The 576,716-nt window shown below is 30.5% G+C and overlaps 8 protein-coding genes across 14 annotated transcripts; 4 read left to right on the top strand and 4 right to left on the bottom strand.

Moving 5' to 3' along the window:
• Window positions 1-53,556: 53,556 nt before the first annotated feature.
• On the top strand, window positions 53,557-86,957 carry LOC142330701 (putative inorganic phosphate cotransporter). The gene is made up of 9 exons (XM_075376148.1): window positions 53,557-53,619; window positions 59,613-59,824; window positions 62,907-63,137; window positions 66,926-67,013; window positions 68,867-69,084; window positions 76,165-76,317; window positions 80,158-80,290; window positions 86,599-86,837; window positions 86,922-86,957. Exons 2-9 carry the CDS (start codon window positions 59,642-59,644, stop codon window positions 86,955-86,957), a joined length of 1,281 nt encoding a protein of 426 aa, XP_075232263.1. The 5' UTR covers window positions 53,557-53,619; window positions 59,613-59,641.
• A 17,147-nt stretch (window positions 86,958-104,104) lies between these two features.
• Window positions 104,105-361,568, top strand: Atg12 (Autophagy-related 12). 6 transcript variants are annotated; one of them, XM_075374497.1, is made up of 7 exons: window positions 104,172-104,247; window positions 109,136-109,256; window positions 134,611-134,727; window positions 143,917-144,000; window positions 352,060-352,207; window positions 354,403-354,539; window positions 359,412-361,568. In XM_075374497.1, the coding sequence occupies exons 4-7, from the start codon at window positions 143,974-143,976 to the stop codon at window positions 359,532-359,534; spliced, it is 435 nt and encodes a 144-aa protein (XP_075230612.1). In that variant the 5' UTR covers window positions 104,172-104,247; window positions 109,136-109,256; window positions 134,611-134,727; window positions 143,917-143,973; the 3' UTR covers window positions 359,535-361,568. The 6 variants fall into 6 exon arrangements, with proteins under 6 accessions (XP_075230610.1, XP_075230612.1, XP_075230613.1 ...); XM_075374498.1 differs by lacking the exon at window positions 109,136-109,256 and adding an exon at window positions 107,515-107,596 and having other exon boundaries at window positions 104,188-104,247; XM_075374495.1 differs by lacking the exon at window positions 109,136-109,256 and having other exon boundaries at window positions 104,105-104,247.
• LOC142329747 (putative inorganic phosphate cotransporter) lies at window positions 113,226-247,148 on the bottom strand. Its single transcript, XM_075374494.1, has 10 exons — window positions 246,554-247,148; window positions 158,690-158,877; window positions 139,417-139,650; window positions 139,157-139,244; window positions 137,242-137,465; window positions 128,282-128,434; window positions 125,255-125,387; window positions 123,285-123,523; window positions 118,550-118,712; window positions 113,226-115,399 (listed from the first exon to the last, which is right to left on the bottom strand). The coding sequence occupies exons 1-10, from the start codon at window positions 246,612-246,614 to the stop codon at window positions 115,365-115,367; spliced, it is 1,518 nt and encodes a 505-aa protein (XP_075230609.1). The 5' UTR covers window positions 246,615-247,148; the 3' UTR covers window positions 113,226-115,364.
• A 9,350-nt stretch (window positions 361,569-370,918) lies between the features above and the next one.
• On the bottom strand, window positions 370,919-402,734 carry LOC142330700 (cilia- and flagella-associated protein 52). The gene is made up of 12 exons (XM_075376147.1): window positions 402,665-402,734; window positions 399,890-400,089; window positions 398,264-398,441; window positions 396,882-397,069; window positions 396,329-396,524; window positions 391,287-391,441; window positions 388,968-389,143; window positions 387,084-387,232; window positions 382,971-383,116; window positions 380,427-380,578; window positions 375,713-375,950; window positions 370,919-371,299 (listed from the first exon to the last, which is right to left on the bottom strand). Exons 1-12 carry the CDS (start codon window positions 402,732-402,734, stop codon window positions 370,919-370,921), a joined length of 2,229 nt encoding a protein of 742 aa, XP_075232262.1.
• Window positions 402,735-403,156: 422 nt separating this feature from the next.
• On the top strand, window positions 403,157-504,508 carry LOC142329885 (UNC93-like protein MFSD11). The gene is made up of 7 exons (XM_075374782.1): window positions 403,157-403,367; window positions 475,739-475,908; window positions 480,647-480,823; window positions 482,333-482,598; window positions 492,522-492,647; window positions 494,560-494,864; window positions 503,177-504,508. Exons 1-7 carry the CDS (start codon window positions 403,272-403,274, stop codon window positions 503,321-503,323), a joined length of 1,287 nt encoding a protein of 428 aa, XP_075230897.1. The 5' UTR covers window positions 403,157-403,271; the 3' UTR covers window positions 503,324-504,508.
• An 11,163-nt stretch (window positions 504,509-515,671) lies between these two features.
• On the bottom strand, window positions 515,672-534,991 carry LOC142330699 (uncharacterized). Its single transcript, XM_075376145.1, has 7 exons — window positions 534,893-534,991; window positions 526,820-526,826; window positions 522,518-522,676; window positions 520,040-520,177; window positions 519,122-519,234; window positions 517,663-517,833; window positions 515,672-515,919 (listed from the first exon to the last, which is right to left on the bottom strand). Exons 1-7 carry the CDS (start codon window positions 534,989-534,991, stop codon window positions 515,725-515,727), a joined length of 882 nt encoding a protein of 293 aa, XP_075232260.1. The 3' UTR covers window positions 515,672-515,724.
• LOC142329693 (dnaJ homolog subfamily C member 2) lies at window positions 527,654-539,984 on the top strand. Its single transcript, XM_075374394.1, has 2 exons — window positions 527,654-527,772; window positions 536,697-539,984. The coding sequence occupies exon 2, from the start codon at window positions 536,737-536,739 to the stop codon at window positions 538,657-538,659; it is 1,923 nt and encodes a 640-aa protein (XP_075230509.1). The 5' UTR covers window positions 527,654-527,772; window positions 536,697-536,736; the 3' UTR covers window positions 538,660-539,984.
• Window positions 539,985-550,811: 10,827 nt separating this feature from the next.
• Window positions 550,812-574,040, bottom strand: LOC142330288 (protein takeout-like). Of its 2 annotated transcripts, XM_075375481.1 has the most exons (6): window positions 573,816-574,038; window positions 562,458-562,550; window positions 560,191-560,341; window positions 558,084-558,217; window positions 552,326-552,475; window positions 550,812-551,037 (listed from the first exon to the last, which is right to left on the bottom strand). In XM_075375481.1, the coding sequence occupies exons 1-6, from the start codon at window positions 573,916-573,918 to the stop codon at window positions 550,886-550,888; spliced, it is 783 nt and encodes a 260-aa protein (XP_075231596.1). In that variant the 5' UTR covers window positions 573,919-574,038; the 3' UTR covers window positions 550,812-550,885. The 2 variants fall into 2 exon arrangements, with proteins under 2 accessions (XP_075231596.1, XP_075231597.1); XM_075375482.1 differs by lacking the exon at window positions 562,458-562,550 and having other exon boundaries at window positions 573,816-574,040.
• Between the last annotated feature and the right edge of the window lie 2,676 nt (window positions 574,041-576,716).

Genomic DNA, 576,716 nt, shown 5'->3' with positions numbered 1-576,716 from the left:
CTCCTACGTCATACGAACGGGTGTACAAGAGAAGATCGAACAAGGAATACTGAAATATAAGCGAATTTGAGAATCTTTGCGATTCAGGAAAAGATTACGGAATATCGTGAGAAATAGTTGCAGCATCTTGGTAGAATGGAGGGGACTAGGTTGCCGAAGCAACCGTTAATCTATCTACCCAGGTGGAGTGAAACCTCTGCGATGTCCAAGGAAAATATGGTGCCATTTTTGAAGTTCAGAACAGGCAGGAATGGCTATACCATAAAGGGAAAAAGAGGAAAAATTGAGATGTACTAGTTGCTAGGCAGGAGGTCGCAACTATTATTATATAACAAGAAATTGCTGTACTCAGCGGTCCTGAAACCGATTTAGACCTAAGGTATCCAACTGTGGGGTATGACAAGCGAGAGTAACATTAAATATTACAGCGATTCCAGAACAAACTATTGAGAAATGTGACAGAAACGCTATGGTTTGGGAACAACACTGAAGAACACAATTATCTGAGATTGCCAACCAATCGAGAGAAGATACGGTGATTCAGTACAAGATACAAAATGAGACTGAACAAACAGCTGAACTGGCTCGCTGTTAACCTCTTGGATAACTTTGAAGACGTTAGCAGCGTAAATTGATTGCATATATAGATCTGTAAGTTATCCGAGATTTAAGTTATCCAAAATTTTCCATTTCCTACTTTTTTTTCGTTTTGCCTATATCCCACAATTTTTCGTTTTGCCACTTACTTTTGTTGTTTCTTTGATATGTTTCACCGTTTCTTTGTTTGATTACTTATTTTTTGTATGACTGGTAAGACTATTTTTTGGTGTTGTATTTGCTTTTTATGTTCTGAACTTGATCAATATTCTTTGACTCACCTTTGCATGTACTTATTTATATTTATGTATACGGTATAAGATACCTGTACATATACATTTCTTTAAGGGATTTCAATGGAAACCCCTTTTTGCATGTCATATTTTTTGTGTTCAAATTTACTTATGGTTTCAGTAAATTGAAACCGATTTTAAATTAAACAATGCGGCAAAAAAATTATATTTTAAAAGATTGTATTTATTGTACAATTCCTTACGTAATAAAAAAACATTTTTTAAGGGAAAAATCTATTTAACATGTTTTGAATGAGAGCGATCGAAACTACATCCGGACAGGAACAAATAATGAAATAAATAGCTTCAGGGGCGCCGATCACGCATCCTTCTGTCTGTATTATTGGTTAAAAACGTATTCAATTCATTCATCACTCTTTCTTTTGAATGAAAGTATAAATACTCTATTAAATTAAAGAAAATATACACTCGTGTTTAACTTATATTTAAAAACAAATCCTTTGATTTTTTCTTTTAGAAAGAAAAGTAAAAAATCAAATGTCTTGAAAGTGAAAATTTCCGAACAGGACTTCATAAATATTAAATAATTTTTTTTTTATAGAGAGAATGGTTTTTTAATTTATTGGTATGTACTCAGGATTACTCGTAGAGCGAGCATAGATGAAGAATTTGATATCTTAAAAATAGCCTTTTCCGTAAATGCAAAAAAATGGTTTAAGATTCGTTGAATAAAACAGAGAAAGGTTAGAAAAATTCGAAGTTTATTTAGAAACGGTACATTACTATATTTGTCAGAAAAGTACTTATTTAATGTAAAGTTTTGGTTTTTTACGTTAGTTTGTGATTAGTTTTAGCTTTGTTTATTTTTTACATTATTTTAATGCAAACATTTTTTTTTTATTTAATTTAAATTTCTTATTTCATGTAAATTTCTTATTTAATGTAATTTTTATTTTGGTGACTTGAACAATTTTTAAAAACAAAATTTACCATTAGAAATTACTGTTAAAAATTTTAAAAAAAACGGAGGTTACACAATTGTAAAATAAAAAAAGAAATAAAAATTACGTACCAGTACGTCTGAAAAGTTCCCGAACCAAATAAAATAAAAACACAGATTTAAAGATAAATGAATTTACTCACATCAACTCTCTACATAAACTTCCCTAGATATATACTCGTTGCAACCCCGGTAAAATCCATCAAACGCTCTGGAAAAATCATTTTGTGGGATCGCCTTCAACTGCTCGGCACAAGTTCATTGGATGGCCGGAATGTCGTCGAAAAAGCGGACTTTTATCTTCAACTTGAATTTCGGGAACAAAAAATAGTCTGTTGTAGCCTAGTCGGGTGGGAAAAGACGGTAATTTGATTTGCGGCGTAATAACATGTTAAAACTGTTGCCATATATCCCGAGGCATTGTCGTGCAGGAGAGTCAAACCCGTCTCCTAGTACTCGGGCCGAATTCGACGAATGCAACGCATCAGGCGTTTCATTACTTCCAAATAGAATTTAGAGTTAACGGTTTGACCAATTGGGACAGTTTGACCTGTTGCGCGGGCACGTTCGTAATGTTTTCTTGGTGAACAGCTGTTGACGGCCTCCCACTTCATTCGTCGTTATCCAACGACTCTCTTCCGTCTTTAAACTGCTTCCACCACGTGTATGTAGTAGTACGAGATGCGGATTCATTACCGAATGCTTGCTGCATCGTAGAATAAATTTCAACGAAAGATTTTTGAAGTCGAACACAAAATTTTATCGCGCTTCTCTGTTCCATGTCGCGAGCTCGCACAAGTTCACATGAACACAACGTACGCGGCCGAATATAATTCGAGACTGGAGTGACGAAACGTGATGACATTTTAAACACACATTTTTCAGACATCGTACTACATAGTTCCTTGGTTTTCCGAGATGGCGCTACTTGTATAGAATACAGAAATTTAGTTCGGCAACTTTTTAGACACTGTGTATATATTTTTTTTATTAATGACAGAGATACAATAAATTATTTGAAAAATTATCATTTCAAAGTTGGCAATAAAATAACAACAGCTGATCAAGAATGCACAATACTTAAATACAGTGTTTAAATTATTTTTTAGGGTACATTAATTACATCGAGTACAGTGAACTGTGATGTCTTAAGCGAAGGTTTGCTGTGAATTTTAGTCTGAACGTGATCGGTTAGCCATTGAAATAATACCGTATTTATTTACAATAGAGGAATACAATAGAGGCTGATATGGTATTTATTTCGGGTGAAAGTAATAGTAATGCTGCAACTACTGCAGTAGAATATGAAATACATTTTTTGAATCGCAGGATTCCAGATCCTAAAACATTTAACACGACTCTTTGCAATCTTCGGGAAATAGACTTATTTTTACAAATTTTTCACATCACCATAAAAGAATTTCGTTTTTGTTTACATTAAATAATCATTTTTCTGACAAATGTAGTAATATACTGTTTCTAAATAAAATTCGAATCTTTCTTACTTTTCTTTGTTTTATTTAACTTATCTTATGTAATGCTGTTGAGAAGTAAGTTACAACAAGTTTTGATTAAAAGTGTTATGTATTTATTAGCTTTTAACAAAGTTATTTTACGTTAAACATAAAAAACAGGATTTTTACCCAAATTTATTGGTTTTCATCCGAGTTTTCTCAAAATAGGTCCTATTAATAGGACCTATTTTATTTGATCTTTCAAGTTAAAAACCATAAGAAATCACTAATTCTACTTCTTAGTTATTAGTGAAATAACATTTTATGTATTTTTTATTTTAATTCAAACATTTTTACAGAGGTTAATAATTATTAATTCAAAATATTTAAATTAAAAAAAAAAGTAAAATAAATATATGTATATGAAGTCGGATTAGAACTGATGTTTGTATGGTTAGGGATCTGACACGTTCTCACGTACATTACATTACTTGAGCGAACTGAACCAAAATTAATATATAACTAATATAAAATGCTGATACGGATAACACAAAAAAATGTGTTGCAATGTGGTGGTCCACCACAATGCAATTGTGTAACTGTCCACTTTATTAAAGAATTGAAGGACCGTATGTCAATTTCAAATGAAATATGTTTAAACGAAGTGCAGCAAAAATATGTATATGTAATTTAATAGGCGTACAAGGAAGTCGTGTGATTTTCACATCAGATTTTTTAATAGATGTTTTCAATACTTTTCCCGTAAGGTCAACATTTTTGGAAGAATTTTAAATTTCATTACCTTTAACTAAGAATCCTCTGACCGAATGAGTTTTATTTTATCTAAAATCCACTCGTATATTAATAAAAAAAGTCTGCTTCTAAGAGTTGTGATAACGTTAATTATTTTTTTTAAATTTAGCTATTTTTTAGTGGCAAATACGGGAATATTTTCTAATTTACTAACTTATTGTTTTTGGTAGGGGGAAGTTTACACCGTAATTTAATTTAATTAAAAACTGTTGAAATGGTTACAAGTTCGTGTAGTTATAACCGGCTAGAAAACAGCACTACTGGATATAATTATAATTATTAGGAAGCAACATATCTATTGTTTTTGATTGTATTTGTTGTAATGGAACTCCCGTTGACGCCGCTACTGTATATAGTTCTTTCTTCCTGCTTTATGAACATTGGATTTCAGATTTTTATTTGATTATGGGCTCTATTACAATCAAACTATTGTACTTTGTGCAGGAAATAAATGTTCCAAAGAAGAAAGACGTATTCCGTTACGGTTAGATATGGTAAGTGTGTAGTTTGTTGAAGATGCACTTTTAAGTGTTTCTTTCCCCTCGAAAAATGATTTAAAGGTGTATTACTATTTAAAATACTTATAGTGTGTATACGAGCGAAGTGTGGATGGAAAAGAGAAGAATAATTTGATTGTAAACGAGCTGTTTGCAGAGCAGGTTTTTCGCATTATGCTTCCAACGCATTCTCTGTTTTTTCGACCATGTATTCCGTAGGCTGGGCGAAAATCTGGAGAACTTAATCACACAGGGAAAAATCGAGGGCAGCAGGTCACGCGGAAGACCGCGGAAAAGATGGTTGGACCAGTTTGAAGAGGCGACTGGAGAAACGTCAGGAATATTGATTCGAATGACCGAGAGTTGTCAGGAAATTATCAGCGGAATATGAATCGGATCACCAGCTGTCAGGCATGAGAGAAAGATCAATGATGATGTTGATGATGGAATATATTCTAGCTAAAATGCAAGAACGAAATATAAAAAAAAATCAAATATCCAACCGAAAATAATATAAACCAATTTTATTTAGTTTAAATCAATTTGTATAAAAAAAAAAATAATTAAAAAAAACTTCAGCTTTACTTGAAAACATTACTATAATTTTTATCTTTTCATTATCCCGGTGGAAACTGGTAGCGTATGAAAAGATGCTATGCGTGACCGAGATTCAGACCCGGGACCTACGCACAAAATGCCGAGACGCTCTACTCAGTCACGGAGGTCGGCTGAAAATGTATTGTTTTTTTTAATATAAAAACATTAATTATTCTTTTTAAGAATAAAGTTATATTTTCACTGATGAATTTATTAAAATTCTGGTTTACAAAACCAATTTAAAAAAAAAATATCTTACCAATTTTTTATTTTAATTTTTTATTTAAATTGTCATACTTTCCTTCTTGCAGTATAACACTGATGCCAAGAAAGTAGAAATATTTATAATCATTCCGGTTGGTTGAGAAATTTCTGGTTATGAAGAAAGGATTAAATAAAGGATATCTTGGGGAAATTATCTATTTTATATATATATAAAAGAGGCAACGAAGTCAACGAACTACCTTTACAGTTATAAACATGACCTAACTAAACAACGAAATGAAAATGGGGAAAAAATTAAATAAGCGTGAAAACGTTATATTTCAGTTCAATTAGATTTTTAATAAAGAATACTTTCAAAACTTACTTCGAATTTTGTTAGATTACGTTGTTTTTTTCCATTTGATGAACCGCGACTATGTCATTTTATTCATTTTTTTAATGTACCTTTACGAATCGCGCCGCTAGATAGCAGTACATAATAGTACTAGGTAGCGTACAAAAACTTGATAATGTACTTAAAATAATCAAATTTAAAATAAAATATACTACAGCTTGTTTCAATAGTAAATGCTCTTATGTAAATTAAAAAGTACTGAAGATGAAACAGTTTTTTGAATTCCCACACTTCTTAAAATAAATAAATAAAACTATTAGTTTACAAGAGATTATACTAGTTTTATTGAAAAAGGAATAAATAAAACAGAAATAAATTCGATTGGTAAAGTCGAATTTAACGATAAAAATCGAGGGCTACACTTACAAAGTAATAAGTGCAATATTGCATCACGGTTCTTCGATTCGTAAAGGTCCGTTATACCAGTTTTATTAAAAAACGAAAAAATATGGTATGAAGTGGTTTTGTAGATATTACTATCAACAAAAAGAATTGGCCATGAAATTCAATTTGTTTGTTCTAGAAAGGCAATAAAGTTTAATAATAAATCCATAAGATAACAATCAGTAATTCATAAAAAAATAAAAGAATAATCTAACAAAACGCAGTGATATCCAAAAAAATTACAATGAAATTGTAAACCGTACGGTAGAGTCTCTCGCAGATATCACTTCTTCCGCTCAAAAAACAAAAATTTCTGTAATATAAATAAAACTGTTTTTAACAAATCGATACTGATATCAAAAAAGGTAAGATACTAAATTTCTATTATCAAAATCTGTTATTAATTTAGAATTTTCTTTAAAAAAAATACATCTTAAATATGTCTAATAGACAGTAGATATACAATAATAGATAATAATCAATTTTTAAACGTTCCATAACAACAAAAAAAATTAAAATTTGTTACAAAACTGCCCGATTTCGTTTATAAAACAACTAATAATCATAAGAATTGTATTGTTTCTGTAAATGTAATATGTATTATTCGTAGTTTAATAAATGAAATGGGGCCGGTATGAGTTTTTTAACAAAGTTTTCTTTTTTTCTTTTTATATGGAACGCTTAAACATTGTTTATTATCTATTATTGTAAACCTATTGTCTTGTTTTATTAAAAAAGGAAAATTATGGTACGAAGTGAATGATAGACTACCAACAAAAAAAATTGACCGAGAAATTCAAAAAATTTATAGTAATTCATAAAAAAAAATTAAAAGAATACTCTAACAAAACGCAGTGATATAAACAAAAATTACAATGAAATTGTAAACCGTACGCTAAGAGTCTTCCAGATATCATTCTTCCGCAAGAAACAATAATTTCTGTAACATAAATAAAACTGTTAAATAAAACAAAATGATACTGATATAAAAAAAAAAGAAACTACATGTCTATTATCAAAATCTGTTATTAATTTAGAATTTTGTTTAAAAAAATAAATGATAAATATATGTAATAGATAATGGATAATGAACAATGTTCAAGCGCTCCATATAATAAGCAAAAAATAGAAAAATTTGTTACGAAACTGTTACCGACCCGATTTCATTTATTAAACAACGAATAATCATAAGAATTATATTATTTTTTATAAATGTAATATGTATTACATATAAATTAAATCGGATCGGTAAGAATTTTTGTAACAATTTTTTCCATTTTTTGCATCTTATACGGAACGCTTAAACATTGTTTATTATCTACTATTGTATATCTATTGTCTATTACACATATTTAATATGTATTTTTTTTTAAAGAAAATCCTAAATGAATAAGAGATTTTGATAATAGAAATTTAGTATCTTACCTTTTTTGATATCAGTATCGTTTTGTTAAAAACAGTTGTATTTAAAATACAGAAATTTTTGTTTTTTGAGCGGAAAAAATATCTGCGAGACTCTTACCGTACGGTTTAGAATTTCATTGTAGCTTTTTTGGATAACTAAAAATACGTATAGTATTTAATTTATTTCAGATAATAAAACAAATATGAAATTAAAATTAATTTAAATTGAATTACTGGAAATTCATTAGAGAAATAATTTGAAATTACTATTAGAAAAAAATTAAAAGTAAACAATTAAGAATTCGCAAGCTTCCATTAGCAGAATGAAGTTATATTAGCTATACGCAGTATTTTTAACAGTTAAAACAGTAAAAGAAGTAATTTATTTTGACCAACTTCTTTTGATCATAATTTCCTGACGAAATTGAAATTAGTTCTTCAAACATTCCGATTCTACTTTTTAATGATCTTTAAGAAATCGAGAACAAAATTTTATAATTTCGAAAAAATTGATCAGACTTTTCACAATTTGACAGCCATTTTGGCCAAAATTCCGTCGAGTTATTAGAAAACTAAGGTACTTTAAGTACTTTGTTTTATGTTCTATCGGAATCTGAAATCAGAATTTGTTTTTGCAGTGGATAAACGGAAATAATGTAATGAAATAAAGTTCGTTGAAAATTATATGGAAAATACAATAAATCAATAAAAATATTAGTAAGAATATTGTTGAGTTTACACCACTAAAAAAATTACAATTCTATAAATAAGGCATGAAAATCCTTGTCTGTATTCTTTATTTTTCTGTCTAGCCTCAGGAACCACCGTAAGGATGAATGAGGATGATCATTCATGTATATGAATGTGAATGAAGTTAGTCTTGTACTGTTTCAGGTCGCCCATTCCTGAGATGTGTGGTTAATTGAAACCCAACCACCAAACAACACAGGTATCCACGATCTAGTATTCAAATTGGTATAAAAGTAACTGCCTTTACTAGGATTTGAACCTTAGAACTCTAGACTTCGAAACCAGCTGATTTACGATAACGAGTTAACCACTAGACCAGCCCGGTGGGCTTGTCTGTATATACTAATTAAAAAATATTAAATTATGAACTTATCTATGACATCATTGTTAGACTAGTGAATTCCATGAATTCCACCACCAGAATGATTTCCTTTATCTTCTTATTTTATAATAAGAACAATTCATTTTCTCTTTTTAAGTCAGTATTATCAAATGAGAATAAACAACTTATGTAAAGGTCATTTATGTTTTTTATGACAACCAACGTTGAAAAATTCAAATACTGAAATTAGATAAATATTTCAATAAAATAAACAGTTTGTTAATCTTCAAATAAAACTTGGTACTTTAAAAAGCAATTTATTTATCAGAATATAAAAATTCCAACTATTGGAAAAGAAATCTTACGATTAAAATGTAAATTTACCCAAAAATATTGACTGAAGGCTAGCCTGTCAAAAGGTGGCTTTACAAAATAATTATCTAAGTTTGAAACTCTTAGGCGATATTGATATTGACCTACCGGGTTAATCTAGTGGTAAACTCATCATCGAAAATCAACTGATTTCGAAGTCGAGAATTTTAAAGTTCAAATCCTAGTAAAGTATTCGATTTGAATACTAGATCATGGATACCGGTGTTCTTTGGTGGTTGGATTTCAATTAACCATGCATATCAGGAATCGTCGAACTGAGACTGTACAAGACTACACATTCATACATTTAATCCTCTGAAGTAATATCTTACGATGGTTCCGAAGGCTAAACAGAAAAAGAAAGAAAGGCAATATTGATATGGTTTTATCAAACCCTTAATATAATGTTAAGGTTTAATGGTTGTATTTGGAGAATAATTTTGTGAATTAATTATCACAATAAGCCTTTTCTAATACTAATTCCATTAGTTAGGAAACCTTTTTCAAAGTTTAATACCAAAATTGAAAAGAAGTAATTCTAATAGTATGTTATTGCAATATTTTAAGAATTTTCCTGTTACGTAAGGATGTTGGGTAACTCCTACTTAAAATTTATAAGTATTACCTTATTAAAGTAAAGTACATACACAGCACAGGACTGTCCTAAAAGGTAGAAATATATACTGTAATTTACCTCAGCAAAAACCCTCTTAAAGCTATATAAAGCACGGTTGGACTCTACTTATTCTGTATTGATACCCAAAATTAAGTAGTAGAACTTTATCACCGCTCACTGATAATATATTTGGTAGTGAGAAATCCAAACATAAGGTTTAGAAATGGTTTTTCACAGACACGTAACATCCCATGTTTAACAGTTGATTTTCGAACTCGAAAGTTCTAAGGTTCAAATTCTAATAAGGGTTAGTTGCTTTTATATGGATTTGAATACTAGACAGTGGATAACAGTGTACTTTGGTGGTTGGGGTTCAATTAACCACACGTCCCAGGAATGGTCGGCCTGAGTCTGTACAAACATCTCATTTACATGTCATATGTACGAGTATATATATTTATTTATCATCCTCAAATCATTGGGCCGTCCGAGCGGGGTTGTTGCTTATTGTTCAGTAGTTGAACAGATTGTAACGTACACATTAGGAAAATAAATAAATATTCCCTTGTAGTTATCTGATTTATGATTTTCTAATAAGTTTTGGCAAGAAAATTTAAAATACTTCTGTGCCACTTTTTCAGCGTCGTTCAAAATACTATCGAAGTTTTTAAGTACATCATTTTTTTTGAGGTTCTAAAGATATTAATTCTTTGATATTTTCATTAGCTGATTTTTTGAAAAATGTTTTGTTTACTAAATATACTAAGTCCTGTGCTAACAGAAGTCAAATAGCTAAAATGGAGTGGAAGTCAGTCAATTTTTTCTGATCAATCATTGGTATACTGAACTTTCTTCTTTCCTGGGTTGAGTTAGGTTCGGTTAGGCTCCTATTTCCAACCCACCGGGTTGGTCTAGCGGTTAACGCGTCTTCCCAAATCAGCTGATTTGGAAGTCGAGAGTTACAGCGTTCAAGTCCTAGTAAAGCCAGTTATTTTTACACGGATTTGAATACTAGATCGTGGATACCGGTGTACTTTGGTGGTTGGGTTTCAATTAACAACACATCTCAGGAATGGTCGAACTGAGAATGTACAAGACTACACTTCATTCACACTCATACATATCATCCTCATTCATCCTCTGAGGAATTATCTAAACGGTAGTTACCGGAGGCTAAACAGGAAAAAGAAAAGGCTCCTATTTCCAACCACCCGGCTGATCTAGTGGTGAATTCGTTTTCGCAAACCAGCTGATTTCGAAGGTTCAAATTCTAGGAAAGGCAGTTACTTTAATACGGTTTTGAATACTAGATCGTGGATATCGGTGTTCATTGATGGTTGGGTTTCAATTAACCACACAACTCAGGTCGACCTGAGGACTGTACAAGACATACATATCGTCCTCATTCATCCTCTGAAGTAATACCGGAGCCTAAACAGAAGAGAGAGAGAGAGAAAGAGAGAGAGAGAGTGAGAGAGAAAGAGCGAGGTTACTATTTTTTATATGTAATATTTTTTTCATATCTTTGTTGTCCCATCAAGAAGAAAAAATACTTTGTAGAACCAAGTTATTATTTGAATTTATTATTTCCAAGTTATCACAGACTGGATGTAATCATCATTTTAAAAAATAATGTTATAATTGCAAAATAATTGCTTTATAATGCTAAATAATTGCAAAAATAACAAATAATTTTTATTCAGCAGAGTTTCATGCTCTAGTAAATTACTTTTATATCTAAACCATTATTAGAAACCTATTTTAAATATGGATTACACTGTTATTATTTTATTCTACCTAACAAGTGATTATTATTAATAGAAAAAGTATCACTGCAAAAAAATAACTGAAATCTACCTTTAAAGTCGTTGTACATATCTCTAAAAATATATACTTCAGGTCGTATCAGCCACCAGAATTCATAGTATTGTATGTAATTTACTATAAATATTTACTTAGAAAAAATGTTAATCTTCTCTGAACATATTTTTAAAGATAAAAATGTGTTAAATAGCTGCTAAATTTATTTTTATTGTAACAATAATCTTTAAGAAAAAGTAACATTTAAAACTTAAGTGTAATTGAAGAATTCTATTAATATTTTTGGATTTTGCTTAAAAAAAAAATAGAAATTCTCAGTTGATCTATAAAAAAATCTTTATTTACTAATTTTTTTTTGTAGAGTAAAAAAAATTCCTCTTTTAAAAATTTATCAAATTAATGAACGATAGATTATAAAGTAGGGGTTTTTCGTGGTCGAGGTTTACTTTAATTTTTAACGTTCTATACATTTCATTGTGAAAATGTAATAATTATAATTAACATATGTGTAACCTTATATGCATATTGTCGGACGTTTTAATTAAACATTATTAAGTATATTAACATCTGTTTTGCAAGTTCTGCTTTTGTAACGGTGAAGAATAAAAAAAAGAAGGAATTAACGTATTTTTTATGCAGTATTATACTATTTATTTCTTTAAAATGAAAACAGACCTTAATTTATAACGTTTATTATTCAAACTGGGGTTTTCGTGACTTTTTATAAAATGTATACAAAAATAATAATGGTTTGCGATAGTCTTCGATAAAGTAGGGTTTTTTTAAAAGTATAATAGACAATGACCATGAGTATTGTAATATCTTTATATAAATTCTTTTTTGTATAATAGAGAAATAATGTGTCTTTTAGGGTAGACACGAATGTTTGCGTATTAATAAGATGGTTTGCGCATGGATATAAGATGTATTCAAAATACATAAAGAGCAAAAATTCTATGAAAGAAATGTTCCATCATTTTTTCATGATTTAAATTGAATTTGTTTTAAATCTACAAATAAACGATTAAATTATTGTATTACTTCTTGAGGAATTTAATATTAAAATAATATTACAAATATTTAACAAACTTTTTAATAACTTGCTTTGTACTTTAATCAGATTATTATCATACATTACACGAGTTTAATTAGTAGCTTAATTCGGATTTCAAAAGAAATAATATATTGAAATTTCTAATATACTTATAAAATATCAAACAATTTATCAATCAAACAAATACTATACAAAGTAACGATATAGTGAAGTTTTTGCATAGTGAAATACAATTTTAAATTAACATAACTTTTTTTGTCGCTTATATACATTTTATAAATTTACCCCTGTACGGGGGATGTTTGCAAAAAAAAAAAAAATATTGTACTGTCATCGGACCTTAATAACTAACCAAAATTTCATCAATAGGCAATGTCAGGAAACCCACCGGTTTGGTCTAGTGGTGAACATGTCTTCGCAAATCAGCTGATTTGGAAGTTGAGAGTTCCATCGTTCAAATCCTAGTAAAGGCAGTTACTTTTATACGGATTTGAATACTAGATCGTGGATACCGGTGTACTTTGGTGGTTGGGTTTCAATTAACCACACATCTCAGGAATGATCGAACTGAAACTGTACAAGACTACACTTCATTTACACTCATACATATTCAACCTCATTCATCCTCTGAAATAATCCCTGAACGGTAATTCCCGGAGGCTAAACAGGAAAAAAAGAAAAAAAGGCAATGTCAGGAAGTATGTTAAATTATTACACTTACCCCCTTAATTTACTCGCGTACGAAGGGATGTTTGCAGAAGTAATGATGAAATATTGTACTGTCCTTAGTAACCTGCGTACCTTAGTATGTACCTTAGTAACTGCGCAAAATTTTATCGGTAGGCATTATCAGAAAGTATGTTAAATTATTACACCTGCACCCTTAATTTACCCCCGTACGAGGGGATGTTTGCAAACGTAATGGTGTAATACTGCATTGTCACCCGACCTTAGTAACTGTGCAAATTTCATCAGTACGCAATATCAGGAAATATGTTAAATTAAGGATGCAAGATTTGAGGACAAACATGAAAAAAAAACTGAAAAGAATAGAAAAAAATACATTGTGAGTTAAAATAAAGCAAGTAAATAAAAATATTATAAACTCTTGGTTATTAAGCGTATAGGATTATGAAATTTATCCCAAAATATTAAGTCGATAATAAACTTCATTAGATTAATAAATAAAAAAAAAAACAATAATTAATCAAATAAATAACGGAACGGCAATAAAAAGCGGAACGGCAAAAGGGTATAAACTTATTTCACTTTCATTTTTCTTCTATCAATAATAATGTTTTATGTAAAATCAAATAAAGTTTAAATCAAGAAAGAAATACTTCCTAGCCATAAAATCTATTGATATAAATAGCAAAGAAGATTAAAAAATATAAAAATATTTGTTAAATAGTTATGGGTTCGTGTAAATTACCAAATAAAACCATTCAAATACGAAATAAATTGATGCAGACTTTTTTTTATTTGGTAATAATTATACAGAGTGTTTATAAAAACCGTTTCAAGAATTCAGTAGATGGTCCCCTACATCGAAATAAAGAGAAAACCTTATATCAACATATTTCCCGAAACGCTTAGTTTACCGGCTATCCGCTATTTTATATTTTTAACATAAAATTCTATTTCTCAGGAATGGTTAATCGTATCGAGCTGAAATTTCGTATACAATTTGGTAACCTAAAGGTTTACTTATATAAAAAAATAAAGAACCTGATCTCTCAATTCATTACAAAATGGCGGTCATGTAAATTTTTTAATTGTAATTATAATATTTTCATGATTTCAATAATATTTTATTTTACTGTAATATTTTTAATATTATTAAATTATTATAATTTATTAACTAACGTTCATAGAATTATTCCAGTTGAGATCTTGTCATTTAATTTTATTTTAGAGGAAATGAAAACTGGCTTTTTAATCTACAGTAACTCACTTCAAGATGTTTGCTACATCTTTGTTAATTATAAAAGTATTTTTATAAATAAGTGTCCTTTTCTTTTTCATAAAACGATTAAAATTTTTTGTATAACATTTAAATAAACCAGCGATTGAAAAGATATTAATAATTAAGATTTACATGGTTCCCATTTTGAAATGGATTGAGAAATCAAATTTTTTATTTTTATACAGGTAAACCTCTAGATACCCTAGCAGTACATGAAATTGCGTTTCCGGACATACGTTGATAATAGTTTTTTCTTTATTTCGGTGTGGCGGACCATACCTAGAATTCTTGAAACGGTTTTTATAAACACTCTGTATATAATACTATTCAAAATCGATTAATAATCTGCAGTACATCCAGATCGATATGTAAATTTCAGTACTACCAACCAAAATGTAAATCTGAGTCGTAATGCACATGTGCATTACGACTCAGGTTTACAACAACAAAAAAGAAACAAAGAGGTGTTGAAATAAATTTAAAAAATAAAATTACGCTAAAAAACCGTTTAGAAAGGTTTTACGAGAGTTAAAATCTATTCTAAGATGGACATTTCGATTATTAAACAATCATCATCATTTATCACTGAGGAAAACATATGCAGAAAATAATAAGAAAAAGAATAATTAAAAAAATATATATATATTAATTGAGGATACCGATCTCCATGGCGGAGCGGTAGCATCTCGGCCTTTCATCCGGAGGACCCGGGTTTGAATCCCGGTCAGAAATGGCATTTTTCATACGCTACAAAATTTCATTTCCATATCCCACGAAGAAGTCAAACTTATGTGGCGATATCATTAGGCAAAATAATAAAAATAAATTAGCAGCACTTACAAAATACACTGCAAATCAAATATTTTTAGCCGGGATTTTAGAATAAAAATAATAAATTTAAACAAGTGGACGAGCGATGGAGTAATCTACCAATTCAGATGAGCGTATTTTTTCCTTTCTCTTTTATTACTTTTCTCTCACTTAGCTGTCTCTTTTTCAAGTTGCGTCAATCGACAGAACTTGAGCCCCTTACCAACATATATGGGGAATGTATTATTCTTAAACGTATCTTCAGCGTTAAATATGCAATTTTTATACTTCTACTCCCCTCTATAGGGGCCTCCCGATATTTCAATCGAAATTTTCCTAAAGACAATCACCTAATTTTTTATGGAATACTCGAATCTGAACTCAGAACCCGGATGGCGAATAATCTGGATTCACCCAAACTGAATTACTCGGCATCAACTGTCGTTGCTTTAGGCAATATCAAATAGAAAGCGAAAATGTAGATTAAAAATATCTAAACCATTTAAACGGATTGAAGCCCCTCAGAACGGAAGCAAACTCTTTGTGAATGGTCACAAAAGGGAAATTTAAAAAAAAATATTTGTAATGGATAGGTATTAGATACTATGAAAACTTACTTTATCAAATAATGTTTGAGAAAATTCATTGTTGAATATAAAGATTGGGTATTTATATCAACAGCCTTTTAAAATTTAAATTTTTTTAAAAAATCTTGATGTGAAAGTTCTCAATCATAAAAACATTAAACGGTTTTACTTCCCTTTTATTAATAGTTTGATTTATGATACCTTTATTTATCTTAAGATAAATTTTATTTATCCAACAATAAATATAAGAGGTCTATCCAATCAGTTATTTATCCAACCGGTGGACTATCTGATTTGGGAGTTTTCAATGCTTTGTATGTTTTTAATATGACTACTCTAATTTGTAGAGTATTTTTTAGCATTTTTATTCTAAAAAAAATGCTAAAAATATTATTTTATGTTTTGTAAGTATTATTTATTTTATTATTATTCTTTTTTATTTTTTCATTTTATTTTCTTTCTTATCGAATTTTTTTCCACGGTATTTACCGATGATTTGCCGATGATTTTTAGGCAATCGAAATAGCCTTAGAATTTGAGATTCTAATTTTTTGTAAACAGTTCTTGAGAGTAAGGTTTTTTTCCAATTTATGTAATATATACTTGAAAAGAATATGATTGATATTATAAAGTAAAAAAAACAGAGTATTTTCTATCTCCAGACAGCTTTAGAAATATATACATTAATCCTAGTGTACCCCAAATAGAAAATTATAAAATCTGATTTCTTCTTCTTAACTATATTCGTCTATACTAAGTGCATTATATTTTTACTGATGAATTTGAAGCCCAGTTACTCATTTCTTAATAATAATTAAACGAATTAAGGGAATCTGGCTTAATTTCCCTCTACTTCCAAACAAAATTTCACTTCATTATTGAAATTAAAACAAAATTAAAATTTAAGTTGATACATACATTCACAAAATTAAAAAAAAAAATTCGTTAATTTATATAAGAAATATTTTTTTTAATCATATTATAACAGGACCAGTATAACGTACCAGGGTAACAGATTATTCCAATTAAGAAAAAAGAAAAAGAAAATAAAGAAGTATCTAGAAGGAACTGAAAGGATTTTTTTTCTTAGAATAACAAGTCAGTTTAGCGATTTGTTCTTTGAATTACAAGCAATGGCATCTACGAAAGCAGTTATTCGACCAGAAGGATTACCTGACAGAAATAAGAACTTACAGAAAGAGGTAAGGGCGCGAAAATTATTACGCTTCGACAATTAAAAGGATGAATCGGGTATTGTCGTGCAGGCCAGGAAGCATAAATACTGCCGGGGACCAGCGGACAGAGTGAGTAGTCTTTGAAAGACCGTGTTAGACGCAGTCGTAATAACAAGCGATAACAGTAAGCGTTTGGTAACGAGTGAAGAGTACGTCGCGAGTATTTCAGTGTGGTCAGATTGGTGAATACAAGAAGTTGTACGATAAGTTATTACTGAACAGAAGTGAAAGTGACAGTATTCTATTTATGCATAAAGTGCAGCGTAATTCTTTATAAACAATAAAAGTAATATTACTTGCAAAAATCGAATTGTATGAACTTAAGAATTTTCTAGTGTTTTCTTGTTAATTCATTATTAGTTTCTAGCGATCATTATAACGTTCTTAGTAAACTGAATTGTATTTTGGCTTTTATAATATAACTATCATTAAATAAATCTTGTCCTTATTTCAATTACTATTTTGTTTGTTATATTTACGTATTATTATTATCGTAATTATTATTTTTATTACTTGTTTTATTTACATGCCTCTAATCTAGAGTAATAAATTGTATTTATAAGAAACTTTTACGTTTGTTAGTCTCTTAATGTATCTGAGAAGAAAAGATTAGAAGCTTTTGAAATGTGGTGCTATGGGCGAATGTTAAAAATCAGATGAGTGGATAAAGTGACAAATGAAGAGGTGTTGCGGTAAATCGATGAAGAGAGAAGCATTTGGAAAAATATAGTTAAAACAAGAAACAGACAAGCCATATATTAAGGCATCTTGGAATAGCCACTTTAATATTGAAGGTACATCTAGATGGGAAAACTTGTGCAGGTAGGCAACGTTTGGAATACGTAAAACAAATTATTAGGGATATAGGATGTAGCGGGTATATTGAAATAAAATGACTGGCACTAGATAGGGAATCTTGGAGAGCTGCATCAAACCAGTCAAGTGACTGAAGGAAAAAAAATGTCTTTTAATATCCTTGTCGAACCGCGAACACTAGACAATATACTGGAACGTAGTGTGTCTTACTACTCACAAGTAATAGTTATCAAATACAATAGATAAAAAAATTGGGTGCAATTTACTTTTCATAGATGATCTTTAAGTTTTACAGTATCCTGACATATTAAAACTCCTACCTTATTTTTAGAACGTTTTTAGAATTTTGCTAGAACATTAAAATAACCAAATTCTTGCGAAACGTAGCTTAAATATTTCTGGAACGTTCTAGAATAATGAAAACAATTCATATTATAAGAATATATATTAAATAGGTTTTGTCAGTAGTTTTATACATACTTCTTCTGTTTTATCGTATAAAAGCATTTAAGTTGACCACCCAATTTTATAAAAAAAAAGAAAAAAAGTAAAATGCGTATCCCCTCTCCTTGATCCTTATGTAATACTTTAATGGCCCCATTTGAAAAAAATCGTTTAAAATAATTTTTACATAGAGAAAGGTTCTCTAATGAACGTTAATAATTATTTTACATGTAGTAGTATAATTACTATCGTGATCTGTTGCTGAGAGTCAAGATGCTGGCAAGTCATTTTTATACTGTTCGTCATCCGTTGCAGTAAAATATTTTTATTTTTAATTGTTATTTCAATCATGATGTAATAAAGGTTGTTTTTTTATTATATACATTTATATTTTTTTCTTACTGAGTTAATCAAAATGGGCATGGATGTATTTCTTTTTTCTTTTTTTTAATAACCATTTGCGACTAAAATAAAATTCCTTGAAGATTCTGTTTGCCCACATTTAATGAAAATAAGTTAGTGGTTAATAGGGTATATTTTTAGAATGTTTTGTGCGTTTTACATTGGCATGTAGATTAAAAAGTAATTTAAATGTACGCTTCTGAAATTTTCTCCGGTTCATTTTTGAGGCCAAATTTCACTAATAAAATTAAATTGGATAGATTAACAGAGAAATAATTTATTATAAAGAAAGACATTAATCTTTGTACGCGTCATCAAAGATATATTGTGACCGTCATAATATTTTCCACGAAGATATATATTTTTTATAATCTTTAATTTTAGGTAACGGAAACCTATTCATTTTGTCATACTGTTTTTATTAAATGACGTTTTATGAAGCAATACTTAATTTTTTAACATAAAGAGTGAGAATAGATTTGCTAGACTAACCCACCGGGTTGGTCTAGTGGTGAAGGCGTCTTAGCAAATCAGCTGATTTCGAAGTCGAGAGTTCCAGCGTTCAAATCCTAGTAAAGGCAGTTACTTTTATACGGATTTGAATACTAAATCGGGAATACCGGTGTTCTTTGATGGTTAGGATTCAATTAACCACACATTTCAGAAATGATCGACCTGAGACTGTACAAGACTACACTTCATTTACATTCATACATATCATACTCATTCATCCTCTGAAGTAATATCTGACGGTGATTCCGGGAGGTTAAACAAGGAAAAAGAAAAAGATTTGCTAGACGAGCGACTGGCTTTTTTTACCTACAATGTCTTGTGAAAACATACTATCTCCTTCATTGTACTATTAGCAGAGCTAACCTGAATTCAGATCAGCGTGGTTGAACTACTGCGAATCTAAACTTTGACGAGTAATAGAAGTATATATGATGGTAAAATTGTACTACTTCGGTAAAAGTTTGATCATTTCAGAAATCAATTTTTTGTTAATATATTTGTCCATACTGTTCCAATTAAGATTTTCCACTGATTTTCCTTGATTTTTCCAGGGAGATACTAGGATAATTCAAATTCCCTGGTGCTAATCATTGGCTTCCTGAGATGAATATAAATCACTCCGTCTGTTATTATAGGTGTACTCGTTAAAATGTTGGCTTCTAAATCAGTTGGTCATGAGTTCAATTCCTGAGAAGAGTCTGATAATTTTTTATATATCGTCCAACTATCTCATTAAAATATTTTATAGCATATCTAAAGTCGTAAAATAAAAAAAAAGTCTGAATAAAATATTTAGTTATATATTTGGTTAAAATCATAAACCCCAAGAAGGATTGAATTGAATCTTCAATGTTGTCAGCGTCTATAGACGCCTTTTTGGCTCGAAAAATAAGAATTACGGGTTTCCCTTTTTAAGGATACATTAATTGGTTCATTGGTTAGATAAAAAATATTACTCATCTAGATTATGCTTAGAAAACGTGGACGCGTTCACAATAAAATTATTAAAATTTGTAGCACTGGCGAAAATGTTTGAATAATTTTTTTTTAAATTTTATACACGTTACAAGATTCTTATTTTTATGTAATATAAAATCTTAAGGAGGAATTATGTTTTTAAAAATAACAATTTATACGAAATTTTTTAATGAAGAAAGATAACAGTTGCGGAGACACTTTTTTCCTTTATGAAAAAGAGAGTCTTCCTAAATGGAAAAGTTAAATCTTTCTTTCCTCCATTAATGTATTACTTCTTTCTATTAAAATTTAATCAAAAACCAATAAGTAAGTTAACTCTATGAATAAAAAAATATAAACATAGAATGATGAATTATCAAAGTTGCCAAAAAAATGTTTATATGCATGTATATATATATATATATATACATATATGTAAATTTACAAAGTGAAATTAAAATATTTTGTTATAAAATACTTTGGAGATGTATATTTTTGTTCTAAGAAATTACTGATAATAAATACTGTATTTAGAAGATTATCACGCCAAAATTTAACTTTATACGATTACACATGGTTTTGGAAGGTATTCTATTTTTATGAAAATAGAATATGTATTCTATTTTTATTTTTTTTTGGTATTTCTATTTTTATTCTAGTTTAAAAAAAGACAAATCGTTTTTTTCCACATTAAACAATGTACTGAAAGTCAAATTTAAAGCAATAAAGTAACCCCAAAAACACATATAAAATAAAAAGATAATTTATAAAATAATTATTTGGGGTTCAATTGTTGTTTATCAATTCAAATTTTAACCAGTTAATTCTACTTTAATAGAATTTATCTTTAAAATGAGGATTAATTCAGAAATTAAATAAAATAATATTCATTTTCAATTTATTAAATTTTTTTACTTACAGGAATATATTTTTTGTTCATAAATTTTATGAAATAAGTAGGCTTAAACTTGTTATGAAAGTTTGGTATCACAAGAGTTTGGTTAATATTTAATTGTAATAAGCAAATAAATAAAAAAAAAACAAAAATACGGAATATTTTATCTTAACAAAATTATAATTTTTATAAATAAAAATTGTTTTTTTTTCATACACTTATGAATTTATCAAATAACGATAAAAATAGTAATACTATTTTTTATCATTTATTTATTACTAATTTTACTACTATTTTTTTCTTTAACGTGAACGTTTTTCTGGTCTTACAAATTATTACTTATCTCGTTTATTACTAATGTTTTGTAATCCACGGATTAGGATATATCATGATGTACTAAAGAACGGATTTAACAGTGATCAGCGAAATATATCTGTTATATAATTTTCAATGATAAATGATATACGATTCATTATAACATTAATGTCAGTTACCTATTATAGAATTTTTTATTAATAAATCGAGTTTATAATATTAAAATAATTTTTGGAAAATAATAAAAAATTATGACTTGTTAAATTATTTGTTTGAAGATTAACCAGAGTTATATAGATATATGTAGTTATTAATTATTCTACAAAAGTAATAATATATTAATTTAAATTTATATATATAACAAAGAAAAAAAAAGAATTAATAAAGCAGATTTAATAATTTATATGGACTCTATTTTATTGAAAAAAATAAAAATAAATAAATGCAATATGGGTAATAATATAGAACATAGAGCATTACTCTTGTATATGAAATAGGTATACCAATAGAAAAAATATATTTTACGCAAAAAAATATCTTAAATATATTAATATTAGCACATTTTTTGTTCATTTGTTAGATAAATTATAATTAATTTAAAGTAATAACTTCTAAACGCACTTAGTTTTTGTACATCTCTTATTAATAATAGGGGTCTTTTTTTATTGAAAAAAAAAGAAAATGGAAAGTATAATATTTTTGTTGATAAAATATTTTAATAAAAATTTAACTTAAAAAAAATAATTTTTATTTATAATTATTTAAAATTTTAAATTACTACCATAAAAAATTACCTTAATAATGCAACGTAGTTATGCAGCTGTTATTTTGCATAAATGTTGTTAAATACACGTGCAGTTTTAGTTGAATGCTTATCGGTCAGCGTAATTTCATTTTATTACTATTAATATTTTTTTTATTTAAAAAATAACGGAACCGGTTAATACACTGCAGTTGTAGTATTAAATTAATGTATATAACAATTTGATAGCGTCCAGTCCGTTGTACACTATACACTCTCCGCACACAAACTATTGTACTGTACTTCACCGTGTATTCAATAGTATGTCAGCAGGTGTCGCAGGTGGTTCGCCCGATAACTACCCACCCACCCTTTTTGCTCGCTCGTTCAACTAACTACTGGCCCTCTACTGGCCGGTAGACCAACGTATCACCCACCTACAGACCCCTATATCGATCGATTTTAACCACCCCCTAGATCCCTCGACTAGCCATACATACACATTCACACACAAATATATATATATATATATATATATATATATATTCAAAACTATCATTATCGGTGTGTTGCTGATGTTATTATCTACTGTAATAACACGATAATAATTTTACAGTATTATTGCATAATGTTATGCTCATTTATCTTCGGGATTGTACCATTGATCAGTAGAAAATTTATCCATTTCTTTTTGTTATATTTTTATAATTACATACACAGTATTACGTGAGTTGCTCTATTATACGCATTAGTTGCCCAACTCTCTCATTTAGATATTATAATTGTGTGTGAGTGTGCGTATATATATATATATATATATATATGAGAATACGTGTATACATATAAAACCTCTCCTTTTGATAGAAACCTCTAGGTAATGGAACTAACAAATACAAGTATTAAATATTAGCGCTAGTAACTGTTTCCTAAAATTCGACTATTAAATGAACAGTATTAAGCGAAAAATTTAACATGGAAAATTCTTTTAAATCCTTTTTTACTACCTTGTACGAAGTAAAGGAAGTATTGTAATCGCGAAAAAATTCGGTTTTCAGATTTCAAGAAAATATCCATTTTAACTATCCCTGAGTCCATTTTGACTAGTTTCGGCGTGGCGTCTGTACGTACGTATGTATCTCTCATAACTCAAAAACGATTAGCTGTAGGATGTTGAAATTTTGGATTTAGGACTGTTGTAACATCTTTGTGCATCTCCTCTTTTGATTGCAATCGACTTGACGAAGGATGTCCATAAAAGCACAAAATTCATAAGATTTTGATTTTGTACTTTTTCTGAATTGCAGTAATAAGCTCTCATTGAGAGCTTTTCAACGATATATCATAAGTGGTACTTATTTTCACTGGTTCCAGTGTTATAGCCAAATGAAATTTTAATTAATGAAATATTTGGATCTTACAATATTTGGAAGGCACATCGGTTCTATTCCGACTTCATTATCTTTCTTTTTTTTAACTTTTTTTTTTAATTTAAATATATTGATTTATTAATAATTATTTATCCCTGATTGTAAAAAAAATGTAAAATAGATAATAATTCAATAAAACAAATGAATAAAAATCAGAAGTTTTTACCAAAATAAAATTTTATGTACTTTTAATTTAATAAAAAAGTGTATTGTAATTTAATAGGCGTACAAGGAAGTCATGTGGTGTTCATATCAGATGTTGTTGACTGGGGAAATATATCGATAGAATTACATGTATCTTTATATAAAAATAATTTTTCATTGTAAATATTTATTTATCTTTACTTCTATTATTTTACCTACTTTTCAAAGAAAAGAACGGTATTACTTGCGATCGCATGGCGGGAGTGGAGAGGGTAAAAATGAATTTTCGTTACGTTTTGAGGTATGAGGAATACGTAAATGATATTAACTTAAACTGGGGTTTTCTTATATATAGACCATCCTATAATATTTTGTTGCATGAAAATTTCCAAAACTACTAAATCAATCTCACTGAAATTTATATATGCTGTAGTAGTGTATCTGAAGTTGTGCATGTGAAAATTTGATGAAGATTGGTTGAGTCGTTCTTTAGTTACTTCCAATTTAATGTCGACAACAGACACCATAATCTCAAATTGAGGTTATGTTGACTTTGTATTGGTGTATCTTTCATATGCGCTTATGCATTGAGTCGTAGTGGTGAGTGATTTGAAACTTGATGTTTGTGTGTGTGGTCTACTAGTTAATCGAATGTATTTAATACGTTGTATTCTGAAAATCAGTGAGTATTTGATTGCGAAATAGTGAGGCCATCGAAAACAAAAAGTCGGTCTTCTTGCGCAGAATTGCGCAAAATTTTTTTTCAGTTCATTATTTGACAGTCTGTTAGTTTAAAGTGATTCAACGTCATATGGTTAATTTTTGTTTGAGACTCTTACATTATATTCGTTTCTATTCTCCTCTATTCCTCGCTAAATAATTGAGTTTCTAATACTTTTAGATCTTCTGTAATTTTAAATGTTTTACAACCTCTCTTTTTTCTCTTTCTACTGTTTTAATCACCCTTTCTCTAATCTTGATATGTTATGATCAGCTTTCCGACTGAATGAACAATTAAGAAAGAGATTAGAAAAGATTTACTCGGTTTTCGATGACATTGAATCAAAAAGCTGACTTTGAAGATAAATAGGTGTCGCAGTGGATTATATAAATGGGCTCCGGTGGGGAAGAAACGACCGGCTGGCCATCTAGATAGATAGATAGATGATGTCGCAAATACAATAAGGAAGAAAAGAATGAAAAGAAATTAACGGTAGATTTGAAAGAATTTGGAATGCAGGAAACGGCAAATTAGCTTTTTAATAATTGGGAAAGTAGTAGTTAGCTTCTTTGCTGTAACTAAGTTTCTAATTTTGTTTGCTCTTCTCATTATAAAAAAAATAATATTAAGTAAAAAAAAAAAAAAATCAAAATATATCTAATTATTACTGGGAAAAGGAGTCAGATTTACGAATGGGAAGAATAAGGGAGCAGTGTTCCTCAACTTCAAAAACTTGAGATTAAAAAAAAAAAAATCAATATTAGTTTTATTTTTTTTAAATTTTATTAGATTCTTTTAATTTTTTTTTTTAATTCTAATGTTTTATTTTAAATAAAACTGGATGGGTCAACAAAAAAAGGTGTATAAAAATTTGATTTACAAAAAAAAACCAAAAAGGCAAAAGATCTGCATCTTGATAAAAATAGGGAAATAAATTTATAGAAACTATTAGTAAGAGTGAGCTAAGGCTGTCTGTAATGCCAGATTATATTTTTTCTTTCCCGGCTGATAGTTATACTGTACACCTAAAGAGTATGTTACAAATGTAAATGTACGCTAATCGAGTCAAATTTTGCTTATCGATGTTTTTTTTTCATATCTTCGTTTCATGATTCCCATTTTTAAAAAAAGAAAAGATTTTAGTACTGAAAAATTACGGAAGGATATATGTACTTACGTATGTATGTCAGATTGTACGTTGATAATACTCTACCCGGACGGTGGGTGAGGTCGAAGAGGTGCTGTTGAGTACCCACCTCGGTCTACTGATTTGACACCTCTGGACTTCTACCTCAGGGGACCGTCAATAATGACAAAAACCAGCAACAATCGACGAGCTACGTGAAAAAATCGTAGAGTCATGTGCTGCCATTGTACCAGATACACTAACAGCCGTAGTTTGGTGTGCAGTTCGGCGCCATGTGCGTTGTATAGGGGCTGCTGGTGGACATTTCGAACACATACCATAATCCTCTCTCAATGCCAAAAATTGTCACATGTCAAATTTGTCACGAGATATGGACTGGCAAACGGTGAGTACATTTTTTGAATCCCCGTCTGTGTAGGCGGTTTTTTTTGTTAATACCTCCAGTCTGAATGGACCGATTTGGTTGAAATTTGAAATGATGATTTCTATATATGTCAATTTAAATTTGCTTACAATTGGTCATAGAAATTCGATCACCACTGATATCATTTTTAAATATTACTCAAAGAATAGTATAATACTTTTTACACAATTCTTTATTTGTGCGCTTACGTATTTTTTGCCGGCTTTTTTTTAATTTAAGCTTTCTATAATTTTCTTCAAGTTTTACACGATAATTCTTTGAATGCAAAATTAGCTTATGTTATATATCATTACGCTGTAACAATTCAATATTATAAAATAATGATGTCAAAAAAATTGTTTAAGGCTTCCATTCGATCTATAAAATTTGACACTTAAAAATTAATCCATTTAATTTTTCTGAAGTAAACTATGGGAAGATTAAAAGTAATTTTTTCTACTAGACGTAAAAATATTCATTGAAATCATTGAATTTGATCACAAGTAAAGCTAGAACGTAAAACATTTGTGTTATTTATGATGTTTTTATTTGCATTTTTTATTTTTATGGTTATTTAAAATTTCTAAAAAAAATGATTTATAAGTTTTAAAATTACGTAAGTTCATTTTGTAAATCGACTTCTTATTAAGAGTTTAATTTATAAGGAAAAAATAACTAATTTTCTGTAATAACAGTTGGATTATTTTTTTATTATATTTATGTGTTTTATTTTTATTTTATTATTATGACCTTGGACGTGATTCTAAAAAAGGGAATTTTTAACCATGATTTTACTACTATACGGATAATATACTCCCACAGTTGAAAACCATAATACTAGGACTATATGTAGTCAACCCACGGGTTGGTCTAGTGTTGAACGCATCTTCCCAAATCAGCTAATTTGGAAGTCGAGATTTCCAGCGTTCAAGTCCTAGTAAAGGCAGTTACTTTTATACGGATTTGAATCTAGATCGTGGATACAGGTGTTCTATGGTGGTTGGGTTTCAATTAACCATACATCTCAGGAATGGTCGAACTGAGACTGTACAAGTAAGAGACTGTATTGTCATGTTTTTAACGAGCTAGACGAAGTGCATGACTACACTATAGTCGTAGTAACATGGATGAATTGGACTATACGATAGATGAAAAAAATTTCTGACCTTTCCGAGAATCGATCTAAGACTAACTGATCGAAAAACCACAACAAAAAGTGGTATAGTAAAAATTTTTAATCTTAGTCTTTTTTTAAAGCAAGGTAATTTTTTTTCTTTAAACATAATTTTTTACTCAACAAATACGCAAAAATTATATCTCATTTCAATTATAATTTATTAAATATATATTTTATATCGACATAAAACTAATAATTTATATACTGAGCTGGTACGTAATTCTGTAGGCTTTGGTATCATCAGGAACTGGTTTTTGATTGAATGGATTGCTACAGCAGATTAGGTGTGAAATATACACAGGAACCGATAGGCGGCTGCATATAATATTCTATTGGAGAGGTGGCAGGCACGTTGGAACACCACTACGACGGGTTTTTGGACTCGACGACTGATTGCGGAAGTGGGCCCTTGGATCACCAGGAAGTTTGGCGAGCTCAACTGCGAACTCATGCAATTTTTGACGAGCCATGGCTGCTTCAGGCAGTACTTGTTTCTCTGCAGAAGAGTGGACGACAGCTTATGCTCATAACGAGGGAAGCTGAATGATGCAAAGCATGTTGTTCCACTGCCATAGATGGGAGGACATGCGGAGAGACTACGCTCACTTCGGCCTCTTGATCCCTGAGAACATCATTTCGTGGATGCTAGAGAATGAGCGGACATGGAACGTCATCTCCCGTCCTGTGGGAAAAATTATCTGTCGCAAGGCGTCGAGAGCGTAGGTTGGTAGACCGCTCGTATATAGAACCGGCGGCAGTCCGCACTTGCAGGTTGTCGTTCATTCAATGATGAAGCGTGCGGGACTCCTTAAGGTCTGCGCTTACCCGGCCCTTCTGCGGGCCCACTACTGTGTCCCGTGATGATAGCAGCATGTCTCGGGTAATGCCTTCCTGGCGGGTACCGGGGAGTGTTGTTTTTAGGGGGAGGTTGTTTAGTGAGTCCCGGTTATTGAGGTTTTGGCGGGAACCTCACACACCCAGTAATACGGGCTGCTGGGCGTCTGACAGTAGATTTTTCCTCCTCCCACGGAAAGAAAAAAAAAAAATCGCTTGAGAGTTTTTCAGAAGAATTATTGCTATAAAGATAATAATTATTAAGCTTCAAACCTTCAAACCCAAGCGGACCTTCCGACCTTGTGGGGATCGACTGGATGCAACAGTCACTCCGCTGGCACGGGGCTGTAGATAAGTTCCCCTCTTCTGAAGCTTAGACTGTGGACGTCCTTGTAAGTTCTGTGTATGTATGTGGTAAGTACCTGAGAGTGCATGATATTGGCTATGGTGTGTGCGTATATGTGAGTGGCGTGCATGTGTACCGCAATCTGTTTGACTGTTGTGTGCGTTTGATATTTGCCTGTGAGGGCCGACTGTGTATGTGGGCGTAATTGTGCCTTGCTGTGTCTTAGTGTTGCTTGTGTTTTGTTATTTTTGTGTTGAGTGTGTGATTATATTGATTGCGGTGTCTGATTATGTGAGCGGGTGTTTTCCCGTTTCTGAAGAAATCCTGCATAAGTGGTTTCCAGGAGGGGTGGAGGCTTAGTCGGTAGTGCGCAGAAACACATACGCACCTAATAATATCTTGCGGAACCTGTTAGCGAGCCCGACACTGCTTAGGCGCCCGTAAATGGGGTTCTTCCACCTCTATAAAAAAAAGCTTCAAACCTATCTGCAAAGATATAATTATTAAAAATTGAAATATTTTACTTATTTTTTTTAAAAAAGTTACAAATTTATCATGTTTTAATTTTAAATTAATTAAAATAACAGTAAATCTGAATGTGTTATAATGAATCACATAACTTAGAGAAATCATTTTATAAGATAAATTTCATAGAATTTCGTAAAATTTATTAGAAAAAACAAAACGGAAACAAAATTGGTGTAATGAACTTATTTAATGGAAGAACCTTATGATTAATTTATTCATAAAAGAGCAACAAGAAGCTAACGCCCTATAAAACCTACTGATGGATGATAATGAATTCTGTAGCGTGTGAAAAATGCCATACTTTACCAGAACTCATCGTACCAATATCAAATATGATTTATAGTATGAAACTTTGTGTAAAGGTTTTTGAAATAAGGCGTATAATTAAAATGAATTGGTTATGACCAGACATCGTAAAAAAATGTACTTATAGATTAAATTTGGTAGATCTCGACACTGATGAAAACGCACAAAAATAGTTTGTGCGTTAATAATAATAATTTGATTGTTTATTATAACATCAGAATATTAGTTCAATTTTTAATTTTCTCGCCTATAGAGTTAGACGGTACAGCTGTATAGCGTACAACATTACGTAAGTTTGCTAATTGGGTCGAATTCTGCATGATACGGTTTTGCAAATCTTGACATTCTATGCCCCCTAAAAGTAACAAAAAAAAATTTAACACTGAAGAGAAAGTCCCAGAAGAATAAGTGTAAGTGTGGTGACCTGTTTTTTTGCTCAATACTTCCAGAGTGAACAGACCAATTTGCCGCAATGTTTAATTTACAATCGGTTTCATTTTACCAGAACCATAAGCAAATTTGAATACAAAAAAAACCATACAGAGAGGGGTTTCCATTGAAATCCTTCAAAGGCCTGTTTATGTAACATATCTTACGCGGTATACATTTATACAGTATAATAAACATAAATAAGTATATACAAAGATGGATCCAAAGAATATTGATCAAGCTTACCGTGTGGGGTGTCGATTTTAAGTGTTTTTTTTTTTTTTTTTATCCTGAGTAAGAATCTGCTACGTTAAGGATCTTGGTTTGATGCAACGATTGATGAAGTTCCTATGACGATCAAGAAAAAAATTGGTCCAGATATCTCACTCCGAGTTGCTGCAATGAGATCCGCTTTTGGGAACACACAGAAGGCGAATGTCCTGTTATTAGCTAGAAACGTAAAATTATTGTCGAGCAAACCTAGAAAAGTGGGCTGACATTCCTGTCGAGTCGAAATCAATACAGATGAGGTAAAATGCTATAAATGTTGGAGTGCGTGACACTTATCCAGAAATTACAAAGGTACAAATCGCACTTCATTATGCTACAATTGTGGCGGCGCTAAAGAATGTCTAGAACCGCAGAAATGCTTAAACTGCGGTAAAATTGGACCCTGGACCGGAGGCCGGATATATGAAACGAACAAATAATGAAATTTATTCAACTGAACATGAATAGAATGGCAACGGCATATGACCTTGTTTGGAAGACGGCTATCGATCGAGATGTGGATTTTTTACTGGCTGTTGAACCAAATATCAAGTCGATTACCTCTGTAAACAGATATACTGCAAGTATACAGATAAACTGCAGGACACCGCGGTCAGGAGTGAGTCGAACCGTTGGGCGACCATTGATATTAAACACGGTAGAGACATTATAGCAACGAGAGTGTCTGTGTGCGTATTCATTCTGCTTGGGCCGTGCTAAGCTTTAATGCAAATTGGTCCCAAGTAGAGCAGAGAAAAAAAAGGAGAGTTTAATCGCGAGCCAGTTCACATATTAATTCAGTCTCATTTTGTATCTTGTACCGAATCGCCGTGTCTCCTCTCGAATGGTTGACAATTCCAGATAACTGTGTATTTCAGTGTTTTTCCTCAACTACGGAGATTCTTTTCCACTTCTCAATAGTTTGTTCTAGAATCGCTGTACGACTTCGATGTTACTCTCACTTGTCGTACCCCACAGTTGGATTCCGTAGGTTCAAATCAGTTTCAGGAGCGCCGAGTTCAGCAATTGCTTGTTAGATAATGATAGTTAACCCGCCGGGTTGGTCTAGTGGTTAACGCGTCTTCCCAAATCAGCTGATTTGGAAGTCGAGAGTTACAGCGTTCAAGTGCTAGTAAAGCCAGTTATTTTTACACGTATTTGAATACTAGATCGTGGATACCGGTGTTCTTTGGTGGTTGGGTTTCAATTAACCACACATCTCAGGAATGGTCGAACTGAGAATGTACAAGACTACACTTCATTTACACTCATACATATCATCCTCATTCATCCTCTGAAGAATTATCTAAACGGTAGATACCGGAGGCTAAACAGGAAAAAGAAAGATAATGATAGTTGCAACCCCCTTCCTAACAATCACTACATCTTCCTGAACGTAATATTAAGCTATGTTTTTTACTTTCTTGTACGAAGTAAATGAAGTATTGTTATTGTAAAAAATTTCGGTTTTCAGATTTCAACGGAAATATCCATTTTGATCATCCCTGAATCCATTTTGACCAGTTTCGGCGTGACATCTGTACAGATGTACGTACGCACATATGTGCTTTTTAATATCGCATAACTCGAAAACTATTAAACATAGGACGTTGAAATTTTGGATTTAGGCCTGTTGTAACATCTAGTTGTGCACCATCCCTTTTGATTGCAATCGACTGGACCAAAAGTGTCCAAAAAAGCCCAAAATTCATTTTTTTTTTATTTTGGACATTTTCTTAATTGCAGTAATAAGCCCTTATTAAGAGATTTTCAACAATGTATCGTAAGTAGTACTTATTTTTCATTGGTTCCAGAGTTATAACTAAATCAAATTTTAATTAATGAAATATTTGGATTTTACAAGGGGAAGGCACTCGGTTCGAATCTGACTTTCATCTCTTTTTTCTTTTTAACTTTTTTTTTAAATATATTGACTTATTAATAATTATTAATCTCTGATTGTAAAAAAATGTACGGTAAATAATAATTCAATGACAATAAAAAAAATATATATATATATATATATATAAATAGAAGTTATTAATGAAATAAAATTTTATGTACTTCTAAAATGTGTATATGTAATTTAATAGGCGTACAACGAAGTCTTGTGGTGTACACATCAGATTTTTTCTTTCTGGTATGATTCTTTCACGTCAGATGGCGGCGACCCTAGTTATCGCACGCTGTTAATATGCGGGATAAAAACGCAATTAAATTGAACACCTGGGCAGTCACCCTTCCTCATCACAAATGTAAAATGCTAGATTTAGTCGGATTAACCTTCACCTTCCAATTAGGATAGACCAATTTGGATGAAATTGGATAAGATGAGTTTTGTAAATGGGACATTAATATCATTTAATTCTGATAACAATTCGTCAAGGGAACACCGGACATACGGGTCTTATTTTTTCTAAACTTTACTCAAAGATTAGGTAAATTTTTCTTTTTTCAATTTTTTAACCAAAATTATGTATGATTATAATGGCATCATCTAATTAGTATAAGAATGTAACTTTGTGTTCAGAAACGACAAAAAAGAAAAAAGTGTGTTTTTTGCCTTCGTCTCTTTACTAGAGGTTGAATAAAATTGAAGGTAACAGAAAATATCTTAGCTACCTAAAAGAGATTAAAGAAAGGTTTTCCCGTTTAAGCGTTCCAATATTAAATCAAATGGCAGATTTGATCTAAGTTAGGAACCAACATTTTAAAAACTACTAGAGTTATGAACTAAAAAAAAATCGTATTAATTTTTACATAAAAACAGCGATTATTTATTTATTTTATTTATTTATCAGTTTTCACTTTATATTGGTAATATTAGTACATCAATTAAATGTAATGGTGGTACACATGCAAAAACGTTTTCAAATTAATTACTGCCCCCGTTCTTGAGAAAAGTATACCTATAGTTACAGGAGTCACATTTTCGGTAAAAGAGCGTTAGAGATAAGATTTATTGAAAATTGTACTAACTAGGCTCAAAAATCCTCCAGAGCAGTAGTCACCTTTTTCTGTGTCTTGTCCTTTTCTTTTTAGTAATCTTTTTACAACTCTTTTCTTTTTATAGACTTCTGTTGCATATTTTTCAGATTTTTCAATTCTTTTTCGGTCTAAATCTTTGTCTTAACATTTACGGGTTCATTTTCCGGGCTCAATTTGTAGTCTTTGTAAAACAATAGCTTTAGAAATGGAATCATTATTAAAACAAATAGAATCTGTTACACCAAGTTAAAGGGTTTTGAGTCCTACAAATATTGTTTTCTGTACTCTTTGCCAAATGCAGCCGTTAAAACTTTCATTCGGGTTTTGAATTTTGATATGTAAGCGCGTTTCAGTAGTTCTGATCGTATTAAGTATATATAGGCATAATAGATAGCTATTATGTCTATGGGTGTCTATGTTAATGAATGTCTATGGGTGTACTCACAGTTATTTCTTTGATTTTATTATAACCACATTAGGTATCCTTGGGACATAGAAAAATTAAGAAAATTTAGAACTAATGAAAGAGATCACAGACACTATCAGAACGGTTAAGAAAAAATTCATAAAACATTTTCTACTCCTCGGAACTTAATAAATAATGTCTTATTTTAAATCTAAAATTGATATTTTGTAATCATTCGTACTAAAATAAAAAAATCTGATGAAAACCCCACATTAAATTAATACACCTATTTACTTACATATACACATTTTTAAAAGTACATAAAATTTTATTTCACTAATAACTTCTGATTTTTTGTATATTTTATTTTTTTAATTGTTATTATTGAATTATTATTTATTGTAGAAATTGTTTTTTACAACCAGAGGTTAATAATTATTAATAAATCAATATATTTAAATTAAGAAAAAAAAGGAAATGAAGTCGAATTCGAACCGATGTGCTTTCCTCTTGAAAGATCCAACTATTTAATTAATTAAAATTTTATTTGGCTATAACTCTGGAACAAATGGAAATAAGTAAAATTTGATATTTAGTTGAAAAGCTCTCAATGAGGGCATATTGCTGCAGTTAAGAAAAAGTCCAATATACATTTTTTTTAATTTTGGGCTTTTTTTGAAACTTTTGGTCCAGTCGATTGCAATCAAAAGGGGAGGTGCACAACTAAATGTTACAACAGTCCTAAATCCAAAATTTAAACATTCTACAGCTAATCGTTTTTGAGTTATGCGAGATAAATACGTACGTACAGACATCACGCCATTGAGGTCATCTCCGGGATTCCACCAGTGTGGCTGCGTGCATTGATGCTCCGGCGGGTTTATCTTGGTATGACTAAGACCGAGGCTAAGGACTTACTTCTAGCTGAGTGGCAGGAGTCCTGGAACACCTCACCTGCTGGTAGATGGACATGTAGATTAATTCCGAGAATAGATATATGGGTGCAGAGATGACTGGGAGAGGTAGGTTTCTATATCACGCAGCTCCTTTCTGGGCATAGCGAGTTTGAAACCTACCTGCATCGATTTGGCAGGAGAGCGTCTCCTCTATATAGGTACTGCGATCTTGAAGATACCGTTGATACCATCTACCAATGCCAGCGGTGGGATATGGTCAGACATGATGTCGGGTTAAGCTGGATTTCTCCGGAAGAAACAGCTCAATGCATGTTGGTAGGAAGAGCGGAATGGGAGAAGGTAGTACACCTAGCAACAAGTATCCTGAAAAATAAAGCGAGAGAAGCTAGAGAATAGAATAGAGCCCGATTTAGAACCAGATCAGTAAGAGGACTGAAGATCACCCAGCAAGGAATCAGATTTCCATACTTCGCCTGAGACTCAGGCGAAGAAAGTGATCTGAGAGTGAAGGGGCGAAGGACAGCCCTTTGTGGAGTCGTCGTGTGTCTGCATTTGCGGATGAGCGACGGTGATGAAGCACGGGAACTCTGGACCCCTGGACCCTAAAGACACCTCCTGGGCCGCGCAATGCTTAACTGCAGGACCGGCCTCGGAGGGAAAGAAACGGTGAGACAAGAGTTTTAGTCGGTAGAGTGCGGGTACACATAGGCTCTTAATAACACCTAGCCAAACCCGTACGAGTCCCACACTTCCCCATTTATGAGTGCGTAAATGGCATTTCTCAGATTCATCTAAAACAAAAAAAAAAGACGTCACACCAAAACTAGTCAAAATGGATTGAGGGATGGTCAAAATGGATATTTCCGTTGAAATCTGAAAACCGAAATTTTTCGCGATTACAATACTTCCTTGTACAAAGTAAAAGGTACAGTAAAAATCGAAATTTGAACGAAGGATCGGGGAAAACCCCCTTTTGGGCAGTTTAATTCAGGAATGGCTCTAATCTTTTTCCGTTAGTTAACAATTTTTATATCTTCAAACTGGATAAACCGATTTTTATGAAAGTTTATAAGATGACTTTATAAATACGGGTCATGATGCTACTTAATTTGAGTTACAGTCGGTCCGACAAAGTTGGGAAGACATGGTCATCAGGGGGTTCCGTATCTCAAGATTTTATTCATATTAGAAAATGTTTTTTACCTAATTCTTTATTTTTGTACCTACACACTTTAATTCTTCCACTTAATTTTTCTTCTACTCTAGTAATAAATATTTATGATATTTTAAATATTAAAAAGTATTTTAAAACCATTTTTTAACAAGAAAGATAACAAAATTTTCAAACTCTTACCGGAAATCTAACCCGAGACCAGATTATTTAAAAGTAAAAGTTCTTACCAAAACATTAAGTAACCAGTCTATTTAGGTAGTGATATTACAGAATTTTATTAGTAGAAATTAATAGAAAATAAAAATTTGTAGAATCCTTTGTAAAAGATTCTTCCTTAAAAAAGTAAACATCACCTTTAAAAAAACATTCTTTGAACTCTTTTTACACGATCGATTGGATGATAATTATTTATCAAATTATAACTCGGGAATTACTTGTATTAAAAAAATACATCATGAAATAATACCGATCTGAAATTTCTACGGTAGAAATGAATTTTTTATAACATTCTTTAACATTCACTCATTTCAGTACCTGATTTAGATTTTTAATCTTTTTTTTATTAATCTGATTCTTACGGTGTCGAATTGTATTGAATGATTTCCTTGTTAAGAGTTTCTTTTTCTGTTTAAAAAATCATGAATCAGTAGCGAAAAAAGTTATTCCGTATTCAGTGTGCGTATATAGCAGTCACTACAAACAGTGCCCGCCCAACACAATATATAGACTCCAATATCTTTCCTAATGACTTTAAACCATGATAATTCGCTTCACAATAACAGTATAGTTGGGTAGTTTTATATATTCCTCTTTACCTTTTGTTTTAGTATTTTGTTATCGACATAAATAAAAATCAATCGTTATCCAAAACCAACACAGCATTTCGAAAGGTTTATTAATTGTCCAAACATTTATAAATTTTTTTTTTACTTATTCATTTACAGTTTGGAGAAATACCCTTAAAAACTTTTACAGATTATTTTTACTTCCTTGTACGAAGTAAAGAAGTGTTCTGATAGCGAAAAATTTCGGTTTTCAAATTTCAACGGAAATATCCATTTTGATCATTCCTGAATCCATTTTGAGTAGTTTCGGCGTGACGTCTCTACGTATGTATGTATCTCGCATAACTCAAAAACGGTTAGCGGTAGGATTTTGAAATTCTGGATTTAGGACTGTTGTAATATTTAATTGTTCATCTCCCGTTTTGATTACAATCGACTGGACCAAAAGTGTCTAAAATCCAAAAACATTTGGAATTGGACTTTTTCTTAACTGCAGTAATAAGCCTCATTGAGAGGTTTTCAACGATATTATCATAAGTGGTACTTATTTCATTGGTTCCAGAGTTATAGTTAAATAAAATTTTAATTAATGAAATATTTGGATCTTACAAGGAAAAGACACATCGGTTCAAATCAGCATCATCTCTTTTTTTTTAAATTTAAATATATTGATTTATTAATAATAATTAACTTCTCATTGTAAAAAACGTTTTACAATAAATAATAATCAATAATAACAATAAAAAATAAAATAAAAATATGAAAAATATTAGAAGTTTTTAATAAAATAAAATTATATGCACTTTTAAAGATGTGTATATGTAATTTAATAGACGTACAAGGAAGTCATATGGTGTCCACATCAGTTTTTTTATTTGTGTTCTTAAGTTTAAAAGTTAGATAAATTATAAATGTGTTTTTAGGTTATCATTTTTTTTTCTAAATTTGATGTACTTTTATTATAAATTAATTTTTATAATGATTGGACGGGATTTAATTTTGAATTTTGGATTTAATAGTAATTTTTTTAAGTTAATTTTTTGAAAAGGTTTTATAATTGTCCAAATATTTATAAATTGTGTTTTTTTTTACTTATTCATTTACAGTTTGGAGAAATACCCTTAAAAAATTTTACAGATTATTTTTACTTCCTTGTACGAAGTAAAGAAGTGTTCTGATAGCGAAAAATTTCTGTCTTCAGATTTCAACGGAAATTTCCATTTTGACCAACCCTGAATCCATTTCGACTAGTTTCGTCGTGAAGTCAGTTCGTACGTATGTATGTGTGTATGTATCTTGCATAACTCATAAACGATTAGTCGTAGGATGTTGAAATTCTGGATCTACCACTGTTATAACATATAGTTGTGCACATCCCTTTTTGATTTCAATCGAAATAAAAATTAAAATTTTAATTAATGAAATATTTGGATCTTAAAGGAAAGGCAAATCGGTTCGAATCAGACATCTTTTGCTTAAAAAAAATTTTTTTTTTTAACTTTTTTTTTTTAATTTAAATATATTTATTTAATAATTATTAACCTCTCATTGTAAAAAAAGTTTTACACTAAATAATAACTCGATGATAATAAAAAAAAAGAAAAAAATTATTAGTGAAATAAAATTTTATGTACTTTTAAAAATGTGTAAATGTAATTTAATAGGCATTACATATGTTTCGATTAACCACACATCTCAGGAATGGTCGAACTGAGAATGTACAAGACTACACTTCATTTACACTCATACATATCATCCTCATTCATCCTCTGAAGTATTATCTGAACGGTAATTACCGGAGGGTAAACAGGAAAAAGAAAGGCATTACATATGTGTATGTGTTATAGATTTGGTGAAACATCTGATTATTTAATATTAATTGAAAATTATAATTTAGAATTGTATTGTTTTTGTATTTTTTTATTGTATTTTTTTCTCAGGAAATTCTTATAAAAATTGTATATCTATTTTTAAAAAAATCATTTTATTTAATTATTTGACAGAACAACTAAATACATTTTTGAATTGTATTCGATTTAAAGTGATGGTTGAAAAATTTGTTTCCCTTGTGCATAATATGCACATGATTTCTGGTGTGTCATATAAATAAAAGTTAATATTAACTAAACTATATCAAACAATTGCTAACATTTGGAACACTTAGAAACATCATTTAAAAAACACTTAGAACAATTACTAACATTTACAGGAACCAAACAGCAACAGTAATAATTGAAGAACATAAGAAAGAAGCCGTAATAAGAAAGGGAGTCAGACAAGGATGTTCCCTATCTCCATTACTTTTTAATCTTTACATAGAACTAGCAGTTAAAGAACAATTTAGATTCGGAGTAACAGTACAAGGGGAAAAGATAAAGATGCTACGGATTTGCTGATGATATAGTAATTCTAGCCGAGAATAAAAAGGATTTAGAAGAAACAATTAATGGCAATGAAGTCCTACGCAAGAACTACTGCATGAAAATAAACAAGAACAAAACGAAAGTAATGAAATGTAGAAGAAATAACAAAGATGGACCACTGAATGTGAAAATAGGAGGAGAAAAGATTATGGAGGTAGAAGAATTTTGTTATTTGGGAAGTAGAATTACTAAAGATGGACAAAGCAGGAGCGATATAAAATGCCGAATAGCACAAGCTAAACGAGCCTTCAGTAAGAAATATAATTTGTTTACATCAAAAATTAATTTATATGTCAGGAATAGATTTTTGAAAGTATATGTTTGGAGCATCGCTTTATATGGAAGTGAAACTTTGACGATCAGAGTGTATGAGAAGAAAAGATTAGAAGCTTTTGAAATGCGGTGCTATAGGAGAATGTTAAAAATCAGACGGGTGGATAAGGTGACAAATGAAGAGGTGTTACGGCAAACAGATGAAGAAAGAACCATTTGGAAAAATATAGCTAAAAGAAGAGACAGACTTATAGGCCACATATTAAGGCATCCTGGAATAGTCGCTTTAATATTGGAAGGACAGATAGAAGGGAAAAATTGTGCAGGCAGGCAACGTTTGGAATATGTAAAGCAAATTGTTAGGGATGTATGAGGTAAGGAGTATACCGAAATGAAACGACTGGCACAAAATAGGGAATCTTGGAGAGCTGTATCAAACCAGTCAAATGACTGAAGACAAAAAAAAACTATTTCGTTTAGTGAATTTCTGTATAGCTGTTACAAATATTAATTTTGACCTTACAGTGTAGAATAATCAGTTTTTATTATTGGATTATTTGGTAAACCATTTATTTAAAGAGTAATGAAGGGGATTTTACTCTAAGTTAATATTTCAGGTAAGATTGCTGAATTAATAATTGTATAAATATTTTATGTTAATAAAAACTAATATTTCAGCAATTGTGTGATTGTTCACTTTTATTAAAGAATTGGAGGATCGTATCTCACGTTCAAATGAAATAAGTCTAAATGAACTGCAGCAAAAAATGTGTATATGCAATTTAATAGAACAAGGAAGTCATTGGTATCCACATCAGATTTTTTGAGAAAGCAAAAATATTTTGTAATATATTTGAAACATTTAGTCTTACAATCATTTACTTTTTGCTCATATCTTAAGTTTACTCTTATAAGTTACATTATGAATTTTTAGATTTTACGAAAGTATTTCAATATTTATGTTAAAGTTATAAAACTGGAGTGCATCTTAAAATATAAGTTTTGTTTAATGATCTTGCTTCAGGTTTTATTTCATAGCAAAATAAAGTTGTAATATGATGTTGATATTTTTGAATTATATAATATTTCAACGGTGTATGAAAAGGATGTTGGTCTTAAAAATAGATGGCTTGGATAAGATCTTGAAGGATCTGGGAGAGAGGTGTGCGAGTTGATGGAGTGGTTAGAATGGTCTGGAGGAAGATCATTAAGGAAGTCCAAGTTTCATTCCAGGGACTGTAGTGAAGAAAAAAATTAATGTAACATCTTTGTAAATAACTTGTGAGTTGTATAAAAAATTCATAAAAAATTTTTTATTCAGTGTGGATACAATGTAAATTTGAACAAAATCTGGAATGGATACCATTTTCTATAAAATTAGCCTTGAATTGAATTTAATAATTAAAAGTTAAGGTGAGCTTACAAGTTTACCCGTGCAATAAATTCTCTCTCAGTCAGTCGTAATCTATCTGACTACATCAGTCTATATTGATGTCTGATCCTGAAATTTGTCAAGATCTGAGAAATTATGTCTGTTTTGTTTGTTCCTTCTGTTTTTTCTTAGTTAATTTATTATTATTGATTTTATTATATTATAATATTTAATGGAATTTCTGTTGTCCGTAAAGCGAAATTTATGGTTTTTATTAGATAACAATTTCTCTTTAAACGATCAAATCGATTTTATTTGCAAAAAATCAAACTTTCTTTTAGAACCTTTATAATTTTAATGTGATGTATTCTTCATTTTCTTTCTTTTTGCTTTTTATTTTTATGCTTCTAATAGGAGTGATTGTGTACAGTGGAATGCTGATTATCTGAATTGACCTTTGCAATACCACATCAAGATAATAGGAAAATTAAAAAAGGTTTATCGTGCATATCATTCTAATATTTAATGGGTATAACACCTAATAAAGAAATGAAAATATCAAAAAATGAATGCATTTCAGTATATTTAATAGAATAAAACTTATTGACAGTCAAGAACATAACTTTAAAAACACTATTTCTTGTTAAATACATTTATATTCTGTACTTGGTTTAATTTTAGTCTTAATTTATGAGCTGCACTATCGTATAATCGTGTTAAACAAAAAAATCTGTGAAGAATCAAATTCTTCTATAGTGATAGCTAAAGACTTTTCAAGTGACGGCTCTGATGTAAGTCATTTTACATCATAGTTGATGGTTGACTAATTAGTATATCCATCAATCCTTCCAGAAGTTAATTTTATAATTAGTTTAACACACTCTTAATTTATATATGTTTTGTGTTATATGAATTGCAAAAAAAAAAAAGTCAGTTAAAAGTAAAAACAAAAATTGATAAAAATACATTTCCTGTTGAAGGAAAGCTTTATTTGAATAATATTTTAGACGTTTTGAAAAGTGTATTAATTTTCTTAAAATTGTCTAATGTAGATACAAGCTGTCAGGATAGTTTGACATCTGAAAAATTGGCTTCCCACTGTACTCATTTTACATTATTGAATTCTTTCACGTAATATTTGGATGGTATGATTGTGTTGAATACTTTGAGAAATGCAGTTCTAAAAAACTGATTTACACTCATTTACACTCATACATATCATCCTCATTCATCCTCTGAAGAATTATCTAAACGGTAGTTACCGGAGGCTAAACAGGAAAAAGAAAGAAAGAAAGAAGAAAGTTCTAAAAAACTGAGAATTTATGTGAATATACTTGGCTGAGGTGTTGTATAACCATAAATCATTATTAATTCAATGTACATTTTAAAATTGCATTTTGCATGGTTGCTTTTAGCTATGGTGGGTAAAGACTATTTGTTTTTATTTTTTTTTTGGGGTTGGGGGCCCATTCTCAAACAGTTAATTTTCTGTTATTTTGTGTATCTTAGGCATTGTTCACACCCTTGGCATTCTCACTATATATATCTCTGTTATGTGTTATTTTGCACTCATGTTAATTGTTCATAATAATGTAAGCCTATTGAATGAGCTAAAAATTTCTCAAGATGCTAGAAATACAATAGCCCATAGAAACACAATCATTCTTTATAATATTTTTTTATTATTCTTTAATGCAGTAAAATCTTGCTTTGGGTCCTTGAGAATATAATAAACGACTTTAATTTATATTGATGAATAGATTCTCCTTTGATTCTTTCTTCCCTGTTTTCAATTATCTTGATCGTATAGGTCTCCATACTGAGGACACTAGAACCTTAAGAGTCAGTCCATCCTTGGTGATAATCTAATGAACATTAATGAAGATATAATGAGGTTGTATCTATTTTATTGACAGCATTATTATTTGAAAAAAAAAAAAAAATAGAAAGCTGTAGAAAATTAGTTTCATTAACATTCAGAAGAAAAGAATTGTTTTTTGGTATATATTAAGATAATACTTCATAGAATTAATTAAGTCATCACAATCAATATTCCAACTCAGCATAATAAGGTGTCTTGCAATTGGCAGCTTTAGATGCGAAATTTATGTTAAGTGTACTGGATTCAAAACTGAACCGGGGAACACCAAATTTAATAATACTACTTGAAGATATCTACTGATTAATCTTCCTTATTTTTATATATTATTTCAGTAATTAGATATTTATTATGCACATAAGAACACAACTTCTTAGGCATAACTTTAAGCATAAACATAAGCATTCAATCTGCAGAGTAAAGGTTTGGTATGGTTAATCTTTATGAAAAACTTTCACAAATCTAGAAATATTCACCAAGTAAGTTTTTCTTCCTTTTTTTATCAAACTTATTTAGTACTTAGTGAATAATAGCAAAAAATGTTTTAGCCAGCTCAGTATTTTCCTATCAAGTACCTTACCTAAATAGAAATAAGACTAACCGATCTGAAATTGTCAAAATTACTCTGATTAACACTTTCAATTCAGTCTTATCACCCTGGTGAAGTGGAGATTGCCTATGGACCAACTGAAAAACTCCTTTTTTCTGACAGCTGAAGTGCCTATTGGATTAAGTCAGGCTTCCTCTAATATATGAAAATCTTGATTTTAATAATGTTCAATATTTTAATTATTTTTGAAAACAGTACTTTGTTGCATTATGTTATTACTGATTCTCATATCAGGATGTTTATGTGGGGATGTGTTATGTTAAAAAAGAAATCATCTGTTTTGTTAATTTGAAGTAGGATTAACTGCTTTAATCATTAGCATATAAATGCCAGCAAGTTGTAGTTATTCATCCTAAGGACAACTTTTCTCGCCAGATTTTAATCAGTAATATATAGGACCAATTTTTTCAATGTGTCATCAGTCGTTGGCATTTAAAATTTTTTATTTTTCAAAGTTCCTAATAAAGATACTTTCCAGGTGTTCTGTATTATATGTTGTAAAACAATTGCAGTACTGACTTGAACAATTTTGCTACCTTAGGCAAAACAAGTGAAGCCACTCTTACCTAAAATTAATTTTTTTAATGGAAAATTTGTATTCTACTTAAAGAGCTAATAAAAATCTTCTTAAGATATATTTCCATTATTTGTTATATATTTTGAGGTAATGTATTTGCATCAATACTGCAATCTAAACTAAAAATATAACTTATTTTTTATTGTTTTGTTATCACAGTTTGGACCTGGATTTGACTGTTTGTTGGCAGTTTATGTTGGATGTAATCGCACTTTAATAGTAGCACTATTGCTATAGCTTTGATGGGACCATTTTATTATGCATCATTAATTTTTTTTAAATTGTTAATTATTACCATTAACCTTTTACAATCTTATTAAAGTAAAAGTTCCACATAATTTTAGCCAAATGGTGTTAACTAAACTTTCCTATAAATATAGATTTCAACTAGTGCTATCACATTGAATCATTAATGCATTGGCATGTGATTAACCAGTTATTCAATTATTACAAATTACCAATACAGCCATTACAGTTATTGCAAGTTATCACTGATACTGTCCTTTGAGTGCTGGTAATCATGTAAAATGTCTTTAGTAATTATATGTGTTTTCCTGCTGACCTGAATCAGTGTACATAGTGCATTATGCATTGTTTCACTACATAAAGAGTTTCATTAATCTGTTGCTAAATACTATCTGTACCATTTTTTCTTGTGGCTGTGAGACATGCAAACCATTTGAGGTACAAGGTGCACCAGTCAGCGTTGCTTTCATTAAACATAATGATGTTCACTTTACAACCAGTTCCTGCAGAGAACAAAATTGAGGCATCACTTGTGGTGACTAAATATTACCTGCATTTCTATGGACTTGGCGTGGTGAGAAACAATAATATATTCGAGTCAGTGAAGGAAGCAACCGATAATTAATTCACTACTCAATTTTCCTAGTAACTTTGGCATGGGATGCTTGTTATTATTTAAGATAACTATGTCAATTTTGAAAGTGACACGTGACTTATATCAAGTCACCTATGAAAGCTAATAATGACATGTAACGTACATAATTAAATGTACATATTTACTATTTGTATTTATTAGAGATTTTAAATGCCTGTAAATGAATAATGAATTTTGTGAGCTAAACAGAAAGGATGGTGTATGATAAATGGACATTTACATAAAATGGTGTAGATTATTGGATAATTGAATCTAGGACCATTTATACAGAATGATATACTGTTATAGAATCATAGATTTAGTTGAATACCTTTCACTTTTAAAGAATCAGGGTTTTTTTTAACAGAAAATCAAAAAGCAATCCTAAAAGTCATTTAGTTATTGAACTTAAGCTTTTAATAATATAGTACCCTAATAGAATAGAATTGGCTAATAATTGTAGTTCAGATATAGTACTTTCAATGATATTTACTATTGCATCTTTTTGGTATTTCTTTACTTTTCTTTATTATTTATCTTTTTTCTATTGCTTTTCTGAAGAAGGATCTTTATTCCATTAGACCTGAAGATAGTACTTCCCACTGTTTACGCAGTAGTAGCAATAAGTACACAGCTGCATTACATCCTAGGGTTTCCTAAGCAGTGTCTGTTGCTTAGAACCCTGATTTAAATAGGGTAGGAGATAAAACAAATTAATAGAAAATACTTTTTTAAGATTTTTCTAAAAAGAGATAGTAATACAATCTGATGGAAATTTCTTTATGATGAGCAGGAGTACACTTAAATCCCTGTCTTATTTAAAATTCTTTTTCTTGTGTATAAAAGGACAATTACTGAGTACTCAATATATGGCAAAATCACATTCTTACTAAAGATCATTGGCCAAATTGTAAAGATAAGTGGTAAGATAAACGAAGAATAAAGATAAACGGTACAGTAAATGGACATTCAATTATATAGATTTTGAGTAAACAATCAAGCACAACCCATAACAACAGAATCAACATTTGCAAATAATTTCATATAACTAGACACAAATATCAGATAAATATATATATCGCATCTTGTGTATCATAACAGTTAATTTAATTTGAATCATACTGAAATCAAACTTAGTCAAACAGAAATAAAATTATCCACATACTAAATCTGACAAAAACAAATTTTTAAAATAACCATTTAAAACAATTTCCTAACCATTAAAAAGACAAGAACAGTGTACATCCAGTACTATTTATTTAGTAGCTACATAATATGTCCAAAAAGATTTTCTGGAAGCACATATTTTATATACTTAGAAATTGAGTTCTTTAAAAATGTTTCACTGTACAATTTTAATTTTATATGATGCAATTTAAATTACTAACTAAATGCACATATTAGTAAATGTTGTATTTGCTAACACCTAATCGCAAATTAACAACATTTTCTCAGAAATATCTATTTTGGTATTCATATTTATTACATTTTTTTGTTGTTTTTGTTATAGATGAGTCTCTCTAGTGGGTAAGTCTCTCCAACAGCTTACCCAGGGTGCTGAGCAAGCATATCGGACGATATGAGACACCACTCTCAAGCATGTCTCTCTTCTTTGGCACCAGGACCAACCGCGCTTCCTTCCAACAGGAAGGAAAGCAACAGCTCTCCAAAGCTGTATTATAGGTGTCCTGTATGACCCAAGGATGTCTTGTCACCATTAATTGAACGAGTGATCCAGGGACTTCGTTCAACCCCGGACTATTATCTGCACTAATTCGCTTGGCCGCCAGTCTCAGCTTCTCAATGGAGAATCTTTGCTCATGCTTCAGGGCTATCTCATTCCACGGGGCTTCAGCTACTGGGAACAGCTCCTCGACAACCTGAAGTGTTGTCTCTTGATATAGAGGGTGTATGGGAGCGCCTAACTTGTTCATGACAATTTTATATGCACCCTCCCCCATGGATTAACGTCCAGATCTGCAACCAGCTCCACCCAGGCCTTAAGGAGGCCTTGGCCTCCTTAATGGCCGCACAAAGGGACTTTCTTGCTTGTCGGTATGCAACAAGTAACTTGTCTACATCATTAGAAGCTCTTCTCATTGCCCTCAGAAGTTTCCTTCTAGCAGCGATTGTAGCTACTCTCCTGGTAGAAATCTCATCAGTCCACCAGTGGACTCTTCTCTTTACCGGCCCCTCAGGTCGTCCACCTCGACTATACACATCACACAGTACCTCCATGCCATTCATGTGTGATCGCCCGAGCAGGGTCCAACCGATCAGCCATCCTGTCCACAATACGTTTGGCCTGAAGTTCTGAGGGCCGCTACCTTTGACGGGCAGGGATTCCCGACCTTCCACACTCTACCGTGAACATAATAGCCAAGTGGTCACTCGCCAGTTCTTCTTCAGAAATCCGCCAGTCCTGATCCAATGGGCAATCCCATCAGAGGATGCGGTAACATCCACAACCGAGCCTTGCCCCCTGCCAACGAAGGTGGGCGAGGACCCAGTATTATGCGTCACAAGGCCAGCCGCAATAAACATAGCAGCAAGTATGTAGCCTTTTGGAGTAGATCTCATACCACGTAACTCTCGACATTCGGAGTTATAATCTCCAGTAAGTACCACAGGTTTCCTAGAACTGCATATACAGGCCTGTAAGTCATCAATAAATTGCTGAAACCTCTCATTTCCAGAATTCGGGGAAATGTATTTCTTATGGGAAATACAAACCCAAATAAAAAATAAAAAAGCGGTATTAATCGATGTCCAAAATTCACGAAAATTCACAGGCACATTCACAATTCACTAACCAACAATGTACAACCAAACAAAAAACACCAAAAAACCGAACTAAATAGCAAAAATCGCAGAGCGGAACATTTTGACATCTATTTTCTTTTTCTATTTTTCTATTTTTTTTTGACGATCTGTATATTTAATTTTTTTAAATAATTTATTGTATTCCCGACTTCAAAATCAGAGCCATCAATTTTTAAAATAGCATCAAAAACAATCATATGAAAAACAGTACAAGGTGAAATAAAATTATCAATGATCATTGGTGGTTTTTTTCTCTCCCTTACCACTGAGGTTGTTCCTGCTTTTTAAAGCATTGCACAACCTCAGTGGGTGTCTTGTCTCAAACCTTTCGAGACCCCATGAGATCCGATAAAGTCGCGTCCCACGGGGGGCGTTCACCCGGCAGGTCGGGACTCGGTCTTCACTTTGCCATGCCTCTAACCAGGGCCCACCCAGGGGAGCCCCGGCCGGGACTACGGTCACTCATCGAGAGAGGCCCACCTAAGCGAGCCTCAATCTCATGAGTGGGGATGCCCTCAGAATTTCCTACTAGAATCCTTAAGCCCCGTCCCAGTCCCTGCCATACTTCTCTTTTGTACCAATTATTCTGGTCGCCAAAGTCACAACCAGATTCCATTCGCGTCTGTCATAATAATCAATTTTCTGCCATAACTTGGTTATTTGTTAACCGATTTAAAAAAATAAAAAGTCATTTTGTTCAAAATAAAAGGTTTAATGTTTTAGCATAAAAATACATTTTGATAAAACCAATATTTACGGAGATATAATGGATTGAAAAATAAACATGGCCGCCATTTTGTAATTTGCGAAGGTATTTAATTTCTGATTTTTTAATAATTTTAAAACTTTATTACCAAGACGCTTACCAAATATTAAGGTGATTCGTCTATCCGAACTTGAGATATAAATTTTTACATGAAAATAACAAAATGGCGGACAGGGGAAGAATGAAGGAGAAATTGTCATTTTTCCTAAGGATACTTTATGTTTAATTTTATAAGTAGAATCCGAAAAAGTATAGCCAGCCTACCATTTTTAGAAAAATTTTGTATATATATTTCACTTTCTTGTGGATAAGATAACTCCCCTAATTTTTTGCCAATCACTTTCAAATTGATACATAAAATATAACGACCCAAAATATCGGTAATGGATTTCGTTAATGGGAAAAATCGGACCATGGGCGGGGGAAAATGGGGGCTTTTTCGAAAAAATAATATCGATATAACTTTCTTATTAAGTAAAATATCGAATTCGTTTAAAGTTCCTACTATTCTTGGTCTAAAACTTATTTAACTAAAGTTTTTTATATCACTAACCATTGGCCCAGGGGGTGGAAAAATGGAGTTTCGAAAACAAAAATATCATATCTCCGTTAATAGACGTAGTATCGAATCGGTTTAAAGTGGTCATTAGTCCTCTAAACATTACCTAAAACTTTTGTATGAAACAATTTTTGATATGACCAACTCTTACAGCAAGGGATGACGAAAATGTTGCTGGAATTATAAGAAAGTGGTGCTTGTATGCTAAACTTGTGAAACTTTTTTCATATGCAATCATTGTCGTATTGAGTAAATTTGAAGTTTTTCTTAACTTTAAGGTGAAAATCTTTTTTATCCCCTACTTATCACCGGTGAAATCTACCTCAGCCTTCCGGTGTGCCGAAAGGAAAATTTTTTCGGTTCCTTTATTTTAGAAAAAACTTTAACCATGGTCTTCAAAAGGCCCAGAAAAAACATTTTTTGGAGCAGCACCCCCCACTAATTTTAGCTACGAGCCGCCACTGAAACCAACGGTTGCAAAGATATTATTAACAATTACAAAATTTTACATGGCTGTCGTTTTGAAATGGATTGAGTGATCAGCTTCTCTATTTTTATACAAGTAAACCTCTAGGTGCTGTAGAAGTATACGGAACGGAACGGAACGCAAGAATGGCGGGAGTTTCAATATTTCTCCCTACAGATCGCAGAGCCTGGACAATATCCCTTGCTGATGTATCTTTCTATTATCGGGCGAGTTTCATCGGTTATTTAGTGGCAGTTATAAATTTTAAGTTTTATTTATGGACGGATTTGGTAATTTGCGTTCCTATCCGTATGGATCAGCGTGAAATGTATTTACTGGTTCTGACCGTGGGAGACTAAGTTTTTGAGTCTAGTAATCCCGGCGTGATTCCCCATCAGTCCTTTCGGTACCAGCACCTACGAGCTAGCAGGAATGCGCCTACCGGTGCCCTAGTTATTTGGAGGGAGAAATGCGCCCCGTTCTCCGGAGGGAGTTGCATATGCTGAGTAAATGAGATTGTGGTCTCTTCGTGGGACGGTGTAGGGTGTTGTCTAGGTTTTTATACTTTTAATAAAATTTAATTGTGAAAACAGTCACTTTCGCGGCCGGAATTTTCGTGAGCTTTCCATTTATAGGTTACGCGATATAGAGGCTCTTAAGCCTGGTTTGTCATTTTTTGACTCTCGTACCGCCTCTTCACGGTGGTTCGTTTAATAAGGCATAAGGCCTAGACGTATACTAAATTTCAGTTTGATACGGTTAACCATTAATGAGAGGTTTGTATTTTGTATTTTTATGTTAAAAATACAAAATGCCGAATAGCCGGTAAACTAATCGTTTTCAAACATATGTTGATGAAAGGTTTTTTCTTTATTTCGATATAGGAGACCATCCCGTGAATTCTTGAAACGGTGTTTATAAATACTCTGAAAAAAGTATTTAAGAAACTCCAATTTAAATGAGTGGCATTTTCGTTTCTCCTCACACCTCAAAACGTAAAGAAAATTTATTTTCATCATCCAGTCCCACCATACGATCAAAATTAATACCGTAATTTTCTTTCAGAAGTCGGTAAAAAAATCAGTCATTTAAATCTATCCATTTGGTAAAAATTAAGTCTTGAACATACGTACAGATTTGTTGTTTTCTTAAACTTATATCTCCTTAAAACTGAGAAAACTCCTTCTTTTTTGATACCAGTTAAAGAAAATAATAATAATTATATTTTAAAAAACTACTGTGTCTGTATTATCAAGAACCGATATCATGTAACAAAAAGAAAGAAGAAAAAGTCGGAAAAATTACAATTGAGAGGTTATTTTGACATTTTTGTATGCGTTTTTTTAAGTTTATGAGTTAGATGAATTATAAATGTGTTTTTAGATCATTATTATTATAAATTTGTTTTTGTTTTTTTTCTAAATTTGATATACTTTCATTATAAATTAATCATGGTTGAATCGAAATGTTGCAGTAAGCAAAAATATTTTGTAATTTATTTGAAATATGTAGTTTTACAATCATTTAATTTTTGCTCTTACTTTAAGTTTTCTCTTAGAAGTTTCATTAAGAAATTTTTAGTATATTTACTAACGGATTTACGTTTATGTTATGAAACTGGAGTGTATTTTAAAACAATGAGTTATTTTTCTAATGATTTCGTGCTACAGGTTTTATTTCATAGCAAAATAAAGTTAGTGTTGTGATATGATGTTGATATTTTTGAATTGTATAATATTTTAATGGTGTATGAGAAGGAAGTGGGTTTTAAAAATAGATGGCCTGGATTTGGTCTTGAAGGATCTGGGAGAGAGATATGTGAATGGATGGAGGAGTACTGTGGGGTTAGAATGGTCTGAAGGAAGCCCAGGGCTCATTCCAGGGACTGTAGTGAAGAAAAAAAATAGTGTAATATATTTGTAAATAAGTCGTAGAAAGAATTCACGTAAAATATTTTATTCGGTGTGGATATAATGTAAATTTGAACAACATCTTGAATGGATATAATTTTCTATAAAATTAGCTTAAAATTGAATTTTGATAATTAAAAGTTCACCCGTGCAAAAAAAATCGCTCTCGGTCAGTCGTAATCTATTTCACTACGTCAGTCTATGTTGATATCCGATCTAATAAATACTGAAAAGGATCCAAGAACTGCAAAGTGATGTTTGTCTTGTATTTTCCTTCCGTTTTGTTTCTTAGATAGTTCATTTATTAATATTGATTTTATTAGGTTATATATGTAATGGAATTTCTGTTGTCCATAAAGCGAAATTTCTGGATTTTTATTAGATGACAATGTCTCTTTAAATGATCAAACCGTACAGGTTTGTTTACTTTGAATCGCCTTAATAAAACACTAAATTTTTCATGAAAACATTAAATACTTATTATACTTACTTATATTTAGTTTTGTATATCGTCTTTTGAGCCTCCCTCGAAAAGTCAGAACGAGTTTTTTTAAGATACCAAGTGAGCTATCAGATTATTGTTTTGCACCCCAAATATGAATCATGTAGACCGATATTTTTAGAAAATTAAAAATTTTAACTTATTGAGTTTAAATTTATGAATCTGCAATCTTTTCAAAAAAAAATTTTAAAAAATGATCTTTTGCGTACAAAATTGCAAATCCAATACCATAAAACCAGAGAACAGAACTGTAATTCAACATAATAAGATGGACTTACGAGAAAGGATCTTATTTTGTTTCTGATTTCTTTTTTAATAAATTATCAAGCCATTTTAAACAAAATTAAAAGATTTTCTTTTACACGAAGAATATTACTATAATTATATATTATTTATAAATTGCTTATTAAATAATTATTTTTAATTTAAAATTATATTTAATTTAATTTTTAAATAAGAAAATAAAACAAAAATCCCCCGAATTTCTGCATCCCGTTAAATGTGTACATAAATACTGGTCAAATAATTTTCAATACTGGCGCGCGTACACTGAGGGAATTGCGCAGTAATATGTAAAAAAAGGTGCAAAAATTTGTAGTACCTGAGGTCGAAACGTGGAGGCCGTGTAGAGCGAGGGAGGCAGCCTTTCTGCTGAAACCCACCGTGTTGGTCTAGTGGTGAACGCGTCTTCCCAAATCAGCTGATTTGGAAGTTGAGAATTCCAGCGTTCAAATCCTAGTGAATTCAGTTATTTTTACACAGATTTGAATACTAGATCGTGGATACCGGTGTTCTTTGGTGGTTGGGTTTCAATTAACCACACATCTCAGGAATGGTCGAACTGAGAATGTACAAGACTACACTTCATTTACACACATACATATCATCCTCATTCATCCTCTGAAGAATTATATAAACGGTAGTTACCGGAGGCTAAACAGGAAAAAAGAAAGAAAGCCTTTCTGCTGAGGATGTCTTGACTCAACCACATACAAGAGTGGCTGCAACGGGCCGCTTCCGATGACTCATTAAGAAGGACCCTTATGATGCGAGAGGCGGGCTTGCATGACGGGGGGATATGACGGACCCATATCCGGACCCTGCGTAGCGTAGGGTAGGGCTGGGAAGGGTAGCTCTCCTGGGGGAAGTGTATCTCGGCATTCCAGAAGAGACGGTCGGGATATTCTTTTGATCCAGAGGGGACCCCGATAAGAGGGCCTGTAAGGGCTCTAAGCGAGGGGGGCGCTTCAACACCACGATACATAGGCACGATTGAGGCAACGTCTTTTTAGGCGATTACCAGATTATTTTTTCGTATCTATTTTATATTTAGTATCGTCATGCATTTACCTTAATCTGTTTAATTTGTTTATTTTTAAATAGTTAATATGAACTGAATGAATAGTTAATATGAAATTTTGAAATAGTTAATTGTGTATTTTGTTATGCTGCTCTTCTCAAGGTATTACACATTTCTCCTTGATCCATCCAGACAGATAGTAGGACCTTTTTTGATCAGTTTAGTAGCATGCCTACACACTTCTCTCGTTATCAATGTAATGTATTACCGATCAGAATGAAGTTTTATTTATATTGTAATAATAACTTTTTTGTACCGATGTTTCCTTAAATTCAACCACAAGATGGGTGAATAAGAAGATTTTTTACCATTTTTTTTACTAATTTTAGATGGAAGCTATTTCAAAATAACTCTGTTCCTGGTTGAACAGTAAAGATTAATCAGAGGACTGTATTTTACAGCAGTAGTGTAGAAATGTCTTTTCTGAGCAGTCCTTGAACTTTAGCGTTACCAAACACGTGCCGATCACGTGATCAGTGACGTCCTTAAAAGAAAAGGTCAAATGTAAAAAAAAATAAATAAATAAAATAAAATATTTAAAAAAAGTAATTAAATATAAAAAAGTAAAAACATTTGTTTTAATAATAGAAATAAAATAGATAATAAATAAATAAATTGCTACGTACTGAAAATACGTCGTACGCGCGATGATATTACAATAACATTTGTTTACTAATTAACTTATTTATTTCAAAGTTATCTAGTGATAATACATTTGCGTCAGTGTTAAAGTCTGCGAATTCACTTGTTATACGATAATTTCCGTTGCGTTGTTTCAGACTTGTTTTCTTCATTACAAAGTTATCGAATGATAATGCATTTGTGTCAATGATAAAGCTAAAGGATTTATATAAATAACCGCAAACTTTTCATTGTGTTCATACCATGTTCCAAGTCTCCAGTCTGTACTGTACGGATTCTACTTTTTCTTTTACATTACCTACACCATCTTTCTTTTACACCATCTTCGTTATCATTCAGGTGAGTGAAACGACTTTAAAAAATACTTAAACATTTTAAATTAAGTAAATAATTACGCGCTTTAAACAATATCTATAAAATATAAAAAATTGTAACAAGATTATACTGGTCCTGTACGGATGTAGGGTAATGGGTATCCATGATGTCGGGTTTCTTCCAATTACGAAGAAAGAAAGAGAAAATAAATAAAGAGAAATCTAGAAGGAAGTAAAAAGGACTCTTTCTGAGAATAATGGGTCCGTTTATCAATTTGGTCTTTGTAATACAGACAATGGCAACTCCGAAAGCTTCTATTCGACTAAAAGGATTACTGGACTGAAAACAAACGTGGGGGCGCGGACAATGAAAATTATTACGCTTCAACAATTAAAAGGATGATTCGGGTACTGGTTATGCTGGCCAGGAGGTGTAAATACTTCTTGTGATAACAGCGATAACAGTAAGCGTGTGGTAACAACGATCGAAGAGTGCATCACGAGTATCCTATTGTGAACGGTGGTTGAGTACAAGAATTTATTCGGCGAGTTATTGGTAAAAAATAGTGAAAGTGACGGTATTCTATTAATTCGTAAAGTATGGAATGTAAAAATTTTTTTGTGAGCAGTAAAAGTAATAACACTCGCAGAAAGTGAATTGTACGAATTTTAGACTTGCTGTTGTTATCTTGTTGTTAATACATTAGTTTCTAACAGTCATAAAGTTGTTAGTAAATTAGGGTGTATTTTGATATTTATAACCCAACTGGGGGAGTCATTAAATAAATAAATCTTGGTATTTTATTTGGATTACTATTTTGTATGTTAATAAGTGTGTATATATACACACGAGGTCTGTTTAGAAAATAACCGAATTTGTATTTTTTTAATCTTTATTATTAGTGTTACAGATTATTGGTCCTTGTCCCTTTCAAAGTACTCCATTCTCCTATCCACAAATATTTCCCAGCGGTGTTTCCACTTCGCGAAGCAGTCCTGGATAACTTCATTTGAAATGGCCTTTAAGGTCCATGACGAATCTGCTTTAACGTCATCAATAGTCTCAAAACGGCATCCTTTCATCACTGATTTTAATTTCGGAAATAAGAAAAAATCGCAAGGAGCCAGGTCTGGCGAGTAGGGAGGTTGAGGGAGAATAGTCATCTGATTTTTAGCACAGAACTGACGAATTGACAAAGCTGAGTACGTGGGCGCATTGTCGTGGTGAAGTAACCATGAGTTGTCTCGTCACAACTCTGGTTTTTGTTTGCGATGTCTCCCGTTATGATCCTTTGCATGGATGTTTCATCGTCATTCGCTTGTTCCAAGAAGTTGCCGACAAACGTCCACTCGATGCTTTCTGCTGTTCGGTCACCAAATGAGGAACAAACTTAGCTGCAACTCAATGCATGTTCAATTTTTCAGTCAAAATGTCATGGCATGATCCAATTGAGATGCTAACTAATTTTCTGACATTCAATCGGCGATTTGCACGCACCAGATCGTTGATTTTCTGAACGCGGGTATCGTCAGTTGAAGTCGAAGGCCTTCCTGGTCGTGGATCATCTTCAAATGACTGATGACCACTTTTAAATCAAACCATTTGTAGCATTGCGTAAGTTGAAACGTTTCTGTGAAAGTTTTACCCCAGTTTCACGCAAAATTTTACGTTGTAGCGTTCCTCCCAAAAATCGCTATTAATACTGAAATACGTTGCACTCAAATAACAGTAACATGAAAACTAGGCGAGATATCAACAATCCAAGAACATGTAGTTACAGAGGAATTTATGCGAAACACAAGTGTTAACCGAATGTCACTAAATATCTTCGTTGGCGCGTAATTATAAATGTTTGGTTACTTTCTAAACCGACCTCGTATATATAGATTATATATACAAATATATATAAATATTTGTCATTATTTTATTTTATATTTTTTTAAAGTAATAAATATAGTTATGAGAAATGTTTACGTTTCTTACGCTCTCAATATCATTGTCGAACCGCGAACATGCGACAATATTTATTGTAAAATTACGCACTTAATATAATTTACTTTCCTACTTTATTACGCACATTATTTACAAACAAATGTACTAGTTAATTTTTTATAATATAAGATATTAATTATTCACTAAAAACAATTAATATTTGCGGTCGTTTTTAGAATTAAAATTGACTGTTTAAATAATAATACATTCCTCTTTTCAATTTGAGTACTGGTTATCTCGCAACTTCTCACCCGGACAAAGAAACTTAGGTTATAGAAATGGTAAAAGAAATTCTTTCCAACAAACATTGCCTTGTCTGTCTGTAAGCATAATTTATTTATTTTTCTTTTAATTGAGGTGTTCTCTGGAAGAAGAGAACATAACTGAAAACTATGTTTTGAGAAAAATGGGATGAAAGAAGTATTTGTTTCATTATACATTTTTTTTAAATGTACGGTAGTTGATTGTGAATTATTATAGTATCTGGTAATAGCAAATTATTTACAATTTACAACAAAAAATAAATAAAAAGTGGGGTTATGTTTCCTTTTTCCACAGAATAAAGAAATGTTGTATGTATTATAATAAAATTGTTTACTATCTCACTATAGCATTTATTTTACATTTCATATTTACCAAGTATTCTTTACAAGAACCAGTCGGTTACATATTCAATAAAACCAACATTTACAATTTAAAATTTTGTTCTGTTCTGTCTAAGGAAATAAAAGTGCGGACCAATACTTAAAAATTATTTTGTTGATTTAGTAGGCAATAAAAATATAATTTTCGTAACATCTATGCTACCTTAAATAAACTGAGATTACTTGAAAGAATATTTGCAATGATTTAAATATTCATTTTATCAAAAATCATTTCATACTACATTATATCAGTCATTTAAAAGTCTAAACAAGGCCCTTATGGCTTTTTCTTTGTCTCTGCTAACTGGAGCAAAAGGATTAGTATGAAGAGGTAGATTTATTTCGGTAACACTTTTATTCCAAATAACAAATGGTAGCCAGTAATCCATTTTGTAAGTTTTGAACACAATAAGGTACAATTGCATTTATAACTCATTGTAATGTATTTTTGTATTTGAAATGTACTTCTTGAATTTTGAAATTTCCGAAGAAAGAACCAAGTAACCTCTTTCACTCTTTAATCAAATTCCTATCCATTATAACAGTGAAAGACGATGAGTTTTTCTTCAAAGAACCATACCTTCCAAATATGGGACAGCTGTAGAAACCTATTCTTTTTTTAAATATTACTAATAAACTAAAATATCGATCACGCTGGTTGAAAGAGTGACCTCCTACAGGATAAATGTGTTGAATTTACACTCTAAACCTTTTTTAAACCCACGTACAAGTGAAACTACAAGGTAATTTTTAATCTGACCTCCTGCAGAATCATAACTTCAGTATTTCTAATAGAAGGAAGTATTCAATTTCGTCGCGAGTTAAGTTCCACTCGATGTACAATATCCCGTCGATCGCTAACTATTTTCTCAGTTTTGAAATTATATGGCGTATCATGTCGCAGGGTCATTTCGTTTCGAGGAGTAAACTTTCGGAAAATTGAACGATATGCAGTGCGAGGTATGTTCGACGAAATCTTTCAACAAAGGTTTATGTATCTAATATAGAAGCATTTTAGCTGCTTCATCGTTGACCGAGTCGAAAGATAATGTATTAACGGCGTGCTCCATAGGATTATATATTGCTCGATCCTCCTCCTTTAAATTTTGTTTTTAGGATAGACCTAGTACTTGGAAACGAACTCGTTGAACTGCCTCAGGATGACGTGGCACCGTAACCCGAAGAGCCCGTGGTCTTTTCTGCCGGTTCTCGTCACCTTGGAGAATTTTCTTTATTCGTAGTTTGTGTTCTTTAAAAAATATAGCATACCGTTTTTGAAACGGACCGTCTTGTTCATATCCCCTGGCATTCCGAGAAACGATTGGAGAAGAGTTCTGTCCTAATCGTAGCTAAGGCGTATTCATCTACCTCCGATACGTAATCCTCGTTATGTATGAGATACATCTTTCTGATGAACGTGCTCATAACCCCGTTGATCTTACACGGTTGAGCGATGTTGACGTGAGAACATGCGCTTTTCGGATATCCGCTGGTCAAACGTTGCGTGTGGAGGTCGAACGAGTATTATTTTGTCCGCGAATATCATGATATCCGTTGAGTACTTGGTACGCGCTATGGAGAAACTTCAACTGTCAATGATTACCAGCGGTCTTCTGTAGCTTTAAGTATCGTGGGTAATTAAACTGAAAAGTAAATATATATAAAGAGCGTAATTTTATAACTAACATAATGTAGAAGGAAGATTTTATAGATAACATACAAGAAAAAGTAGAATCCTTACTTTATAGACTGGAGACTTATAACATAGTATAAACACAATGAAAATTTGGCGGGTATTTACATAAATCCGTTAGGCTTTATCACTGACGCAAATGCATTATCACTAGATAACTTTGAAATAAACAAGTTAATTAGTAAACAATGTTATTGCAATATCATCAAAACTTTCCGATCACGTTATTGACGTGTTTCCAGCTCGAGAAAATTTATTATTTATCTATTATCTATATTTTTTATTATAAACAAAAATTCATTTTTATTTTTTTAATAAATTTTTTTTTAACATTTAGTTTTTATGACATTACCTTTTTTCCTGTTTAGCCTTCAGGAATCACCGTGAGATATTACTTAAGATGATGAATGAAGATGATATGTATAAGTGTAGTCTTGTACAGTCTCAGGTCAATCATTTCAGAGATCTGTGGTTGATTGAAACCCAACCACCAAAGAACACCACTATCCACGATCTAGTATTCAAACCTGTATAAAAGTAACTGTAACTGCCTTTACTATGATTTGAACGTTGGAACTCTCGACTTCGAAATTAGCAGATTTGCGAAGACGCGTTCACCACTAGACCAACCCGGTGGGTCTTTATAACATTACCTATCACACGTGATCAGCACTTGTTTGATGATGTCATCGATTGCATGGTGTATAAAATTCAAAATCTGTACAGAAAATACATTTCTATACTACTTAGATTTTAATTTTTTATAATGTAGTGAATTATACTCTTAGAAAAGTAAAGTTTTATTTTAGTTAAAACTAAAATTTTATCTTAGTTTTAAAATATAACTATTGTTTTGTAAGAGCTAACTATTATTTGGTTCTCGTTAATAACATTTCGAAAACGGATTTAGTTTTATTTAGGTACTTCATTTATCAAAATTTGAAAACTGTTCTTGAGATAACATATGAGTATGTTTACTAAACATTGAAACTGTTTCCCAGTTTTCATAATTAGGTGAAAATGTTCTTGTTCATATGAATTAAGCCTAATATAAAATTAAACTGTTTTCACTTTATTTGTTTGTTTCCCGTTGTTGTTCTTCACAGATTCAAATGTATGATTGTATATTACTATGCCAAGTCATCGAAATGCACATGTTATTCAGCCCTATTTATACACATACATACATACATACATGACATCTTCTATCTGTTCTGGGATTGGGTATGAACATCATTACTCCTGAGAAAACTATTCTACTGGTATCTCTTTTGTACCTTGTTTGCTTTTATATACATCACAACCATAAGAAAAAGACTCTTACTCAATGTATCTATAGTGAAACATCGAGTTGTGTATATTGTTTCAGCTTAGCAAGGAAAGTTATTTGTGCGGTATCTATAAAAATTTTTCTGTCAATTGCCGTAGATGCATTTTATTCATTGTTATGTTTGTGTTTATTATAAGACTGAAGCAGTTTAAATTTATGCATAAATGACAAAATCTGTTTTAATAAAGTACTTAAATTAATTTAAACCATCTACCAACTTACTTCTTTCCTTTATTTGCAGTGAAAAATAAGTTTACAACTCTTGTCAAAAAACAGGTAACGTGTTAAAATAGATTAAGCTGTTAAAAATATTTTAACTTATCAAAATCACATTCTCTGATTGATTTTTTTTTAATAGGCTGTATTCCACAACGTTACGTAATAATAATGATGGCATTTCTTGGAGTTGCAATCTTTTACATGATGAGAAACTGTTTATCCATGGCTATAACAGCAATGGTGAAATATCCCATACAAGCGGGAGATGAAACAGAATCAAGCGACAGATGCCCTTTTTTTGAATTTGAAACAGAAGAACCAGAAATTAAGTTGCACTCAAAATTAGAATCTGTATGTATTTTACTCATTGTATTTTTTAAGCATTAATTAACCGTATTAAACTTCATTTATAGGATATAAATGATGCTATTTTTTCTTTAAAAAAAACTCTTTTTATATGCATGGATATGGAAATGAGTTGCCAGTTTTTTCAAAGCATTGTTTCTTATTCAGTGGTGCTGTTATTAATGAGATATGTCTTAAAGTGGGCAAGAGGTTTCACCTTCGACCTTTTATTTTCATCAAGTCGTATGTAATATTAATAGTTCTCAGTTCTTATAGTATACTATACTACACTCGTAGATGGAGAATTTTAATCTACCAGAAACTTCCTGCTGATTTGGAAGATAAAATTGTCTGGTGTCAGTGACATATCATTGGACTTCATACAAAACACATATATAATTTTGAAATTCAGGTGAAGTCCTCATTTACTTTGATATGTTGTGTAATTTAACTTCAAAAGGTGAAAAGAATCTGTAATAGTTAATACATGTTACAAAAAAAAAAGTGTTGGCTGTAATGCTATGTATTACAGTAGACAGCCAAAAATTACAGTCATTCTTAATATTAAATAGAAAACAATGTTAAAAAACTAGAAATTTCCCAATGATGCAATAATGCGTGTCCACAAGAATGATTAGATGACTTCCAAAATTATGGAAGACTGGGTAAAATTCATCTGGAACAGAAGATCAGGAACATCTGAAAACCTAAAAACATGCTTATAGCCTATAGTGATATGGACTCAGTGAAGAAGGCTATATAATTTTTATGAGGATTTTTTTTTTTAATATTGCTACATACTGCTTGCCAAGCCCACTGAAATTCAGGTGCTATGTAGTTTTACAAGAAACAATTTTTCATTCTTTTCTGTCACAGAGACTGAATGTATGACAAAGACCATTACTTTCAGAAAGAAATTTAGTTATTTTTTATTTAAAATTAATTATACTATTGAAGGATCATCAGCTAAAAGAAATAACAAAAATACCCATTAACAAAAATTAATTAGGAAATTGTTTAATGTAAGTAAATTAATAAATCTAAACAGGATCAATGGAAATGTTGTTCTTTGTGGTGGATTGATAGTGTCTCGATCTATCATTCTGGGGTTCCTGAGGTCAAAACCTGGTGAACCATGGCATTTTCATAAACTCCAAAATTCCATATCCATATTCCCATGTCCAAGCTTCAAAAGCTGTGATGAATTAATTGATCTTTAAAAAAACGAAAATAATTTTAGAAATAGTTTCAAATTGATTTGAGAAAAAATACAAACATTGTTAGCAAAATTAAAAATAAATAAATATGGTTTGAGAAAATAACCAACAACTTTTTTTTTTAAATTAAATAATATTATATATATTATAAATAACGTATCTAAATTTTTCTTAAAACTCCAAAAATGTTTAAAAAATATTTATGTTCATATTGTTCTTATAGCCATTATGGTAAGAAAATATCCCATTAGAAATATTATGTTTTTTGACTTTCCAGTTTTTCTTAATTTATACTTTATTTACTTGTTCTTTATATTTGTTCAAAATTATTACAATGATACTGATCTTAACCTGTGCACTCTGTTGACATAAGCAGAACAGTTTATCTAAAAAAAAGAATTTAATATATATAAAAATGATATTCAAGCAAGCAAATGGAAAAAATACTCATTTCTGATTGGAATGGGAGTCACTACACCCCCAGCATATATTTTAAAATGCTAAACAGCCCAAGTTTGAATCAGCTAAGATCAAATCAACCTGCTAATATCTTAAAATTGGATAAGCTATTTAAGAGTGATACCTGAACAGATAAATATTAATTTTTATTATGTAGATACATGTTTTGCTTGATTTGTCAATGTATTTTAAAAGCACTTGTGATCTTGTGACAGTATGTTTTGTGTGACTTTTTTGGTGACATTAGTGCTGCTGTTTGGTGGAGCAGTCTTCCAGCTGATTTTATTACTGGCAATGACCAATCGATTTATATAGAATCCTAAAAGTCTTTACACCCCTGATGTAATTTCATTGATTCAGGACTTTCTACTGTAAAGCTCCCTTGCTTCATCACAAAGGAAGCCTGTATCCCTTATTTGTGTAGTAAATATACCTGTAGTTTGACATCCATGGATTACCAGACTAGGATGTGTTGTTAATTAAAACCCCAATTAACACAAAGTGGGGTTGGGAATAGTATAAAAGAGCTAAAAAAATTAAAGTATACTTATAACTATTTCAGCTGGCCTTGAACACTCTGGTATTTTTTGTAGGATCTGCAGATGTCAATGATTGAAATGAAATAGACATCACCTCTATGGACTCATAAATTTTATTTGAACAATAACAAAGCAGTCTTTTCAATCAAACTTAATAAAAATTATAGTTTGTTATAAAGTAATAAAATTATTTAACCTATTGAAGTTTGAATGTTTTACTTCTATCTAAAATTCATCTATTTTTGTCTGTTTTATTTCGTAATAGCTCATTTTCATAATCTCAGTTATAATTAAAACTTTGTTAAAACATTGTTTAAACAAAGTTAATTAAAACTTAGTTGTTTAAACATTGTTATTAGAATAACAATGTTTGACTTCATAAGTTAAAAGTGTGCCCATCATCATACACAATTTTTATTACACGAAGAAAAAAAAATTTAAACAAAATGTTAAAAATTGATACACTAAACATTATTGCTTCAAAGTTCTATAATCTTATATTTAATTATTAATAAAGTCAGCAGTTATCTCAAAAGGAATTATTCAAATGATTTTTGGCATACAGATTTTAGAATCCTATACCTTATTTATAATTAAGATTATTTTTATGCATCAGACCTAAGAGCCAGCTAGGACCTAGATTACCACTCTGTGAAAAACTGGTTACCAGATAAAGTATATAACAATCTTGAGCAATAATCAGTAGTGTGTACTTTTAGGAAAATTTTTCTTTTGTTAGACTGCTAATCCTTTAACATAAGAATTAATGAAATTAATATTTCATCAACTTTGTAACTGGTAATAAATGGATTACTCATTTTAAGAAAATTAATGTAAAATAATTCAGTCAGTAATTCATGTAACTATTTGCAGTTTACTGTGGATTGGGATGAGGAAGTACAAGGACTTGCATTAGCTTCCTTTTATTTTGGTTATGTTATTACTCAATTACCTGGTGGCATTATAGCATACTACTTGGGTGCTAAACATGTTTTAGGTTTTGGTACTTTATTTACTGCAATAATCACACTGCTTTCCCCATTTGCAGTGAAAATTAATTACTATGTTTTTATTGCTGCACGTGTTATCGCTGGACTTGCATCAGTAAGTATTATTGAATAACTTTAATCGACATATATAATTAACTTATTTGCATTATTAAGTAAATAGAACATTATACATATTTAATGTTTTTGTTTCTTTATTTTGTTAAATTAAAGAAAATACATACATTTAATAGCAAGAGGTTGTAAAATCACCCCAGTTAATAATAGAATAATAAAATGACATATTTGAAATTACTGTACTTATTTGAATTTATAAAATATCACTTTCATACGTGTGACCAAATATAAATGAGTAAATGTTAAAAAAAAAAGAAAAATAATTCAGTACTTCTTGTTAAATAAATTATTTAATAACAAATATCCTTTGATACCAATCGCTTATCGTATTAATTTGAAAGAGACAATGATGTGGTGAAAGACATTCTTGAAAAAATAAATTATAAAAAAACATAGCTGGAACATATGTGATGATTTGAAAGTTGTTGCTATTTTGTTAGACATGCAGTTAGGCTATACTAAGTACATGTGTTTTCTTTGTGAATGGGACAGCCGAGCTAGGGATAAACATTATGTTACCAAAGAGTGGATGAAACGAGACAACATAACTCCAAATGGGAAAAATATTATTCGTGAGTTCTTAGTTGAACCCAAAAAAATATTTTTACCTCCCTCCATATCAAGCTAGGACAAATGAAAAATTTTATAAAAGCAATGAAGAAAGGATAGTCCCAGATTTTTGTACATCAGGCAAAAATGTACGAATGTAAGTGAAGGAAAAATTAAAGAAAGACTATTTGCTGGTCCTCAAGTAAGAGAGTTGGTCAGATTTATTTAACTTGATGGGCTTCATTTAAAGATGTTTGCAAAAATTTTCTCAGCAAAAAAAAAATCCGACAATTACCACAATTTGTTAATCAACATCTTACTTTATACAGAGCTATGGAATGTAATATGTATTTGAAAATACATTTCCTCCATTCACATCTGGGTTTTTTCTCGGACAAACTCGGAGACATAAGTGACAAACACATTGAATGTTTCCACAAAGACATTTCGGTGATGGAAAGCTGCTATAAAGGGAAATGGAATACTAATGTGCTAGCCGATTACTGTTGGACATTAATTTAGGATGTGCCTGAGGCTATTTACAAAACAAAAGAATCAGAAAAATCATTCTAACACAGATATTGCCATGCAAAATTATAAATTTTACAGATTTTAACTATATTTTTCCTTAATTTTTTTTTAAGCATAATTTATTTAAAACTCTAAGGGTGATAGAAAAAACAGATCTGTAATGTATCCAAAAAAGCAATTCAAGAAATGGTATCACAGAGAAACATTAAAAATTTTTTTTTTCTATCAGTGTTATTAAGGTATGATAATTGATAAGAGTAATGGAGTAGTATTAATGATATAATTATATTAAATTTTGTTAATATTGAATATTTGCTATAGCACTTTTACTTCTGATATGATTCTTTAAAGTCTGCTGAATTTGTTTTCCAAAACAAAATCATGTACAGAATATTCATCCATACCTAATGTACGAAACAAAAGATTGACTTATCATAGAGTTTTAATGTAAAATCGTTTCTAAATAAATCAAATGTATAGAATCTAAACAGATTTTTCCATTCTATTTGAAATACAATTTGTAGTTTTTTAAGAAGTGAGAGTTATTTCTCAGAATCTTTCAAATAAATTTAGATGTTGAATAATACCTCATTCTCTAAATAACGTTCTAAAAGAAAGCTAGTACATTTATATTCTCACATAAATTTTCATTTCACATAAAAATTGTGAATTTAAATGTAAAAATGAATAGCTGTTATTTTTGTGCTAGATTATTATCAAGTAATTGGTATTACTTTATGTAACGTATTAAGTTGTATTTTTTTTGAAAACCCTTAAAAAGTAGTAATCTTTTAAATATTTATTTGTTCATAGATAAAAAGTTGTAAATAACAGAATAGGTTATACAGTTGCACATTTTAAAGAAATTATATACCATCAGTACATTTACTTGCAGCTTTTGTTATTATTAATAGTCTTGAATGGATTTCAAGATATTATTTTTAAAATTGGACATTAATGACTTAGATTGGTGATTCATAGCAAAAATGTAAAATAAAACTTCTTTATAATCAAAAAAATTTAAAAAAATCATACTCATTTATATTTTCATTGACTTCCGAAATGAAGGTTCTGGATTTGATTCCAGGTGAGAGGGTTGAATTTTTATGTTAAGATAGACCTTTGAGATTCACCTTTTGAGATTTTTCTATCAATAAATGATAAAAAACCTACGAATGCACCAAAATAGTAAGTTTTATAACAAAAAAACTTACCAATTACAAAATCGCTGATAATGATCCATGGATTTCCATAAATCCATGAATATTATAAAAAAATAATAAAATATTAAAACAAAAGAACTTATTTGTTTTATTATAATTAGCACAGCATACACTGTTTATTAGCTTAATTGAAACCAATATTTAAATTGGATAGTCATAATAACCATTTCTTATAAATAATGAGCATGATGATTGCCTGACATGGCAATTGATGAAAAATCCATGGTCTCAAAAAATATTTTAAATAATTAGGTAAGCTTTTGTATTAAGCTAAACTGAATGCAAAATGAATATGTTAAGATATTGATATGTTTTTACGAGTGACTTTTATTAACTATTAATTATAGCACAATACGTAACATGTTCATAAAATTATAACTAAAATGTTACATTAATAACAAATATAGCTTTGACTTTTTCAAACTATTGTAAATAAATTTCTGGAAAAATATGGTTATCCAGTTCAAGACCATGTGTTTGGTAATGAAATTTGTTATTTAATACAAAATAAACAAGTTAAGAAAATGTTATTTTTCTTTTTTATTAGATTATTTGAGTTAATAATCTCTTAATAATTATTAACACATTTTTTAAAGATTCTTTAAAACAATGTTCATTATTTTTTCAAATAAATAAAAAAAGAACTGATTTTATTACTGTCTCATAACACATTTATTGATGAGGAGAGAGCAGATTTAAAAAAATAATAACACCACTTATTTATTCAAATTCATAAATGTAGTTAAGCAGTTCTAGATTTATGATTTAATGTGGAATTTTAATCAAGCCTCACTATTAAAGACAGTTATTACAATTTCTTCCCAGGAAATTCCTTTCATTTTTTTCTTATAATCTTCACATTGTTAATCCATTTACATCTTAGTCAACCTCTTGATAATTTCTATCTCTCATTGTCTTTTTCTGGATCTTTTTAACACTTACACCACAATTAATTGAATTTCACAAGAATAATGGGCATGAGGTTATTGTCTAAAACCAAATGGTAAGCTATGATTATTTGCAACATTTTATGAGGCAGTAATTTAAAAAAATAATAGAAAAAAGAAATGTAAGTTTTTTTTTATTTAGCGACATAAAATTGTTTATTTAGTTAATCAGAAAATTGATAAAAGCCTAGTAAATGATATAAAATGCTGCATCATTTTTTACTTAATCATTTTCAAAATCTAATCAATTGTAATTTCTTTTTTGGGATAACACTAATTAAGTATTTCTTTAAAGTTTTGTAATGTACCCTAATATTATTTTTTTATTTTCATACACCTTAGTTCACTAAATGGAAAATTTATTAATATTATTAAAGTTTTAATGATGGTAAAATATTTTTAAAATATGAATATCTGCATAAAATCTGTTTAATGTATCTCATATGAAACTACTGCTTGAGTAACTTATTAATAAATTGACACATTTATTAATTAATTGATGATTTACTTTTTTTTAGGGTGTTACATTTCCAGCATTAACTGTACTATTGGCACATTGGGTTCCACCAAATGAGAGAATTATGATGGGAGCAATAATATTTTCTGGTTAGATTCTAAATTTATATTTCATTTTATATGTCTATGCATGTTAATTGTACAATCTTGTTATACTTTTACTACAAACTGTGATTAAATTATGATTTTTAGTTCTTAAAACAATAAAATAGGCTATTCACTAAACCGTAAGAAACTTTTCCGATAAAATAACCTATATGCCTGGTTTTATAGATTTCTTCATTTTTTTTAATACTCAGTTGGGTTCAGAATTATTCTGGTACGAAATAGATTACAATCAGTTGTTCCTAGATTAAAGAAACAAATGCTCGTCATGAACTTTACTGATTACCTTTGTCGATTCAACATATATATGTATATATATATATATATATTTATGTCAGACACAACACACACACACACACACACACACACATACATAAAACCTCATCAAGAGTGTTGTTGGTAGTTTGAAGCCAATGCTTGATAGTTTCCTAGCTAGCATTCTTTTCTTTGGTTCTAAGTAACCACTTCATACGTGCCAATTTCTTGGGCACTCCAGTCTAAGCACCTAAGGAGAACATAATATAGGTTTGAAACTCTTATGAAAGTGAATTAATTATTTAATTTTTAATTTGTCATTTCTTTTCTAACTTTATTACTCGCTGTAGAAAGAGTGGTTGTTTCACGCAAGGCAGATTCTTTTGAAATAGAATGACCTAAATCACCTATGTAAAGACCGTTGCGTAAAAAAATAATTGTTTATTGAGAAAAATGATTTTTGTTGAAGTACATAATCCATAAATAAGTGTATACATTTTTCTTTTGCTCACTTATTTATGCTCAGCTTAGTTTACAGTTAAATGTTTTACACAGAAAAAAAATCATTTGACATGAAGTGAATTGGTGGTGCGTTTGAACAAAGTGTAAGAAAAATTATAACATATTTCTATACATCTATCTATATAAGTAAATGTAATTTTCAAAAGTTTCTGAAAGTAAAATATTCCTGAACCCCAATAAAAACTTACACTGTTATTTGTGTTCATTTGCCATTACTAAATGAATTTTGTGGAATTGGATTTATCACGAAGACTGAATTAGACTGGTGTGGAATGGTCTTGGAAAAACCATATCCTAGTATGAAAAAAAATACATACCAGAAAAAAGTGCATAAACAAAATTGTAGGTAATTTTATTTATTGCGTTTCACTTTGAAAAAATTAATTTTGAAAACATTTTTAACTTTATTTGAAGTTAAATTCAGTTTTTCATTTTTAAATTAATTAAAAATTGAAAAAGAAAAATAACTATATATACAATGAACTTTTGTATAAATTGTAATATTTATGTATAAAAATATTAGTTACGAGAAGCAAGTATGGACTATCTGTTAAATTATAATTTGTATTGTATTTTTAATTAATATTTAATCTAAAAAATATATATTTGTTTTATCTATAAAAAAATGTTATGCATATGTACGTATCTACATGGTGTTTATAAAAAGTGTAGAAAAACCTTTTTCTGTTTCAAAAAACTATAAAAGTTTTTAGATTTAAACAATTTTCATCCTATTCAAATATTTCCAATGAATTTCAATAAATATACAATTTTAGCATTCACCCACGGTAATTTTCAGAAGTCAATGCCTCTACCTGACTGAGATTAGGATAAAACAAACCACATAGTTAGTTCACTACATAAAGAAGGGATATATGTTCTTACAGATCTGAATTTCAGATCCATAAGAAATAGGATAAAGTACAAGAAAAATCTGGAGACTTCCATGACATCATTCAGATTAATCTATGTTACATTGTTTTTGCCTATGTTGTTGTCATCATTCAGTTTTACCTTAAGATTTTATTTAAATGTTTTTTTCATATAGTTATTTTTTATAGGTGGACAAATTGGAAATGTGGTGTCATTTTCTATCAGTGGCCTAATTATAAAATTCTTTGGTTGGCCTTCAGTGTTTATATTTTTTGGTATTTTGGGTGTTATCTGGTATATAATATGGTTATTTATATGCTTTAGTGATCCTTCTTCACATCCATGTATCTCAGTTGAAGAAAAAGCATACATTCATGATTCTCTTGCTGCTGTGAACACTGGAAAGGTTTGTATACTCAATTTATTTTTTTTATTTATTGTATTAATCAGTTTCTGAGAAGTTACAGTATGAAAGTAATGAATACTTAGTTATCCATAGGACACAATAGAGTGATAATTTTTTCTGTAGTATTTAGTGATGTGCAATATGTTAAAAATATGCTTCTTGATTACATTATGGGTAATTTCAGGTAATTTTTCACTTCTCCAAAGATGCTTCTTTATTCAGTGTAGATAAATTAGAAATAATAAAAAAATTTAATTAGGGTTTACTTTTCCTTTGTCAGATGTTTCAAATCAACAGTTGCAGTAAATAAAGATTTTTTTTTTACATTTTCAAGGAAGTGTGTGCTCTTTTGCAATCATCCTGAATATTCATAATTTCAACAGATATTCAACTACTGTCAAACAAGTCTCACTAAAAATAAAGTGTCATGAAACATAATTAAGCTTAGTAAATAATTTAATCACTGACTTACTGACATTATGCTTGATTTAACACATTCAACTGATGGCTGGTTATAACCACCATTATTACGGTCACAGAAAGTCTGCCTGGTGCTTCTTTTACCTCAGGAGCTTTATGTGTACCTCACTTATAAGATAAACAAGGAGAGATACTACAAATTAATGTATCATTTTTGTTATAAAATAAAAAGTTGCCTCTATTCAGCAGGAGTAAAATAAAAAATTATAAAACAGATTTTACAAAACTTTCTGAAAATTGTAAAAGTAGATTTCATAGCCCAAGTAAAATTTAAAATTCATTTTAATTCTAGCTTCAATTCTTAAAAGTAATATAGATTTGAATATTTATGTTGTTTATCACTGGGTCAATCCATTTGAAATGTCTCAAACAAAAAGCTGGTTGCTTGACCAATTCGAAAAAAATTGAAACTTACCCACTTGTTTCCTACATGTTTCAGAACCTTAAAACAATTTTTTTTAAATTTTTTAGTTAAGCAGTTTACCTGTGGCTCCTATTTTTGTTACGGTGCACACACCTTTTTTGTGATTGTACGGGAAAAAATAATAACTAAAAAGCTATTTGAAGGATGAAACAAAAAGCAGTTTAATCATATTTTCTCGAGGTAAAAGATTGATCCAGTGGTACATTTTATTTATCTCTCTTCTTTCTGTGAGAAAATTACCAATAAAGTTGAACATGAAAAACAGTGAAATTTCACTTAGGTAATTTTTTTTGAGGCAGGGATGGCACACACAGATTGAATTTTTTTTTCATATGTAGGCACATGTTACTAGTTTTATTTGCATAACTTGCAGTGTTTTTGTAGATATTTATGGTAAATAAAAAAGTTTCTTGTGTACTGTATTAATAAAAAAATTATAACCTCTCAAAAATCATGAAAAACCTGTTAAAAGCAATACAATTTTGACTCACTAAATAAGTGGTCCAAGGGGGTTTCTTGTCTTCTTTACACTTTACATTTTTTATATTTAGCCCCTACGTTGTTGAAGTTGACATTTTCAATATTTTTTAAATAGTTTTTTAAAATTATTAATGATAGGTCGTAATTTAATAACTTTATCAATACCAGTAACCTAATACAATTTTGATTCAAAAATGCTTGTAAAACTTATCCAAACAGAGATTTCAATGAATAGCCTAAATTTCTTTTCTATTACTTTTCTTTTTTTTTTGCTACTGAAGAAAAAAATAAATTGTAGAAAAATTGTAATTATTCTTCAATGAAATAGCCTGTTTTTGTAACAATGAAAGTGCATTATTTAGTATGGTTAACCAACAGTTGTGGTATTTCTTCTGATAATTCTCTTGAAATTGTGTGAGAACAACTCATCATTGTAGTTAGTTCAAGTAGTGTCAACTTTCTCAGGACTTTGCAGATCGGTACCCAAAATTTGTTGAGACTTTTGAAATGTTGTACGTGGTTGGGGTGGAAAACATGAAGCTGCACATCATCATTTTCAAGGCTAATATCTACCAGTTCTCCTATTCACCACTGATTGTCATACACACAAGCAATAAAGTCTTTCCTTAAGTGAAAGTGGTACAATACTTGACACAGAGTGGTCCCTTGGAGTCTGAAGTAAAGTAACATCTTACAATGCCTTCTGACACAGGAACATAATTGTGGTAGCTTCTAGTTCCAATAACTATTTCACAGCAGTCAAAACAGTTTTTTAGAGTTTCTGAAATCTTAGCTATTTCATCTGATTTAATAAAAAAATACTTGATGTTATTCAGCATGTGATTACAAAATGAATACATTTCATCAACATTTAGTATCTGACTCTTTAATGGCCTTTGCCACTTCTCATTTGTTATTCCTTTCACACCGTTACAGGTGTTTTACCCATGGGATGATCCAAAGAAGTGCCACTCAGTTTCAAGGTCTTTTTTGTGACTGCACAAATTAGCAAAATTATTTTTATTTTTATACTGACTTGAAGCACCATCAGTAAAATAGATGAGTTTTTTAATGTTGTGATGCACTTCCTTGATCTTGGTCTTGATTTTTTGAAAGTAATAAAATGTGCCGTATCATGTGTGAAGCGACCACCTAAAATACAGAAACTTTTTTATTGTAATACATAATTTTCCTCGAAATAGAAGACTGATTTTGCTGATGGCCTTTGATTCGTGCTTAATTTTTTTCAATTTTGATGGAGGTGATACACCCAAAATGCTATAAGCAGCATCCAATTGTTCAATATTCTGATGTGGAGCAACGTATTGCTCTGCTGAGAAAAAATACTTTTCAATCAGTTAATGTTAAGAGACTATCCAGGAACTAAATTTAAATTTGGAAAAATGTGTTCTTAAAGAGCTTGCTCTAATGTTATTTGTCTTAAGTTTTTTCTTTACTAATTTTTTATGATTTTTCAATGGGTCCCAACAGAATTGTTGATATAGGTGACTAAATTTTGACAAAAACCTTTTTTCATGATATTTACAAACACTAATGACATCTGAATCAACACATAAAAATATAAGTTGTTGGTTTTTTATCACTAAATTCACAAATTTTAACTAGTTCTTATGGCACTGTAACATACACTTTTTTATGACACTCTTCATTCACATAAATTCCTATGGAACATTCCTCTTCCATTTTTTTTTTATATGAAATTACTTGAAAAATAATGTAAAAATTTAACTGATTTTAGAATTTGCAAATATAGTATTATTAAGTAAAACTTATTTGAATAAATTAATAATTAATACATTCTACCTTAACCAGTACGTTGATATGTACTCTAAATCTTTCAGCCTACCTGGAAACCATCATCTGGAATTAAAATTAATATATTTAAAGTCAAAAGTTGAAAAAATCATAGTTTTTAATTTAAAAAAAAATTTAGAAAAACAGTCATGACTGTCCCAGTACAACTGGTATACAATAGAAGTATACTAGTAGGGCCAGGACAGTCATGACTGTTTTTCTAAATTTTTTTTTTAAATTAAAAACTATGATTTTTTCAACTTTTGGTTTTAAATATATTAATTAACTCCTGATGATGGCTTCCAGGTAGGCCAAAAGATCTAGAGTACACATCAATGTGCTGGTAAGGTAGATTACATTAATTATTAATTTATTCATCTAACATATCAGTGATACCATGTTTGAGAAATTAAAATTTATTTATTTTATAAAACTTCCAAACAAAGGATGAAATTTGAGACTCTCTGTAAAGATGTGAACAGGTCACTGACTAATGTCAGACTGACCAGTCTGTAACTGCAAAGATAAATGATGCAGCTAGCATAAAAGAGCATGTTGCAACATGAATTTTCCTGACGACTGGAAATGACGTCAAGCGCTTGTTATGACATGAACATTGCACTGCAGTTGAATGATTCAAACAAGTCTATTTCAACAGTAGCAATAAGTATAAAAATATTAAAGTACCAAGAAGACAAGAAACTCCCTTCTAGCACTTGAGTCAAAATGGTATTACTTTTAACAGGCTTTTCATGATTTTTGAGATGTTATAACTTTTTTATTAGTATAATATTCAAGAATCTTTTTTATTTGCCAAAAACATCTACAAACACACTGCATGTTTTGTAGATTTGAGATTTTTATCACCAGCCCCATCAGAGTTACTTGAAGCCAAAATTTCAATCCTTTTAAAAAAACTAGTTTTCAAAAATTCATAAAAATTTTGGGGTAAGTATATATATCACCATTAATATTATTTATGTTAAAAACTACTAACATAATTCTACATATAAAAAAAATAATTCAAACTGTGTATGCCATTCTTGCTTCTTGAAAAAAATTACCAAAAGTGCAATGTTACCGTTTTTCATCTTCAAATTTATTGGTAATTTTCTCATAGAAAGAAGAGAGATAGATAAATAAACCACTGGACCAATCTAAACCTTGAGAAAATATGATTAAATTGCTTTTTGTTACATCCTTCCAGGACCAATAGTTTTTTAGTTATAATTCTTCCATAACCCTTACAATCACAAAAAATAGGTGTGCGCACCATAACAAAAATGGGAGCCACAGGTAAACTGCTTAAACAAAAAATTAAAAAAAAAAAATAGTTTTAAGGTTCTGAAACATGTAGGAAACAATGTGGAAACATGTGGGCAAGTTTCAATTTTTATCAAATTGGTCAAGCAACCAACTTATGTTTTTTTGGGACACTTTAAATGGATTGACTCAGGTTATAATAGTTTAATTGCTACAGCATATAACCCTGTTCATTTAGACTACTATATTCAGTTAGCTTATAGAGTGAAAAATAAACAAATATTGCGTTTGTGTGAATTCATCATGATTTTGCTGAGTCACATCCCGTTTATCAGTGCCGATTCACAAAGCAGCCATATCTATATACACTCTATAATCATTACTCATATATTAGTTACCGTATAATTAAATTAGTCTTACACTATTCATGTAATCAAACCTTTATATAATATTATGTCTTTTAAATTCTATTAAAACTCTTGGTTTTTTCATATGATCACTCTTTTGTTCTCATGTCAAATTTTTTTTGTTTCTGTTACTTACTTGTTTACTCTAATGTTATTTAAAATTAATATAATGCTTTTTTTAACTTTACTGGAAAGTGAGTGTAGTGTATTCCTAGATTTGTGTCCTTGATTAATAAAACTGCTAACAAGTGGAAGTTGTGTTGCTTCAGTGTACAATGTGATTCATGAGTATAAACTACTAACAAATTATGGTCTCCTAAGGAAACAAAACTCTGCAGGTCAACTGAAGAAAAATTTGACGATTTCAATAAAATGAGATTCTTAAAATTGTACACAAATATTATTTTCAAAACGAACTGCCTACAATAAAAAACGTGTGACGAATTGTAAATGACAATAACAATCTACCAGATTTCTGAAGAACAAATTTTTATCAATTGTTAAAAAATATGAATTTTAAATATAAAAAGGGGGCTGGGAAAGTGGTTTAATTGACAGGGATGATATCATTATATGGCGAAGACATTACCTCACTGAAATAAAGAAAATGATGCAAGAAGGCTGTAGAATATACTATACTGTACAGATGAAACTTGGGTCAATGAAGGCCACACAAAAAGTTTCATTTGGAAAGATAAAGCTATGAATTTGTTAAAAGAACGCCTTCTGTGTGACTCATCAACCTGGTAATAAGGCTTCATTGAATAAAGGTAGGCATCTCATAATTATCACATAATTATATTGGCAGTAATACTGAGTTTGTCAATGGTGGTCTCTGGATTTTTTAATCTAATTCTACAGGAGACTATCGTAATGAAATCAATATCTTTTGAGAAATAGTGATGTGTTACCTCTTCTTGAAGATAATTCAGTTATTGTCTTAGACAGTGTCCCTTATCTTTCATGTAAAAAGGATAAAATTCCAGCCTGTTTTGGAAAAAGAATTTCAAAAGGATTGATTTTTGAAGAGGATGAATTTATGGTCTGATTATTGCAAAAGGTTTCACATATTAAAAGTAATTTTAATGTGTATAAAATTGATGAATTAGCAAGATCCAGTGGTAAAACAGTGTTTTGATTACCTCCTTATCATTGTGAACTCAACCCAACTAAATAATTTAGAGACAAATCAAAAGTTACATAGTGTCAGAAAATACTGCTTTTAAAATATCTGATATAATATATTCGTATTATACCATGGAAGTTTTCACCCCCAAGGAGGTTGAAGTTATAAATTAAAGCTATTTGTTAAGGAAAAAAAGATTAATCCTTTTACGTCATTATTAAATTTCTGCCTCCATGGCAAAGAAATAAGTTATGAATTTTTCGTTGTCAAAGCTGTCAGTACTTTAGTTACCACAGCTACTATTATTCTGACCCATCAGGTTGGTTTAGTGGTGAACTTGTCATTGCAAATCAGCTGATTTTGAAGTTGAGAGTTCTAAGGTTCAAATCCTAGTAAATGCAGTTACTTTTATAGGTATATGAATACTAGATCATGGATACCGATGTTCTTTGGTAGCTGGGTTTCAATTAATCACACATCTCAGGAATGGTCAACCTGAGACTGTACAAGACTACTCTTTACTTACATTCATACATAGCATTCCTATTCATCCACTGAATAAATATCTTATGGTGGATCTGGAGACTCAAAAGAAACACAAAAGAAAGAAAGCTACTATTATTCTGTCTTTTGTAATTTAGTTTGTTTTTCAGGTTTCTATAAAGCCTGAATACTTTAATTGCTATTTATCACTGTTACTCTCACAATCATGAGGATAACTAACAGTGCAGAGATCCAAGGAGTGGAACCCTTTGGGTAGATGGGAATGGCAACCGAAGCGAGCTCTGAGGTTATCCAAGGTGCCGTCCCTCTGCAACACAGGACTGGTGAGAGAAGCGAGTTCTGCGGTCCTGAGTAGCAACTGAGTTGGTTTTGGGGTTTGGCTGGGCTGACCTGGCTTCTGAGAGTTCAGGTTCTGGCTAGAGAGTAATTTAGTATTTAAAATATCTACACTCACGGTGTCCGCGAGTGTAGATATTTTAAATAAATTTTGACAATCGGATATGCAGGTTAATGGGATCCATGTAAACAAGTTTTTATACCAGTTTTTGTTAATATAAATTTGTTTCTTTGCTTGTTTATAGGATATAGCACCATTACCATTTTGTAGGATACTGACAACTGTATCAGTATGGGCAATAATTATTACGCAGTTTGGACACAGTTGGGCTCTGTATACTATGCAAAATGATCTTCCAAAGTATATGAAAGGTGTATTAAAATACAATTCTGTTCAGGTATAGATTTATCACCATTAGTTAAATCATTTATTTTATTTATAAACTATCAGACTGGGTGTAGGCCAATGACAAGAATAGGTAAGTTTATTACTTTACAGGTAGCTAAAGCAATTTTGCTGATATACAGAACAAAAGGGAAACCACAAAATAATAACCCAAAATACAAAATTAATAAGTAAAAAACTTTACATTATTGTAATAATATTGCATAAACATTAAAACAAATATATTAAATGTTTTTCTGAATATAATTCTTTATCCATTATCTGGAAAGAAACCCTAAATCAAAATTCCAAGAAAATGTTTTGTGTTTAAAATTTTATTTATTTAAATCTTTTCCTAAAACACATTTTCAACAAATTTCAATAAGTTAATTGCCAGAAAACATCCTGCAAGATGAGTAATGGAATATACTCGCATGTTTGTAATGTAAAAGAAACATTTGTATAAAAGTAGTTTAAAAATTCTGTTTTTTTTTTTCATTGCTTGAAATTTTTCATTAAAATTCATCCTTTACTAGGATATCATAAAAATATTTTTTTTTTAAAGTAAGGCGGAATTCCAATTTCACCTTTTTTATCTTAAATTTTATTCTCATCTGTTGAAATTTGTAGCAGAAGTGCATCTTGAAAATTGAAATTAACTAAGTTTCCATTATAAAAAAGAAGATTTAGGTGTTTTCTTTAGATCCAAGCTTTTCTTTAGATCCCTACATTGCAATAGCTAATATCTGCTAGAAAATAACTGCAAGATTCAAAATTTCAAGATTCAAATTTCCAACCCCTATTAAAACTCCTTAGGGATTAATTAAAAATAATTTTTGCTTACTTTTCCTTGAAAATTCATGATAAATTACTGTGTCAAACATCAGCTTTCTCATTATCTGGAAAATTTAAGAATCTGTGATAAATTTTTTGTGAAGACTTTTCCTATTTTATGTACTTGTACTTTCCTTTTGTATTTTTATAAAAAAAGAACTGAATATGAAAAAAAGTAAGTAATCCCTTGCCCAGAATTAAACTCAGAATGTTGATGAGGAGCATAAACTCACTTTTGTGCATCTGGCCGCACAAATTATGTAATTCACTAGGAAAAATAAAATTTTTATTTACTTATTAGTTTTTGTTTGCTATTCTTTGGCCATAATAGTTGGCGATTATATTATTTAAAAAACATAATCTTTTGCAATTATTAACTAGACTAAATCTTATAATAAAATATTTAAAAAAAATTATTTGAAAACATTTTGTCACATTTGCAACTACATTTAACAACTAGAACAGTTTCTTCAAATTGGTGTTTGTGGTTATTGTGAGCAAATTTTTTTATTATATTCTTGGAAAATACCTCACAAATTAAATAAAATTTGGGTTTGTTATAGCTTTCAGAACGATAAACAAATAACAAAAAAGAAAAAGCATGTACTTGGAATATATTCAATTTTTTTACTGCATAATGATTTTATTTGTCTAATGGGATGCAGTTAAGTAAGATACAATTAATACTGAAAACACCCAACAGGTATATGGTTTCAAGAATTCAAGGAATGGTCGTCCCCACATTGAAATAAAGAGAAAACTTTGTCAGCATATATATATATATATATATATATTTAATACTGCTAGGTTACCTAGAGGTTTTCTTGTATAAAAATAATGAACTTGATCTCTCAGTACATTTGAAGCATCTGCTGGTTTTTTTAAATGTTATGTTAATACAAAAAAATATTACTGTTTTATTAGAAAAAAAATGACACCTTATTTATTTGAATCTGTTCATAAATAACAAAGTTATAGTAAAAATTCTAGGAGTCACTCTAGATTAAAAAATCAGTTTTCATTTCCTCCTGAATAAAATTAAATATCACGATCTCAACTAGAATAATTTTATTAATGTTATCATTAAATAAGTTATAATAATTTAATAATATTGTAAATATTACACAATAAAAAACAATATTATTGAAATCATGAAAATAATAAATATCAATATTAAAAATAATTTGCATTACATGTTTTTCGGTTAGCAGACAGTGTTTAGTAAAAAAACTGTTTTTTTTTTTTAATTAAAATTTATTTAACAACAATAAATTATTATCCGATAATAAAACATCAATAAAATAAACTACAGTTGCTGTTGAGAATGATGGCCCATGTTCAAAATACATACATCCAGGTGTTTTTTCTATTGACTGCTGGACTCTTTCAAAGATACCAGATGTCTGATGAATCCTCCCAACAATCCCACTTAGAATTCTTGTGCATAGTTCTTCTATGTTATACACGTGTCTAAAGAGGATTGAGACTGACCATGCAGGCCTTCTTGACCAATCCATCTGTTAGTTTATGTTTCATTTAGGTGATCTTGAACTTGAACTTGAAATCTGTAGTAAGCGGAACCCCATCCAGCATAAACCACATTTTGATATGTGTTTTTAGTGGTAAATCTTCGAGTAAAAGTGGAAGATCAGCCAATCAGCCATCAAGAAATGTAAATATCTTTCACCATTGAACATTTCAGGTAAAAAACAGCCAAATAATAGCTAGATTGTCAGCCCATATGTTTACAGAAAACTGATATTGGTGATGATTCTCTGAGATGTCAGGAAGTTTTTTATTAACCATATGTGCATGTTGTGAGTGTTATGAATGGCTGATCTTGTAATTTTGGCTTCATCGATAAAATATTATACAAAAAAATTTGGAATTAATACATTTTTGGATAAGTCATTGGCATAACCAAACATGGTGAATGTAATCTTTAGGTGAAACTTGATTGGGCAAGTGTTCCTGATACAGCCACCTTGCCTCAAGGATGTTGCAACATGCAAGACCGTACATTAAATCAGCCATTTCTAAGTTAGTATAAAATAAATATGATTTACATTACCTATCATGGTGATAAGATAATGTTAAAAGAATAATTAACCCATAAACCACAGATCAATTTATTCACTTGGTCAATAGCAGAAGACAAATTTGTATAAGTTTTTATTTACATTTACAACAGTGACTTGTAATTAACATCTGCTTTAATGTAAATTATTTGTCAATATTAATATTATTTATTATTTTTATATTTTCATGATTATATTATTAAATATTATTAAATATATTATTAAATATTATTAGATATCAATATTATTAAATTTGCATAAGTTTTTATATTATAAGATTAATAAAATTATTCCAGTTGAGATCATGTCAAGTTATTTAATTTTATTCAGGAGAAATTGAAAGAAACTTGTTATTTATTCTAGAATGACTCAAAAGTTTTTTCCGTAACTTTGTTATTTATGAACGGATTTGAATAAATAAGGTGTGTCACCTTCTTTAACATAAAATGCTTAATATGTTTAGTAATAACATAACATTTAAATACATCAGCAGTTGCAAAGATATTAACAGTTAGATAGGCAGTAAACTAAGTGTTTCCAGACATATGTTAATATAGTTTTTTCTTTATTTTGATAGAGAGGACCATCCCCTAAATTCTTGAAATGATTTTTATAAATACTCTGTATACTAGATGAACAAACAATTGATGTAACACACACTTTTGACTACTACCTAAAATCATTTGTCTAATATAAAAAAAAAAAGAATTGTTATCAGAACATCATATGAAGCCAGTGTGAGAACAGCGCACACTTACCATGTGATGGTCGAAAAGATGACTGTAAACATTTTTAAGTTTATACAAATATTTTTATTATAAAATGTGAACTTTTATTGTAAATATTAATATTTTAAAATTATTTTTAATTTTAGACTTGAAGAATATCCAACTAGAATAAAATATTCTTATTATTCAAAATTTCTTTACTGTTTGTTGTAGAATGGTTTAGTATCGTCCTTACCATTTTTAGCTATGTGGTTGAGTGCTGTAGTATCAGGCTGGATAAGTGATTTCCTTATTTATAAACATGTATTATCTCGTTTATATACTCGAAAACTGCTGGTTACTATTGGTAAGTAAACTGTATAATTTATTTTATATATAGTATTTATTGAAAGGTGCAAATTGTCTTACATTCTTGATAAATATTTAAAATAATGAAAAGAACTTTAAATTTTTGGTAATCTTTTAATTGTGTTTCACTGGAAATTGATGGATCAAACAGAAAATTAATCAATAAAAACCTTAATTGTCAGTGTTCAAATTAACAATTAACAAAATTCAACTACATATATATCTTGAACTTCTGCCCCTGAAGTTAGGCAAGAGTTTATCAAATTTCAGACTACTCTAATCAATACATGTTGTTATGCTAGGGTCTATAGTAACAGCAACTTAAGACTGCTACTATAAATATACAATACAGACCTACATCCCTGACAGTATAGAGCAGCTATCAGGCAATTATTTTATAATAAATAGTAACGTTGTTTAATCTTTATTTTATTTATAGAGTTAACATCACACTTTAGTGTCATCCTATTGGTTTCAGTTTTTCTTTTTCCTAAAAACTACATTCCATCCAGCTTTTTAAAAATTAATGCTTCTTTCTTTTAGAACCTTTGTGTATGCATAATTTATATGTTTATTGTAATATATGTATATGTAAATGTACAATGTGATGTATTCTTCATTTTCTTTGTTTTTTTATTTTTATGGTTTGAATAGGAGTTTACAGTAGAACACTGATTATCCAGTTTGACCTTTGCAATGCTAAATTATTCTTATTTAATTGTATTATCTTAAAATAGGATAAAACCAAGACATCTGCCATTATGTATACTGAAAAATATAATAATCTGATGAAACTGTATGCATTAGAAAATAATTTCAAAGAAATAAATGACCCCACTAATAAATTTCTAAAAATAACTAATAGTTTAATAAAAAAACACCGTAATATTTTTAATTATAAAAATAACTTAAAACATCATTCTAGATTATACCCATTTGAACCAAGTGCACCAAAATTAATGGGACTCCCAAAAATACATAAACCTGGTATACCTATGCAACCTTTGATTGATTTCACAACTGCTTTATTGTATATTACATCAAAAACAATAGATAAAATACTTAGTATAAAAATGAATTTGAATTATAAATACAATATAAAAAACAGATTTGAATTTGTAAATAAATTAAAAGATTTTAGAGAAAAGACTAGGATGGTAAGTTACAATATTAGTAATATGTACTCCAGCATACCCATAGATAAAACAGTTCAAATAAAGAAAAACAAATTAATATACAATAATGATGATAATGTTTAATGATGATAATATTATTACTATTGTTAAAAATATTTGCCAACAAAATTACTTTAAACTTATGATAAATATTACATTCAGGAAACTACTTTACCAGTGTGTTTTCCATTATCAGCTATCATGTCTGAGATTTATTTACAGGATTTTAAAGATAAAATTATTTATGGCATTATTCATATACATGATATCCTACAATCGGCTTAGTATGTTGATGTTGTTTTTGTAGTTTATAATCCCATTATACAAAATGAACATTTAATAATCTTGAATAAAATTAATTCATATTGTAATAGTTTGAAATTTACTTTTGAAATTGATATAAATAGATAAATACATTTTCTGGATGTTAGTATCAAAATTAATAAAAATAATAAATTTATAATGTCAGAATATAGGAAACACACAACTAATAAAATTACAATACATAGAAATTCAAATCATCTGTGGTCACACAAAATTAGTACATATACACACATGGCTTATAGAGCAATTAATTACACACAATATAGTAAAAATAAAAGTAAATTAAACACAGAAATAGATATTATAAAACAAACATAATGGTTATAATGTTTCTTTAATTGATAATATATACAAATAAAAAAGTCAAAAATTAATAATACTATAACTCTTATACCTATAAATGACAAAAAAAATTGACAACATTTAATTTAAAATATTTATACACAGATAATGTTGAAAATGTAACTAATATTTATGATAAAAGTAAATTTAAACTGGCATACAAGATAAACAATCATATAATAAAATATTTAAAAAACAACAATAACAGACTTAAATAATTCATGCGGAATTTATAAAATAAAGTATATATATATACACACACAAGTATATAAACACATGAGAAATTATAAAAATGGTAAATTGGGTTTATCTAATGTTGCTGACCACCTTATTAATAACAAATATACTGTATCTGATATTCGAACAAATTTGGAAATAGTGGAAATCAAGAAATTTAATTTAAATAATAGTAGTAAAAGTTTGGACATTTTGGAGAAATTCTATATATAAAAAAGAATTTCCAACTTGATCAACTTTCAGACTGAATATGAAGATGACACATAAAAGCAGCAACAGATAGCAGCACGTTTTTAGATAAAAATAAATATAATCATAATGTATATAAATAACCTAATTCAAATCTACTCAGTAATTTAACATTGGCTGGCCAGGTTGCATAGTATAAAATTTCTATTTATTTTACTTTAAATTTCATTTTAATTTTTTAATTGTGACGTTATATTTATATATATGCAATTATTTTATTTATTTGATAACATATGTTTTTGTATATATGATTTTAATTTTAATTTAAAAATTTTTATGTTTGATATGTAATTTTATATAAATATATCTTATATACAACTGATGATACGGGAGTCTGTGAAAGTGCTTTTGGAATAAAAAAAAAATAAGGTAAGAGTGTCATTTCATTTACTTTGTAATTCTGCTCCGCACTGGGGTTGTTCAAGTTGGTTTTTGATTACAAAAATACAATATATTTATTGGTACATCCCAACCCCATAGTAGAAGACACCAGCCTTGTGACACTTCCAGTTGCCCCCTACCTCTGTTCATAGCCCTGATGGGCTTTAATGGGAGTCGTCTTTCACCCTTTAACTTTTTACATCTCATAGTAATAAGCAGACCTCGTTGAGGTGCCACTGATGTAAATGCCTTGGTAGACATTTACATTGGTGATTTTTAAACTCAGTTTTTGCCTTTGCTGTAGGCCTTGTCTGGACATCTTGTCCAGACAAGAATGACAGGGAAAGGATGTAGGACTACATCCTCTGAACTAGCTAACCGACTTCGTGGAAGCACAAACCCCATGCCTAGTTCAACTTTTATTGAGCCAATTTCTGGTAAATGTTTCAAAATTAGAGGCAAATTTAACACATACCACCAAAAATGTTGTTCGCAACAATAAAATTTAGTCCTAGTTCCCTTAATGAGCTCTAAAAATAAGTATGACTGTAAAAAAAAAAAAAATTATATTTATTTACTCTATGACACTCCCGGTAACATAAGCCAATGTGGGGTCATAATATCTAAATCGGTTTAGTCATTGAGCTGCTACGGTGGAACAAACATACATACAGCCTAAATACATTACACTCTTTTTTGGATAGTCATGTAAAAATAAATGCATTTCAGTAAAATTAAAAAAATTAAAATAAAAATTTACTACCCTACTTGACTATCCTAATTGAGTTAAGTTATTATGAGTCATAAAAATATAATTTCTTAAAAATTACAAAAAAATTAAACTACATTTATTAGAATAAAACTTATTGACAGTCAAGAAGGCAACTTTAAAAACAATATTTCTTGTTAAAAAAAATTTGTATTCTGTACTTCACGTCCTACTGTATTCATTTTACAGTATTAAGTTCTTCCACATGATATTTGGATGGTATGAATGTGTTGAATAATCTGAGAATTATAGTTATAAAAAACTAAGAATTTATGTGAATTTACTTGGATAAGGTGTTGTATAACTTTACATCATTATTAATTCTATGTGCAATTTAAAAGTGCATTTTGCTGATTGCTTTTTGCCATGGTGAGTAAAGACTATGTTTTTTGTTGTTTCTTTTGAGGGAGAGCCCATTTTCAGATCGTTAATTTAAAGTTAATTTTTTGTAATTTTGTGTATCTCAGGAATTGTTCACACTCTCATGGCATTCTTACTATATGATTGTGCTATCTATCTCAAATTATTTTGCACACATATTGTTCATTGTTCATAAGAAGTAAGCCTGTTAAATGAGGGGGCAAAAATCTCTCAACATGCTAGAAATACAGTAGCCTATAGAAACGCCATCACACTTTATAATGTATTTTATTATTTTTTAGTGCAGTAAAATCTTGGGTCCTAGGGAAAACCATAAACTACTTTGATTTATCCTGATGAATAGATTCTTCTTTGATACTTTCTTTCCTATTTTCAATTCTGTGGGTAGTATAGGTCTCCATACTAAGGACATCAGGACCTTAAGAGCCTGTCCATCCTTGGTGATAATATAACATAATGAAGATACAAAGTGGTGCACGAAATGATCCAACATTTGATTTTGCTAAAAAACATTTATTTGAATTGTAGTACTGATAAGTAAAATACAACATGTTTACTATATACCTGGAGATTATGTTCTGCTTATCACATATTCAATATGACCACCATCACGTCTAGCAACTTCTTCAACATGCTCCTGTGTTGTTAATAACTCAACGACACATATCCTTGGTTATCTCATTGCATGCCTCAATGATCAGCATTTGCAATTCCAGCACTGTATGCGGATGTTTAGGGAAAATCTTTTCCTTTAGAAATACCCAAAGAAAATAATCAAACGAATTCAGATCAGGACTGTTCGGGGAGCCAGTTCTGTCCACATGTAAAACGATTAGGAAATTGGTTTGAAATGACATTTGCATTAAAATATGCATGCAGAAAGTTTAAACAACATTAGCTGTGTGTGGTCTGACTCCATCCTGCATGAATCACTTGTTTTCTAATTGAAACCTTTTTGCAAGAAGCTGAGGAATAAAATTATTATGCAGCATGTTTAGATAACATTCACTGCCCTTCACTATCAGTTCAAAAATGAATGGTCCTATTACCCCATGACTTGAGATAGCGGTCCATACCATAATTATTGGAGCGTGGTGCACCATTTCATGATGCACGTGTGAATTTTTGGAAACCCAAAAATGCACATTTTGTTTAACAATCCTGTCTAGGTGAAAATGTGCCTCATCTGAAAACCAAACATTGTTCAATAGTATATCTTGGTTCACAGCTCATTCAGCAAATGCCATTTTTTGTTATTTGTCAACCTTAATTTAGGCAACACTGTTATCTTGTACAGATTCAAATGCAAATCAGATTTTAAAATTTGCTGCACAGATCGCCTATAAATCCCAAGTTATGCTGCTGATTGTTGATTTGTCCGGGCTCCTCAGCAACGCTGCTCTGACATTCTGTAGAGAACAAATATTGGCAGGCCATTGGCACTTACTAATACTGAACCATCACTATTAAATTTTTTGTAAAGTCTACATATTGTTTTAAATGAGGGCAATCACCGAGTTTGAAAATTTGCATGAATCCATCTTTGTATAAGCACCACAGTTTTTGTTTCATTAAAAAATAACACAGACTTTACATGCTATTCAACTTCCTTTGTCTTAGTATGTCAGCCATCTTGAAATGATACACAAATAGTGCATTCAGAAAGAGAAGAAACTAATATTCATGAACTGCTGTCACTTCTGCCAACATAAAACATGTTAATAATTATTAACCAAACCAATTATTGCCAAAAAAAAGTTAGATTATTTCGTGCACCACTGTATAATGAGATTGTATCTATTTTATTGACAGCATCAATATTAAAAAAAAATTATAAATTCTAAAACTGTGAACTGTAAAAGTTGTAAACTGTAAATTTAGTTTCATCAACATTCAAAAGAAAAAGAATTGTTTTTTAGGTGTGTAAGATAATATTTAGGGATGTTTATGTGGCATGTGTTATTTTAACAAAGAAATCATCAGTTTTATTAATTTGAAGTAGGATTAAATGCTTTAATCATTAATATATAAATGCAAGCATGATGTAGTTATACATCCAAAGGACAACTTTATTCGCCAGATTTTAATCAGTAACATTTAGAAACCAATTTTTTAAATGCATCATCGTTGGCATTGGTCGTTGGCATTTTACTTTAGTTTGTTTTCAAAAATTCTAATAATGATACTTTTCAGGTGTGTGTGGATTGTAAGTTTTAAAACAATTGCAGGACTAGCTTGAACCACTTCACTGACTTTACAAAGAAAATGAAGCCACTCTTACCTAACATTAGTTTTTTTAATGGAAAATTTGTATTCTTTCTGCTTAAAGAGCTAATAAAAATCTTGTCAACACATATCTGTATTATTTATTATACATTTAAGGTAATCTATTTACATCAATATAGCAATTTAAATTAAAAATATAAATTATTTTTTATTGTTTATTAGCACAGTTTGGTCCTGGATTAACTTGTTTAGTGGCGGTTTATGCTGGATGTAATCGCACTTTGGTAGTAGCATTATTTACAATTGGTGTAGGTTTGATGGGACCATTTTATGCATCATTAAAAGTTAATGCTATAGATTTATCTCCAAATTATGCAGGATTTATAATGACAATATCAAATAGTTTTGGATCACTTGCTGGTGGCCTCTGCAGCGTAACGATTGGTTATATTGCTAAAGAGGTAAAAATAAATAAATAATATAATAGATACTAAATTTGCAATAAAATTTTATTTTTATTATCAATATGATTTAATTTTTAACAGTTTCAACTTATTGCCATTAACCTTTTACAAATTTGAGTCGAAAATTCCACATAATTTTACTCATGGTGTTCATTAAATTTTCCTATAAAAATACATTTCAATTGTGCAAATCGCATTGAAAAGTACTGATATTGTAATTTTAAATTAATGCATTGGCATGTGATTAACCAATCATTCAGTTACTACAAATTAGCAATAAGTCACTCATACTGTCCTTTGAATGCTGGCAATCATGTAAAATATTTTTGTAATAATACATATTTTCCTGCTGAGCTGAAACAATGTACATAGTGCATTATGCATTGTTTCACTACAAAAAGAGTTTCATTAATCTGTTGCTACATACTAACTGTACAATTTTTTCTTATGGCTGTGAGGCATGCAAACCATTTGAGGTACAAGGGGCACCAGTCAGCATTGCTTTCATTAAACATAATGATGTTCACTTTACAGCCAGTACCTGCAGAGAACAAAAGTAAGGCATCACTTGTGGTGACTGAATATTACCTGCATTTCAATGGGTTTGGCATGCTGAGAGACAATAGTATATTCAGTTCAGTGAAGGAAACCACTGATAACCAATTCACTCATCAGTTTTACTAGTAACCTTGGCATGGGATGCTTGTTATTATTTAAGATGGCTATTTCAATTTTGAAAGTGACGTATGACTTATATCAAGTCACGTACAACAGTTAATAATGATATATAACATACATAATTAAATATACGTATTTACTATTTGTATTTACTACAGTTTTTTTGATGCCTGTAAATGAATAATGAATTTTGTGAGCTAAACAGGAAGGATGGTGTATGATAAACATACATTTACATAAAATGGTGTAGATTACTGGATCGTTGAATCTAGGACCTAAAATTTGAATCTAGGATGGTGTATGATAAACATACATTTACATAAAATGGTGTAGATTATTGGATCATTGAATCTAGGACCGTTTATATAGAATGATATTTCATTATAGAATCATAGATTTAGTTGTATACCTTTCACTTTTAAAGAATCAGGGTTTTTAACAGGAAATTAAAAACCAATCCAAAATTGCTTTTAGGTTCGGGCTCAAGCCCTCAATAATAATAGTACCCTAATAGAATAGAATTTACTAGTAATAATAGTTCTGAAATAGTGCTTCCATGATATTTACTACTGTACCTTATTGGTATTTCTTTACTTTTCTTTATTTATCATTTTTCTATTGCATTTTCAAACAGAAAGGATCTTTATTATATTAGGACCTGAAGATAATACATCCCACTGTTTATGTAGTAGTAGCAGTGAATACATTTGATTTGAAACCTGATATAAATTAGGATAGGTGATAAAACAAAGTAATAATAAATACATTTTAAGATATTTTCTAAAAAGAAATACTTATACAATCACGATGGAGCAACAGTACATTTAAATCACTGTCTTTTTCTTTTTTATAAAAGAACAATTATTAGGGTACTCAAGTGTTTAATAAAATCATATTCTAGTACATACTAAAGATCACTGGCCAAATAGTAAAGATAAATGTTACATGGTACATTAAATGGACACTCAACTACATACATTTCGAGAAAACAAACAAGCACAACCCATAACAGCAGAATCAACATTTGCAAATCATTTCATATAGTTAGACACAAATACCAGATATATATATATATATATATATATATATATTGCATGTCATAACATTTAATTTTGATCATGCTGAAACTCAACTTGCTCAATCAGTAATGAAATTATTCTCATACTAAATTTGATAAAAATAAATTTTTAGAATGACCATATAAAACAATTTCGTAACTATTATGAAGACAAGAACAGAACATCCAATTCTATTTATTTAGTAGTTAACAAAATCCTGAAAAAATATTCTTGAAGAACACTTTTAGAACATTTATAAATTGGGGTTTTTTAGAATGTTTCACTGCACAATTTTATTTTTATATAATGTAATTTAAATTACTACCCAAATGTAAATTTTAATATATGTTGTACTTACTAACACCAACTGACAAAATTTTAAAAAATTTTCTCTGAAATATCATTTTTGGTATTCATGTTTATTATTACATTTTGGCAAATATTTTCTAGTTTCATTCATCTGTAGGTGAAGGTTTTTTAAATAATTGATTATACAAAAAAAAAACATCAGAATCAGAACTATAAATTTTTAAAATAGTATCAAAAAACAGTCTTAAAATTGGATATAAAACTAGCCATGATCCATTGGACTACAAATGTACATCAGTATGCTTTTGGATCATTTTAATGGAACAGTGGATCTGTAAACCACAAAACATTTCATTTTGGTATGAACATTTTCTCATTCCATTTGATTTCATTTATTAAGATGTATATGGAAGCATGCACTTGAAATCAAAGTTTGGTATTGATTTCCAAACTTATGTAAGATTACTACTTTTAATTACTATCTTTTTTTTGTTTCACTTTGTTTTAAAATTTTTTCATTGTTACTATTAATTACTGTTATTATTGTTATCTCATCAACTTGTTACAAATTTTATTATTAATTACTATTAAATTGACCCTGAAATATACATAAAATTTTTTCTAGACCTTTCTAATACCAAATATTTGTAAAATACATCTGGAATATTCTTAGAGTATAATAAAATAATGTAACAATTTGTGTTAAGATAAATATATTTAATAATTATTGACAGTATACTTTAAACCATTTTTTATCATCTCTCCTACCTCATGTATGTGTTTTATTAGCTCCTTATGCCAGATTAGAATGAATAAGGAATGTATGAATCCACGTACCCTTCTATGAAGCATGCAACTTGAATGAATAATATCTTCAACAACAGATGCTTTCTTCCAAACATCTTTCAGAGCAAATTTTTGGCTCCTTATACAGTAAGGTATCTTACTCTTTACAAGTGCTATGATACTACACTGAAAACATAACCAGTACAATTTGGTTTGAATGTGTTTAGAAAATATTCCATTTGCCATTGTACGGCATAGATGATAAATTTGTATAAAAATGTTTTCTAAAATTTTGCATTAATTATTTAAATTATGGGTTGGAATTATGTTGAATTTTTAATTAATGTTTTACTATGTAGAAATTTGTTTATTCTTTCAGAATACGACAATAGAATGGGAAATTGTATTTTGGATTTCAAATTTATTAGTCAGTTGTTCTGGTTTATTTTTTATTATATATGGATCAGCGACCTTAGAAAATTGGAATGATCCACAATAATGAATTATACAGTAAAAATTGAAATTTTGCATTAATGTTAATAATCATAGAAAGTTAATATATATAACCTGGTAATAATCACTTATTTGAATTTTATTGATTATTAGCATATGAATTTTTAGTTAATTATCATGTGCACATGCAAGTGCATCTTATTCACACACATTTATGTATCCTTTTTATTGCTACAAACAGATACCAAATGATAAGCTTCTACATATTCAAACTTGTACATATATAGTGCTGGAACATACATAACACTAAAGAACATCAACCAACAGTCATAAAAAATGTTCAATATTTTTACAAATAACTTTGTGTGTTCTTATAGAATTGCAAAAAAAAAATATTCAAGATCATAGAACAAACAGAACAACTCGAGAGTATACAGATTTGCAGTGATTGCATTAAATACTACACTGGACCCCCACATTCTTTCACAAATATAAATTAACATGTGAGCACTACATAACTAAATCAGTCTTTGGTAATCTCTTCAAAGAAATAGGATACACACATTAATCAAATCATGTAGATTTTACACGTAATTCATAATACCAATATTTCAGAACACTTAACAGTATTTGATAAAAATGAAATACTGTATTATAATCAAGCATGAACTTTGATATTTTTTTCATATGCTAAAAAAATTCAATTAAATATTTTCACACATACAAGTTTCAATCTTATAGGGCAAATTAATTGTTTATAAAAGAAATTATAAAACACAACAGAGTAGATTTAATATATTATTTGACCACAAACTAAGGAGATTCCTTACATTTTAAAAGTGGATCCCAATAGGGGTACTGGATAATGCACTGATGAAGGTGATACATAATTAACTCAGAAAAGTTCTCAGGAAGAAAAAATTTCCACGTAAGAGAAAAGTAAGGTTTTTATTTCTATCTGGATTATATATGTATATATATATATTTTTTTTTTCTATATACAAAATATATATATATATATATATATATATATATATATATATATATATATATTTTTTTTTTTTTTTTAATTCAAATAATTCATTAACATATTGACCACTGTGCTAATAAAATTTAATATTAAATTAAAAACCAGTTTATTAATTAATAATAACCAATAACCAATTTATTATTTAAACCAATAAAACACAGTAAATAGATAAGTTAAACTTACCATATTAATTTCAAAAATTGAATTTCATGGGATCCCACATCTTCAGTTGGTATTTTATTCTATAATTACATTAAAATAAATTTTTTTAATAATTTATGAATTTTGAATTTGTCAAAATTGTTAATGTTTTCTGAATTTCATCATCCACGACAAATTCTGCTGTTCTGTTCTGGAATGATGGAATATTTAAAACATTGTATTTTCCTTTATTCTAATGTCATTACTGCCTACTGTTAAATTGTTTTATTATGTTTTTAATTTTCAGGTTGGTGACCTTGACATATTTTGTAATTTTGTTCAGTTTTAATCAGAATGCTTTATGATTTCTGTTACATTTTGTTTGACCATTTTTCATATTTTATTTTTATTTTACTCAGACTGTTTTAATGATGTTTTTACAATTTTTTGTCAATAACAAACAAATAGATGCCTATTTTTGCAGTAACCCCCTCATTTGCCATTTTTAGAGGTATGAGACTGATCAGTCCAACAAGAGTTCACTTATCAAATTCACACAATTAAATTTGATCTGTACACTCTAATGAGATTGATACATCCCGCACTATCTTATTTTTGCTTTTGAAAAACAGGCTATTATACTTTTTTATATCTTTGGAATAGAATATTTTTTTAATGACCCTTGAATAGGATATCATTTTATTTTGCTATTACAATCGAAAAAATTTTAACCAGATTTTTATTTGCATAAAATTAGTTATTTATTTTTTTAAACGTAATTAACTAATACATTCAGGTAATCTATTTTCACTGTAGCACTGCAGATATTAGGTAGATTTCATAAGAAAGCTACCTATTGTAATGTGTACCATGATTCAACTTCCGGCAAATTTCGACATATCTTTGAGTTTCACATCCCCAGACTCCAAAACCACCATCAGTTCAAAAGTTTATTTATATATATATATATACACACATATTTATTGTGGACAGGATAACTGCTGTAATTTTGCGCCAATCACTTTCAAATTGTTGCATAAAATATAACGAACCAAAATCTCGGTCGAGTTCGTTAATGGACAAAATCGCACCATGGGGGTGGATTTTTCCAAAAAATATCACTATAACTTTATTATTAAGTAAAATACCAAATTCGTTTAAAGTTCCTACTATTCTTTTGATAAGGGCCTAAAATTTATATCTAAGTAAAGTTTTTTGGTATCACCAACCATTGGCCCACGGGGTGGAAAAAATGGGGTTTCGAAGACTAAAAAAAATCATACCTCTCTTAATAGGCTCAGTATCGAATCGGTTTAAAGTGGTCGTAAGGCCTCATTACCTAAAACTTTTGTTTGAAACAATTTTTGATATGACTACAAACCCTTACGGCAAGAGATGACCAAAATATTGCTGGAATTGTAAGAAGATGTGGCTTGTTGTATGCTAAACATGTGAAACTTTTTTTCTAGTGCAACCATTGTAGTATTGAATAAATTTGAAGTTTTTCTTAACTTTAATGTGGAAATAGTTTTTATCCCTACTTAGCACCGGTGAAATCTACCTCCGCCTTCCGGTGTGCCGAAAGGGATTTTTCTTTTAACCAAAATTACCTACCTCAAATGGATATTCACCTATCTTTTTCAAAATATATAAATTCATTAATGTTATAGATTATCTACAGTATAGGATTTTATTTTACTGTCTATACGGACAAATCTCTCCGTGCTAGTGATCTGGATAAAATCGATTTAAAATTCAATTTTGGTGTTTAAAGTCGTGACGGTATAAAGCCGATTATTTCTTTCAATATATTATTATGTTTTTATTATAATCTTGATGTATTTTATTATTTTACTTATACTAATCATTTAAATTTTTGACTGTAATACGTTCGTTAAAAGATGGAAAAAATCGCATAATCGACCAAACTAGTGGACAATATATCGGATTGGAGTATTAGTCAATACTGATTCGAAGCGATTATTTATAGACTTGTATTTTAGAACGTAAGTAATGTACAAAAATAATTCTACATTTCTTTACTTTCAAAATGAAACTATCTTTGACAGAACGCTAATTAACAAAAAAACTATAATAAAATAAATGCAATTGATAAAACCAACAATCATTGAAAGAAAAAATGAGATTAAATCTTTTAAATAAAATTTTTGTCAACCGACAAAAACAGCAAGTTACCCACCTGACTATTATATGAGTTTTTACAACTTGTTTGAGATTGATCGATCCCAATACAACGTTCAAGTATACACAAAAGTGTTTCTGACTCCTCTATGCATTCCTTGTTTAATCATATGAGCAAGTGGTTCCAAATGGTATCACTCGAGTTTTAAAAATACTATTGCATATGGGACTGATCAGTAATGAAATTCTGCTGTACCAGACTTCTTGTGAGACTGATTAATCCCTCAAGGTCTTCAAAAACAGTTCTGCATATGGGACTGATCAGTGTTACTGTGACTGCATTAACAAAATATTTGTGTGACTTATAAGTCTCACAAGGTTGCCAACCTGTTAAATTATCGTCTTCGAATGTGATTTGATGGTTTATCATTTTATATTTATTTTATTAGCACAGTGATCATTTGAATTTTCAAGTTAAAAGATTATACCAAATCTTGTGAAATACCAGTTCACCACTCCAACACTTCAATAAAGGTAGGTACATTGCTATTTATGTACCTTAGACTGTACACAGTACAGTATATTTATGGTTGTAAAATTGTATCGGTTATAGTAACCTTAACTGACCAATCTCTTTGAGGTTACTATAAACATTATGTATTGTATTTAAAAACTGTAAACAATGTAATATCTTAATAAAAACTGATATTTAATTATGATAACAAGTTAAATAGCCTTTCAAAATTGTATCGCTATATTCTATCACTCCCAAAACTTGCTGGACTACCAAAATTAAATTAAATTAAATTAAATTTAATTTAATTTTGAATTTAATCCTATAAGATCTATAGTAAATTTTAAAACAGCACCTGCAAATTTTGTAGCGAAAATACTTAGAATAAAAATGAATCTTAATTACAAACATAATGTAAAAAATTGTTTCTGGACATTTCCTTTTATTTATTATAAATTAATTATTTTTTATAACTTATTAAATCCATTGTGAATGGAATACGGAAGAGAATATAAGGAAATAAGGGGGATTGAAATTCTGTTGTAGAAGAAGGAAGGGAAAAAAACTAGTAGGAAAGTACGGACTAGGCGTGCCAGAATGAAAAAGGAGAAATGTTTTATTTTTTTTAATAAGGAAATAAAATTTTCATTATAAATATTTGCTTGGAAATCTATTAAAGGCAACACTATATGTGTAAATCACCAGGAGATGAAAACAGATATTGACTTTATTGTTGACAATATATTTTCAGAAGAAAAGATTTAGAAATGCAATTAAAAAGGTACATGGTTTGCCAGGAACAAACATAAGTAGTGATCATGTACTCCTTGTTGCAGAAATAAAAAAAGAAGTGAAGAAAATAAATAGATCTGGAAAAAAAATTGTTAATAGGGTAGGATGTAACTGAAAATGGAAACTGAAGTAAATAAAGGAATAAAGGTTAAAAATGAAATAGAAGCAATAATTACTAAATTGAAAGTTTTACTAGCATTAAAATATAGGAAGAATGGAAAAACTTGGGAGGATAAATGAACAGCTAATAGAAATGTTTAAGCGTTTCAATAAAGAAAGATTTCAGAAGGTGATGAAATTGTTAATATGATCTTCAACAATGGGATGGAAATTATGATAAAACCTTAATCAGAGCTTAAAAGTATGAAACAATAATGAATTAGAAATTCAAAGATACTAACTAAATAAAATAATTATACCCAAATTTTAAAAGGATTAACTGAAGTTATTTGATCACATATTATTTAAACAAGATGAAGAAAATTGAGTTTAGAATTATTTAATAAGCTGCAAAGTTGATTCTGAAAAAAATTCAATAAATTAGAGGGTAGTTGTTTTAAATAACTGATAATTTAATCATAATGGCAGAAGCAGGGTAATAAGGCTACTTGTCATAAACCAATGTTTTGCTGTAGTATATTTTTTGGTTTGATTAAGGTGAATACTTTGTATTTATTTTTTTTCACATTCATAAATACAAATGCATTAATGAGTTAGAATCTTTAATTTACTAATAATATTCATTCATGATTAACATTTATGAGTGACCTGTTTTTGTGTCTTGAAAATTTGTTCTGACTTTGTGAAGCAGTTCCATGAGATGGTATAATTTACAGAGGAATATATTAGAAGTAGTAAATATTTAATAAAATTACAGAATTACCATTTTATCAAAGCAAAACTAATTTTAATTTATAATTAATTATGTAATTGAATTTAACTGTAAGATTTAAAAACTTGAAATTATTAAAATTAAAATTTTAAATTATTGCTACATATTGTATAAGTTTTAATCTATTATCACTGTGAATTGCCAACTTCTACAATCTTTTATGTAAATAATGTAATTTATTATAAAACCCTGCTGTCCAACTTGAGATTACTTACTTCCTCTTAATTGGAAATATATTGTCTAATATTTAAAATGAACTTTTGGAATGTTTAAGAACTAATATGTACTGGATAATATTTTAAATTATGTTCCTTATAACTTAATTCCATAACAGGTAAAACGCTTTAGAAAGTATATTGTTGAAACAAAAGAAAAATCTCAAGTAAGATTATGACAGTATCTATACTTAATAAATCACTTTTAAAGTAAATCTGATTTAGCTTCCTTTTTAATAGTACATTAAGAACTGTTATTGGCAAATAATAACACAAAAAAGTATAAAATGTATTATTTTAACAATAAAAAAATAATTACTTAGTTAATAGATTATACTTAGTTACTTAATAAGTATTAATAATAATAATATATTACTTTATGATGCAAAAAATAATAATTTTCTGCGATTACTGTTAAAAAGTACTTGCTTAATAAATTACTTATGTACTTAATTACTTAATAATGTAATGTATTATTTTAATGATGTAAAAAAAAAAAATTTCTGTGAGAAGGAGAAAAGGTGTACATGCCATCAAAAAAATGTAATCAGCTTGGAAGCAGTAGTGATGAAGAAGTGAAAGAGTAAGAATGCCATTTTTTACAATGTGCAATTGGCATCCAAAATATACACACAATCTCAGAGTCACTAGCAGTTTTAATGGCTTCTTGGAGAAGTGAATCAACTAGACTGAAAAATCTTGCTTGATATTGTCTTCAGTGGTTGTATGGAAAAGTGGTTGGAACCAAATTTGCATTTGTGCAGGCAGATATTTTCCAAGCTATGGCTACATTTACAAACCACTAAGAAAATTAGGGCATTTAAGGAATGATCTTAACCAGTACAGATTTTGCTAAGAACACTTGTCTGAGCATGCACACTTGTTACCAAACACACACATGCTCCTCTGACCAAATCTTCAGAACATTCCATATATAAGGAAAAAATAAGAGTAGGTTACCTTTCTGAGTACAACATATCATTCCCAACCCACAGCAATCTTTTCAATGTCAAAGGTTTGGCCACACTACAACATCTTGTTAAATAACTACTGTATGTGCTTGATGTGCTAAAGACTGACTGTCAAGGGGAAGAAAAATGTGCTAACTATGGTGGAACACATTCAGCTCATTCACAAGATTGCCCAACTTAATGAAGAGAAGGCAATTCTTTGTAACATACAGAAGCTACCTTTTCCAGCTGCACCGCACAAAAAGAATACAAAAAGACACTGAACTCCCAGAACCTGGTTAAACCAGAAGTCTCTTTTGCCAGTGTTACATCAAGGCAAGCCCCTGCAAATGTGCATAATCAACTGTGCAGATTTTGCAGTGAGTTAAAACAGCTTGTTCAGATCTTAATTGAAAAAGTTGCTTCTCTCACAGCCACTATTTCTGAGCTAACTGATAAACAAGAAGTCAGTAGTTGCAGCTAACCAACATTGGTGGTATCACTCTGAAAGTTCCTGCCCTCAAAGTTTTCCCTTTATGGGCAGGGGTAAATACAGCTTGGTGGTAAGCCATCTAATAAGATCCCTTAAGGAAGCCTACACAAACACCACCTCTGGTTATAAAATATGACTTCCCATTTTTCAAAATCTCCTATATTGGAGGATAATATGGTTGAGGAATTGCTTGACTCCCCAGGGTGTTGGAGTTTATTAAAATTAAAAATTCTAAAAGAAAAACCGAATCACCTATAATTAATTTTATAGATACCTGTAAATCTATATCTATATTTAACTTCATTTATGAACATTAACCAACGGGACCTTAGAGGTCTTTGGTTGTACATTGAAGATGTTAGAGTATTAATGCATGCACAAAGAACCTTTAATAATGTGCTTCCAAGAAACACACCTCCTGCGGCAAGATGCAGTTACACGTAGGGGCTATTTCTCTGAGAGATACAACTGATTTGCTGGTAGAGAAAGTGGTGGGGTTGCTATGTTCATGCGGGACCGAGTGTCGGCTACAAGGAAACCACTAGCTATCATCATCCCTGCTGTTGCCATAAAAATCTCTATCTCTTTTAAATTGCATGTTTGCAATCTATATCTCTCATCGAACTCAGTGTTTGATGTTCTATTTACACAAAATCTCCTCATCCAGATTCCATCTCTGTTGTTAATAGTAGTGGACTTTAATGCTCATCAAAAAGACAAGATTTGGACTTGTCTGCAGAATGATGGCTTATTTACGTTTATATCATCATCATCTGGTAAATTACCCAATTAACCTCTCCTTGTGCTCACTGAGTTTATTTCATCATCTTATTTAGTCTGTTTGTGATAACTTTTACAGCAGAGACAATAGGCCTATTATTATTGCTTTTGGTATCAACCATGTGATGAACAGAAAGCCACTGCGATTGTTGAAAGAGTAGATTGGAATGGTTATTATCAAGCCTTCCCATCACAGTATAACAATAGTGCTGCCACCCCTGATTGACTTACCTCTTTTACCTCTGTGGTACTCAAGATTGCTAGTAGATACATTCCACAAATATCTAGAAATCCTAGACGTCTTCCATTCCTTGGTGGAATGATGATTACCAAAACATGATTAGAAAACCACAGCTGGCTCTGGGTAAATTTAACTGCAAACCTACAAATGAAAACATGAATTTGTACCATAAGGTCAGAGCGATACCTTGTTGGGTGTTCATAGATGCTAGGAGAAAATCATGGATGAACACCATCATGGATGTTACACAGTCATGGATGTTACACAGACACCATCTTGCACACTATTCCTATGTGTACTGCATGGAAGAAGCATTGTATAATTTACAGATCACAGAAATTTATTCTCTGACAATAAGTTCACAATGGAGAACTTCTTCTGCAGTCACAACTAACTTAACAGATTGTTTTTGTTTGGTGTGTCTCACTTCATCATGTATTAATGAATTTCATAGATAACATACAGATGGAAATAGTACCATAAAATGTTGGTGATTCGATCAGTGAATTAAATGTTTGTTTTACATTCAATGAGTTGTCACATGCACTAAAAAACTCATATGACATCTGCTCTAGACCTGACAAAATTTGTCTCAGTACGCTCTCAAACCTTCCCAATTCAGCACTACAACACCTATTGTGAATTTATAATTTGTTGTTCTCTGTTCAAGTCTTTCCATCCATCTGGTCTGAAGTGGTTGTCGTACCAGTACTTAAACCTGGTAAAGACTAAGCATGCTCCTCAGACTACCACCATATCTCCTTAACATGCATTTTTTGCAAATTGATGGAGAAAATGGTGAACCACAAACTTACACAGTATTTAAAGAAACATGCCCTAATATCTACAGAACAGTGTAGTTTCCTCCAAAGATAATCTTCCATGGACCATCTGGTATCACTGGAAACAGCTACCCAAAACGCTTTTCTACTCTATGCCTTGTTGCTATCTTCTTTGACATCAGGCATGGCCTGGCCTCACAACATGGTATTCTAAACACCCTTAAAGAATGAAGAGTCATGGACAATATGTTTACCTTTATTAGAGCTTTCTTAAATGACCGGACTTTCCATATTCTTATTGGAGATTCTGTATCGAGTAGCATCACCTTGGAAAATGGAATACCTCAAGGAAGTGTATTAAGTGCCACCTTGTTTGCTATAGTCATCAACAGCTATTATTAGATGTGTGCTGCCACCTGTTTCATGTTTCCTATTTGTTGATGATTTTGCTGTTTATATCACATTACATTCAACATGTATGGAGATTGCTTCTTGGCTTCTGGCTCTGTATTGTAAATCTTGCATTTGCACTACTGGTGGTGATTTTCTGGAAAGAGCAGTGTTCTATGTTTGCGTCGACGGGGCTTGAACAACTTGACCCTTTTTTTCTTGTTTAGCCTCCGGTAACTACCGTTCAGATAATACTTCAGAGGATGAATGAGGATGATATGTATGAGTGTAAATGAAGTGTAGTCTTGTACATTCTCAGTTCGACCATTTCTGAGATGTGTGGTTAATTGAAACTCAACCACCAAAGAACACTGATATCTACGATCTAGTATTCAAGTCCGCGTAAAAATAACTGGCTTTACTAGGACTTGAACGCTGGAACTCTCGACTTCCAAATCAGCTGATTTGGGAAGACGCGTTCACCAATAGACCAACCCGGTGGGTTTGAACAACTTGACCCATATATTATATACCATCTGCTGCCTGTAATAAGAGAGCCACTTGGCAGACTGTTCTCCGGGTGCACAAGCTGCAGGGTTTTTCCGACTTATTGGAAAATTGCCTTTGTGAGAATGTTCTTAATAGCGGGAAAGGATCCGAGTGAGGTCGGCAGTTTTCGGCCCATCAGTCTCTCGCCGGTTCTTGGTAAGTTGCTAGAAAGGCTGGTTGTGGAACGGCTCCAGGAAAGCATTGAGATGAACGGTTATCTAAATCGAGACCAGTATGGCTTCACAAAAGGGGTTGGTACCGAGGATTGTATCGTAAATGCTCTTGCCGAAGTGGAAAGCGCCGACTGTAAATATGTTTTGACAATTTTTATAGACATAGAGGCAGCATTTCCTTCCTTGTGTTGGGGTTCTGTCCTGTATGAGTTGGGACGCTGCAATGTTCCCACAGCCCTGCAGACTGTAGTGCGCGACTACTTGTCTATCGAACGGCTTTGTTTAAAGATTCGCGCCTGGTTGTGAAAAAGTCCGTTACCAGGGGAAGCTTGCAGGGTTCCGTTCTCGGTCCTCTGCTGTGGAACCTGTCCTTTGACAGATTTCTGGGATTGACATTTACAGAAGGGTCTCAGCCCAGGCTTTTCGCCGATGACTGCCTCCTTTTAGTTCATGGCAATTCACGACCGCAGCTGGAAGAAAGTGCGCAAGCAGCCTTGTCAGCTGCAGAGGGCTGGATGGACAATCAAAATTTAAAGATGTTTGTGCCCAACCCCGTAGGAGAAGACACTCGCCTTGTGACGCTTCCGGTCCCCCCCACCGTTCCTAACCCTGATGGGCTTAAACGGGAGTCGTCTTTTGCTCTCTAACTTATTACATCTTACAGTAATAAGCCGGGCCTCGTTGGGAAGCCACTGATATAAATGCCTCAGTAGACATTTACATCGGTGATTTTCAAACTCATCTTTTGCCTTTGCTGTAGGCCTCGTTCGGACATCTTGAATGTCTAACATCGTAGCCCTCTGGACTAACCGAGTTCGCGGAAGCACGAACCCCGCGTCTAGTTGTACTTTTACTGAGCCAATTTCTTGTAAATATCTCATAGATTTTGAGGCAAATTGAAAAACAAAGTACCACCAAAAATGTTGTTCGCAACAACGAAAATTTGGTCCTAGTTCCCTTAGTGAACTCAATTTATACCGCTGAAATTGTTAATTTACGAACTCCGAGTTGGTCTACAAGGGAGATTTCTGTGCCCAGGACAAAGTATATGCTTCTGAAGGGTGCAGACAAATTATCAATCTGTCGAAATCTCCATATTAAATAAAAAGACTTTGCAATTAGCCGTGTAAGAGTGCATAAGTACCTAGATGTTTTGCTTGATGAGATTTTGCTGTTTAGCGACTATGTCAAACAAGTAGCGGTGGACGTCGACTCTGTGATGCACAATTAAGAGGATTGCTCGCAAAGACTATGGGCTCTCGGGCCGTCAATTTTGCATGGTGTACAGTGGCGTATTTGAGAGTATGAGCACTAACCGGCGCCCGTGTGAGCACATAGGTTGGACAGGAATAGAGCAAGAACCTTAATTGTACCCACTAGTGTTTTTAAAACAACCTCCTACGAAACTACTATCGTAATGGAAAAGGCTCTCCCAATCGATTTAGTGGTGAAAGTTCGGGCAGCCATGTGGAGATTCTTTAAAGGTTGGGAGGACAAGGTATTTGGGATGCGGTTTCGAGCCGGGCCAGTACCGGAGCGGGAACGGTGATCACAATGCTCCGGATCTAAATTTCAAACAGTTGAAATTGTGAACGGGTGGACACAAAAGCTGATTGTATATTTACCATCTTACACCGTTCACGCTATTAGGCTAGCTCTAGGAACTAAATAGGAATATTGGTCACTTAAACTGAGGCACAGTAACCTTTTGTGGCGCGGACATTAGGTCTTATGTTTGACCGGATGAGGTGGTGGCGGGAGAAATGCCAGTAAACCAAATCCCGTTCAACAGCCACAGCTGAGAGACTACTACAGAATACTATATCTCGCCTTGATGCTTGGTCCAAGGTCACGGCTTCACGTTCTCACCCGAGAAAACAAAATGTGTAGTCTTTTTTCGTCTACGAGACTCTTTTATTTCAAAAGTCTTTCTCAACAGAGAGCCAATTACTATCTCTCCTTATGTTAAGTTTTTAGGTTTACTTTTTGATAGCCGTAAAACAGTTAAAAGCGAGATGTTAAAAAATTCTAGACATTCTACGAGTCCTTAGCATTACTAAGTGGGGAGTTGATCGATCAATGTTGCATTTTTATTATTCTTTAGTTCGGTCCCGTTTGGTTTATGGTTGCATCCCCTACTCTTCAGCGCGTTGTACCGGGCTTAAGGTGTTGGATGCTGTACGTCACGCTTTCCTTTGTCTTGTTACAATTGCCTTTAGATCAAATCATGTTGATTGTGGTGAACCATCTTTGGGATAGACGAATTCCATCTGCTAGCATCTTATTTTGCCCGTCCTAAAGGACAACTGAATCACATGAATTTTAAAGCAGACCTCACGAACTCTCGTTTACAATGGAATGAAATCATTCATGTTATACAGCACCAATGGGTGTTCACCACCCATTTATAGAATCTTTCAATTTTGATACATCTACTTGCTCAACCTAATCCTGTTCATGTGTTTAGTGGTTTGGAACCATCGTAAGGCATTACTTCAGAGAATGAGTGAGGATGATATGTATGAATGTAAATGAAATGTGGTCTTGTTCAGTCTCAGGTTGACCATTCCTGAGATTTGTGATTAATTGAAACCCAGCCACCAAAGAACACCGCTGCTGTCCACGATCTAGTATTCTAATCCGTATAAAAATATAAACTTTAGAACTCTCAATCGAAATCAGTTTATTTGTAATGATGAGTTTAACCATTAGACCGACCCGGTGGGTTAACAACACCTACCGTCTTTCAGAAAATATTTTACAAACTTCTCTCCAAGACAAACACAACAGTATACAGAGATGGGTCGAAACAGAATGACACTGTTGGATGAACATTTGTCGTTAATGACAGAAACTATATGGTTAGTTCGCCTAGTATCACTGAGTTCACAAAGTGTTTCACTGCCGAACTGTACGCCATCAATAAAGCTTTGAATATCATTAACTTAAAGTACCATCATGTCCATATTTGTAGCGACTCGTGTAGTGCACTCCAAGCTTTAGAAGATTTATATTATAGATACCCATCATCAGCGAAATCTGTAATGAATCGCTGAGTTGAACCTCGCAACACAAAAGTGAGTTTCTACTGGATCCCTAGCAATTTGGGAACTCCGCGTAAAGTAAGTGTGGATTCCGCTGCTAAACACGCGTGCAGCCAACCGTCTTCACTCGTGTTATTATTCTTGACTTTATTAATTTTATAAAACACACTCTTCAAACCATTTTTGAATCAATTTTTTTTTTTTACTCGTATGTATATTTCATTATGATGCTGAGACTTTTTTTAGTGTAGTTGTAATCTTATTAATGGTTTCTATCTTAGTTCTTTAATCTTTTTGTTATGGAAAAAGGTCCCCCCCCTTTACACTTTTTTCGGACTTCGTTAAATTTTGAGTTTATCTGAATTTTATATTTTTTGTTTTCTTTTGAATAAATGTATCTTATTTTTAAGATTCCAACTGTAATGTTAGTTTTTAATGATATTTGCTGTATGATTTAGTATTTAGTTTCGGTCTAGTCTTTTGATTTTTTTTTGTGAGAATATGTTTGTTTCGAGCGATAATAACGCAAAACGATTTTTGCCCTTCAAAAAAAAAAAAATTCTGTGTGTATTAAAAACAGTGAATATAACTGTGAAAAGCATAATGCAATCCATAAAACAAGAATGCAGATCATAAAAATACAACTAAAAGAGCTTCTTAGTAATTAAAAGAAACCACATAATAATGTTAGCTGAAACGCTAAAAACATTAGCATTTAGCTAGTACAACTGTCACTAACGTCGAGATTGTTGCAATATCGACTGAAATAGTTGTAAAAAGTTAGATTATTATAAGTTCAAAATTATAATTTTGTTTTACGTTTGATTTGGTCCCGTTAAAACATTTGAAAATGTTTGATGTGGTTAAAATGCAGTTTAAAGAGTCAATTCCTTGAATAACTATCAATCCTGCATGGTGTACTGCGTAATTTGTTCGCGGTAATGATGGAGTTTTGAGTGTTAATAGTAGTGATCGAATTGTGTAACAGTGTTATGGTAAGAATTATTGTTGTCACGTGTTTGTTACATTTTAGTTTTATTTAAAATCTTTCCTTATATTATTTACGGCAATTAACATTTGTGCATAGGTTTTTAATGAGGTTAATTGCGTTTTCTTTATTAGTACCTATTTTTTTTTAATTGTTTAATTACACGTTGGATGTGAAAAGTTGTTTAATATACCGCTGGAAACATTACATTATTACTCTTCTTATTAACTTTATTTTAATCATATTTTGTTAAATTGAAATTTGTTGTTTTTCTAATAAAATTGTACTAGATCAAAATTGATCATCCATTTTTACCATGACAAATTTATTGATGTAAATGAAATTTTCATTGCATCATCCTCTCAATTCATCATAATTCTTAATATTACAAAACTATCATTTTATATTCCTAAACCAGCTTACTGAAGATCTAAGTATTTAGTATTTTAAAATCTTAAGATTTTATTGGTTCATTGATCAACATGATCAATTGTGGTCTTATAATTATAATTAATAATCCTATTTAAGTAATTATAATCATTTATTTTTCAATAGTCTAATTTTTTTGTACCAGTTGAAAAGAAAACAATTTCCAATTTTTTGATGAATTCTTTGTCCCTACAGCTCAATGTGTGTGCCTTGATCTAATTACCAATTATTTCTAATGTTCCCTGCCCTTCGCAATCTCCCACATCGTCCTTCCAAGATCATCAAGAGTAATATTTTATTCTTTGGTAGCCTCTCCTTCTACTATGTCCTTTTAATACTTTCTTAGGCATGTGCTATTCTTCCATTTGTCCTAAATGACCCAGCCACTGTATTCAGTGTGCTTTTATAAATCTTATTCAATGCCTTCATGCTTCAGTACCTTCTCTGTTTCCTGGTTGTATCTACTTCACCACATATCTCTCTAATTGGGCCATATATATGTTGCACAATTCTTTCAAATCTTTTCAGGGCTTCTTGGTCATATTTTGGCAGTGTCCATGTCTTAACTTCCATAGGTGACAACTGGTCTAATTAGTGATTTATATATTTTCATTTTTGTATTATGATTATTAGTTTGCTTCTCAGCCTTATTTCTCATTTGAATCCTATCTCGAATTGTATTAATACTTCCCTCATTATCTATCACATTGGTTAGGTACCTGAACCTACCAACATTTTCAAATGTGTCACCCTCTCTGCATATGTTCTGTATGTTCCTCCTTTTTTTTAGTCACAAAGACTAGCAAATATGTGGTTTTCTGATATTTATATTTAATCTTTTTAAATCTCAAACATGTATTTTGTTGATTTTGCAATTATCACAACATTGTCTGCGTAAGCACATATTTGGTTAGTTCTATTAAATATTGTTTCTCTGTGATCTATATGTTTGATGACATCATGTAGCAAAATAATGAATAGAATGGCTTACAGTCCATCACCTGATTTCAATCTCTTATTAAATGTAAATGCTTCACTCTATATGCTCTCATACTTAATTTTTGTCTCCATGTCTCATAGCCATCTTTGTCAACTTCATAATTTTCATTAGCTTCATCTAGTTCTGATCTTCGTATGCTATCAAAAGCCTGTCTGAAATCCACAAATATAACATTTAAAGTTTATATTATATTAATGACACTTCTCTATAATATGCCTTACGACAAACAGTTAATCAGAGGTACCTCTCATTGGTCAGAATATTTATCCTTATTATTTGTAGTCCTTCTTCAATGCACTGTTTCAATCTTTCGTTTATGATATTTTTTTGGATGAATTAGACAAATTTTAAGCTAAATTTTGAACAACCCAGATTTACTTGCTATGGAGCAATAAAAAGGTAAATCTAATTCGAGATAACATTACACACAAAAAAATAATTTTGATGTATAAAAATTGCACAAAAGCATGAATAAATATACGTATATTATTTTATTTTAAACTGCCTGAAAAATTAAATGACACTTGTTTTCATAAGTTACAAATATATATTTTTTTCATATAACAAGTTAGTTATTGCATCTGTGTAAGATTATCTATAGAACTTTAATAATGTGGTTGATAAGTGTTGAATGGGTAATTGGTTTAGATTAAGTTGAGTGAGATTACTTTTATGTTTGTGTTTTTCTATCAGCCTTAATTAGAAATGAATTTGTTCATGGGTGGACATATTTCTATGGTTTGCTATATGTTTTAATTCAGTAAATTAATAGAAAATATACCTCACCTGTTATTAAGTGCAGTAATACAGAGTTGCCTCTAACTTCATGCCCAAATAATATAAACGTTTTAATGAGATATTAGGTGAAAAATTATTAATTTTATTTGTGACTGTGACTAAAGTGCGTTTCCATTTTTAATCTATGCAAAGTAACTGAAAGATTACTTTATCATTCATATTCCTTATTTGTGGCATTAAGTATAGCCTAGCACGTGAAAAAATCTGGGATATTATTATGCTACTGTAATAGAATATATTGTACCTTCCCTCATCACTCCATCTATTGCTGCATCTTCGCTTCCAAGAAATTAGAATGGTCACAGACACCCCCCCATCACACACCACCAACCACTCCCCCCCCCACACACACACACAGACTTCCATACATTCAAATTATGCAATGTTACTAATTTCCTTTCCTTTAATAGTTGATAACGATTTAGATATTGCTAAAAATGTTATTTTTAGCAATTTTTTTGCCATTGAAATATTAAATTCAATCATTTATATTTAAATAAAAATGTTTAATCAAACTTCAGTTTGTGGAATTATTCACTATTAATAAGCATTCTGTATAAATTATAATTTATAATTTTTTTGTTTGTGTTGAGAATTATGAATATTGTTTTGAAGTTTTATGTTTTTTTATTACAATATGAGGTTAATGTTCTGCCATCATGTGTTGTAAGCAGTGGCGGCTCACATATAGGCACTGTGGAACTGCAGCATCCCTTATTTTCACTCTATATTGATAACATTTTTCTTTATACTTGTACAATATATAATCCTTAAGCTTAATATGAGTAGCCATCCGCCAGTTTTCTTTGTATGGAACTATGTCCTTTACAGTTCCATCAGCATGGTGTTTGGCTGTTGTGCGCATGCGCACATAGGAAGCCACATGCGAGGGAGAGAGAGCACTGTTTCTCCTGTAGTGCCGACCCTGGTGCTGGTGGAAAGTAGTTTTTTTTTACTCCACGTGTCTATGGAATGTTCCTTGTACGTTCCCTTTTCTAGTTTAGTCTGTGAAAGGAATGTGAAAGTGGTTTTAGTTGTTTTTTTCAGTAGTGATAAGAAGATGGTGGAAAACAAGGGCTTTTTGATTGCCAAATCTGTCCAAAAACATGCTGGAAGGGTGAAAGAGAAGGTAATTAGTTAAAACTAATTGTGTATTCGTTTCTTTGTACAGAGAAATTAAAATTAAACACCGTTGGACTACAGTGTTTTTAAGTGCACATTTTATTAAGTTATTATTAATACCAAAAAATATTATCTGTATTGATATTTTATTATTTATTAGGTTAAACTGAATACGGTTTTTAAGCACATTGTGCTTAAAAACTGTGTACCATATTTTTGAATGTGATAAAGTGTAAATTAAATTATTCTGCTTCCAGCCATTCTATTTGATTTTTTTTTCAGTCCATTTATTCTACAGAAAGCTTTAACCGTGGCCTTGAAAAGGCCCAGAAAAAAGTTTCTGGAACAGCACCCCAACTAATTTTAGCTACGAGCCGCCACTTATTGTAAGGTTATGAATTCAATCAGTTGTGCATTTATTTCACATTTGGTTTTTTTAATATGTCTCTGATCATATATTCTAAAATGTTAATGCTTATTGAGTGGTTTGAGGAACCAGGTTTGATAAAACCTTCCCAAAATATGGTAAGCCATGAATAATCATAAGTGCTATGGATCTTGGATGTTAAATGCATAGATGGTTAAAGTTTAGCTTGTGTGCTAAGATCTGATGTTTGCTTGGTTGAAGACCTCAGATGATGAAATTAATTTCTGTTTATGGTTATTATCCGATTTTTGTCTATTAATTTGAATAACTAATAAAAATTGGGAGGGAAAGATATAATAACTAGTAAGGTAATAGTTAATAATTTACTCAGTCAGTGTTTCTTGAATAGAAATTATTTTCTGACCCTATCAAATTGTTAAGGCCAAAATTGAAAAAAAGAATCCATATTATTCTTAATTTCATTAATTTAGAACAAATTGGGCGTGTTTATCAATGTGACACAGCTAAAAATTAGAAGTTAATGAGATTAAATTTAAAATACATAAGTTACTTTTTCTTTTTAAATGCTATATAAATATCAGTGTAGGTACATAATGTGTCATCATGTACATAACGTGTTATAATAATTTATCATTATGGTGGATAATTTCTTCAAGAAATGATTATGATTAAGCAGATGATGAAAAAAATATTGTTGTTGAGATTCAACAGTAGGGGATTACACAACATGTAGTTCATGCATGCATATAAGTGAGAGAAGTATAGGTAAATTGACAAGAATATGAATGTTTGTCATGATTTTGTGAAGACTTATGAATGGACCTACACAGAATCCTTTTACAACATTGTGAAAGATTTTAAAATGCAACAGAATCTTATAACAATTGTAACAAGTTTGGTTAGAGAAGGTAAATGAAGTGGTGTAGCCAGTAAGAGTTCTCAGTTTTTAAATTACTCTACATCTTCTAGTATTTTATATTATATCTGTTTTGATATTTATCTGTTTATTGTTTTAATAAATATTATTATTTTATATTATAAATTATAATTATTACTGTTGTTATATTATCAATAATTATTAATAATTTATAGTATTATAAATTTTTTATTGCTTTGATAAATATCTGTTTGATATTTTATCTATTTTATTGAATATAGTTTTTGAAAAAAATAAGAAGAGAGAATGAAGAGACATTAAAATGAAACATATACTTTTTTTACTTTCTGGAATATGGTGATGATGTGGATTTTTTGGCATATAGAGGAACAGTTGAAAGTGGTAGGTGATCAAAAGCATAACTAAAAAAAAAGGCTTGACTTGGTACTAATTAAACAATAAGACTGGGCAATAACTTTTTTAAAGGTTGCAAAAATATATAGAGAGAAGCAGTTTGTAATGAAATAACCTAATTCTGAATCATTTTAAATGAATAATGAATCATAAAAGAAAAAAAAAGTCATATGCCAATGATTAAACTGTTTAAGTGAAAGGTTTCTTAAGAATATTGTAAAATAGAATTGAACACACCCTATTTCATAGTATGGGGCTAAATCATGGAGTAAGATGTAGCAGGAAAGAAAAAAAAAATTTTTTTGTGAAATATGGGTTGAGTGTGAGAGTGTAATGAGTGTGAGAATGTAACTAACTGATTGATCAACATGTTCAGCAATTTTTGGGATAGAAAAAATGCAGAAATTTATTAGCAGACAAATTGACTACATGTTTTATAAATATGGGTTCAATGATGTCATCTGGTGATTCTTAAATATGCTTTTCGAATAACTGCCTCTTCACATTTTCTTTGGTTGTGTACCTTATGCAAGATTGTGTTGTAGATTTAAAGTAGTACGCATAAATGACAGTATTTTAGAATACAAAATTAACAAACTTTTTAAATTACAAAAAAAATCTCACTCACTTCAGTCTGAATTTTAATAATTTTTTTTTCAATCTGTTTCGGTTGGAATATTTTACATTATTCTTATCTCACATGTAATTTCATAAAATTACATTGCCGTATGTACTCATATATATGTTATCTTATTCATATTATATCTTAAGGTTACATTTATGTTTGTGTTTCTGAATATTTATATAAATGTTTTTGTAAATATTTATAGATTTTAATGTGTGCATCTGTATTTAGAAAGTGTATAATTAAACACAATATGTTTTATTTTTTCTCATTTTTAATTATATATGTTCTCAAATTTTTTTTTATTAATTTTTTTATCTATTGATGAATTTTAACCATCTTGGTTTAATTATCTGTGTTTGCAGGGGTCCCTTTACAACCCTGGATTGTGATTTCTTTATACATGTGAACTTAAAAAATTTAATTTGTTTTTCATTTCATTTATTCTACTATCCTTTATAAAAATATGTGTTTTATTGTAAAGTACACATATTTATGTTTATTATCATAACTTACATCTACATTCATGATTTTTAGAAGATAACGACTCTTCTGCTTGTTTGATCTTAAAAACATGAGCTCGGTGCTTAAAAGGGCAGATCATGTTGTTTGTATACCTTGTGCTGTATGTTTTAGGATTCTGTAGCTGAACAGCAAAGAATTGGATGATCAAGTACAAAATGTATAGATGAATTCCATAATGACTTTATTGTGCTGGATGTGAGAAAACTAAAGGGAGGAGGTTCAAAAACAAAGATAGGTCAATGTATTGTGAGGGTAGCATGTGATCTTAAGGATTTGCACTGTTAGTAAATTTGAGAATCATATCTAGAATCTGTTTGCTTTTGAGGATTCCAAAGATGATTACTATATCTACTGATTTGCCAATATTTTTTACTTTCCCACAAAAATAAAAAAAAGCAAAAAAGCATGGACTTCATGGCTATGCATGACTTTATTTTTTTAACCAGAAAAACGTTTGTTATTTTAATCATGATAATAAATTTTATAGTTATAAGTTTAATGAAAAAAATTGCTTCTCATTTCGGATCCAGAGTATAACGTACGTGCCAAAGCTACTTTTATTTTAATATCCCTTTAAGTAATTGAAAAAAAATACAAAATAATTTGTTAATAATAAAAAGTAAAAGAATTAGAACCAAAAAACAAAAAAAGAACAGGTATTTTTTAGAGTTAGGGAATAAATTAAAGTTAAGATTTTTCTTAAGATATTCAAATACAGGTTAAGCTTAACAAATTTTCTTAAGTAAGTTTTCTGTAAATTTAACACACCCTTCAACTTTTAGTTATTTTAAATTGAAAGTATATTATTTAGAAAAAAATGTAGAATAATTTGATAGCTTAATATATGAAGTATATGCTTTAAAAAAATACTTAGCCAATGGGAGATAAGAGCAAAAGAACAGAAAACATTTTTTTTTGTCTTCAGTCATTTGACTGGTTTCATGCAGTTCTCCAAGATTCCCTATATAGTGGTAGTCGTTTCATTTCAGTATACCCTCTACATCCTACATCCCTAACAATTTGTTTTACATATTCCAAACGTGGCCTGCCTACACAATTTTTCCCTTCTACCTGTCCTTCCAATATTAAAGCGACTATTCCAGGATGCCTTAGTATGTGGCCTATAAGTCTGTCTCTTCTTTTAACTATATTTTTCCAAATGCTTCTTTCTTCATATATTTGCCGCAATACCTCTTCATTTGTCACTTTATCCATCCATCTGATTTTTAACATTCTCCTATAGCACCACATTTCAAAAGCTTCTAATCTTTTCTTCTCAGATACTCCGATTGTCCAAGTTTCACTTCCATATAAAGCGACACTCCAAACATATACTTTCAAAAATCTTTTCCTGACATTTAAATTAATTTTTGATGTAAACAAATTATATTTCTTACTGAAGGCTCGTTTAGCTTGTGCTATTCGGCATTTTATATCGCTCCTGCTTCGTCCATCTTTAGTAATTCTACTTCCCAAATAACAAAATTCTTCTACCTCCATAATCTTTTCTCCTCCTATTTTCACATTCATTGGTCCATCTTTGTTATTTCTAATACATTTCATTACTTTTGTTTTGTACTTGTTTATTTTCATGCTATAGTTCTTGCGTAGGACTTCATCTATGCCGTTAATTGTTTCTTCTAAATCCTTTTTACTCTCGGCTAGAATTACTATATCATCAGCAAATCGTAGCATCTTTATCTTTTCACCTTGTACTGTTACTCCGAATCTAAATTGTTCTTTAACATCATTAACTGCTAGTTCCATGTAAAGATTAAAAAGTAACTGAGATAGGGAACATCCTTGTCGGACTCCCTTTCTTATTACGGCTTCTTTCTTATGTTCTTCAATTGTTACTGTTGCTGTTTGGTTCCTGTACATGTTAGCAATTGTTCTTCTATCTCTGTATTTGAACCCTAATTTTTTTAAAATGCTGAACATTTTATTCCAGTCTACGTTATCGAATGCCTTTTCTAGGTCTATAAACGCCAAGTATGTTGGTTTGTTTTTCTTTAATCTTCCTTCTACTATTAGTCTGAGGCCTAAAATTGCTTCCCTTGTCCCTATACTTTTCCTGAAACCAAATTGGTCTTCTCCTAACACTTCCTCCACTCTCCTCTCAATTCTTCTTTATAGAATTCTAGTTAAGATTTTTGATGCATGACTAGTTAAACTAATTGTTCTGTATTCTTCACATTTATCTGCCCCTGCTTTCTTTGGTATCATTACTATAACACTTTATTTGAAGTCTTGACGGAAATTCCCCCTTTTCATAAATATTACACACCAGTTTGTATAATCTATCAATCGCTTCCTCACCTGCACTGCGCTATTCCAGGAGCCTTTCTGCCATTTAAATCTTTTAATGCTCTCTTAAAACATATATTTCAATTTTAAGAGGTGGGGGTTGATTTTCTGAATTTTTTTTAATTTATAAATGCATTGTAGGTAACAAATTAATTTAATAAAGTTTTCTCTAAAATGCCTCTAATAAAATCAAAATCACTCTTTTTGTGATATCCCCGCTTCCTAACAAATTTTGAAAAAAATTAATATGTTTAATTTTCCCCATATAATGAAATATTTCATTATATAGAATCGGTTTGGTCAATTCTCAGTTAAAAGGCCAAAAGCAGTGGCTTTTGGTTGGAATTCAACTGGTTGAATTCCTAAAACATAAATATTTACAAAACCTGGTACCTCATTTTGGACATACCATCATGCTTTCCATTTTATTATAGCTATTCTAGCTTATTTGCCAGGAAAGTAAAAATTAAGTAGATTTGTAAAAAATATAAAAATCAATAAATCATTTAACATTATTTATTAAAAAAAAAAAAAATTGCTTAAATAAAATATTATAATAAATAAATAACTTATTTTTTTATAATAAAATTAGTCTACTGCCACATTTGTGTAATATAAATTATTTATTTCAGTTGCATTATGTTCATGAAATTGCTATCAAAATATTGTAAAACATCAAAATATGGGTAATTGAATTTTTTTTTTCTTTATTTAAAAATGTAACAATGGAGTGTGCAATAATGACTAATGCATTGTTCTATTACAATATTATATTAAATATAAAATAAATTATGACAAATACATTTTTTTCTTCAGATAGCTACATTTACAAACAATTTTGGTAATGTATTCAACAGATTAATCATTCACAAAAAAAAAAATTATTAACATATAAAAATTCTTAATTATCAAATCATATAATGTGTATTTTTCTGTACGTGTAATAATCATTACATATACAGTAAAAAAATACATAAAAAATGTATTTTTTTATGAAAATAATTTTTACATATACAGAAAAAACTCAAATGTGGCAGACCACCAATGATAAATATTTAGAATTAACAGAAATAAGTAAAAATAACAAATTAAGATAATTCTAAATGAGATTAATATGTTAAATAAATAAATGATAATAAATTAATGAACCACTTGATACAGTATGAAGGAGGAAGGGTTCAGGAATACCAGAGAGGTAAAAGAGTTTTGCTATTTAATAAAAAAAAAAAAAAAAAAAAAATTTCTTAAATAATATGTAGCATTCTAATAAAATTTAACTAATTAAATTTTTAAATGCAAAATGATGAATTGAAACTAATTAGTTACATATCTTAAAAAATTGTTGCATTACAACAGCTAAAAATACTTTATTAGTTGTTGATACACAACATATTACTTCATTATTTAATGCTTGTGTTTTATACTGGTTCTTGCTTAGTCTCATTCTTATATTTTAAAGTGTTAAATATTGTTTATGGATGAATCAAAAGGGTTAAATTGAATTGTACAGCTAGAATTAACTTTGCTTGATTTAATAAAACATTAAGATATCCCTGAAGGGATGTAGAGGAATATATAACATAAAATACCCAAAAAATGTGGTTTTGTTATTATTTTTTATCATTTTAATTGTATTTTTATACAATCTTTATTTTATATTAGTATAACGGGGTAATTTCTTAATATACAGAATTAAATTATTATAATCATTAATCCAAAATAATATAACATTAAGCCTTATACGAACATCAGCTACCTGTCGTATGATGTGTGAGGAATAGTTAATTAAACATACTTTCTGCAATTAATTGACATTTTTCCTCACTGCAAAACTTTTAAATAAGAAAAAGATATGCTAAGAATAATTGCCTAGTAAATTAGTTAATCATTGATTTTTGTTTCAATATCAGTAATTAATTTGTATTTTTGTGATGTTAGCTTAATGTTATAATGTTAACTTATGTAATGTCATCTTTGACCCGCACTATTCTCAGATTTCAATAATTATTATTTTCTTTCCTAGCAATTTATGATGGCTTAATTAAGCATTACTGAAAATAACTTTTTATTTAACATAGAAGAGTGAAGTCTTATGATTAATTTGGTCTTTACCTATAAAATACAGAATGGAAGAAAAAATAGTGTACTGTATGTTCATTGAGTAAATATCAGTCTAATATTCAATTTCGTAACACTATTTCTTATAAGGCAAGATATGTGAGACATATAATTCTAGTATGACTCATCCTGATGCCACTTTGTTAGCATAATATTTTAGTACCAATATTTGAGCAAGTCTTTTGTAGACTGAGTTTGAGGGATGAATACTACTGGATCTTTATATTTTAATATTAAAAAAACATCTTTTATTGTATGAAGCTTATGATTAATTATTTGCATATCTAAACTGATTGCAGTATAAATGATATACTCATAACATAACTTAATAATTCTATAAAAATTTTCCTAACTACGAGCACATTAATATTAATGATGACAGTGATGTTTAAAGAGAATCTTAAATATCATCTACAAGCGCAGGTATACTTCAATGAAATATCACAATGAATTTTTCATTATAAATCATTATTTGTTTCTATTCAATTTTCAGTTTTTTAAGCCTAATCAATCTACTTATTTCATACAATTTGTTCTGACTGTGGTTTTTCTTTTTCTGTAAACAAAAAGTAAAACGAAAATTAGGTAAAAATATAACAGAATGTTAAAATTAAAATGTATTTTTATTAACTTTATAAATAAAAATTAAGAGTTTAACTGTTTTTACATGGCATGCAGATTGAAATGGTAGATTACTTTCTGTAACAGCTTGATCCACTTTTCCTACCAATTTCATTTTTTTTTTATGCTGTTATTAACTTCAAATATACTAATCATAAGTACTTGAATCAAAAAATTGTAATTAATCCTCTCACTTAAATTATTAGCTAAAATATTTTACAGCTAATTATTATTATCTTTTATGACCGCACAGGATCACTTTAGTCAGTCCATTATCCAAGTCTCTTTGATGGGACTGTTTGGGCCTTGTATTCTCCCAGTTCTTTTTTGTATGTTCCAATCTTTGTGCCATTTCTAGTGTTGAAAATGTTTGTGTTGTGAGTGTGAAATGAGTGTTTTTGTTCTTGATTTTCTTGTTTAAGTTTATTTTATCTGTGGTATCTTCTGGCAGAAGGCCAATTTCTTTCAGATCCTCTCTTATTTCTCTGATCCATCTGCATCCTGTCTTGGTGTTTTTCAAGTTGAGATTCTACTGCACTAGCTGTTTCAAGTCTTGAATCTTGCATCCTCATGATATGTCCAAAGAATCCTAAGTCTCCTTTTACGCATGATATTAATGACGGGTTCTAACTCTTTGTACACAACATTGTCGGGCACAATTCACCACTAACCATCTTTCTGGTACTTTTTATTGATGCAGGTTTTACCAATTATTCTTTTGATTTTTTGGAGTCTGTCTGTCTTTGATTCTTTGTTCAGGTGGAAAAGTGTTTCTGCTGCATAAGTGGCTTCTGGTTTTATAACTGTGTTGCAGTGTCTTATTTTTGCGTTTGTTGATAGGCATTTTTTATTGTTAAGTGTACCAGGTTAATTTTTGAGCTTTAGCTGATTTGTTTCTCTTATTTGGTTTGAGGTTTTTTCATTTAGGTTGTTAGAGATATTTAAAGTGGGTTACTAGTATTTTGATTTTATTACTGTTTATGTTTTGGTTTCTGGGGCATAATTTCTGTCTTTTCAAATGATATTTAGAGGCTAATTTTATTTGCCATGTTTTGAAGTTCTAATAATTGTTATTTAGCTTTGTTGATGTGGTTTGCTAGCAGTGCCAAGTTGTCGGCGAAACCAAGACAGTTTATTTTGATTTTTCAGCCTATTTTTACTTTTGGCGGCATTTTTTGAGCCATTCCCTCATTACTATTTTTAGAGCACAGTTGAATAATAGCAGCGAGAGTCCATAGTCTTGGCAAAGTTCTGTTTTGATCTCAAATGGTTTCAGGAGTTTGCCTCTGAATTTTACTTTCAACTTAGCGTTTATGAGGGTCAGTTTTATCATGTTTATTAATTTCATATGTAGTCTGATGCGTCTTAGAATATTTAGTGGGAATTCTCTGTGCACTCATAATATATAGCATATATATGCAGTCTACAGCTAATATATTCTTTTCTTAAAATATTTCAATAGTGTTATTATTTGCATCTAATTCTGGGTAGAACTGCTTGCTTCCTCAAAGCTTTAATACAAGAATTTTGAAGTATATTCATAAAAAAATATTCTACTAAAAATTTTATAACGTCTGGAAAAACACCATATCAAAGTGCTTCTAGACTATCAGTTTGTTGGTTATGAGATACCACTCATTCTTGAAAATGACTAAGCAACCTATTCATTTAAGCTTACTTAGGAAATTAAGGAGTGAAATGCTGGTGTATAAGCCAGATATGCTTATAGTTATGTTAGTGATAAGAATGATTGTGACAGATTGTGTAAATCTCTTGATTAATTCACCCTTGTAATCTCTTGTAATTTGCCCTTTCTGTTGGAAGTAACATGTTATACCCGATCTCTATTCAAAAAGAGAGAGCCTTTGTTATTTCTTATATACCAACTTTTATATTGATGTGAACCAACTTTTGAAGTTAATAAACCAACTTGACTGGTGGTCCACACACTTCTTATCTATATGTATATGATGAATGTTGTTGTATATGTTTATCTATATGTATGTTTGTTGTATTGTCTGTATGTTTTATTAATTTGGATTACTATTTTTTGTTGTCATAAGAAAGAGTACAACAGATATTTTAAAAAGCAATTTTAGTATTGGTATCACTATTGAGAAATTATAATTTATAAATTTGGCTACTTTTTTGTATTTTAATGAATCTGTTATCTAAAGTATCTTCTACTCAGTACATTTATTTTTTATTGTTAGAAATTGAAACCATTTTTTGAATTTTATTCAGAGAATGGTAAATGAGTGCTGATAGTAAAGAATACTAGCACTAGATTGTATACTTCCACTTTGATGTTAGGTAGGAGATTTACAAATTCATATTTTATTGCTTCCAATTTGTATTAAAGGGATTCAGTTTTTTAAACATGGTTCTTCTTTGTCCAACAACTATTTACCATTCATGGTTATCTATCATTTTCTCTGCAGAATTCAAGAAATTTGTTTTATTTTTCTCATTAGATGATACATTTACACTCAATTTTTATTATCTCTTTTAAATTAAACACATTAGTTTATTTTCTTATAAATTTTTGTTGGGGTTTTAATATATTTGGCAGAATAACTACTTTATTGTATCTTTAAGATAATACTGCCAAACAACATGCTCTAAGATTAATATTTTTTTAATTTGCAATCTTATCCAGTAATCAAGTTACTTATTCTTGAAACAGTTGTTACTTAAACTTGACATTCAACGTATATACACTAATAAGAAAAACAATTAAAAGTAATTATTGAATTATCTTAAATGAAATGAATGAAATTTTGTAGCGCTTGAAAAATGCCAAGCTTGATAGGAATTTTGTCAAATTATACTAATTACCCAATCAATTTTGATTTAATTATTCAAAAAATTTTGTTAAAAGTAATTGTCTGTATGAAATTAATGAGTTATTGTAATTTATATTCATTAATCTGTTTAATTTTAAACTGTGTATTGTTACTATTGTGAAATGTAGTTGTTAACGTGATAATTCACAAATCTTATTCATAGAAAGCTTTCTTTCTCATAAAACCTGAATCTCTGTAGACTACACTAGTAAAAGAGTTAATAAAGACATAATAATTACCATCTTTGTCTGATTTCCAAGTAACTGTTTCATCTTCGACTGCTGGTTGGATATCATTCCATGGTTGAACTTCAGCAGAGCCTTTCATTATAAATATAACATTTGTTATAACAATTACAACACCTGCTAACCAGAAAACTCTTCTCCATTCAAGCAGTGTACTCTGAAAAAAAAATTGAACCGGTAATAATAATGTGCAAGTTTGAATATTTTTGTACTGCAGTGGTGAAACCTTGTAAGACAACTCTCAAATTAGAGACGGTTAAACAGTGAACAGTTTTCCAGATGCCTGTTCTTTTAAAATAGAATTTTTTAATAAAATATTCTAAACAGTGAATTATGGAGAAGTAAATGTGATTGGAAAAATAATTTGTACAAGGGAAGTCAAAAAGTAAAATTAAATTCAAAAAATCAATATATTATTTGTACTTTTATAAATGATACATATATTATTTTTCAACATAATCCCCTCCTACTTCTGCGCACTTAGTCCAACTTTTAACAAGCTTTTGAATTCCTTCCTGGAAGAAAGTTTTTGGTCCGGTATACAGAAGATTTTCACTGCTTCTATGGCCTCTTCATCAGATCGATAAGATTCCCTTGCAGCTCTTCTTTTAATGAGCCAAAAAGATGAAAATTACTTGGAGCCAGGTTCGGACTATATGGAGGGTGGTCCAGCAGCTTAAAACCAAGATCTTGAAGGCAAAGAACTGTTCTTTTCTTATGAGGTTGAGCGTTATCCTGAAGCAAAATCACGCCCTTTAAAAGTTTACCATGTGTTTTGGATTTCATTTTTACTTCAGCAAATGCAGTAGCTCACAGTAGTTGTCACTGTTTACTGATTGACCTTTAGGTGTAAAATAAACCAAAAGTGAATATCATATATCCTAGAATATCATCATAATCACCTTTCCTGCAGTCATCTGAGTTTTGAACTTTTTTGCTGTTGGAGATGAAAGATGTTTCCATACTAAACTTTGTCAAAGTGATTGACTCATGTCTCATCAACAGTTATTATTCACTTCATCTTCATAATGTTTCAAATGCTTCTGGGAAATTTTCAAATGATTCTCTTTGTGGATGCTAGTCAATTGACGTGGAACTCAGCAAGCACAGACTTTTTGAAAGTTTATAAAATCGTGGATGATTGAAAATGCTGAGTCATGACTTATACTCAAATCACTTGCAATGTCATCAACTGTAATTCTTTGATTACCAAGAAACATTTGTTTAAGAACTTCAATATTGTTGTTAGTGTTTGAAATGGAAGGCCTACGTTGCCGCTGTTCATCAAAGAGAGTAATCCTACCATTTTTAAAACGATAATCCACTTGTAGATCTTGCTTCCACTCAAACAACTTTCTCCATATTGGTGCTGCATTTGATGAATAATCTCTGCTGGTTTCACCCCCTTCTGAACTGAGGAAACATATCACTGCTCAGATTTCTTTCTGGTGCAATCAGACGAAGGAGCACTCATTTTAAATAGACTTTTAATTACAATTACAAATAGCTAACAGTGAAACAATACTTTCAATGAACAGTTAATTTAGGTTATAAGTTGTAGCAGAATAATTGTTGGTGCCATATGTGTATTTGGGAAGGAAATAAAAATTTCCCTTTACTTTTTTTTACTTACCCTCATATTTATATTATAAAAATACTGTGTATTTTAGTCAGATTTATTATATTTCTTGTTCATGGTTATGTTCTTATTTATTAAGAGTTGTTTTCTGTTACTTGTCTGTAGAAGATAAACAGTAATGACGGCTTACTGCACAAGTTGTCATGTGCACATCACAAATGATTGTAGTTTATTTTACCATGTACACTCTCATTAACCTCAATTTCCTTCATTGATAAAAATGAATCCAATCATTTTTCCTTCATTCATAAGTAAAATATTTTCATAAAGCAGGTTTTTCAAAAAAAAAAAAGAAAAAAGTATTTCTAGTGAAACTATTAAAATGCAGTAGTACATAAGTAACATCAAAATAGTAAACATGCTTGTTAATGGTGGTGGAAATCTATATACAAAAGAAAGTGGATTTGTTTTAAATTTTTTAACCATCTGTTCATGTGAAAATTATGAAAATATTGATGATATGTTAATAAGTTTAAATAAACATTACATTACATACTGAAGCAAAGATTTTCAGTTATGATTGATTACATGTTATATTTTCGAATAGTTAACTGAAATCAGATAAAGATAAACACTGTTTTGAGACGGCAAGTAACTTTTCACTAAGAAAAAGTATTATGTGGTGAAAAATATAGAAAAAACAATTCAAATATTTCTTTAAAGTTAAGTTAATTTTCTTAATGTTTATTTAAAAAAGAATTAGTAATGTATTAATTTTATATTATCAGATTTTTTTAAATAAATGTTGAATGTGTGTAATGTTTTTATTTGTGTAATGTTAATCAGTTAATAGGCTGAATAAGATATCAAGTGAAAATTTGCTTTTGTACTCAGGAATCTATTTCATTCTGTAGTAATATGGCTGCATTTAATATTTATGTGGAATAGCAGTAAGCGAGTAATTTTGCTGCACTATGCCGCACGTAGAACATTGCACATTACACATTAATTGTAGCCATATTATCTTGGCTTTTATAAGAAGCCACTCACTATGTTCATTTATTTCTAGAATTTAGTGTAATTATAAAAGCGATACATTTATTGTTTAACTTGAACTATAATGAAATGTTTTTCTCAGGTTCCTTTTAAAATACAAATACCATTAACTATTTTTGATTCCAATAATGTACACTGTGTGGAGGTTAACTCAAATAGATATGTGTATTAATGCATGTCTATCATTTTGCAGCTTTTAATGATGTAAGTTATCAGAAACAATTTTGAACTGTGTAATTTTGAAATCTTATGTCAACACCCATAAGTCATCATCTCTCTTTATAGGAACATCTTTTTTCTAGTAATGTTAAGCCAAGTAGGAAGATTATACAAATAACCTTTTCAACCAGTGTCAGATTCATACCATAAGTTCATTTTCATTAGTAGGAAAAACAGGCTATGATCAGGTTATGATGGATTCCCTTACACACTAGGCCTTTCCAGGCCTGTTGTACTTATAAAATCAAATTATAAAGTTTTTTTATTGGGAATTAAAATAAAATACATAAATGTCTGTTGATAGTTGTAAAAGATTTGTGATAAAATAAATATTCTATTTCTCTGATTGGTCATAAATTGTCTGATCCATAATAATCAGAAGATTGATTTCAATGAAATGCGATCAACAGAATAAATCGTACATAAATTAAGTTTCAGAAATTAATGAAGAAATGTAAGTACTCAATGGAAACAAAAGACAAAAAGAAATTATAACATTTTTTACTAATTTTAACAAAACTAATAATATGTTCTGCTGCTAGGATGCACTTCATTAAAGTATTTTTAGATCATGTATGTTTGAATATCTTGTGAAATTTTCAATTACTGAAACTTAAAAGACTTGTAGGTACTTTCATAAAGTTTTAAAGCAAATTTTCAAGATTTTGTAAAATGAAAGCAGGATTCAACCATATAGACTTGAAAAATAAAGATGGTTCGCTGTGAGGATACTTAGTTCCTCAAAACTAAAAAGCAGAGATGTAGATTGTACTGCATCAAGTAATGAATACATTGTGCAGGCTGAGAGTGGTGTGTAACTATCTTCTATTATGTCGTACATTTTCTTTGTCAGATAATTTTTTAATGCAATCAAATCAACAGCTATTTTATAATTTTCTTATAGATAAAATTTTGTAAAAGTTTTTAACAGGCACTAGTAACACTAAAATGTAATTTTTAAAGCTATACTTGTAGCTTTATTTATTTATTTTTATTAGAGGTATAAATAAATAAAAATATTGAAAACTCATGAGAAATGTAGGTAATTAAAATGAATTAGTCTTATTTACAATTTTATCAAAACTTATAATCATGAATCATAATTATCGTTAATGTACCCATTATTCAGTTAGATTTCATTATGATTGAATTTTAGTAGCTATAACTTAATTTCTTGAAAAGATGAATTTACTGGAAAAGTTGTGTGCATGCACATTTGAGTGTTCATAATGTTTGTTGGTAATTGTTTGTATGTTTATAGTTATTCATTTATAATCTTACAATTTTCATTATCACCTTTGTCACCAATAAAAAATGTATGAAATTAATTAAAAATTTACTTCAATTTTTATAAAAATACTTGTCTTTGATTTAGTCAGTCTTTTGGGCCTCAGTTTGAAATACTGCTGATGGTATTAATAACTCTATGAACTTATGGTATTAATCTGACTCTGGTTGAAAAGGTTATCTGTGTTATCTTCCTACTTGGCTTAACATTGCCAGAAAAAAGACGTTCTCACAAAGAGAGTGATGATGACTCTTATGGCCCCAATAGGCTAAATACAGGTTTACCATGCATATGGCTAGAGTTCTCTCCTTCTTTCAATGAGCTCTGGGTAAGATAGGTATTCAGGCTATGCATCATTTTAATCAATTAAATTTTTTTACAAAATCAGGAAATTATGTAATTTTATGAACTGAACTGAGCTAATGATATAATATATGCTTAAGCACTTTGAGAACTACATTGATTTTTCATATTTGATGTACAGATTTTGTCTGTCAGGTTTAAGTTTTGGTAAATGTACTTATATCAGAACCCATATGATGTGTAATAAATAAATAATATATAAATAAATATGCACTATTACTTACATTTGGTATGAGAAATCCGACAAGTGTTGGTGTTATTATACCTGAAATAGCACCAATTCCATTGACAAGAGCCATCATGGTACCAGCATAATTAGGACTTAGATCTAACGCATTGACTTTTAAACTAGGATAAAAGAAACCCATTAATGACATTCCAACAGTAAATAGTACCATGACTAAAATTCTGTTGCATCCTGCATATGATGCTGCTAAAACTCCTAGACCAGGACCAAAGGAAGCTGAAACAACATTAAAAAAAAGTTTAGGTAGTACATTGATAAATTAAATACCTAGGAACAGGTATTTATATATATATATATAAAAATTTGTGTGTGAATTTATTATTTAGCATTTTTGGAGAAAACAACATACAATACCCAATATAACAAGATACAGAATATTTTAAGATTTTCAATATATACATTGAAAATTTGATGTAAAGTAATTCAGAATAGGGTGAAGGATCATTGTTGGAGGATTTATAAGTTTCACAGGAAATATGCTGATTTTAGTAGATAAAGCACATTATATTCAATTGATGATTATGAGATTAGAATATGTTTAGGATATGGTATGTAGACAAAATGTTTCGCAAACAAAAGCAGTGAGGTTGGTGGCAGTAAGCTAATAAATATCTGTACAAAAGATGGAAAAAATCAACAATTAAAGCAATATATTACAAGCATCTTAACAGAAGACTGAAAAAATGAAAAGGAAAAACAGGAATAACTGTAGTCCCTTCCTTAAAACAGGGATAGCTGCAACAGAATGTAACAGTTAACAAGATGCAAGTTTAAGTGTTATGTTTAGTGTATTTCTAAGTGGATGTGAATCATTGGCTGTACAAAAGAGTGAAGAACGGATGAAACTTTTGAAATGTGGGCAAGGAAGAGGAAATAGGAAATTAAGTGAACTGATGGGTAAATGAGAGTAGAACTTTAATCAGAGTAGGAGTCAATTGGTTGGAACACATTGTGGGAATAAAATAATTGATTATAATTATGCTAAAAGATAAGTAGAAGTTGCATAGAAGAGAGCATGAAAAATGGTAAAAACTACATACACTCAAAAGGGAAATAGAAATTATTAGGAAATCAAAAGTTGGGTTATAAATAGAAGATAATGGAGGGAGACAGATTGGTGCAAGAAGCATGCCTGAGGACCAAATTACCAATAATCATGTAGCAATCGTTTACTTCTGGTACTTAAGTTAGTACTGGTTATTAAGTTATATATTAGTTGTTTTTGTATTGATTTTAAAAACATGAAAATAATTGATTTGCTTGAATAATTAATTATTTTTTTTTAACAGTTGATGTCAAATTTAGTACAGCAGAATTTGAATAATTCTAAATATAAGGTAAAAAAAAATCTTGTGTTATTCGATAATCTAAACTTAGAAACTTGTAATCTAAACTAAATTGGTAAACAATAATTAGTTACTGGTAAACAGTAAATTAGAAAAATTTATTTACAAAGAATAAACTGAATCGTGCAGTTTATAATAAATAATTTCAATAATCTGACAATAGCTAAACATGTCATATTATTAAGGAAAAGTTTACACATTTTCATCTAAAAATATTTAAAAATGCTTTTTTTTTAAATGCTACTTTTATTTTGAATATTCTATCCAATGGTCTGATCATTAAATAGTATGAGAATTTAGTTTTGGAAAAAGATGTAGTTCTAGGAACTATAGTTCACATTTATGCTCTTTTACTTTATGCTTTTTGCCCCAAAAAATAAAGGATACAATTATAATGTATAAAGTAAAATATAAATAAATTTAACATATAAATGAAGAGTATAATATATAAAAAATATAATTAAATATGAGGTGTTTTGAGGCTAAAAGGCTGAATGAAGAGTAGAAAAGAGTGGAAAAGTACTTCAACTGTTTTCATCAAACAACTGATAAAAAAACAAAGATTTAAAAAATAAAAAGTACGTAGCATTATTATTCTTACCAATTGATGTAAATAATTTTCTTACAGTTGACACATTGTAGACTTCACGTTTCAATAGAAAATCACTCCACCAACCAGAAACCATTGCTGTTATCCACATCATCATGAATGGAAGTGAACTAAGAAATCCATTCTGAAATTTAAAAATATGAAAGTTTGTATTGTATTGATAACTACTACATTAAAATCAATTTTAAAAAGATCTTCTCTATTAAAATGATTACTTTTCAGTATATGTATTCTGTTGCTTTCAGCAATGACCAGTTTGAAAAGATATTGACATGCAGCCTGATGTTCCTTGGTTGTTGATAGTATAGATGCCCATTTTTCTTTGTGGATTTATAAAAGAACTCTTCATTCTATATTAATTTAAAACATCAATTACATATTCATTGTAATACAACATACATAAAATGCTATTTGTACTAATGCTATCTGTGATCTAAGCTTATACATTACTTTTTTAGTTTATTAGTAAAATGTTGAATTGTTTTTTAACAAATGAGCAGAACTGTTGATCACAATTCAAGGTAATAAAGTCATTGGGTTCTGTATGTTCTGTATATGACAATAAACTCCATTTATCTATTACCTGATAGTTCTTCCACTACATTTAAAATACCTGAGTCTCCTGGAAATTGAAAGGTACGAAGTAAAAATAAAGTGCCAGTAGCTTAACCATATTTAATAAAATAGTTCATCGTAAATTGCTAAAGTTAAACGCTAAATACAGTTTTACTACTTGCTGTTGGAATTTGTTAGTGGCTAATATCCATAACGGTCGATGTCACTTTAAATATAATAAGTAAAATAATAAACTCATTCATCTATATAACAATGTTGTATAACATTAAGAAAAAACAAACAAACAAAAATTATACATGACTTAAAGAAATTTTTTTTTTAGTTTGTGAGTAGTATTTTCTTTTATAATATATGCGTGAAAATCTTGAAAAGGTATTTTCCCATAGAACTGATGTTTATGATTTGTGCCTTGTGCTCAATGTGTATAATATGCTCATGTCAAATTTATGTGGCTTTTGATTGAGATCAAGGTTTACAATTTCATTCTCTGATTTATGTGGCAGAAATAACCATACGTAGAATGAATTGTTTGAATCATCATTGGACATCCTAACCCTGTTGGGCAAAGACACCTACATGTGATGCTTCCGGTCACCCCCCTCACCCATTCTTAGTTCTGATGGACTTTAACGGAATCGTATTTTGACCTCTAACCTTTTACATCTCATAGTAATAAGCCAGGCCTCTGAATGCCACCGATGTAAGTGCCTCTGCAGTCATTTACATCGGTGATTTTTAAACTCAGCTTTTGCCTTCGCTGAAGACTTCATCTGGACATCTTGAATGTCCTACATCATTGCCCTTTTGAACTAGCTAACCAAGCTTGCGGAAGCACGAACCCCATGCCTAACTTATACTGAACCAATTTCTAGTAAATGTCTTGAAATTCGAGGCAAATTAACAACATACCACCAAAAATGTTGTTCGCAACAACAAAATTTAGCCCTAGTTCCCTTAGTGAACTCTACTTCAGTTCATACTGACTTTAGGTTAATTTACAGACTGCGGTCTGGTCTATAAGGGAGAGGCAGACAGATCTTTTACTCCCACTCAGCTCCATCGCAGAGTCCCCGCGTGACACTTTCTTCAACCATCATTGAGATGCCGCTACACCTCACATCATCATTGGACAGTTGTTATGAAGGGTGATACCACTTGTCGTACATTTAAATCCAATATTTTGAACCTTGTGTTTTTTTTCTGACAGGCACAAGCCATTACGTTATTGTGCAATTATTGGAAGAAAAAAGTAGTCCCTGAGTCAGTCTGTATTTAGCTCTCCCAGCCAGGTATCAAGTATGAACTAGCTCTTTGAGTCTCAGTGTAGAGGCTCTAGCGTAGTAGAAGAATGATATCGTAGTAGAAGAATATTAAGGATAAAAATGGGGTGCAAGGCAAGGAGTACAATTTACTTACCACAGTTGATTGGGGTGGTTTACAATCTTTCAGAGGACCCTAATCCCATATTATTACTATAATTTTAGTGTTGGAATAAACTAATATAATGCCTGTTGCAAAGAAATAAGTATTTTAGACCATAAGAAATTTTAAATCTTATGTATATTGTTTGTACTAGATCATATAAATTCAAGGGCAATATTGCAATTTATTAATTTCAATTTAAAGCTGTGTTACTTTTACGTAAGAAATGTTTTGAGGAACATATCAGGTGTTCTGATATTAACTAAGTAAGTCAAACACTGACTAATATTTATCCGTAAATGAGATAAAAATCTGTTTTACCTACTTTACAATAGATAATATTTTTCTTCTGGCCTTGACTGGTTTAATGCATTTCTCCATTACTTTGTGAACTATGCTAATCGTTTAATCTTAAAACTATACTACTCCTACTGCCATCGGTACTATACATCCTTAACTATCTACTTTAATGTGCATCTTCCTTTCTTTCCTCAACATTTTTACTCTGTACTGTTTTTTCACGCATCATATTAATTAATCCTTGTCATAAGACTTGACCTTTTTACAATCTTTATTATTCAACTTTTTCCTACTGTTTATTTGAAATGTTTTTCCTGCTTGATTTTAAAGTAACATTTCAAAACTTCTACTGTTTAATTTGGGTTTTCTTTCTTCAGTTTCTGTCATAAAGCATGTCATATTTAATGAATTTTAAGTTTATTTGAAATTCATAAATATAAATTATATATTGGCAAATTTTTCTTTACTGCAAAAAATCTTCTTTTATGTTTATTTTTTATATTTTCATTATTCCTTGTAATTTTACTTACTAAATAAAAAAGTTATTTTTCTTCTTTTATACTGAGCTTCTTAGTTTTGATAATATATAACATATTTTCTTTTCCTCTTTGTGTCACACTAAATTCCTTAGTTTTTTCTTACTAGATAATTAATAAATGTGGCTAAATAAATACATAAAAATGTATCGGTTAAAAAACAAGATTTAAAAAAAATTATTACCTGAGCTACACTAAATTTCAATACACTTTTCATATATTTTGGCAAGTCGGCTTGAATTGTAAATAAACTCCAATCATGTCCAATTTGTCCAATTATCAATGCCCAAACTGGCCAAGATGAAAATATTCTAAGCCAAGGAGTTGGTGGCAAATGCTAAAAATAAAAATGAGAACAATTAATACTTTGATATCTTATTCTATCAAGTTTATACAATTTATCTATTTATGTTAATTAATAAAATTTAAAAATGTGCCTTTATAAAATTTTAGATTACTGGTGATTGATTACCTTAGTGCATTTTTGGTGAATGTCAGATATAATTTTTTTTTGCTTGATGAATTAATTCACCCAGAAGTTTGCATGTGGGAATATGAGAATGCATGATTGGGATTCAAACCTCTAGATGAAAGGTGAAGACGCTACCACTCAAGCATGGAGATCAATAATAACAAATTAAAAATATAATTCAGAATAAATTTTTCTTTTGTAATTATAAAGAAAATTGTTCTTTCTATAAATAGAACATGTACTTTATTTTGAAATTTCACTTCTGATGAAAGTGAACCTTCTGAATTTTCAGAATTAAGATTCTGGTAGTCTATAAATACATTTAGCAACTTTATAAAAAATATGTTTTTAATTTTATTCTAATTAAAATAAGGAAAAGAGATTAGAGGTTGTATTACATGTATTTTTTGTCAATGGAATCTTATATATATATATATATATAATTTTTTTTAATATTAGTAAAATAAATTATATTTTGAACAATTTTTACCTGTAAAAAATTAAAAAGTAACAAGTTAATATTATTTTTAACTAAAGAATCTTATATTAAAGAAAAAAATCACAAACAACCAACGGTAGATTTAATTGAAAAAAAAAATTATGTACATTTCTGTATCATCGGTAAGTCCATTTTATTTATATTGCAATGCAAATATACTTTTAGGTTGATTTCATCAGAAACCTCCCTATTGTAATGGTACCATGATCCAACTTCAGGAAAGTTTTGATATATCTTTGCGTTTCACATCTCCCAGACCCCAAAACCACAGTCAGTTCATAAGTTTATGTATATATTTCATTTTCTTGTGGACATGATAACTGCCGTAATTTTGCGCCAATCACTTTAAAATTGGTACATAAAATATAACAACCCAAAATCTCGGTTGTGTTTGTTAATTGGCAAAAACGATCAGTGGAAAGGGGGGATAAAAAAAAAATCGCTATAATTTTCTTATTAAGTAAAATTTGTTTAAAGTTCCTACTATTCTTTGGATAAGGGTGTAAAATGTAAGTTTTTTGATATCACCAACCATTGGCACAGGGGTGGAAAAATTGGGTTTTGAAGACAAAAAATTCATACCTTCCTTAATAAGTACAGTATCGAATCGGTTTAAAGTGGTTGTTATTTCTTTAAACATTACCTAAAACTTTTGTCTGACACAATTTTTGATATGACCAATCCTTACGGCAAGGAATGATCAAAATATTTCTGGAATTGAAAGAAGATGGGGCTTGTCATATGCTAAATATGTGATGAACCCTTTTTCACATGCAACCATTGTCATATTGAGTAGTTTAAGTTTTCCTAACTTTAAGGTGGAAATCTTTTCTATTCCCTACTTTTTTTTTAACCTCCGGGACCATCATTAGATATTGCTTTAGAGGATGAGATGAATGATTTGTAGCGTGTGTGAAAATGTCATGCCTGACCCGGATTTGAACCCAGGACTTCTGGTTGAAAGGCTGAGATGCTACCACTCATACCATAGAGGCTGGTGCGAGTTTTATCCCTTACATAGCACCGGTAAAATCTACCTCTGCCTTCTGGTGTGCCAAAAGGGATTTTTTAATATCTTTGTGTGACAAAGGTTCTTAACCATGGTTAGGAATTAGAAAGAATCTGTAAAATTAATCAAATAACTTGGTGTCCTACTTTAAAAAAAGTATGATAAGATTAAAACAAAGACAAATAAAGGCTTTTGGTGTACAGTGTTCTCCTTTTCATGGGCTCTCAGTTTTGAGTGATGAATGGCAGGCAATCTTGGAGCATGAAGTTTTCTGTAACATTCTTCTACTCATAGATAAACTTTTACTTTAAGTAGAATAACATTAACATGACTCATAATCAAAGAATTACCTGACACCAGTACTATTCAGATAAAATTTACATAAATCTAAACTTCATAGAATGCCTTTACATCAATAAAGGAGCTGTAATACCTTAGAAAAAATCTCTTTAAAATAGTATTTTATTTATTTAAAAAGTGATTGTTTTTAACATTGTTTTCTTTCAAAAGTTACATTTATGTCAGTTCATGTGGCCAGGGTAAACCCGACATGATCATTTATTAATTGTTTAATAACAGCTTGTTTATAAAGTTACAATTATGTATCAGAGATGTAAAATATGTCACAAATGAGAGATAAAATGCACATAATGTATGTTCAGTCTTGACAGATTTAAAACCAGATCCTTCTGCATGAAAACCAGTAAACCAAAAAACAAGACATCACTCCACGATTGAGGTTAAAAAAAAATGTATAGAATGGAAAAAGAAAATGATTGAAAAGAAGCTTGATATTAGAGAACAGGATTCAAAGAGTCTGATAAAATGGGATATAAAGTTGAATTTTTGATTACGTATGTTTCTAGTAAAATCTTGCTAGAAGATTTGTTGGCTTGCAGATTATAAATAAATAAAAGGAGTTCTTTAGGTTTCACTTTTAAATTAATGATGTAAAAATTCATATTAAAAAAAATAAAAACTGTAATGAGGACATATTGGGCCTTTGCCATTTTTTAATATTCCTTGCGTATTAAGATTCTGGAGAGTCGTAGTGAATAGGATATCTGTTAAGGTTTGTAGGCATAAGTTTGTTTCTTTCATATTTACAGTGTATAAATTAATTTTTTTTTTGATTAAGTTATCAAATTTCTTTTTCAGCAATTTCATACACATACAGATGTAACTTGCATAAACAAGTTTTTTTTTTCTATAAGATGTGTAATTTCTTTTTTAATTATACCAAATTATTCGTATCAAAACACTAACAATGATATTATTTAGATTTTTTTGCTGCAATAAATTCATTAAAAAAAACTATGTAATTCCTGAAAAAAAATATTTTAACAAATCAGCTGTAGTATTTATTTTAATGGTAATTACAGAGTAAAAAACAAAAGGTGAAGGACATCTCATAAATTTTAAAGAATATTTGTGGTAAAATCAATAGTTTTTTGAGATATTTCTATCATAAAATACAAAAATAATAATTTTATCCAACTTTCCCTCTCATCCAACACTCTAGACCGTCCACCTTATTCACTAGGATTCACCAGAATCTAAAATTAATCATGTCAAAAACTTTGGTGACTTAATTGCTGACTTTTTTAATGGCTATTTTTACTATAATACCTGAGATTATTCTTCAATATATGTACAAGAATACCAGTTATGTTGTATATGTATGCAGTTTTAACATTAATAATTTTTTAAGTTTATACTTCTGATCTAAAAGGAACTGGTATTACCCTTTAACCAGTATAATTTTATAAGTATTGGCTTAAGTTTGTCTATGGCAATATTAAATGGTAGTCTAGTATTGGTCAGGAACAGATAATTTTTCATCCTATTATCTTAGATGTAAAGTATATTACATTAAGGAACCCAGACAGTGGGAAATGTCAAAAAAGAGATAAAATCTTTTTTTGACTTTAAAACAATAATTTAAAGGTGTTTTATGCAACAAATATGTTAGGATTCTAAAGCTTAGCATTGAATAGAAAGCCATGAAAAGCTACTAAGAACCAAATCAAGGGGTAAAGAAAAATATTTCATGAATTTATAAAAAAATTATTGTTAGATTTCATGTTAAAAAAATTATTAATATCATTTTATTATAGATAAAATTGAAAAAATTATGAGTTTTTATAGAAATAATCTAATAAAATTAAATTTATTCTTTAAGTTGTAGTACTTTGTTAAATACTGTGGTTAATAAATTTGAATGACAGAAAATAATCTTTTGATCAGTATATACCTTAGACTATAAATAAATTCATAGAAGATTCAGTAACACTTAAACAAACATTCATGCAAAAAGTTACCAATATAATACTGATGGTAGGAACAATACATGATTGAGTGATAATGTATCTTTTGTTTTTGTGACAATAGGGGTACAGGTGTTAGGTGTTTAAAAAGCATTGTGTATACAGTAGGTAGTTGCTAATAAAAGCTATTATTAATTTTTTATACAGACAAATAGCATAATTAATATTATACTTTATGATTAATTTTCTTTAAGTTTTGCATCATATTTATTGTTTAAATAATTCTTCTGTTATCTCTCTAACATCTGTCCTTAAATAAGGGAATGTTAAAACTAACAGAAAAATGAAAGAAAACGCTTTCTCTTGATTAACATCAATCTACAAATTAAACCACAGTTTTAAAGTTCTCATTGGTATCTTTCCTATTCTTTTTGTATCTTTTCCTATTGGTTTCTTTCATTGGTAACTGTTCTAAGTTCCGCTGTAGTTTTTTTCATATTCATTTTTTTTTTTAAATTAACCCTTTTAGAGGATATGATAAATCAATTTGGCTGTGCTTGCTTGTTTCTAATTTTTTGTGCCCACACTTCTTTCATCCTTTGAGAGTATTATTTTTTCCTTTTCTTGTGTCAACTTTCTTCTGCTGATTGACTTTTCCAGAAAACCTGCTTTTTAAGTTGCTTCTTTAAAGGGTGTCTGTCCCTTAGCATATCTCTGTTGATTTCAGCATTTTTCTTATATTTTCCTATTTCCCGGAACCATATGGGTTTGGATTTATAATTGTATATTAAATAAAAAATATGTTTGGTTAGTCTGTTATTATCCTTCTGTGTATGTGTCCATAGAATTGTAATCTTCTTTTTCTTATTATAACAGTTTGTTTCTCAACTTTCAAATATAGTTATTTGAATTATTGTTGTTTTTAGGTCCCTGTATTTTTATCAAGATTCTCCTTTCAGTCTTTTCATTTACTATGTAAATATATTTTTTAATTAATAAATCAGTATTCTACGTGTTATAACTGTAGTAATTGTTTGTAACCTGACATGAGGGTCATGTTATTCTTGAAAATGGTATAATTATTTTTATTAATAATTTTTTTATTTTTTTTTTCCAATAAAAATAACATACCATTTTATTTTATTGAAAAATAAAAACAGGCTTACTTATGGTATTGTGAATTGAGGTAATTTCTTATTTTCTTCTTTACCACTATGAATATGTTATTTGCAAATCAGCCTCAAAATGGCAAATCCCACCAAAACGTTTGGCTGATATTGAACTCAAAAAATTGATAGCCCTAAAAATATTAACACCTTCACTCTGTTCACCATGGGGATTAGTTGTCTAATAATGGATAATTATTAATGGAGAAAGCAGTCTCTTTTTAACTTTATTTCCATGTTTATTGGCCATAAAAAAAGATTTGGACAGATAGTGTAAGACAGTAAATTAACCTCTTTCAGTGAAAAACAATTCGTTGTATGTATACATGTCTCTAGCCAGTAGGGGAAAAATGTTTAAATTATGACATTTTTTGTCTAGTAAGAAAGATTATAATAATTATAGTAAAATTTTTTCAGAGCTAATTTAATTGTAATTTCAACTAGAAAAATTATGAAATTACTAGGTGCTGTTAGGTGCCCTTGATATTTTTCGGTTGACTATATTGTTAGGTTTCATGTTTATAATAACTTAATTACAAATTAATAGGTAATTTATAATAATTTTTCAGAAGTAATTTTTTCTTGTTTTATAGTAAAACTATAATGTACTAACATTGTTAAATGTAAGGTATCAATAATAATAATAATAATAAATGTAAGGTATCAATAATAATAATAATTCTTGTATTTTGATTGGTTAAAAATTTTAACAGCTGATAAATCAGACATTTTTGCTTATGATTGTTGACAGTAATAAAAAAAAAATTTACAGAACTGTTAATATTAATTATAAACTGAACCAATTTTATTATTGTCAATGATTTGTATCAGTAATTTATGGACTGAACTTCTACTATTCAACATTTTATATCGGACAAACAGGATGCAGTTTCAGTAAAAGATACACTGAACATTTAGAAGTACTCTGTAGCAGTCTAGAAAATGTACTTGTCAGTCATATCTTTTACACAAATAATAAATTCACCAAATCTTATTATATTCAAACCTTATAAGATATAGGGTTATATAAATACACAGTATCAATATACTAAATGAATAAACACAATTCAAGTCTAATCTACTTTCTGCATGTTTTACAGATATATGTTTTCCTCACTCAAGAAAACCACTAGCAATGACATCAGGTGATGTGTCGTGACTGAAATTTAACATTAGCCACTGAGGTTCAATATAAAAGTGACTATAAACATTATTATGTAAGTTTTTAAAATATATATATTAAAATAAATTTAATTTTGTTTGTTTTAAAAAATTAATGGTTTTCCATTTTTGATTGATCTCTATTTTTTGTTGTTGTGATTATTACTACCTTACAAGTGTTATGAAAATTTCAACTACACAATCTCAGTCCCATCATTCCTGAGTCAGGGCTTTTAATTGAACTCAAAAATAAAATTCACTAAATGTGGGAAGTTAATTAGTCAGATCAGTTGAGTATATAAGCAATTGATTGTGTTTGTTTTTTTCCTTCATATTTTGTAAGGCGTGTAAAAGGTAGAAAGTAATTTGTGACTACTTTTTTTCTGTCTTTACAGTTATGAAATTGAATTTCTTACCACTAGATCACAAAGTCACTTTAGAATTAAAGGTTGTCCTTTAGCTACTGATTTGATTTTGTTTTAAATTCAGTTAAACACATTTTGCAAAGAATTGTATTCTTTGCGTGACTTATTTATTTAAATTGCAGTTCCTGATCCAGTTGTCATCTGAAATCTGCAATCATTTGTTATCACAGTCCAGCCAGTCCTCTACAATCTCTTTTTATTAAACTTTAATTGACAAACTAATTTTTTGTCTTTTTTAACTTTTGTTTGTTTGGGCATTACACAGATAATAATGAATGATTGGAGAAAAAGGAAAAATTGGGCTTACTTTCAATGTAATGTATGTTTTGTTTTTGATGAGTGATCAGTTAACTGTATGAATAACTTGTAGTAAAGTAAATAGATAAATATTCTACAATCTAATATCTTATCTCATTAAAAATAAAAGAATTTGGTAAAGGTAGAATTTTAGGAAACTATTATTTAAAGATTTGATTTAAACATTTTTTAAGTAGTTCATTTTTAAGAAAAAAGATTTAAAATATATATATGTATCCAATCATATATTTGATGCTCTGCAATATATGAGGGCAAGTCAAAAAGTAAAGTGAAATTCAAAAAACCAATAAGTAAGTGATTTATACTTACATAAATGATATATGCATCATTTTTCAACATAATCCCCTCCTACTTCAAAGCACTTAGTCTATCTTTTAATAAGCTTTTGAATTCCTTTCTGGAAGAAAGTTTTCCAGGAATGAAAAACTCTCACGTTCAAAGTGATGGACCCATGTATCAACAACGTTTATTATTCACTTAAGAAATGAGTCTTCTTCATCTTTGTTACATTTCAAAAGCTTCTGGGAAATTTTCAAACAATTCTCTTTATAGATGCTAGTCAATTAACATGGAACCTAGTGAGCACAGATTTTTTGAAAGTTTAAAGAATCATGGATGATTGAAAATGCTGAGCCATGGCTTACATTCAACTCGCTTGCAATGTAATCAATTGTTCGTTGATTACCAAGAATCATTTGTTTAACCGTTTTGGTATTGTCATTAGTCTTTGAAGTGGAAGGCCTACCTTGCCGCTGTTCATCACAAGAGAGCAATCCTACCATTTTTAAAGCGATAATCCATTCGTAGATCTTGCTTTCACCCAAACAACTTTCTCCATACTGCTGCCGCATTTGACGAATAATTACTGCTGGTTTCATCCCCTTCTGAGGAAACATATCGCTGCTCGCATTTCTTTCTTGGTGCAGTCAGACAAAGGAGCACTCATTTTAAACAGACTTTTAAACACAATCATAAATAGCTAACAATGAATCAATACTTTCAATGAAGAGCTGATACAGGTTATGAGTTATAGCAGAACAATCATTACTGCTGTACATGTGATTGGGAGGGAAATTAAAATTTACCTTTACTTTTTGACTTACCCCTGCACTTTGCGGCTTGTAGTGAGATTTAATAACTGTTATAACAGTTTATTGGTAGTGATCCTACTATCAGTAAGTTAATAACATTCTCAACTGATTATTTTGCCATGTTTTTAAATATATACTACAAATTAACTAGTTAACTACGTATAAATTTTATATTTTATTGAAAGAAAAGTAAATATTTTGTTTTGAGTTTGAATTAATTTAAGGATTGAAAATGATAATAAATGGGTATTACAAGGAGGCTAGATTCTGCTAGCCTTTGCTAAAATTTGTGGATGAATTTGGATCTTGAAGAGTTTTCCAAGTACAATTAAAATTCAGTGTTCATACATTATTTAATAATATTAATGAGCTGTAAAGAATACTTTAAATAGTATTTCTTACAATTTGAAGGTTTTACACAATCTTGAACATTTTTGAGATAGAATCTTGTTCACCAAAGAGTGTGAAGTATGGTGAAATGCTAATGACCAAAATCATGTTTAATGAACTAGTTTTCGTAGATCACCAAAGTTAAAGAACACTTCTAATTTTATTGCATACTACTGGTATTTGTTGGTAGGGTATGGTTGTAGCAGTCTGTTTAAATTAAAAAATCTAATAACAATAAACTAATTTACAGAATACTGTTAATAATAATACAAAATTTTATTATATAGCAAATTAAAGCGATTAAATTAGTAACTTATTACAATTAATTAATGTAAAATGTACGTACATCTCTCTTTTTAATTCCACCAATGGATTCAAAAAGATACTCTTTTTCTGTCTGTGTAATAAATGGATGGACACCAGGATCATTATAGCACAGTAGACACCAAAAAATGTACCATATAACGCCAAGAGATCCAAAAAAGTAAAATACTGATGCCCAACTGCCTTCATTGTATTTTAACATTAAACCAGCTAGTACGTTTGACATAACGATACCGATTTGATTTCCTGTAAAAAAATAAATAAATAAATCAATTTTTTACTGTTACACTTAAAATTAGGGTAATCACATTATATGGTGGTTAAACTAAATAAGAGAATCTTCATGCATAATCAAGTAGTGATTTCATTATGTGTAGAACATCTCTAAAAATAATTTCTAAATCTGTTACTGAAACTAGTATGACAAATAACGTTGTATTTCTTAATTTTTAATGAGGCAGAACTAAGATAATATAGAAGTTTTTTTCACTAAATATACCGATGTGTTGAAGGAAATTTCTTTGAAACAACTATATATTTACAACAAATGCTACTATTTTAACAATCTCAGTCACCATATCTGATATCTTAAGTGATTTGAGACATATTTTTTCTTTAGTGTACTCATTTATTTATTAAAACTTTATCAATCCACTTTTGAATCTTGAAGCCTGTACAAATGTTCAAACCAGACAAAATGTATTTAATAAACATGAGGGAACCTTTTGGAAATAATTATTATCAGTAATAATTACAGTGATGTATTTGATACAGTAAAACTCCTATTACAGGTTAATAGTTATTCATATTGATAGATAAAAAGCTGCGTAAAGTAGCTCCTCAAGTTCATTCAGGTAGTGCAGGTTATAGTATGAATTATAAAATTTAGCAATAAAGTTTATAATTAAATGAGATAAGTAAGGAATTAGATTCCTTTAAAAATCTGTTATAATGTATTTGAAAAAATTACATAATTTTTTCATATTATTAGCAATATTCCACAATTGTAATTAATTAAAATTAATTATCTGAATAGTACAGAATTTTGACATAATACTAAATTTAATTTAAAAATAGAGATACGATTAAGTTTTATCAAAATTTAAAAACAATTTTATATATTAAATTCTCATATTACAAAGATCGGATTATAAAATTAAATTACAATGGCTTCTTTATACAAATATTAACAAATATAATTATTGTTTTAATCAAGCTTTGGCCTAGAAAAGAAAATATAATACTTTATGAATAATAAGCATAAATGTACTTTTATAAAATATGCTATACTATATAAATGAAAAGGTATTGGATCAGATAACATCTAGGACCATCTTAGGAAATGAAACCATACAGGTTGTAATTAAAACCACCATAAAGCACCAGAAACCATAATAATATTTTCTCAATAATCAGTTTAAAAAACCACTTACAAATATTTGTAAGATGACTGAATAGGATCGAAATATATAACTTATTTCTGGAAAAAGGAATTTGTATATAAACATCAAGATTTCAGGTATACCCAGAACATTGCCTGTTCCATCAAAAAGATACAAAATTAAAAGTATGATGTACCTTAAGGTTTTTTAACGAAAATTGGTTAAAGTTTAAGCTAAAGATGTAACATTATTTTGACTCTGTGATTAATTCATTCCTGAAATTGGTTGATCAAAATGCAGGAAATTACTGATTTATAAAGTAGATCAATCCCATATGGACATATGGGATTGATCTATTTTAAAGTACACGAAATAAATGTGTTAAATCAAGATTCAACATGTTAACCAAATAATCCGTAAATAAACTGCTATATAAATATTACATCTGCTATATAAATCTTTACAGCACTGAGAAGTAGTAATAAACAAAGTATATTGTCTCATATTTATTCTTCAAAACATTAATTTAGGCATAGTAAATTCATTAAAAATTACCTGCAAATACAAGAGATCCCAGTTTTCCTCTTTCAAGTGGTGGAACCCATCTAGCAAGAAGTGCATTTAGTGCTGGAAATGTCATTCCCTGTAAAAATATTACATTAACTATATAGATTTATATAATTTTTATTAATAAATTTGCTCTTACAAATCAAAAAATTTATTTCAATTTTAAAAATATATGCACTTATATGTGTACACTTAACAGACTTACTAATTTAAAAAATTAAAAAATAAACGTAAAATAAAATAATTACCTCGCCAAATCCTTCAATGAATCTGACAAATACTAGCCACCATGGACCAGCACGGGCTGCTACAGGAGTTAACAGTGTAAACACTGAAGTACCAAGTATACCGATTCCTAAAACATGTTTACCACCTAATCTTTCTGCCATCAATCCACCAGGTATATGGGTTAATACATAACCCCAATAAAATGCACTAAGTATGTAACCCTGAGTTTTCTCATCCCAATCAAATTCATTATCCTGAAAAAAGAAATATAATAATAATATAAAAAATTTGCATACAAATAAAGATAAAGAGGATTTAAGGAAATTTGCAAAAGGAAAACGTTTGTGGCAGTTTCTGTTAAAAAGATTTTTTTTTGTAGGCTACCAGATAATTAGATCTAGTTAATTAGTATTATTTTATCCTATTTTTATTATTATGACCTTTGAGAGATTTGAAGGAAGTGTATGTTATTAGAAGGAAATACAAAAAAGCTGTTTTTAAATGTCAAAGATTAAAGTACAGAAAGCAGGTTAATATATTATGTGGTATATAGCAATTATGCTAAGCTTGAAGTAGTACTGCAAAACAAAAAAGGAATAGAGAATAATACATCAAACCAATCAAATGGTTGATATAAAGAATGTATAAATGAATGAATAACTTTTTTATTCTGATCAACACATAATAATACATTATATATATCACATTTTAACAACAAAAAAAAAAACATTAATAGATAATAAATAGTTGTGATTAAAGTTCATATTTAAATACGAGCCGATCACGGCAGAGTAGTATACCTCGGCCTTTCATCTGAAGGTCCTGAGTTGAAATCTCAGGCCGTTATGGCATTTTTCATATAATACAAATTTTCATATTCATATTCCTATGTACAAGCTTCCTTGTAAGCTTCTGTGGGGAATTAACTCATCAGCCTTAATTAAAGAAAAATAAATATAGTGCATGAAATAATGTTCAGGTAAATACAATTAAACAAAAGGAATTACAACAAAGTTATTATAAACTCAGACACCTTTCTTAATTAGTATTAATTTAGAAATTCATCGACAGAGTAATATTATTTCTTTAAAAGAAAATTATTTGATTTTATTTTAAATAAATTGGTGCGAAAATTAAGATTATAATTTTTTTTTATGTCCCTTCTTTCAGAATGCATTTAAAAAATTTGATGAGTACACTAGTTAAAGGAAAAAAGAATATCTATAACCATTTTTGTAACATAGTTCTGTAACACATTGAAGTTACGCCACTTGATATATAAATATATATATAATTATTTATTATTTTTTATTATTCTCCTTTAGGAGAGTGTGTGAACTTGAGCTAATCATGTCTTTACTTCCTTTTTCTCTGTTATTTTCTTCCCAAAACTTCTTTATCCATTCATTATGCTTCCTCTTCCTCTGCTCCTTCCATCTTCTTTCTATTGTTTATCTTTTTTGCTCTTGTTCAATTTTCTTATTTCTAATTTCATCCCTACATTTCTTTCTGTCTTTGATTTCTTTTTCTGAGATGTTCAATCATGTAAAATATAAGAAGTATTTTTTTGGCAATTGATATATTGATATCAATATATCAATATTATATTTGTATTTATTAAAATAAGTAATTATTTATTATTATAAAAATTTTACTCCTACAAAAGTCACCTCTTTATGCTTCTTTATGAGACTATCAAATGCAGTTTGACATTAGTCAAACATCCATCACGCAACGTTACTAAATAACTAGGATAAAATATTCTAAACCAGACAAATTCCATTTACAACAAAATTAACTGCCTTACATAATATATTTCTATAACAATCCAATATGTATTTCTTATTTACACAAGAAGAACCATACCTTAACAAATCTGAACATCATGAAATGTAAAGAATTCCAAATGAAGTATACCTGTTCATATAAAAATAACTGGTTTTGAAGTAGCTTTTTACTATGTCTGCCTGTGTAAAAACATTACTTACTATAACTTAGCTGAAATCACAGACTACAACACCAGCAGTATTGGTTAATGAATAGTTTATTCTGATCCGAACATAATTACATTACATAGTTCATGTCAGAAATTGTAGGTATGTTTTTCCATAGATAATAAGGAACTTTTATAATAGTTACCAAAAAGATTTAGAGAAATGAAAGTAGCTTCACAATGAACAAAATTAATTAAAAATGTAAAATAGTTATAGTTCATAGTAATACATTAAATAATAAATTTATAAAATGTGATCCAATTACTGAAAGTAATATATAAAACCAGTATAGAATACAGCAGTTAGCAGTTTTTAAGTTATTAATTAAAAAATTCAGTTTGAACTTAAGCAAGTATGTTTACTTAAATTCAATGTGTGTTAAATAAATATGTGGAACTTGTGGATTTATTTTATTAGTGTTATTTTTTGTAAAAGATCTTTTCATTTAATTTTAAATTTGTATTAACATTTTTTAGATTAAGTAATTTACTAAAAACAGCAAGGAAAATGTAATAAGGTCCCTCCCTCCTTTCTCATTGGTCGAAGCATGAAAATAGTTCCATAGAAGTAATTATTAATTTTATTTCTTAGCACCGTGGGAATGTTAATAATTTTAATTTACTGAATATTGGCACATGAGTCATATTTATTGATGCCACACAGTTTTGACAATCCATTTTTTTATCTTGAAAATATCATACTTAAGATGGAAGTATATGGACCCATAATCAATATTTATTTAGTACTGAAAACAATCTTTGAGGTTAGAACAGTTATTGAAAGCAAAACAATTAGGATTGATTTTGTTGTAAATAGGAAAATTTAATGATCTGATGAAAATTAATATGAGTTACAAAATTTTACACTATCAATATCATTGTTGTATAAAAAAATGTTTAGATATAAGTAAAACACCTCTAATTTATTTTAAGTTGTTTTTTTTTTCATAAAATTTTAATTACTTGGTATCAAAATTAAGACTGATATTATTTTTTACTTTTGTCTACAATATTTTACGAGATTTTTCTGTTTTCAAAGCAATTTTTTTTTGTTTTTCATAACACAATTTTATTTTAGATGTTTGATATACGCAAAAATACTGCTGGAAAAGTTTATGAGCAATTTAATTCTGATATTACTGTTATATTTATAGCAACATTATTTATTACCAGTAATAAAAAATTTATTCTAACCCAAGCAGTGGTGGATTGTGTAATTTATCTAATTATAAGTAAAAATGTTTAAACCTTTTAACTTCTAACCCGTAAGATCAGTTTTTCACATGCCTCACTTTTATCGAGTAACCTTATAGAATTGAAATTTCTCTTATCATTTAGCACATTGACCTTACCTTCTACAGTATTTTTTCTTATCTCTTATAACCTATATTAGTTTTATTTTTCAAAATGATTTATCATGTCACACATTTATGTAATAAGTGGCTCTTCAGTCAAAATAACTTAATTAATACATACAAAATTATTAAATTTATTTATATCAACAATATTTTAGTTCTCCAAGGTCAGTTTTTTGCCTTCTCTGACATTGTTAAAAAAGTTTAGCTACTGGGAAATGTTTAAGATATTGACTGAACTTGCAAAAATAAAATTCAAAATCTCTCTGTTCATGCAGCAATTGGACTCAAGTGTAGCAGAAAATAAATAGTATGAACAGTTATTTTATTTTTACTTTTAAAGAATAGAATTTTGTATATTTTTTTAATAAATTTTAATTGAGATCGACTTATGTGGTTATTATCTTTTAAAAATTGGCAACAATGTAAATCACAATAAGCACTGTCTAACTTAAAAAAAAAAAAACTACAGGATACAACTAAGTTTTAGTTATTGGCAATTTATCTACAATTATATCTTTGAATTTAATGAAACATTTCATGTGTTGCAAAACCATTAAAATGTGAGTATACAAGAGAGATCTGCATATATCAATATGTTTATCAAGTTATTTAAGTATATCAATAAGTTAATCAGGTTATTAAACTAATTTTATTACAACAAAATAAAATGCTTTGGACATTTCTTGGTCATTTTTTATGTATATCTTTATCAATATTTCAAAGGGCCAAGTAGCAATGATCTTTTATTTTATGTAAGAAAGTACTATGAAAGAATTATATCCATTTATTAAATATTTAAATTAATTTTTTAAAAGGTTCTTTTATTTTTGTTAATAAAAGTTTTAAAATAGACATCTGACTATTATTCAGTAGCTTACCCTAACAGTAATGAATGTAAATAATCAGTGACAGGAAGTTTAGTTAAAATAGTTTAATTAATTGTACCTTATAATTATATTTATTTAATTTATATCATGTTCTTTGGTTTGTGTACATGACTTAAGTTTAATAATACATGTCATTATTCTACATTCCTTAAATTTGTTTATGTTTAATTGTATCAAAAAGATTACAAAGCTATTAATACAAGAAAATACAATTTTTAAAATATTCAAGTGTATTTTGTTACTAATATCATTTTCTATTAATTACTTTTTAACTTGTTTAAGGTTCCTTTGAACTACTTTTTTTGAGATCTTTGTATAAAGAAATCATTTTACATCCAGATGAACTGCAAACTGCCATTTTCAGAGGTATAGTGTAAATGTGTATCATATTATAATATATTTTATTGTGTGTTGATATTCATTTGTAATCATGGTTGTGTGTTGAGTGCATGTAATAACATTGAATTTTAGATTGTAAATGGCTTTGAATAAATAGTTTTGTGGTATTTTTTTGTAAAGTACAAAATTAAAGTACAGGATAATTCAAAATGGTGGACTCAATTTAGTAATTCTGTATTCCAAAGTAAGAACTTATGATAAATGTGAAGTAGATTGCATCTGATGCTCCCAGAAAAGTTTACAGATACAATTCATATATGTTCAGTGTGGCTTCCTTCAGCTGCACGGCTCATATCTAAGCGGTAGCTGAACTCATCCCATACATGAGGAAGCATATCTTTTGTTACTGAGTTCTCTGCAGCTGTGATATGGTTTCATAGGCGAGCCAGATTTCTTGGTAATAGTGGTATGTAAACTGCACCTTTCACAAACTCCCACAAGAAAAAGTCACATGGATGAGATCAGATGATCTTGGAGCCCAGAACTGAAGAGCCAAGTTTTCATTCCCGATGCATCCTATCCGGCATTGAGGTAGAAGTTCATTCAGATAGCATCAAACATCTAGGTGCCAATGTGGTGGAGCTGCATCCTGTTGAAAAATGAAGTCTTATTAAGCTTCATTTAGTTGAGGGAAAAGCCAGTTTTCCAGCGTGTCCTGGTACGTTATCCCAGTAACTTTGTGTTCCGCAAAAAAGAATGGTCCATAAACTTTTGTTTGCAATAGGGCACAAAACACATCAACCTTGGGGAGTCTCTCTCGTATTGCAGTTTGTCATTGATTTTGTAGACCCCTCCCATATATGAACATTGTGTCTATTCACTTTCCCACTGAGATGGAACATAACTTTATCACTAAAAATTAAACTCGGAAGAAAACTGTATCCTCCATGTTTTTATGCTATAAAAACTATATTTTATCCTATGTTTTTATTTGATCACAAAATTAAAGACGTTTTGGTTTCTCACCTCCACAGAGATCCTGTAAAAGTTTGCAGAAGGTATGGCTTGAAAAGTAAATAATGCCTTAAAACATGCCAAACAGTTGGTTGAGGTATTCTAAGTTCTCTTCTCGCTCTGTGGGTTGACTTTCTTGGGCTTCGTACAAACCTTTTTTCAATTCATCTTCCCTGTCACACACACAGTCAGTCCATGCTCTTGCCTTTACAGAGGCACCCTGTTTGTTCAAATTGGTAAAACTAATTACATATGCTCCTCCACTGCTGTTACTGTACTCAGGAATACAGAAAACCTTGTGTTGCACTGTAGCTATTTTACTCACAACTGTTATGTATTGACGTTGTAAGCACTCAAGCGGTCATTTACACAACTACATGTGCTCTAGCCATGTTATTCGAAACTTTCTGACCTCTCTCAATTACTACATAGATCAGTCAAATACAATGTATAGTTCAGAAAATATAGAGTTACTAAATTGTGTCTATCATCTAGAATTGCCCTGTGTAGTATACTCACAAATATGAATGACATACTTGTAGGAACTTATTTATGTGCATGATCAGTAACTCATCATGACTGGAATATCACATATGAACCAATCAATCCAACTGCATACATTAATTTAATTTTAATCAAGGTAAGGTTTTACTATTTACTTAAATGATTTTTATCTCTATTTACAAATAAAAAAGTTCTTTTAAAGCTTAAATTTTTATAAAAAAATTTTGTTATTGAAATAAATTGGAAAACAAGATTACATTTAAAAACTATTTATAAAAATTTTATTTTAAATTTTCAAAGTAGATGGCCTTTCTGGTTGTTAACAGTTATCATCATAGACACTGCAGAAAAGGTTTATAAAAAAAAGAAGTAAATAATTAAAGTCTTACCACCTACAAAAACCAAAGAACGTTGGAAAATACAACTAGTTAAAAATTTGTTTGAACAAACTGTAAAATTCTCTTATATAATTAAACGGAAAAAACTCCAATTTTATAGAATGAATAATAATAGATTAACAAAGAAAATACTCGATCACAATTCAATTAAAAAGTGGAACCAAAACGACTGGCACCATCAAAGAATTTAAAGAAATATACATAATTGCAAAAACTATTAAAATAGAGAAAACGATCACAAACATGAAATGATTCTGGAAAAAAATCCTTTCCCAAAAAGGAGCAAAGAGGGAGGACACATGATAGAAGAGAAAAACATTCAAATAGAATGAAAAAAATCCAGGAAAACATTAAGAAAAAAAAGAAAGTCAAGGAAAGTTGTTATGCAGTCCTTTAGCTGTTAAAAATCAAGAAGAATTAATTAATTAACAAAAGAAGAAAAAAATTATAACTATTAATTGCCAGAACCGAACTTGACAAAACAGAACATAAAGAAACAGAACTATGAAAAAACAGAACATATATTTACATTCATCTAATTTCAATCGATTAAAGAAAATACTGTACTTATTTTTTGACTATATAAATAGCTTAAAGTGCAATAGTTTTAAAATTTTGCTTAATTACCTAAAACAACTACAGTTGTTTGCGTTTCATTTTTCTTTTGGGATTCATTTTTCTTAATAGGCTTAAAAACAGAGCTCTATAAAAAAATTCTTAAGTTTATTAATGAAATAAATAAAAGAAAAAACAGATTGTTCTGAAACCAGTTTCTCCTATCTAATATTACTTAGTTTTTGATTTTGTGAGTATTACTTGTTTTTATAACCATTAGCTGATACTATTTTGATTATTTATGCAAGCTACCAAGAATGACTGAACCAGTTTAGTGATAAATTTATCATAACCTTTATTCTCTTCCTGAATGGAGAATGTATACATTATTCACTTTAAATGTATAATTTCCTACAGAAAAGGGTAAAATAGTTTGTTGTTTTATACCACCTGAACTGATTGATCTTTCTTATGGGTGCGATTTATTTCATCATTTGAGCTACAAGTGACATTAGTAGTAGTTGTCTTCCCTGTGGGTAATGATGTTTATTGTACAGCCGATCCATCAGTGAAAACAATGAAAATATGCTAGTGCTGATATCAGTCTCATTTCTGAAGGGTTGGCATGCTGATACGTGACAATACATTTGGCTCATTGAAGAAATCATTTCACTGCTGGATTTCTCTAGTAAGCACTGCATGATATATTTGTTATAGTTGGAAATAGCTGTGCCATTTTTGTGAGTCTTGTGTCAGGAGAAACCTATAATTGTTTTTAAGCTACAGTATCTGACTCGTGTCAAAATTTTGGTTGTGTCTGATTAAAAATATTTACACATTACTTTCTCTGTTTGAATTTTTTGCTTAAAGGGGCAGTAATTTAATAAATTGAATTATTGTTGGAAATATCTCTTAAAAATTTGAACAAGTATCTATTCCCTTTTAAATAAAGGTATATATTTGTGGTTTATTTGCTGAGGATATATTTCCAAATAATTACAAAAGTTTATGAAATTTTATTTTATTTTTTAAAAATACATAAAATGTTTCTAGGGAAAGTAATTTCCTTTTTTTTTAATTTTTGAGGAAGCATTTAATTAAAGAATTCTTATGGTCAAAAAATTAAAGAACATTTTACAATCTTTTTTCAAAAAATTCAATAAAATTTTGAAAAAAGTCTTTTTTAACAAATCAGAGGCTTTTTTAATTTTTGTTCTTATAATACAAAGGATATATTGTTGACAAATAAAAATATAGGAAAGAAATATACATAAGTATTTTTACAATGAGTTTTTTGCAATTTTTAAGTTCTGCTCTGATATTTTATCAGTTAAAATGTTTTTTTTTTGGGATTTAATCAGTCTGGTAGATCAGATAATAACAAAATAATAATTTTAAATGGAAGAAAATGACAGAATACAAACATTTTTTGTGGATTGTATGATTTTACGTATTTACAAGGATAAATTTAATAAATGTCTTGATAAAATTTTAAATGTCTTTATTTTAATTGGCTTTAGTAAAAGAATTCTCTCAATTTGATTATTAAATATTTTTTCATTATTTTTTTTTTGTACATTCAAGCCTTACTCTTTGGTTCACAAAATGAACCTAATCCAATTTATTTTTTCTCAAATTTCTCCTCTTACAACCCCATGGCAATGTTTTTCTTATAAAAGTAAAAAAATCGTATTGATACATAAATGACTAGAAAATATTTAAAAATTTTGTTGTTCGCCATTCATACAGTAAAATGTGATAAAGCTTGATATAATTCTGGTATTCAAAGTATTTTCAAAATTCCAGAGGTTTAGTTTGAAAACTTTTAAAAGAAAATCATAAATTAATTCTCTCATTCCAGAAAGCTCTTACGTCAGGCTTGATGACATTCTCTTTCAGATCTTTTTTATGTATTCATTTTTTTTATAGTAAGATAATTTTCTTGCAAGTGGCATTTGTGGTTTGTTTTTACATAGATGAATATTTTTATATGCAACTGAATAATGTAAAAAAAAACTTTGAAATAAAAATAAAATCAATTTCAAAATTAATTAATAATACTTTTCTTTTAACTCTTTAACTCTTCTTTTAAAATTATGAATAATGGATATCCACCACTTGTTAGTAATAATCTGTAATTTTGTTATAGATTATTATTGATAGTAAATAAAAATAAAATGTGAGTGATTCAGTTATGCACTTAAGAACGTTTAACTTTAGTTATTTTACGGATTTGTTAGGAGACGGTAACAATAAAACAAAGCTAAATACACTAAAATGTCATGTAATAACTAAATATTTTATATAAGGAAAAAGGAAGGATATATTCTAATGAAAAAATTCCATGAAACGTGATTTATTATTTATAAAGTACTTATAATGTTTAAAAATTTGAATGATAAAGAATTTTTTATTCTGAAGTTTACTGTTGAGGAGGAGTTAATTATTAATGTTCATTAAATATATACATGAAAACAAAATTACGTCGTAACTGCAACGAGTACTAAAATGCATTTTCAAGGCCAGGGTATTAAAGAAAATTTTTACAATTGGCGTATAATGATGTAAAGTAATTGTAAAATAGAATTGTTAGTTAAACAATACAACAATAATAAAAGTAAATAAATTTAAAATTTTTACTGATAAAGACAATTATTCATAGTTAGTATTCACAAATTATTAAAATGGTTTGACTAATTAAATCACAAATAAATGTGTTGTCATTATCTTATGAAGCAAACATTTACTGTACAAATAATTCCTGTCGTAAAACTGTTAACGGTATGTGATAAAAAAAATAGATAACTAATCACTAGAAATACTGTGAAATATATATATAGTTATTGTAGTCAAATCTATTCTAATGCGGTTGCTGTGGAAGAAATTTGGCGGTAAGAGGTGGTGACATACTGAGGGTAGGAAATGATTACACCAAGTGCCGCACTTTATACAGGGCACATCAGTGAAACAGGAAGATTGTTTTTCATTTAACTGATGTTTGGATGAGGGGGTTGAACTTGACATATTGTCAATCATTTAATACCATTTGGTAAACATGGAACAGTGTTCAGGTGCACATCATGCTTTCTGATCGTTTTATAATTCTGCAACTGTATCAAGATTATTTCGCAGTCAGTTCAATATCATGTCAAGGGCAGGTACTGTTTGTTCATGCGATTATCTTACTGCTTAAAAGGTTTGAGGTGAGTTCACATTAAATTTAAAACATTTAAAGGGCAGCAAAAAGTTTGTCAGAAAACATTGATAGCGTTCGAACTGCCACAACACGCAATCCAAAACAATGTTCTGCGATTAAACATGCGTTAGCATTGAATGTCAGTGTTCTATTGATCCATAGAATCTTACATTAGGACTATAAAATTCGTAGTTCATGAATGAAAAGATGTTGATTTGATTGCTGTCATGGATTTTTGTCAAGATAAGTTACAGTGTTTGTACGATGATGAAAACTTAATCCAGCATATGTTTAAGTCTGATGAAGCTTGTTTTCATTTGAGTGGCTATGCAAATAAACAGAACAGTTGATGTTGGAGCTCTAAAAACCCACTTCTGATATATGAGAAACTGTTGCAGTGTCCCAAAAGTTACAGTGTGGTGTGCACTTTCATCATCTGGCGTTATTGGACTATTCTTCCTTTTTTAAGAAGATGAAGGAAACGCTACAATCATTACTGCAGTACATTACACAAGCATGATAACAACATTTTTGATGTAAGAATTAGTCTGGTTTTCATAAATTAAGTGATAACAGTAAAGCTGTGCTACTAGCCTGTCTATGACTGCTTTAAGAGAATCTTTTTGAACCATATCGTATCCAAAAATGGTGACATTGTTTAACTGGCTAAATCTTCTGATTTATCCATGTGCAACATTTTTCTTCGAGCTTTGTTCAAAAGGAAAGGTCTATGCCGAGCAATCTCAAATGTTAGTGGAAGTTAAAATTAAAATTTAAGATGAATTTGTATGCATTACACTGCATGTTACTCACCATGTTACGGTGAGTAATGGAAAATTTTAGATTATGACTATAGGAATGTGTAGATTGTAATGGTGCCCACCTGTTGTTTTTTTTTTTTTTTTTTTTTTTAATAAAGATATGTCTTGCTTAACAGAAAACTTTAGAAACATCCATGTTAAAATAAAACCTTATTTAAGTACAGGAGTACAAGAGTTTTAAATTTTCTCACTTCATTAATGTGTCCTGTATTTACTCATCAGAATAAAATTAAGTAACTTATTTCATTACAAACAATTCTTGTTAAAGAAAAAATCGGCAGGTGCGACTAATTTTCTACCTAATTCGACTTGAATAAAATATTAAATGATTTAATAAATGTTTTGTAACAGAAACTGTTACAATTATATTCAATTGAGTCTGAGGGTAGGAAATGATTACACCAAGTGCCGCACTTTATACAGGGCACATCAGTGAAACAGGAAGATTGTTTTTCATTTGACTGATGTTTGGATAAGGGGGTTGATATTTTTTTTGATATTTAAATAATTAAAATACTATTCAGTGTGGTAAACAAAAACTTCAGACGTCGTTTAAAATGGTATTTTTATATATGTGCACATCTCTATCTATTTATATCATTTAGTCTCATTCATTTTTATCATATTCTCGTAAAGCTGTTTCCAAACTTTTCTAACACTGTACAAAAGACTGTAAAATAAAACAAAAATCATTTATCTCATTATCAGCTGTTTTCAACTGAAGGGGAAAATAATATAATGATTTGTAGGAAAAGAGAAGCTGGAAACTAAAATATTGTACTAAATGGGAAAAAGATTAAAAAGTAAAACATTTTCTTCTTTAGGGAGCAAAATCACCGATCATGGCTGAAGAAGAAAAAAACAGTTTTTTTTTGTTTTTTTTGTAAATCAGGCTCTCTATTGACGTAAAATTTAAAAACATAATCTCGTTGGAGATACAGAAGAAATTATTACATATATATATATATATATCTGGAGTATAGTTTTCTACACAAATGAGACTTGACTAACATAGAAAGAAAAATGTTGGAAAAGTATTACATTACTTTCGCAACTGGTAATAATAAAAATTAAAAGTTATAGAAAAAAGAGAACAAAAAGTAAACAGAATATATACTTTTTAGTGGTAGGGAAAATTTTTTTTTTAAATATTCATATATAGGTTAAGCTTAACAAATTTGCTTAACCAAAGTTTTCTCTAAATCTAACATCCCTTTTAATAAAGGCTAAAAAGAAATAAAATTTAAAAAAAAAACTGTTCTGCAGTTGGTCGGGGTCTATAATTTAAACTGTAGACTTTTTTGACAGCTCTATATATAAAGTATAAAATGAAAAAAAATTGAAAACAAAGGGAGAACAAAAAAACACGGAATTCAATTTTAAGAGGTGAGGTTATTTTTGAATTATTTTTTTATTATTTATATATGGATAGTAGGTAAACAATTTTCTTTCACTAAAATTCTTCTGAAGAAAATCGAAATGTGTTTTTTGCGATATCCCTCCCATTCCGTTATGAATTTTGAAAAATTATGAATGCCCCATATGTAGAAAAATTTTAGCCAAAATTGAAGAATATTGTTTTGGTCAGTCCTGAGATATAAGGTCAAAAATTACATACATACGCATGTTTTTTGGTCTAGATCACAGTGATTCTCAACCTTTTTAGCTCCACGATCCCCCCCAAAAAAAAAGATATGTATAATGAATATTTCGCGATGAAACTTAGTTACAACTATTTAGCTCGATAGCGACGGGTATGAACATGCAGGTATGAAGTGTATAAACACGAGCAATTTACAGGTTCCAACTTGATGTGTGTGTGTGTGTGTGTGTGCGCTCCTTGTAATTTGGTCTGTTTACATAATACTGTAATACAACTTATTCGCAACCAATCTGTCTATGAATTTTCAACCGGTTTCAAGAGTTCAAAACTTTTAAACTAATCATTTTTAGGGGGAATAGTAGGCTAAAACTAGCAATAGCAATAACATTTTTCCAGACCGAGACACTACCACTCATTCCACGAATACATTTTCCGAGGATAGCACTTAGATCCATTTTAATTATCGATCTAGTTCTTGTAAAAAATATAGGAGACTTTTGTCTAGACTTCTTTTTTCAACAATTTGTATATCTTCATAAGTTTGTCGTACAGGTATACCAACCTATGTAGAAGAAATTACTGAACGATCGTTTTCTTTTTTTGCCTTCGGGACCACCGTGAAATGACAATTTTGTAGTGTATGAAAACGCCATGCCTGACTGGGATTCGAACCTGGGACCTACGGATAAAAGGCTGAGACGCTACCACTCGCGCCACGGCTACAGTTGCCGAAGGTAGCGCTTGCATGCATTTTAATTGCCAATCTACTTTCTGTAAGAAATATAAGCTTTGTCTGAAATATAGACCTTTGTCTAGACTTGATTTTTTTCATCGATTTGCCTGTATATTTTCATAATTCACACTTTATGTAATAATTAACTTAGCCATTTTATTCTTTTATTTGTTTAACCTACAACTTTTTATTCAAAGTTAATTTTCCGCGCTTCGACTCGAAAAATCTACGAGTAATACACAATGGTAAAACATGTTTACAACGGAATCTGACCGATGCGGAAAGGAAAAAGAAATTATACGTTACAAGGAAACGTATTTATCAAGTGTGTAATATTCAAGAAATTATGGATAATTAATGTTTGTCCATTATGTGCAAACGTTTTTTTTTTTTAACTTCCATTAACAGAAACTAAATGTTGTACAGTATATAAATAACTAATTAGTCGTGTTGAAGTTGCTGCCGATATATTTCTTTTGTTTGCCTTTTATGTGAATTCCTTTTAGTTAACTAGCACCTAATTATATATAGTTATTTATTGGAAGATTATAGGTGATGAACCGGTTATCAAAATAACACAATTTCCGTTATTTTAACTATAGTTACATTAACAATGATCAACCGTTCTAGATCTAGTGTCGATTGCACTTAAACAATACATTTGTAACCGATCGATTATATTGAAAAGAAAACAACAAAGAACGGTAGCTAGATAGAAGAATTCTATAAGAGTTATACTTTAATCTTAGCCGCTCTTCGATGTTGTTGTCGGCCACCGTTTTGTTGGATTCTATTAAACTATGTCTTGGCCTAGTTATCGATAGATGTAAGATGCTTCGAATGCATTCATTACACAAAGGACGCAGCTGGCTACCGGCTCTGTATCAATAAAGTTGACTAGATGTATGTAAAGATTATTAAATCATCAAAGTGTAACACAGATAGAACTATTTACGATCTTTGTACTGTTATGTTTCGATGCATTTCATAATGTGATTTTTGTTCAATCTTGTTTGTTAATTACTGTATATTTAATGAAGTCCTACTCAGAAAAGACGCTTTATTTGGTTTGGCCCCTGGAATTACATCGACTAGATTTTTACTACTTATAGAACGAACCACTTACTAAAACTTTAGAAAAAGAAAGTACAAATAACTTAAAATTGTTTGATACATCACTGAGTATAGTATATCTTCAAGTTTCATTTCCGCCTAACACCGGTAGTTCCCGACGTTCTCACTAGGTGGCACGCGCGAATGAATAATATCATCACTCAGCATGGAGTCGAATACCGGTGTAGAGCGTGCTCAGGGTTGTTTATGATTTCATGAATCAAAATCTGCTACTACCGTTCGGAGACAATTCACAATTAAATATCGCAAGCAAGCAACCACCTCAAAGACAGTTTCTTATCGCACGGTACAAATATTTCATAGAAACAGGTTGTGTATCACACAGGACGCCAGGTTAGGATAGATCTTCATTTTCTGAAACGGCAAGCGAACAAGTGCGGCAGATATTCATTCGTAGTAGAGTTAAATCAACGGGACGCGCCAGCTTAGTACTGAATATTCCTGGGGTTCCAGTACGGAGGGTACTGCGTAATCGACTGTCATTTAAATCTTACAAATTACAACCGATGCAAGCTTTGATTGTAGGCGACAAAGGAAAACGAATTGAGCTTTCTGTAAACATTTAAACAGAATCGAAACTGAAGATAATTTTCTTAATAACATTGCGTTCAGTGGCGAAGCGATCTTACATACCAGCGGAAAATGAATCGTATAATGTTCGGATATGGGTGAGCGGAATTCACGTTTTACAGTCGAACGTATACGGGACTCTCCTAACGTAATATGTTTTTGTGCTGTAAGCTGTCGCAAAATGTACAGTTTTTTCTTTTTTACCGAGTCATCTGCAAGTGCATATCGTACCTAAACGTTCTTGAACGTTATTTAATGACACAATTACTACAGGATACGGGCACAGAATCCATTTTTCAGCAAGATGGCGCGCCAACACCGTTATCACCGTGTGGTTGTCGCATATCTCAATAGTGAAGTGCCGACTGGGATTGGACTTGGTGGAACAATTTCCTGGCCTCCACGATCGCTTGATTTAACTCCAGTCTAATTATCTGTACGGAGTCACGTTGAAGACAGAAAAAGGGGTTTTGAAGACAAAAAACATCATACCTCCCTTAATAGGCAAAGTATCGAATCGGTTTAAAGTGGTTGTTAGTCCTCAAAACCTTTGAAACAATTTTTGATATGACCAACCCTTACGGCAAGGGATGACGAAATTGTTGCTGGAATTGAAGAATGTGGGGCTTTTTGTATTCTAAACATGTAGCCATTGTTGTATTGGGTAAATTTGAGGGTTTTTTTAACTTTAAGGTGGAAATGTTTTTATCCTCTACTTAGCACCGGTGAAATCTACCTCCGCCTTCCGGCGTACCGAAAGGGATTTTTTTTCGGAACGGTAAACTACGGTAATTGGTATTAATGTTTAATAGAATTTCCCTTATATTCTAATTGGAAATACGGACCTGATGAACGTGATTAAACAGATTCATGACGAAGTCGCTCGCACAAAGGCAACGTTTATTTATTCTTCACTCTATAAACTAACTGATTATAGTGTAGAAAACTAATTAAAAAGGTTTTATTTGTTTATTAATGAAAATTTATACAGTAATTATGTCGGCTCAGTAGATCACCGTATCATAAATGAGTATGTTTAAAAAATAAACTAGCTTTTTAAATAATAATATTACAAAAGTTTTTAAAAACTTGCTTTATACTTTTTAGTCATACTTTAATAAAATTATTATCATACATTGCATGAGTTTAATTAGTAGCTTAATTTGGATTTCAATTTATTGAAATTTCTAATATATTTATAAAATATCAAACAAATTTTCAATCAAACATTTACTATACAAAATAACGAAATAGTGAAGTTTTTATTTCATTTACTTCCTAGTGAATCGTCAGGAACTATGTGAATAATATGGAGCCGAGTAAACCCCCAGGAGATGTGTGACTGGTATGGAGCCAAGTGAATCATGCGGAGCTGTATCTCAACATACTGCCCGCCAAAAATCATCAAAATACACACACACGGAGTTTCTAAAATGGTGGGCTGGCTATACTTTTTCGGATTCTACTTGTAAAAATAAACAAAAAAATATCCTTAGAAAAAATGACAATTTCTCCTTTGTTCTCTCCCTGTCTACCAGTTTGTTATTTTTATATAAAAATTTGTATCTCATGTTCGGATATATGAATCACAATAATATTTGGTAAGCATCTTGGTAATAAAATTTTTAAATTAGCAAAAAATCAGGACTTAAATAATACCTTCACAAATTACAAAATGGCGGCCATGTTTATTTTTAAATCGGTTATATCTCCATAAATATTAGTTTATCAAAACTTATGTTATTTGCCAAAATATTAAACCATATATATTTTACCATAATATTTTGAAGAAAATGACATTTTATTTTTTAAAACCAATTAACAAATAGTCGAGTTGTGAATGATGAGTTGTAATTTTGTGTCATAATTATTAGGTCTATTATTCTGAGAAAATTATTACTTAATCTGATAGTAATTTATAATACTAGAATTAACAATAAATAAAAACAATTAATATTTAATCTAATTGAACGTAAAGTGGAGAACAAGAAAACAGACACAAAATTACAACAATTTTCAGCCATAATTCGGCTATTTCTGAACCGATTTAAAAAAATTAATTGTCATTTTATTCAAAATAATATTTTAGAAATAAATTTTGATAAGTAATTTTAGTTTTGGAGATATGACGGATTGAAAAATAAACATGACCGCCATTTTGTGACTTGCCAAGATATTTAAGTCCTGATTTTTTGCTAATTTTAAAACTTTATTACCAAGACGCTTACCAAATATTAATGTGATTCGTCTATCCGAACTTGAGATATAATTTTTTTATATAAAAATAAAATGGTGAATAGGGGGAGAACGAAGGAGAAATTGCCATATTTCCTAAGGATATTATTTGTTTAGTTGTACAAGTAGAAATCGAAAAAGTATAGCCAGTCCAACATTTTGGAAACATCCTGTGTGTGTGTGTGTGTGTGTGTGTCATATATATTTATACAGAGTCCGGCATATAAACCTGACGACTTTTGAGGGATAATAATTAAACTGTGTTTCGTACTATTAAAACATTTAATATATCAAATTAAAGATCAATTTTTGCAATTTATAGTGAATTACTTACATAGATTTTTTTATTTGAATATTATGTCGTCCAAATGTTTTCCATTCCTCCTCACACACTCACTTAACCTCATTCTAAAATTTGACATTGCTCATTCAATCATCACTTGTGGAACCGCTTCAATTTCTCGTTGAATGGCTTCCTCGAGTTCTGCAATTGACTGTGGTCGACTACTAAAGGCTTTATGTTTGAGATAGCCCCCACAGAAAAAAATCACAGCCAGATCAGGTGAACGCGCTGGCCAAGGAATGTCGCCAATTCGGGAAATCAAAGATCCAGGAAAGGTTTCTCGCAGAACATCCATTGCGATTCTCCCCGTATGGGCGGTGGCACCGTCCTGTTGAAACCAAATTTCACGTCCTTGAAAGTCATTCAGTTTCGGTCGCAGAAATCCATTCAACATGTTTACGTGTCGATGAGATGTTACTGTTACTCTGCGATTTAACTCCTCAAAAAAATACGGGCCGATTATGCCGAACTTTGAAACCGCACACCGCACTGTAACATATCGACTGTGAAGTGATTTTTCAAGAATTTGCCGTTGATTATGCGAGGCTCAATAACGGTAATTTTATTTATTCACAAATCCTGACAGATGAAAATACGCCTCGTCACTTAAAAGAATAACGGCATCCTGGTGGACATTTTCGAGGATGACCTCGCAGCTGCTTTGCGAGACGCCCAATCATTTGCATTAAGTTGCTGCGCTAAGTTGTTAGCGCAGCAACTTAATGCAAAAGTCGGCATGAAGGTCGGCAACTTAAGGTCGGTATGAAGAATTCGTCGTGCACTTCGATCAGAAATGGCTAGCGCAGCAGCATGTCTCGCTGCTGATCGTCGTGGAACCGCGTAACAGCTAACCTTACAGCGTTAATGTTTTCAGGCGTTCTCATAGTCCGTTTTCGTCCTGTTGGTTTCATTATTAAACAGACTATGTGTTCCTGAAATTCCTCACCCACAACAATATCGTATTTTTTACTAGGAACAGACGCGTGTCGATTTAAATTGAAATGTATGCGGAATAAACGCTGTGTTACTATAACCGAGTCATTTTTAAAATAGGCTTCAATCACAAACGCTCGTTGTTCACCCGACCACGAAATACTGGCTACTGAAATAGCATGAATAGACCTGTCGATCTACAACACTCCCGCCTTCTCATTGACAGTGGTGCCAACATAACAATTACTACAAAATCGTCAGATTTATATGCCGGACCCTGTGTATATATATGACGAAAGTAATGACAAAAAATTGTCAAATTCGAAACCACAAAAACTCCCGTACAAAGTTTTCGTCAGTTTTTTTATCTCAAACGGCTGTCGGCTTGTCATCTGTGATCCCCAAAAACCCCGCATAGCCGTTTTGCAGATTTTGAAATTTTTTACTCCCGCACCCTTAATTTTTTCCCATAGGGAGGGATGTTTGCAAAAGTAATAGTGGAATATTGTATTGTCACTCGACCTTAGTAATTGTTCAAAATTTCATCAATAGGCAATGTCAGGAAGTATGTTAAATTACGGATGCAGGATTTGAGGAGAAACATGAAATAAAACATTGCGAGTTAAAGAAAAGCAAGTAAAAAAAAGTGGGTTTGTAAATAAATTAACTATACTCACATAATCTATCGTGTGATTTCTGATTTGTATTTCACCAGGACACGCATTGGGATCGATTGCAACATCGTGGTGTTTATGATAAATTACCATTTCAGTTATCGCCAAACTAAGACAATTTCGCATCGTATAAGCATTCACTACTGCCAAAAACCCCATTAGTCCGAGGACATATCGTTGAGGCATACATCCTAAAACAAAACAAAAATAAATTAATCCATAATTTACCGTAATACTTAAATGCATTCTTATTTAGAAGGAAAACCTCTTCTTATTTAGAAGTATATAGATATCAGTTATAGACATTTAAAATTAATTAATGTAATATAATAAATTAAATTCGATATAACAATATTTATTAAATTAAGTAATAATAATATAATACAAAATATTTATAAAAATATATAACCGATTCAAGATAAGTGTCAGTGACCTCAAAAGATAAAATTTTCTTTTTCTCAGAACTACTTAGCTTTTGGATATAATTATAGACACAAATCCATTATAATAATAATTGCTGTTAATTAAGCCTTAATATACGTGAATTTTTGTATAATGAAAGAGATTGTTAAGGATTTTTATTTTGAGAAATTAAGCCATACAGAACCGGTCGGTACATTCTTTCCTATTTTTTTTTTTTTTAATTGACTTGCCGTTTTAATATTATAATTTTCTTTATAGTAATTATCTGTATTTAACTTCAGTTCAAGTTGAATTTAGATTAGAAAAAAACTTTTTGGGTCCATGAAGCGTAAAAGTTAAATAAAAAATCTGATATGGACACCACATGACTTCCTTGTACGCCTATTAAAACACATACACATATTTTTAAAAGTACATAACAGTTTATTTCATTAATAACATGTAATATGTTTTATTATTATTATTATTTATTGTAAAATATTTTTTTTACAATCAGAGGTTAATTATTAATAAATCAATATATCTAAATTAAAAAAAAAGGAGATGAAGTCTCCTAGATTGGAACCGATGTGCCTTCCCCTTGTAAAATCCAATTATTTCATTAATTATAATTCTATTTGGCTATAACTCTGGAACCAATGAAAATAAGTACCATTTACAATATATATCGTTGAAAAGTTCTCAATGAGGGTTGAGAGTTCTCAATGTAGTTAAGAAAAAATCCAAAATTAATTTTTTTGGATTTTGGGCTTTTTTGGACACCTTTGGTTCGGTCGATTGTAATCAAAAAAGGAGGTGCGCAACTAGATGTTACAACTAGATCTAAATCCAAAATTTCAACATCTTAAGGCTAATTGTTTTTGAGTTATGCGAGATTCATAATTAAGTACATCTCGCCGAAACTAGTCAAAATGGATTCAGTGATCCATTTTGCATCAGTCTTTGAGTCGAAGAATGCAATCAACATCGTTTTAACTCTTGATTTTTTGCTGCCTGACTTCTGCCGGTCTTTGTGCTTCAGGACGCAGCCAAGCGGCGGATTGACGCTTCGTTTGCGAATCATACAGGAAGCACCGGCTTTCATCCCCAGTTACAATCGTTTGTAAAAGATTCGGGTCGCTATCGGCAGTTTCAACGAAGTCTTGAGCGCAAGAAATACGCACCTGTTTTTGCTCTTTGGCCAAGGAGTGTGGAACGAAACGAGAGCACACCTTTCGGCGGTTCATTTTTTCTGTTAGAATTGTACGTATCGCGTCTTTACCGATTATTAGCTCTTCTGCTAAGGCCCGAAGAGTAAGATGAAGTTGTTCGAGCAGGAGCGCGCGCACTTTCGCATCGTGTTCGTCGTGAACAGCTGTTTACGGCCTCCCGCTTCGTTCGTCGTCATCCAACGACTCTCTACTGTCTTTAAACCGCTTCCACCACGTTTATCTTGTAGTACGAAATGCGGCTTCATCACCGAATACTTGCTGCATCATAGAATAAATTTCGAACACAAGTCGAACACAAAATTTTATCGCGCTTCTCTGTTCCATGTTGCGAGTTCGCACAAGGTCACATGAACACAACGTACGCGGCCGAATATAACTCGCAACTGGAGTGACGAAACGTGATGAAATTTTTAACACGCACTCCTCAGATATCATACTACATTGTTCTTCGGTTGTTCGAGAGACGGCGGAATCAGCTACAGATTCTGTAGCTGCTTGTATCAGCTACTGACATTTAATTCGGGAAGTTTTCAGACCTACTGTGTATGTTACAAACGTTCGCGATAAGTTCTACTGGTAAAAATAAAGTTCATATAAACGTAGATTTCGGAAACGCTTAGTTACCGAGAATCGGCTGGTGAAAGTTTTCGTCCTGATTTTTGCGCCTACAGTAAAATTAAGCCAGACTGTAATTCTTTACAATCCTTTGCTAATCCAAATCCTAATCCTTTCCTAGGATTTGAACCGAAGTCGAGAGTTTTTAGATTCAAATCTTAGTAAAGCTACTTTTATACGGATTTGAATAGTAAATCGTGGATACCGGTGTTCTTTGGTTGTTGGGTTTCAATTAACCACGTATCTCAGGAACGGTCGACCTGAGACTGTAAAAGACTACACATCATTTATATTCATACATATCATCGTCATTCGTCCTCTGAAGTAATATCTTACAGTGGTTCCGTAGGCTAAACAGAAAAAGAAAAAAAACTGTAATTCTTGGGATCCAAATTAAGGGATAAATTTAGTGGTTTTACATAAATTCTGACCTGAAAAATAATTGAAGAAAAAAAAAAAAAATAGGTCACGGCAAATCAGATAGCGATGCGATCGGTAAAATTTCGCTGGAAAATTTTTAATTATCCAACCTGTATCCGTGACTTAGCTTCCAGCGATTACTTTCTTTTTGTTCACCTTAAACAGTGACTTTCATAACAAAGATTTAACGATGACAACCAATTGAAAAATGGTGTTATTGCGTGATTTAAATAGTAAGCGGCAGAATCGCTGGAAGAGGGAACGAAGAAGCTAATGAACAAAGTAAATTTTATTTATAATTAATAACGTTTGTTTATATATTTCAATTTTGTTTTTATTTAAAAATGGATATTACTTTAAAAACACGCCTCGAAGTTATACATTTTAAATGTTTTCTAAATTATTATAACTTTAGTTAATTTAAATGTAAACACAAAACCTTATGTCATTTTACGGAAGTAAAATCTTTGGAAATGGTATGTTTATTTGCGCTTATAGAATATAGCCCGCAGGGTTTTTGCAAAGTTTAACACTGGAGTAAATTTTTTAATTATGTAATGTTTCAACGACCCTTATGTAAAATTTTATTTTGCAATTTTAATCAGCGGCGGTAACAAACTAATTGTAGGATGTATTACTCAAATAATTACTGTTCTATAATTTAGAAAAAAATTACTTGTAATGTTCGAATAAAATTGTACTTAATCTATATAATTAAAAAATAAAGACACTTATTCCAATTTTATAAATTTTAATAATATTTATTTAAATATATTTTAATCGGTGTAAAGTAAGATATTACTGTTACTCCAAACTCGTTTAATTAGAAGTAAAGTTGTTTTAATTTTACTATTATGTAATTTTAATTATCTTTAACTACATATATTATTACATGTACAGAATAACGAGTTGTTTATATAACGTGGTATTTATGCAGAACTTAACTGTTGTGCTGCAAACTTAATTGTAAAACTCAACCTTGTTTCATTGTTGATTTAATACAAGTTGCAATAAATAAGTATAAAAATAGAGCAGTATTTCATTTTACTTTCCCGAATATCATAGAATATAATTAAGTGTATTGGTATCGCATTAAAAGTGACCCGTCGAGATCCAGGACCCTTATCACAGGAGGGATTGAAGTAAAATTTTGTAGCATACATACAGGACATAAAAAAATCATTCAAGGGGTAAGGGAAATACAAAAATGTTTATATCTCGATAAAATGTCCGAAGGATAATTTTTTCCTACAAATTTATTGTTATTACCATATAATTATTTTTATTCGTACTCTGAAATTTTTAGAAAGAAAAATTGATGAGCAGTATAAAAACGAATTTCTGGACCGCAGTCGACTACTTATTACGTACGACGTCCTGTCGCAATATATCCATATGGAATATTAACAGTTTCAACACTTCTTCGGACACTCCTGGTAGAATTACTACCGCTCATCTATACATTCTCTCTTTCTAAATTTTAATGAAGATAAGATGTACACTCCAAATCTGAAAAAGATAGACTCGATAAGAAAACAGAAATTATATTATCGAGTATCATCTGTTAATCTTCACCCCAGTTTCTAGATTCATATTTCTTGATCTTTAGTATGTCAGCGGTTAACTTTGACGCCTCCTCCCGCTGAGCTCGTCCTCCTAGCATATATTCAACTGTATTATCTGATGTCAGCCATCCCAACCCATAAAGATGCCTTTTCTGATCCCACGTATGACAGTTGTAAAAGGTATGTTCAACTGTATCTTCTAATCCGATGACAATCAGGTATGCTCCTTCTTTTGAACCTAAACAGGTAAGAGGAAAACGCGTCGTGTCCCGACAACAGTCGTGTAAACCAATGAGTGGGTTCAGCAAGTTTCCTCCTAATCCATGCCGAGAGCTGTAGTATTAGGCGTATAGTCCATTTGCCCTTATTCGTGTCATCCCATTGCATCTGCCGTTACCTCAGCAGCTGTTCCTCGGTCATCGATTTGGGGATTCCCTCTCGTCTCCGCACCAGTTGTGTAGCCCTTAATGTCACTGGGGGTATCCCAGCTATATCCTCGACTGAGATTATAGTAGTTGAGATTATAGCTGGGATACTCTCAGGGACATTAAGGGCTAGACAACTGGTGCGGAGACGAGAGGGAATCCCCAAATCGATGACCGAGGAACAGCTGCTGAGGTAATGGCAGATGCAATGGGATGACACGAATAAGGACAGATGGTCTAAACGCCTAATACCGCAGCTGATTGACAATCACAGTGATTTTAGTTTTCCCTTAAGTTATGATCATACATATATTGTTAAATTGAAATCTGTGTTTCTTAGCAGTTTTATGCAAACCAAGTTATAAAATGTTGTTTTTGCTTGCTTTACAAAATAGTGCAGGCTAGTTTTTGTGAAAACTTTTAAGCAATGTTAGATACGAGCAGATTACTTGTAAAAATTGCTTTAGTTAGTTTTTTTGTTATCTGTGTTACTTTAAGTTACCACGATCTTACTAAATATTTTTTTTTGTTACTTTAATGTAATTTACTAAAACAATTTGTCGAAAAGAATAGCATAATTTTAAATGTATATTGTAAAAAATTGATTGAAAAATAAAATTTAAAAGTGAATGTATTAATAAATAACAAAAAAAAGGCGTGAGTTCGGCAGCTATGGGCATGGTGGAGGTTACAAAATTATAAAATACATGATAGTCAGGAAATTTTTACTAAGTTGGTCAGGAAAAACGAATGTTAATATTCGGTGGGAACCTGTATGTCATTTTTTATGGTAATACTCGTTCGTATATATATATACTCGTAGAATATATATGTATATTTTTTTTTTTTTACTTAAAGTAAAAATTGATCGATTATTTCGTCATAAAAGAGTTTTTTTCTTAATAACATTAAGATGCATGGATTTTTATTTTTATTTACCAGTTTTTTCTTTGTCATTTATATTATAATTGTTTCCTTTTCAGTGAACATTTTAATATAAAGATTATAATAAAAACTTAATAATAGAGTTCTAATAACAATTTTATAGTTCACGCTATTTAAAAATAAAAAAAGAATTAATAAAAATAGTTAAAATACAGTGGAAAAAATTATTTAGTACAATTTATGTTAGTAAAATGACGTTTCTAACAATATATATTAACTGAGAAAAAATAAGATATGAAGTTATTGTTAAAAATTATTAATTTCGTTCCTTCACATATAAAGTATAATTTTAAGTCGTATTTATCAGTATGGATATTTTTACCTGTTTATCTTTTTCCTTTTTGATGTATATTTAGAATGATTAGTTTTTTTTTAGAATTTTAACAATTGTTTGTATAACAATAACTTGTTTATGAAGACTAATAACTATTATTTTTTTATTTTAGTATATTACTATAACGTCCAAATAACATGACAGGCTTAAATGCAAATATGATGATCAGTAACAGTATATTAGCTGTATTGAAAACATAGTTTATACTTTGATTGATTGTCCATTTAGCATTGATTGTACCATGATCATATTATGCTGTTTTAGAAATATAAATGAATATTTTTCTTAAACAAACAACGGAGGATGACGTCTTCTCTTTCTTTCCCGCAGATTTTAATCGCGTTGGTTTTTAAACACTTTATAAATTGTGTAAAATGTTGTGCGCGTGCGCGCGCGCGTGTGTGTGTGTAACCGAATAACCGTGATGTGTTAGATAGAGATTGTACCTGATGTATGCAAAAGTTAGCCTTCAACAACCTACTAACAAATACACCATTTGAATTGTGAAAATAAGATGATTGTTTGAAGAGATATTATAAGAGCACCCCATTGCACCTTCCAGAATAGACCCCCCCCCCGGGGCACCCCGTTTGTTACCAGTTGAAGGTAATGATCGATCTAGCCTCAAACGAGGTGTTCGCATACGCTACCACTCTTACCTTCACATGCGGTTGCCACAGGAAGCCAATTATTGTTAAACAGATTTTTTTAAAAATTTATTTAATATTATTTTATTTAACGTAAATTTAATTCTGTTATTTTTATAATATTATTCATTCGATTGATTCGAATCGTCCAGTTCAAACCCAATTCACACAGTGGTAGAGTTACTCACAGTTCACAGTTTGTACTTCAATTGGCAAATCACTACTAGATTTATATATAAACTCGTATATATAATTAAATGTATATTTTTTCAAGATGAAATATATTTAAAAACCTTCTCAGTTATGCCAAGCAACATGGGTAAAAATTTGTTTGCGATTGATTGAGTAGTTCTTTTTTTGTTTATCCCAAAAAACCAAAAACCCTGTTCTTTATATAATAGTATAGATGTAGATATTTCACGAAGAAATGGATAGAGTTTCAGGATATGTTTAAAAATTACAAATCTGACGTGGACACCACATGACTTCCTTGTACACTTATTAAATTATATACACATATTTCTTTTTAAATGAAAAGTACATAAATTTTATTTCATTATTAACTTCTCATATTTTTTTCTAATTATTGTATTATTATTCATCGTAAAAGATTTTTTACAATGACAGAGGTTAATAATTATTAATAAATCAATATATTTAAATTAAAAAAAAAAAAAAAAAAAAATTTAAAAAAAAGGAGATAAGTCTAATTCAAACCGATTTTAACTGGGGCTATAACTGGGGAAGCAATGAAAATAAGTATATCGTAGAAAAGCTCTCAATGAGAGCTTTATTACTGCAGTTAAGAAAAAGTTCAAAATCCAATTTTATTTTAATTTTGGGCTTTTTGGACGCTTTTGGTTCAGTCGATTGCAATCAAAAGGTTAGGTGCATAACTAGATATTACAACACACCTAAATACAAAATTTCAACATCCTACGGCTAATCGTTTTTGAGATATGCGAGATACGTACGTACAGGTGTCATGCCGAAACTAGTCAAAATGGATATTTCCGTTGAAATCTACAAACCTAAATTTTTCTCAATCACAGTACTTCGTACAAGGAAATAAAAATAGAAAAAAATTCATATAAATATGTCGACTTATTGTTTATGAAGATAGTTAAGTTTTCAATAGTTAATATTGTGCAAAGAGATTTCACAGCTGTTCTATAAAAAGAAATATGTATATAAAAGTGGCATTCAAGCGTTAAATGACAATAAAAACCGTGTTTGATCAAGTAATATATCTTTGCAAAGATCAGATCATCTTGACATATGTATTAAATACGGATACGCCCCTCAAAATTAATGTTACTTTGATACAGTCAGATAGATAAATTCTGATTTTTATTATATACAGAGTGTGTCAAGAAGAAACAGAAAAAATTTCAGGATTTGTTTTTACGAGTGAAATTAAAGAAAAAAGTTCATATAAACATTGGTTTTGAAACGCTTTGTTTGCAAATTATAGCTTGGGAAAAGAATTTCGCCCTAATCTATGCTTCTACGAAATTCATACTTGAAATTTTAAAATCTTATATTAAGGAATTAATTTGATTTTTTGATTTGAAAAAATGATTGAAACGGGTACCAGAACTGTATCTCTAGTAATTTTTTGATAAGATTATTAGTGAAAAATTGGTGTCACAAGTACAATTCGACGTACTTCTTTAAATTTCTAGCAAAAATATTAAACTTTTAAGATATTTGTCGGTTATCTGAATGCCACTTATTTTTTTATATTTTTTTCGTTCTTTTTTTTTTGTCAAAAACTGCCATTACAACACGCATGTTTATCAATAATTATGTGTAAGTTTTGAACATTCAAATTAAAACATTCGTCAGTTTCGGCCATTTAATAGAATAATTAGACGAGATTAACCTTTTTTCTTTTTCAGTTTAACTTCCGGAAGCACCGTCAGGTATTACTTCAGAGGATGAATAAGGGTATGTATGAGTGTAAGCGAAGTATAGTCTTGTACAGTCTGAGGTCGACCGACCATTCCTGAGATGTGTGGTTAATTGAAACCCAACCATCAAAGAACACCGGTATCCACGATCTAGTATTCAAATCCGTGTAAAAGTGAGTGAAATCATTATATCTAACCCAGCTTTAAATAACCTTAACCCACCGGGTTGGTCTAGTGGTTAACGCGTCTTCCCAAATCAGCTGATTTGGAAGTCGAGAGTTACAGCGTTCAAGTCCTAGGAAAGCCAAATATTTTTACACGGATTTGAATACTAGATCGTAGATACCGGTGTTCTTTGGTGGTTGGGTTTCAATTAACCACACATCTAAGGAATGGTCGAACTGAGAATGTACAAGAATAACACTTCATTTACACTCATACATATCATCCTCATTCATTTTCTGAAGAATTATCTAAACGGTAGTTACCGGAGGCTATACAGGAAAAAGAAAGAAAAGCTTTAAATAACCTTAACCTAAAAAAATCTTTTATTATCGCAATAATGTGGAAAATATAAAATAAAACCGAAAACATTTATTTCTAATGAAATAATAATTATATAAGATAATGTTTTAAAGAAAAATTAATAATAATGCAAATAAAACCGCAATACACGACAAATTGCGTGACGTCCAGATAACCGACGAGTGCCCTTTTTAATAAACTTTTTAGAGATGTAATTCACAGAAAATTGATGTAATTAAGTTAGTAGAAAATAAATAATTTTATGAAAATTAAAAAACAAAACATATTTAAGTGATTCTTGTGTGGTTTAAAATTATAATACAGTATTTTTTTTGCCATGTTCTCGTTTGTTTTGTTTTTAATAAAAGTCAAATTTCTTAAACATTTATTCACGATCAGTTAACATTATTTACTTAATTTTTTTCTGAATTTAATTTTTCTATAAATTTTATTTCGTAAAATATTTAGGTTTTACGTCAAACCTAATACATTGTGTTTTCAGACACCAATATTTTGTTGATTTGAATGTTATTTTCTTTCTTTCCTAGTATTGTCACGCCAATATTTGTAAGTGACGCGTTTCAGAGTACCTTCACTGTTAAAACTACTTTTTGGATATTTCTGAAACTGAACGCAAGGATAACGGGAGATTTATGTATCTCCTTACTATTCGCAGAGCCTGGATAAAAGTTCCTTGCTGCTGTGTCTTTTCTTTTTATCGGGTGAGTATTTAGTTATTTGACGATTATATTTAATTTGTTTACTTATTTATTTATGGTCGGAGTTGAGTATTGCGTTCTGATCCGTTAGACCAGATTGAAAAGATTTACCAGGGTGACCTAGAGAGATAAGCCGCGTATGTGCTTCTTTCTCCCGGTGTGATTTCATTCAGTTCGCCCGCTTTGGTGCTAATGCCTTCCGGCCTAGCAGGAATGCGCCATTTGAGGGCCCTAGTTGTTGGAAGATGCAACACATTCCCCTCGCCGGGGGAGTCGCATGTGCTGGCAGGGACCTAATTGTAAAAGTTAGGAAAGGAGGTGGTTGCTTGGTGAAACACAGTTAGGAAGCTTTTCTTCACTCGCGCTGGCTTCATCATTGCGCCTCGGCCGGATTTAATGTAATAAAGACAGTTTATATTATAAATGAAGTCAGGACTTTTATTTATTTCTATGAACCAGTGAACAACAAATATTTAGAATAATTTAAAATTTTTAATGAAAAAGTCGAGTAATTTTTTACGCCTTTTTGTTAATACCCCGGTTGGATTTAAATTATTCTAAATATTTGTTGTTCGCTGGTTCGTGCAGATAAATAAAAGTTTTGACTTCATTTATAACATAAATTCTATTTATTATAATCTTCAACTTATAAATTATATATTTAACATTATTATTAATTGCTTATACATTCATAACAAACACAAGTTGAGTCTGGATGAAGCAACTAGACTAACAAGTGAGGATTAGAAAAATTCATTTAATAGAGTAACAAAAAAGTAAGAATTCGGCAGAGATGCAAACCTTCATTTAAAAGTTAAATAACTCAATTAAATAACCTCATTTAAATATACAGGGTCTTAACACAATGCGTAGTAGTGGGTTCTTTCTTCTTCAGCTGCCTGAGTTGTAATCGCTGAATTGATAGAAATTTTAAGCTCTTTCTCTCCCCAACACTACTGTCATGGCCTTTTCTGCTTTGTCCTCCCGCTTTAACGGTTATACAATTTCTTGAAACTAATCTTTCTGCTTCTTTATTTGAACAATCTTAGAGTCTAAACATTATGACATCAGATTAAGTGTTTATTTATTTAAAATATGCATATATAATAATGAGTGTTAAAATATAGAAATTGATTTCAAGAAATTGTATAACCGTTAAAGCGGAAGTACAAAGCAGAAGGGGCCAGGACTATAGAGAAGGGAAGTGGGAGGAGCTCAACATACCTATTTATTCAACGATCTCAACTTGAGTAGATTCAGTGCTAAAAATAGTTTTGAAATTGGAAATACTCAGAAACGCATCAACTACGAATGTTAGTAATAATGCTACGAAGGACAGAAACACTCAAATTAATTATGATAATCCTAGCGGAAATAAAAAATATGGTGCCAATGTTTTGTGTTTTACAGTTCTGGAACTTGTTTTTTTTTTTTTAATTTTTACTTCCTTGTACGGAAGTATTGTAATCGGGAATAAAAAAAAATCCCAAAAAAACAAAAAAAATTACAAAAATGTATTTGATTACATATAAAAAATTATTTTTAAAAAAAGCTTTTATTTAACTAATATTAATATTAACATTAATAAAAAAAGGAAACAAATTAGAAAACCCCTCTAAAAAGTAAAAATAAAAATTAAATCAAATTGAGAATTTTAAACAAAAAAAATATAATATATTAACAAATATAAAAATGCACTGAAAAGCAAAAAATAAATTATATAAATATCTAATACATAACCAATAAATAAAAAATAAATAAATGTAATAATTATTAAATTTTAAAATTAAAAGTAATGAAAATATTTAGTTAAATAAAAGCGTGGCGCAGTTTTTATAATTTATTTAAAACAAGAAAACATTTATTTTTACAACAGTTAATCTTCTTTTTCATTTTCAATAACGACACGATGAGGCGGGTGGTCTGCTGGAACCTCTCCAGTTGAGACTGACTAGCTACAAGTAACAATCTGGGGAAATGCACCCGCTCGCTTTCTTTCTACGTGTTCTCACATAGTTGAAGTTCATCTTCGAATTCTGCTTGTAATCTAAGCCAAATTGAACGCACTCTTCCCGCTAAAAGTTTAATTTTAATTAATTATGAATTTTTATTTAATAAATTCAGAATTACGATTACAATTATAATAACGATAATAATTAATAATTTTTCAGATTACCGTCAAAATGTAATAATTTTCTGCAAGATTTATAATTTAATTTTTATTTTTAATCTTATTAACCCTTAAATGTCATCTAGGTGCAAATTTGAACCATCAAAGAATTAAAACTTGAGATATTTTATTACAGATAAATAAAGTATATACATATACTAAACAACCTCATTAAACATAAAATATATTTTAAAATACAGCAAATGTCTATAACAACTTATTTTAAAAGACTGTTATAAAAACAGCGCCACGCTTTTATTTAACTAAATATTTTCGTTACTTTTAATTTTAAAATTTAATAATTATTACATTTATTTATTGGTTATTTATTAGATATTTATATAATTTAATTTTTACTTTTCAGTACATTTTTATATTTGTTAATATATTATAATTTTTTGGTTTAAAATTCTCAGTTTGATTTAATTCATATTTTTTTACTTTTTAGAAGGTTTTTCTAATTTGTTTCCTTTTTTATTAATGTTATTATTATTAGTTAAATAAAAGCTTTTTTAAAAAATAATTTTTTATATGTATTTTTGTAATTTTTTTATCTTTTTTTTTTCTTTTTACTTTTTAGTCTTAATGAACACTAAACTTTTTAGATCCAAAATAAATATTCTTAATAATATTTATATCTGAATATTATTGTTTGTTCAAGTTTGTTTGTTTATTAAGAGTAAAAAGTAAAAATATTCATTTTTACGCATCGAAGTTACATACTTGTACCAAATTTCAATCAATTTCATATGATAGTTCATGAGAAATGAAAATTTTCAACTAAATGCATGAATTTAACGTAGGGGTAGTGCGTGGGGGTGGGTCATATCAAATTCCGACACCGTAGTACTGTATTGTCATCGAAGTTACATACGTGTACCAAATTTCATTGATTTTTATACGGTAGATCAAAAGATATAGCAGTTGCAAGATTTAATTATTTCTAAAGCGAGTTAAATAAAAGCTTATAAAAATATGTGTATATGTAATTTAATAGGCGCACAAGGAAGTCGTGTAATGTCCACATCAGAATTTTTAGGTTAAATGTACCAGTTGTTCCAAAAACTTAATTATAGTTTCATTTTACCCTCGGAGCAGAAATCAGGGTGGAATTTTATAAATCGAAAACGAAGCGAATTCGGATCCATGTTTATATAAGCTTTTTCTTTATTTTCACTTGCAGAATATATTCTGAAATTCTTTCCGTTTCGGGAAATTTTTTTGTTTACGTGAGACTATAATATAAAAACGAAAGTTTATCTGTCTTCCTCTCCATCAAGGTAACATTCATTTACGAGCGTCATATTCGTATTCGAATGTGTCAAGATGAATTGAGCTTTGTCCCTATTTAAATAGCATTTCAAAGATGTCACTTGATCAAAAACAGTTTTTATTGCCGTTGTAATGCTCGAATGTCTATTAATTTAGTTTTTCAATAGAATAGCTGCGAAGTCTTTTTATATTGCACGGTATTTAATTATTGAAACCGACCGGTTACCTAGCATTTATATAATAAATACATGGACGTACAGTACTTAAGAGAGTGTATAGACGAGAGAAACTGGTTAATGTAAATGAACACTAACCTGACCTATCGCTAACCTATTTCTCATGTGTTCTGTTTTTCTTCTTGCAGCTTGTCTTGTTTTCATTTAACAATTCTTTTGCAGTTTGCAATCATAGTAGGAATCTATTTATTCACTCGTGAAATTAAAATAGTATTAATAAATCAAGTAATTTATTTGAAATAAATAAATAAATCTTTAAAATTCGCTTGCCATCTTAACATCCAGGAATATATAATTATATTACATAAATAAATCATACAATTATTAACAATATAAGGTATTACAACAAGAGACAAACATGTAATAACTTCTGAAAATACGAATCGATGAAATTCGAGAAGAATCCAAAATTACTAAATCTTACAGGTACACGGAAAATAATAATCTCGAATAATAATAGTAGCGTAATTTAATGTTAATAGAATAATAACAAATTTTCTAAACCATTTTCGATTTTCCCCATTCTTTTCGTAATTATGCTGCTTACGGCAGACAGGTCACTTTTAACGTGACATCTTGAAGGTTGTTAAACAGACACCGGTTCCTAATCTGTGCGTAGCCAAAACTAGTTATGAGACGGCAAGGTCACTAGTGTTATCCATTATTTTTTTTATTTCCTTGTACGAAGTAAAGAAATAATTGTGATCGCGAAAAATGTCGGTTTTCAGATTTCAATAGAAATATCCATTTTGCCGTCCCTGAATCCATTTTGACTAGTTTCGGCGTAACATCTGTACGTAACATATCTCGTATAACTCGAAAACGATTAGCCGCAGGATGATGAAATTTTGGATTTAGGACTGTTGTAACATCTAGTTGTGCACCTTCCTTTTTGATTGCAGTCGACTGGACCAAAATTGTCCAAAAAGTCCAAAATCCAAAAAAAAAATTGGATTTTGGACTTATTCTTAACCGCATTAATCAGCCCTCATTGAGAGCTTTTCAACGGTATATCATTAGTGATACTTAATTTCATTGGTTCTAGAGTTATAGCCAAATCAAATTTTAATTGATGAAATATTTGTATCGTACAAGGGAAAGGCACGTTGGTTCGAATACGACTTCATTTATTTATTAATTATTAACCTCGGATTTAAAAAAAAAGTTTTCCAATAGATAATTTTATTTGTCTAATCATTTGACTGGTTTGATGCAGCACTCCCAGATTTCCTATCTAGTGCTAGTCGTTTCATTTCGGTATACCCTCTACATCCTACATCCCTAACGATTTGTTTTACATATTCCAAACGTTGCCTGCCTGCAGAATTTTTCCCTTCTACCTGTCCCTCCAACATTAAAGCGATTATTCCAGGATGCCTTAATATGTGAAGTCTCTCTGCTTTTAATTATTTTTTCCAAATGCTTTTTTCTTCATCAATTTGCCGCAACATCTCTTCATTTGCCACTTTATCCACCCATCTAATTTTTAACATTGTCCTATAGCACCGCATTTCAAAAGCTTCTAATCTTTTCTTCTCATATACTCTGATCGTCAAAGTTTCACTTCCATATAAAGCGACGCTCCAAACATATACTTTCAAAAATCTTTTCCTGACGTTTAAATTAATTTTTTATGCAAAGAAATTATATTTCTGACTGAAAGCTCGTTTTGCCTGTGCTATTCGGCATTTTATATCATTCCTGCTTCGTCCATCTTTAGTAATTCTACTTCCCAAATAACAAAACTCTTGTAACTCCATAATCTTTTCTCTTCCTATTTTTACATTCAGTGGTCCATCTTCGTTATTTCTATTACATTTCATTACTTTCGTTTTGTTCTGTTTATTTTCAAGCGGTAATTCTTGCATAGGACTTCATCCATGCCGTTCATTGTTCTTTCTACTCTCAGCTAGAATTACTATATAATCATTAAGTCATCCTTATCTTTTCATCTTGTATTGTTACTCCGGATCTAAATTGTTCTAAATAATAATTCAATAACAAAAAAAGCAAAATATCTGAAATTATTAATGAAATAAGATTTTATGTACTTTTCATTTAAAAAAAAAATGTGTATATGTAATTTAATAGGCGTACAAGAAACTCATGTGATGTTCACATCACATTTTTTTTTTTTAATACCAACTTAAATCTTTATCCTTACATTTCGGTTGTTTCTTGTTTAATAAATGTTTACGATGAACACTTAAATAAACTGTAGGGAATGTATGACACGCACATTTATATGTTTTATCTATTACTTACATTACATTTTGCAAATAGTAGATTCCACACTGTAGCTTTTACTATCTCTATTTCCAAGAATATGTTGCTTAGAATTATCCACATACGGATCGTGTAATCAGTCAATTTACGCCTTGATTGTTGAATAACATTTCAGCTGTTATGCGGTTCAAATTTTACATAACATTCGGGAATTAAAATTCTAGCTTATCATCCAGGTCATCAGTAGAGAGTTACTGCACTAAATATTCAATATATCAGTTTTTTTTTTTTTTAATTTAAAAGATAATCATCAGTACGTATCTGTATGATTATTCGTGTATTTGTATATTGAACAAATATTGACATATCAAAGGAGCTGCGAGATTTAACAAAAATTAAGAAACAATACAAATGTCTGCTATATTGTCTAATTGTCTACATTTGTTGAATTCTGTCTATAGGTTTTTAATTAATTTCAACATGTGTCAGGTGTTTTGAAATAATAAAATTATGTAAATTTGGTTGTTTTTTAATTTTAGTTATTCCTGTAGCCAATCTTGATTGTGATGTGTCGATCAGACCAGTTTTCCCATATCTAAAAATAAAAATCTGATGTGGACACCACATGACTTTCTTGTACGCCTATTACATATACACACATTTTTAACAGTACATAGAATTTTATTTCATTTATAACTTCTGATATTTTATTATAATTATTATTGAATAATTATATAGTGTAATTTTTTTTTTACAATCAAAGGTTAATAATTATTAATAAATCAGTATATTTAAATAAAAAAAAAAGAAAAGGAAATGGAGTCTGATTCGAACGGATGTACCTTGTAATATCCAAATATTTTTTTAATAAAAATTTTATTTTACTATAAATTTGGAACCAATGAAAATAAGTACGTACCATTTATGATATATCGTTGAAAAGTTCTCATGAGGGCTTATTACTGCATTTAAGATAAAGAGTTTAATCCAAATTTTTTTGGACACTTTTGATTCAGTTGATTGCAATCAAAAGGGGAGGTTAACAACTAGATGATACAACAGTCCTAAATTCAAAATTTCAACATTCTACTGCTAATCATTTTTAAGTTATGCGAGATACATTCGTACGTACAGACCTCACGCCGAAACTAGTCAAAATGGATTCAGGGATGGTCAAAATGGATATTTCGGTTGAGATCTGAAAACCGACATTTTTCGTTATCACAATTATTTCTTTTACTTCGTACAAGGAAGTAAAAATGTTGGATCTGATTGTGCAATAAACATAACGTAATTTGTAAATTACAATAGTATTGAGGGTGAATGGATCTTCTTGCAATCTAGTTACGACTGCTGTCATTTCATTTGAATTTTAACTAGCTGTAAATGTAAAAAAGAAAACTATAGCTGTAAATGTATCGTAAAGACGGATTTCCGGTTTTAATTAAGAAAAAAAGGATGTTACATTGCTGTAATTATTTTTGAAATAATATAGCTTTCGGTGATTTTTTGTTTTGTTTGTATTTCATGTTATATCATGTGTTCAATACGATTAAAACTTCAAAAGTAATTTTTTGGGCACTAGCCCTTTTCCTTCATAGTAGATCACATTTTGGATTATTGCTAAACGAAAGTACTGTAGCGAAACTAGTTTTGTTTTATATAATTGCCTGCTTTTTTTTACTGACTTTTATAAAAAAAAAAAGTACCGTATTATTTACAATCGCATGGTACGTTTTTAGGTATGAATAGTATGAAAATATCATTCACTTAACTTAGAATTTTCTTGTAAAATTCAAAGCTACCACATCTGTTTCATTGAAATTTATTTATGCTGTGATAATGTATCTGAAGTTTTGCATATGAAAATTAGTTGAGACGTTCTTGAGTCAATTTAAGGTCGAAAAAAGGGATCTTTTCCGTTACCTGTCAACAATGAATTAAATAATGCACTTAAACAAATATTGCTTTCATGTAACATACTGCTCCATTTAAGTATAAATCAAATACGCTAGATCGCAGTACACACAGTTTTGTTAAAAGAACATTTTAGCAAATTTTAAGTATTAAGCTTTCCCGCTTTATCATTATATTATCGTTGTTAAAATGTTAAAAATAATGTTTATTATACAATACATTTTAATATAATTAACATTTTAATATAATATTTGATGTGTACTTAAATGAAGCTGTAGTTTTCATGAAAGCATTAGTTAATAGTAGAACGAAAAAACTGAAAATATAACCCATTTTTTGGCTCTTAACCTTTCCTGTCCTGTTCCTGTCAACTGATTCGCTTAAGAATCAATAGATTTCTATTCCCAATAGGTTTACATCACCCCACCAAGTTCGTCAAAATCGGTTAAGTTTTACGTCCGGTAGAAAAAACAAAAAGATCTTATTCATATGTTTATAAACATAACCGGACGCTAAAAACATTAAATTGTTTGCCGGGTATCGAATTTGAGACCACTGTCAGTAATAGTATCGTTATGATATTCTGAAGGTTGTATTTATTATTCCTGCACAGAAACGATTAAAAGTGTTATTCATCGTACATCATTAACGTACGAGACACTCGTACTTCCCATTTATTTGAAGAGAAATCTTGATGTACATAAAAGCCTACTATTGTTCATTAGACCAAAAACGAACATTATTGTTAAAAATAGTGAGAATTTAATTTTACTGTGGTTCACGTATCATTATTTTTATTAAATTAGAAAGCATTTTTCATTATAGTAGACAGTACAGATTATAAACTTTATAAGGAATAAAAAACAAACACACACACACACACACACAAAGTAAATTAAAATTAATTATAATGAATATACTGTCATAATCAGTAAAAATGTTAATTTATAATAATTATATTAAAACAACAGTTTATATTTTCATATTTATTTTGATCTTGAAATCGATAAGATCAATGTTGCATTATAAATGAATAATGTTAACAGATTTTTCTCATGACCCAGACCAACAATTAAAATAATTCTTTAATCTAGAGAAAACAAATTTCTCATCTAATTATAATTATTTTTTAATTGGATTGGTTGCCCGTATATTATTATTAGGTCATTTTTATTCAGTTAGTGGCACTTTTTGAGGATTAGCGGTCTTTAAAACTACGGCATTCTCATGTTTTTGTATTTAAGAGGTAGCCGTTATTTTGGTGTTTGATCGTCTATTAAAATTGCGACAACAAAAAATTGGCTTAAAAATATTCTGTTTATTTTATCTAAATAGCCAATGTACAGTTCAATTCTCTGTTTGATGTCTATATCTCCGTACCAGAAGGGACACATTCTCGTATTATGTTTTAGATTCATGTTATACAGAGTGTGTCAAAAAGAAACAAACAATAAGTAAATAAATAAAAAAAATAAAAATTAAATATCTTCGATAGTTTAGTAGCGTTATTTAAATTTAATTTTGTTACGGTAATGCATATGTATGTGTGTGTGTGTGTGTGCGCGCGCGCGCGCAAAACGAACGGATACATTAAAAAGAGCCGCCCAAAGAATTTTAAATTGAGCAACATTATGTTTAAACGGTAAGAAGGACATTTTGAACAATTATTGTAATAGTAAGTTTTTACTTTCCCGTCTAGATAGCGCTAAAGCAGAGCTACAGCTCTTACTTGAAGGGAACATATTGTAATCGATCCACAGTTTAGGTATATGCAGTTTTCACAGGATCTTGACGTTTTGACAACTAAGGAACCCTAAAAACCGGATGGAAATTTTTCGGATTTTAATATTCGTTTGTACTTGTATGTGTTCGGTGTTGGCCACTAAATCACCTTATATTTCCAGAACTACTGAACCGATTTTGACCGAACTGGGTCAGATAACTTCTATGTGGGGCATTGATGCCATTAAATTTTAAGGCTTAGAAGGTCAAGGGGGTGAGGCTGTATACCAAGGTCATTCTCAGTATCTCGAGATTTCGCCTAATTAAGGTCATATTTTTGTTAGGCAGATTTTTTAACAATTAAAATGTAACAATATTTGCAAAAAAGAAAATTTTGCAAAATCGCACCTCAACCCTAAAAAATTCTCTAAGACTAGTGGTTAAGTGGGCATACTTCCGTCAATAGTATTCCCTGTCACTACAAGGAGCGCTACTGTCGTAGTCCGCCATCTTGAAATTTCCCTTTTACCTCATCTTCTTGGACCGAGAAATTTGAAATTCCTCAGGGTTGCCAACTAAATTATTTGTTACACTTTAAATATTTATTTTTTACTTATTTTTAACAACTGATTGTTTCTAGATGTTTTAACTTCTTCTGAACCCAAAACCGTTTTCTTAAATTTTTTAAAATATTTTCCTTCCTTCATTTCATCCGTAAACCTTTCTCTAGGTCTTCCTTTTACCTTTCTTCCCTCTATTAAACCCTTATCAGCATAGTAAACCATCTGGAATGTCGAAGCAAGCGGCCAATCAGGTTTCTTCTTTTCGCTATTATTGATAGTAACGTTCATTTCTCACCCGTTGAGAACTTCCTCCTTTTCTTTTATACTGGTTAATATTTTAAATATGGTATTCCAATCAAATTATCAAGGGTTTTTTTCAATATCAATAAAAGTTATTACTATCAATTCAACGGCAAAGATTTTTCAATTATAAAATACCTATTTTTTTCTGTTTAGCCTCCGGAACCACCGGTAAGGTATACAGAGAATGAATGAGGATTATAACACGTAGACCGAGAATAGCTTTCTTTATTTCTCAATTTTTTCTTGTAAGTTTTCTTTAAATTGTTTGGTGATATTTTATATTCTATTTAGTATTTTAGAGGCAAGTGTCTTAACTCACTCTTGTTGTGATGGTAACAAATTTAAGTACCCCTTTCTTCTGTGAAACTGCATTATTTACGACAACAATGCTTCAACGTAGGCGAAATTTGATGTAGATAATTTTGTTTCACGCAGATATATTACAGTACAGCTAACAAATATGTATACAACGTGAATACGAAATATGTGTGTGAGTGTGCGTGCATATTCGTGCGCAAAGATGCAAAATAAAAGGTTACCGTTGCTAATTTGGTTAAATGCAATAATACACGCTTAATAATGCAATAAATGTACATTATCTGGAATTACTGTAATAAATACTCAGATTACAAGAACAAATAGGTTACGCAAACTAAATTTAAAAAATAAAATATCAATACTTTTTTAATATCTGTATAAAGTAGAAAAAAATAAACGATCTAGGATATGTACTAGCAAGATTGGTTTACTCCAGAATTTTCAATAGTTAAAAATTATAAATCGTACAGCAATTACACAGTCCCACACAATTGTTAGCCTTATCGTACACCGCGGTTGTCTCTATATAAATATATATATATATATATTTATATAGGTTGGTGTTGCTTACAGTTGTGTGTTTATTTTAGTTTTTTGAGAAGAATGGGCTTTCAAGAATAATTCTTAGCTTGGACGATGGTAATACTAAAAAGTTTGATTTTAGTTTGCCGAATTTTCGTTTAAATACGTAAGTTTATTATATTGAATATAGATAATGTTATTTCTTAAGTTGAAAATGTACTTTCTATCACGCCAGTGAAAATTGATTGAAAAAGAAAATAAAAAATTTAAATGAAAAAAAACACTGATTACATGTTTTGAAAATTAAATAATAAAAAAATAAAACTTTTTTCAATCTTTTACCATGTTTTTGAAGTCTGTTCAAATTTAAGGGTTTGATTCTTTGTATTTGGTGCCAATTTAAAAAAATTGAATTTTAATGTGGAGTTAAAGTCTTTTTTTGGGGGGGAGGGGGCTTTTCTAAAGTCAGTTTTATTTTTTTCTAATATTGTGCTTTTTTAAAAACATTTTGGTTTTAAGAAAAAATCATAAGGCGAGAACTTGCGTTTTGATAAAAATATGAAAAATGATGGAAAAAAGTAACGTAAGTAATAGGTAGTCTAAAAAGTAGTGACCCTCCGAGTTGGTCTAGTGGTGAACGCGTCTTCCCAAATCAGTGTAATATATATATATATATATATATATACACTCAAACAAGGTTGTGCGTGATTACAAATAATAAGGCTCCTTAAATAATAGTGGTCTTTGTTTACAATAAAACTGTATATGTTAGCCAATATGAATTATTTATTTTTAAATTGCAAAAATTAATGGAAGTGGGTCAAGTAAATAAAATCCCAAAATGAACTGATATTTTTAATTTGCCGCCATTTTTTTCGCAGTAAAACGAGTAGATTTTATATCCTGTTATCAGTAAAAATTAAGGTTATATTATTGAAAAGTGCACGCTTAAATAACACATAGAAATTATAAAAATTCACCTTGAAAATGATGAGTTTACAGAAACTAATCACGGTTTAAAGTACAAATGCCGTACTTTTTTTTATGATCATAACGTACATTCTCGTAACATCATGGTAAATTTGAGTCAACTGGTTCAGTTCTAAACAAAAAAAAATCCCTTTCGGCACGCCGGTAGGCGGAGATAGATTTCACCGGTGTTAAGTAGGGGATAAAAAAAGATTTCCACCTTAAAGTTAAGAAAAACTTCAAATTTACTCAATACGACAATGGTTACATGTGAAAAAATGTTCACATGTTCAGCATACTACAAGCCTCATCTTCTTACAATTCCAGCAACATTTTAGTCATCCTTTGCCGTAAGGGTTGCTCATAACAAAAATTGTTTCAGACAAAAGTTTTTAGTAATATTTAGAGGACTAACGACCACTTTAAACCGATTCGATACGTGCCTATTATGGGAGGTATGATTTTTTTTTGTCTTCGAAACCCCATTTTTTCAACCCCCTAGGTCTATGGTTTGGTGATATCAAAAAGACTACTGAAATAAGTTTTAGGCTCTTATCCAAAGAATAGTAGGAGCTTTAAATGAATTCGATATTTTACTTAACAAGAAAGTTGTAACGGATATTTTGTTTTTTCGAAAAAGCCCCCACATTTCTACCCCCTTGGTCCGATTTTGGCCGTTAACGAATCTGACCGAGATTTTGGGACGAGTTATTTTTAAGGAACTATTTGAAAGTGACAGACGTAAATTACGGCAGTTACCGTGTCTACAAGAAAGTGAAATATATATACACGAGTATATATAGATTTTTCTAGTCAGTACTTATAAGACCCATATTCCTCTTTACCAGTATATTGTATTTTTATAATCAAAAACCGACTTGAACAACCCAAGTACAGAATTACAAAGTAAATGAAATGACACTTAACTTTTTTTTTTTTTTTATTCCAAAAGCAATTTTGCGGGATCCCGCATCATAAGTTGTTTATACGATATATTTATATAAAATGACATATCAAACGTAAACATTTTTTAATTAAAATTAAAATTATAATCGTATATAGAACAACATATGAAGTCAATTAAATAAAATAACTACATATATATAAATATGACGTCATAATTAAAAAATTAAAATTAAATTTAAAATAATAGTACTTTTATTTAATTGACTTCATATGCTTTTGTATATACGATTGTAATTTTAATCTTTTAATTTTAATTTAAAAATTTTCTTTGATATGCAATTTTACAACTGATTATGCGAGATCCTGTGAAACTGTTTTTGGAATAAAAAAAACGTTTTGGGGGTCTGGGGTATGTGAAACACGAAGATGTCGAAATTTTTCGGAAGTCGAATTATGGTATCCATTACAATAGGTAGCTTTCTTATGAAATCTACCAAAAAAGCAGCGGCCGTTTTGTTATAGCTCGTTCGGATGAATTCATAGCCGGTGTTAATAAGTTGAAGAAAATCCTTCCACATCAATCTGTCATCGGAGTAAAAAAATAAGCATTTCTAGAACCTCTATTCGACGAAATATTTGCATTTGTTCGCTTACAAGATTCAGTTGATACAAGCGCTGAAATGACCAGATCATGCAAGTCATCGGGCGTTCGCAAATTGGGTTTTGAAAATCAAGTTGTTAACGAGTTCTCGAAAAAAAATCATCTTTAGCGATAAGGTTTATTTTCTTCTTTGTCGATAAACAAAATTGTTTATTGACAATTGTCAAATTATCAATAAACTAAATTGGCGAATTTGGAAATCAGAAAAGCCAAGAAAGATTGAAGAACTTCATGTACATCCTAGATGGTGGGTCACAGTTTGGTACTTTTTTTTTGGGCTGGGGGATTGATTGGATCTTACTTTTTCTAAAAAATTTAAATGAAGATGCGTTACCGTTAATAGAGTTAGATATCGTGAGATGATTTAAAATATTTTACGGTCTAAAATTAATGAAATTGATGTTGAAGACATGCGGTTTCAACAAGACGATGCAACATACTACACTGCCCATGAAACCATGCATTTATTGCAAGAAGTATTTAACGGTCTTGTTATCTCGCAGCGAAATGATGTGAATCGGCCGCCAATATCATGTGACTTGACAACGTTGGACTTTTTTTCTTTGGAGGTATGTTAAGGATAAATGGTACATCAATAAACCACAAACAATTGAGGATCTCAGAGAAGAAATTCGACACAACATTGCCGACATATCCCAGCAATTTTGTCAAAAGAGTTAACTTGTGCAGCCAAGGCCGGGGCGCTCATTTGTTAGATATTTTTGTTTCATCCATAACCTCATATATTTTCTTATAAATAAAAAATGTGTTTTATTGAAAAGTAAAATTTTCAGCTCAATTTGGGACACCCTTTATTTAAAAGATAATATAAATTAATTAAATAAAAAATGAACTCAAGATAATCAATCGAGTAGAATCCGCAAACGAGATAGAACTAAAATCTTCTTATTTTAAATACAGTATATAAAACAGTTAATACAGAAATAAGTAATGTTAATTTTATTACAGTGATTTGCAGTTAATTAGAAAAGATGGGTTTAAAGTAAATAGTTAAATTTAGCAACTAAGAAAGAATTATTTATTAAATGTAATTAAATTCTTTATCGGGCAATAATTTAAAAAAAGAAAAATAAATAAATAAAAATCATTATTTTATTTCAAAGTGATTATTTTTCTTGTGTAGAAAATGTTAAAGCAATTATGTTAAGCTATTAAAAATGATTTGGATGTTAATAAGATAAATAATAAATAAAGTCATTAGAAATCTAATAATTGTTAATGATTATATTTATTACTATTATTAAAATATATATACAGAACAGTAAAATTAGATAATCTCGAGGAAAAACCATAAATATATTAAATCAAAATTAATAAGCTCTGATTTTCTATAAATGTCTTCTAAAATAATTGATTTAAAGTCCTTGAAAATAAAACTAGAACTTCATTAACCTTTTTTTTAACCTCCGGAACCACCGTTATGTATTGCTTCAGAGGTTGAGATGAATGACAATAGCGTGTGAAAATGACATGTCTGACCAGGATTCGAACCCGGGGCCTCCGGAAGAAAGGCCGAAACGCTACCACTCGCGCCACGGAGGCCGGCAGAACTTCATTATTCAAAGTACATTAATCGGCTGTATATTGAAATTTTAATCTTCATTACTCGCTTCATAATAATATTAAAACCAACTTGATCGTGTACTGGTTGATCAATTTTCTATTAAACTTCTGAATTTCATTGCTTTTTTTAAATTCATTTTCAATAAAAAAAATGACGTAATAATTAAAAACAACCTGTCGAATAATTTGCCGTCTTGAAGTAGTACTTCGGTGGGGTTTAAACTTGTCTAAGTATTTGTTGTTTGTTGGTTCATACAAATAAATAAAATTTAATGTTCCTCATTTAAATACGATGTATGTTAACAAACCCTGTTTAGAAATTTAAAAAAAAAACTGTAAAAGAGTTGTGTAATTTTTTCGCCAAAAACAGAAAACATAATTTAACTCTGGCTGCCAAGAGTTTAATTTTCGACAAGTTTGTAAGATAAAAAATGACATTTATGCCCCCCTATACAAAAATCATCGTTTCAACATTTTACTTGAATCGGTCCATTCGCTTCAGAAATATTAAGCAAAAAACGAAACAGGCCAAACTACATATAGACACTTCCGGAATTTTTTAGTGCTAAAAATATATATATACATTTTTTTAAGTGAATTATAAAACGTCAAGGAAAAACTGAAATGCATAATTTGACTTGTAACGCGATTAGCATATTTTTCCTTATGTGTACTGTATAACTAAATAGCCAGGAACGTAAGAATTTAATTTCAAATAATATATACCTTTTATTGAAGTCAATTTGGGCGGTTTTTTTGACCAATGGATTTTTTTTCAGATATATATATATATATATATATATACTATCCGGGTCTACTACCCCCCGTTGCGTTTCTTATCCTCATGATGTAAGATTATATATACTTTTACTTATGAATTTTTATACATATGAATTTGTTCATATATATACTTGTTTATATATAATGTTTATACATACTTGAGGTAAATTCATTAAAATTTGTTTGTTTGTTTGTTGACGGGCTAGTACAATGTTATATATTATATTAAAATATCATGGTTCCGACAGGAAGGAAATATCAGGAAATATAAACTAAATCAGGGAAAGTCAGGAAAATTTCAAAAAATTCAGGAAATTGCATTTTCAGTGATGGCTTTTCCATTAAAAAATCTCATCTAACAGAAAATTTGCACGAAGACATAATAATTTATCAACGAAAAGTTTTTATTCGATTGTAGATGCTAGGGTCAAGTACAACGTTTTTATTACTAAAAAAAATGTTCATTGCAGTGAGAAGCTCTAAAAGACGATATGATGAAGCATGTCCTGTAGAAAAAAGAAAAAAATTTCTCTCAAGAAGGACAAAATAGCGCCCTAAATAGGAAAATGTAGAGATTAAGAAACTGGAAGAAGAAAGTAAAAAGTCGAAAGCTACAGTCTTGACTGAAGAAGAACAAATAGCCGCCAAAATTAAACTTTTAGAAAAGGGCAAACCGAAAGATATTGAAGTAAAGTTGCCATATGTTTATATGAAGATAATGTTTTTTTAATTTTTTGATATACGTTATTATAATAATAATAATAATGACAAAATATTTTTTCAAGTAAATGTTAATAATGTTTGTTTTCTGTACAAAACAAGGTGTTCTGTTCGAGTTTTCTTATCTATATTTTAGTCTAAAGTGATTTTAGCTTTCCTAAGTTGTGATCATACATATATATTCTTTCTCAAATTGAAATCTGTGATTCTTAGCATTTTTATGCAAACCAATCTATTAAAATATTGTTTTTTGTTTGCTTTACAAAATAATATAGGCTAGTATTTGTGAAAAATTTTTAAGCGATCTTAGGTGCGAGTAAATTATTTTTAAAGATTGCTTTAGGTAGTTTTTATTTCTTAATCTGTGTTACTTTTAGTTAACCATGATGTTCATTTTTATGCGAGAACTTTATTAAATACTGTTTTTTTTTTTTTTGTTTTTTGTACTTTGCAATGTAATTACTGAAACAATTTATCACAAAAATTGATTAGTTTTAAATGTATTTTGTAAAAAAAATTCATTAAAAAATAAACTTTAAAATTGAATGTAATAATAAATAATTAAAAAAGGGGTGAGTTCGACAGCTATTGGGGTGGATAAAATATAATATTTATTTTGTTGAGTAAATGGTAGTTGCATAACATTAAGTCAGCAAATTTTTACTAAATTGGTCAGGAGAAAAGAATTTTAAAATTCGGTGGGAACCGTGAATATATAATGAAAAAAAAAAATTAAATAGATCCAAAAATAGAAAAAATAGACTATCCAAAAATAGATTACACTAGTTTATTTTATCTAAGAATCATAATTTTATATACAGAGTGTATCACGAAGTTCCCCGGATTTACATAACCTGTTCTATTTGTGAAAATAATGGAGTTCGTGTGAAAATAAATATCCTACAATGCTTCGTTTGCGAGTTACGGTTAGTGAAAGATTTCGCCCGGATTTCAGCTACCCCGGTGAAATGAGGTCTTACTGAAATTCTTAGGAAATTAATTAAGGGGCAGAATTAGTGATTTCTTATGGTTTATGACCTGCAAACTAGAATAAAATAGATTCCAGAACCGCATCTGCAGTACTTTTTAAATTTGGGTAAAAACCCCTGTTTCTTTTTATGTTTGTCATATAATAATCTTGTTAAATGGGTAATAAATATATAAAACTTTTAAATGAAACTTCTAGAGAATTTACTTTTGAGCAAGATGATGTAAAATTAGTTGAATAAAACAAAGAAAAATTCTAATTATATTTAGAAACACTATATTATTACATTTATCAGAATAGTACTTATTTAACGTCAATCGAAAATCAAATTCGTTTTTTGATGATGTGAAACATTTTTAAAAACAAAATTTACTTATAAAAATTGCTGTTAAAATAAAATAAAAAAAGCTAAAGGTTTTTTGTGAATTTTAGTTTGAACTTGATCGGTTTGCCATTGAACTAATGCCGTACTTATGTACAACAGGAGGAATACGCTGATACGGTATTCATTATAGCTTTTTGTATCATTTACGTTCATTGGGCTAATGATGAATGTAATGAATACAATGATAAAACCATTTAAATTATTAGTAACGATTTTACTAACCTTCAGGGAAGCTTGTTTATTTGTCATTATCCCGTATGTTATATTCGTCTTCAATCTACTGTAAAACAACAGATAGCAAAATTTTAGATCGCAAAATATGCTGGTTATTTGTAATATGACGCTGTATTATTATGTTTGAAATGTATTTTACAAATGGCAGTTGAGTTGTACAGAAAACGCTCACAGTCTTCCAGTTTTTAGAGCATTTCAATTTTTAAAATCTATAAAAAACGAAAACGGGTACAAGTAAACATTTTAAATTTTGAGATTAATTAATCTTTAGCTTTTCTTCACTTTTTTCCGAATATTAATAATTTTTTTAGCCGTTAAAGCCATTTGATGTGAGACTATTGAATTTTAATTTACACGCAACATTTTTTGCACAAATATGATCCTTTAGCATTCTAAAATTTATATTTTTAGCGTATTAAATGAATTGCTCTCTTTCTCTCTCCCCCTTTTTCCTTTTTCCAACCCTTAGTATCCAATTCAAAAGTAATAAGTATCATTGTCGTGTCCACAACCAGTGTGGAATTGTAGTATGAAAATTTTTTTTTATGTTAAAAAACCGTTAAACATTACAAAGAACCTTCACAGTCTACCGTTAATTTTAAGTCATTATATCGCGTCTTGTAATAATAATCAATAAAATTGTATAATTAAAGATAAACAAAAAATATGTAAATAATACAATAAAACGGGATAAAAGATTGATTACTTGCGCTCTTTTTCCTACTACTACCACTACCACTATTATTGACTTGTACGGTTGAAATATGACGTTTCGGATAGTCATTAAAACGATCTTTTACTTTTAACTATTCTGTACGAGTAATTGTATTTACCGTATCAATACCTATTTTACGTATTGTAATTTAATAGTAAAAATTTATATAGTGATTGCATTTTTAGTATTATTTATTTTATTAAAAAATCTTCATAGAAAACCCCTCTCTCAGAGTTTTCTTTAATTTTTTTTTGTTCCCCGATTTTATAAGTCTAAAATTTCTATTCCTGTTATGTTTAAGTCTTTCTTAACTTTAACATAATTTTATTTTTTCTTTCTTGATAAGGTTTTTTGGGGAATTCTATTATCAAATATCCTTAAAGTGTGGCCTATAAGTCTGTTCTTCTTTTGCACATTTTGTTATATGTGTAGAATTTTGTGAGAGATTTTATACATACGAGGTGCGATAATAAAGTAATGAGACTGATTTTTCTTTGCAAGATGTGGCAACCCTGCAGCTTACGTAGGCACACCATCTTTGACCTTGCTCTATAAGCTACTTCTAGTCCAAGCGGCACATTGATGCAACTGCTCAGTCGTGAGTTGTGCTGTAATAAGTGAACACGTGTTTGTGTCTCTCGTCACAGAAATGAACCGCAAAATATTGCGCAACGGTATGCCAATTCTTTTTGCGTTAAATCGGGTGAAAACGCGACGACAACTTATGGTAAGCTTCAGAAGGCTTTTGGAGAGGAGGTTATGTCAAGAGCTCAAGTTTTTCGGTGGCATAAAATTTTTAGTGAAGGCAGAACGAATGTTGAAGATGAAGACCGCAGTGGACGACCATCAACCTCACGGACAGATGTCAACTTGACCAGCGTGCGTGAAATCGTACGATCTGATCGAAGATTATCCGTGAAAATGATTGCAGAAGAACTAACATCAATTGAGAAACGGTTCGTCTAATATTAACTGAAGATCTTTGTATGAAAAAGATTTGTGCAAAAATGGTCCCCAAAAATCTCACACAACATCAGCGAGAAACACGGAAAAATGTGGCAGCCGATCTGTTAGAGCAAACGGAAATCAATCCAGATTTGTTGAGCCGTGTTATCACTGGTGATGAAGGTTGGTTTTTTCAATACGATCCAGAGACAAAACGCCAAAGTTCGCAATGGTGCTCAAAGGGATCACCCAGACAAAAAAAAAGCTCGCATGTCAAAGTCAAAAGTGAAATGCATGCTTGTGTGCTTCTTCGATTCCAAGGGAATTGTTCATAAAGAGTGGGTGCCTCCTGGACAAACAGACTTCGTAAACGAGTTCTTCGTGTCCATGCCAGCATTGCTGATAATTGGATTCTGCATCACGATAATGCGCCATCCCATACTGCTCTGTCAGTACAGCAATTTTTAACCTCAAAACAAATTTCGGTACTACCACAGCCACCTTATTCACCATATATCGCTCCGTGCGACTTTTTTCTATTTCCAAGAGTCAAAATGGCGGTCAAGGGACACCATTTTCAAACAACACAAGATGTCCAAAAAGCTGTGACGAGGGTCTTGGAGGATATTACAGAAGATGAGTTCCAGAAATGTTACCATCAGTGGCAGAAGCGCTGGAATAAGTGTGCGCAATCAGAGGGGAACTACTTTGAAGGAGACAACACTAAACATGACTAAAACGGTAAGCAACTTTTTTTTTTCACATCAGTCTCATTACTTTATTGTCGCACCTCGTATATACATTTTAGTGTGTCGTGCATTGAAGGACTAAAAGTTATTCTGGAACATTTTTCTCTTTTAATAGGTTCGAGTTGATCATCGTCAAACATTCCGCAGCGTAAAACGCTAATTGAATCACCGTATTCAGATGCCATAATTTTGAATTATATAGAGGTAAATTTTTTATTGTACATCTTTTGTGTTAAACGCGATGGACCAATAAATACTATTTTGTTTGTCCGATTTGTTACAGTTTCTCTTGAGGTATTTAAATTGGTTTTTAAAAAAGATGGGGTGTTTTTGATATTTTTTATACATTGTGCTTTTTTTCCATGTAATTTATACAATTGTATTTAGAGGAAGAGGGTTTGTTCGGTATAAACCAAAACCTACTCGATCAACCGCAAACAAATTTTTACCCTTGTTTCTTGGCATAACTGAGAAGGTTTTTATATATTTCATCTCGAAAAAAATATATATACGTAATAATGGAGATTTTCCGGTTCAAGCACAAACTATAATGAATTGAATTAATGAACTTAGAAGAGAGTTTAAACTGAATGAATCGAATCAATCGAATGAATTATATTACACAAATAATAGATTTAAATTTACGGTAAATAAAATAATACTAAATAAATTTAAAAAATTTGTTTAACAATAATGGATTTCCCGTGGAGACTACGTGTGAGGCTATAGTGCTGACGTATGCGAGCACCTTGTGAAAGGCTAGACCGATCATCATCAACCGGTAACAAACGGGGTGGCGCTGTTTTGGGAGGTGCAACGGGGTGCTCTTACAGTATCTCTGCAAACAATCCTCCGATTTTCATAATTCAAACGGGGTATTTGTTAGTAGGTCGAAGGTTAACTTTTGGATGCATCAGGTACACTCTCGATCTAACGGACCACGGTTATCGGAAACTGTATAATATATATAAAATTTGTCTGTTTGCTTGTTATCGCATCACGAAAGAATCAACAGAGACGGATTACTTTCAAATTTACAGGATACATTCGTATTATCTCAGGGAAGGTTTTAAGCCATCCCTTGAAGGTTAAGATATTAAAAATATTCTTTACTTCTTTCCCCCAAGGAGATTAAAATTGTTAATTAAAGATATTTAGTAAAGAAAAATAGATTAATCCTTTTACTTCATTATTATATTTCTGGATTATTATATTAAAAGATTTATTGAAATTCCGAGTTAAAAGGATTAAAATTGAGTAACAATGAAATTTATTATTTTTTTTTATTTTCTCGGTAACAAATAAAGATATCAATTTTATTTTTGGTGTATGTTACATGCCATTTTCATTGTCCATGTAAATATGTAAAAATTAGTTTCAAGATTTTATGAAGTTCGACCTTGAAAGGGATGAAGAAAGGTAAAATAATTTTGAACAATGTTTACGAATCTTCCTGATGTCCGACTATACTTAACGAGATAGTCAGTAGATTTGGTCTAGCAAATACTCTTCAGATAAATATCTTAAAACCATTTTAGTTTTTAATTTTTTGATATTAGTTTTTATTAGTTTTATTAGTTTTTTTTTTTAATTTTGATATTTTAAGTGGTGCGATGGTGTGTACAGCGCAGCGACTAAATTAACCCAGCCACGTCCATTTTTACTGTACGTGTGACACGAATGGCTGCTTCTGCCTCCGGTTACTTGACTATGAAATATAAAATTAAAAAAAAAATTGACCGCGACGGGAAAAGCAAGTAACCATACAGAGCGGATGAAGCCGCGATGGGATGCTAATAGTTTAATAAAGTTAATATAGAATAATTTTTATTTTTATTTATTTTATGAAATAAATTTTACTGATAAAGACTTTTGCTGTTAAGAATGAACAATAATTTTTTTTGTTGTCTTTTTTAATGCATAAAATTCAATTTTCATTATATATATATATATATATATATATTGTCATTTATTCTAATTAATACATAACAGCAAAATCGCAATTATCCAACCAAATGGAAACTACTATCAATTACAACTTGGGTTATCTATAGAAATTAATTTACGAAAATTATTGGTTTAATATAAACTAGCAGATCCGGCAATGCTAGATTTGAGTATATACGTATAGATTAAATGAACACAATTGAAAGTTTTATAAAACATTAACAAAATATACGTTACGGAACTTCACAAATTTTAACCTTTCCCTTTTTCCATTTAGTCCTTTCTCCCTTTTCCCTTTCCCCCGTTTCCCCATTTTCAGTTTTACCATAATATCTTTCCCCGTTTCATCCATTTTCATCCTTTCCCTTTCCTTCCCTTATTTCCTTTTCCCCTTTTATTTTTTTCGCCTTTCTCCTTCCCATTTCCTTTTCCCTTTTTTCTTTTTTCCATTTTTCCCTATTTCCCTTTCTCCCTTTTTCCCCACGCGTAAATCGGTCCAGTAGTTTTTTAGTCTATAGCGGACACACATATCGGAAACATTGAAATGGAATCGTAAAATACTTAGTAAAGCATGTGTTGCTTTACGTCCAACAGATAGAGCTGTTTTTAAAAAAATCATGTTTTTACTTGTCAAAGGTGTGACATCTTAGGTATATAATTAGTAGGTATTTAAAACATACGCGTATTCGAATGCAATGTTGTGTCAAAATTTCAAAGCAATCGGTGAAGAACTTCCGGAGATTTAAGATTATGAACAAACAAACATTTACATTTTTATTTATATAGATTTCGAATTTTAAAATAATATTATTAAAGTTAAAAAATAGGGTATCGTTAAATATAAAATAGATATTAAATATATTTGTTATAATTAAAAATTCCATACAATAAATTAAATCATTTTTAATTTCGTATATTACGTAAGCTGTTATATAAAACTGATAGCTATGTTGTGATATAAATAATTTTTAATATGCAGATAAAAAATATTCTCAAAATAACCGATTCAAATTATTATTAATTACCAATAAAGCTGCATATATTCATATCTGTTAATACTTTTAGTAATTCTACAGGTCAGTGTCAGTATAGAACATAAAATGTAATTAACGTACTTGGATATAAACGTACTTGATCACACACAGACATACATATATACTATAACCACTGTTTGTTGGATCACTTTCTCCACAACATTTGTTTGTACATAAGCGGTTTTATCTGATAAATTAGTTTTTAAATGTTATATTATGTAACAATTATTATATATCTTTTTTTTTTCTCTTGCTTAGTTAATTCACCGGTAGAACCCTGCAAATCTTGGACGTGGGAATATGAAAACGATAAATATTTTGTAGCGTATGAAAAATGCATACCTGACCGTGATTCATATTCGAGGCCTTCAGATAAAAGCCCGAAACGCTACGGAGATCGGCAACATGAGAAAAATATCATAACAGACTTAGTAGGTATGTCAAGGACAAATTATTATATCAGGCGAATGTAATTTGTCAATCGATCGTCTGCCTAGATAAATTATGCCGATACTTCTATTAGTGTGCTGTTAGTTTTTGCTTAAACCTAACAACTGGTAATTTAGCTTCTGTTAATTATTCTATAGATTATGGTAATTATAATAAAGGATTTTTTAACATTATTGTATTCGAAAAGTGGTGAAAAAACCATGGAAGTTTGTATAATATTCCAAATAATTGAAATAACATATCATGTTACATTTACTAAAAGAAGACAAATATTCAGATTTATGTACAATAAAAAATATTGGTGTGCATTATTTAAAATTTCAGCTGTAAAAAAATGATTTTAAAAAGTTCAAGTATAAATGACGATACAGTCATTCAAAAAGGACTTCACAACTTTAAAAGCATATAAAACTTTATTTAGATAATTTACAGATTTGGTTGAGGACTCATTTCATACCAAAATATATCAAGTTTTGACTCGCGTAGTCCATTGGTACTGAATTCGATCACCAACGCTGTTATCAGTGTTGGATACTTTTACTAGTAGGGAACGTACCCGCTGTGTTTTCTGGATTCACGATTTTCAGTCAGCAACTGCAGTTCAACGCAATTTTCGTAGGGAGTACGGTAGAGGGAGCTTCCTAATAGGCGTACAATTTACTCTTGGCACCATACCTTCTTCTGTTATGTTAAGCATACAAATTCACCAGGACGCCCACGCGTCTCTGAAGCTACTGTGGAACAATTCAGAGGAACGTAGTCCAAAGAAATCAATTCGACGTGCATCACGTGAGACTGACATTCCACAAACGACTGTTTGACGCGTATAGGTTAACGATTACACTTAGCCGTACAAATTAACCGTGGATCAACACGTTACAGATGATTACAAAGTTACTCGGCTGTAGTTTTGTGTGGAATAATGAATAGAATTGCAGAGAACGATATATATTTGGTGTTGAGTTAACGTTTCACATCAGTGGCAAGGTGAAGAATACGGGGAGCGGACACCCTCATGAAACACTGCAGCATATTTATGGTAGTCCTGAGGTCAATGCTTTTTTGTGCCCCGCAAAAAAGCACACCCATAAATTTAAAAAAAAATAAAAATTTAAATAGGTGTTAAATGGGTTATTTTTTTGTCTTTTTGATTTTTGTACGGTCCGTTTTTCTTCCAGGTGGCAACCGTAAATGGTATATTTTTTTCTGGACGTGTTCAAAATTATGTAATTCCCAGTTGGACGATGGTGACTGAGAAGAACGGCATTACTATCAGCAAGACGGGACATCACCTCACTACCGCCTAGAAGTACGAGATTTTCTTGATACTCAATTCCTAGGTCGGTGGATCTATCGTGAAGGTTTAATCGTATGGCCACCTCGCTCCCCAGATTTGACCCAGTTAGATTTTTCCTTGTGGAGTTTTATTAAAGATAGGATTAATGAGCCGCCTGTGCATGCCGATCTTGTTGCGGTAAGACTTCGAATAACGCCACAGTTGCAGAGGTAACGGCCGACTTGCTGGCTACAGTCTAGAATGAAATCGACTTTAGGTGGGATGATGTATGTCGCGTTACAAATAGAAGCTATGTCGAACCGATTAACTGTTGGGTGACAAACTTGATGTGATTTTCTATGAAATGAGACCTCACCTGAATCTGTAAGTTATGTCAATAAATCTTTATATACTTTAAAGTTGTGAAGTCCTTTTTGAATCACTCTGTATGTTAAAAATTTTATTGATATTATCACTAAAGGTCACTAAGAGCAGTGGCCTCCGCGATAACATTTTCTATTGTTTCTATAATAAATAATATATTTCTGATATTATAGAATAGAGTGAATTAAAAAAAAAAATAATTTATTTGTAAAACCGATCCCATTAATAAATTTTAATGCTAAGATTTGTTAGATTTAATTGATTTACAATTTTGCGCGGATGATTCATTTAAATAATTTATGAATCTTGTCACCAAATTCTTACCTTAAGGTCTATCGATCTAAAACACTTTCAGAATTTGCTTAAGTCTGAATTGCTTAAAATATTTTTAGGGCAATAATAAAAGATAAATCTACAAGTAATTAGTAGAAGCTCTATTTACTTGAAATTGAGTTAATCAAATTCTGTCTATCTGGCAAACAGTACATTCAGTAAAAGTAGAAGCTAGAAAACATTACTTGCCTAACTAGATAGTTGTAATTCATTACAACTTAATTGAGTAGGCTATTATAAAATTTATCGTAGATATTTTCTTAAAATTTTCCTATTAATAGTTTATTTATTGTAAACGTAGTACATTAGAGTAATATTTTTCATATGAGTTGCGATTTGCTCATATCAGCTGTCCTTTGCACTGTTAATACTAAATGGGTCTAGTAATTGGGCAGATTTTATTGACCGACTTACTTTTTACTTTGCCGCTTAGCGCTTTGGCACAGCAATAGCTATAGATGGGAAGGTATTGTAATCTGTCCAATTGGGCATATGCGGTTTTTATCGGATCTTTACGTTTTGACTCCTAAAGAACCCAAAAAACCGGATAGAAATTTTCCGAATGTACGTATGTACATTAGGTATCGCACCCTAAATCAAAGGTATCAAGGTATCTCTAGAACTACTGAACCGAGTTTGACCAAAATTGGTCAGATTACTTCTTCTATACATGATGCATTGTGCCAGTAAACTTTCAACTTAAAATTTCAAGGGAGTGAGGCTGTAGAGCAAGATCACCTTCAGTATTTCAAAATTTCTCCTAATTAAGGTCTTATTTTTCTTAGGCAAATTTTTTAACGATTAAAAAATACTTAAAAAAAAAAAATTTACAAAAGCGCACCCCAGCCCCAAAAAATGCGATAAATATATTAGTGGGTAAGTGGTATAGGTTTCATTAGTACCCCTTCTCATCACAAGGAGCGCTAATGTAGCACTGACGTACAGCTGCTGTAGTCGTCTTTTATATTGTAACGTCACGGTAGAATTAAATAAATGAATAATATTTAGTGTAAAAAAGTAATTCGGTCTGGCCTGGTATCGAATTTCGATCGCCCGGTCGATTCGGTATCTGATACGTTAATAGTCGCTGCTATACCGGTCTGCCGACCGTACATTCTTTTTTCTGTTTAGCCTCCGGCATCATCTGTATTGTAACATTACAAGTGATCGGTTGAATTAAATAAATGAATAATATTTAAAGTGTAAAAACGTATTTAAAGTGGCCGCTATTACCGCCATACCTCCGCGAATGAAATACAGTATGCTCGCGCGCTTTAGTTAGAATCATTGAATGAAATAAACGAAAAAATATATTTAAATAAAATGATAAGTATTTTAAATTAACTTGTGTGTGTTAGCCGTGCATCAGAAAAAAAGCCGTGTGGCGAAAAGTCCTACAACTGTGTTGTCAGCTTTTTTTTTAAGAAACTTAATTTGAAAAGTTTTTTTAGCTTAGTGTTGATTTCAAATTAATTAGTTTATCTGATTTTGATTGTACAATCTATAACCAGATTATTTCAAATTCTGAAGATTTAATCCATTGTATTTATCATTATATGCATTTTCTTTACTTTTTATCTTTTTAAGTGAATAATTACTTAAAAGTAATTGTATTGTGTATTAAAATAACTGTTTTAAATGATTTTTGTTACAGAACGATTAAGAAGATTGTAGAAATACTTTCAGGGTGTGTTCTGCTGGTGAAAATAAAGAATTTTATGTAAAAATAATTTCGAAAACTCTTCGTTAATATCAGTTGGTGAATGATTTCGCCCTGATTCCTGAGCCTTCCATAAATTTAAGCCAGATTGTAATTCTTGGGACCCAAATTAAGAGGTAAATTAGTGATTTATATGAAATTTGATTTGAAAAATTGAATAAAATAGGTCCCAGAATACCAAATTTATTTTTAATAGTTGATCTGGGGTAAAAGACAAAAAATTGAGGTCGAAAACCAACATGCTGTTCTATGTTTGGCGAAAAACATTTTGTTAAACGGGTAATAAACGCAAAAAAGTTTTAAACAAAACTTGTTAAATATTTTAGTCCACAATGCAGTCGTAAACAATGAATTTCCTTCGTTTGGCGGATACGGTTCATATTCATGAAAATGCGATAGCATTAATTCTAAACAAAGTAATCTAAGTAATATCGCATATATTGTCGTGGAATGCTGACATAATACGCAACGCTGGAGGTGTACTGAATAAGAATGTCGTCAACACACGCGAGTTAGTGACAGCAGTCTTTTTTAACCGGGTTAAAGTTCATTTTGGGAAAATAATTGTATTATTTATTTTTCGGTTAAAACGTTTTGTCAACAGGAATTGGCGATTAACTATAATATTACAACAGTCGACTGAACATATTAAATGAAATATTTACGATTAAAGCTTATAAATATAGGTGATCCAAGGTTGACTGTTAAAATGAACGAAATTTTGTGAATGAAAAATCAGGCCGTTTTTCGCCAAATAATAGGCGTTTAGTGAGCATTATCAAGGGGAACAGAATGTTTTTTTAATGCTTTTATAATCAGAAGAAAATAGGATTATATACCAGTTAATACCCATAATTCAAAACATCTTTTACGGTTTCATAATTATATACAATCAGGGCGGGGATATACGTACATATCCAGGGTTTTCCCAGGTCTTGAAAATCGGGGAAGGTTTTGAAAAATCACATAAGTCAGGGAAATCTACTGAAATTTGTAAAATGTCAGGAAAAACTTGAAAAATTTTATTTCAGCAAAAAAATTACTAAAGGTTACAAATTAAGAGTTCTACTCCCTGATTAAAGCATGCGATTGAATCCGATTAAATCTTATTGAAATTTTATCGAATTGGACAATGTTCTAGCCAAATTCTATTCATTGATTTTTCAATAACATTCGGCTGAATTCAACGGGCAATGGATTAAATCCAACCAAATTTTATTTAAATTAGTTGAAGGTCTAGTCAGATCCCATTGAAATGAAATCGGTTCGATTCAATGGATTTTTTAAGCAGGACTGCAAATTTCAAATCGTATCTAACAATATGCATCATGAATAAGTTAGTATTCATGCCGGTAATATATACGTATGTTATGTATACTGTGCGTGTACTCAGCTTTCGAGTAGAGACTCGTCTCTACTCGAAAGCTATGAATATACATTTACAGTATACATTTCTCAATATTTCTCAAATATTGAGAACTATTTTAAAATTCGTGTATTCTCCATCCCCAATTAATTTCGTGAATAAAATTAAAATAGTTATACTGAGAAAATATACATTCATATTACATCGAGATCAATTTTCTATCGATAATATTACAAAATAGCAGTTTTTGAATCTCCGAGCTGAAAATCAGAATATTGTGAGCTATTTTAAACGCTGTTCGGAAAAATATCGTTAACTTCATCTTTATCTAGATTCAGGGAAAATTCTGAAAACTGTCAGTGAAAGTCAGGGGAATTTATTATCAACATTTTGGGGAACCTGATATCAATAGATTTCAGATTTACCGCAAAAATTATAATCATTTTACGCATAATTATTCGTACAATTCTGTACATCAAAATTAAGAATATATAAGGTCTTTGAAAGTATTTTTGGTGTCATATGGAACACCGGAATAAGGAAAAATAATATAACTAAAATACTATTCAGATTCGTAATTATTTGAAGTCATATGGCGTCAGTGGTATAAAATTGTAGGAGTTTATAAACAAGTAATTTGTTAATTTTGTAGAATGCTGTTCTCGGCTCAGTAATTATAAATAAGGAATGTATTTGTGCTAAAAAACACGATTAAAAAATTATGAAATGTATGCATTTATTGAGTTATTTTTCTAGTAGATAGATAACTAAAGAAATCCGACTTTTAACGTTGTGAATGATTAATTTTTAAACTTTATTTTAAAAAATCTGATGTGGACAACACATGGCTTCCTTGTACGACTTGAAGTACATATAACATTTTTTTTTTTAATAAAAAGTACGTAAAATTTTATTTCATTAAAATTCTATTTGGCTGTAACTCTGGAACCATTGAAGATAAGTACTGCTAATGATATATCGTCAAAAAGCTCTCATTGAGGGCTTATTACTGCAGTTAAGAAAAAGTCCAAAGTTCAATTATTTTTTTTTTTAGATTTTGGGCCTTTTGGACACTTTTGGTCCAGTCGATTGTAATCAAAAGGGGAGTGTACAACTAGATATTACAACAGTCCTAAACCCAAAATTTCAACATCCTACGGCTAATAGTTTTTGAGTTATGCGAGATACATACGTACAGACGTCACGCCGAAACTAGTCAAAATGGATTCAAGGATGATCAAAATGGATATTTCCGTTGAAAAACGGGGTATTTTTCTCTATCGTAATACTTCCTTTACTTCGTACAAGGTAGTAAAAATGAAAAAATTCGTTAACAACTTTGCCAGATTATTTTTATATACTCTGGATCATTAAGTAACTGTAATGAAGGTCTATTATATAAAATGAGTTAAATATAAAATCATCCGTTCTACGTAACTGTTAATACTAATATTCAATAATGTGTAGGCTTTATAAAACAACTGTTGGTATTTATGAAGGTCAAACCGACTTTAAAAATGGTCAATAGATATAAATAAATTTTGTAATTATGGACGTGAATGATAAAAAATAAAAATAAAAAGTATCCTTAAATATCATAACTCTGTAATACATTTACCTTCAAGTCTTTTGTCTGATTAACTAAGACGTTTGCTTAAGGTAGATTTACCTGTTTACCCTACATAATTATTTTACTTTCATTAATCACATAAATTATTTTACAAATCTACTGCCACGTATTAATAATTTATATGGTGGGTAAAATATTTTATGTAAGCTAGTAATGCAGCCTATCTCAATTAAAAAAGACTGCGGGTATTTTAATGGATATATATATATATAATTATTGAAGGAAACATAAATATAATTGTACACAAAGAATGATAAATAAATATATCTAAGTAAAACGTACAAGGCCATAAATTACGTAGGAATTTACGACCTACGAGTATTAAAGTGGAACAGATATATAAAATGCATTAAAAAGTTTAAATTACATAAGTTATTTGCATTAATAAATAATTGCTAGATCAAAGTAATCCACAGATGTATATTATTTATATTAAAAAAATATTTTTTATGTGCATTTCAGTAGTTCTTTTAACGATGTGCGCTGACATAGATGAATATCAGAATAATTTTGATGATTTGTTTTAGATTACAGTTACGTTTTAAATATGTAGAATTGTTTAGTACAAAGTTAGTAAAAAGAATTAAACCTTTATTTTTGTTATAATTTTCAACAGCATGAAATGACAAATCGCAAGTGACAAGTTATATAAACAGAAATTTACGTTAAATTAAATAAGTAAAAAGAAAAAGAAAGTGTTATGCCTTCATACTTTTAATTTTTAAGTCCTATTAATTTATAAGTCGAATCAAACATACAAAGGCGAACTTAATCCTCTTAAGTGATTTTAAATTATATTAAAGATTATTTTACTCTTTCAGTTTTAATACACGGGCTCCATCGTGATCGTTTTTTCCCCTAATTGGTTATTGATGGGGAAATTAAATTGTATCAATGACCCGTATTCAAAAATCATCGCACAAAATTTCATAGCAATCGGTTGATCCAATCTGACGCTAGCAGATGCCACTACCTCCGGCGAAGGGACTCCATTGCACCCTACAGTAACTACGGATCCATCAGGCGCATTCCTACTCTTTTATTTTTCTGTTTAGCCTCCGGAACCACCGTAAGGTATTATTAATTCAGAAGATGAATGAGGATGATATGTATGAATGTAAATGAAGTGTAGTCTTGTACAGTCTCAGGTTGACCATTTATGAGATGTATGGTTGCTTGAAACCCAAGCACCAAAGAACACCGATGTATCCACGACCTAGTATTCGAATCCATATAAAAATAAGTGCCTTTAATAGGATTTGAATCTTAGAACTCTCTCGAATTCGAAATCAGCTGATTTCCGATAACGAGTTCACCACTTGACCAACTTTTCCATCAGCGGACTGACTGAAGGGGAATCGCGCCGGGAGAAAGACCAAAATATCACGCTAGTCTTCCAAGGATAATTAAATTTGCCAAGTAAAACGCCCACTATAGAATATCGTGGTAATCCACCACCCCTCCAGTTCTTAGGCCCGCTGCCTTTACCTGAAGTCCTCAAAAAGCCCTCGATATGCTTTGTGTTGCTGCACTTGCCGGGCACAGATGTCCCCTCCTCAGCCAAAGCCTCCGGCTTCCTTGGGTGGTGGCTTCCCCGGTACACAAATACCGACCCAGTCGTTTATCTCAACCAATTTCGCCATCACTGGTGACCTAATTTCCGTCTTAAGTTAACAACTCTTTAACTTTGACAGCTCGTTCTTCAAGTTTATTTTATTATTACCGTATGCTATGCGTACAATTTCAACATCCACAGCACATTCTACATAGATATGTGTACTTGTAACATATATATCTACAACTACGGGCCGTCCTACCATGAGCAGAGGTCCAACAGACTTTAACAAGAAACACGACTCCCAAAGGAGGACCCCCAACTCTGATCTGAAGGACTATCTGCAGTCTAATACTCCCCAATCCTGGCTTCCAGTATCCTGGCTTCCAATCCCGTCCATAAACAAAATAAATAAATAAAACCGACATTAAATTAAAAAAAAAAAAAATACCCGCTCGATATATAAGGATGACCTAGCAGCAAGGGATTGAACCCACCGAGTTGATTTAGTGGTCAACGCGTCTTTCCAAATCAGCTAATTTGGAAGACGAGAGTTCCAGCGTTCAAGTCCTAGTAAATGCTTACTACACGTTTTTAGAACATTATTAGAAAGTATCTTAACTACCTAAGAGGCATTAAATTATTTGAATAATTTATTTACTCTTTGAGGAGAATTTTTAGATGCGGGACCTTTTAAGATCTTCATACCTGTTTAACAAATGTTACCAAATTAAATGGTGTCAGTACCTTATTTACAGAGATCATCGTGTAAAATTTCAACCGATTTAGTTGATGCAGTGTGGAGATACTAAGCAAAAAATAGGTTAAGGTACATCTTTCGGGAAGTTTTTAATGTTATCATTGTGTCTTTTTTTTATTAGAGAGGAAATCATGAACCGTTTCAAGAGATTTACAAGAACACAGACGTGTAAAATTTGATCCGATTAGCGTACTTCCGTTTATATCCAGTTACTATACATAGTCGAGAAAATAAAAATATGTCCGAGCTGAAATTTATTAATCTTGTTAAAACTTTAGGATCTTATTAATGAATTCATACTAATAGTATGTGTTTCGTCTTCTCGTTAATAAACGTTTAAAATAAAAGTAGTTATGTGAAGAGGAGGTGTAACTATGTAGGCTATAAGTTCCACTTTAACTAACCATACGAAATTGTTTTATCGTTGACATCAACAATGTTCGTTATTTTTACAATGTACGCCCTCACATTATTTCGTCATATTCGACATGAAATAGTTAAGATTAAATAAATCTTGTTTGATATATTCCGCGTGTAATAATGAAGTCTCAATTTAACCGTGTATAAAACTTTTTTTTAATTAAACGGGTAAAGTTACAATAGAAAAGTGGAACGTGAACCGATTTAATTAATTTAAAACAACACAGAACTTTATTTATCATGTTACCAAACGTTAACATCCATCTGAGCCATTACAACTTTGCCTGTACCTGACCGGAATAAATATATAGTTGACCCAGTAAAAACTTTTGTTTAAAAACCATCTATCGTAACATGTTTCGATATCTTGACCAAGGTTTTTCCATAATCTCTCCTTTCAGTAAAATGGATGAAACACGATACTACGGATAACTAAACAAGTTTGTATGTATTCCAGTTGTTTCCTTTAAATAATACTAACTCTCTCTTTTACTAGTATTCAGCCTTTGATTATACCCTGATTATAAAACTTGCCGCCTAATCTTAACCGTTTCTATGTTGAGTACTGTTTACTTTTCTTAGCTTCATTCTTTAACCCACCGGGTTGGTCTAGTGGTTAAAACGCGTCTTCCCAAATCAGGTGATTTGGAAGTCGAGAGTTACAGCGTTCAAGTCCAAGTAAAGCCAGATATTTTTACATGCATTTGAATACTAGATTGTGGATACCGGTGTTCTTTGGTGGTTGGGTTTCAATTAACCACACATCTCAGGAATGGTCGAACTGAGAATGTACAGACTACACTTCATTTACACTCATTATACATATCATCCTCATTCATCCTCTGAAGAATTATCTAAACGGCAGTAACCGGAGGCTAAACAGGAAAAAGAAAAGAAAAGCTTCATTCTTTGCCACCGGTTTGGTCTAGTGGTGATCGCGTCTTCGCAAATCGGTTGATTTCGAAGTCGAGAGTTCCAAGTTCAATTCCTAGTTACTTTTATACGAATTTGAATACTAGATCGCGGATATCGATGTTCTTTGGTGGTTGGGTTTCAATTAACTAAACATTTCAGAAAGTGTCGACCTGAGACTGTACAAGACTACACTTCACTTACACTCATACATATCATCCTCTAAAGTAAAATATCTGACGGTGATTTCCGGAGACTAAACAGGAAAAAGAAGCTTCATTCTTTTATTGTACGTTGACGCGTTTCCAAATAACTTCATTGTCAAAACTTATTGTACTGGTACTGTTAGATTTCTGTTAATCATTTTCTTTTTTTGCTTGTTTAGCTTCCTGGAATCACCGTAAACTATTACTTCAGAGGATGATATGTATAAGTGTAAGTGAAGTGTAGTAGTCTTGTACAATCTCAAGTCGACCGTTCCTGAGATGTGTGGTTAATTGAAATCCAACCACCAAAGAACACTGGTATCCACGATCTAGTATTCAAATCCTTATAAGAGCAGCTGCCTTTACTAGGATTTGAACCTTGGAATCCTCGACGTCGAAATCAGCTGATTTGTGAAGACGCGTTCACCACTAGACCAACTGGGTTGGTTTCTATACAGCGTTTAGTCAACGCGCCTCCCTTTATTTGACGTCGTGCCTTATCTGACTTTTTTCTTCTATATTTGTTATTAACGGTTATAATTACCTATTAAATTTTATTTATCTATTTTCTGTATTCATTAAATCGAGTTTCTTGAAAAGGAACTTGAAAAGGGTTTCTTGAAAAGGAACGCTTGATTGCTGATCTGTTCATTTATGATCGTTTTATTGTTACTTTTTAATATTAACATTTCTAAATTTTTCAAAATATACTTCCATTATATTTATATTTTAGCTACTAAAAATTATAGTTAAAAAAAATCATAACGTAGATTAGACAAAATGTATTACAGTATGTAGTGATGGTGCAAAGTCGATAACAAGAACGAACAGTGGATTTATGAAAAAATTAAAAGATCGTCTTATACCAAGGACGGATCGGGAGTATTGCTTCCTTTAGAGACAAGCTCTTGCCACAAAAAATATGCTGGAAATGGAATTAAATGTCGACCATTACAGAATAGGCTGTTTGCTAAGCTATGCGATAAAACGGGCGAAAACAGAAAATTTATTATTTTTCTTACAGAAGTCAGATGGTTATCACGGGGGAAAGTGTTAACTCGGTTATTGGACTTGCGAAATAAATTAATAATATTTTTCCAGGATAAGCAAACGCCATTCTCAATGTTTTTACAAAATAATGAGTTTATGTCGCTGTTAGCTGAATTAGCTGGTGTATTTTCGCATTTAAACGACTTGAACGCGAATTTACAAGAACGTGGTAAAAACATTTCATTGACGAACCAAGTTCATGCTTTCATTAAAAAGCTTGATATTTGGATTATTCGCTTTTAATGCAAAAACATGCATATGCTTCCGATTTTATTGAGAAAAATTTGGATGAAGATAACTTTATTCAGCAAGATTTGGATAGCATAAAGATGCATTTGCTGAACTAAAAATTAGGAAAATTAGTCGGAAAGAAACCAAGGGGATGTCCCTGAAGTATATTCTTCTTGATCATGAAGAATTATATGGACTTAACGTCGTACAGTGAGTGATTTGAAGATTGTGGTGATGCCAGAGACACTGGCTATTTTGACGTGATACCGTCAAGTGCATTCAAAAACAATTTTTTACATATTTATTTTTTATTTTTTTTGTATTTTTGAACCCAGGGCGTTCCAAAAAGTTAAAAGAATAAAACAAATTGTGAGAGGTAATTTCTTTTCTTAGCTTTTTTTTACTTTATTATAAAAAGCAATCTGAAAAAGAAATTTTGTAGATAACTCTAACAAATTTAAATAGTAAATGACGTTATTGATGATTTTAATTGACCTTAGGTCAGCAATATTTTATTACATAATTAAGAAATTTTGAATCAAAAATTTCCGGTGAATCAATGAGATCCGGTTCATTTGATTTATTATGTGTACGCGGAATGTATTATGTAATTTTATCAGTTATGTTTTAACATTTTGCAATTTCTATAATTGTAAATTTAACGGAATGGAAATAAACTGATAATATATGAGATGATATTAATTTTTTTTTTGACGATTATAGTAGGAAATTTAATTTCAAATTAATAATAGATTCAATTATAATACAATTTATATGGATTAAAAAAAACAACATTCTTTCTTAAAGATATAATATATATAAACTTACGTTTTATTTTTTCGATGAGTTGGAAGTTTATTAACTGACTTTCTGTTAAGATTTAAACTTATTTTCTTTTGTTGTCTAATCAGGTTTTCTGTTAAACCTACTAAATTTAATTCATTTACTCATATTTGTTCTTTTTTAATAAATAAAAAAATATTAATCTTTTTTTACTAATATTTTTTTTTAAATTTAACTTTACTCTAAGTCAGGATAAAATGTCTAAAAGAAGATTGTAACAAGTTTTAAATCTGTTAAAAATTAAAAAAAAAAAACAAATAAAAAAAGATGGCAGCACAGTTGTAGGACTTTCCCGTCAGACGGCAAAAACTGCGTTCAGGGAAAATCTTAAACCAGTGAGTTGTTTCTGATGCACGGCTTACACACACAACTTAATTTAAAATATTTATCGTTTTATTTAAATATAATATTTTTTCATTCATTTAATTCGGTGATTCTAACTAAACCGCCCGCGCATACCGTATTTAATTCGCGCGGGTGTGGCGGTACTAGCGGCGATGGTCGGCACTAACTAAACTAATGTGTAATTTCACAACTTACATAGAACAATTTTCGCTTGTACGATCGGCAGTCTGGTGTAGCTGCATGGCTTAACGCATCAGGTACCGAGTCAACTGGGTGGTCGAGTTCGAAACCCAGCCAGACCGAATTACTTTTTTACACTTTAAATAGTATTCATTTGTTTAATTTTACCGTTCACCTGTGACATCACAACTCAGCAGTAGTTTAGGGGATCTTTTGGGGTGAGGATGCGATTTTCAAAAAAACTTTTTGTCAGATATTGTAATTTTTTTAATCGTTAACAAATGTGTCTAAGAAAAATATGACCTCAATTAGCCGAAATCTCGAGATACTGAGAGTGACGTTGCTGTACACCTCACCCCTTGAACTTTTTAGTTGAAAATATAATGGCATCAATGCACCATATATAGAAGCAATCTGACCGTGTTTGGTCAAATGCATCCAGTAGTCCTGGAGATAAAAAGTGATTTAGAGGCCAACACTGAACATACACACTTATATACGAACATTAACATCCGGAAAATTTTCATTCGGTTTTTTGGGTTCCTTAGGTGCTCAAAAAATTAAGATCCGGTGAAAACCGTATATATCCAAACTGGACCCATCTCTAAATATCTCGACACCGGCGCCACCTAGCGGGTATAGTTTTTGCAAAAAAGTTTTCTTTTCACGTAACTAATATATATTCTGAATATACGCCAGATCGAACAATTTTTCTAAATATCTCAACCCCAGCGCCACCTAGTGGGTCCGTTATTCGCAAAAATATTTCTTTTCACATAATTAATATGCGAGTTTATTCTGAATATGAGCCAAATCGGACCATAAATGAGATTTTTCGAAATATCTCGACCCCAGCGCCACCTAGCGGGTCCAAACTTACAGAAACCTTCGCGGGCGTGCGCACGATCAACGCATACGGGACAAACACTCAACAACACAAGATTTAAATAATCAAAACATTGCTGTTAATCAGTCAAGGTTAGCGAGCGTAGGTTAAGTGGTTTGATTATATTTATAATTATAAGCAAGAATGCTTATATTTTTAATGCGTAAAATATGTTAATACAGAATGTTTAAAATATCCGGTAAAAAACAGAATATTAGTGTGTTTTCTCTAATGTTTTATTTATCAGCTATTATAAAACATGCTATATTAAGTAATTTTTATGAGAAAAAATGCGAAAAAAGTGAGGGGTGTAAAATGAAAAGTACCGTCAGGTAAGCTCAAAAAGTAGCCGATTAATTTTTTCCTGTTTCAGTAATTAAATAAATTATTTACATATAGCGGTTGAAAAATAAAATAAAACTATCCTCGATTTTTGGTCGTTATTATAAAGCGAGTTATTAAGCCTAAAAATTGATTGAGAAAGAAATAGTATAATCGACACTTGTTTGTATCTGTGTACAATCAAAATACAAACGAAGTTATATTTCAAATATTAATTACCGTGGAATTAAACGATGATAATGTTTGTATCGTTCTTCGAATGTGAATTGAATTTTCAAAGATTTCTCGAATCCTTAGTGAAATAAGCTATCAAGGGAAAAATCTATTTAACAGCTCGTATAACATTTTTTTACAAGCGTTTCGTAATTTTTTTTCCAGTTCGCTTTAAAAATAATATTATCTTAACGTACACAAAGATAGAATATAATGAATTCACTTCATTAAATAGTCAAGACATTAAAAGGACAAAATTAAAATTACTCAGGTCATTTAAAAAGAAGAATGTTATTATAGAAACTATGATTTATGATTCCGTAACGATGAGCATACATTATTCACTTTAAATGGAATAAAGCATAAGATTATTAGACGTGTTATAACTTTCGCTTTCTGTGAATTGCACTATACAGACTTACTTTATTGCTAAATCTTTCTAATAATCCACGGAAAAATAAAGCCCAGTCAAAGGAAATCGGTGAAAGCCTAATAAAAATAATAAATTTAAAAAAATTCAAATAAATATGGTGGGGAGGAAGTACTTTTTCGAAATTAATTCAGTATATTCTTTATCACTGGAAATACAATTTACAGAATTATTAGTACGGTCAAGTTATCGCTGACACCGGTTCAACCATTTACTTTCGATAACTGCGTTATTTATTTTTCTCATTATTAATTAAATTTCTTTGTATAAATCGATATCAAATATCAGTTTAAGATGAATGAGGTATAATGTGTTTACTGAAATATTAATTATGATTCTTTGTGATCGCTTCTCTATTTTGTTCGGGTGATTCCATATTGTTTATCGTACTTTATACAGTAATTTCATTTTGTCCTTGTACATTGCGCACATTCTAATCATAGATCACTTGAACCGTTTACTCTCGGTATATTGACGATATTTGTCGGTGAAGATTTCGTAACTACTACTAACCCGCCTGCTACTTATTGACCTAGCGAAGCAAAATCCTGTTTTAACTCGACCTTTGGCACTTTGTATAATTGATGTCTGTGCGATTATGACGCAGTTACGACCTTAGTAAAATTATTTTTATGAAATATTTATTATGGTCGTCTATTAAGCGAAGCTGTGTATTTATAATGTTTTTTCGTAAATATTTTCCGTTTCAAAATCACAGTTATTATGTTTCTCTGACAGGGAAAAAGTAGAGGTACGGTGTGGTTAAGTTTCCATCCCCTATTGCTATCATACTGATCAAATAGTTTTCATTCCCCTTAACCGAGTATTTCAAATCTATTAACAGCGACTACAAGTAAGATAGTTTGATAAACTTACCATTTTATCGGTTTCCGTTCGGACGCATAAAAAACTAATAGCTTGTTTTTAGTATCGGCCAAATTTTTCCCGTTTTACTACGGTCGACGTTTCGTTTGGTACTTAATTTTAATTTTATTAATTAAATTTCGTAGTGGAGCGTAATTCATTAAATTCATTATGAAATAAGCGAAATTACTCTTTACAGACCTTTCAGTAATATTTTCTTATTTTCTGAAATGAGTAATCAAGTGTTCGGTTAAAAATGTTTGCTTAACATTTTATTTTTTTATTTCCTTATACGAAGTAAAAGAAGTATTGTATCGCGAAAAATTTCGGTTTTCAGATTTCAACGGAAGTATCCATTTTGACTATCCGTGAATCCATTTTGACTAGTTTCGGCATGACGTCTGTACGTAGTATCTCGCATAACTCAAAATTGATTAGCCGTAGGATGTTGAAATTATGGATTTAGGACTGTTGTAACATCTAGTTGTGCACTTCCTCTTTTGATTGCAATCGACTCACCAAAAGTGTCCAAAAGAGCCCAAAATCCAAAGAATTTGGATTTTGGACTCTTTCTTAACTGCAGTAATAAGCCCTCATTGAGAGCTTTTCAACGATATATATCATAAGTGGTTCTTTTCATTCGTTCCAGAGTTATAGCCAAATAAAATGAAATGTTGTGATCTTACAAGGGGAAGGCATATCGGTTCGAATCCAACTTCATTTCCTTTTTTTTTTAATTTGAATATGTTGATTTATTAATAATTATTAACCCTCCATTGTAAAAAAAAATTAGGATAAATAATAATTCAAGAATAACAATAAAAAAAAAATATGAAAAAATATCAGAAGTTATTAATGAAATAAAATTTTACGTACTTTTATTTAAAAAAAAAAAAATGTTTATATGTAATTTAATAGGCGTAGAAGGAAGTCGTGTGGTGTCTACATCAGATTTTTTTTATTTATCTTTTTAAAATGACGTAACCGATGCCCGTGACGTCAAAAAAAATAAAGGGAAAATTGAGATCTAGTATAATAATATCTCTTTTAATTTCCTCTCTAGATAGCGCTATAGCTTTAGAAAGGAAAATATTACAATCGGTCCAATTTGTGCATATGCGGTTTTCACAGGATCTTGACGTTTTGACACCTAAGGAACCCAAAAAACCGGATGGAAATTTTTTTCTCATTTTCATTTTTTCAATCAATCAAGCGAGAATCAGGAATTGATTTAATTTACAATAAAAAATATAACTAAGAATTTATTAACGACCGCTATTGTAGTTATGAAGAGAAAAATGCTTACGTATAGCGAGTTCTGACTCAGTCAAATTCCTTGTTTTCTGAAAATTAATAGATTATTTATTCACTAAGTTTTCCGTAAAAAAAAAATTGCAACGAAATAAATAAAAATTTATTCCATGAACGTCAGAAGATTTTATAATAGAATTTCCCAGAAACTTGTAAATTACTTTCCCGTTTAACAATAATTAATTATAGATAATATAATAAACAAATGAATTAATGAATGATTGATTAAAATACTACGTTTTAAAATGAATTAATTCCACTTGACTAGTTTTTTATAAAATATGTTCTAATTACTAATAAAAACGATCAATTCAGGTTATTTTTTTTCCTTTACAATGAACACCTTCTTATCTCTTTTCCCTTTGACAACTGTTTTGAACATTTCCCTTTGAACATTTTTCTGAATTTAAAATTATAATTAATAATAATTGAATTTTTTTATTTACTTCAGAGATAAGTTAATTTTATTTTATACGTATATATGTAGGCAGGAAGAAATAACAGGAAGTGTATTTTTATGTTGTTTGTATTTTTTTCTGTTAATCCAAGTTTTAATTATTGGAAGGTCATTATTTTATTCGTAGAATAAATAACGCTTTGTTATATGATTTTCCGTATTTTTTTTAATGAAAATTAACGTATTGTTGTAGTAGTAAAAAAATTATTTCACATTTAGTTTGATGACAAAATCATTACACAACAAATTTTATAATGTGAAAATATTTGTGTTTGTTACAATCTTTCAAAAATTTAATTATTGTAGTTTCAGAATAAATGTGCAGTAGGAAGTGACGTGAAATGATGATGATGAGGAGATACCCATAACCACAATGACCAGCTGTTTATCCCTTAACACTACAGTATGCGCAGCGAAAGATAACACTTGAGTTTAACTATTATCTGCTTAAAAAACACATTTTCTGTCAAATTATTACTACTAATAAGAAAGGAAAGAGGGCTAAATTTTTAACAGTTTTTAACATCGACTTTAAAAAAAGTGTTACATATAAATACCAGTGAGATTAAAAAAAGAATTTATTTTGTAACTGTTGGTTCATTAGTTCTCATTTTTGGTATTTTTATTTAGTTATTCAAATATTAACAACTTTGAAGTTATTTTAATTTTTACAACCTTATACGAAATAAAGGAAGTATTGTGATCGCGAAAAATTTCGGTTTTCAGATTTCAACAGAATTATCCATTTCGACCATATCAACCCCGTAGGGTAAGATACCCGCCTTGTGACGCTTCCTGTCGCCACACCACCATCCCTCGTTCCTAGCCATGATGGGCTTTAACGGGAGTCGTCTTTCGCCCTCTAACTTTTTACAGTTCATAGTAATAAGCCAGGCCTCGTTGGGATGCCACTGATGTAAATGCCTCTGTAGACATTTACATCAGTGATTTATAAACTCAGCTTTTGTCTTCGCTGCAGGCCTCATCCGGACATCTTGAATGTCCTACATCGTTGCCCTCTGAACTAGTTAACTGAGTTCGCGGAAACACTAACCCCGCGCCTAGTTCTACATTTTATAAAGCGAATTCGTGTGTAAATGTCTCAAAAATTCGAGGCAAATGAATAATAAGATACCACCAAAAATGTTGTTCGCAACAACGAAATGTATTCATAGTTCCCTTAGTGAACTCAACTTCAGTTCATAACCTTGACTTGATTTCGTTATGGACTCCGGTCTAGCCTACCAAGGAGAGGCGGACAGACCTTCTACTATCTATTTTGACCATCCCTGAATCCATTTTGATTCGTTTCGGTGTGACGTCTGTACGTACGTATGTATGAACGTATCTCACATAACTCAAAAACGATTAGCCGTAGGTTGAAATTTTGGATTTAGGACTCTTGTATAATCTAATTGTGTATCTCCCCTTTTGATTGCAATCGGCTAGACCAAGTGTCCAAAAAAAGTCCAAACTTCAAAAAAATTGAATTTTGGACTTTTATAACTGCAGTAATAAGCTCTCATTGAGAGCTTTCGAACGATATATCATAGATGGTCCTTATTTTCATTGGTTCCAGAGTTACAGCCAAATGAAATTTTAATTAATGAAATATTTGGATCTTATAAGGGGAAAGCACATCAGTTCGAATCCGACTTCATTTTTTTTTTTTTAACTTTTTTTTTTTAAATTTAAATATATTGATTTATTAATAATTATTAACCTCCGATTGTAAAAAACTTTTTACAATTATTCAATAACAATAAAAAAAAAAACAATCAAAAATCAGAAGTATTAGTGAAATAATATTTTATGTACGTTTAAAAATATGTATGTGTAATTTAGTAGGCATACAAGGAAGTCATGTGGTGCCCATGTCATATTTTTTAAACGGTCAAATTTTGGTTTACAATTAAAATATGAAAAAGCTACTTTAATTTTTTAATAAAAAGAAATGCTTCCAATTTGAGTGTGAGCGTATCGTAAAATTAAAGTAAAAATTTATACGCTGCATTTATCGTACGTGTTGGTACCTCCTCTCTCCTCCCAGGACAGTGGTAACTACAATATAATATCATTAGATTCTTTATATTAATCGTATTTATTAATAGTTATTTTATATAATTATTGCAGTCGGGATGGATATATATATATACAACAATATTAGCAAAGTATGGAAACTCTTAAATAACTTTTCATAAGTTAAAGAAAAATGGAATTTACTAAATACTGAAATATCTCGAAACGTTCTATTTTTCCAGTACGAGATCACCACACCTCTAAACATTCAGGGGACCTGGGGGAACTCAAAAGATTTTAAATGGAAAGGGTTGTTACACATCAGTTTTAAATGTAATAAAAAAAAAATTATTTGTGTAAATAAACTTCGGACAACAATTTTAATGAAAATGGCGGAAGTTTAATATTTGTCACAGATAGTTTAAAAAATAGTTTACAATATCTCTTGAATAATAATACTCGACTGTGAAAAATAAAATTTAGCAGATAACTCAAAACGACCTATTTTAATCTATCAGACCGGTATTTGGCTGCTTTTGAAACTACCTGTAAAAAATATTTCCACCATTTTGATTAGGATTGCTGTAACCTGAAATTTTCTAATTAAAATGTTTGTTTCACAAGGCCCTTTAAAATGGCGCGTCACAACCTGCCCTTTCAATTTAAATATTTTAATTGTTTCGCATATAGTACCTTGCCGCTGTGGTCGTCTCATACAAAAAAATACATCTTTGGAGATACATTTTTTATTTTATTATTAACACTCTATGTAAACCAATTTTAATTTGTTGAAGGTTATATTGGTAAATCTGGCTTTTTGGTTTGTTTTTAAATTATAACATCTTCGGATCTTTTGTATAATTTTTATTTGTTTTACATTTATTTCTCTCGTTTTATTGGAATTTTTAATTGCCAATAATTAAGATTAGGATTATAGGTAGTTTTGAGTTCTAGATTTTTTTTTTTTTCACCGTTTAGTATTATTTAAGAGAAAAAATCAGTTTCGTGTTCTTCTAATCCAGTGAAGTATTCGAAGTGTTCGAAAATTAAGCATTGACACTTGTATGCATTTAAAACTCATTTCCTTAACCTGTCTGTCGCTAACCTAATGACCCAATGTTGACAGCCACAGGCGACTGACTACATGACAATATTATAAAAAATGCATTTATTTCGACTGATTACATTGGTAAGATACAAAAATTATCTTTTTCACGTCAAGTATTTAACCTTTTTGTGAATTAGATTTTTAGCAATTTATATTTTAGCAGTTTGCCTATGGCTTTTGAAAAGGCCATTTTTGTATATTTGATTTTTATAATTTAGGTTATAATTTTTGTCGTTTAAGTTAAAATAAAATTTATGTAAAAAGGGCAAATTTTTATTTCTCCCCAAAAATAGTACTAGAACAGCGTTCCGGCATCAAAGTTTTTGCACAATAAACTTAAAAATTAAAATACTTTTCATCTACTGTACTTTAAACAAATACTCACTGTTTATTCTGCATTAATTTACAATAAATGAAAATTCCACCACTTGACGCACTTATCAACTCGTTTCCTTACATTTTATGTCGTCAACCTAATGATATCTTCGTATTCGTTGATGAGGGTAGCAGTACTGAGATTGCGAGCGATCACTGCATCACGTGTGTTTACATTTTGCTTGCCTACCTCGCATTTTATCCATCCCCATAAAAAGTAATCTAAAGTAGTAATGTTCGATGATCTAGGTGCCTAATCTACCGGCCTCTTACATCAAATTAATTTACTAGTAAATTTTTCATCTAACAACTGATTGTCTTATTTCATTAGTGAAATACATTGGTAATCTTATCATATTGACTGTAATTCGTTTCGCCGATAAGAAATTTTCAAACACTAGAAGAAATTCATCGTTTAAAAATTCTAGATAATTTCTGCCCGTGACAACGTTATTCTGGAAGGATGTATTAATTGGTTGTCGATCACGCCACACCAAACGTTTGCCGAAAATCGTTGCTGGAAATTTGATTCGACTATAGCATGTGGGTTTTCTTCAGACCACCGATGTGAATTCCATGTGTTGTTTATGTTATTGCGGGTAAACGTAGCTTCGTCCGAAACTAGTATGAACGGAATTAGGTGCTAATTATTGTTAACCCACTGATAAAACTGCAGTCGTCTGGAACGGTCACCAAACTAGAGGTGTTGAACTTTCTGAACATTAAAAGGACGCAGTCCGTGCGAATGCAACGCTCTCCATACTGTACTTTGTGTAAATGTTGAATCGTTTAGAAATTCTTCGCGTACTCGTCGTATAACTGAGCCGTACCACCTGATGACTGTTTTCCCTTTCATCATATGTACCTTTTTATATTCAGATGAAACATAAAAGCTGGGTAGTGTAGTACCATTCTCACGATGATTATTAAAAATTCTTCAAAATACTTTACGGTTTGGAACTATTCGTCCAGGATATCAACGTCACCCACCGGGTTGGTCTAGTGGTGAACATGTCTTCCCAAATCTGCTGATTTGGAAGTTGAGAGTTTCAGGGTTGGTCCTAATAAAGGCAGTTACTTTTGTACGGATTTGAATACTAGATCGCGGATACCGCCGGTGTTCTTTGGTGGTTGGGTTTCAATTGACCACACATCTCAGGACTGGTCGAACTGAGACTGTACTTAACTACACTTCATTTACACTCATACATATCATCTTCATTCATATTTTTAAGTAATATCCGAATGGTAATTCCCGGAGCCTAAACAGGAAAAAGAAAAAAAAGGATATCAACGTTGATATTCTTCTACCCCAAAAGCCTTATACAAAGATCATATTATATATTCTGCATGAATGAAGAGACGCACCATTTTTTTAAAACAAAAAGGAATTTAATTTTTTTTAAATTCAGATTGAATAAAAAAATAATGTAGGTACAGTTTAGAATACAACAAACAAAAATATTACATAACTTGATTCTCGGAAATAATTAAACGCAATCAATATTTAGTCAAAAACAACTTAATTGTCTAACGTTTATTATTAACACGTTATCACACTTTTATGACAGCAATGAGTAACATTCAAATTAATTTTGAAGCATACTCTACTTTTTCCAAACTAATTTTACAAATTGATAACATTTTTCTGTTTTGTTTTTATTAATAAAGTAGAGTTTATTTTTTTGATTAACTTTATTACATCAAAATTCTCAGAATTAAATTCTGTATAAGTTCGATAATAAATTTACCCATTTATTAGTAATTTAATAAAGTTATACTTCAAACCTAAAAAAAAAAATTTCTGTATTATGCTTGATCTTAAAAACTAGGAGGTATAGTTCCGGGACATGTTTTATTCTATTTTGCAGGTCAAAAAACATAAGAAACCATCAAGTTTATCCATTATAATTCCTTAACAATTTCAGTATGACCTCATTTCACCGGGAGAACTGATATTCGGAAGAAATTTTTCGCTAGCCGTAACTCGATGACAAAGCGTTTTCCGTTATACTTTTATATAATTTTTTTTCATTATTTTAAGCTCAAGAATCAGGTCCGAAATTATTTTCTTTTCCTCTTGAATCACTATATGAAGAATTATATGTAGACCATTAGTATATGTGTCGAATGCTGTTTTTCTTCTTTTTTTTATTTCAATATATTAGAATTATCCTTGGATACTACCATAGTTTTTCTGTTTAACAAGGAATATCCTGGAATCGTTCGGAGGCCAGAAAAAACAAGACTTTTCAGAAATCTTTCTTTTGTTTTTAGCTAAGCAATTCTATACTTTTTTAATTATTATTATTATTATTTGGGTGCATTCATGCGATTTTGTGAAGTTTTTAATAATTAAGTGAAGTTAATAAATAATTGTGTTATTATCATTGTAAGATAACAACGTAATAACATTAAAATGTATAGGAAGTTGTTTTTGTATAAATAAGCTTTTTTATGGATTTTATCTTTTTCCTAGTAAACTACCATGAGTCAATGTTCAGTACGTAATTTAAATTGTTTCATTTTTAATTTGTATTTGTTTCATAAAAACTAATCGTTAGTTACGTAAAAAAAAGATTTGTATAAGGATACGTAATAAAATTTTTCGTAGTTAATTGACTATTTTAATAATAATAATAATTTATTTGCTGTATCACACTTAATAATTTCTTAAAATTACCACTTTTCCTAATAAAATTGCCCTTGTTATCTAGCAATATTTTAATAGTTTTATGATAAAATAGTCTATTTCTTATCAAAATTAAAATAATTACTTCACCAATTTTTTTTACAGTTATATTGGTCTCATATGTAAAATATTGTTTACTTTCCCGCCTAGAGCTATAGCTCTGGAAGAGAAAGTATTTTAATCGGTCCTATTTGGGCATATGCGTTTTCACCGGATCCTGACGTTTTGCGAAAATACAAAATTATATTACTGTTACTATATGTGTCAAATATTTTTTTTTTTACTTCATTATGTTAGAAATACTCTTCGAAATTACCATGGTTTTTCTGTTTAACAAGGAATTTCCGGACGTTCGGAAAGTTCTTGGCCAAATAAAAAAACAAGATTTTTCAAAAATCTTTCTTTTATTTTGAACGAAGCAATTCGATACATTTTGACAAACGACTTTCCAATTTATTACCAACACTATTTTTCCAGCTCTGCAACATAAAAAATTGCCTCGTCATTTAATGTGAATCTTCGTCGAGCAAGCCATTTCTTCATCTTTGGGAAAAGGAAGTAATCGTTGAGAAACAAATCCGGTGAATACGACCCATGTAGAAGCACTTTGAAGGTCATGGAGTTTTTCAACAACAATCCGAGTCATATGTGCAGGCGCATCAACAACTATTTCTTTATAATCAGATGTGGACGTTTAATCTGAATAGTAACCTTCAATTGGTCCTTTCTTTTTTTGTTTAGCCTCCGGAATCACTGTAAGATATTACTTCAGAGGATGAATTAGGATGTTATGTATGAATCTAAATGAAGACTAGTCTTGTACAGTCTCAGATTGACCATTCCTGTGGTTAATTGAAACCCAATCACCAAAAAAAATAAACACCGGTATCCACGATCTAGTATTCGAATCCTTATAAAAGAACTGCCTTTACTAGGATTTGAACCTTAGAACTCTCGATATCGAAATCAGTTGATCTGCGATAACGAGTTCATCACTTGACCAACCCTACACCAAACGTTGAATGTGCCAACTTTTCGTACACCATTCTGTAATACCAAATTAACAAAATCCTGCATGACTTAATTTTGGATCGTTCCATTAATATTATTATTATTATTATTTTTGTATTTTTACTTGCATGTACAATGTAAAGGAATTATTGTGATCGCGAAAAATGTCTGTTTCAGATTTCAACGAAAATATCCATTTTGACTAGATTCGGCGTGAAGTCTGTACGTACGTATGTATCACGCGTAACTCAAAAACTATTAGCCGTAGGATGTTGAAATTTTGGATTTAGGACTGTTGTAACATCTAGTTGTGCGCCTCCCATTCTGATTGCAATCGAGTGGACCAAAAGTGTCCAAAAAAGCCCAAAATCTAAACGTTTTGCAAGGGGAAGGCATATCGGTTCGAACCCGACTTCATCTCCTTTTTTTTAAATTAAAATTTATTAATAATTATTAATCTCTGATTGTAAAAAAAGTTTTACAATAAATAATAATTCAATAATAACAATATAAATAAAACAAAATTAAAAAATATCAGAAGTTATTAGTGAAATAAAATTTTATGTCCTTTTCATTTTAAAAAAATGCGTATATGTAATTTAATAGGTGTACAAGGAAGTTATGCGGTATTCACTTCAGATTTGTTTATAGTTCTCACGAAATTTTTCTCAATTCTTTATAAGAATTTTTTTAATTTGTTTTAAAAGTTGTTCTTTATAAATAGATCTGTCCTGTTTATAGTTTTATTCTAAAAAAGGATTCAACTGTTAATGATATAATATATAAGTAAGTAGATGAGTTTCGAGAATTTTTACTTTGAATATTTTTGTCATCGGTTTATTCATTTACGAATAGATGAATCAGTAATAGTTTATTACTTGTCTTTTTTTCTATCACGTTGGACCAAACGTTAAATTTTAAGTCGTAAGTTTTCTGAATTTCAATTTACGTCAGGGAATAAATAGATCACAGGGAATAACCGGTATTTGTGTTAATGAGAGGTTGCACATATAATACAAAATAAGCAATGTAAAATTAAACAATTAGCAATTATAGGGTATTAGAAAAGCAGTGCGTGAATAATAATCTAATTATAGAGATGATAATATCAAAAGATGTAATTTAAATAAAGTAATGCGTAATTATTACTTTTAAACGTCGTATATTATTTTAAAAAGATTGACAGAGGTCATTTTTTACTTCGTTTAATTGTTATTTAAAATAAGCTACTATCGCGTTGGTAAAATGTTGATGTCGACAACTAACATGTACAACAAAATGTTAGATTTAAATAACCACTCAAGGAACAGTTTTTGTTACAAAAAAAGTCAGTGTATAAGAGATATTAAATATAATTGGAAACCTTGAACCTATTCATTATTAATTGGTATCTATCGAATCATGTAAGCTGTGCAATAGTGAAAGAGTTAATATTATGCGAATTATTGATGGATAAGTTCAAAGTTTTTTTAGTTTTTTTAATGCGTTATCATTATCGTTAATTGGAAATTCCATAATTAATTCACTCATAATTAATCTTCCCATTTCTAGAATAGCTGAAATTTCGGGAATTTATCCCTAAGAATATCTTAAACCAAAGTTTAACGATAGCTTAGGGTTTTAAATTAAAAGTTATTGAAAAGAAGAGTTATTAGAAAGAAAACTGGAAAGTTGATACGTAGATATTTTCTTTAGATATCATAAAGATGAGATTTTTTCACACTTACCCTCAAGGACGTGGAAAGAAGTGCAAATTGATTTTACAAATCCAGCGTACTTCACAGGGATTGAATAATGAAATTAGCTAAGATTATTTTTATTTTTAATCTGTATGAGTAATTTTATTCAACGTTTTAAAAATTAATTTTAGAACAGATTTAAATAAAAAATTACATATTCCCTGATCTGTGTATTTCTTTTGAATATTAAAAGTGAAATTGAAGCTTGAATATTAGAAAAAAATGAAATTTTTTCTATGGAAAGGTTTCTCTTTAATACTCTTAAAATAGGAAAAATGAATTAAAAAATGGATTTTATAGTTTTCTTACGTTTTCTGCATGGTGTATTTTCAAAAGCTATATTCCATTCTGAAATTAAATCCAGTTCATCAAAAATAAATAAATAAAAAATAAGGTTTATCCTTTCGTCGTTCCGGAAAAGGTGAAACAGGATAATCATGTTGATTCCTTGTATTCCGTGGATATTTCTGTTATGTTAAAATATAAAATAAAAATTTATTTATATTTATCTATATTTAGGGATTTCGTTTGTACCATTTTTTAAGTTAGTAAAACTTAAAAACTTAGTTCGTATTTCCAGTTTAAAAAGGGGAGCACGGATCGAAAAAATGAAAAAAAAATCGATTTTTTTGTGTTTGTTGCATAATGTAGTTTGAAATTTCCTCTTTAAAATGGTGTATAAATTTCATCTCTACGATAACTAGAAATAAAGAAATTATTTTTTTTATAAAGGCTATAAAGACCAATAAATACCAAACAGACATTACAAAACTGTAATCAGACCTATAATATCATATGGAAGCGAAACATTCTTCAAATTAAGATCCAACATTTCCTACTCAGCAGAGATGCAAAAAATGCAAAGAAGAATTCTAAGAACATGCATAAATAAAAGACGACGGTGGGAGAGAATGGAGACTCATACCAAACAAGTCGTACATGAAGACGTAGAACCAGTTTTAGACTACTTTAGAAAGAAAAGAATCTCCTTCTTTGGATATATAATACGAGCAGAACCGAACAGGCTCGTCAGGAAACTGGTCGAGAAATACTGGAAAATGTCCAAAATATCGACCTGGATAACCGAAATATGCAAGAACTAAAAATCACAATAGAAGATTTACAATATAAAAATACTAAAAGAAGCAAACTCCAGATTTAAAATTAAAGAAAAAGAAAAAAATTACGAGGGTTTGTTCAGAAGAACTCAAAAAAAGCAAGATCTGACAGAATGAAGAAGTATTAGGAAGCAATCAAGAAAAAAAAGAAAAAGAAAAGGCGAACCAAAGCTGACTAAAGTGGTTCACTGTGACCTCAAAATCCTAAAAAAAAGTTATAAAGAAAATTTATGGTATGCGGTATACTGAACACTTTGGTGATGGGGACTCTAAGGCGTTCCTAACAGTTACGCAATCCATGCCATATGGACCTAATGTAGAAATGAAGAAATTGGAATGCATTGGCCACATAGAAAAGAGGATGGGCAGTAGGCTAAGAAAACTGAAAGCCAGGGGGGAACAAGCTCGGTAATAGTAAGTCAATCGGTGATAAGGATAGATTGACTGATGCCGTGATTCAGCAGGTACAAACTTACTATTGGGCTTGCTATTTGGCGGAATACCAATAGTTTACCAGTCATGCAAATCGAGATAATAGGTGTAGATTGAAGTGTTTAAAACCGTGGATGCAAAAGCCTTTTAGTTTTATACAAAAAGTAAAAAAAGGACGGCAAATGATTGTAAAACTTTCCCAAGTTGTCCCCGTTCAACAAAATTTTAAGATGGTTATAATAAAATAAAATTAACGTTTAAAGTCAAATTTATTTAATTTTAAATAAGTAGTGTTATAAATATTATTATTACTTTTATTATTCAACTTTTACCAGCAAAAAACAAAGAATATTTAGTTTTATGAAGTTAATGATTTTATTAAATAAATGAAAATAAACATTTTGAGTATTATTATTATCAGTAGGGGAAATAGTGTTTTTATTGGTTTTAAAAATACTGGTTTGCATCCTATACTCTCAGCCAAATCAATATTTTTTACAGTTATGGTTTTTATTTTTTGCAGTTGTGGGTCAAATCTGACTCACATTTGTACAAAACAACAAAGTTTTCAGTAAAAAGGTTTGCGTCCGATTTGATCCCTTTGATCAAATGTCTTTTTTACCTTAAAAATTAAGCAATATTAAAAATATAATTGAGAAAAAATAAAAAATTCTTAATAAAATATTTTGAATTCCAGTCGACCATCCTGACCAAATGATGTTTTATATCATCAAGATAATATTTTTAAAGTATAATTGCTAAAAAACATTTTCGGTCCCATTTGTGATTTCCGTGTCGGCAGCTACCTTATGTAATATTTTTAAAAACCTTCTTTTAAAAAAAGTTCCTATATCGTTTCAATTATATTAGATACGGTTGGATTTTCAATCGTAGAAATTAAATTTTATAAAAAGATATTGTAAGTACGGATTCAATTCGATCCCCCTTATTTTTGGGGGCATTTAAGTTTATTTATCGGATTAAAAAATTGTCAAAAAGTAGCCCGAATCTGTGTAATGTTATTCAACTAGTCTATAAGACGACAAAGGGAAGTTCACATTCGTGTAGGAGCGCAGCACTGTTTTATTTGGGTATAAATAGAGATGGAGATATAACACTACAGTACAGTCTGGGCTTAGTCCTACTGAACTAAGTGACATACTTGTCAATCCGTTCTAAACAATAAATTTTGTCCATTTAAAATAGGTTACTGTATTTTATTTGTTTTTATTAGTAATAAATAAATAACGTTAACAAATTACGCACTTTCCTTTCTTTCTTTTTCCTGTTTAGCCTCCGATAACTACCGTTTAGATAATACTTCTGAGGATGAATGAGGATGATATGTATGAGTGTGAATGAAGTGTAGTCTTGTACATTCTCAATTCGACCATACCTGAGATGTGTGGTTAATTGAAACCTAACCACCAAAGAACACCGATATCCACGATCTAGTATTCAAATCCGTGTAAAAATAGCTGGCTTTACTAGGACTTGAACGCTGGAACTCTCGACTTCCAAATCAGCTGATTTGGGAAGACGCTTTCACTACTAGACCAACCCGGTGGGTGAGGACAAAAAAAAACAAATTACGCACTGCTTATAACTAACTACACGCCGATTTTAACATTTTAACCCATAATTCTACGACCCACGTGTCTCTGTTCATCATAATATCATTACTTAAATCAAAACAATCGATGTAAGAAATTTATACATTATTTCCTTGTATGTACATTTTCTAGTACGATATATTTTCTTCATGGGTATACTTTAAAGTACATCGACTAAGAAAGCAATTGTGCTTATTATAAAATAATAGGGCATTATTTATGAAAAAAAAAAAATGCCATATTAAGCAGAAGAAAAACTGGTGTTTTAGTATTGAAAAAAGAATGACATCAATTAATTCATTAATATGAAATTAATATAAATAAAGCCTAATGAATAATATAATGCTACGTAACACGATCATGATGTGCGTCTGCGTCCATACGCATAGACAATAATATTTAAAACAGCAATTCGATCTCATATAATAATCTAATCTCATCTCATATAGCAATCAAATCTCACATAATTTAGAGGAGATATTATACGTGTTATTTGTTTTCAATTTACGTTGCAATTCTACATTTTAATTTATTGCACACTAATTTTATTTTAATCAGCAGAACTCGCAATTACTTCACTAGTACCACTGGAACGTGTCTGTACACAGCAGTTGTTCGTAAACTCTCCAAATATGAACTTCGTTTTGTCGACTTGTAAAAAGTTTCCAATTTACTAATAAAAAACTGACAACACAGTTTTAGGATTTTCCCACCACGCGGCTTTTTTTTCTGATGCACGGCTTACAAACACAACTTACTTTAAAAAATTATCATTTTATTTAAATATAATATTCTTTCGTTTATTTAATTCAGTGATTCTAACTAAAGCGCGCGCGGATTTGGCGGTACTAGCGGCCACTTTAAATTATTATTCATTTATTTAATTATACCGCTCACCTGTGACCTTACAACACAGCTGGGGCCGGAGGCTAAACAGAAAAAGAAAGACTACAGCAGCTATATGTCAGTGCTACACTAGCGCTCCTTGAGGTGAGAGGAGGTACTAATGACACAGTGTACCCACTTAGCCGCTACTTTATTTAGAGCTCTTTTGGGGTAGGGGTGCGATTTTGCAAAAATGTTTTTTTTTTAAATATTATTTTTTAATTATTGACAGTGTGCCTAAGAAAAATATGACTTTAATTAGGCGAAATCTCGAAATACTGAGGATAAATTGCTCTACAGCCTCACCCCGTTAAGCTTTTAAGTTGAAAATTTAATGGCATCAATTCCCGACATACAGAAGTAATCTGACCAAGTTTGGTCAAAATCAGTTGAGCAGTTCCGGGGATAAAAGATGATTTAGAGGCCAGTACACCGAACACACACACGTACATACGAAGATCCGGAAAATTTCCATCCGGTTTTTTGGGTTCCTAGGTGTCAAATCTAAAGATCCGGTGAAAATCCCATACACCCAAACTGGGCCGATTATCATACTTCTATAGCTCTGCTATAGCAATAGGCGGGAAAGTAAAAATTAATAAATAAAGATTAAAATGCAGTGATGTCCCCTTTTCCAATGGGATTAAAAATTAAGCCAAAATTGATATTTAAAAAAAACTTTTTTTTTGGTCACCTAATTATTGAGATATTGGAACAAAATCTTTTTAGAAATAATGTAGAATATTCTACCGCCCCTAAAACCATTCGACTTAAAACTTCGGAATTTTCAATAGTTTTACTTTCATTGTACTAAAGCTTCTTTCTTTTTTTCTGTTTAGCCTCCGGTAACTACCGTTTAGATAATACATCAGAAGATGAATGATGATGATATGTATGAGTGTAAATGAAGTGTATTCTTGTACAGTCTCAGTTCGACAATTCCTGAGATGTGCGGTTAATTGAAACCCAACCACCAAAGAACACCGGTATCCACGATCTAGTATTCAAATCCGTATAAAAATAACTGGCTTTACTAGGACTTGAACGCTGGAACCCTCGACTTCCACAAATCAGCTGATTTGGGAAGACGCGTTCACTACTAGATCAACCCGGTGGGTTTGTACCAAAGCTTATTTTTCCACAACTACACTAAAAGTAAAAATTTCAAAATTGCGAAAATATTCGCTTTCTCTTTTTAATTTTGTTCAAAATTTAATGCCATCAATGCCTCCTTATGTAGAAATCCTTTGAACCATTTTTGAAGATTTTATATTACCGAATCAGTGCGGAGATATTAAAGAAAAATTATCACTTCCCTGTCTACAAAAATCGAAAGTAAAACACTTTTTATCAAATCCCCTGCATCTGAAATTAATTTTATTAATTTTTATGTATCATAATCAAAATTATTTTTTATAAATTTTACTCTCCTGAATTGTACAGCGATTTCTTACAAAATGTGATTTAATCGGCTAATCGGCTAGTATTACTGTACAAAAAGGGATGCTGTAAAATGCGAAACGATATCTATTTAAACTTTAAAATCTAATAATCATCTAGTATTACACATAAATATATGTATAAAATTATACTAACATTTTAGTAAACGCGTTTGTAAAAGTATTATTTGAGTCGGATCAGATGTTTTTTGATTATAAGAGAATATCGGTACAACTTAACAAACATACATACACATTGACATTATAATTTTAACATTATAAAGATGATTAATACAGAATAGATAATTCCACCGTACCAATTAAAAAATATTTTCAAAAAAAATTGTTGTAATACAAATGTAAAATAATACGTCACTGCAATTATAAAAAATTAATTTTAGAAAAAAATTAAACAATTAATTGTTTTATCATTGATTGTCATATATATTATTTCGGTTAATATATATGCGAATGCATCCGAAATAAATAGGCGTTTAAGTGTGCAGTTTGTCGTAATATAATATTTATTAATTGCAGTAAAAATTTATGAGTTTAGTAATAAATAAATTCATCGCAATTTTAAAATGAAAATTAACATATGAACTTTGTATACTGTAATTAACTCTTTTAATTTAGCGGAGACATTATGTGTTAATTGTTTCCAATTTATATTGTAATTCTACACTTTTAATTTTTTGCACATCAATTTTCTAGTATTTAATAGTCTTTAATATTAACGTAGTCTGTCAGTAATAATAACAATAATAATGTGATATATCTAAATAATTTTGTTTTTAAATTTAAAAACGGTTTTATTGTTTTCATAAAATTTTAATGTTCATACACTTACTATAAATTCTTCTGCTAAAAGTTTTAATAAAAAATTATCGATAAAATAGTATTTTCTTGTCCGGAAATTAAAGTATGTAATATAAATAATTGTATGATTTGGAGCAGTACAAGTCAAAACGATCTTCATTTTCCAAATAGAAATTTGTTAATAATATTTAACTTACTTTTCTCTTTTTTTTATGTTTAGAGAAATATTTAAAAGAAGACATTACGCTGAAAAAATTTAAGAGATTTTGCAGATAGTGCAGTCAATTTGTATTTTTATTTGAAAATCCTTACCTACCGATTGATGTTTTTTCCATATATTAGGGGTGATGAGGGAAGCTTAACTCCAGATTTTTAACATCCCCCTCCCATCGATTTTTGAAATGCGTTTTTCTCTGAATCTATGCATTTTAGAGAAAAGTTTTTCAAACAAAAAATGTAGAAGATATTCTCCTCTACAATTAATGTTTTTGAAGTTATGCCGTATAATTTTAAATTGAAATACTAGGTGACGCTGAAGTTGTAAAAAACATGTTTTTCGGTTTTTCACCGGAAAAATTGTTTTTCGTCTGTATTGCATTTGAAAAAGTTGTTAATCTCAAAAAAACAGACAACTTTTATTTAAACAATTTTCTTTGTACGACTTACCGTTTTGGAGCTGTAGCTTGTGAAAGTGTGAAAATTTTGTGAACTGGGCACGTGTTCGAAACCGGTCTAGTCGCTAAACAATGCCGATTTACCCGGCTACAGTAACAATAGGACCGCTGCGTTGCCATTGTACCGTTATAACTCTGGAATGCTAAGTCGTAAAAGAAAATTGTTTAAATAAAAGTTGTCTGTTTTTTTGAGATTAACAACTTTTTCAAATGCAATACAGACGAAAAACAATTTTTTTCGGTGAAAAAAAAACGAAAAAACACGTTTTTTACAACTTCAGCGCCACTTAGTATTTCAATTTCAAATTATACGGCATAATTTCAAACACATTAATTGTAAAGGAGAATGTCCTCTACATTTTTTGTTTGAAAAACTTTTCTCTAAAATGCATAGATTCAGAGAAAAACGCATTTCAAAAACCTTTTGACTTTTTCCAAAATCTATGGGAGGGATGGGAGGGAAGATGTTAAAAATCTGGAGTTAAGCTTCCCTCATTACCCCTAACGCATGGACAAAAGATCAATCGGTAGGTAAGGATTTTCAAATACAGCCTATTTTGATGACAAATTGCCTGTACTAAGAATGATTATTTTAGAATATAAATTACGCTGCAGTTGCCACTACAGGTTGTTAACAAATTGGAAATTAATACGTAGATTAAACTGCGTATTTAAGTTTTTTAATTATGATTGGTAAAGTTTTTTATTTTACAATATACCGTATTTTTCGGTGAATAAGACGCTCGCTCTCCTATGTATAAGACGCACCCAAGAAATTTAATACAATTGTTTTGGAAAAAATCTAAAATTCAAAATATGATTAAAAAAAAAATTAAATAATTGGTAATTTTAAATAGTAAACTGATTTTTCAGAAACTTGCAAAACCCACGTCACTGTCATCTGAATCTTCTCTCTCATCAATGTCTTCATAAAATTTTTTTTCATCATCATCTTCATACAATAAATTATCTTCACTTCCATCAAGGGCGTTGCTAATTCCACATTTCAAGAAAGATTTAACAATAGTTTGTTCATTCACTTTCGACCAAGACGCCTTAACCCACTTGCAAACTTGAGAGATCGATGGCTTTTTCAGGGTACTCTGTAGTGTTAGCTGATGTACACCAGCATTCATCATCCACTTGTTCCACCATTCACTCATAAAGAATTTAAAGGGCTTATTTAATGATATATCAAGTGGCTGTAGTTGTGATATAAGTCCTGATACGACAACCAGTTCAGATTTGCACTCTTGGAATTTTTGTTTGATTGTTTATCTTTAGATAAGCCCGGAACTGATCAAATACAAGAAGAGCTTTTTTCTTCAGCAGTGCTCCATTCCTTCTTTTCCATATTTTGTCTATCCACACTTTCATCCATCCAACCTTTTTCATAAACATGTACAATCACTCCTGTTGATATTTTTTCTTTAGGCAGAGTCTTCCGCTTAAAAATTATCATTGGCGGCAGCTTCGTACCATCAGCACAAGCAAGAATTACAGTGTAGTGTGTTTTTTCATGTCCACTGCTATTGATTGTAATGCTTTTCTCACCTTTCTCAGCTACAGTTGTATTTGAGGGTACATCAAAAGTTAGGGGCGTTTCATTCATATTGGCTATCTGTCCTATTTCAAAATTGTAATTTTTTCGTTGTTGAATCATACACATATTTATGAAAGGAAATAATTTTGTCTTCATATTTTGACTGATTTTTGTTTTTGTACGAATAGAAAGTCCACTACGTTTCATGAAACGGTAACACCATGACGCACCAACTTTAAAATCTTCTATGTTACGATTACAGGCTACTTTGTATGTATACGAATCACTTTTGTTGAAACGGCAATTTCATTTTGCCGATTTTCTTGTACCCATTTTAAAACTTTGGTCTCGGGTTCTGGCCATTTTGCAACTTTACCACGTTACGCGCGCTTTTTTTATGCAAATTAAATAACATCTCCTTCTGACCACGCCAAGTTCTAATCATTTTTTTCTGTAGGCGGAGATCCAAAATGTAATTTAGTTTCCCTATTTCCGTGTCCTTTCGCATATTTTACAACCTGCAATTGGTAATTTGAAGTGTAATAATGACGCCTACTTTTTTCATCACTAAAAATTATCAAATTAACACAAACTATCGCAACACGTCAGCTCAGTACTGATAAACGTCTGTAACTGATTACTCGGGTAAGAAATTACGCAACTTAAAATGGGACTCCCCGTTCTGAGCCAATGACGTGCTAGAAGTTACGTGAAGGTCACGCATCAACTCGGTCGCGTCATTCATCCGCTGTAAAGATCTTGGAACATAAAATGGAGTGCGTATAACTTTGAATAGAGGAAACAATCTTTACCTACATTGTATAAGACACACCCCATTTTTAAGATGAATTTTTAAGGTATAAAAGTGCGTCTTATACACCGAAAAATACGGTATTTTGTTTTATGCTTTTATTATTTATGTTAGTAGAATCATTTAGAAGTGGTTATTGTGGAATAAAAGATGGTTGTGTAAATATTTAGGTGCAATACTCTTGATAAAAATTTACACTAAATATATTATACTTACGATTTTTAAACAGATTTTTAAAAAAACAGGTTTAAGATTTTAGAACCTAACACGTTTAAATTAAAAATTTATTTTGATATATTTTCATTATTTTTTTTTAATAATAGTTAACAGAATGTTTTATAGCAAAATTTAATTTATTTATTATATCATAATGTTTTAAAGTAAAAGGATCGTTAATACAATTTATTCCATAAAATTTATTAATTATAAAGATGCAAGTAGCACTGATTACCTTCTGGCTAATAGCTGAACGTGCGCTTGCTTCGTAAAGTAAGTTGTAATTTAAAAAAAAAATAAATAACTATAATATGCGTCCTCAAAAAACAATTTATGTTTTACGTACTAGCTAAATGTAAAAAACAGTTTTATTTAATATCAAAATTTATTATTTTCTGCGTTTTAGTGTCAATTTTTTTTTTCAAAATGAAAGTAAAAAAGCTTTACGATGTAAAGGAAATTATGAGTAAATGTTTTTTTTCCTCCGTATCGCAGTTTTAATTTTCCATAACATTGATAACAGATTACATTTAAAAAAAAATAAAAATAGCTTTAAGTATGTTTATATATCGATAAGTATTTATAAAAAAAATGACAATACAATTGTTTCTAATGCATGGCTTACACACACATACACCTGCAACTTAATTCATCATTTTATTTAAATACAATATTTTTTTGTTTATTTAATTCAATGATTCTAATTAAAGTCCGCGCGCATACCCTGTTTAATTCGCCCGGGTGTGGCGGTACTAGCGGCGACGGTCGGCACTAAATAAACTAACGTAATTTCACGGCTTACGTAGAACAAATTTCGCTTGTAAGATCGGCAGAATGTGTAGCCGCGAGGTTTAACGCACCGGGTACCGAGTCAATCGCGTTATTATTAATTTATTTAAATCTACCGCTCATCTATGACGTCACAAAATAGCAGTAGTTTAAAGCATTTTTTAGGGTGGGGGTGCGATTTTGCAAAAAAGACTTTTGAAAATATTATTTTTTTTAATTGTTAATAAATTTCTCTAAAACAAATATGACGAATTAGGCGAAATCTCGAGGTACTGATAATTTCTATTGAAACTGCTAATAATAATTGTCTGTTAAAAAAAAAGAGTAAATTCGTTTCAGAATCTAGCATAGGGGATTCATATGTAAAAACCTGAATGTAAATTCAATAAAATTCCTGTACTGCTCTAACAAATTTCTCTCACCTGTTTTCACTCTTCCTCCCATGATTATTGTGCCCGTTCAGTTCTCTTAATTTTCTAATTAAGTCATATTTATTAGATATAAAAGAAACTTACTTTGTCAATAATAAAGTTGAAAATCATCGCTCAATTACGATGTGGGATCGTTATACAATAGATTTTTTTTAAATTTTTAATTTGTTTTAAAATCGTTCGGTAATAGTTTCCATATTATGAAACCTTTATACTGTTTTATCCCCACTCCTAGAATTTTATACGTTGGCGGGGTTATCTCTTTTGTTGAAGGTTTATGCTGTCTTTATCTTTTTTGAGATAAGTTTTACCAAAGCAACCTATAAAAGAGGTGATGTGATGGAGGTTTAAACAGTTTCGATTCTTTGGATTAATTATATTTACTATTACTGTTAGATTTGCTTCGATCTCTGTGGCGGAGTGGCAGCATATCGGCATTACCGGATGGTCGCGTTGTAGCGGAATCGTACTGTATTACGTTTGATAAACCTAAACCTTGATTACAGTATTATACTGTCGAACCTCAATATCAAACTTCGATATTACGAATATTTCATTAATTAAAATTTTGTTTGGCCTGGAACCAAAGAAAATAAGTACCACTTATGAAATATCGTTGAAAAATTCTCAATGAGAACTTATTACTGCTGTTAAGAAAAGGTCCAAGATCCAGTTTTTTGGGGATTTCGGGCTTTTTTGGACACTTTTGGTTCAATCGATTGCAATCAAAAGGAGAGGTGCACAACTAGATGTTACAACAGTTATAAATCCAAAATTTCAACATCGTACTGCTAATCGTTTTTCTCTTATGCGAGATTCAGAGGTATGTACCTACAGACGTCACGCCGAAAGTAGTCAAATGGATTCAGGGATGGTCGTAATGGATATTTCCGTTGAAATCTGAAAACCGAATTTTTTTGCGATTAAAATTCTACTTTGTCACTTCGTACAAGGAAGTAACGATGACATTAAATTTAGTGCTTCACTGTGAGTTTAAGATAATTCTTTTGCTTTCCGTACCTAAATTGTACCGTATAGGAACCCTAAATATTATTGACCACGATCAATAATGACAGGTTCTTTTTATTGAAATTATAAAGCAAAAATTCCTAAGATTTAACCCGTTAACAATAAAATTCTAAGAAAAGATTTTAACACGTATTCTGCAGTTACCGTTACATTCTGCTTCTGCCTATACATTAAAGTAGTGGAATTATCCGAAATCAATTACTAACGCAGAGCATTAAAATTACCATGCAAACGTTTATTCATTTATCTAAACACACATTTACTGCAGCACGTAGACAAAACAAACAGAATTCTTAGAAAACTTTTAATATATTCTCCCTCTATTGTTCAGTGCATATATAGAGTTAAGCAATAATTTCACCTAGGATTAATTCAGTTGGCCTTTTTTTTACCTACGGGGCTACTGTTAGGTAATGCTTTAGAGGATGAGATGAATGACAATTTTTGTAGCGTATAAAAAGGATGAATAAGGATGATATGTATGAATGTAAATGAAGTGTAGTGTACAGTCTCAGTTCGACCATTCCTGAGATGTGTGGTTAATTGAAACCCAACCACCAAAGAACACCGGTATCCACGATCTAGTATTCAAATCCGATCTAGTATAAAAATAACTGGCTTTACTAGGACTTGAACGCTGGACCTCTCGACTTCCAAATCAGCTGATTTGGGAAGACGCGTTCACCACTAGACCAACCCGTTGGGTCTTAATTCAGTAGGTCTGCCTTTAGTCTGTATAACTCGCGTTATACTGTACTACTTCTGTTTCTTTACTGTTTCTTTAGTGTGCCGTATACAATGTCAAAACGGAAGTGCCTTAGTGTTTGGGAAAAAAATTAGCGTTATTCACAAAGATGTTAAAAAAAAGATATCGAGTAAAATTTTGGAATCCTACAAAATTCCATGGTCAAATTTAAAAAAAAACGTTCATTGTCAATAATTTTAAAAAATCAGGACGTGATACTACAAGAACTAGGCAGCGTAAAGAAAATCTAGTGAGAATAAAATTAAAATGTATATCGACAAAGCCATTTTAAAATAGATGACAGTGATGCACGAAAAATAGCTTCCGTTATCCGGGACATTAATTAAAGAAACAGCCCTGGAATTTGGAGGCGCAATAAGACACAAAGATTTGCAGGCCATCATAAGTACCTGAATGGGTACTTAGAGAAGTTGTCTTTTTTAAACTTCTCTAACTATCCATTGATGAAAGACATTGTGTATTCATAAAGTAATTTCTGATTGGAGGTGCAACTACCAGCGTGACTGAAACTTGGAAGCAGACTATGTTGAAATTTCGATTTTACGAAAACCTGTATTTGATGATTTTTCCCCCGGGATTCTCGATTTCGTTATCTAGAGGTTCGACTGTAATACCTCAAACTCAGATATCTTTTTCATTTGGAAGGCTAGTTCTGACCGTTACGAACAAATTGTTGGGTTATTTTTATTTTAATTTACATGAATTACTAATAAGGAAATCGCTTGTTAACGCGCCACATTATTCAATAAGCTAACCTAAATATTTATGTATTTTTAGGAATTGCTAAGTTTAGATCATTTTAATGGGATTGTAGAAAGTCTAACGAAACCACGGTGAAAAATTGATGCAGCTCTCCAAGATTCCGTATTTAGTGCTAGTCATTTCATTTCGGTGTACCCCATACATCCTACATCCCTAACAATTTTCTTTACATATTCCAAACGTTGCCTGCCTGCACAATTTTTTCCTTCTACCTGACCCTCTAATATTAAAGCGACTATTCCAGGATGCTTTACTATAAGCAAGTCTGTCTCTTCTTTTAACTATATTTTTCCAATTGCTTCTTTCTTATCTATTTGCCGCAACACCTCTTCATCTGTCACTCTATCCATCCATCTGATTTTTAACATTCTCCTATAGCACTACATTTAAAAAGCTTCAAATCTTTTCTTCTCAGGTACTCTGATCGTCCAAGTTTCACTTCCATATAAAGCGACGCTCCAAATATATACTTTCAAAATCTTTTCCTGACATTTAAATTAATCTTTTATGCAAAGAAATTATATTTCTGACTGAAAGCTCGTTTCGTCTGTGCTATTTGACATTTTATATCGCTCCTGCTTCGTTCATCTTTAGTAATTCTACTTCCCAAATAACAGAATTTCTTCTACCTTCATAATCTTTTCTCTTCCTATTTTTACATTCAATGGTCCATCTTCATTATTTCTACTACATTTTATTACTTTCGTTTTGTTCTTGTTTATCTTCATGCGGTAGTTCTTGCGTAGGACTTCATCCTTGCCGGTCATTGTTTCTTCTAAATCGTTTTTACTCTCAGCTAGAATTACTATATGATCAGCAGATCGTAGCATCTTTATCTTTTCACCTTGTATTGTTACTCCGGATCTAAATTATTCTTTAACATCATTAACTGCTAGTTCTATGTAAAGATTAAAAAGTAACGGAGATGGGGAACATCCTTGTCGGACTCCCTTTCTTCTTACGGCTTCTTTCTTATGTTTCTGTAAATGTTAGCAATCGTTCTTCTATCTCTGTATTTGAACCCTAATTTTTTTTAAATGCTGAACATTTTATTCCAGTCTACGTTATCGAATGCCTTTTCTGGGTCTATAAATGCATAGTCTATAAGTGCCGTCGATCTAGCAATACTTTTCTCTGAAAGTTAAGTTTCAGCCGTTTCCCGAAATATCATTTTTAATTTAATTTTTTTTTTGGAGCCCTGTTATATTTTTTCTAATTTTTTATTTTTTATAACTATTTACAATAGGTATTAGTATAATAATAATCACTACAATATATTATTTAAGTTAGGGAAAACAACTACCTTACAATAAAAATAATTATAAATAAATACTGCGACGTTTTTCATCAGAAAGCGGTTGTGGTTGAATTTCTCAATTTCGTCATCTTCAGAGCCACTAACGGAACTGGAAGATGAACCAGACGATTCTTCTAAACTTAAAATTATGTTGGCGGGAATTTCTCGTTTTATGGCTTCATATGTAACTCCTCTAATATATTGCACCGCTTTTCTCTAGTCTTGAGGGGTTACGCTATTTATTCCTTGAGATGTAATTTCTTCTACTGTAAACTTTTTAATATTTTTTTTTACTTATATTTTGACGTGAATCCATATAATTTCAATCGCATTGAAGTGACAATGATAGGGAGACAATCGGATGACTTTATGACCTGCATCTTTTGCCGTTTCATAGGTAGGTCTTCAAGGTTTTTCCCAGAATAATTTCCAAAAGTTGTCCTTTGGTCATCGAATAGTCTTCGTTAACTCCACGTGAAACTAGCCGATCGATCAACTCATTTTTTCCGATTATCGTTAGTTTGTGCTTTATCCAATTGCACCGAGCCATATGAAGCACTGTCTATTACTATGATGCTACTCGGTTTATATTTTTTCAAAAACGTTTCTTTGAACAGTTTTGTCCGCATTTCATTATTCAGTAGTCGTTCGTTTTCTTTAATGTAAACATTAATAGCGCTTCGTTCAGAAACCCATCAACTGTTCCGGCATGACAGACAAATTAATCGTCCACCTAGACTGACAGGCACACCGTCAAGATCGTCATCAGTCCATGCTTTTGAGCTTAAGTGGTTTGTATTAACCAGAGTTTCATCGAACCAAACATTTTCATTAAAATTAACGTCTTCATTTTAGCTTCATAAAAATACTACAATGTATTTGTAAAAATACTACGATGTATATGTAAAAATATTACCATCTCGTCTTTCAAGTAGTTTTCCTGCTCTTAATTTTTTGGTACTTTAAGCCGATATTATGCAAAACTTTTAATAAAGACGAGTATTTCCTCAACGTCCCGAAGTGAAATTAATAACTTCTTAGTTGGATATTCTTTCTTCGATTAGTAGTTGTAAATCTGTCGGCGAATGGCATCGGCTGCAAACGTATCTAAATCGGTTACTGGAGAATTCTCCACTTGCTGGCCCGATGTTGATAATTTGGACGAACCTTTCTGCACAGTTAAAGACTTCTCTTTAGTAATATTACTAATTTTAATAACAGCAGCAGTACGTTCTTTATATTTTTGTAAAGTAATTAAAGATTCATTTTTTTCTGAAATACTTTTTGATTCATTCTCAAACAATTCTCTTACGCTGCATACCATTTCCCGCGCTTGGCTATGAACCGTTAAAACGTGACCAAAAACTGCCCTGTCACGAACAGGACCTATATAGATGGCGTATATAAAATGACTAAATCGGACACGGAAAAGCAATCAAGTACATAAATATGAATTCCACTGGTGTAATATCGGTATTGGTTTTTACAAAGTATACTTATATATTATTATAGAACAAATTTATATTTTATCTAGAAATTAATCTTGTAGAAGAAGCAGGTGCCGATTCAGAAAAATGTCTAAAGAATTAATTTTTAGACGAAATTATATTTTACTTTTTAGCCATTTTTTAATCGGGTCCATTTTATTTAATAATTATTCTAAATCTCATTTTATCCAAGCAGACCTCTTTTTTTATCTTTATCTTTTGAAGTTCCTGTTATATCTGCTTTAAGTATCCTGTTTACATTTTTTGTTTCCACAATTTGTCAAAAATTTATTTATTTAGTAATTTTGGATTCATTCGGATTCAGTTTTAGTTTCTTGTTTTTTCTGGGACCGTTGATTCTTCTTAGGATTTTCATTTAGATTTTTAAGAAAGGTTTTAGGCCAATCAAATTTGCTGTCTTAATTCCTTATAAAATCAAAAATTTCTGTATGTATAATACTGCTAAAGTAAAATTAAAAATCTCAATCAAATAAGGTTCTGAAGTTTAGTAAAGCGTAAATCTTATATATCCACTCTATATAAAATGAACGTTTGTGTGTTGGTTTGTCCCGTATGTTTTCCTATACCTTTCATCCGATTGCGATGAAACTTTGGTGAGTTGTACGCACGCCCGCAAAGGTTTCTGAATTAGTTTGGACCCGCTAAATGGCGCTGGGGTCGAGATATTTGGAAAAATTGTATTTATGGTCCGATTTGGCTCATTTTGAGAATATATATTAGTTACGTGAAAATAAGTATTTTTGCAAAAAAATACTTATTTTACCTATTACCTATTATTATACCTGTTATCTCGTCGGTGTCGAGATATTTACGAAACAAACAAACAAATATACAAACTTGTTCGTATGTGTGTCCGTTATAGACTAAACAACTACTGTACCGGTTTACGCGCGTGAAAATCGGAAAAGGGAAAACCAGGAAAAAGGGATAATGGCTAAATTTTGTGAAATACTGTGTAATGTTCAGTTTTTTAATGTTCTATCAAACTTTTAATTGTGTTCATTTAATCTATATATACTCAAATCTAGCAATAGCAAAGCATTGCCGGGTCTGCTAGTAATGTACGAGGTGTGATAAAAAAATACGGTGAATGAATTTTTGTAGCGGCAACTGCTGATGCTACATCCATATGCTGTAATTTGTCAAATAGCGTGATCAACTGAGACAGGCAGGGACAAATTGTAACTCGTTCGAGCTTGCCAGTCAGCTGCCAGAGCCGCTAGAGTGAGGTTGTGTTTATCGTGTCTGTCGCGCAACATAGATTTTGAAAATCATGTGTCAATTTGCACGGAGTTGAAGGGTCGTCTTCATGGCCAAAATTGTAACTAGAGATGAAAGTTGGGTCTATGGCTATGACCAAAATGCAGAGTTCCCAATGGAAAACCAGTTCATCTCCTCGCCCTAAAATGCACGTCAGTCAAAATCCAACATCAAGGTCATGCTCGTTGTTTTTTTTTATAGTGAGGGCATAGTGCGATCAGAGTTCGTTCCAAGGGAAACAACAGTAAACTCTGAATTTTATAAGGGTGTACTGCAACGTTTGCGAAACGACGTACGAAGAAAGCGACCAGAAAAATGGACCAATGGCTTCCTTCTTCACCACGACAACGCGCCGTGTCACACCTCGCTTCTCATTCGCGAGTTTTTGGCCGAAAAAAGTGTTCCTGTCTGTCCACAACCGCCATACTCACCGGACTTAGCACCATGCGACTTTTGGCTCTGCCGGAAAATTAAAACTGTGCTTAAAGGAAAACGTTTTGACACCATTGCTGACATTGAGAGGGCCACGACCGGACAGCTGAAAGCCCTTCCGAAAGACGCCTTCCAGAAATGTCTCCAGCCATGGAGTCAACGTTGGGATAAGTGCGTTGCTAGCCAAGGACAGTACTTTGAAGGAGATTAAATCGAATTCTATGTAACCTTATTACTTTTTTTAATAAAAAATTATTCACCGTATATTTTGATCACACCTCGTATATTTTTACATATCTGGTCGGTGAGTCGATCCGGAAGAATTAAAGTTTAATATAAAAGATTTTCCTGTTAAATAATTTTTTGTATTTTACAACCAGCGACCCACTGGTATCCAGTATAACTCGACGAAGCTATCGCATCAGGTACATTTAACGGCGTTTGTATATACCGGTAATAATAATAATAATGCTATTGTCCACAGTTAACCTTGATGAAGTCGTCAAGATAAGTAATCCACCTCTTTCTTCCTAGGTGCAATTTTTATTTCTTGATAAATTATAACAATATTAACAAGAATACAAAATTCTGTTAATATTGATTTATTAAGATTTTATGTATTTTAATTTTAAAATAATAATAATGGCAATATTCATAAAATGAACTTTTTATTGTTTATAATGGTTTGATACAAAAATATTTAAATAATATTTATTTTTAATAGTTAAAGTTCTATTTTAATTATAAATATAAACTGAAAAAGGTAATTAATTAGTTGTTAATAATTAAAATAATAATTTTGGTTACAAATATAGATCCATTTATTTATTTTTATACACGTTATAAATATTTACAAATTATTAAAAAAGAAATTCCGAGAAAAAATTTCGCTATTATTGGGAACCAACATCATTGAGTGAGCTGGGTTCATTAACAGATCAAAAACATTTTTAGTTTTACATTTCAATTGACACAAGTGCATTCAGAATTACGTAATCCCCGTAATTATCTGTGTATTGATGACAAGTAATATTCGAAAGCTAATATATTACTAAGTGTTTACATTAACGGTAAGTGTAATTAAATAATTATTTTTCATAATAATTATATTTCCATATAATTATAAGATACAAGTGATTTATGTACTAATATAATTTACAGAACTTTTTATGCAAACATTTTTACTTCCTTGTATGAAGAAAAGGAAGTATTGTGATCACGAAAAATTTAGGTTTTCTGATTTCAACGGAAATATCCCTTTTGACTAGTTTCGGCGTGACGTCTATACGTACATATCTCGCACAACCCAAAAACGATTAGCCGTAGGATGCTGAAATTTTGAATTTAGAACTGTTGTAACGCCTAGTTGTGGATCTCCCCTTTTGATTGCAAAATAAACTGGACCAAAAAAGCCCAAAATTAAAAAAAAATTGATTCTGGACTTTTTCTTAACTGCAGTAAGAAGCTTTTTTCTATTCAGAGCTTTTCAACGTTATATCTTAAGCGGTATTTTTTATCATTGGTTCCAGAGTTATAGCCAAATAAAATTTTAATTAATGAAATATTTGGATCTTACAAGGGGAAGGCACATCGGTTTGAATCAAACTTCATCTCCTTTGTTTTTTATTTCAATTTTTTTTTAAATTAAAATATACTGATTTATGAATAGTTTAACCTCCAATTGTAAAAAAATTTACAATAAATAATAATTCAATAATAACAATAAAAAAAATATCAGAAGTTATTAATGAAATAAAATTTTATGTTGTTTTAATTTAACTTTAATTTGGCTGTAACTCTGGAACCAATTAAAATAAGTACCACTTATGTTAATCATTGAAAAGCTCTGAATGACGGGTTATTACTGCAGTTAAGAAACAGTACAAAATCCAAAACTTTTGGATCAAAAGAGAAGGTCCACAACTAGATGTTACAACAGTCCTAAATCCAAAATTTCAACATCCTACGGCTAATCGTTTTTCAGTTATGCGAGATACATACGTACAGAAGTCACGCCGAAACCAGTCAAAAAGGATTCAAGGATGGTCAAAATGGTTATTTCGTTGAAATCTGAAAACCAAAATTTTTTTCAATCACAATACTTTCTTCGTACAAGGAAGTAAAAATCGATGGTGGGGAAGAATTCAGGGCGACTACGCCCTGGACTTTTCCCCTTACATAAACACCCCAATTTTTCAGATTGTTTTTACCAGTGATGATGTTCTTTGCCGACTATCAGATCGAAGGAAAATGTACAACAAATTGAAGAGGCTTTTCAGCGAAGCTAGAAAAAGGCCACTCGACGCGCTAGCCGAGAGCTTACAATCCCTCATATGAAACTGTTTGATCTAATAAGTCGACGCTTACATTTCAGGCCGTACCGATTACAACCGGTATAAACTCTTCGTATAAGTGCTTAAAAATTTCTGTGATACGCTCTTTGTTGATATGAAGGATGACAGGTTCTTACCGCGGTTAATGTTTAGCGACCAAGCGCTAAAGTTTTAGGCAACAATGTTCGTAAATCGGGACTTGAGAATCCTCACGAGATCATACAGCAGGAACGAGATTCACCCAAAGTTAATGGTTTTTGTGCGGTTTCGTTTACAAAGATGTATGGTCCTTTCTTTTATTGAATTAAACACAACAAAATCAGGCATTCTTATCGTGAGATGCTCCAAAACCTATGAAGAGTTCGTTTTTCAGCAAAATGAGCCCCGACACTTCGGCAAAATGTAGTTCGTCGGTTTCTAAATGTAACATTGCTTTAACGCTGGATAGGGCATACGGGAGTCCAAGACTTGGCACTACTACAATCTTGACCCCTAAATTCCCGAGACATTATATCTTCTGACTTTTTTTTGTGTGGAAATATATGAAAAAATGTGTTGATGTCCCACATTATTAGCTGCTTTTTTAGATGAGCTGAAATCCAGGATCACAACTCCAGTAACTTCTGTAACATAAACTGTCTGCAACGCGTTGCAGAAAAATTCAACTAACGTCTTAATGTTTTCAGTGCAGCAAATGGAGGGCGTATAGTACTTGTAACTTGGTAAATGAGATTTTAAACAGTTTCGAATAGCAGTTAATTCGCCCTGTAATTGTAAAGCATTTTTATTATGAAATATATCTGTTTGAAGTCGGATCATTCTTTTTGATACATCGTATAATATTTATAATAAAGTAGTAGTTTAAGTAGGTGTGGAGAGCAAAAACTAAAAAACCTACATCGTGATGACATAGAAATTTTAAAGAAAGCTTTCAGGAGCGTTTACGAGTATACAAAAAAATGTAATTATCCTGATCACATTAAGCATAATAAACACGCATTTTCAAATAAAAAAACATGGAAGTATCGGACATTTAAATTTCTTAATATCGAAAAATAAACATAACTATAAAAATTCCTTTTGGCACGCTGGAATGCGGTGGTAGATTTCGCCGGTGTTAAGTAGAGGATAAAAAAAATATTTCTTCCTTAAAATTAAGAAAAATTTCAAATTTACTCAATACAACAATGGTTGCATGTGAAAAAAGTTACGTATGTTTAGCATACGACAAGCCCTTAACCCACTGGATTGGTCTAGTGGTTAACGCGTCTTCCCAAATCAGCTGATTTGGAAGTCGAGAGTTACAGCGTTCAAGTCCTAGTAAAGACAGTTATTTTTACATGGATTTGAATACTAGATCGTGGATACCGGTGTTCTTTGGCGGTTGGGTTTCAATTAACCACACATCTCAGGAATGGTCGAACTGAGAATGTACAAGACTACACTTCATCTACACTCATACATATCATCCTCATTCATTCTCTGAAGAATTATCTAAACGGTAGTTACCGGAGGCTAAACAGGAAAAAAAGAAGAGCATACGACAAGCCCATCTTACAATTCCAGCAAAATTTTGGTCATCCTTGCCGTAAGGGTTGATCATATCAATATTTGTTTCATACAAAGGTTTTAGGTAATGAGGACTAACAACCACTTTATACCGATTCCATACTATGCCTATTAAGGGAGGTTTGATTTTGTTTGTCTTCGAGGTCCCATTTTTTCCACCCCCTGGGCTAATGGTTGGTGTTATAAAAAATATTATTTACATAAATTTTAGGCCCTTATCGAAAAAATAGTAGAAACTTTAAACGAATTCGATATTTTACTTAAGAAAGTTATAGCGATTTTTTGTTTTTTTTTAGTAAGTCCCCTCCATTTCCATTCCCATGTTCCGATTTTGGCCGTTAACGAACTCGACCAAGATTTTCGACGAGTTATTTTTAAGGACAAATTTAAAAGTGATTGGCGCAAAATTACGGCAGGTATCCTGTCGACAAGAAGTGAAATATATATAAATGTGTATATATATATATAAATAAACTTTTGAGCTGACGGTGGTTTTGGGATCTGAGGCTGTGAAACGCGAAGATATGTCGAAACTTTTCGGAAGTCGAATCATGGTACACATAACAATAGGTAGCTTTCTTATGAAATCTACCTAAAACATTAGATTGCCCAAAAATATAATGAAATAAATTATTTTATAATTTTTTGATGGGTTTTCTTAAAATAGGATAGATAATTCATTCAGTTTGAAAAATATATATTTTACGTAAAAATAAGAACAATAACTTATTTTTAATTATTAAAGATCTTTTACTGATTTTGAATAAAAGTCCATTTAAAATCATGACCTCGTTTATATTACAGTAAAGACCTTAAATTGTAAAATATCACGTCATTATTTTCAAGTCATTTAAAAATAAAGTGATGCGTTAATATTAAAGTGTAAGCTGCCTTATCCTATTCATATTGTATTATAATAGAATGTAATATTAAATTTAATATTGTTTTTCATATTATAATTTAATATAAGCTATCATTACAAGTGTATTATTCGTATTTTTTTTTTATAAATTTTGTTTTTATAATATAGGCATTTTTAATATTATTATGTTCTATAAAATGAAATGTTTTATCTCTTTAATTTTTAAATAGCAAATGTAATAATATTTTGTATAACTTTAGACCGGATCACTCGTTTATAATTCTATTTTATAATATGACGACATTTGAAGAATATAAATAACAAATATACATGTATGTAACCTTTTACTTCAGGGTTATTAACTTTTTTTTCTGTTTAGCCTCCGGAATAACCGTAAGGTATTATTTCAGAGGATGAATGAGGATGACATGTATGAATGTAAATGAAGTGTTGTCTTGTACAGTCTCAGATCAGCCATTCCTGAGATGTGCGGTAAAATTCCAACCACCGAAAAACACTGGTATCCACTATATAGTATTCAAATCCGTAAAAAAATTGTTCTTGCCTTTGCTAGGATTTGAACCTTAAAACTCTCGAATTCGAAATCAGCTGCTTTGCGATGACGAGTTAACCACTAGACCAACCCCCGGTGCGTTTACAGATTAAGCCTGTTACTCTACAAGATTTGCGAAATCGAATGGTTAGCAGTGAATTCAATAACAAGGGACCAGTTACCAAAAAAAATAATTTGGGACCAATTAAAATAATTAACTGTTATTTATAAATTTCGATTTTTACATCCTTGTATGAAGTAAAGGAAGTATTGTGATGGCGAAAAATTTCGGTTTTTATATTTCAACGGAAATTTCCATTTGACCATCCGTGAATCAATTTTTACTATTTTCGGCGTGACGTCTGTACGTGCGTATGTATATTGCATAACTCAAAAACGATTAGGCGTAGAATGTTGAAATTTTGGATTTACGACTGTCGTAACATCTAATTGAGCACTTCTTCTTTTGATTGCAATAGACTAGAACCAAAAGTGTCCAAATTAGCCCAAAATCCAATTTTTTGGGAATTTGGAGGTTTTCTTAACTGCAGTAATAAGTTCTCATGGCGAGCTTTTCTACGGTATATCATAAGCGGTACTTATTTTCATTGGTTCCAGTTATAGCCAAATAAAATTTTAATTAAAGAATTCTTTGGCTCTTACAAGGAGAAGGGACATCGGTTCGAATCCGACTTCATGTACTTACTTTTTAACATTTTAAAAAATTTTTAATACATTGATTTATTAATAATTATTAACTGTAAAAAAAATTACAAAAATAATTATAAAAAATGTATGAAAAAATATCAGATGTTATTAATGAAATAAAATTCTATGTACTTTTAAAAATATGTATATGTAATTTAATAGGTGTTCAAGGAAGTCAAGTGGTGATCACATCAGATTTTTTTTATTAGGGAAATAATATATTTAATTTAAATTATCCCACATTCATTTATAATATTTATTCAAATGACAGTCCTAAAACCATTTTTTTAACTATCTGCCACATATTATAGCAGCAGAATAGTAGATTTTATATCAATTACTGAAATTGTACTGTGTTGTATTTTCGAAAGTATTTTGAATTATGTTTTTAATTGCATTGTATAAACGAACATTTTGCAAAAGATATCTAAAAATTGTAAATTTAATAGTTTATATGAATCTGAAAGAGTCGCAGAACTGCATTTTTAATAGTTTTCGAAAAATCTGGTGTAAATCATAAAAGATTGGAGTCGAAAAACATACTATATTATGTTAAAGATCTCTGTGCAGTACAACTAGAACAATACAGCCTTGTATTGGGTCTTCTTCCCAGAAAGTGGCTAGGGTGGGCAGAGACTTCTGAGACACTCCGAGGTGACTGTGTTTTACTAAGCGGCGGGGACCGGTTACCTTGGGGGTGTTTAAAAAAAAAAAACCTTGTTGAAATACGGGGAAGGCCACCAGAAACGTTGTTCTTCGGGCAGAATGCTGTATCCACTTCATTTTCAGCAATTTATTTAATTATTTATAAGTCAATTTACCTTAATGTTTGAAATCTTTCGAAAATATTTAATTCTTTTGTTTTTTACTATTAAAAGTTTTGTCCTGTTAGTACCTAGTTAAAATCTGCCTCGTTTTGATATGTTTTGTTTTTTTTAAACTTCGAAATTTTTACGTTTGTATTTCATTTCCATGAACTTTATCAATACTGTTTTACTCAGAATAAAATTCTCTACCAAATTAAAACTTATATGTGTTTATTACCGTTTAACAAAGTTAATTTTACGCCAATCATATGAACTTTCTTCTTTATTTCACCGTTATCCATGAAAGTCTGAAAGCCTTTGTCCATGTTCTGAAAGTTTGTTACATTCTTCACGAGTCATTCTGTATATATGCATATGTATACGTGCATATATATAAATATAGATTTTTTTTTAAATCGTTTAAATTAAAATTAATCGCAATAACTTAAGACTGTAGTTTAAAAATGAAAATTGAATACCTAATTTCAACTTTTTTTTCCTTATTCCAGGGAAAATAATTCAGTGGTTATTGTAATTCGATAACAGTACGTTTACTAGTTTTAAATTCCTAATCATAATTAAAAGTTTACGTAATTTAAAATCGTAACATATTTTTGAATTGAATGTTATTGTTACTTTTTACAGAGTTGCAGAGAATCCAGTCGCGAGCTAACAATGACACAGATCATATCACGAAGTAATTAAAATACATTAGAAATATGTTCTACTGATAAAAATATGGTAAAATATATGATAAAAATTTGGTAAACTCTCCGAAAAGATTTTTTTTTACTTCCTTGTACGAATTAAAGGAAGTATTGATTACGAAAAATTTCGGTTTTCAGATTTCAACGGTAGTATTTATTTTGACTATCCCTAAATCTATTTTCATTAGTTTCGGCGTGACGTCTGTATGTACGTACGTATGTACCTCGCATAACTAAAAAACGATTAGTCGTAGAATGTTGAGGTTTTGGATTTTAGGACTCTTATAACATCGAGTTGTGCACCTCCTCTTTTGATTGCAATTGATTGGAACAAAAGTGTTTAAAAAAGCTCAATATCCTATTTTTTTTGGATTTTGGACTTTTACTTAATTGCAGTGATAACCCTTCATTTAGAGATTTTGTACGCTATATCATAAGTAGTACTTATTTTCATTGGTTCCAGAGTTATAGCCAAATAAAATTTTAATTAACGAAATATTTGGGTCTTACAAAGGGTTCGAATCAGACTTCATCTCCTTTGATTTTTTTAAATTTAAATATATTGGTTTACTAATAATTATTAACTTGTGATTGTAAAAATAATTCTACAATAAATAATAATTCAATAATAACAATAAAAAAAATTTTTGAAAATATATGAGAAGTTATTAATGAAATACAATTTTATGTACTTTTCATTTTAAAAAATTGTGTATATGTAATTTTATAGGCGTAAGTAATGTGGTGTCCACATCAGCTTCTTTTATTTACGTAAAGTACCCAAATGTTAACGAAATATGCCACTAGAAATTAATTTATAAATTTATCCTAATTTTAACGAGATAAGCTATAAATTCAAATAAAATTATCCAAACTCAAATTATATTTTTATTATTTCTTATTCAAGATTAGTGTTTTTATTTGAAAAAGCCATAATAGGACCACCATTATAAATATATAAAATATAAATGGACTAATTTAAAAATAAATTAACCTAGGTCATCTTATAATTATAGTCTAACCAAACTTAACCTACGCTCGCTAACCCTGACTAGCGAGCGAAGCGATCGTCTTATCGGTTACGCGACCATCACTTGCAATTTATTTAATACCGAAATTGTAAATATAATCTAACCAAACTTAACCAATCCTCGCTTCGCTCGCTAGTCAATGTTGGCGAGCGAAGCGAGCGTAGTTTAATTTTGGTTAGATTATATTTATAATTACAACAAGAGCAAGGTTAATTTATTCATAAATTAGTCCATTTATATTTTATTTTGTATATTTATAGTGGTGGTTGTATAACCCACGAGACCTTAAGGTTCAAAGAGTTTGAATGGTGTTATTTGTATTTACCGTGTGGATTTATAGCTAGACATTAGGTTTTTTTTTCATAAAATTAGCTTATATTTACAAAATTTCAGTAATTAGTTGCACTTTATTCTGGAAATTTGGGAAAAGTTTTTCAGTAGTTCTAATTTAAAACAAAGATTTTTTATCTTTAAAACGTTTTTTTTCTTAATTTCATCAATAGTAATAAACGTTGCTAAATTTTCTTTACTTTTAATACATTTTGTATAAAAAAAAAAAAATAATAAAATTAAATGATGAAGATTTTAAGATTTTTTAATACAAATTTGTATTTTACTATGATTTTATCATTTACAATTTTTAAAGTAGAAGATTGTTAACTAAAAAATAAATAAATTATTAAAGATTATAATACTAAAAAAAGAAATATATATATATAAATAAATATAAAATAAAAATAATTATAATATAAACATACCTTTTCCTAATTTTTCTCTCCACGACACTATGTGTTCAGTTTTATCAGTTATAGTTGCCATCTTATTAAAACAATGTATTAATAAATAAATAAATAAATAACTTAAAAAATAATATATTAAATAAATTAATTTAAAAAAAATCACAAAATAGATAAATTAAAATATCACTTAATTTATCTCGAAAATTATACTATTAAATCACATTTCATTTTTCATAAAATTATTTATTTATTTTTTTTAATTTATGTTTTTATAAAATCACCAAAATTTATTAATTTAATAAATTTATTAATATTTAATTAACGCCATAAAATATTATTTTTATTTTTTTCACGAATTGTTGAGGTTATGTGGTGATGACCTCACCCCCAACAAAAATTCTTATAATTATTGTTTTTATATATTTTCTTTTTGTTACTTATTTATTGTACACAACACATAGCACGACCGGTACGTATTAGTTGTTCCTTCGGTCTGGACTGACTGTCGAGTAGTGACGAGCGACGTTCTACGGAGCTTGAAGCCAGCCAGCATACTACTAGCTTGTTAGGTTGCAGGGAGCGAGTAGTAAAGCGATATTGTTGCCCTCTAACATACTAGTCACGTGACTAATATTCAGTGTTATGACTGCAATAGAGATTAGCAGTAGTAATAATAATATTTTCGCTCCCTTACCCTCTTATAATAGTAATGCGTTGTAATAACTATACGTTCAACATTTTTCATTAATATTCATTGATACTTAACTGCTGCTACATAATATAATTATATAGGTGAGCGCAATATAATAAATAGTTGATAAAAAGCCAGTAGTAATAGTGCATTGTTTATAATACTAACTGTACGCTTATTTATTTTTACATTAAGCTATTCTAAGATAATATTTAAAAAGTTTCTAAGATATGTCTATTATTGGATTATTACCATTATTATTGTTTATAATTATTTAAAAAAAAAAGAAAATGTGTTTCTTAGAAATAGAAATGATGGAACCAAGAAATATATTATCTATTAGAGGTTATTTACTTTAAACATTAAGAAACGCTCAATGTAATATTATTTTAAAACTATCTTAATTCCCCCTTTTTTTACTTATTTACGTACCGATACTCTTCTATCACCCTTTATCCTTCAGTGTAACAAAATGAAGAAGTGTACCCTTGAAAAAAAAAGAAGCCGTATAATTTATTTAACCTTTGAAGACTCTCGTAACGCAACGCTAAACCCCTTTTCCATTAGCGCGTAACATAATTTTTTTAGGGTTAACGACACCTAATAATAACTATTATCATCAAAAAATAAACTTTATTTCTTAATATAATTTATAAAAAAAAAATAAATAATTTGATAAATACATAGGGTGTATTACATAGGGTTATTGGATTTGATTTTTGATGGAATTTCACAGGGTTAACAAGTAAAATTAGGTTGTACGTAATAAATAATCATGGAAGTATTGTTGAGGTTAGGAGATTGTTACAGGCTGGAGAATTGAAATTAATAGAGAATCAAACCGGTGAAATGACCGGAGAGGAAAAAACCGCAGAATCTCTTTACATCTAAAGCTGTAGAATTCCTCTTATATCTAAACTAGGTAGTATTTCTAAGAAAGTAGATATGTCTATCACGCTATCGGTAGTTGTACCTCCCACGCTTCTCATTGCCGCTTTGCTGTTAATTAATCTTTATTCCCGCTTTTCAACTAGAAGATTATTTGTTTAATAATAGAACTGTACAAGAAGCTCAATGCAATAGTTTACTGACGAATTATTTTTTCCTACCTGGTTAAATTTATGTGACAACGAAAAAAGTCTGATGTAAAAAAAAAAAAAATTAAATAATTATTAAATATTTTAAAAGGTGTCAGAAAATGTATGCATATAGAAATTTTTAGGTAGTTGTACAGTATTGTAAATACATTTTTTACCTTATATAAATTAATCATGAAAGTAATAAAATTTTATTAAAATTGAAATTGCAATGGTGTTTTTTTAATAATAACAATTTTTTTTTAAATATGTTAATAATTAAATTAAATCTGAAAGGCTAATTTTTGTAAAATAAAAAAGAAATTAATGAAATTAAAATAAAATAAATTTAAAGTAAAACTAATGGCGGATTGGTTAGCGTCTCAGCCTTTCATTCGTTGATCCTGGGTTCGAATCCCGGTAAGTATGGCATTTTTCATAACCTACAAAAGTCCATTTCCATATCCCACGTCCAAGCTTCAAACTTTTGCGGCGACATCATAAAGCAAAAAAAAAGTTAGTAAAATAAAAATGTATAATTAAAAAAAGTAAATTAATAACTTAGCCGAGAGAGTGCTCTGTCGAATTTTATATGAAAAATAATTATTAAGGATAGGATTCCAAAATTAAAAGACGCACTTATAATTTTAAGTGATAGTAAATGGTGCTTATTCTTAGAAAAGTTCCGAAATTTTGACCAGAACAGAAGTACTTTAGAAACATATCCTTCTGATGAAATTAAAGAAAAGAAAAACGTTTTCATAAACGTATTGCGGAAAACTCTTTGGGTTTTTTTGGGGAAGTTATAACTACCGTATGATTAAGTCCAAATTTTATCGTTTAAGTACGTCTCCTAATTCAAGTGTACTTTTTTTCTTTTCGTCCTGACCACTACGGATCACGTTTGCGTAGGTTTGACTTCTTTTTCTTTTCCCAAATTCATTCTTTTGCTCTGTTATCGCTTTTCTTCCTTCCATCATTTAAGATTTATATTCTTCTTTTATTTTCTCTGTAGAAAGGTAGATTCTCGAATCACTTTTCTAAATTTATCTTTCAAATCCTTAGAAATGTTTAATTTTTCTGGATCTGTTTCTGTTTCTTTAAACAGGTCGGTATTTGTGGCTCTGTTTATGTAGAAATTAAATATTTGTTTTGTCAATCTTTTGTTGTTCATTCTGCATAAATGTCCATAAAACTGTAATCTTTCCCGGATTAAATCCACTATTTTTTTCTGTATGTTTGTAAATTTCTTTTTCACTATTCAATTTTTAAATTCCATCATCGTAATTTGATCCATAAATGTTTCTTAAAATTCTTTTTTCTACTTTAGTTTTTCCTTTTTATCAAAAAAAAAAAAAAAAAAAAAAACTAGGCATTCTGTCTAGTCCTTCTGATAGGAATACAGTTTTATATTGCCTCAATTTGGAGTTATATAACACGGATTTTTTATTTATAAATGTTCGTGAGATTATAAGCGGTTTCCATTTTTCGTTCTATATTTACTTGGTTTAGTAACTAACCCTGGAGTTTCAATTTACATAGATTTCAGTACTAAAATGTTTTTTTTTATTCGTCGGATAATCATCCACTTTTGTATTCTGTTAATCTTCCCTTTGAAGAGAGTAAAGACGGCAAAAATTATGTGTACTGTTTTTAAACATATATTAAAAGTTTTAAAATAAAAATCTATTTAACTATTTTTTCAAATGTGTATTTTTTTTATTACGTGTACTATCACTTGTGAGATTACAACTCTCAGCTGAAAATCGGTATTTGATTTTTTTATCCAGCCTTAGCCAATCATTCATAAGATATATATACAGGTGTTCAGAAAGTGACGCGACCTTATTGAAGAATGTTTCCTTATTTCGTTGCTGATTTAATTTCTCCCCATACAGTAGATGTGCCAATTATGCCCAGAATGCCTTCACAGAAAAGTACGGTATGGGTACACCAAACAAGTCCTCCATCAAGCGGCCTAATAGATAGGGAGTGTGGCAAATGCAGCCAAAAGTGATAACACCAGAAAAGTTGATTAACATGCTAGCTGTATAATCCATTAGTCCCAAGACATCTGTGCGTCGCTTATCTAGCCAGTCTTGACTCCGTGGGTAGTGCCCACACGGCATTGCACAATCGTTTAAAGATGCATCCGTATAGAATTGGTATTTTTCACGAATTTTTACCTGCAGACACCGGAAAACGTATAGCTTTCTGTCAGCGGTTCATGTCATCTCCTGACTGACTCGGTGATCGGTTTCGGTCTGATGAGCCGCGGTTTCGCCTTGATGAATACGTGTACGGAAAATCAACATAGTTTTGGTGTGCATTGTCACGTAGGCGAAGCTCATGACATTCTTTCACGGCACAGTGTACAGTGAGCCCTACATACAGATGGTGCGATAATTTGTAAATACTATCTCTGCAGACCGATAGAGTATAAGTGGTTTCAGCAGGGCAATGCTACGGTTCATACAGCCGATAACACTATGACTTTCTTGAATCACTGTTTTCATGGACAAGTGATTTCGAAGGGGTTGTGACCTCCTGGATCTGCTGATTTATCGCCTCCTGACGTTTTCTTGTGGGGGATACCTTAAGGATGCTGCTTACAAAACTCTCCTCACACCATTCCTTAATTGCAGAGCGAAATTGAACGTTGTGCCGTTGCATTTCCTCAACAAACTTTACAAAATGTGTTTATGAGCATGCAACGTCGTATTTAGTTATGTGAATCGCATAATGGAGACCACTTTCAACAATTATTATAATTAATTCGTTTTCCCATAAGATTGCCTTGCTTTTTGAACACTCTGTATTTATTAATTGTAATTATACCGGTGAAATATTTCCAATTGAAAGTACACCCAACTCAACTTATATTTAGATTCTTCGGCACAGCAAGACGATAAATTGATTATGTTACTAGCCTTTAACCAAAGGATGAGTATGTTGTTTTAGACATGGCAATACAGGCTTTCTTAAAGTAATTTATTTAGTATTGTCTTTTTCTTTTTTAAAAATTAGCATTAAAGGTTAAGCTATATAATTATTAATATTTACAATAGATATGGAACAAATCTGCAGAAGCTTTAATTAATTTTTTTTTTTTGTTGCATAAAAAGTAAAACGTTTAGAAAGCACAGTTCCAGATATTCAGCAGCATTAACAATCATGAAATTCTTGTTTTTATATATATTTATTTTATTAGGTATAAGTTGCATTTGACATTGCCTTTAAAAACGGAAGTTGTCCAGTCAGGATGCAGTCTTTAATAATATATACGGGTTTAGTTCAATACGTTCGTACGTACAGTATTAATATTTCTAAGAAGGCATTCTATTCGTTTTCTCTCTCGCATTCTTTCACTCCCTTATCTTTCTCTTCTCTGTATGTATTTTTTTCTATGCCCATTGTATTTTAATTAAACATACTTGACTTGGTAAAGGAATTTTCTTTCCTTGCTGGACAAGATTGCTGCGTCTGTCAGTTGTGATAACCATACAAACATCACTCATCATTATGAGAGAACGTAACTCAAGACGTAATACATATTGTCATGATATGTATATACATACTATTAATTTTTCACCGATTAAATATATGTAATTGTATCACTTGAAAAAAAATGTATGAATATTCTAAATCGGAAAAACGATTACGGTATTTAAAAATATTGAAAAAAATACAAGTTTTTAGGATAGTAATGAAAAAAATTGATTTTTATTTTGGGTCGGGGGTGTATATTGGAACCAAAACTAATTAAATTTTAATTGCCGTTAAAGTGAAAAAGAAACATAAAAACAAATTCTTGTGCAAATTTCAGATCATCACTATGACACACTGCATAAGCGCGTATGAAAAATACACCACACGGTCAACGTAACCTCAATTTTTTTTTTACTTAAAATTGAGCGAAATTCAATAACCACTCAACCAATCATCATAAAATATTCAGATACACTATTACAGCGTATCTACACTTCAATCAAACTAACTTAGTAGTTTTGGAGGTTTTCGAACCACAAAATGTTATACGTAAGCCTATATGTGTAAGCAAACACGATTTTAAGTAAATGATGTTTTCTTACTCCTCATACTGCAAAAAGAAAAGAAAATTCATTTTCACCCCACTCTCACCATGCGACAGTAATTTCTTCGAAAAGTCGATAAAACATTTTAACAATAAAAATTAAAAGATGTAAAACTAAAAAACAAAAAAACAGAATATATATTTTTAGAAGTGGGGAGTAAATTAAAAAATTTATAAAAATATTCATACATAAGTTAACCTTAAGAAATTTGCTTAAATAAATTTTTCTCTCAATCTGACACGCCCTCCAATAATGATTAATATAAGAACGTGAAAATTTTCAAAAACGTTTTTCTGTGTTTAAGATTCGGGGTTTATAATTATGGAAATGTATACATTTTTTTGATTAATCATTAATATATGACGCATAAAATACAAAAAAAAAAAAAAAATTAAAACTAATTGGAGATTAATTTTAAGAGGTATAAACGTACACGAAACGTTTTCGATTTCGTAAATAAAATGAAAACTTTTTTTTAATTCTATAAACATTGTTGGAAATATTGTTTGTAATATCTGAAAGTGGTTCCGTAGTACGCTAAGGCATCTCCCCTCTGCTGTTAACATCACTGTGCAGCTTCTCTCAAATAAGCAGCCAAAGTAGCGCATTCTAAAAGTCACAACTATTAATTGACAATGACTTGCACCATACCTAATTATAACGTCATTATAATAGTAACGAAATATGCTTTGGTAATTTCTCATTAAAAATAAAATGATTTATTCCTAATATTTTATTTAAGATAAGTATGAAGTAATGTATTTAATTATTTATTGAAAGTATATGTATTTTTCCATGTATGTTAAACTAAGGTGTACTATAAAAAAACATAGTAATAATGACATAATACAAAGGTATATGAAATGAGTTGTTTATTAATTTTAGGCTATAATGTTATGATTTCCTTTGGCGTGAAGTAGTTATTTACGAAAATTATTTCTAAATAGCATATACACACCAATAACTAATATTATTTTGAGCTTCATAGGCCTAAAAAACTACAAAATAAAATAACTTAATTGTACAAAAAGATAAATAAATAAAGTGTTAAAGAACATGAGTAAAAGAAATATAATTATAATCATTTTTAAATGTATTATAAAAAAAATTATGAATACTACAGAGGTATTAAGTTCTTACAATAATAAACGTAACATTAATTTAATTAATTAATTAAAACGTTAATTCGTACTACATTTTATAAACATAAAATGATTTCAAACAAAATAATTTATGAAGTAGCTCAAATAAATACAGTAGAATAAATAAATAACAGATGAACAGGCAAGTAGAGGCAGCTTGTAGGGAGGACCCACGGGTTGGCCTGTGGTGAACGCGTCTTCGCAAGTCAGCTGATTTGGAAGTCGAGAGTTCCAGCGTTCAAGTCGTAGTAAAGGCAGTTACTTTTATACGGATTTGAATACTAGATCGTGGATACCGGTGTTCTTTGGTAGTTTCGTTTCAATAAACCACACATCTCAGAAATGATGACCTGAGACTATACAAGATTACACTCTCCTTACATTCATACATATCATCCTGTGAAATAATACCTGACTGTGATTCCCGGAGGCTAAACAGAAGAAAATAAAAGCTTGCAGGGAGGACTCGCCTTCATATATTACGTATACTATAATTTTATTGTGTTTTGTACATAGTGTTTATTTGTTAATTGTTATGTATTTATATTTATTTATTTTTTTATACATTGTTTCTTCAGCATATACCAATGATGATTATCTAATCATCAAACTGTCCATCTAGGTTTACATTTTTAATAAAATAGTTTTCTAAACTTTTTTTATCGTTTTCTTGCTTTTTAATTTAATAACAGTTTAGCATTGCTTTTGTTTGTACCTATTAATTTTGATAAAGTATAAGTTTATTGTATGGAAGATTACTTTGTTATCGATGATGGCTACATAAGCTTTTACTCGTTTGTAGTTAGCAACTAATAAAAAAATGCATTGATCCAGCCAGAAACAAATCTGGGACTTTTACTTTATTAGTCATTTGTTCTACCGACTAAAGCCACGGCCGAAATATATTCAGTGGGATATCTTTTTATATATTTAAATAAGAACATAAATATTAAAATTAAAATTGAGAAGAAACTTAAGTATTTATAACGATAAGAAATTAGTTATTTTTACAGCTTTCACATTTGTAAACTAGGTAAAAAATATAAGTTTTCAACTAAATTGCATATCAGTCTTTAAAAAAATAGCTAAAAACGTCTCTGAAAAAAAATGTAACGTGTGATGTCTACAGCTATTTGATTTTTTAGACTCAGGAATCTTAATTTTTTATTAGGAGATATTTTGACCCTTCTAAGAATTCATATGAAATAAAAGGTAAATATGCTAAGAAGCGAGATTAGGATTTTAAAAAAAATTCATTTTTTCTGAATTCTATAATTATTTTAAATGTAGTGGTATCTGTATTAAATACTCAGATATCACTAAATTTTAAAACTGATTTCAGCGAATAAAAGGTTTTATTTATGTTACAACCCATTTTTTCCATAACTTATTTTTCCCGTAATATTATTTAAATTTTTATTTTTATTACCTTCAAACGATTCATTTCTTATAATAATATATGTTAATAATCATTACTTGGTCTATAAACAGAACAAGACTAAGTGCTGTTTAAATAATTGCATTAACCGGTTTTCAAGCTACAGATATAATTTCTGAATTACTGCAATACATAATAAATCATTTTTATAATACTTTACTATATACTATATAAAAAGCCTTAGAAAAACTTTAATTCTTTTGCTACAGTTTCTATTATTTTGTTTTTTATTTACTGTAAATAATAAGCACGATTTCCCAAATTGGTAATTTTTTTTATAATCGTTAGCATTTCTTTTTTTTATAATTTAATCTTATCACTGTGATAAGGATTGGTGTTTAAAACAACGTCAGTGGTTTTGTGTAGGGAAAAGTTCCTATTATAGCGTATTTACCCAACTTGTTCGGTGCGCGTAAACTAAGTGAACGAGACCGGGTTGGTCTAGTGGTGAACGCGTCTTCGCAAATCAGCTGATTTCGAAGTCGAGGGTTCCAACGTTTAAATCCTAGTAAAGGTTTACTTTTATACGAATTTGAATACTAGATCGTGGACACCGGTGATCTTTAGTGATTGGGTTTCAATCAACCACACACCTCAGAAACGGTCGATCTGAGACTGTACAAAACTACACGTCACTTATACATCCTCTGAAGTAATACCTTGACGGTGATCGCCGCTGACTAAACAGGAAAAAAGTGAATGATAGGGGACGGTGGTAAATTTCTCTGAAAAGATTTAAGGAATAAATAACTTATCTTCTAAAGGTTTCTGAAAATTATTATCCAGGGTTACATAATCAGTTTAATTTGTATTTGACTATCTCTAAAAATCAAACCCAGTCAAAAAATACTTAAATTGTATTTAAGTCTTAAAACTCTTCAACTATATAATTAATATTTTTCATAAATATTAGACGGTCAATTAAATTTTGTTTGTATTCAGAAGATTGCCGCTAAATATGTAGTGTTTCACGAACAAATAAAAAATTTCAGGAATTACAAGTGAAAATAAAGAAAAATGTTCTTGCGAATTAAGTTCAAATATAGAGAAATTTATAAATGTAAGAGGACGAAAGAGAAGGCTTAGGAAAGAAATTAATTGAGACAGCGGTGGGATAAGGGAACTAAACGCCTGCCAGAATATCATATGATGATAATTATGGGTCTAGAAACTCATCTTTTTCAAATTATAGCTTGCGAAAACGTTCGTCCATGTTTCTGTTCAAAACATAAATATATGATACTAAAATTTTTGGAATTCAAATTAAGGGGTAAATTTGACGGTTTAATATTATTTTGAAAAATTGAATAAAGCGGATTCCAAAACTATTAAGCCCGTAATTTTCGAGAAAATTATTGTAAAACAAAAAAAAAATGGTGTGTGGCAAAACATTATTTTTTAGATTTAACATAGAATAACTTCGTTACATTGCCAGTTCGTAAACATATACAGTTTTGCAATAAAGAGAATTTAATTCTGAGAAAATGTATATAAGTACCGTCAACTTAATATGAAGAAGAGATTAAGAAATTTGACATCATAAAAAAAATAATAAAACAGATATAAACGAGGTAGAAAAATATGATTTTTATAATTTTAAACTGAAACAGAAATTATTGTATTTCAATATTGGAAAATTCATAAAAACAAAACTTAAAAATTAATAACAAAAGTTATTAATACATTTATTGTTACTGGAAAATAACATTATGAATTCACATATGCATAATTTTTTTTCGATGACCTTCTGTCGTTTTTTCGGCAACATCATAATTTCGTCGTTATAAAAACTCTGTGATTTCTGGTCAAAAAATTGTGACATGATTTTATAGACCTCTTTTGAAATAACACCATTCAAACACCACCAACACCATTCGAGTTCTGCAGATACCAAAACAAATTATATTCTTGTCTATACTGAAAAAGTATGTCTATAAATGATATGATTAAACGGTGGATGCATTAAAACTTGCCGGTCAATTTTTTTTTTCAATTTCTGACGGCTCGTTAAAGTTGTATGCTACTTGGCGTCAACGTGATATATGACACCCTTTCTGTTGACCACTTCAGGCCGTTTCTTTTGAATTGCTACGTGCAGTCGCGCTAATTGTCAGTAGTATAGGTCTGAGTGTATCGTTCTTCCTGGTGGTAGCAGTTCGTGATGCACGATGTTTTTCCAATCCTACCAAACACATAACATAACCTTCGTGGGCGTCAGTGTTGGCTTTGCCAAAGATTGTAGTAATTTTTCACTCGTAGGTTATCCACTTTTTACAACTCGTGATCAACCGCTTCAGAAGTGGCTCGATTTCGTTATGTTTTAATAGATATTCGCAGATAGAAATTCGATCGAGTAAATTTTTCGGAATCAGATCATGTGACGCCCAAACGTCGAGCTTCTTTTTTAGCCAGCTTTCTCCAAATGGTTTAACACTGTTTGGTGGTGGATGTTTAGGTCATTGGTGAAGCACTAGATAAAGCGCCTTTATCGAAATAGAATTGTAAAATGTAGAGCCGTTTTGCGGAAAAATCACTCATCTTCATGGCGCAATACCTTCCATCTGAGTATAAGAATATCAATATGTTTTGCACAATTATTAGCTTCAACCAGCTCCCAAATGACGTTCCGTCTGACCCATTGCGTTTAATATACGAGGGCTATCCAGAAAGTAACTTACGTTTTGAAATAAAAAAGCCAACCAAATAAAAAAAAGAAATTTTATTATATACATTTGAAAGGGCCAATCTTAAATTATTTTTCCACATATGCATGCCGCCTTAGATTTTTTGCACCCTACTTGTGATATCCAAGTTTCCCCGATACAATTTCATACGATTTTCACCGTTGATTTTCATCGTCAGTTCATCAGTCACAAGGCTAGACCGACCATTGCAGTCATCATGAACATTGATGCGGCCATTTTTAAACTGAATGCACCACTGCCTCATTCCACCATCGCTCATTATTCCACCTCCGTACACCTCACAAAGCTGCCTATGAATTTCAATTGGTTTGAGGTTTTCTGCCAGTAAAAACCTAATCACTGAACGCACCTTACAACTCACGGGTTTTCTGTTGAAGCGCACATTCAATAATTCACAACGAACAAAGTAGAAATATCCCAGTCCTCACGCTACGATAGGTTAATGCGTACTGACTGTAGAAACGTTTTGACGCCAAGATGGCGGCTCTATTCCCACCCATTTTCACGCTAGGCACAAACTTAAGTTATTTTCTGGACCGCCCTCGTAAATATTGATTTGGGAAGCTAACAATACCTCCTACGTAAGACTACCTATTTTTATATATATATCCTTTTTTTAATGCGAGTGTATTTTTTCTTTTTTTTTTATTACTACTAATTCCTTTTTTTTAAACTTATGTTTCAAAATATTTAAATCCTTGATCAATATTCGTAGAAGGCGAGTTAAAATAATAAATTAATATTAAAAAATAATAAAATTAAGCTATCTTAGTATTATTAAAATAAAAAACATTTTAGTATATTTTTCATACTGTTGAAAATTATATAATACTAACAGTATACATGCTATGCTATTCCTAGATTTAAGTATATATATATATATATATATATATATATATATACTTATAGAGAGAGAGAGTGAGGGAGAGAAAGAGTTTAAATTATTTTTAAACTCTCCCAGTCTGGTCTCCCAGTTTCCTTTTTACCCTTTCCCGTTTTCTCTTTTCACCTTTTCCCTGTTTTCCATTTTCCCCTTTTTCCCTTTTGCCCGCGCGTAAGTCGGTCTATTAGTTTTTTGGTCTTTAGCGGACACAATTTTTTGAAAATTTGATAAAAAAATTAAAAAACTGAACTTCACAAATTTTACCTTTCACTTATTCTCCTTCCCCTTTTCCCTTTCACCCTTCTCTCTCACACCTCTCCCAGTTTCCCTTTTACCCTTTCCCGTTTTCTCTTTTCACCTTTTCCCTGTTTTCCATTTTCCCCTTTTTCCCTTTTGCCCGCGCGTAAGTCGTCTATTAGTTTTTTGGTCTTTAGCGGACACACATACGAACATGCCTTTTATATATATATATATAGAATAAAAAAGTCTGTACATTTGTTTGTTTTTTTCGTAAATATCTCGACACCGGCCCCACCTAGCGGGTATAGTTTTTGCAAAAATATTTCTTTTCATGTAACTAATATTAATATCCTGAATACGAACCAAATCGGTCCATAAATATAATTTTTCTAAATATATCAACCCCAGCGCCATCTAGCGGGTCCATTTTTTGCAGACATAATTCCTTTCATGTAAGGAACACGTATTCTGAGTATGAGGCAAATCAACCATAAATACAATTTTTCGAAATATCTCGACGCCAGCGCCACCTAGTGGATCCAAAGAAAGTCAGAAACCTTTGCGAGCGTGCGCACAACAACTCAATAAAGTTTCATCGCAATCGGATGAATGGTATAGGAAGGCATAAGAGACATACAGACAGACAAACATTCATTTTTATATATATATAGATAGTCGGAATGAAATCAGTGCAATTTACAAATCGACCTATAGTAGTAAGCTTAATCATACAAGTTCTTTCAACTGCCCCATTGTTACTTTATCAGTCTGTAATTAATACAAAACTATAAAATTTATATAAAGAATTTAAACAAAATAAAAATTAATTTAAATATTAAAGGCCTCCGCGTTTTCACATATATAAAGTTCTGTTTTTAGACGTTTTTTAAAATGTTGGCTTTGAAAATGTGCCTGATCATTTTCTTCATTTACTACTTGTATTATATAATTTTTGCTATTATTAAAATAAAAATCTGAGCACTTTACTACGAAGAGCGATTTTAACAAAATCAGTTTTTCTTCATTTCCGGTTAACATGATTTAGTTTTTATAGGAAATATAAATCCTAACTAATAAAGATTGTTATTACGAATCGCATTACGTGCTGAATTGTTAAATATTACTGTTAAATTATATTTAACTTTTTATACGTCTACCATCACGGTTTTTACAGTAATAGTTTAAGGTTTTTTACGTTAATCGGTTATCATATTTATGATTAACGTAAACGGGAACAAGTTTTGAATGTTTATCTTTAAAAGATCCGTAGAATATAAAGGAAAATCATACAGTACATGACAAATCTTCTAAATGATGAAAATGGGGTATAAGACCAACGGGTTGGGAATTTTATCGGATTGTAAACAGACTATTGGATAAAATTATCAGTACACATGATTCGTAGAACATTATTAGAAAACATACTTTATTTATTTATTTTTATTGCATGATTTTAGGTAGATTTCATAAGAAAGCTACCTATTATAATGGGTATCATAATTCTACTTCCGGAAAATGTCGATATATCTTTGCGTTTCACATCCCCCAGATCCCAAAACCACGGTCAAATCAACAGTTTATATATATATATATAAATATATCAACCCCAGCGCCATCTAGCGGGTCCATTTTTTGCAGACATAATTCTTTTCATGTAAGGAACACGTATTCTGAGTATGAGGCAAATATATATATACATAAATAATAATATATATTTAAATATATATATTAATATATATATATATATATATATATATATATATAATATTAATATATATTTAAATATATATAATTATATATATATATATATATATATATATATATATATATATACTTCTTGTAGGCACGATAACTACCGTAATTTTGCGCCAATCACTTTTAAATTGTTCCTTAAAAATAACTCGTCTCAAAATCTCGGTTCATTCCGTTAACAGCTAAAATCGGACTGTGGGGGTGTAAATAAAAGGCTTTTTCGAAAAAAACAAAATATCGCTATAACTTTCTTTTTAACTAGAATATCAAATTCGTTTAAGGTTCCTACTATTCATTGAATAAGGGCCTAAAACTTATCTAAGTAAAGATTTTTGATATCACTAACCATTGCCCCAGGAGTTGGAAAAAATGGGGGTTCGAACACAAAAAATCACACCTCCCTTAATAGGCACAGTATCGAATCTATTTAAAGTGGTCGTTAGCCCCCTAAACATTACCTAAAACGTTTGTCTGAAACAATTTTTTATATGACCATATGGCAAGGGATGACCGAAATGTTGCTAGAATTTTAAGAATATATGGGGCTTGTAGTATGCTAAACATGTGAAACATTTTTTCACATGCAACAATTGTAGTATTGAGTAAATTTGAAGATTTTCTTAACTTAAGGTGGAAATCTACCTCCGCCTTCCGGAGTGCCGAAAGGGATTTTTTATATTATTTTAGATATTTCTTTATCGGCTATATAGCTATATAATAGCAGCTGTACTTACTTTGTTAGTGTTATATAGATCTGTTACAGATACAGCCGGGAAACTATAACCATCAGTCCAAAATTTAATTTTTTGGAATAATTTTTGTAAATATCGACGTTTAACGATTCACCGAGACAAAAAACAACTAAAAAATCCATAGAAATTTCTAGAACTATGTGCGTATACATTATGTGTGACCTAAACTTTGATTAATTCCTCTAAACTTGGTTAACATAAATTCTTTGTAAGTTTCTATATGTGGGCCATTGGTGGCATTAAATTTTTTAAATAAATTAAAAAAGGGAGGGGTTATTTTCACCAGTTTTGTTGTTTTGAACTTTTGAATAGCGGTCGTGGGAAATTAAACTTTACTATAGTTCGTTCGGAAAGTTGCTGGTGCATTGGAATTATGGGAGTGAACTGACGAAACTTTCTTTATTATTACTCTGTATTTTTATTTCATTATTTTGTAGAAACGGATATTACCATAACTGGAAAGTTTATAACAGTTGTTAAAAATGACCTCCTCCAACATCAATACAACATTGCACAAGTTTCAATTACTTTTTATACACTTTAAACAGACGATGTATTGGAATGTCTCGTACGTATTCCGTTGTTGCGGTTTTCAATTCGTCAATCGTGCGTGGTCTGTTGTACACTGCCTCTCATAGAGTCAGGTCGGGCGATCGTTCAGGATACAATCCACTCGAAATGATGCGTTCAATAAAGACATTTCGTAAAATAGTCGTTGACCTGTTAGCTGTGTGTACTGCGACGCCTACTTGTTAGAACCGACAAGTGAACCGTGATTAATCTCAGCTTCTGTAGACTTAATAATGAACTTTTTTAAAACAGCACAATAACGATCACTATTAACTGTATTTTCAAAAAAGATTAGACTTACAATGCGCATTCTACTCACACCGACCCAGACTCAGATTTCTACTTCGTGTAAAGATTGTTCACGTAATTTTAATGGGGTTAGTTGTCGACTACAGTTGTGTATTTTGTGAATTAATGTACACTTCCGGTTGAAATCACGCTTCATCTGTAAAAAAACGTAACGTTGAGGATACCTATGGAATTTTGGCGAATAAAACATTTAAAACATTGACAATAATTTAGTTTTTTGCATGATCTGTAATTTTCATTACTTGAACACGGATTACTTTGTAGGGAAAAGTACTTTTCTTACAGCTTTATGTGCGGTAGCAAGACCTATACCTTGCTGTTGTGGTAATTTACGCATCGACTTTCCACTTTTCGGATAGCATCCGAAATATCAAGCAGCTTCTGTTCATTTAGTTTAGGTGGTCTTCCGCTTCGATCAGCATTTTTAATACCTGTGGCCCGAAAGTTTTCGATAAGAGTTCAAACTACATTGCGATGAGGAACAGGAGTATTTTGAAACTTTTCAGAAAACTTGTGCTTCACTAAATCAGTATACTTGTCACCTTCAGGAAAGACGTGTTCAGCGAGAAAAATGCGTTCCTGTGCAGAAAGAACCATTACTTTCTCGTTACTATTGTTTCCGATAAACAAAACAATACGAAAAAACTAAGCATGTTCAATTACAAGTCAACAATTGATGTCTTGGTTTGTTGATCGATGCTCAACGTAACGCCTAAAGAACAGAATGCATCACATAATTCTAAACCGTACTGTACAGCGAGTTTCCGAATTCTCCGTACAGTGAAAATACTTATAAATTACTTAAAACTTTAAAGTCAATTGGAGTTAGGAGGATATTTATTCAACTTTATTTCTAAAAACAGTTTTCGCCTCGCATCTCGAAAACCCGTAGACTAAAAAAGTTTAAACTTGGCACAAATATTTTGTTTTATCTATATGAATATTAACTTAAATATAATTTATTTAATTTTATTTTCCTCGTGATTGGACAGAATTAAATATAATAAGACATATTTTACATAACAATATTACCTTTATTAATCTTTTTGGCTTAACCAAAAATTATACAAACTTATAAATTAAATTCACTACGTTTCACGTAGAATTCTCTGAGCATCCTCAGGTGACAATACACTTTACTACACAAATCTTATAAAATTCTCTTTCATACTAAGAAATTAACTGATCTACCCATCATAGATTACAATATTCTGTCATAGATTACAATATTCTGTAATTCAATTATAATTATCTAAAGATAAGATGAGGTATTTGTGAGTAGGGGAATTTATTACAATAAGGGTGGAGACAAAATATTGTTATCTAGGATGAGTAGATAAGTGTATTTCTTAGTATGCAAGAGAATTTTCTAAGATGTGTGTATGAATGCATATTGTCACCTGAGGAAGCTTAGAGAATTCTAATTGTAAAGTAGTGAATTTTGTTTATAAGTTTGTGAAGTTGATTGGTTAACCAAGAGATTAATAAAGATAATATTTTTAAGTAGAATATGTCTTGTTATTATATATATCCCAGTTTTGAACTGATTTTCGAACCCATTGGAGAAGGAGGCATCAGGGTACCCATATTTTTTTTTTGACAGACTGTCCTCGGAGATGTTGGTCAAACATAAGTGGCTAACTGATTACTTTCTCGTAACCGAAAAGGTTTTATGCCCGAAAAGGGCATAAAAGTAAACAAAAACGTTCATGTGGACAAACTTCCTATCTCGCTCCGTTTTCCTTTTGACCACCATTTTTTTTTTTTTATCTTTTTCCCAGGTGGGTACCACCAACTGGTTTTCTCCGGAGGTGACGGCCAAAGGTAAGGTACTGATCGAGAGGAATATAATAAACAAACTTTCATGTAGATATATGCTATTTCTCGCTTTATTTTCCCTCTATTTGCTTCTGTTTTTTTCACCAAAATATTTATATATTAAGAACAGATTGAGGTATTATAATGAGATTTAGTGCTGCAACTCTTCTACAAAATAAATAAGTTGAAAATTTTATCTTTAAAAATTCCAGAATGACTATTTAAATTTTTTGATCATTAATATTTCTGTTAACAATTAGTTTAATTTAATATTTTATTAGTTAAATTATTAAGCCTTTTATTGTCAACAAAATTATACCTATTTATTTTCAAATCGATTGATTAAAAGCTGTGACATAACTGAAATTATTAAAAGTTGAACGAAAAAATTACGCGTGAAAACTGGCATAAAATTATCAGACTACGTAATTTCCAGTCTGCACTCTTACAGACAAACGAATAAAATGGTACGCGATTTCATATTTATCGGTTTTCTTCTAATATTATTTAACAGATTTTATATTAACGCAAGAGATTTAATTAAAATATTTGCTAATAAGGAAATCATTCAGATTATAATTTTTATATGAAGTAAACATTGCTTGCTACTTTCAGTTTCCTTCTACCACTAAGTGACATATCGCCAGAATTTCTAGTAACACTGTAGACACCGATTTCTTAATTATATATTATCTAAAATCTTTTCTTATTTCTATTTCATTATTTATTTGATAGATTTGAAGTAAAAAAAAACCTTTTCAGTATGCCGTAAGGCGGAGGTAGATTTCACCGGTGCTAAGTAGGAGATAAAAAAGGTTTCCACCTTAAAGTTAAGAAAAACTTCAAATTTACTCAATACGACAATGGTTGCATGTGAAAAAGTTTCACATGCTTTGCATACGACAAGCCCCATGTTTTTACAATTGCAGCAACGTTTTGGTTATTCCTTATCGTCAGGATTGGTCATATCAAAAATTGTTTCAGACAAATGTTTTGGGTATTGTTTAGAAGACTAACAACCACTTTAAACCGATTCGATACTATGCCTACTAAGAAAGGTATGATTTTTTTTTACTTTGAAACCCCATTTTTTCCACCCCATGGGCCAATGGTTGGTGATATCAAAAAACATTACTTACATAATTTTTAGGTCGTTATCGAAAAAAATACTAGGATCTTTAACGAATTCGTTATTTTACTTAATAAGAAAGTTATAGAATATATTTTTTTTTCAAAAAAGCCCTCGCATTTCCACCCCCATGGTCCGATTTTTCCATTAACGAACTCGACCGAGATTTTGGATCGTTATATTCTATGTATCAATTTGAAAGCGAGTGGCTCAAAATTACGGCAGTTATCGTGTACACAAGAAAGTGAAATATATATATATTGGGATCTGGAGGATGTAAAACTTGAGGATATGTCGAAATTTTCCGGAAGTCGAATCATGTTACCCTTTACAGTAGGTAGCTTTCTTGTGAAAAAAAAACTAAATTAGTGATAGTATTTAAAAACCTAATATTATAATTGAAATAAAGATCTGTCAAGGACGACGATGGGAAATTTATGCAACTCTTTGCCGGCTTTTTCTTATAATAAATTAATACATAATATATTAGAAAACCAGGTTTCATCTTTCGTTAGTTCTTCGCAGGTTTGCGATACAAGCCTGCGATACAAACGATATTTGTCATACGTATGACAAATATACGTATGTATTCCACGTATACCTTTTTTTAACATTTTCCATGTATGCAGTTCATTAAAAATACTTCCTTAATATAAATCTATTTAGCTTATTAGTTTGTTACTAAAAAAATTATACTCGTACAATTTTTTTTGAAAGTAAAATTTGTTTCTAGTTATTAATACATAATATTCAAATAAACTTGTTATAATGTAAAGCGCGGTCGTGTATTAATCGACCTTTATATTATTTCCATAGGTTTAATTTTATAATAATATTATAATGAAAGTAAAACTAGAAATAGTTGAAATATAATATAATGGACCGATAAATATATAAAACACGATTTACTATTTCGACCTACAGTTTATCAAATAAATCGACAACCTTAACTTTTCTTAATTTTAGATATATTGTTTACAACTATTTCCGGTAATATATAATTATGATATGTATTTAAGCTTATGTTTACATGATTATTGTTTAATTATTACCGATTAAAGTTTTAAAATTACCTTGGATTGTGGTTTTTAATCTATTTTTAATAAAAATTAGCATTACAATATATTGTTAACGATTATAAACAATTTTTTGTTATTTATTATGTAGTAAAATAAAATAATCATTATGGTATTTAAATACAAATTATTATTAATATAAAATTTAATTAATTCGTAATATATACATATTTATGATATGTAATGGACGAATTAAATTTTATAGATGTTTGTTTACAATATGCGGTATTATACAAAGGAGACTTTGGTATGTATGTATAAGGACAATAAAAAAAAAACAAGTTTTATGTAGTTTTTACAAGGTAAACTCACAATTTTTGTATCTATATACGCACAAAAAGAAATATATATATATATATATATACTTGTATAATGAAACAGTGTGTACAACAAAAAACGCATACAGGTATCTAGGATGGGTAAGATTAGTCACTACACCACATTAATCCGACCTGAAGTCCTGTATTGTGCAGAATGCGTAACAATAAATGAGGAAAAGTAGACAAAATAGAAATTAGGGGAAAAAAATACTTGCACCAATAAAAACGGATGAGGGTTAAAAAATATCGAAGAACAAAAAACTATGCTTCTAAAGGAAGTTCATGAACTGCGCATTTATTTAACCCCTTTTACCTCCTGCTGGGCGTACCAGCAAAGAAAAATTAATAGTGCGCCGTGCCTAAATTTGAAGTAATTGATTTCAAAAAGATTGTTCACAGCTCATTATTATCATTTTGGCCTGAGGTGCAATTGGTTGTCGTTTTCATCGTGCCCATAATCGGTAGAAAAAAATTCTGGAGAACGTTTGGTATAAAAGTGCTATAAGTGAAGCAAGAAGATGGCTGAACTACGTATTTAGTTTAACTTTTTTAGAACCTTCTGAAGGTTTTAATTATTTTATTTTTTATTTAGTAAGTAAAGAACCACAAGACCAAAAATTAAAACAATATTCAGATTAATTTTTTTTTGTGTAAGAGGAAGGGAAAATCTCTATTACACATCATCCGCGCTTACAGATGGCTGTGCCGGGCTCTCATCGACTAAAACTCCTCCACCGCTACAACACGCGAAGTCTGGATCCGCCATAAGCACAACAGAGTTTCTGGTGGGAATCGCAGGATCGCCTGTCAGAAAGGGGGCGGTAAGGAACTCAACGGAGTCCCACGAGCATCGACGAAATACGTACAAACGCGTCCAGGCCTAACTCAGCCTGCTTTCTTTGTGATCTTCTTTCTTTTCTGCTTAGCCTCCGGAACCACCATAAGGTATTACTTCAGAGAATGAATGAGGATGATATGTATGAATGTAAATTAAGTGTAGTCTTGTACGGCCGCTGAGAGAAAGTCCGGTCGGACTTCAATGGACGAGCCGCAACTCCCCGACTTCGCCGAAGACCAGCTACCGGACCCAACAGCTCTTTTTAGAGCTAACGCAAAAAACGGCCCTTTTCAGGGCAACCACAAGGTTATGGATTACGAACCGTCGAATCCATTCGACGATAACAGCCCTTCTCAGGGCTACCCTAAGGTTAGCAATTACAACGAGCTATCGAAGCCAATCGACGACAAAGATGGCCCTTTTCAGGGCCACCAAAAGGTTAGTAAGTGCCACGTGTCGTCGAACCCATTCGGCGACAATATATATATATATATATATACAGTATATATACTTTGTTAATTGACTTCACAATAGAAGGCAATTATTAATTATTATTGGACCTGTAAGGTTTTTTAGTGTATTTTTTAAGTTTTAATCATCCCAAATGCATCCATTTCGGTTCAAGTCGTTTACTTTTGTTTTGTAGAGAAAGCTCCTTTGATATGATTAAAATTTATTTCAAATATGACATTTGAAACTGAAAACCTTTTAAATGAAAAATTAAGTTGTCTATTTTCATTTTATATTCAATGTAATTATATTTTAATATAATTCTGATATTCTCAATATTTCGGGTGAAAATGAAAGAAACATCTAGAAGTCCTTTTTATATATTCCTGCATTGTACAATCTTACCTCATTCTCTGTAGTAAATAATTTACGTCGTTTCTCTTCTATTTAATGTTTTAAGGCTTCTATTTAAGGCTTTACTTAGAACGCAGGTTTCGTCCTTTTTTGCGTTACTAACGAACGACTTTTTTCTCATAGGGGCAATATTTTTATTGAGATATCATTAATTAAAATGAAAATTTAACTAAAAGATGTAAAAAAAAAAAAAATAAATTTTAAGTCGACTTAAAAAAAAAAAGAGTTAATAAATGATTTCCAAATTTTTCCATTTTTCTTCGAACTCCCAATTTTGTTTAATTCAGTGCCAAGTTAACGGTTAGTAAATTGTTGTAGGTGTTATTACTTTCCTCATATGTTATAGGCTACAAGGAAAACTTAGTATTTATAAGGAAAATGAGAGTATTGATATTATGTCAAAATCCGACTGTGTGTGTTTATGCCTATAAAAGTTTTTATTTAAAGTTAATTTTTAGTTTCCCGTTTATATAGCACTATAGCTCTAGAAGGGAAATTATTGTAATCGGTCCAATTTGGGCATACGTGAATTTCACCGGATCTTGGCGTTTTGACATCTAAGGAATCCAAAAAACCGGATGGAAATTTTCCGGATGTTAATGTTCGTATGTAGGTGTGTGTGTTCGGTATTGGCCTCTAAATCAGCTTATATCTCCAGAACTAATCGACCGATTTTGACCAAACTCGGTCAGATTACTTCTACATGTAGAGTAATGATGCTATTAAATTTACAACTTAAAATGGCAAGGGGGTGAGACTGTAGCACGAGGTCATCTTCAGTATCTCGATATTTCGCCTAATTAAGATCATATTTTTCTTAGGCGCATTTTTTAACAATTAAAAAATAATATTTCCATAAAAAAAGGTTTTTGCAAAATCGCACTCCCCCTCCAAAAAATGCTTTAAATAAACTTGTGGCTAAATGGGTATACTGCGTATCACCTGTCACCAAAAGAAGCGCTAGTGTTTCACTAACGTACAGCTGCTGTAGTCGTTTGCTTTATTGTAACGTTAAATGTGAGGGGTAGAATTAAATAAGTGAATAATATTTAACGTATAAAAACTTATTTAAAGTGGTCGCTAGTACCGCCACACCCGCACGAATGAAATACGGTATGCGCGCGCGCGCTTTAATTAGAATCATTGAATTAAAAAAACAAGAAATGTTATATTTAAATCAAAAAATAATTATATTAAATTAAGTTGTGACTATAAGCCGTGCATCAGAAAAAGCTGCGTCCTACAATTGTGTTGTCACCTTTTTTTGATTGGTTAGGAGATTTCCCCTTGACGTCGGGAAAGTTACGCAATTAGTTGCCTCTTTAATTTGGATGGTCCTCAAATATTTAAAATTTAAAGAAGAATTTATTGAAAGAATATTACTTTTTATAGTAATTTAAAAACTGACTTTAAAATAATAATTTTAAACGCAGTTTTATTCTTACTAAAGTTTATTTTTAAGTCCTTATGGATTCGAGCGTAAGTTTAATCCGTATGTTTCTAATCGTTTCAAATACTTTTTATGAAAATTCAAAACAAAGAAGATTTTTATTTTCTCTTAAGACATTTTTTTTTTTTAGATATAACACCTAATTAGATTTATCTTTGAAAGTAATGAGATTCATTACTAATGTTATCTCCATTTTAGTAGATTTGTCGCGGTAATTTACGAGGAACGGCTGAAATGTAGCGCACACAGGAACGTAAAAGGTGAACAAAATGTCGTAAAAAGCGTAGGTGCTGCCATTTTGTCGTTTAATTCCCCTACTACCTACATTCCAAACACGGTGAACAAAAGACCTGTCATTTTCTGTCAGACGCCATTATTATGGAGTCGAGTACGGCCGCTAAGTCAACGCGTCCAAAACTACGGACGTACAGGGACTGAGTTTTTAACAGCGGAAAACGTGAAAGCTAATGACATTTATTCGGCGAATGTCATTAGCCGTTTATGGAGATGAAACTATTGATCGAAATTCTATGAGTAAAGTGATCAATAAAATATTACGCATCAGAAGCTGTTAAAACGAATACTGAGGATGAACCTAGCAGCGATCGATAAGTTTCTTTGATTTATGAAAGCTCTAAAAGAAAGTTGATAAACTGACCGTCGCATCACACAAAAATACCACCAGGTAGACACATTGAATGAACGAGTAGGATACATTATTTTACAACTTGCCTAACAATATTTGTTCGCAGTGGATGCCGCGTAGAGTCATAGAATTAACAAACAATAAAAAGGCGTGTTGTGTACAGCCTCTGAACCAGGTAGAACTTTAGTATTCTTGAGGTCTTTACATTTTTGGAAGTTACTTCTATCTCATGTTATATTTAATTGCATAACTTTCTTTGACTAAAAGGAAGCGTCACTATCCTGTTGTATCGTAGCCGATGAGTTTAATTCTTAATAACTTCTGCAAGAAAATAAAGAATCAAGGGTGATTACAATTTATTTCTCCACCATTTTTCTTTATAATTTTTTTTTGTATCTTTATAATTTTATTCTGTAATTTATTAAAAAAAAAAATGTAACTAAAGAAAGAAGTAATAAAGAAAAGAAAATTAAAACTATTAAATTACTGGTATTATTTTGATGAACTGAATGTGTGTAAATCTATGTAGTATTAAAAAGAAGTAAAATAATTATTTTGTAGATGGAGTGATATTTGAAAAGTACAGTATGATGTAATATGTACAGTAAGTGCAATAAATATACAAACACAAGCGCTTGAATTGACGCCCGGGCTCCTCGTTTTCTTAGCAGAGCTTCCAATTACGGCTATGTGTAACATGTTAAAAATTGCTGCAATGAATCTTGAGCTAGCACAACGACGGCCAGTACTGTGTTTATGCAAATTGAAAATATTGAGTTTAATTTTCACGGGCAGAAGCAAATTGTTTTCATGTAAACACAACATGTTACTATATGGTATTATAGATTACTTTTAAGTATTTTATAATTCTGCTGTCTACTTTATAAACGATTAAGTTTTATTACCGTAAAAAGAATTGTTATTATACAGAGTCCGGCATATAAATCTGACGATTTTGTAATAATTGTTATGTTGCCACCACTGTCATTGAGAAGGGGGTAGTGTTGTACATCGACAGGTCTATTCATGCTATTTAGTAGCCAGTATGTCGTGGTCGGGTGAACAACGAGCGTTTGTGATTGAAGCCTATTTTAAAAATAACGACTCGGTTATTGCAACACAGCGTTTATTTCGTAGACATTTCAATTTAAATCGACACGCGTCTGTTCCTTGTAGGAATACGATATTGTTGCGGGTGAAGATTTTAGGAACACATCGTCTGCTTTAAAAATGAAACCAACAGGACGAAAACGGACTGTGAGAACGCCTGAAAACATTAACGCTGTACGAGGCTGCACGACGTTCTGCTAGCGCAGCGAGACATGCTGCTGCGCTAGCCATTTCTGATCGAAGTGTACGACGAATTCTTCATGCCGACCTGAAATTCCATCCGTATAAGATGATGTTAGTGCAGCAACTTAATGAAAATGATTGGGCGTCTCGCAAAGTAGCTTGCGAGGTCATCCTCGAAAATGTCCACCAGGATGCTATTATTCTTTTAAGTGACGAGGCGCATTTTCATCTGTCAGGATTTGTGAATAAACAAAATTACCGTTATTGGGCTTCGCATAATCCACGGAAAATTCTTGAAAAACCACTTCATGGTCAAGTGTGGTGTGCGGTTTCAAAATTCGGCATAATTGGCCCGTATTTTTTTGAGAAGTTAAATCGCAGAGTAACAGTAACATCTCATCGATAGGTAAACATGTTGAATGAATTTCTGCGACCGAAACTGAATGACTTTCAAGGAGTGAAATTTGGTTTCAATAGGACGGTGCCACCGCCCATATGGCGATAATCGCAATGGATGTTCTGCGAGAAACCTTTCCTGGACATTTGATTTCCCGATTTGGGGACATTCCTTGGCCAGCGCGTTCACCTGATCTGGCTGTTTGTGATTTTTTTCTGTGGGGGTATCTCAAACATAAAGTCTTCAGTAGTCGACCACAGTCAATTGCAGAACTCAAGGAAGCCATTCAACGAGAAATTGAAGCAGTTCCACAAGTGGAAATGATTCTTCCACTGAAAAATTCCTGTAGCGACACCATATTAGAGCTAGATGTATGGCAAGTGGCGCTGTCCTGTTGCAATCAACAGTCATGCTCATCTTCTTACAGTAAGGTTATGAACTGTTGGATAATTTCTTGGTAGATGCAGCATCAAAAGGTTTTTTTATAAAACAAGGGTCCTATTATTTGTCATACATCATACGTCTATTTTTTGTGGGTGTATGGAATATTAAAAAAAAATATGCGGGTTTTCAGTACCTCAGATCCGATAGTTCTGACTATTAATGTACGCGCCAAAGTGAAACCACGCTTCATCTGTGAAAAACTGATCTAAAATGCCAATATTGCCTCTAATTAAGTTCTTGAACCGTTGACATTAGTGAACCCTTTTAGCATTATCAGCATTAGTTAACTCATGTAAAACCTGCATTCGATACGGATAACATTTCAGCATTCTCCTCACTGCAGTGTGAGCTGAACTTAGGGAAATGTATTTTTTCCGGTTTATTTAGTCTCCCCAAAAATTTATGAAGAGATCTTATAACCGTCGCTTAAATGTCCTTTTTCTACGCGAGTCGCACACTTTTTTGGTCTACCACCGAACTTGTCGAACGAAATTTTTTAATTAAATTTGAATAATCACTTTTCACTGGTGCTTCCTTTTCAAATTTCTCCTTGAATTTTCACCGACATACAACATGAGATTAGACTCTAAATATGTTACCATCATGAATACCCGTTCTTCAACAGTTAACGTATTTTACAAACACATGATTACAAAACCTTGTTCAAAAGACAGTGCTCGAAACAGACTGGTAATACTCAAATATGCAGGCAATAAACGGTCCTCCCCATTCCAGCTCCAGTCATACCAACATCTTCAACATTATTTTACCGACCCCACACCAATATATTCATTTTAAGAAAAAATGCATTTATTATAACTACTAAATGATGGTACCTCTTTTAAATTGATCACTGTATTATAATTATGCCAGCAGACAAACGCTTTTCGAAGAGGCCGGTCGTGCATGGACGGTGTTTTTTCTGTTCAACAGACCATTGCAAAAAGAGATGAGTTTAATTTGGAGATACATCTCTGTTTTATAGACTATGAGAAGGCCTTCGATAGGGTACTCGAAGGAAAATTATGGTACATCAAGATAAAAAGAGGGATTCCACAACATTTAATAAATGTGATTAAAAGTATGTATGCAAAGACTTCAATAGTAATCGTTTGTGATGGGAGAATGACTGAGAGGAGGTTGTGATAAATAGAGGTATACGGCAGGGTTTTTTCTCTTTTCCCTCTCTGTTTAATATATATATATATATATATATATATATATATATATATTATATATGAAATGTGTAGAGAATGGAAGAGTGCAATAAGCCAAGGGATACAAATGTACCCTGATGTATTCATCAATAACATCTTATTTGCTGATGATCAGGTAATCCTTCAAAAAACGGAAGATGATTTGCAGAGGGTTGTGTTCTATCTAAATTATAGCTCTCACTATAATATGAAGATATCCCTGACAAAGACAAAAGTCATGGCATTTCTGGAAAAGTTTCCTGTTAGATCAAAAATCGTTCTAGGAGATTCTTGAACAGGTATCTCATTTTGATTACCTAGGCTGTGATGTTACTTACGAGAACGATAGAGATTGCGGTAAGAAGATCTCTAGATTTCAAGCTATTTGTGGAACAATAAGGAGAATAGTGGACAGGAAGATGCTGAGTGAGACTCAAATGAAGTTTTATAAAGTGATGGCTGTTCCTACTCTGTTGTATGGCTCTGAGGGTTGGGTCTTATCAAAGAGACAGCTCAGTAAAATTCAGGCAGCGGAAATGAGATACCTGGGTTCGGTAAAGGAGTACACTAGACAAGATCGTTTTAGGAACGAGGATATCAGAAGAGAGTTAAAAGTTCTACCCTTGTGCGATACAGTAGTAGAGGATAGGGAGAGGTGGAAGGACCATGTTAATAGGATGATAGACGGAAGGTTCCCCAAGGAAATAATACAATATTGACAGATGGGCAAAAGAAGTGTGGGAGGCCAAGAAAGCGATGGTAACCTTTGAAACCGGAACAAGTGAATCGCCTATACCGTGATGGAAGATGAAGATGAAGAAAAGGAAGACAAACGCTTACATTATAATTGTCTAACGTTATTATATAAACATAATTTATAAATTATTGTATAAATAAACACGGACAAGCCAAGTATTACAACTCAGGAAATGAGTCACCTTTCTTAGAATCATATCAAGAAACAACATAATTTTATTAGTAATTAAAAATTACATACTCTATTATTCTATCTTATAAACAAAATTAATTTAGACTTCTTAATAATACAATTTAGACAACACTCCAATCCAAATTATTGGAAATTAGGTATATCTAGAGGCAAGCCTTTTTCATAGATTACCAGCAATATAATTGATTAATATAGAGAGTAACACAACAATTAAATAATAACTTAAAAGAAGCAACAAGTGGTATTCACCGTAAACTTATCGTATAACGTGACTTATTGATCCTTATTACTGTAATCAAATTCGTACAATTAACCAAACACAAATTACATATCACGATGATATTATCACGTCAGTTTTGTATCGCATACGTGTATTGAACAACACAAAAAGCCAAAGCGATTCCTCAAACTCAAGTAGTCCTGTAGTAAAGTTAGAAACCATCAAAACCTGTGCTAGGCTATACTTAATGCCACAAATAAGGAATATGAATGATAAAGTAATCTTTCAGTTACTTTGCATAGATTAAACATGGAAACTCACTTTACTCACAGTCACAAATAAAATTAATAATTTCTCACCTAATTTCTCATTAAAACGTTTATATTATTTGGGTCATGAAATTAGAGGCAACTCTGTATTACTGCACTTAATAACAGGTGAGGGATATTGAGGCAAAGGGCTCTTGCTTTCCGCCATCTACTGATTACTAATGAAAAAACAACTTAACCGCTTTCATATTCCTTCCACCGACTAAACTAGAAAAGGAAACTAATAAGGAGCGTTCCATACACTTCCGGAATAAAAAAAACTACCTTCCACCAGCACGCCAGGGTCGGCACTACGGGAACGACAGTGTTCTCTCTCTCTCTCTCTCTCTCCCTAGCAGCCTCGCGTGCAGCTTCCTATGTGCGCTTGCGCATAACAGATAAACACCACGCTGCTGGAACTGTGAAGTACACAGTTCCAACTGCGGAACTGTGCCGCTGGCACAGTTCGATACAAAGATTTTTGTATCTTTTTCATAAAATGAGGGATGGCTATTAGCATTAAGCTTAAAGGATTATATGTTGTACAAGCTATAAAGAAAAAGGACTCATTTTATTAAATGTTATCGATAATATCAAGTGAGAATAGGGGTGCTGCAGTTCCACAGTGCCTCTACACGAGCTGCCACTGGCGACTTGACATAAAGTTTAAACGTATTCAGTATCTTTTTACTACCGTAAAAAAAAAAATTTAGAACCGAAAATAGGCCGATAGTGTACTTTAACGAGTCGTATATACTATTTTCTCACAATACAAATATATTTATTTATATAAAAACTAAATGTATAAATTATTGGGTTAGCTATTATTGTTTTTTAAAATGAATATTTCTGCAAGCAAATACGTCTCTTAAGTTTATATTAATTTTCGAGAGTCATAAGGCTTACATATTTTTGTTAAAATTAGTCCGGATTCGTCGCTATTAATATATCGGGTGGCCAAAAGTTACTACCCATCCTAAAGGTCATTATTTGAATACAAAACAACAAAAAATTGTATTAATAACTAATTAACACTTTATTGAAACTACATGATTATTTATTATATTGTTTCTCGAATTGTTTTCCATCTTTGCTGATACATTCCTGCAGACGACCTGGGACGCTTAAGCATACTTGTTTTCACAGTCGTGCATCGAAATCTATTTCTTCAAAAGCTGATGAAAAAAGATGGTAATTTAAAATCGATGGAAGATCACAAACAAGAACCTTAATGTTTATTGGGTAGCGACTTACGACCCACTCCTGTATTTTAGATTTGTTCCAAATAAGATCAGTGAGTTAGTAAAATAGGTTTACAAACTAAACTATTTGATAAAAACAGTTTTTTTCTGTAATTTATACGATGTAGATAAATATAAGATTAAAAATTAAAGCATAAGGATAAATTTCTCTTTTATCTTTTATTTCTGGTAATTTTATACTGTAACCTGTATCTCTTTCCTGTTAGGGATAATTAAAAATATTCTTATAAATAATGCAACTATTCTGCAAAGTCTGTTATTTTCTTTCATTGTTCCGCAAAAGGAAGGAATAAAATGGAACTTTTTCAAACTAATTTAGATTTCTGTCTAAAACCCCCACACAATCTTTCAATAGATTTTCAATAGGTTTTGTATCTTCATAACGTTTATAATTATAAATTATTTTCAAATCTAGTAATCCCATTTTTGTGTTTATCCATTGCAACAATTTTTTTTACTCTTTTATACGGCAAATTCAAAAAAAAAAATTTTTTAAATCTTGCCAATGTTATTTTTTATGTATACCCATAGAAGTCATTTGGCATATAAATTTATAACAAATTTTTTCTCTAATATTTTTGTACAACTACGTAAAAATAATCATTTCAAATACGACTGTTTTATCATTATCCGACTACTGTTTTACTATACGTTTTTTTAAATAAATATGTGATAAAATGTTTTTCCTGAAAAAGTTTAAGTAAATTTTATACGTTAACTTTAAGAATAGAAATCAAAACCTTTTTTATGGCATTTTAAGTTCTAGGCGCGTCTTTCCCAGCTCCTGAAAAAGTTTAAATACTTTATTTTGAATTCTATCTAAAAAAAATCTGATGTGAGCAATACGACTTTCTTGTACGGCTAATAAATTATATATACACATTTTTTTTTAAAATGAAAAGTACTTAAAATTTTATTTCTGATATTTTTTTAACTTTTTTTTTTTTTATTGTTATTGAATTATTATTTATTGTAAAAATTTCATATAATCAGAGATTAATAGTTATTAATAAATCAATATATTTAAATTAAAAAAAAGAGATGAAGTTGGATTGAACCGATGTGCCTTCTCCTTACAAGATCAAAATATTTCATTAATTTCGCTATAACTGGAACCAATGAAAATAAGTGTACCACTTATGATATATCTTTAAAAGCTCTCAATAAGGGCTTATTACAAGAGTTAAGAAAAAGTCCAAAATCCAAATTTTTTGAAATTTTGGAATTTTTTGGTCCAGTCGATTGCAATCAAAAGGAGGTACACAACTAGATGTTATAACAGTCCTAAATCCAAAATTTCAACATCTTACGGCTAATTATTTTTGACCTATGCGAGATACATACGTACGTACATACAGACGTCACGCCGAAACTAGTCAAAATGGGTTCAGGAATGGTCAAAATGGATATTTCCGTTGAAATTTGTAAACCAAAATTATTAACGATCACAATACTTCTTTTACTTCGTACAAGAAGTAAAAAATTCAATCTCTTTGATTATTAAAATTAGTTTATGTGATTATTGTTGTTAAGATTGATGTTTAAAAGATTTTTCAATTGTCTCTTGTTAAGATTTTTCTCTTGTCCCTTGGTTCATTTTTAAAGGATATATAGTTATGTTAGTTTTTAAGGGATTTTTTTTTTTTAAATTAACAAAGAAAAGTTGTCGAATAGTGTGCAAATATTCTCATTCTACTTGTGCGCGTGGTTGCGCGCGCGTTTGTACGCGTGTGCACATGTTTACACATAATAATAATTTATATTTATTTTACTGTCTGTTTAAAAAGATTTACAATTTAGACTAATTTAAATATATTTCCAATTTAAAATTTAAATTCTATGTACATTGAAATGAATAGTTCTTATTAAATAACCGTTTTAAAATTTAAAACTGTTTTTTGTACATATTTAAATATGTCATTTGCATATACATATAAATAAATGTATAATATATAATTAGTAATACAAAAAATACTTAATTTGGAAAATAGATTCTGTTTAACAGTTTTTATTTGTTATAATATAGTTAGAAGATGAACACGAAAATAAATAAACATAATCTACTTTCTAAAATAAATTATTTTTCGTATTACGTATTTGCAAAAATACGTACTTTTAAAAACAATAATAGCCAGCCCAGTAATTTATACAGTTTTTACATAAATCTTTATTACGTTCAGTACATACATTATGTTAGGAATGAATAGACGTCCACGCATAAAAAAGGAAGTTCCCTAGCAATTGCTTGGATAAATAAGGGGAAATTGAGATAAACCAGAGCAGCAGCGCAAAAATAATTTGCGTATTTTCTTTTTTGTATATTTTATTTTTATTCTGTAACTTTACAAACGATCCTCGTGTAAGTTATTTATTTCACTAAATTATTATTATCAGGCGTAATAATGATTTAGTGAATCATAGGTCCGTTTTGAATTTAACGTCTAAAAACGTGATGTAAAAAGCCTGTGTTTGCCTTACTTAGCGTTCGGTAAAGAATCGTATGGCTCTGTTTTTGGGACAAAAAAAGGGTGACTTGCTTGTCGAATTCAGTGATCGCGGAACTACTATGAATGCCGATACATATTGAGAAACATTAACAAATTTTTGAAAAGCTATAAAAAAAACCACGTAGGATGCTATTCCGCGGGATTTTTTTGCATGAAAATGCCTAACCAGACGTGGAAAATCAGACAGAGAGGGAACTGGAAAGTTTTATTTCTATTTCAAAACAGACCTTATGTAAAAACTCGCCTCGAATTATTATATATATATATTTTTGTTACATTTAACTACTATTGTGTTAAGACTGAAACTTTTCGCCTCTTTTAATACTAAAAATGCATCGTTTAGAGAAAAATAATCAAATTGATAGGTTCAAACAAAACAAAAAAAAATTTAACTAATTTAAAAAAAATCCCTTTCGCACGCCGGAAGGCGGAGGTAGATTTCACCGGTGCTAACTAGGGAATAAATAATATTTCTACCTTAAATTTAAGAAACACTTCAAATTTACTCAATACGACAATGGTTGCATGTGAAAAAAGTTTCACATGTTTAGCATACGACAAGCCTCCATCTTATTACAATTCCAGTATCATTTTGGTCATCCCTTGCTGTAAGGGTTGGTCGTATCAAAAATTGTTTGAGACAAAAATCTTAGGTAATGTTTAAAGGACTAATAACCACTTTAAACCAATTCGATACTATGCATACCTATATCCATTTACACAATGACACGCATAAAATAACTAGATATATTTTTCAACTACGACAATATAATAAAAGTTGCATCATCTACAGAACCAGTTTCTGCTTACTGATGATATTACTGAGTCATTTTCTCTCTTAATTTCCGGCTGACTTTCCGTTGGGAAATCCTCCGTGATTTGCTCAACGATTTGCGCTAGATGGCTATAATCGCAGATCTCTCATTTATTATGGTTTTCTATAACTACCCTATCTAGTACTTATCGATTCAAACGGCCCAGTTAATTTCGAGGGAAGACCGGGCCCTAAAATTACATAACAAGGCTAATTGATGAGTCCTCTGGTGTCTAGATACCTTTGTATTTCTTAAGGATAAACTGTAAAATAGTTTTAAGTAATGGTTAAGTTCCCGTAAATTTGATGTCATATCTCTATAAATAAGAATGCAAATGTTCATTTGTTCAAAATCCTAAATCTCCAAAAGTTCTTCACCGATTGCATTGAAGTTTTGACACAACGTTGCACTCGAATACGTGCATGGTTTTATACGTGCACCTTAAGATGTCACACCTGTGATAGGTAAAACCATGTTTTTTTAAAAACAGCGCTATCTGTTGAAGATAAAAGCAACACACGCTATACTAAATATTTTACGATTCCATTTCAATGTTCCGATATGTGTGTTCGCTATAGACAAAAAAACTACTGGACCAATTTACGCGCGGGGATAAAGGAAGAATGGGAAAAATCGGAAAAGGGAAGAAGGGAAAAATGGAATAGAAAAAAGGGGAAACGGGGAAAAGAAAAAGGAAAGGGGGAAGCAAAAAAAAAGGGAAAAGAGGTAGTTCGAAAGGGAAATAAGGGAAAGGGGGAGGAAATGGGCAAAATGGGAGAAAGGGAATATGGTAAAACTGAAAATTGGAAAAGATGGAACGGGGAAAGGGTAAAAGGGAAAAGTTAAATTTTGTTAAGTTCCGTAATGGTCATTTTATTATGTTTGACTTTCAATTGTGTTAATTTAATCTATACATATATATATATATATATATATATATATATATATATATACACTCAAATCTAGCAATAGCGAAGCATTGCGGGGCCTACTAGTTGTATACAAATAAACTATATTTTTTTTATTTAATTGTGTTTCAAAATGAATACCGGGGTTTTAGAGCTATGTAATATTTCTTAACTTTCACGTACATTGATTGATTCATGAAATCAAACAGCAACTCAAACAGTTGTAACTGTTGCAAGCTCATAAATTGTTCCCTATATCTTTTGCTTGAAAGCTCTAGTAGCAAAGATGGCACCTCCTAACAGAAAGCGAAATGATGTACCGTAATGATGAAGACTTTCTTTATTGCGTCATATTCAGTGACTCGTTGCACGTGAACGGTTGAATTAAATTCTACCCGATCCCTCGATCGGTTGTCGGGGACCAGATGACAGGGCTTGTTTGCTGTGGCCTCCACGTTAACCCGATCTGACCCTGTGCGATTTTTTTCTCTGGGGATTTATAAAGGCTCAAGTGTATGTGCCACCATTATCGGCTCACCTACCCGACTTAAGAATCAGGATTGAAGTAGCTGTCGCATCAGTTAATCCAGACTTGCTGATTAAAGTATGTGATGAACTCTTCTATCGGTTGGATGTGTGCCGTGTGACAAATGTTGCTCACATTGAACGCTTATAAGAAAAAATATTTGAGTTGCTCTTTCATTTCATGTATAATCTATCAGTGTAAGTAAAACTTAATAAATATTACACAACTTTATAACCCTGATATCCATTTTGAAACACAGGGTAGATTATAATACAGTTGTATGATTCTGCCCACCTTACTCCGAGAATGAGGAAAGGTTATCTTTTAAGAATTTCAGATAGAAAAACCGGTTTATACTCAAATATTCTATTGGAATTTAGAAGACTTGTTTGTGTTATTTTTCAAGAAACCGAAAATAAATTATAAAAAATCTTGAATGGTTCTGAATCATTGTTAGGAAAGAAAATAAATAGGAATAAGACATATGTGCTGAAATGTGACAGAAAGGAAAATAATAAAGAATCAAATAATAAGATAAGGAATGATAATATACCAGAAGTAAAAAACTTTTATTATAATAAAATTACTAGTATTATATGAAATAACATAGAGATGAAAAGTAGGCTTAACCAAACAATTGCGGGCTTTCATGCAATAAAACGCTTCTTCTTGTTTAAAACCCATGGATATAAGAATTAGAAAGATATTCTTTAAAATTATTTTGTGGAAAAGATGTTAAAAATTAATCGGATTGATTTGAAGTCTTATGACGAAGAGCAGAGGACAAAAGCATCTTGTAAAGAGATAAAATAGTTCGGTAAGCCATATGTTAAGTGATCCATGTTTAGTTTATTTGATAATAGAGAGATCTGTAGTTAGTAAAGATTTTACGTAAAAGATGGAAGAATTGATAGTCATATTGAGGATGAAGATTAGCATAGAATAGAAGGAATGGGAAATAGCATCAAACTAGTTTAGTGATTTATGACTAAAAAAAGGGTTTATTTTTTAGATCAGGCGACCTCAACATGTTAACAATACACGAAAATTAATTTGGATTGCTCTTTGACCTATAACAGTTGGTTTCTTTTTTATAGACTATAACAACAATAAATGTTAAAATGCACTATACTAAGAATATAATGATCAAATTACTGCTCTTCTGACCCATCATTAGATTTAACAGATTAGTTTTCCGGCATTTTTATGTGATATCTTTTGCTTCGTATAATTTTCAACATTAATAAAAATGAATTAATTCATCATAATCGTTGGAATATTTATTACACTTTGATAAAAAATCTTATTTTTGTAAGTATATATTTCTAAATAACTACAGTTCAATTTCTATTGATTAATAACATGTATATCAAAAGTTAAAATGCAAATATCAACAAAACAAATATATATAGATATGTTAGGTAGTCTAAAAAGTATTGAGCCCTTGGAAGTCAAAATTGAGAACTCATTTATGGTTACTGGAAAATAACATTATGACATAATGGTACGAACATATGCGCGATTTTTTTTCGATGACTGTCATATTTCCGGAAACACCATAATCCCGTCGCTGTAGAACTACTGTGGTTTCCGGTCAAAAATTGTGACATGGTTTTTACAGGTTTCTTTTGAAACAAACTTAACACGATTCAGGAAGTTCTGCAGAGATCTAAACAAATTATAGTCTGACGGTGCCAGGTCCAGGCTATACGGTGGATGCATTAAAACCTCCCAGTCAAGTTCTATAAATTTCTGACGGGTCGTTAAAGATGTATGCGGTCTGGCGTTGCTAGCACGGTATACAACCTTTCTGTTAGCCAGTTTAGACCGTTTATTTTAAATTGCTAGGTGCAATTACTTCAGTACTGGTAAACCTAAAATCTAAATATTCTTGAGAATATTTTCTCGATTTTATTTTCGGAACCATTTTCACGTGGTTATTGATGCATCATTATCATGTAATGCTCGATTACGCCCAATTGAAAATTTATCCATGATTCTGTATAAATCTACTGCCGTGAATATATAATATCGTTAATTGCAATTAACATGCATGCTTGGTCACGATAGATTCGATAGCGATAGAAATATCGGATCGACTCGACTGGGATTGGCTGGAATTGAACGAGGTGCAGCATTTATACACGTTTGCGCAGACAGTCGCGCAGACTTTCAGAATGTTCGAGACAAATCGGAACTTCTCGCAAAGTCGCGAGGATATTCGATATGGTGGACGTAAGACAGAGAATAACAGAAAGGCATCGTTTTGGGGTTTGTCAATGCAGCGGATCGGTGTTGCCAAAAATCAATAAATTTACTTATTCTTGATAATTTTTAAGATTTGTAACTAAGGTCGTAGTGTAGCTTTAACGATAAATACTAAAAATACGTTACTATTGTATAAATTGTAATTAAATGAGAGGGGGGCGGGATGAAAATTATGATTGAAGATTGGGTCGCAAATAATGAAATGTTGACAAACGCTGCTTTAAACCATTTTGGCATGATCTCTAGGTTTCAGTTCTTGAACACACATTACTTTCTAGGGGAAAAGTTTCAGTCCGTCTCTTTATTTGCGGTATCAAGCCCGATATCTTGCTTTTGTGCTATCTTTGACTTTGATGAACTTTCGGCTATAGCAGCCGAAATATCTAGCAGCTTCTGTTCGTTTAGTTTAGGTGGCCTTCCACTTCGATCAGCGTCTTCAACAGAGCCTGTTGAACAAACGTTTTCGATAAGAGTTCGAATTGCATTGCGATGAGGAACAGGAGTATTTGGAAAATATTCGGAAAACTTGTGTTTCACTAAATCAGTATATTTGTCACCTTTACGAAAGACGTATCCAACGAGAAAATGCTTTTTTCTACCGAAAGAACCGTTACGTTTCTGCCAACAATTGATTCCGATATGCGAAACGAAACGAAGCACGTTTGATCACAATTCAACAACTGACGTCTTGGTTTATTACTGAGCAACGCTAAACGAACCCACTGGGCAATCAACCTAACGCCGAAAGAACAGAATGCAGCACATAATTCTGAAACATATTGCATTCACAACGACTTTTCGAATGCAATGTGCTATACTATGACCATCAAGAAAATAGAATGTAAAATTAATATCAACGCTTCAAAAGAACCTCACTTTAAACCCAAAAAAAACAGCAAACAGTCTCATAATCGAGGAAAAAAATTATTCTATTTGAATAATATTTTGAGATATGGGACCCATAGTGACCGCCCCCTATCATACCCCTATCATACCGCCCCTTGACCAATTATTGTAATCAAAATTAAACGAAATCAAAATTACCAATATTCAGAAATCATCGTACAAAATTTCATAAAAATCGGTTATTCGGAAATATATCAATTACTAAAAAAGGGAAAATAAAATATGAGTATATAGGTTTATTAACCCCGCCATCCCTGAATAAAATTGCCCGTATTTGTAACCAAAGCGGCATACTAATATAATGGAATCAACTATTTAATACAAGATGATGGGTTTCCCCCATCGCTTTATTTTTACTTGAATAAGGCCATCAGAAAGTACCTGAGGGACATTAAATTATATGAAAAAATTGACCTAACTTTTGTGCAAAATTTTGATACCTGACCCATAATGGGATCCATGTACAGAAATCATCGTAATAAATTTCTTCCAAATCTATCCACCCGGTCTGGAAATATTAAACAAAAGATAGTCACCATACATACAATGTGCATACACCTTTCCGGATTCTTCAATGATAAAATTGTGAAACGTCAAGATCCGCAATAACATCCCTGGTTTTATAGCTGCGCATTATAATTATTTTTTTTTTTTTTTTTTTTTTTTGTCTTCAGTCATTTGACTGGTTTGATGCAGCTCTCCAAGATTCCCTATCTAGTGCTAGTCGTTTCATTTCAGTATACCCTCTACATCCTACATCCCTAACAATTTGTTTTACATATTCCAAACGTGGTCTGCCTACACAATTTTTCCCTTCTACCTGTCCTTCCAAAATTAAAGCGACTATTCCAGGATGCCTTAGTATGTGGCCTATAAGTCTGTCTCTTCTTTTAACTATATTTTTCCAAATGCTTCTTTCTTCATCTATTTGCCGCAATACCTCCTCATTTGTCACTTTATCCACCCATCTGATTTTTAACATTCTCCTATAGCACCACATTTCAAAAGCTTCTAACCTTTTCTTCTCAGATACTCCGATTGTCCAAGTTTCACTTCCATATAAAGCGACACTCCAAACATACACTTTCAAAAATCTTTTCCTGACGTTTAAATTAATTTTTGATGTAAACAACTTATATTTCTTACTGAAGGCTCGTTTAGCTTGTGCTATTCGGCATTTTATATCGCTCCTGCTTATAAAATATACAGCCGGGAAATTAATAATACTACTTTTAAATTTTTAAGTGGCGTTAAATTTAAAAATTAAAAGTTACTTATTTGTAATTTTGCGTCGCTTTTAAAAATTCAAAATTTCTTTGAACTGAACAATTTTTGTGTGGTGTGTTTTTTAAATTAATTTGACATTACATGTTATTTGTTGACGGATGTCAATACAACATTACCTCTTTTGTATAATAACCGGAAAAGTAAGAGTGAAGGTGCTATATTCATGTATAATATTGACGCTAAAAGAGGAATACAATATTATAATTATAAGCCCGTTTCATTTTTATGGACGGTTATTAGGGTCAAGGTTGATGACCTCTATTTCTACGGAAAGACCTTTCGTTTTTAGTTATATCTATTCATATATTTGTAAGAACATCGCTGTAATTATTTATGAGGAGGTGTTTATTCAGAGGTAAATTAAAGTTTAAATGTTTTGACATTCTATTTAAATATTAAAAATACTGGAAATAATACGTTCGATAAGAAAAAATAGAGAGAACGATAGGCTGTGTCGGAGTGATTTAGAGAAAGATAAAGATATAGAAAGAGTGGTAAAATATATTATTAGTTTAATGTACGTGCTAATTTTTAATTTTTTTTTTTTTAATTATTAAAAATGCATACTGCATTACATGTGCAACGTTATTAGTCCGACTATAATATTCGTGTTAGGTTGTATGTTTTTTTTTTTGTATACATAACCTTAACGGCCTTGTTAATAAATACTTCAATGGCAAATCAACGGGAAAGTTCAATGTTAGCATATTTTTATAATATTATTCTTCCTAATCGAGTATATCTTGTAATTATTGTTGTATCCTACAGTAATATGAAAACGATGTTTTGATTTTAAATTGATTATAAGTTTACTTTCACTACCATCATTTGAATATTTTTATTTTGTAACTTCCTATTTTGTGATTTATACGTTATTTCCGATCGAATAAACACGGGTTAAGCTGCTCTAACACTATTATTATGTAAGTAACCTTATAACTATAAATAATTATATATATTGGTACATCATGTGCTGTTATGTTTATTAATTGTTTTTGCATGTTGTGATGACACAATCTTTACAGAATTTTGGTTTATTATAATAAAATATAAGGTCGTTATAGCTTTTTATTTTAATCGACAGATTATTAAATTATACAACATAGTTCAAATGGATAAGATATTCATGATGTATGTCATTACATACATCATGAATATCATATTCATATTTACAGTAAATATCATATTTACTGTATGCATTCATACAGTAAATATGATTTCTCGATTGTAGTAAGGAACGATAATAATCTGCATTTAAAGTTTAAATGGCGATGTGAATGTAGAAAAATAATGCGTAATTTGTTTTATTAAATGAAACGAAACTTTCTCTTTATTTACAAGTTTTGATTTTGCTACCAAATTCCCAATAATATTATGATAAGAAAGTATCTTATCTATTTTTATTTTTTTTTACCTCCGGGATCACCGTTAGGTATTGCTTCAGAGGATGAGATGAATGAAAATTTTTATAGCGTATGAAAATGCCGTGCCTGACCAGGATTAAAACCCGGGACCACCAGATGAAGGGCCGAGACGCTGCCACTCGTGCCATGGAGGCCATGGCACGAATATATATATATGGCATATATTCAAATAAAAATACGAGTAAATGTTTTTTTTTTTACTCGTTTTGTAAAACAAAAAATTTTTGTTTTAATTTAAATAAAATGTGATACTTCAAGTTATTCTCGTTGAAATATTTTCTTAACACCCATCTTCAGGGTGCTGATCATAAAAAATAAAAATGTTTTTACCGACTGAGGGATGGATCTTGAGTTTCTATTTGTATAAAAAATCTGATGTGGACACCACATGATTTCCTTGTATGCTTATTAAATTACAATACAAATTTTTAAAAGAACATAAAATTTTATTTCATTAATAACTTCTGATATTTTTTCATAATTTTTTTTTATTGTTATTACTAAATTATTATTTATCGTAAAAAGTTTTTTTTACAATGAAGAGTTTAATAATAATTAATAAATCAATATATTTAAATTTAAAAAAAAGAAGTTAAAAAAATAAGTCTAATTCGAACTGATGTGCCTTTCCCTCAAATATTTCGTTGATTAAAATTTCATTTGGCTATAATTCTGGAACCAATGAAAATAAGTACCACTTAGGATATATAGTTGAAAAGCTCTTAATGAAGGCTTATTACTGCAGTTAAGAAAAAGTCAAAAACCAAATTTGTTTGGATTTTGGGCTTTTTTGGACACTTTTGGTTCAGTCGATTGCAATCAAAAGGGGAGGTGCACAACTAGATGTTATAGTAGTCCTAAATCCAAAATTTCAACACCTTACTGCTAATCGTTTTTGAGTTAGGCAGGATACATAAGTACGTACAGACGTCACGCCGAAACTAGTCAAATTGGATTCAGGGATGATCAGAATGTATATTTCTGAAAACCGAAATTTTTCACGATCACAATATTTGCTTTACTTCGTTAAAGGAAGTAAAAATGATAGTATAATATTCTTTACGCTCAATTTATCCTAAAGTATGTGACTCATATTCATGAGTTGTTCAAGACTAAAAAAAAAAAACGCATATACAAGGGTCATTTAATAATTAAAGAGATTAATTGAAACAGCGAAAAGTTATTTAATAGAAAACCTGAAACTTTTTTGGTGTACAAGTTGGCACCCTGACATAGAAAGTATATCAGTTGTTCGAAAAGAATTTCCATTATTATAATCTCTTTCGTTTATTTCAAAGTGTGCGCTTCGCTTGAAACGAATACCGTAGAAAAACAGCGTGCTGTGATAAAAACTTTATTTTGTAGGTGTAAAACCGCCCGAAATTCATTCGCGAATGTTCAAAAATATAAGTAAAAAATATATTTTCCATTAAAAATGTTATAAATCGATCAAATAGTTAAATTGGCCAGAAGTGTCAAAGATTTTCATCGTAGTGAAAGATTGTTGGAAGTTTTAATTGGCGCTTTACAAAACCGCCTCCGTGATCTTATTCCCAAGGACAGACGAATAAATATTTGGGAAATTGTGAAATTTGTACTGCAAGCATCGGCACTGTCAATTTCAATTAGCTATGGATAAGCTGAATTACCCCAAAACGTGTTCATTGTGGGTTTCAAGTCGGTCGACTCAACAACCGTTAGATATTTATATAATTTATTTTTTACTTTTCTGTGCATTTTTATATTTGTTAATATATTATATTTTTTTGTTTAAAATTCTCAATTTGATGTAATTCTTAATTTTTACTTTTTAGAGGGTTTTTCTAATTTTTTTCCTTTTTTATTAATGTTAACATTAATATTAGTTAAATAAAAGCTTTTTTAAAAAATAATTTTTTATATGTAATCAAATATATTTTTGTAATTTTTTTTTTTGTATATTTTTTAAGACTAAAGAAAAAGTTAAAATATTTATTTTTACACATCGAAGTTACATACGTGTAGCAAATTTCAATCATTTTCATAGGATAGTTCATGAGAAATGAAAATTTTCAACTAAATGCATGAATTTAGCGTAGTGTTAGCGTGGGGGGGGGGGGTCATATCAAATTCCGACACCTTAGTGCTGTATTGTCATCGAAGTTACATACGTGTACCAAATTTCATTGATTTTCATACGATAGATCTTAAGATATATCAGTTGCAAGATTTGATTATTCCTAAAGCGAGTTAAATAAAAGCTTTTAAAAAAGGAAAACTTTTTCACCAATTCGTCAAAAGAAGTTTTTTAAATTCAAAATTTCAATTTGGATTAAATTAAATTTTCCAAAATGTTTCGTTAAAATTTGTTTGACTGATTTTAACGTGATCTCTAAAAAAAGACGTAAATGTAGTCATTGTATTAATGTGTTGCTAATATTGTTTATGATGCAAAGATATCCTATTAAAAACAATATTTTGAATAGTTTCCACAAAAAAAATCTACTTTTTTGACAATTAGCCGATATAAAATTACAATCATTGATCAATATGCCATAAAAATATGAAGTACTTACACGAAGAAAAAAGAATCTTATCATGCTCCATTACACCGAATTAATAGACTTATCTCGATTTGTTTGTTTTTTTTTTATTTGAACGATTTGTTTCCTTTATTTTTAATTGTAAAACTTTTCTCTGGAAGTATCAGTTTCTTAAATAATTAACAATCATCAAAAAATATCCTGATGATGTTAAATTCCGAAACTATTAAGCGACATTAATGATTTATCTAATTATTTGTTTTACCACTTCAAGTCAATATGATTTATCAATAGAAATTACCAAGGAGTATGAGTACATAATATTTTAAAAATTGGTAAACCTCGGACCTTTATTTGATTCAAATTTTGTAAAAAAATTTCTTAGACTAAACTGATAAAGAAAAATTTTATATTATTATCGGTTATATACGAGGTCTGTTTTCAGAGAATAACCAACATTTTTAATTACGCGCCAATGAAGATATTTAGTGACGTGCGGTTGGCAGCATTGTGTTCCTCCTCTGTGACGACATGTTCTTGCATTGTTGATATTTCGTTTAATTTTCGTGTTATTGTTATTTGAATTCGACGTGTTTAAGTGTTAGTAGCGATTTTTGTAATATGCGATTTTCGGAAGCAACGATACAACGTAAAATTTTGCGTGAAATCCGGGAAAATTTTCACAAAAACGTTTCAACTTTTGCAACAAGCTTACGGAGCTGAAGCTCTGGGTCGTACGCAATGTTAGGAATGGCTTTCACGATTTAAAAGTGATTATCAGTCGACCGAAAATGATCCTCGACCAGGAAGGCCTTCTACTTCAACACCCGTGTTCAGAAAATCCACGATCTGGTGCGTGCCTATCGCCCATTGATTGTCAGAGAACTAGCAGAAGGGATCGATCGGGTCATGCCGTGATATTTTGACTGAAAAATTGAACGTGCATCGAACTGCAGCAAAGTTTATTCCTCGTATGATGACCGAACAGCAGAAAGAACCTCGTGTAGACGTTTGTCGTCGACTTCTTGAATAAGCCGATGAAGATAAATATTGATGCAAAGGATCATAACGGGAGACGAAAACCTGGTTTATGGCTACAACGAGACAAAATTTCAATCGTAAAAAACAATCGGACGTTACAAAAAACATTAGTAACACTTAAACACGTCGCACTCAGATAACAATAACACGAAAACTAAAAGAGATATCAACAATGCAAGAACATATGGTTACAGAGAAGGTTATACGGACACAGTTCTGCAACCGCACGTCATTAAATATCCATTGGCACATAATTAAAAATGTTCGGTTATTTTCTGAACAACCTCGTACATTAAAGAAACAAAATAGAAATTTTGGAGCGCCGAAAAATCTACACGTGTATCATGAAATGCCGTTGCACCTTAGAAAAAAATGATGTGTTTTGTATATGCATATTATAAAAGTAGATCGTTAAAAATTAATTATAGTATACCGTAAAACTCGTGAACATGGCCTTCCGGTTAAAGTCGATTCTAATAATCTAAATTCTCTGGTATGTCATTTTTTTTTTTTTTTTAATTACTCTATTTTAAAAATAATAATTTTTCGATGTAGATGCAACGTTATTAGTTTCACTACAAAAAAAAAAACCTTAACTGATTATAAATATCACAAGTATATGGATAAAAATAATAAGCAATTTACGTCATCAGCAATTATGATTTTATCTATAGATTGATCTTTAAGGTAATGTAAATGAAGTTTAAAACAATGCAACGCCATAAATTTTAAAAGTTTTACGTGGTAAATAACGACTACATAATTATTGTATGTTTATTTTAGTGTTTTTTTTTTATTTATTTATTTAAAACTGATGTTATCGTAGTTAAGTAATATACTCATAGCATTATACTTAAATACCATATATAATTGTTTGAATGTTATTAATTTCGATATTTATTATTTTAATCTCTTCTTCTCAATAATGTGTTATATTAAGTAGTGAAGAATGTTGATTAATTTTAACTGAAAATATTTATTTATTTAATTTCATTCTTTTTTCCCTGTTTAGCCTCCGGTAGTTACCTTTCAGATAATACTTCAGAGGAAGATATGTATGAGTGTAAAGGAAGTGTAATCACGTTCGACCATTCCTGAGATGTGTGGTTAATTGAAACCCAACCGCTAAAGAACACCGGTATCCACCATCTAGTATTCAAATCTGTGTAATAAATAATAATCCGTATAAATAATATTTACTAGGACTTGAACGCTGGAACTCTCGACTTTCAAATCAGCCGATTTGGGAAGACACGTTCACCACTAGACCAACCCGGTAGGTATTTATTTAATTTCTGTATTACCTTCTCCTTCTGTATCAAAACCTCCTTCTTCTAACTTTATCCATCTTTTCATCAATCTCTTTCGCTTTGTCTTTTCGATAATTACGGGAATACGAATCAAATACAGTTGCCCTATTTCTTCTATTACTTTCCCGTCTAGATAGCGCCTTGACGTGAAAGTTTTGTAGTCGGTCCAATTTTGGCATATGCGGTTTTCACCGGATCTAGACGTTTTAACACCTAATTAACCCAAAAACCGGATAGAAATTTTCCCGATGTTTATTTGCACGTGTGTATGTTCGGTGTCACCTCTAAACCACCTTATATCTCCAGAACTGGTGGACCGATTTTGATAAAATTTCATCAGATTACTTCTATATATGGTGCATTGATGCCATTAAATTTTCAACTTAATAGATCAAGGGGGTGAGGCCGTTGAGAAAGGTTACCCTTAATATCTCGAGATTTCCTCTAATTAATGTCATATCTCTCTTAGGTACATTTATTAGCAATTAAAAAAATAACAATGTTTGACAAAAAAATTTTTTTGTAAAATCACATTTACACCGCAAAAAATGCTGTTGTTCTCGTCGTCTGCTGCATTGTGACGTCACAGCTGAGCTTAGAATTAAATAAATGAATAATATTTAAAGTGTACAAAAGTAACTCGGGGCTGGGTCTCGAACTCGATCGCCTGATCAACTCGGTACCTGGTGCGTTAAGCTTTGCGGCTACACCAGCTGCCTACCGTACAAGCGAAATTTGTTCTACGTAAGTTGTGAGATTACATTAGTAATCGTTAGCATTACATTAGTAATACGTTTAGTTAGTGACGACCGTCGCCGTTAGTACCGCCATACCCGCGCGAATTAAATACGGTATGCGCGCGCGCTTTAGTTATAATTATTGAATTAAATAAACGAAAAAAATATTATATTTAAATAAAATAATAAATATTTTAAATTAAAGTGTGTGTGTGTGTGTGTGTGTGTGTGTATATATACATATATATATATATATATAATATATATATATATATACACATATGTACGGCGTGTAAGCCGTACATCAGAAACAACCCGCAGCTAAAGCCGCGCTCCAGGAAAGTTCTACAACTGTGTTGTCAGCTTTTTTTTAGTATGATAAAGAAATTAATTTTTTTAGCGTGTGAAAAATATGAATCCAGGATTTTTCGGATGAAAAACAAACGCTAAAACGCTATCATTTATCTCAAGTAGATCAGATAAGTGGTTATATTAACATTAATAATTAACTTGCTGATTAACGTGTTTTTTTCTTTCGATTTATTATTTAATTGTTATGTAGTACCCGAAAGATACTAACAATCAAATTTAAAAAAAGATAAAAACAGTATATCACATGATGGTTGTTTTTAATTAATTTTTATTTATTTTTTGCCCAAATCTCTTTTGATAAAATTTATCCCTAAAATTTAAAGCACATAAATACTTTCCGCATGTTTTAAATGTCAATAAACTTTTCGTATAAAAGTTAATTACGGTTTTTTTCTATTCCTAGAAAATCTTTATAAAAAATATATTTTTTATAAATGAATGATAAAAAATATTTTGGCAAGAAGGAAAGTAGATGAAATTTGATTAAAATATTTAAACCAATTTTGTTTTTCTAAGAAATTATAATTATGCCTAATTTTATTTTTATTATTTCTTTTATTGTTTTTACTAAATTCCATTCTGAATACATAATTATATATAAATCAGGAAAAGAGGTGGAAGCCACGTTTAAAAATTGCTCTGTCAAATATGTATACATCATACGTTATTCTGGTGATAGGCAAAATACCATAGTTTGTCCTTGATAATGTAGACTGTCTATCATCGATTCTAAGTTAACCGGCTTAAATAAATTTTATACTAAAAGCTGTTTTCCTCAATAAATAAAATAAACACCTGTGAAGAAATACAAGGTTTCTAAACAACACTTTCGCCCATTATCGTCTTTGTATGGTGGAATACAAGTGTCTAACTGAAATATAAAATCGTTCAATTAGAGTCTTAGCCGAGGTGCTTTTCGAAAATGATTTAGATTATGATATACGTGAAAATAACTCTTACATTATGTTAAGGCTAAATATTTTACATATTTCATTACATAACTTGCAACTGACACTAAATATAGCGTTAAAACCTGCCTACATATATATTGAACAAAAATTATATTTATAATACTATTATAGTATTATAATACAAAGAAAGAGTTTTATTTATATTAATCTAATGCAAACATTAATAAGTAGGCTGAACTGATATTACTGATCTACAGACGTTTTGTTATACAGGTAATTTCGGTTTATTCTTATGCATTTTTGGCATATTTATTTATTTATAATAATAAATCATATTTATGATAATATATATTTATTTTACGTTTATTTTGAATCGAAATATAACCTCAAAATTTATCTTAATTGTGATGCGTAATTTTTATTTTTATTTTAATTGTCATGCGTAAAAAATGAAACTATTTTTTACACTTGTAATTATTTTTTACGAGTCAGTTTTTATATTAATAATGAAATATAAATATCTGAATATGCTTATAAGTAGATCTGAGTGAAATAAGAGGCGTGATTGGAAAGTTTTAAGGCAGGTACCGCCACTATTCAATAGGAGGGTGTAGGTTTGCCCGCGGGTGTGGAAGGGGAAGCTTGTTTTGTCCTTGAAACGTCCTAAAAAGATCACGACGATATTTTTGTTCAGTAGAGAGTAGCGTCCTGTTTAATGAAGATGTGTTTTATTTTTCAGCGGATTTTTGATTTCACAAAATGGATGAAAAAACGGAATTGCGTCACATTTTGTTTGAAAACTGAAAAATCGGCTTCAGAGACTTATATACTTTTAAAAACAGCTTTCGGGGTTAAGTCTCTAAGCCGGTCAAATGTTTTATCCGTTTTCACAGATTCAAAGATGGCCACGAATCAGTCGAAGATGACCCCCGGTCCGGCCGGCCTTCCTCTTCAAAACCAATGAAAACATTGTGAAAGTTCGCGATTTAGTGCGCTCTGAACGTTGACTTAGAATTAGGGAAACGGCTGATGAACTGAATTTAGTTTTCTAAGGAGTTAAGTCAATTAAGATTTGAACAAACGTCAAGTATACTCAAAATTCATTGCGACAGTGTTGCCAGACCAGCAGAAATAACACTAACTTGAAGTGTCCAAGAACAGATTAATCGGGCCGAAACTGACCCAGATTTGTTAAATAGAGTAATTACATGCGACGAATCATGGATTTACGAGTATGAGCCAAAAACAAAGGCACAATCGTCGCAGTGTAAGGGTCAAAGTTAGCCACAACCATAAAAGGCGCGACAAAGTCATCCAATGTTGGTGTGGTGGTTTCCTTTGATTCTTTGGGTATCATATATTTCGAATTTGCCCCTAGGGAGAAGATCGTAAGCCAGGAATAGTATAAAAATGTCCAGCTTTTGCGGGAAAATGTACGGAAGAAAAGGCCTGCACTCTGGTAAGACAAGAATCTAGTCCACCGCAACCACGCATCCGGCATTCTCGATCGCGGAATTTTTGGCCACATTTCAAATTCTTGTGATTTTGTAACCTTTCTATTCCCCTGATTTAGCCACTGCCAACTTCTACCTGTTTCCTAAATTAAAATTCTTTCTAAAGGGGAATCGTTTTGACTCAATTGAAGACATTAAGACAAATATGTAGAGGGTACTTAACACCCTTAAGGAAGAAAATTTCCAGGGATGTTTCCAAAAGAAGTGGGAATACCGTTGTCGTCAGTGTGTTCAGTCAGATGGGGACTACTTTGAAGGAATACATCATAATAGCCTGTAAGTATTGCCATTTTGAAATTACAAGCTCAGTCTTAAAACTTTCCAGTCACACCTCGTATTTTGAAGCAGTGCCCAGTATGACTAATATGGTATTACATCGTAGAATGATATCGATATAAATTATTTGTTACGACCGATTCCTTTTAGGTAAATTAAATTTATTACAGTAATAATCACAGTTTATCTATAACTGAAAAATCGTTTAATAGCTCGGTACAATTTCATTTTATAATGAAATTATAAAATAATGGCTCTTTATGGATAATGGCTCTTTTTCCATAAAGAAGAAATATTATTTTTTCAATAATAATTAAAAATGTACAAAATATAATTAATTAATTTATACCGTTCTACTTACGTTTCATTTTTCTTATTTTTCCTCTAATTCCAGAATATATTACCATTTTACGATAAGCATTATTAAAAGATGGTATATCTGGGATTACAAACTCATCATCAGCCGCTGATTTTAAAATGCTTTTCATATTTTCTAATACACGAAAAATTTCACTATAAATATATATATATATATTTAAACACACTCACATATCACAAAAAAATTCACTAATATTTTAAAATTTCACTATGACAGCAATAAAAACATTTTTTTTTTTTTACTAACATTTATAATTGCAGAAAGAAGTTATATTTTATTTACAGGTAATAATTAGTTGTTTTTTTTTAATCTATCTTCCAATCTTTCCATTTGTATTATATAGAATAATTATGATAATAATAATAATAAATTACACGATACGAATCTTAGTAATAAGATTAAAAACTTAGACGTGTGCAGATACACATGTAAACAACCACTACTAAGTTTAGTGATGTTCAGCCATATATATTATGCAGGTGTAATGTTAATATACTTTATTATAATTGTACAACAATTGATATCTGTTTATACAACTGTTTAATAACATTTTAATTGTTAGTGCATATCAATCTATTTTGTTTTTAGTAAACCATTTTAACGATTGAGAAATTTGTTATCTCGTTTTATAATTAATTCATCACGCAATACGTGTGCGCACACACACTTCTTAAGTTAAATTCGTTAAAAACACTAGCAGCACAATCAGTCGATAAAAACATTTGATAAATGTTACTCTTGTTTGTTTAATTTTTTTCGTAATGAGAGATGTCTGTACACGTATTGTATTTGTTTTTTTGATAATGAATTTGTTTAATGAGAAGAATATTAAAAATAAGTCTAGTATTAATCCAGCTTATCAGTACTATGATCTATTGCTCTATCGTCTGAAACGTATTGATGATTTTATACAGAGTGATTCACGAAGAATGTAACAAACTTTCAGAATATGATCTACTAACCCATCGAGTTGGTCTAGTGGTGAACGCGTCTTCCCAATTCAGCTAATTTGAAAGTCGAGAGTTTTAGCGTCCAAGTCCTATTAAAGTCTGTTATTTTTACACGAATTTGAATACTAGATCGTGGACACCGGTGTTCTTTGGCGGTTGGGTTTCATTAACACACATCTTATGAATGGTCGAACTGAGATTGTACAAGACTACACTTCAGTTACACTCATACATATCATCCTCTGAAGAATTATCTGAAAGGTAATTACCGTAGGCTAAACAGGAAAAAGAAAGAAAGGACATGATCTACTGGTGAAACTAATATATATATATATATATCTTTAAAAAGCTCTAAATGAGGGTTTATTACTGCAGTTAAGAAAAAGTCCAAAATTCAATATTTTGGATAAAGCTAATTTTCAATTTATCTGAAATTTATTTTATACACCCATTTATATCATTTATTATTATTATTACACTTTTACGGCCAACATGGGACCACTTAAGAAGTCAATTTTAGTTGGATCTTTTCTGAGAAAAGCGTGTTATTTTACTCTTCCGACCTGCACAGTATTTCTTCATCCGTTCACATCTTGCTTTCTTTTCTTCATCTGTAAACACCCTCTTCGTTGTATTTTGTCGTTTGTCTATCTTTTGCTTAAATCTAATGTTTTTGTCTTTTAGTTTTGCAATTTTTCCAGTTTTATTCTGTAGGTCAGTCAGGGAAATTCCCAATTCTTTCATATCTTCTCTAATTTCTTTGATCCATCCTACTTCTAGTTTTTGGAACCAGGGCTTTTCAATGATATTTCTTGACAGTCTTGTTTCCGGTGTCCTTATGAGATGACCAAAGAAAGAGATTCTTTTTTTCCGCATAGTATCAGTAACTGGCTGTATTTCTCGATACACCACCTCATTTGCCACAATCCACCATCGGCCTTCTTTTTGGTGTTTTTTATTGATACACGTTCTGACAATTCTCCTCTCTATTTTCAGAATTTTATCAATTCGGTTTTTATGATTTTGATTTTGAAAAGGGTCTCGCTTCCGTAGGTGACTTCTGGCTGAACTACAGTTTTATAATGTTTAAGTTTTGTTTTAGTCGAAAGGCATTTTTTGTTATATGTTGACCAAGTTAATTTTTGGGATTTAATCATTTTATTTGTCCTGTTTTGCCATGTCACTTTTTCATTTAAATTATAAGTTATCATTTCCCCTAGATATTTACATTGTTTTACTATTTTAGTTTTCTGATTGTTTACCGTAATGTGCTCTATTACCAGAGGATCTATGGCCATTAGTTCAGTTTTTTCGAAAGAGATATGAAGCCCTATAGCATTTATCATAAATGTATATTTTAGTCGGTGATTAATTTATATTTATATCGGTGAAGCCGGGAAAATTATGCAATTCATTGCTCCTTTTTACTTCCTTGTACGAAGTAAAGAAAGTATTGTGGTCACGAAAAAATTCGGTTTTCAGATTTCAACGGAAATATCCATTTTGACCATCCCTGAATCCATTTGTACTAGTTCCGGTGTGAGTATATATATGTGTGTATATATAGAATATGGTGTGTGTATATATGTATGTATGTATCTCGCATAACTCAAAAACTCTTAGCCTTAGGATGTTGAAATTTTGGATTAGGACTGTTGTAACATATAGTTGTACACCTTCCCTTTTGATTGCAATCGACTAGACCAAAAGTGTCCAAAAAAGCCCAAAATCCAAATTGTTTGGATTTTGTACTTTTTCTTAATTGCAGTAATAAGCTCTCAGTGAGAACCTTTCAACGTGTAAGTGGTAATTATTTTCATTAGTTCCGGAGTTATAGCCAAATAAAATTTTAATTAATTAAACATATCGGTTCGAATCCTACTTAATTTCCTTTTCTTAATTTAAATATATTGATTTATTAATAATTATTAACCTGCTATTTTTAAAAAAAAACTTAGAATAAATAATAATTCAATAATAATAATAAAAATATGAAATAAAAATAAAAGTTTTTAGTGAAATAAAATTGTATGTACTTTTCATTTAAAAAAAAAATGTGTATATGAATTTAATAGGCGTACAATGAAGTCATATGGTGTCCACATCAAAATATTTTATTAAGTATAAATAATGGCCTCTTATGTATATTTTTGTCCTTGGTTTTTTGTCGATTTTGTAGTAATACTGCTTCTATATAAAAATTTTTCACAGATTTTTTGTTTTTTTTCTTTGCAATGACATTGGTTCTGTTTGTTTTGTGGGAATCCCTTTAAAATATTTTTTTAAATGCTTTTTTCTTGTACTATTACTTAGAAATACTTTTTTTTTTCATTTATGACAGCTATTTTAAACCGGCTTAAAAGAAAAACGAGGAGATTTTCAATTCAATCCGTCTGTAATTTAAAAAGAATTTTTTTTACATATTTATTTATTCTTTCTTTTATTTATATATTTATTTAATATATGTACTCAAGGATTTTCACGATCAGACAAACCATTTTGATTAATATTATTATTATTTTTTTTTTTTTTGTAGGAAGTTCCTATCCTATCCTGGTAAAGGGGTAACATTAGTAGAAAATCTTTCTAAGTAACCATTACACGGTATATCAATTTGAAAAATTTCTTAAATTTCATCATTAATTTATTTAGGATTGTTACATTGTAGTTATATGCAGACGAAAGTTATTTTCTAAGAAAAAACTTTACGTATAAAATATTTATTATTATTTCTTAATGTGTTCATTGCAATCTGTTAACTACTGAACAATAAGCAACCTCCCCCCACTCCCATTGAGATGATTGAGAGGTAATTTTTTTTTTGTTTTATTTTTCTGTTCAGCCTCCGAAACCACCGTAAGTTATTAGTTCAGTATATGTGTGAGGATGATACGTATGATATGTAAATGAGGTATAGTCTTGTACAGACTCAGGCCGACCATTCCTGAGACGTGTGGTTAATTGAACCCCAACCATCAAAGTACACGATATCCACTGTTTATTATTCAAATCCGTATAAAAGCAATCAACTTTTACTAGAAGTTGAACCTCAGGTCGACCTGTGACTGTACAAGACTGTACTTCATTTTAAAGTCATACACATCATTGTCATTCATCCTTTGAAGTAATACATTACGGTGGTTCCGGAGGTTAAACAAGAAAGAAGGATTTGAATCTCAGAACCTTCGATTTCGAAACTCTGCTATTAAATAATTCATTTGCTACAAGTTTAGCACTAGACCATCTCGGTGGGCTAAAAATAACACTTATTTTCGTATTTCAGAAAGAAGTCTGCTTTCATTGCGTAATATATTTACCTTTTTTTTTTATATATATATTTTTTTATTTCTATTTCTTATTTATTTTTAAAATGCAGATTTCTCATATCTATTATTTTGGCTGTTTTAATTCGTGTCGCCTTTTTTTTTATATGGCTACCTATATTTTAGATTAAAATAAATTTATAAAACAAAACTTTTTTAAAAGCGCACTAAAAAATAAAATATAAGCTTTCCCCACGTATTTTTAGATTTTTTATTTTTTAGTTACTAGAGTCTAAAAACACAAAAAATTTCTTTGAAGAATTTTGTTCAACCTGAAGAATATTTGTTCTTTCGATTACAGGAACTGCTTTTTTTTTAACTTTTAGGGAGACTAGTTACGTTTTTTGATATTGAGGTAGGGTTTTATTAATGAAATTTTATGAAAATTTTACAAATATATTTCAGAATACAGAATCTTTATTTTATTTCTCTATGTAAAAAAATAATACTTATGTTGGAGTAAAAATCAATTGTTTATCGAAAAACGTGATTATGACTAACTATGATACAGTATATTAAATCGACGGCCGAATTAAAAATTAATAAAATATTAATCTGTATATAATTCAGCTTGCTGTATTACTATATATATAAAATCGTTTTCATGTAAAACATAGATAAAAATTTCAAACCTAATTTTTACATTTTTTTGTTTGGAGGATTACGTACATATTAACGTCATTACGCTGTTTAATTTTAGGATATTATCTTTCATTTGGGGCATCTACTTACGTAATGTAACAAGTAGAAGGTTGGAAAAAAAATAGTTTAAAAATAAAATAAAAGTTTGACAATTTATTAATTATGTGTTTATTGCTCAATAAAAGTAAAAGTGCAGTGAGAATATTATAAAATAAATTTTATTAAGCATGGCCTGTCGGTATTAATATATATAAATTATTTATATAATAGTTTCCACTTACCAACAATCTTTAATATAAATGTTCGAGTGCTTTCGGATTATTAATCCATCCTCAGGAACAATAATGTGTTCCTTGTTCCTCGTAAAATAAAGTTAACGTTATCTGTCATGTCCGTATGAAGGCTCATTTGCTATGTTTATTAGTATGAAGCAGTATTACCAACCTAAGAATCAAAATTATTGTTTAATATTTGTTTGAATAATAAACAACTTAGGTTGGTAATACTGTTTCATACTAATTAACATAACAATTGAAACCTTCATACTGACGTGACAGATAACGTTAACTTTATTTTACCTTTTGACGATCGATTGTTATATTTATATTGTTGTAAAATTCAATTTAGTATAAATTAATGATATGTGAAGTAAATAATTATAATTTATTACACATCATCGTTCCTAAGGATGGATTTATAATCCGAAAGCGCTGGAATATTATTATTAAAGATTGTTGGTAAGTGGAAACTTATATAAATAATTTATTATAAAATTAACAAAATAATAATAATAATAATACAAATAATTATTCTTTATAAAAAAAATTAATTATAAAATGAACCAATCAGAATAATCTTTCATGCGAAAGACATTAGCATGGTCGTCTATCAGGTTAACGCTTAGAAATAATGTAGTTGTTTTTTCAAGATTATGATAAAAAAAAACAAAGTATTGCATGACTTCCCGGCTATTACTAATAAAAATTAAAAGAGTTTGATCAAAAAACAAAAAAAAAATATTTTTTTTTAGAGGTAGGGAATACAATTTAAGAATTATCACTTTTTTTCTAAAAATATTCTTATATAAAAGAATATTCTTTAATAAATCCTTACTTAAAATATAGGTAAGCCTTTATTTATAGGTAGTCTTTTTTTGTAGGCTAAAATATAGGTAGCCATATAAAAAAAGGCGGCACGAATTAAAACAGCCAAAGTAATAGATATGAGAAATCTACATTTTAAAAATAAATAAGGAATAGAATAAAAAAAAGGGTAAATCTTTTATCTTATAAGATAAGAATAATCTTATTAAAGATTATTCTTTAATAAATTTAAGTAAAGTTTCCTCTAAATCTTACACCCCCTTCAATTAACGCCAAAATAAGGAAACGTAAGTTTTCAAAAAAAAAAACTTTTCTACATTTTAGATCCGAGGTTTGTAATTTACAAAAAGCCGTCAACATAGGTGTAGGGCTTTTCCGTCACGTGTTTTTTTTTTTATTCACGGCTTACACATGGACCTTTTAAGTTGAAAGTTTAATGGCATCAGTGCCTCATACATAGAAGTAATCTGACCAAGTTTGGTCAAAATCGGTCGAGTAGTTCTGGAGATATAAGGTGATTTAGGGAAAACACTGAACACACAGATACATTCGAACATCCTGAAAATTTCCATCCGGGTTTTTGTGATCCTTAGGTGTCTAAACGTAAAAATCCGGTGAAAACCGCATATGCCCAAATTGGACCAATTACAATACTTTCCCTTTACAGTTATAGCTCTGCTATAGCGTTAAACGGGAAAGTAAAAATTATAGACATTTCTTGATTGCTTCTTTTTTGAAGTATAAATTTCAAAAAAAAATTTTAATATCTAAACCTAAGGGAGGTAGACTAAAGAACAAAAACATACAATTCAGTTTTAAGAGGTGGGATTTGATATTTTGAAAAATCTTTTTAGATTATTTACATAATCTTTTACGTGCCCTTTTGATCGGCGCGGGCCGATCAAGGGCCCATCAGCAGAAGCCGGCCTAGCGTGGGATCTCGCTCGAGGAGAACCGCCTCGGCCACGCCGACGGAAGACGACGTCGCCGACCCGACACTGCGGGGCTCTGGGAGCCCACTGCAACGCTGTAGCGGGACGCAACTGTCACTGAGGGGAAGCTCGGTCCGACCCAACGGTCCCGCAACTCCCCGACTACTGCCGAGCCGACATCACCGGAGATCTGCTTCGGGACCCAACAGCTCTTCTCAGGGCTGGCTCGCAAAAACACACAAACGGCCTTTTTCACGGCCATCACTCCAAAAACCTCAAACTGCTCTTTTCAGGACTACGATAAGGTTCTAAGCTGTCGCGTACCGTCGAAGCCATTTGGCGACAAACATGATATAACAACTGAATAACTTAAAAGTAAATGTACTTTTAAATGTATTAAAAGTATTTTTTATAAATGTATTAACATTTATTGTGCCGCGTCCCTCACTCCGTTATTGCCATTTTCGAGTCATTATACGACGCGAAGTCCATCTCTCCTTGCATGATCTTAAAAAATTCAGCTTTGGAACGTCCCCTTCATTTCATCCCTAATAAGTTTCTTTCAAATGCACTATAAGAACTGACAAATGCCCAATAGTTTTTTCTTTGTTCAGTCTAGTTTAAAAACGATCTATTTTCATTCACTTCTAGAACTTTATTTGTTTTTCTATCCACCTAGCTTGGGTCCTAATTAGTTTCCTCCTGATCCTCATTTCCATGTTATTATTTCGTGCCTCTTCTTTTCCGTTTTCCCTAGGTCTTCGTTTCACATCCACACAAACGTTCTAATGAACTTTTATCTGACTTCTAAGCTTATTTATTAGTAATTTTTTTTTTTATTTTGGAACATTTTTTTTTGGCAGTGATATTCTCTATTAATCTCTGTCCCTCCAAAAATATATTATTTAAATTGAATTCCAAATATGGATTATTCTTATAAGCAAAAATTTCTCAAACAATTGTATTTTTCCAATTTCTACCATCTAAAAATCTATAATTCTCTGTAAAACTCTATTCTTACCGAGATTAAATTTTCTCAAATTCGGCAAAAACAGTGTATCTCTCCCAAAAGTGTACAGTAGAGACGAGATAAGTATATCTCCTACGTATAAATATAGCATATAGAACAATTTTTTTTTTTTATTTCCCCATTCTGTAGCATTTTATGCGGCGGGATACCTAACAGAAATCCACCTTGCCTTTTCATATGCAAGTTCCACGTCATTTTATATAAGGCGTGAAACTTATAAAATTCCTTCTATTACTATCTAATATATAAGAATTGTCCCCTAGTTAAGATTAAGATTAAAGTGTAATCTTGCATCGATGCACTACTGGCTTCATTTCTTTTACTTAAAAAATATTTTTATCAAAGCAGGAGAAGGAAAACAAACCAACATACTTGGCATTTAAAACATAGAAAAGGCATTCGATAACGTAAACTGGAATAAAATGTTTAGGATTCAAATACAAAGATTATGGAGGTAGAAGAATTTTGTTATTTGGGAAGTAGAATTACTAAAGATGGACGAAGCAGGAGCGATATAAAATGCCGAAAAGCACAGGCGAAACGAGCCTTCAGTCAGAAATATAATTTGTTTACATCAAAAATTAATTTAAATGTCAGGAAAAGATTTTTGAAAGTTTATGTTTGGAGCGTCGCTTTATATGGAAGTGAAACTTGGATGATCGGAGTACCTGAGAAGAAAAGATTAGAAGCTTTTGAAATTTGGTGCTATAGGAGATTGTTAAAAATCAGATGGGTGGATAAAGTGACAAATGAAGAGGTGTTGCGGCAAATAGATGAAGAAAGAAGCATTTGGAAAGATATAGCTAAAAGAGACAGACTTATAGACCACATACTAAGGCATCCTGGAATAGTCGCTTTAATATTGGAAGGACAGGTAGAAGGAAAAAATTGTGTAGGCATGCCACGTTTGGAATATGTAAAACAAATTGTTAGGGGTGTAGGATGTAGGGGTATACCGAAATGAAACGACTAAGATAGGGAATCTTGGAGGGCTGCATCAAACCAGTCAAATGACTGAAGACAAAAAAAAAACAAAGCAGGATGACCATAATCCTGAATTAAAATTAACACGTAACTCGAATTTCTCAACCGTGTTCGTAGATACTTTCAGCCGGATAATCTTTGTATTAATCATATACAGTAACAATTTCTTGATACATTGTTACGTAAACTACCCTTCGTATTCTTACATACATTCAAGTTATTTATAAATTAAATATATACTCAGTCACCGGTAGTGATATTCAAGGACGTTCACCCACTTATAAAAAATGTCATTCTGTTTAACGCACCTATTCTTTGAACTCCGTTATTGGCTGATGTTATACAACAAAACTATTCAAACGGTATTCGCCTATAAAGCAATAAGTATTATTTCAGGGCTACCCACTCAAGTGCGGCGAACTGAACAGAAGCCCCAATGATACAGCATTTATAAATTATCTAACTCATTTTTTCTACCAAACTGCTTTTTAAAGGAAGTTTTCTCGAGATGGTATTTGAAACTTTTCCATGAAATATTGTGGTTTCACTTCTATCCATTTGTTGCCAGTTTGAAAAAGAATGTGTTGCTGTTCGTTCCACTTACGAATCTTCGCTTCGTTTTTCCTTAAACTATTCAGTTACTAAGCGTCCATTTGATTATATTTTACGTTTTCCTTTTGTGCCGGCCTCCGTGGCGTGAGTGTTAGGTCTCAGCCTTTCATCCGGAGGTCCCGGGTTCAAATCCCGGTCACGAATAGCATTTTCACACGCTACAAATCTTTTCAACTCATCCTTTGATGCAATGCCTTACGGTGGTCTCGGAGGTTAAACGAAAAAATGTTTACTTTTGTAAAAAAAAAAATACTCTTCATTTCTCTTTGCCGTTTCGTTATATGCAAAAAAATACAACAGTACGGAAGGGAAATTTGTGAACAGTGTTAAATGATTGACTTAAAACAATATAATCAGTAATTTATACATTGTAGTAGAGAGGTAGGTGTTCTTGGCCAAGCGTTATTAAATAGTTATTGCGTAAGTTTTTTTTCAGAAAAATACATCATAAAATTAAAATTCCCTTAATTCGGGTCCGAAGAATTACAATCTGGCTTAATATAACCGAAGGTGCGGAAATCAAGGCGAAATCTTTCGCCAGCCGACACTCACTAACGAAGCGTTTCCGAACTAAGATTATATAACCTTTATTCTTTATTTTCCCCAGTAGAACATGTCCTGAAAGTTTAGTACATTCTTCTTGAATCACTCTGTACTCGTATATCGTCTACCTTCATTTTCGAATCTACAATTTTATTTATTTCTTTTAATTTTTTACGTCAAAATATTGACGTATTTTTATACGTGAAGATATTGTAAATTTACGCTTATTAATCTATTCCGAAATAAATAAATCTTGATAGTGCATTAGGAATAAACATGAATGGTGGTACAGTATTATACAACCGGAAATTCTTCGGATGCCATTATTTAACATTGCAAGCGGTAAGGATCCTGATCTGTACAAAAACACTAATGAACTTTTGTATTAATTATCTTTCTATAAATATTTTAGTTATTCCATCTTTGTGTCTGTTCCAATTGTGTTATAGATATTACCGATATATATGTATTAACACTATCGATATATATGGTAACTTGAACGATACGTCGTTCATTTCTGTACCGCTAATCTTCTTTTTTTTTTTGCTTCCGGGGTTTAGGTATTGCTTCAGAGGATGAAAAATGCCATGCCTGACCGGGATTCGAACCAGGGACCAGCGGATTAAAGACTGAGACGCTACCACTTGCGCCACAGAGGCCGGCTCATCTTTTTACCGCTAGACGAACATAAATCAATATTCTTTTCGATGGTAAAATATTTAATAGATAAATTGGTTCTCAGATAAATCTGGGATTAAATAACTAGTTTAAAAATTAAATGGTTCGATAATTCCTTACGCGTATCGTAATGTAGATACATAAGTATACATTTATTCTAAAGAATAAATAAAAAAGAAAATATCCGATTGGAATGGTAATCATATTAAGAAATCAACTCACGTTATCAATGGATAGTTAAGATAATGATTAAATTTTTTTTTTAAATAATTATTTTTATCAGGATGTCAAGGTGAACAAGCTATTATAATAACTTTTTTTTTGTTTATTAGGAACTAAATGTTTGAATATTTCCTTCAATTTATAAAATTACACAGCAATTTTATTAAATTAAATTAATAATTAACTAATTGGTAAATCAATTATAGATTTATTTATTATTTTTAATTACATTAGTAAATTTCCTTTTAAGTATACATTTTTTAAAGTAGTGTAAAACTGAAAAATTATTTCGTAAATAGAAATTTTTTATAAGAAAATGTTATTTTGTTTTTTTTTTATTTTTATTTATTGGTATATTATTCACATCCATATTTTTTTTCCAGTTTTATTGTTAATTAACTGTTTGTTACGGTATTTATAATAATTAATTAATATTTATTTAACAGTTTAAGCGATTAAAAGGAATTTACATAATGTCAATCGAAGAATGGGAAACGTTACGGCCTTCATAATTTACTAATTATTTACGCTGTTTTGACAAAAATAAGATTTTGAACAGAAATTATAACAATAATAAATAAATCATAATAACGGTAAAAACAAACAGTTAATTATGTAAACATTTTATTGAAAATACATATTATTTGACTCATTAAAACTAAGATTTATTTGTTGGATTTGTTTCGGTATTCACATAATGCACAAATCTATTGTTCTTCACTGTAAATACATTTACATGAAAAATTCGTATGATGCAAAGTCACAAATTAGTACAATTACATCATCAGAATTTCTTTGTAGACTATAGTACTTTAGCAGTTCTTCCATTCAGTGCTAAAATCACAAAACTTAAGCAGGTAAAATAGAATTTGCCGTAGGAAAAACAGCCTTCTCTTAAATTGATTCCTGCAACTTTCAATGCTTGTCCTTATGACTTATTAATAATCGTTGGAAAGCAGACTTTAATTGGAAATTACATCCTTTTGAACTCAAATGGGTAGTCAGAAGGTATTAGTGGTATCCGAAGAATGAAAACCGACCCTCCTCGGGCACAGCCAGTCATAATTATAGATTCGATTACATTTTCTAGAGAGCTTTTATACGTAATCGCGTACCGTTGCAAAATGTGGGAGGACAAAGATTTCACATCAACATAATTGGTGTTCCAAATTTTAGAAGAAGTACGAAGTCTGTAAAAGTAATGAGATTGATTCAGAACAACTTTTTATTTACAGTCCAATTATATATGTACTCTATCACCTTTGAAATAGTTTCCTTAGGTAGCCACGCTACGCTTCAAACGGGTTTCCCACTCTTCATAGCAGTGTTGGAACTCAGAAACCGGAATATCCTTCAGATGGTCGGTTAAATTTTTTAAAATGTTTTTTACTGTTCCAAAATGAAGTCCTTTGAGGTGTTTTTTTTTTTTTTTTTTTTAAAGTCGGGAACAGGAAAAAGTTGCAGGCACTCAATTCAGGGGAATAAGGTGGTTGAGGAACTACAGGAATGTTTTTCTTTGCAAAAACTCATTGATTGAGAGTGCAATGTGACAGGGAGCATTGTCATGCAGCATCCAGTTATTTTTTATGGCTGGTCTCACGCAGGCAACTCTTTTCCGCAGTCTTTCATGAATTTCTCGGTAAACATATTGATTTATAGTCTATCCTGTAGGCAAAAACCTTATGGACAATCAAATTACCATCGAAGAAACAAATTAGCACGGTTTTGATTTGCTCATTTTTGATTTTTGAGACGTGGTAAGTTTGAAGTGTGCCATTCCTTGCTCTGGCGTTTCGTTTCTGGGTCGTACTCAAATGAGTACGACCCAAATGTTTTTCTGAATCATTCTCATTACTTTTACAGACTTCGTACTTCTTCTAAAATTTGGAACACCAATTATGTTGATGTGAATTCTTTGTCCTCCCACATTGTGCAACGGTACGCGATTACGTGTAAAAGCTCTCTAGAAAAATGTAATCGAATCTATAACAATATCTTGGATATTTATCCAAGATTCATGAAATCAGGATCAGTTTCAATTTGTCCTAGAAGATCGCAGCACACTTCCAACCTGTTGTTTTTTAGTTCAACAATGAGGTTTTTTGGGATCAATTTTGCACAAACGTTTTTCATATCAAATTCGTTTGTCAAAATTTGATGGACTGTGGTATGGTTCAAATTCAATTGTTCTGCAAACATTCTGATTCTGACTCAAATCTTTGATTTTTCAACATTCAAGTCTCTGATTCGCTCACATTGTCATCACTTTTTGACGTTAACAGTCTTCCAGAGCGTGGATCGTCTACAACCGATTCCTGGCCATCTAAAAATGCTTTAAACCACCTAAAAACCTGGGCTCGTGACAGAGCGTCATCTCCATACGCCCTTTTCAATTTTCAGATTAGTTTCAGTACCATTCTCACCGAGTTTAACACAAAACTTGATTGCACAACATTGCTCATAATTATTATCGCTCATTTTTGTAACGCACAACAAAAAATCGTTTCACGAAAAGTTTGATTACGTCTCACGTGGCAACAATAGATTACAAATATTAATTCCTAATATAAATCAGCTACTCATATAACCATATGCTTAATAGTAACTTTACAGTGTTGCCACTTTGACTGTGAAAAAAAAAATAGTCATTACTTTATTTACAAACCTCGTATGTACTTATGCCGGAAAGCCGTGAGGATTGAATGTGTTTAGAAACTCTGCTATATATTTCACTGCATTATCTAAGTCTCAATAGATAATCAACACATCTGTACTCCATACTTTCTCGTTTGAAAGAATTCAATAAAATGTCATTGATCTCAGCAGCTGTATCATTTTTTGGTGTTAGAATTTGTCCCTAGCATTGCCATTCCATAGATTTGTTCTTGACATTGGCAACGTCGGGATAAATTTTGGTAAGATATTTTAAAGAAGCTGTAAACAGTATTGACTCATATGTAAGTGTTTTATTAAAACGTCCCACATTGTCATAACCGGCATCGCTAGTTCGCGACTTTCCTTTTTATAAAATTTTTAGAATTACGCAGGAAAGACTATTTTTTTTTCTGTTAGCCTCTAAAACCACCGTATTACTTCAGAGGATGATATGTATGAGTGAAAATGAAGTAAAGTTTTGTACAGTCTCAGGTTGTCCATTTCTTAGCTGAGTGGTTAGTTGAAACTCAACCACCAAAGAACACCGGTATCCACGATCCAGTATTCAAATCCGTATAAAAGTAACTGTCTTTATTAGGATTTGAACCTTAAAACTAGACTTCGAAATCAGTTGATTTGCGATGATGAGTTAACCACTAGACCAGCTCGGGTGGGCAGGAAAGTCTATCTGAAAAATTTAATATTTTCTTACTCTCGATCGTACCGTACTCTCCCCTTTATACGAACATCCGGTCGTTTCAAACCGATTATGTCATCGACTAATACTATTGTCACGTAGAGGATCACAATTAAACTTTCTAAGGAACGAATGTTTAACTGTAACTAACCGATTCACATTTTAAAAACTGCAAAACACAGAAGTCTTTCTGTTCAGGAATCGCCGTCTTTGCTGGTGACGCTGTCTAGCAGAAAGGTAGGGAATCGATCAACTGCCATCCACGCAATTAAAACTGTCCTTTTTCTTTTTCATTCTAGCCTAAAATCAACACTTCAAAGATATTAAAACTCCGTTATTCTTTTTTGTACTTCCGGTATTATAAAATATATAAGAGTTAGACGTAAGATATATTACCATAAGTTCTTCCTACTCCTGGTTCAGTAGAGGGGATGTAAATCGTAGTCAAGACTCGATGTTATAGTACGATTGCTTCAAACATTATTCATTTTATTAACAAGTTTAAATTCCGATGCGTATCATTGTAGTAAAAATTCATGTCAAAAGAAATATGTAAGATAAATCTATAAGATTCATTTTACCTATTAAAAAATATAACGATTTATCTTAACGAATAATTAGATTGTCTATATCAATCGATTAATTATAACTTACCGACTGAAGAGAGGTCGTCCCTTATTTTATGGGATCTTTTGAATTTCCTTTTGTGTATTTGTGACACATTACTGCTAAACTTGTATTACAATTTTTATGAAATTTGTAGTAGATTCCGTGCCATTAGGTAGAACAAAATTTATGTAAGGATCTTTCATAAAAAATTTCCGTTTCAAATTGCCGGTCACAGAATTTTTTAGTGTTAAAGATGTGTTTTGTGCTTCGTTGGAAGGAAAATATCATCGACAAATTACGTCTGTTACAAATTAAACCCAAATTCTCCATTGCACACTTGACGAACCTACTCTTAACCGCTCACAGTTTTCCGTGCCTGTTAGCGGCTATGCGTAAGATCTTCACTCTTTCACGTTTTACTCCATATTTTTGACTAATAATTACCTCCTTTTCTCTTGCTTCTTGTAAAGCATTGTGCCTTTCTCATTACACTACTAAATATTTATTCTTCCGTTGGTTTTCGGTAAAATTATTATTTTAATTTTGCTAATAAATTTTATTTAGAAAGATAATTAAATATGCAAGTAAAAGCATTTTGTAAAAAAAAAATACTCCGAGTTAAATATTTGGATATGAAACCTACGGTGATCGAATCTCTCACCTTTGAAGAGATTTTAACCGAAATTAAACAAGATCAGTGGCTCATATGCAGAAGTTTAATCGTACAAAATTTCATAAAAATAGCTTAATCGGTACTTACGTATTAACGCCACCGCAGCCTCAGCTTTATTTAAAAACAAAGTAGTCAATCGGATTTCGGTGGAAAATGGGCCGATATAGAGTTTAACATAGATTCAAAACAGTATTTTTATTATTAATAAATGGTTATCATTTATTTATTTTATAAATATAATTTAACCAAACTTAACCTATGCTCGCTTCGCTCGCTAACTTTGACTAATTAAAAGGAGTCTTTTGATTATTTAAATAATAAATAATTGCAATAATTACTGAATTTATTAAATGAATACTCAAAAAATTACGGTGTTAATTAGTCAAGGTTAGCGAGCGTAGGTTAAGTTTGGGTAAATTATATTTATAAAATAAATAAATATAAATAACCATTTATTAAAATTAATAAAGAGATTGTTCATTTTCCACCGAAATCTGATTGACTACTTTGTTTTTAAATAAAGCTGTAGCTGCGGTGGCGTTAATACGTAAGTACCCTTAATCTAGCCTAAAAACCAAGATACTAAAAAAATTATAACTGATACTGGACTTATCATCCCACACGCTGAATCCTAATTAATAATCAAAGTGACAAACTAATGGAATGGAATGACCTAATTAGTTCAAGAATACTACTTGAGTCATGAAACGATAAAAAAGGGATTTTTTATCCTTTCAGAAGGAAATGTTGTTATCCGACAAAAAACATGGCAACAGACAACAGGAAATATTTAGACATGAACTCCGCATGTAAACGACTGACAAAGATCCACATTTATTAAAACCCCATAGTCTTGAGACTATGCTAAACAAGTCAAAACTTTATATGACAGGATTTTTTCACATCTTCATGTTTCATGACTCCATCTAACTAAAAGACACAATTTTAGCATTGAAAAATTCCACAAGAACATGTTTTTTATATAGTAACAACAGGCTTACATCCTCTTTCAGTTACTAGATGACAAACAAAAAAGTTACATAGCCCCAACAAAAAAATTGGTGAGGGTAATGCTCATACGTATGTGTTTTGGCGTGTTTGAAGCTTAATAACTTTTAACTGGATAAACCGATTTTGATGAAATTTGGCACAGAGAATTGTGTACTATGTAGGGCAATTTGTTGGTAAAGGTTTGGGGTCAATATCACCGTAGGGTAGTGTAGATATTTTATTTGGAGTCAATTTTCTCAAAATTTTGCAAATATAAATAAACCCTTTATATTAAACTCAATACATGCGTACATGCTTATCTTACCGTTTAAAAAAAATGTACTCCCAAATTCTCCTCTTCCCCAAAAGTCTTCCTATTTATTACAAATTTTTTTTTACTGATGTGTTTTACATATTTATATATGTTAAGCTGTTTTTTTCTTTATTTTTCCAGAATGGATGGATCGATTTGTATGAGATTTGGCACAATTTGTCCCTTAGACAGCTAAGAAGCTGTCTAAGAAACTTTCAGTTATGTGAAAAAATTTATCTTCCTTCCGGTAAAAGTTTGAGATACGGGACCCAAGCAGTTTGAATTACAATTCTGTATGGATTGTTTAATATATATTTTAATGATAATATCATCATCATTGTGAATCCTTAAAATCTATGTAAGACATGGAGTCTATTTCTGCCACTGTCAATTCAGACAAAATAGTGCGAACGGTATATAAATAGATATGGTAATTGAATGATTTAATAAAATTTGCCCTGGTAACATTTATCCTTTAAAACCCCTTCCATATGATGATAGGTTCAATCAGATTAGACAAATATAAATGAAAATTCTATATAGTTCAAATCATATTTTTATTTCATTAATGCCCGTAAAATTCTAGATTTAAAAAAAATTACATTGACTGATATGAAATAAAATATTTCACTATATATTTTAAGCCTGCAATATTTTATTATCTTTTTTTATAGTTATTATAATACCAGTAGTTTTAAGTAATTTGATCCAAAACCAGGGATATGATTAAAATAATATAAACATAAAGAAAAATAAAAAAAATTTCATACTAAAGATAGTAGGGAAATACAAGCATGTACTGGATTTCCAAATGCCATTTATTAACTGAATAAAATATAATATTGCTCATCTTCTAGTTAAATAAAGATACACTAAAAAACAACTTTAAAAATAATTTTTTTTTTTTATGGTTCAACAAAGGATTGGCTGTTATGTGAACATCATTACATTTAAAGAAAGTAGCTCTAATTGATACTTCTTACACCTAACTGTATTATTTTTGAACATTTTCAGTACAGTACATTTGCATACCTACATTTAAATTTAGTTTTTACGTTCTCCTTCATTTATGTAGTAAGTTGAAAAGAAATTATTCTATTCTAATTACAAGGATATTTATAATATTTAGTTACTTACATAGAAGGTTATCTATTTTAAAAAACTGACGAAAATTTAAATAAAAAATTGTGTTAATGACATATGGTAATATAATGACGTAAATTCAGTGTAAATATTTGTTAAATAAATAGTCTATTTAACGTAACTGTACTAACACATTTACAAATTTATTACAGTGCAGATAAATTATGCATAAATTTTTCTTTGTTTGCTTTCTTTCAAATTCTGTCTTCTTTTTTACTTGATTTCTGTATTTATCTCTTGTTTATAAAACAAGGGGTGTATATATTACAGGGACATATAAGTTACTGGTACAATGCAAACAAATACTTCTCTTCCACCTCCTGCTATTTGCATTCTTACAGAAAATTTTGGTTAATGTTTTACAAACTTTGCAAAATTTACAGCACATCAGTTCATTGTAACGTAATTGGAATATTTGTTCACAAATAGTCTAAAACCTATTTAAATTTCTGTGCATTCCATTCATCATAGAGATATAAAAAAAAGTTATTAGTTTGAGCTTTGAAAAAATAATTCTTTAAAATTATAAGTAGGTTAAAAAAAATTGAAACTGATAATTCTAAATCCCATTTTGTACTAATCTTGCTATATCTTAGCCAATGAGTTCAAGACTTGCTTCATAATAACAGTAAATTATCTTAGAGTGTTCTTATTTTAAAGAACTCCTCTCTGAAAGAATCCCAAGAAACATTCAGACTAGCAGGGCTTGAAAAGGAAAGGTATGTTCACCCTGAATGTTTCCAATTAAGTAAGGCAATAATGGAGTATATTAAACCAATTTTCCAAGATTTGTCTGATACTGTACTGTTAGAAAAATGTTTAGGGCACTTGTCCATATTGTCAACTTCTGTTAGAACTTTAGGCTATTAGCAACTTCCAGTGGTTGTGTCAAATCTTCGTCTTCCTGCCTTCTTCTTTTATGTAGATGGTCCAACAAATCCATCCGCTTTGGTCCGCTTTCACAAAACAGACATTTGTTGGACTAAATACTTTACGATTTGGTATTTTTGAAGGTGTTAATATTTTTAATGAAGGAAATATAGTTTGACTATCAGATGCTGAAACACTTAGGATTGGAATGGGGAAAATTTGGTGAGTGCTATGAAAAAGTTGGATTCAGATCGCATTTACCTGGGTGAAAAATATATGAATGAGCTCAAAAAAAAAAATCAAAATAAAGTGATTATTGGTCAGAGTCAATTTAGAAGAGAAATTTCTTGCTGAAGAAGGCTCTGATAATCCCCCATATTCAGCTGGAAAGTTATTAAATGTTTTTTGTTACTATTTAAGATATTTTGAAGAATTCCTTTTTAAATAAACTGCATAATTTCTATTATCTTTCTACATATGTTGTTAAAATATTTTATAGGACCAGAGAAAAACCCTTTTTCCAAAAATTTTAAGTTATACTGCAGAACAAAGTGTTATACTGTGAAAGTGGAAGATGCAATTCATGTCATCTACAGTCAAGGAGAATTCCTTGCATATAGTAAAAAGAAGATGCAAATTGATATCTCTACTGACAAGGCACATTTAGCAAACAGGATGCAAAATTCTCCAGCAAGTGGGGATGTTGACACAATGATAGTTTCTACAGCTACTACAGAGTCAGAGAAAGAAACTGAAGCAGTAGTAATTGCTGATGACACTGATTAATGCTGATTGGTTCTGTTAATAGCTCATGCTCCCCCCAACTAGGGAATGAGATTATAAATACCTCTAAATCCTATTCTCTCAATACCTTTATCCTTTTATTTGGATGTAGATATTCTGATAGTTTGCGCCACCAACTACATTTTCAAACAGCTGGAAAGCAGCCAGTGCACTCTCAATTCAATTTGGCTGTACCTCCTCCCACTTCCGTTGCAGTACAACAACATGCACTCAAGAGTTTATTATCTAGTGCAGCAGTGATATGGCGTGAAGAAAGAACCACTACAGTAGAGTTAGAAAAAGATTACTGGTTATGTAAAAAGAAAAAGATTGGAGAAAGACTGGAAAAAAGATGTAGTTGGAAAATGATTGCTGGACCTGGCCACTGGGTATCTGGACCCAGTCACAACAAACAACAACCAAGGCTGCTGATCCTGATGATTTATTTTGCTTTATTGCATGTGCTTGCTCTGAAGGATGCATAAGAAACTGGGTGTCGAAGAAGTGGTTTGCAGTGTTCAACTATGTGCATGAACTGTGCAGGACTTGGCTGCAGCAACATAGATCTTGCTGAAGAGAATCATGATCTCAAAGAGGATTTTTTCTTGAAGAGGATGAGGAGCCTTTACTGAGGAGCCTGATGAGTTAACTATTTAAATAACAATTAATCTTGTTAACTGAATATACATACTGTGGTTTGATTGTAAATCTTGGTTGTGGTTTAAATTTTTGATTTTTAGAATGTAATTTATTGTAACATTTTTTACTTATTTTTTGTATTGGAACAATTAGGTAGTATGCATGGATATATATGTATATATATATATATTTCAAATACCTTCTTATAATGCATAGGTACTCTGTGAAAAATAGATAAGGATACACGTTTCCACCAAAACTGAACTGATTTTAAGGTACTTTGAATAATTTTTACAAAAAACTGAACTTCAATGAAATTTACTCCCTCCATATCTCCACATTTTTGTTTGAAATTTAATTTTGTATACAGTGATATTTGTGGTAGTATGTATAGTTTCTGAGGTAAATGAGAAAAATTAAAAAAAAAAAATTACCAGCTTTCCACCCACTCCTCTTACAACCCATCACACAATTTGGTTGGACTTTTTACTACTTCTAATGAAGAGGGTAACAAATGATTTGTGACAGATTTTAAGTTTTTTTTTGGATGTTAAGAGTTACAGCCCTAACTGAAGTGTATTTTAAATAATTGAAGTATTCATTTGTAAAGAGAATGAATGATTCCTTAGATCTATGTTAGGCCCACTTTTCATTATGCATGATCTCTTCCTTTGGAATTGTTGGGCCTTTGTTTTTAGAAAGTATAGAAAAAGGGGTATCATTGTCACTAAAGCATATTATGTTCACTTGTCTTAATTATCAATTTTTTTAACAAGATTTTCAAAACATGTTACAGGTCACACCATATTAGTGTCTAAGGCTGTTTGGCAGAAATTCTGTTTCCTAATCGTCATATCTTGATATTGGAACTGAGATGGCTGGCCAGGCCAGTTGATCTTTCACCATTCATTTTCTTTCTATGCAAGGTATTTAACCTCAAGTATTCAGGAGATGAAACACTGAATTAAACTTGAAATTACTGAATATCTAGGAGATGTTGCACAGGCTTGAAGAATGTACACAACAGATAATCAAACAATAAAATGGTCATATGAAGAATGTTATTTTTATGATGGATGTGTGTGTATGTATGTGTGTGTGTGTGTGTGTGTGTGTGTGTGTGTATGTGTGTGTGTGTATGTGTGTGTGTGTGTGTGTGTGTTTGTGTGTGTGTTTGTATGGGTGTGCACAGCGCTTATATGCAAATAGCTAATTATAAGACACTGCACACCCACTATCATTTATCTCAGCATACAGTTTACTTTCAAGTTCATTTACACTGTTAATCACAGTAGTTTGTTAAGATATTTTAGTTTAAGCTATCAGAGCAAGTGCAAGCAATATATGTTAGCTTAAGCTTTTTTTCTTTTGTTTCATTATCTATGACGCAAAGTTGAACATCATTTTTTTAGGTCATTTATCTTGGTTTAACGCTTTTCTCTTCTCTCTTCTATGTTAATCTTTTAATTTCAGCATATATACTACATAAGAGATTAACAGTTATCAGTTTTACATATACTCCAGTCTTAGTCTTTCTTTATTGTTTTTATCCTGTACAAGGTCTGTTCATAAAGAAACCAAATTTTATTTCAAGAAAGATTTATTAGCTCATTAACATGTTTTTACAGCTTATCTCCTTCAACGTACTTCTGTACTATTAAAATTAATTTCAACCAGAATTTTTTTTTAATTTTAGTAATATTCCTAAAATTTGTTTGAGATAAGAGCAAAGGTCTCATAGTAGTTTTCTATAATCAGCTTTTTAAAATTTATTTTAGTTTACAAACATCTGCAGCAGCAAATTTTGGGAAAAGAGAGTTGAGGAATAACATAAATTTTTGGGTGTTCTGCCAAAAACTCATTAATAAAGAACAGTATACAATTGGGTAAAACACTGTATGTTACTGTTTCATGTCTCTGGCCTATTATCATTGCTTATTAGAAAATCTGCTTCACTATTAAATAAGATTTTGTTGCTTGTTGAAATGATCAATAACAGGAATGTGAAGAGAACATGATATTGAATTTTGGAGTAACTTTATCACACAGTTTTTTGGTCGAGATGATAATTTTCTCACCTCCTTTCTAATGGTGCTCTTGTTTCTATTTCATAACTACACATCCTTGTGTCATCATCTATTATAACTTTTGTAAAAAGATTTTGTTGTTGTTTTACTTATACAAAAATTCTCATTAGTGACTTTGTGTTTAAAGGTTATTGTCTATACCATTTCCAAAGGACAAGCATTATATGTTATCTTATGATTGGACAGAAGTTGGGATCAGCAACTGATAACTACATGTATTAATTTCTAATAAATAGAACTATACAGGATAGTTTTAATATCATATTTAAGGACTTTGTCAATCCTATTTAAACTTTTGAAGGATTTGATATATTAAAAATAGTTAACTCAAAACAGTAAGGTCATTTGTACATGTTTTATTATGTGTTTTTCAAGTCTTCTCATAAGTTGGGAAAAAAGTGCTTAATCAAAAACCTTGTAAAATATAATGACTATTCCATACTTTTATTTTGAATTCTCTTAATTATTAACAAGATTAGTTTATTTTCTCACTTTACAAAAAATTTACAACTAAAATTGAGATTGAAATGAACCCTGATATTTTGGCCTTACATGAATTCTTATTTAATCTTTATTTGTGCAATTGTATGAATAAATTATAAATGTGGCTGTTCTATTGTTCTTCCTGGCATTGAGATGTTATATAAACTTAATGCCTGTTCTTTTGCAAGGCCTTTGCGATTTACTCCGTCTTGAAAGTTAACAAAATACGTAACAATGACAGCTTCCTAGTAATTACAGTTTCTAGAAGTGTACTTGAGAGCTTGAGCTGCAACGTTCTGAATCCATCGTCCAGATTATTCATGATATCCTTCTCAAGGATAAATAAGACTGTGGTACAGGTATGGGTCCCTGGCCATTGCGGCATCCTCAGGAACGAACAGTGCTAACTGTAGACCTCGCGCCTCAATCCAACAACTTATTCGCCAGACCTCATTATTGGCTACCTCCTCTACTTCAGCATCAGTGTGTCCGGCCATGAGGAGGGCCAAATCATTTACATATGCAACAAGTTCAATGTCCCCATCAAACTCAATTCTCAAAAACCCATCAAAAGCGAGGTCCCACAGGAGTGGGCCGAGAACCGATCCCTGCGGAACCCCACCAAATACGTCAAAAACTGTGGTTTTTGACACAGAAGATGTTCTGTGGAGGTTTTAAGCCTTCTGCAATGTAGGTAGCTGTTAATTATGCCAAGGAGATATCCACTTATATTCTTCTCTCTCAGCACATCAATAATTGTCGGCCACTGGAGACTACCAAAGGCGTTCCTGATGTCTAGGAGGACCACCACTAACAGGATCCTCTGTCGACACCCAGTGCCACTACTTTGGCCTCTAGCCCATTCAGTTACACGTTTCAACGTGTCAATTGTGGACTTCCCCCTAACAAAGCCATATTGATCAGAGGAAAGCCCACCCTTCACTTCCACCTCGCACCAGAGCCTGTCAGCGATAAGTCTCTCAAACAGCTTGCCCAGGGTGGTGAGCAAACATATCGGACGATATGTACTACTCCCAAGCATGTCTCTCTTCTTTTGCACCAGCACCAACTGCACTTCCTTCTAACAGGAAGGAAAGTGACAGCTCTCCAAAGCTGTATTATAGGCGTTCAGTACGACCCAAGGATGTCTTTTCACCATTAATTTAACGAGAGATCCAGGACCTCGTCCAACCCTGGACTCTTACCTGCACTAATTCTCTTGGCCGCCAGTCTCTGCTCCTCAATGGAGAATCTTTGCTCATGCTCCAGGGCTATCTCATTCCATGAAGCTTCAGCTAGTGGGAATAGCTCCTCGACCACCCGAAATGTTGTCTGTCAAGGTAGGGGTTGAATGGGTGCGCCAAAGTTGTTCATGACAATTTTATATGCACCCCCCACGGATTGACATCCAGATCTACCCGCTCCGCCCAGGCTTTCACCTTGGCCTTCTTAATGGCTGCACAAAGGGACTTTCTTGCTTGTCGGTATGCAACGAGCAACTCGTCTAATCATTAGAAGCTCTCCTCATTACTATCTGAAGTTTCCTTGTGGCAGCAATTGTAGCTTCTCTCCTCATAGCAATCTCATCAGTCTACCAGTGGACTCTTCTTTGCCGGTCCCTCAGGTCGTCTACCTTGACTGTCCTCATCACACAATACCTGCAGGTGATGAGCCCTTCAGGTGTGATCATCCAAGCAGGGTCCAACTTATCAGCCACCCTGTCCACAATATGTTTGGCCTGAAGTTCTGAGGGTCGCCACCTTTGGCTACGGGCAGGAGTTCCCGACCTTCCACATTCCACTGTGAACATAATAGCCAAGTGGTCACTCGCCTGCTCTTCACAAATCTGACAGTCCTTGATCCAATGGGCAACCCATGAAAGGTTGCGGTAACATCCACAGCCGAGCCTTGCCCCCTGCCAACGAAGGTGGGTGAATACCCAGTATTATGCATCACAAGGCCGGCCGCATTAAACATAGCATCAAGTATGTAGCCTTGTGAAGTAGATCTTATATCATTTAATTCCCAACATTTGGAGTTATAATCTCCAGTAAGTACCACAGGCATAATTTAATGCTTAAAAATCGAATAAAAAAAACATAGTTTTTAAAACTGTTATTTTGTAATAAGTAGTAGTAACATGACAATCATATTGATATATTGAAAAAAAAAATTGATGCAGAAACGAACGCCGTACGTATTTATATCATTGATGATATAAAAAGAACTTTTAAATAGATTTCACACAAATTGTCACCAGTTGTTTTAGCAAATTGGCTGGCTCACAACAACAGATGTGGTTTTTGACTGCTGATATGATCATTTCTAAGTTTCTTCATGATTATCTTAATGTCAGATTTAAGTTTCCATACAAACATTGTATGTTCTCTGTAAGCTAGGGAAAATACTTCTCCCAAAATGTTTTAGAAATTTAGATTAATGTATACCTTGGTAAATTTTTACAAATTTTTCTCATTCAGGATGTTCACAATAAAACAATGTACAAATTGAAGTGGTTAAAATTTTTTTTTTCTATCTATTGAATAAATTTTGACCATAATAATCATGGGGTGATTGTGATGATATATTCTTTATTCATTAACTGATAACACTAGAATGGAATGCATATGTTATACATTATATTTCATGTGAAATGTAGTTTTTACATTTTACACTGATTTCTGAAACAATTAAATTTAAACGTCATGAATAACATACATTAACTTTGAGTAAGAACTTCACATTTTCAAATTAAATGATAATATTAAATTCATTTTTTACTGCAAGTTTTACTTTAAAAATCAGTTTTACAACTGACAATTTAGAAAAGCCATGACTGCTCAATCTACAATAGATTCCTAGAAAGAAATTGTTTTGTTATCTCTATTTGTTTAAGAGAAACAATTTTTGGAAAAGATGTTTTTGTAAATATGTTAACTGGGTTCTCTCTAGCAAATGGAGGCAGTTTTTTGAAAAACATTTATAATTTTTGTAACAGCAGTGTTTAATTTCACTTCCCTTACCTCGGTTGAGAAGGAGGATGTCCAGAAATTTCAGTCATGTATTTATTTCTCTTTTGGTTAATTATCCAAATTATTTTTAACAAATATTAGTATATAATAAAGAACTTAAGTTTTTTTTTTTTTATTTATTTGAGATTATTACAATTTCTTCATTTTTTAATTCTGTCACCCTTTGAAAATACATCCCCATCATGGTTTTTAATAGGTGTAATGGAACCACTGTACTGAACAATGCGTGTAGTATTTATGTAATTAAATACAATTAATCTAATAATAATTATATAATTGTTGGCAAAGTTTTTTAAGCCATTATATTCAATGGTTGTTAAGCCATTATAATTTATCGATTATGTTGCTAAGAAATATTCATATAAATTTAAATTAATAACCTGTAAGTTAATTATTATGCATACATAAATAGTGTAGTTCTGCTGTATTTGCATTACAGGCCTTTTTTTCATTAAGTAGAATTACATAAATCATAAACTGTATTAAACATTCATCCGTGACATAATTTTCAAACTTATTTGCTCCTATAGATGTACAGAAATTAACATATATATTACAATATTTATAATAAATTCTGTACATAATTAAAAAATATAATTAAAAAACTTCAGCTTCTAATGTTGAGTAAAACAAAACTTAAACCAAAGAAGTTTATTATATGGAAGCTGAAATCTTTGTTGTAAAATAATTTTTGCAAAGATCAGTCTCATCAGTTTATTTTTAACCATTAAAAAAGATTTAATTACTGCAGCGCAACCTGATGTTGGTAGAATTATCTTGTATAATAATTCAATTTGATGCATAATTAATTACATTTACAAATATATATATATATATATATAAAACAATGAGAATACAAAAAATTATTTGATAATTTAAATAAAAAATTCTAGATCTGTTTACTTTCCCAGCTAATATATAGTATAGTATAATGTATTTAGTAGTATAGCTATACTAAATGTAAAGTATAGTAATCAATTTCAAAAAATGATCAAAAATCACTTTTTTTTTTTTGTTTCTGAAGGGGACATTTTAGAAAAAAATCCTAACTTTTTTTATATTAGAATAGAAAAAGATTTACATTTTTAATGTAATTCCTAAACCCAAAATAATAATTTTTAAAGTGCATTTTTGTGTGTGTGTGTGTGTGAGTGTGAATGTATATATATATATATATATATATATACTTGTATATTGGCCTGTTTGAATCTTAACTTCAGACTCAAAAACGTTTCTTCAAACTTGGTAGGAAGATGTTCTCAGAAGGATTTATTATATTAAATTTTTACAAAATTTTAAAAAGGGTTGGCAGTGTTTTGTCTAATTTTATTGTATATTTTATCAAAAAACCTTTTCTTACAAAAGTTGAAGCCCTTTTTATCAGGATAACAAATTGCCCAAATTTTTTTGTTAATATTCACCTCCATCCCAAAAACTAATTTTTTTTCGTTCTTACCTATTTTTTTACTTCAGAAAAGGAGTTAATGGTAATTTTTACATGATTATTTTCTACATCAATGGGCATACATTTAAATGGCTATAAAAAACTTTCTCCCATCCATTCCTGTGGTCTGGTCTTTTTTGATTTTTTTAAAAGTTAAATGTATACTATCTATTATATTTAAAATGTAAAATGTATAGTTTTTTAATATTATGGCTCTTATTTTTTTCAATATTTTTTGAATAATTGTTTTTTTAATTTAGTATTGCCACTTTGGGGGCTATTTTTTTTAACATTAATATTTCCTAATTATTCAACCTGGAGTAAGAAAACTCTCAAAGTCAATTTTTTTGTACAATTCCCAATTATCAGTGCCTAAAACTTATTTTTGTGAGCATGAAAGTCACAAAAAACCTCTCCTTTAACGTGGGACCCTAATTTTAAAGGAATAAAAATAGAAATATTTTTGTGATTTTGATTTTAATTAATTTATTTAATAATAATTTTAAAGCATATTAATAATTAAAATAGTTCTCTTGATTTGAGGGCCCAACATAGCTGGGTAAATCATGCATTACTTTACTTTGACAACTTTTTTTCTTTTAATATGACTGTAATCATTTTTTCATTTTTTTATCGCTGATCTAAAATTGGTACAAATAAATCGATTAGTGTTAATTAGTAGAAATCAAAATTGGAACAACCGACAACTTAAAAACCATTGGTGGTGTACAGTTGATCAACCATTAAGAAAAGGACTTTTGTAGTCATCTTTTGATAATTTTAAGAAAGCTGGGTGAGGTAGGTTTCTATATAACGCAGCTCCTTCTCTGGACATGGCGAGTTTGAAGCCTACCTGCATCGAGTTGGCATGAGAGCGTTTCCTCTATGCAGGTACTGTGATCTTGAAGATACTGTTGAGCACACCATCTACCAATGCCAGCGGTGGGATGTGGTCAGACAAGAAGTCTGGTTAAGTTAGCTTTCAGAACTGTTTCTCCAGAAGAAACAGTTCTATACATGTTGATAGGAAGAGCGGAATGGGACAAGGTAGTACACTTAGCAACAAGTATCCTGAAAACTAAAGTGAGAGAAGCTAGAGAATGGGGTAGAGCCTGATTTAGGACCCAGATCAGATCATCAAGCAAGTAATCAGATTTCCATACAAAAGACCTGAGACTCAGGCGAAGAAAGTGACGAAGGTGAAGGGGCAAAGGACAGCCCCCCTGTGGAGCTGTCGTGCATCTGCACTTGTTCAGATGGGCGACGGTGATGAAGCACAGGTACTCCGGACCCCTGGACCCTAAAGGCACCTTCTGGGCCCACGCAATGCTTAAACTGCAGGACCGACCCCGGAGGAGGAGAAACAGTGAGATAGGAGTTTTAGGTTAGGTTAGGAGAGTTAGGGATGTAGGATGTAGGGGGTATACCGAAATGAAACGACTAGCACTAGATAGGGAATCTTGGAGAGCTGCATCAAACCAGTCAAATGAGTGAAGACAAAAAAAAAGGAGTTTTAGTCGGTAGGGTGGGTACACATAGGCTCTTAATAACATCCACCCGAACCTGTGCAAGTGTCACTCCCCAATTTAAGGGGGGTGCGTAAATGGCATTTCTCAGATTCATCTATAACAAAAAAAAGCATTAAATTATGTTAGCATATTAAAAATACTTGTACTAAAGAACTATTTTATTAGACTTTATTTTTATTGAGTTAACAAATTCTTATTACTTTTTTTATTAAGCACAAATTTAGAATTTTATATGCACCTATAATTTTTTTTTTAAAGCATTTATTTATAGTTGCAACAACAATTATAGTCATTACCTACTACAGTAACACTATCATGTATATATAAAACAATAAAAATCATAAAGAACAAAACTAAACAATAAATAATAAACATAGACTTAAACAAATTAGCACACAAGTAAGCACACTTATTTATGTCAAAATAAATTCTTATTATTTCTAATGATTTCTACCAATTTTAATAAATTAATGAACTGTGAATTTAAAATTCTGCACCAAAACATTAGTAGTCTGTGAGAAAACTTTGATGAAATATTAGTTAATTTATCTAAATTAGAAACATGCCAGATTTAATTGTTTTATCGGAAAACTGGATGATGTCAAATGAAGTATCTTTATACGAAATAAAAAATTGTGGTATAGTAGCAAATTTCATTGAAGGTTATAGATCAGGTGGAATAATTGTTTATATCAATTCTAAATTGAACTACCGAAGGGTTTCTTTTTATCTCTGTCTGCATCTGATGCAATTCTTATTGACCTAGTGCACAATGGTATTGAATATACAATACTTGCGCTATATAGGTTACATAGTAAGGATAAGAGGCTCTTCTTAAATGAATTTAATGATGTGCTGTCTAAAATTAATTCTAATAACTGCATAATAATCGGTGACTTTAACTTAAACCTACTTTCTGAATCCCACTTAATAGATGAGTATAAAACTATTTATAACTGCCATGGTTTTCAATCATTAGTCAATGAATCCACACGACTTGCAAGTGGAACGTGCATTGATCACTTATTGTCAAGAATAGAGAATAAAAATAATTATGAAATAGTTTCAACTGTGCGTCATTTGCAGATAACAGATCATAGTCTTATAGGAGTCGGGATATCGCATATCTTTAATGTGACGCATTTCAATACTATTAAAAATGAGAATAATATGAATGCTATTAAAATTGATTATCATAAATTCACTTCCCTTATTGTTAAAGTAAACTGGCGGGATACTGGATATAAACTGGTTTATATACATAACGATGCGTCACCAGCTTTTGATATTTTCATTAAAAAATTTACTGAAATTATAAACGAATCTAAAACACAATTAGTCATACAGGGTAAGCAATTCAAAAAAAATTGGATGGATAACAGATAAACTGTGAGAAATGATATCAATACGCAATTCATTATACAAAAAAACACCCTAATAACTTCATTTAATTAAACATTATAAAACATATAGGAATAAACTTAAAATTAAGATTGCATCAGCTAAACAAAAATACTATGATAACATGTTTGACAGATGTAAAGGAAATTCTAAAAATGAAGGAAGTAATTAATTCTTTAACTGGTCAAAAAAGAAGAGATTTTTAGTTATTTATATTTTAGATATTTTAGATATTTAGTTATTGAACTAAATAATGGAAATAATAAAAATATCTCTGAACCGTTTCAAATAGCTAACATATTTAACGATTATTTCATAAATGTTGTAAGTGAATTACGTAAACAATTAAATGAAGGTTGTAATGATACAAATATAAAAATGTAAAGCAAATATAAAATGTAAAGTGTCATCAGTGTTTGTTGAGCGTGTCCTTATGCTGAGATCAAAAACAATAAATCCCCTGGTATTGATGGAATAAACTCAAAAATTGTTAAATTAGCGGTAGATCATATATCACATGTCTTAACTTTTCTTGTAAATATAAGCCTCCAATCTGGGAAATTCTCAGACGCTTTAAAAAAAGCAATAGTAATACCTGTCTTTAAAAAAGGAGATAAAAACTCTGTTACTCAATATAGACTAATATCCCTAATATCTATCTTCTCTAAAATCTATGAGAAATGTATGAAGAATAGATTAATATCGTACCTCAATAAAACTTCTTTTTTTATTAAAAACTAATATGGATTCATGACTGGGAGCAATACTGAAAAGGCGCTCTTATATTTTGCTACCCAAGTATTTCAGGGCATAAACGATAAGAAATGTGTGAGCTGTCTATTTTTAGACATAACAAAAGCTTTTGATTGTGTAGACCACAATGTCTTTCTACGCATTCTGTGGATAAGTGGTATTAGAGGTGTTTCATTTGATTGGTTTGAGAGCTATCTGATCAACAGGAAACAGTGCGTGAGAATAAAAGGGTGTTTAAGTAATTTTGCTGGGATACAATATGGAGTCCCACAAGGATCCGTATTGGGAGCCATACTATTCATAATATATGTAAATAGTGTCTGTTTGGCCCCGCTTAAAGGTAATGTATATGCATTTGCAGATGATACTGCCTTGTGTTGTGTCCGCAACACCTGGATAGAAGTGGCTGAGGACATACAATCAGATTTGGACGCACTGCGGTTATGGTTTTCAAATCATTATATGATATTGAGGCGTTGAAAAAAACTTTGTATATCAACTTCTGCTTAAGGGGGAAAATAAAACTGCCACTTACAATAAAATATGAGTGTAAAAAATATGTGATAAATAAATCCAACTGTTTAGAATGTAGTGAGATCGAACAACGTGATATTTGTAAATACTTGGGCATTGTGTTAGTGGTCTAACCTGGAAGAATCATATTGCGTTAGTAAAGCAAAAACTATTAAGCTATCTCAGGATATTTTATTTTTTAAACAAACTATCCCCAAAAATAACCATTATTTTTCTATTGTGCATAGTCGACTAGGCTACGGCATCAGCTGACGAGGAGGAACTTATGTTACAAATTTAGATTCCATAATCAAAATCCAAAAAAGATTGGTTAGAATGATAAGTAAAAAAAGAACTACGTATCATTCTTTGCCAATATTTAGGGAATTGTCTACATTACCGCTACGTTATTTATATGTTTATAAAGTAATAAAAATTTTTTTTATCAGAAGTGGTCATAGAGATTGTATGATAAGAGTACGAACTTAGAAGTAAAAGGAATGTATATGTCCCCAGAGCAAATAAGATGAGTTATATGAAGTTCTTTTCAAGTACTGCAACTAGATTAACCTAAACACTTTCTTAAAGCTATTAAGATGATGGATAATTAATATTGATGACGCTGAAAGTATGTTCCATGTAATTACATGATTTATTATATATATGTAATTAATTATAATGCTTTATACTATTGGTCATAACATAGTAATTGATTTTTTACTTATATAACTTAATGGGTAGCACTGGATGAAAGGTTTATTAGTATACATAAATATTTGACGACGATTGATCTTCTCTATACTTAATTGCAGAAAAGATAAGTTTCCGCCAGAGTAAATCATGAATCGAACCAAAACTAATTCTCCTATATAAGATAAAACTGTTTACTTTTTGTTCCCTTACTCTAACTAAACAGATTAATATAAAAGATATGGTGCCACAAAACGAGCAAGACCCTTGTGAACACCTAATATTTCATCTTTTACAAAACTCACTTCCGATTATAAATCATAATTAAGTTAAGTTAAGTAATAAATATTAAATTGCATTATAAAACTATGTTAATATTGGTTCTAGACTATGATTAGATAACCTTAGAGTACAATTATAATTATTATTAGGATTACTCCGTTAATTATTAATTTTGTAAAAGTGAAAGAAATAAAAGAATTTGAAATTTTTGAGTATCTTAGTAATAACGTATGTTTTTTTGTTGTAAAAACAAAGAGATTTAATTAATTTAAATTAAATTAATTTTATTAAATTATGAGGTTCTTCGATCTTTATAGTAACATAAATTTCAGTACTACAAAATGAAAAAAAAATAAGTATAAATCAATTGCAATAGTTTATGTTCTATGTAGTTTAGTTTTTAAAATTATTAATAAAATTAAGTATTTGTATCTGTAAGCATCATCTTTTAAATCATCGTAAATATTAAAATGTTTTTCTATGCTTTTAAAGTAGGAAAGAACTGGACCACTACCCACACCACTCGACCTCAGACATTTTAGAATGCTGCCGGTTCTTTATACAAACATTGGTAATAAAAAAACAGATATGGGAATTTATATCATTGAATATATGTCATATAATTGCAATATCATTAATTAATGTTGATAAAGTAACTGATGTAAAATGATGTTATATAAAATGATGAAGCCGATACTCTAAAAATGTTGTTAAACTATCAACTAACCGACCAGAGGCTGAAGATTTATTTAAGCAATTGTATTGAAAAATTTGTTATAGAAATTTTCAAAATTTTTTGTGATAAGTAATTTAGGACCGAAAACATTTAACTATGATTAAAACACATATCACCCAGCTTTTCGAAAAAGTTTGATTTAATATGTCAGATCCAATTACTTTGTTTTCAAACTATAATCAATAAACGTTGCAAAAACAGAAAAATCGCGGTAGTAATTAAACGAAAAAACTCTGTAGTAATTTAGTAATAAGTTATAAACGTATTTTACTTAATCTGTTTTACTTAAACCAATTCTGAAATAATGCGATAGGACATCCCCCCTCATACGTAGGTAACATTTCATATCTTACTCTATGCTTTTATAAAATTAGGAAAAATAAACTGCATTTTGTGACACTTGGGGGCGGTCAAATATGATTACATGTTCCCGTCGTCATGGTGGAAGCTCGAAGTGATTTACGCACATTTGAACCCATGAATTTCTAGATCAAATTGACGTTTCTTACGATTCTTTATTTGGTCTACTAATCGTTCATTTTTCTGATGTATGTGGATACAATTCCCGCACACCAACATGCTCGTGGAGCTATACCCTAGAGTTGGTAGGTCACTGAAGGACTTGCCGTAATTAGGTCTACGATGCGACTAGTATCGCTTAGTAGTTCCTTTCTCGTTATGGGTATAGTATAAGCGATGAGTCACTGCAATGGTCACATATAAAAAGAATACACACATGTATCATTTGAAATTTATCGATTAATCAGTCTACTGCGGATGTATTGGTGCACTATGTCTCGGTGTGGTGTGTCAATTGTCTGAGAGTGGTTAGTGCGGTTTGGCTGCGCTATTTTATAATTGGCATGTTTAAGTGGAAGATCTGCAATAGTTTTATAAAAGTATATTGTGAGAAGGTTTCGTTCTAGTAAATTGTTCAGGTGAATGGCGATTGGTCGAATTGGAGTGCACGCTTATAACGGGGTATAAGTTTTAATGTTGGTTGCGATCAACCTAGTGCTAATCCCACGGGTCCTCAAAGTTGGAGCTGAAGTGGGAGATTAGAGGTTATACTCAGCTCCCGAACGGACCAGTCCTGAGGTCCTCTGGTACATTAGTTCTTTGTGCTGGGGGCTCTCCAATCGCTTAATTTAACAGTATGCCGTCGTGACAATTTAGGCTGAATTTGCTGTGTTTGATATGCTGTCGTGGCGTAACTTGTATTCGTTTGTAATAGTGGGTATTTACGGTATAGGGCTTGTTTAGTAGAGATAGCCGCGGGGTCTTGATCTTCCCGTGCGGGCTCGTAGTTTAGTTCCTGAGGGCTACGTGTTAGTTTAGGTGTCTGATGTGTTCTTTGAAGGCAAATCTTGACTGGGGGCGAAATTACTGTTGTAGATGTCCGATGTGTGATGATGAATTACTGATGTAGATTACTGATGTTGGACATTTCATTAGGCGGGACTGAGCATTTTGGATTGTGATCAATTTGAGGGCATAAAGATGAACTTCGATTAAGCCGCTCTTGTCTTGGTGATGGAGGGGGCGGTGTAGCGACAAGACACGCTACGGGGATCTTCTCCCCTCGGGGGGAAATCGAGATATACATTTTTGAGAGTGTTTTTTCTGCTTAATTAGCTTTCTGATGATTATTTGTTTGGGAACTTATAATTATTGTTTTTTTTTAATCACATTCAATTTATGTTCAGTAGAATCCTGCTCGATAACGGGAGTGGACACGGGTTTAACTTTCATTGGTGAATTTATCTGGGAACTAAAGGTGATTAGTGTTTTTACCTAGACCAGGTTACGTGGAAGTAAACCCTTAAATCAGCATATCCTCCCTTAAATTGATAAGTTCTTTCATTTTTACCAAGGCCATATTCTGTTAAAGAGAAACATGTTCAACATTTCTTGTAGAACTTTACGCTTTTAAAAATTAATTGTATGAAGTAATTTAGCACTGAAAACATGTAACTAAGTTTAAAATTATATATTTTGACAGTAAATCTAATATCAGTGCACCCAGACTTTTGAAAAAGTTTGATTTAATATGTTAGATCCAATGGCGGACAAAATTTAAAAAAATGTATTAAAATATTTCTAATATAACTTTTGTAATTATGTAGACTCTTACTTGTTTATACCCCCGAGTATCCCTCAGTTTTGAGTTATTTAGCTGTTTACATACTTTAATATCACTCTGTATAAACCAACAGAGTATTATAGAATAAGGTAACATTTCTGGTAGAGTAAATATTTTAATTTAAGAATTGTAAATATTATTATATTATATTCTGTTACATCTGCTGTAATTGATGTTATTGGTAAATTACCTATAATTGTATATTTTTAATACATAGATTTCACGCTAATTACATTTATACTAATTTACAATTAATTATTTTATCTTATGATAATGAGACATCGCATGTGTTGGTAGCAGTACTCACATCCCGGGCAATGTTTATTAAAGACTCTTTCCGGCAACGAATATACTTTCATAACTATAATATTTTGTTTCAATCTAATTGAAGAATAGTTAGTTGTTAAGACAAAATTAAATTTCAATTCTCATCACCTTTTATTTTGGTAAACTTGAATAAAACTGTGTCTTACTTTATTTAATATTAAATTCGCTGTTTAATTAGCAATTAGGATTTTAAACGAATTAAATAGCTAAATTTATTTTTAGTTTTCTATTAAATTCATAAAATATTTTCTTTTTTTTATATATCTCGAAAGTGCAGAAAAATACTGTATTTTTTAATAAATAATTACATTTATTTTTTTTTTTCAGTTACACAACTAAAGAAGGAATGTGTAATATTTATTTTCTTTTCATTTATTATTTTTTTTCTAATACCGGTAGCATTTCATTTTAATAATTAAATATGAATATTTTAACTTGATTTGAAACGTGCTGTTATATGAGAAAATAAATGAAACTCAATATTAAAGAGAAGGGGATATGTTCAGGGGTAATTAGAGGGGTTGTTGTAGAGGGTACATATTAACAATGTCTGTAATCAGTAGAAGAAGAGTAATGGAAGTAGGCGGGGTTAAAATGGTACACTACTTGTAGAAGAGGTGTGAATAAAGGAGATGAGGCGATGGTACTGACGCGGCAGCTCTTAAGTAATACACCAACTGTCAGTTCTAGGTTCGGTCAGAAAGGAAATTCTAAACTGCTGCTGTTTCTACTGTTGCTTTTCAGCCATTTTTCTATTCTTCTCCTTCTTCAACGTTCTATTTCAAATTTTAAGTTGGCTATACCGACTGTCTGACTGACTGATAATTCTTTGTCCTATTGTCAGTTAAGATTTATTTATTCTCATTCGGTTTTTACCCCCGAATACCACTTTCAAATACTATTATTTGTTGCGTCGGTTAAACTGAAACTTCTTTGCATCAACTGTTTGTCCGCTGATGTTACGTGTCTGATATTAACACTGTTCATTATATTTGGGTCCGCATGTCACCTACATTGAAAATCAGCCTATGTTGAATTTAAACGCTGTTATTTGTTCATAATAGTGAGGTACTACTATTTTTTTAAATCTGTGGACTAAATTATTAAAATCTTATGTTTGTAATATTTAGACGAGCGCTTTAAATAATTATTACGTTAGAAATGTTGAAAGAATATCTTCTTTGATTAATTTTTAAAACGGTAAATAAAAGTTAATTATCTTAATTATGTTATTTTGAAAATAGAATTTTTGGATTATCTTAGATAATTATTTTTTTTATTACTTTTATTTTGAAAAAATTACATACTCATAGTATTAACAGTGTTAATCCTGCCCGACTAAAGGGCATTTTTATATGTGTCTGTCCCCCTTAGCTCAGCACATAAAACACCAGTAGTCCGAATGATGTCGTTCCGTAAAACAATAAGTAATAATGTGCTCAGATAACAGGCACCGGAATGTACAGACTCTAGCGGAAAATCCCGATTCGTTAGTAGATGTCTCGTGGTGGTCAGGTGTATAGTTGTTATATTATTATATATTTATTACTTGTACTTATTATTATTATTTATACTTTTAATGTGTATTTATTTATTTAATCGATATATATGCGAAATATATGTTAATTATATATTTTTTAAATCATGTTTTGCCATTAAAGAAGAATTCGACTGTCATGTGTTTAAGAAATTTGAGCGTAAAGATGGTTTATGGAGTGGAACGGGACTTATTGTTAGAGGAATGAAGAATGATTTTTGACTGGAGATAAGCAAGGAAAAACAGTGTGTGTATTCCAAGAATAACGTTGATTTATGAGAGTACAAAGGGTTTTCATTGTAGAGACTTCAGATTCGTATGCGATTAGCTTTTACTATATGTTTAATGACTCTCAAGGGCAAACTTTAGAATTCGTTGTATTAATTTGAAAAGAGAAGTTTTTGGGCATGGAGATTTGTGTGTTGAGTTATCAAGATTAAAAGCTTGGAGTGAAATGAAAGTGAAATTGTCTCCAGAGCATAGAGATAAAAGTGAGAAATGTTTTAGAGTTGTTGTTTTTAGAGAAATTTATGATGGTCTAGATTGATAAATGTAACAGTGATTTTTGTTTATTGAAGAGGAGTTATAAGTGCTAGTGGATATTTTGTTTTAAAGTTATTTTGGTTTTAGAAAGCACGATGTTGGTAAGGAAGGGTGCTTAACTGAACGATGATGAACCCAATGGTCCTCTTCAGGGCCCGGTATTTTAAATATAATAAAACAGTTGCCTCAAGGTTTTTTGTTTGTATGTTTATTAATAAATTCTTTGTTTTTTTTTTTGTTAGTCTGATTGAGTCTTTATATTTATATATTTATAAAAAAATTTAAATTATGCTATATAATATCATTTTGAAACTTATCCTTTATCCTTATTTTTCCTTTTTTTCTTTGAGCCCTCTCCAAAAAACACCGACGCCTATGCCTAAACCGATCTAAACAAAATTTAATTGGAAAGATTTGTTGATATTTTTTCGCTTTTCCTTGATCAATTTTCATTATTAAAAAAAAAAATATATATATATATATTTTTACACAAGAGGTAATCAGTTCGATTTATTGGGTGGATGTTTTTATTTGCAGAGCAGATTTCCAGATGAATAATTAAAAGACTGGCAAGCATTGATAACGAAATTATTATAAATTCAGGAAACGTTTTTGATTACGGAAAGCAAATTGTACTACACAGCTTTTTCAAAAAATATTCAGAATTTATGGAAAATAAAAACGTTAATATACGAGTAGATAAAATATGAAACCAATATTCAGAATTTAAATTTACAATTCTAGAGAAAACTAAACTAGGGATTGTTCAAGATTTTTAGCGATACATTTAACCTTTGTCCAAACTAACTCTTAATTTTCTAACCTTTCCGTTCTATAAAACATTATGGGAACTTTTCTAGCATCCAGTGCAGATTGTGAAAGTCGATTTTCTCTAGGAATTCCATAAACACAAAATACCGAAACAGACTCAAAAATGAACACTTGGGGTAGCTTTATAAAAATTACATTTAGTCAATGGTCAAGAAGTAAATACAAATGAAACTTACAAAAATTGATTTTCTATGAAAGACAAAAAGTTAAGAAAAATGTCAATCTTATGTATACATAAAAATGAATGATTTTGTCCCGTATGCATTCCTATATCATTCATCCGATTGCGATGAAACTTTGGCGAGTTGTGCACACGCCCGCGAAGGTTTCTGAATTAGTTTTTACCCGATAGGTAGCTCTGGGGTCGAGTTGTTTGAAAAATAGTATTTATGGTCCGATTTGGTTCGTATTCATTAGTTACATGAAAAGAAATACCTCTGCAAAAAATGGACCTGCTATGGTGGCAGTGGGGTTGAGATATTTAGAAAAGTTGTATTTGGACGATTTGATTCGTATTCAGAATATACTCGTATATTAGTTAGGTGAAAATATAAAAAAATTGCAAAAGCTATATCCGCTAGATGGCGAAAATATTTATGAAACAAATAGACAGACTTTCGTCTTCTGTGTGTATATATATATATATATATATATAAAGATATAAAGCAATGTTCGTATGTGTGTCCGCTATAGACTAAAAAACTACTGTGCCGATTTACGCGTGAGAAAAAGGAAAAAAGGGAAAAATAGAAAACAGCGAAAAGAGGGAAAAAGAAAAAAGGGGGAAAGAAACAAGTTAAAGGTTAATTTTGTGAACTTCCATAATATTCAGTTCTTTAATGTTTTATCAAACTGTCAGTTTGATAGAATAGAGAAGTATTGCTGGGTCTGCTAGTCTAAAATAAAATAAGTTACTTAATTGTTTTTCTTTAAATATGTACGAGGGTTATTTTTTTTCAAGGTTCGATCGGTCACGAAATTAAAACCACAGTGAAAATAACAAATTTTTTATTTGTAACAAGTACTTACATAGTTACGATATTTCTCTACATAGTTGTCACTCCGATTTAGATATTTGTCATAGCGCGGTACCAACTTTCCAATACCCTCGTCATAGAACGGAGCCGCCTGTGTTTTCAGCCATGTTTCTACGCTGGTCTGCAGCTCTATATCAGTGCCAAAATGTTGTCCTAGCCAGCGTTTCATGTGAACAAAGAGGTGAAAATCGGATGGAGCCAAGTCCAGGCTGTTTGGTGGGTGATCAAAAACTTCCCGGCGAAAATACGCTGCAGGAGCTTCTTTGTTACAGCTGCAGTGTGCGGCCGAGCATTATCATGGAGAAAGACAGTGCCTGATGACAACATTCCTCTCCGCTTATTCTGAATTGCCCTTCGTAGACGTTGAAGAGTCACGCAGTATGAGGCTGCAGTGATGGTCGTGCCACGTTCCATGAATTCCACCAAGAGAACTCCATTCCGGTCCCACACACAGTAGCCGTACACTTTCTGTTGGAGTAGGTTCGCTTGAACTTCTTTGGTTTATTGGGAGAATGAGAATGCATCCACTGTTTGGATTGTTCTTTTGTTTCTTCGGTTTCGAAATGGACCCATGTCTCGTACTCTGTGACAATTTTGTTCAAAAAATCTTTTCCTTCATTGTGGTAGCGTTGGAGAAACGTTAGGGAGGCGTCCATTCTCATTGTTTTGTGATGGTCGGGCAGCATCTTGGGAACCCATCTCGCACACAGTTTGCGGTACTGAAGTCTCTCACTTACAACGGTGTAGATGAGCTGACCTTGAAATTTCAGGAAACGAATCACTCAATACAGAAATTGCGAACCGACGATTTTCTCTAATTACCTCATCCACTCGCTCAACGAGATCATCGGTTGACACTCGCTTCCTTCCCTGACCGTCTGCATCATGCTGTACGTCCTGCTTTAAAGTTCCTGCACCATTGTCGCACTTTGCTGTCACTCATTGAAGTTTCACCGTACACATTACTTATTCGTCGATGAATTTCAGCCGCATTACACCCCTCAGCCTGAAGAAATCGAATTATCGCACGCGCTTCACACTTGGCGGGAGATGCTATTGTTGTAGACATGTTTACGTGCTAGCTGCGTGTTCAGAACTAAACGAACTGACGCGGCGTGATTGAAGGTCATACTAGAGATTCTGCGCAACACATATGCTCAAAGGTTCATCCGATTTTTGCGCGGGTTTTTATTTCGCAACCGATCGGACCTTGAAAAAAAAATAACCCTCGTATACATATATGAAGGTATTTTATACATATTTTATTCGTATTTTAACATATCTGTATCAATAACAATAAACAAATTTGTACAAATTGATTTTTCAATATTTTTTTTTTGCTTCAACTGACTTTTGTGCGTGCAACTCTGAGAAAAAATTAAAGGGAACTTTGGTCTGAGGCATCCAGTTTGACCAGTCCCGATGGACTTTTCTTCCAGAAAAATAAAATTCCGACGGTATAACTCAAACTATCCTTGATCTACACATGCCCCTTCACCGCGCCAACGTTAAGGTCTTTTGTGTAGGTCTGTTTTTTTTAATTAAGTTCCCGTGATAAGGATTAAAGACTCGTTGGATTGATGATATTAACAAGTATGGCCGAAAAGGCAGAAGATCGCACAAGACCGTATTAGTTGGATAGGTGTCGAAGAGGCTTTTATCCTGCAGTGGATCGATAAGTATATGTATATACCGGGAAAGTAATAAGGGAAACTGCACAAACATTAATGATACGCAAGCAGCAGCAAAATAATTGTAGGTAATAAATTTTAGTAATTGTAGTTAGATTATATATATTTACAATACAAATGGGTATTGTTAGAGAAAAAAAGGATGGAATCTACGAAAATTATATTAACAAACATAATTTATCTGCTAAATTTTTTTTGTATTTTATTTATTATATATATTTTTTAAATTAAATTTGTTATATTTAAACTGCGGTATATTACGTTTATTATTAATTATATAATTACAATAATTATACATTTTAATTATATAATTTGTTGTAGCGTGAAGGTTTTTTCTGTTTATTTTGTATTTTTTATTTTTTTTATGCTTTGTTTGGTCACTAGATTATTCAGGTTGCACGATTTAATACTGACCTCGTGCTGTCAATTTCATTTGAGTCGAGTTAAGTTGAGGTTGAATGTAAAATTATCAAGCTGGCCGTGATTACGGGCATCCACTAAATACTACGTAGTTTATTATTATTTCTATCTTATATACACTGATATATTGTACATTAAAACAAAAAATGAAACCCACGATAATCTAATTCGGATATAACTTTCAAGTATTTTTTATAGTTTTAAAAAAAATAATTGTGATGTTTAAATAATAATCCTTTTTTATCCGGAGTTGATTTGTGGAATAATTAATTATATATAGCTAAGTAGTTTAGAATACGTTCCTGATACAACATTAATTGTCAAAAATAACCAAAAAAAGAGATTTAGCATTAAAATAACCAGTTATTATTTATTATCTTCTTTGAGAAAAAAAAATTATTAACGATTCGAAAAATTACGTTGATGAAGGTGAATGTTGATGTGAATGACAAATCTAAATTTTTATTTTAGTTCGATCAATTTAAAAAAAGTAATCGTTTTATGCAAATTTTACGTCCTTTAAAATTTTTTTTTTTTAATGAATGGAGAAAAAAATATTTTGAGTAAAATAAATAACTGGTATTAGTAGTACGTGGATAATACGATGTAGAATCAGTCGAGGAAGAGCAGATGAACTCAAAGACTGATCCCGGACTTGAGAGATAGGTGAACCGCAAACACGTTTAACCGGGATCGTGTTGAGCCAGTTTCTTACCGATCACGGGGGTTTCAAAGCATACCTGTGCGTCCGGACGTTGGCTCTACAGAATACGGCTACTGCAGGAGGAGGAGACCGCAGAACACAGAGTATTCGTGTGCGATCGGTTCCTAAACATAGGGAAACATACCCTAGGAGGGAATTCGGCATGCTTTCCCCAGTCTCTGTGATGCACAAACTTACAAGGATTGCTCGGAAGGATTACGGGATGTCGGGTCGTCAAATGTACTTGGTGTACCGAGGTGTCTTCGAGAGCATGATCGCATACGCGGCGCCAATTTGGGCGCATAGACTGGGTAGAAATGGAGCACTGCTTCAAAATTTAAGGAGTGCCCAGCGCAGAGCCTTGATGTATGCACTGGTGTTTTTAAAACAACCTCCTACAAGGCTACCACCGTATTGGGAAAGGCTCTCCCAATCGATTTAGTGATGAAAGTTCGGGCAGCCATGTGGAAGTTTGGAAGAGGTCGGGAAGCCGAGGCATTTGGGATGCGGTTTCGAGCCGGGCTAGAACCAGAGCGTAAAGGAGATCACAATGCACCGGATCTATATTTCGTTCAGTTCCCCATTTCCCGCCTGCGGAAGAGGCTATGGAGCCTCGCGATGGAGGCATGGCAGCTTGAATGACACACGACTAAGGGAAGATCCATGTATAGGTTTATACAGGATCTGGGGGGATGGTATGCCTCGAATTCATTTTTAAGGGCAGCGTGTGCCCAAGTGCTCACCAACCATGTGGATTTGAAGCAATATCTGTTTCGGTTTCGCCTAGCGGCTGATGAGTTGTGTGTCTGCGGGGAGGTCCAGTCGAACGAACATATGATGTTCGACTGCTCTGCTCTTGGAGGGCCAGAGACCGGGCCACCCTGGAACTTAAGAGGTCAGGGGGAAAACTGACCGCTCATAAACGGCGAGTCAGTGTGGCGAGAGCCGCATTGTCGGACCGTGTGGGAGTTCCTCGATGAGGTTGCGAAGTTCAACCGTCATCGGAAATTTTTTAGCGTACAAAAAATGTCAAGGTGATCGGGATTTGAACCCGGGATCTTCCAGATGAAAGATTATGATTCTCTTACTCCATCTCGTCTGCTAACTAAAAAGCCACTGTATACAAATCAATAAAGTGTGATTAAATAGGATGATAACACTTGGCCATTATCGTCATTCGAGAGCTTTGGATTATTATTTGGTTTGTGTCAAAATATAAGTTATTATTTTACTTAAAAAACAAATTTTCTTTTATATTTTTATAAGATTAAGGTTCTGAATTATCTTACAAAATTAAAACTTTTTTACATCAAATTTTTATCTAACTTTTATCAAAAGTAATGTAGTCTTCGATCATTCTGTACCGAATTTAACAAAATGAACTGTACAAAAAATTAGTGAATTAAAGTGAAAATTGAATTCTAGTACAGAAGTAGATTGAATTGTAGTATAGAAGGGGTGGTCAGAAAGCCCACCTCTTCTCACTTACATAAAAAAGGACAGTTAAACGATCGTTTCAATGAAGCATTTAAACTCATACTCCGCATTGTATTCACGTATTACACATTGAAGACTAAAGTCTTCAGAATTAATTTTTGTACAGCATTATGCACGCGTTATCTTTTCTAACTTCATTAGTTACAAATCTATATATATAAAAATGTTAAGTTCGTTTGTGTACGCTTCAAAAACTCAAAATGTTCTGCACCGATTGAGCTCAAATTTTAGCACGATATATAACCCGCATCAAACATTGTTTTCATCTATTTTTAATAAATCTATCTATCTATTTTTAATTTGGAAATGTAAACAAAGGAAAACCAATCAGATCAATGCAAGATGGCCGCTGTCAAACACAACGACCAATCAAAAAGAGCCCGTATGGCCGTTGCCAATGTAAACAAAAGCACAACCGATTACGTAACAAATTTCTTTGAATTATATTTAACAGCTAAAACATCTGTATTTTATTAAAAAAAAAAAACAAAAAAAAACACCAAAACAAAAAGAAAAAAGCCACCAAGAAGGATGACTTACAGTAAATAAATTAAAACACCCAACTTTCTTATAGCCCAGATAGACTTAAGACTATGCAAACAAAAAAAGTCGAAATAACCAAATACACAGAAAAAAATATCCCTACATAATGACCAAAAAATCCTTTGTTAGGTTAAATATTCACTTTTGTCTGAATTTACAGAAGGCATTTACAACGAAGCATTGATAAATATTGAAGACAAGTGCTTAGCTAATGCAAATAAAGTTCTTAGTCAATTGGGAATGCCGCACCCACCCGAGCTGCTATTGCTTCATTTGATGTAGATTTACGCCGTGAACAGAGTTACAACATTGGTGATCTTCAGTCATATGTCCAATCAAACATTACCAAATTAACGCGCCGCGTGAACAGAAAGGCATTTATGATCGCATAATGCAAATGATAAATGACGGAGTTGGGGGGACCTTCTTCTTGGATGCGCCAGGAGGAACTGGGAAAACATTCCTCATTAGATTGATTCTAGAAACGGTTCGATCAAAAAATGACATAGCTTTAGCCATGTCATTTCTTGACTTCGTATTCATTCCAGACTTCGTCTGGAATAGCTGCGACATTGTTACCAGGTGGAAGGACTGCAAATTCAGCTCTGAAGTTGCAATTAAACATGCAAATCATCCAGACTCCCACGTGCAATATTTCCAAAGCATCCTGTATGGGAAAAGTATTACAAAAATGTAAACTCATTGTTTGGGATGAATGCACGATGGCACATAAAAAATCGCTTAAAGCTCTTGATCGATCGTTACGAGATTTGCGTGGAAACGTTCAAACGTTCGGGAATGCTTTGATATTGCTCGCAGGAGATTTCAGGCAAACATTGGCTGTAATTTCTCGATCGACACCAGCAGACGAAATAAATACTTGCCTGAAATATTCAACACTGTGGCGACACGTACGTACATTGCAGTTGACTACGAATATGCGTGTCCAGTTGCAGAATGATCCATCAGCTGAGGTATTCTCACGACAGTTACTGGACATTGGAAACGGACAGCTGCCAGTCGATGAGACGTCTAGACGAATATCATTTCCTGATAATTTTTGTAATTTAGTAACATCGAAAGAAGAACTGATCGAAAAAGTATTTCCTGATATTCAAATTAATCATAGAAATCACAATTGGCTCAGTGAACGAGCTATCCTTGCCGCAAAGAATAATAATTATCCAACGGAATTTTTAAACTCACTTGATCTGCCAGGGATGCCACCACACATATTAAAATTGAAAATAGGTGTGCCAATTATCCTGTTGCGCAATATTAATCAGCCAAAACTCTGCAACGGCACGCGACTTGCAGTAAAGAAATTGATGAATAACGTAGTGGAAGCAACGATTTTAACGGGGCCTTTCAAAGGTGAAGATGTCCTCATTCCTCGAATACCCATGATCCCGACCGATACACAATTTCAATTTAAAAGATTGCAATTCCCAATTCGATTGGCATTTGCAATCACAATCAATAAAGCTCAAGGTCAATCTTTAGAATTGTGTGGTTTAGATTTAGATGCGGATTGCTTCTCACGTGGACAACTGTATGTGCGTGTTCCCGAGTCGGCAAACCAGATAGCCTTTATATCTACGCAGACAGTGGAAAAACAAAAAATATTGTATATCCACAAGTATTGAGAAATTAAACTTCTATGAAACGTATGCTTTGTTTTGTTTCTCATTTTTCATCCATGCAACCACAATGTGCCACAGCGAAGCATGGCGGGTACAGCTAGTTTTTCATAAAAAATTATTAAGCAATTTGAAAATTGGCTAGTTTAGAAAAAAAATCTTTTTTTTGTAGATCTCATGATTCTAAGAGATTCAATCTGGGTGTGGCTAAAACACACGATTAATTCACGGCATCCAGAAATTCGTAAAAAAGTTTTAAAATAATTTATTATCGATTTCTATTGTCTTTAAATTGTTACTTTTGATTTTCGTAAATAAAAAAAATCTGATGTGGACACCATATTTTTTCCTTATACGCCTATTAAATTTCATATACACATTTTTAAAAGTATATAAAATTTTATCTCACTAGTTCTGATTTTTTTTCATATTTTTTTTTTATTGTTATTAATGAATTATTATTTATTGTAAGATTTTTGTTGCAGTCATAGGTTAATAATTTTAATAAATCAATATATTTTAATTAAAAACAAAAAAAATTACAAAAATATATTTGATTACATACAAAAAATTATTTTTTAAAAAAGCTTTTATTTAACTAATATTAATATTAACATTAATAAAAAAAGGAAATAAATTAGAAAACTCCACAAAAAGTAAAAAATAGGAATTAAATCAAATTGAGAATTTTAAATAATGTATTATAATCGTGAAAAACTTCGGTTTTCAGATTTCAACGGAAATATTCATTTTGACCATCCCTAAATCCATTTTAACTAGTTTCAGCGTGACGTACGTACGTATGTATCTCGCTTAACTCAAAAACGATTGGCCGTAGGATGTTGAAATTTTGGATTTTGGACTGTTGTAACATCTAGTTGTACACCTCCCCTTCCTTTTTATTGCAATCCACTGGACCAATAATAGTGTCCAAAAAAGTCCAAAATTCAAAACAATTTGGATTTTTGCTTAACTGCAGTAATAAGTTTCATTGAGTGCTTTTCAACGATATATCATAAGTGGTACTTATTTTCATTGGTTCCAGAGTTATAGCCAAACGAAATTTTAATTAAAGATATATTTGGATCTTAGGGAAGGCAAACCCCAATTCAAATCACAGTTCATCTCGCTTTTTTTAAACTTTTTTTTTTAAATTTAAATATATTGATTTATTAATAATTGTTAACCTCTGATTTTAACAAATTTTTTACAATAAATACCAATGAAAAAAAAAATATGAAAATTATCAGAAGTTATTAATGAAATAAAATTTATGTACTTTCATTTCAAAGAAAATGTGTATGTGTGATTTAATAATGCGTAAAAGGAAGTCATGTAATGTCCACATCGAGTTTTTTTTATTGTTATTGAATTATTATTTATCGTAATTTTTTTTTGTATCAGAGGTTAATAATTATTAATAAATCAATATATTTAAGTTAAAAACAAAGGAGATGGAAGTCTGATTCGAACCGATGTGCCATTTCCTTATAAGATCCAAATATATCATTAATTAAAATTTAATTTGGCTATAACTCTGGAACCAGTGAAAATAAGTACCACTTATGATATCATTGAAAAGCTCTCGATGAGGGCATATTACTATAGTTAACAAAAAGTCCAAAATCCAAATTTCTTGGATTTTGGAATTTTTTGGAAACTTTTGGTCCAGTCGTTTGCAGTCAAAAGGGGAGCTGCGCAACTTGATGTTACAGCAAAAGTACTGATGTTACAGTCCTAAATTCAAAATTTCAACATCCTACGACTAGTGAGATGCAAGATGCATACGTACGTACGGGGAGGTACATATATACATACATACAAACTTACGTACAGACGTCACGCCGAAACCAGTCAAAATAGATTCAGGGATGGTCAAAATAGATAAACAACAGAATTATAAAGAAGTCTTTTTATTTTTATTCCTATGCGTGATTCGCCATAACGAGCTATTTAGCTGAATAATCGCCAAGTTTCCCGATATATTCCGCCTTCCTACATTTAGGTCTTCTCTTTCATAATAATTGAAAGTGGAATTCTCATATTTACAATTCGACAATATGACAGATCTGTTGGGCACTTATGACAGATCTGTTGTGATCTGTGACCAAATCACTATCATTTCCACTGATAGCTTGGTGTTTAATTTCAACGGCCACTCCTTGTATGCTTTAATAACGTTAAGAAATACATACTTCAAATCAAACTTATCCTGAACACATTTAAACTGATCTAGCGCAAAATCCGTTGTGACAAAACTACTTCCATCCGTAAAAATTCCCGTACCTTTACACATCGTATTCCATTTCTTCAAAGTCTCATTAAGATTTAGCTTAAAGACAGTTGGGAGCCAAGCAAAAAATTCATTAATCGATTAGGGAAAATGGGAATTGTTAATATTGCTTCTAGTTGTTTGCGTGGGAGTCTTGAGAATCTATGCTAGTTTCGGTTGTCCGTAGATTGAAGATTTGCGGAGAAGGTTGCGTTTGAAGATAACCGTGGGAGATGATCACGCACCATTAGAGACAATGTCTAATAATACATTTAAAGTTTAAAATTTGTTGTAATTTTATAGATCACGTCTTGAAGCGGCGAGTATTACTTCTGGACAAGTTATTTAATTGCTGGATTTTCCAGGTTTATGGATATGCGGAATATGTAATTAAAAAGGAGACCTGCACTAATATTATTGTTGAAAATTAATGGATTTGCCACTTTCTCCATTATTGTAGGTACCAACTGAATATTCCGAGGAATTACTGAATTCATTCTTGTACTTCATATGAGATTACAATGATTTTTAAGTGTACATGTGTTTACCGGCGAGAGATCTATTACAACAAGTTTAGATAGCTATATCTTAATATTGCAAGGAAAAATTATATTCCAGAAAGAAAGGCGTCTTCACTTATGGTCAGTTGGATATATTCCGTTGGGATCCGGTTAAAGTTGCCGTACCACAAGTATCGGGGGAGATCTTTCCCTTCCGGAATATGGATTTTTATTTATTTTCGTTCCGACCACTACGGATCATTTTTACATAGTGACTACTTTTTCTTTTACCTAAAGATTTTCATTCTTTTGCTCTGTTGTCGTCTTTCTTCCTTCCATCTATTCGGGTTTATACACTTCATTTTCTTTCTATCTGGAAACTTAGATTCTCGAATCACTTTTCTAAATTAATCTCAGTCTTTCACAAATCCTTAGAAATGTTTAATGTTTTTAGATCTGTTTCTATTTCTTTAGACCGGTAATTATTATAGTGATAAATAGCCTAAAGAGTGGGTTATTCTTTAGGCCATTTGTCACCATATGAAAAAATTCGCAAAAACATCAAATTTTTAATTTGAAGCTATGACTTTCACATAATCACACATATCACCATCAAAGGTTGTTGTCAAATCCATTCTGGGATACCGTCCTAAAATTCTTTTTTTCTTTTTACTGCGTTTAATTTAAGAGTGGTGTTTTAAATTTTTTTGTTACATACTTTTTATTTATTTATGTAATTGTTTTTCTTCATAAAATAATGAACTATAACTAAAAATTAAGCACGAATGTTACCGATCACTAGCGGAAAATCCCGATTCGTTAGTATCAATTTCTAGAGCTAAATTTCTAATTTAACTTTCCTTATATCAATTTTCTTTGCAAGAAAAAAAAATTACACAAGAGGTAATCAATTTTGGACAGCTAATAATCGCATTCCAAGATGCCGCCAGCCAGGACAACCCACCCGGAGGGCCTAGCTGCGTAGGCACGCCCTGCAGCTAGTAGTACTATACTAGGGCCGTCCCGTCACGCGGCAAGCCGCGTTCAGGGAAGTCCTACGACTATGGCTGGTTTCGGATGCACGACTTACACAACTTAATTTAAGATATTTATCATTTTATTTAAATCCAATATCTTTTCGTTTATTTAATTCAATGGTCCTAACTGAAGCGCGCGCGCATACGGTACTTAATTCGCGCGGGTGTGACGTTACTAGTGGCGACAGTCGGCACTAACTAAACTAATTAATTTCATAACTTACATAGAACAAATTTCGCTTATATGGTCGGCAGAATGTGCATCCGCGAGGCTTAACGTGCCAGGTACCGAGTTAACCTGACGATCGAGTTTGAGACCCAGGCAGATCGAGTTACTTTTTTACACTTTAAATATTATTCATTCATTTAATTCTACCACCCACCTATGACGTCACAACATTGCAGTAGTTTAGAGGATTTTTTGGGATGGGGTGCGATTTTGAAAAAAGGATTTCTTGCAAATATTGCTATATTTATTTGTTAAGAAATGTTCCTAAGAAAAATATGACCTTAATTAGGCGAAATTTCGAGATACTGAGTGTGACCTTACTAAAGCCTCACCCCGTTGACCTTTTAAGTTGAAAATTTAATAGCATCAATGCCCCATATATATATATATATATATATATAGAAGTAATCTGACAAACCTTGGTCAAAATCGGTCCAGTAGTTCTGGAGATAGAATGTGGTTTAGAGGCAAACACCGAACACATGGAAAATTTCCATCCGGTTTTTTGGGTTTCTTAGGAATCAAAACGTCAAGATCCTGTGAAAACCTATTACAATACTTTCCCTTCTAAGTTATAGCGCTATCTAGACAGGAAAGTAAAATTTCTGAAAGATCTTGTATTTTCTAAATCAGGTCGAGAACTTTCCGGGAGGTCTTGGGAGGTGTTTCCCAACTTGAGGGACTGATTTAGGTCATTAAAATATACAGAAACGTTCATCTGAACCAATACCATACTTTTTGACCGCCAATTTGTGTGTTTTTCAATAAATATTTTTATCTTAAAAACAGAATGAGATATTTTTATAAAATTTGGTTTACATAATATCTACAAAATAAATAAATTAGAAAATTTAAAAGTTTTAAACATTATACTGGCTCCGTATTTAAAAAATCACTCACAAATTAACCTATGATACCGCAGATCCAGAGTGGTAAATATCCTTTTTAACTGTGTACATAATAGTGAAGATATTTCCTTATAATTTGGATAAGAAAAATAAAAGTAAATAAATAACTAACGTAATTATATTATACGTACCGTTTAATAATACTTTGATGTGCCGCGCTAAGGGTCTTCGGAAGTTCATGGACAAGTCCTCCAAGACCGAGGAAAACGTTTGTTTACATCAGTTCGAAACAAAAAAGGAATAAACTTTAGCTCTTTTCACATAACCCCTTCCAGTAGTGGTTATTGTGTACTTAACAGGAATAACTAGTGTTATTTTTTTTTTATTATTATTAATAATTGACTTTACAGCTAATGTCAGCCGTTTCAACCAGGTGAAATTTCTGTAATTGTTTAATGTATGTTAGGAAAGTATAAATTTCTCAAACGTCAAAGCTATTATTTTATTTTGTAGATTTTTTTATTACAGCATCGTTTAAAAGATCAGTGATAAATCTAATTAAAATATTTTAAATAGTGACTCCTGTTGTTAAAAAAATTAATCCAAACATCGCGATAAAAATAATTATAGCAATTAATTTACTAAACTATTATTATTATTATTATTATTAATAGTAACAACTCCTGCCTCTGTACTAAAGCAATGATATTATTAATTCATATCATAATATTAATAATAATATTATTATGCAATATAAGCAATATTAACACGTCGTTTAGCAATACTGTCAAAGTTTGTGTTTGCATATTTCTTCATTAACACCTTATTGTTCTACACAATGGTAGCCACACATAATAAAATTATGTATGCTGTGAATTATAGAAAATGTCATTGTAAGCCTATAGTGTAACATATTTAACCTTAGTTTCATTTTCTGGCCTAAACACAGTAACAGTTACGTCATGAAATGTAGGCAACAAAATTTCGTACAATTAGTTAACCTGATTTTTTAACAATTACTTAATATTTATATCTAATATTAAATTTGTTGGGTTGTAAAAATACAGCATTATTGACTGTTATTCGCGCAAAGAACTGATATTAAACTTAAGTAAATCAGTATAATTTACGTTTTAAATAATCAGTTAAGAATTTTTTAATGATCTTTTAACTGATAAAATTACATATTTCCTAAATAAAATACCTAAACATTGAGATAAATTTTAATCGTTAAGATTCTTGCAGTGCTATAAAGAAGATCAGTCTAATTTTATTTGTATTTTTTTAAAGAAGTTTCTTAATTTGGAAATATGAAGGAATAAAAATTGTATCTCCCGCGCAAAAAAACAGACAATGGCTCGTATCAGCCTATGTTCAAAACAGATTATGATAGTGATTCACTTTGTTATGCATGTGAATTTATTTTATTAGTTCCACTATTTGTTTTTATTTTCTTTACTTTCGCGTTTAAGAACTTTTTGCAGAGCGTTAACTTTTCTAGGTTCGTGTGCACATATGTGTTATTTAATATATTAAATTACGTACGCCTGTTTTTGTTAAGTTTTATTGAAACCGTTTCAAGCATAAATTGATAATTTTTTAGGTAGACAGACATTTCTTAGCAGCTAGAAGATTCTTACACTACTCATATTTGTGAAATTTAAGGCTGAATTTTATTAGTGTATTTATAATTGTAAGCGTACCATAACCTCAAAGTACATAACCTAACAAAAATATATCTAACGTGAGGTTAGTATAGTACTATTGACTTTACTAGTTTTTTCATTTATTTATTTACTTGTTTTTGCTTGTGCATTCAAACTAATGTGAGAAATATAAAAACTGCTTTATGACAATGTTTGTGTTATCTTAGGTTCGGTTTTTTCTATTTCTTAATTGTAATCCTTGATGTTTGTTTATATAATTTATAATTTTATAAATTTTGGCAGTACTTGAATAAACTTTTGTCTGTATTTCGTAAATTTCTTCATTACTAATATTTATTGACTAATTTATCCTTATTTTTCTTTCTGAGTATTATACATACTATTTTATTTTTTATTAAAATATAGATGAGTATTGCCACTTTTACATTTTTGTTGATATTATTCAATTAAGAATTGAACAAATTATTGAAAATTTTATATATAGTTTTTCTACCTGTACTTTTAAAGAAGTAATATATACCTGATATTGATCCTTCTACCTTTGGTGTAATAATTTTGTACATATTCATTAATTACTGTATAACTGGATTTTGTTATAAGCCTAATGTTACCATATTTTCACAATAACAGGTAACTAACAATGTATTGGGTATTATAATATCCAATACATTGATTCTATAATTTGTGTATTTTTCACACAGGAAATTACTGAAAAACTTATGATTCAGTACTTGTATTGTGCAGGCTTTGTGTTATTTCAAATGTAATGTTATATGATAAGTCATTTTTCATGTGGTAAGTTATAAATTCTCGTTGCAAACATCCTTTTCATGATCAATTGAAACAGCTGTGTAGTTGTAAGAGTACAACAGCCAATTTATTACAATTAACAATAGAACAGTTCAACAGTATTAATTTAATGTAGTATTTTTTTAAATTAATGTAGTAATGTTTTGTGTTAGAAAGTACCAGAAGTTTTAAAATTATTAATTATTAAAGAACTTTTTTTACTTAATTAATGTAGCAATTTCAGTTAACATGATGTTTCATTCACAATGTATCAGAAAGTTCTAAAAATAATAAATCTTAAACAGCTGTTTCAAATTAATAATCTTGCAAAGACATTTCAAGTAATCTACACCATCTTCGTATATTATCTAATATTAAAAACTTTGTAAGTTTTTTCCCAAATAATATTTTTGATTTTTCTAGTGTTTGTTCATTTAATGTGTTGTGCTTAATAAATTTTGTGTTTTTGTAAATTTTGTGTTAAATGTGTTGAGGTATTGCTGTGTTATTTAGACAATATTTTTAATGTTTCTATATGTTGCCATGCTTCTGTTAGGGGCATGAGTTGTACCGTTGATTAGCTTTAAAATGGTTTTAAGAAGAAAAAGTTCCATTAATTTGGTAGTGAAACATTTATTCATCACATTTCTATATGCTGTTATAAATGCTGTAATAAATTTACATGAAAGTACTTAAATTTGTTAAGCATATTCAGCAGAGATTAATGCTGTTCTTATATCTTTGATTGCATTTTTATCAAACTGTGATAAACTGTATAAAGTGAATAGTCCTTTATTATTTTTTTTTTTGTTTAATGTTGTTAAATTTAGTATGGTTTGAAAATGAGGCTAACGTACTTGTAAAACAGGTTATATAAAATATGTTGGGTATCATATGTACTTGTCATGAAAATTCTATTTTAATTCCTGACACTTCTGTATTTTCTCAGTCTTTTTCCCAAAGGTTACATTTTTAAATCCTAATCAGGCATGACATTTTTTCATATGCTGCAAAATTTCTATTTCACATTACCTTGCACTAGGTTCAAACTTATACGGTGGATCATTACCAAAATAATAATTAATTAATTAACCAATTATATTAGAACAATTGAATATAAAAAATATCTTATGTAAAAATTTGATTTAAATGTGTATTACTTGTTCTCTCTAAAGAATGGTCTTCAACTAATTTTTTCTGCTACTTCTGATTCTTTTTTCATCAAGTTGCTATTTTCTAAAATATTTAACACATAGCTATTAATATTCTGTTAGGTTAATAAGTTAAAACTGCAGAAGTTTTAATTATTACCATCATCATGGTTAAAAAGAATCAAGTAACACTTACTTTACACATATGAACAATCGGTTCAGTTCATACTTCTTAGAAGTATTTGCCTTCCTCTCCAAATTAGTAATTTAGCTAATTGTAGATTTAGTACTGCATTTATGTTTAACTTTTGATTTACCCAATTGTCAGGTTTGCATCACCAGGAGATAGTATTATAAAAGAAAAATTATATTGTATTCATTGGGATTTTTTCTTTAAGTTTTTTGATTATGGAAGTATGCATTTTTCCCACTTTTTATTAAGAGATTATTTATGTATATATGTAAGGATTTTCAGAATGAATGCTGTTAATAGAAGTTTTAAAAAATCACTTCTTAAGAAAGACTTCAATTGAGACTGGAGTTAATGGATTCATACTCATTTGACTCAAAAGTATGCATAATATAATATATAATTAATTCATTTGAAGTGCATATTAATTGTTTTGATGACAACCTGTTGAAAAAGAAAATGTGAACATTTTTTTTTCATTCAAGAATTAATTAATAATAATACTTTGATAGTTAAAATAATTTGAATTTTTAATTGGTGACATTGATATTGTTAAACATAATTCAGTGAGTATGTCAGAAACAGTGTGCGTCTCTTGCCCCCCTGTTCTCTGCTTCATTTTTATAACGATTCTTCCTTTCTTTGGATTCAAGCAACCCCTATAGATCTAGATCTGAATATAGTAGAGATGTACGTTATTTATAAAGATAACTATTACAGTTTGTGGATAAGAAGGTTTTCATGATAAGTTTAAAGTGTAACTGTTGTACTGTCAGAATGCTTTAGATAAGACCATATGTCTTAGAGGTCCATTGAAATGAAGACATACAGTTCTTAACTAGCTATGACCCATAGTAGCAGTTGGTTGGTGGTTAAATTTAGTAAGAGCGTATTTTTGAAAATAAAAAATGGCTTTTCAGTGAGCTGACTGTTGAAAAGGTGGTTCAGAAGGTATAAATATTAATATAAAACAAGTAAATAAATAATATTTTTATTTAAGGATTTAATTCAATGTTTTTTCAGATCATTAAAATGGGTGATGAGCAGCCTGTTACCACTCCTGATATTAAGCTAGAGACACAAGAAAGTGTGACAGATAGTGCAAATGAACAGGATGCACATTCAGAACAGTCACTCAATGTGGGTACAGTTGAAACTCAAAAAACTAAAAGTAAGTTTTATAAAATTTTATATATCTATAAAAATTTTATTATTTTGGATTTCTGAAATTTTGAAATAATAGGTGTTTTAAAATGTTGATGTAGTAACACCAAATCCACTTCCAAAATTTCACGTAAATCAGTTTTAAGCATAACAGAGATAGTATTCAGAGGAAAATAGTAGAGAATTTATTGGCTTTAAATTATTTAAAAACAAATTATGAGATTAAATTGCAAGAATTGAAGAGATGAATTAATTTTGTTATTGCAGTCATTTTTATAGATAAAGTAGTTCGATAATGAAACACATCTTAAAACTGCTAACAATTAATTTGTCTGAATTTTATTTCATACTGTTTTCATGAATGTTGCTCTCGTATAACACTTGTTTCATACTGTTTATAAATAATTTAAATATAAATCAGGTATTTTAATTTTATCTGTTGGAGTTAGATCATAGCTGTTACTAGAATATACTTATTATTATTCATCTCTTTTATATAAATTTTAAAGGGTCAGTTAATACACACATTCAGCAAGTGTTGCATGACATATTTCCTTCTGGTGTCATACTATTCTAGTTGATGTCAGTTATATGGGGTGGGCGGGAAAAGTCTCTTTACGCTAGTTATGAAATTATTAGGATAGATGCAGCTTTACCTTCTATGGATCTAAAATGTCTCTGTGGGTTCCACCATGTTCAAAGCACAGCTATATGCACTTCCATGTCCGGTTATTTATCCACAACAGCATATCAGGGGTAATCATTTCAAATGCTGACCAACAGCGTCTTGGTATTGCTCGTTGTTGACATATATGCATTTTCAGATATCTCCTTTAACAAAACCCCAGAGTGTAGGTATGGTGAGATCAGAGCTTCTTGTTGACCAAGGCAATGGGGCTGGTAACCCTTCTAATTCATCTTTTATTTCTTATATTTTTTTCTTGCAGATTTCTACCAGAAATATCTACATTTCTGAGGTTACATCATTGCTAAATTGTTGCCATTCACATAAAATCTAACTTAATGTCTCATCAGGTTCAGAAACTATGATTTTTTTCAAGGTACTTGAGTTTTGTATGTTAACAGTTAAACTAGATTGCAAGTTTCAGAGTACATGCCCAAGAGACCAATTGCATAGCCATTATAATAGATATCTAGATTTATGTTAATACAAAATTTATCTGGGTTTTGGAGATTTATTGTTAAATACTTCTCCTAAAAAGTATAATTTAACTACTAATGAGTTAAAAAAGAAAATAAAAAATCAATGAATAAGTTTCCACAGAGAATAAAAAAGAAAAAAATGTAGTTCATCACCAGACAAGAAGAAAAAATAGTTTGTTTTTGAATACCTCATGTAGGTTTTAGTGTAGGTGCCAACTTGAGACAGAGATTTTTTAAGTCTTCTATGTCCATCCTACCACAGTTTTTAAATAAACCACCATTTTTCACTAATAACTTAGAAAAATATTCTTTGTATCCAAATTTTATGAAAACAATGATCTTTAACACAAAGTCTTTATTTTCTTATTTTCATGAAAAATTACAACGTGAGCTGTTGCAAAAATTACTTGTTTTTAAAGACATGTACAAAATATTCAAGAGAATCACAAAATACACTCTCACACACAATCAGTAGAAATTACTACAGACCTTGTTAGGATGGCAAGATTTTTGCCTTTGCTTTAATATAAAGGTAGTTTTATGTGTTTTAAATAAAATCTATTCTAATTTCCACCCAGCCAGTTCAGTATCACTAGATAGTAAGTTTTGGTCTGTAAAAATTCAGTGAAATGTTGATATTATAATTATTTAATTTTATGTATGAATTTTGAAATGTTACATTTAACTTTCATGAGTATTTTCTGACAAAATTTGAATTTATTATTTAGATAAATGCAGTGTGTAATGCTAAATATGATAATTTTAGTTTCTTTAAGAATCAACAATTATTGTTGGTCTGATGGTGCAGAAATTCATAATTTATACACCAAACTTCAGCTGTTGCATACTGGTAATGTGTTAATTTTTTTTTTTATGATTAATTATGTGATATTAAGGACTAAAATAAATAATAATAACAACAATACAAATCAGTAGATAATTTTTTATGTATGAATTACGTAATTTCAGGATGAAAAATGTCTTTGTATATTTTTTTTTTTTGGCATACTTTTACTTATTTGTTTTTTGTTTTAATAGTTGATATATTATTAAAAGCCACTGGTAATGCTCCAATAATGAAGAAAAAGAAATGGGCAGTAGATCCTGAAAGAAAGATAGGTTGTTTAATTGATTTTATTAAAAAATACCTAAAACTTGAACCCTCTGACTCATTGGTAAGTTGTACAATAATTGTGTACTTTTACGCTTAATTATAATTTATCTTTTTCATTATGAAAGTTATATTTAATTTATTGTAAAAATATAGATTATTTAAAATGTTACCTTTTCATTACATATTAATAATAGTGTCATTGACATTGATTGTACTGTTGAAGATAGATGTTATCAGAGTTTTTTATTTAGATAGAAAATATTTATAAAACACCAAACATTTTTAATATGTAATTAATTTATTATCAGGTTAAACCTTCAACTCAACTTTTTGTAACAACAAAATATATTAGAAAAAATAAAGAAAAAACGTACAAATAAACAAAGGCAGTTTGCAACCTGAGTGGGAATTCAATGATAAACCATTCTGTATGCACCATAAGTCAACTTGCACCCTAAAAGATTTATGTCAGTCGATAATTAAGTAACAAATGTTGTTAAAATAGAATGAATATAAAATTGTAACTATTAATTTTAACCTGTTCATTATGGAAATACCATAAATGGCACTCCTGTTGTTGCTGTTTGCATATGGGAAGCCCATATATGGTTTCATGTGTATGCGATAATTTTACACTGCACACATTTACTGTTTACCTACATTGCTAAATAAGTGTAACAAATATATATTAGTTTTGTTTAGGAAAGTAGTATCTATTTTTATATATACAGGTTGCATTGTTGTAGATGTAATATCATATTAAGCTGTCCTTGATGAAAGAATTAGTTGATCGGTGTAAAGGTTATCACAGTGTAATCTATTATGAATATTGTTTGAATAATTATGATTCTTTTTTATTAATAGAAAAAAAGTAGCCTGAGTTTGCTTTACCATTGAACAGAATATGATGATAATAATGCTTTAAAAATTAAATGTGGAATTTATCCTTAAAGTCTATCTTCAGTGAAGTCATATAAGAACTGTACAGAAGACGGTTCTGCTAATTATTTACAAGAAATCCTTTCAAAGAAAAACTTCCAGTACTTTGAAAGCAAGTGTTTAATATTTAATAATATAAGAAATGTTGTTTTATAAGCTCTAGTACTTTTACGAATACTTTATAAATCATTTAACTGAAAATTCTGTTAATATTTTTTTTTTTTTTTTTTGGTGCAAATTCAATCAAGCGAGTAGAGTATTTAAAAAATCTTAGTGATAGAATCATAATCAGGATAAAATCAAAACCTAAGCCGACAATCATTGTTAATGTCTACATGCCTACAAGTGTGTATGATGATGATGATGATGAGGTAGAGTGTGTATATGAAGAAATTGACGAAGCAATTAAACATGTAAAAGGGGATGGATGAAAATTTAATAATAGTTGGAGATTGGAATGCAAGCAAGGATCGGAAAAGGCAAAGAAGGAAGTATTGTGTGGGGGGAATAAAGGCTGGGCAAAAGAAATGAAAGAGGGGACCGAGTTATTGAGTTTTGGATGAAGTATAATTTAATAGTTGCCAACACCCAATTTAAAAATCATAATAGAAGAATATACACATGGGAAAAGTGGGTGATACTGCAAGGTATCAGATAGATTATATCATGATTAAGCAAAGATTTAGAAATCAGTTTGTTAACTGCAAAGCATATCCAGGAGCAGACATTGACAGCAACCATAATTTAGTAATAATGAAATATAGATTGGGGTTTAAAATTCTAAAAAAAAGATGTCAGATGAATTTGTGGAATTTAGAGAAGCTTGATGAAAAGGGGAGGCAAAGAAGATTTTTGAGGACGACATCATAAGAGGTCTTAGTAAAAAAGATAAGGTAGAAAATGTAGAAGAAGAATGGGAAATGTTAAAAAGGAAATTCATAAATTACCAGAAGCAAACTTAGGCAGAACAAAGAGAACTGGTAGAAAACCTTGGATATCAAAAGATATATTGCAGCTGATGAATGAACATAGAAAGTATAAGAATGCTAATGATGAAGAACGTGAAAGGACGTATCAACAATTAAGAAATACTATAAACAGGAAGTGAAAATTAGTGGAAGAAGAGTGGAATAAAGAAAATTGTTCAGAAGTGGAAACATACAAATTATCATTGGTAAGATAAAGGAAAGTTTAGGAAAATTTTGTGATACATAAGTTATAATGTAATAATGTGTTAAATAAATAGTACACTGATTTATAATATTAAAGAAAAGGTTGATAGGTGGCTGGAATATGTACATCCATGGCATTTATAGACTTAGAAAAGGTATTTGATAATGTAGACTGGAATAAAATGTTTAGCACTTCAAAAAATATGGGGTTCAAGTATAGAAATAGAAGAACAATTGCTAACATTTACAGGAACCAAATTGCAACAGTAATTATTGAATAGCATAAGAAAGAAGCACTAATAAAAAAGGCAGTCAGATGACAAGGATGTAACCTATCCCTGTTATTTTTTAATCTTTACATAGAACTAACAGTTAATGAGAACAGTTTAGACCCGGAGTAACAGTGCAAGGTGAAAAGACAAAGATGCTACAATTTGCTGATGATAAAATAATTGTAGCTGAGAGTAAAAAAGATTTAGAGTAATAGTGAATAGCATGGATGATGCAAGAAAATTAAAAAGAACAAAATGAAAGTAATGAAATGTAGTAGAAATTAAGTAGATGGACCACTGAATATAAAAATAGGATGAGAAAAGGCTGAAGGTAGAAGAATTTTGTTATTTGAGAAGTAGAATTACCAAAGATGGACGAAGCAGGAGCGATATAAAATGCCGAATAGCCCAGGCAAAATGAGCTTTCACTCAGAAATATAATTTTCTTACATCAAAAATTAATTTAAACATCAGGAAAAGATTTTTGGAAATATGTGTTTAGAGCGTAGCTTTATATGGAAGTGAAACTTGGATGATCAGAGTACCTGAGAAGAAAAGATTAGAAGCTTTTGAAATGCAGTGATAGGAGAATATTAAAAATCAGATGGGTGGATAAAGTGACAAATAAGAGGTGTTGCGGCAAATTGATAAAGAAAGAAGCATTTGGAAAAATATAGCTAAAAGACAAAGACAGATTTGTAGGTCACATCTTTAGGCATCCTGGAATAGCTGATATTGGAGGGACAGGTAGATGGGAAAAATTGTGCAGGCAGGCAACGTTTGGAATATGTAAAACAAATTGTTAGGGATGTAGGATATAGGGAGTATAATGAAATGAAACAACTAGTACTAGATAGAGAAGCTTGGAGAGCTGCATCAAACCAGTCAAATGACTTAAGACAAAAAAGAAAGAGTATTTATTTTTATATTTAGGAAAAAATACCAAGCTATTTTCTCCTTATTGTTCATGATTGGTCTTTCCATTCCTCTAATAGTATTCATCTCCTTATTCAGAGCGGTTGTCATTTTTCTTCTTTTTTTAACCAGTGTTCTTCCATTCTTAATACATGGCCCTTTGCATTTCAAATACCTTCTTTTCAATTCCATATATGATATCCCACTTTACTGATGTTCTTTTTATGGAGCTTTTAGAGTACAGCTTCTTTTAAAATCCATTTGCAGCTTTTTCATTTACCGAGTTTTTACTCTGTATAATAGCTCGTGCTATCATACATTAACCAATCTTTTTTTTTCCTTCCAATTCTTTTTGACCATGACAACAAATTTAATTTATTTTCTGCTTAACAATTCTGTATGACTTTTTCTTCTGGTTGGAATCCTCTTCTGAAATTATTACTCGTAAATATTTTTGTGAAATTTATCTTAGATATATAGCACGATAAGGTTCGAATAATTTTATCATCATGCAAACTGTATCATGATTATCAAATTCTATTAAAATTTGATAAGCCAAAATTAATGTGTGAAGAGAATTTTTTTTTATATTTATAGATATCCAGTATAATTAAAAATCAGTGATTTCAGATATTACAGTTTTATTTGTTTTTAGTTTTTAAAAAGAATTGTTTCTGTGAATTTTATTTGTAACTTACTCCTTTATATTTTCTGTATGTTTACATAAATAGTTCTTTTCATAACATAAGTCTATTTTCCCATAAATATGTATTTATTAATCTACTTGAAAAAGTATATTTAAATTATTGTGATTCTCAACTGCCTACAATTTTGAATCTGCTGTTAAAAATCTATATTCATTTCAATCATAGTATGAAGACATTGCATCAGGAAGAAGAATGGAAATGAAAAAATTGAACATGTGTGTAATGCCATTGCATCTAAAGTTTTATGAACTAATATATACTACTGCCTTTTGTAAATTTTTTAAAAGAATTTGTATGTATTTGTGTATATACAACTGTTTGTACATAAGCAATGTTATCTACTTATTTTAACCAAATAAAGATTATTAGATTCAAGATGTAAATCTCATTTATATTAGCAGAGATTAATTTTTAAGTTTAGTTTGTTTCGGTAGGCTGTTAACCATCTAAGTTGTATTTTAGTACTATTATCCAAGTCTAGGTAAAGTAACATAAGGTTGCTCACTACTCTGTAACTAGTTATACTTTTAATAGATTCAGAAGTATGATTTATTATCTGGGTTGAACAAAATGAGAGATGACCTAATCATGATAGCTGAAAGGTTTCTCTTTTTTTTGTTTAATGCATAATTCTTATTTGCACACAAAAAATATAATTATAGAAGAAATAATTTTATAATTACTTTTGTAATTTCAGAAAAAATAATTGTATTTCTACATTCTAGTTAATTTTGTGAATATATTCTTTTTTTGTTATAAAAAAGAACGTAAGTTCTTGAAAAAGTTGTTCGAACTTGGCACTTGGAAAACTTTTTTAGTTGTAAATTTATATAAAAGCGTAAATACAAATAAAAAAATACTAGTTAAAGGATGATTTTTAGTTATAAAAAATAAACAGTTATTTTTACTGTTACCTTCTTTTTTTCAGTTTTTGTACGTCAATCAGGCATTTGCTCCATCACCAGATCAGACTGTAAAGAATGTTTTTGACTGTTTTGGTACTGATGGTAAATTAATTTTACACTATTGTAAAAGTCAAGCATGGGGTTGAAATTATACAACTATGGTGATTTATATATATATATATATATGAGATACTTATTGTGATATGTAAATATTGTTATAATTGTGTATAAATGTGTGTTTGAAAATGTGAAGTATAATCTAAGTTTATGAATTGAAATGATTAATTTGCATTATGTGACCCTCTTACATCTGATAACATCTCTTTTTAAGGGTGTAAATTTATTAACACATCCTTAAAAGAGATGACTTTCGTATCTACTTTCATCTTACATTTGTAACTTTTCCTATGATCTCTTACACCTGTTTTAATCATTTATTTTAAGATATCTCTTTTTTAGTTGGCTTTTCTTTCTTTTTGTACTGTGCATCATTATTTTGTCCATTTTTTTTTTAATGTGCCTTACCCAGTATATAGTCTAACACTATAAACAACCATCTTTACCTCTAGTAGATGAAGTTTCTGTACGCTGCTCTTTGAAATTATCATTATAGGATTGTGTAATTGTAAGTTGTAAGGTGTGCAATTTAGTCTTGCCCTGGTTCCTTTCCATATTAATTGAGGCTAAGAATGTTTCCATTTAATGCTGTATAATGCTTACGTCCTCTTTTCATTTCATATTATACATCTATATTCATTTCATATGCTCTTTTTTATAATCTTTATTGTTCTGCAATGAGTTCATATCATACCACTCAAACCTACAGTAAGATGAATAAGAGATATAATTTGTTATTTTGCAGATTGTTTTTAATTTACGTTGTTTTTTATTCATATATTTGTAACTTTATTTCTTTTTAAATGTTCTTGCTATTAATGGTTGTTCAAAATATTATTTTAATTAATTTAAAAAAAATCAATTTTGTTTCTGAAGTGCAATAATTTATATTATTTTTATCAAAATACATTCCTAATAAAAAATTATGTATTTGTTGCGTGAATTTTATATGTAGATTATACATTAACATGTTATTACTTCAATTACATTTTACTTATTTACACTTTGCCTGTATTAAGAGTGGCAGATAAGGTTTCTGAATGTGTCATTTAAAATCATATTTTCTATGTTCTAAGTTCTACTTGCTTGTAGTTTGAGAATGAGAGATACTGCATTTGTTTGCCAATGTGGTAATTCATTATAAAATACTAAGCGATTCAATATGTTTGTAATTTTCTAATTTAAAATTATTAGCAACTTATATACAGATTTATAAACTTAATTTAGCTGTTGTTTTTGTAATTTACATATTCAAAATTAATAAATATATTAAATCTTTACTTTTGTATTTCAGCAGTGACATAACCTTAGTATTAAAAACTATATGACAAAGATAAAATAGAGTATAAAATTCTTTCAGTAAATTCTTTTTCTGTCCCATCTAGCACTATGAAGGGAAACTATTGTAATTGGTCCAATTTGGGCATATGTGGATTTCACCAGATTTTGATGTTTGACACCTAAGGAACCCAAAAAATTTTCCAAATGTTCATATGTATTTGTGTGTGTTCAGTGTCGCCCTCTAAATCACCTTATATCTTCAGAACTACTGGACTGATTTTGAGCAAACTTGGTCATATTATTTATATATATGGGGCATTGATGCCATTAAATTTTTAACATAAAGGACGATGAGGCAGTAGAGCAAGTTCACCCTCATCTCAAAATTTTGCGTAATTAAGTTCTTATTTTTATTAGGTTGTTAACAATTAAAAAGTAATATCTGAAAAAATCTTTTTGCCAACTCTCACCTCCACCCAACAAAAATGCTCTAAACTAGTGGCTAAGTGGTATACTGTGTCAATAATACCCCCTGTTACCACAAGGAGCGCTAGTATAGCACTGATTTGCTAAACTCTGTGTATGAGCCCATGATCGGAAAGTCATAAAACTGTGCCGTCATAATACAATATTGTATCATAGGATAACTTTTGTACTAAATATAGAAAAAAATAGGATGTAAATTTTATGTTTTTGTTTTACTTTTGTTATAGCCAATTATATTTTATATTTAAACTTGATTTTACAATTTTGTTATTTTTTAATAAATGCTTTGTTTTTAACATATATTGTTTTATTGCTGCTTCTCAGAGGGAATACCTAGTGTAATACCTTATGTTAGATACCTACCTTATGTTAGATACCATTTTTTAAATATTTGTGCCTAATTTTATTTTTAATTACTGATTTATTTTTAATTACTGATTACAAAATTAAAAATGCATGTAGATGTTATTTATATTGTTAAAAAATGCGTGATGAAATTTTTCACCAATAGAAAGATTTTTCTCTCCCACCAAATTGACAAATTATTGTATATATAATTGTATGAGCTTAGTTTAATGTAAGCTTACACTAAATTTTAATGTAATTTATAGATTAAAAATAGTAATTTTATATAGAATTCAGGAAGTAAATATAGTGGCTGGGCAAACAGAATGAAAGAGGGTACCAACTAAGAAATACTAGTGCAAACTAGCGAAAGAAGAGTGGATTAAAGTGTTCATAGTGGAAAGAGAAATGAACATTGGTAAAATAGACAGAGCTTATAGGAAAGATAAGGAAAATTTTGGGGTACATAAATTAAAATCTAATAATGTGTTAAACAAAGATGTTACACCAATTTATAATACGAAAGGCAAAGTCGATAGGTGGGTGGAATATATTGGTGGAATAAATATAAGAGTTATACGGAGGAAGTGAATTAGAAAATAGTGTTATAGAGGAAAAAGAGGAAGTCAGAGAGGATGAAAGGGGAGAAACAATACTGAGATCTGAATTTAAGAGAGCATTAAAAGATTTGATTGGCAGAAAGGCTTCTGGAATAGACAGAATACCTGTAGAATACCTGTAGAATTACTGCACAGTGCAGATGAGGAAGCGATTGATAGATTATACAAACTGGTGTGTAAGATTTATTAAAATGGGGAGTTCCATCGGACTTCAAAAAGAGTATTACAGTCATGATACCAAAGAAAGCAGGAGCAGATAAATGTGAAGAATGTAGAACAATTAGCTTAACTAGCCATGCATCTTACCTAGAATTCTGTACAGAAGAATTGAGAGGAGAGTGGAAGAAGTGTTAGGAAAAGACCAAAAGTATAGGGACAAGGGGAGCAGTTTTAGGGCTCAGACTAATAGTAGAAGAAATATTAAAGAAAAACAAACCAACATACTTGGCATTTATAGACCTAAAAGGCATTTGATAATGTAGACTAGAATAAAATGTTCAGCATTTTAAAAACGTTAGGGTTCAAATACAGAGATAGAAGAACAATCGCTAAAAAATGTTCAGCATTTTAAAAACGTTAGGGTTCAATACAGAGATAGAAGAACAATCGCTAACAACAGGAACCAAACAGCAACAGTAATAATTGAAAAACATGAGAAAGAAAGCCATAATAAAAAAGGGAGTCTGACAAGGATGTTCTATCCTATGCCCGTTACTTTTTAATCTTTACGTAGAAAAAGCAGTAAATGATGTTAAAGAACAATTTAGATCTGGAGTAACAGTACAGGATGAGAAGATAAAGATGCTATGATTTATTGATGATATAGTAATTCTAGCAAAAAGATTTAGAAGGAATGAGAGTAAAAAAGATTTAGAAGGAATAATGAATGGCATGGATGAAGTCCTATGCAAGAACTACCACATGAGAATAAACAAGAACAAAACAATGTAAAAATAGGAAGAAGAAAGATTATGGAGGTAGAAGAATTTTGTTATTTGGGAAGTAGAATTACTAAAGATGGACGAAGCAGAAGCGATATAAAATGCTGAATAGCATAAGCAAAACGAACCTTCAGTCAGAAATATAATTTGTTTACATCAAAAATTAATTTAAGAAAGTATATGTTTGGAACGTAGCTTTATATGGAAATAGAACTTGGATGATCAGAGTACCTGAGAAGAAAAGATTAGAAGCTTTTGAAATGTGGTGCTATAGCAGAATTTTAATTAAAAATCAGGTGGGTGGATAAAGTGACAAATGAAGAGGTGTTGAAAATAAGTTGAAATAAGAGACAGACTTTATAGGCCACATATTAAGGCATCCTGGAATAGTTGCTTTAACATTCATTGGAGAGACAGGTAGAAGGAAAAAATTGTGGAGGCAGACAACGTTTGGAATTTGTAAAACAAATTGTTAGGGATGTAGGAGTTAGGGGGTATACCAAAATGAAACGACTAGCACTAGATAAGGAATCTTGAAGAGCTGCATAAAACCAGTCAAATGATTGAAGACAAAAAAAAAAATAGAATTCAGAATAAGCAAGACAACTGCAGAAAACAATTTTACTCTGAAAAAATGTTTCAAAAGTTCTTTTAAATATTATAGGCTTAAAGTTTTACTCTAGTAAAAAATTTAATGCAACAACATTTTTTTTTATTTTTTTTTTTCATATGTAATATATGAAGTAGAAAAAAAAAATATATATATATATATATTTAAATTTTACTTCATACCAAACATATTCTACTTTCTAGTTTTAATTCCTTTTAAGCGTCCTTTTTGTATGGAAAATACAAATCTAATAAGTGGTTTTATGCTACAGAGTAACTAACAGTCAGATTTTAAAATTGAAAGAAATTATCTCTATGCAATATATTTATGCTGGTACTTCCAAGATTTTTTTTTCATGACGACTTGTATTTTATTAAGGTGTAATTGAGTAATTGATACTGGTGCTTTCATATGTGCTCTGATGAATATTATAGGTTTATTACATCAGCAGTTTGAAACTTTGCCTATAAGAGATTGGATGCGTGTATATTCATTGGAGATCAGCTAAAACACACAAAAATCTTGCAGATAATAAAAAATGTATGAATAGTAAAAGAAAGAATATCTATTCACTTAGGACCCACAAAATAAAAGAAACAAAATACCCAAAGAACTACTCAATACACCATGATCACCAGGTATTTTCATATTGTTTGGCATGTCATGATATCTCTAACCAGTTTGATCCATAAAAAATGAAGCAATGTGTTGCTCACTAGATATGAGCTGGAACATTATCCTCCAGATATTAACAATGCTTCAAAATAGGTCCAGACTTTGCTAACAAAATCTTTTTCCTATGTCCAAAAATATTGGGTATTTCTTTATTTTATGTTAATGTTTTCTAATGAACATTAGGTACTTATCATTTAGATATCACCAGAACAATTTTAAATTTAAAGAAAATCTCTATGTAAAATAAGAATAAGGATTATGAGTGTTAATAAAGATCTTTTAATACACTGGTTGCTGTACTGGTTATGTATGCCCTGAATGAACATTAACATGAGGCATCCTAGTCCCCTTCGATTTTCCTTCTATACAGTATTTGTCTATTCAAGTATATCACCAGACTAAATTTGTCTATCCAAGTATATCACCAGACTAAATTTTGATGTTAGAAGGATTGAATATTTTGTGAGTGAGATTGGTATCACATGATATATATTTCTGTCAGTGACCAACAGAGTTAGAAGAGGTGAAAAGCTTACAAGATATGGTTGCTGTAATGTACCAGTAGAAATGTGAATACCATATAATGAGGACTTAAAAGGGTGTTTACACAAAGAGTAATGATTCAGATTTATTTAAAATTATGTGCAATTTATTTTATTTATTTGCAATGTGTCATTAATATTAACTATAGTGTATTTTAAATATTATTTATGGTTTTTGGTTATAAAATTCTGGCACATTGTACTTAATATATTGTTTACAAATGAAATATAATTTTACAAAAATAAATAATATAAAACTTGATTAAAAAATTATTTGTAATTCCATTCAAGTAAGTATATAATAACATCATTAAAAATAAGTCTTTCATAAAAAATTTGTGAATAAAATTTACAAAATGTAAATGTAATAAAATTTACAAAATGTAAATGTAATAAAATTTACATTTTAAAAATGTATAATTTATAATAAATCATATGTATACAAATGATTCCATTTAAATTGTGGCTCAATCAGAAAAGAAAAATTATTCATTATTTGACTTTATCTCTGAAAAAGAAGAAAAAAATTACGAAAAAGATAATTTTTTCAAATGTCTTTGTACACATGCATACACACTCTCTCTCTCACTCTCACACTCACTCTCTATCTCTCTCTCTCTCTCATATTTACGTAATATAATTCTCAAAATTTATACCAGAATCCATTATATAGTAATGAAGTAAACCATTAAATAATGGATTATCTTCTGAACAAAATATTTTAAGAGTTGTTTATATCAGAGTAGCACATAAAAATAAGCCGACTAGTGTCTTTTTTTTTTATTTGTATGAAGGAACTTAAGACGTCACCGATTGTTCAAGTTTTTAAAAACTTGAACATCTGAAAAGAATTTTCTACTTCCAATTCGTACTTTTCATATGCAGTTATAATGTAACAGAACACCTTTAATAAAATTACCTCCCACATAACTTGCTATACCTTCAAAATTTTATTCTAACAAAAAAAAAAAATCCCACCCAGAATCTTTTTATTCCCTTTTGGTATCTCAAACAAATAAAATATATGTTTTAGTAATTTTTCAATTTTTTTTTGTGTTGAGTCAATATTACACTTATTTTTATATACCAATAATATTTAAATAATTTCCCACAATCAAATTTTATTATGTTGATCCACTGTACATTTTAAAAAATTCATGTCAAGATAATATTTATTTAAATGTTCTTGTAATAATAATAAACTACAGATTATTACTGAAATTTATAAATGTTCTTATAATAATAATAAACTACAGATACAGAAATTTATGTTTTTTACCTGATTGTGTTGTCTGTCTGGATTTTGATCGACACTGACATTCATCTTTGCAATAACATTTAACTACACCATTTTCTATAATATAAATATTAAAAAATTTAGGTATAATCATTGAATTATAAAGAATTACACTAGTAAACAAAAGAAAAGTTTTTGTTTATCTGGAATCATACATGGTGATTTTAACTAATTTTGGGATGCTGAATTCAAAACTGTTATCAGAATTTGTGTAATATGTCACTTTTTTTTAGATACATACAATTTATTTACCAGCAATTAAACACAGATAAATTGAAATGCATTAATATAATTTTAAAATAACAGTTTCTAAAAGTCTAAATCACTGGAATTGTAAGCAACTTTTTCACTTGTATGTTGTTTGATCAGTTTTTCTAAACAAACACCAACAATAATCATCCATCATTCCAGGATCTCATCTTCCTTGGTACCGATGCTCCATAGTCAGAATATACTGATGGAAATGCTCTCCTTGCTCATCACTGACAGCCCAAATTTTTAGGAAAAAAGTCTTAAGTGGTACTGTAGGAAGTGAATTTTTAATATCCTATAAACTTCAGAGTTTTCTTACAGCTTATTAACCAAGAAAAACATAGTTTTCATGTTTTCTACTGCCAGTAACCACCAGCAACGATCTTTGAATGACTTCCATGCAGCTAGTTCACATTCACAAAGTTTATTGTCAAAAGTTGAGTCCTTAAGTAGTGTCATGATTTGTAGACCAATAAATATACCCTCCTTCAGCTTATCCTCACTCAATTTAGGGAAACTTATTTTTAAATGGTTAAAACCCGCCCAACCATACTTTCATATACCCTCCTTCAGCTTATTCTCACTCAATTTAGGCAAACTTATTTTTAAATGGTTAAAACCTGCCCAACCATACTTTCAATTCCCGAAAGAGGTGAAATTTGCTAGGTGCTAGGTCTGGACTATATGGTGGATGGTCGAAAACCTCCCACTTGAATTGTTTGGGTGTGGTTGTGCATAGTTATGGATCAAACCATGTTGAACAAGAGCATGCCTCTTCATTTGTTCTGGATCACTCTGCAGAGGCAACGTAAAGATTCACAATAAACTTCCTTTGTTACTGTTGTCCTCTGCTCCATAAAAACCACCAAGTCAGCTTTATAGTCCCAAAAAACTGTAGCCATTGTTTTACTGTTTCTCAGTGTCTGTTAGGAACTTTTTCGGAGAAGTGTGTCTGTTTGGAGAAGTGTATGCATCCACTGCTTATACTGTTCTTTAGTTTCTGGATTGTCATACTTGATCCAAGTCTAATTGCCAGTAACGATAGTCTTTAAAAACTCTTCTGCCTCATTATCATAATGTGTGAGAAATATTAAGGCTGACATCATTCACTGTGTTTTGTGATCGTCACTCAGCATTTTTGGGACCCAACGTGCACACAATTTCCAGTATCCTAGGTCTTTAGTCACATGTACAACGAAGACCTTAAAATTTCTGGGATTTCTACAGAAATCACTTATCATAAACCTCCATTTGTCGTGGACAAAATCATCAACATGCAGAATCAGGCATACAGTTGCGACAGACTTGAATCCTTGCCCAACTTCATCATGGATATCTGATCTCACCCTTCTTTAAATTTACTTCACCATTCCTATACACTACCATCACTCAAAGTTTTCACCATACACTAACCTCATTCTGCGACAGATTTCAGCAGCACTGTATCCTTCTACTTGCAGAAAACTTATCACTCTTCCCAACTCACACTTGGCGGGAGCACCGATCATAGCAGCCATGTTCTCTTGCCCATAGCTCAGACTTATGCAATGGAGCTGGCAATGGCAGAGTTTGTGGTAGGGGGATGAAGCGCAGGCGTGGCTCCCCCTGTTTCTTTTTTACTTAGATGCAAGATTCGGTAGTTGAAAAAAAAAAATAGCCCTTGTAAATTGAAAGCGTTTTATTTCAAGTTCTAAACTTAGTAACTTTGTTTTTTCTGCTAAAAGATTCCACTGTTGCATTTAAGACCCCCATAAGTTCAGCTTACTGGTTTGATAACTCTAAGTCGCAACATTAAGTTCATTTTGTTGAATTAAATGAGGAGATTTCGCATCATATACAGGAAGATATTCTTCAACATCCTCTACATCATCTGCTTCATTTTCAGAGTGTTCTTCTAGCAGTGTCTGATTAGATGGTGGGTTTAGATCGTATACAGATACAGGTAACCTCTCCGTGTGATACCGGCTTTAGAGCTGAGAATACATATGAGCTGCATATTTTATGAACTTTCTATTTTTGAATGAAAATCCAAATATGTTTGTCATACAAAAAGTAGCAGTCTGTGAATTGGTCCTTATGTTCACACCAAACCAGCAGTACATCAAATGGCATGGCTTGTCAGTTCCCCTCAACCATTCAGTTAGAGTTACTAAGCACGATATGCAAATAACATGAGGCACCCAGGTTTTATCTTGATCCTCCTAGTGCGCAATCAAAATAAAATTTAAATGCTGTTTTTATCAGTTCAGTAATAGACTTTTTTTTTAGATCTAGACATTAATTTACCAGGCATAACAAAAATTGCCTGGATGATTTCAACATCCACAAACTTTGCAGAAGCAAATAAAAACTAGAAAAATCACTTTTATATTATAAAAAAAAATCGATGAAAATATAGCAAAACACTAGTAATGCTGTGAAACACAACACACAGTATAGACAACTGAAGCTAAAGATTTTAAGCCCTGTAGTAGACAACAACAGATGTCTATATGGCATCGTACAGACATGTTTGTACATGTACTTCTTGTGATACAGTGTTTATATTTATTTATTTTTTCTTTATTAAGTATGTCTGCATATTGTTTTAAAAGTAAAAATACAGCAACTATTCTTAATTGTAACCAGCAGTTGGTCAAAATGATTTATTATAAAAAATTTACTGTTTACGTAAAACTGTTTTGTGATAGCATATTTGAAATCAACACCCAAATTACAATGAGAAACGTGTAACATGTTAGATACAAATTTTGTGTTATTAGTAACTAACCCAAAACTAGTGTTATTAGTTACTTAAAAAACAAAATGAATTAAGTCAATACTTTACAATGGAATAGAAACTTCATTGACATAATACTTCTGATTGATTTTTGAAATGAGCTTTATTGATATATCTTCACTTTATTTATGTATAGTACTATTGTATATTAATTAAATATTGTTTTTGTGGAACAGTATAATCCTTTTCTGAAATTTGGCTAATAATTAGCTGCATTATTCAAAATTATTGATAAAAATGTTTAAATATTGTTTACATACAAAGTGCCAACCACCACCTCAAGTTACTATCATTAGGAAGTACAGATTATAAATTCATTAGTATGTACTGTAATTACGTACAAATTTTAAAATTGTAAACTTCTCTTTCAATTTCACAAAACCTGAAAATCTTATAAATAGCATTCTGCATATGTTGGTATGAAATAAGGTGAAATGCAAACAAGAGAAACCACCATTAATAAAACTATTATTAAACTAAGTAATGCTCAAGGAGTTTCCAGGCATGCTATTGGCATTTTTTTATGGCTAATAAACATCAGTATGATATCAAATTAAAATACTAAATTTAAAAAAGTTAATGTATAACAAAATTTACTTAATTTACACTTATTTATTCTGCAATTGTTCACCTTCTTTTCATAATAACTTCTTAATTTTCAACGTATCATGCTTTCTATATAGAAAATCTACAACGTGGAAAATTAAACCACGTTTTAAATAGATTTAGGTCACCAATCATTTCCTTTAGTTTCATAATATTATTATAATATTGATATAAATGACTTAGTTGTAAAAACAGTATGCTCTCTATTAAGTTATGATTTTTTTTTCTTAAAACCTACTCCTTTAAAGTTATATGTGATCAGGGTTTGATGATAATATCTTAGAAATAGTCAGTTGTATTTTTTATGAAGTTTACATAAAGATTTAGTTTTTTTTGTTTAATGTGTTTTAGGGCTGTGATTAATTCTAAAAGCATATTTTGGTTGATCATAATCCACAATCCAACCAGATTGTTTTAAATTTTAAACCTTTATTAATGTTTAAGATTTTTACTTTCAAATATTATCATCAGTCACAAATTTTTTTTATGAAGGCAGGAGGGAATGCTGAAATTCTACATAAAACAACGTGATGCAGCTGTTCACCTCCTGAGATTGCTTAAATAATATGAAAGTTTTTCATAACTTATTGTAGCTTTTATGAACTTTTCAAAATAATAAGAGCTAGATATTGAAATTACAGATAAATTTTAAACCAAATATTCAGGAAAGAATCCTTTTATGTTCATGAATTTTTATGTTAGTGAAGTAATACAAAGTAAATATTTTGGCTGATATTCCTGTTGAACACATACAAATGTTATGTCACATATTTAATTCAAATATCAGTTCAGTTCAAGTTGATGTTTATGAATTGAGTAACAACAGTTTAAGAAATCATATCTGAAAAAAGGTTGGTACAGCAGGTTCTATTAAATTGAAGAATTTGGGTGTCATGGAAAGTAGTAAAAAAATTTAAGACATTCTTTAAAAATATAAATTCATGTGAAAGAATCAAGTTATATTTCTAAAAGTAAGTATTTATTTATTAGTACCGAAACCATTTTCTTGGTGTTCTTTAACTGATGTCACAGATTGAGGAGCCGATACAGGTGTTGACGGTTCAGATCTAACACTTTGAATTGGTGATATTGCATTTATATTTTCCTCAGAATTGGCCTTCTTTTTAGCAGCAAATTTTGCTTCTCTAATACTACACGTGCTACGAGAAGATGCTGTGCTGGGTGTTTTTACAGTTTTTGGTATGCCATAATCAGTTACTGGACAATTCCATATGAATATTGCTCCATCTGCACTGGCACTAATAATCTTTTGTCTGTCAGGACTGAATCTGACACTGGTAATGACAGCAGCATGTCCTACACCGACATATCTTGTCACACCTTCATGATATTTCCATAGCTGTAAAAAAAATGTTAAAGAAAATTAATTAAATATAATAAACTAGAATGGCTGCCATTTATTGCAATCACAATGAGATATTAAGTTTATAATAGCAAAGACTGAATGATTTCACTAACCAAAGACAATATTTTGTTTCACCACAATTTATCATAAATTTAGCACTTTATAGTGAAATTAATAAATACATTATGGCGTGAATTCTGTTTGGTTTATATATCACAGACATTATTAGTATATGGATTTGAATACTAGATCGTGGATACCGGTGTTCTTTGGTGGTTGAGTTTCAATTAACCACACATCTCATCTCAGGAATGGTCGAACTGAGAATGTACAAGACTACACTTCATTTACACGTATACATATCATCCTCACTCATCCTCTAAAGAATTATCTAAACGGTAGTTACCGGAGGCTAAACAGGAAAAAGAAAGAAAGACATTGGTATACGATGTCAATAATATTTTATTAAACATTAATGCTGTTGTAACTGTTCTATTACACATTAATAAACATACAAATTAGAAATTTTAACTGCTGTCCATCCATAGTGTCTATAAATATCAAATGATGTGATTACATAAAAAAGATAGTACTGCAGCTTAACTATTTTTTTAAAGCTTGTTATACCTTTTTTATTTGTTCTTACCAATAGAATTTCTTTACAAACATCTATTCATTGCTTTTTATGTAGAAGTGAAATTTCATAAACATTTTCCTCAAGAGAATTTGGCTGCTATAGTCTCATGTTCTTTTATTTCCTCCCAGTCTTTGTACATGTACAGAGGCTGTATATTTTCTTCAAAACATTTTTAAGCAATAAAATTTTTCATTTTGTACTAGGTGAAAAATTAAAACGATAGCCAAAGCTAACGATTAAAGATGTCAATAGTCTTACAATAGTTCAGTATTGGTATTGGTTAGCTGGCATCTCTCCCGCCACCACCCCATTCGATCGCCCTAGAGCATAGACCAAATGTTCCGTGCCAAAAAACGGCTACTGTGCCTCAAAACAGATTTGCGACCTCGTTATTCCTAATGCTCCTAGTGAGCTCCTATCTTGCGTGAGCGGTTAACCTGGGTGCCGTATAGCACCCGCTTACGTGTCCCTACCGCTCACTTGTCAAATTAAAACTAGATCGGGGAGGCGCACCCCTTGTTACAAATTAAAACTAAAAAAGATACAAGTTAAAAAGACGGCAATTTAAGCCGCCACACCTCGGTCGCTGTCAGCCAGCTAGTGCCTGTCCACCATTTAAAGCGCTTTGAGCTTTTACTGGCTGGTGGCCAGCCATTATTTCGGATAAGGACTTCCCACAGCAACGCTAAAGGAATCAATAAATCCCATTTAAATTTAAAATCTAACGATGACGGTTGAACATCGCAACCTCATCGAGGAACCCCCACACGGTCCGACAATGCGGCTCTCGCCACATCGACTCGCCGTTTATGAGCGGCCAGTTTTCCCCCTGACCTCTAAGTTCCAGGGTGGCCCGGTCTCTGGCCCCCCCAAGAGCAGGGCAGTCGAAAATAAGATGTTCGTTCGACTGGACCTCCCCGCAGACGCACAACTTATCAGCCGCTAGGCGAAACCTAAACAGATATTGCATCAAATTCACATGGTTGGTGAGCACTTGGGCACCCGACGCCCTTAAAAATGAATTCGAGGCATACCATCCCCCCAGATCCTGTATAAATCTATACAGGGATCTTCCCTTATTCGTGGTGTGCCATTCATGCTGCCATGCCTCCATCGCGAGGCTCCATAGCCTCTTCCGCAGGCGGGAAATGGGGAACTGAACGAAATTTAGATCCGGTGCATTGTGATCACCGTTCCCCTCCAGTTCTAGCCCGGCTCGAAACCGCATCCCAAATGCCTCGGCTTCCCGACCTCTTCGCAACTTCCACATGGCTGCTCGAACTTTCACCAATAAATCGATTGGGAGAGCCTTTCCCAATACGGTGGTAGCCTCGTAGAAGGTTGTTTTAAAAACACCAGTGCATACTATTAAGGCTCAGCGCTGGGCACTCCTTAAATTTTGAAGCAGTGCTCTATTTCTATCCAACCTATGCGCCCAGACCGGCGCCGCGTATGCGATCATACTCTCGAAGACACCTCGGTACACAAAGTACATTTGGCGACCCGACAGCCCGTCTTTCCGAGCAATCCTTCTAAGTTTGTGCATCACAGAGACAGCGTCCGCCGCAACTTGCTTAATGTGGTTGCTAAAAAGCAACTTATCATCAAACAAAACACCTAGGTACTTATGAACCCTTACTCGGCTGATTACACAGCCTTTATATTTAATGTGGGGGTTTCGACTGGTTGATAATTTGTCTGCACCCTTCAGAAGCATAAACTTCGTCTTGGGCACAGAAATCTGTAAATTTTGCATGTCCATCCAGCCCTCGGCGGTTGACAAAGCCGCCCGCGCTCTACTTTCTAGCTGCGGTCGTGAATTACCACGAACTAAAAGGAGACAGTCATCGGCGAAAGCCTGGGCCGTGACCCCTTCTGGGAATGTCAACCCCAGAAATCCATCAAACACCAGGTTCCACAGCAGGGGACCGAGAAGGGAACCCTGCGGGCTTCCCCTGGTGACGGATTTTTCCACAACTAGGTGCGGTGCGCATCTTTAAACAGTGCCGTACGAATAGACAAATAGTCTCTTACTACGGCCTGCAGGGCTCTGGGAACATTGCGGCGTTCCAAAGCATAGAGGACAGAACTCCAACACAAGGAAGGAAATGCTGCCTCTATATCAATAAAAATAGCCAAAACATATTTGCAGTCGGCACTTTCCACCTCGGTAAGAGCATTTAAGATGCAATCCTCGGTGCCAACCCCTTTCATGAAGCGATTAATAGTTCAGTATGCAAAGAACCCCATAACCTAAAATTTCATCCTTACAAGATTCAAATTGCCCAAGAACTGAAACCTAACGATTGCGTATTGTGTCTGCAATTTTGTTATCTAAAATCAAAAACTGTTCTCTAAAATCAATGAGATGCTAACTTTATTGAAAATCTTTGGTTGTTGGATGAAGCCTATTTTCACTTAATATCTATGTGAATAAACAGAACTTCCATTACTGGGCCCAAACAAATCTTGCTCAGTTTCACCAGCGTTCGTTACACAGCACTAAACTTACTGTATGGTGTACAGTTTTTTGTTGTGGGGCAATAGGAACTTACTTCTTTGAAGATGAAGGGGGCTCTGCGGTCACTGTGACACCTCAACGTTATGTCAACATGCTAGAGACATTTTCTGCTCCTAGGCTCCATTCTTTTCCAAATCTTCACTATCAGCAAACCTGGTTTCAATAAGATGGAGCCACCTCACACACTACCCCCCAGCAGTCAACGGCAGTAGCGAGACTTTTGGGGATCGCATAATTTCAAGTACTGCTAACAACGCTTGGCCACCCCGGTCTCCAGACCTTTCAGTTTTTGACTTGTTTTATGGGGACACAACATCTGAAGATTGTTGTGTACCAAACTAAACTAAGAAACCTTAACCTGCTCAAAACACAGACTGAAGATGAAATCGCCAACATCCCAGAGAACACTTTGTTCTGCGTGATGCAAAATTTACAGAATCGACTTACTAAATGTGTATGCAAAAATGGACAGCAATTAGGTGAAGTAATTTTTAGTAACTTTACTTCACTTTTCCTAATTATTTAAAATTTGTCTATTTCTATGCGTCACCTGTATTTTAATTAGTGTATTCTTGTTCAGGATGTAAGAAATAAATTACTTTATTTAAAAATCAATAGGATTTTTTTGCTTAAAGTATGTTTTATGGTTTGTTAGTGCTCAGTAATGAAAGTTTTGCTTAATCACATATCCAGTTAAGTGAAAATGGGCTTCATCTGACATCCAAGTTTTTCAATAAAGTTAGCACAAAGTTTTTCACAAAATTGCAGATGAAATAAACAATCGTTAGGTTTCAGTTCTTCGACAATTTGTATGTTTTTCCTTTCAAATTTATAAAGTATGTTTTTTTTAGAAAATTTAATAGAAATAATGTATAAAAATGTTTTGATCTAATACAGTGGTTTCCAAACTTTTCAGATTGTGGCACCCTAAGTAAAGGTATGACTACTCGTAAGTACGAGATAAAAATTAATAAAACATTAAATTAATAATTATAAATGTCTTGGTTCTATTAATTATGAAGCTTTTACAATATTTCATGGTGCCCCTCTGAAGAGGCTGTGGCTCCCTGGGGCACTGTAGCGAACAATTTGGGAATCACTGATATAATAAATTAGCATTATCAGAAATTGTCATGTTATGTTATTAAAATAAAATCTTTGGGTTAAATTAGACATCTTTGGGTCGATTTTTTTAGACAAGTAATTATTAAAAAAAAAATTATTTTAATAAATAAAAAATAAGAATTACCTTTAATATCTGATCAGTTCCACCAGTTAAAAAATATTTACCATCATTTGTGATATCAAGTGTATTGAGGGCAGAAGAAGTAGATCCTTCAACCTCTCTTATTAGTGAACCATCAAACACTTCCCAATAACCAATTTGTCTATTTGTACCACAAGTAATTACTTGACATCCAGTAGGATGGTACTTTACACACATAAATAAAGTTGATGAAAACAATATTGCTGTACGAGCATAACGCCTAAAAACAAAATTAATATTACATTAGAACATTATTAATATTCTACTTAAGATTGAAATAATCATAGTTCAAGATCTGAGAAAGTAAAGACATAATAGTAATATGTTCACAATAATTTATTTAAAATAATTTTTCCTATTTTTTATCAATACCCCTTATATTATATAAAAATAGATTAATTATAACATACAGTTGTCAAGTGAAATTAATAGAGCTAGAATTGCTATAGAACTAATTTATAGCCATAGTCCATGTAAAACAATACTATACAAACACATCATATGTGTCAGTGCAGCATTATCCTTGTGTAATGATACAACATTTCCTGTGACCATCAATTTTTATTTTCATAAGCGCAGAGCTCTGTGTCCCATTTCTAGGATTTATGTGTAATTACTTCTTTGTGATCTATGTGTCACATGTGTTCAAATTTATTTTCATTTTTAAATAAAATTATAGTATGTTGTTTTAATTAACGATTATATATACACTCGCATGTGGGTATTGAGTAAAACTTAATCGGCAAAATAATTTAATGTTATTTAAAAAAGATATGTAAAAATGCATAAACATTTAACACAGGACTAAATTGAAAAATCAATTTTAAGGCCATGTTTAATATTAAAACTTAATGATTTTACACTACACTATACATTTTCTTTTCATTCTTTTCTTAATTGAACAAAATGGAGTAGTATTTTGTTAAATAATATGGTAATTAGCATATTAGCTTGTAAATCAGTTAAGTTTCAGGTTTAATACCTGTTCATAGTCTTAAAATCCATAAAAACATATTTGAGGTCATAATAGTAAAATTTCAAAAATACGATAGATTATCTAAAGCAATCGATTAACACATCCTGATTTAAGTAATCACATTATGATATTTGTTTTATTTAATTAACTATCTGAATGTGTTTTTAGCTGAATTCCACAAATAACATTTCAAAACCCTAGGTACCTCTGGTGTAGTTTACTAAGCAAAATGTTATCAGTTACTGGCTAGTTCCATTTATTTCATTGAAAGCATACACTTTTCCAGAGGTATACGACAAAATTATTAGCATGTACTAACTAATAATCAAGCATTGGCACAGTTCAGTAACTCTTAGATTACATTACTACATTCAAAGAACATACTTTAAGCAAATATTAATTTGTTATCAAAGTTTTATTTAAAATTAGAACTAATTTTTAGTTATATCATTATAATTTCATCTGGCCCCTGAGGCGTCTAGGTTTTCAAAATATGACTTGTCTTCTGAGATTCCTTCTTCATACAATAGGCAAAAATGATAATTTTACAATTAGCAGGAGACACTGATGTGCACATTTCAAGATGTGATTGCAAGGATAACTTTCTTTTTATTACGTGAAATTTCCAGTTAATTGCTTAATTCATATTTCCTCTTTCTGGTAGTGTTGAGAAGTCTTAATTGTTAGAAATTCCTTAGTTTATTAAAATTATATATTGATATAAATATATAACATTATTTCAGCACAATTCACTTGTTCCGTTAAATTATCTGTTCCGTTCTTTTTGAGGCTTTGACAAATACCTAAGTACCAGAGGCACCAGTTAGAATTGTTTTCTCTCAAGAGTAATGATGTGTAATATACAACCATGAACAGATTGAAAATGTTATTTCTAAGGCTAAGTATACCATATATTTCAATGAACTTGGGACTTGTTGACGTGCATTAGCATATTTGATTAACTGACAAATGATAATGGAAGCCACTAATTCCTCATTTTCGTTAGAAAACCTAACATGGGTTTCCTTCTTCTAGAGCATTGATTCTCAAACTTTTTCGCCCACTACCCGCATTGAGAATCAAAAATTTTCTAGCGCCCCCAAAATTTTGAAACTTACCATCTGTTATAAATTGCAATTGCTGTTTTTAAGATGCGTGCTTAAAAACAGCAACTGCACTTATTGTTTTTAAACATGGCTTATCCTATTTCTGACTTGAAGGTTACATTTTAAACGAGAGCAACTAAAAAGCATATTTCATCATATGTGGAAGTATTTTTATCAAAATTGCTTTCAAGAAAATTACAATAGTATCTATATAGTTATACAACAACAATAATGATAACATATTCAATGTAACAATACAGTAATTAAAACAAAGCTTCCAATTGAAAAATTACACTAATGTGAAGGATGAATCTGATGGTTTTAATGAGTTTGTTAATATCAGGATTGAATTTACCTAAAAAAACAGCTGTAAGCATTAAAAATAAAAGTGGTCTTTCTTATTTAAAGTGCAATTTCGGTTCAGAAAAATCGTGGAGATATACAAAAAAATAAATTAAAGCTAAATGATTTTTTTTTTTTAATTTGACGATTTTTGAAATTTGAAGTGTCCTGTCAAAAAATAGAGTATTCAAGCTTTAATTGTTTTATTCGTCTCTAAGGCTCTTGGTTGCAAAGTTAAAGTAGTTTGAATACAATCATATTTTTACTTCTTTGTACGAAGTAAGGGAAATATTGTGATCGCGAAAATTTTCAAATTTCAACGGCAATATCCATTTTGACTAATTTCGGCGTGATATCTGTACGTATGTATAACTCAAAAACGATTAGTCGTTGTATGTTGAAATTTTGGATTTAGAACTGTTGTAACATCGATTGCAATCGATTTTGAACTTTTTCTTAACTGCAGTAATAAGCTCTCATTGAGAGGTTTTCATGATATATCATAAGTGGTAATTATCTTCATTGGTTTCAGAGTTATATCCAAATAAAACTTTAATTAATGAAATATTTGCATCTTACACGGGAAGAACCATCGGCCCACGTTGCTTCAAAACGATAATATGAATTCATTACCGGTTATTTTTCAAAATATTAAAAATGATTGGATGATGTGTAATATTTTTTAACGTGGTTTAACGACGAATTTGTGCCTTATGTTAAAAATTATTTACGAGTTCGAAAATCGGAAGAAAAGCTTTATTACTTCTTGACAATTGCCCTGCTCATCCGCCTACTGACTTACTGAAAAAAAAGAATGGGAAAATAATCGCAATGTTTTTACCCAAGAACACCACATCTTTGATCCAGTCATTAGACCAAAAAGTTATTCGGGAATTTAAAGCTTATTACTGACGAGAGCTACTGACCGCTATCGTTAACTGGGAATTACAAGTAACAGAATTTCTTAAAACTGTGTCTTTAAAAAGTGTTGTATTCAGCCCTGGTACAGCATGGATAACGTAAATTCTATAACAATTAAAAATTGTTGGTTAGGGTGTTGTCACAGAGTAATACAGAAGACATTGAAACAGGAAATGTTCATATTTTTACTGACGAACAAGCACTGTAATTGTCAAGTTCAACCTGGCAAGAATTGTCTGTAAATGTTCTCAATGAGTGGGTTCAAGAAGACAATCAAACACCCGTTACCCATTACATGATGGACGAAGAAATTGTAAACTCCGTTCTACAACTTAACGATAATTTGTCGGAGGAAGAAGGAGGAAGGTGTTGCAGAGATCGCTGTTACATAGAGGTCTACACCCTCAATAAAAGATGTTCAAGAAAATATAAGTAGTGTAATAACATGGATGGAGCAACAAAGTGATAGTGATGATCATCATTTATTGCAATTACAAAGTGTACAGTCATATGTTATAAAGTAGAAACATACAACCAACAAACAATAACTAATTATTAAAAAAAAATTTTTAAATAATTTTAAAAAAATTCAAAGAAAAAAATATCGTCTCTTCCGCGCTTAACTTGTTTCTATGTGATACACATTATACTGTATTAGTTTTTCTATTAAACCATTATTGCTTGATTTTTTACCTATTTTTTAATTGATACCCTTTGTGATTTAAAATTTACTTCTCGAAATAACGCGGGTGTCACTAAGTCCCCCGATAACCGCGTTATAGCGGGGTTACACTAATTATTAAGATCCGATAACAATCATGTACTTTTAAAAACGTGTATATGCATGTAATTTAATAGGCGTACAAGGAAGTTATGCGGTGTCCACATCAGATTTTTATCATGAAATATAGGTGTCCCTATAATTTTTTTATGCTAGTCTAGTAGGTATTTAATTTTAGTTTGAAATATCAGGAAAACATAATTTTTGCTTTTTTTTAGTCAATCATTGCTTTCTTAGACTATCTGAACGCGCCAAATTTTTTATGGTCCTTCTATCCCCCCCCCCCCTCTGAAGGCCTCCAGTGCCCACAGGGGGCGTTATCGTCCCCAATTTGAGAACGAATGTTCTAGAGAATGCTTATGATATCTTCTTGTCATTCATGATAGGTCGCTAACAATAATTATTTTTGTGACATTTGACAACGTCGCATGCGTTTGGAAAGATAATTGGTGTGTTTAAATATTTCTTTGATAATTGCAAATTACCAAAGAGGCGTATTAAAACTAAAATTTAAATTAGAGAGTGACTACTAAATCAATATTAAAATAAATTGCTAATTGTAATACATACTCGATATCCCATATAATGCAAGTACCATCTGCACTGGCTGTGACTGCTTCTTTATCAGAACTATTTATATCTATAGCCGATACAGGACCTTTATGTTCTTTTAATACAGCAGCTAAAGACTGTTTATTCGGTTTTATATCCCATACTCGGACCTAAAAAACAGAATAAATTGCAAAAATCCAACAATAATCACAAAAATTTTGAGAAATAATTACACAAAAATATAACCGCAATATATCGCACAAGTTAACTGAATCTAGCACAATTATTTTCAAATTAGATAACAATACAGCAATAATTATTCAAAGATTTAACGAAAATTAGTAAGGAATTTTTACTATGAAAAATTACACTGATAGACAGGAAAAGCTTTTTAATGTTTCTTCTCTAAGCGTGATACCATTTCATGAATTGCTTTTTTGCGTACATTAAAGATCTGTAAATACAATTTTTCTATCGTTCTTAGTTTTAAATAAATTACTCTTCAAAAAAATTAAGGGAAAATATAGTTAAAATCAGAAAAACTTATAATTTTGCATGGCCATACTTGTGTTATAATGATTTCGCTGATGCTTTTCTTTTATAAATAGCCTTTTAGACACTTCCCGAATTAATGTCCAACAGTAATCTGCAAACATGTTAGTATTCCATTTCCCTTTATAGCGCTTACCATCACCGAAATGTCTTTGTGGAAACGTTCACCGTGTTCGTCATTTACGTCTACGAGGTTGTCCGGGATAAAATCCAGATGTGAGTGGAGGAAACGTGTTTTCAAGAAATATTAAATCCCATAGCTCTGTATGAAGTAAGAAGTTGATTAACAATATCGCGGTAATTGTCGGATTTTTGTTTATAGAAAAAGGTTTTGTAAAAGTCTTTAAATGAAGCACAAGTTGCACTTTCTACATTATTTAACATCGAGTTAAATACATCATTTTTGACCAACTCTCTTATTTGAGGACCTATAGATATTCTTTCTTTAATTTTTCCTTCACTTACATTCGGAAATTTCTGCCTGATGTACAAAAATTCTGGATTATACTTCTTTACTACTTTTACAGAATTTTTTATTAGTCCTAGCTTGATATAGAGAGGGGGTAAATTATTTTTTTGGGTTCAGGGTTCATGAATAATATTTTTCCCATGTGCAGTTAAGTTGTCTCGTTTCTTCCACTCTTTGGTAACATAATGTTTACCCCTAGCTTGGCTGTTCCATTTGCAAAGAAAACGTATGTACTTAGTATAGCCTAACTGCATGCCTAACAAATAGCTATAACTTTCAAATCACCATATATGTTCCAGCTATGTTTTTCATATTTTATTTTTTCAAGAACATCTTTTATCACATCATATGTCTCCTTCAAATTAATACCATAAGCGATTGGTATTGAAGGATATTTGTTACCATTGTGTAGTAGAACCACTTTTAAACTATACTTGAACGAATCTCTGAAAAGGTGCCAGTCCTCAGGTTTATGAACTTACCTGAAGTGCAACATAAGCTCATCAATATTTGTGCAATAAACCAAATTATTTTCATCAATAAAGTACTGAGAAAGTTCTTTTTGTTTTTTTGGGCTTCGAAAACCTGAAATTTTTGTATTTTTTTTAAGGAAATCCCAACCTTGCATTCTTAACGAACAGTTCAGCTTGATTTTTTGATAAATTTAAATCCCTAACCAAGTCATTTAATTCACTTTGTAATATAAGATTGTGTGTAATATAAGATATAATGATTGTGGTCATGATTGAAGAGTATTGTATTGAAGAGTACTGCCTGATTCTTCATCGCTGCTTTCAAAACATATATTCACAGGTGGCTCAGAAACTAGAATAATTTCACTGTGAGGTACAAGTCTGATTGCAGATTACAATGAAGGATATTTTACAGTATATTTAAGTTTTTTTAGAAATTCCAGACACACTTGTTAAACAAAAGTAACAATCGATTACATCATCAAAAAACAGATTTAAATCATGTATCGCATGTTAGGAAACAAAAATTATGTTTATGAGTGTTATTTTCTTTGACAGCTCAAGAAAGAGGTGTTTGGAGCCATATTTCCTGAAACATTAAGAAAAGGTGTCCTCTTTATCAAAAAAGGTTTAAGATCCAACAACTATTTGTAAAAAGAATGTCATACCTTTAGAGAAAGCAATATGTTAGCTTATGAGTGTTTACTGCTCATAGATTAGTATTCATTCTTAAACAGTAAACTTCAGTCTCTCTTATTGATATTTGATTTAACTAATTCGGTTATACTCCTTGTTAACAGTAGAATGTGTAATCTGCTGCTACTACATTTGCATTTTCTTATCACTCAATGACTAGATGACCTGTTCTTAAAATATCTATTTTACCATGTTATGTTAATATTATTTACTTAAGGATATAAATATATATATATAGGAAAATAAATAACTATAAAGGAAAAATTTTATTCACTCCTTTGTACAGTGAATGAATCTGAACTCAGGCAGATTCTTAGATGTGAATTAAAAAAGAAGAATATATACTGCTAGATAAAATTATCACTGTTTTACCTGCCCTTCTCCACCACCACTGATAATCTTTCGTCCATCTTTAGTTATTGCTATTGCTGATACTCCCTTATTGTGTGCATCAGAAATTGTATATAAAAGAGTACCAGTTTGTGGAGTGAATGCTCTAATATTACCATCATTCCATGCTAAAAAAAAATTAATAATAATAATTAGTTTATTCACGATAAGTAATCAAAATTTTATAATTTTTTTTTATTCAGAATAAAAGAATTACTTATACTTCACAGTGATTAATGATTACTAGTAACTTAAAAGCTATACATCTTTAACAGGTAAAAAAGTTTTTTTACAAACTATAAAAATTAAAAACATGAGGGCCAAAAAGTTAAAAAGAATAAATAATTTGAGCTAAAAAAATGAAAATAAATTGAACTAAAAAAAAGGAAGAAAACAAAGGTGTGGAAATGAAGGGCTAGACATCGTTATGCAGTATTTAATTAAATAAAATAATGGGCGACGAACAAACTTTCATCAGTCAGTTTTTATTTGTTTAAATATATTTTTCATATTGTAGAAATAGCAGGCATTTAAGGTTGTGTAATGATTATGTTCTCACCAGATCTTACATCGATGCCGGCCTCTGTGGTGGGAATGGTAGCGTCTCGGCCTTTCATCCGAATGTCTCAGGTTCTATTCCCAGTCAGGCAAAAATTGTTATTCATCTCATTCTCTGAAGCAATACCTAACAGTTGTCCCAGAGGTTAAAAAAAAGAGAAAAGTCTTACATCGTTAAGAAAATTTTGTCTTTCAACGAAAATCTTTAAATGCAGTCGGGAGACTCTGAATAGTAATTGCCCTGTATTAAAGAGCTCTGAATATTTTTATATTCTATATTAATAATAATTAGTAATTTAATAATAATTTTTTATTCTATATTAAAGAGCCCAACCCGACTGCACTCATATATTTTCGTTGAAGGACAACATTTTCTTATCAATGTACGACCTGATGAGAACAACCATAAGACAACCTTAAATGGTTGCTATTTCTACAACATGAAAAATATATTTAAGCAAAAACTGTCTGAAAGTTGACTGATTACCCATTATTTTACTTAAATACTGCATAATGATTTTTAGTTCTTTATTTTCATACTTTGATTTCTTATTTTTTTAGTTCGATTTATTATTTATTTTAGTTTTTTAGCTCAATTTATTTATTTTTTTTATTTTTTGGCAGTTGTGTTTTTTAATTTTTGTAATTAATTTTTCAATACTTTTTAGTCATCATTGAGAAAAAATCACGATTCAAAAACTTATATAACATTATTTAACGTATGTTTTTTATGAGTTTATGGGCTCAACTGCTATATTCATTAGCCCAAATGGAAATTTGTAGCATATGAAAAATACCATGCCTAAATGGATTTGAACCTGGCATCTCTGGATGAAAGGCCTAGAGGCACTAACTTTTACAAAAGTGAAAAGTTAGTGCTTTTAAAAAGTACTTTTACTTTTTAAAAGTAAAAAGTAAAAAAGTTAATATTAAGCATACATATGTTAATCCCAAAGGGAGCTAGGGCCTCAATCTGTGGCTTAAAACCTTCCCTGGGATAACATGAGTGTATCCTGAAAATTTGAAAGCGTCAGTCGTTTTATTCTTGCATGATGCTGTTGCAAAAAACACACAGATTCACAAACTTTCACATTTATATATATAAGATTAAAATCTACCATAAACTGTACCTAGCCACAGAAGGTCTTTAACCACTTATTTAAAAAAAAAAAAGTTTGTTTCTATCCATAAATCCTTATTTTTTTGAGCCACTTACATTTATTTAACTGAATCAAATACATTCTAGCCTTCTTGTTGATTCTCCATAGCAAACGTACTGATTTTCATAAATTTTCTTGCCCCTGAAAATCAGGGGCAAGAAATCTGATCTTGAAGTCAAGCTGATAACATGCCATATATCAATTCTCAACATTTCTTGTATCGGTGTTTATAAAACTGAAAACTAAATCTGTTCGTGATTCATTCTCAATCTCAATCATTTCACAATTTATATTAAAGGTAACTCTTATTTCACAAAGAAATTGTTATTCCAAATTAATGTTAAGTATAATCTAATAATTTATTTTATAATATTAATTACAATTAAAATAAATTTATCCTGAATTTCACTTGTAATTGTTGTTTGAAAATGTCATAAGTATTTCTAAATCTAAATTATGATAATTTATGGCCCAATTATTAAAAAATACAAGTGATGCATGAATTGACAAAATTGATAAATGTACAGTCAACACTTCATTTAAAATGAGACAATTTTGTAAGTATGAGTTATTATAATAAATGAATTACTTTAATTAGCTGACTAACAGCAAAGACATACATCGACAGCAAGCATCATATACAAAATAAAAACATTTATTCTATTTATAGAATATATTTCAGTTGAAAGCTTTGAGTAATAATAATGTTTTGTCATTTTTATTTATCTGTTGAGTCCGTTTCGCCAGTGTCGCATTTTGGTTTTTTTATTTATAGTATATATTAAATTTTTATTTGAACTATAGTTGCAAGCAGGGTGAATGAACTTAAATCCACTGTGACTCATAAAAAATTAAGTTGGCAAGCTTGGGAGTTAATCAATAATGTGTTCAAATTCATGAAAGAAGAAGCAAGTAAATTTGGAAAGTCGGTAAATGACGACAAGCATATTATTCCAATTCAAAGTGTGAAAAAAGAACAGCAGCTGCGTGTAAAAAATCACAGTTGCAAGTTCAAGGAGTAACTAAAAAAAAATTACAAGAAAACCCTTCAGAGGCTTTTACTTCTTTCAGTAAACCAAGAAAATATAAAATCCGCAACAAACCAGTAACAGACCTTGATGATTTCCACATGTGCATAGTGAGAAGGTCTGCAAACAAATTTCATCTAAAAAAAAAACTGTTGCCCTCCTAAATTAATGGTATATCTGAAAGATTCAATAAGAATCTCAGGAAGTAAAAGAAAGTTAAGAAAAGTAGTACAAAATTTAGGACAGAACTGAAAGCAATAGGAAACTTGTTATCGAACATCATGACATTAGGATTAAACGAATACAGTAGTATGTAATTGCAATCAAAGAATTCAGAACCGAAAACAGGATGGTTGTATACCTTGATGAAATTTATACTTTGTCAAGTCATACCTAACGAAATCATGGAGGAATGTTTTGAGGGAAAGACTTCCCACTCCAATTTCTAAAGGCAGTAGATTGATTATTATACATGCTGGGGGTAAAATGGAATTTATTCCAAACACATTATTAACCTGGAAAGTAAGTGCAACAACTGGCGACTATTACGACTCTGTGAATGCAAATAATTATTTAAAATGGGCTGAAGAATAATTAATGAAAAATCTTCCTGAAAATTCTGTAATAATTTTAGACGTTCAACTTTTTTAGTTTCTAAAGTGTTGTTTGTTTATGTTTATTTTTGTAAAGATTGTGAATTATTTTAATTTGTGTAAAATGTGCAGTAGCTTAGTGTTTTATTTTTCTAAACATCTATAAAACAATTTATACAACTTTGGTTAATTACACTTCAATTTAATTCATCAACGTATCAGCATAATATTAATTGAAAAAAAGATTTTTTCCATAAGGTATATAACTATACATTATCAATTAAAAATGAATTAATAATATTATTTAATATTAATTCTTAACACGATTAATATTAACATGAATGAAATAATAATCATGATAACAATAAAGAATATTAGTAGCACCTAATTTTGTGTAATGTATAAAAATAAAGATGGTTCCATAGCAAACCGTATGTTATGCCAAACAAGTAATAGATCATCAGCTTGAGCAAGTTCAGTTGAAATGGTGCTAAACTTCAAAATTCATGCTCTTTACTATATCAGCAAGATTAAAATTTAAAGTCCATCAGGGTTTTGTTTTATATAATTTTCTGTTCCTTAACTGTATTGATAAGAATACCAGAAAAATAAGAAAAAACTTAAGATTTCTTATAATCATGAAATATTAGACAATGTACTGTCATAATGTATCTTTTCATAGAAATTAATTAAGTGGTAGTATATAATATTCTACATATATCTACAATAATATAGTAAACATAAAATTATATTTACATGTAATTATTGCTTTTCCATCATGTGTGAACACAATTCCGGAACATGTAGAACCTGGGAGTGATATTTTTAATAATTCTTGTGAAGTATCTGCATTCCAAACTCTAATGTCATCTTTACTAGCTGTTGCAAATACTGTTGAGAAGTCACTATAAAAACAATTGCAAGACACTTATTTATAAAAATCTTATTAGATTACTTTATAAACTTTTTCTTACAAAAATAATAATACACCATTCTGAGAATTTTAAATTAATTATTTTAAAATGTCTTTGGTTTCTTAGGTAAAATTATAAGTTATGGCCAGACATGAAAGGTAAAGGTTGAAAAACAAAATTGTTGTACAAAAATCAAATATCCTTCATAATGCTGTAGGCTGATATATGTTTCTGATAAACAGTACATCGTAGAAAAATAATTTGACCACAGATGTTGTTATACCTTGCCAATGTTATTTATGCACAGATTCTGATAGTTTATTTAATAATAAAAGTCAATAAATCCTTCAGATCTGTGTTTTACTCAAACACAAATTCAAACTATCTTGAACAATATTAATCCGAGTAAAGTACAACAATATGTTTAAAAATATCCTGAAATTAATTACAGTTTTAAAATGGAAAAATTATATTCACCTAATGGTATAACAAATAGCACAATATAAGAATAAAACTGTCTAAATAGTCTTGAAATGTACAAGAGATTTCTACCAAAATTGCAGTATAATTTCCATTGTACCACTACAGAATTTGCAATCCAGTTGATGCACAATCTTTTGATAACAATTTTAATGTAAAAAATGAACATTATCAATTAACATGAGGTCTTTAACACACCAAAATACTAATAATAGTAAATGGTTCTTACTGTAACTACCTCAAAAAGATTCATTTTATGATAAAGAGATGTCTTTTATATCCCTAAAGAAGACTTATATTTGAAAACGTTTTTAAAGTACGAGAATGGTATGACTTATTAGTGAAATAAACTATTTCACTAATCGAAATAGTTTATTAAATTTTATTTACATGATACACCAGAAATCTGAAACATTTGTTAATCAGCAACTCATGAAGATATGAATAATGCTGATCTAATAATATGAGTAACAAAGGGACTTTTACTCTATCCTATTATTTCATGTAAGATTGTTGAATTAATAATTGTATAAATATTTTATGTTAATAAAAATTAATATTTCAGTGATTGTGTAACTTTCCACTTTCTTAAAGAACTGGAGGATTGTATCTCACTTCAAATGAAATAAGTTTAAATGAAGTGCAGCAAAAAATGTGTATAATGTAATTTAGTAGGCGTACAAGGAAGTCATTTGGTGTCCACATCAGATTTTTTTTTCAAATAATATGTTCTGACCCAAAATCTATCATCTGCTTTCATTATACTTATGGGGGTAGTTAGATATCCTATTAACTGATTCCAACTACCTAACAGCCCCCATGACATTCAAGTTACATCCACAAAACATAATAGCAAAAATGTACGATTATCAAAATATTTGAGTTAAACACTAAATTTTTCAGATAAAACATCATATGGCTACTGTACTAGCCAATTATTAATGTAATGGACTGCAATCTAAATCAGCTGGTCTCAGGTTCAATTATTATTCATCTTCATTAAAATATCTGTTGAAATGCTTATCCAATTTTGTATTTATTATTTTACAAGATAAAATCTTTACCCCTTTTAATAGTCGTGTTTTTTTACTTTATTCCTCTTTAGATTACTTTTATAACTAATTTTATACAATTTCTAAATGAAGGATTACACCAATTTCATTTACTTATAAAAATTGCATTAAAAAATATTTTATTTGTAACAACTATTATTTAATATTTTATATATAATTTATGGTTTACTTACTGTGGAAATGTAAGGTCATAAATAGCTGATGTATGGCAGGTGATCAATAAGGCAAATGACAGATCTTTAAGACTAATTAGATATAATTCACATTTAATTGTTCCAGCCATCAATAATTCTTCATTATTTATCTTCTGAATTGATGTTACCATACCATTTATGCGTGTTGATTTTAACTGGAAAACATAAATGATATCAGTTTTATATTCATTATTATAAAAAAAGTGTACATTTAAAAAAATTTGAATGCCATAAAGAATATTCATTTTACACAAGCGTATAATCTGGAAGAAAAAAGATTGTAGGCATATTTCAACAACCATTTCCTAGAAGTAAATCTGGATAACAGTGACTGAATTCAACTAGAAAATTCTTTTAAGTTAAATTTAATGTGTGTGTTTTTATCACCTGTTTTTTTTTATTTTTCTCATATATATTAAACTACACCAGTCACAATGAATCCTAATTTTTTTATAATATTTTCAATGATTTGAAATAATTATGACTAGATCTGATTATGACTTGCAGCCAGTTATACTAATTATAGCTAGTTTCAGGAAGTTATTGTATAATAGTTTACCAAATTGAATGATTGTGTTTGAAAATTAATGCAAACTCTGATAAGCACAGAAAAAAGTGTACAGTTCATTAGATAATAAATGTAACAGGAAACTAGTTTACTCCTAGTAAACTTGAACAAGGGTTAAATATTATCCCTTGCTGAGTTGAAGCAGTGTTATTTTATTTATTTTGCAACAGATACATATTTAAATCAAATATGGAAAATAATGAGTAATAATAAGCAGTCTAATAGAAACAGAACCTAACTTACATATGAAATAAACTTACTAGCCCGTAGAACTGTGGTCAAACATTTCACCAGTTAACAGGATTGGATCCAGAAAGAAATTTAACAGTTATTTAAAATAGACAATATCATTTCAATAGACTATTAATTATATATGTTTTCAACTGATTTAATTTAATAAAATGCATTAAAAAATAATAAACAAGTAAATAAATTATTATAATATTTTACTATTTTCTGCTGAAGCAACAAATTATAATAAAATTATATAAATATATAGATAAATAAATTCAAATATTATTAGATATTAACCAAAAATTCCATGATATCTCCATAACTGTCATCTTATACAAATTATAAATAAACAGTTTAATCATGGGGATAAGTATAAGAAATTAAAGTGAATAATTTAAAGAAAATTCTTTGTTGCATGGGAATGCATACATTTTTGTGCATAGATGTACAATAACATTGCAACTGTCTAGCGCCTACTGGTGGTGCCAGCAGTTCCTGAAATTTCAAATTATTACACATTAATCAAATAAATTTATTCATAGACTTACAATGAAAAAAAATATGTATATTTCAATAACACCATAGTTCAATACAGAGCATAATTTAAGATTGATATTTTAAGTAATTATCATTATTTTAACAAAGTGTGAAACTAAACCCAAAACATAATTTTAATGAAATGTAAAAAAATATTAAAAGCAAACAAATATTTCTCTTAAATTATCTTAAAAATGTTACATCACAATATATACAATAGTAGGGAAACATTAATTTGTTATTTTATGTTATATCTCCCAGACTTTCTTGTGATTGTAACAAATAAAGGACCTGAGGCAGTAGAGACACCAATCAAAGTTACTTTCTGAAAAAGTAATAATGTTCACTATATAGCCAGTCCCTATGGTGAAACCCACCGGGTTGGTCTAGTGGTGAACTCGTCATCGCAAATCAGCTAATTTCGAGGTCAAGAGTTCTTAGATTCAAATCGTAGTATTTTTATACGGATTTGAATACTAGGTCGTGGATACCAGAGTTCTTTAATTTCAGTTAACCACATATCTCAGGAATGGTCAACCTGAGACTGTACAAGACTACACTTCATTTACTCTCATACATATCATCCTCTAAAGTAATACCATATGGTGATTCCAGAGGCTAAACAGGAAAAAGAAAGTCCCTATAGTAAATAGAGAGAAGGTGTTGCTTGAAGGACTGAACATTTTTATTTCAATGGACTTGAAATGCAGATAAGTAACCATATATATATATATATATTACTTTTGAACAAAGCAACAGGAAACTACTTCATAATTTCCAAAGTAAGCCTAGCGTAAGGCTTGTTAATGTTGATTCATGGGTGACTTTTGACTCATATCTGGTCATAAACCTTTAGAGCTATACGGTACTTAACATAGACAATTAAACAAGTAGAAATAAATAAAAATACTTGATATAATTTATTACTGATATTGATTCATAGTAATAACTAATTATACCTTTTTCAGTATTGGTAAACATGGATTAATTAATTTTCCTGGTTGTTTGATTATAAAATCAGATTCACTGTGATTCTGAATAACAACATCAACTGTCCCATCACCAGCCCCAATAACAATACTATTATCCTCTAATAATAACAATGCTCTTACACCTGTAATAATAAAATATAAATAAGACAACAGAAATTTAAGAAGAAAATTAAAGCAATAAAATTAACATTTTACTTTCCCAGCAAAAGTAGCCAGAATAGCCATATATTAAAGGTGGGGAAGTATGATGATCATGTCAAAAAAATGGTGTTTAGGGTTAGTTGCAAATTTTTTAATTTTAGGATCAAACTAGTTCATCTAGGCCAAAAAAAGATGCGTGTAAGTGTGTTGTTTCGCACTTCTGTTGGCCTTATATCCCAGGATTGACTGAACTGATTTTCTTCAAATTCGGCTCAAATATTTCTATATTTGAGGCATTGATCACATTAATTGTTTTTCAAAATTTGTTAGGGGGTGGAGGATATTACAAAAAAATTTGATTTCCTTCAGAAGCATTGTAGAAAAAACTTTGCAATAGGAAATTTGTTACCTACAATGATTATACTTTATAAATTATTTAAAAAAATTCAAAAAATCAACCTCACCTATTAAAAATGGAAAATATGTTTTTTTGTTCAGTCTTCTTTCAGTTTAAATATTTTTAATAAATTTTTTGAAAGCTTGTACTTCATATTTAGAGCTATCAAAAAATGTGTGATTTTTAAAATTGTAGATTCCCCAGACCTAAAATGTAGAAAAGTTTTTTGGAAATTTTCTTTTTCTTGTTTTTTAGCCTTTATTGAAGAGGGTGTTATTATTTAAAGAAAACTTTATGGTTAACTTGTATATAAATATGTTTAAAACAGATTTTCTTAAAATTTATTCCCCACATGTAAAAAATTTATTTTGTTTTTGCTCTAACTCTTTTAATTTTTATTGTTAATAATAGCCAGGAAAGTCATAATAGTTTTTATTCCATATTTATTAATAAAAAATAGTTGTAATGTAAAAGTCTAATAAATTTAGTTTTTTATTCTTGGTTGAAGTAGACAAAGTTGTGTAGACTGAAATTATGAGTAACTAAATAAGGTTATCTAGGCAGTGGTTTGCCAAAAATGGATGAAATGATTAGTTTGCCAATCAGATGTTAAGAGAGATGTTCTGTGATTTTTAAATAACCCATGTTTTAATCCAATTAACACTAGAACTTAAAAAAGCAATCATCAGTAAGTAAGGATGTTTGTGTGCAAAAAAAAAAAAAAAATTTGTAATTTTAGTTCAAAACAATATTCAGTATCTGTGTGTATTGTTTTCTGCTGCTCATTTGAGAAGAATAATGGGGAGCTTATTTAACGATTTTTCATATATTATTCTTCATTATTACTTTATATTGAAGAAGTATAAGTTGACGATCAAATATTATTTTACTTTTTTCATTTCTTATCAATGGTGAATGCAATGGATTTCAGAAACCTCTACCTTACAACCAATAAAACAAAATTGAGGAAATAAATTGATTTTGTAATAAAAACTCATTAAACCCTAGCTTTGAATTACAAGTATCTGTAACAAGTAACAAGGTGGACTTTTTCTTAACTCCAGTAATAAGCCCTCATTGAGATCTTTTCAACCATGTATCATAAGTGGTAGTTTTTCCATTGGTTCCAGAGTTATAGCCAAATAAAATTTTAATTAATGAAATACTTGGATCTTACAAGGGGAAGGCATTTGACCATCTCTTTTCTATTAACTGTTTTGTTTTATTTTAATTCAATTAAATTGATTTATTAATAATTATTAACCCGTGATTGTAAAAAGTTTTTTACAATAAATAATATTTCAATAATAACAATAAAAAAAAACAAAAAAAATTAAAAAATATCAGAAGTTTTTTTTTGTCTTCAGTCACTTGACTGGTTTGATGCAGCTCTCCAATATTCCCTATCTAGCGCTAGTCATTTCATTTCAGTATAGCCCCTACATCCTACATCCCTAACAATTGTTTTACATATTCTAAACATTGTTTGCCTGCACAATTTTTCCCTTCTACCTGTCCCTCCAATATTAAAGCGATTTCAGTATGCCTTAATATGTGGCCTATAAGTATGTCTCTTCTTTTAACTATATTTTTCCAAATGTTTCTTTCTTCATCGATTTGCTGTAACACCTCTTCATTTATCACTTTATCCACCCACCTGAGTTATATTTAATTTTTATTTTTTCGATAAGAATTTTAGCAGCCGGATGAACTTAACCATTCAGCATCAGCTCTCTCTAACCATACTCTTTTTTTCAAAAGAAAAACGCGCGTCCAACAACACCACCGATGTAATCAGTCGCTTTGTTATCCTCTTTTTTCGTGTTGCACACTCAAAACAATGGAATCTGGAATTGTTTAATAATTCCCGGAATTACGAGGACACTTTATTTCAAGAAAGTTTGTTATAACACAATATACCTTTTTATGCAATTTAAGCGGTCGACTAGCATTATCTATGATAATCATATCTTTCTACTAAAGGTTTTATATCCGGTAAAGTTATGGAAGTATTATTATATGAGCTAACACAGCTCTTTAATATTATACATTCAAACTCCCAGTTTTAACAGTTTTTGTTTTTTTTATTTAAACTTTTTGAGTTATCTCTATTTACTATTACCCGGAACTAAATACGAGTAAAGATTTTTACTAAAATTTTCCGTTAAAAAAAGGCGGCTTCTACCTTTTTTTAATCTGTTTGGTAACGAGGAAATTTCCGTCACAAAACCGTAGACACGACGTATTCCTGACGTCACATCATTTCCAATCTTCTCTCTAAGAAACTGGAGATACATAATTCGCCATTTCACATTTTACTTAGTCTTTAAGCTTAATGACCGCAGTCCTACTACTGCATATATACCTTCCTTTCTAAATTATTAAATACAAAACGTTACATGGTTTTTGATAAATTCATATCTCATCAAATAATTTACAAACGTTTTATATGAAAGTACCCCCAAAACTATCATCGATCAATCATTAATGTCCGGTATCGTAAAAATAATAGAATATTCCTAAAACAGTAAAATTACTTTATTTTTTTTTTTGTCTTCAGTCATTTGACTGGTTTGATGCAGCTCTCCAAGATTCCCTATCTAGTGCCAGTCGTTTCATTTCAGTATACCCTCTACATCCTACATCCCTAACAATTTGTTTTACATATTCCAAACGTGGCCTGCCTACACAATTTTTTCCTTCTACCTGTCCTTCCAATATTAAAGCGACTATTCCAGGATGCCTTAGTATGTGGCCTATAAGTCTGTCTCTTCTTTTAACTATATTTTTCCCAATGCTTCTTTCTTCATCTATTTGCCGCAATACCTCTTCATTTGTCACTTTATCCACCCATCTGATTTTTAACATTCTCCTATAGCACCACATTTCAAAAGTTTCTAATCTTTTCTTTTCAGGTACTCCAGTTGTCCAATTTCACTTCCATATAAAGCTGCACTCCAAACATATACTTTCAAAAATGTTTTTCTGACATTTAAATTAATTTTTGATGTAAACAAATTATATTTCTGACTGAAGGCTCATTTCACCAGTGCTGTTCGGCATTTTATATCGCTCCTGCTTCATCCATCTTTAGTAATTCTACTTCCCAAACAACAGAATTCTTCTACATCCATAATCTTTTCTCTTCCTATTTTTACATTTAGTGTTCCATCTTCATTATTTCTACTACATTTTATTACTTTCATTTTGTTCTTGTTTATTTTCATAAAGTAGTTCTTCATCCATGTTGTTCATTGTTTCTTCCATATCTTTTTTACCCTCAGCTAGAATTACTATATCATTAGCAAATCGAAGCATTTTTATCTTTTCATCTTGTACTGTTACTCTGGATCTAAATTGTTCTTTAACACCATTAACTGCTAGTTTTATGTAAAAATTAAAATTTAACGGAGATAGGGAATATCCTTGTCAGACTCCCTTTTTTATTATGGCTTTTTTCTTATGTTTTTCAATTATTATTGTTGCTGTTTGGCTCTTGTAAATGTTAGCAATTGTTCTTCTACCTCTGTATTTGAACCCTAACATTTTTAAAAAGCTGAACATTTTATTCCAGTCTACGTTATCAAATGCCTTTTCTAGGTCTATAAATGCCAAGTATGTTGATTTGTTTTTTTTTAATCTCCTTCTACTATTAATCTGAATGCTAAAATTGCTTCCCTTATCCCTATACTTTTCCTGAAACCAAATTGGGCTTCTCCTAACACTTCTACTATCCTCTCAATTCTTCTGTACAAAATTCTACTTAATTTTTTGATGAATGGCTAGTTAAGCTAATTGTTCTGTATTTTTCACATTTATCTGCTCCTGCTTTCTTTGGTATCATGACTATAATACTCTTTTTGAAGTGTGACAGAAAGTTATTAAAGTCTGATTGAAGTTATTAATGAAATAAAATATTATATACTTTCCATTTAAAAAAAAATGTGTATATGTAATTTAATAGGCGTACAAGGAAGTCATGTGGTGTCCACATCAGATTTTCAAATTTGGCTTCAAAGTTTAACTATCTAGAAATAGATATAACATACACTTTTGAGATTACACACAAGAAATTGTTATTGATTCCTTTTCAAAAAAAAAAAAAAATTTATTTAATAATATTTCATAAATAAAAAATACATATCTGTAAAATAAGATTTTAATCATTTAATAATATTGAAAAATTCATATTTAATCTATGTGTGTAAAATTAAGGTTTTTCTTACTTACTTTTAGGATATGATTTTTTTTATTTTATCTATTATCAGTTTCAGTGTTATTTCATCATTAGATACCCTAACAAATTTCACAGATTTAAAAAAAAAATTTAAACAAATTAATTTATCAATCAGAATTATAAGTTATTAAAGATTTTAAATCCACAATGTATATTTTATTAGTAACTTTTAAAATTAAATAAATATAATAAATATAAAAGAGATTATAACATGTTGCAGGTTTATATAATTACCTAAACTGTATCTCTCAGCTTCCAATGGTTTATTCGTATATTTTTTCTTTTTTGATGAAATTTTACCGTAACAACCAATCAATATAGGATTGACGACAGGATCCAAAACCATTGTATCCAAAGAATAATTTAATTTGATTTTTATAACATCTCCAGTGCTAGTACCGCAGTATGCAAATTCATCTTTATAATCGGCCTAAATGACAATTAAGTAGAAAATTAATTTAATAAATAAGGGAAATAAATTTCATAGGAACCTTTAATTACCATAACACAAATCAAAATTAGAATATGTATAATTTGACAAAACACAGATACATTTCAGGTAATTACATAATTATGATACAGTTTAACAAGGTTGGTATTTATGTTACGGTTAAAGCTAGCAAGTATCAATATTAAACAAAAATAACACTATTTATGAATAGTTTTGTATGGAATCACAGGATTAGTGTAATTGATCTTGAATCATTTAACTATGAAACTGAGAAAAAAGGAACACAATTTCTTTTTAAAAACATGTAAACCGTTTTATAAACATTAATTTTTATACCTCCATGCATGTGATAATTCGTTTAATTTTTCCAAGTGATACATCTAATGCACTCATACGTCTTTCTTCAGGAAATAATCTCCATACTTTTAGGTTTCCATCTCCACCTGATATGAGACTTGTACCTCGTATATTTGCTGAGCATAGTGTTTGTGCATCACCAGAAATTCTATTTGATGAGAAACTACCTAAAAACAAGTTATTAAAACATACCTTAAGCATATATTATCTATTTAAAAATTAGTTTATATAGAATACTGTGAAAAATATTCTGTGTATGATTAGGTTATTTATAAGTGAGGGTGTAATATCTGTTATGGAATTTAATTTTTTATGTAAAATGCTACATGTGTACTACATGAAAGGTGGAGAGTCTGTTGTAATGGACAAAGAAGGATATATACCCAACCTTTAATTAAATTAATAAAACAAAAACCCAGCTACGTAATTATTGTTCAAAAACCTGGTATGCCGAAAATGATGACAACAAAAACAACTTAATAGTATTAACTAACTTAACCAACAAATTTCATGGCAAAGTACTAGATTTAGTATCGCAACATATCAGTCACTCATTCTGCCAGTCTGACAAATAAATCAGATCATGTATATGAATGATGAATTGACTCAAACTCAATTGACTCAAAAATTGACTCTGCAAAAGCTTTCTTTATGGATACATTAACTTGTTCATTGCCTGGGATTCCTACATGACAAAAATTGAGAGAGGTGTAATGTTTGATGAGAAAAGAAACAAATGCATGAATGTCTACAATTATTGGATGAGAAGTGAATGTGTAACAGAGAAATAGAATTAAATAATAACATTTACAACTCAATAATCTTAAGAACAATTAACAAAACAAAAAAATATCATTGAATTGATAAGCTCATCTATAATAACTACTCTGTTTTTTATATTAAACAAACAGGTCCTGTCAGAGAACAAATTAAAACACTTTTAACACCTCAACAATCGATCAAACTCTCCAACATATTTTAGTAATGAAAACCATGATGTTGTTAGTAGCAAGTAAGGGAAAACTTAACAGATGTATACCCATTTGTTAGCAGTATACAAAAACTCCCATTTGTACACTTACAGTATTCTTGAATTAGCCATAACTCATATTACATATACTCTTTGATTCCAAAATCAAAGAGATAATGTGATTTTATCACATTCAAAAGCTTTCTCGTCTTTTAACGATGCATAACAATCTTTCCATCTATTACAATCACTTTAAACCTAAGTCTGTAAATGAAGTAAGCCACTGCTTAATATTATAGCAAAACACCTCTGCAAGTCAAAAACAAATTAGTTCTAGAGCATTTAAGTGTTTTAATTAATTTAAATTACCCTGTTATTTTGTATCACTCACCACAAAGAACTTGTTTGTTTTCAATATGCCAAGCAATGATGTTACTGTCATCTGGTCCTCCTAATGAATACAAATATTTTTCACAACATGAAAATACAACGCTTTGGACACGAACTTTATGCGACTCACAATTCATTATTGCTTCTCTTTTATGAAAATCCCATACAATAACACTAGCCTGAAAAGAAATATGTAGTAAGAGATATGTTACAAATTAAAATGTATATTTAATAGTTTGTTTATTTAAAATTTATAAACAGGGGACCAAATGTGACCACTCAGGAAATATATTTGTCTTAGATATCTTTAAACAAACATGTTTACTCTTCTGAGTTTCTTAGTGATTCCGTTATTGATCCAATTCTCTTCATATAGTAAGATCATAGATCAGAAGGAGTTATGAGTTCATTCTTTCTTAGATGTTCCTGGGTTGTTTGTAGTAGTAGAAACAAAGCCTACAGGGCTGGTCTAGTGGTTAACTTATCATAAATCAGCTGATTTTGAGGTCGAGAGTTCTAAAGTTCAAATCCTAGTAAAGGCAGTTACTTTTATACAGATTTGAACACTAGATCGTGGATACCAGCATTCTTTGGTGGTTGGGTTTCAATTAACCACACTTCTCAGGAGTGGTCGACCTAAGACTGTACAAGACTACACTTCATTCACATTCATATGCATCATTCTAATTATTCCTCTGAAGTAATACCTTATGGTGGTTTCCGACGCTAAACAGAAAAAAAAGAAAAAAGTACTACAAACAAACCACTTTTGTTTTCTAACCATTTTGAATATAACAGAAAACACAACTATCAGCCAATACCATATTTCATTAATCAGTTTATTGGTGGGATTCATGAATTCCTTTTGGTGAGAAATAAAAAAATTAAAAAAAAAAAATGTTTACATTTTTCTCGAAAATTTTGAGGTTATGTTAAAATTGACCTACAAAAGTTGCAGATTTTTTCATGATCTACAACTTTTGTATTGAAACATTTTTTTTCAAACCCCTCCCCAAACTCCCCCAAATTACCCCTCCCCAAACTCTGCTCACGCATTTATTTTTTTTATTTTATTATAAGTCCTTTTACCATTTCCACTTATAAAAGTCCATGTAACCATTTTTTTTCTCTAATTGCAATTTGTTTGGACTTCTTGAAAAGTACAAACTACTGTAACTCTGATTAAAATTAAGCAATCAAACTTTTCCTTACTCTATGTCAATAATATTAACCATCCAAAAACTGAATCCCAACTATCATAAATTCTGTACACTGATAATATGGAGGTTTAGACCAATTAAAAAAATATATACATTTAAATGGTTTTGAATAAGGGGTCTGCAACATGACAGAACAGTTGATCAATCAATAACTTAGCTCTATTTTTTACAAGTGTTTAAGTTTCAACACTATTTCTTGCAGTTTATTAATATGTTTCACAAGGAAAGAGTTAACTGAAGTGTTATGGCTAAAATAAACTTGCTAAACAGCAGCAGATTTATATCTCTGGAAATAGAAATCAATGCATTTTGGTTGTGTTTATGCATGTGTTTTTGTTACCAAATGATTTCTGTATTTTTTTAACAGTTTTTAATTTAATGTTGTACAACAAGATTTTTGTACTTACCTTGAATCCCATATGGTTTATTTGACCAGAAGCTATCATTTTACCACTTTTAGACATAGCTACAGTTGCTATTACGTTCGTGTGACCTTCTAAAAATGATTGCTCTTTAGTTTTCCAATTCTGTACAACCAGTTTACTGCCAAGTGGATACACGATGTGTACACCGTCTGGATGGACTCTAAGACCATTTGGTGCATTACCTGAAAAAAGAAAAATTAGTTGAAGGTGGTAACCAAACCTACAGTGATAGGCATAATGTCCTTTCTTCCCATCTATCCCTGTTTTATAGACTTAATTTTTTCCCAGTGTCAATTCTGTGGTTGTAGAATTGGCTGATGCTCTGTGTTAAAAATGCCAGGACCTAAAGAGGTGCCTGTGAATTGCCTTGGGATCTCCATTTCCTGTCCAGTGAATGCATATAATAGAAGAATCCATTAGGTAAAGCAAAGTCTGATAATTTCAGACACAAATTTTTAAAAAATTCTAATTCTTGCTCTATAATATTTTTTTTTTTATATAATAATTTTGCTACAATTAAAAAGTTTTTCTTAAAACTCAATTTGTTTATAAAATTTGTATTTTAATATATTTATTCCTTTGCAAGTTTGACCGATCTAAAATATATCTATTTAATTAAGTAACTGTTAATTATGTTAAATGGATTTTACAAGTATTATTATTATTTTTTTATAATTTGAAAGAAAATCTGTTCATCAGACAGTTATTTTAAAATTATACATTATAAAATTATTTTATACTATGATGTTGACACTTTTTCTGAAGTTAATTCTACTGAACATTATACTAACTAGCTCTTTAAGGTCCTTTGGAAAAAAAAATTCTTTTATTTTCAAAATGAGTTGTTTTACATTTAATAATTTTAGTGTTATCATATTTTGACAGAAAAATACTTTGGGTTAGGGAACCAATCAAAGTTTAAAAATTTTGATTTAAAAAATTTTTCAAAACTTTTTGGATTTACTTAACTATTAATAATTATTAAAAGTGTAAATAATAAACTTTTAGTAATGATATTACAATAAAATTTCATTGTATTTCACCCCCCATCAACAAAAAAGAAATCTAAGGTAGCTTTTTCCATGTATAATTATTTTTTCACTATTTAAACAAGAATAAATGGTACTTTTCAAGAAGATGTCTGCAACTGATAAGGTGATCTGTAGTTAGTCAGTTAATTGTTAGATGGCGCCACTGAAAGGTTTTCGCTATTGCTTAGGTAGTAAAGATAAACTTGATATCTGAATACCTAAATAGGATGTAAAATTATAAATACAATCCACCCAAACTTAACCTATGCTTAAGCTTAGTGAGAGAAGCGAGCATAGGTTAAGTTTGGTTAGATTATATTTATAATTTAATTTTTTATTCCAATGTAGTCTTTAAGTGATACCATTTAACAACTAACTAACTGCAGTGGCTAACTGACAAACTACAAATCGCCTTATCGTTTGTGAGCATTTTCTCTAAAAGTACCAAATAAATAACCAATGCTAGGAAAGTATTACAACTTTGTTGTCGGATTTTTTCGATTCTCATTCATGAAAATAGACTAATAATAGTCTCTGTTTTTTAGAAGCAGTCACTAAAGGCTCGATTGCATACATATTGATAATAGAAAATAATAATTAAGAGCAGCTGAAATTAAAAGTATTGAAATTTAATGGTTAGAGTTTTATTTGCTCACAAATTTTTCAGTTATTGCAACTAGGCATCTCCCAGTGTTTAATTTTTCCTCTCATTTTGTTTTTCATTTACATCAATGAACTGGAGTAAATTTTAATATTGGGTAGTTCTTTATTTTGTAATTTTTTTTTGGGTGCACAATGTGGTCTTATTATAATAAGACCAGACACAGTCACAGTGCTCAGACACAAAATTACTACAGTAAATGATTAAAAATTAACAATTAAGTTTATCTTAAAAATTAAAACCATGTAAAATCCTATGCAATATGCTAAGTGTGAAATAAAACAAAAATAAAGACAATATTAATAATCAAACATACAAGACTAAAATTGTCGAGCATCAAAATGTCAAAAAGTCAGTCTGTAATAAGTATAAATTAACTAATATTAAATAAAAAAATGGGATAGAATCTGAATTTTTTGGATTTCTTAAAATTGTGTATGAGCAAAATTTTAGTCTTGAGTCTGTATAACTTACATACACAAATCATTATTTATGTGGAAAGGTGTGTTTGAAGTAAAATTGCTAGGCTGAATGATAAATTAAATTTGATTTTTTCTTTATTATGTATTTGGTACAGGATTGCAATGACATATCTCATCATGTTATAAATTATAAAGAGATACAGTTCCGTAATTAATGTATTTGAAACTGTACATATGTAAAATTAATACTTAAAAAAACAATTAAAAACATACTTGACAATTTGTGATTATAAGGCATATGGAAAGATTTACAGGAAAGAGCTGAAACTAGACACTATCATAAGTAGAAGTTGTATAATCTTTTAAATTTTCTGAAAGATTGTCAAATTAAAGTGTTTATTTTTTTTTACATGTGTTTAATTCAAACTGCATTCTTTCAGTTAATTCCATTCTTCAGAGGAGTAAGTTATTATTACTATAAAGCTCTATTATTATATTATAAAACTGCAGCATTTTCAACATTTTGTATTAGTCAAAGATTGTAAAACATAAAAACTGAATTTTGTGTACATTCTTTCTTTTATTAAAACATTTGTATTCAATACAGTCTAAAAACCGTTTTTATTCGTTTTGAGAAACTTACCATCAAATCCAATAATTGACAGTAATTCTAAATCTTCTACTTCAATAACATCAGTATCACCTCTGGCCATATTAAGATTGTATTTAAAAATAAAATAATTAGCTATGAATGAAATAAAAAAATGATATGCACATTAAAAATAGTAAAACTAATAATACATGTACTCTGTAAAAGTAGTACAACCATAAATATTATGTTTATCTTGGTTGCTATGTTATAATAACGGAACGGCAGTTTCCGTATTCTTATTGGATATTTTATATTTTGGCTCTTTTTTTTAGCTATTTGATTGGTTACTATTTACGTGGAAACCAGTCATTTTAGTTTAGAAGTGAAACAAAGTTATATCGAGGTGGCTTTATGTTCAGTACTACATTAAAACATTACTGTTTTAATTAAAATTAATATAAATACTCAAAATTAAAATTTATTTTACAAATGGAATATGAAAGGTATTTTTCTGCTAACTGCTAGTGAAGTTGGCCAACCTAGTTGGTGAGTGAATGGATATCACTATGTTAACGTCACTTGTATTTAAATTGCGGTGTGTGATCGAATTCGTTTTGTGTTATTGTTAAAACCTGAAAAGGTATTTGAAGTTTGAATTATGGGTGAATGTGATAAAAGGTTATTCAATGTTATCTCGCTTGGGGTTGGGTTTTTATTGGTCTTTACAGCATTTCAAACGATGGCAAATATACAGGTACGTCAACAAAATTTAAATTATTATTTGTAAATCAGTTATTTGATTGTTATGTCCGTTGTATAGTTTGTAGTACAACCTGTTAATTTTAAGTTACGCAACTGTTTTACGATTTTTTTCATTACTAATCTTGGATTTCATAGCTACGAGTTGTTTACATCACTTTACAAATTTTGGTTTTCATGTTTGTGATAGTTTCCAAAAATACACAAGTTTTAAAATTTTCACCCAATTGTCGGTTGTTTTTATAATTATTAAGACAGTATGTTTAAGGACTATAATTCTTGTATTCAAATTTATCCACTGAAAGCAGATTCCTAACATCTGTCATTACGATTTGGGGTTATATTTATGATTTTGTTCATAATTCATATTGACTGACCAAATTTATTTATTTATTTGATATATTTTTCTGATTTCACAAAAGTTATATTTTGATATAGCTATATAAAGCATGTCTTAAATTAATAAAAAAATTGCCTATTTTGATGTTAAATATCATAATCATATCAAATTAAATCTTGTCATTGAATCAGCATAGTGAAAATTAATAGTGCTTTAAAAAAAAATTGTGATGACTCTCCTTCAGGAATTTTATAACAGGATGAATTTTTTTGTTAATTATGTATCTACTGCAACAGTTACTAATGCCACCCTTAAGTGTACTGCTACAAAAGCATTAAGTGTATTGTGTGTTGAAGGAACATTGTAATTAGGTATGAAAAGATCTTCCAGTAGAACATCTGCCACATATGAATTTAAAAAAAATTTAATTGCTATTAAAAAAAAAAAATTGTATTGTCTATTAATTGATTTAAGGTGAATTCCATTTAAACAATTATGAAATTTAAACTAGGTATTTGAATATTTGGTTATAATAGGTAACAATCATCAATAAGGTTTTTTTAACAGTTCAGCATTATTTCCTGATGGGTCACTTACAGCTGTATATTTTTTGTACGCAAGTTAAAATAATGTTTTTATTAGGGTCTAAACTTATATTATACTTCTGATATTATAAAATAAAGAGCCAACAGCTTATCAGATTGAGAAATATCGTGTGTGAAATATTTCACACAGGAGAAATATTTCTTTTTCCGACTCAGTTTTACATTTGTTGGTTGTATTAAACAATTTTTTTTTTTAAAGATTATTTTAGGTAAAACAGAAAAAACAGTCATTTTTAGAGCTCATTGGCATTCTTTTTATTTTTTTCTGTTAATATTGTGTCTACTTGCCATTTTACTTGTTCAAATCTTTCTTTTGTGTAAACATTTCATTTCTACCTTCATTACATTTGTTTTCATAACATCCATTTTAATTTTGTATTCTTGGATTATGTGTTCCAATTTTGAAACAGTTTATTGAATACAGTTCATCTAATAAAACACATGTCATCTTTAAATATTTTTGATCATGTCTTCATCATAAATATTAATCAAGGTTTGTTAGGCCAAACAACACTGTTTGCCTTACTTTTCTTGCTAAATCAAGTCATTAATTTTGTGTATCCCTTATTCTCATTGTTATTTTCTAATTCAGAAACGATTTCTTGATTAATTCTCCATCTTTTCAATCTGCTCCCTGGCTTTTTAATATCTCCTGTAGTTTTAGATTTGTTATAATTGATTATTTTTTCCTTATATTTAAGACATTCTACTTTACCTTTTTCAACACAATTGTCACCAATAGTTCTTATGAGAAAACTCACATTATTTATGCCCTCTTTTCTTCATAAATCCACATTATTCTTTTGTAATAGTACAGAATATAGGTATTTATATATTTTAATCATAAACGTAGAGCTATAATAATACTAATTATTGAAATATGATAATACTAATTATTGAAACTGGATAAAATTTTGTTTTATGTGTAATTAGCAGAAACTTAAAAATAACTTGTGATTGTAATATAGTACAATTGTTAAAAGTACTTTTTTTTAAACTTGCACAATCCTTGAGATAGCAGCTGTGGGTAAAAGAGTAGGAATAATCCCTCCCACTCTGTAAACTAAACCATTTGTTTAGGCCATCCTACAACATTCCTTTTAGTATGTGATTTATGAATACCAGGAAATTGGAAGAAAATTTTTTAGTGTTATAAAAATCATCCCTTGTTAGGAGTTTAATTTTAGTTAAGTAGATACTAACACATAACCCACCAGGCTGGTCTAGTGGTGAACACATCTTCTTAAATCAGCTGATTTGGAGGTCGAGAGTTCCAGTGTTCAAGTCCTAGTAAAGTCAGTTATTTTTATATAAATTTGAATACTAGATCGTGGATACTGGTGTGGTGGTTGGGTTTCAATTAACCACACATCTCAGGAATGGTCGAACTGAGACTGTACAAGACTATACTTCATTTACAGTCATACATATCATCCTCATTCATCCTCTGAAGTAATACCTGAATGTTAATTTCCAGAGGCTAAACAGGAAGAAGAAAGAAAGTTACTAACATATATGTTTTGGCTATCAAGGAAGTAGGAAGTTCTGTTGTAAGAAATGAATAGGGAAATCTCATTTCTTGGTAATGATTGCAATTATAAAACTTACAGTAATATTTTCTGAGATTGGATCATGTTTTAGAGTGTTTTTTAATACTAGTCTAACAAAACAACTTTGTGGAGCAATCTACATAAATTATACACCAATACATCATTTATGTAATCGTTGATGTAAAAGACCTTTCGTTTATTTTTAGAACTAATTAATTTTATTTTTTAATGCATATTTTCCTTATTTATTTCAATCTGGCAACTACAGACTTATGCTCAGTTATAGCTATCACTCTCCATGTATGCTAATCAAGTTCCAAATTCATGGTTAGAATGTGAGAGGTACTCATTTCCAAATTGTTGACTTGATAAGGATAAAAAATTCATTTTTTATTATGTGAAGTTTTTTTTATATACTATTGAAAATTTATAATCTGAAAAGTTTAGTTTTAAAAAAAAAATAACCTGTAGGTACTGACTTTTGACTTCTATCCAGAACATTCAGATGCTGAATATTTGAATGATTCTTTTAATAATATTTTAACTAATAATTTGTAATTTATTTTTCCTTTATTCATGATTGTCATAATTACATATTACTGCAGACAGGTAATAAAAGTTACAGTTTACAATTAGGAATAAAAAAATATTTTGGATTAAAAAAAAAAGGTTAAGTTTTTTACTTAACAAAAAGGTAAAAAGGAACAACACTTTTTGTTTTACAAGGAGTAAAAACTCCAGTTTACAATGTCGACTGAATTTATGGTTCAGTTACATTCTCATTAATAACTTTGTTTTACCTGCAAATTTAAAAAGAAATCAAATCTCTAATTTTTAAAATGTAAACATGATAAAATACTATTGTGTGCTACTAATTTCTTACTTCTACCTAACTCATTTTTTGTTTCTTAGAAATGGTCTATTAAGTTTTATAAGTTTATTTAAGCTTTTTAAAAATGTTGATATTTGTCTTTGAAAAGTTCTTTTTGCTATCTCGCTTGATACCGCAGTTACTCTATGTATAATTGTAATTTAGCCACTGAACTTGTTTAATGTTTTTGTTGATTAGTACTTTGGATTTACCCACCGATTTGGTCTAGTGGTGAACGCGTCTTCCCAAATCCAGCTGATTTGGAAGTCGAGAGTTCCAGCGTCCAAGTCCTAGTAAAGTCAGTTATTTTTACATGGATTTGAATACTGGATCGTGGATACCGATGTTCTACAATGATTTCATAGATTGATAAATATTGAAAATTTCATTTTTGTTGTGTTTAAAGATCTATAATGTGAAAAATTTAGTTTCTGTTGCTGTTGATGACAACTGTGAATAGAATATAACACTCTTGGATTGGATGTTCTGTTGCTGTGTAAATTTAAAATGACACAATAAGTATATGGCCTTCATACGAAAATGTTTTTTTTTTTTTTTTGTTTTCAGTGGCATATGTATTATAATAAGTTATGATTTATATATTTTTGTTGTTTTTTTTTCTTTACAGATAACTATTCTTTCATTAAATTTATTTATTGTTTTGTTGAAAAGAATGTTTTAGAATATTGAAAAAATATGTATTCGTACAAATATAATATATGTAGCCATTATATATATATATATATATATATATACACCCACCAGAAAGATAACATATCTCTACTGGAGTTAGAATGTATTTAAAGTATTTATATATAATTACAGTGTATTTTACACATTTTTAGCAGAAATGGATATATTTACAGTGTATCCCTTCCTTCTTTTGACTATTATTTACATACCACTTGTATAAGTGATACTAGACAGAATTAATTTCTTTGAGAGTAACGCTGTTTATCATATAGCTTGTGGCCTGTGATGAGCTAAGTAAATATGTTACTTGTAGGCCTGAAATATCTGCTGCATTTTGTAGGGCTTGCGAAGCTGTTATGCTACTATCTGTATAAAAATATGATGTGAACAATTCTTGATATCATATTTAAAAACTAAATTATCCAAATTTTCCTCTCCCTTTATTCACACCCATATTTAGCCGTGTTCTGAAGCAGCTTGATTGATCATTTCTTCTGAAATCGCTGCCAAACAATCACCATGAGTTAAGTGATTAAAGTCATTGATTTTTTTATTTTGAGGTAAACCCTAAATAAAACAGTATAATATACGAGGTGCGACAATAAAGTAATGAGACTGATGTGAAAAAATGTTGCTTACCGTTTTAGTCATGTTTAGTGTTGTCTCCTTCATAGTAGCTCCCCTCTGATTGCACACACTTATTCCAGCGCTTCTGCCATTGATGGTAACATTTCTGGAACTCATATTCTGTAATATCCTCCAAGACCCTCGTCCCAGCTTTTTGGACATCTTGTGTTGTTTGAAAATGGTGTCCCAAGAATTGGAGTTAAAAGATATATTAAATAGAATGGAAATATTCTTCAAAATACCTAAAAATTGGTAAATTAATAAAAAGGTACAAAGATGAAGATAATCAGGAACTAAGTATTAAGACAGTAGAACATACATAATTTACCTGAAGTTATACATTTTTAAAATTACATAGCAAAATAATGAAGGGCCAATCAAGTCGAGAAAAACCCCTGCAAAAAGCCTTCCCCTGCAAAAGCTGTACTAGCTCTGCGAGCCGGGCCGGACAGGCCTGCGACTGAGCGCCTAGAGCGCCCGCCGAGCATGTGGGGGGTCATCCTGGCACAGTGAGGTCGCGGGTACTCCGCATATTTGCACTTGACGGCGTTACTCTCCCCTTTCCGACGCAATGCTCTGTATAGCGGTTCCATGCAGGTGGTAGAAAAAAAAAACCATCTAGCGTAAGTGTCAAAGTAGGCCTTCTTTTAGCAGCGGTGATTACCACGGAACCCGCCGTCGTGTGCCAGGTTCCAGAGGGTCGATCCTTGGATCGACCCTCTGTCGGCGTTTTTCCATCCTGTTGGAAAAACGCCTTCAGAAAGGCACATATTAAAAACTTCCAAAAATATATCCTGGTCACTTAACTACTAAATTTGGCAGCAATCCGGGCCCGGCGCCTTGTCCACCGGCATTCGGTGGACAAGGCGCTGGGTCTGCGGGTTATCGCCGCAGCAAGCTCATCAGCAACGAAGGGCGGCGGAGGTTCCATTTCCTCCATAGCATCAGCCTCTAATTTTTCTCCGTGAGGGAAAAGTCCGTATATTATACACCGTACTTTTACATATCTCGTTACAGGCACTTTGGGTCTCGGCATTCTCCTAACAAGCACCTTGTACGTTCTTCTCCACGGATCTGAGTCCACTCTGATATCATCTGTTTCCATGCCTTAGCTTTTGACTCGCGAATAAGTCCTGCGAGCTCGTTGAAAAGATCTAAGATAGGTTAAAAAAGAGAACATTTTTTAGCATAATTTTTGGAGAGGACTACTGAAAATCTATAAGATAAACAAGTTTATTTGTTAATAGAGAAACACAGATAATGATATTCAATTAATGTTATCATCAAGAAGTCAAGAGTGCTGTTCACAAAACCACTATTTTTAGTACGTTACAACTATTTAAAATTTTATTATGATTTTAGTTAAATTAACAATAACAGTATAAACTGAAGTATTTACTTTAATACATAATAAAACTACAATCGTCTGGATTAATTGGTACCAGAGTTCATTCAGATTCTGTTTTAAGTGTATTCTGAAACTTTAAAACAGAAAAGTTATCTTTTTTTATTTTTCAAAGAATGATTTTGGTTTTGTATATTTATATTTAATTTAATTATTTATTGTGTGTCGATATCGACTAAGACAAAACTACAACAGCAGACAAATTTTGTTACGCATCTCAAATTTAATAATACAATACAAATATATTTTATTATCAACATGTACACATAAGCGCTTGCAAATAATTCTCAAAAGTTACTATCTGATGTCTAGTAAATGCAATTTTTTTTTCATTATCTTTGTTACAAATTTTTATTTTTTACTTGGAAATACAATTTGTCCAGCGTTTACATTATTTTTATTCGTACACGCGGTGAATTTTTAGTAATTCTGTAGATAATAAATTTTGCTGAATTTTGTCGTATACTGTAACATTATTTAATTTCTGCCCATTATTTTTATTGTGACCTGAATAGTACAATCGTATTACAATTGATTGCTGTAGTGGGTAAATTACGTCTATTCATAAAGTGTTAAGTGCCATTCTTGTATAATATAAATAGCTGTTTTACCGATTACTGTTTTATTATTATATATATTTTGAGTGACAGATTATCATTTATGTACCATATTAACCTTTTCTGTATTATTGCATAAGTTTAAACCGTGACCGGTGACAGTTGTCCCTTGTTGATGCATTAGTATAGCGGGTGACGTATAGCTGTGCACGTTGCTTGCGAGAGAGATAGATTGATGGGACGGGTGGAACAATTAGATAGTCATTCCTTTACTAAAACATTCTGTACAGCTCCGTATATTTACGTAGTATGAAGTACATTGTCAGAGTTGTCACAACTTATACTATCTTTTATTTATTTAAAAATACTTATTATAAATAGTAGTAATAAATAATTTATTTTTACGAACGACTACTGTACGTAGTCTAAACATATCCTAATTATTTTATACATTTCAAAACAATAAAATGGGATCATCGTACGCGTGAAAAATTTTACGTATTATTTGAGTTCAGTCTTGAGAGAGATTATTCGACACACTTGCGAAATAATTTCATGTTCCTGTTTTGTTTAAACCATATAGTGAACGTGTTTAATTTGGTGCCTGTCGCGAGTGTTTGGTTTAAAACTGTGTGTGCTTTAAAATTAAATTACGGTATTTGTTGTCATCCAATAATCATTGAGGACGCTAATTTTGTATCAAAACTTGGAGGTAAAGTGAGGTATAGTCAGAATAGGGAAATCGTTTGGAGAGTATAACTTTATGAAAAAAGAGGCGTCAACAATTGTCCCAATGATCCCACTAACAAAAACTTGAGATCGGGCTGCTGCTGAAGCCGCTGGCGTTTCGACCCGACTGATTACGAAAATTAATAATGAATTTGAAAAAATGACTATTTCCAATTTTGCTTCTACAAGTTCGGACAATCAAGCTTTTCATAATACTTATTGTCAGTCGTTTGTAACCCCTAACAAGCGCCGGGAAAAATCAAGGTCCCTAACGAACCAAAACGTTTTCTTGCAGTTGATGATGCCTCTTACCACAACGTTTTAATTGAAAAGGCACCGACATCTAACAGCACCAAAAATGAAATGATATCTTGGCTTAAACAAAAAGGATAGGATTTTGTGAGAGTTTCCTTAAACCGCAATTATATGAAATAATAATGTCAAACAAACAGAGATTCGCCCGCTATCTTTTGGATGTTATGTTAGAAAAAGAAGGCCATAATGTATTGCGTCTGCCTCCATATCATTCAGATTTAAACTCAATAGAAATGATATGGGCAGAAGTAAAACGAAACATTCGCAATCGAAATCCGGATTTTAATATTGAAAGAGTGAAAAGTCTGTTTGAGGAACAAAACAATTTAACGGGACCAGAAGACTGGATACTGAAATTCGATCACGTGATAGACATCGAAAATTAATATCGATCGCGAGAGCCTTTAATAGACAATGCTTTGGAATCTTTTATAATTAGACGTAGTGATAGTGACATTTTATGTCTAGTAAAGACGAATCATTAAGGGGTTTTGAAGAAATCTGACTGATGTCTCATACATACAAGGTAATTAGATTAAAGTAACGGTAATACGCTATTTATGTTAGTAATCATAATTAGTAATAATTCCATTAATAGATTGAAAAAACAGCAGTTGTGTTGTTTAAATTTAAAAAAACAGCAATTGAGTTTAGTAAAAGGTATTTTCAGGATAGTTAATAGCGCGGTATTGCGCAGCAAATACGCCGCCCGCCTTATTGCGCAGCAATACGCCGCCCGCTATGTTGTATTTTATACCGAGATAAAGTTTCTCCCCTTTTTGAACTTCGTTTTAATTAACTGCAGCGATTACATCTTTATTTTATTAATCTACGATTGAAGATTAGTTTTCCATAACTATCTTTTTATTTATTATTTTTTTAAATTAAATATTTAAACGGCATCCACTGCTACGCTACGGTCATTGCTGCTGATAAATGCTAGTTTGTGATTTTGTAAATTTTGGTTTGACTGTTGATATTTTTACTGTTGATTTTTCTTCAACTTCCAGAATACTCCCTGAGCAATTTCAGATATGGAACCATCAAGTTTTAAGGAATCTTTCCTTCGATCACATCTCTCTCTTATTTGTTTCACATATCGTGCTACGATTGCGGTTAAGTATTAGTGTTATTGGTTTGCGGTTAAGTATGTAGTGTTGTCGCATCTTGTACTAAAATACAGCAGTCTGGTTCTAGGAAAGATTGTAAATTTCCCCGATCAATTAATTTAATTGTAGATTATCCCTTCTTATACACGTTCTCTTTTGTTAACTTTTTTCTATCTTTTCATTTGTATGTTAGGAGAAATTTGGAAGCCCAGATTTATCTTATAGATAGTGCTGATATTAGATTTATTATGCAGCTGTTACGATTAGAAAAGAGCCCCTCGATAAGTCCACAGGCAGCTTTCCACATCGAATAGTGTAGAAGTTCTGTATATCTCTGCATCCACAGTACGGATCTAGAAGGATGTAACCTACACCTACCAAATTTATAGTCAGGAAGAAGGGTTGAAGAATAATGAAAAGGAGTGATTTTTAGGTAGGAGGATCCGCACGTGGATTATCCACTGTTCTATGAGCTTATTATCATTCAGAGGAGAGCTTGAATGTATCGCTTCAGACAAGGTACTGTCTTGTCTGTGACCTCTCAGTAGGTATAGCCATTTTCGCCTAAAGTGGGAGATGCTTATTGCAGAACTATGATTTTACTTTATCCCGTTTAAATTTATGCGATAAAATGTTTGCCTTCACAAATTAAAGACAGGATAAAAATGTATCATTATTTCTTAAAGGAACACTCTCATTCGTCCATGGAATTTGTGGCGCGTAATAATATCCACTATTACAGTTTTAAACCGTTAATTTATCACAACCGATCGCAGTTGTGATTTGACTGTGTGCACGCCCGAGGAATCAGTTTCCTGGGGTTGAAAGAAAACACCACCAGTCAGTGACCGATATGTCTTCTTGTTTGCCAGTTTGTTCCGTATTGTAGCTAGCGCTTAATTTATCTGCATCGTTCGTTAAACCTGCGTAATATATTCTTAGCTTTACTAATCTATGAATTAACATGCAATAAATTCTATCTTGCCGATTATATCATCTCCATTTTGTAAATTTCTGCGGTTGGAGTTATTATTAATTAGTATATTGTACCGAACGTTATAAGGCAGTAAGTGTGACACATAAATAGATGCTTTAAAGATTTTGGTCGTAATATTTGAAAATTATATTGGTTTGAACCCGTCCTTGTTTACTTTTGCAGAGCTCAGTTAATAAAATTAATGCAAAGTAGTTCTTATATTCATTTTAATGAATACAAGATGGTAATTATGAATAAACACCCAAGTTTTCCCGGGTAGTTAGCTTTTATTTGTTTTTGATAAAAAAAAACAGACGGTTCGTAATCGCAAGAACATTGTTCTGTATTTTCCTCCTATTTCTCACTCTGTTACACTGTTAATCTTACTCTGAAGTATTACAATATTACATTTTAAATAAATACAAAGTATTTTTGTAGTTACTATTATATCTATTTTAAAATTAAACTGTTGTATAAGATAAGTTTTGTTATACATATTTTTCAATAAAAATTTAAAAATGGAAATATTGAATTTATTTGTCAACTTATCATCAACTTGTGTGATAAATAAATATCGATCCAAAATATTACAGTTTTTCTTTTTGTTTACTATTTTCAGTTTTATTATATTAATTGTACTACAGATTCGCTGATATTAAAAATAATAGCTTATTAATTATGTATGTCAAGTGTTTTTTGTATTAAAAATCATGAAAAATGGGTTATGATAAAAAAAATAGGTTACCGTAATAAATAACTTTTTTTTTATTAATTCTGATGGATTTTTTATTTTCTACGTAAAATTTTTATTATTTTTATTTTGTTATCTTTGTTATTTTCTATATTACACATCAAATTTAAGTTATAATTATTATCTATCGCTTAGTATTAAATTGTTTTAGGTAATAATTAATTTTTACATTTTAATGATTTTAAAAAAAACATACGTTATTCTCAATTCAACCCATCAATTTTTTTTTATGTTCGTATGTTGAAACGTTGTTTTTACAAAATGTCAATTTCGATGATCTTTTAATCGGGTAGTGGAGATCCCTTTATAAGTATCTACACGGCGTTGTCCCGTAATAAATTCATCCAGATTACAGCGGTAAAAAAATTAGTTGGTTTACATTGATTGTTTGTTGATTTTTTAAATTTGTTATAATTTTCAATGTAATAATGTATAACCTGATTTAATTTTGATTTTTATACGTAAAAAGCATTTCAATTAAACGAACCAAATTATACGATTTTCCAAGCAATTTTGGAATTAAAATCGGTTAGGAAAGTTAAGATGTAAACGTGATAATACGTGTTTCAACTTTCTAAAAAGTTTTAAGAACTAGTGCTCATTATGTCGTTTATCTGCATTCATTTTTTTATTTTTTGACGATACTAATTTTTTGTCTTTGCGTTATTTACCTAAGTTGATTTTAGGCCAAGCTTTATTTTAAATAATATACATTTAATAAGAAATAAATTCGACTTAAAAAACGCACCAAAGTAAAAAATAATTATAACTTAAATAATATTAACTTAGTTCTTCTTTATTTATTATCGTTTTTAAGTACGTGCCAAATTGATGGTTAATAGTAACTTGTTGCTTGTTCTTTATTTTTAATTTCAGTGCCGATCGAACTGAAAAAGAAATCTCAAATCGCTAATTTCAGCGATTTTTTTTAAAGTCTTTATTTTATTAATGTTTTCAGTTTTTATTATTTTTTTATCTTGCCGTTTTTTGTCGTACATAACAGAAGAAAATTTATTGCTTCTTGTAAAAAGTAAACCTCTCAAGATTTTTTACTTATACAAAGGTCTGGTAGTTAATGTTTTCAGTAAGCCCGTTACTTTACCCTACGTATTTAAAATGTTAATAACGATCCTCGTGAACTGAACTGGCTACTACTGCATTTGGTTATGTTGAATTACCACCGTTACGCATTACCTTTTTACCTACTTTATAAGTAGAAAACTATGCGACACGACTTCAGAATTACGCGTAGGGTAATCGTGGGAGTAATTTTTATTAGTCGTTGTCTGTATTGGAACTCAAATTAATTATTTTAATTAGATGGTATTTACAGTTTAACGTTCTCTCTGCATTCTGTATTGTGGTACTGTCGACGATTGTGTTTTATTCAATGAACGCTCACGTTCATGTGCATTGTTATCGTTAAATAAATGTGATTTGTGAAACACCTTACCTCGGTTGGAGTTCATATTAAATAAATAATGTAGTTTCATTAATTAGTACGGTACTGCATTCGCGTTGCATAATTTGTTACTTATTGTATTTATTTACGTAATCTATTTGCAGAATACACTTTCCTATTGTTATCGTTATTCACGCTTTGCGTTTCAAGTTTATTTATTAATGTAGAATACTTATATCGAGAGCTTATATTAAACCACAGATTTTGTCGTTTTCCGGGACTCTTTTCCTTTACATAAATACCGTAGAATTTTTACTTATTTTTTACGTACTAAATTTATGGTTTTGTGTTGTTTTGTATTTAGTGTTTCAGGAAGGGTTTATAGGCCATTACCCGATAGGCAACTTAACTTATATAATGGGATCATCCAGCCTTTGCATGGAAATTGGAATACTCGGATAGGTTCACAGGCAGAAACAGATTACTTAAATATCGGAATATATCTGGCCTGTAGGTATTCGTATCCTTATTGAGAGATTGATTTGATGTACAAAATCTGAAGAAGGGATTTTAAGAAAAACGGATGGTTAATGAGAAAAATCGATTTACTCGCGTAGGGACAGCATCACAAATCAAAAACTCTCGACCGTAATTAATGCTCTGGGGTTTCCAGGAAGGCGATACTGTCACGCCGACAAAAGTTTGGGAAATTGAGGAATGTTTATTTAGAATTGGAGCTGTGAAAAGGTGATCGATGATTTTGTTTGAATCTTTCAAAATACAAAAAATCCCTTTCGCCACGCCGGAAGGTGGAAGTAGATTTTACCGGTTATTATTCGACCTGTAAGGTTTTTTAGTATATTTTTTAAGTTTTAATCATCCCAAATGCACCCATTTCGGTTCAAGTCGTTTACTTTTGTTTTGTAGAAAAAGTTTCTTTGATATGATTAAAATTTATTTCAAATATGACATTTGAAACTGAAAACCTTTTAAATGAAAAATTAAGATGTCTATTTTTATTTTATATTGAATGTAATTATATTTTAATATAATTCTGATATTCACACTATTTTGGGTGAAAATGAAAGAAACATCTAGAAGTGCTTTTTGTATATTCCTGCATTGTACAGTCTTACCTCATTCTCTGTAGTAAACAATTTACGTCGTTTCTCTTCTATTTAATGTGTCTCGGCTTTACTTAGAACGCATGTTTCGTCCTTTTTTGCGTTACTAACGAATGACTTTTTTTTTTCATAGGGGCAATATTTTTATTGAGGTATCATTAATTAAAATGAAAATTAATCTAAAAGATGTAAAAAAAATTAAATAAACTTTAAGTAGACTTAAAAAAAAAAGAGTTAAAATATGATTTCCAAATTTTTCCGTTTTTCTTTGAACTTCAATTTTATTTCAAGTCGGTGCCAGGTTAGCGGTTAGTAAATTGTTGTAGATGTTATTACTTTCCCCGTCTGTTACAGGATACAAGGAAAAAGATAAACTTTAAGTCGATTTAAAAAATAACTACACTTAAAAAAGATCCCTTTTGGCAAGGCGGAGGTAGATTTCACCGGTGCTAAGTAGGAGATAAAAAAGATTTCTACCTTAAAATGAAGAAAAACTTGAAATTTACTCAATACGACAACGGTTGCGTGTGAAAAACGTTTCACGTGTTTAGCATACGACAAGCTCATCTTCTTACAATTCAAGCATAATTTTGGTTATCCCTTGCCGTAAGGTTTGGTTATAGCAAAAATTATTTTCAGACAAACTTTTTAGGTAATGTTTAAAGGACTAACGACCACTTTAAACCGATGCGGTACTGTGCCTATTAAGGGAGATGTGATTTTTTTTGACTTCGAAACCCCATTTTTTTCGTCCCCTGGACCAATGGTTTGTGATATCAAAAAACTTTACTTCATAAGTTTTAGGCCCTTATCCAAAAAAAATACTAGGAACTTTAAACGATTCGATATTTTACTTAATAACAAAGTTATAGCGATATTTTGATTTTTCGAAAAACCCCCCCCGTCCATTTTCATTCCCATGGTCCGGTTTTGGTCGTTCATGAATTCAACCGAGATTTTCGGACGAGATATTTTGAAGGAACAATTTAAAAGTGATTGACGCAAAATTACGGCAGTTATCGTGTCTACAAGAAAGTGAAATAAATAAAGAAAAAAAGTATATATCTATAATTTTTTAGCTGACGGTGGTTTTGGGGTCTGGGGGATGTGAAACGCGAAGATATGTTGAAATTTTCCGGAAGTCGAATCATGGTACGCATTACAATAGGTAGTTTTCTAATGAAATCTACCTATTATCCAAAAATATAATGAAATAAACTATTTTGTAATTTGTGGGGAGGGGTTTACCCATTTACAACTTAAAATTGGATAATTCATTCGGTTTGAAAAATAGATATTTTACATAAAATAAAAATAATTTATTTTTAATTATTAAAAATCTTTTACCGATTTTGAATTAAAGTCCATTTAAAACTATGACCTCGTTTATTAAGAGTAAATATCGGACCTTTAATTATTAAATTTCACGTCATTATTTTCAAGCCATTTAAATATAAAGTGATGCATTGACATTAAAGTGTAAGCTGCCCTATCTTATTCTTATTGTATTATAATATAATATTAAATTTAAACTTTTTTTCGTATTATAATTTATTATAAGCGTGTCATTACACATTTATTATTCGTATTTTTTTTTAAATTTTGTTTTTATAAGATAGGCATTTTTAATATTATTACATTCTATTAAATGAAATTTTTTATCTCTTTAATTTTTAAATAGCAAATGTAATAATAATATTTTTTATTACTGTAGACCGGAACACTTGTTTATAGTTCTATTTTGTAATATGTCGACATTATAATATAAACTACAACAAATATATATATATGTCACCTTTTACTTCAGGGTTATTAACTTTTTTCTTTTTAGCCTCCGAACTACCTTAAGGTATTACTTCAGAGAACGAATGAGGACGATATGTATGAATGTAAATGAAGTGTAGTCTTGTACAGTCTCAGGTTGACCATTTCTGAGATGTGTGGTTAATTCAGTCCCAACCACCGAAGAACACTGGTATCCACTATCTAGTATTCAAATCCGTAGAAAGATTATTTTTGCTTTTACTAGGATTTGAACCTTAGAACTCACGAATTCGAAATCAGTTGATTTGCGATGACTACTTAACCACTAGACCAACCTGGTGGGATTACCAATTAAGCCTGCTACTCTTCAAGATCTGCGAAATCAAATTGTTACAGCAGTGAATTCAATAACCAGGGACCAGTTACCGATAAAAATAATTTGGAATCAATTAAAATAATCAACTGTTAAATAAATCTCAATTTTTACGTCTGTGTACGAACTAAAGGAAGTATTGTGATGGCGAAAAATTTCGGTTTTCAGCTTTTAACGGAAATTTCCAATGGCCATTCCTGAATTCATTTTGACTATTTTCGCCGTGACGTCTGTACGTACGTATGTGCGAATGTATCTCGCATAACTCAAAAACAGTTAGGCATAGAATGTTGAGATATTGGATTTAGGACTATTGTAACATCTAACTCTGCACCTCCCCTTTTAATTGCAATGGACTGAACCAAAAGTGTCCAAAAAACCTGAAACATTTGGATTTAGGAGTTTTTCTTAACTGCAGTAGTAAGCCCTCATTGAGAGGTTTTCAACGATATATCATAAGTGGTACTTATTTTCATTGGTTTCAAAGTTATAGCCAAATAAAACTTTAATTAATGAAATATTTAGCTCTTACAATGGGAAGGTACATCGATTCGAATCCAACTTAATTTCCTTCTTTTTTTTTTAATTGAATAGTACATAAAATTTTATTTCAATAATAAGTTCTGATTTTTTTTCATATTTTCTTAATTGTCTTTGAATTATTATCTATTGTAAAACTTTTTTACAATCATCATAATTATTAATAAATCAACATTATTAAAAAAAAAAAATTGAAAAAAAAAGATTTTACGGGTGCTAAAGAAAGGATAAAACAAATTTCCACCTTAAATTTAAGAAAAATTTCATATTTACTCGATGGTTGCATGTGAAAAAAAGTTTCACACGTTTACGACACGGTTGGTTATATCAAAAATTGTTTCAGACAAAAGTTTTAGGAAATGTTTAGAGGACTAACGATCACTTTAAACCGATGCGATATTGTACCTATTAATAGAGATATTTTTTATTTATTTTCAAAACCCCATTTTTTCCATCCCCTGACCCAATGGTAGGTGATATCAAAAAAAATTTACTTACATAAGTTTTAGGCCTTTATCCAAAAAATCGTAGTAACTTTATACGAATTCCATATTTTATTTAATAAAAACGTTATAGCAATATTTTGTTTTTTCGAAAAAGAAACCCTATTTCCACCCCGATGGTCCGATTTTTGCCGTTAACGAACTTGACCGAGATTATGAATCGAGTTTTATTTTTAGGGAACAATTTGAAATTGATTGGCGCAAAATTACTGGAGTTATCGTGTCCACAAGAAAGTAAAATATATATACATATATAAACCTTTGAGCTGACGTTGGTTTTGGTGTCTGTGAAACGCGAAGATATGTTGAAATTTTCCTGAAGTCGAGTCATGGTACCCATTACAATAGGTAGCTTTCTTATGAAATCTACCTAAAATGATACTTGATTCCTTGCAACAGAAATATATAACCCAACATTAACCGTTCAGATAGACCTCGTCAGGAGAGAGTCCGTTCTATGTTGCGTATGGACACGGTCTGGTGGTGGAAACGGTTTACTTTCTTAGCAATAATTGGCCTGTCACTGGACATAATTAACTGCTTAGTATCCTCTGTCATAAGTTTATACAGTATATAAGCCCAAAATAAAATAACCTTTCTATCGAGTTACTGTTCAGTGTAATCCACTGTTGTAATATGGTAGCGTGTCTGCCTTTCATTCGGAAAATTTTCGGTTCTAATTTCGATCGGGATAGTTTATTTTACGTGGTACAAAATTTACTTTTCATAAAAAAAATGAAGTAAAGTAAAACTAATGTGCGGGAAGGCTGTAATTGCTAATGTTATTGACTAAATTGGTAATCATTATTCTATAATCCTGATTATCATAATCTCAGAAGTCAAAAAAAAGTAATCAGAAAAAAATATTTAAATTTTATTTACATTTTAATTAAGGTTTCCCTGGTGCACTTTAATGACGGGATGAATTTAACGATGATCAGCTTGGGTCAGGACGATAAATTTATTATTCGGTTTCCTCATAAGTTGATATAGATCAATTTTTGAAAAAAGGAAAAAATGTGACGCGTAAAATTAAATTAGAATAGGGTTAATAGTGAACTGAGAATGTACAAGACTACACTTCATTCACACTCATACATATCATCCTCATTCATCCTCTGAAGTATTTTCTAAACGGTATTTACCGGAGGCTAAATAGGAAAAAGAAAGGGTTAATAGTGAGCTGAATTTTTTCCCGGTCAAAACTTATTCATGAGATAAGTTATTCCAGGTATTACAGAGCGCCGGCCTCCGTGGCGCGAGTGGTAGCGTCTCGGCCTTTCACCCGGAGGTCCTGGGTTCGAATCCCGGTCAGGCATGGCATTTTTCACACCCGCTACAAAACATTCATCTCATCCTCTACGGAAAAAATGCTTAACTGCGGACCCGGAGGTTAAAAAAACGTCTTACACAGCGCTTGCAGGAGAAATGGACTGGGTCAGAGGTGGGTCTCTGGACGAAGAATTTAATACCAGATATCAGGCCTTGGCTCAGACGTGAGCACGGAGAACTCATGTTTGAGCTAATCCAATTTTTATCGGGGCATGGTAGCTTTAATAGCTAGCTACCTATGCGGCAGGAGGAGTCGGTCGTCTGATACCTGCCAGTATTGTGGTGAGCGGGATACCGCAGATCGTACTGTCTTCCAGCGCCCAAGGTGGGAGGAAGACAGGATGATGATGCGGACGCGGTTGGGAGAGGTTACCGCAGATAATATAGTGCAGGTAATGCTTCATGGTGAGCGGAACTGGTCAATAATCGGTAAGGTAATAGGGACATCATCCGAAAAAAGGCGCTGGAAAAAGTGGAAGACGGGTGAGGGGTGTTAGCATTAGGGCAGGGCGGACAGGAGGGGTGGGATTCTCCGGCGTCCCATCTTCAATGATTGAACGGGAACTCCTGGGGTCCTTAGGTGAGGAAAAGAAAGACCGAAACCCGGTCTGGGACCCCGGTAGGGGACCCTGGATTAGAGGCAGGTGCTTATTAAAAGACCTAGTTCCAGCCACTGGGGGTTGCTAACAGGAACGGCATAGCCTCCCAGGGGAATAGAGGCGACTGGCACCCTCAAGGCCGTGTTATACGGGATCGTGGATCGGGCCTTGAGGGGAAGGTATTAATGTTATCGTACATCGAGTCTTTCAATTTACGGTAGCACTTTACTCGGATTCGGAGCTGTGCAGAAGTGGTCAACCGTTTTGTGTTGATTATCTGGAATATTTGCTCTGAGAAAAATTTATTTTCTTTCAAAATCAAAATAAAAAATATTTGATTCTTTAGAACAGAATTATATAACTTTAGACGTATAAAATTTTAAAAGTATGTTAACATCGTTGTTTATTTTGAAGTATATAACTAACTATTTCTGTTGAATACAGAAGTATAAAATAAAATATTAGTGTCATGGTGGTGACCTTTCGGATTATTGAAGTCACGACATGACGTTATTAGGTTCATTCAAGCCTTACTTCTTACCAAATTCACCGATTTTGGTGATAATTTTATTTTATTTTGTTGAGGAAGTTCGTCTGACGGTTGTTTAATAAGTTTCTTACAGTTAAATTTAACGTTAAGATTTTCTAAACAATAAATTATATGGATTTATATAGACGATTTGAATTTATTACACGACTGCCCAAAAAGGAGTGAAATAAATTAAAAAATCCTGTTTAATAATAATGGGCTTTCCGTGGGGATTGCGTGTGAGGTTAGAGTGGCGAGGTAATAACGAGCAACTTTTGCGGGGCTAGAGCAATCATCGCCATCAACCGGTAACAAACGGGATGCCCCTGGGACACCTTTGGGGTATTTGGGTATTTGTTAGTAGATTGAAGACTAAGTTTTGCACACATCCAGTATACTCGAGCTGACCGATCACGGTTATTTGGAAATGTTATATCGTCGCAACCGATCTTCCGATTTACAAAATTCAAACGGGATATTTGGTAGTATAATACAAAACGTCGATGGAACCAAACCGGAACATTTAACCGATATCGATAAAACCAAATTGCCTACGCTACGCCGAAACCATCCTGAGCCCGGCGAGCTCCCAAAAAAGGTCTTTGTAGAATTTGATGACGATACGATTAGAGGTAATGCTGTCCGCATCGGATTTAGGATCGAGCCCACTATTGTCGAATTTGATGCTTTACAGGGCAAAATGAAACTGCGTATGTCGCTGTGAATATTTTTCTGGGCTATGGGGATGTATAAACTACAAGGGACTATCCTAGATAGAGGCGTCGTAGATCGGAGCACTCGCATCTTTGCCAAGGGCCAGGCCTACGTAGCATTGAGTCACGTGAGAGTCGGAGAGTTCAGCATTAGTTGTTTGGAGCCTAGAAAAATGCTGTATGATCCGCGCGATAAAAAGTTTCTCGAGAAACTTAATCGGTTGAAAAATCTATAATTTTAGATCGGTATACGCCAATTAAATAAATAAATTGAAATGTTTATAGTTCCCCCTATTGGCTCAGTATGTTAAATACGTTATATCCATGAGTTTTCGAATAGTTCCTACTATTCGAATAGTTTTCGAATTTTTCCCACTAAAAAGTAAATAAAAACAGTTATAAAAATTATAAAAATCACGACTGTTAAATAATTAAAAAATAATAAATAAATTGAACTAAAAAAACGACAATAAATCGAACTAAAAAAAAAAGAAAACAAGGTATGGAAATAAAAGACTAACTTAATATGAAATAATTACTATTCAGAGCCCTCCCCCTCACGACTACATTTAAATATTTTCGTTGAAGGACAAAATGTTCTTACCGACGTAAGACCTGGTGAAAAATTAATCATTATACAACCTTAAATTCCTGGTATTTCTACAACATGAAAAATATATTTAAATAAATTAAAAGTTGATTGGTCTGCCATTATTTTATTTAATTAAATACTGTATAACGATGTTTAGTTCTTTATTCCATACTTTGTTTTCTTCTTTTTTTTAAGTTGATTTAGTGTCGTTTCTTTAGTTTAATTATTTATTATTTACTTATTTGGAATTAGTTTTTTTAAATTTTTATAATTTTTTTACCTACTTTTATAAATATTCTGTTGTATTTATTAAGGATTGAATTGAAGTTTATTCTTATATTGCTTGATGTCGTTTTGGTAATCAGAATATCCCCAAAACCTGAAGATTAGTTGGAATGCTCGATTTGTAAAGGTATATATATATATATATATTCTCGCATTCCAGGTTAGCTCCCGTAGATCACGCTCTGTAACTTGTCGCGAGGTCGCATCTCTGCATTCTTTTCGTTATTTATTTTTATATTAGTTGTCCTTTAAATTTCTTGTCATCTTTTTTTCAAACAAGCGGCGTTTTTCAAGGTGAAGTAAAAACATTTTAAATTTCTTATACAGGTTTCCTTCGTACTTTTTTAAGTCTACATTCTTCTTGTACGCGTGACTAATTTTTACATGTATATATGCGTTTAGTTATTGTGTTAAGTTTATAGATATTAATAAAATATTTATGATTTGTTATAGAGTTGTTGAAAAGGGCGCATCTCGGCTCATTCTTTGTACTTGTGTTTTTCTTTTTATTGTTAATTTTAATATGAAAATGTTAATTTACCCCCCAAAAAAAAAAGATATTCTTCGTATTTCATCTCCGTACATTACTGCATTGCGTTGTATATATGTCGAATCAAGAAGAAATTTTGCAAAACGTTCTCTCAAACGTTTGTAGAAGTAAGCCTGTGTTGTTTTCTAAATCATTAAATATGCGGTGTTGTTTCTACTATTACTGTAGCCTCTTTTACCTCTGTTATTAACTTTTTTTATTGCTTTTTTCCTATTATTTTTGCTGTTACTTTCTCTTTATGTATTTGACCTCCTCTTCTTCTTGTGACTTAATGTCGTTTAATTTTTGTTATTGCGACTTATTGTTTTTAAATAAATAAAAATTTGTTTCATTTTTGTAAACTGTAATATATTCAGAGCGATTCACGAAGAATGTAACAGACTTTCAGGATATGTTCTAGCAGTGCCAAATAAAGAAGAAAGTTCATATAAACATAGGTTTGTTAAGGAGTGACGATTGGCGAAAAATTTCGCTTTGATTTCAGCTTGATTTCAGATTGAGGGGTAAATTTAGAGGTTTTGTATGAAATCTGACTTAAAAAAAAATAAATAAAATAGGCCCAAGAACTGTATTTTTAGTAGTTTTTGTGAAATCTGGGGTAAAAGACAAAAGATTGGTGTAAATAAACACTATTTAATATTTGACGTAAAATAACATCGTTAAACTGGTAATAAACACGTAAAAGTTTAAACAAAACTTGCAGAAAATTTGATTCTGAGTAAAATAATATGAATTAAGTCTTCAAAAACAAAATACATATGTAAGAATTACGAAGTTTATTAAAAACAAAACAGCAAAATTTGGCAGCTTTTAATTTTATATTAAACGAAACAGACATTAAAGTGTGTTTTTCGGCCCAACATTTTGTATTTTACCCCAAATTTCTGGAAAATTACTAAAAATGTAGTTCTGGGACCTATTTTATTCAATTTTTCAGGTCAAATTTCATAAAAAACTCACTAAATTTACCCCCTTTATTTAGGTCCCAAGAATTACAGTCTTGTTTGTTTGTTATGTTTAAGCGTAGTTACGTCATTTTCAGGAGTTTACTGGTAACTCGTGTCAGATGTATATTTTATGAACGATTCTATGTGCGAAAAATTTCGGGGTAACTCAAAACGTTTAAATAATAAAGGGGATTGAGTAGCTACTCATTTTTTAAAGAACTTTTAAAGCTGAACAACTATTTTTCTATCGCTATCGGTTCTTGAATCGATTGTCAAAATCTACTTTACCGTCATTGGGAGTAGACATCGAATTTTTGTTTACAATAACCAGAAGTAAATTTTTTTTTGTCTCGAAGATAAATAAGGTGTAATCAATAAATACATTGAAGAAGATTTACAATATATTTATAAACAGTGGTATAACAACGAGCTTTAAGAAAAAATTATAAAATGTAATACTGTAAAAAAATTTTAACATTTAAGCAATGTTTTATTTATAAGATCAAGTTGAATCGACTGCAAAAGTAACGTGAAAGAAATAACTTGTAAATAAATCACGCGTTAGTGATAAAATATTGCACATTGCAATATAATTACGCGAGAGTGAATAAGTGAGGATGTCAGGGGTGAATGAGAAGTTTTACCTTGACCTGTAATATATAATAAATAAATATATGCACCGTTTTCATCTTTAAGAAGCCAGTAAATTATTATTACCCGATAATATTGTATCGATAACATTCTGATAAATTTATTTTGCAACCTTACAGTATCAGAATAAGTTTTTATAATATTCTAAAAGTGGACAAATAATTTAGATTCAAAATTTTGTGTTCAGTTTTCAATTTTTTTGTATTTATTTAACATTTTTTTAAAATTAAAGTTTGTAATTTAAAGTAAATCATTTCTAAAAAAAAGGGCTATCTCAATTATTTTAATTTAAATTGGATTTAGGAGTACCTAATTTTAAGTACGTTTTTATGTGAAAAAGATTGCCGTAGCCTAAGAAAGGCTAAGTATTTTCAATTCAAGGCTTATGTATAATATTAAAAATATAATATTTGATTTAAGTTTTCACCCAAGTTTTTTTCTAATGGAGGATAGTTGTCAATCTAACATACAGGGTGATTCAGGAGGATAGGGCAATACTTTGACAACTCATTCTAGAGGCTAAAAATAAGAAAAACGTTCATATAAACATATGTCCGAAAACGCTTCGTTAGCGAGTTATACAGGGTGAAAGATTTCGCCCGAGTTTCAGTTCCTCCGGGTAAATTAAGCCTTTCTGAAATTCTGGGAAGGTCAATTAAGGGGCAAATTCAATTGTTTCTTATGGTTTTTGAGCTGGAAAATCGAAAAAATAGGTCCCAGAACTGTATCTCTCTTAGATTCTAAGATATCCCGTGTAAAACGCCAAAAATAGGGTCAAAACACATTTTTTTACGTTTGACGTACAATAACGTTGTTAAATTAGCAATAAATCATACATTTTTTAAACATAAATTGTGGAGAATTTAATTATTAGAAGATTGATGTAAATAATGTCAACAGAAAACAAACAACATTTTAAACATGTCGACTTTTATTAACAACAAAACAGATTAATTTTTAACAGATTGAAAAATCATTTTCGTTATGTACAGTAGAAAATAACTGGAGGAAGAAAGAATACTTACTGTTTTTTATGATAATGATAAAATTCTGCTTACAAGTAGTACTTCATGTAGTTAAATAACTTTTAAAAATGCCACTGTTGTGTTCAATGCACTTTTCAACGTGTTGTACTAGATTTTGTGTTGCCAGTCTAACGGTATCTTTGCGTTCCTTGATTACAGCTGTAGCGTTGAGAATGCGAGGAATCAGTTCATCACGTGTGTCTACTTTTTGCTTGTAAACCTCATTTTTCAACCATCCCCACAAACAACAATCCAACGGAGTGAGGTCTGGGGATCTTGGTGGCTAATTAGCCGGCCCTCCACGTCCTATCCATTTACCAGCAAACTTTTCATCAAGACATTGCCTTACTTCATTAGTGAAATGTGTAGGAGCTCCATCAAGTTGGTAATAGATTTCAATTCGTTTTGCTAAGGGGATATTTTCCAGCAACATAATAAATTCATTACGTAAAAATTCCAGATAATTTCTCCCTGTGACACGATGTTGTAGTATGAAAGGGCCAATTAATTGGTCATCTATGATACCACACCAAAAATTCACTGAAAATCGTTGCTGGAAATTTTTTCCACTGTAGCATGTGGGTTTTCTTCAGACCACCACATTCCGTGTGTCGTTTATTCCGTTACGATTGAAAGTAGCTTCATCCGAAAATAGTATAAATGGAATTAAATGTTGATTCCTATTAACCCATTGACAAAACTGCAGCCGGCTGGCGTAGTCACCAGGCTGGAGATGTTGCACTTTCTGAATATGAAAAGGATGCAATCCGTTATTATTTAATGTCTCATACTCTACTTTGTGAAATATTGAGCCGTGTTGCAATTAATCGTGTGCTCGTTGCCGGACTACGTTGAACCATCTGCAGAATGTTTTCACCTTCATCAGCATGATTTGCTTGTCGTTCAGATTAAATATGAGCGCTGGGAAGTGTACCATTCTCACAAAGATTATTAAAAATTCTAATAAATACTTTATGATTTGGTACAACACGACCAGGATACCTATGTCGATATTCCGTAACCGCTGCTGCAGCACTTCCATTGCAAAATCCATAGATGAAAATCATGTCGGCATATTCGGCATTAGTGAAGATACGCGGCATTTTTCAAAACAAAACTAAACAGAATTTCACTTTTTTTAACAGACTTGATTTTTATGCACTCTAACATGAATACAAAATTACACTTCTTAACAGTTTTCTGAAATTTTTACGATAAGAATTCGATGTAATACTGCAAACACGATTGATCAGGGAAAGGTTATTTAACACATTACCACAATTAACTGACAAGAATGAGTAGTATTTAAACAAATTGTGATGAAAAAAATCAGTGTTGCCAACTTGTTTTCCGTAGGTCTAAAATTAATGTACCTACTAGACACATCTGTTTTCTTTTTTTGTAACATTTTCTTCTAAGTTTTCGTCGGTTTTGTTGTTAATAAGAGTCGACATGTTTAAAATGTTGTTTGTTTTCTGTTGACATTATTTACATCAATCTTCTAATAATTAAATTCTCCACAATTTATGTTTAAAAAATGTATGATTTATTGCTAATTTAACAACGTTATTGTACGTCAAACGTAAAAAAATGTGTTTTGACCCTATTTTTGGCGTTTTACACGGGATATCTTAGAATCTAAGAGAGATACAGTTCTGGGACCTATTTTTTCGATTTTCCAGCTCAAAAACCATAAGAAACAATTGAATTTGCCCCTTAATTGACCTTCCCAGAATTTCAGAAAGGCTTAATTTACCCGGAGGAACTGAAACTCGGGCGAAATCTTTCACCCTGTATAACTCGCTAACGAAGCGTTTTCGGACATATGTTTATATGAATTTTTTCCTATTTTTAGCCTTTAGAATGAGTTGCCAAAGTATTGCCTTATCCTCCTGAATCACTCTGTATAATGATAACATTAAAATTTCTAAAAGTATTGACACAATTTAATTTTTTCTAAAACATTGACACCATTTAAATATATATGTATATATAATTATGTATTTGAATGAAATTCATCAAATATGATAGAGCGTTTAGAATACATCATGTAGAACCACCTACGCCACCCACTATCAGATATAGTCATTGAATCCCCTCCCACCAAACACAGTTTCTCAGTGTCTCTTAACGATAATATTTTACGTTTTAAACATTTCTGTTGTAAATTGTTTCGTGTGCATATTCCGTTCCATTTTCATAGTGAAAATAATGGAAAAAGTTCATATAAACATATGTCCTAAAATGCTGGGTTTGCGAGTTACAGCTAGTGAAAGATTTCGCTCGGATTTCAGCTACTCCGTACTGCAATTTTTAGTCTATTAAGGGGCAGAATTAGTGATTTCTTAAGAGTTTTTGACCTGCAAAATCTATAAATTGAAAAGAATAAATTTATAGAACGTGTAGGTGAAAACCTATAAATTGGAGTAAAAAAAGCCTGTTTTTAAAGTTATTAAAAACAGGTTTTTTTTAATTTTGTTAAACGGGTAATAAACACGTAAAACATTTAAATAAAACTTGTAGAGAATTTAATTTTGAACAAAATGGTGTAGGATAAGTTGAATAAAACAAAGAAAAGTTAGAAAAATCCGAATTTTATTTAGACCATTATTTTATTAAACCAAAGTGGCTTAGAAGATATTCTAGATGTCTTATCGTGACCGAAATTCATAATACGATCGCCGAGTTAAATCGTCACAACACACAAATGAATTCTGCCGGATCCCTAGTCGTGTGGGAATCCTGGGTAACGAACGTGCGGATTTCGCTGCTAAAGATGCAAGTAACCGACCGTCTTTCACCGCTCGAGTTGCTACTACTGATTTTATTAATTCCATTAAACATACTCTTCGAATAAGGTGCAAGGTGACTGGACTGCTACAGCGATTATAATCTGCGGCACGTTAAAGCTACGATGTTACCGTAGAAAATTACATGCAAGAAAATTCGCCGAGAGGAAGTGGTCCTGTGCCGATTGCGATTAGGACGTACTAGAGTTACTCACGGATACCTGATGTCAGATGAAAACGCACCACTGTGCATCCGATGCGACTACCGCTTTGTCCAGAACTAAATTCTCTATAAGTTTCGTTTAGAATTTTATATATTTATTACCCATTTAACAAAGTTATTGTACATCAGATCTAAAAAAAAACAGGGGTTTTTACCCAGTTTATTGGTTTTCACCCCAGATTTTTCAAGTCAAAAACCATCACAAATCACTAATTCTGCCCCTTTACTAAATTTCTAAAAATTTTAGTACAGCCTCATTTCTAGGTAGCTGAAATTGGAGCGAAATCTTTCACTAGCTGTAACTCGCAATCGAAGCATTTTAGAACATATGTTTATATTATTTTTTTCCATAATTTTCACGAGTATAATAGATTATGAAAGTCCCGGGAGAACTTCGTGGTACACTCTTTATATAATATAAACATTCGTACTTATTAACAAACATATCTTTGTTGGTAGAGATGGCGATTGCGATTTAATACCGCTAAACTCACCAAATTTTTGTTAATATCAGTAAGACTATCTAGATACAGGTAGTGAAAAAATAAATACCTCTAGATATTTGATCTTTACCCGTATGTGGACTAACACCTCCGTAGGGATGATTGCAATGGCCCTCAGTAAATGTGAATTTAAATATCTATATTCTACTTCTCGTTGTGCGTGTATTGTGTCTTTGATATAACCTCAGCAGAAGAAATTTAGTAGTGTTATGTCTGTCAGGTGATGCTGACGGTCAGGGTTTTGGACCATTTCGTGTTACCTAGCGTCCCGCAAAAGTTACCATTAAAGCAGGTCAGACATTCAAACCCCAGTACGGTAGAGTTCTGCCCTGTAGAAATAAGTTCTATTCGATAGTGTTCCAACCGAGGTACAGCTCACGTCGAGTAACCATTTTCATCATAGATTCGAGTCCGAACATCACTACTGAGTCGTAACGACGCTGGAAATCAATTAGGTCTAATTTGTTTGCATTGTTTATGTCTTTTGTAATAGTAATTACATATATACATATGATAGCAACGGTCTACGCAGGATTGTGGGGAAGACGATGAACTAAGAAGAATAAGGATAGATACCTTTCTCATCGGTCATCTCCTTTTCCTTTTTTTGATCTCTTCTTCCTTATTATCGGTTCTGCGGGTGCAGGCGTGACCCTACTAAGTTCTCCATACTGAGAAGTCTAGGATCTGAACAATCAGTGCGGCCTTTGTATAAGGTGGGTGCTATTCGATGGATGCATAGCAAGCTTGTGGCTGAACTGCATATTAGGTGTCCTAATTCGCTTCCTCGATAACCAAAAGCCCGCGAAAACCCGTACGGACCTTTATGCTATTTGTAATTCACGCTAGGCGTTACGAATTTATTATTTTGGATTCCGAATAATTGCACCGTTTACTTGAATGTACTTTTCCACCGCCGTTTGACCAATTCGCGGATATGACGGACGATTTCTTTTTCTTCTCCGAATTATTTATCGCTACGTCACTATCGGTGTTTCACATCAAGCAGTGCTTTTCTATATCTAGTTAAAATGTTTTTATTAAATCATTTATGAAGGTTAATTCTTGTGATATCATATGATACGTAATCTCCTGGATTTGAAGATATTTTGGTTGAGCAGTACTCTCTGACGATAGAAATTTCTATTTGTGTGTAACAGATAAATAGTAAAGAATATTAAACTCCGTTGTATTTCAACAGCGTAGGACAAGTATTTCTTGATGTATTATTGGGTTGTTTTAATTATTTTTTAAACTGTGAAAGCGATCCAAAAAAAAAGAGAAAGGGTTATGGTCATTTTATTTAAATGATATTTGATTCTGAGTCGGCTTGCACAAGTGGTCGTGGAATAACGAGTGAGATTTGTTGTTACGTTACTATAGTAACGAAATTATATTCTACGGTCTCTACCGACTGGGTTATTATTATTTTTATTAAGAGTATATGAAACGTAGGAGGTGATTATTCGTCATTAAACCTAACCGTGGTGGCGTGGCTGTTTTCTAAATCCATTGGTTACAAACTGAAAGCTGCTTGTACTTCACTTGTGACCGAACAGGATTATTAAATAGCCAACATATTTGTGTGTGTGTGTTTGTGCAAGCGCGCGAGATTGTACACAAACACACACATACTGTATATATATATATATATATATATATATATAAAGAATGTAATGCTCACTCTTGAGCCTTGCTTGCTGTGGTACATTGATTACTTTCACTTTTATCCACTGTTCATATAAGTTAAATAAGCCGATTTCTTCAAAACAAGTTTTATTGGTAATTCAAACCTGCCTTATTTATAAATAAAATTTTAATGATTTTTTATTGTAGGCTAGATTTAATCTCTTGATCTAATTTCTGTTTTTAAGTACGCGTTGATTAATTCTTAGACGTATAAATTGTTCTTTGAAATGAATTTCAATTTGTAAATTACTGTAATTATGGCATATTTGATGAAATTTAATTTAGAAAGGAAATGAGACCTGAATAATTTTCTACTTGAGCGTACAATTTTTTTTTTATCATGAAAATCTTTCCTTCGTCTGTAATACTTACTGGAATCATAGTACCATCCCTAATTACATGTTTCATATTTTTTATTTATTAATTTCTCGGCTACATCGATATATGTTGGTATAGTTACAACGGGAAAATAACTATACGGGATTCCGGGACGTATTCTCCTAACTTCAGGAACCGATTCGAAACACCAAAATGAGGAAGAAAGGTTTTTTCTCAGGAACGGGTACTTACTTTAATTAAATTTGGCAAATCTCTAACACTAGTGGCTTAGATTAGACGGTTGATAACGTCTTAGATTAGAGGGACAGATTAGAAGGTCGACAATTCCCGTGATGTATGGCTGATTGAAATCCAACTTGTGTTGATCTGCTGTATTACGTAATTTGTTTGTCTTTCAAAACATGGGAACGTGTAGGGCCAAGTAGGCAACCCTCCTTGCCTAAGACATCCTGGTTCGCCCGCATGCAAGAGCGAGGGAGAATGATGGCACGGGGTCCCTAGCGGTGTGAATGGGCGCGAGTAAGCGTGAAGGGCATGCACAATGCATGTCTGGATCCTAGTAGGATAGGAACGGAGACGGGTAGCCCTCCTGAGGAGAGGCGTCTTAGCTGCTCAGAAGAGGAAGTCGGGGCGTCCTTGTGATCCAGGGGGGACTCCGGTGGGTGGCCTTTGGAGTGGGCCAAGCTAAGGGGACAGGCTGCTGTCACGACACCCTAAGGCGACCGAGTTATGTCTAACCGGTGGGGTCCGGTTGCCTTGGGGTTGTTAAAAAAAGGAAAAAACCACCAAGGAACACTGGTATCCAAGATCTAGTATTCCAGTACGTATAAAAGTACGCCTTTACTTGCGTACAAGGAAGTCATGTAGTGTCCACATCAGATTTTTTTGGTAGATTTCATAAGAAAACTGTTGTAATGGGTGCCATGATTCGACTTCCGGAAAATTTCGACAAATCCTCGTGTTTACATCTCCCAGACCCCAAAACCACCGTCAGTTCAAAAGTTTATATATATATTTTTTTTTTTCATTTTCTTTTGGACCGCCGTAATTTTGCACTAATCACTTTCAAATTGATACATAAAATATAACGATCAAAAATCTCGGTCAAGTTCGTTAATGTGCAAAATCGGACCATGGTGGGGGGGGGGGGTGAAAATGGGGGCGATTTTTCGAGAGAAAAAATATATCGCTATTACTTTCTTATTAAGTAAAATATCGAATTCGTTTAAAGTTCATAATTTGGATAAGAGCTTAAAATTTATCTAAGTAAATGTGTTTGATATCACCAATCATTGGTCCAGGGGGTGGGAAAATGGGGTTTCGAAGACGAAAAAATCATACCTCCCTTAATAGGTACAGTATCGAATGGGTTTAAGTGATCGTTAGTCCTCTAAACATTACCTAAAACTTTTGTCTGAAACAAGTTTTGATATGATCAACCCTTACGGCAAGGGATGACCAAAGTTTTACTGGAATTGTAAGAAGATGGGGCTTGTCGTATGCTAAACAGGTGAAACTTTTTTTTATATGCAACTATTGTCGTATTCAGTAAATTTGAAGTTTTTCTTAACTTCAAGGTGGAAATATTTTTATCCCCTACTTAGCACATGTGAAATCTACGTCCGCCTTGCGACGGGCCGAAAGGGATTTTTTTCTTTTAATATGAACGTAACCATTTTTAATTTTTTTGTCGGTAATCTAAAATTGGTACAAATAAATCGATTAGTGTTAATTATCAATCAAATCGGAACAACCGACAACTTAAAAACCGTAGGTGGTGTACAGTTAATCAACCGTTACTAAATGACCACTTGACCAACCCTATGGGTTAATTATGGGATTATGTAGGATCTAAGGATTTATTTATTTTTTAATAACAGTAACATGTTGGGTTTAAATCATAAGCAAAGCATTTTAGGCAATATAGAAGTTTTTAGCAAGGTCGAAATTTACGATATCTGTCATCTAAATAGAAAGTTTTCCAGTAATGAATAGATTTTATTTATCTCATTATATTTTATTTGCTTTCCATATCGTTGAAAAGTTGATTGAGATAGATAATTTTAATAGTGTTAATTCATTTATTATCCTTTAATGGAATTTTACTTCTTAATTTGTGTGTGTGTGCGCACGCGCGTGTGTGTATGTGTAGGAAACTCTTTTATTAAACATGAGGATGAGAATTATGTAATATTTTTGCAAAAAAAAAATTGTTTTTTTGTGGGGGCCTATTTTTTCATTGGTTCGAATTTTCTTCGAACCATAACACTGCAATAATTATTTCTAAGATAGTTTTTTTTTTTTTTTCATAAGTAGGCCAGTTTTGTTTATTTTTGTATGCTTTTATCGTATGCTTTGTATATTTTATCGTTTTGGACTATGTCCTTTTTTTGTTTAATTGGAATAAGTACTACAGTTTGATTTCGTAAGGTTATTGACATTTAATTTTTAATTCATTTGCAAAAATTATTGGGTCGTAACTTTTCTTCTTCTTTTGAATTTGTCCAATTAATATATACAATAAACGTTTTAGTAGATTAATTTAATATAATTTCTCTAATTAGTTATTGTTAATTTACAGTTTATATCTTTTCGATATGGATAAATTATTATTAGTATAAATATTTACTGTTTTATGAGGCATACGATTAAATTAATTGGTTATGTTCAACGGTAATCAGTACCGTGTAAACGATCATTACCGATACGGTAATGAACCGCATCGTCGATTTAAACTACCACACAGAATCGATATTGTTTGGATGTTGATGAGGCCGGAAGGAGATTTTCTATGGTAAATTTTAGATTTGACGTTAAAATATTAAATTTTTCGTATATAATTCTTAAAGTTTTGTCCGTTTCTTTGCAACAGCATCATGCAAGAACCAACCGACCGATTGTTTTCAAATTTGCATGATACATTCGTGTTGTCCCAGAGAAGGTTTTAAGCCGTATATTTAGACCCTAGCCCCCTCGGGGGGTGAAGTTTTGAATTAAAGATATCTATAAAAAAATAAAAATTAATCCCTTTTACTTCACTATTATATTTCTGTCACCGTAGCAATAGAAATAGGTTGTGGAGTTCTCTTCGTCAAAGGTCTGTGTACTTTAGTTACCTTAGTTACTATGAGGGCCGCCTTTTAAGTTTTTACATAAACAATGAAAGACAAAATTTTTTTTTACAAATCGTTTTATTGTTTCTCAAAATATTTCCTTTTAAGATTTTTACACTTTTGCATGCGTTCAAAACAGTTTTCCACTGTGAAGTTGGTACCTCAAAAACACGGTTTTAGAAGGATTCAATAGCTTTTTGAGGCTATGAAAATAACTGTCCACGCATTTTTTGTTTGACATTCGGGAACAAAAAAGTCGTTAGGCGATAAGTCAGGTGAATTGGGACAATGAGACATTAATTCATTGTTTTTCTTCGTCAAATAATCAATTGACTTGTGTGAGATCTGGCATTGTCATGATGAAGAATGATGCTACGTTTTCGGTTGTGTTTCCTGATTTCATTGTGACTTCTGGCAAAAAAATTGTTGTATACCGTTCATCATTTAACCGTTCTTCGATCCTCTAAAGCGATTGTTGCTACATGTCCGGTAAAACCGAAGAAACAAGAGATCATTTTTTTGCGAGCGCACCGCTTTTGCTGGATTCGGTTCATCTTGGAAACTCGAACAGTCGATTGTTGCCTAGTTTACGGTTCGTACGAATATATCCAAGTTTTGTCTTCTTTTAGAATGTTGTTTACGAATTTTGCATTTCATCGGTCGAATTTTTTGAGAGTTTGCTTACACCGATTGACGCGAGCCTGTTTTTGAGGTTCGTTCAAATTATCCGTCGGGAACAGATATTTTTCACAGCTAAATGTTCGTGCAAAATCGAATGTACTATAGTCTTCGATATGCCTACGGATGTCTCTATCTCACGGTGAAACGCATGCCGATCCTCTTCAATTATGTTGCGCACAGCATCGATGTTTTTTGGAACAACACCGAATTTGGTCGACCTACACGAAGTTCATCACTGATAGAAGCTTTATTTTTTCTCGTAAGAAAAAATTGAATACGGGTTATTGAGATTTAACTTTATTAAAAAACAAAACAGACTGAATTGTGAAAAAGATTTTAACGGCATGAAAAAACTTTGTCCGTAGGTTGGAATCAGCTTTTAACATAAAATGTAATTTAACTTTGAAAACGACGGATAAATTACGTTAAAAATTAGTGAAGATGTTGCTAATTACCTTCAAAGTTGCTCAAGCTGGCCCCCGTTTTGTTCAGTACATGATTTCGCTCGATTAATTCATTCTTTTCTAGCGCGTCTCGTAACGTTAGGAGTATTCTTAGTTTCGGCAGCTTCTATCATTCGATTCCTTAGTTGACAATTGACTTCATTCAACCCATTAAAAACACATTCCGGTAAGTGTTTTTCATGATTTAATATTTATATTGAACACTGTTCACGCATCCAACCAGGCTTTAACCATTTATATACTAGAGCTCAACGAAACAGATGTGGTGAACAAATATATCGTAACTTTTAAACAGTATTCTCAATAGTGTTTCGTAACTTCCTGAATTTGTACCCGGAAGCTTCGGATGAAAGGCCCAAGACACTACCGTTCCGCCACGGAGATCGGGTTACGGACATCTCTAATTGTTTTTTCTTAAGTACATTGAAGCTTGATTTTATTTACCCGGTCTTCTAATATTTGAATTTTGATTTTTTCCTTATCTGTATTTATTAACCGAGTCAACGGACTCGAAAAATTTAACTACAGGAGATAAATTATTTGAATGAGTTCGGAAAGTTATGTAGAATAGAAGTGTTCCCTAGCGGATACGAGCGAATATTTAATTTGTTTATTAACGAATTAAGGAAAATATTTTAGTTTTTCACCATCAGCGGCTTTATTTTTAATCGCTTGTAAAAATAAAAAGAATTGATAGATTGCTTTGGAAAATTTGCATAAAAAACCTTACGGGTACTTTTTTCTACGAGCAAAGCTAAAGGCGCTAGCTAATTTTACAATAAGCACCAAAATGGCGCTATGGAAGAGTAACTTGGAAACCGGGTGGGTACCTTCTCGTATACAGTAAGACTAAATGGATAAAGTAATAATTTATCCATAATTTCTTAATTTTGCTAGTAGAAAAAAGTGTTTGGGTGATTTTTATGCAAAATTGGCTTAGATTCTAACGGTGGTAGTATTTATTTTTTCATAAGATTAAAAATAAACAAAATAGTGACAAAAAACTAGATATTTTTTCAAAAACCACTTTTTTCCACAAACAGCAAAACATTTGCAAAATTTTGCAAAGTCAGTGAAATCTAAAGTTAAATATTGATAAATGGCGTGTTTTTACATAAATTTACGAAGTTGCATAAAAACATCTGTTTTCATTAATTTTTTATAACGATTTGTTTTTAGCGTCATTTTCATGTATTTACGAAGTATACTAACATTTACTTCGTAAAACCCATTGAAAAATTAAAGTTTTTGAAAAACCATCTCTGCCATCTTAAAGTACATGTTTTACATTACAAATAACGATTAACAAATTTTTATATTTGAGAAAACAGAATTAATAATGACTGTTGAGCGTCAGCCGAGGTACCAAAACACGCATTTTGTAAAAAATGAAATTTTCAAATGTTGATAAATAAACAGTTAAATAAGTTGCAGAGATATCCCTTATGGAATGAGTAGGTAAAAACAGAATGCTATATTGACTTTTTCATTTTTTGCAATTTGTTTATTGTTATAGGCATTTTATTAACAACTTGCAAATTTTCACAATAGATCCGGATTAACAGCCGATCGGAAATTAAAAATACTTCGAAATTTGACTAATTTATAGCCTTGGGTCTTATGGATCTGTATCTTTTTTAATTATCTCTAACAGGAACCGAGTTATCGAAGTTTATTTATTACGCGCCCTCGTGTTACGCTACCTAAGTACGATAGCTGTAGCACGATTTTTGTTCTTATTGTAAAATTCGCTGGGGCCTTTAGTTTGGCTCGTAGAAAAAAGTATCCGAAAGGTTTTTTATGCAAAATTTCACCGGCTATTTATTGGTATTTTTATTTTTATATGGTATTAAAAATAACGCCGTTATTGGCGAAAAACTAAACGTTTTTTCTTAAATTGTTAAATAAAATAGTTAATCGCTAATGTCCGCTAGGGCGCACTTTTACTCGTTGTAATAAATTTTTTAGAGTTTAAAATTTCTATTGATTCAGCTATTTAGTAGCTAGAATAACTAAATCGTATACAAAGGTTATATTTTCATATTCAGATGTTGTCTTATTTTATTAGTATTATTATTTTTGGAATAATATTGTTCATTAAACACTTGAAATTATCAGTTTTTCATAGTTGCATTTACATCAGCGAGCATAATAGTAATGATTATTTAAACATTTAAAATATTTCTTTATCTTTAGTAATTCTATTGTATTTAATTATATTTAAGCTTATTTAATTTATAAAAATTGGGTTATTAATATTTTTTATTACCGACCGTTATAATATAACTTCTAATTAATTACTTATCGTTATCGTTAGAAACTTATGAATATACCCTTTTTTACGTTTACTAACAATTTTTTTACGCGTAATTGCTATTTCATCTCATTAATAAACATCAAAATAAAAATAATTTAGTTTTTTTTTTAATTTCGTGATAAATATGACTGTCATCGATCAAGCTTAAAGAGGTTTAATTGGATTGAAGTGTAGAGTTAACGTTATAAAGTAGGAGAGTTAGTTCAACAAATGGCTGTTGACTTATCACGTACTTTAAATTAAAATTAATATTAATGCTATTACTAAATAGTTGACTATTAATTTATCCTGAAACATTAATTTATAACCTATTTATAGCACATTTATTTAAATCAATAAGAAGTTTTAAATTTGTTTTCTATTGTAATTTACACAGTTTCCAAAATGATTATGCTGTAACAAATAAGTTGACAGTTTAGGATTTGTTGCTGTAGAGAGTTAATAAAATACAGTGGTTTTATAGTTCTGTATAGAGATGCAACTGTACGAGCAAGTTTTGGATTAAATTGTTCATTCATATGGAGGGTGTATCCTTTTTTCTAGATTCCTTCCTTTTTTAATGGAAATACTACTTTCATTCAAAATACATTTTCCAACTGGTCGTTATTTAAAATTTTGAAACTGTGTTAGTGTAAACGTTAAACCGAATAGTGTAATTAAAAAAAAAAAATAATAATAAAAAATATAATACTTTTATTGAGAATCGAAGAAATACATTTTTTTCAAACAGCCGCCGTATTGAGTTAACAATTAAAATCGAGAGGAACTTAACGTGATTTTAAAATTCAGATTTTAAATATACAGAATTTATTTATTATTTCAACCAGTTTTCCAGCTTAATGCCAGTTCTGTGTGTGTGTGTGTGTGCGCGCGCGCGCGCGCGCGCAAATTCAATTACTGCTACCTGCTTGCCAGGTCTGCAGCTATAACTGTAAATGTACCGGTAAACATGCAATCCTGAACAGCCTCAGGTCGACCACTCCTGAGGCGTGTGGTTAATTAAAACCCAACCGCCAAAGAATACCGGTATCCACAGTCTTCTATTCGAATCCACATAAAAGCAGTTGCCTTTAAAGGGAATCGAATCTTAGAACTTTCGACTTCGAAAATTAGTCGATTTTGCGACGAGTTTAACCGCTAGACTAACCCGGCGGCTTAAATATATATTATTAAATGTATTTAATAACTATTTTTTATGTATGTAATCTCTTAACGTAATTTTAGAGCGTTAAAAAATGCACTACCGGTAAAATTGACGAAAACAGTTTTTTTTTCGCGTAATTCTGTTTTATTTCTGTTTGGTTTTTTGAAATAATTTGAAATTTTTAAGACTGGCGCAGAAAAGAAGATTTAATGCGATATAATTTTTTTTTCTCTTTAGCATTAAAATCAAGTATTTAAATTAGGGTAAAAGTTCTTTTTTAATTGGAAAAAAGTTTTAGCTTTTCGTACACTACTGGTCATAAAGTTATGAGACCCTTTAAAAAAAACATTTTAGGCCAAAAAACATTTATAACCATCAATATTTGTGTATAATTACCACTCGCCACTTCGACAACCTCCGTGGTGAAGTGGTAGCGTCTCGACTTTTCTTCGGAGGTCCCGAGTTCGAATCCCGGTCAGCATGGCATTTTTCACAAGCGACAAAATTTATTATTATCTAAGGGGGCGCAAGCCTGTTGTTACTGTAGAAATAAATAAATTATCTGTATATCAAAAATGTTGGTAATATATACCGTGTGTTTCAAAATGAATGTCGGGTTATAATAGCATGATAGAATATCGGGGGGGGGGGGGGGATAGAAAACAGCATATCTCAAAAATTTTATATTCTACCATCTTCTTGCTCTCTCTTATCCATCATCTTCTACTACAGTATTTCCACGCTCATTTCTGCAACAGCGTTTCAGTTTTCTTCGTTGCAAAGACGTACGCAAACCAAATTATCAGTAGTCAACCTCCCAGTGACCGCTGATCACCGATGTCTGTCCTTCGGCCATCTGCCGCATGCGAAAAAGGTGTACCTGACTGTATCCTTCAGGCCACACGTAAAATTCGTCACTCATGATTTTTTCTTTTTTTTAATCACAAATTAACGTTGGATTGTTGTAAAAATGCGTAACTAGAAAGAGAGAGTTTAAGAATGGTAAGATAGAAATACGTACATCTTACTAAAAGATACGATTTCTTAATAAATGTAAGTTAATGATTTTTATACAATTTAATTTTTTTAATCGCAAAAATAGTAGCGGTACACAAATAATGTAATCTGATTGGTGAATTAATATAACAATGTACTTTTTATTTGAAAATAAAAAAATTAATAATCACTTTTTAATTTTTGTTTAGAATCTTGAGAATATATATATATATCTGATCTGACAGCCGTTACTTTCAAACTTAAATTCATTTACTCACACTTGTAGGTATGTGTTGCTTTCACTTATATTTAATATAAATCAAGGTCGAAAATAAATTTGTGGTTAACTCATGAATAAACCGTTTGGCAACATATCATGCTTTAATCTTTATATTATACCAGTTACCTTTTAGCAGAAAAAAAGTTTAAAACGGATTCGTTATAAAAGTAAAATGTCTTGTTTTTTTGTTTTTTTAATTATCTTGTCTTTGGATTATTTTTGCATGTGTATAAAATACAAGTATTTTTAACATTTTATATGTATGTCTTGATAAAATTTCTATACGCTGTTTTACCTAATATAGAGGATGTTATAAATTAAAATAATAAATTTATTGTGATATTTTCCCTGCTACTTTTTATTTTTAATGATTATTTATTTTTAAAAGTGTAATGAACTGTTTTATATGACAAGATGGTTGTCTTGATTTTTATTTTTTTATTTTTATTACACGATCAAAAATATTAACAGTAATTGGGCGTATACATGTGCGACTACATACATAATATAATGCATACAGAATATATTGTAGTTTATGTGTGGGCAAAATGGAATTATTCTCTACACTTAGCTTTTGTTTATTTTATTTTATTATCACTTTATTGATTGCTATGTGTATTCATTTTGTATTTATAGTGTTTTTTATGTCAGTTTTTGTTTTGTACTTTCATTTGTACATAAATGTAGTACATTATTTGAATGGCAAATATTAGTATTTATGAGTGTGTGTGTACATGCGCGCGCATGTGTCTGTGTTGTGAATTCTGTTGAAGTACTGTCTACGGTAAAGCCGTTTCAAGTGCTACTTAAGTAAAACCTCAATAAACTTATAGATTAAGGGCTTCAATTTTTATTGAAATTTATTATTATTAGTAAATGTATATAAAGAGTAACATAGATATACCTTTCCCCCCCCCCCCCCGTTTATCCTCCGGGAATTGCCGTTCAGATAATACTTCAGAGGATGAATGAGAATGATTGTATAAGTGTAAATGAAGTGTAGTCTTGTACAGTCTCAGCTCGTCAACTCCTGAGATGTGCGGTTAATTGAAACCCAACCACCAAAGAACACCGGTATCCACGATCTAGTATTCAAATCCGTATAAAAGTAACTGCCTTTACTAGGACTTGAACGCTGGAACTCTCGACTTCCAAATCAGTTGATTTGGGAAGACACGTTCACTAGACCAACCCAGTGGATTAACATAAATATACCTAAGATTACTTAAGAAGTATTGGCACTGCTAATAAATAGTACAGTGGAGGAGATAGTGTAGCGCTATGTGATGTAATATAGCTAACAAAAGTCAATCGCTTTGTTGCATTCGTATGGTTAATTTTGCGATATTCTTTTCCAATTTTTGTAAATAGTAAATATTTTATTTCGTTGTTATAGAGTATTTTTCAATAGACATCGCCGATAATTTTTTTTTTATATTACCTTTTCATTCAAGTTCACCTTCACAATGCCTCAGTGAAGATACATAATAAATAAATATATAATAAATGGACGTTTATAACAAGATAAATGAAGAAAATCCCGAAATATATTACGTTCAAAAACTCAAGTTTGCTTAGTTTTCCGTAGTGGCATGTCTGCCTGTATAATTAATATCAAAGATATGAATTAAAAAATATTGTATAAAATTTTCATGTGACATTAAGCAATTACCGTTACTATAAAAAAATTATTGGCGGTTTTAAAAACAAAATATCTGGGTTTCTTTTAAAGACCGCTGGAAAATTTCTCTCCTTGTTAGCGAACCTGGGTTTTTCATGGCCACACTAGTAATGTACACACTGTATTGTTATATATAAGTTGTCGCGTTGTATCTTTTATTACGTGTGATGAGCTATTACGTTATAAAATGAATAGGAAAATGCCGCCGACTGTGAAATACGTGGAGTCATACGTTTTTTAAACCGTCAAAACGTTAAGCCGGATGAAATGCATAGGCAATTGGTTTCCGTGTACTGTGATAATGTAATAAATGAAAGAAACGCCCGAAAATGTGAAATAACATAATTAATGTGCACGATGAAGAACGTTCGGGGAGGTCTCCGATAATCACCGAGGACTTATTGAAACGCGTCGATGATGAAATCAGAAAAAATCATCGCTGAACGATTTCCGACCTGGCCCTTGTTTTTCCTAATGTTTCAAGAGTTGTTATCGGTCGCATTGTTGAGAGAAAACGGCAGTCAAGTGAGTAGCGTCATCCTCAATCGCCAACCAGACCGACAAAGGTCAAGCCACAGCCATCTGGACGCAAACTGATGACCACAGTCTTTTGGAATCGATTTGCCATACTGCTGATCGGTTTCATGCCACGTTGAACGAGTATAAATGCAGAAGCCTACTGCGAAAATTTACATAAGTTACGTGCGCCATTCAAAATCGGCGTTGAAGAGTTTTAACTTGTTTTTTCCAGAACTTTATACAAAAACACAGTTAATTGTATAAATGCAAATGTGTAGAAATACAGATTACTAATAGAATGTTCATAAAAAAATAATTTCAAACATGTATGGAAATTTAAATTAGTGTTCGACGCTGACTAAATTAGCGTTCGACGCTAAATAGTGTTAAATGCACAATAAGTGTGTTGCTGCACAATAATGCATGTCCACAATGTTGCGGGTCCGACACGTGATTTACTGATAACATTTCGATGGAAAATTTTCGATCACCCACCATATAGTCCGGACTTAGCTCTTTTGATTACCGTTTGTTTAGGAAGTTGAATGAATTTTTAAGCGGTAAGCAATTCGCGGGTGACAATGAACTTAAAAATAGCGTTAATCAGTGGCTAAATGGACTGGCCGTAGAAGAATACGACGAGGGTATATTGAAACCGGTGGTGTATAGCTGCAATAAATATCTTAATTCATGTAGCGATTATATCGAGAGGTAGAAAGGTGTGTAGTTTAGGAAAAATAAAAAATATTTATAAAGTTTTTAAAATAATTTATTTTACAATGAAACAGTATTTACTTTAGAGATAACCTCTCGTAGATGAATCGGATGGACGAAAATTTACGGAAAATTCTGAGGAGTTTGGGCTATCCTGATCCCCTAGAGGAAGACACTCTCCTTGGACGATCGTCACAGTAGTCCTTCCGTTCCTAGCCCTGATGGGCGTTATCGGAGGTTGTCTTTTAGACCTTCTAAACTTTATAACGCAACAGAGTTATTAGTTTGGCCTCTGTCAGGATGCCACCGTTGCAAATGCCTTGGCAGACGTTTCCATCAGGGTATTTACACAACCTGCATCGGGCTTCGTATGCCTCTTCCAACCACGACCACCTACCATAAAGTACAACACTTACAACCGAGGAATATGGACAGAAAATAATAAGAAAATTTTCCTAGAAAATTAAGTTAGATATTATGTTTCATGTGAGGAAATTATTTTTAAAAAATAAAAATTTATAACCGACAGATATTTTTTTCAGACAACTTAACACCTGTAAAAAGTTATAATTGGACTGATGATTATTAGTGGCTACAAAAAAGCTGATATTGGTGAACGTCAGTAGTACCGTAGGAGAAATTCCGAAAGCCTGTTTGGTTTTTAAATTATGGCCAAAAGCTCGGAGAATACCGGAAGAGCATAAATATTGAAAACTATGAGAAATGGTTGGAAATTTAAGCTAATACCGAATCTTTCACCTAGTTCAGTTTTTGGTCATTGACAACGCTCGCTATCTTAATATAATATTACGCAAAACATCAAATTTAAAAAAAATTATTAGAATGGCTACAAAATAGAATTATTTTACGTTTATATATGTTAAAACCTAACTTTACGAATTGGTACGATTAAATAAGCTATAGAATCTACTTCGAGTAAATATTGGAGGATTAGTAAGATTACAATCTTGAACTCATCCGATTGAGCTGATTCGGCGGTAATAAAAAAAAAAAAAAGTCAGATTGCAAAAGAAAATGTGTCACGTCGCCAAGAAATAAAAGAAATGGCTGAAAAAAGATTTTCTGAACTGCCGGTTGAATATTGAAAACAATGCTGCAAATAGACGTAACTATTACGAGACAGACAGAATTACCCGCATTCAAACCGAAAAGCGATGAATTTGTTATCAGACAGTGACGATGTAAATGAAACGATGGGATAGAGCCAAATTAAAAAAAAACCTATCCTTCCTTTCTATTTTTACTTATTGTTAAAACAAACTATAGTATTAAAAACAAAAAATAATAAATAAAATGGAATAAAAAATATAAAAAAGTTGGAAATAAAAATCAATACGTAAATAAAATGTTCATAAGGCGAATAATAAAGAGTAAGAGACATGTAGCGGTACAGCGCGTACTTAAATGCGTATACGGTATGTGTTTGGTATTCATCGTGGCTCTCCATCAGTCTAGCAGTCCATCCCTATTTTATGAACTATCTGAGCTTTCTAAAGTTTGAAGAGTCATAATTCATGAAAGAGCGAGAGTTATTATGGATGTTTATATAAATAATGTGATTTTTTTATGAAAAAAAAGTATTTTCCTTTAATTATAGAATTGGGTGGGCTTATTTATTTCATCTTTGGCACCCTTTGGTAATTATGTATTCTTTGCAAAAGATCATCTTGACCGTAAGGATGAATTGTAAGCAGGTTTTTTATTCTTAGATCTTAAATCGCAATTTTTTTTTTAGAAAAACAATGTTTTCTTTTGTTTCGTGTTCATGTCTAAAGATTAGAATTACTGTGTGAAAAGTTAGGATGCGTTAAAGTTAGTGGATCTGAAGTTGTTTGATTCTCTCAAAATGAAAGACCCTGAAATTTTTGCTCTCTAAATTCCTAAAGTCAAATAATGCCCCATATAGAAAAAAATTTCAAGGATATCAAAGTCTGAAGATTTAAAAAATAAGGGGCTAGCTATTTTTAGATTCAAAAAAACATTTTTTTTTCATCATTGACATTGTTATATTATCATGAACTTATTTAATTATTTTTTTGAGAAAAGTATTTAAAATTTTTCATTAAAAAAAAATTACGTTAATAATAATATAATTTTATTTATCGTAGACCGGTTGTGGTAATTAAAGTAGATTTATTTATTAGATATAGTAAAATATCTAATAAAACCGTACGGTAGGAAAATAAAATACAATTTAATATATAAAGAAAGTCAGATTTGTTAATACATAATAAGTTTAAATATTTAAAAAAAAAATTATATGTTAATTAAAAATTATAATTCAGAGAAAGAATCGTTTACGATTTCACTAACGATATGCCGTAACCCAATTACATATATTTATTTTTTCTTAAAAAGTGAGTTCTCTGTTTTCTGGATAGGAAGTTAAAAAACTTAATGCCATTGCCTATAAAGACTTTGTTTATTATCTAATTAATTATTAGAGTTATCAGATCATGTTCCTTTCGTTTACTATGAACATCCATGTAGAGAGTAAATATTTAAACTGTTTTCTGATTTTATTTCTAAATATAAACTAGACTTGAAGGGCAAGTTTTAAGCTTGATAGTTATATCAGCTTGCAGTATAATTTTCAAAAAGTTGCGGCAATTATACTGTAAAATTTTTTCTACGTAAAAAACAAAGTTATAGCATCTGTAGTTATGCCCCTGAGCGTAATGTAACAAGTCATAAATTAATGGAAGAAAGCGTAATACGTTATCTTTGTAGTATCGTTTGTGAGACTAATTTTTTTAAATTAATATTTTAATAAACAAACATCAGTTATTTGTGTTGGAGGGATAATCTTACAACTAATCTAATCGTCTTACAAAATCATGCTATTCTAAATATTTTAATATTGTAAATTTGTCACGTAATTATGTCTAGAGCTACCTTTGAAAAACCCTCTGTAATTAATTCTCTAACAATTTTATCATAATTATTTCCAATATTTTTATAGTAAACCGTAAAAAAATTAATTGTCTTCATATTCAATGCAGCCGATTATGATGTAGTAAATATTATTTAATCTTAGAATAACCCTTTTCTAAAAAGTGTGTTATTCGAAGTCTGTTCGGAAAATAACCTTTAATTAACCTATTAATTATACAAATTATAATATGTCCTTTTCCCAGCGGTGTTTCCACTTCGCGAAGCAGTCCTGGATAGCTTCATTTGAAATGGTCTTTAAGGTCCGTGATGAATTTGCTTTAATGTCATCGTAGTCTCGAATCGCGTCCTTTCATCACCGATTTTAATTTCGGGAATAAAGAAAAATCGCAAGGAGCCAGGTCTGGCGAGTTGCGATGCTGAGGGAGGACGGTCATCTGATTTTTGGCACAAAACTGACGAATTGACAAAGCTGAGTTTGCTGGCGCAACGTCTTTGTGAAGGAACCATGAGTTGTCTCGCCACAACTCCGGTCTCTTTTTGCTGACCTTTTTTACTTAACCGTTGTAAAACGTCTTGGTAGTACACACTGTTCACTGTTTCACTTTGAGGCAAAAATTAAAAATGGATAATTCCATTAAAATCGAAAAAACAAGAGAGCGTCAGTTTGACTTGATCGAGACTAACGTACATTCTTGGGGCGTGGAGATCCCTTGCCTATCCGTTTTGATTGAACTTTTGTCTCGACGTCGTAGCCGTAAACCCGGCTTTCGTTTCCCGTTACGACCCTTTGCATAATGAATGTGTTATCGTCATCGGCTTGTTCAAGAAGTTACCGACAAACTTTCAGTCGATGTTCTTTCTGTTGTTTGGTCATCAAACGAGGAACAAACTTTTGTCACGGCATGATCCAATCTATATACTAATCTCTTCGGCAAGTTCTCTGACAATCAATGGGCGATTTGCGCGCATCAGCTCGTCGATTTTCTGATCTCGTGTGTCATCAGTTGAAGTCGAAGGCCTTCCTGGTCGAGGGTCATCTTTGATCGACTGACAACCACTTTTAAATCTTAAAAACCATTCGTAACATTGCGTACGATCCAGAGCATCATCTCCATAAGCTTGTTTCAAAAGTTGAAAGTTTTCCTCGGTTTCACGCAAAATTTTACATTGTATCGTTGCTCCTGAAAATCGCACTTTACAAAAATCGCTACGAACCGTTAAACAGGTTGCACTCAAATAACAATAACACGAAAACTAAACGAGATATCAACAGTCCAAGAACATGTCGTTACAGATGAGGTTATGCGAAACATAATGCTGTTAACTACGCATCACTAAATATCTTAGTTGGCGCGTAATTAAAAATGTTCGGTTATTTTCTGAACAGAACTTGTATGTTTAAGTGAATAAATAGAACTAAAAAAAGATAACCATTGAATTTTGATATTATATTACTTGAAATAAGTAGAAGAAATAACTAAGATGCTAGACATTCATACATGTCATAAATTATTATGTATTTTTTAGTCATACGCATTAGTTCAGCTGCATTAAGTAAAATAAAAAGTATACATTCAGTTATTGACCTAAAATGGAAAAAAGGCTTTGGATCATGTCCACGTTAAAGACTAGATAAGTCTAAACTGTTTTTTTATTGTATCAACCTTGCAATAGTTTCCATGTTGCAAATAAATATTTATTACGGATATGGATTACGAGATACATAATAGATGAAATGCAGTTATCCATTCGTATTTGTAAGAAGATATTTGACGTAATTGTAATTAACACCAGAAATGTTAACAAAGATAAAGGGAGTGGTAGCTTATTTTACATACCTTCATGTCATGTGATGATTAATTTACTTAATTATGTATGCAATAATAGGAATAAAACAAGGATATAAGTTTTATTTGTCACAAATTTTTTTGACAAATTAAATAATTAATTTTAGAATATAAATGGAATTGGTTATATTATATTGCTGTGCATTTTTAGATTCAACATAACTGTTAATTATGAATAAGCTATTATTATTATTAATACATTTAAAAAATTATGAGTATTCTATGAATGATAATAGTTTTAATATTTGTTTATCAATGAGTTAAATTATAAGCACATATAATAGTTTGGTAAAAAAGGAAAAAAGGTGTCAACATAGTTGTAGGACTTTCCCATCACACGGCTAAATCCATGTACCGGGAAAGTCCTACAACTGTGGTTGTTTTTGATGCACGGCTCATATCGTGCAACAGAAATGATAAAGCAGTCTTGATTACAATAAAAAAGGGAAAGAAGAAGAATATTAAAAAATGTATGACTTTTGGTTGGGTCCAGCTGCTTGATGGGGTTTGGGGCTCCTAATTTGGTAAAGATTAATTTATTTGTGTAATTAGATGACGATAGAAGAAACCACAACGAAAAAGAACCATCATCATCGTAGTGATCACAACAAAGCTTCAAATTTTAGAACATTTTTTGGGCGGGGGGTGTATATGATTTTGCAAAAAACTATTTTTGCAATTTTTTTTTAATTGTTAACAAATGTGCCTAAGAAAAGTATGACAATTAGGTGAAATCTTGAAATACTGAGGGTGACCTTCCTCTGCAGTCTCACCCTCTAGACCTTTTAAGTTGAAAATGTAATGGTATCAATGTAGAAGTAATCAAAATATGTATTAAGATCAAAATATGTATTAATCAGTATGTATTACAATTAATATGTATTAATCAAAATATGTATTAAGATATGTAGAAGTAATCAACGCCCATATGTATTAAGTTTGGTCAGAATCGGTCCAGTAGTTTTGGAGATATAAGGTGATTTAGAGGCCAACACCAAACACACACGTACATACGAACATTAACATCCGGAAAATTTACGTCAGGTGTCAAAACGTCTAGTGGTGAACGCGTCTTCGCAAATCAGTTGATTTCGAAGTCGAGATCGTGGATACTGGTGTTCTTTGGTGGTTGGGTTTCAATTAACCACACATCTCAGAAATAGTCGAACTGAGACTGTACAAGACTACACTACACGTACAGTTATCAGTGCAGCTACCAAGGGGAGATTATTACCTCGTCTAGAATTCTTCCAGCAGCTTTCACAGCTCTCGTGGAGGGTTTTGAAAATCTTGCCTCTAAGCCTAAGGAAGTAACTGCAGTTCGGAAACCGGTCCGTCCCGGCCCCGATGCAGCCGCGTAGTCTACTTGTAGTATTTGAAATTAAATTTTCTACAAAAAAAGGTCTTTTTTTCGTCTGTTTCGGTTATAAGAAAAGTAGCTTTAAAGGTGCAATGGTATGTGGCACGGCGGTTCAACCAATACAGCCACTGCCACCGTTACTGTATGTGCGATGCAACTGGCTGCATCCGCCTCCAGTTACTTGACTAAAAAACATGAAATATCACTGCTTTATGTTTGATACATCAGTTCTGTCATTAAAATTAATCACTTTTAAAATTACTGAATCAAGGTAATAAAAAATTACATAAATCCTTGTTGCTTTGTCAATTCATGTTATGTAAATATTTAAATAACATGGCTTTTTTTAAAAGTATTTAACCTTTTGACTTTTGTAATTTATAAATTTAGTATTTTTCTATAAAATAACTGGTGATAAAGACGTATCTGAAGGTGCGTTAAATATGAATTGAATATGAATTTCCTTAAATTTTAACTCTCAGTTGAATTCATTAATTCGAATAATATTAAGAAATATATTTTATATTTTTTTAAATACTTCATCAGTATAAATTCGCATTAAAAACAAAAAATAAAATTTTATTCATTTTCTTTAAAGTTTAAAAAAAAAATCTGATATGGACATCACATGACGTCCTTGTACGCCTATTAAATTACATATACACATTTTTAAAAGTACATAAAATTTTATTTCATTAATAACTTCTGATATATTTTTATTGCTATTGAATTATTGTTTATTGTAAAAATATTTTTACAATCGGAGGTTAATAATTACACTAGGAAACAAAAAATAATTTTTTTTGCCTCGGGAAGAAAAATATGTGATTTTGGTAGTATTTTTCCTGAATTCAAATATGATATCGGGTTTTCCTTATCACGCAAGTTTCCGAGAAACAGGTATTTATAATTTCAAACACGTTAATACTTTCTGCATTCTTAACTACACTATATTATAACATATAACTCGCCTAGAAAGTAAGAAAGGACGATTTTCTGCTATATTTCGCCTGTGTGCATCCCTCTTAATGGTGCAATAATAATCGGCCAGCATATTAAGATTCTATTTGCCTTGATACCTCTTTTACATAGTTAAAATCTCGTGATGAAAATGTTGCCCGTGCTCATCGCTCACTGCGCCAAGATTTTCCGGGAAGAAATCTAGGTGCGAGTGAAGGAAGTGTACTTTTAAGGATATATAACAACCAAAATTTTTGTAAGATGTTATAAGATCGTTGACAGTATCATGGTAATTTTCCGCCCTTCGATATCCCAAAAACTCTGAGTAACATTTTTGAATCCTTGCCAAGATGCTTTCTCCAGTGGATTCAATAGTTCCTCAAACTTTTCATCATGTATTAGTGATCGTATTTGTGGACCCACAAATATTCCTTTTATAATTTTTGCATCACTAATTTTAGGAAACTTCTGTTTTAAGTACTTGAAACCAGGAGTACTGTTCATGGTCGTGATGAAATTTTTCATTAATCCTAGTTTGATATGTAATTGAGGTAGATAACCATTTTTAGGATTACACACTGGGTCGTGTTTCACGTTTTTCTGCTTAGCAATGAGTGATTCGCATTAGGCCATTCTTTTCTAATGAAATGGTTTTTTCTGTCCCTACTATCCATTCACACAAAAAACAGCACTATTTTGTGTAACGCAAGCTGCAGACCAAGAATAAATGCAATTGCCTTCAAATCACAAATATTCCATTCATACACTGCATATTGAAGCTTTTCCAATATAAATTAAAAAGTTTTCATATGTTTCTTTAATAATAGCAGAGTGACCCACAGGTACTGACGGGAATTTATTGTCATTATGAAGAAGCACAGCTTTTAAACTAACTTTAGAGGAATGCCAAATACCATTCTTTTTGGTTATGTTCATTACAAAGTGTCTCCATAAGAGAAGAAATGTCATTACAAAACACTAGCAACGACCTCCTCTCGCTCATTTTTGCTAACACTTGATCATTTCTTTTCCTATCCACCCAGCTTGTTTTTGTTATTCTCCTCCAAATCCACTTCTCCAATGTTTCCAGTCTTCTTCTTTCTGATTCCCCAAGCGTCCATGTTTCACATCCATAAGTTAGAACACTCCAGACATTAGTTTTAGCGAACTGTTTCCTTATTTGCATACTCATATAATTATCAGTCAGTAAATTCTTTTTGTCCTGGAAAGCTCATTTTGCGAGTGCTACATTCTTCTGACGCATAACTCAAATGAGTTATGATTTCAAAAAAAATATTGTGGTTGACTTTTGCCCATTTTAACTTGTGAAGTGATTTCAGTTGTCACTAATTTTACAAGTAATTTTTTTAGATATCTTCCAAATATGTTAGAATTATTAATACGTACTTGTTAGCAAAAAGATAACATAAATTACTTTTGTATCAATATAAAGTAACGTATTTAATTGTTAGTTATTTGTGTATAAGGAAAATACAACCTTAATATTATAAAAAAAATTAATGCTTGTTACAAAAACTTTATTGACTAGTAAATTAATTTTAGTGAACTGTTGTACAGTTCACTACAGAAAATTTTCTACAGGAAAACTTTAAATTAAAATTTGTCTTTATTAAATTATACAAATCTTAATTCAACAAGTGAAAAATCTAAATAAAATATACATTATTAAAGAAGAGAAGAAATATAACCACATACTTCATAGGCTTCTTAGGCTGTATGTCACTGTGTAAGGATTCATGATTTACAAAACAATATTTCTTTTTAACAAATCCATAAGTACACCATGTCACTTGCAGTATTCAAATTATATACTTATAAGATAATTTTAAAAATTGATTCTTTTGCACCGAAATTTTAATAAATAAAATAAAAATTTAATTTTAAATACGAATCAATTTTTTTTTAAATTAGAATAAGTATGGTGTGTGTGTGTGTGTGTGTGCGTGTGTGTGTGTGTGTGTGTTGATTGTAATTGTAGGTGTAACTGAATGATCTATTACTATTTTTTGTTACTATTATTATCTAGAAAAGCAATAGTTTTGTTTGTGTGTCCAATTTTGAGTATTAGTTACTAGTTGCGTCGCTATAGCTGATTCTTTTTTTTTGTAACGGTGCAATGGTGTAACAATAATAAATAAACTACTACTCCTACCATACTTTCACTTAAAATAAAAAAATTGTGTTTCTTAAGTCATGTATTGTAAACTATTTTATCATTATTACTATTATTATTGTTAGATTTTTAAATTTACTGTTAAAGGTGTACTGTAATATTGAAAAAGTAATTTATTAATTTTTCTTTTCTTTTACGTTAGGAATGTTTCTAAATGTTACAGATTTTTTTAATTAAATTTTGAAAAATTCAGATGGTTTATTTTGTTTAATAGAAATTAATTCTACAATATTTTTCCTTTATACATAGGAAAACATTTGTTTCTTTAATCAATGGTTTGACTGGATTGATTCTGTACTGTTCAGCTAAAATCTTTTAATTTCAAAAGTATTGTGACTTTCTATTCTTCGCTTTTTACCTAATTTATTTTCGTAGCAGTTTTAATACCCTGTATCCAGGGTGTCAGAGTAGCGCCAATCTTAAGTTTTCCCATTCAGGAAATGTACAAGTTTGGGGATTGGCTAGAACACTTATTTTTATACTAATACCTTGTAAATACTGTTTTCCAAGCCACCTTTTTGTTGTTAGGTTCTAGTCAACAATACATTCTGGCCTGATGATTCAAGGATGTGATTAGCTATTAACATAATTACTTAACAAGGAACACAGCGGCCTATAATGCCAAATCAAAAAACGTTGTAATAGATATTTTTTAGAATGTGATGGGGGTCAGTCAATCCTTCTTTTTTCTTGACATTTTTACCCTTCAAATACTTGTTTCCCATTTTTAATCACGCGCCAATGTAGATATTTAGTGACGTGGGGTTGGCAGCATTGTGTTCCGCATAAACTCAATGCAATAAACTCAAATTATGATATGAATATTGTCAAAACACTATTTGAGAAGTTACAGAGTAGGTGGGAATGTGTTACAGCTCATGTGAAACAATTTTGGCTGATATTTTGGGTGTGAAACAAATAGTGATAAAATTTGTTCCAAAACTATTGAATTTTTAACAAAATCAGTACCCAAAAGCATTGAAGAACAATTATTAATACTCAGAATTACTCAGAGACACTCAAACTGAGTCGTTATGACTCAGTTATTAGTGTCGTAACTGGTGACAAAACGCAGGTTTACCATTGCGATATTGAAATGAATACTCATTGAAAGCTTCCTGAAGAACCATGGCCACAAAAGCTAACAATTTTGATAGAATATTACGATTTCTCCTTACCGTGTTTTTTTTTTTTTTATTACAATGGTAATTCCATTGTGAATTCTTCCCACAAGGTTTTCCAGTCAGTAAATAGTATTTCTTGGCAATTTTAATTGCCAAGAAATACTTTTATATTGCCAAATTTTAATTTTAATTTTTTTGGCAATTTACGAGCAGTAATCCAACGAAATCAACTACAAATATGGGTAAACAGTTGAATTTTGTACTCGAATAACTCTTCAGCTTACTCTTTACTTTTAATTTGTGATTGTTTAGACAAAAATAACACCATATTGATAACCACAGCCTTTGTATTGTACAAATACCAGTACCCTGTGATTTTTTTTCTTGTTCCCACTGGTTAAGAGAATATTAAAAGAACAATGATTTGTAACAGTAAATGAAATAAAGAAAAAAAATTGGAAAGTGCATTTAAGGCTATAACAAAAAATGTTTTCCACAGATGTTTTAAGGATTGGAAGAAATGCTGTATAAGTGTGCTACATCTCTGGGAGACTACTTTAAGGAAAACATCAATATAGAAAAATAAATAATTTCTTTTTGATAAAAATTAAAATTTTCATGATTTTTTCATGTGTGTTTATAATTTAATTCTTTTTTGTTTTATTTATAAGTAAATTTTTATTATTATTAAATTTTGTTTTGTCAAAGAACTTCAAAATTAATATATTTTACATTTTTACTAATTAATGTTGTTATAGTACATGTTTTGACAACTTTTATTAAAATTAATTAGTAATTTTAAAATGTTCTATTATTCAAATTAGAGTTCATTCAGTTGCAACTATTTCTTTCATTTGTTATATATCATCACAGAACTTGACAGGCTTATAATCTTTATCATTAATTATATGACCCTGTAATTAATTTGTCTATTAGGGCCATAAAAGTGACATATTGATGGCTTCTGATGTTAATTTTATCAGTTATTTTTAAGTCCAAAATTTTTTCACGTTTTTGTTCTCTATACAGAATTTTTTTTTCCATTTACTAGTATATCAGTTGTTTTTTTCTTGTCTCTCTCACTTCTTTAATCAGTGCTTTCATTTTTTAAAGATTAATGATGGAACCATATTTTTCTGAAGTCATTTTCACACTTTTATTTCCATGAAAATAAGTGCGTTTATAAGTAAATGAATGTAGTTTTCTGATTTATTTAGTTACAGATTACTGGAGCATAAAGGTTTTAAAAAGTTCAGTCACAGTTTAATAAGCACATAGTTAAGAAATACATCGGAAATTCATGGTTTTTTAGTAAATAATTTGATTATTTATCTTTATTAAAACTTGATATACATTACACAGATCACATCTGATTATTTAATTTTATTAGAACTTTATAATATATTATTACACAGGTCACATTCAATACATAATTTTTTTTTTTTTTTTTATTTTCATTTTAAATGGCATCAGTCCATTAATAAATACCAGCATTTTACAGTGAAATTAAACGTAATGTAGTTTATCTCCAGTGATCTACATGAACTGGTTTATTACTTTAAATGTTCTCATATATTGTAAAGTTTCATAAGCGATAATTAATCAATGTTATACATGAGCACCTTTAACAGTGTGATTTTAATATGACATGGTTAGAAGTTCAATCCTTGCTATAAAGAAGTTTTCTTTTCTTTTCTTTTTTTAAGTAGCATTGCTATGGTCATTATTCATTCTTCTAAAGGCAAATAAAATTAACTTTGATTTTATTCAAATTTTTTCAGTGAAAGAGTTTTGACTTGTTTTTTCCAGAATTTTATACAAAAACACAGTTAATTGTATAAATGCAAATATGTATAAATATAGAATACTTATAGAATGTACATAAAAAAATAATTTCAAACATGTATGGAAATTTAAATTAGTGTTCCTTATTGAATTATTCAGCTTCACTATTCTGACTGCTTTATTTTTCCCAGTAGTTATCCATATTTTTCTAAAGTTGAAGAGTATTTTTTAATTTAAATTGTTCTAAAAAAATATTAAAAATATAAAAACTGTTCAGTTAAAATTATTTAACTAAAATTATTTTTCAGAATTAATTTTATTGATTATGAAATAAACTTAATAAAAATGTATTAAGAATTAAAAAATTATATAGTTAGTTATTTAAATTTTGACATTTTAGATGTTAGATTAATCCTTAATTTCCTACAGGTAATTTCAAAATTTAAAGGATTGAAAACATTCATTTTTTATTTTTAGTGCAGTTGTTTTTTGTACAGAAATTTATTTCATTTTACATTATTTTTTTTAATTAAAGTTTAAATGATTTTATAAAAAACAAATAAAAAACGTTACTCACAAACTCCAAAGGGAAGAAATGTGTCATAAAAAAAGAAAACAGGAATTCAAAGAAATAGCATGAAGTTACTGTTGTCGAGTGTGTGTTAAGATTTTGGTGTGCAGGAATATATTTAAGATTTTCTTCAATTAAAAAAAGAAATCAAAGAAATGGAGTGAACAATTTAAAGAAAATGCTACCAATCATAACCTAAGGCTGCCTGGAATGTGGAAATGGTTTTTTACATCAAGTTCTTGGACAAATTATTTTTTTTAATTTTTGCATAGAATTAATTATTTTGAATATTAGAATGACACAGCCGTAATTATCATTACGCTATAATAATTCAATCCTAAGCACAATGATGATGACAAATATTTTCAGATTATCTTTGTACACAATGTATTTTTTGTTTTCAAAAAAGCATTCATTTACTAGGTGTGTAAATATGAAACCAGAATTTTTGTTTAGGAAATACACGTTTATTATATGAAAATGAAAAAAATATTTTTTTCTAAATATTAACCATCGGTAGCTATACATTCCCATCTCTCTGACAATTTATGAATGCCACGCCAAAAAAACTGTTGCTCTTTTGAGGCAAACCAGTCATCGAGCCATTTTCGTACATTTTCACAAGAAGTGAAGCAGTGCTCAGCAAGTGGGTCTCCCATCAATGCAAGTAAATAGCATTCAGATGGAGCAAAGTCTGGTGAGTAAGCCGCATGAGAAACTGTTTCCCAACTGAACACCTCAGTTGTTTCCTTGACCGGTTTTGCTGTGTGTGATGGTGCATTATTATGAACCAAAATCACTTTGTGTTGCCTTTTTTGATATTCTGGTCATTTTTCACACAATGCATGATTCAAATCGATCATTTTGTGTCTGTAGCATTCAGTATTAATGGTTTTGTCAGGTTCTAGCAGCTCATAGATCACACCCGTCTGATCCCACCAAACAGAGAGCATTGCCTTCTTTCCATAGCAGTTTGGCCTTGAAGTCAATGTTGATGGTTCATCTGGAGTTACCCATTCAGTATTAATCTTTTATGCTTAGGATTCTCAAAGTATATCCTCTTTTTATCATCTGTCACAATTCGATGGGGAAATGACTTTCTTTTGTACATGGCGAGCAGCATTTCGCAAATGGTTTTTCGGTTTTCTTGCTGTCTTTCATTCAGTTCATGTGGAACCCATTTTCCCATCTTCTGGATCTTTACTTTTGTTTTTTTACTTTAATTTTCACATTGTCTTAATATACATTTATCAGATTTTTTTTTGTTTGGATTAAACATCATAAAATTTCAACATGATTTCTTTTATGCTGAATATAATATAATACAAAGTACAGAGATATTATTACTAAAACATAGAATAAAATCATATGAAATTTTCTGGTATTTAACGTTTATTTTCTCCCTCTTGAGTTGAATAGAAAGGAATACATTAATCAGTTGTTATAAATGATCTGCCAGTTCTTTATTGTAACTGTAACACATACAAAGCTCTTAGAGGTACAGGAAGAACCCATCAAAGTAATGATATTGACAATACAGCCACTTCGTGTGTTGAAGTAGATTGAAGTTGCCACTTATAGAGCTGAACATTGCGTTTCAGTGGGTTCAGCATATCGATATCCAATTAAAAATTATTTTGCGAATAAAATGGGAAAACACTTCTCTACTCATTTTTTGTTTTATTAGTGTACTTGTTATCCTTAAGAATAGCTTTGTCATTAATGTAAATCATGCGTGTGTTAGGCATCATAAATCAGCTGATTTCGAAGTCGAGAATTCTGAGGTTCAAATCCTAGTAACGGTACTTTTGTACAAATTTGAATACTAGATTGTGGGTACTAGTGCTCTTTGCTGGTTGGGTTTCAATTAACCACACATCTCAGGCTTGGTTAACCTTAGACTGTACAAGACTACATTTCATTTACATTCATACATATCATATGCATTCATCCTCTGAAGTAATACCTTAAGTTGGTTCCGGAGGCTAACCAGAAAAAAATGTGTCAGGTCGTTTTTGATTATGATTATGCCATTTAACATATCTTTATAATAAAATGTTTGCTTCTTTAGTTGTTTTAGATGTTGCTAATGATATTTGTGTGTAATAATTGTAAATTGTTTAATTGTTGACAACTTGCCTGCCATACAGATATTTTTATAAATTTGGTGTTTATTGATAGTAAATTGATGAGTAAATAAATTAATAATTTTTAATTATTCTGTTTAGAATTGAAATTATATAATCATTTTGTTAAGAAAGTAATAGTCTTTCAAATAATCTTGCTGACATTATTTTATCTAGATTATCTGTGTTATTAATCAGTGTGTGTGTGTGTGTGTGTGTGTGTGTGTGTGTGTGTGTGTGTGTGTGCAAGTGATGTGTGTGCATTCTAACATTTAAAATTAATGATATAGAACAGTGTGTAAATTGTTCAAGGTCACCCAGTCATGTATATTGTGAAGTATAATAAAACATTGACTGTATGAACTACTTTGTTAATTAAAAGTTACTGTACAGTGCATTTCTTACTTACATTGTCCCACCCCTACCGATTTTTGTTCTCTCTTTCTCATGAACTATATAAAGTATTATCACATAGTATTAACAAATAATAACAGTAGTGTATTATATTACAATGACCTTGACATTTTGTTGTACTGGTATACTTCTACTATTTTTACTTTCTGTTAAAAATCTATTTTCTATCTACCGTTACGTAAATATATACATAAATATATATATATATATTATTACGTAAAAATTATATGTATTGATTAATTGTTAATTTATACTTAATTGTGAAAACTGATTTTTTTAAATTTGTTTTATTTCTTAATTATTTTTTTTTACTGGTGATGATTAAATTGGTATATTATTATTTTTTTTAATAATAAGATATATAAAATATAGATGTATTTGAAAAAATTATGAAATATAATTTACCCATTTTTTCAGGTATTTATTATTTTTCACTTTTAATTTTTAATGTCTAGATTTGTTTGTTATTCCAGTCTGTTCTCCCTTTTTGTTTTTTTTTCATCAACTCTTTGCTCTATCTATTGTTATATATCTATCCAGTTATTTATATTACAATTTATCCTTGGTCTTTGCATTCTTATCCACTTGATTATTATTATTATTAGTTAATACATCCTTATTATGTACCCTGCTGAACTGTATTTTATTTATTTTTATAATATATATATTATTTATTATTTTCTTTTCTTACATGTAGTATTATCTGTATTGCTACGTTTGTATTTTTTACGTTAATGTTTTTTCCATGTAATCATTTTTTCACTGTAATAAACTCCTTCTTCTAATCAGATTGAAAAATTAAGGAAATTCAGGGCATACAGTTTTCAGTTAATGGAATCTCTAAGTTATGCTAATAAAAATTTGTAACTTTTTTCTGTTCATTTTGGTCTTTGATAAATAATAAAATATATTACATCTTGGTAGTTGTTTCTCTATCGATCTTATTTTCTTTGTGTTTAGATATCATGAATGGAATATTATTTATCGAATATTATTTATGAAGTATTGAATTTCAGGATGTTTGATCATATTACTAAAATTTTATCAAATTGTTGGTTTTAAGTGGCAAACTGAACCAAATTTAAACTAAATGGAAAGTTTTTGTGTGCATCAAAAACCCTTTTCAAATAAAATGTTATTAACAAAAGGGAGTTAGTTCTGTTTATTATTTACAATTGCATTTAAATTATAATGCTTACATCTAATTTGATGAAATTTAAATATAGGCAGACACCAAGCAATTATTTTAAGCTAGAACCTCAGAGCTAAACATTAAAGTTAGTGTCAGTATTATGACAAAAAAATGTAGTCAAACATTTTTTTTTTTTTGATAAAAATATAAAAAAGCTGACAAAACAGTTACAAAACTTTCTCTTCATGTGCTCTTTCTCTGATGCATGGCTTACACGCACAACTTAATTTAAAATATTTATCATTTTATTTAAATATAATATTTTTTTGTTTATTTAATTCAATGATTCTAACTAAAGCGTGCGTCCATACTGTATTTCATTCGCATGGGTGTGGCGGTACTTGCAGCCACTTTAAATACTTTTTTAAATTTTAAATATTATTAATTTATTTAATTTTACTCCTCACATGTGACATCACAACATAGACAACTATAGCAGCTGTAAATCAGTGCTACACTAGCACTTCTTTTGATGAGAGGGGGTACTTTTGACACAGTTTATCCACTTAGGCACTAGTTTATTTAAAGCATTTTTGGGGGAGGGTGCAATTTTGCAAAAAAAAATTTCTGTAAAAATTAGTTTTTAATTGTTAACAAATGTGCCTACGACAAATAAGACCTTAATTAGGCGCAATCTTGAGATGCTGAGGGTGACCTTGCTCTACAGCCTCACCCCCTTGATCTTTAAAGTTGAAAATTTATTGGTATCAATGCCCATATATAGAATTAAAATGGCCAAGTTTGGTCAAAATCGGTTCAGTTGTTCTGGATATATAAGGTGATTTAGAGGGCGACACTGAACATATACACGTACATATGAACAATCGGAAAATTTACATCTGGTTTTTTTGGGTTTCTTAGGTGTCAAAACTTCAAGATCCGGCAAAAACCAGATATGTCCAAATTGGACCAATTACAGTACTTTACCTTCTAAAGCTATAACTTTCCTGTAGCGCTAGGTGAGAAAGTAAAAAGTCCCTTAAGCTTAAATTTGGTTTAGTGTTTGTCATTAAAAATTAATCATTTCTTATAATTTTCCCAGTTAAGCATTATAATTAACAAAATAAATTTGGTTGAACCTCTTTATGTTTTTGAGATAACGGCAAAAATCTAGTTCAACTTATGGTAAAATATATACCGTTATATACTGTAAGGAGAAATTAATATTTAAATGTTAAAAATTTTGCTCTTAATTAAAAGTGGTCAGGTTAATTTAAGTGTAAAAGGACATAAATTATTAGTTCTTTTTGCTTGTAATTCTAGTTATTTTTAATGTCAGTAGATAATTTCTATTTTTACATTCACAGATGTGAACACAGAGTTATTTATATTTATAATAATGTGTAATTGAGCTACAACAGATGATACATGGAAAACACATGTATATTACTTTTGTTATATTGTTTTTGTGAAAAATAAAGAAATTATTTATCCTCCAATAAATAATATTATTTAATATTAAGATAATAATCATTACCTATATGTGGTTATCTGCTCTTAGGCAGATTCCTTTTACTATAGCAAATCTTTATTTTCAGCAGTACTTGAAGATTTTAATAGCTCAAATTTTATTTTAGAACATCTGTAATCATTACTCTTTTTTGGCCTCTATTTTTTGCACATTCTACAGATCTTTCTTGAACTCTTATAATCAATTCTTCATCTTTCATGATGTGTCTCAGCCAGTTAGCTTCCTAATTAAGCTTCTATTCTTGTTAACGCTTCTCATTTCTTTTTCATTTTGTTCATTTACTCTTCTTCAATCTCCTTTATCCCATATTCCAATTGCCTCTAGCCTTTCTTTTTTCGCTGCAGGCCTCTTCAGTATATCTTGACTGTCTCTCCTACATTGTTGCCCTCTGAACTAGCTAACCAAGTTCACGGAAACAACCCCACACCTAGTTCTACATTTAAGTAAGCTACTTGTGATTGTAATGTCTCATATTGTGTGCATCTATTTGGTAAACATAAGCTTGGAATTCAGCATATTCCATGTAGAAGCATATTCAGCATATACAGAAGGTTTTAGATATAAATCCTGATCAAACAAGGCATTTTTTCACGTATTGCAAATTTCATATATCATATTCTTACATTCTTAATTTAGGGCTTCTTGTAGAATTCTTCTGTTTAGGCCCCATTGAACCATTTTTTTTAATCCTCAACTTACGTTAAAGATATCTATCTCGTATTTCGAACATCTATCATCTCTTGAAGTGTTCTTTCAGGTACAGCAGATAACTTTTAATTATGTATATAATTTTTACAAGATAATAAATATTGAAAAGTGAAATAAATTATATTTTTAATGAATTATGTAGAAGTTGTTTTTTATGTACATTTAAATACATATTTAGATTATTTATATAATTAAATATATGAGATTATACAACAAAAAATTAATTGGTAATCTTTCTTATTATGTTTTATATTTTTACTTTAATGGACATTGGAAAGTTTTTTTAATAAAGTTGTATGCTTTACTATATATGTATAGTCTATATGTCAATGCTATTATTATGTACATGATTGAATAATGCAAATATACAGGCGAGTGGACAGTTGCCAATTTTATCGGTACTGATGGGTTTTACTATTTAGAAAGTTTTTTCCATAATGAAGTACTTAACATGATTAAGTTTAAAAATCTTATGTTCATACTTATGATGTTGTCCATTTGTTATGAAATCACATTTATTTTCTTGATTTTATGTATATGTGTTGTTAGTGAAACCCAAGTGTATTAGGTGAGAAAAAGAATATTATTGCCTGTACTTTTTGCATTACAATGACCTCTTTACATATATTTTACCAATGTAAACTTATATTGTATTTTTATTTTTGCCAAGTAGGTTAAGTTGGGTACTAGTTATTTAAATTTTTTTAATGTAATCATAATATGTAATTAGTATTACGATACTCTTTTTTTATTGACTATTTGCAGTACATGTAGGTGCTGTTTCTATTAAGTGGAAGATAAAATGAATTTTAATCCCATTATGTTTGCCATTTTGAAATACTATTTTTTTTGGGTCAGTTGACAATTATTTCAAATGAAGTATTATTAGACCAAGGAAAACAAGGTTCTGATATAATTCAGCCCTGAGGCATTTCATCTGTTTAAGTTTTATTGAAGCAGATGCCAAAACGTATTTTCCAGTTTTTATTAAATTTTGCAGTTTCTTTTATATTATTAGGAAAAATGACTTTTTTTCATAAAATTTTCTGTTTTAAAATAGTAACCAATACAGTCAGCTATTGAGAAGAGCACAGACTGTTAGTTATCACAGAGTCAATACCTGACGGATATTCTTTATAGAGTCAACTCTCAATAAATACTTGTCAGTTATGTATAGTTCGACAATGAAGTCTTTCATTCATCATACACTTTATCATCTACACTCATGTTTTCACCAATAATGTTATCTGGTTTTTTAAATTTTTCAGCCAGCCATTACTCATCTTAAATTGTACATGACTCATACTTTTAGCAAAATTGTTCTACATTTTCTTTCAAAAGTCTGCCCTATTTGAACCACTCAAATAAACACTTTTCACCCTCAGGAGACTCATTTTTTTTTTTGCTTACATTGTAAATCACCTTCATTGACTTGTTTCAGAATCTCTGCCTCATTCTTCGAAACTGTAAATAAAGTGCTAGATGGAATGTTAAACACAGCAGCAATGATCTTAATTCCCTATCCCCTGCGTTCACTGCTTGGATCATTTTAAATTTATCTTTGACGGTTTACCTTTCTTTTGGTGCTCATTGCACTGAAATTAACTTCAATAAGCTGTACACACTACACCACAACTGTTGCAAATAAAGTTAACAAGCCAAGCATGAGATCAATGATCACACGCAAGTGAGAACACGCTAAGCTGACAGTTTTTGGCAGATGTCAACAAGTTAAAATATGCTTGTTTACCGGAATAGGGATTCAAGTTAGCCAGGTTCCATGTCAAGAACTTCAAGATATTGCGGTATCGTTCAGTTAATAGAATAACATTGTGTAAGTTTCAATTTAGACATGGTTTTTCATGTTATAGAGGTAATCATTTGATCACTTCGACTTGTATAGGTACAATTTTCAACAGTAATTTTTTCGAATAAGGCAGGTTTTCTCAAGGGAAACAAAAAAAATCTGTGTTATCAAGTATTTTGATTTATCAAGGTCCATTTTATAGGAAGTCGACTGTAGTTCTATAAAAATTATCCATTATACATTTATTCTATGTCATCATCATCATCATAATTTCAAGCCACCTGCAGGTCCTTTTCCACTATTTCTGTCTCTACGCCTTTTATCCTCATCCAAACCTTTGCATTCCTGTTAACTCCTCTTTCATTTAAGATCATCTTTTTATTCTTTTCTGGCTTTCTTCTTTGAGCTCTCTACAATCATTTTACCATTGTTTTAATTAAATTGTCTCCTCTCATAGTATATTCCAGCAACTCTTTTTCCGAGTTTGGTTCTGATTAAGCTTCTATTTTCATTCATTATACCCATTAATTATTAATTTTTCATTATCCCTATCCATTTAATTTTCTTGTTACACTTTTAAATGTCTCCAGCCTTTATTTTTTTTTCTTTTTTTATTGTCCCCGTATTTCACACTTGTATATAAGTTTAATCAAAGTATAAAAGAAATCTAATTTTATCAAACATGAATTTCTTTATTAAATATTTCCTCATTATTATTCGTGTTTTTGTTTTGTTTTCAGTCTTCTGTTAGTACAATGTCTAAGTATCTGTGCTATATTATTTGTTTATTTCTTAGTTTGTTTCAGATATTCATTGGTTTGTTATTCTTATTAATTTTGTTTATGTAACATTCATTTTCTTGTCACTGATAATTTCTTCTAATTTTGAAACCATCTTTTGAATATGTTATACTTCATCTCATTAAAAAAAAATTCATCATCTGTGAACCTTTTACAGTTATTCTCCTTTCCCCCAGTGTTGATGATTCCTTCATCTTCATCTACAGCATTTTTATCAACATTCGTATACATATTTAACAAGGATAGGAATATGAATATCTGAGACTATTACCCTTGTTTTGAATCCCTTCCTAAATCAGACCATGCAGTTTGTGCACTCTGTAGTTTCATAATAGTTTTGCGATTAAGGTATAATAATTTAATTAATCTTCTAGCTTTCTAATGCATTCGTTAGATTTTAATATTTTAATTAATTTATCCCATCTGATGTGATCGAATCCGTTTTCCATATTTATAAAATATATTTATTCCTCTACCTCTATTCTATACTACACATTTCCTCAATAATTATTATTAGTGCGATTGCATCTCTTGCGCCTCTTCCCCTCCTGAATCCACATCTATATTTATTGTGTATACAGCGCTTAAAAGAAAAATACAAGGTGATACAGTGGAATTACCTCATTAACAATCATTAGTTACAGGTGCTTGATGTTTCTTAGTGAGTGCACAGTATTGCTTTTACAGTAAGGTTACTCTAAGCATTGGTTAAACCTTCCATAATAAACTATAATTTACATTTCTGATATATACATTATTTTATATTAATTTTTAAATTTCATTTTAGAGCTCAAGTACCTTGGGCAATGCATTAACACTCTTTTTTTAAGCATTTCTGAGACTGATTCACAATATCAGTTCAAAGCTTATGTGGCAATATGGAATAAAAAATTTGTTGCGCATGAAAAATAATTTATTGCATTCTGTTACTTGTTTTTTCCCCAATTTTACAAATGCAAAAACAAATTTTTGCAAAATCGCACCCCACCCCAAAAAATGCTGTTGTTTGTTATGTTGTGACGTCACAGGTGAACGGTAGAATTAAATAAATGAATAATATTTAGTGTAAAAATGTAATTCGGTCTGGTTGGGTCCCAAACTCGATCGCACGGTCGACTCGGTACCTGGTGCGTTAAGCCATGCGGCTACACCAGACTGCCGTCCGTAAAAGCGAAATTTGTTCTATGCAAGTTGTGAAATTACATTATTTAGTACCGACCGTCGCCGCTAGTACCGCCACAGTCGCGCGAATTAAATACGGTGTGCGCGCGCTTTAGCTTTAATCATTGAATTAAATGAACGAGAAATATTATATTTAAATAAAATGATAAATATTTTAAATTAAGTTGTGTGAGTACGTGGATCAGAAACAACCCGCAGTTGTAAAACTTCCAACAACTTTGTTGTCAGTTTTTTGTCAACAGTAGTACACCTTTTTGGGCAGAAATATCATAATTAATCCCGGTGGATTGTGGAAGAGAAAGGGTGAAATTTACGAAACTAGAAATTAATTTTTTACGTTTACCTTGTGTAAACGTAGACGGAAAAATATCTCCATTTTCCAGCGATAATCCTATGTTAAAACATTATGCTTTTAATCCATCTTTTATAACTTTTTTTTTGTAAAAAAAAAAATTTTCTTCCTTCCTAACGAATCTTTTTTTTTAATATAACATTGTATTTTTGCGTGGTATTATACAGAACTGTATTAATACAGAATCAACCGTATTGTACAGAATGATTCAGAAGGAAAGGGAAATAATTTGGGAACTGATTCTGGAGCTTTAAATAGGAAAAAGGTGCGTACAAACACATGATCGAAAACGGTTGGTTTTTGTGCTCGGCTAGCGAAAGATTTTGCCCGGATTCAGTCCCCCGGTGTAGTAAGATCATACTGATACTTTTAACTGTTATATAAGGGTTAATTCAGGTCCCAGAACTGCATCTCCCGTAGTTTTCTTGACATCCAAGGTAGAACAGAAAACTTCAGTGACGAAAACATTTTTTTCTTAGTTATGAATTACCAATAACCGTGTTAAATGACTATAAATGCGTAAATTCTATTATCAAAACTTGTAGAGAATTTAATCTGAGAAAATTTAAGTAATTAAGTTATGACAAAAAAAATGTTAGGAATCTGTTAAGTTTTAAATGTATGTATGTTATAAATGTTATGGACAATTAAAAACATGTTTTTAGTACAATAAATTTAGATCTTTGAAAAATTGAAATACCTTTAATTCGCTTAAAAAAAATACTACTGTGGTTTATAATATTGATTTACAATAAATGTTAGAAAATTCCGCCATTCACTTTTCATTTCGTTTCCTTACACTTTCTGTCGCTAACCTAATGATATCTTCGCTTTTTTTGATGAGAGTAGCAGCAACGAGAATGCGAACAATCAGTTCCATCGTGTGTATTTTCTGCTTGTATACTTCGCACTTAATCCATACCCTTAAACAATAACGTAAGAGAGTAGATGGCTAATTTGCCGGCTCAATCCATTTTTTTTACGTCCAATCCATTTACCAGTAAATTATTCATCTAAGAATTGCCTTTCGTGAAATGGGTTTGTTAGTGTTCTATCATGTTGACAGTACATCTCAATTCGTTTCGCCAATAAGAAATTTTCAAACTCTAGAAGAAATTCATCGTTTGAAAATTCCAGATAATTTATCTCCTTGAATCTTGTTCTAGTATTAAAGACCCTATTAATTAATTGGGTTGTCGATCATGCCGTGTCAAACGTTCACCGAAAATCGTTGCTGGAAATTTGAATGTATGTGGGTTTTCATCAGACCACCTATGTGAATTCCGTGTTTGTGCCATTGCGATTAAAAGTAGTTTCCTCCGAAAATAGTATTAACGGAATGAAGTGGTAATTATTGTTGAGACAAACTGCAATCGATTGACATGATCACCGAGCTTGAGGTGTTGAACTTTCTGGACATAATAAGGACACAATCCGTAAGCATGTAATGTAACCCGTACTGTACTTTTTTGAATGTCGAGTCTTGTAGAAATTTTTCGCGTGCTCATTGTAAGACTAAGCTGTACCACCGAATAATGTTTTCTCTTTCATCACCACGTACCGGTTGACGTTCATATGAGCGCTGGGAAGTGTAGTATCCTCACGAAGAGTATTAAAAATTCTATAAAATACTTTACGTTTTGAAATCACTACTCCAGTAAACCGACATCGGTATTATTCCACCGCAGCTGGAGCACTTTCATCGCAAAACCCGTACACAATAATTATATCAGCATATTTTGTTTGAGTAAAGAGATGCAGCATTTTTCTAAACGTAGAATTCAAAACGGAATTTCACTTTTTACAATTCAGATTCGATTGGAAAGATATAGGACAGTTGAATACAACAATCGCAAAAATATTACGTAACTTGATTCTCAAAAATAATTTAACGTAGTCTAAACTGTGTCAAGAACAACTAAACCGCCTAACGTTTATTACTAACACATAACCACAATTTTACGGCAGCAATAAGAGTAGTATTCAAATTAATCTCGAAGCATACAGTTAGTATTGTTGCCGTTCTAATTTAAAAAAGGATTCAAGGCATTGTATTATAAACAGCCGTTTTTAATTTTTACAAATTCCTAACATTTTTGTGTAGTTTTGTTCTGTTTTATATTTAATAATAAAAGTATTTTTCTTTTTCTTAGATGTTATTCCATCAATTCTCTTAGAGTTAAATTCTCTACAAGTTTTGATAATAAAAGTTACGCAGTTATTAATGATTTAACAACGTTATTGTACTTCAAACGGAAGAAAACGTATTTTTCATGACCGAATTTTTCTGTTTTACATTGGATATCATGAAAACTACGGGAGATACAGTTCTAGGAACTGTTTTATTCGATTTTTTAGGTAAAAAAACATAAACGATCAAGTTTACCCCTTATATAATAATGCCTTAAAAATTTAAGGATGACCTCATTTCACCGGCGTAACTGAAATCTAGGAGAAATTTTCCCTCGCCGTATTTCGATAAAGCGTTTTCGAACATATGTTTGTATGAACTTTGTTCCTTTTTTCAAGCTCTGGAATCAGTGGCCAAATTATTTCCCTTCACTCTGTATTTACTGTAATTCTTTTATGCTTAGTAGTAACTGTTATACTAACGTTATTTCGTGTTTGTATTTAAGTAATTATAATTAATACGTACAACTTTAAACAGATCTATTTTTTATCTTAAATTTGTTTTTATATTTATAGCTAGCTCTTCGGGGATAGAAAGAGTTATATTTTTATTGTTAAAAAATTCGGCAGTAGTCTTTTCGTGGAGTAAATGATTTACATATTTAAGAAAAAGTTTAAACCAGAATGTCTGTAAGATTTTTTATTTATATTCTATCCATTAGCCCTGAATATAATCAAATTAATTAAAAATTATATACATATTACCAGCGACACCGCGTGGATTTCACCAAACAATAAAAATACAACACAGTAAAATCAGTTAAAATATATTACAATACATTAAAATAGAAAAAATAAAAGATTATCAAAAAAAATTACAATGAAATTGTAAACCGTACGGTAAGACATTACAGATGTTACAGTTTGAAAAACAGATGTTTGTTTTTTGAGCAGAAGAAGTGATATCTGCGAAACTCTTACCTTACGGTTTACAATTTCATTGTAATTTTTTTAGATATAACTGCGTTTTGTTAGATTATTCTTTTATTTTTTTTTTTATGAATTACTGATTGTTATCTTATGGATTTATTATTAAAATGTATTGCCTTAGAACAGGGATTCCCAAACTCTGCGCCGCGATACCCCGGGGAGCCGCGGCCTCTTCACAGGGGAGCCGCGAAATATTGTAAAAGCTTCATAATTAATTGAACAAAGACATTTATAATTATTAATTTAATGTTAATAAAATTAAAAAAAATAATGAAGATAGACTAGTTTTTTTTTATCTCTTACGAGTAGTCATACTTTTACTTAGGATAGGCGCCATGGAAAAAGTTTAATTGAAAGAGGGCGCCGTGACTCGTAAAACTTTGGGAACCACTGCCTTAGAACAAACAAATTGAATTTCACGACCAATTTTTTTTTATAGTCATATCATTCACTTCATACCATATTTTTCCTTTTTTAATAAAACTAATGTAATGACCTTTAAGAATCAAAAATCCGTGATGTAATATTTAAATTGCACTTATTAATTTGTAAGTGTAACCCTCGATTTTTATCGTTAAATTCGATTGGTAAAATCGAATTTCTTTCTTTTTTAATTAAACTAGTATAATCTTTTGTAAAGTAATATTATTATTTTTTTTTAAGACGTGATTCCCATTCACTTCTTTAAAAACAGTTATAATTAGTAATTAAAAAATTGTTTCATCTTCAGTACTTTAATTTACATAAGAGGATTTACTATTAAAACAAGCTGTAGTATATTTTCTTTTAAATTTTATTATTGTACATTATCAAGTATTTGTACACTACCTATTACTATCAAGTACTGCTGTCTAGCGGCGCGATTCGTAAAGTCACCGTAAAGAATGATTACAATGACATATTCGAATCCCTCGGTTCATCAAATGGAAAAAAAACGGTGTCTAACAAAATTCGAGGTATTTTTTGAAATTATTCCTTATTTCTGATCTAATTGAACTGAAATATAATGTTTTCACGCTATTTTATTTTTTTCCCCATTTTCATTTCACTGTTAGGTTAGTTCATGTTTAGAACTGTAAACGCCGTGATTATCCCACGTAGTTAATTAGGTAGTTTGCAATAAACTATGTTGTTTGGCGATTCTCAGCTTGAATGAAAAAATATTTTGATGAACTTACTCTTGAGCACGCCACATTCAATTGACCGTGACCAAAACAATTTTCCAACAGTAATCCAGCAGTGTTTAGGAATTGTTTTTGTGATTTGTTGATGGTAATTGCGTATGATATTCTTAAAGGGAATTCCAAACGTCTAAATTGAAATGGAAGATCGTTGAAATTATTTTGGTTTCCTTGATATATGAAAACATTTTTTCTTATATTTTTTCCAGTAAGAAATGTCGCGTCTGCGATATTTCTTGATAAGATTTTGATACGTTGTCCAGTGCCATTACAAAGTTTCGGTGGCTTCAGATTCCAACGGACCGGTTGTGTTGCGCTGGGCGGCTGCACATGGCTCCCGCTAAAAGCAGTCCGTTGTCGCTTAATTTACAGATTATTTTATTTAATTTTTAAGCGTAGATTATTTTATTTTTTTTAGTCATGAATATTATCAAATTAATTAAAACTTATTTCGACTTATATATACATCTCGTAGTCCTGATTATTGACCCTTTAAAATTTGGATTTTAGATTTATAGTAATGCCATCGCTAGGCGATACAAACATATAGGAGATAATTTGATACCTATATATGTTGCCAAACGGTTCATTTTTGACTTTTTTTTTAGTTGCAACTTTTGAATTTTTGTTTTAAAACGATCCTGAAAGTGTGGATATGGGCTGTGTAAAGTTTGGTTAATGTGTGTTTAGTATTACGGCCGCAAAACGGTTACAGACAGAATCGGTATATTTTTTTGCGTATGTACCTTTATCTTATAATGAGTGATTATATAATGTATTATGTAACGATGTGAATAAAGGATATATTTATTTATTTAAATAAGTATTAGATATACTGTAGATTTTGTTTATTTATTTAATACCGATTCGTTACGACAGCATAGTATTCAGTTAAAATTTAATCTCGAATTTAACGCTTTTTGCGAAAAAAATTATTGTTACGTTTGTACTCTTTATTTTTATTTTTATTTAAAATTACTAAAAAAGCATGTTATTTCAATAACTTTTGGCGTACTTTAATATTTGTTTTCGATATTAGTCACGCAGTCACGTATTAAAAAACCTATTTGTTTAATGATATGTTTATTTTTTCCACTTAAATGTAATGTAGATTTCAATTCGTTTCTACTTTTTTGATGCAACTTTCCTTTTCAATCTTTTCGGGTTTCATATATAAGATTATAAGTCTTTGCACAGTCACGTTTTTACACGACTGTCCAAAATGGATTGTAATGTATTTAAAATGTATGTACGTTTATACCATCAGCTCAACGGTTGAACCGATTTAAATGTATGATCCTGCGTTGGAATCCGAACGTTATTGGGAGTGTCATAGGCTGTATAAATATTTATATGTTTTTATATATATATATATATATTTATAAATAAATTTAAAAAAATTAGAAAATAAAATTATACTAGTTACAAAAATTATATAAAAATGCTATATACAAAAAAAATATTACCTGCAAGCTCATCCTATATTAAAAACCAGTGATTGTCGGCAATGTTTTTTTGACAGTCGTGTTTTTTTAATATTTATCTGTTGTTGAATTTTTATTGTAAAAGTGTTTGCTACATTTTAAAAAAATATTTTTTTTTCATCTCTGGAAATAAAGTTTCTTAAATACCATTTTCGACTGGTTATTTACCGAAACGAACTGAAATTTAATGCGGCTAAAGACAAAAACCCATATATTAACATGTAACTACATATTTTACAGAACTACCTGTGGAAGTTTGTAATCTGAAATTTCATATCTTAATTAAAGGGTGAAAAAGCCTTTGACGAATTTTTCATACAGCAGTGTTCATAAAAACAGACGTAATTTAATTAATATATGTGTTTTCGGACGTCGGTCAGTTGCGTCCCGCGTAGGAAATTATACTTTGCTATTCCGAAAAATTGATCGTAGTAATAAGTATAGATACTAATGTATTCTTTCTCTAATTATTTGTGGTTTTAATATCCCATTGTATAGCAAACACATATTTCTGATTTATTAGTAATCATCATCTGCAGATATCTTTTGAATTGAACTATAATATATGTTTTGTCTAGCCTCTGAAAATAGTTTTGTCAACTTTCTGTGCAACTCTTACTTATTTTTTATTTCCTCGTATTTAATTTTTTTCTGCTGTTTGTCTAGCTACTTATAGTAATTTTGTTAGTCTTCTGTGTTACTTTATTTTATTGGTAAAAATTTCATGAAGACAAGATCTTCTGGTGAATTTATTTAATTTACCAATTTATTCAATTGTTACCAAAGATAAATTTCCTTTCCTTCTCTCCGTTTATATTTCTGTATATTTTCTTTGCTTCGTATTTCGATATATGTATAGGTTTGGAAATTTTTCAAAACATCAACAACATTGTATATGTTGGGATGAGAAGTGTAGAAGTCCACATTTAATTGAGCGTGAAACGATTCGTAGTTGTTCGTCGAACGATTCGTTGAAACACTGAAATCTGGCTCATATTCTTGCAGGTAACGTAGCATCAGCAGAAATGTAGTTGTCGAATACGTAATCTGTGAATATTCCTGTCGTTTATTGAGGTTGACCTTTACTGATGGCCAAACAACTATACAGATACGAAGTATATAAACATTTTCTCAGGATCAAGGGATAAATTATGCAATTCGCTCTTCGCGACAATTGACTTGAACATTTCGGTATAAATGCAAACATCCTTGACTGGTAATAGAAAAAACATATTGGCACATATATACCCTTCATGTATTTATGTATTGAATATGTGTGAAAAATTTTGGGCAACTTTTAAATTGCCAAAAAAAAACCATTGCCCAAAAATTTATCAACATAGAGTTTAGGCGTTTCACAAGCATTTTTAAATTTGTCATTGTCGAGATGCAAACAGTCCTTTTTCTGGGTCGTTCATCTTGAGGAAGTCTTCCCCAGGATCGATGACAATTTCCATTTGTTGCAAAGCACGATGAGTTGCAAAAACTACTTTTGAAAGACGTGGATGAATCGATTCTCTTGACTGCCTAATTATTCGCTTCATTAATGCAACATCTCTTGTTGATAATGTTAAACACACACATCTACATTATTTATAAATTCTTTTTGTAAAAGTTTTGACGCCCTGTATAAAATATCTTCAGCTGCTTTTCTTTTCACAGAGTTTGCTATTTTTTTGTATGTTAATTATATATTTTCTGCCAAACGGGCACCACTGTGTTGTTGAAAACTTTCTGTAGTCTTATTTTCCTAATCAATGCTTAAACATTACTTAAAAGTCTTCTAATGAATATGACTTATATAAAGCATATAAGCATATATAAGCAGCATTGATAAAAATGTCTTTCTCTGAGAGTAATGATGTTCATTTAATAGTTAATCTCTGTGATGAACTGATAAAAAGTGTCACATATATAAACCTATATTTGACTCTGTGAAGAAGTAAATGAGAAACTATTTCACTTACTACTTTCCTCAGTAAACCTGATGTCTGATATTTATAGTTCCTAGAATGATTGTTATATACTATTTTCATGAGTATCAGTATTTCATATCAATTGCATATAATCATGATAGTTATGACATCTAACACATAACATACAAGGGACAGATTACACATCATTACATTCACCAGCGGTTGTAGTTTTCATGATTTTTAAATCTCTGTAGTAGTGCAATAGAGCCTAATAAAATCATACCATACTCAGGTAAATATTCTTTTATTGTGAATTAATCTTTCTGTAAAATACATGGAAAATATAATTGGAATTGTGAAAATGAAATTGAAATAAAATTTTTTTCCTTTAGATTATACAGTTTCAAAACAGGTACTAGGGCAACTACAGATTAATAGTATTTTCCAGTTATCGCAGAGAGATATTGCTATTAATTGAACACAAATGAGCCTAACTTGGGCATTAAAGTCCAATTAAATGTGATGAAAAACACAAAACTGTAATTACAGCATCCTAGAACTAATGATCGGCTATAATCCGACTTCCACATCCAATCAGTTTGGTAGGTTGATGATCCTGGTTTTAATTCTAAGTTATTCACTGGTATATTTTCATTACTTCATTGTATCGACATAAAAAAGGTGATCGATTTAAATTTAGTATTCTTCTTGAACCTAATAGCCCAGTAAATTGATAATTATTGCTTATTTGTACATACATACACCTATATTTGGTGTTTTAGTAGGAAGATTCTATTCTTATGTTAAGGGTTTTATATGTTTTTTTTTATTTTATTTTTTTTTATGTAATTTATATATATACTTCAGATTAGTTTAGTACCATTTGGTTTTAGTTTATTATTCTGGGTGACAAAATTTACTCATTTATTTATTTCTCTTTTTTTCAGAAAACAGTACTAGAAAGTATAAAGAAAGATACAAAAGATTTTACTGGTGATGGATACACAAGTTTAGCTATTATATATGTCGTATTCTCAGTGTGTAATTGGTTAGCTCCGTCCGTAATAAGTTTGTGTGGTGCAAGGTTGTCAATGATATTAGGATCTATTACTTATGCGTAAGTTTATTATTATTATTTCCATTATTTTTAACTTTATTATGCTAGTATGGTCATTAAATACAAATGTCTCTAAATTCCTTAAAATATCTCTCTCTTGTGATGAATATATTGTCAAATGGTAAAATATGTTATATAAAGAACTGCTAATTTTTATTGGTACAGTAGAAATTCATTTTGATCTCTTGTTGTGTACAATTGTTTTCATCAATCATTCTTAATTTACAGAACTTCTTAATAATTTGAAAATTGGCATTACCTTTATAATAATCATGAAATAGAAAAAAGATTATACAGAAAGATTATTGTATTTAGTGTTAACATTTTCATGTTTTTATGTATATTAAAATATTACATAAGTTTTAAAATTTTGTATTTTATTTAAATAATTTTATTAAATAACATAGCAGAGGTTGCTGGTTACATTCTATCAATCTCCACGGCAGAGTGGTAGTGTCACTGTCTTTCATCTGTAAGGGCTGAGTTCAAACCCTGGTCTGGCTTGACAATTTTTAAATGCTGTAAAATTTGCTTTCTCATCATAAAAAAGGTAAGTTAGATTATTTGTAATGGGATTAGGCCTGTAGTTACCGGAGAAAAAATAAGTAGATAATATTTTAAAAATATAAAATATTTAAAAAAGATAATATTTAAGGATAATATTATTTATAAGCGAATATTTCACATTGAACAACATAATTTAAAGTACTTTAAACATTTTTTTATTTTTTAGAAAAATATATTTATTTATTTATTTGCCACATGACACTTAGGAGAAAAATTATTTGGTAAATGATCTGTTGTGTATCATGAATTATTTCAAACAATACCGCACTGAAATTACACACAAATAATTAGTAATAATATTGTTAGTAGAATTAGTAAAGTATTGTAACATAATTCTTTAAAACAAGTTACAATACTTTAATATGCTTCAAATGGGAGCATATTAAATGGTGCTTGCTGCTGTCATAAAGTTAAAATTCCCTCAGTACAAACATGCCAAGTTTCATTGAATTCCATTTATTCATTATTTGTCAATAGCCATTGTTATGGAGTCGAGTTATGCTTGCTATGTTATTACTGTTTAAAACGGAATATGATGGCTGAATTTTTAACAGCTGAAAACATTCATTGTCATTTACAAGCTGTTTTTCAGCGGCAAAACTATTCACTGAACTGCTGTGAATAGATGGGAATAGAATTTCACACATTAGGACTGGGTAAAGTGAATATTGTAGATGAACTTTATAGTGGTCAACCGGTTTGTGTGATAGATGATAAGAAGCATTGAAAGGTGATTGGCAGATTGATATAAAGCAGTCATCATATCACGCCGCAATGCATCACTACCCAACTAGGCATATTGAAAGAAACTGATTGCTGAGCAATTGGGTTATTATAAAATCTGTTCATGGTGGCCTTGTGAAATTCAAATGTATTCTATCCTCCTTATTCACTTAATTTGGCTTCTACAATTTTCACTGTTTTCTGTATTTAAAAAGAGACCTTAAGGGGATTTATTTTGCCATACATTTTAAAGTGAAGGTCGCAGTTTAACATTATCAAATGCATAAACAACAAAGTTGAGTTTTCAAGATTCAGTAGCTTATGAGGGTTATAAATAACCCTCAAGAATAATATATAAGATTTTAAAAATAAAAATATATTTAAAATCCATTAAAGAAGTTTGATTACACCATTTTTATTTAATTACTAGCAGACCCGACAATGCTTTGCTATTGCTAGATTTGAGTATATTTATAGATTAAATGAACACAATTGAAAGTTTGATAAAACATTAAAAAACTGAACATTACAGAACTTCACAAAATGTAACCTTTCACTTTATAAAAGTCAGAATGTAAATAAATCCGGTTGTCAAAACAGCACTACCTATTGGATTTAATTCAACTACTCTCTGAACACAGTAATCGGTTCAAAATACTCCTAACTTTCTTTCCACCGGTCAGATCGAGCATTTCAATAACTCTAAACCTTCTCCGGACAACACAGACCATTTGCGAAACCTGCGTGTAAATCAGTCCAGTAGTTTTTTAGTCTACACTAGACATACATACATACATACATACATTGTCTTTTGTATTCTGTTTGTATATTTGTTTGTTTCGTAAATATCTTAACACCAGCACCACCTAACGGGTCCATTTTTCGCAAAAATATTTCTTTTCACATAACTAATATATATTCTGAATGAATCAAATCGGACCATAAATACAATTTTTTGAAATATCTCAATCCTCCCCCAGCACTTTCTAGTGGGTCCAAATTAATTCAGAAACCTCTGCAGCCATGCGCACAATAACACAAAGTTTCATTGCAATCAGATGAATGGTATAGGAACGCATACGGGACAAACAAACATTCATTTTTCTATATATATAGATTTACTTTACACTGATGAATTTTGGGTCCTAGAAAGATAGTAAACTGCATTCTTATAACTTTATGTTTCTTCAACACCTGGAACATTGCAGGGAATAACTTTTTGGAAACAAAGTGTGTGAAGTTATGAAAATTACAATGCCAGTGCCATTTGTAGAATTTTTTTTTAGGAATGGTTTTACCATTTTTAGGAGTTACTGATTTTTATATCAGGTTGGCTGAACTTTCTGGCTATGGATCTTTTATATGTATGTAACATATATGACACTAATCAAAAAAAAAAAAACTTTTTTTCGTGTATCAGGTATTGTACATGGTGATTTTAACTAATTTTGGGGTACTGAATTTAAAACTGTTATCAGAATTTGTGTAATACATCACGTTTTTTAGATTCATACAATTGAGACATGACTTATTTACCAATAAATGCGTATTCACTGGGAAATCATGTTTAAAAAAAAAGTATGATATATGAAAGTTTGTTTAAATCAACTAAATTTTTATTTATTCTAACACAGATAAATTGAAATACATAATAGAATTTTAAAGTCAGAGTTTCTAAAAGTCTAAACCATTGGAATTGTCTTAGCTTTAATTTCTACAGTGAGAAAAGTTGTGTATAACAAATACAAATTTTGTGTTGAATAGTCTTAGCAAAGTTAAATGGAATTCAGACTGATTAGATAATGGTAAGGAGAGGGATTTATAAATAATTATTTGAATAATTCATGTCAGGAAGTGAAATGTAAAAAATGACTGCTTAAATATGAATTAGATACTGGTAAATAAATATAATTAATATTTTCAGAAACCATTTTTTTTTTTTCAATAGATTTCTGGATACTACTTGTTAAGTGGTTCAACTGATTAGAATCAGTTGTCAACAGGACTACTGACTTTTTCATTATTTCATATCATATTACCTTCTATCCTGACAGATAAAAAATATTTCAGTTATTGAAAATCTAATGTTACAAGTTAATAGGAAGATCTTAGCTAGGGGGAAGTTTCTACTGCTATGTTATTTAGTGGTAGCTCATTTTTCATAGAAACTATCAAAGATAGAGACCTAAGATTTTTTAAAATTAAAATTCAGGCTACTTTAAATATTTTTAGTGCAGGGATTTTGAATTTTTGATATCCCAACAATTTGGCCTAAGTGTATTTCAAAAATAATAGTTTATACCTTGTAAAATTTTCAAGCCTCCATCTTTCATAAGAGCTGAGAAAAATTACATAAATATTACAAAAATTAACGTTTGAGGAAACAGCATTAAAAGATAAGAAACAGATGAATCAAATGTAAGTTAATTTTTAGTAATAATTGGCCCTATAAAGTGGATTGCCTTGGTCCCCTTGCTCTTCAAAATGTCTTTTCATTGAAAGACTTCTTTTTTGCATAACCGTTTGAGATGACTTTTAAACTTGTTGATCCATTCTAAAACCAACTTTTCACTGCCTTTTCTAGGATTTAATTCCATCTATTCCAAAAGATGTATTTTAAAAATGGCCATCATTACACTGACCTACAATCACATAAACTAGCATGACAATATCCTAAAAAATCCAGTTTGGTGATATAGTGTCCAGATCACTGTTCGCTAATTTGGATTATTTATCTTTTGTCATTATTATGTTTTCCAATTACTGAGATTGAAAAATGGGTTTTATTTTTAACATAACTGTCTGTAAGCAGAACTGTTATCTTGATCCGTAATGTTCACATGTTTGATTGCTTTAATATATTTACACCCAATATTGAAAATTTGGTGAAACATTACTTGATGTTTCATAACGTATATGGTACAGTTCATTTTTCTTGTCCGCATTGTTTTGATTATTAGTTTGTACTATTTTGATGACTAAGCCATAATAGATGAAGATCCTGAATATCATCTTTCATAGTCTCTTAGCACCTTCTATAGTTTTTTCATCAGATAGGACTTTCCTTTGAGACGTTAGTTTTCTTAGATACCATTTTCTTTTCAGTATGGCTAATGGACTACAATTTTTTTGAATATTAACATAAAGTGTTTGTATCCTATCACTTTAATGTTCAAACTTATTGCACATTGTGCAGTTCTCACTGTCAAAATAATTTTACTGCAGATTTTTAATTTTTTTTAAAACTATTTCCAATTGTCAAATAAACATTAATATACTATCTAAAATTGTGATTTTTCAAAACATTTCTGTCTATTAGAAAAAAAATTGATGAGCTTTTTAAAATTTACAGCATGGACTCCCTTTAATAGTTTTGTTTATTGTAGTTTAGTTATGTGATATTGAATTATTAATTAGTGATTTTATTGTAATTTTTCTTTTGTTACAGACTTTTTATATTTTCATTTCTATTTCCAAAAACATGGCTGTTATATGCTGCATCTGCTCTAATGGGACTGGGTGCTGCTATTATTTGGAATGGACAGGGAAATTATTTGACATTAAACTCTGATAGCACAACAATATCCAGAAATTCTGGTATTTTTTGGGCCTTATTACAATGCAGGTACGAGTATCCATTCAAGTACACAAACACATTAACATAAATTCATAATTTCATCTGTTTTGTGTTTAGGTAATTACCATAAAATAAATTGTACTGCTGGGCGATAAATGAAATATAGTCAGTACATGGAGGAATTACACATTGATCTGACATAATGGTGATTTATGTTTCTTTATAATTAGTTTCTCTGTCAGAATACATCATAGCAAAATAAATAAAGTTTGTTATATTTACGCCAGATTTTTTATATTTGAATATATTTCTGAGATGGGTAAACTTTGATTGATTTGAGTGGGAAAACATTCAGATTGTAACATACTGGCTTACGAATTTAACCTTCATAGTTGGGAGGAGTGAAAAATTCCACATGACAAGATATTACTCACCAATAATTCAATTCTTCTAAAAGGAAGGAACCAATGACTTCATATAAAAAATGCATTAACTTTTAGATAAATTAGAATAATTCTGTGTTTATATAAGTTTATGTTCAGAGGAAATACTACTGTAGACATTTCACTTGGCACATGAAGAGGTAGAGTGCATACAGGCCAGTTCAATAGTTAGTAGACCTTTCCCACCATTGATATGATGGCTGACATATTAATCACTATTGTATAAAGAGGAAGAGGATTTTTTTGTTCAAGATAATCAAAAAAACTACCTCATCTATCACTACTAAATAAATTTTACCCGTGTTTCTTGGCATAATTGAAAAGGTTTTTGGATGTATTTCATCTTGAAAAACATTTTTTTTAAATTTATTCTGATAACTTTATAAATATTTTCTATTTCTCTTAAACTACATACCATATATTATTTCTCTATTTAATCGCCACATGAATTAAGACTCAATATTTGCTTACCGCTCAAAAATTCTTTCAATTTCCCAAACAAATGGTAATCAGAAGGAGCTAAGTCTGGACTATATAGTGGATGACTATACAAATGTTACAATTAACTATACAATTTCCCATACAAATGTTCTCAGTAAATCACGTGTCGGACCCACAACATGTGGATGTGCATTATTGTGCGGCAGGATGATGCATGCCATTGGTCAGCCACCCACATAGCCGATTTTGAATGGCGCACCATAGCTGATGTAGAGTTTCACAGTAGACTTATGCATTTATAGTTGTTCTATTTGGCATGAAATCAGTCAGCAGTATACTAAACCGATCCCAAAAGACTGTGGCCATCAGTTTGCATCTAAACGGCTGTGGCTTTACCTTTGTCAGTCTGGTTGGTGATTGACGATGATGCCGTTCACTTGACTGCTGTTTTCTCTCTGGTGTATAATACGAAATCCATGTTACATCGCCAGTAACAATTGAGTTAAGGAACTCATCACCTTTGCTAAGGAAATCTAATGATTTAATTTAAAATATGTAGAATTAGACAAGGTTTTCTACTCTTATACATTTATTTATGTACTTTCACAAGCATACAGTATTTTTTTTAGATTTTTTTAATATGGTAATGTGTAATTTTTGTTTTTTATTTCAGTTTATTTTTTGGAAACTTGTACGTATATTTCGCATTCCAGGGAAAGTCAGAAATAGATAGAGATACTCGTACTACGGTGTTTACTGTATTAACAGTAGTATGTTGTATAGGTGTTGTAGTAATAATTTTATTGAGGCCAGCTGTAAGAGCAGATGGTGAACTGGTTGCTAAAGACACTAGTAGTCCTGTTGAAGCTTTAATTAGTGCTGCTAAGATGTTTTTTACAAGCAATATGGTTTTACTAAATGTTGTTTTTATATATACAGGTAATAACTATTTTGAATAAAATACTTTCATTCATATAAGTTTTATTCTTTCTTTCAATTTTTATTATTTGTCTTTTATCAATCTTTTATATTTAACAGTCTTTTTCGGTTTGTGAAACCAATCGAATCGAATAGTTACCAACTAATACTTGTTTTTTACTTTTTTGAGTATTTTTTTTTGTTGTTGTAAGATTAGGTATTTATAGTTTACCAAAATGCATTGCAGCAACTGAATTAACCTTATTTTTTTAATAATCAGATATTATTAAGATCACTTTTTATATTTGATAGGATTTTTGTTTTTTTCTTCACAAACACTTGCATAGTACATAACACTACTTCATCAGCTGATTTACTTATTAAAAATACGTAAATCTTTTGTTATTCAATTATTTTTTTTATTATTAATTATTTTCTTTATTATTTTTCTTTGTAAATTTATTTTTTTTACTTAAATAAAAAATAAAAACGCTTGCAACAGCTACAATAAGTAGCTGTTGCAAGCTTTTTTCTTTATATTATTTTTTTTTTTTTTATTACATTTTTATAGCAATTTTTGTAATTCTTTTTGTTCAGCATGTATGGATAATCAGTTTTTCTATCTTTTTTTATTTTTACATGTTTGTTTTACATTATTAAACGTAGCAGACATTTATCTTCAAAAGTTAGCACGTTTTTCCATTATAAACATGTTAATGAATTGTTTGTTAAACATTCAACCAGTTGAATTAGTTATGAAGCTCATTTATGAAAACAATTAATAAAAACACATATATAATAAAATCAGTTTTTTGTGATCAAGATGTAAGGTTTTGGATTCAGATCACGATCAAAATTTGTATATTTCACAAGCTTCAAAATTTTTTTCTTGTCACATCAGCAACTGTAATTGGGTTCAATGTCTCTAGTTTTTAAGCAATAAACACTAGATGAGGTGACATAACCATTATTTATACTTTATGAATCAATTTACAAAATTGTGAAATTAATTAGCTTAGAGGAAAAATGACAGGATAGAAAGTTTTTTGGGTAAATTATGTTTGTATCAGCATTCTTTAACAAAAAGCTGATCATAAATAATTATACAAGTGACATTTTTACTCTCTTATCACAAGAATTTTACTGTGAATTGAATTAATACCAAAAGATGTAATTCTTTTTGGTAGTTCTTGTACCTTTAATATTTTGTTTATTATTATTATTATTATGCTTTTACGGCCAACATGGGACCACTAAAGTCAATTTTAGTTGGATCTTTTCTGAGAAAAGCGTGTTATTTTACTCTTTCGAGCTGCCCAGTATTTCTTCATCCGTTCAGATCTTGCTTTCTTTTCTTCATCCGTAAACACCCTCTTCGTTGTATTTTGTCTTTTGTTTAAATCTAATGCTTTTATCTTTTAGCTTTGTAATTTTTCCAGTTTTATTCTGTAGGTCAGTCAGGGAAATTCCCAATTCTTTCATATCTTCTCTAATTTCTTTGATCCATCCTACTTCTAGCTTTTGGAACCAGAGCTTTTCAATGATATTTCTTGACAGTCTTGTTTGCGGTGTCCTTATGAGATGACCGAAGAAAGAGATTCTTTTTTTCCGCATAGTATCAGTAACAGGCTCTATTTCTCGATACACCACCTCATTTGGCACAACCCACCATTGGCCTTCTTTTTGGTGTTTTTTATTGATACACGTTCTGACAATTCTCCTCTCTATTTTCAGAATTTTTTCAATTCGGTTTTTCTGAGTGATTTTGAGAAGGGTCTCGCTTCCGTAGGTGACTTCTGGCTGTACTACAGTTTTATAATGTTTAAGTTTTGTTTTAGCAGAAAGGCATTTTTTGTTATATGTTGACCAAGTTAATTTTTGGGATTTAATCATTTTATTTGTCCTGTTTTGCCATGTCACTTTTTCATTTAAATTATAAGTTATTATTTCCCCTAGATATTTGAATTGTTTTACTATTTTAATTTTCTGATTGTTTACTGTAATGTGCTCTATTACCAGAGGATCTATGGCCATTAGTTCAGTTTTTTCGAAAGAGATATGAAGCCCTATCTTTTGTGCTAGGTTTTGAAGGCTCATGATTTGTGTTTTGGCTTCTTGAATATTATTTGCTAAAAGAGCGAGGTCATCTGCAAATCCTAGGCAATTTAGTGTGATGGAGTTTTTCTTAGTACCCATTTTTATATTTTTGGGATTTATTTCATACCATTTTCTCATGACAAATTCAAGGGCGCAGTTAAAAAGGAGTGGTGAGAGGCCGTCTCCTTGCCTCAATCCAGTTTTTATGTAGAAGGGTTGAGAGAGTTCACCTCTGAATTTCACTCTGGACTGGGTATTGGTTAAAGTTAATTTTATCATGTTTACGAGTTTAGGGTGAAGGCCCAGGTTTCTCAGAATATTCAGCATGGATGGTCGGTGTATACAATCATAGGCCCTTTTAAAGTCGACGAAGGTGATTATTAGTTGTTTTTTCCGTCTTTTATATAAGTCCATCATAAGTTTTAGGGATATTATTTGCTCCAGGCAACCTCTCCATGGCCTAAATCCCCCTTGGTATTCCCCAAGTTCCAGTTCAAGTTGGTCTTTGCATCGGTTGTATATGATTCTCGACAGGATTTTGTATGTGCAATCCAGGAGAGATATGCCTCTGTAGTTTTCAGGATTAGTTTTATCCCCTTTTTTATGTAATGGATGGATGAGGGCTGTGGTCCAGTGTTCTGGAAGTTTTTCTTCGTTCCATATTTTCACGAGGCATAGATGTAGGGAAGTTTTGACTGAATAAACTGATGAGTGTTTCCAGAGTTCTGCGAAAAGCTGGTCTTCTCCGCTTGCTTTGTAGTTTTTTATTTCATTTAAGGCTGCGAGAACTTCTTGAATTGTTGGCGGGTGTATATTTACTGGTGAAGTTTTAACTGGAGTTTCAGTGTCAATCTCAAAAAGCTCTGGGGGGTCGTCACAGTTGAGGAGTCTATTGAAGGTTTCTGCCAAAATTTCAGCATTTTCTTTATTGGTATGGGCCATATTTCCTTTTTTTCCTCTCAGCATAAGGGTGGGTGGTTCATATCTTTGAAGAGCCTGACCAAAAATTTTATAATAGTCTCGGAAATTAGTTTTCTTGGAACTTTCTTCTATTTGCTGAATCAAGTTTTTTTGGGCTTGTCGTTTGGTTCCTCTTATAATTTTCTGAGTTATTTTCCTTTGTTTGGTGAATTCATGGTTAGATTCTTCAGTTTTCTGGGTTTGGTGGTTGATCCAAGCCCGGTGTCGGTCTTTGACTGCTTTGTCACATTCTTCATTCCACCATTGGTGTTTTTTTCTTGGGTTTATAGGGGCTAGTTCTTCAGCTATTTCTTTCAGTTGGGATGTCAGTTCTTTTAAATTATTAGTTAATTTGATTTTTTTTGTTGTTTCTTCAAAGATGGCATTGTTTATTAATTTATGTGGATCATAAGCTCTTTTGTTTTTAGGTTGGGATTTTTTCTTTTTATGCGGGGTGAATTTTATTTTAACTTTAATTAAGTAATGGTTCGATCCAGTATCTGTTCCTCTCAAGACTTTTACATTATAAATTTCCTTGTGATAATTCCGGTCCATGCAAACATGATCCAGTTGCCATTCTCCTTTTTTCCAATCTGGGTGTTTCCAAGTCTTCAATTTGTTTGGTTTTCTCATAAAATAGGTGGATTTTGAGATCATATTATGGTTTCTGCAAAATTCGACAAGTCTTTGGCCGTTCTTGTTAGTTTTCTTTTGGGCAGGCCATTTTCCGATAATATCACGATATCTTCGTTCTTTACCAAGTTGGGCATTAAAGTCCCCTATTAAAATCTTCGTGTGGGTCTTATTTATGTTGTTTGCAGTTTGGTCAAGAAGTTCCCAGAATTTGTCCATCTCTTCTCTATCTTTTTTAAGATTGTTTTTGTCATTGGTGGGAGCATGGACATTTATTATGGTGTAGAATTTATTGGCTGATTTTAGGGTTAAGGTTGAAATCCTGGGGGAGTAAGACTTAAATTCTACGACTGAGTCAATTATTTTAAGATTGATTGCAAATCCTGTTCCGTACTGTGGGCAATTCTTCATCACACGTTTCCCGGGGATTCCTTTGTAAATTCTGTAACCCTGAGATTCAAACGGCTCTCGATCGGTGTTTCTCATTTCTTGAAGTCCTGCGATTAGGATATTTTGTTTGTCCATTATGTCTGTTAGAGTTTTTAGTTTGCCGGGTTGAGTTAGAGAATTAATGTTGTGAGTGGCAATGTAGTTTATTTGCTTGTGTCTTATCCTCAATTTTGAAGTTGTGTTGTTTTTGGGTGTTTCCAAACGCTCCGATTCATTGTTATCTTTTAAGCAGCTGCCCACCGGATCCGAGTGCAGCCTTCTCTGGTATTTACCAGATGGTGGATTTTTTCTTAAAAGACCTTCCATATTTGACTTTCAAAGGCAAGTCAGCCTTGGGTGGGAATAAATTCCCGAGTTACAACTCTAGATGTGATCCAGAGAGGTGATTCCGATTTAGTTCACCAGTAGAAATCTTCCACGTTTCTAACTGGTTATCCAGACGAACCAACGTGGAGGCGCAAACCGATTTTTTTAATTGAGATTTTAAGTATGGAGAAAGTTTAAATCGGTTCCGGAATCATTTCGTCCAATATTTTGTTTACTATATGTATTTTTGTTTATGTAACTTTGTGTAATATTTATATTAGTTCTCATTATTTTAGATCATATTTCATTTAATATTACAAAAAAAAATATCATTCTGATTTTTGGCAGGCAGAATGGTGTCCAGCTCATGTGTTTTTTCATATTTACAATTATGTCTCGTCTCTTTCTTCTCAGATTTTTTCTTTATCTATAAATGCATAAAACATGTAATTCAGTAAGTCTATCAACAGCTAATAGTTTTATTTATGATATATATATTCATTATTTCTGTTTTTCAGTACATTTAGTAACATGTACAATACAGAAGTATTTTTATACATAGTTACATTTATAATTTCATGTTTATTCAACAAACAAGTAATTCAGTTAGTCTATCAACAACTGATAGCTTTATTTATTTATAATTTATTTTATTCATTAATTCTATTGTTCAGTACATTTAATAACATGTACAATATAGATCTATTTATATATAATTTCATTCGTAATTTATTTACATTCAACAATGTGATATGAAATACTACATTCAACAATGTGATATGAAATACAATATTTATAAAACATATTAACGTGAGTGTTTCATTTAAGTATTGTAAAAAGAAACATTTTAAAATTAAAAAAAAAAGTTAAAATGTTTTAACATGAATATTAAAATTTTTTATTAATTCTGATGTCACTGATTCATTTTACAATACTTAAATGAAAACATTCATAAATAATGTTTATATATTTCATATTACAAATATGAAATATAAATAAATTATGAATAAATAATCTGTATTGTACATGTTATTTTTTCTTTATTACATCACCAACACATGATACATATGATTGAGCCTCAATCAATTTTTCTCTGTGACTGATTCTTAGGTAAACAATAAGTATTAATTTCAGACTTATTATCTTCTACAGGGTATCCCATATAAAACGCAACCCATCAATAACTCATCCATGAAATTTCAAAAGTCAAGCTTACTCCCCTACTCGTTACTGAAATGGACTCGTCCAACATCTGAACATCGCGGCGACGCAGTATAACACTACCGATAGTAACAACAATGCAATCATAACGTTCAGTGTATTGCTAGAGACAAGATGGTGTTTTCGCTAGATGAACGTGTTTGCATTGTTGAGTCGTACTTCAGTACGAAATCAGCGGTTGCAGTGTAAGATTTGTTTCACCATAAGTACCCAGATAAACCAGCTCCTAACAAAACATCAGTATTAAGGTTAGTCGCAAAATTTAGAGAGACTGGTTCTGTTAATAACAAGGAACACAAAAGATCTGCATCAGTGTTGAATACAGATACAGTCACTGAAATCAAAGACCGATTACTCGCCTTGCCAAATAAATCAATCAGACGTTTGCCTGCTGAAATTAATTTGTCTAAATCAACTGTTCATCGAGCGACCAAACAATTACAATTATGACCTTATCGCATTCAAATGGTTCATCAACTTCTTAAGCCCGACAAAGAAAAACGGCTACAATATTGTCAACGGTTCCGTCGATTTCTGCGTGAGGGAATTAATGTTATGGATTCGTTATTTTTCACAGATGAAGCACAGTTTCATTTGGATGGCTACGTAAACAGCCAAAACAGTAGAATTTGGAGTGCTGAAAATCCCCACGTTTATCACGAAAAACAATTACACTAGCAGAAGTTGGGCGTGGGTGTGCAATATCATGGAAGAAAATAATCAGTCCTACTTTTTTTCGAGTACACCATTAATGCAGAACGATATCAGGATATTTTATTTCAGTTCATTGCACTCTTGGAAGAGAAAGACAGACAATGCTGGCTACAACATGACGGTGCGACATCGCACTACGCAGGTTCAACTTCTGATTTCGTTGAGGAATTCTTTGGTAATCGCGTTATCGGTCGAGGCTTGTAGCCACCAAGATCTCCAGATTTGACTGCGGCGGATTTTTTTCTATGGGGTTACCTCAAAGAAAAAGCCTATAGCAACAAACCACAAACACTTGAACAATTGAAAGTCAATATTGAACAAGCTGTATTAAATATCCACCCACAAACTTTGAAAAAAGTTGCAAGAAACGCTGTAAAAAGAATTGAAGCTTGTATTCAAGAAGATGGCGGCCACTTCCAACATTTACTCTAAATGCAAGGTAATGGATGGTAATAATAAAAATTACATTTACACATGACTTTTTATTATTTCAATACCTAACAATATAAGGGGGGTTGCGTTTTATATGGAACACCCTGTACTTTAGAATCATTAAATTTGCTCATATGAATAAGTGTATTATGTTTCTTTACACAAATTTTACATAGATTGTTGGAATAGCATTGATTATTAGAATGGCCCTTACACAAACAATTATTGTTTTTTTACAAAAAGGCTTTACTGTCATTAATGGAAAAGTTAAAAATTATTTATATGGATGTAAGTAATGATTTGAATTACAGAATGTGAACATTGATTGTAATTAGACGTAGAATAACTAACATTATGTCTCTTAAAATACCCAAGTTTTCACTTGGGTGTTCAAAGTGACTATGTTAATGTTTTCTAGAAGTTGTCTTGTGTTAAGAAATTCTTTGAATGTTGGAAACCTTTGATTTGACAATTTCTCCTTCCATAGTCTTAGTGTTATGATCCAATTTTGATGTTAAAGATTGGAATTTTATTGAAGTTAATATGTTAACATAAAGGCTAATGTTAAAACGTTTGAATACTTAATGTTATATTAATTTACCATGGTATTATGTTTATAGATGTGTCGCACCTATTAATATTTTATAAATATTATTTTAATATTTTATTTTATATTATTAATATTTTATTTTAATATTTTTATTTCCATAAAAATTTTATGGAAAAAATATTTCAAAACAAGTACACTGTTTTGAAAGAAATTGTATTGTTTTGATTTGAAGAAGCTAAACTAATAAAATTGGTTATGATTTTTAATCCAGTCACAGAAGAAAATGAACAAAGCTTTATTATCTTCAGTTGTTTTGTTCATAGTAACCAACATACGGGCAAATAAGTTGCACTTTAGGAAAATTATTTTATGTATTAATCTTTCTCATTATTTTGTTGTAGAGTTAAAGCCGATACTTAGATGGCCATGACATCTACATATTCAGTTATCATGTTTTGCCTGTGTGCAGTGTCATAAACCTGTGCACCTTTGATATATGCAGTTCGTCAACAAAGGTTGCAGCAATTTAAAAAAATTGTTTCTCAGAAACTACTAGAGATAATCAAATGAGTATTTTTATTTTAAAATCCACAAACTCAAAAAGTCTTTTTATATACCTTAGAATGTTTCAATATGAGGTCTGTTGGTTGCTCTGCAAACATCCATCTGATAATCGGCTTCTGCCCATGTCCACTGGATCATTGCATGTGCAACTGTGGCAGTAGCAGCAGTATTTGATTCTCTTAATGTTGTACATCCCTGATTTTTTCAGTGTAGACAATATTTTTAATGTATCCCTATAGAAAAACATCTAAAACATCTTAAGGGTGTCAGATCTGAACTTCTTGGAGGCCAAAGCACACGACTGGCCCAATCAATCTGATGATTAGGAAATCTTTCATTGAGAGCACATCAAACACCTAGGCTAAAGTGTGGTGGTGCATCAGCTTGTTAAAACATTACAGCAACTTTAGTTTCTTGTTCAATTTGGTCAACTTGTGTGAAAACGTACAGTTTTATTACAATTTATTACCTCTTGTGATAATAGGCTCAGGAAAACAGAATGGGCCAACCATATGATCAGACATCAAATCTCAAACAGACAGTCGGACTACAAAACATGTTTATTTTTGGGGAATCTTTGACATACTTAATAATTACATTGGGTTGCTGAGATCCCCATATTTTACAGTTATGCTGGTTGACACGACCACTGACAGAAAGTCGCTTCATCTATAAATATAACACATTTTAAAAATGTTTCATCGTCAATATTATTAAGCATTTTACTTACAAATTTGACACATTTAGGACAATTTGTAGGTTTAGTTTGATGTTTAAGCTGAATTTTTTAAGCGTGAAGGCATAAACGCTTGTGCAACACATTTTAAATAGTTATCTTTGAAATTCCTGACGGTAAATTTCACCTAGAAATTAATTTTTTAGGACTTCTTAAACAACTTTGGCGTTTATGCTCAACGTCACTTGTTTTTGGATTATCTGGGGTCTTTTTCACATCCACTTTGCCAGATTCTGTAAACTGTTTGTACCAACATCTAATACTGTTTACATGAGGGGATCATTGCCACAAACTTGCCAGAAAGTTTGTTGAACAGTTATAACTGACTTATACTCCACTAACCACAAAACACATTGCTCTCTGCTGTACTGTCACCATTGCACTGACTGAGTAGTGCAGAAGCTTGTGTGTTGTGCTGTTGTCCGCATTGGTTCAAGGTCTCGGCCAGTCACATCTAAAAAAAATGTATTATATCCCTATTGTTTTGCAGTTCCAATTAATACTTTATCTTGATTACATAGGGAGATATGATTTTTAAAAAATTACTTTAGCCTTTTTTGATGACCCCTGTATATATAAAATTTTAAATATTTAATTACAGTAAGATAAAATTAAATGTTGGGGATTTTTTCCCTGTGAAGACATTAGTGACTTTTGTATCATAAATGTGTGATATAGAAATTTCCTGTAGGTAATGTAATGAAAAAATTATAATTGCCTACAAGTTGGATATTATATGCATTAGTAATGATCATTTACCAATTAGAAGCTTGGTTCTCAAAAGGGTTAAATATTCAAATGTTGTATGAATTAATATTAACATTTCATTAATTTTAGATTGTAAGAGGACTGCAAAGCTTGTTTTTGCATGATCAGCAGCGATGTCATTAATAAGACAACTCTTATATCAGTGATGGAAGTAAAGACATTATTTGTCTGTCTTGGTATTCTTGTCTCAAGTGGGTTAAAATAGTGCATTAAATATCTGTGTACTGTATGATATTTTTATAAACTCTTAAAATTGTGATACTATTTATACTTTTGTCATGAAGACTCAAAATTGGTACTCCATTTATTGAATTGGAGTACCTTACATAACAGAGTTTTGTTGAAGTTAATATTAACTTTAATATGTTAACATAAAGGCTGATGTTAAAAATTTGAATACTTCATGTTATATTACTTTACCATGGAATGCATGAATGCATTTCATGTAAAACTCAAAGGTTACTTAATTTTCAATTTTACTGATAATTAGTATTAATCTATTACTTATTCCAGGGCTGGAGCTTACATTTTTTAGTGGCGTATACAGTGCTAGCATAGGTTTTACCCAACAGTTAGGAACTGGTAATAAGGAATTAGTTGGATTATCTGGAATATTTGTTGGAGCTGGTGAAATTATTGGCAAGTTGAAATTTTACATAATTTACTAGAAAAAAATGTATAATTATACATCTAATAATTAAATTAAGTGTAATGTATGTATATATTATAACTTGTGGTTGTTCACAGATAGTAAGTGCATTTTTAGGAACTTTTTTCTTATTTTTTTTGTTCCTATTCAAAAATACATCATTTGATTTCTCAACATAGTTGCCATTTAAATTCAAGCATTTGCACACCTTCATAGAATTCAGCCACCTGGGTACCGAGTCAACCTTCCACGGCATTTTGAAGTTTGTCATAATCATCATCGAAGTGCTGCGATGCAAGCAGCTACTTCAGCAGTCTATTGTGAAACTTTGAAGAAACTTAGGCAAGCCATTCAGAACAAATGTCGTTGTATGTTGTCATCTGGTGTTATTTTTCTTGCATGATAACACTCATCCTCACAGTGCTTGAAAAACTCAAGAACTTCTGAAACAATTTCAGTGGGACATTTTTGATCATCACCTTACAGCCCACACTCGGCACCAAGTGTTTTTTGTTGTAGCATTTTGATGATGATGAATACAAACTTCAAAATGCTGTAAAAGATTGGCCAGACGGCTTAATTTTATGAAGAGATATAAGAGCTGCTTGAAGTTTCGAGGTGTTTAAAGCATTGTCCTTGTAATTTTGATAGGGCATGGCTTGTCTAAATTGTTGATCAGATTATAGTTTTGGCCATTTACTTAAATGTGGATTGCCAGAAACACAGCTTTCAGCAATTTGGAATGTAGATGATTCAAGCTGACATTCAACATTTCAAGCCATCAGTCCAACCACTAATTCAACATTTTTTTGAGTTGATAGATACTGAAACGAAAAAATTTAAGTATATCTGGAAAAAATTTTTTTGCTGTATTTTGTAAGAAAATAACGGCCATATTAATCTAGATTTATTTAACATTAAACATTTCCTGTAAACAAATATTTCTGCTGCATAGGATGGGATAAACTAAGGAGAGCTTACTTATTTGCATCAGATTATACACAAGGGATCTTGTAAGTACACGTCAACTGACTGTAACGTCACCATCTGTACTTATGAGTAATTCCGTTTTCAGTTCAATCTCCAAAAAGGTTAAACCTGAATGTATGTTGCTTTTTTAATTTTATTTTTTCTTTAATCATTTGACTGATTTGGTGCTGCTCTCCAAGATCCTGTATCTAGTGCCAGTCCTACATCCAACATCCCTAACAATTTGTTTTACATATTCCAAACATTGTCTGCCTGCACAATTTTTCCCTTCTACCTGTCCCTCCATTATTAAAGTGACTATTCCAGGATGCTTTAATATGCATGTAACTCTGTCTCTTCTTTTAACTATATTTTTCCAAATGGTTCTTTCTTTATTGATTTGCCACAACACCTCTTCATTTGTCACTTTATCCACCCATCTTTTTAGCATTCTCCTATAGCACCACATTATAAAAGCTTCTAATCTTTTCTTCTCAGGTACTCTGATTGTCCACGTTTCACTTATATAAAGCTACGCTCCAAACATATACTTTCAAAAATGCTTTCCTGAAGTTTAAATTAATTTTTGATGTAAACAAATTATGTTTCTGACTGAAGGCTCATTTCACCTGTGCTATTTGGCATTTTATATCGCTCCTGCTTCGTCCATCTTTATGAATTATACTTTCCAAATAACAAAATTCTTCTATCTCTGTAATCTTTTCTCTTCCTATTTTTATATTCAGTGATATATCTACATTATTTCTACTACATATCATTACTTTCTTTTTGTTCTTGTTTAATTTCATGCGGTAGTTCTTGCATAGGACTTCATCCATACCATTCATTGTTTCTTATAAATTTTTTTTAATTAGTAATTTTTAATGATTTAAAATTATAATATAAATATTTTATTGTTTTTCATTTTTTCAGGTGGAGTTCTATTTGGTATTCTTGGTTCAAAGACTATTCGCTGGGGACGTAGCCCTATTGTTATATTAGGATTCATAATACATATCATTTCTTTTATTTGTATCGGTCTTAATTTACCAAACGCTTCACCTTTGGGTGAAACTGATGATAAAGCAATTATTCCTTCTCTGGCGTGGTTAGCAATCCTATGCAGTTTTCTATTGGGATTTGGTGATAGCTGTTTCAATACTCAAGTTATATCATTGTTAGGAGGCGTATATTCTGACAACAGTGCTCCTGCATTTGCTATATTCAAATTTACTCAGGTAAGTTTTTTCTTTTATTATTTTTAACTGTTACTTCTACTGGTTACATGTAAAGTAAATCAAGAAGTCATAAATCAAAACCCTTACCACTACACAAACATATTATCATGTTTCTGCAGACTCAGCTGCAGGAAGATTCTCCCTTTAGTGATGATTTTCATCTGAAATTAAATTACAGTGATTTAATTTAATGATTAGATTTTACATAGAGGTGTTTATTTTAAGTGGTTCCTCCAAGTTGTAAGAGATACAAAAAGCTTTAAATTGGGAACTTCACTTATTTTTCCCTAAGCATTGAAATTAAGTTATTTCATTTTTCAATTCACTTCCAGTTTTTCTAATGCCCCGACTTTACTTTTTTAAACAGCAATTCCTACTTTCTCTTAGCAATTTTCAATAGAAAATACATTTTATGATTCTTTTTTATTGTAGGGTATTTTTTCTGAATACGACCATACAGGAGTTACTCTGAAAGATGAAATCACATGCATAATACAATTGGAGATCAGACGCAACAATATAAACTAGTAAACTGTGATGAACGGTAAAAAATTAAGAAAAATAAAAATTAGTTATCTAGAAGCATAATTATAAATATTTTTGTTAATTTTTTTCACAAAAAATTTTAACATTTTTATCAATAATACAGAAGTGCAGGTTTCTGTGTACATCTAATATTTCTAATGTTTAAAAAATATTATTCCATTGTATTTTAAAATAATAAGTAGTTACAAAAGTAATTTTAAAATGAAAACGTTTAAAATATTTGATTTTAAATTTTCATGTTTTATTTATGGGACTGCTTTTTTACATCATCTTTATGGCAACTTGTGTAAGGGTTGATAATGTCATCTTTTTTTCCTGATTTTAAATATTTTAAAAGAATATTTATAAAGGTTTTTGCATAATATTTTTCTTCTTCATTCTTCCATGTAAAAAATTTGTCTGTTCATGTTATAAAAATGCAATATTGTGATTTTAATTTAAAGTGTAGTAAATGTGAAAAGGTAAAAGTGAATGATTAATACAGCATTTAAGAGGAATCGCTTATTAAGATCATTAGTTAATAAATAACAAAATACATCTACCCCACAGAATGAAAACTATACCCTGTGATATTTAACTTACTGGAAGAACAAGTATTTTGGTTTCCAAAATACTTGTTGGGACAGTGCAAATACAGAAAATTCCTAATTATCTATCTTAATCGGCTTTTATAGTTCTTGAGTAATTCAGAAATGGTTCTGATTCTTTCTAAGGGTTCGTGGACTTCTGAACACTTACAATATCCCATATATACTGCAATCTATGTCAGTGTTTTAGCCCCGGTATGAAATGATATTACAAGATTCCATCCTAATTGTCAGCAGATGACAGTGACACTGTGTATCCTCCCTGCTATTAAGTTAATAAAGGAGCATTTTTTATTGAAAGTGTTTATTTATTCATAAAATTATTAGTACAGATTGTGTAAGACAGTTTATGTGTGGGGAGAATAACCAGCACTAGGGAAATAAACAAGTGATAAAATTCAAAATTTTAAAAACCCACGAAGCCATTTTGAAAGAAAAACAAAACATATCTACTGCAGTGCCCCTTGGCGGCTTATAACCATAAAACTAATCTAAGAACCTGCTCTAAGGTGATAACTATGTAATGCAAAACATTGCATCAAAGTCAGTCCAACCATTTTTGAGAAACTCATCTACTGCAGCGCTCCCTGGTTGCCTAGAACCATTACACTAATTTAAGAACTTGATGTACACATACAACCTCTTACTCGAAATGCATATACAATCTTCGTAAAATCGTGGGTGAAGATGATATGTAATAAAGAAATTCTATACAGTTACAGCTGAATAATTGGAGAGAGAAGATTGCTGTCAGTTAGTTGTTCATCCATCCTCATTACTACAATAAACTATTATATAAACTTGATTACATTTTACAGCAGTGCAATATGTTTTAGTAAATGGAACATTGATACACACTCACACTCTCACAGAAAGAGACAGAGAGAAAATCAGATATTTACTTTCAGGACAGTCAGTTTATAGTGGGAATAGTTAACAGTTAAAATTTTCAAAAATTACCCAAAAGTGTTTTTATTAGATTAGTTACATTTGTTACAGATATTACAGATAACATATCAGAATTGTTTTGTGCATATTCTCTTAAATTAAATCTTTTTTTAATCTATTTATTTTGTCTTTTTTTTAATTCATGTATTTAATCCATAATAAACACAAGCAGAATATTTATCTGAAATTGCAATTTTAAACTAACACACAGATTTGCCCTCATTTTTAGTGATGATATGGGCAAAATTTGAAAAACTTTTAAAATTCTTGAATTGGGCTAGATTTTTTCTAAGTTTTAATCTATTTTCTATTCCTTCTTGCTTTTGGAGGGAGCCCTTTGTACTCTTTCCCTATACGTTGGTAATCCATAAATGTAATTTTTTTTGTAACAATCCTATGCAATTTATTTTTCTTACGGATGGATTTTCATATCCATTTAAAAATTTACTCATTAGTGAGTCCCTTTGCAACTCTATTCTTTACCAGCAGTGTAGTGCCATGTTTACACTGTACAAAGCAGTGTACTTGCTTTTTTATTGATAATATATTTAAAGACTGTTATTTTTTTTTATACTATATTTAAAAACTTTTTTTAATTTTACTCATCACATATTTTTTCCTCAAAGTGTTATTAAAAGTTTTCATAGTTTGAAGCAGTGTGAATTCTATTGCTTATGTTTCTTAGATGACAACTATCTGGTTGTTCACCTTATAAATGGAAGAAAATAGAAGAAATTGTCTAAATGAAGCGAAGTCCTGTTTTAACTTGTCTGACTCTTCACCTATTACTTTTGAATGTTTTTGATAGTTCCAGTCAAATGAATTTTCCAATTTTTTTTTTAATTTTACATTAACATTCCTCGAAATTAGGCAGAAACAATTTTACATAAAATATTCTGTCAATAAATGGTGTATTCGGTTACATAATATTCTGTTATATAATACATAGTATTCTGTTACATAAATGGTGGCTGATGTACAACAGTTATTCAATAATTAAACAAATAAATGGCAACAATGGAAAACTATTTAACGGAATAAACTGAAACTATCTTATTTTTAAGTTGGCACTCCTGACAGAAAATATCAGAAATTCTTTTGTTTATTTCAAAATGTCGGCTCCGCTTGGAACAAACCATGAAAGAACAACATCCTTTGATAAGAGTTGGATATGTTAAAAACAGCATGATAAAAAGGGTGTTAAAATTTTTGTAAGTGGATTGAACAAGTGTCACCAATTTTCATTGTAGCGGAAGGTTGATCAAAGTTTCATCAAAAAATCACAATTAATGATCTTATTCACAGACAGATGCATAAAAATCAGCACTTTTCTTTCTATTATCCATGATAAGCTGAATTACTACAACACATGTTCAAGGTGGATCTTAGACTGTCGACTCAGGATGTTAAAGACACCCAAATTCTCATTTGTATAAAATTAAACAGTTATTTTTAATGGAAGGCGATGTTTTTTTAGTCACATAATAGTTTCTTTAAACTTGGATTTATCATTTTGAGCCAAAATTTAAACTATGGGAATGGAAATCTGATCTTGCATCATTCGATTTTTTTTTGTTTGTTCCTCTTAAAAAGTTTTTATGTGGCACCTGGTTTGGCTATAATTAGCAATCAAGAATGTAGTACAAAACTTTCTGATACACCAATGTGATAATTCTTTATGAATGGAATAAGAAAGCTCACACAAAGATGAACAAGTGCCTAAATGATGCCAGGAATTATTTGAAAAGTGGCATTAGTTTCATTATCATTAAATAAATAATTTTTCAACAGTCATTTGTCTCTAGTTGTTAAACGACTCATATTTCTTTGATAGGGCAAGTAAAAATGCAATGATAAACAAAACCTTTCCAGGCCCACCCCTGATGGACTTGTACTCTACACTCCTAACATGATATACTCCTGATGTCATCCACTATTTTCTGTCTGTTTCTTCAACAGAAATAACCATTTTGATCATTCCTCAATTCATTTTGACTAGTTTTGGCATGACGTCTGTATGTATGTATGTACATATCTCGCATAACTCAAAAACTATTAACCATAGGATGTTGAAATTTTGGATTTAGGACTGTTGTAACATCTAGTTGTGCACCTCCCCTTTTGATTGCAATCAACTGAACCAAACATGTCCAAAGAAGAAGGCTAAAATCCCCAAAAAATTTGGATTTTGGACTTTTTCTTAACTGAAATAATAAGCCCTCATTGAGAGGTTTTCAATGATATATATATATATATGTAGTATTTATATTCATTGGTTTCAGAGTTATAGCCAAATAAAATTTTAATTAATGAAATATTTGGATCTTACATGGGAAGGCACATCGAATTCGATTTCATCTCCTTTTTTTTAACCTTTTCTATTTAATTTCAATATATTGATTTATTAATAATTACTAAAACATTTTTACAATAAATAATAATTATTCAATAATTACAAAAAAAAATGTGAAAAAAATTTAGAAGTTATTAGTAAAATAAAATTTTATGTGCTTTTAAAAATTTGTATTTGTAATTTAATAGGCATTATTACAACTGTGTAAATATAACAGATTTGTTGAAACATCTGATTATTTAATATTGAAAATTATAATTTAGAATCATATTATTTTTGGAATTTTTAGTTTAATTTTATTTAATTATTCTGGAATTTCTGTTTAATTTTATCTACATTAAAGTTAACTGCAGAGTGACTGAAAAATAGACCCTTACAAGAACAACATATACACTGAGGCATACTTGCCTGATCTTTAATAAATTGGAAAAAATTCTTATCTTTTAGTACTATATTGTCAGACAATATTCTCCCTAATTCAGAGTTGATCATCATTTCGTTTGTTTTTTGTTACCATTCATTTAATCGCTCTTTGGTTTGATATAATTCTTCTGATCTTAATTTGTGTAACACATTCTCTAGTTTTCACACTTTCTCTCTCTTTATATTCATCATACTTTCTTAATATTTTTATTCTTTCCTTGGTCTTAACATTTTCTTCCTCTTTATATTTATCATCTTCTCTTAATGTTTTTATTCTCTCCTAGAAATTGACATTTGTAACCAGTATGCAGGAGTTCACTAAACGGAATAGTTTAACAATTATTAACTTTTATTTATACAACACACTAGAAATCTGAAATTTTTGTTAATCAGCAACTCATGAAGATACGAATAATACTGATCTAGTAATACGAGTAACAAGGTGACTTTTTACTCCATCCTAATATTTCATATAAGATTGTTGGATTAATAATTGTATAAATATGTGATGTTAATAAAAACTAATGTTTTTAGCATATGTGTAACTGCCACTTTATTAAAGAATTGGAGGATCGTATCCCACTTTCAAATGAAATGCAACTAAAAGTGTATATACATAATTTAATAGGCATATAAGGAAGTTATGTGGTGTCCACATCAGATTTTATATTATTTTCTCTCTTGACAATATTTATGAAAAAAATTGAAAACAAATTTGGGTTTTGGTTGTAGTATTTCCTGGCACTCATAAATCAGTATGTCCAAAGTCCTTTGAAAAATCTTTTTACAGTAAGATTATTTTTGACAACACCAAAAGCTTCTCCTACTACCATCAATGAATCTATTTCATCTTTACTATAAGTTTACTAATTATCGTCATAATAATCTGGTTTTCTGCCTGGTGGCAGGTCTCTTACACGAGTCCTGTCTATCCATTTGTGTCCCAGGGTTTCTCCCTTCTCCTTTTGTAGTTTACAAACTTCACCTCATCTACTAACTTCATACTTTTTTCTTCCTTGCTTTTTTCTCCTTCTTCTAACTCTTTCAATTTTAATTTCACTCATTAATTTAATTTGTTGTTGAGCTCATTTTGTTAAATTAGGTTCAAAATAGTCAAGGTCACTGTTCAAAAAACTATTAGCAGTAATAAAAATAATTTAGTTTAAAATTTTTAAAACACAGTTTATTATTTAATCACCTTTCTGGCATACTGCCAGATGATTGGTTCTTTAAAGAGTGAATATGTAAAAAATAATTTTAAGAGAAATTGTAAAAAATTAAAATAATTTTATTTTGTTATTTTGCGATTGATTTCGATGAAATCTATTTTGTGGTTATGATTTTCTTATTTTATTCTAAAGTAGGTATTATTAATATTCTCATTGACAAACATTATTATTTTTTTTAATCAGTTTGAATTCATATTTTTCATGAAAAATTGTATATGTTTTTAATTGAAGAGACAGTTTTAATGTAATACAAATATACTGCTGAAATAACAACTTAAAAGTGCCAAAAAATATTAACTTTTTTATTCATTGGCAGATATTAAAACTTTTCCATTCATTGGCAGAAATAGTGCGTATTTTGCATTAAACTTTTCTTTTGGCTGTGTTTCACGTAAGGCAACTGAAATTCAATTTGTACTCATCTGATTGTTTTCTCTGAAATTAATTAATTTACAGTTCTTTAGTAGCATAAAGAGTGAATGTGTTGCTAGTAGGGATGAATGATGAATAACACCTGCATTTGGAAGCTAGTGTACCGGTATGCAGACAGTATATTCAGTAATAAAAAAGGCAGTAAAAACACCAGTTTATATGTAAACATTTTTACAAGATGTAGCTGGAAAACCAGATATTTTTCAGTATAAAATAAATTCATACAGTGAATTTTTTTAAGTATAGAACTCTTTATTATTTTAAAATTATTCCACTTGGTTTACAAAAGTTAAATCTACCTCAAAATTGTTTTTTTTTTTTTTTTTTTTTAAGATGATGCCTCTTATCTCTTTTAATGCATTCTTAAAAATGTTTTGTTCAAGTTTTGCATCAGTTATTCAAGCATGTCCAAAGAATCATTGCAATTTCCTATACTTCAGATTTTGGTTATTAAGGGCTTGTAAAAATACATGAATGCTTTAAGTCCATAAAAAATAACTGCAAATCACAAGATGCTGCATTGAGAAATGATGTCCATGAAAGTTAGTGCAAATAAAATTTTATCAATGCTCATGCTATGTGGACAGTTTCACCATCTTCCTACCACACCATTTTCACAGATCATTATAAGTACAGGTGGAATTTAATTACACAACTTGTCAATGCTATAGGTTGAAAAATTACTGCATTTCTATCCTTTTAAAAATGTTGGGCCTTTGATATTTTGTACCAAATTGTATTTCAGAGTCTGTAAAGAGGACTTGAATGAATTTCTCATGAACATTCTGTGGTCCATTATTTGAAATCATGTATCAGGACAAAGGTTTGATCACTGATAATTACAAGGATTTCCTTAAAAGTTTTTGGTATTAACGCAACCTATTTCAACAATTTGCTATTTCATGATTTTATAGTGATGAAACTTTAAATCTAGTTTCAACAGTAGTTGAATAGAATGGTCAAACAATACTAGAACCATAGCTTGGATTCCTGCTGTGCAATGAAGACTCCTATAATAACTAACTACTTTCTTTTTCCTTTTTAGCCTCCAGGAATTACCATTCAGGTATTAGTTCAGAGGATGAATGAGGATGATATGTATGAGTGTAAATGAAGTGTAATCTTGTACAGTCTCAGTTGGACCATTCCTTAAATGTGTGGTTAACCCAACCACCAAATAACACCGGTATCCACAATCTAGTATTCAAATCTATATAAAATTAGCTGCCTTTATTAGGATTTGAATGCTGGAACTCTCGACTTCCAAATTTGCTGATTTGGGAAGATGTCTTCACTGCTAGATTAACCCGATGGGTTAATTAAGATGGATGTTTTTTTTTAGTGTTAAACAGATCTTTTAAGAGCTCCCACTTTCAGTTTTTAAGTTTATAATTTCCTGCTTTGTCAGATCACTTAGTAAATCAATTTCATGGCAATCCAGTTTTTCTTCTCACCTTGTATAAGCTTGGCATGAGGTGTTCATTACTTTTGCAAGCAGCAATACCATTTTCATGAATAATTTGTGTCTCATATCAACATGTGAACCTTAGATTTTAGCATGCTATAATCTAAATTTGTCTACAGTTAGCCAAAAAGAAGTGTGAAGTATGTCTACTCGGTTATTCTAATGAGCCATACATTAGTGTCTGGTTATTTTAGGTGGACTTGCATTTACCACAGACCAGGGTTCCAGCTTCCCAGCTAAGTGGTAGATTAGCTCTGTAACTAGCCACATGTATTATATTATTTAAAATAATTTTGATTTCTGTATTTTTATTCTTGTTTTTGTTTCAGTCTGTATCATGTGCCATCGCTTTTTTATATACCTCAAGAATAGGGTTATATCCACAGTTAGTGATATTATTTATATTTGTTATATTAGGCAGCGGCTCATTTATTGTTGTTGAATTAAGAACCAGGCGGATTGAGCATGCTGAATAAATATATTAGGTTCATGCGTATTTTACTGTGGTAAAACATCATCACCATAACTTTGTGAAATTATTTTAAACTTTTTTATCAGTTTTTATTGAATGTGATGTTCAACACATCCAAGTGATATCACTATTACCATATGAAATTGCATCTAAATGTACAGTAAGGCATCTGGAATACTTGGAAAAATAGGAGAGCAACAAAAGTTTGTATATTCAAGCAAAAAATACTGCAATATGATTGTATAAGCTGTGTTAGTTTTAAAATAAAATAAAATCTTAAAAAAGGTGATGTTTAAAATTATATAATTTAATACTGTTCAGCAAGTTTTATGAGTACGAAATAAAAATCATATTACAATCGAAAACATTTATTAAAATATTAGTGTAGATTTTAAAATTACATATATGTAATAATTTGAGCATAACAAAATAGATTAATTTTATTTTAAGCATTTTTAAACAGCTTTTCTTTCCTTTGAATTAAATCATTCATGTATTTTAATGGTAAGTTTTGTATGATTATATTAGATGTTAAATGTCTCGCCTGTTTTTCAGCTGATCATTATTAATGATATGTCAATACATTACATACAAGAATTTTTAATTTTGTTAATATCTTCTATTAATTCTAAGGATTGTTTGTTCACTGTAAGCTTTATTTGTTTAATTGGCATTTTTTATTTTTCAAAAAATGTATAAAAACTTTTTAAATGTTATAATTTAAATTTTATATATAAAAAGGAAGAAATATTTGAGTGTATGTTGGTTAAATAATGAAAATAATAAATTAATTTTTAAATAATTATTTTATAGAGAGTACAAATATATTCTGATATCTAATGCTGTACTGTATTTTTAGATATTGTATACATATCTGTATATAACATATTATCAAAATTTATTAAAATATTGAATCTATTTTTAATGTTTAAACAAGTAATATGATTACCTACTTTTTATATATTATATAGAAATATTTTAGAATATGTACATTTTTGTATAACTTAAAATTGTAATTTAATGATTTTTTTCCTTTTTTGTGTTGTTTATATGTAAATGTTTTATTATGTATTTTGTAAATATATTTTATACATGCAGTTTTTTTATTATACAATATTAATGTACTAAAACACAATTTATTACCATTATTGTTATTGTTAAAAATATATTTTTATTTATTAATGTTTTATATATCTATATTATTATGTGCATCTAAAAATAAATAACTGAAATTTCATGAATACATTTCCTAATTCATACTTTACACACACATATACATCATTGTTTTTTTCTAAAGTCAATACTTTTAAGACCCATCCCTCTGTACCATTATATTGTATTTTTATAATGAAATACTTGATCCACCCAAACACAGAATTACAGAGTAAATGGGATGATGCTTACATTATTTTTTCATAATTAGAGTTATGTAACATTGGCTGGCCAGGTTACATAGTATTGTATTGGGTGTGCTGTGTGATTTGATAAAGAACTTAAAAAGCAAATAAAAAAAGAAAAATTACAACTTAGGATGTGGCTCGCCATAAAGTGCTTATATATACAGGATGTCCCATAAATCACAACCCAACCTTATATTGGTAGATATTGAAATAATAAAAAGGCATGTGTAAATGTAAATGTAATTTTTATTATTACCATCCATTATCTTACATTTAGAGTACATGTTGGAAGTGGCCGCCATCTTCTTGAATACAAGCTTAAATTCTTTTTACAGCGTTTCTTGCAACTTTTTTCAAAGTTTGTGGGTGGATATTTAATACAGCTTGTTCAATATTGACTTTCAATTGTTCAAGTGTTTGTGGTTTGTTGCTATAGGCTTTTTCTTTGAGGTAACCCCATAGAAAAAAATCCGCCGCAGTCAAATCTGGAGATCTTGGTGGCTACAAGCCTCGACCGATAACGCGATTACCAAAGAATTCTTCAACGAAATCAGAAGTTGAACCTGCGTAGTGCGATGTCGCACCATCATGTTGTAGCCAGCATTGTCTGTCTTCCTCTTCCAAGAGTGCAATGAACTGAAATAAAATATCCTGATATCGTTCTGCATTAATGGTGTACTCGAAAAAAAGTAGGACTGATTATTTTCTTCCATGATATTGCACACCCACGCCCAACTTCTGCTAGTGTAATTGTTTTTCATGATAAACGTGGGGATTTTCAGCACTCCAAATTCTACTGTTTTGGCTGTTTACGTAGCCATCCAAATGAAACCGTACTTCATCTGTGAAAAATAACGAATCCATAACATTAATTCCCTCACGCAGAAATCGACGGAACCGTTGACAATATTGTAGCCGTTTTTCTTTGTCGGGCTCAAGAAGTCGATGAACCGTTTGAATACGATAAGGTCGTAATTGTAATTGTTTGGTCGCCCAATGAACAGTTGATTTAGACAAATTAATTTCAGCAGACAAACGTCCGATCGATTTATTTGGCGAGGCGAGTAATCGGTCTTTGCTTTCTGTGTCTGTATCTGTATTCAACACTGACCCAGATCTTTTGTGTTCCTTGTTATTAACAGAACCGGTCTCTCTAAATTTTGCGACTAACCTTAATACTGATGTTTTGTTAGGAGCTGGTTTATCTGGGTACTTATGATGAAACAAATCTTGCACTGCAACCACTGATTTCATACTGAAGTACGACTCAACAATGAAAACACGTTCATCTAGCGAAAACACCATCTTGTCTCTAGGAATACACTGAACGTTATGATTGCATTGTTGTTACTATCGGTAGTGTTCTACTGCGTCGCCGCGATGTTCAGATGTTGGACGAGTCCATTTCAGTAACGAGTAGGGGAGTAAGCTTGACTTTTGAAATTTCATGGATGAGTGATTGATGATGGGTTGTGTTTTATATGGGACACCCTGTATATATTTTACCATGTCTTGATTATTGCTGTATGTAAGGTTTCTGGGGTTTGATCTAAAGTTGAGTTCACTAATGGAACTAGGACTAAATTTCGTTTTTGCGATCAACATTATTGGTGGTATGTTGTGCTTATTTTGCCACGAATTACGAGACATTCACGAAATTCGCTCATAATAGGTAGAACTAGGTGCGGGGTTCGCGCTTCTGCGAGCTCGGTTAGTTAGTTCAGAGGGATATGATGTAGGATATTCAAGATGTCCAGACGAGGCCTACAGCGAAGGGAAAAGCTGAGTTAATAAATCACCGAGGCATTTACTTCGGTGGTATCCCAGTGAGGCCAGACTTAATACTATGAGATGTAAAAAGCCAGAGGGCGATAGACGACTCCTGTTAAAGCCTAACAGGGCTATGAACGGGGTCACTAGGTTGGTGTCTTCCCGTAAGGGGTTGGGATGTATGAAAGGTGAGTCAGAGATTTGAAACTTATATTTAATTCTAAACCTATGGTTATCAAATTTTTATAGGGAAAAAACGGAGTTGTTCATCAATTGTGTTAAAGCACAAAACACTTTTTAATTAAAAACCACTTTCAATCTTTTGATATAAATTTTTCTGCCTTCTCAGGTACTGTTGATATGGTAATTTTTCTGTGAACTTCATTTGAACTTAAGATAGCTTTCATCTAAATAACGCCTATGTGATTTTAATAACCGGAGAGGTCTAGGTTTCTTTAACATCAGCATCATCATCAGTTCATGAACAGAAAAAAAGTTTAGTACACATGGATTTGATCCATTGACGGATGATCTTAGTAGGTAATAATAGTTATTATTTTTTTTTTTACTATAATAGTTCTGTGTTGGTAAAAACATTTGTATTGAGAATTAATCCTTTCTGATTGGAGTTAATCAGTGCATGCAGTAATATAATAGGTATAGCACTACTTTCTGCTGGTGCCACTCAGCAGACTGCAATACCAAACTATTTTTTTATGTTATTAGTAATTACTTAATTCATTTGTTTGACTATGCAAATTGTTTTCAGTAGTTTGATTCATTTTACTTTTATGCGGTAAACATATAATTTTTTGTCTTAGTTTCCAAGTCAGTCAATGAAAAATGTTCACTATCAATAATTTTACATAGGAAACGAGTTGTATATTATAAAACTACACCTTGAGTTGTAAACTAAGGTGCAATGGATTTCCTTCAGCTGGATTTTATTTGTGATTCAGGATGAATTAATTGTAAATTGTAAAACCCATAATTCTCTCTGCTCCTTCCACTTTGGATGGAATTTCTCAATCACCTGAGAGCTTGTGGACGAGATAGCTGTCCTACTGTACCTGCATGAGGAGACCTTAAAGCTATCTTTTAAGTAGTATTGTTTATTTAACTCGTAATTCTTCTGTCCTTTCATTATCACCCTTTTTCATTATCCTCAGTGTATTTCATTATTCTTCAGGTTTTATGAAAGTAGACCAAACCTTGTGGTCAGTCTGTGATTTGGATATAGAAACCTACAAAAATCCTTTACATTCTTGGTGTAACCCAGTGAGAAGTAGCTGCCTGTGGGCCTCTGCAAGGACTTAAATTCCTGTCTGCTGATCGCACATAAGTGCAATAATGTCTGAAATGTATACTGAATAAAACAACTCTCCCTTTTATTTCTGTCATCCATTGTATCTGGTGTACATAAATTTTACATTAGCTGGTTTCAGATTTGATTCCAGGTAAGGATTTAATTTGTCTCATCATTTCATCTATCAATTTTCTTTGTCAAACAAAAAAAAAAATTAAGTAAAACGTAAAATATCATAGGTCATAATGTAAAATAAATTCAAACAGTGTAATGGAAGAGTTTGTCCAGGGTAATTTTTTAAGAGATATCATTGAAAACTAGCTAAATTTATAGAAAAACTGCAGAGAAGACAGTTGATTTTTTACAATTTTCTTGAAAGTTATTGCTGATTTAAAGTACTTTCCTAATAGAAAATTAAAGATTGTTTGCTTCTTAAACATTCTGTAAAAATAGTATCATGAATTTATCAAAATAGAAAATTAACAGTTTATCTTTAAAAATAATAGAAAACATATTTTTACTATGGTTCAAATCAGAACCTGTACCTAAAAATAGAGGAGACCCTAAACATTATATTTCATACATTTCACTCAACTTAACTTGTAATAGTCTCATGGAATTGTTCGTATAATCTATACAGTGGTCTTCTTAAAGGTCATTGTAAATACATCTTAATATTTCATGCCCACTGAGTAATTATCTCTTTAGTCTTTAAAGAGTCTCTTAAGTCTTTACCTACATAGTCTGAGAAGAGGATTTTCTAAACATATACTCAGTACTGTAAAAATTTGAGGTTTGGTTTTACCATATATTATAATTTTTTCAGACACCCATTGTCTAATTGCATTTTTATTTAATATCATATTGACTTTGCCAATAATAGATGGTATTATAACTCTCAGACCAAAAATTCAGCTCTGTTGCTATTCTCAAATTTTGAGTCTCCATATATCCATCTGAGTTCTACTCTTTGTTTAGGAATTAAAAGTTTGAAACTGCAAACCCAAACCAGTAAAGAAAAAACTGTTTGACTTAAGAATTTTAAGTGCCATTGTTTCTCTGAGGTAATGTTAACAGCACTTTGTTGTAGGACAGAAATATATATAGAAGTGCTCCTGGTAAACTTTACAGGCATCTTTTGATAATAAAAAAATATAAACTTGGTTCCACCAATGTTTTATTTTTAAGTTATAATCCGTCAAAAAAAGATCCTCTTTTGTAGTCTTAAAAATTTAACACTGTACTTCTGCAGACACAATTTCTTTTGAAAAATTTATTTTTTGAATATAATTTTTCATAAACAGTTTAGAAAAGCTGGCCCTAATATTGACACTGAATATGTTTTTTAGTAATCTATCTGAAATTTTCTAATGAGCATGCCAATTGAATATGATGGTTTTCAATGAGCAACAGGAGTCAACCCATAAAAGCAGTAGGGAAAATGTGTGCATCAATACAACTTCCAAGTCATGTAGTTTGTTTTCTATGGTATACAGAAAAACAACATGGAAACTGGTCAGCACAAGAAAATATGTTTGCAGTGAATGCATTAATTGAATGCAAATCTGTAACTCAAGTACAAAGAAGATTTCCATATAAATTTAATAAGTGTAGGCTTGAAATAATTCCTTCTGAAATGCTATTTTGAATGGGTTGAAAAGTAGAATAGTGAGGGTAATATTTGTGATAAGTTTATTAGCAGTTTTCAAATGGTATATATTCCAGTGATTGTGGAGAGAGTTAAGGCAATTGTTATTCAAAGTCCAACATGTTTTTATAGTCATTAATCAGCTTTTTAATACATCGATGAAGTGTTCAACATATTTGCATTTAACCACTATTATTTCTATTTCACCTATTTGCCTCATAAAATCATTATGAAAAGTTTTACATCCTGGTATAAAATAGCCAAAAAATTTTAACTTGTTCCCATTTTTGTAAAAAAAAAAAAATTAGTACTAAAGTAACAGAAAAATTACAAAAAAAGTTTTTAATTAGAAAATTAAAAAGGTTTTATTGAAATTTTTTTAAGATATTTAATTTTTAACAAATTTATATAAAAGAATTAACCATAAACAAATAAAAATATAAAAAATTTCTCAAAAGGTATTTAATGCGCAAATTTCTTTTTTTTATTTTTTATATAAAATTACACCTAAAAATTTGTATTATCCAGTAAAGTAGACTTATAAATTTATTAGGTGTATAATTTAATGTAACTGAAGATTTAATAATATTAAAAATTTCAGCTTGAAATACTGTAGTGTACTTATCTGAACTTAAATTAAGGTAAGACTTGGGAATCTATTAATAAATATAATTTCTATATCTAATTCAGTTAGCTTATAGAGTTCAACTAAACAGACTGTATGTATGAGTGTTCAGGCAGCCAATTCACAAGCATCTCCTGTAAATCCTTATGCATATAAAATAAACTACTCGACATTAATATTCAGTATCCTAGCGCTAATATATTTTACAAAAATTATACATATATTTTAAATTTAAATAAATTAAGACATGACAATAAACATTTTCTTACCTTGTTCATTATATCTGATAATTCATGAGTATTTTTTCATTAAAATTGTTTATTTACTTGAGTTTTTTAAGAGTTATGAAATTGTCAATTGTCCACTAACGGTAAAAGTTCACAATACCTTAGATTAAGTTTCTATGATAATAAATTCAATTTAGTTTTCATCACCTGGTTGCGAGAAATCTGTAGTTTTTTCAGTATTAAGAATTACAATTAAAGGCCTGATTTTGTTTTTTATTATATTATCCATTCCCAATAATTTGGTTAAAGTTTATGTTATATATTTTATACAGTTTTTTTCATTCCTGCTGACCAGTTTAGTGTTTTCTAATACTACATAACTTTGATTTGTCCTAAAATTAAATCAATTGGGCTCAGTTTACAATGATAGGGAGGTAACCGAAGCACTATTTTACCACAGGATCTTGCTAACTCATCAATTTTATGCACATTAAAATTACTTTCAATACACAAAACCCTTTGTAATAATTGTATATTAAGTTCATTCTCATAAATAAGTTGTAAATTTTCATAATTTACAACTCGTCTATTGTAGGCATTTCATTTCAAAAATAAAATTCATATACTTTTTTACGAATCGCATTTTTGTTTCCTCAATTTGATCAGCAGACTTTTGTTTTCTTGGGAGACTGTAATTCATTAATAGATTTATATCCATAAATCACATTGTACATTGAATCAGCATAACTTCCAGTTATGTTAGCATTTTATTAACAACTTCTGAAATCAACACTTAGATTACTCTGTAATTCTTGCTTTTGTAAGAATTGAAAATGATGTGTTTTTTTGCTTTATTTAAGAATGGTTTTTTTATCAGTTGAATTGGTATCAGACATGTCAAACTAGTGGTATAACTCAAGTTGTACAGACAAAAATCTAGGAATGCACTACACTTATGTTCCAGTACACTAAAAATTGCATTATATTAACTACATCAGTAAATAAATACCAGAAATACAAAAATTGAACATCAGAACAAAAGAGTGATCATATGAAAAGATCAAGGGTTTTAATAGAACTGAGAAGATAACTATATATAAAGGTTTGATTATAGTGTTGTATATAGACGTGGCCACATTGTGAATCAGCAGTGATACATGAGACGTGACTCAGCAGATTCATGATGAACTCACTCACACAAACAATTATTTTTTCTTCGCTTTGTAAGCTAACTGAATACCGTATCTATAAGTTATCAGTATATAGAAATTTTTTTAATGTTTGAGACAGACCTTAATTTAAATATTCTTGATTATGATCTGGAAGAAATTTTTATCCTGAATGTTGAAGTTTCATTGACATTACAGGGAAGTTTTACATAGCCATCCTTATTTTGTATTTAGGAATAATCATACATGAAGTTGTTCTCCTCGATCACCTATACAGAAGATTTTAGAGGCAACATCTTGACTCTGCTTAGATGCAGAGATCAAGTGGAATTTACTCTACTCAACTGCCATTGGTTTGGTTTTTAAACCTTCCAAGATAATTAAACAAGTGAGGTAAATATTTGTAGGATTATGAATATATAATAGTACTGTTATGTGTGTGCACACACATGCATGCAGCACGCACATTGATAGAAATGATATTTTAGAATTAACTGCAGTTATACTCATTCAAACCAACTGGCATGCCAATGCTTCAATTTTCATCCAGAATTTAAAAGTGTATTTCTCTCATCATAAATTTTTACTTTCCCATCAAGAAAGCTCTAAAAGAGAAAGTATTGTAATCGGTCCAATTTGGGCATACGCTGTTTTCACCAGATCTTGATGTTTTGACTCCTAAGAAAACCAAAAAACTGGATGGAAATTTTCCAAATGTTAATGTTTGTATGTATGTGTCTTTGGTTTGGTCTCTATCACCTTATATTTCCAGAGTTACTGAACTGATTTTGACCAAACTTGGTCAGATTGCTTCTAGATGTGTAATGTTGGGCATATATAGATACATACATTGGACAAAAGGTCAAGGGGATGAAACTGTAGAACAAGGTCACCCTCATTATCTTGAGATTACATCTAATTAAGGTCATATTTTTCTTAGGCACATTTGTTAACAACTAAAAAATAATATTTACAAAATCGCACCCCCACCCAAAAAAATGCTCTAATTAGTGCTATGTTGTGACATCACAGGTGAGTGGTAGAATCAAATAATAAATTAATATTTAAAATGTAAAGAGTAGCTGGATCTTGAACTTGATTGACTTGGTACCTGATGCATTAAGCCTCATGGCTGCACCAGTCTGCTTACCATACAACTGAAATTTGTTCTATGTAAGTTGTGAAATTAAATTAGTTACTGCCGACCATCACCACATCCGTGCAAATTAAATATGGAATGTGCATGTGCTTTAGGTAGAATCATTGAATTAAGGAACAAAAAAATATATTTAAATAAAATTTTTAATTAAGCTGTGTGGGAAACTAAACATCATTTATTAATTATGTTTTATAATATTAATTTGAATGTGTGAATATACTTACACACTCACCTGTACATTTGTAACATTTTATTAACATTGTGCCATAATTAACATTCAAAATATTCAGCGACATAAAACTATTAATCGAATTATAGTTAGTTAAGCTTACAACTGTAAGCTTTTTTCGAACAATTTCATTTTATAGTTTTTTATGCAGTGTGTTGAAAGGACTGTAGTTCAAATGTTTATTATCATTATTTAATGATAGAAAAAAAAACTTGTTTGATTTTGTAACAATGATTGTTACCAGTACAAAAACCAAGTTAAAGTACAATTGATTTTACTGTGTACATCTTTCACTTTTTCGTTATTATTTAAAAATAAATAGTATATTAAATTTGGTTACACTTGCTATTAGTAGATGTTTATATAAATACAATGTAAAACTTTCAAACATTTTTAGGAAAACTGCAGAATTTCAATTTTAACTGAATTTTTTTTAGATGTTTACCATCATTAACAATAAGTTAAATTACTGTTTCTCGGGTAGTATATTACTGAAATAGTACCCATTAATTGCTGTACCTTTAGTGTTTGCCTACCTTTTAATTTTGTATATATTTTTTTATGAATGTGTTTATTCTTTAAAAAGAAAATAATTTTGTTAAGTATTTATTTACTTGACCTGGGTAAGAAAGCTACTAATTAATGTTACTATTTAGGTTATTCCAGGTAATACTACTTACTATTACTATAATAAAAATAATTTTCAGCTTCACTTAGAATATTTTTTTATTGACACATTTGAATACATCAAATTAATATGCATTAACAATTTTATTGAGCAAAAATTAAATATTATATTTATTATAATCATATGAATTTCATTTTTTATCCACAAATTATCTGAAAAAAAAAATTATGAATTAGTTAATTATCTCTTTACAATTTTAAATTAATATTTTGTAAAAATTAATAAAATTAAATCTTAAGTTTCTCTTGGGCTCGCTAACTGTTATGAAGGAATTACGAAGCCGCAGACTTATCAATAATTATCTTAGTTCAAATTTTTATACTGGAAAATAAAACTTGTCGATATAGGCAGAGTTCCTTCCCATCAAAGCATTTAATTATCAAGGATGTTGTAATTCTAAAGGTTGTTCTATCTTTGGCTCTGTTCCAAAGCCACCAAAATATCTTATGGGAAAGGAAATAAGGGAAATGGCTGTCCAGTGACACCAACTTTTAGATGCCAAAAGCCCCTAAAATATCTTTAGGGAAAAGGGATCGATAATGAGTAAAGAGGCTATCTAGTGTGGGAATGTGAATGTTATACAGATCCACCCAAAGATTCTTTTAAGGCATCCAGGTCGCAGATGCCCATCCTAGTCTCAATAAGTGAATTAATAAATTTATTTTACCAATTCAATAATGATACAACAAAACACACATGAATGTTAAATTAATAAATAACTTCATTTAAAAACAAAATCGAAGTATTGCCCTTAATTCTTACAAATAATAAATATGTTTCTTTTGTATAAAATGTTACTTCTTTTATTAATGAATTTAGATGTTATGAAACATGTTTCACAAGTTCCTGGATAATGTTATAGAAAAAATAAACCATGAAAAATAAAATTTTACTGGTTTGCTATTTTTCCTTCATTATTTTCTGATTCCTTTTACTGTCAAAACATTTTTTTTATTATCCTGCTTTAAAATCCATCACTTGGAATTTTAGTACTGCTGTTTCCATCTTCTAATCTGTTTAAACTGTTGAGAACACTTGTGAGGTGAAGAAAGACATGAAAATCACCAGGTATGATGTAGCTATGGAAGGGTATTTATTATTGGGTAGAATTACAAACTCATGTGAACCTGTGGATCTTTAACTGACTTGTCAGTTATAAATGTGCCTCATTTTAAGTGTTTTATAGCATAACTCTGGTGTGATTTTTGTTTCTAGCTTCAAAGAAAAACACCAAAAATGTACCTTTTTAATTCCAGTAAACATTGATCTAATCTGTGCTCACTTGATTTGCTTGAGTATTTTTGCAACTGGTGTCGTACCATTAGATTATTGCATTGTTATTTTGATTCAATGATTTCAGAAGAAATCCACATTTCATCATTAGTCTGGATGTAGGAAAATAATTTGTCTTTCTTTTGCGTACCATTTATGAGATGCAGACATCCTTTCATTTTTATTTATCAATCAATATTATGTTAACTGAATTTTCCTGTAAACAGTTTTAACGCTAATTTATTGAATATCTCCAAGAACACCAATTGTGAAGTGTTGGTATTCTCATACTTTTCACTCATTTCTTCAAGAAGGTCATCCATGTAAGCATTAGGCTTCATATTCCTCTCTTCATTACGAACAGCTGTTAAGTCAAATGTACCTTTTCTTCACTCATTACTGTAGGCCCAGTGAATTTTGGCAGGAGCATTAAGAAATAAAATCGCTGACTGGTCTTCAAAACTGATTTTTTAGATGGTAATTGTTTACTGTAACAATAAACGTCATTGTCATGGGAAAACAAATAACAAAATGGTCTACAGTCACCTCATGAACCAGCTGAAGCAATTCGATCTGTCCAATCTGATTCACTGTTGCCAATCACTTTTTATTAACTCTTACTTTTAGTAGTCCCTGTTTTAAAAATGATGTGATTATATTTAATGTTCAAAACTATGAAAATACAATTTTTTTTTTTTTTTAATTTAGGTGGAGCTTAAAACCAAAAATTATTTTTTAAATTAATAATGATATATCTTTATTAATTATGTTTTATAATATTAATTTTATTGTGTGAATATACTTACACACCTTACCTGTACATTTGTAACATTTTATTAACATTGTGCCATAATTAACATTCAAAATATTCAGCGACATAAAACTTTAATCGAATTACAGTTAGTTATCTTGTTAGCCAGCCGCCATCTCTCCGTACTCAAATCTTTTGAAATATAGATAACTGAGTTCATAGCAATCAGGACTGACACCATAAAATTTTAAAAATACATTGTGGTACCAGTGACAGATACTGGATAATCTATTTTGTGGTACTTGAGCTAAAACAGCTCCGTATGGTAAATGCTGATGTGAATCAACCATTGTGATCTGTTATTAAAATGAAAAGAAATGTTTCATTAGTTGTTTTTATTAATATAATTATAGCCAGCATAATTTATTTATTTGAATTTTTGTATTTCTAAAAATATTTTATTCTATTTATTGTGAGTTTTGTTCTGGAGGATCATTGATAAATCTGAAAGTCAGATTTATCAATCTGATTAATCAGAACACTGAAGACAGCAGCTGGTTAAGTAAAGAATGACATAAAAATAATAGGTATTGGTATTGAAGTAGAATTTGGTTTAACAGATATTAATAGGATCAAAAAAGAAACATCCTGCGAAACATTGAAAGGATGTAAGAAAATAAGCTATAGTAAAGACCTTTTGATAAGTACATTAGAATACCCCAGGAAGTGATAAAAAGATCAAACTGAGGATATCAGGAGTAAATGAAATGATAAAGGTGGTGGAAGAGGAAAAATGAATGGACAGATAAAAAACAAATAGATATATAATAGATGGAAGGATGAAGATTTCATATTAATATTTTTTGAACTGTAACAGATGTTATGAAACCATCAGGTTAGAAGTGTAGTTTTATTAATTTATTTTTTGTAGATTATTTTAGATGTCATTAGTTTCACTCACCATTATTTTGAACCAGTTCATTAAATCAAGGGATGCAACAATTGTTGCTATCTAAATCTAACTTTTGTTGTTCCTTGATAAATTGTGAGTTTCATGGAACTACCTGGTTATAAGGTGATTATTTTTATTATTACTGTTTATCCATAATTTCATATAAAATACAGACTTTAGTACGTAACCTCTTTAAGAAGGCTGTTTCGTAGAGTTTGGATTATATTTAATTCAATGTAGTTCAATTTATTTCTCAACAGAAATCCCATATAAAAATTAGATTATACAAAAAAAAAGGATGAACTTAAACAATTTTTTAAATTTCAGAAAATACTGTAAATAGATTTAAAAGATTATGATTATACATTTAGCCAACAATTTTGATGGCACTAATTTGAAAATTAATCCATTATGATCATCACTATTATAATTCTTCATATTAAATCTTTGAACAACACTGCAATTCTAAAACTGTAATTGAATCAATATCACAAAATTAATTCCTTAAGATATTGTGTCATTCAAGGCAGCATTCAAAATTAAAAACCAAAATAACAGATTAAATAAGTAAAATTAAAACAAAGGTATTATTTTTTAAAACATGAAAACCACTCATACTTTTCCATTTTGTTAATTACTATAAAGTTCAGCACAGATTATAATCTGTGCTGATCAAACCAACTTAAACTTGCAGAATACATTGACAGACTGTAACAACAGAATGCAAGAATAATCTAACCATACAGGTGCAATATTATTTTATCCATTTCTAAAGAATTCCAGTAATCAAATTTCAAGTCAGAAGTAGATTATTTCATACCAAGCTATGAATAATTTTACAATTGTCTATTGCTGGAAAAAATTTTATTCATTGTCAAATTATATATATCTATCTAGAAAAGAATTATCTTTGATTTAACATGCATTTCCTTTATTCCAATGACTAATATAATTATGCAGTATTTTATTTTATTTCCACTTTACAAAGTTAAATATTCTAAAAAAAGACACTTCTTAATTCAAGGCTCTGTCTTGATAATGGTTTTATACTTAATAAATTAATCAGGATTTCAACTTTTTTTAATTTCTACTTAAAAGGTTTGACTGCATGTAATATATATATAAGGAAAATGAGGTTTATAATTACCAGTCCTAGATCTTTCTGAAATATAAATAACACACTTCTATTCTCTGCAATCAGTACAATAAATAAATCAGATCCACATCTTTCAGGTGGCCTTCGATTCCATTCATTTAACTGTTCTGTCAGTTCGTTATGCAATGAATCTCTCATATCCATCATGTACACTAAGCTTTTCTGTTATTAAACAAAAAGTAATTAAATGAAATTTTAAAGAATAAAAGTTTAAATGCAGTAAACTAACTATACAATGGAATTAAAAGCAACTTAATTATACTTAGTAATAGTTTTATAGATTTCATTTGTGATTTTTCCAGCTGTATGAATAATTAAAAATTATGCTTTAAACAATAAATAATACATAGTAATAAATAATCAAATTACTTCTAAGTCTTTGTTTAGGTTCAGAATAGAATTTAAGGTTTTTTTTTTGTAGTTACTTAATATGTTTTTTTCCAAAAAGGATTTGGTTTTATTCATGTAGACTAAATAAAATTGTAATGCTTTGCTAAAATGTGTCAATTTTATGAAATGACCTGCACTTTCTTATTTTGTTTTAATGATATATTTAAAAGAAAAGATTCATTAATGATTTATTTAACCAACATTTATCAGTAAAACAGTATATATATATATATATATATATATATATATATATATATATATATATATATACATTTACATGAATAGAGATTGAGGAGTATTTCAAATCTTTATTTTTGGAGAATAATAAAATAGATCTGATGTTTTAAATCAGTATCTTGGAATCAGTAATTTTTTTCCAGCAGGGCAGACAGAGGAAAAAATAATCAATACATAGTGGTTTGTAATTGTGATCTATGCAAAAATGAAATGAAACAAGTATACATAAGCAAACACAATGTTGGTAGCATTTACTTTTGATTGGTAAAATTACTAGCTTCTGCTTCATAATTCTTAGTACAGTCTTTCTGCAATGCCATCTGGCCTTTGGATAATTGTTGATAGTAGCAATGGAGAAATTAAATCCTTCAGGCAAATAATCATGAGTACATATACTGTTTGTTAAAAATGACAAGTTTAACATGTATAGCTCATGAATTTAAACTGATTAATATGTTTCGAAAAATTATTTCTGTTTAATATTTATCAAGTTTTATGGAGATTTGTATAGTAGTATGTTTAAAACACAATATAAAATAACTGTCTATATTAGAATGTAACTTGTTGTACAATATGCATTCTTTCTCTTAAAAATAAGAAAATGCACAATAAAAATTGAGAAAAATTTGTTTAAAAATGTTTGTGAAGATTGCTTGAGCTAAAAACATGCACAAAGATTGACTATTCCGTACAAAAGTACATAAAGACATTAAAATTTTATAAAAATTGTAAGAACCTTTTTTTTTTTAATTCAATTTTGAACTAAACTGTTTTAAAAATAATTTTATTACATTCTACTATTATAAATTGCATAAATACATACCCATTCAGTTAGGCATCTCATATTTTTACCAGCTGCTATCATAGCTTCTGGTACTGTTAAATTTATATGTACCAGACAACCTGATTTCAATAATTTCTCATGTATTTCATTTCCTAAAACAAAGTTTCAGTTAATTTTATACTATTTAAATATATATATAATATTTATAAAAATATATTTAATATATATATAATTATAATATTTATAAAAATTAGTTTTTCATTTCTGTTTTTTCTTTTATATTCAGTTCTGTTTAGAGATCTCTACTTTCAGAACATTTTATATGAAATTAAAAAAAAAATTAAACATTTTAAAAATATTGAGAGGTATGTTTACCCCATTTCAGTTGGTAGTATTTGAATATTATATATTATATATAAACAGTGATGAGCAAAGATGAATGCAAACAATGCAAACTTATTTTATCGAGATAAGAATTAAGATTAGTAGTAATCCTCTCAAGGCATTGTTTAGCCACCATTTTCCTAATGGCTAAATTTCAGGGGTTTTTAATATCCCTCTTTTATATTATTAAAATGTATATATTTCATGTTAAGTAAAAAAAAATATATACATGTATGTGTAGCTGAATTATTAATTCTTCTTATGATTGTTTTATTTAAGTTATATTTATTTTTAAGTTTATCTTGATATTTTATCATATCCACTGCATTCATTTTTTTACATACTATTATAGTGATTAAAACTTTGGTCGATTATGAAGTAGTTCTTTACATTTACTCATAGGCAATAGGCGCTAGGTTAGTATCACATACTAACACAAAAATAATATTCAACAGTACAGTTAAAACTAGTAAAGAAAATTATTAGATTTTTCTTTTATTTAAATAGATTAAATAAATTATAAAAAATCTTTTTTTTTATTTTTATAAGACAGATTACGGTACCTGATTTTACCTTCAATTATGCTCTCGGCAAATGCATTTATTAATTTATCACTAGGTAATTGTTCATTGATAAATTCTTCAATTTTTATTGAACTTTCATAGCATTTGTATGCTACTAATAATACAATTAAGGTACATGCGTTACTTCCTGTAATAAGAGATTTTATTTTAAATAATTATCTTTTATAATAATGTAATCTAAAGTACAAATGAAATATTATTACTTGTCTCGTTTTTATATGCCTATGCTCATTCTGTATTAAAAATGCACTTTTATATGTGATTCTTGCTTCATCATAATTCTTTCTTGGAAATTATACCACCTTTTAAATTTCAAAAATATGACATCCCTATGCAGCTTAAAGTAATTGTAATAAAAATACTTTGAGCATTTACAAATATATTTGATAGGGAACTATGCTGATTAGGTTGTTTCATTTAAAAAAAAACCAGATCTTGTCAAGAATTGAACCCAAGACCAGGTGAATTAAAAAATCATGTGCTTACCATTAAAACAATTAATTGGCTGATTAGTTAATTTTATTTTTAAGTATAAAACAAGAGATATTATCTTATTAAAATTAATCTTTTTAAGGTTCATATTATTTCTCAGTACTGTAAAAGTACAGTATTCCTTATTTACAGAATATGCTAATATTTAATTTTTTCATGTTTTTATTTTAATGTGCAATTTGATAAAATAAATTCAATCACGATTAAGGATGCGCTTAAGTACTATCATGATAAAATTAAGGTAAGAAATGATTTATCTCACTATTCTGTACTAGTTGGTTTATGTAGAATTTAAAATAAGTTATATTTAGTTTGCTCAACACACACTTTGTGTCTCCGCAGCACTTTTGGTGTCTTCAATCAATGTAGGCATAAGAATAAAGGTTAGATGTCATTTGTCAAATGCTTTCCTTAAAGACATAGTTTTTTAAGATGGGAATATGAAATTCCAAAACCATAAACTCAACTTTTTTGTGCAATATGAAAATAATAAAATGGTAAATCATAAATTATGACTAGAATGTCACATGAACAAGTACATAAACTTTGGCAATTCCTTTTATGAATACTTATTTACAAAGTACTTTGCTGCTTGGTGTAGAAAGTGCGTCAGTTTTTCAATATTGGTCCACCTCTATCTCTTTCTCTCTTGTTTTACATGTTCTGGCTGTTATCAAACCATCTCACTCTGTTTATCCAGGCTTGAAACCACTTTTTTCATTTCAAAAACCTTCCTGCATGTTTTTCCATTTCTGTTCTGGCAAGATAATGGACTGACTAATATTGTTCTTATTCTGTTTCATTTTATGCAGAAAAACTTTTAACCTGATTCAGTTGGTCTGTCCTGATCTTTTGATGTTGGAAATAAAAGCAGTATAGTAATTATAAATGAAGAAGATGAGCTATATATATTAGCATATGACACTACAAAAATAACTAACCTTGTTAACTCTGTTATTCAAGAAGCACAACATCCTTTGCACCTTTTACTGAGGATATGAAAGTCCAGCTACAATAGAGTTTTAAATGATGTCTAATCATTTTATTGGCAACACTCAATAAAAGTGGTCAATTTATACACCCTCTATAGCTAGCAGTTGTCTCATCAGGCATCCAGTAATAGATAGGTTATTATTCTGCTTAATTACTACAAAATAGTAATCACTGGAAGGTAGTGTCCAGTTATTAAACATGTTTTGGGACATGCTGATTTGTTAAAAGCTGTTTCATAATCTTCTGTTTTGCAGGTCGTGGAAAAGTACCACAGCATTAATTCAACTTTCTGTATAAGTATGAGATGATATATCAAGACTATTCTTTTTTTTATTAGATGTATTCAGTTAAATTGTAATCTGATTTATTAAGTAGTTAACATCAAAGAGATTAAACAGTATTCATTGATTAACACAACCTTGAGAATTTATTATTACTGACAGACTGGATTCTTTTTATCTTATTCAAATAAGATTGAAAAAAGTTATTACCTTATTTTTATGATAACCATTGGGCTTAATTCTATATTTTTTATTTAAAAATGAATGTCATAAATAACCATCATTAAAAATAAAGGGTTTGTTTAATTTTGTAGTTATTTTGGCTTTGGGTAATAATTATTTTCATCTTTTTTTTATTTATTTAAAATTAATGTAAAAATAAAAAGTAACATTACATCAGTTAAACCACTAATTTACAAATAACAACCTTTGAAGTAAAATAAACTTTTTGTACACCAAATATATTTTTATGAAATGAATCATATACATCAACTTTAAATTTATAATGATGCTACAAGATGGTATGTAGAATGCCACAAGAGTGTAGATGAATAATTTTGAAATAAATTTCTCTAATTTTGTTTTTTTTAAAAATCATATAAATTTTTATTTCAGATTTGACAAAGGTAAATAGGTAAGCAGTATTGAAATTGAACTTTACAAATATATTTGATTTATCCTGTAAAATATATTATGATTACCTGCAGTTCTGTCACCAAAATGTGACTGTGAAAATACACGTGGAAACCACCAGATTTTGACATCTCCATCTGCTTCAAAAACAATGTCTTTTGTATAAAAATGTTTACAAGACTCGCACATTCCACTTTTATAATTTGAATCGATCCTACGTAAGCAACCTAGTATTAATTTACATATAAGCATAATTTTTATACTTCTTCATTTTGTACTTTGGTCAAAAAAATTTTCTGTCATTTATGTTACTATAGTAACAAAACTGTATAAAATAATGAAGAGTAATATTTATGTTATTTGTTTTATAATTAAAATTAGATTCTCTCTTATTTTGAAATCAGATTATACTCTATATAAAAAAAAGTTTTATTTTAATCAAATCAGTAAAATGTATGAATTTTTACAGAAAGTTTATTCAAAGCATTAATTGACTGTAAAAAAATTGGTTTATGTACTTACACAGTATCAATTGTTTGTACAGAATGATTAAAGGATGTTTAATCAATTTTATCTTAAAAAAAAAATTAATTGCTCATTCAAATAATTTCTCTCAAATATAGATTTGTTAGATAGTATTTATTTTTCCTTATACTTATTTTTCCATATATTTTTTTAGCCGAGTAACTTGGTAGCATTATTTATAGATGCAAGCTTAAAAATGAGCATACTAGTAATTAATGTTAAATATTCCAGATGAAGTCCAAGGAAAAGTTTAATTTATAAATCTAATAAGTTTATCTAAAACTTTGTAATCCAGTTACAATAGAAGCATTTGAAAAATATTTTATTCTTAAAAGTTTGAATTTTGGCTTTTAGAAAGAGCTGTGGTTAAAAAAATATTTATAAAGGAAACAATTATGTAATCAACTACAGTACACTTTATTTAAAGTGAAAGTTTTAAAACTACCATAGTCTGAGATAGCTTTCACTTTAAATTACACTTCTTTAGAGATTACTGCTGAGAGCCCTGATTTTTGTGGCGCTGATGATTAGTTCTGGTTTCAATGGATTGTTTTATAGGTAATATCTTCATTCATTTGGAGTATACTATTATTGTATATTTTGAGTACACTCAAGAGTATATATACTGACAGTCTGTGAAGAATTGAAGTATACTTTTAAGCTCTTTTTTTTAGGGTAGAAATAAAACTGCATCTTGTTTGTCCAGTATAGAAACTATTATGATCAAGTTTGTAGACCCATATAAATCAGATTTATTTGTATATCTGATATCTTATTGCAACAATGTATACCTGTAGTGATTCTGTAAGCAATCTTATAGGCTGCTTTTGTAGGTCATTTTTTCAGTATTTTTTTTTTATGCGAGTGTTATGATTTTGGATTGGTTTCATCTCAGTATTGTATTGTGTCTAGACTTTTTATGAAAATGGATTGTTGTGAGGTCCTTGTAATATGTTTATAAATGCTGAAAACTAATAGAGGATTGGTGACTAGAAAAGGTATTTATGAGACTGTCAGTTGTGTAGGTTTTCAATATCTGTTTCTGTGTATTTTTGCAATTTTAAAGAAGAGTATGTTAATTAAAAATTTTAATTTTTATTGCAACAAACCAAACCAAATTATGTAATGAAAATTTTTGTAAAAAATTTACTTCAAAACATTTTCACTTGTCTCCAACCATCCTCAGTGACAAGTGCTGCACTTTCACACTGGCATCTGTGATTTTTTGTTATTTAGGCATACACATATTAAGAATGCAGTTAAAAAGTGAGCATGATTTGAATTGTGTCTGTTCATCTTCTTTATCATTGTTCTGTCTTTTTTTATTTTACAATGTTCAAGTATGTTAAGAAGTCGAATGGTAAATTATTGTGTTAATATAAAATACAGAGATTGTTGTCTATATCAGTGTGATTTGTGACTATAAGATGATTAATTAATGACTATGTTTCTGTGGAGAGCTTTTAAGAGTTTATCAGATCTTTGAAACTGTATTGCATTTGATCAATAAACAACACTGTGTAGTCAGAACAATTTGTTTAGCTAATGTATTCCACAGGCTTTGTGTTTGATTATGCATTCTGTATCTATTGACGATTTATACCACACATGTTAATGTCAACAAATTTTGCCGTATTTCATTTTCATAATTAATTCTTTTTGGAAGTGCACAACAAACTCATGGCTGGATGTCTTTGCCAATACCAATCTACTATCAGGATTCTGGTAACACATGATGTAAATGTACTTTAATGCATTCACTTACTTTTACATCCACCATTATTTAACTTCAGCTTTTATATGAGAGCTTGTGTAACAAAAACAAATAAGGTTCCTATCATTAAAAATCATTTTAAGTTTTTATAAGGTATACATTTTTTTATTAATTTTGGAACATAAAGACATTTCTCTATTTTCTTGATATCTGTTATAACAATTTATTTTGGTAACTTTTCTGGAATGTAAATAAGAAACATCTTTATTTATAAATTTTATGAGTGCAATACTCAAACAAAAAAAAAAAACAATAATTGTTTATTTAAACAATACTCAAAAAAGAAGATAATTACTGTCTTTCATTGATAATTTTAGTTTGTTTAGGCTTTACAGAATGGTATATTGTTTTATAATTTTGTAAAATGCTGGACAGGAAATCAATATTTTTAATCCAGTGGTTGACTGCATTTATAATTTTAGTATTTCAAAAAGATATTTATTTTAGATCGCATCAGATGACAGTTAATGTTTTTTTCTTTTACAGTTATGTACAATCAGCTTTGCCTAGATCCCCAAAAGAAGCAAATGTCTTTAGCAATTTTTCCAAAAATCTTATCTGGTTATAAAAGTAGTGGGGGAGGCTAGATAATGAATAGGCAGAAAATATTAAAACAACATTATGTATTATTACACCTCAGGCATAATATATGTATGAAGTTTAATAATGAAAGAAATGGGTAAAAAAATGTTAGATGTTTGTAGGGAATTGAACCCAAGACCAGTTGACTTAGTAATCAGCAATACTAACTATTAAAACAACTGGCAAGCCAATCATTTTTATATTAAATCTAAAGGAATTTGATGAAGTCTTTATTAGTGTTCTCCCATAGTCACAGTCAGTCAAATTAAACTTTTATCATTATTCAGTAGAATAATTAATCTGAAATTCATCAATTTATTATTAAATAGTAATTTGATACAAATGTAAACTAAATCACCAGAAATTTGTTGAAGACAAGTCAAGATTGATAGTGAAAAATAAATTAAAGAAAAAATACATATTGTGAAATAAAAAAATTAATGTGTTTGAGAAATTATGAATCATTACGTAAAATTTAACACAAATGAAGTACCAAATTCAACCTAGTAAGCATAGATGGGTGCATTTGGTATTGAAGAAAACTTCTAAAATAATGCAATTAACTTTTTTTGTTGATTAATGATTTTCTTATTTCATTATTTTTTTTTATAATACTGTGCAGACAAAATTATGAGCAGAATATCAATGACTGGAAAAATTTCAAATCTATCAAAAAAATGTTTTGAACATTTGTTCAAAATGTCAATGATTTGATTACATTTAATTAAATTCTCCTAAGATAATTTTCAAGCATAAAAATGGGGGAAAATGTTTCTAATGAAGAGGATGACAACTCCCTAGAAACTATTTAGATGATTTTAGAATTAAAGAGAACATTAAATTAACCTATGAATTTTTTAAACAGAAACTCTTCAAAAAACAGTTCCAGAACAGACTTTCACTTTTTTGTCTTTTGGATTAGCATCATCACTTAAATATATTTATTTACTTAAACAAAAAATTGAGAACATGTGAATATTTATAAATATAGTAAGAAATCAAACTATGCTGATGACATTAAAAGAATAAGTATTTTTTCAAAGTACGTCATGTCAATCTTAGGAATTAATAAATTCATATCTGCTTTGTTTTTGTTCTTGACAGTTGGTGATGATATTAATTGTTAAAATTTAAACTTTTACAGCAATAAACCAAACTAAAATTTATAATAAAATTTTTTAATATTTACTTAAAAATGTTTTCAGTTGTTTTTGTGAGTCTTCAGTAACTGGTGTTGCTGTTTCAAACTGGCATCAGCTGATGCTACTGCTGGCATTTTTTTTTTTTTTTTAATTAGGTAGACATATTTAGAATGTGCTCATTACATTTTCTAGACCTCATCGTCACAGAATTGACTGATAAAAGCATGTTTTTAAAATATAAAAAAATCAGCAGTGGCAGACACTCTCATTTACATCCCAAATCAGCCAACTCTGAAAACTATCCACTTTAAACAATACTATTATAAAACACAGACTATTCTACATACATGTCATCTGAAAATCACATAAAAGCTCTTTTCAATATAAAGTGCATAGGGTACATAATGTTTTATAATGGCACATTCACTAACACATTACTCCATAAAATAAATAAAAACTAAGATAAATAATGCATAAACAAGTACTTAAAGAAAATACCTAACAAAAAATTTTAGATCACAGTTAAGGCAAATTGTTACAACTGATTTAAAATTATACAACAAGAATTAGCATCTGAAACCACACAAAAGAAATATAGAGAATAACTTAAGTTAATTTATTTAACAAGTGGATTTCTGTAGTCACCTTAAGGATGAAAATTTACAAATTAATGTAATACACACATTAATTGTAAAATTTACAATTAATAGTACAATAATAAAAATAAATACTATAAACCTAAGTAACTTACTGAAAAAAAAGACTTAATATGGATTATATTAAAACGATAATTGTAATAAAGTGGGGAGGCTCTAGTTTATCAATTTTAGCGCGTTTTAGATACTGTACAAGTCGTGTAATACCTGTGTTACAGGCCATTTGCAACTATGTAAGTACGTTTGTTTTAATCTAACTGACGTTTAAAATTCACTAAAATTTTTCCAAGTTCCATTTTTACATAGCATTTTGAAAACTAAAATTAAAAACAGATACCGTAGTACGAAGTGTACATCGATTATCATTCTGATATATTCGAAGTTTTTTTTAATTAAATATTCCAAATTTGAATTTTTTTGTAAGCATCATTCCTAAAATTGTTGTGCATATTTAAAGTAATATTACACTTCGAACTAAAAAATGAAACGATCGGTTTGTTAAGGTGGATTTCTGTTACAAGAAGGCAGTGATTTCATGTGTAGTGTAACTTGTGTTCAATGTGCGTCGTCAATAGATGAATTCAGAAAATTATTTAATTATTAGTACATAACATTTTTACATGACGAAAATTTAGATCTTCCAGGTAATTGTACGAGGATTATTTTTCTGGTTTATTGTTTTTTGCATATTGCTACTTTCTACTGTTAATTCATTTTAACCTCAACTTCATTGGAGGTTTTCCATTGTGTAGTTCAAATATTTTAAATTTGCAATTTTTAATTTCGTCTAACTTTTTTTTAAAATTCCACGCATATATTTGTTTCATTCAGTTAATAAGGTGATTTTGTGTTGTATATTTTTTAATTGTAGTAGTCCATAAAAGTGCTAATGATTTTTCATGATTCCCTTAGGAAGATGTAACGAAATTGACTAAATATGTTACAATTCCACATATTATTATCGCCCATGTGTATTGCATTGTAAAGTTTTGAAGGTACTTTAAGATCTTAATGCATAATTTAATACAGAAATATCGGTTATCTTAACCTAATCTGTTAAAAAGACAGTAAAGGAAGTTCTGTATTTGTAGATGTAGTATTGATTATTCACTTTTCTTTTTGTTTTGTTAGTAAAGTGAATAAGGATTTATATTATTGCCAGGAATATAATTTTGTGAAATAGCCAAAGTTTTGCATATTAATTAAGTATGAGGTTAAGAGATAGCAGTTAAATGTAATAGGTAGTTTTGGCATTATTAGTATACAATCTAAATGTAACTTAACAGTATTCATTATTGTTTTTGTAGCAAAATGATGCTATTGATATTGGTTGTGTTTAGATCCTGTTATTCATATTAGTTTAGTTATAGAGTGTCTTAATATTAAACATTTTTTCTTTCATTTTTATTAATTTAGGTTTCTAAATACATTATTTCTTTGAATATAAGATGGATGCTAGTTTCAGAAAATAATGTTTTGTAAAAAAGTTACCTAAGTTTAATATAAAAGAGAATAATAAGTTTATTTAAAAATGAGATACAAACATCTGACTAAGTAATGATTGAGAACAAATAAATAGTAATTTAATTAAACAATTAAGTATGTAGAGCAATAAAGATTTGAAATATGTATGGGTTGTGATATACAATGAACATTACTTTTAGATGAGGTACTCTAATTTGAATCAGATGTAATGTTGCTTCTGGAAGTCTATAACCTGTTATATTTTGAAAATATTCATCAACCATATTTGCATATCTCTCTCTCACCACTGAATATAATGACAAAAATGAGAATGTTCTATGTTTGAACTCATATTTTAAAAATTATTTTAATTAAAGAACTATTCAGGATTTTCCTTCCAAGCTTTGAAAATCCACTACAATTATCATAGTCCTCTTTATTCATACTGTTAAACATGTTGTTTTCACATGTATTAATGTGTAAGTTACAACCAGTGATACTTGGTTGTAACTTTTTTATAAGCAGCCGCAAAAAACATTCCTTATAATCTTAGTTTCTTTGCAAACCGTAATTTCTTGAACATTATTCTCATATGCATTCCAATGTGTTATTCATTATTCAGTATTACCAAATATTTCTTTTGTGGATAAGTCATCATCTTTTTGTGGTTTTTTACTTTGTATAATGCAAGGTAATCATTTATCTCAATTGACAGTAAGACAGAACTGTTAGTTTGATTGCGTTGAGTTTTTTATGATTAGTAGATTTTATTCTTACCTTTATTTTGCCTTAAAAAGTTTACTAATTAGCAATATTTAAAAAAATCCAACTGTTTTAGTAGTATCTTTATAGAACCTCTAGTTTTTGAATAAATTGATGTTTCATTATGAACAATGAGGAGATCAGTGATTATATTTTGTGTATTTGTTTCTTAAAGCATTCCTATTTAGCAAATTGTATTGGTTATCTAGTAATAATAAGATTATTGTCATTCAGCTTGTTGTCTCATTTATAATGCTGATTTATCAGTTTCACACCTACTGTAACTATCAGTTGTGGAAATGCAACTGCCAAACAATAATGTTGAATTTTACTGTATTGTAAATGCAAAGGACAAAGCTGTCGCTTTCTTGCAGGATACTGGAATATTACTAAAAATGAAGTTGTGTTGAATAAGTCACCTACATAATTATTTAACAAGATTAAAAATTACTAAGATTATGTGTTCCCTGTTTATTTTAAAATCTTGTAGTATGAGTAATTGGTGGTTGGGTAAAAACAGTAGATATGTGCAAGACAGTATAAAAAATATAGTGTTGGTAGAATGTTCAACAGTGATTATTTGACAGAATTATCTGAGAATACAACAATATATGGTTTCTGACAGACATGAGAAACATTACTACCAGTTGCACAAATTATGTCCAATCATTGGGTTGTTTATTAATGCATCAGAATCAATAATTTGAGTTATACCCCTGAAACTGTTAGCCATTAGTTTCATAGATATGACAATTTGAATTAAATTTAAATAGTTAAGCAATTGAACCCAAAAAACGAAATGTCATTTTAGAATGTATATGTGAAAGACAGATGGCTATTAGGAGTAGTTTTTGAACTTATTGTCATATTATTGAAGTTAAAAATTTCTTCAGTAGACAGATTAGTGTGAGTTTTTGTGGAGAAGTTATTGAAATTATTGTGTTATGTTATCGAAGTTCAAAATTACTTTAAAAAATTTTGTAAGATACTAGTTTTAAACTGTGCTGGTTAATAATACATATGAATAATACTAGATGGTATATCCAAAATAAGTATTGTTTCTTGTAGAATAGCATATGCTGTTTGTTTCAAAAAATAATTGGTTGTTAACTTATAGAAAAGTGCTGTTCCACTTTATTATCAGTTAGATCATATTTTGTTGATCCTATAAGCCAAAGTATTTTATTTCATATTTATTTAATTTTAATTAATTGTTACTTATGTTGATAAAAATTTGTGTGAACAGATCTTTAGTTTTCATTTCAGAAATTTATGTTTTCTTTTGTGTCTAACAAAAAATAATTTTATGTCACCAACAGTGTCCAATAGTTGCACCAATCATGTAAATGATATGAATATTGTTATCTGCTTTTATATTAGCTACACTAATTCTGATTTGTTTTCTTTTTTTTTAAATTAATTTATTGATCATATTTATTACAATAATCAGCAAAAAATAAAAGCTAGTAGAAATAAAATAAATATGATATTTCTGTAAAGCTCAAAATATTTTGGTAATTGAGTATTGGAAAAGGAAGGGAAGAAATTCATGTGTACAATATATTATTTGGTTATAATTCTGTGGCAACAGTAATTTTATATTCTAAACAAAATTCGGAACTTTTGAAAGATAAAAAGAAAGTTATTTTTCAAAACAGATTTACTTTGTCACCTAATTGGTTTTCCCCCAAACAGTGCGGTTTTTCGAATAATGATCTGGTAATTGATTTATTTGTCTGGTTTTCTTAGAAATTGAAAATTTACAAAAAAATGTTTTATGAGAATTGAGAAACTTGTATTTAAATTTCAAGAGTTCTGTTAAATGATATTAGGGTACTTATGTATTAACACCACCGCAGCTACAGTTGCTGTTTAGGTTATGTTGACTTCGTGTACTGACAAATCGTACGTATATCAAAATAACCTAACTAAATATAACCACGCTCGCTTCCCTCGCTAACCTCTTGCGTATTAACGGCACCGCAGCTACAGCTTTATTTAAAAACAAAGTAGTCAATTGGATTTCGGTGGATTAACATTAATTGGATTTCGGTGCTATAACATTAAGATTATATTATTAATAATTTGTATATATTATGCATATTTAATGTTAATTATAAGAGGTTAGCGAGCGTAGGTTATATTTGGTTAGGTTATTTTGATATATGTATGATTTGTCAGTACACGAAGTCAACATATACGTATGAAGTCAACATAACCTAAACAGCAGCTGTAGCTGCGGTGGTGTTAATACGTAAGTACCGATATTAGTTCCAAATATCACTGCAAGGAGTGACTACGAAAGCAAAATGTTTCTTAATCCAACTTTTATGAAAATAACTGCTCAATCTTGTGGCTCAATCATCTCATTAGTGTGCTATTTTTGATTCCTGTACTTTTTTTAGTACATTCACCTCAACGTTGATTCAGTGTATATACATGGGGAATTACGGTATAGTATATGTTTTTTTAAATGAAATGTTTATTTAAATTTTTTCATAATTTAATAAGAAATATGACAACTGAAACAAAAAAGAGGAGATGAAGTTGCAAATTTATTAAAGAATGGTTACAATGTGCATTTTATAAAAAATGGTTGCAAACAGTACAAGAAGGCGATGAAAAGGTAAGATGCTTGATATGCAATATAACCTTTAGTGTCAAATGGGATGGCGTAAAAGCTGTAAAAATACATGGAAGCAACTATTCATAAAAAGAATATAACGTAACTTGCTCGTACTTCCAACTTGGAAAACTTTTTTAAACCTAAATGTTCCAAGTTTGAAGATCACGTAACAGCAGCAGAACTATCACAAGTTTATCATGGTGTTTAGTCGCATAACAGCTTTGTATCCATGACATGTAGAACTAAAGTTAATGTTTCAACATTTCCTGATTGTATGATTTGCAAAAAACATAAGACTTGGGTAGACAATAATAGAGTCTCTGGTACAAAATATTTTGGCTCCCTATGTACTTGAAATAATTTTAAAAGTTTTAAAACATTTACCATGTAGTATTCCTACTGATGCTTTGAATAAAGGTAATAAAAGGTTGTTTCCAATCGCGATTCATTATTTTAATGTAAATGATTACGAGCAACCTATTGTTCATGCTGTCATTGATTTTAAACAGACACGGTGCAAAACTACTGAAGTTATTTAATATTATTCAATCAACAATTAACCATGCAGAATTAGATATTAAGAACATTACCTCATTTGGAGCTGATAATGAATCTGTTAACTTTGGATGCAATTCTTACAGTTTTTATAAAATTACAAGCAAATAACAAAAATTTTATTAAAGCTAATTGAAATTGTCATATTTTTCATAACACTGCTAAACACACATTAAAAACAATCAAATACAATGTGGAAACATTAGTCTTAAAAATTTACAGGAAATTTTCATCCATCAACTTATACCAAAGAACTAAAAGACTGTTTTGATTTTTTTTACCAGTCATACTTTCAGGTATTGAAACATGTTTCGACAAGGTGGTTGAGTTTGTACAAAACCACTGATAGACTACTTAAGAATTGGTCTACCATAACTCTTATTTTATAAATCAAGGAGAAGATGAGTGCAATCCCACCATCTGGAAATTCATACGCGAACATGATAATGGTATTACTGATACAAAATCCCTACCAGAATTGATGATTTATTTTATTCATTGTTTCTTACATATTTTCAAAAAATACATCCTAATTGTTGAAAAAGAAGTTAGTGATGTAACTGAGTAAAATACCGTGTGTTTGTAGACCTTAAAAATGATATACTGCAAAGAAAAGAGCAGTGCTTTTATGGTTTTATAGTAAATCAAGACTTTTGGATTTATCAGAAAATAATCAAAAACTTTTCAAAGCATCAGATATTGTGCACACAAAAGCGTTAAAATATTTAGATGATAGGTATGATATTAAAAATCCATTTTATATTTCTGTTCAGAAATTTAATTTAATAAAAGATAATATTCCCTCCTTTGCAAGATTGTTGCGAAATAGATAAATATATAAACAAAATAAATTTGAAAGAAAACAGTGATATTTTTAATGAAATTTGAGTAGGAGGCAACTCTGGAGATGTGAGCATTAGAATGTATTGTCAACTTTGATTGAATTTTCAGAGAATTATAATAAGTATAATGTTAATTAGTGTTTAATAATTGCTTAAAAGTAATAATAGTTTGAATTATTTAAAATCCAATGGTATAATGATGTAATTTATTATATTCTGCACTGTTTCCATTTTTAATTGAAGCGTTAATTGATTATATGATTGATTAACTGTTTGATTATATTTCATTAACTGTTCAGTTTCTTTGATAACAAGATTTGATTTTGTCTTTATTTAGCCACTGTCTTTTACTGCAGTTATGACCCGACAAACTTCTTTTGTTCATTAATAAAAGTCAAAATTAGTTTTCAGAATATAAAAAATGGCCACAACCTCATTGTTGTACCCACAAATGTGATTTATGTAGACTGATGTTTAGTAAATAAAAAATATTGGCGATTCTAGTTCACAGTTAAGATATGAAATTGCTTTTTGCACTGATATGTTTTTAAAAACACTATTATAGTACATAAAAAGTTTAACATTTTCAGTTAACAATAGGATGGAAAAAGTGTTGTGGGGAAAAAGAAAAACTTACTTTTAAAAATGCTGCAAATCTCAGTTATCTTTTAAAAAAGATTACAATTGTTTCATTTAAGTATAGAATACAATACAAATCTCACATTTTACATGCTTGTGGAGATTTTAATTATGTTGAAATCTAAAGTAATTTGATATATGAGCTATATTTGCTAAAGAAATAAAAACTTAATTATAACAATCTCCACTTCTGTTAAATAAAGCAGCAGAATTATTTTCATGTAACTCTTCTCAACTCCTTAGTATATGAGAACGAGCCATATTACGCTTTCATCATTATTAATAAACTTACAATTCATTTAGATATCCTCTCAACAATTTATTTTAAATAAAATTAAAGGTTTTTGTTTACACAACGAACATATAAGTGTTTAAAAAAGTACAAAAAAATTTTTTTCTGCATTTTGAACATAAGTAATCTTAATTAACACCTTTCAAGTATCTTCACATGTTTAATTTATTTATTAGTACTTTATATGGACTACTGTTTTTTTATTTTAAAATTAATTATGTATTTTGTGACTTATCAAGATTTATTCATGGTTTCTCTTGACCCAGACAGCCAAATGCGCTTGGTCATTGGTTTTTTTTTATTGTTATCTGTGTAGTATTCACTTACAAAGTTATCTCTGTTAGAATTATAATGTAATACCATTAATCTAAATAAAACATTTATTTACAGTTAGGTGCCATATTCAAACATTTTTAGGTGGTTTAAATAAATTATAATTGTTTTTTCTTGCCTCTGTATTATATGTCTTGGTTAACATCATGTTATTATTTGAGGTATCTCAGTCAAGGGTTTTAGACAAGACAGTGAGGTACCTGAATTTACCCTGATTTTCATATAGGTTGACAGTGTGGCGTGTAACTGACAATTAACAATAGTTGTCCACATTCCTCCTGCATTGTCAGAGTTGTCCAATATCTTAGACCATACAATGATCTATCTGCTTTAGCCTCATCTGAATCCATTGCCTTATACTGGTACTCTTCTCTCAGAACACTTAAGATAGATGCTCCTCTGATTACCTTTCTGGAAAGTAGGCATTGCTCACATTAGTTACTTTAACATTAAATTACATGTGCTTTTGGGTATGAATTTAAGTACATTATTCTTTTCTTTTTTTTCTTTACTCATGCAATTTTATTCCAAAGCAAAAAGTACATGAGAACATGTAATTTCATAAATAGAAGTTGCACAATTGTGGGATATGGTTGATAGTAAATACATGTTTTCATGTGTTATATAACACACTCCTGCCTGCAGGCAGGTAGGCAGGAAATAGACTATTGTTACCTTATAATGCTAATAATGTGCAGGCTATTAACAGGACCAGTTTAATCATATTCATTCACCATTAGTTTCGTTTCTGTATTATTTAATTTGTGTTTTAAAGAAACAGACTGTATTCTCATAATGAATGAAAGATTAATTCTCCATCCTGTACAGCAAAGTTTCAATTATTGATAATGAAATGCGCTGAAGGAATGATCATCACATCATGTCACGTAAATTTGACATTTTGAAAACTGATGTTTACAAGTGAAACAACAAAAAGAGTGATTAATTAAATGGTAATTTTTGTAATCTGTGCTTTTTTCTTGATAAAAAATTGCTAACTTTCCTGGGGTAGAAAATCAGCTGTTACTTTTACCATCAAAGTTCTACTGATTCAGGCTACTAGTTGAATTGCTCAGCATCTTGAAATCAATGATTTCAATTTTATGGTAGTCATACTTGGTGTATACGGTTTCATTGTAGACTTGGTCTTTTAATTGAATAACGACTTTGGCACAACATGCATTTCAAGAGTATAAAAATAAAATTATGGTTTCATTGATTTATTTTACAAAAGAGGTTTAACAAACGATTGTGATTTGACTCAAATTGGGAATGCAAAGCAGTGGCATAGATTTGGAAGAAAAAGGTGTTAAATCTATGCTCATTAGATCAACAGAATAACAGACAAAGGTGTATGGTTATGCTTTTCACTAGCTGTTGATGGAACAATTAAACTCCATATAATTAAAAATACTTTACTCAAAGGAAATTTTCTACAGGTGTAATTGTTCCCATCCAGAAAAAACATTTAATGGAAAAAAGATTGTTCTGGACAGGATTGAAACAATTTGAACAGAAAGCCAGGTGTTCTATTAAATATATATGTTTTTGACAGTTTTAAAGCACATTTGATTAACTAAAAAAAGAAAGTCCAAATAAATAGACATTTTTGGCAATGGTTCCTGGCAGATTAACATTTATATATAATTCAGTTGCTTGTTTTGTTTGTGAATTAACCTTTCAAAGCCATTTTTGAAAATGTTATCTTCCTGAAGAGTTCCATAAAATTGAACTTTTAATAAGTTTCAGCCCAATCCGATTGGCATTCTTAAGATATGGTATAAGTCTATGCAACATTTATCAAAAACTGTTAACTTTGTTGTTGTATTTAGCTTGCATGTTTATGCTTTTTCATAATGCTGGAAAATTGTTTTGTAGTACTGTGTGTGTATCATTTTGTAAATCATAAACTCTGTTATCTTTAACTGCTACTTGATGTAAAATATTAATCATGGAGTGTTTTAAAATCTTGCTGTTAATAAAGTAATAATAATAATAATAATATTGAATTTAACTGAATTAAATACATATATTACATATGTTTGTTTGTTTCAGATTTGGTGTGCATTGTTGTCATATTTACAACGATAATACCATGGGTGAAGGCAATGTACAAGATAATAAGCAATTGGCTGTGACATTGTATAAACCATGGGTGTTAGAATATGAAACGCCAACTACGTTAAGATTTGTCCAAATTGATTACCATACACCACAAGATAGCAAAGGTGATAGAAATCAATCCGATTCTACTTCTGATAAAAGTACAAGTACTAAAGATGGAGAAGAGCCACTATCAAAGGAATCTTCAACTACAACTATAATTGAGGAAGATGATGTTGTATTTTTACGAAGTTTAGATCCGAAAGAATGGAAAAAACAGGATCATTACAAAGTTTTAGGTTTACATCATTTAAGATTTAAAGCGACTGAAGCCGATATAAAGAAAGCTTATCGTAGAAAGGTTCTAAAACATCATCCAGATAAGCGTAAAGCAATGGGTGAAGAAGTTAGAGATGATGATGATTATTTTACTTGTATTACCAAAGCTTGGGAAACATTAGGTGATAAAACTAAACGGAGATCTTATGATTCAGTCGATCCACATTTTGATGACACTATACCTAGTAATAATGATTATAATAAAAATAATTTTTATGAAGTTTTTAATGAAGCGTTCGATATGAATGCACAGTGGTCTGAAAAAACACCGGTACCAAAATTAGGGGGTGCAAATGCTACAAGGGAGGAAGTTGATAGATTTTATACATTTTGGTATAATTTTGAATCGTGGCGTGAATATTCATATTTAGATGAAGAAGAAAAGGAGAAAGGACAAGATCGTGATGAACGTAAGTGGATCGAAAAACAAAATAAAGCTGCGAGAGCTAAACTTAAAAAAGAAGAAATGGTACGTATTAGAAACTTAATTGATTTAGCATATAGTATTGATCCAAGAATAAACAAATTTAAATTAGAAGATAAAGAAAAGAAATTAGCGATGAAAAAAGCTAAACAAGATGCAGCTAGGCAAAGACAAGAGGAAGAAGAAAGGTTAGTGAAAGAAAAAGAAGAAAAAGAAAGGGCTGCCAAAGAGATGGCTGAAGCTGAAGAAAAAGCAAAACAGCAAGCATTGAAAGCAGAACGAGAAGCTCAGAAACGTGTTTTAAAGAAAGAACGTAAAAATTTAAGAGATCTTTGTAAGAAAAACAATTATTACAGTTTAAATCAAGAAGAAACAGTTAAAAATATGACGAATTTAGAAAAAATCTGTGAAGCACTGGATGCATCACAACTTGCCAATTTTTCAAAAGAATTACTTAGTTCGGGTCGGGAAGCATTTTTGAAAGCGGTTGAAGAAATGGAGAGACGCATTCAAGAAGAAAGGAAAAGCCAGATGGAGATGGCTGGACTTAAACAAAGTTCTAGTAGCTCTGTTAGTAATACCAGTTCTGGTAGCGGTAGTAAAAAAGGTTCTGATTATTGGCCACCGGATCACGTACAGATGTTAATAAAAGCAGTAAATATGTTTCCAGCAGGTACAAGTCAACGATGGGAGGTAGTCGCTAATTTTTTGAATCAGCATTGTTCAAACGGTACACCTAACACTAAAACAATAAGAACAGCTAAAGAAGTGTTGGCAAAAGCAAAAGAACTTAAAGATAGTGATTTTTCAAAAAGTCAGCTTAAAGAAGTTGCCAATCAAAAAGCTTATGATAATTTTGAAAAAGATAAAAAAGGTGCGATCGGTCAAATTGATGCAACCGTTTCGGAACGATTTGAAACTGTTGCTGAACAACAGGGTTTACCAAAACCATGGACGGCTGAAGAACAGCAACTGTTAGAACAAGCGTTAAAAACTTATAATTCTTCAACGCCTGAACGTTGGGATCGTATTGCAGAGTGTATACCTTCTAGAACGAAAAAGGAATGCATGAAACGTTATAAAGAACTGTGTGAAATGGTTAAAGCTAAAAAAGCTGCTCAGGCTGCTGCTACGACAAATAATAAAAAGTAACAGTTTTTTTAATTTAATTATATTTTTTAAAATGTATTGTTATTTTTGAAATAAGTAATGTTTTTGCCATAAAATAATAATTTACTTATTAATAATTAATAAACTTTGATCGAATATAGTTTGTAGGCGTTAGTGATAAATAATTAAAATGTTAATTTCTTTGTGAAAATTCCTTACCAATCTTGTTATTACATATGCATGTGATACCAAGTTATTAGATTATTGTAAATAAGTTGTTTTTTTAATGTTTAAAAGCAAATTACCTTTTTTCTTTCATGGAAAATTATTTACTTATTTTTCATTTCTGATTAAATAGTAATTTTATGTAAACTTAGTGTTTATTTCTTTTTAAATTTAGTAGTTACTGTTTGTGTGTGTTTTCTTTTTAAACTTAAATTATTTTTTAATTAAATTAATTTTTGCTATGTTTTGAATACTAATTTATTATGACTTTTATACTGTTTAGAAGAATGGCACTACATTAAAGTTTTCATGATAATCTAATCAATTATGAGAACTCTGAAAATTAAACAATTTTTATCATATTGTTCTGGATAGAAGGCAGTTTTTTGGCTTATATGTATTAATTTACAAAAATAAATGTATTCACCAGAAAAGTTTTAAGAAATGGAAATGCTGGCCCCAGTAGCAAATTTTCTTGTTAGCTGCTCCAGGGTTCGTGTTTCTTTTATCAGATTGCACAGTATGTGGTTGAAGTATGTTGATAAAACCCAGGCATAGATCAACTAATTCCAATTTATTTTTTGTAAGCAGTTTTAAGTATTATTAAATATCATTTCCATGTACGTATAGTACTGTTCATTATTTATACAATTATAATACTCTGTTGCAATATTGTACATTTTTTACAGTTACATTAAGTGTTTTTTATATTCAGTTAGATGTAAAAAGTATGAAAACATAGCTGAATAGTATTTCTAATAATCATGATTAGGAAATTAAGATCTTTTCACATTTATTTTAATGAAAAAAGTAATTCAGTATGGATATTTATGTTAATTTAAAATAGATTTGAGGAATAAGTTCCAAAACTTCCCTTGTCCATGTCAGCTGTTTCTGGAAATATTTCAAAAACATTTTTTGATAAATCTGTTAGTTTATATTATGTAATTCTTATTTATATATTTTATACATCATCATGAGATACGTTAAAATAAGTTTAAAGAATATCTGTAAGTAGTTAACAAGAGTAGTTGCACATTTTATTTCGTATAAGCCAAGTTTTGGAAAAATGAAGGATAAAGACTAGTTTTGTAATAACATATGAAACATCTGGTTTTAAAAAAATACATTTTATTAACTAATTCAAAGAGTTTTATTTTGATGTTATTACCTGTACTGATTTCAAATGAAAAAATATTTAAAAAAGGTAAGAAAAAATATTTTTTGTGAAGAATCTTTTTTTATTATTAAACTTATAAACTTGTTTAATTTTCTTTTACATCCAGAGGCTGTTCTTATTTTATTCAAAAATAAGATCTTCCATTATATCATGTTTGTTGATAGTATTTTTGTAATGTTTTAAGAAGGATCTTCTCACCAATTATTGCCAGAAGGTTTTTTAAGGAGATGGTTTACAATGGTTATGCAATTTTCTTGAATTTTCAATGGTTTACCTGTGTTCTATTCCTGTTGGTTTGATCATTGTGATATTTTTCCCTCTTTTATATATTCCTTAAAAATTATCTATTTCTGAATGATAATGAACTTACTGTATCATACGTATAACAGATTTCCAGACTAGTACTTTTAATTCCCTCTTTCCTAAATGATAAATTGTATAGTCATTTGGAAAAATATGTATTATTCTTTAGGACTGATGATAATATACATTACCTTTTCACTGAGGCCAAATACCCTGTCTGGAAGAAGGAAAATGTTCCACAACAGAAATTTTCAAATCTTTTTAATTTATATTTTTTATACATTAGTTGAAAATCAATAACCCACCTTACCTGTTGTAGCAGTATTCTTGTTTTGACTAGTGGCTTCATTTACAAATAGTTTAATTGTGTTATAAAAAGATCAATTGAAATCAAGCAATGATACATCACCAATGCTATTTAATTACAGCTTTTCTGATATTCATTTTTTAGTCAGTTATATTAAATTATAACTGACTTTGTTATATTAAAAACAGTATCTTTATTCTGAATTAATTCCTAATTACTCTGGCAAGTTGTAGAATTTGTAACTGTAAAATTACTTGTTATTATAAACTTAACTTTAGGTACTTACTTTTCATGTCCAGGAATAAAAACACTATCATATTCTTCTCCACTTCCATTACTCAGTAGCTGTGATCACCTTGTCACTTGGTACCAGCAGTTACTCGTGTGTGTAAGCTTCTTCTATATTTGGACGCAGGTGCAGAGATGTTCTAAAATAAATTACACATAATTATAAATTAAAATATATTGTAATTTTTTTAAAAACTTAAATATGTATGTACTAGTGTTAAAACTTCAAATATCCACTGTGTTAAGATAATGGATAGTATTTATGAAATTATAAATTTTGTCAGGTCTGCAAATTTAAATATTGTATTATCATATTTATCTGTTTATTAAAAAGTCTTATTTTTTTACTAATATATTATTTCTTTAATATATCAATTACTTTATTATTACAAGGGATGTTCAGTAATTAACGAGAAATAAATGTAGAAGAAAATAATTTAGTCTCCAGCGACATTTAGACCTACCGTTCTGTGAGTTTTCTAATTCCCACAGTGTAGAAGTTTTTGCCTTGCTGTTTGAACCATTTGTATCACTTTTTTGACTGCTTTGTTGTCTTTAAACTTTTCTTGCCGTGTAAAAAGTCTAAGGGGGCCAAACAAATGAAAATTGGACAGGGTGAGGTCAGGCAGTAAGGAGCAACAAGCTCCTTACAGTAAGCTGTAAGGAAGGTGGGAACACCTCCCAATCCAACTTCTTGAGCGCTTCTCCCATTCTCCGAGCAATTTGGGGGCACGTGTTGTCATGCAAAAGAATCACACCTTTTGAGAAAGCACCCTGACATTTTTGCCTTACTGTGGGTCTCACATTCTATTGGACCATGTTAAAATAGTACTCATTGTTCTTTTAAAAGTCACTAAAAATTGGGCCTTGTGAGTCCCAGAAGACCACCACCATCACTTTACCAGCTGAGATCAGTCACACTTGTTCTGTCTGAAGTAAACTGTTCCACCCATTTATACATGTTTCTGCACTTTAAACATTTTTCATCACACTGTTTCGAGATTCGTGAGTAAATTTCCACTGGTTTGAAAGGTGATGGTAGCAAAAATCTTATTACTGAACTTTGGTCTTCTGGCATACATGTTTCAAGCAGGGCTGACATTCTGAAATCAACAAAAGAGGGTTATGTTTGGATTAATTATGATCAAATAGCTGATTAAATAAATGTGTTCCTAAGGTTGTCAACTTGATCCTCAAAAAGTTTCATTGTCATTGAATGAACAGTTTCTTCTCTTCATCAATTTGTCTCATTATTTATTGAACATCTCTCGTATTATTTTTATGTTTAATTTCTAAATTATTATTATTTTCAGCAGTTTTATGTTTATTTTCAATGGGTGTTCAGTTTCATTTGAAAATTTAATATTTCCTTTTTTTTGTAATTATTATCGTCCTTTGAAAACCTTTTTATGAACGACTTGGTGGTTTTTCCTGTGTAGGATATATATATATATATATATTTATAAAATTAAGCGAAACGATTCTTATATATATAAGAATCGTTTCGCTTAATTAGAACTACATTAACTATGAACTACATAGTTCATCTTTGTTAATAAATATTTTATAAAAAATATTTCAATGGTTTACTTACCAGGTATATATGCAATTTTATATCCTTTTTATATTAAATATATTTGCAATATTTTTAGTTTTGTTATGTATTTAGAAGTAATATATTTATTATGTGAAACATGTTTATTTATATTCTGGGTTATCATATTATTTTTTGTTATTTATGAACTAAGGTGAGTTGGTAGGTAGTGGTTCATGGTTTTATTTCTGTCCTAATCAGATTCTTTTGGTTCATACTTTTGATGAAAGTTTATTTTTTTTTTCAATAAAAGATTTAATACCTCCCTTCATTTCTTTAGAAAAATTCTTATGTTTCCATATGCCTTTTAACAATTTATTTCACATTATATTTGTATATTTATAAAATTGATGGAAATGATTTTTGACTTGACCAATAACACTGTCCCATTTTTTATTTGGTGGAAACTTTTCTTAGTATTTTATGGCAATACTTTTTCCAGAAGTCCCCTCAATTTTTGTAAGCAACTTCTTTGGATATGCCACCATAATATTTTAAAATGAGATTGCCTTATTTTATTTAGGTCATTGTAAAATGGTTGGAGAAATCACTGGACATCTTGGATATTATGTTTATATCCAAGTAAACTGGTAGGTCTTGTTTTTTTTGTAACTATAAGGCAGTGGAAATCGTTGTGGTTTGGCTGATGTATGTCTTAAAGTAAAAGAAAAAACCTAGTTACTTCTAAAATGTTTATCTACAATTCATCTATCTATATCTAAATAGAAAATACTATTTAGAAGTAATTCATGTAATTAAGAATATTATGGTTATTGTAGCTGTAATTATTCTTTTACGTAAATTAAGCAGATAAACTCCAGCTGCCAGTAAACTTAAATAACATCATTAAACTTAAGCACTTAAACCATAAAATGAAAAATCAATAAGAATGTTATAAAAGTTAAACTGAACTCCTGCACTATATATGTAATATAAATATTATTGATTGACTATGAGCAGTAAAGGAACTTATTTGAGGGACTGTACCCAACCCAAAACATTTTTTTTTTGTCTTCAGTCATTTGACTGGTTTGATGCAGCTCTCCAAGATTCCCTATCTAGTGCTAGTCGTTTCATTTCAGTATACCCTCTACATCCTACATCCCTAACAATTTGTTTTACATATTCCAAACATGGCCTGCCTACACAATTTTTTCCTTCTACCTGTCCTTCCAATATTAAAGCGACTATTCCAGGATGCCTTAGTATGTGGTCTATAAGTCTGTCTCTTCTTTTAACTATATTTTTCCAAATGCTTCTTTCTTCATCTATTTGCCGCAATACCTCTTCATTTGTCACTTTATCCACCCATCTGATTTTTAACATTCTCCTATAGCACCACATTTCAAAAGCTTCTAATCTTTTCTTCTCAGATACTCCAATTGTCCAAGTTTCACTTCCATATAAAGCGACACTCCAAACCTATTGTTGTTCAGTGTTACTGTGTGAGATCAGTGTGGACAACTATCAACATCCACAGCCTTTTAACGTGTTGAGTAAATCAGTTTTGTGCCGATCTTCTAAATAAGTAACTTATTACCTCCTTTTTTATGATAGTACAGTTCAAAATTAAATATATATAGTAATATTTTTACAATGTATTATATACATTGCTTTAATATAAAATGTATTAATTAGAAGTAATATTAAACGAAAAAAAATGTTATTTTAAGAAAAAGAATATTTTTATATTTAGCTTATTACATATTATTAAAAAAAAAACAAAAAAAACATAAACATAACTTATAAATATTTTGTAATTATACTGTTAAATATGGCTTTTTTAATTACATTAATTTTAAATTTATATGTTATATTTAAGATTATCTATTTTTATGTATTTAGATAACGTTTGTGGTAATGAATCTGTCTTTTTAACACTATAATCCTGGGTCTGATTAATTGGAACAGAAAGAAGGAACTAAGATACATAAAATGAAATGTCATCACAGTTGTATTATTTATTTTAATGCAATAATCAAATATTAAATTATTATAAAACTGTTAAATATATTTGCTACCATGCAAGACTAACATGGTCTCACCATATGCGTATAACACACTGCCACATCATTTCATGTCGGTCTCATATACAATTTACTTGACATGTAGCTGCTACTACAGTTGCCTTTTTTTAAAAATTGCACTGGGAAATTTATGACCAGCTAGAACCATAACTGAGTTTAGTGTGCTTGTAATTATAAAATAAGTATTTATTTGAAATTGTATGGCAATTCCTTTTTGCATCAAAGTTAGTTAACATTTTTAATTCACATTACTCTGAAAACAATTATATTATTTAGAATTATTACAGTTTTTATTATATAAAAAGTTTAAATACTTTGGCCTAATTAAATTTTTTTTTAATTTTTATATCTTGCCCCGAAACACAGTCTGTCAGGATAGACTTTTAGCATAGTGGACCTCCTGTCTACTATAATGTGCAAGACTTCTGATCATTCTTAAAAATGTAATGTTGAAATGTGGTTTCAAATAGAAAAACCAAAGGTGTTTTGCAAGATTAATATAATGCAGTATGTTGCTAATGTTTATGCAGATATATTTGTAAGGATGTGTTTCTTGATGCTATCTATGAAAAATGTCCCTCTGCATAACTAACAGACTAAAAACATCTTATCAGTTTCTTCTCATTTTCTTTTTAATTAAAAACTAGTGGCCTAATTTAATAGATTTTTCTTTCTATTAAATTGAGGGTTTTCTTATGAGTTCACCCATAAAAACAAATTACATATAAATTAAATAATGTAAGTAATTGTCAATAAAGTAATTTTTGCTGTATTTTCTCTTTTTTTGGTGGATTAGAGGATGCAGCTTTACCCATTAGGCTTATTATGTAGTCACCAACTAGGAACAGAATTCAGAGTTCGTCCATAGGCAAGTACTCACTACCAGATACCAAAGGTTCACTGGTTCTTTAGGTCTTTGAATCCTCAGTATGGAGCATTTATTAAGATAAGACGTATCCACATAACCATTAATGGGGAAGGGTCAAATATAAAGATAAGAAGTTGTTAAGAAAGAGTAATTGTATCCATTAAAACCCACCGGGTTGGTCTAATGGTGAACACGTATTTACAAATCAGCTGATTTTGAAGTTGAGTGTTCCAACGTTCAAATCCTAGTAAAGGCAGTTACTTTTATAAGGATTTGAATACTATATCGTGGATACCGGTGTTCTTTGTTGGTTGGGTTTCAATTAACTACACATCTCTGAAATGGTCGAACTGAGACTGTACAAGACTAACACTTACACTTATACGTATCATCCTTTGAAGTAATACCTGACTGTGATTGCTGGAGGCTAAACAGGGAAAAAGAATTGTATCCATCAGGGAAGGACACCATCCTGTCTAGGACTCGCCTTCCTTGTTCATTATTTTATGTAATGCTGTTTAAGTAAAATTTATGCAAATGATTCACAACTAAATTATGATGTGGAAAAGGTTACTTTTAGAAAACAAATAGTTTAGTATGTTGTTTTAAGGCGTGCTTACTAAATAGCTAAGACAATTTGCTGCTCTTATTTCCTGAAGAGATCCCTCATTTTCGTTCTATTATTATTTACCCCCTTATCTTTTCTAAATTTATGGTAATTTTTCTTCCTTGAAAGGCTGCTATTTGAACTGGGTCAGTTACCACAGTGGCTTTATGTTTGATGCTGATAGAACAGTACTGGAATACTAGGAAATAATTTTGTCTTAGCCTTGTTTTGTTTGTAAAATTGTATTGCTATTCTGATCTAAAACAAGCAGTAACGTAATATTAACTGTCACACGTTTGATTTTCTTACTAAGTTATGGAAGCATGAAAATAATTAAACAAAAAAATTTAATCCTTTTAACATGTTAACATTTGAGGCTTAATGTTTATAGATGAGTTTCTTGGTTATTATATGAGGCGGAAAAAATTATTTTATTTTTTTAATAATAATAAAAATTCAGTATTTTTAAGCACAACTTTGATGCATATAATTCCAGTTTATCAGGGTCAAACAAATTGTAGCAGCTACAGAAATATCAGGTAAAAACTTGCACAGTAATCAAGTTTTAGCCCTTGCCAGTCAGTAATCATTGTTATGTTCATAACTGGAATGGGCAAATGATTGTTTGTTGTACTGACGTAGCTTGACTACAGTGACTTGTAGTGATTGTTGCTTGACTGAAGACATCATTTGCCCATGTTTTTTACTAGTAACATTGTTAGTTATTTATAATAATTAATTTGTGATAGTGTTTTCGGTATAACATGTATTGATTGTAACCCTGTAACTTAGGTCTGGGTGAATTGGGATAGTGGCCAGTTCCATTCAGAAAGAATCAAGTGTGACATTTTGCTACTATTGTATATTGTCTGATTGTTTTTAATTAATTAGGATTATTGTTAGAGAATTTCAAGTGTTAAGGCATATTATATCTTAGGATTATTGTTCCTTTGTAACAGTTGGTTTGTTCATTTTTTTTTCGTCAGGTGTAACTGAATTTATTAAGTTGCATAAATTCAATTTTTTTGTTAAATTAATCTAAAATAAAATATTCATGAAAATTGTTGATTAAATATTATTAACCAGTAAACAAAGAATCTGTTTTATTACGGTATTTTTGTCTGTAAAAAGATTTTTAAACAATACAGTTTTCTTTTAGTTTGTATTTTATTTGTTATGCGTAAATGTAAATAAATATTATTAATTGTATCATCGGTGTACGATTTATTAATTTTGTACATGTCTGATGATTCATTGATTTGGCTACTAGCTGCAGAATAGCTATTTACTTAATTACTTTCCTTATTATTACAATTTAGAACCATAGTTTATCCTGTGGCAATTCTCATGCTTTTCCATGTAACTTCACATATTTTTATGAGTATTAATTATATGTTTATATAGCCCAATCACACATGCACACTCGGTTTTTTTAGATTACTTTAAAATTTATTTTCTTCATTAACTATTGGCTGACTGCCAATTAGTTACCTTAGTCCTATTTTTTCTTGTGATAAGATATGAATTTTGTAAGAGAAAAAATGCCAGGTATGTGTAGAATTCAACTCAAAACTTAGTGGATGAAAGGCAGAGATTACTATTCTGGGCTACTTAGATACTTCATATTAGTGGTGGCTTCAGCATAACGTTTGTTTTCCACATCACAAACAGCTGCAAAATCACCTATTATCCATATTAGTTGTGACTTATATATAGTCAGAAGACAGTGGAATAACCTGCCCAATGAGTCCCGAAGAAATAGCATCATAACAATTAAATGTTTCCTCTTTGGATCTTAAGTAGAAACAAAATGGAAAGTTATCACAGTCATTTGCTAAAACAATTCAACAAGGGAAAAAAGCCACATAGAATATAAGAAAACGGAGTTGACAATTCAAATGGACAATTCAAAAGTAATTAGCTATTGGGAAATTTGACTGGAAATAGATAAGAATGGAGATGAATGTCGTGCAACAATCCTACCTTAGGATAGATAACTATCTGATGTATGTATTTACTTTAATTAATGACTGTGAGCAGTTATTTAAGAGGTAGACCACTTTTAAAAAACGTAAATTGTCGCCATTTTGGTTATTTTACATCAATTTTTTTTGTTTTTTGATGCCTTTTAAAGTGATGCATCATCTCCCTACCCTTTCCATTTAAAGATATAGTTGTACTCCATAGGGACCCTCCTTAATGCTTGAATTGTGATAATCTCATACAAAGATAAATATAAATTTCAAGGCTGGAGATTTACTAAATTTCATTTTTCTATTTTTAACAATTGAAAATTTATTTAAAAATTCACATATTCTATTAAAATTCTGTTTATATAATTATGCATATGTTTGATAAAGAAAGCTTCGAAACAGGTTATTTGTGAAAAGATTGTCATCCAAAGTTATTTTGCCAAGAATTTTATTTTTTTAACTAAGTTTATCTGGATCAAAAAATAGGTGAGCAGATTCAATTCAAAATAACCTGATCAACTCATCACAGAAGGTAGTGCGCTATTTGTTGTGTTTTGTTATCTCATTTTTTATTGTTTAACTTTGTTAACATAATGCAATAGATTTGTAAGCTATAAATAAACAATACTAGACAAAGAATTAAATCATATCATAGTCACATATTGAAGTCATATCTAATACTAAGAGTAAGCCTTCATGTCCTTGCAGGTCAAAGCATGTAGCTGAAACACAGCTGTGTTGTTTGTATTAAACACTAGATTTAGGAATTAATTACTTTTGTTTAGTCTTATTGATGTCTTAAGTTGGTTAACAGTGCAATGTGATAATGCCTCAAAATTGTGTAAATGATGTGGATGCCTTTTGTTATGTATGTGGTGAGTTTACACCACCTTTAATTAAACAAAAACATTACACCTTTAATTAAAAAAGCATATCATTTGTACTTTCAGTGTAAAATTGATGATCAGGATAAGATGTGGGCTCCTCATATAGTATATGCTAATTGTTCTGCATATTTAAGAGGATGGCTGAAAGATACACAGAAGCCTTTGCCATTTGGTGTATCTATGGTTTGGCATGAACCAAAGGAACATATAACCGATTGTTACTTTTGTTTAATAAGTATGTCTGGAATTTCTAAAAAATCTAAACACTAAAATATCCTTCGTTGCAATCAGGCCTGTCCTCACAGTGAAATTATTCCATTCCTGACCCACCTGTGAATGTATGTTTCAAAAGCGTCAATGAAGAATCTGGCAGTACTGAAGAAAACAATGATTTTGATTTTGAATTATCTACCAATAAGCCACATCTTATATCACAAGATGAATTAAATGACTCTGTTAGGGATTTAAATTTATCAAAAAATCAAGCTGAACTATTAGGATCAACATTTTTTGGAATTTACTTCAAAAAATACAAAAATTTCAGGCTTTTGAAGCCAACAAAAAGAACTTTCTCAGTACTTTATTGATGAAAATAATTTGGTTTATCGCACAAATATTGATGAGCTTATGTTGCACTTAAGACAAGTTCATAAACCTGAGGACTGGTGCCTTCTTATAGATTTGTCCAAGTGTAGTTTAAAAGTGGTTCTACTACACAACAGTAACAAATATCCTTCGATACCAATCACTTATGGCATTAATTTGAAAGAGAATACAATGTGATGAAAGACGTTCTTGAAAAAATAGGTTATAAAAAACATATGTGGTGATTTGAAAGTTATAACTATTTTATTAGGCATGCAGTTAGGCTATACTAAGTATATGTGTTTTCTTTGTGAATGGGACAGCCGAGCTAGGGATAAACATTATGTTACCAAAGAGTGGAAGAAAAGAGACAACTTCTCCAAATGGGAAAAATATTATTCATGAGCCCTTAGTCTTGGAGAGCTGCATCAAACCAGTCAAATGACTGAAGACAAAAAAAAAAAGAGCCCTTAGTTGAACCCAAAAAAATATTTTTACTCTTCCATATCAAGCTACTAGTACTAATGAAAAATTTTATAAAAGCAATGAAGAAGGATAGTCCTGGATTTTTGTACATCAGGCAGAAATTTCCGAATGTAAGCAAAGGAAAAATTAAAGAAGGAATTTGTTGGTCCTCAAATAAGAGAGTTGGTCAAAGATTATGTATTTAACTCGGTGTTAATTGGAAAATAGAAAGTTCAGCTTGGACTTCATTTAAAGACGCTTGCAAAAGTTTTCTTGGCAAACAAACATCTGACAATTACTATGATATTGTAATCAACTTCTTAATTCATACAGAGCTATGGGATGTAATATGTCTGAAAGTACATTACCTCCACTCTTATCTGGATTTTTTCCTGTACAACCTCGGAGACGTAAGTGATGAACACTGTGAACGTTTGCACCAAGACATTTCGTTGTTGGAAAGCCGCTATAAACGGAAATGGAATGCTAACATGCCAGCTGATTACTATTGGGATATTAATTCAGGATGTACCTGAGGCTATTTATAAAAGAAAAGCGTCAGCGAAATCATTCTAACACAGGTCATGGCAATGGAAAATTATAAATTTTACAGATTTTAACTGTATTTTCCCATAATTTTTTTTTAAGCGTAATTTATTTAAAACTAAGGGTGATAGAAAAATTGTATTTACATATTTGTAATGTAGGCAAAAAAGCAATTCAAGAAATTGAATCAACTTAGAGAAACATTAAACAATCTTTTTGTCTATCAGTGTTATTAATCTATATAATATTTAATGGTAGTATTATAAAATAAAATTAATTTAGTAAATGGCACAGAAGATCAGGATTTGTTAAAATATTAGTAATCATATTTATCTTGTATTACATTTTTTATTATCTACAAACATTGATACTAATAGAACTTAAAAAACAATTGTATTGTAATACAACCTAATTTACGGTAATGCAATAGAATCTATGGGTATTCTATCAAATATTATTCTTGAAAATTCTAGAAATGTATCTATAAATGATTGGCGTGTAGTGTCTTTCAATTCACTGAATATTTCCTTTGCATTTTCATTTAAAAAATCATTCATATGAGCACCTGGAACAAATAAACATTATCACTTGTAATTTTTTTCTAATAATCATATCATAAATTTATTATTTCTGAGAATTGATACTTAAGAAATGTGTATTAGTACCTTTATGTTTTCAAATTTTACAATGGTAATATGGTGTCATTTTCTAAAACATTTTATCTCTATAAATATTAGTTTTGACATATGTTTTATTTGGTAAAATCTTAGCAATCTCATTATAAATAAAATTACACAAAATTTGTTTAAATATAACTTCAAAAAGTAGAGTAGTAGAAATCAAAAGAAAAAAATTTGTGTTAGTTTTCTCTTATATTATAAAAGGATAGAAGTGTACTTGTAACTTTTAATATTTATGAATCGCTTTGCCAGAATTTGTTTTTAATTAAAATCCAGATTAAGACTACTGTGTTTTATCTGTCCAGCCTCTGGAATCACCATAAGGTATTACTTCAGAGGATGATATGTGTGAATGTAAATGAAATGTAGTCCTGTACCATCTCAGATTGACCATTCCTGAGGTGTGTGTTTAATTGAAACTCAACCATCAAAGAACTTCAGAATCCACAATCTAGTATTCAAATCAATATAAAAGTGACTGCTTTTTCCAAGATTTGAACCTTAGTACTCTTAACTTTGAAATCAGCTGATTTGCAATGATGAGTTCACCACTACACCAACCCAGTGGGTTAACAAAATGGGAACTTTGGACAGTATCAAGGAGCTGCTAATATAAAGTATAACTGGTTTGGTTTGGCCAAAGCCAATTAGCGTTTTTTTTTTTTTTTTTTATAACATAGCCTTACATGAAATAAAAATAAGAACTACTAGCATAATTTTTATATTTTGTATATTATTTATTTTAAATTGTTAAAACTTGTTTTATAATGGTCATTTATTTATACAACTGATCAATTAATATGATATTTCAGAATTCCTTAAATGTCTAGCTACACCCTTTGTTCATGTAGTGAATATATCTTCTAAACATTCTGTAATTGTATAGAAATTAAATTTTTTTCTGTTTAAGAAAACAAATATTTTTATGTTTTTATCATTATTTACAAAAAAAAAAAATTGGACCATTTTTTTCTTAGCTGAAGGTACGCAAGTAAATGAACTTGCATACTTTCAACTTACTTTATTTTTAGTTATTCACTTTGGAATGGAACAAAATAATTTTGAAGTTCATGCAATTTCTGGGCATTATATCTCTATAATTATTACTTATTTCATAAATTCCACACATTATATAGACAAATAAAAATATATATTTTTATTATAATAACTTACTGCGCGCTTTATCTCCATTAAACAAATTTTCCATTAATATTGTCAAGTGATCTGGCCTATAATCCCAGTTGATATTTTCCAAATGCATATACATCATACCATCTTTTTTAACTCTTTTGCCAAGTAGTTCCATATGACCTTCACCACCAACTTCGTAAACAAAAAAATATGTAAATAAAATTAACAAATTAGATTTGAGTATACATACATAGATTAAATTAACATAATTTAAAGTTTTATAAAACATTAACAAAATGAACATTACGGAACTTCACAAAATTTAACTTTTCCCTTAACCTTTCCACCCCCCATTATATTTCCCCCTTCCTCGCCACCTTTTTCTTTTTTTTCTTTTCTCTGTTTTCCCCTTTTAATTTTTTTATTTTTTCCTTTTTCCCCGTTGTAAATTGGTCCAGTAGGTTTTTAGGTTATAGCAGACACACATATTGAAAACACTGAAATGGATTCGTAAAATATTTAGTATAGCTTATGTTGCTTTTATATCAAACAGATACGGTTGTTTTTCAAAAAAAGCATGTTTTTACCTGTCACAGGTGTGACATCTTATGCACATAAATAGTAGGTATACAAAAACATGCGTGTATTCTATTATAATGTTTTGTCAAAATTTCAAAGCAGTCAGTGAAGAACTTTTGGAGATTTAAGATTTTGGACAAATGAACATTTACATTTTTATTTATGTAGATTTAGATAAAATGTCTGTAATTTAGTTATCATACAATTTATGATCATATTTACTTGTCCTTTTATACGTGTGTTACTTTTTTATCATTTCATTTTTACTTTCCAGCTGTGTAAGGGATTGCTTATGGAGCATTGATGGCATTAAGTATTACAAAATATAACAAAATTTAAAAAGGGATAGGGTAATTTTCACCATTTTTAATTTTTGAAAAATTAAAAAATTTTTTGTAAAAAATGAGTTTTAGTGTGATGAAAGTACACATAAGTTATTTAAAATTCCTAAGTTTTAAGTCAATCAGATTTAGGAGAGGAGAAATAATCAGTATTACTTCTAAACAGTTTTTGTCTCATCTCAAGAACTCACTGATCAAAAAATTTGAAATTTGGCTATCTCCATACATTAACTGAAATTTAACCACTAAAACACAATAAACAGATAAGTAAACTTACCAAATTAACTCCAATAATCGATTTTTACAGGATCAGGCATCATCAGTTTGTACTCAATTCTATAATTACATCAAAATCAATTATTTTTAAAAAATTAAAAATTTAGATTGTCTAAACAATCACTGTTTTGTAATCCTAATTAATTTTGATGTTTTACCCAATTATAGAATTGAGTATGAACTGATGATGTGGGATCTCATGAAAATTTATTGTTAGTTTTCTTTTTAAATTGTTAATTTGGTAAGTTTACTTATCTGTTTACTGTGTTTTGTGGTTATGTTTCAGTTAATATTGAATTTAATTAGCACAGTGGTCCATATGTTGATGAATTATTTGAATTTTCAAAAAAAAATGTGTATATGTATATATCCCAGATTTGATCTTGATTTTTGATCCCATCAGACAAAGAGGCATCACAGTACCCAGATTTTTTTTTTAGTAATCTATAATTATTTTAGTCTTGTTTATTGTTAACCCACCGGGTTGGTCTAGTGGTTAACGCGCCTTCCCAAATCAGCTGATTTGGAAGTCGAGAGTTACAGCGTTCAAGTCCTAGTAAAGCCAATTAATTTTACACGATTTGAATACTAGATCGTGGATACCGGTGTTCTTTGGTGGTTAGGTTTTAATTAACCACACATCTCAGGAATGGTCGAACTGAGAATGTACAAGACTACACTCCATTTACACTCATACATATCATCCTCTGAAGAATTACCTAAACGGTAGTTACCGGACGCTAAACAGGAAAAAGAAAAGTCTTGTTTATTAACACTGTACTAAATTGGGACAACTTATTGAAGTAAATAATTAACCATTAAATAAACTTTTAAGTTTGGAAAACAAGAAGGCTGAAAGGAACCTGTACTTAAAGTATCAATTTTTTAAACTTTAATTAAGATTGAAAATCCAACTGTATCTAGTATTAATGTTAACAACATGGGAACTTTTTGAGAAAAAAAAGATGTGGACACCACATGACTTCCTTGTACACCTATTAAATTACATATACAAATTTTTTGCTTCACTTCATTTAAACATATTTCAGTTGAAAGTGAGATACGATCTTCCAAAAATTTAATAAAGTGGACAGTTATACAATTGCTGAAATATTTGTTTCCATTAACATCAAATATTTATACATTTATTAATTCAACAATTCTACATGAAATATTAGGATAGAATAAAAGTCCCTTTACTACTTGTATGACTAGATCAGTATTATTTGTATATTCGTGAAGTGCTGGTTCACAAAAGATGCAGATATTTGGTGTGTCATACAAATAAAATTTAATAGTATTAAACTATTCAGTTTAGGGAACTCCTGTATACTGGTTACATGTTAATTTTGACCTTATGGTGTAAAATATACAGTTTTTATTATTGGATTATTCGGTGAATAATCAAAAATGATAAAGAAACAATCATACAGGAAAAAGAAAGATATCATGAAGAAATATATCTTAAAAAAAGGACAAGAAGATGAATATGAAGAGGAAGAAAATGTTAAGAACAAGGGAAGATAAAAAAATTAAGAGAAGATGATTAATATAAAAAGGAAGAAAATGTTAAAACCAAAGAAAGAATAAAAAGATTAAGAGAGGATGATGAATATAAAGAGAGAAAAAATTTGAAAACTAAAGAACGTGTACACAAATTAAGATCAGAATTATATCAAACCAAAGAGCGATTAAATGGATGGCAACAAAAAACAAATAAATGAAATTATAATCAACTTTGACTTAGGAAGAATATTGTCTGACAATATCAAAGGAGTAATGAACTAAAAGATAAGATCTTTTGCAACTTATTAAAGATCGAGCATGTATGCCTCAGTGTATATGTTGTTCTTGTGAGGGTCTATTTTTCAGTTATTCTGTAATTAACTTTAATGTAGATAAAATTAAATGGAAATTCCAGAATAATTAAATAGAAGTTAAACTAGAAAATCCAAAAATAATACAATTCTAACTTATAATTTTCAATTAATATTAAATAATCAGATGTTTCACCAAATCTTTTATATATACGTATTTGTAATAATTCCTATAAAATTACATATATACATTTTTAAAAGTACAGAATATTTTAGTTCACTAATAACTTCTGAATTTTTGCATATTTTTTTATTGTTATTATTGAATTATTATCTATTGTAAAATGTTTTTTTTTACAATCATGGGTTAATAATTATTAATAAATCAATATATTTAAATTAAAAAAAAAAAATTGAGATAAAGTCTGATTCAAACCGATGTGCCTTACCTTGTAAGACCCAAATATTTCATTAATTAAAATTTTATTTGGCTATAACTCTGGAACTGATGAAAATAAGTGTCGTTTATGATAGATTGTTGAAAAGCTCACAATGATGGATATTACTGCAGTTAAAAAAAATTCCAAAATCCAAATGTTTTTGAATTTTGGACACTTTTGGTTAAGTCAATTGCAGTCAGAAAGGGAGGTGCACAACTAGATGTTACAACAGTCCTAAATCCAAAATTTCAATATCCTACGGCTAATCATTTTTGAGTTATGCCGAGATCATACATACTTATGTACAGACGTCACACCGAAACTAACCAAAATGGATTCAGAGATAGTCAGAATGGATATTTCTGTTGAAATCTAAAACCGAAATTTTTCGCGATTACAATACTTCCTTCACTTCGTACAAGAAAGTAAAAAGGGAGAGTCATGAAATCTGACTTAAGGATTTAAATTTTTTTTCAATTTTTATAATTTTTTATACTTTATTTGTTTTTTAAATTATGGTTGTTAAAAGTTTATTTGATGTAATTGTCTAAGAAGAAGTCAAATGAGACCCAAATTTATTCGCTAAAAATTTTTATTCTTTTTTTTAGTGATTGTAGTCTACATACACCAGTATAGTTTTGGTGATAAAATCGTTTGGCCAAGATCAACCGAGACCCAAAATTTTTTATTAAGAATTTTGATTTTTCTTCAATTTTTTTTACTCATTAATAGTTATTAACATTTTAAAACCCTGCAGCATATTTTAAATAAAAATGTATCAAGGACAAAACCAGGAAAGTTATGTAACCTTTTGCCAGCTTTTTTAAAAGTACAAGTTAGTATATTACCAAATTATGCCCAATCATGTCATTTTAAAATATTACATTATTTTTTGTAGTTCATTTATTTTTGTGTGAGGGTAGTATTTTTGGTGACTTAGTCAAGTAATGCTATGAGTGCTTAGTCTAACTGAAGTTAGATAAAGGAAGAGTTTTTATGTGCAATCTTCAGTGTTAGAGGAAGGCAAGGGAATTGTGTTTCCGTAAATCGATTAATTTGATATTTTTGGTTGTAAGTTATGGTAGGTGGTCATGGTTGGAAGAGGCCATACAGAGGTTATGTATGTTGTATAAATACACTGATGGAAATGTCTGCTGAGGCATTTGCATTGGTGGCATCCGGACAGAGCCGATACTGATGACTGTGTTTGTTTATCAATTAGAGTGTTTAATAGATGACTTCCGGTAAAGTCTATCAGGACTAGGTCATAGGGGGTGGTGTGGTGATCGGGATCATCACAAGTCTTCTCCTACAGGGGTCAGGATATCAGTTCATTTATTTTGACTACACTGTGAATACTTTCTTCTAAAGATATATAAAATTTGTTTTAATAATTAAAAGAAAGTGATTATAATAATTGTACTTTGATTCTTATAGACTATATTATTTATTTTTATAAGCAACAACAGACTAACCATTCAGTTACAGGCGTAATGAAAGATACATTTTGTAGCATGTAAAAAAAATTATGCCTGACTGGAATTCGAACCTATGACCTCATGAATAGTTGAGATGCTACCACTCTATCACAGAGATCAGCCAAATAATATCTACTGTAGGTTAGTTTTAAGACTTGTTTTTTTCTTTTTATGAATTGTCGAGCAGTAGAAATTTGCTCCTTAGCAAAATTAATTTTAGGTTTTTAAATGTATTGATATAAATATCAATTTTGAAATAAAATATCAATAAAACCAAATATACAAACCATAAACCAAATTAAATCCTACGCTAGGGATCTGACTGAATGGTTATAGTTAAGTTAGATGTGGTACGAGTATCATATCCTCTGGAAGGGATTGTTTGTTATGTGCTAAAATTCCTATATGAGTAGATCCTTTCTCATTATTTTGAACTCCCTTTTCAGTTTGGGTTCACTGATGTTGGTGGGGGGGGGGGGGATATGTAATGTAATGAGACACTGTATCCTTCATATGATTTGGAGGTGGGCATCCATGCATCGATCTAGGATAGTAAACCGTTTCCTTGCACAATAAGGTTAATAGCTTGTCTGTCAAGTAAAACTGGGCCTTCTAATCCTCCTAAAACATAAATTTGTGATATAATATTGTATTGTATTCATAAATCAAAATATGGGCGCAAGAAACACATTTCTGCACAAACAGTTTTCAGTGGGTTTATGCGACTGTGTTTTTTATTCATTCATATTACATGTGTTCCTCAGATCCAACTAATAGATAGATTTTGCAAAACATTGATTTCATTATTTTTTTTATATGATTTTTATGACGTTTTATAAATTATCAATGATACTTATTAGTTAACTCACCAAAAGTAAAATTAAATTTTCCTTTTCCAAAAATAGGTAGAACCATTATTTTTCCTTCAACATCATAATCTCCAATCATTTCTAAATCTTTGAAGTTCATATCTATTTTAATTTTATAGTTATCCCAGTCTGCACTAAAAAAAATATATATATATATTCACACAATTTTAGCCAAAATATTCTTATAAGAACTGATAGATACAGAAAAACTTAACCATTTATATCTGTATTATCAAGTAATTTAAATATTTATATTGGAATTAATATTTAAATGTACTCTGGGCTGTTGACTATCATTACCTGCTTTTTTTCTTAGTGTCAATGAATAATCTGTAATAGAAAGAAGCCATTTATAACAAGGGTCCCGTATCTTAAAAATGATAGTTCAGGAAAATTTAACAGAGAGAAAAAAATGTTGCAGTACATACTGGAAAAATAAGGAATTTACATAATGCTGTACTAGATTAAATTTAATTTTGTAATCCTAATAATGGCCTATAAGGATTAGTTTTATTTGTTGGAAAAGACTGTGAAATATTATTTTTTAAAAAAGTAAGTTATATGAAGTTTATAAATATATCAATAATGTATTTTTGAATATTTATTTTTAATATTTTTTTTGTTTTTTCATCAGTCATTTGATTAATTTGATGCTATTTTCTATTCTGTAGTTCTCCTTTAACATCAACATATTTACTAATTCCTCAGCAGTATGTTTAATTTTCCAATCCTTCTCTTCTACATATATTTGTCTTCTATTAACAAATTACCTGGATTTCTTCATAGATGATCTACCAAATTGTTCATCTTTTTTAAAAATTCTGCTAGTAATTTTTCTCCTCTCCTACTTGTGTTAAAACCTATTCATTTCAAATTTTATTGACCCACATAATTTTTACATCCTCCAGGAAATCTTTATTTTAAATGATTACTTCTTTCCTTCCTGATTTTTCTCTGCTCTTAACAAATCTTTCCTGTTTAACTTAACCTATTGTCCATGTACTGTAAAATACTATACACCAAATAAATATTTTCAAAAATGTCTTTCTAACTCTCAGATCTGAATTTGATACTTTATAAATGAAAGCTAATCTGTACATGCTAGCCTGATTTTAATGCTGCATTACTTTATCCATTCTGCAATTTTTTAACTAAATAACAAGATTCTTCTGGTTCTGATATATTGTTTTCACCTTGACTAAAACTCATGGTTCTTAATTCCTCATTATTTTTTCTATCACATTTCATTAGCCTTGTTTTACTCTTATTTATTTTCATACTTAAGTTCTCTTCTAGCAGTAAATCTCAATAAAATTCACTATTTCTTCTAACTCATTTTTCATTTATATTTTGTAACATATAGTGTTAAAACAATTATGAATAACAGACAGAAAAATGAACTTCAGAAACAAATATACAAACTAAATCTTAACAAATTTTAATCCGATTGGTCAACAATTCATCAAGAATTTAAAGTTATGAACAATTTTATCTGAACAAATTTAACTTTTTGCATTTTTGTTTAAAATTTTAAATATTTTTACATCTAAATTAATATTTCAGCATCCCAAGGAAAATTTACAAATTAGGCTACATGAGGAAACCACTCCATTGTCAAAACGTATTGTACTCTTGAGTACAATAAACTTTGACAATGAAGTGGTTCCAAAATGCATCAACAAATGATAAAAGAATAAAGCTAAGAAATATAAGCAATAATAAACATAGAAACTGAAGTAATCTTAGCAGAAAAGATAATAGTAATTATTATCCTAACAACAGCAATTTTTTTATATCAGAAACAGAATATGGTGATCCATGCTTAAAGTCATTATATTTGTTGACATGAAATCATAAATAATGTCAAAGAATACTGGGGGGGGGGGGAGAAATTCTTTCTAATATACGACCATTAGTTACACTCATTTGTATCAAGAAATTAAAAAAAAAATGAGAAAATGTTACTAGAACAAGCTGATGTAATCTTACTAAGTTAAAAAAATTATAACCATTAGTTCATATACCATAGACCTTCACATTAGGAGATAATATAAATTCTTAATTTGTCTCATTATTAACAAAGATTGTTTAGTGTATGTATACTTACTTAACAGATGATATTGTTCCTTTAGAAATACCATATAATTCTATATGTGACATATGCAGTTTAATATGAACAGCTCTTTCATCTTCTTGCTGAAGAAGAATTTCATGTAAATGTAAAGGATCTAGTGGAGGTAAATCCAGTTCTGGCAAACCTTTATAAACAAAAAATTACTATAATCACAAATTTATATTATAGTAATTTAAATTCTTCCTACAGAATATAAGAGATTTTTTCACTTCAATTGGAGTTATGGCAAGCAAAAAAAGATAATATGTAATTATTCTTCTTCTATAAGTATTTATTACGTGTTTTTCAATGTTTGTTAAAAAGGACTTGTTAGTGTATAAAGGTAGATCAATATACAGAGAGATGTTGAAGGTAAGGGCCAAGTAGATGTTTGACTCTTAGAAAATCAGACGAATTTAAATAAATAAAATTTTGGATTGAAGATCTGAGCATATGATGTTTTTAATTCTGAAAAGTATTGACATCTTTAAATTCAAAATTCTATTCTTGCAAAGATGAAAATAATATTAAATAAAGAATGAGTTTATATATACGCATACTTTTTATGACAGTATTGCTTACAATAATTGCGTCACACTGATTTGATGCTTTATCATATCAGTATTGTAGAACTCATGAAGTGTACATGGTTGGTTATTAGCTTTTATAGTAATTTTATTTATATCATCATACATTTAAATATGCTAGCTGAAAATGTTAAACTATATTTCAACTTTATGTAATAATATTTTATTTTGTAATAAGAAATTAAATTACATATGTAACTTATAATAGAAATTGTTCTATCGTTTGACGATGAAATTGTATGCATCAGTCAGAGATGCTTTCTCTGATAGTAATGATGTTCACTACACAGCTAATTCCTTTGGTGAGCAGAGTAAATGTGTTACTAGAAGAGATATCACTTACATCTCAATGACTTGGCATGCTGATTTGTATTTGGTTCAGTAAAGAAGGCAATGGGAAAACCACTTTATTCCTCACTTTTCTTATAAGCATGTTATGGGATGGCTGTTATACTTGAGAATGGCTATACTTTTGGGAGTGATTAGTAATAAATGTATAATGTCTAATAACTATTAAGTGTCAGACAAAACATGAGATTCTTATAATTTTATAATTAATAATTCAGATCTGCTTTTTTTTCTTTTTACATGGAGAGTGAATATTGAACCTATTGCATTTTTTAGCTGATTTTAAAAGTAGGAGTTGGCTCAATTTAGCTTGCATGTTTTTTCTTCTTTTTTTAAAAATAATGGTCCTTATGTTATCTTGCTAGACCAATTTTCATGATCCTTTTTTATCTTTTAAAGACAGTTCTACTATTATAACTTTTTTATATGTCTCAAATGGGGAATTTTGTAATGAAAAATTAAGTTGTTTTCACAAATAAGTTGAAAATACATTTCATTTTTTTATTGTTATCAGAGGTTATTTTGGATTAAATGACATAATGATGCACAGTTTTATTTCATTCTGCTAAACAAAGTATTTTCATTAAAAATTCATGAGAATTAGTTGGAAAACTTTGATAAAAATGATACTTATTTTCATATTCAAGAGAGTTTTAGTTCATGCTCTGAAACAGCCTCTTTGTATATTTCTGCATTCCCTTTTTTATTTTTTCAAGATGCAGATTTCTCACCTTGCATGTCATATGAATAATGTTTTTATATACAGGTAGTGTTTTTTGTAGAACTCTATTTAAAAATAAAAAATAAATCTAAAGCAAATAAATTAAATAAACTAAAAAAAATAATAAAATGATTTTAAAAAGTGTGTAAAAAATATAAATAATACATTTTCAGTTTCCTTTAAATTTTGACTTTTTTTATGTTCTCAGAATTAAAGTTTAGAAGTTGTTAGTAGTTTTTAATGACAAAAAGTTGAATGAAAATAAACCAATATTTAAAAAATTGAAAAAAAATGTTTGATGCATTTTTAAGCTGATTTTACTTTTTTTTAAAAAGCTGATTTTATTAACAATAAAATAAATCTAATATAATTAACTAGATTACTTTTAATATATTTATTTTTGAATTACTGATTAGTATTTCATACCATAATTTTTGTAGAAAACTAACATTTTACTAAATGGCTGCCTGGAACCAACTATTTAGTCAGAATCAGCTAAAGTTGGGTCTCTGCTTATCAACAGTCCTAATGGTTTCAGTTGTGCAAATGGTTTAGTAACTTCTATTCATAACCATAACGCTAAGTAAAAATTAATATAATCATACCTTTTAAGAGAATTGGAAGTGAAGCTTGAATAGCATTTTTCAAACATTCATTGAGATTTGGATCTGATTTCTTACAAAGTGATATGCCATCAGCTGCAAGTACATTATACAAATAATTAAACAGTAGTATTTATAAAACTAATTTTAGTTTCCAAAACATAATAAAATGTGTAGAGATTACACATTAATAGATTGTCTATATATATATATATATATGTTTATGCAGGGTGCATTATTTTGCTAGGTAGGGCTCACAGTAACATCCTTGAGAGTTTGCAATATCTTAAAATTTAATCCTGCTTTGTACATTTTTTGGTGGTAAAGAATAGAACTTACAAGTAAGTATATACTTTGAATTTATTAGGTAATTTCTTTAGTAATTTGTTAATACAATTTTATTTTTAAAAACGACGCATATGAAATAATTTTACTAAATAACCTCCTTATACTAAAGAGAAGTTACCTTTCTTTCTTTTTCTGTTTAGCTCCAGGAACCACCATAAGGTATTGCTTAAGAGGTTGAATGAGGATGATATCTATGGTTGCAAATGAAGTGTAGTCTTGTGCAGTCTCAGGTCGACCATTCCTGAAATGTGCGGTTAATTGAAACCCAGCCATCATAGAACACAGGTATCCATGATTTAGTATTCAAAAGACAAGTTACCTAACCACTTCAAAAGTTACCACCTACAATAATTCTTCTGATAAAGTTTTTTTTGTGTTTTGGGGTGCACAATGTGGATTTGTTATTAGCATCAACGCAATGCTTTTAAAATAAACAAATTAGTTCAATGTTACCAACAAAAAACTACATCACAAGAAAAATAGTAAAAAACTAAAACTATTTACTCCTGATGATTACTACTGCATGAAAAGTTCCATGATGATACATTTTTCTAAAGTGGACAAAGTTTTTTGTTGGTTGTAGCATTCCATTCACTTTGCCACTCATCACAAACCATTCTCTTCAGAAAACAGACAAAATCATTCGAAACAATGTGATTAGTGAAAGGAGGCTGTAAACAAGCCTCCTTTGCCACGCTATCATTGCTCATTTCCTGAAATTCCAATATGACTGGGATCCAGCAATAGCTCACAATTGTGTTACAATGAGTAATTGCAGAGGTAATAGACTGAATGTCACAGACAACATGGTGTCTGCAGGCAATCATGGAATTTGAATAGACAAGTACGTTTCGATATGTTGGGCTAAGTATATTTAAGACCTTATTAATAGTATACAGCTCCACAATGAAAACACTTACGATGCTGGGAAGGCCAAACATGTATGTTTTATTGCCAACCACAAAAGTTCAACCAACAAAATTATTGTGTTTAGAGCCGTCTATATAAACTACAACATCAGGATTCACATTGGTAAATTAAATTCAGTCTTCTCGTAAAAGAATACCATCTGTATAAATATCTTTAAAAAAAAAATATATATATATATATACAAATATAATTCTTTTTCCTTTTTTACCATATTTTGTTTTGCAAATTGCAAAATTAATTCAATATCTTTTATTATGTCAGTTGTTTTTAATGTTTGATAATTTTTTTTCATTTTTTATGACCGCATAGAAACACTTTAGTCAGTCCATTATCCAAGTCTCTTTGAAGGAACTATTCAGGCCTTGCAGTTCTCCCAGTACTTTTAGATACATTCTAATCTCTGTGCCCTTTCTGGTGTTGAAAATGTTTATTGTGAGTTTCTTTCTTAAGTGTGAAACAAATGTTTTTGTCCTTGATTTTTTCATTTAATTTTACCTTACCTGTGGTGTCTCTGGTGTAAGGCTAATTTCCTTCAGAGCCTCTCTTATTTTTCTGATCCAACTGTATTCTGGCTTGCTATTTTTTGAGTTGAGATTGTACTGTACCAGCTGTACAATTTCAACTGCAATTCATTGGTTATGTAAACTGTATACATTAAGTAATGTCATATAACCAATTATTACTACTCACTTCCTTTATTTACTTTCAAAATTTACACTTCATTAATTAAACATCACTATGTGTTATAATAATTATGTTTTTATTTAAGTTCACATTTTAAATATATATTAAATATGTCTAGCTAGAACAATAAAGATTTAGTGACGTTGTTACCAATACATCTTAAAAGAAAGTAAATTTATATAATTAATTCTAATAGTAATTAAGAGCAGCTGGTTCATTAAAAATAAAAATAAATAAGAAGAGAGAGGAGATGTTTACATTAAGCAAGAGGACAAAGAAAACAAATGAATCTGAACACCAGTTGTTTTAGAAGTCTCGAATCTTGCATCCTCATGATGTGTCCAAAGAATCCTAGTTTCCTCTTATGCATCATATCACTGATGGGTTTTAACTCTTTGTATATGACTTTGTTGGGCACGATTCACCTCTGCCGGTCGTTCTGATATAGGTTCTTCCAATTATTTTTTCAATTTTTTGGAGTCTGTTGGTCTTTGATTGTGAATATAATTTGCACACAGAAATTTAACATATAACAATAAAAAATGCATTTCGAATGGCTACAAATATTATTCAGTGGAATGTTTGTGGTTTCTGTTCTCATCATGAGGATATTTAAATCCTACTAAAGGAAGAAAATCCTTTAATAGTGTGTTTGCAGGAGACTCACCTCTGTCCCCAGGATGATGTGTCCTTTTGCGGATATGTTTGCGAAAGATGTGACTGTCAAACTGAGGACAGAGGACGTGAGGGTGTAGTAGTTTTCCTGAAGGAAATTGTAATAGTCGCACATATTCTGCTAGTGACAAATATCCCTGCAGTGAAGATATCATTAACATTCAATATTAATATCTGCAACTTATATCTTCCTCCAAACTTCAACATCAGTGAGGATGATCTGTCCAGTCTGTTTTCCCAGATTCCTATACCATACCTAAATTTGCAATTTCAATACCCATCACCATTCTTGGGGCTCATCATCATGTTCTTGCCGAGCCAATATAGTTGATAGACTGAGGCAGAACTTAAATCTCTGCTTGTTGAACGATGTATCGGGCACGTTTATGTCATCCTCATCTGATGCATTTTCGTGCATCGACCTATTATTGTGTTCAGCAATCTTGCTACCATGTCATGGTGCGTTTCCAAGAATGTTTTTAGAAGCGATCATAAACCGATTATAATCTCAGATTATAGTAGTAAATTGCCTGAGTCGGCCACGCAGATGGGTAGTTCAGAAAGCGGATTGGATCGGATACAAGGATTTCTTTAGCGATTATTATAAGAGCGGTAGCGCTATCCACCAACTTGTCAAGTTTACATAGAGTCTCAATAACGCGAATGAATTCATCCTTTTAACATTTTGAAAGCCAAGGCGGCCGCTGTTCCTTGGTGGGATGAAGACTGCAGGTCGGCGTAGGGCTTTAAGTGATTTCAATCGAAGACCAATTATTGAAATGCTCTGCGCCTTCCGCAACGTGAGGGCTGTTAGCCGTCGAGTTTTTCGGTTTACTAAAAGAAAGTCTTGATTGAATTACATCGAATCTATTTCTCGTACAACACCATCATCTGTTGTATGGAGAAAGGTTCGAACCATGTGTGGATCGGTATATTCACCGCAGCCGATCGGACTGTAAAACGGCGGAGAACTTGTTACCGTTGATTTAGGGACCACATTTGAAAGGTTGTTCAGGGCAGTTTTACTTACATCATCGTAGTACCCTGGGTTTGTGAGATATAAGTTGCAGGTAGAAAATATCGCGTTGGTAATTGAAGATTCGTAAAGTGAATTAAATATTCCATTTTCTTACAATGAGCTAAGATATGCCTTGAATAATTCAAGTGACACTTCCCCCGGGTATGATAATATCAGGCTCAGTATGTTATCACACCTCCCAGATGAACATCTTTTGCATCTATAATAAGATATTCTCTGACCAGGTATTTCCAGATTCTTGGTCAGAGGCACTGGTAATCCCAGTATTGAAACCTGGTAAGAATAATTCATGCCCGACAAGTTATCGTCCTATTTCCTTGACCAGCACCCTGTGCAAGGTGATGGAACGAATGATAAACCGTCGTCTGGTGTGATACCTTGAGAGAAACGTCCTGACTGCCTTAGATCAATACGGTTTCCGTCACGGTAGATCGTCTATTGATCACGTAGTTGCCCTGGAAGCTGCTATACAAAACGCCTTTTTATTTCGCCAACGCCTGGTTGCTGAATTTTTCGAGTTACAAAAGGCGTATGACACGGCATGGAGAAGAGGAATCCTAAATACACTCTATGAATGGGGTATACAAGGTATTCTCCTCGCATTTATTAGGGGTTTCGTCATTGGCTCCTTCCAAGTTCGAGTAGGAACGACGGTATCGGAAAGGTTCACACTAGAATACGCAATACCTCAGGGAAGTGTCCTAAGTGTTACTTTGTTTTCCTTAGTCATAAATAGTATAACAAACTTCTTTTGAAAACCTGTTAAGTGTTCTTTATTTGTAGATATTTTCTGTTTACGTACGATGTAGAACGTTAGCTATACGTAACGTTCTACAAAACACTGCTTCAAAACACAATAGCCCGCTTAGATTTGTTGTGTAAATCTACTGGATTCACTTTTTCCTCTTAAAAAAACGAAGGACATTTGTTTTTCCCGGTTGAGGGAACATGTTGATCCTCAACTGTATTTACATGGTGAACTATTTGAACCATGCACGCGGGTCAGATTTCTAGGAATGTGGTTTTACCAACATCTAACATGGGTAACACATAAGAAGGAGCTGAAGGTAAAATGTCTTAAAATATTGATATGCTGAGAGTTCTATCTGATACATGTTGGGGGAGCCGATCATACGAGGCATATTCATAAAGTAAGAGCCGTTTGGTCATAAAAAAATACTTACAGTGTTAGTTTAGTACATATCTACTTCACTTTTCGACATAATCACCATTCATTTCTAGGCACTTTTCGTAACGCTGCATCAGTCTCTTTTACCCCTCTGCACAGAAGTTCGCTGCCTGGCAATTGAACCAGTTGACAACGGCAGTCTTGAGTTCCTCGTTGTTTTCAAACCGTTTTTCACCAAGCCACCTTTTCAAATGCAAGAAGAGGAAGAAGTCGCTTGGTGCAAGGTCGAAACTATATGGATGGTGGTCAAAATGTTCCCAACGAAAATCTTAAATATTCTTCTTGGTTAAGGCAGCGGTGTGAAAACGCGCGTTGTCGTGAAGGAGGCTTACGCCGGACGACAGTTTCCCGTATCGTCGATTCTGGATCGTATATTTCAGTTTGGTGAGCGTTTCACAGTACACGTTAGCTGTAATGTTGATCCACGTTCCATGAAATCAACCAAAATAACCAATCAAAAAAGATAGCCAACGTTTTTCGACTCGAGTACGGAGATTGCTTAAACGTTTTCGGTTTTGGCGAACTTGAATGGCGCCACTTCATTAACTGTGGTTTCAATTCTGCGTTGGTGTAGGATACATCTTGTCGCCCGTAACAATGTGAGAAAACAAATTATCTCCATTCTGTCGATAACGGTCAAAAAACGCTCATCCACTCGTAGCTCGTCCGCGAGCATTTCGGTACCAACCTTGTACACAATTTGTGATATCCGAGCTTTTCTGTGACATTCGTGTAGATACAGATGCGACCAACATGCGGAAATTCATCAGCCAGAGTACTAATCGTCAATCGCAGATCACATCGCAGTTTTCGGTTCACTTGTTCAACGACTTCGTCAGTCTGAATATAGGGCCTGCCACTCCGCTTTTCGTCATGCACATTTGTGCGGCAATTTTTAAAGTCTCGACACCATTGCTTAATCTTTCCTTCGCTCATTACTGTAGGTTCGTACACTAGGCACAACTTCCGATGAATTTCAGCTGCTGAAGATCCTTTTGCGCACAAAAATCGAATCACAGCTCGCACTTGACAACTGGCGGGAGAAACGATTGTCGCGGACATTGCGATCTGCATTCATCGGCAGGCAAACGACTATTGAATCAAAACAAATGCAGTAGCTTCGTAAATAGCCGATAGATGGCCCTGCATGCGTGAAACTGATCAGACCCGCTAATATTTGAATATAAGCTGACGGCCCTTATGCAACATTCCTTGTATATGCATGTTGTGCTTCTACCGAGCTCTGGTCTGTTCCTGCTTAGAATACGGCTGCGTAGCTTACTCGTTGGTATGGGCCACCGCGTTAAGAATACTTGATGCAATCCATCATTCATTCATTCATCTTGCCACAGGTGCGTTTTGCTCAAGTCCTTTGGTAGGTCTGCTGGTGGACAGTGGTGAGCAATCTCTTTGGGATAGGCGGAAGCAGATTATCTGCTCCTATGTGACTTAGATTAAAGCGCAACCAACTCATCCAACCTTTGATGTGGTATTCTCCTACCAGCATATCAATCACACCATGAACAGCCGAGATCTACTGCTCTGCTAGGCATAAGAACTAAGCACCTTTTTTCAGCTCTAGGTATACAATTACCTTTGGAGGCAATCGTATACCTAGTGTTGCTTCATGTTAGTGGTGGTCTTCTCTCATTAATTACTGCTTTGATCCATTTCAGTATAATAAAAAGAACACAAATCCGGTTTTTTGTGAAACATATTTTATGATATTACACGTAGCTTGATTCTGGGTGCTTCGGTTTATACAGATGGCTCTAAAAATAATAATTTTGTTGGGTGTGCTTTTGTGGTTGGCAATAGAGAATACATGTTTGACCTCCTCAGCATCACCAGAATTTTTGTTATAGAACTGTTTGCTATTTATAAGGCCTTAAGTATAATTAGCCCAACATTTCAACATGTACTCGTTTGCTTGGATTCCGTGAGTGTCTTACTGGCGATTAGTGATGTATATTCCAAACACTCTGTTGTATGTGAGATTCACTCTACTATTTTGCAAAAGACCAGATGTAATAGAACAGTGAGTTTCTGCTGGATCCCCAACCATATATATTTATGTATATACTTTAGATTATATGGTGTCTTGGTTGGTGTTTCGTATTTCGTGCAGACCCATGATGAGAATTTTGTTGGTCCATTAAGTTGGTTATTATTTTTAGTTCACCAGTCTGCATGAATGAGTTTATATTGTGTGTGGAAATGTTGGTGATTTGCTTTGGTTTGATTATGTATTTTTCTTGTTCTTCTGTACGGTGTTGGAGCATTCCAATGCTTCTGATCGTGCATGTTAAATTCTAAGTGGCAGTCCACCATACCTGAGTGCTGTCTTCTCTGAACTTTGATGTTGCTTCATTCAGCCAGTGGAGTATTGCTTAAAAGACCTTTCATGTTTAACTGAAAGAGGGTCAGCTGTGGTGGGAGTAGGTCCAAGTTAAAACTCTAGATGTGATCTATTGAGGTGATAGTGAGGTATGAATTGATGATAGATGAAATTTGTTTGGATTCAGTTCACGGGAAAAAATTCTTCTATTTGTACAGGATATATCCAGGTCACCTTGTGGATGCTCGATCTAACTTTTGTTAAAATTGTTATTTTGGAAAAACGTTAAAAAGACCTATCTTAAACATTAATTTCTTCTTAAACAATCTTATCATTTATTTTTAAATGATCTTAAACAATAATAAAAAATAAATAAAACCTATTTTATTCTTATTGCGTTGTTTTCAATTTTTATTACATAGGACGGTTAGACTTACTAAACAATCTGTATCATTCTGAATGTGTATAGTAAATTGTACTTAATTAATCTTCTTTTATGTAAGTAGTTGCTGTATTGTGTTTCCAAAATTATGTAATTTAAAAAAAAATAGGAGAGGGGAATCATTTGTTAAAGAATCTTATTAAAAGATGAATTAGGTCAGTAGGTCATAACATATTCAGGTGTTAATTTGGTAGTAGAAAGTAAATTGTAGAGGAAGATAAAGAGTAGGAAAAATAATAAATAAAAGATTAGAAAAATTGTAGAGGAAGATTAATACAGATAAACAAGAATGTAGAATGTAGTAAATATGTAGAAGATAAATTAGCATGAAACAGAAAGGAATGAAAAATGGTATCAAACTTATCAAATTATTGATGATCCACAAAGAGAAACTTCATATAATTATTACTTTACAATATTATTTATATATGCTATTAACTTTTTTAATTCTGTTTTACAATTTGTAAAATACAATTTACAAAATGATAAATAATTTTTAAAGTAATATTAGAAATTATGGACTACATATGAATATTGCTAATTTTTATGGGTCATATATCTGATATATACTTTTTAAGGAGGCTGTTCATATGCATTTATCAATTAATGATTAAAGAGTTTTTATTTTAAATGAACAATTTTCAGTGCAACTGGTTGTGATGTAGAAGTAGTAACGTTTTTACTACTATAGGATGATTTACTATTATAGGATGATAAACTTAATTGAAAAAGTTTCAGAAGATCTCTAAGTTTTTGCAAGGATAAGGCAAAATGTTTGAAGCCTAGGCTAACAAATTTATGGATAAGATTAGAAAATAAATTTAAAAAGAAAAATTTACTTGAGCAGCTGTACAACACTGCATAGAAAAGTCATTACATATATAGTATAGTCAGATTCAATATATGCCAGTGGTACTTCAAAATGAGTCCATAACTTATAAGCCAAAAAATAAATACATAGAAAAGGTTAACTGTGGTGACTTAATAAAAAAACTCTCAAATACGCGTTAAATAGGATAGGAACAATGTCAATCCAGCAGCAAAAAATAATGCTAATAATGCAGAAGAAATAATTATCTACAATTGCAGATTATCTCTTGATTACGCTCAAGTAGGTAATTGAGGAAAACCGTAAAATACAAAAACATATGTCAATGGAGCTGTAACCTATTGTTAGTTTTATTTAAAATCAGATATCAGAAATAATCTCTTTCCTCGGAAATTGAAGAAAACATTTTCGCAAAAAACTGAAACACAGTTGTTAGTTTACGTGAGATAAATAAACAATAATCATCGTATAAACAATCATCGATATTATCAATAAAATTGTAGTTTCAAAAATTAGTACGTGCTAGAAAATACATTATATTGATTGCACTGTTGAAGAGAGGGTAAATCAATTATTAATGTTGATGAAAACGAAAAGCCATTAAATGATATAGTGAACATTTTCAAACTGATTTAAAGAAAACTACTCGGGAAAGAAATTATCGATGATTTACAAAAATGTAAATTACGGTTGTAGCCGCAGTGAAATAGAAAATTGTGTTACGAACGTTTTTACATATTGTTAAAGCAACGGCGAATGCGATCAATTTGGCGAAGAGGTACCAGAACTGAAATGCGAGAATAAGAAAAATATGTTGTTTGTCACGTGGGGCAGCAGGGTTGCGGGACGCAGGTCATTATGTGATTTAGTTACTGAATATTACACATTTTTAATCTAAAGAATTACGCACTTTACTGTTTTAACTGTCTAATTGACATTTATATGAAGTAATAATCAGTTAACTATTTGTACAGATAAAGATATTTTTCGTATAAGTTTGATCTATGGTATAAGTTTGTTGAAAGTTATTTTAAAAGCCATCGGTTACAAAAACGACATCCAAATTTGAAGTGATATGTCTTTAAATCTGAAGATTTCAAGAATTGATAGTAAACGTAAGTAAGTGATACTTTCATATTATCATAATCTTAAAAATACACATTTGTCTGATCTTCTAAACTAATATTAATTTGCTTATTCAATCATAAACCACAGTTTTGTTTTTATTACTTCACGGAATGTTTATTATTTAATATCACATATAATTATTTTATGCAGTCCCATGATAGAAGTACGTAGCTACGTCTGTAGAAAGTGGTTATCTCTCAGGAAACTACGCAATTCGAAGATTGCAGTTACCCAAATAATTTCCCATGATGTTGGATTTTAATCTTTATAGCGGTTAAATCTTTGTTTTTAGGTTGTATGAACTTAACTTTTTTAATTTATCAGCATGATTTTCCTGAAAATGTAGGAATTTTTGTATGAGCACTAGATAATGTTTGTTAGAGATGTATTTTTTTTGTCAAATTTTTTTTTTTTATGTGTGGGTAGCCACCCATAACACATTAACTGAGCCAGCTGTTTTATTGTGTTTAGTTCTTCAGTATCTTTCAGAAGAACAAAAAAACTCCTGTAGCAAACTAATATAACATACAATGATGTACATCAACAACACACTAGTTTTCAGATAAATTGCAGTGATTGCATTTACTAAGTACTACAAGGATCAGATTGGCAAGGCATTCTCTTATAGATATGAGGAACAAATTTTTTCATCAAATCTCGCTTATATATAAACTGAATCAAATTTTGCAAATCACCTTATAATAAGGACAAATATACATGAACCACTACAAAAAGTTTACACAGTTTATAAAAACTAAGATCTCAACACATATGAACTACATGAAATTTCACTTGATTATGCAGAAAAAATATAACATTCAATAAAACTTACAAAATCTATAGTGTGTTGAAAAATTCTAACAGTGAACAGATGAATGAGTCATTATTTAAAAATATTATATTCAAATTCATTTATAACATTATTTAAAAATATAAATTTGTTTTATTCAAATTAATTTATAACATTATTTAAAAAAATAAATTATCTGCAACTGCAGATGTTCTGTGATAATGCCTTATCTCATTTCTCATTGAGGAAAATTCTAAAACAATACTGCATAATATAGGCGTTCCATCAAACTATTCTCAGACAGCAATAATACATCAAATCTGTTAAATATATTATTTGATTATGTATTTAAGTGTCATAACTAACCTTTATAAGGCCAGATCCGACTTGGACTATCATTAGTTTGTTATGCTATATAAAACCTTAGACACCTATGGTGAAGTGTAGGTCTATAATAAATGGGATAGGATTACCAAAAAATGAATGGCTGCACTAGCAAAAAAAAGTGAATGAATGTATGTATGTATGTACTAGCATCCCTGTTGCGGCTTCACCCCTGCTTTTTGGTTACTTGTGTTTCCTGTTTGGTCAATTTATTTTAATCAAGTAACTGGAGGTAGTTGCAGCCATTCATGTTGCACATACAGTAACTGTAGCTGGAAGTGGCTGTACTGGTTGAGCCACGTGCTGTAATCCATTTTCTTTGGTATTTATTATTTATTTTGAAATGTAGAATTTATTTTATTAAGTTCCTTTTAAAAGAATACTCATTCAGCTTGTAACTATTACAGCAAGAGCTGGTTAGAAATACATTCAACAATATTAATTTATCATAAATTATACAAAAATTTTCTGCATATACTTATAAAAAATAATAATCACTGTAAAGCATGATCTGATGAAAATAGTTTTGTTTAGTTGTTAGCTGCTTATAGGATATAAGATAAAAGAAAAAATGTATGTACTTACGCAACTTTTTTTGTCCATCAACTAAATTAAATGTGATAATTACGTTAAAAATAAAGATTATAAATATAGAACCTTTTAACAAAGTGTAAAATAATATTTGCATTTTTGTAAATAAAAACTCCTTATTTTATGATTAATGTAAAAAAAACCAAAAAATTGTAAATTCTCACTTTATTCAAATTAATGTAAGTATACTGTTTGGATTTTAAAAGTCTTTTGTATTTATCTAGCTTTGATAATTTCTTTTATAGACTGACCAACTTGTTACAGCAACCTTGGTTTTACTAAATGATATGTTTTATAACAACAGCATTTAATAAAAATAGTATTGTACTATTTTTATTGTCATGCATTATGATTTTGTATGTAATTAATTAGTTATTATTTCTTTATATTAAAGTTTTAATATTCTTTCATATATTTAATGTTAAAGTAATGAATGTTGTAATAATTAGTTTTCTTTTTGGTTTTCGCTTAATACAGAGGTAATAGTTATCAATTTAAAAAAAAAAAGAAGTATAATATTTATAACTTATTTCATTATGTCCAGTTAAGCGTTCTTGTATTAAAACTTCACCAAACAAATAATAATCAGGCCATCATTTATAATATTTTGTAGATAAAATTAAAACTTTTTCAATTGGTGACTTGGGACATTTTGTATAAATAAAGTATTTAAGAAAATTAATAGATGGTATTTTTAGTGTTATTAAACACATAGGATGTGGTTGATAAGTATGTTGGATTTCAATTTATACGTTGATTTAGTTGTCGTTGGAATAAGTTTACATATTTCATAATGTTTGCATGTTTAAAGATGTGCTCTTTCTATGTGTTAGTGTAGAATATCAAGGTTATTTGTGATTTGGGTCTATGATAAACCAGTATCTTAGTCTTGAAAAAAGTCCTGGATGACAATGCAGAGCCTACATTAGTCAGTTTTTTTATGCAAAACAAATTTATCAACTTAAAGCAACCTAATAATTGTGTGTGTGTGTGCGTGTGCGCGCGCGTGTGCGTGTGTGTGTGTGTGGGTGGACACAAATAGTATATATATATATATATATATGTGTCCATGCACCTGATCACACACACACACATATCTTATATATATATAAAGAATAAAAAGCTATAAAAGCTTAACTAACTGTAGTACTTTCAGAGTGTTACTACATCCTCAGCAGTCAAATATACAAAAGATATTTTATATATATAATTAAAAGTAAAATTTAAAATAAATTTCATTAGTATGTATGTACTTGTCAATGAATTAAATCCTTATATCTACCATGGTAAAATGTATATATATATATATATATATATATATATATATATATATATATATATATATACATGTGTGTGTGTATGTATGTATGTATAAACTAGCATCCCTGTTGCGGCTTCACTCCTGCTTTTTGGTTACTTGTGTTTCCTGTTTGGTCAGTTTTTTTTAATCAAGTAACTGGAGGCAGGTGCAGCCATTCATGTTGCACATACAGTAACAGTAGCTGGAAGTGGCTGTGCTGGTTGAGCCATGTGCTGTACACCCACTGAAATATAGAAATACTTGAATGGGCACTAGCATTAGAAATCCATGCCAACAAAGATAGCTGATTATCTACAGACAATCAGACCTCTCTTTGTCTACAGTCCGTTCAAAAAGTTTGTGACGATCTCTCTCATCACAAATCACAAGTTATCTTTCATAATTCAAGTTATTGTAGAAAGTTTTTATAAAAACATTTATAAGATACAATGATTAACTCAACATTTATTTAATATTCATAAGCATTGAAATTTTTCTATTAATTAAATAGAATTATGAGATTTTATCACTTAATAATAACTTCTAAATAAGCAACCAATAAATAGTGATTTAAGAGTAAATTTTATAAAAATTATTGATGGATATTTTTAATACGATTATTTTATAACATAAACAAACAAACAGAGTCAATGAGTAAGTGCTGTATTTACATACACATAATCATGTTGTTATGATAGTAAATGTTTCATTCACTGTAAAAATAAAAATTATTAAAATTGTGAACAATACAATTAAGTTTTATGGAATCACTTTCTGAAGGGACGGTACGTTAGGTACAATGTGCATGCGCTGCAATGTGCGACAATGACAACTACACCTCTAAATCTATCTGTCTCACGTTCGTTTTCCGCTCACGTTGGACATAGGCAGTGCCCATTCCAGTATTACTATATTTCAGTGTGTACACCATCGTACCCCTTATAATAAAAATTAAAGAACAAAGAAAATGGTTTTTGGGTATTTATCTGAAGAGTATTTAAAGCCCCAGTCTGGTGAATGTAGTGTAGTGTAGTCTAATGAATGTTTAGTTTAGTCGGAAATGGGGGAAATTTGTTATTATTGTTCTAAATTTTGAACTATCTTCATTCCCTTTAAAGTCAAATTTTGAAAAATCTTGAAACTGGTTTTTTAGATATTTACATAAAAATTTCATATACCTAAAATCAAGTTGATATCTTCATTTTTAAACCAAGAAATTAAAAAAAAATATCTGGGTTTCAAAAAAATCTCAAAATCCATTTTAACCCTTTATATTGTGAATTAAAAAAATCTAGAAATTAGTGACGATTACACATAGCAAAAATCAAGTTGACATCTTCATTTGTTACTGACAAATTAAAAAATAGTAAATCCCATTGTTACTACATTTTAACCCTTCAGACTAGGAATTTCAAAAAATCCCTTCTTAGTGCGCACTTACACCATAAGAAATGTATACAAATGTTCCAATACATCTTCAATAGTTTTGCTGGGTGTTGATGAATCAGTCAGTCAGTCAGTCATGACAAGTTGCTTCATAGGTACAGATATGTATATATATAAAAGAATTCAACCTATTTGAAATTGTGAAATAC

The sequence above is a fragment of the Lycorma delicatula genome, chromosome 9 (assembly GCF_047948215.1).
Source record: "Lycorma delicatula isolate Av1 chromosome 9, ASM4794821v1, whole genome shotgun sequence".
Lineage (NCBI taxonomy): Eukaryota > Metazoa > Arthropoda > Insecta > Hemiptera > Fulgoridae > Lycorma > Lycorma delicatula.
The sequence above is the reverse complement of the archived record's forward strand: the minus strand, read 5'-3'. Positions and strand labels throughout refer to the sequence as shown.

Coding starts and splice junctions, on each gene's coding strand:
- LOC142330701 (XM_075376148.1), top strand. CDS start 59,642: ATGATGGCATTTCTTGGAGTTGCAATCTTTTACATGATGAGAAACTGT. Junction 59,825..62,906: donor TGCACTCAAAATTAGAATCT/GTATGTATTTTA, acceptor AACTATTTGCAG/TTTACTGTGGATTGGGATGA. Junction 76,318..80,157: donor TAAAATACAATTCTGTTCAG/GTATAGATTTAT, acceptor TGTTTGTTGTAG/AATGGTTTAGTATCGTCCTT.
- Atg12 (XM_075374495.1), top strand. CDS start 143,974: ATGAACTGCAAACTGCCATTTTCAGAG. Junction 144,001..352,059: donor GCAAACTGCCATTTTCAGAG/GTATAGTGTAAA, acceptor ATGTTTTTTCAG/ATCATTAAAATGGGTGATGA. Junction 354,540..359,411: donor TTGAACCCTCTGACTCATTG/GTAAGTTGTACA, acceptor TCTTTTTTTCAG/TTTTTGTACGTCAATCAGGC.
- LOC142329747 (XM_075374494.1), bottom strand. CDS start 246,614: ATGGCAACTATAACTGATAAAACTGAACACATAGTGTCGTGGAGAGAA. Junction 137,466..139,156: donor GGGATCTCTTGTATTTGCAG/GTAATTTTTAAT, acceptor ATTTTTTTACAG/GAAATCAAATCGGTATCGTT. Junction 125,388..128,281: donor TGAAATTTAGTGTAGCTCAG/GTAATAATTTTT, acceptor TTTAAATTTCAG/AATGGATTTCTTAGTTCACT.
- LOC142330700 (XM_075376147.1), bottom strand. CDS start 402,734: ATGGCCAGAGGTGATACTGATGTTATTGAAGTAGAAGATTTAGAATTA. Junction 375,951..380,426: donor TGCATTATATGGGATATCGA/GTATGTATTACA, acceptor TTTTGTTTTTAG/GCGTTATGCTCGTACAGCAA. Junction 371,300..375,712: donor GAACTGATCAGATATTAAAG/GTAATTCTTATT, acceptor TTTTTTTTACAG/CTATGGAAATATCATGAAGG.
- LOC142329885 (XM_075374782.1), top strand. CDS start 403,272: ATGGGTGAATGTGATAAAAGGTTATTCAATGTTATCTCGCTTGGGGTT. Junction 403,368..475,738: donor AAACGATGGCAAATATACAG/GTACGTCAACAA, acceptor TCTTTTTTTCAG/AAAACAGTACTAGAAAGTAT. Junction 482,599..492,521: donor TGTTGTTTTTATATATACAG/GTAATAACTATT, acceptor TACTTATTCCAG/GGCTGGAGCTTACATTTTTT.
- LOC142330699 (XM_075376145.1), bottom strand. CDS start 534,991: ATGGATTCAGATGAGGCTAAAGCAGATAGATCATTGTATGGTCTAAGA. Junction 517,834..519,121: donor TGAGATGCCTAACTGAATGG/GTATGTATTTAT, acceptor GTTTAATAACAG/AAAAGCTTAGTGTACATGAT. Junction 515,920..517,662: donor TTCAGAAAGATCTAGGACTG/GTAATTATAAAC, acceptor TTTTAATAACAG/ATCACAATGGTTGATTCACA.
- LOC142329693 (XM_075374394.1), top strand. CDS start 536,737: ATGGGTGAAGGCAATGTACAAGATAATAAGCAATTGGCTGTGACATTG.
- LOC142330288 (XM_075375481.1), bottom strand. CDS start 573,918: ATGCAAATATTATTTTACACTTTGTTAAAAGGTTCTATATTTATAATC. Junction 562,551..573,815: donor TGATGGACAAAAAAAGTTGC/GTAAGTACATAC, acceptor ATGTACTTGCAG/CTGATGGCATATCACTTTGT. Junction 551,038..552,325: donor TAATGGAGATAAAGCGCGCA/GTAAGTTATTAT, acceptor TATTTGTTCCAG/GTGCTCATATGAATGATTTT.